At 41.9% G+C, this 576,716-nt stretch overlaps 3 protein-coding genes across 7 annotated transcripts; 1 reads left to right on the forward strand and 2 right to left on the reverse strand.

The window, feature by feature from the left end:
• Positions 1–23,606: 23,606 nt before the first annotated feature.
• On the forward strand, positions 23,607–318,937 carry Fmn1 (formin 1). Of its 2 annotated transcripts, XM_051144337.1 has the most exons (18): positions 23,607–23,877; positions 48,863–49,038; positions 63,166–63,283; positions 95,374–95,435; positions 135,192–135,976; positions 139,442–139,592; positions 175,281–175,368; positions 192,310–192,371; positions 194,157–194,245; positions 200,467–200,596; positions 201,485–201,631; positions 202,744–202,803; positions 208,885–209,005; positions 246,614–246,706; positions 296,924–296,975; positions 301,541–301,690; positions 317,262–317,346; positions 318,863–318,937. In XM_051144337.1, the coding sequence occupies exons 1-18, from the start codon at positions 23,745–23,747 to the stop codon at positions 318,905–318,907; spliced, it is 2,547 nt and encodes an 848-aa protein (XP_051000294.1). In that variant the 5' UTR covers positions 23,607–23,744; the 3' UTR covers positions 318,908–318,937. The 2 variants fall into 2 exon arrangements, with proteins under 2 accessions (XP_051000294.1, XP_051000293.1); XM_051144336.1 differs by lacking the exons at positions 23,607–23,877; positions 48,863–49,038 and adding an exon at positions 59,581–61,805.
• Positions 318,938–350,646: 31,709 nt separating this feature from the next.
• On the reverse strand, positions 350,647–360,246 carry Grem1 (gremlin 1, DAN family BMP antagonist). The gene is made up of 2 exons (XM_051144338.1): positions 360,126–360,246; positions 350,647–352,282 (listed from the first exon to the last, which is right to left on the reverse strand). Exon 2 carries the CDS (start codon positions 352,279–352,281, stop codon positions 351,727–351,729), a length of 555 nt encoding a protein of 184 aa, XP_051000295.1. The 5' UTR covers position 352,282; positions 360,126–360,246; the 3' UTR covers positions 350,647–351,726.
• Positions 360,247–381,225: 20,979 nt separating this feature from the next.
• Positions 381,226–447,976, reverse strand: LOC127188007 (neuroendocrine protein 7B2). Of its 4 annotated transcripts, XM_051144342.1 has the most exons (14): positions 447,607–447,976; positions 444,787–444,857; positions 442,798–442,894; positions 441,877–442,130; positions 441,029–441,192; positions 440,727–440,870; positions 439,208–439,282; positions 438,322–438,486; positions 436,671–436,797; positions 426,682–426,914; positions 396,757–396,906; positions 393,030–393,139; positions 385,046–385,099; positions 381,226–381,768 (listed from the first exon to the last, which is right to left on the reverse strand). In XM_051144342.1, exons 1-14 carry the CDS (start codon positions 447,733–447,735, stop codon positions 381,673–381,675), a joined length of 1,869 nt encoding a protein of 622 aa, XP_051000299.1. In that variant the 5' UTR covers positions 447,736–447,976; the 3' UTR covers positions 381,226–381,672. The 4 variants fall into 4 exon arrangements, with proteins under 4 accessions (XP_051000299.1, XP_051000297.1, XP_051000296.1 ...); XM_051144341.1 differs by lacking the exons at positions 381,226–381,768; positions 385,046–385,099; positions 393,030–393,139; positions 396,757–396,906; positions 426,682–426,914 and adding exons at positions 431,966–433,624; positions 433,914–434,052; positions 436,108–436,213; XM_051144340.1 differs by lacking the exons at positions 436,671–436,797; positions 438,322–438,486; positions 439,208–439,282; ... (4 more) ...; positions 444,787–444,857; positions 447,607–447,976 and adding an exon at positions 428,321–428,428.
• Between the last annotated feature and the right edge of the window lie 128,740 nt (positions 447,977–576,716).

Here is a 576,716-nt window from a genome sequence, read left to right on the forward strand (position 1 = left end):
TAACCTCTCTGCTTTTCTTCACTGCCACTCTTATCTAAAAGAATGCATGGCAAATGGGTTTCCACTGTTGTCTGAAAGTGCTCAAGAAGACCAATGCCTGGGCTCAAAGGGGCTGGAATCAGTAAATTGCATTTCTCTAGTCGAGAGCTATGCCCTTTCTTTTTCTTGTCTGCACTCCAGCCTGTAACCAACAGATAGTGAGCATTGTATATAGCATTTGAGATGAAACAGACTGCCTCTCACACTGGTGACACTGGTGCTGAGAAAGACTTCACTCAATTTCATATGTTAAAAACTGCTCATTTCTGGCTTCTATTCATATTTCAGACACCAGGGGTTTACTAAAACATGAAAGTTGGCGTAAGACCATAGCAAGGCTTGTCCACACTATTTGAATAATGATTGAAGAAGAAAAAGATTCCATGTCAGACTTGATCAGTGCTCAGGCTGTTCTCATAAACATCAAAAAATGGCATTAATCTGCCTAGGTTAATCTCAACTGAACCGTGTATAGTTGTTTATTGGCAAATATTTTGTTGTCATTGTAAGTTCATAAATTAAAAAATAGTTCTTGCCATGGGCTTTGTTATAATAGGCCAAGAGGTCTTATTTAATTGTTCTAAACAAGAGTTTCATAACTAAAATTGGTAGGCATAGAATGACCATGACCTCAGTATAGAGTGCTGCTTTACTAAAAATACTTCAGGTATCCTACTAATACAACTTAAAAAGTATTAAATTGTGCTAATAATGAAATTTTCATTTGCTAATAGTATTTTCTAAGTAATAGTTCAACAAATATTAATTTTGCATCACTGAACGATTTTGTTCCTGCAGGAGCAATTTTTAATCTAAAATTAGGTTTCTAATCAATGCCCTGGTTTTACTCAGACTCTAATATTACAGCTCGAAGTTATTTTTTAATGTTGTCAAAACTATTCCCCAGCACTTCCACTTATACTCCTCCTGCATTTACTAGCTAGCGTGTCCTTTTTCTCTCGCCCATTCTCCAAATCACTGGGAAAATAAATTGGAAGAATCTATTTATTGTTAATTGGTTGACTGGCAGAGCCCAGATCTTCTTTTTTTTCCATGGCTTGTAAAAATCAGCAAGGTCCAGAGGACAGAGTGATCAAGAGACATGAGGATTTTCCATTTGCTTTAACGTCTTGCCTCTGTAGACCCGATTACATAGGATTACACTTCACTCCAGGGATCTGTGCCTTGCCCGTCCGAGTGCGTTCAGCAATTAGATGCAGTCTAGTTTTGCTTTGGGTTTTAGCTTCTGCATTTTATTTCTTTGTATAAAACAAAAGCTCAGTTGTATACTTATATATATATATATATATATTTTTTTTTTAATTGGGAAGGCCAGTTGGTCAAATCATTTTCTTGCATCTAATCTACCATCTATAACTTAATGCCTTAAAAGATCATCTGTGCTTTTAGGTTTTCAGGATTAGAATTTGTCCCCCCAAGAAGTCTCCTGGTTGGCTCCTTCTGGTAACTGGTCACTTCCATCCATTAGATTTCATTTCTTTCCGAGACATCATGTTTTGCTTTCCTCAGCTGTCAGGCCACCCTGCCGCCTGGGGAGTTATGCTTACTGGTGTCAGCTGGAGGCCAGGTCTCCTGGGATCTGAGTAGCTCTGAGTGGCTTTCACAGCACAGAGCCTTGTTTCTAGAAAAGCTTGATCTTTTTCTCCTCTTGGATTACGCATATAAGCTGACTCCGTGTCATCAAGAACTGTCAGGTGCGTTGCTCAGTGAGCCGTATGAGAAGTGTGATTTTAAAGAACATGGATTTTTTTCTTTTGGCTTTTTGAGACAGGATTTCTCTGTGTATGGCTATCCTGGGATTGCTTTGTAGACCAGGCTGGTCTCCAACTCACAAAGATCCACCTGCCTCTGCCTCCCAGAGTGCTAGGATTACAAGCATGTTCCACCACAGCCGGTTCATGGCTATATTTCTTTCATTGTTTGAAAATAATGATCTTAAAATATACATTTTAAATACTTCTTTGTGAGATTTAAACCTTGATTTTAACTATGCACAACTCTCAGCTATGTTTTTTCTTTAAACAACAACAACAACAAAAACCCTCTTTTAAAAAGAGCAGGTTTCCTCTGGTAATTCACAAAAATCAAAAACACAAAGGGAAAGAAGAGAGGCACCCTTTATATGTTTTCTGTGCTTTTAAATAAAAGAACATGAGGTTGTCCTTTTGGTCACATATATGTGAATCTACAAAAAAGGAGGGGTGATATTACAAACATCAAGGAAATGGGTACTGTTTAAAAGAAAAAGAATGCCCTAGGAATGTCACATGGTAAGCTGGAATCATTTCCAGTGTCACTCAGCTTGCCATTGACATTGTTGCAAACAAGCAAATTATAGACAAAATTCTTGCCAAGAGAAGTAATGTGCGTATCGAGTACGTTAAACACTGTAAGAGCCAAGACAGCTTCCAGAAATGGGTAGAGAAAAAATGATGAGGAAAGAAAAAAGAAAGTGAAGAGCCAAGGAGAAAGACACCTAGGTTCAACTGAAGCATCATCCTGCTGCACCCTGAGAAACAGGCTTTGTGAGAACTAACAAAAAGTAGCCTGAGATGCTGGAGTACATACTCTGAGCTCATGACTTAATGTACAAAGGGATTTGTTTCATTGATTATAGGGATGCCAAATGGCAATGGTGGGGAACCAAGAAAATCTGTTTGTCTCATGATCCGGAAGCAAAAGAAAGTGAGGAGAGGACAAGAGATTCACCATCCTCTTCAATGGCTGCCTCCAAAGAGCCGAAGACATCCTGTCTCATCTTAAAGGCTCTTTTTTTTTTTTTTTTTTTTTTGCCTCCAGCAGCACCATTCTGAGGACTAAACTTTTAACCTGTGAGCTTTAGGGGACCATTTACATCCAAACTGAATCAGTCCAGAAGGTGGGATGCGACTGCATTTACTCAACTAATTAAACAAAAGTCAGCTTTTAGGAAGAGAGACTACAAATTGCTCTTGCATACAAAAGGAATTTAAAGCTATAGAAACTACATGAAATGTATAAACTTTGTATAAACATGACTGAAATAACCCATTTGTTAAAAATACAGCTTTGAGACAATCACATAAATTGATCATGGCCTATAAATTAGTACATAATAATAATAATAATAATAATAATAATAATAATAATAATAATAATAAGAAGAAGAAGAAGAAGAAGAAGAAGAACTTAATTTAATTAAGAGAATGTCTTGAGTCTCAGAAGACTCTTTGGACTTTTAAACTATATTGAGACTCTGAAAGACTATGGGGACTTCTGACATTATACTAAATGAATTTTGTACAATGGTGTGACCACAAGGGAGTGGAATGTGGTGGTTTAAATGAAATTGTTCCCCCATAGGCTCATATATTTGAATATTTGATCCCCAGCTGGTGAAACTGTTTGAGAAGGATTAGGAAGTGTGGCATTGTTGGAGTGGGTGTCTCAGGAAGAATGGGCTTTCAGGTTGAAAAAACCTCAACATTCCCAATTAACTCTCTTTGCCTTGTGGTTATGTCCCAGATGCGAGCTCTCAGCTACTATTCCAATTCCATGCCTGCCTGCTTCTATATTCCCCACGTTGGTGACCCTCTGAAACTGTAAGCCCTCAAAGAAACATTTTCTTTTATAAGTTGCCTTAGTCATAGTGTCTTATCACAACAATAAAAAAACAAAGCAACTACAACATCTAGTAAAACATGAAAAAGCAAACACAAGTCTCAGTGTGTCCATCATATTGAAGTTCAGCTGGCCTGGGTGGTCCTGGATAAAGGCACTGGGAGACATGTAAGCTGTGCTTGGAAGCTGGTGGCAGCGGAAAAAAATGACGCCACTGTAAGGAAACCTGCTCAGGCCACACTGTGTTGGCAAGAGAGAGTGAAACAGGAAGCTCAGGAGGACAAGAAGCAACAGCTGCAGAGCACAGTGACCAAGTGTTGGTAATGCATTTCAGTCTACTCATCCGTAGGTTGCTTCTGATAGGAATCTAATTCCTGTAAATGTAGGCATTGATGATAGTGTTCCCATGGACTGCCTTTCCTGGAGGCCTTTCCCAGCACTGACATGCGTTCATTTCTCTTCTCGTATTCCTTTATCTCTTCCCTTTACCAACACTGACTTTGACCCTGCCTTTGGACATTGAGCTCACAAACGGCAGTGACAGCAACAACAGGCATTTACTGAACAGTGCGTCATAGTTACCAGGGATTGAGTGGACACTTCGTGAATAGTATAGGTAACTCAACCCACCATCCACCCAAGAGTTACTGCTATCTTCATTTTATCAAGGAGGAAAGGCAATGCCAGAGAAGTGAAGCTGCTGCAGTCCAGGTAAGAAAGTTATAGACCACCATGAATACAAAGGCAAATTAAGTCTTTTACTAGCCAACAACCAAGAGCAGGCTCTTGCCCCAAAGAACTCTAGGTATTAAAGCTCAGCGGTACAGCATTTATAAAGGCAAAAATTACCAAAACCACAATGACATCATTGTCAAGAGTGGGTCAGGAAAACCTGGTAACATATGTTTTGGTCGAACACACTAGCTGTTACTTCTGCGCAGTGGCCACAGTCATAGAAAGTCCCAAATGTGCTGCCACAGTGGGTGCGACTGATCAGAGGTTAAGGGCTGAAAGCCCCTGGGCAGATGCTAAGTAGAGTCAGGGTAAGATCAGACCAAGATGGTATTACCTCAGTCACTTTAAAGTAAATTGCCTGGGTCCCTCATCAATGGTGGGACTCAGAGTTAACCCAAGTTTGACCAACTGCAATTTCACACCTATATCTGATAGGAATGCCTCCTTTCACACTCAATGGGTGTAGAGTAAAAACATGGCACCTATTTGCAGAGCAGAGTTCCTTAGGAGGCTGTAGTACCTGGGGTTCCCTGTTTCCATAAGGTCAATTACATAAAGAACTATGTAGGCTGGTTGGAAGGATGGTTCAGCAGTTATAACAATTGCCCCACAGGCAACAGGACTAGAGTTTGGATTCCCAGGAGCCACATAAAGGCCAGGTGGATATGATTGTCCTTTAGAAACTTCAGCCTCAGGGAGCAGAGACGGTATTCCTAGAGAAAGCTATCCAGTGAGACAAGCCATATCAGCAGTTTCTGTGTTTGACTGAGAGGCCTTAAGACAAAAAGAATATGGCTCACCAAGTGTTGTGGTGCATACCTTTAATCCTAGCACTTGAGAAGCAAGGGCAGGTGGGTCTCTGTGAATTCCAGGCCAGTCTGTTCTACATTGTGAGATGCTGTCTCAAAGAGGGGAAAGGGGAAGGAGGAAGAGGAGGAAATGGAGGAGGGGGAAATGGAGGAGCTGGAAGAGAGTCATTGAGGAAGATTCTTGACATCATCCTTCGCCTTACATACCCATATACCACACATGTGCAGGTGTGGCTGCACCTGCGTATGTGAACTTGCATACATGCACACCACACATACATCACATGAAAAGGAAATTTTAAATATGCAGTGGAAAATGTGAAAGTAACTATGTTATCTGATTTAGGTAGGAAAAGTCATGTCTGAATTACAGCTTAAAAAATAAAAAAATAAAAATAAAAAAAAATCAGAACTCCCTACCCTACCCCTTTCAGGGAAGAAATGTAGATAGATACTAGAAATCTCCTTGGTGTTATAATGAAGTGTTTTTGTTTGAGCTTATTTATCTTTGCCTTAACTGATATATAAGTTATGGCACATTCTTTGGGAACCACATTAGTTCTAAATCATGCCAAGTAACTTTTTTTCTCCTAAAAGTATGCAGCTACCTTTCTCATTTGAGGTGAAAACTCCCAAATGGCGCTAAAACTCCTGCTGAAAATGTGGAGATGGCAGAAGTAAAGATCTGAGTGCTACAAAGAACTGTCAGGGTAGCCTTGGCTGAAGACAAAGAAGAAGAAGGAGGAGGAGGAGGAAGAGAAAGAAGAGGAGGAAGAGGAGGAGGAAGAAGAAGAAGAAGAAGAAGAAAGAAGAGAGAAGAAGAAGAAGAAGAAGAGAAGAAAAGAAGAAGAAGAAGAAGAAGAGAAGAGAAGAAGAAGAAGAAGAAGAAGAAGAAGAAGAAGAAGAAGAAGAAGAAGAAGAAGAAGAAGAAGAAGAAGAAAAAGAAGAACCACCAAAACAGGCACCTGTGGCTGCAATTTTAGTGTTTACCTAGAACATGTTCACATGCACTGTCAACAGATTCTTATAAAATCTCTCTGATATAAGTATGCATAGTTCTGCCTTTTTTGTTTGTTTTATTGGTTTTTTTTCTTAACTCTTCATTCCAGGAAAGACTGAAAGGACTTGTATCCAAAATAATAGGTAAATATGTTTTTAAATGATGATAAAATTAGAGGCGGAAATATTGCTTTAGACTTTAAATAAATTTACCTGGACCCTTGTTATATTTCAGAATCAAATTCTATGGATCCCTTACAATGAGCTTTGCTTCTCTGTTTTGAGGAAGATATTGCTGTAATGTTGTTCACCAAGAAAAGCACTTACTTAGAAATTTCCATTCTGAAATAGGTTATAAAATTAGCAAACCAAATTTTAAGAACCACTCTACAGATATAGGAGGAGGAAGATTTGAAACCTTCCCCCAACTTTCCTTCTGTCTCTGTTTTTTCATGTGTTTCTGTCCTTGTCTGTGTAGGCAGATGGCATATGTTCATGAAAATGTGTATTTTCATAGTTTTTCAAGAGACATACACCTCTTCAATAGCATATACTTTTTAAAAAAGACTCCTAACAGCCCTATGTAGAAATAAAGCCCTGTCTTTCCAATAAGTGTGGTACCAAGATAGAGAATATTACATACTAAGGGAAAAAGGACTCTGATGTTGTCACCAGTCATCCTCCCCAACCCCCTTAGACACATTGTAATGTCCCTGCAACTGTGAAATAACATGCTGTGAAATTAAACCATGTCCACAGCTCTGCCACTGTGATCATTTGTGTCTGTAATCATGAGACATTCAAAACTCATTCCATCATTCATCAAAAATACCTATCATGGATTCATCAACCCTCTAGGCATAATGAACATAGACAGGACAGATAAAAACCAAAGCTAATTCCTGTCTTCACAGAGCTCAGATTCATTCTAGAGGGATAAATGCCAAAACATATAAGCCAACCACATCAGTTGTGACCTCTTAACGCAGGAAAATTCCCTAGCTTTTTGACCTAGAGATTAGGTAGTTTAGTGTTAGTACAATGGGTGATGGTAACTCTGTCCACTTTGGTGTGTTTTACGAGTGTTGCATAACCATGAGGAAGCCACTCAGCTGACTCTGGTGGCATTCCTGTGAGAGTCGGTGCTTCTGGAGCTTCACAAGCACCTGCCAAGATACCTGGGGTTCCAAAGGAAACTGTCTATCTCACATCTAAGAGACAGGCTCTTTTCTATCTAGTGCAGGTGGGAAACAGCGCCAGAGTGGGCAGGCAGGCAGAGCAGGCTTCTCCTCCTCTACCAGGCTGTGATGCACTCTGAGAGATCTGGCGTATAATCTGTAGTTGGCACCAGCAGTTACCATCAGAAATCTCTTTATTTTTAAAAGACACAGCTCTACAGTGGAAGACTTAAGAGAGGGAGAGAGTGCAAAGAATCTTAAGATGTTATATTGGCCTCTTGAGAAGACTTGTTTGCCCAGAGGAACTTTCAGTACCAGTTCTGACATTGTATCTTTAACTTTTTAGGTCTTATTGGTCTTGTGTGCAAGGCAGACAAAACTGCACTTCATTTGGATTTTTAACACTTTTAACAAAATTTCATTGTAAGCCAAAAATAAATAGGTAGATAGATGATAGATAGATAGATAGATAGATAGATAGATAGATAGATAGATGAGAGCAAGGTGGGGAGGGAGAAGAGCATTAAAAGATAAATTGAAGGAAGAAATTCCAGGAACAGACTATTTCAGGTGTATAGGTGGCCTTTATTTTACTTGCAAACCATTGTGAGACCAGTGCATTTTAAAACTTTCTGATCAACTCAAAAAGTTTTAGATTTTCCATCAAAGGCAAGATGGCTGAGTATCAGGCAAGTTCAGCCACTGTTTGCGATCATAGTTTTCCCAGCTCGCACCTGTTAGTGTTCCTGTTCTTGACCTGACCTTATGCTAAGCCTAACCCTGTACACTACTGTTTCCTCTCTTGTCTGTGGTGACCACGGAATGAATGTGGAACTGGGGCTGGGGCCTGGGTGCACTATGAGTAGTGATGCAGCTAGGTGGAGATTCTAATTTGAAACTGTTTACTTGGCAAGCATACTTTTCTCCCCAGGGCTGTTGTTTATTTTTGAGATTGTGTAGAATTGTGTAGAACTGCTCACCTGCCCCTTGAGCTAGCCTTGTATAACCCAGTGGCATGCTCACCATATTTTGACTTGTCTTTTATGTAAATTCCTACATTTGTATTTTAGATTAGTGGAATCAGCTGTCCAACTGGGTTAACTTGATGGGTGCACTTAGCACTCACAGACGACAAATGGCTTTCTGGGTGTTTTATGCTATGACTTATAAAGGCTTTGTAGAATGATGGCAGTGTGCTGGTCTGATAGCTCACTCACAGGGCTGTCCAGAAGTCAGCATGCTGAATTGTGCTCTTCCGAACACTGAGAAGAGTTTAGTATATAGACTTGGTTGCATTCATTATAAAACAAGTACAATCATTAATACTCTCAGATGCAGCAAAATACCCCTGGGAACTGTTGGAGTCCTTATAAGAAAACATCAATCCTGGCAATTATCAATAGCTATGAAACTTGGGCATTGACACAGCCTCATTTCTTCTTAAGGCAGAGCTCTAGAGACAAGAGCTGACTCCTCAAGGGCCAACAGCTGTTCAATGTTAGGGCCAGGATTGGGACACTGATATGGAGCGTTCCAGTGGGCACTCTTCCTCTACACTGCCACAATGGCTTTGTAAACTGGGGCACTGTCACTTGCAGAGAATCCCAGACCCTATACATCTGTATGGTGAGGCCTCCTCCCCTACTACTCTCACTCCCTTGTAGTATAGAGGCCATGAAAGCAAGAGTAGCCTTGTTGTGTCTAGGCTCCTGGAGGCTGCTGATGCTGTGACAGAGGTGAGTGCCCAGCTCTCAACTGCAAGGGTACCACACAGTTCAGTCTCACAACACTCTGAGTTGTTGCTGGGAGCTGTACAAGATAAGCTTTTAACTTATAACCTGAAAACCCTCGGCGAGCTCAATTGCACAGACCCAGCAAACTGAACTGTGCAAGAATGCATGTAATGATGGCTTTTGGACCACGGCCATGGCGCTCTTCCTCCAGCTCTCCATGCTGTGGCAAGGCCTCTGCTGGCTCATGTGCAGTCAGGGCTGTGGACAAGAGACCCTTTTTCAGTCTGGGAGTTTTGTGGTCCGTTCCCAGATGCCTATGTACCTTCCTGTTTTCTCCAGTAGAGGGAGGTATGCGCTCACAGACTTAACAGCCCCTCTGGGTGTTTCCCAGTTGGATACTTAGGGAGTCCCCTAAGGGTGTTAGAATAATGCAGGTCCAGGAAGGACATGGCACACTCCTGGAGGAGCTGGACACAGTGGTGTAAAACTTCAAGTCATTTCGTTATACAGAATTAGCACAGAAAATAGTAAGAATGCCTAGGAAACATTTCCCTACGTCCCTTAGAGTGTTGGGGAGAATGCCTGGCGAAGGAGAAAGAGAAGTTGATGAGCAGTTGTTCCCTCACTTCTTATGTGTGGATGATGGTAATACAGAAGATGGCTGCATCTCACAATGTCAAGTCAGTCCTGGGCTGAAGCCTCTTTGTCAAATGACATAATGTGCATAAGGGGAAAATGTAAGGTCACCTGATGGGTGGCATCTTCAACCCTGAAGCCTGAAATACCAGTTGATCCACAGTGTGTTAAGTCAGAGTTCCGTGAAAGAAAAACAGAGTGTGAAATTGCATCTCTCCTGTGCACAGTATAGATGGCAGCAGGAAAAACTGTTACAGCGATACTGAAGTGCACTGAGGTGGGCGTGGAGGGTGGTACATTGAAACATCCTCCTGCTCATAGCTTGTTCAATTAGAACTATTTACCGTCAGGATAGAAGGCGGGTGGGGGGGTGTGCGGTTATACTTTGAAGGGTTAGACTGCTACAGGCTAAGAAAGGAAGGGAAAGAAAGTATTTTGTCTATGTAGATATGGGAAATACTATTTCTGGTCTTCTAACCAGTCGAAACGATTGCACTGAGTGAGGAGGAAAGCACACAGCACTCAGGACACCTCTCGGACCATGGTTATCCTCGTCTCTGTTCCTTTCTGGAGTAGAGGGTCAGGGTAGGCATGTGGAGGTGATGAAATTCTGTCTGTCAGCAGGGCTCTTAAAGCTCCCTCTCACGTCTTTTTAAATAGCACTGAATGACACTGCGGATTCTTCCATTTAAGCTGGATTACCCTCCAAGGACATTTTCCTAGAACTCACTGGTTGTACTTTTCACACCGATTCTTCCAAGTCCCTAAGTGGCCAGTCTCAGCACCTTCCCGGTGGTGTGTTGGTTGCTCAGGGGGCTTTTGATCATTGGCCCAATATGATCTAATCATCAGTCTGTATAGAATACTCTGCAGCCTTGTCATTTGGAAGGATGTTTGCTGGGAGAAGCGGGAGGCTTTTTGTACTTTACAGTCATAGCTTATAAAAGATTCATGTGAAATGTGTGGTCATGGGGGCTCTAAAAGTCCATGTCAGGGTAAGCTTGACCTCACAGACCTACAGTGAGCCTGTGCTGATAACTAGTGAGAACCAGGTATCTTAAAAACTTAATTCTCTGTGCATTTGCCATTGACTTGATCAGGAGTGCCATTGAATCATTAAAGGTAGTAGCCCCGCCCACACTTCTTTTAATACAGCACTGTGTAGTTTGCCATACATTTTCATAGCCATCAGTCATCTTATCTGACCCTCAGCTCCATGGCGGCATTTACAAATGCTATTATTTGACCACATACAGAAAAACTGAAGCTCAGAATTGAAGCTATACTCAGAAGCGCAGCTAGTGACAAGTCCTACAACACTGGGTATTTCGATAATAAAACTAGAACACATTATTTTAAAAATAAATACCACTTGGGATTTAAACAGGCTCATCTATCTTAGCCAAATCATAGCTCAGTATTTTATTGACCCCAGAATTCCTTAAAATTAAGGTTTATATCTATATCTATGTTTATATTTATATTTATATATTCTATGTATTTATATACTCTACATTGATCTCACTGTAATGCTTAAAAGCTTTCTGTTACATTCTTAGCTTGTGTTGATCCTTGCTCTCTAATATAGACATTTTCTCTCATAAGTTAGCATTTTTAGAGAGTTTCATAAAGCTGATTCCTAGACTTAAGCATTTAAAATGTTTCCATGTCAGTTGATTGGTTGGTTGCCTTTTTAATACAGATACTTGCTATGTACCCTAGGCTGGACTTGAACTCACAGTTCTCCTGCTTTGTCCTCTGTAGTCCTGGTTGCAGGTGTATACCATATACGTGGATTTGTATGCTTGGGTTTTGAAGTGTATGTACATGTTTCCATATGTATAGCCATGTTTGGGGGTTCTGTATAGTCTTCTGAATGCTATGAGTTTCTTCTTAATGATATAAGTGGTATAATAAGTAAGGACTAGAAAAGTCAGTAGAGTGACCTCAAATGACTGCCACAGAGGAAAAGTTCCTGGGTTCAGGGGAATTTGGGTCAAAAAGCTATTTTCCCAGAAGCCTCATCTCATATATATATATCCCCAGGAGACTATATGGTCTTCCTATGGGCCAATAGCACTCTGAAGATATCCCTCTGTAGCATTTAACATGCTTTATTGTTATGGATTGTTTGCTTTTAAAAAGCATTTACAATATTATTTACTTGTGTATATGTCATGGATGTCCATGACAGCCAGCAGAGGATATCTGATGCCCGGCAACTGGAGTTACAGGCAGTTGTCAGCTGCTTTTGTGTAGCTCCTACAAAATCTTGAGAATATAGCCTCAATCTTATTTATAATGACATTTATTTTTATGATAATTTTATCTATTCTTTTAAAATTTCACACATTTATACAGTATATTTTGATCATATCACATTTATAGCTTGAGTGCAGTATATGGCACACAGTAAGTACTTGTGTGAGTTTGCTAGAGCTACCATGACACTATAGGAAAATACCATATACCGGGTGGCTTAAACCACAGAATTGTTATTTCCTTGTTGTTCTAAAGGCTGCCAGTTGGAGATCAAGGAGCTTTTAGGGGAGGTTCCATTTGTAACCCACATACCTGAAAGGAAAGAGGATATTCTAATGACTCACTGTGTCCCTTCACTTTGGCAATCAGACTGTTAAATCAAGACACCAAGAAACAGAATTTCCTCCCAGGAACCTCAAGCCTCCATCCAGGCAAAGACCGGGCTTATCTTTAGAAAACCGAGGTTAAGAGCACTGGTTGGTCTTCCAGGGGTCCTGAGTTCAATTCCCAGCACCCACATGGTGGTTCCTAACCATCTGTGATGGGATCTGATGCCCTCTTCTGGCACGCACATGCTGAAGACAGAACACTCATATACATAAAATACATAAATAAATACATCTTTAAAGAGAAGAGATGTTACACACAGCTGAATTGTAGCTTGCAGGATCCCAGAGCCTAGACTTTGAATGGTGAGCTGTAAACTGATCTGGATGCTGAGCTTTGTGTACCTTAGTCAGGACTCCAAGGATGTACTTGGGCGGATCACTGGATCTCCTTGTTCCCCTTCTGATTGATTGATGGGTGGACAACAATGGCTTTTTAGGACACTGACCCTGACCATTAAAACTCCCTCTTCCTGGCTGTGGCCAACTGCCTGTTCTGTAGTCATCCCTCTATGCAATTGATTGCCTGGGGACTGCGGGTCCCATACTCTTTTGTCAAGGACACTAGTCAGATTGGCTTCAGGACCACTGTAAATATTTCATTGTACCCTCAGTCTCTGATTCTGAGGTACTGGAGATTAGGGCTTCAACATAGGGACTTAAGGGAAAGACAGTTCAGCTCATGGCAGTCCTCCATTATCTGTTGTGGAATGTTCCAAGTGGTTATGAATGAATAAGCACATAATATTTACATTCTAGCCTCTACTTTCTGGGTGCCAGTCAGCTTCCTGGCTAGAGGTTTGAACAACTGAAGCAATCTGGTATTTTACAAAAGTGTGCCAGGCCTGGACCTCTGTCCTTGCTTTGCCGTTACCCACTGTATGGGGCTAGTTTCCTCCAGACACCTCAAGCTCTGGTCTCCCCTGGAATAGGAATGATCACACCCACAACAGAGGATGGCGTGCACCTCTCTGAGGTCATATATGTGGAGGTGACTGGTAAGGTGCATGCCATGAAGTAGACATCAGAAAATTCCAGATCAACCTGTCAGTTAAAAGGCACGTTAGAAATAAGTAGCATCTCACTGAATGGATGAGGAAGGGTGCAGGTGCTGATTACAACAGCATCTGAATAGCATTGCAGTCACCACTCAGGTGCTTTGCCACTCATGTCCCAGGCTTGTTTTCTTTTAGCTCAATTTGGTCTACTTAACTCATTTTTTTAAAATTATACATTACTTGTATTTAAAGTACTTTTTTGTGACCTGGAGTTTGTAGATTTCACAGAGTGATTTTAATTCTCACCTCTAATTTTTGGAAGCTAATCACACAGTGTTGTCACCTAATTGCTGTTTTCACTGACAGTTATGCAAACGAAGCTTTAAAATACGTCTTTACACAAAATACCATGATGCCTCATCCTCTGTATAATGCCTGTGGTGGCTCCCACGGGGCTTTTTACCAATGGACTTTGAAGTGTCCCATGGATATAAATTCTTCTGTCAGAAAGAGGGGTTTTGCTGAGTAATGAATGGGCAATTGGAAGTCCAAGAGAGGCCGGTGAATTGTGGGGATCCTTTAGGAATCCACAGACCGGGATCAGAACCAGCAGCCATGGCCAAACATAAGCTTATCGGTATCTTGTAAGAAATTGTGGCCTTTGATTTTTACTGATCATCATCATCTTCTTCTTCTTCTTCTTCTTCTTCTTCTTCTTCTTCTTCTTCTTCTTCTTCTTCTTCTTCTTCTTCTCCTCCTCCTCCTCCTCCTCCTCCTCCTCCTCCTCCTCCTTTTCCTCGTCCCCCACTTTCTTTCTATTCCTGTTGTACTCTCCTTTTCCTTCTCTCACCTAATTTCTCTCTCCTGCCCCCCTACCCTAACTGCCCTTTCTCTTTGTCCCTGGACTTGGCCCTACTTCAGGGCATTCTGTCACTGTCCATGTGCTTTCTACTGCATGCATTTGACTCCATCTGTCTCTTACTCCCTTCTTCCACCCCTTCTTGTACCATTTTCTATCTTCCTTCTCAGATTTTTCTACTCTTTCTCCCCACCCCATTCCCTCCCCACCCCTGTGTCTGCTGAGCGAACAGGTCCTGAGAGTCTCTCAGTATCACAGCCATGTCCCCCCTGTGTCTGCTGAGCGAACAGGCCCTGAGAGTCTCTCAGTATCACAGCCATGTCCCATCCATGTCCCTCTCTCTTTGACGGCTTATTTAGCATACCTACACTAGAAGTCAAGGTCTCATAATCTCAAGTAGGAGCTTCAGTTGGAATGGAGCTGGGTTTGATTTGAAAATATTTGTATTTTAGATTTGCTTTGGCTAAGTACCTTTAATACACCTGAAGACTTGGTTTGTTTGAAAGGATTCAGTGTTTTGGTTTTTTTCGTTTAGTTTTTACTTCATTAAGTCAACTTCTGGTGCTACCTATCTTGGTTTCTGAGGCGGTCTATTACTTAGCCTGGAAATGGCTAAGTAGACGAGGCTGGCCAACCAGAGAGTCCCAGAGATCCCCAGGACTGGGATTACAAGTGCATACCACCACCACATCTGCTCTTTCATGTGGCTCTAGGGAATGAATTCAGGTCTCAATGCTTACAGAGTAAGAACTTCACTGACTGAGTTATTTCCTCAACCCCCTGATCTATTGCAGTTGATCTATCTCTTGAGGGTGCAGCGAAGAGGGCGGTCTATGCGTGGACAGAATCTAGTTTGTTTCAGGACCTTAGGGTACATGGTAAGTGTGGGGAGTATTAACCATGGCATCTGAAAACTAATGGGGAAGGAAGTCTGTGGTTGGATAATGATGGTGCATTTTATCATTTGATTCTTTGGGAGAAAAATGTCTTGAGGGAAGCAGGTCTTCCTTATCTTCTGCATTAAACATCAGATGTAAAACTCAGACTGTGCCCTTGCCAACCTGACCCTATCTCACCGTTCCCCTCCCTAGCTCTCAGGTTTGGATAACAACCGGAGCTCTGCATGGGTTTTTTGTTGTTGTTGTTGTTTGTTTGTTTGTTTGTTTTTTGCATAGTTTTCTCTAACTCCTGCATGTAGCCATGAGGGCACCCTGCAGTGGCTGGCAGTTCCAGCCAGCCTGCTCTCTGTCAGGGGGTAGGAACCCCCTTGCCTTTAATCCACAGGAACACGTATACCAGGAAGCCTTTTCCCAGCCATGGCTATTATGAGTATCGGTTTTCCTTCCCAAGCTATCAAAGCCAGAGGACTCACCAGGAAGGCAGATCCTGCAATTTAGCTGTTACAGTAATTTGTCCCTCCCTGCCCCCTTTCCCTGGTTTCTGCTCCAACCTGCCTGCAGCCTACACTCTTTTATTGCCTCCTCTTCCTGTCTCCTGAGTTGGTTCCACTCTGGGCATGCTGCCAGGCTTCTGGGCTCTCTCTTTTCTGCCTATTTCTTGATTCTTCCTCCTTTTCTCCCTGGTCTAATTGCAGGATAAGTAGAACTATTAAGACCACTCGACTAGATCTGTGGAAGGTCTTCAGTAAATTTGGAGGTACTCAGCGAGTCTGGAGGATGCGCAAAGGTGGCCTGTCTCTTCATCATCTACCTACACTGACCTTCCTTTCCAAGCTCCATCTCACAACCTATTTCCTGCACAGACACTATGCCTATACCCCCCTCTTTTCTAGACTCCATCCTGCTGTGTTGAACTGCCAGTCCACTGTTGTCTTTCGATTCCTCCTTGCTTAGCCCCTGCCTGCCCATGAAGGCTTGGAGTCCTGCCCTCTTCGCAATCATACTTGATCACTGCTCCTCTCTTCCTCTGAAGTCTAGGAGAACTTCCTGTCTGTCCTCACATGACGCTTAGTAACAAACCATGTCTCTGAGGAAGATGAACGCCACCTCGTGACCCAGGGTAACCCTTGAAGTCAACAGCTGTGGTGCTTGCAGTGGGAGCCACGCTGCTTAAGTGTCCCGTTCACACAGTACTCTGTCCCTTTCAGAGCCCTTTCATCTGCTTTATCTCATCAGACTTTCACAGTTGTATTACAAGGTTGACATCCTTGTCATCACCTCACTTAGGAACCATCTTCTCAACTTAGGGGCTTACTGAAAAGAAGAGCCTTTTTAACCACAAAAAGCGGGTTTGTAAAAGAGAGAACTCAATAAGCAATTTGGTATTTTTTATAGGCTATAAATAATGAAATTCTGCTTAAGAAGTTAGGCACTTAGCCATCTAATATTAACAAACCTCCTACTAAATTATCCTGTGTGAAGATATGGAATCCTTCGTCACTCAAATGGTGAAAGGCTCTACAAAATTTTCACTATACAAAATGCACCACTTAAAGCTGCAATTTAGATATCAAAATGTGAGAGTTCCGTATTCATATTTGGGCCCCAAACATTACAATTTGTGAATGCCAGTGGGTGATTCCTCTGCATCACTTTTCTCAGGCCCTAGGAGTGCTCATGGTCCATAGAGAATCTAACTTCTGCCTCCATCAGCAGTCATCTTCAGAGTGAGTTTAAGACAAAATTATTTTGCCAAGTGTCGCTAGTTAACACTTAGACACAGCTTACCATCTGTTGAAGATTTCTACGAGTTATCACTAAACCTTCCAAGAGTGTTTTTTGAGAGACTGCACCAATGTGTGGATGACAAGCTTGGGCTTAGAGAAGTGACCTTCTTAAGTTGAACACTTAGAGCGAATATTAGTTGGAACTGGGACTGGCCCTCTGCACCTGAGAGCACCATGTGTCCTCCCTGACTATACTCTCGTTGATGAGGTGCCAGGAAGTTTTAGAGAGAGGAGTAGTAGAGAGAAACTCCATTACCTTAAGTTATCTGAAAATCATGATGATGCATGTGGGCCTGGGCAGTGTGCTTGTATATCCTAGATGTTGCCATAGCAGGTCACCTCTAGTTCAACAGCAAGGCCTCAACAGAGAGCAGCACATAGGATTTTAAGGTTTGCCCTATAGCCAGCAAGGGCACCATGGGCTTATTCCCTTCTGATTTAGGGAGAATGTGTAAAATAAAAAGCAAGCTCCCTCCCCCTTCCCACTCAGTATTGGATCACTCTGCAAGAAGAACGTAATGAGAGGATAGCAGAGTGCCATTGTGTCTAGGGTTGGACTAATTTTAGTCTTTGCCCTCCTGTATTTTGTGGACCAGTCTCTAAAGATGATCACAAGCTTCTACATGATTTAATTATTAGGTGACAAGATAGATACAGTGACATTACAGCAGTACTTTATGTGCTTTGGTAAAGATGGAAAGCTTCTCTCTCCAGGGACTCTCAACTTTACTGCACATTAGGATCACAGAAGGTAAAGAGACCCCATAAAAGTAACTTTTATTCACCTTATTTACTTATTGCCTTCAAGGCTTACTGCTTCTGTTTGCTAACGTAAGCCTGGAAGTGTCTAGCCTCAATATGATTTAGTCTAGGCCTACAATGCTTTCAGCCTCTGAGACTTACTACTGAATAAGCTCACCCTTTCTAGTTCTTTCTGAACTCTTGCTGGATGGTTCAACTCAGCTGTTCTGGCTCAAACTCCTCTCCTAGCTGACTGATTCAATCTGATTTCTCTCTCAGCCTGAGTGACTTGTTCTTGGCCTAATACTAACTTTGTCACCATATTATAATCATCTGGCTCCTTCTCATTCTCTGGCTCATTTTGTCTTCACCTATGTATAGCTTTCTCTCTCTCTCTCTCTCTCTCTCTCTCTCTCTCTCTCTCTCTCTCTCTCTCTCTATCTGTCTCTGCAATACGTCTCTGTGAAACTGTTCTGGTAAAAACTGCCTTTGCAGTGTACTGCACTGCCTCTCAACTCACTCTCAACTGAACTGCTTGAACAGAATTCACTAGAATTCAGAGATCTGCATACCTCTGACTCCTGATTGCTGGAATTAAAGGCGTGTACCTAAACTTTTCTTTACCTGAAACTTGCTCTATACCAGGCTGGCCTTGAATTCAGAAATTTGCTTGCGTCTGTCTCTTGGGATTAAAGGTATGTCTGTATTCTAGCTGGATCATACAGACCTAGGTCTTTGGGTGTGATCTCTTGCCAGAGAAGCCATTTTCTGAATTAAAATTCCTCTATAAGACCCCAGTGATCAGCCTCATGAAGTGATTAAAGGAAGTCCTGTTGCTGTCTTTTCCTGGGGCAGGTAGGGTCTGGAAAGCATTCTCTTCAAGCCAACAGCAAAGGCAGTCAAGTGGACAAAACTGCTTCTCGTTGGTCAGAATCTCTAAGTGGCACAGAGAAGCTCTAACAGCCCAGCAAGGAGCTGACTGTCCTTCTCTCAGTCATGACTCGACCTTTTCACAGTGAATGTCAACGTTTTCTTTTCTTGCAGTCACAGTTGTTCCCCATCTGTCTGAGAATGACACTTCTCTGTCCTTTCAGAAGTTCTATTTCACTTCTGTCTTTATATGGTTAGAATAAGGCTCATCCTCCCAGAGCTGAAGGTGCCTCTGTGACCTAGGGTTGGGCAGGGAGAGTTCATGTGGCCTATTCACTGATGGGTTCACCCTGACTTTGCTGAAATACCTAGGGAATTCTTCCTAACTATGTTTACAGAGCTAGAAGGGTATAATTCTGAGGCTACAAAGACCATCTTTATACTATAAGGGGAAAGCCAAATCAAGAGATGCAGATGTCATTTATCATTGGGGTACCTGGCCTGAACTGTGTCTATAGGACTGGAACGTGGGGTTATAGGAGTTAATGCATGTTTTTCTGCCAATGCCACTTTGACACAACATAGTGAGTTCTAAATAAGGGATTCTACTGAGTGTGACCCACAGGTCAACTGAAGCAAAGCACAGCTTAACATTAGGCCAAGGATCTGTGGAAAAGACTTACAGTTATTGCAAATCTGAACTCAAATAGCTACTTCTGCTTCACCAACAACCATTATAGTATCACCTGCCCACAAATGCTACTTTTTCAGTTGTATCTATTCTGGGTATTGTTGAATTGAAGACCAAATAGACACTAGAAGACCTTGATATTTGCAACTTAAGTCACATAAAATACTATGACTGTTCTTCTAAGAGCTACTGTTTTCATTCATATATTCATTCAACAGGCATTGATTAATCATGTCTATGAGCTACTTTCTGAAGAGAGGCTTGAATGTCATATACAGGAGTGTTGACATAATTAAAAAGATAGTGAAAAGTCATAAAAGGCCTTTGATCTGAGGAGGGGCAGGATCTCAGCCTTGGCTCAGAAATATTAACCAGATGCCTGAGTGAACTGTGAAAAGAGGCTACGAAGGGGAAGGCCAATTTGTGACAAGAACCAAGCCTGAGGCTGGAGAGAAAGGGCAGTATATGGAAAACATTCCCAGAACAGATGATTAGGATTCATAATATGAAGCTAAGGGAAGAGGAGGATTGTAAGTAATTCCATCTTTTGAGGTTTAGTTAGAAGGATGTGGGTATTCTCTAAACCTGTTAAGTTATGTGAGCATAGTAAAAGCATTGAAACTCTATGGCCTACCTGTTCATTTATGAGACATTAGTAATGATTACTTAGCAGTGTGGTTATAAGGGATGATAGATGGACAGACAGATGATAAATAGATAGACAGATAAATATGTAAATCAAATGTTGACATATAATACTTAGTAAATTGATGTTACTACCCTTTATATTAAAGGGTATATTATAACCCTATACAATGCCCACCTCTCACTATCCTGACACATAGGAAATATTACCAGCCCTTTCTCCTTTCAGATTGTGAAGTAGAGTGACAGCAGTAATCTAAACAGAGACCTTTGTCCTTAGCTGTCTGGAGGAACAAACTTGGAGTAGGCTAGGGCAGCGAAGACCACACTCAGCATTTGTTTCCCTCACATCACACATGTCGTCAATGGTCATTAGAAGTGCCTATTAGAGCATTACCTTGCGGGACTATTTAGAAGGTGATGTCAGGGTGTTTGGCCTGATTGTTTATTCTGTGGCTTGTTATATACTCAAGACATCTAGAAACTTTGCATGAAACTCTCTGTGGGCTGAGCATCAAAAAGACAAGACTACTGTGTATAGCCTAAAAGCCACAGAGCTCCCACAAAGACCATTCTAAGCCACCTCACCTCCATGCTCACAGCATATACTTTCAGTAAGAATATTGTTAAAGGATTGCTGGGTTAAAAAAAAAAAAAAAAAAAAAACGTTCTCCCTGAAAAGCTGAAAAGCACCATCGTTTAGTTACTTGAGCTTGGAGAACACAACAATTTTTGAGGAAGACCAGGAGCAAGTGGAAATGGACTATATAAGAATCAGCAAGCATTCACAGCTCAGTGTCTTTGAGAAGGAGTGGAAGGCAGGTCAGGCAGAGTGCTTCATCTGTCAGCTGGGCAGAACTTGTCTCACTGTTTAGTTAGCTGTGGGAGTTTCCAGGAGGTCTTGGCCATGCCTTGAGAGCATTGCTCTTTCTCTGGCTAACTGCACTCAGCTGTTGGAAAGTAGTGACTGTGTCTGATTTACTCTGTTTGCTTGAAGTGCATATTTAGTAAATGAATAAATGAATTCACTAATAAGGAAAAAAGTCTTTTGATTTCTCTTAGTACTTAAGATCTTCAGACTAAAAGGTAATCTTACCAACTATATCGTTATTAGGAAGTGAGAAGATAGACATAGGATTGCCAAACATGTATTTTGTGATAATAAAGTTAACACAGTGGCCAAATCCCACTGGAAAGAAGACCTTCTCATTGGCCTTTCCATTTACGGGCAATCTAGGGCAGTGAAAACACTGTTGGCATTGATTTGAATATAACTATGAACATCCCATGTGATTTGGGAGTGAAGCCGTACAAATCAGTCAGTCATAAGACATTCGTCTTCAGGATAATCATGTGACTGAGGCCCTTTTGCAAAATACATTTTTCTCTGAGACATGGGACCCACCATCCTGTCTTTTGGCAAAAGACAAAGATTTGATATTGCTGTAGTTTAGTTATTCACAGAGGAATGATTCTATATGCTGTTCCTACAACCTCTTCTAGTCAGTGTTCCATTTGTCCATGGGAAACATTCTCTAGTTCACATTTGAGTGTGTGAGTGTGTGTGTCTGTGTGTGTGTGTGTGTGTGTGTGTGTGAGAGAGAGAGAGAGAGAGAGAGAGACAGAGACAGAGACAGAGAGACAGAGAGAGACAGAGAGACAGACAGAGACAGACAGAGAGGAGAGACAGAGAGAGAGAGAGAGAGAGAGAGAGACAGACAGAGAGGGAGAGAGAGACAGAGAGACAGACAGAGACAGACAGAGACAGAGAGAGAGAGACAGAGAGAGAGAGAGAGAGACAGAGAGAGAGAGAATGTGTGCCTTTGTGGAGGTCAGTGGTCAGTATTGTTGTTTATATTTCTCTTGCTTTCCACATTATTGTTTGGGACAGGATCTCACTGACCTTAGAGGTCACCAACTGGGTAGCAAGTCCCAGGAATTCACCTGTCTCCATGTCCCTAGAATCACAGATCAGCATAGCTGGCTTTTGAAAACGTTTTGTGGTTCTTGTTTTAATGTGGGTATTAGCGATCAAGCCCAGTGTCTCTTTTTGAGCAGCAAGCCCCTTTCCCACATTTCACATTCTTGAGGTCATATAGATGACTGCAGGGTAGCATCTTGCAGAAAGGGGTAAAACCTCTGCTGCAAAGTAAGGAAGGGGTGACAACTTTATTTTCTATCCAAGACCCACAATACTATAAGCAGCTCTTTGTGTACAGCAGTGCAGAACAACCATGGTTTAGAATCAAGCATTCTGCAGACTATGTAATAATGGGAGACAGATGAAAATACCTTAAAAAAAAAAAAAACTCACAAATTTAGACATACAAGGATGCCCACTGAAGCTCTTATGACAGAAAAGGAAATGCCCTAATGACAAATAAAATGGGAAAGGGTGACATAAATGTTATATATTTTCAGACGTGTATGTGAAATGTAAATGTAGTCACTTAAAAGAACATTGTGACTATATGCAAACTAAGCAATAACAATGGGAAAGAGGGTTTGCCAAATAACAGCCAAATTAAGCTGCATCCTTGCCTAGGGATAGTCACACATCTCTTGGTACAAGAGAGTAAATCTCTGGAGCGGCAACATAGATTCATTTTGTAATTGTCTAACTCTGCATTGACTCCCAGTGAACGCGCATAGGATAACAAACTTGCAACCTTTGATGGAAGATAAAATTGTCGTTCCTTCCTTTTTATGATTACTTTGCAGCGGAGGTTTTGAATTTTTCTGTAAGACGCTTCACTACCATCATCCATATGACTTAAAAATGTGAAATGGGGGAAAGGGCCCTTCTTTTCCTTCTGGAAAGTCAGGGTGAAAGTTCACTGACTCACCACACTATGCAATGCATGAAGACCAGCTGTGGCCTGGCCCATCATAGAGGGGATGTCGTCGGTGGCCCTTGGAAACAGAAAGAGGAATGTAAAGTAAATTGGATACTTGTGCTAACTCTGGGAGGTGTGACTTCATTTGTGATATGGTATATTTTAATTCGCTTTCTTTTGCCTAAGTGTATACAGAAAACAAAAAGCAAAACAAAACAACAACAACAAAAAACTGAAAACTTATGGTAACCCGCAGTTCTCTTGCTTGGTTTGGCATGTCCTTGGAACTAGAGTTCAGAGCCCTGCAGTATGCTGTCTTTAGTTATCACTGTGACCTCAAATTGAGTCATTTAATTGGTAATCTCTCTCTTTCCCCACCTGGTAAAATGGGGTAATGATAATCGTCAGTGTAGCATTCCTGAATGGGGTGTTGTGAAGCTTAGTAAGACATATTTGCAAAATGCTTTGAGCTCTTTAGATAAAAAACACAATATAAACACAAAGTAATTACATGGTGGTTTTTCAGAGTTCAGAATTATGTCCAGGGCTAAGGTAGCCATGGAGGTCACCTGGGAAGCTCCGGGTAAGGGGTTGTCTTTCAAAACCTGGAAATCAAATTCCTAGCATGGTCCAAAGACAGGTATAGTAGATCCATTCACTTTTCAAACAAGACAACTTAGTTTTGAGTGATACTAAAAATATGAAAGTCAAAAATCGTAAGTTCTGTTAAACACAGAAAACATCTCTTGTACAATAAAGTGATCTCTGCTGGCTCCTGAAAAAGGAAGAGAACAAAAGGAAGACCTTGGAGGACACTGTTGGTTTCTGTAAAGCGTTTTTATCCTTACCCCGGCTGTGAGGTGGTGGAACCTGTCTGCCCACCATGCAGTTGGAAGGTTGACTCATTACTCCTGGCAGAGGCTCTTCCCAGCTGGCACTGTACCAGTCGCTCCTGTGATGGAGCAAGGAAGCCACATTCTCCACACAGCTCTTCTCAGGCTGTGCTGAGAGCCCCCATCATGTTTACCACAGGCTCACCACCCTTCAGCACCATGGGTGCACGCTACCGCTATAACCCAAGATACGGGCAGTCTGTTTCCATTCCCAAGGCCTGGAAGTGCCGACACAGGAGGTCAGTAACCCCAGAGGAAGGTGAGTTTGCAAAGCCTGCATTTGGTTTTAGGTGGGAGATGGGCCTTTGTTTTGAAGTGAGATGATCAGAGTTGAAGTTCTTGACTTTGCTAATTTTCATGGGTCTTCCACTTATTCCCATGGGAAACTGATTCAGAGGCCCTCCAGCTGGAACTCCGAAGTGCTGCTGGTCTCAGCTTTTTAAAATGCCATTTGGATGTTAATATTTCCCTTCAATTATATTAAGTGAAACTAATGGTTGCTGTGTTTAATTTTTAAAGGACATTTGAAGGCTAATCTTTTAAGGGAAAGATTATTTTCACCCTAAATTCTTCTAGTATGGATGTGGATATTTGTGTTTTTTGAATTATGAAAGTTTTATTCCATTTTAAGAAGTAGATTTATATAATAAAATGCTTTATCAATATCAAAAAAATGATTGACCTGAATTATTTAGCTAAGTAGTTGATAGTATTTTATACCTAGTATTTAGAATGGACATTAGAATGTGAAGCAACGTCTCAGTTTCTTCTTTTCTACAAGACCTTTCTCGTAGCTTTTACTTTATTTCTAAGAAAAATTGATTTTATATTCAAACTGGAGAAATTTCCTAGAAGAAATGAATTATACAAAATACATCAATTTCAGCCCTAAGGGAAAAAACTAACTTTGTTTTGTTTTCACCTTGCTCTTTCCACTTGCTGGTGCTTATTCCATGTTGTAGTCTTGATTATTTCACCTTTTTATGGACTTGTCAGTAAGCCCTTGAGAATCTCTGTGCTTGGAGGATCAATCTATTCCAATAGTTCCAAAAGAAGTGGACAAACCATTGGGAAGCTTATTAATAAAACTAACAAGAAAAGTGTTTAAGACAAATCGCTTCGTAGGAACTAGTAATTAAAGCAGAAAATGCTAAAGTTTCCTTTGGAGGATATCAGACAACAAATCAAATAGTTTTAAGTTTGCAAACTCCATTCTGTGATCTTTTAGCATCTCTTGCAGAGCATGTTCATATATTTACATTAGCTTAGAATTCATGTTATTTCATCTCATGAAAAGACCAGAACGAGTTTTGGGAAATATCTATGCAGATTAACAATTCTGTATCATTGTTTTGATTTGGGAAAACAGCTTTTCTCCCCAGGATCATGAGGGAACTTGTTTTTCCTCTTCTCTGCTACCCACCTCATTACAAAGGCCCAGACTACGCAAGGAGCAGGCATTTAAGCGAAGGGTAAACCTAACTTTTGCTCTTGGTTCAAACAATTTCTTCCATAGCTCTGAGCTTGTTATGCAAGTGTTGTTTGCTTTAGAGGTTCTTCCTTCAAGAGATGCTAATCTTTGTGTACTTTCTGTCTTGTGGAGATAGTACAAACATGCCGTTTGCTAAGGTGGCTCCCGTCCTTAGTAGATGTGGGTGTATCAGAAATCCATACCTGTTTATTGGAATCACTGAAAAATCTTCATAATTTTTAATTTGATATACAACTCAGAGCTCTCTAAGCTTACTGCAGTGCAAGGAGCAAGCAATCATCGTAAGCAATGGGTGAGATGTTCTAATGGCGGTTGTGTTAAGTTTCACTAATCTCTTTGGGAGATGCCATTAAATAGGCTGTCATTATTATCACCAGCATCTCAGGGCTTCTGGCAGTGACACCTGGGTTTGTTTGTTTGTTTTTTATATAGGTGATGGGGGCTCATGAGAGCTGTTGGGAGATAATTTTTGGCAACACTCAGTAGCTAAGGCATTTTCTCTTTACATCAATTATCCAGAATCTCTACTGGCAAAGTCCTGTCCCCTTCAATACTGCTGGAATAGACCCCAAGCTAGGTTATGTGGTTCTCCACCATTTCTAGCCCTTTGACATGTAAGTGATGTATCTGGTTCTGAGATTGGCTCTGATTTCAAATAGGATGCTCCTAGTCCCTTCAGGATCATCCATACCTCTTACTTAATTAGGTCATTGACTTTACTGCCAGACTTTATTGGTTATAGTAGTAAGTGGTGTAGGTGGTAACAATAATAACAATTTACTCATTGCTGTAAAAAGCATTTTAAGTCTTTCACTTTCTTTAATCTGCACAAAACTTTTGGGGGATATGTACTCTCTCCATTATATAGATAAAGAACCTACCCAAAGGTAGATGGATAGTGATCTTGCTGAATCCAAGACTCACACTTTTTTATTTTTCTGTATTTTTCATGATAAACACACACACACACACACACACACACACACACACACACACACACACACTATTACTTGTCATTGTATATTATAGTCATTCTCCAATTCAGTATGATGCCCCCATCCATGCACCTGTTTTGTGACAGCCACTTTTGCTGGGAGAGGTTCGAATAGCGAACCTAAGAGTGGGCAATGATGTTTTAATTCTTACATTTTGACTGTATACAGAGATTTCCCAATTTTTTTGGGAAATCATATAAACAAAGTGTATTTAAAAATAGGTTTTCCAATCAGATGCAAAAGAAAGTACAAAATTAAGTTTCCTGGCCTATAAGTCAATTACACACACACACACACACACACACACACACACACACACACACACAAGTTGGTTTTTTTTCTCCATAAAATGGGTTCTAGGAACTACTGTTGAGCCTCAGGAAAACGATAGCACTAACCAGATCTCAAGGACTGAGCTGAAATTTGGGGCCTTTCTTTTTATGATAAGATAGCTTCTAGTCTTTTTGTGTGAGTGCCTTTTAAGATGAGAGACTACAATCCCTATGCACACCAAGAAAAAAATTTTAACAAACCCCAGTGCTGCTGCTGCTGCTGCTGCTACTACTACTACTACTACTACTAATAATAATAATAATAATAATAATAATAATAATTGTTACCATCATCATATGGAAGTCTGTGTGAGAACCTAGTTAAATAAATAACTATGCAGATGGGTGTGCTGATAGCAGTTAAAGTAATGAGGAATGCTGTCATCTGAAACTGCTAAGGCCAGTAGACTCACCTGACCACAAACAGGTGAGGACCCAACAGTAACATAGAAATAGAACTCATACATGTTAACAAAGCCTGGCCAATAGCGGTAATAGGGGAGGTGAGGATAGAATAGGGCATAGGAAATGCAAGCAGGATGAGGAAGAGCAGCCAGTGCACAGGCTACAGACTCCATGACGCAGGTGCTCTCAACAGCTGCCCTGTCAGGTGCTGTGTGCCCCATTAATGTGGCCCGTGGGAGAAGCACCTGCACTGAAAAGGTGGAGGCGAAAGAGGTGGGGGTGTCAGGGAGGCTGGCAAGGAACCAAGTTTCTCTCCAATCAGGTTATTTTCATGACTTGAACAGGAAGTGCGATTTCCTTGTCTGAAGTGTGCACCGGGGCCATGAGAAGCAGAGGCTTGCCTTCTGCCACAGGCAGGGCACTCTCCAGGCTTCTGCACACACATGTTCTTCTATGTTTGTATGTCTGGTGTTCCCGGTTATTTCCCAGGACCCTCTCGCCCTCTGTTACCATGCCTTAGGTGGTAGTAAACTATTTTCTTTTGGCAACTTCCTTTCACACTTAAATTGTCACATTATTATTATTATTATTATTATTATTATTATTATTATTATTATTATTATTATTTTGGTGGTGGTGGTGTCTATCACTTTCTCCACAGAGAATGGACTTTATGAAGGCTAGCACTTAGCATAGTTGGTGTCTCATCAGCATTTTGACTGAAAGGAGAGATGAGACACACACACATGTACGCACACACACACACAGTGGGAGAGACAGAGATATAGAAACAGAGACAGAAAAGTACATGTGTGTGAGCATGCGTGCGTGCGCGCATGCGTGTGTGTCTGTGTATGAACATGTGTATAGGGCCAGAAGCAAAAGACAACTTTGTATATTATTTCTCCGTTCTTCACAGTCTTCCACCTTTTGGAGGGCAGGGTCTTTCACTGATCTGGAACTTGCCAGATAGGGTATGCTGGCTGCCAGTTAGCCAAGGGAACTTCCTGTCTCTTCCTTCCTAGTGCTGCAATTTGAAGCACCTAACACTATGCCTGATTTGTTTGTTTGTTTTTACATGGTTCAGGGGATCAAACTCATGTCCTTTTGTCTGCAAGGCAAGTACTCTATTAACTGAGCTACCGCCCCCCATTCCTACATGGAGTTTCGATGAACATATAAGCATTACATTTAAAATGATATTCTGAACTTGTACATGGTTATCATCCAGACTCACACTTGGCCAGCAGCTGGCTGAACAGCAACTGCACAGATGTTTACAGTTGTTCAGAGAGAGGAAAACTAAAGAAGAGGAAATAAAACCTTCCAGAACTCAAAGATCTTACTAGCTAAAGTAGGATCTGTCTCACTCTTTTAATAACAGTACTTTATGGCCATTTGAATTCTGTCCATTGTCACGATGAGAAATCCAGACTTCATCGTTCAGGCGCGACATTGCAGCCAGCCACCATTATACCATATTTACTTGCTGACTGTGTCCAAAAAAGGCACATTGTTAGTCACCCAGCAACACAAGGAAATCCCAAGTACTTTGTCATGAGACAAAGACTCATGTAGTGGGTGTTCTAGTGTACACAAACACGCAGCTGGATGAGTCAAATGATTAAGCTGACAATGATTGTTCTAGAAGTGGAATGGATATAGCAAAAATAGGCTTCTGGGAACTCGAGTCCTCAAACAGATTGAACATTTCTGGGGAAACATTCAGATTTCTATGATTTCTATATATCCATGTTTAGGCCTAACTGTTCAGGAAGCACCAGGCCAATGTTTTTTTCTTGTGTCCAGGTCATGAATTTGGTCTGCGAGGATGTTTTGCTGTGCTTAGAGTTGTGAGGTGCTTGAGTGTCTCTCCCATTGGCCTGGACTGTGTGGCCTTGTAGAGCCCCATCCATCTGCATCTGTGGAGTGTGGGGATGAAGGGCAGGCCCCAGAAGCAGCATCCTAGAGGACTTCCAGGACAGAGCGGGTACTGGAGGAAGTCAGCCTGTGGTTCTGTATAGAGAAGGCATGAGGTTAGAAAACCATGGAGTGCTGCCAAGAGAGAAGTTTGACTTGGATCGCAGGGAACCAGGCCCAGAGTTATCCCCACGCTAAGCGGTGAACAGATGGGCGTTTATCTAGTTTCTGTCCCTTGTAGGAAAACAAATGATGAGTTAAAGGAACAGAAGGACAGTTTTCAGTGGGGATTTTATTGTTAGGGGGGCATCTGCTTTCACGTATTTATAATAGAACCGCAGTGAACTGAAGCACAGGAGATGCCTGGAAAAGGTCTTGGTAAAGGATCTGACTAGGTGCATGAAGCTACACGCACAGTTCCCAATGTCTAGGGTGATGAGATAAAGCTCCACTTTACTGTGGCTGCTATTGCTGTTCCAGGGGCTCCTGCCTGCACAGAAGAGAACAGTAAACACACAAAGCAGGAAGGTGCCTCAACACAGAGATGGCAGTGCTTTTTTTTTTTTTTTTTTTTTTTTTAACTTTTGGACAAGTCCCACAATTGAGTAAGGGTGGAGGAATAAGGTTTGGCTTTATGGAGGAAAAAACTGACACTGTAAAATGGCGGCCTCCTAAGAGTGTGTGCCACACCATGTGTTCATCGTGATGCTACTTAAAGAAAAGAGTGTATCAGTTGTTCATAGAAAGAAAGAGTGGGGAAAAATCCAGTGAGATCTCTCCAACACTTATCACTGAACACTGGGGTTGTTTTCCCCCCTACTCATCTATATATTCAGGAAAAGCAAATTTGACCTTAGTGATAAGTAGCTAACAAGGGGCTGGGGAGATGGCTCCATGAATAAGCACACTGGCTGTTCCTCCAGAGGACCCAGGTCCAACTCCCAGCACCCACGTGGCAGCTAATAACTGTCTGAAACTCCAACTCCAGAGCATCCAGTCCCTTCTTCCGGCTTCTGAACCATACATTAACATGTGGTACACAGACATACATACAGGCAAAATACCAAACTCATAAAAATAAATAAATAAAAATTATAAACAAGAGATTTAAATCTCTTAAAACAAACATCACAAACTTGGCAATTTTGCTTCATTGTTACTAACTTCTAACTGAAGGAACAGGAGGCTTAGATAGCACAAAGCAATACATAATCAAATGTGTTGTGGACACTTGCTTGCTTCAGAAGCTGATTAAGGTCATGGAAAGGAGCTCATGTCAGAAAGTGAGTACTTCCTGAACAGATGCTTACACAGTACACAGACCCGGCATTGAGCCTGAGGCATCTAAATCGAACCAACCAATGCAAGTATTTGATACCTAATGTGTTGAGAGGCAGATGAGCCCTGGGGTGGTTGATGTTTCGGCAGAACTTTATTTATAAGGATTCAATTCCCTATTTCCCGTCACACTGAAGACCACTGTGAGGAAAACGGAGAATATGGGCTCACTAGCAGAGATTCTCCTCACTCTCCCTGCCCTTTCCCCTTCTCTGCGCACTGCACTGCAGAGGGGCAGCGGGAAGCTGGAGGTTACAGGTTTTGGACAATATTGACACAGTGGCTGTTAGACTCAAGATTTTGACGATCCAGCCATGAATGCCTTCATCTCCTCAGATCTGTATCTCGTTTCCTACCAGACAACACTCCCCTTGTCTCTACCTCCCTCAGGATGTCACTTTATCTTCCAAGTGTGAGCTCTTAGGACACAGAGTAGTATCTTAAGCTCCTATTGGTTGAACATCAATTCCTGGTACTTGTAGTTGGTCACAACAAAGCACTACATGTACAAGTTGCATATGTTCCATTCACCTGATGATTTCGAGTTGTAGATCCTGCTAGCTCTAATACCACTGGTGTCTGGCATTCTTCCCTGTGTGTACCCAGTGCTCTCTTATTGGATCTCTATAGGGAATCTTTTAACTTCCTTAGACTTCTGTACTCATTTTTGGTTTGATGAAGCAATAACAGTAGCAGCATTTCTCTTAATTTTGAGACTTCAACAGAAAAGTACTATAGAAAAGAAAGGGGCAATGAAAATCTTCTATAATCCAACCACTTCAATTCTTCTCACCTAGGCAAGGATTTTAAATGACTTAGGTTTGTCCATTTATATTTTAAATACTACTTGCCAACATTATTTTAAAACATTTAATATCCTGTATGGTTTTATGAACTACAGCTTTTAGTTTTGATGGTTGATGATATTTTACTATGTAGATAGACCACAGTGTTAGAATCCTTTAGTACACATGAACCCTTACATTGTTTCAGCTTCAAGCTAATAGAAATGACTATGGTTAACATTATTATTTGAATAGCTTTGCCTCCAGTTAATTATATAAATATATAGAAATATGTCACATAATTATTAACATTTTATCAATGCTAGTTTTATCTTCAGATAAACTACCATAATGTGTAATACAAGAAACTCACATAAGATGGTAACTGATGCTATTTTAGACAGCTTTATGAAGATGCCCATCTCATAAATTATCCCAGTTAAAACATATAATTTAGGTGTTCCATTATATTCACAATAATGTAATCTTCATCCCAATAATTGCAATAATGTAAAATAATTACAGTAATGTAAAGTTATCAATTTTAGAATATTTTGATACCCCCTCCAAACTATATTTATTTTCAATCATTCATTATGCCACACAATCTCCTCCAATGCTAGGTACCCATTTTGGACATTCCAACTAAATAGAATACATATGTATTATATATTACACATTACATATTATATATATGGTCTTTTGTGATAGGCATCTTTTACTCAGAATAATGTCCTCAAACATATTCCTCCTATAGACAAATGATATTCTGTTTTATGAATATCTCATATTTTGCTCATCCGTTCATAAGTAGATAGGCATTATTTTATTTTCACCTTTTAGCTGTTAGGAACCTTTTAACTTCTATGAACACTCACAGGCAAGGCCTTTGTGGAAACACATCTTCCTTTTTCTCCCGTGTAGTCACAGGATTAACTCCTAGGTCATGCTGTAACTCTGTATTTGCCCCTTTGTGGTCACACGCACATCAGCCCTTGTGGGTCTCTGACTCTGACATTTACCATTCCAGTGCATGTGTAGTAGCCTATCTCTACTGAGATCTATTAAGCATGTCACATGATTTTTAAAAATATATTTGATGTTACCTATGCGTTGAAAAAAATTTTACACGATATATTTTAAAGTTCAATATAATTAATAGATTGGGGCTAGAGAGATGCCTCAGTGGTTAAGAACACTGGCTGCTCTTCCAGGTTCAATTCCCAGCACCCACATGGCAGCTCACCACTGTCTATAAATCCCATTCCAAGGGATCCAACTCCCTCACATATGCAGGCAAAACACCAATGTACATAAAAAATAAATTATAATATATGTATATAATTAATAGATGACATGAACAAAGTGGAAAAAGAAACAATATTAATCAACCCATACACTGTATGCTAAATGTGGCATCAGAAATAAATGCAAGTTCATAAACACTACAGAAAAAAATTAAAACCAATGTTTGAATTATACTTTATAATTACATAGCACTTAGACATATTAACTCATTTACTCTGAATAATTATTATCTTAAGTGTCATCCAAAGACAATTTTTAAAAATATAAGATATTTATACATGTTCACTAAAGTTATATACTTATATTACATGTCAAGTCATTAAAATTCTTTTAATTTTGGATTTGTTTGTTTGTTTGTTTGTTTGTATTGAGATAGCGTGTCACTCTATAGTTCTGGCTGTTTTAGAACTCTCTATGTTGACCAGGCTGGCCTTAAACTCACAAAGATCTACTGCCTCTGAGTGCTGGATCAAACTTGTGTGCTACCACACTTGGCTAATGTTGGAAAAATTTAATGGATTGGAATACTAGTGTGTTGTCTGTATCTTCATTGTAACAGCAAGGTCAGCATATAATGTATTAAGGAATTTTAAATTTAGATTTCATAAATTTTAAAACAAAAAACTTGACAATATGTTATCATGATGCCTTATTGACTTGGGCATGTAGAAACCTATCTTGAACGTAGCCAGACATTAAAAATGAGAAGAGAGAGAAGGGTCTCCAGGGCGAGATGTTTTCTCTTGAAGTTATTTAGGACATATTTGTCCAAAAGTCTTCTTCTTAGTTCACTAAATGAGAAATTTGTGTTTTTGTTATAAAAGCATTACATGGCCATCATTAAAGAACCATGGAAATAATAAGGACAAAAAAATCTTGCCACCACCACAACCCTTAGAAATATTAGAAATTTAAGTTTCAGTTCAATGTTTTCACAAATCTTTTAAAAAGTCTCTGTACTTGATATATAGCTTTTAAAGCTCAATGTGTTACTTTAAAAAATCCTGTATTTGCAAATCTTTCACAAATGTTATTTAAATGTTATGAACTATAGAGATAATATATTTATTTACCAAGCTTGAAATTTGGCTTATTTATGAGTTGTCAGTGTTTTTGTTTGTTTGTTTGTTTGTTTTCTAATATTTGGGTGTGGTGTGGATTGAAGTGCCATGGCATGTGTGTGGCAATCAGTGACAACTTTGTAGAGTTGGTTCTCTTCCTGCCTTTGCATAGATTCTAGGGATCAAATTGAGGTCCTCAGGAAAGTGCCTTTGCTTGCTAAGCAATCTCCCTAGCCTCAGGAAATTAGTAGTGTCATAAACATCTTTTGCATAGGATGTTTGCCTCTTAGAAAACTTCTTTATGGTAAAATATTGCAGTCATAAGTATGGTGTTAGTTTGCTTCCCAGTATCTCTGTGTAGTTCTGGCCTAGAACTTCCTCTGTAGACCAGGCTGGCCTTGAACTCACAGAGATCCACTTGCCTCTGCTTCCCCAGTGCTGCGATTAAAGGTGTGTGTGCACCACCACTGCCCAGTTTGTTCTCTCTCTCCCTTTCCCCACCTCTCTCTCTCTCTCTCTCTCTCTCTCCTTGCTTTCTTTGAGACATGGCTGGCCCTCAATATTTCATCTACTTTCTTCTCCCTCCAGAGTGAATAGCCAGACTTTTTTGCTCCTTTTGGTTCCTTATCTACCACCCTTCCCCACCCCTATCCCTTCCAACCACCCAACACTAGGTGAGTGAGAAAGAAGGTTAGAGGGGAAAGGGGGCATAGATCTCTTTATACTGCTCCTTCCTGATTAAGGATGTCAAGTTCCTCCAGGCAAGTCCAGTCTTCACTGTCAGGATATCTCCAACCAGCAAACAGCAAACATCAGTCCAGCAAACTGCAACAGGAACTACCAGCAGCAGGCGGGGAGCAGCAGCAGCTGCCTCTCTGAAGACTCTGGCACTGATAAACCTCCTGCAGAGTCCCCATAATTCCAAACATAAGCTATCTGCAGCTGGCAAAAATTATACCTCTCCTAGAGCAAAACTGCTGCTATGGCCAATCTGGAGCAGCCCCATATCCCATACTGGGAGTAAAACAATAATATGTTTACATAATATAACTGAGTTTTTTAAGAAACCAAGACTCTTACTCCAAGAGTGTTAGGATTAAAGGTGTGTGCCACGACATCTGGCTGTTTCTCCCTGTTTATATTCAGTATACTTCCCACAAAGTAGTGATACATGTGTTAACTTATTGGTTAAACAAAAACAGTGGGAACTTTCTGGGTCCAATGCTGTAAGCATCTGGGGCTAGCTTAAACATGATGATTTCCTTCCTGCTTAGGACAGAGTGCCTGCATCACTGCTGTGTTACCAGCTTTGCACTCTGTATTTTAGCCTTTCCAAGTTTATTACTTCTGGACCTTTTCTTCCTTTATCTTGTGTATCTTTCATTACTACTACGTTGAATGGTCTCCACATTTGTCTTCTGTGTTGGAAAAATAGACATCACATATGGCTGTGCTTTCCTTGCACAGAAGTCCTACAGATTTTACTCATGTGTTAGAGCAAAGGCACTTTTAATTTTGTTGGTTATTTTGAGTTAATTTGTTACTAAACAGTATACCTATCTTCATTTCAGAATCTTGAGTCACAGATCAAGTGTAGGTCATTGCCATGTTGCTTGGAAATGGCCTGTAAATAGTAAAGTCGTAGCACATCTTCTAAATTGTGACATTTCCCCTTGGGTTTTGGTCCATCTTTAGTATCAGATTAGATGACTGTCTGTTCTGCTGACTGATTGATCATTAGAGGGATTCATATTGGGAGGCAAGCAGCAATCAATACTGTAGGCTTAGGTCACTGACAGGGGCCAAAGGCAATAATGTGTGAAATTTAGGATGAATTACTCTGTGGGTTTTGTCTAGGTTTACTTAGGCAAGGGAGTTGTTTAGACAAACATTGGCCTTTTAGAGGCTCTTTGAAGTGACCACCTAATGAATCAAGGGAAAGGGCCGTTAAACCCCTCTTGGTGAGAACATCAAAAGAAGAGTAGGATACGGTTACATGTCTCTGGAGCCCTCAGTTGACCTTTCCAGAGTGGGAGAGGAACCTCAATGATTGGGTAGTTCTTAGTTTATAGTGACTATTTTTATCCTTTCATTTCCCACCCCCTACTTTTTCTTTCCCCATCTTTATCTTCTCTAGCCCTAGCCTTGCTTCATTACTCAATAACATAGAGAATTACAGTGTAAATGTAATATCTTCTAATGGTAGAGACTCTTCCATCAATCTCCATATTATATTCTTATAATCTCATAATGTAATCCGTCCTATTTGGGGTTTATTTCCCATTTTCATGTGCTGCTATCTCCTTTCTCTGCTCACAGGAGTGAGAGATGGGTAGAGGAGTCACACCTGCTAATTCACTGTGTCTTTTCTTGTTGCATGTTTTTTTCTCTTCTTGAAAACCTTTGCTGGAGTAACAAGTTGAGTTTCATATATTTTCTGATTTCTTGTTAAGCTCACAGGATACCTTTGATAAAGGCGTGCCAATAAACGAGCAGGCAAAAACCAGAGACATAGAGGTTAGTCAAGGAAGGTTCCAAATCATGGTGCACATTCTGTCACACTTCCCTCCTGGGCCAAGAAAGGCATAACTAATAAAGCACAAAACCCTCCCATGAAAGCCATCTAAGCCCCTGGCAATATTGTCTTCTACCATTCTTTCTCAACAACATGGCGCCCAACCTGAGCCCCTTTTTCTCTTCTTGCTTCATCTGTAACACAGTTCTGGACTTCAAGAGTTGACTGAAAAAAATAAAAAAGAAATATCTGGACTATATTATATGAGCATTTGCCTTTACTTTGTCTTTAAAATAGGGCCACCACAATGCTGTCTATAGAGAAGGAAGTAGGTCTGATGTCTTGCTTTGCTATAGCTAAACTTGACGCGCTTCAGCCATACAGGAAATACATGCTATGAATAAAACAGAGAGAAAATGTGTAAGGAAGGCAGAATTCTTCTGGAAAGATATTTACACAGATTACCTGAATGGCCCAGAGAAATATGCCAAATGGCAAGGTAAACAATATACTTCTGAGGTTTTGTTTTATAGACTCCTGTAGATAGTAAAGTTTTCTAAGCCACAGAAGTATTACCTAACTTATGTGTTATTTAAAGCTCAGTACTGCCTGCTGCAGATATGCACAGGGTCTTGAAACACTGTGTGGGTAAGCAAGACTACTGTATTTCCATTGTGTAGCCGTTTTAGGGTTTTGATTCATGACCCTAATTGTCTTAATTAAAACATGAACTTATAGCCAGGCACAGTAGTGCACGCTTGTAATCCCACTACTTTGGGAGTCAGAGGCAGGCCGATTACTGGGAGTTTGAGGCCAGCCTGGTCTACAAAAAGCAAGTCCAGGATAGGCAAGGGTACACAAAGAAGCTCTATCTCAATAAAAAACAAACAAACAAACAAAAAATACCATACATTTATTTATAGGCTACTGTAGCTGTGAAGCAAAGACAAATTGAACAGCTGAGCCCTAAGCCAGGAATCTTCTAGGACACCACTAAGAAAAAAAGAAAAAGTGGATATTTCCTACTATTTTCAAGACTCACACCAGTGGTTGTTTCTTCCACTTTCTTGGATACAATTTGATGGAGAGAAAAACTTGTTAGCATTAGCTGGGGGTTCTCTGGCCCCTGTTGGTAAGTGATCCCTGAGAAGTCTAGCTGTTGAAGAAATGGCCACTGGAGCTTGCCTTTACATGCCGTGAGCAGCTTGTTTCCTGAGTTCAGTCTCTTGTGCAGCACTCATAGCTTTTCTCATTGCATGCAGATCCATTATCTTACTTTGCAACTAACTTATGAATACATCCCCTAATTTCAGCCAGCCTATCCCCCTAAAGTGAAAATAGGGGAAAGAAAAATAAACTAGTATTTTTTGAAGCAGAAAACAGGAAATAATATTTATCTGTAGCTAGGAGAATATACAGATAGAGTTATGATTCCTTCTAGTAATTACATGCTTTTGGCTTTTGAGTTTTTGTTGTTGTTTTGTTTTGTTTTTTGGTACATTGGATCTTTCCTCAGTGATCACTCTTGCGAACAGCATTTCAGTTGATCTGGGTTTCTTTGGGTGGCACCACTGTTTAGTACTGAGGTCTGGACCTGTGGCACTCTAGCCCAGAGAGCACAGTGGTCTGCAAACTTCTCCTTCTGACTCCGCTTGTGTCCCACCTAATCCCCACTGATTCCACAGTTGCTAGCTGTTACAACCTACTTGGGTTTGACTGACCTTTCCCCATCAGGCAGTACTGAAAATGACCCACAGAAAATCTGAGGATGACTCCAGCTCCCCTGATCAGTGGGGACATGTTACTTAAACAGACTTCTGTCTAGTAATCATTTGAGACTGTGGGAATTACTTGTGGTGAGTGTGTGAAGGCTTCAGTGAATGTGTGTTGTTGGTATGGGCATGACCATGCCTGGACCAAAAGGCGTCAGACTCATGAGAAAATGTCAAAGCCTTCTCTGGGCTAGGCGCAGGCAAGTGACAAAGCTTCTCTCTTGGCCCCAAGTACAAATATTGATAATGTGTGCAGAAAATGTCTGCCATAGCTTTCTCCTTGTGAATATATATATTCGCATATATGTATGTGTTATGTATACATGTGTATGGGCTGGTGCTCTCGCTGCCCGTGTGTGTGTGTGTGTGTGTGTGTGTGTGTGTGTGTGTGTGTGTGTGTACAATGGATGTCGTCCTTGATCACTTAACTTTAGACTCAGTTAGACAGAGTCTCTTACTGAACCTGGAGTTCAACCATGTGGTTAAGCTGGCTATCCTATCCAGTAAGCTACAGGGATCTGACTGTATCTGCCCCACTGCTCACTACTGCAGTCATAGATGCGTGCTGTTGCAGCCATCATTTTATCCAGGCCCTGGAGATTGGAACCTATGTTCACATACTTATATAGCAGGCATTTTACACACTGAGCTGTCTCCTCAACTTCTTCATTGCTTTTTCTTTTAAGGGTACAAATATTGAGACTCAAATTTGCATTGTTTTAAAAATAGACATGATTTAACCATTTTTGTTGCAAAGAAATAGTGTCAGCTCTCTTTAGCAAAGTAACACTTTTACTATTTTATATCAAATTATCCAATTTTTCCTTTACTATTTTATCCCTTTCAGTAATACACGCTGTCCTCGATTCTGTGGCAAATTCCAGAACTATTTTAGGATTAAATTAGCTGGAAGACATTGCTGCAGGAATAGCTTCATGTTGCCAGTTGCCCTAGCAATGTGTTCTTATTTCCTTTGCCAATTGGTTTGAGCAATCCTGAGTCCTCTGAAAAGTCATCTCATCTAACTTCCATGGGCGTGAGCAGGCCTGTGGCTTCTCCCTGGAATTGAGTGCATTCCCTCCACCCCCATGTATGTGTTTTCATTTCAAATGAAGGAAGGTAGCATCAATTTCCTGCTTTACTTGTGTAAAGTGTATGTCCACATTAAAAGCCTGGCTCCTGATACACGTGTCACTACAATGCACATCAGTCCAGAACTTCTCTTTTGTTATACTGAGGCATTACTGCCAATCTTTACTAATTTATGATTTCTCAGAAACCCTAGGCTGAAAGATTCCTGTTTTACTATTCAGTGAAATTTTCACAGGGAACATTTATCATGAATTTGAGTACATTGATAAGTCCTTTTTGCCAAGAAAGATATTCAGTTCTATTCTTAGTATAGGTTTAACTCAATTTATGGATCTGCTGCTTTCATAAAAATTTGGCTTCTGGAATTAATTTTCTTTTAGTAAATTGATTTTTCTACTGACATGCAATTTAAATCAGAGCTGTGTTTTCTGGTGCTATAATAGCCTTAAGACATAGCAAAATCACACTGATGATTGCAACAGTCCCCTTGGGGGGTGTCAAGTATTGGTGTGATGCTAAACACAAGCTAGTTAATTAAAAATGATTAGAACTAAGTTCATGTTTGACCAAATGAATTCAAGGTGTAATGAAAAGAAACTGTGGTACTTTAGCTGACTAAAACATGCTCAAAGATGCTATATCCTGTAATATTCTCCTACACAAAAATCTCTTTGCTTTTGATATATTTTGTTTTCTGACCATAGTATACATTGCAGGGAGCATCAGAAACAATAAAAATACTTAAAAGCAAGTGAAATGAATTTGAGAACCATTCATTTGAACTTGGATGCAGACTTCTTATACCTATGTATTCCAGAAGGAAAAAAAGCATCTTATTAGTCTCCCTGTTAGTTGAAGATGTGCCCTAAGCCTTGAGGGAACTGAAGAAATCTGTGCCAACATCAGAGATTGGGAAGGCAGAGAGACGGTGATTCATTCTTAGCACTTTGCCACTGGAATTCCTTTTGGGTTAGTCAGAACACTAGGTGGCTTTTGGAGAACAGCTAGCCCATTGTAAGCTCAGTTGCACAGGGATTCCAATTGTAGCTGCTATTCAGATATGGTATTGCTACCAAATATGTCTGGAGTTCCCTGGGCCCGTGCCTGTATTGATCTTAAAAATATTTCTCTTTCATTCCAATTGAATCGTTTCCATCTGGGAAAGATAGCTGTGTGCTTCTTTAAGTCATTGCCTTATTTCAGGCTGTGTCAGATCTTCCTGTTCTCTGTCAGGATAGAAGATGGGGGTTTGATCATTTTCATAGCTCACAGGGGAATAGATGGGGCAGTTACATTCCTGGTATTATTCTAGATAAGTTCGGTGACTATCAGATAGCAAGGGCCTATGTGCATTAGCAAATAGGAGCTTGTTAGAGGGCAGGAAACAGACACCATTGCCAACGCCAATAGCATTTGTCAGAGTTCCTGGAGGAAAGTTGGAGGGTAGGGTCAGTGAGTCCAAACTGAAGATAATCTTAGAAGTTGGGTATGAACTGAATATCCTAGTTAGGAAAATGAACACTAGTTTATGAGTTCGTAGGAACTAACATGAGTGAGCAGCCCTTAAGAAGACTCTCAGGCTTGAAGGGGACACAAGTTTCCAGTGTTAACAACCGACAAGAACTGGTAGAATGGAAGAGGAGGACGCAGTGGGAGCTGTGACTGTGGAAGAAAGCAGTCTCCAAGATCGTGGAGCAGTAGTCATGGGGTGACACAGCCTCTTTCTCCTTTTGTTTTCTAGCTTCTTGCTTTCGGTGTTAGAAGTTCTAGGCTAACTGGTAGCCATTGGCTGGTCTGGACCATGTCAGGTCAGGGAAGGAAAAAACTAACTGGACTGATAACGTTTGTAAAGTTGCTGGCCTGGAACTTCACTCTAGAGTGAGCTGGGGTGGCTGGCTTCCCAAGAACCTCTAATGCATTCAATGGTCTTGTTTCTTCAAGAGCAGAGTTTAACACATGGCTGACCAAGAGACTGAAAGTATCCTGGGAGCACAGTAAGAGAGGAAGCCAAGGCTTCAATCGCAGTGTTCAGGAAGCATATGGTCTTTTCTGTGTTAATGGCATGTCCACTGTGTCCAATATTCCCCTAGTCTAAAGCAAATTGCTGTTAAGCAGTGTGGGGGAGAGCCATTCAGTATTGAGCAGGTCTATACATTTCCCTTCATTTCTACATAAACTGTTACCCTGAGATCTAATTTTTCTTGTGATCTTTTTTTTTTTTTAACATAAGGTAAAGTGTGCTGTCTAATTCTCAAACATTTGGGGATGCAGTATATATGTGTCTGAAAAGTGTCTGTATTTTTCTATTATTGAATGGCATATTTTATAATTATTAGATAAAAATCTACTACTTCATTATGTATATTGACTTTCAGTATTGTTTTTGAGATGGGGGCCCCACGATGTAGCCCAGGCTGTCCTGAGCTTAGATGACTTGAACTCATGCTGATCTTCCTGTTACAGCTTCCTGGGTGTTGGAATTACAGGCATGAGCCCCCATTCCTGACTTTTCCATTGGTTTTCTGTCAATTTTTTGGTGGCAATTTAATAAGAGAGTAATAATAACTATATCTCTATATAATTTTGAATTTGTACATTACCCTATTCATTTCTGGCAGCTTTGTTTCATGTACTTTCAAGTGCTTTTTTAGGTACAAGCAATAAAAATTAAGGATTGTTATAACTTGTTAATGAAGTGACTCTTTGTCATGCCATTTCTCTCTTTGCCATTCCTTGTAATTTCACTGAAGTGCTGTTTATACTCTCTGTCTTCTACCTTTTTACTTCTGACTGGAGGTTTGTATTAGTGTCCTATCTTTTCCTATTGCTTTTATAGAAGATCTTTTATCAGTGTTCTTGGCAATCCCATTTATTATTGTTGTTGTTTTATTATTATTATTATTTGGTTTCTCGAGGCAGGGTTTCTCTGTGTAGCCTTGGCTATCCTGGACTAGCTTTATAGACCAGGCTGGCCTTGAAATCACAGCGATCGGCCTGCCTCTGCCTCCCAGAGTGCTGAGATTACAGGAGTGCTGCAATTTTATTTATTACTGATATATTGTGTTTCTCTTGTTTGTGGTTAGTTGAGCTGTTTTAATCCATGGTTTTATAACCTTCTTCAGACTTGAAAAATTAATGCTAAAATCCCTTTAAGTATTTTCTGCTCAATCTCTCTGCTCCTACTTCTATGCATGCTAGAATGTTTAAAGTGTTGGATGAGTTGCCAGGGCTCACTTTGTTTTTCCTTTGCAATCCAGAAATGAGATTTCTTTGGCAGAAACTGTGAGCAGTCGTGTGGCTCACCTCACACGTTTCTACTCTCCCAAGGATTACCCTACTGCTTTCCATTGCACAGCTAAACATAATCATCTCCCGTGGTTGGCTTAGCTGTGTATGGCAGGAGGTTAACCCTGCACAATGGGCTCTAAATTCAGTTCTACTACTTCCTGTTCCACCCTGAGCAAGACTAACTTCCTCTGTCACTATTCTTCCACCTTTAAAGCAGGGAGACTTGCGCCTAAACTTTCAGGATCCTTGGGAAGATTTTTATCCAGTCCTGTGTAATGTATATAAAGTTTATATAAATCCCTTATATCAGACAATACTCACCCTTAGAACAATTGATTTGTTGGGAGCCTCAGGCATGATAGCCGGCACAGTGTGAAGAGATGTTAAAAAAAATTTGGTTTCCAAGACACTTTGGCATAGGGTGTTGATTTGAGAAACTGGGAGTTTTGCTGTGGAGTTTGGAGCACTGGGAACTCAAGGCATTAGCCATGCTTCTCTGGCTAGAAGAACAAAGGTTGTTTCCAGGCAGCCTGACTTGCCTTATAACCCCAGTGCTGCTTACAAAACTCAGTGGAAGTAACTAGCCAAACACCTGGCATGGCGTTAAGGTTAAGGCCAAAACCTACTCCTAAAACTATTGCTTTCAGAATTTTGTATCAGAAAAATCTATATTAGACCCAAAGGGCCAGTCTTTCTCTTTCTTTTGGTAACAATAATAAAATAATGGAATGCACTTTCATACCTTCTTTTACTTCATGCTAAGAGCCATATTTTAATGTGCATCCCTGAAATGTTACCATGGACACTAGCTGTTTATGTTCTCAGTTCCATGAATCTCAAAATCATTTCCAAAAGAGTTTTACATTTTTCATTCATATGTATGTTTTATAAGCCAATGCTTAGTACTTCACAGTTTTTCCTTTATCATCTCGCTTTCAATCATTACATGTCTTTTTAAACCCAGCCTTCCTACTGTGCAGCCATCCACATAATAATTGGACTAATATTACAAGAAAAGAAAGAAAATACTATTTGGTTTTACTTTTGGTGACTAAAAGTGTGTGCTTTCTGTGGTGTTGGCTTTGCTTCAGAATGTTTTTAGTAAGTATATTCCTTAAACCAACATACCCAGTTTTTGGATAACTTAGACATTTGAAGTACCAACATCTGTTTTCTTGAGCATCTACTGTCTGAGACCTGTCTCAGGACGCCTACAACTTTCTGAACATGTTTTATTTTACACCAGATCTTATCCAGATGACTCTACCCCTAGTCTTTACCTATTCTTAGCATCATTTGTGCTGCTTTAAATGTGTGACCCTTAGAATATTCAGTGTAATTACATTTGTAAATGCTTTTCCTTATTTGCCAGTCCATATACCTCCCAGGAAAAGGCCATTTTGAGAAGGTTAATGTAAATATCATCACAGTGTATATTGATAGATCTCTTTAAAGTGCAATTTCATTGGAAGCTATGCCTATAAATAGGGTTAATGATTCAAGTATCATGTATTTGACCTTCATCGAAGAAATGTCTTCCTGTCTCCATGCAGACCCCTGAGGATCTATTGTTTTCAGAGCCTATCAGCCACTTGCCTGACAAAGCTATTGCATCAGATGATATGATTTCTATTTTGGGAGCTTGAAGAGACTTGGGATCTACTTTACTGGAGTGCTTCTATAAACTCTTATGAGCTCAATTATTCTTTTTAACTGCTTTGATAAAAAGTTCCCCTTCATTCACATGAGTGTACCTCCATTGCATGTATTAATTTATTAAACCAGGACTTATTTGCACACTTCACACAATTCATACACCCACAGCCTAGCAAGTTTCCCCGGAGAAAATAATTTGGATTCCAGTTCCTTACCAGGCTTATCCTTATTATCTGACTTTTATTGGTGAGGAAATAATGACGTGAGGGTGTTCTGTAGCTTCAAAGTTAGCAATTAGTTTTAGAGGCTCACCTGCCAAAACCTGGGCTCCTAGCCACTCACACCATCTTCTGTGCTCTGTGAATTGGTAGCATTCCCATCTGTGGACTGGCAATAAATAATGTCCTTCTCTAAGCAGCATGGGAGATGTTTGAGAACCTGGATTTTTATTCAAACTTTGCCACTAAGTAAAAGTAAGAGTGCTGGAAATACTGAAATCCTCTAAGGCTTGGTTCCCTCAGCTGTAGAATGGGTGTGTAGACAGGGAGACGGAGAAGAACCCTTTCTACTTTAGTGTTCCATTTAGTTTGATGTTAGGTATCATTTTGAACATTCAAACATTTCATCCATTTGATAGCTGTGAGCCTTCCCTTGTAGAGACTCAAACTGCTGAAGCCCACCTCCCAGTTCTTCCTACCACCTGATCTACCATCAGCCTTCCTCTCCTTAGACACACACACCTTCCTCCTGAGGCTATCCATCTCAGGTGGTGAGAACCTGGCGGTCCTTGCTCGTGTTTCTTCCGGGATGGATTGACAAGATCTCGTTTTTTTTCCCTCAGAATTCTACCCACACTGTTAGTTTTGTTACGTGCTATCATTTACCACCATGATAATGGGAGTTGAGGCATGACACTAGAGCATGGACTCTGACTGAAACTAGCCATGAGACTATCCTTTTTACCAGAGATGTGGGTCGGGGTGTGAATAATTGTGTACAGAGCTGTGCACTATCACATTGCCCATACTCATTCAGCCAGACCAGGTTTCATGGCCACATCTAACATGTGTGTGATTATACAAAACTGACTCTCACAGGAGTCACAGAGACAAGAGTAAGATTCTGAGTCCATGCTGACAAAGCAGGGAGGGAGCAGAGAATTGAAACAGCAACCCTTGTTTCACAGGCAGAAAGACTGACTGCATCTGGGGAAGGTGGATTTTGAATACTGCCTCCATTGTAAATGGCACATTACCTTTTCCTTCTGTCTGCTTCCACTGTTTTGATTGCTGACAGCTTCCCCCAGGCTGATGTTGTAGGGTAGCGTCAGCAAAGTGCAGCTCATCATTTCAATGGTTGGGAAAAGCACAGACGTTCAAAGGTAAGCCATCTTACCCTTTGTGTATCTGTGCTGTATGTCCTATTAACCATGATCACCTGTCAAATTAACCTCTGCGTGTATCTGTGACCAATCAAAGGGCTGATGTGCTTTTGAGAAACAAAACAACTAATAAATATTTAATAAAATTAGGCTTATAATGTGCACATTAAAGGAAAGACATTTGATTAAATTGATGACTTTCAGTGTTTCAGAAATGTAAATCTAACACCTTGAAAATCTGTTTGTATTAAAATTTAAGTGACAGTTGACTGGTCTGACAAATTTACTTGTTTCAAGTTAGGATGTTTGTTTGTTTGTTTTTTGTTTTTGCTTTTTTGTTTACTCAGTTGAAAAGAATAATACAGACATGCCCTGTTTCAATAAATATAGACAAGTAAGTTATTTTACAAGCCATTTGTACTTACATTATTAAACCTCTTAATTCAGAAGTTACTTTATACATTTGTTATCTATTCATTTTTCCTGGAAAGTTGAATTTGTCCTCTATACTTAGTTTGTCAAACTTCTGAGATAATATCCCATGTAGCCTGTATCTGCCTGTGGTCCTCTCCTGTCCTAGTAATCCTTGTCAAAATTATCATGTGCCATGGTTTATCTTGCATGTTTTCTTTGTAGCTTATTGTCTGGTTAGATAATAGGCATCATAAATTGGCTCTTTAAAATAAGCATCAACTCCAGAATTAATTTTAATGTTTCTGCTTAAGCTTTCTGTTGTTTTTCCTTTGTATAAAGAGTCAACTGGATTTCATGCCTCACCTCATTAATGTGGTGTTGGCTAGACACTGCAGGTGTGTGAGTGTGTTTGCATGTTTGCGCACATGCACATGTATACACATGTCTTTTTTTCTGGGAACACCAAGCCTTTGCTATTGTGTGAATTCACCAAGCCTTTCACACCACTATTCATACTGTAATGATAAATGTAGTCTCACCAGACAATATGCCTCTGATAAAATGACTGTCTTACCTGGGGTGCTGTACAATGTATTTTGTGGCATATGTCATGTGTTATATAGTTATATTAATCCATATAACCTTTACCCAAAACCAGCATTCCCCCTCCACAGCCAAATGAAGAGTGCAGGGACCTAAGTGAGGGGCCTAGTTAGTAAGTACCTACTCAGGAAGTGAGACGCTGTCTTTCTAGCACTCCACTGCTTCACAAGGATGTGTTTCCTCCTTTCTTAACAGCAGGGACAGAAATGGTCTAGGAGAGGGCTGAGCCATCCCACAGCCACTGGAGCTACATGAGTTTCAGGTCATCACAGTGATGACTTCCTTTCAGGTTTGTCTGTGGAAATGCTTCGAGGTTCTTTTAGGCACTAGCGCACCCCCACCCACCTGCCCAGAACAGGAATTAGGGACACTGCACAGGGTACAACTCCATAAGTCAAAACACAGGTGAGGGAACCTCAGTTGGACAGAAACTCCTCTTGAGGCATTGTGTCCTTATGGAGAAACTGCCTGAGCTCGCTTTCTAGACACCCTACATTTGGCAGAGATGACAATGGATGCCTGATGTCCTGGACTCTGCTTTTTCTTGGTGGCTAAAAGTGTGTTTTGAACAGCCTTCAATGGGCAGCTATGGAAACACTGTGACCTCTATCCCTGTCACTTGGTAGGGTGATTAAAACTCAACGAAGCGAACTGAGCAAGCAAACAGAAATCAAAACCTCAGGTGTTCTCAACTTCTCTGACTCTTCAAATGCTACTTCCACGTAAGAGAAGCATCCAGCCTCACAGCCCTTTGTTCACCGAGTTATTCTCAGCTTGGGTTCCCTGTGAGTCAGGTTTTCAGCATGGCAGAGGCCGTCCGCTGGCTTTGGATCGCCGCCAGAGCTCCTCTCTTACAGGGATTATGTATAATAAACACCCTATCACATATCCAGTGATCCGTCTTGCAAAAAGACACCATCGAGCCTAAGTCTCTTCTGTCTACCTGGCTGCTTCAGGTTGTGCTGAGGTTGCTTACCAGGGATTCACAGAGGACCAGGAATTCGAGTACCTCGAGAGGCTTGTCTGTCACTGATCTAATCTAGTATTTTCCAAACTGCATTCCAGTGGAACACTAATAGCTCACAATGTATTTGGCTCAGCAGACGTCTCTTTAAATGGATCCCATGACCAAATAATAAGCTTGGGGAAATACCATTTGATAGTTGGGGGATGGGTGCTCATTTTTTTTCTTCAACCAAGGGACATTTCAAGTTCTTCAGTAAGCTGACATAAAGTATGATGCACCAAGGGACAGGGCATGTGGCTGTTTTTGAGCATGACATCCTTTTATCTTAGAACATGTGTTGTCATCTCAAGAATACCAGGCAGAGGCCCCGTACATAGTTTCTAGGAGCCTCTAGTGCTCAGCTGCCTTCCAGCCATTGCTTTGACTGTTACTTACTTTCTCTGTGCTTTACTGTCCTCCCCCCCCCCCCCCCGGCCCCAGGAACTCTGCTGTTTCCCAACTCTACATTATGTTAAAATTTGAATAGAGCCATACTGTCACCCTGACATAGTTTAGGTAAGAGTTTAGCTGACTATTCTGGAGATGACAAATTCAGTCCCAAATGAATTACTCCTGCAGCATTCCCTCATTGTCAAACTCACACATGCTAGTGTGCACCATACAAGACGCTTCCATCCCTAGAAATAAGACACAGGTTCAGCCCCACAAGAACAAATACATTAGTGCCTGTAGAGGAATGGTAATTCAGAACACGGCTGCTCTGGCAAGAGATCACTTCCAAATACCTTCTAGGTCTATATGATCTGGCTGGAATACAAATACGCCTTTAATCCAGGAGAGAGAGGCAAGCAGATCTAAGTTCAAGGCTAGCCTGGTTTAGAGCAAGTATCAGGTTAAGAAAAGCTTAGGCATGGTGGTACATGGCTTTAATCCCAAACAATGAAGGTAAAGTTAGTTTGTAGAAGGAAACACTTATGTTTGAAAGTGATGTTTAATTGAGTAGCACAAAGAATGATGGATCAGTCAAAATTTGACAGAATAGGATATGACCAAATCTCATGAAAAGAGAAAGGGAAGGTATTTTTAGGGGGCAATGCAGAGAGAGAGAGAGAGAGAGGGAGAGAGAGAGAGAGAGAGAAAGAAAGAGAGAGAGACAGACAGACAGACAGACAGAGCAGTTTTGCCAAGACAGAGCTACAGAGACAGTTTGAAGAGAAAACAAGCTAGATAAAGAAGGAGCCAGAAAATGAGAAGGAGCCAGGAGACTAGAGCAGCTTGCTGGAGTTAGTTTGAGGCCAAGCAGAGCCATTCAGAGGCCAAGAGAGAAGCCAGATTGAGTAAGTCAGCTGCTGGCAGAGTCTGAGCCAGAAGAGCTGAGTTGAACCAGCCAGCCCAGAGCTCAGTAAAAACAAGAAAGGGCGAGCTTATTAAGCAGTAAGTCTCAGAGGCTGAAAACATTCTAGTCCTAGGTTAGATTGTAAGAGGGCTAAGAAGCTTCCAGGACTAGGCCAATTTTAGCAGACAGAGTCATTAAGCATCCGAGAAAACAACTGAAACAGGTGAAAAAAAGTTGCTTTGGCAAATGCCTTGGCTTGAGTAACACCATGGAGTGTTAGAGTGAAAACTCCTGCCTGTATTCCCAGGCTTCTCCTCTGATTCTATTGTGCATGGCAGAAATCACTTACCCTGGACTGGCAAGCAGGTCTTAGGAGCATAGGAAAGAGCTTTCGATGATGAGGGCAAAGAGCCCCAAAAAGCAACTGGGAAAAGCCCTTTCCAAGGACAACAAACTCTACAAGTATAAACTAGAAAGTGAAGCCAGAACAGGAACAGTGCCTTGTAGAATCTCCAAACTTGCTGACCACACTGTATTTCATCTTTCTGCTGTGTCATTTGACACTGTTCCCTGTGTTCACTTAGGTATCGCCTCTGAAGGCTTTCCCTGTGACAGCTTCAATGAGCCGACAGCTAAAGACCCTCCCTATAAGGATGGAGGTGCTTGGGTCCTGGGTTACAGAGCCGGACCACCTTGTCCATTTCTGATCCACGAAGAAAAAGAAAAGTCAAGCAGAAGTGAATTGTACTTGGATCTCAACGTAAGTAGGAATCTCCGTGCTTATCCCGTGGTTCTTTGTGGTCCTGCAGAGGCTCATTTAATATGTACAAAATGTAAATTGTATATGTAAAGTTGCTGAAGTTGTATTCTGTATGTGGATCATTGTTTTAAAAAAAATCAATGAGCTACAGCAAACCAAGACAAAATCTGTGCACCAGAAGGTGACAGTCTATAGTTTCTTTCCAGAGTACTCTGTCTCATTATCTCCAATGCCTAAACCTCCCTGTGGGAAGAAAACAATTTGCCGCAAGTCACTTAATATCACTGTACTGAAAATTTATGAATAACATATGCTAGCTGACAGATATGCTCTGCGTTTTCCAGTGAAACCCAAGTCACCTGTCTTCACTGCACACCTATAAACCTTTCTTTCTCTCCAGCTGCTCAAATAACAGCCCAACAAGTTGGTGGGAAACCTGCCAAATACAGGGTGACCCATTTAAAAACATAGGCTTCTCCGGTCTCATTCATTCACACAGCCACTGATACAGAAGCATTGAGTCCCCAATACAAAGCAGGAGGCAGGCTTAGCCACTTCCAGTTTTTGATGACCTGATAGAGTTGACCAAACCATTCCATTTCTCACTGCCCTCTTTCTCCACAGTTCCCTGTGGTTTTTTTCTGTTTTGTCTTTATTTTGATGCCTGTTTACAATCTCTTGTCCTCTGCTTTATTATATTTTAATCCGAAACTACATGTTCGGTGAGTATGAGGTAGGCCTATGATCATCTAGGTAATTTTATGGGTTTTCATAGGCATGTGTTAGCTCTGTCAGTTTTAGATGGGTAGTAACCATTGAGTAAAACTTGATTTTTTTTCATAACCATTCAATAATAGTCACTGTAGTCATTTCAGAAAAATATTTGATATTCATTGTTTTTTGGCTCTCTTGGAACTCACTCTGTAGACCAGGTTGGCCTCAAATTCAGAGATCTACCTACCTCTGCCTCCCAAGTGCTGGGGTTAAAGGCGTGCGCCTCCACCACCTAGCGTGACATTCGTTTTCATAAAAAGAGATTTGAAGGTTTGGAGAACTGTCTCAGTGGTTAAGAGTGCTGCCTGCTCTTGCAAAGGGCCTGGGTTTACATCCTACTGTACCCACATGGCAGCTACAACAACCTAACTCCAGTTCCAGAGAATCTAACAATCTGGCCTCCACAGGTATGAGGAGCAATGAGAGAGACAGAGAGAGAGAGAGAGAGAGAGAGAGAGAGAGAGAGAGAGAGAGAGAGAGAGAGAGAGAGAGAGAGAGAGAATAGAGTTGAAAGGGAACAAACAAACTGACAGTTGATTGGGTCCTTACTTGCAAAGTCAAAGCTGGGATGCACACTAAGAGCAACAGTGACATCTATTGGTGAGCTATTTTAAGCTGCAAGGGCTACAGATTGTAGACTGGAAACAGCAGGCCCAAATGGACTTTGAAAGGCTGCTTCCTTTCCCTTTCATGATTATAGTTTTGTTTTGTTGGAAATATGATAAAGCATGTAATGCTAGTTTTCTTTCTTCTGTGTGAATGGGATTATTTCTTTCCTTAATTTATAACAATTGCCGGAATCATACACAGTCCTTGAAAACTATCTGAAACACAGAGGTGCTTGCAACTCATTGTCTCAGCAGAGTGACACCACTGTGAAACATTAATGCATTTTCTTTTATTTTTCACTGTTTATGACTTTTTTCAGTGAAGATTTTCTGTTTAAGTAAGCATGCTGGATATTACAACCTCCTTTCTTTATGGCGTTTCCATGCTGTTTCGAAGTCTTAACAGATAAGCTTTAAGTGCCTGCATGATATCACGGGTATGCCAGAATTTCATCATTTTCTCATTATTGAATGTTGAATTTGTTTTTAGTTTTGGGATAGTATTTGTTTGTGCCCCTCAACATTTAGGACTATTTCCTATACTAAACTTCTATTTCCTACAAGTATTCTGCAGCTTTTGAGAGGCATTACTAAATAGAAAGTTCTTTTCCTGCAAATAAGTACTAAAATATATTTATCTAAATATATATTGACATAAGTACCTATATGGATATGTAATAAAAATAAAACATATTTAGATGCCTCTTGGTTTTCCATTCATTTTACCTCGTTAAACATGGGAGTAGTTCTCTAGGGTATGCAGGTCACCAGTTCCTACCCTCTGGGCTCTGGGTTTCCTGGCTTCCTTTGAGGTTCTCCCTTCCTCAGGCAGTGCAGCTTGAAACTGACAGGATTGATATTGTTAATCCAAGTGATACACCCACTCAAAATAACCCCTCTTTACAAAGTGTGTGTGCACCCTTTCAGTAAGAAGCACACCAAAGGTCTTTCTTGGCAAGGGGAAGCGGGGCTGTGATTTACATATTATGTTAGTCAGCTTTCCATTAGGATATCTGACATAAACCGAGCTTATTCTCTGCTATGGTTTCAGAGATGCCAGCCTGTGGTCAGCTGGCTCCATTACTTTAGGTGTGTGATAATGTAGACTGTATATATGGGAATACATGGTCAAGTTAGGCTACTCAACTCCTGACATTTGTCTGTAGGTATAGAGGGAGGTAGAGATAGAGGCATGAAGGCTCAGTGTCTTAGTCAGGGTTACTATTGCTGTGATGAAACAGCATGATCCAGGGCAACGTGAGGAGGAAAGGGTTTATTTCATTCACAGTTCCATGTAACAGTTCACTATCAGAATCAGTGAGGTTAGGAACTCCAACAGGGCAGGAACCTGGGGGCGGGAGCTGATGCAGAAGCCATGGCTTGCTTAAAGACTTGCTCCTCATGGCTTACTCAGCCTGCTTTCTTATAGAACCTGGGATCACCAGCCTAGGGATATTATTAGCCATAATGGGATGGGCCTCCCCCATCAATCGCTAACTAAGAAAGTGACCTACAGCGTGCTTACAACCCAATCTTATGGAAACATTTTCTCAATTGAGGCTCCCTCCTTTCTGATGATTCTAGCTTGTGTCAAGTTGGCATCCAGTATATTTAGGAACAAACTATTCTGAGGCGTACCCCTCGTGACCTGCTTCCCCCAACTAGGCCCAGACTCATTTCAGTTTTCACCACGGTCCACTAACCCATCAAGCTTTGAATAGATTAATCTTGATCCAGTCATCTCCCTAAATCTCCTCGGAGGGCTACTTCATAAGGGACCAAAGCTTCAACTCCATGAGCTTTGGGCGGGGCATTTCAGACCCAAGTCATCACAAAACCTAGGGACAGGGAGGATAATATTATGGGGCAGTAGTTTCATCAACATTATTCACTGGACCAGAACTGTTCTGTTTTCAAATTTGAACATAATTTCTACTGTTACCCTTAGGTTGTGAGTTTCCTGAGCCTTTTCTTACGGCTGTGCTGACTCTCGATTTTATGTAAGGATTGCAGGTGGAGCATTTCATAACTGTTAAGAGTTTAGCGTCCATAAGTCATAGTAGAGCCTGGCATTCATATGGATTGCTGGAGTCCTTCCCTTCTGCTGGGCACTTGTTGTGCAGTTACTAAATGAGCTAGGAGGCAAAGTGTCTTAATTTCCTTTTTATAGCTTTGATAAAAGTCCATGACCAAAAGCATCTTGGGGAGAAAGGACCTTATATTTTGGCTTTCACATCACAATCACAGTCTATTACAGAGGGAAGTGGGAGCAGAAACTCCGGGCAGGAACCTGTAGACAGAAACTTAAGTGGAAGCCATAGAGGGATGCTTCTTACTTGCCTACTCCACCTGCATTATTACCCTGTAGAAGACAGTGGGCGGGGTCCTCCCACATCAATCATTAATCAAGAACCGTGCCCCACAGTCTTGGGGCATCTGATAAAGGCAATATTTTTTTTTCAGTTGAGGTTTGTCTTTGTTAGGGTTACTATTGCTGTAAGCATTTAATTTTTGCTTGCTTACAATTTGAGAGATCTAGTCCATTATCAACACGGAGGGAAGCATGGCAGCATGCAGGCAGGCATGGTGCTGGAGAAGAAGTTGAGAGTTCTACACGGGGATCCACAGGCAGCAAGAAGAGAGGGAGGCACTGGGCCTGGCATGGGCGTCTGAAACCCCAATGCCCACCCACAGTGACACACTACTTCCAACAGGGCCACACCTGTTTAAAGCAGGACTACTCTCTGCTGACTAACCAATGACTCTGTGAGCCTATGGGGCCATTTTTACTCAAACCACCAGAAGACTCCTCTTACCAGATGACTCCAGATGTGTCAAGGAAACAAAACAGTAACCAACACAGTAAGGAAACAGAGCAGTATTGAGTTACCAAACTAAAGAAATTAAAACAAAAGTTGGGGTTGTTTTTTTATTTTTGTTTTTTGTTGTTTTTGTTTTTTAAGGTGATCTCTTTTGCCTCCCTTTTAGCGTTTCAATAGAAAACTGCTACACTATAGCTTTAAAAAAACTGCGCACACACAGCAAAATAGGAAACACTTATAATTAGATAGATCCAATACAAAAACTACCTTTGCCATTCCTTGGGAATCTAATCTCAGACTTGACCTAATTTCTTGGAAACACTCTGCAGCATCTATAGCAGTGCGCAGTCGAGTGGCTGCTTAGCACGTGGGGCTGTTTAAATGAAGTACAATGAAGTATGGTTAAAAAACTTCAGTTCTTAGTCACTGGCCGTGTTTTAGGTGCATAGAGACCACCTGAGTGGGGCTATTGTTGACTGTTTAGAGGGCAAGAAATAGAATATTTCCCTTATTGTACACACTTGCATTGATCAGAGCTAATCTAAAAAGTGGGACTAAAGATCCTTTCTCAGAGTATTGTGGGGCAAATTTAGGCACAAGAAAAATTACACAAAGAACCTGTCATGCATAATGCTTGCTTTGGACCTCAGTGGCATTCAGAAACACTGGTTGTCTCTACCGTCCTCTGTGCATGCTTCTGTCATCCATCTATCTTTTCCTCCTTACCTCCTTTCCTTCCCATCCTCCTCTTTGTGATGCTGGGGATTGAATCTAGCATCTTGATGTGTTAAGCAAGCATCCTACTAGTGAGCTTGGTTCCTACCCAGTTCTTGTTTTGTATTTTGAGATAGGAACTCGAGATGCAGCCCAGGCTGGCTTTGAACTCGCTATGTTGCCCAGGCTGCTCTCAACCTTTCTTTCTATTTGTTCCACGTCTCAAATGCTGGGATTATAGATACATGCTACCACAGCTAGCATTCCCATCTTCATTTTGTTGTAGGTATATCTCCATCCTCCATAGCCTTTTCTATTTACTCCTTTAAGCTTAAAAATATATATAATGAATTTGGGGAGTTAGAATTTGGGAATTGAACTAATTCTCAGGATAACTAGGTAATGATGAAAAGAAATGGCAAGACAAGTATTGCAAATTTGCCTCTCATTTGCAGAATCTAGACTTTTTAAAATGTTAACTCCATCTCTCTATCAGTGTCATGTAAATCAGAAGGTGGTGTCGAGTTCTCCTGAGGAGCAGGAAGAGACCATGAGTTGAAGGACGGAAATGTGAACAAAGAACAGTGATGCACATGTATGAAAATGTCCTAATGAGTTCCATAATTACATATCCTATGTAATAATATAATAATTAAGGAAGGAAGGAAACAGATACCTAGTCATAGCAGCAAAGAGCTGTCTGGTGTTGCTCTTGGGAAAGAGGAGAAGCAAGCAGCATTAGGCAAAAGTACCTTATTAGATTCCAGACCCTCTTGGTAGCTTGTCCCAGAATCAACTTTGAAATGATTTCTCCACAGACTCTATGGCTTCTATCACAGTTGTCCCTGTGGCACAGCAAAGCTTTTCTCCTTTGCTTTGGAAAACCCCCAAAGTCCTTCAGAAATGTGGCCCATGAAATTCTGTATCTTAATGGCTGTCCCCCACCCCCAGCCATACAAGTTGCATCACAGGGTTGTTTGTATTTTTTTCCCCATCATTTTGTCATTAAAAGTGAGTCCCCTTTTCAGATATTTGACACTGCCTGGAGGAATTCAGTCTTAGAAATATTTGATAGTAAGAACCTTACCAACTTTGTAATGTCCAACTTGATCTTACTTTTCACATCTGTAAGAGTAAAGAATTATAAATAGAGTAGCACCTTTGAAGTCTAATGAATTGACTTAAAGACAAAAAATAAGAGTTTCAGAGCTGTCATGGCATAGTGAGGATGGGGAATCTCAGATTTGTGATTGTCCTTACAGGCTTGCTATCATTACGTGTTAGCAGACATTGGAGAGAGGAATAAAACGACACTCCAAATCTACAGATCTGAGTTGGGAGGCCAACCCAAAAATGGTTGAGTTGGTTTGAAAATCATCTTGGACTAAGCAATATAATAAGGAATAGAGTGAACCTAGTGACCTTCTGCAGAATCATCTGAGAAACCCTTAAGCTAATCACTCTCCAAAGATGAAAGAGATAGAAAATCCAACCCTGACAGCATTGGCCCTGAAACACTTAAAGGAATCCCTTGAAAGAATTGACTCTGGAGTCCAATTCACTTGAAGAGTAGATGAGAAAGTGATTTGGGAGACCATTAGTCCCTCTTTTCAAAAGCATGGTTTCTGGATTCTTGGCAGTGAGCAACTCCTTGCTTGGACTGTAAATGCTTGTTTCCTACTGACAAAAACACAAAACAAAACACTAGTCTGTTATATATAGGTTGACATCACTAAGAAAGTTGTTTCTTTCCCATGAAAGCCTGCAGTGCTCATGAAATACTGTGAGCAGGTATGGAGGGGGAATATCAGACACATATAGTTGTTTGTTTAATCGTCATAGTCAACATGACATGGGTACTGTTGTTTTAATCAGTCTCCAGGTGACAAAAGCTGCAGCACAGGGAGCCTATGTCATATGTCCAGGAGCAATCTTATAGGTGCTGAGCTTGGAAGGAGCCTAAGAACCAGAACCATGCTCAACTCTGCATACAGCCCTTGTCCACAGAAAGATCATGCACAATTTGCTCTGGTCAAGTTCAACTGCTTGTCCAACCTCATTCTCCTTTTAATTGTTTTTACATTGTTGTCAATATGTAGCCAGTTTCTATGGTAGAACCAGTCTTATAACTATTTTTTACTGCTCAATAGGAAAAGGCCTTAATCACTGGGACTCATCCTTTCAAAGTGTATATGTAGTTTTGTTGTTGCTGTTATTTGTTTGCTTATGTTTTGGTTTTCAAGACAGGGTTTCTCTGGATAGCCCTTGCTATCCTGCAACTGGGTCTGTAGACAGAGCTGGCCTCGAACGCAGAGGGGCACTTGTTTCTGCCTCTCGAGTGCTGGAATTAAAGACATGGGCCATTACTGCCTGGCTACATGGCCTGTTTTCTGTTCAACTGATTAGAAGATGGAGTTGATAGTTATTATTTGGGGCTGGTATAATTTAGGAGATGCCTAGGGAGGGCTTAGGCTTAACTTACATTACTGTGGACTCTCAGGGTTAGTTCACATTACTCTGAACTAGTTAGAAGTAAGGAGTTAGAAGATGTGGGAAGCGATGGGTAAGATCTCCTGGCCACTGGGCAATGTGCTGCAGGGCGAGGAAAAAGCTGGGGAATCTCATTTCCTTTCTAGAGTTGCCATTTGTGAAGGATAGGCTGGTAGTGGCTGTTTAACTCCTCTTAGCTTTATCTTTAAAATGAGGTCAAAATGTTTGACTTGTCATTACCGAAAGTCCAAATTCAGCCTCAGATTTATACATATCCTTCCATAATCTTATGTTCCTTTTAGATGAAACTTCACAATTTTCGATGTCATAATTTCTTCTGCTCTCCCAACATTGCATTATATTTCATTTGGTGAATTCATGGTACTCCCTGGACTCAGTACAGTCCACCCTTGGCCTTTATTCTATCTGCATTTATTTTGATACAGAAGATAGATAGCTCTCTGTACTTTGTAATGGAAAGGGACCCATCATAGATAGTGCAAGCTGTGGATATACATAATGGTGGGAACAGAGACTGGAGTTAAACAGAAGGTTAAAGGTTAACATGGCAACTGAAGTTGAATAAGAAGAGAAAGAACAGAGCTCTGGGCTACCAACAGCAGGCTGCACTGAAGCTCTTGAGGAATGACTGCAAAGCGGCATTGTCCTTTTGTAAATTCTTGCTCCTAATGCAGCTGATTGTGACAGGCTAACTGTAAGAAAGGATGGCTTCTAACTAGAAGCTTTGTGCTAGGAGAGCACCTCAGAGCACTCTGTGGATAAGGAGCTAAATATGAGGCAACTGAGGCAGCTACTCCTTAGTGGCTGGGATGGCGTTAACTCTGCCATGGTAAAGCTCCAAGCTGGTCACATAAATAAGAGAATAAACACAGCCTAGTGTAATTGACAGTCCCAAAACATTTGCGAAGTCTGAAGGTAGTAACCCTGGCCAAGTGACTAACAGCTAGCAGACAGTCAAGGTCAAAGCTAGAGTCAGGAATAGAGAGGCTTCCTCTTCCCCTGACCGGGTGGGCAGCCCATGCACATTAGTGATAATCTCCCTGGCAGGGCCGTGGTGGTGTGCCAAGTGCATAGTGCATAGTGAGTCTAGGCCTTCCATTGTCTTCGCTCTTGAAAACCCAGAAAGTTAATATCAGTAGAGATGACCCCATCCTCTGCCCAGTTTCTGCTGTACCCTACAAAGCTTCTCAACAAGGAGAATTCAGAGGCATTTTCCTCTCTTAGAAACTCCTCTGCCAGAAATTTCTTTCATTTTTCCTTCATTTGACTTTTCTGTAATAATTTCTCCTAAATAAATAATTTGAATAAATATTTAAATATTTTGCCCTAAAGATCCACCCCCACCCCCGCAATGGAAAAGCAAAGTCATTCTCTGTCAATAAGTTTTTGTGACCTCCATGTCTGTGTCATCTCAAAGAAGAAAGTGTCCCTCAGATGGTTATAAGAGTCTACCGCCTTAGTCTTTTAAGACCCTGACATGTGTGGTATCCTGTGAGGGTAGGAAGCCTGCTTAGGGATTCTAGAGGATGGTTAAGCGTGAATCCTCGAGTCAAATCCTGGCTCCTTTGATTATTGACCCTGTAAACATGAGTTACTTAGTCTTTTTGTGTATCAGTTTTCTAGCAGGAGAAGTTCCAAGCTGTAGCAGCTGTCTGTATCTAATGACTTACTATATGCAAAGCATGTCCTACAATGCTTGGGCACATAGTAAATGCCCAATCTAGGTATTATTGTATTCCTTCCCACCTGATACTCGGCGAAGCTCTGCTCAATTACCTTCTCTTGACTTTGACTTCTTAATTTAACATAGTCTGATAAAGCCTTACTATCCAGCACAGAGGGTATCAGTCCAATGGTCTCCTGGTCCATTTTCTGTGAAACCATGTTGACACATGTGAATAATGCCGAAACCTGGTATGTCTGTCCAGTGCTATGGTGCACACTTTACAAGCCCTGCCAGCGTATATATTTGCTCAAATCTGTTGAAGTCCCTGAAAACTTACTCTGGAAATCAGTCCTAAGTTATATCTGAACACATAACACATCCTCAGAGAAAAGGAAAACACCAAGCATGCCAGGCTGTGTGTCTTCTCGTCCCCTCTCCCTATTCGCGTAGCCCTAGTGCTGTGTTCTGTGTGTGCAGCTCATGAAGCGGGAGCGATGATCTCTTCTTTCCACAGTCTCAGAGAAGACAGACTTTTATCAACCAGCATGTCCTCTAGAGCAGGAAGCATTTATCAGAGATGTAAAAGGCACCCTCAGATTGTTCTTTCTTTTTCTTTTGCCCTGCCCTGCTGTTTACTTTGTTTTGTTTAATTTTGTTGTTTTGCTGTGCTGGCGACTGAGTCTACAGCTGTGTGTGCAAGCTTGGCACACACACATCCTACTGACTGAGCTACATTCCTAACACCTTGTCATTTAAAGTCCTGTCAGGTCAGTTAGTATTCCCAAAATGTCAGTGTTGGAACTAATTAGGGCTTGTAATTTCCTATAAGGTTTGGTGGACTATATACTCCCTTTATTTGCAGTTTCTTTCTTTCTTTCTTTTTTTTTTTTTCCAGGCATACATTGTTAAAAATGCGTTATTGCAACCAGAATCCCTCAGACTTTTGGGTTTGACAGGAAGCTGTTCTAGAGGTAACTGGACATCTAGGATCCTCCTATCCCATACCCTCCGAATTATATGTTGGTTTATCTGATGTGTGCTGGGTTGCTTTGATTTGGCTATTTTGCACAAAATGGACAGTGGAGACCAAACTGATACATATCTTAGACCTTTACAGAAGTAGAGATCCGTGGGGGATCTTGGGTGAATGACTTGGTCCAAGAAGGGAGGTTGTGTGCTAAAATCATGCCATGCCATGTCCATTTATTTGGTTACAACACCAAAGCAGAGAAAAGTCCTTTCTGCCACTGGGATTTGTAATTCACTGAGGGAGTCACTGCTGAGGCACAGAAAAAAAACAGAGGTTGGTCCACAACTCAGAAGTCACTCCCACAGGGCTAGGGCTGTTTATTCTGCTGCCCTTTGGTAGGTGGACGCTGGGTGTGGTGGGCGTGCTTTTCTAAGTACCTGTTTGTAGAGTACCCAGGCAGGGCAGAGCTAAAAATGGTAGTAATCTGAAACCAGTCCAGTCGGTTTTCCTTCCCAGCAGTCAGAGAAAATCTGCATTCCAGATGAAACCTGCCGGCTAGCTGAAGGAAAGCATTTACAAACAGAAGACATTCCAAGGGCAGTAAATTAACTGCTCTGAGAGGATCTTTTTTTCTTTGCTTCCTGTCTTTGATTAGGGGCTTGTAAGAGGCTGTTGTTGATGTAAGCGAACTGCTGGGTTTGGGGCCTGGCTGGCCCAGGCCTCTGATTATGATGCAGATGGAAAAGTGGGCTCACTTTAGAAGTTCTTAGGTCATTTTCTGCTGATTCACTTTGGAATCTCTTGGGCTGTACCAGGGGGTGGTTCCGGGCTGTCAGGACCAGCTTGCCAGCTCAGCACTTTTAGGAACCTCAACTTGCTCACCAATGAGGAAGTTGAATGCCACCAGGAGAACCGTAGGCTCTGGGCGGAGCTCCTCCTTTAGTCCTGGGCTGGGATTAAGGGACAGACTGACTTTGCCTGCGACAAGAAGCCTTTTGTCCTGGGGAGTAAATACGGAAGTCCAGAAGAGCAGACTGCCTGCCCATGTGTAGTAAGGTGTGCAGCGCCAGCTGCTTTGGGGCATAGTGTTGCTCAGACTTAACAAGTTGCCCTGGGCACGCCGGCATCGAGCAAAGAGCAAACCGGAAGGGAGGGCGCAGTGACCTGAAAGAGACCAAGTGTGTTCTCTGAGTTGCTGAAAGCCTGGCTCCCTCCCCGGTCCTGTCGCTCCCTGTCCTGTAAGTCAAGAGCAGATGGCTCGGATAAACTGAGGGAGCAGGGCAGGTAACACAAGGCAGAACTTCTGTCAAGGGCACTGCGGGGACATGGAGGAGGTTGGAAACTCTCTCAGCAGCAGAGATGTGCTGGAACCAGACAGATCTGAAGCTGGACTTGAGATGGCTCAGTCGATCCTGAGTAAATTCTCCATGAAATCCCTGTTTGGATTTACAAGTAAACTGGACTCCTTGGATCCTGAAGAGGAAGATGCTGTGCTGAAGGCATTTCGCAGTTTAGAGGTGGGTCCTGCTCCTGAGCGGGATGATCCCAGCAAAGGCTCAGATCTGCCACAAGCAGAGGCTCCAGTGCCACCTGATCTTAAAAAGGATGAGAAGTCAGCAAGGGCGGAGACAGGATCGGAGGGAAGTCAGGGGAAAGACAGCTCAGACACCTCTTCCCCTGGCCTTGAGCTGCTTTCACCTGCCTCTGTGAGTGCGGACAGCGAGGAAGTCATTTGGGTCCGTGGAACCCTGATTCACACCACCAGTGACTCTGACTCAGAAGATGGAGGCCAGGAGGCAGAAGAAGGGAGCGGCCTTGATACCCGGGAGTCCACCACTGGTGTTTTATCTGAGCCTTCTCAAGAGCCCCAAGAAAGACCAGGTGATTCGGGAGAAAAGATGGGCACTGGGGATACTGATGATGCAGAACTCTGTGCTGAAAACTCTCAGAGAACTTTACCTGAGACAAGCGGCAAACTGAAACCTGCTGGTGACAATAGCCATCAGGCCGAGCACAGCGCCGGGCAGGGCCAGGCTATAGAAGCAGGGTCTCACATCCCACCAGTAGTAGCAACAGACCAGACTGTTGGTGGCACTGAGAGCACTACTTCTAAAAGGGAAGCTCCTGGAGAGAAGGCCTTCCAGCTCCCAGCTTTCTTTAGTGGGCTCCGTGTGCTGAAGAAGGGGCCTACCGCAGAGGCAGGGGAGACCATCACTGAAATCAGACCCAAGGATGGGGACCTGGCTTTGCTCAAGTTGACCCAGCCTGTTCAGAAGTCTCTGGTGCTGGGAGGCCAGCAGACAGTGAAGAGCCAGGGTAGAGCAACTGATCCGAAGGCCACTCCCACTCTCCTGGAGCAGCTATCTCAGCTGCTCAACATCGACATGCCAAGAACCGAACCGAAGGAAGCCGACCCCGAGTTCCGCGGGGCGGACGAGATGGGCTACAGCACTGATCAGGAGAGCCACAGGGGTTCTGGAGATGCCTGTGTCCAGGGTGGCCAGGTGAAGGCAAAGCCACCAGAGACTGCCCTGGAGGCCTTTAAGGCCTTATTCATCCGTCCCCCCAAAAAGGGGACCACAGCTGACACCTCTGAACTGGAAGCTCTTAAGCGAAAGATGAGGCACGAGAAGGAATCGCTACGCGCTGTGTTCGAAAGGTCCAAGTCAAGGCCAGCAGACAGCCCCTCTGATCCCAAAAGTGTATGTAGAATTGGGTTCTGCATTTTGCTGTTAATTTTTTTCTTTCTAGGTTTCCTGTTAAAATGAATGAATCTTAATTGCCTGTCATTATTATTATACTGGTTTGGGCTAAAAAATGATAATGATGTCATTAAATCTGTCTTGCAAAAGACTACTAAGTTGGACAGAAGTTTTTCCTTTGTTTTTTAAATGTAATTAGATATGATCTGTGGGACTTATGGGAAGGAAGGGAAACTGGGCGCCCTGAGTTTAAGCATCAGTGGTCAGTGTGTTTATAAAACATTAACAGCATGGGGAAGTGGTGCACATGGTGTGCAAGATAACCCAGATTTATAAGGATTTGTTCACTCAGTTATATGCTTGTGAACACTAGGCTGCCCTTTAGAAGTGTGCCATTTAGCAAAATATGTGATTATGGTGTCACTGAAGTGTTCTTGAATTTAGAATGAGAACTGGTTTTTAATACCAATTTTGTCATTTATAGTGTGTGAATGTCATAATTTCTGAGCCTCTCTCCCCATATACAAAAAGAAGAACCTAGCTCTAACCCTTATGGAAGGAATAAATGAAGTCAGAACACAAGAGAATCTAGCTAATAAAAGATGTAGTTATTTTTTAAAAAATCAGAGCAAATTTATAATGACCAGGGAGTATTTGGCATTAAAAGTTCATGGGAACAATCGATAGAATTTTTTGTCAAACATCACTTCAGCATAGGATTATCAGGTCTGCCTGTATATTTAATTAAGATTAAAAAATAAAGTCTGTAGAAAAAAAATTATCGTAGGTTGTAGTTAAATCTAAACACACCATACATTCTAGTTGCAAAATTCAACTTCTTTTTAAAAATTGAGCATGGAGTCAATCTCTTTTGTTTTATAATAAGAAAAAATTAAAGTTAGGTGCTAATGTTCATGGAAAACGCAAACTTAGTCCTTATTGTAAGTAGTTCAGAGTTGGAGTATATTTGTAGATATTCCTATAAATGTGCCAGATGATAATGTATTTGCTTTTGTTTGTGCAGTTCAGAGTTTACATGTGCCCTTTAAAATAGCTGAAAAACAAAAATAATACATAAAGGGTTGCATGTTAGGTAGCCTTGAGTTTTTTTGTTTGTTTGGTTTGGTTTTTTTCTTTGTTTGTTTTTGTTTTTTTGTTTTAGTTTTTACCCCAACTGATGCTTTACCCTTCTGGACAAAAGTTCATCTTGTACTAAGACGGCTCATTTAACAATAATGGGAGCAACGTGCAACTGGCCATTAAAATCGATACTAGGACCAGTGTTAGGATACATATTTTCAAGAATCAGTTGGCTCTGGCCACACTTTCCTTAAATTATTCTTTGCCTGTTTTTGCACAGCCTGACCAGAGCCCCACAGAGCAGGACGACAGGACTCCAGGCAGACTCCAAGCTGTCTGGCCACCCCCGAAGACAAAAGACACAGAAGAAAAAGTGGGACTGAAGTACACCGAAGCAGGTAATGTGTGAAGGGAACCTGGTACCCTGGGATGAAGCTCTTCCTGAATGGCTTTTAGTTCCAGTTCAGAGAACTCAGAATTGGGTGTTTGGTTTCATCATATATTATACTGCAGAAGGCTTCTTCTAGCTTTGGTATTGGCATTAAAGCATGCCACTTTGCACATTTACTGCCACTGAACTTCTTAGGGATGAAAGGCAATGGCAGCAGAATGAATGAAAAGGGGTGTACAGGACAAGGAGGAATGCCTTTGGGGAGTGAAACGGAGTAGGGAGATTACAAATTCCTCTGTAAGCAGGTGGCTGGTGCACATTTAATGTTTGTGTGAGCTGGCAGCAGTGCTCGAAGAGGCGAGTATGATTTTCCAGGACTGTAATCTGATGTTCTGTTTGTCTCTTCGTAAAGCTTCCCAGATAAAGGAACCTTGTGCAGACTGAACATACAGATGCCGTATCAGTTACTCGCTCACTGTTGTTAGACAAAGCTTCATTTAATGCATGTCCAATTTTAAAGCAATCCAACTCTCTGGAAAACTTCCCAGGAAAGTTTGAGTCGCTTTACATGGAATAAGACTCTTTAAGTGGAAGGTTCACATGGAAAAAAAAATCACTAGAAAACTAGACATGGATATATTTTAATTGCGTGTGTGGTGAGGGCAGGGGGTTGAGTGTTATTGAAAGCTCTTTACTTTCTTCCTCATATTTGGAGGCTTATCTGTAGTACCCAGGGACTGTCACTTGAAAATATGGTGACAGCGCATTGATTTAAATGAAAAGATTACCTAGAAATTGGCAGGTGCTAAAAAGCTTTCTGAAAGCTCCAGTGAAGAAATGCTTCTCATTGTCATGTTCCAGTTTCAATCTTCTATTAACTTCCCTGAAGTGAGTTAACTTCCCTGAAGTGAATTCACCTTGAGATTCTGGGCTAGGATGTCCTGGGAAGGGGCCTTGGCCCATGCTAACTTGAGCTATATTACAACATGGAGGCTGCTGTGCTTGGAGCGCACCTCTGGTCTCTACTGAGTTTTCCCTTAACTAAGCTCATAAGGTAAGAAGAAGAAGAAGAAGAAGAAAAAAAAAAAAAAAAAAAAAAAAAGATGAGGTCTGAGACACCCAGACAGGCTTTCGCTAAACACTACTGTTTTATATTTCAGTTCTGGTCAATATTCAGAGGCAAAGTTCTCCGGCAGGAAAGAATCATTTCCAACCCTTGGTCTGTTCTGTGAGCCTAAGGACTTTGCATTTTCCATTTTCACTCTTCTCTACAGGACAGAGCGATCTCCATTGTTAAGCCACATGACTTCCTCCACGGTCCTAACATTTGTGTCTCTTCCCATTTTACCCACATGTCAGCAGTTCATTGCAGTGATTTTCAGAAAGTGAAGCGAAGCCCTCCCTTTGTTCCTCTCTGATACGTGGCTCTTTATTATTACTTTTGTTGATTAACGTGCATATTCAGTTCAGCTTACATAATTATGGAAAAATACTTCGCTCTGTAGGCGGCTCAGAGTTACGTTGGGTTAGTAGGCTTTTGTGTAATGTCAGGTGTTAGTGGTTGAGAACACACACACTGCGAGGGAGTCTGGATGTGGTGTCTAGGTCCACATACCCAATCATAAACCTGTGGTTTTTCTCTGGGACAGTAACTACTTCACAGCATGCTATTTTTCTGCACTACTTTTCTTTTAGGATGAAAACATGACTCATCCTCAGTGAACATACGTATATAGCTGCTTCAGTGCTCTGGCATACAAGCATTTTCCCCAAATTGGAATGCTGTCTATGATCACAATGTTGACCCACCCACCAGGTTATTTGCTTATCATGGTATAGTGTGAGTGATTACATGCCCTGAGATATGCCTGAGCTAACAAAATGAAACAGAATACAATGAGTCCTAATTCCTAAGTTAGAGCTTTTTAGTCTTGATATGATTAGCATTTATCATGGCAACCTTCCTTGCCTTGGTGAGCCATTTGCTGAGCAGGCAAAGAAGTCAATGTCATAAATGCCTCTTGAATCCAGTCTAGTCCTATTTGAATTGCTCCTTAGTCTTTGCTTTATGCTACCTCGTTGTCCCCACTTCTGGAGGCCCACAGGGCATTCATCCCAGTTAACCATGGCAATGGTTTCTGTTCTTTCTGGCATGTGTTGTCAGAACCACTGAGACCTTAAATGAGCTAGCTGGTGGGAAGGGAGCCAATGAAAGTGGTAATACTGATAATTTCATTGGGAGGTGCAGAAAGACAGCAGACTGGCCATGCACTCCCTGGGAGCCTTGGTGGCAGTACTTTGGTGACAGTACTTTGTTCTATGTCTGGTGCTCAGCTGCCTGGGGGCCTGATGTATCTCAGGGGACATGGTTTCCCTAGAAGAGTAAGATACCCCACACATTTTGTACTTCATTGATAATCTTGAGAAAGTTAATATAACCCCCCTTCCTCTGCCCCTCCCCCCCGCTTATCTTCAGCTTTTTAAAAAACTTTTTATTAATTTATTCTTGTTACATCTCAATGGGTATTCCATCCCTTGTATCCTCCCAGTCTTCCCTCCCTCTCATTTACCCCTTATTTCCCTCCCCTATGACTGTTCCTGAGGGGGATTTCCTCCCCCTGTATATGCTCATAGGTATCTTCAGCTTTGTTGTGGAGTAAACTGAAATCTTGCAAGAGTTTGGTGTGTAACTGGACGTACTTTGTGAATCCCCTCCCTTGCCACCATCAGCTTCCCTGTCCCTGGAGAAACACACAGAAACCAGCCAGTCCCTGTGAGCTTAGAGATGGAAGTTTGATTGAAGGCAGCTCAAGGTATCCAAAGCCTTGGGCTTTTACATCTTCAGTGTACTTTGTTTTCCCCAAGGTTTTTTAGTCACCAATCTAAAGAAACATCAGAGCAAGACCTTGGTCTTTCTATTTCACATGTACTGTTGGAATTCAGTGCTGTTGAGAGAGCTCGTCAGTCTACCTAAGTCCAAGCATTTCTGTGAGTTTCCTCTATCCCACCCTGGGATGCCCTCAGCCATTTTACTGACTTTTCATCATCACAAGTCTTAAGAAATGACTTAATCCTACAGATTAAATTTTGTTCAGGATGAAAAGGAAAGGACCTAATACAGGAGAGTCTGTTATTTGAAATAGTGGTTTCTAGAGTCTTTTTAGTCTATGAGGGTTCTCCACAGTGGTTCCTCATTGCCAATATGCCCGTCCTGCTGTTACATAGTTACCATTGGCTTCCCCAGCTCTGGACACTGCAAACACTTCTCTTGGCGAGAAAGCCTTTGAGTTCTGCAGGAGTATCCACTGCTGCAGCTTGTCCTGTGCCCATACTAAGTGCATTGTTAGTTTCATTCTTTGAGCCCTTGAAGCCTTGGTGATATGCTACTTGAGAGCTGTCACTCAGTGGACTTCCTTCCGCAGGGGCCAGAGTTGATGTCTACAGACACGTTGAGTTTGGAACTCCCAATGTTAGTTCATACTGTGCCTGAAGCGCTTTGCTCAAACAGAACAGAGCACCCTGCCGCGTCTTGTGCTGAACCTCCCTATATTGCTGTTGTCAGTGTGAGCCTATCTTGTGTTTTGAACATCTCACAGTAACTTTGAGTAAACAGAGCATTTTACTCCCACTTCTCCAGGCTTGGGCTGGGACTGTCGCTGCAACAAACTCCATTTTCCTCTTGGAATTCTTTCTCCTGATACCACCCTTTGCTATTGATCCAAGCTGTAGATGGTCTTGTGTTGTTTTTAAGTGGATCCCCCTGTCTTCTTTCCCTCTGACCAAATTCAAAGAGAATACAGATCATCTGGAGCCACTTAAGAGACAGGTCATAAAGAACGGTGACAGCAGACCTCCAAAGGCAAGTTAACCGGTCCCTGTGTAGGTACAGTGCCTGCATTCCTTAAATGACTTTTCTGTTTCTTTTCTTTCTTTCCCTCCATTTCACAACAGAATTTAATTCAGAGCACAATCTGAGTTAGATATCTAAGATTTCTTCACCCTGAATTGTGCATTGATTTCCCAGCAGGGTTTTAGAATAACTATCCTCTTCCTGAACTAAGTTTATGTCCACTTTGGACTTCCCTTGGCTGTGTTTGCATCTTGGCCTCTGCATCTTTCTGGTGCTTAGAACACCTCACAGGGCGGCACCCCCAGTTCCCAGTTCTCTTGCATACTTAAAAAAAAGATATTTTCAGCTTTTCTGATGGAGCTGTTCTTCTGAAACTCTCCACAGAGCGGATCCTCTTTAGACTTTTCCTTGGGATTGCACTACCTTGTAAGTCAGTGTGAGGTGGGAATGAAAATGCCTACTGTTTGCACATATTTTAGAAAACTCTATCCAGAGCATTTTACAATTTTCAGAAATAATTTAAAAATATTTGCTTATATGTAAATATATATTTGTATATGTACATATGCATGTGTCTTATATTTACTAATTATGTATCCAGACACATAATTAAAAAATGCTTTGTGTGAATTTGTTTTTTGGGTTAGTTTTCTGTTTCTAGAACGTTTCTAACAATCTAATGACTAAAGCTTCATGGCTTTTGGAGACTTTCTTCTCCAGACCCAATATTGTCCCCAGTTCAGGTCGCATTTGAACTCATGGAATACAAAGGTTCCTTCTATGAGCATATCTTAGTGATTCTAAGTATTTTGAAAATCCTTAAAACCATAGTGATGGAGGCTGGAGATGGCTCAGTGGTTATGAGCTCTTCTAGAAGACCAGAGTTTGACTTCTAGGATCCGTATGGTAGCTGACAACAGTATGTAACTACAATTACAGGGTATCTGACACCCTCTTTTGGCCTCTGGGGGTGCTGCGTGAACATGCTGCACAGACACGTACAAAGACAAACACTCATATACGTAATATAACAAACAAATCTCAAAAAGATTAATAAAACAATGTAGTGATAATCAAAAGCTACTGACAAACACGATGCCATCTCCACTGTATGGTGTGCTTGATGCTCCGCCCATCTGTGCGTTCCCCCAGATCCAGTGAGGATTGCCTGCCCTCTGGTTTTCTTCTCACTGTCTTTGTGTCTTAATGATCATGAGAGAATTCTGTTCTTGACACTCACTCCTCTCCTACTCTGTTCTGTGATTGATGGAATTTCTCAAAAATTTATCATGACGTGTCTCAAAATCCTAAGAAAATGAGGTTAAAGTTTGTGGGGAATTAAAAATGGTGTCACTTGTTGGAACTGTCAACCTCTTAATTGCTCCTAGGAGGGGGAAGGGGAGCTGTGGAGAACAAAAGCGCCCTTGTCTTCCGATGTGAACTGTGGACCTTGGGTTTCTCTTCCTCTGTGCATCTAGAAAAACCTTATCTACTGCTAACGCTTCCGAGCTAGGCTTGGAATGCCATAAATACTGTCCTCTGGCTGTAAGGGTGGCCATGGATTTTGGAGAAAAAGAGAAGTCAGCACAGGTATTGAAGTTACCATGGACAAGCTGCCAGCGTAGGTGGCATCTGCTGGGACTTAGAGCGCCAGAAGCTTGGAACAACTTGGAGAGAACAGCTTATGGAGAGAATTGTAGATCAGCTCAGTCTTCACCTGAGTGAGAATCTGCCTGCCCTCTGGTCTGCTTCTCATTTGCTTTTGTATATTTATGAAGTGAGAGAGCTCTTCCTGGTGAGTCAAACATTCTTGCTTCATCAGCCAGGGAGAGCTAAAAATATCTTTCAAGATTTTATTGGCTTACTGTAGCTTGAGTTTTGATCTCCCCATCCATGACTCACAGAGTGTGTTAGCCACAGGTGGATATTGCTTTTAAGTCCTGTGTCTAGATGGACTGGCCTGTGTCTTTAACTGCCTAGGTGATGGATTTGCTCACCATATGCACTATGGCCGTTTGTTCCACTCTGCCATGACTTGCATGAAGTGACCTTAATAGCACATAAGTTGGGATCTGTACAGACTAGAGACCAGGCTAGCCTTGCATTTTGTGGGTTCATGCAGAAAAGAGGGGTAGACTGGGGAGCTGGAGATAAAGTGAAAGTGCTAAGGTTCTACTTGCTGTCATGCTGGGAACTATGGAGGGAAAATCGACTTCCTCAAAAAGTGATGTTTAGCAAAGGAATCCCAAAATGAGGATCCATAAACCGTGTTCAAAATTTCTTTTGAAATGTGGCGCTTTGTTTGCTTATACATGTGTTTAGTTATTTGTTGTGCTGGCTAGCCTTATATCATATTGACACATAAACAAGAGTTATCTGAAAGGAAGGAACCTCAACTGAGAAAATACCTCCATTTTCTTAGTTAGTGATTGGTGAGGGAGAATCAACCCATTGTAGGTGGGGCTCACTGGACTTAATTGATGAGCTCTGGGCCCATGAGAGATCCTGCCTCAAAGGAGGCGGACACCCAACGATGTCCCCTGGCCTCCCCACTCATGCATGCATACTTATACATGTGTTTATACATATATGCACAAAAGCAAAAATAATAAATAAGCTAGACCTGGCAGAGCAGTGCTCTATAGAGTTTAAAGTAGAATCCAAGTTTAAGACCATCCTTAATTACAGGGCTAAGTTAGGCTACATGGTTTGACACTTTCAAAAAATAAAAAATAAAATTAAGGGCTGGAGAGATACTTGAGAGCACTTACTGCTTTTGCAGAGGACCTGCCTTGTTTCTCAACCTGTAACTCTAGCTCCAAGGATTTCAACACCCTCTTATGAACCCGGTAAGCACCTGCATGCATGTGGTACTCATACAGACAAGCACATACACACACGCGCACACATGTGCACACACACACACACACACACACACACACACATATAAAGTAATTAATTAAAAAGTAAAAAGAAGGTTGGGGTACATGTGGTGATAGAGTACTTATCCAGTGTGCATAACACCTTAAATTCAAGTCCTGGTTGTACAAAGGAAACACAAACACACGCACACATGGCACACATCGTAGTTTGTCTAAAGAAACCCTGAAACTCTCAACTACAAAATTACTACAACTAATTAGAGTATACATTTAGAAATAAGAAAACCAATATATTTGGTATATTGATACAATTGGGGGAAAAAATGCTAGGTCAAATCCCATTTATAACTAGACACCCAGAAATACATTTAAGTGTGTAAGAGCTGCAGCAAGAAAACTGTACAAGCTTACAAAAGCACATGAAATGCATCCCGAATGAAGACACAGCAGTGTGAGGTCCCTTCCTTCAAATCTAAGCAATGCCCATTGGAATAATTTAATAGATCCCAATAAATTAACTTTGTGTTGTTTGCGTGTCTGCAGGTATGAGTTCATGCGTGTATAATTGTGGAGGCCAGAGGTATATATTGGATGTATTTTTCTGTCACTGTCATCATATCACATTTCGTATAATGTTCTCAAGGTTCACCAATGTTGTGGCATGTTACAACATGTCCCACCCCCTACTGTCTAGGGATTTGCCAAATAAAGCAGAAAACGGCAAATAGTTGACATCTTGATGTCAATTTTTATATAAAAGGCTTCCTTTCAATAATGTCTAGTTCATGATTATATTGGACTGAGGTTTTATTTAATTTTATTATAGACCTGGACTTCTAAGTGCTAATTTGAATTTACTGCACTAGGGATATACTTATTAAAATGACTCACGGTAGTCTTCAATCTGATTGGTGGTTGATTTATTGATGAAGATCCATTTCTACTTTTTTTGAGAAGCAGCTCCCATGTAATTGTGATGTAAGTCTGAATTTTATTTGCTGATTTTCTGGTTATTTATTGAATGTTTCTCCAGAAAAAATTGAATTTTTACCAGTGTGGTAATTTAAGTAAAAAATGTTCCCCATGTATTTGAACATTTGCTTTGCAATTGATGACCCTGAGGATATTCGAGACCCTTTAGGAAGTAGAGCCTTGCTGGAGGAAGAATGTCGCTGGCGGTGGGGGGGGGGGGAGGCGACGGCTTTCAGTGGGTAAAACTCCTCCCTATCTCTCTATCTCTGCCTCTGCTTCCTCTATGGGGATGAAATATGATGACCCTGCTTCTTGCTCCTGTTACTGCTATGCCTTCTGCACCATTGTGGACTCAATATTTCTGGGATTGTAAGATGAAATAAACTCTTTCTTCCTTTAGCTGCTTCTGGACAGAAGTAGCCAGTACAATTAGCATCTATTTATTATCTACCATAAGAGTTTAATTATGGCATTTTTATACGTGCAAGGATGAACATGTATAATAAATGCTCTGATCATGTGTGTTGTATAAACCCTTTCTCTGAAAATTTTGAGTCTTCAATAATGCAGTCTCCACCAAAGATATTCTTGTGACTGCAAGATAAAGGAACATGTTAGTACATTTTTTTTTTTTTGTATATTAAGTAACAGAGAGTACAATGGCCATGGCAGATCACTAAATTTGTTAAAATAGAAACACATGAGTGATTTTTCAGATCTGTCTTTTGTGCTCATTTTTTCCTTAGCATTAGACTCCTTCAGTGTACCAGTATTCAAGATAAGTAGAAGTGAATTCAGATCAAGAGCTGCCATTGTGTGTTGGGCTCCATGGCATGGCTCATGTGACTCCTAGGGGATTTTCTGTGGCTTTGTGAGAACACATTCTATCTCATGATGTAATCCTAGAACTTGCAAATGGCTGTGATATCGGAGTCCGAGATTCTATCTCACTCCTATTTTGAGACACTAACACATTATAAGTATCTACTTCATTGGTGCTGGTATTACATTTGCGAATGCATTTAATAATACACCATTCACTTAGCAAATATCCACTGAGTATGTACTGTGCACAGATAAATGTGATAGGTGCTTGGAGTACAGCAAGAGTCTTACTCTGATGCAGCTCCCTGTGATTTTATTTTTAGTTTTTAGTTTCATTTGTTGCCAAGGTATAAGTAGGTAGGTTGGAGAATGGAGGGGGGAGAAAAATATGAAATGTATTCAGAGAGTTTAATTGAGCATCCTAAATGCTCTGGTAGAAGAACGTGTGGCATGTGGTTGAATGGCTTCAGTCCTACATGGGGAAAGGTGAGTAAGCCTCACAGTCAGCTTGGAAAATGATAGTCTGGGTAAGTGGGATGGAGCTGAGAAAGAGCAAACAGAGACGGGGGCGGGGGGGGGGCGGAGGGCGAGGTCCCTCATGGTTGTTATAAACAAACAAACAAGCAAACTGGGCCTTGCTCTCAAGTACTCTAGAAGGCTGAAGCAGGAGGATCCCAAGTTCAAGGCCATCCTGAGGAGTAAGTAGTATAGTGTGCAGTGGCGTTAAGTCTATAGTTCTGCAGGATGCCAAGTCTTTGTAGGAGAAGGACTATGTGGCATGCCATGATGAAGACTGACCTATAGACAATCCTGGAGGCCACTGAGCAATTTTAGGCAGAGAAATAGCAAAACCAAATATGGGTTTGGGAGGTGTCCTCTTAGGGGTACTAAGGGAGAATGTTAATGTGGAGGGAGGTGAGGTCAGAGTGGAGTGAGTGAGAGTCTTTCCTGGAGTTCCTCGTGTGTTATAGAGGGCAGATAATAGTGGCTGTAGTGACTTTCATTGTCTTGCAAACATGTACATTCTAAACCTTCATTATTCCTGATGCTGTGGCGTAGTGATGGAATTGAGATCATTCAATTCTTGGTTTCATTTTAGGCGATGGCTAGTCTCTTTTTCTTATTAAACCTATTGCCTAGTCAATCAGAAGAATAAAATAAGATCATTTAAACTTAAACTATTTTGATCATCCTGGGAAGAATGTGGAACTTTAAAGTGGTATGTGTGTGTTTGTGTGTATATGTGTGTGCACTCTTTATTTTGTTTATGAATTATTTAATTATTAGATGAATATACCTTTAGTGCCAGGCCATTATATTGGTAATGAGCTCATATAGTACAAGTTGCCAAAAAAAACCTCATCTAATTATTTTTCTTAATTATTTTCTTTTTAATGAAAATAATTTTCATATTTGTGACAATCCAGTAAGGACACTGCCATTACCCTAGGGTCTTTGTTGAGCTAAAGAAAACAATTCCAACTAAATTATCGCATGCCTTTCACACTTGGACAAGTACTTACATTTGCTTTTTATTTCAGATTCTACTCCCATTTCTCTCAGTTTTGGCTTTGCTTCCTTTACTATCCTACCTCTCATGAGCTTCCTTGACTATCCTACCTTCTCATGAGCTTCCTTGACTATCCTACCCTCTCATGAGCTTCCTTGACTATCCTACCCTCTCATGAGCCTCCTTGACTATCCTACCTTCTCATGATCTCTTCTGAATCTTCTGGCCACTGGCCACTGCCTATGACAGCTGACTGATCACTGAACTTTTATTTAAACTTTATATCACTGGTTCACAGTTTGTTCCTTGAGCCCTCTATTCACACTTCCAGTTTTTGGTGAAGAGTAAATAGTCATGGGACCGTTTTTATCAAGATGCTCAGACGTTTAGGTAATCAAGACGAAGTGTCTTCAAACCAAGGGACACACAGAAGGCCCTTTCCAGGAGATGAGTGGAGACAACCTCCTACAGTTTGTGTCCCAGGTGCTCCTCCATTACCTGTTACCTTTAGTTATGGTATCTGAGATACCTGAGATTATGTTGTCTATGAAAAACAAACAAACCAACAACCCTGCAACACCTACCTCAGAAATTTATTCTGGAACCAAATATGAGTGACCATGGCCTGTGACCCAGATTTATTGTCTCCAGATTCCATGTTCTGTGTTCAACATGCTGATAGACTGATGGGGTTTTTATGGTAATAGAAAATAAAAGTCACAGAGCAAGGCCCTTTGTATGTGTGTGGATAGAGACAATAAGTAGGCGGGCTGAAATCTCTGCTGTAGGCTTCAGGTGCTGTCTCATGGTATTCTTAGCCATTTGGTTGGTAGAAAGTAGTTTTCTTAATATACTCAAAAGGTGTTTATCTGTTAGTCACTGAATGTTTCGTTTCACACAGGGGTGGGCAAAGAATGGCTATTTAGAGGGCTAAAGATAGCCCAAGATAAATTGTAATAGTATCTGAACTTGCTACTATCTACCTTCTCCTCACTCATTGAAGTTCTAATGAGTTAACCAGCTTTACAGAAGGTTCTAGTTGATGGTACAATTTCTTGCAGGACACTTGTTCATAGTTTATTAAAATGCCTAACAGCACACCCTACCCATTGTAATAAAATGAGTAAGTAAACCTACTGCCAACATACTTTTGATAACTGAAATGTTATTTTTAGATGTTTTAAACATTTCTGTCCACAAAAGTTATGAGATGGTGGTTAATACAAGGCATTCAGTTAGAAAACTGTATCATTGGATACATTCTGTGGGAAAACTATCTTTTTTTCTTTTTTTGGTTTTTTGAGACAGGCTTTTCTCTGTGTAGCCTTGGCTGTCCTGGACATGCTTTGTAGACCAGGGTGGCCCCCAACTCACAGAAATCCCCCTGCCTCTGCCTCCCTGAGTGCTGGGATTAAAGGTGTGTGGCACCACCACCTGGCTCGCAAAACTGAAATTGAAATGTTTTAAGAGATAAAAGAAGCCATAAGAAAGTTGTGAATGTTAAAGCAGAATTTGTTCATATTTTTAAAAAACAGATGGTGCAGGATGTCCTAAGTCAAGATGTTTATTAGACACCATTGGCTACATTAAAATGTCTAGAGTTGTTTTAAGGTATCATTATTCATAAATTCTTCATAACAGCTTTTTAAAAAAGATTTTATTTATTTATTATATATGATGCTTTATTTGCATGTATACCTAATTACTAGAAGAGGGCATCAGATCACATTATAAATGTTTGTGAGCCACCATGTGGTTGCTGGGAATTGAACTCAGGTCCTCTGGAAGAGCAGTCAGTGCTCTTAACCTCTGAGCCATCTCTCCAGCGCCCCGCCCCCCATAACAACTTTTATAACAGTATACACTTACAAACATTTAGGTATCAATTTACTTATTTGTAAAGGACTATGTTATTTTTCAGAAAAAAAAAAAAAATCCCTGTGTGCATGCACAAAACAGTTTGGAGAACACTGTTCTGAGCTATACTGAAAAATACTGCTCCCACGTCACCTGAGAGTGTATTACAAATATGGATTACTATCATTGGGTCTCATCTAGGAATGAGAACGTCCACGAATGTAGCTGACATTTAATGAGTCAGTGCTGTACGCCAAAGCAACCAGCTCATTTTACAGAAATGTCAATATTGTTTACCTTTCCTCAGGGCATGCCTAATCTCTCACTGTGGCTTCCTGCCTGGTTTACAGTGGTTATAACTGGAGCCTAAGGTTACAGAGGACACAGCCGGCTCTCTCTAGAGCGAATCTGCCTGGAGAATTTCCTCCTCTAACTGCAGTCCCAAGTCTGTACAGAGTTCCCAACCTACACAGGATCTCAGTCAGGCTTCGGGAGCATTTCCGCCACTCCTTGACCTACAGCTCCTGAGTGTTTGAAGAGATGAGGCTATGCTGAGAGTTGGATGTAGGTACCACTGCGGTGGGCCCAGCGAACCACTGTGGGTCTGTGCCTACAGTGGAGCTAGTCTCTGAGTTGCCTCTCCGAGGTCTGTAAGAAAAGAACTGGGGGTGTTACCTTATTTGTTCATTTTTAATAAAGTTAAACTAGAGTCAGTGAAGGGCTTCAAGCCTCTTTAATAGAAGTTAGGTGTGAATTCCTGATATACAGCCACTGGGGAGAAGGATGGCAGGAGGAAGTGCAGTGAGATGCCTCCGGGGGTTCTCTTAGGGAGACAGATTGGGTAGCTAGAGAGGGCACCTGAAGAGAGGAACAAGAAAAGAGACGGTGGTGAAGGCAACGCAGGCAAAGAGAACAGGAGATGTGAAGCCTCTGGGCTGCTGTGTAGTTTCCATCACTGGCATAGCTAAGCGGTTTGCTAGGGAGAAGTTTCTAGAAGTCATATAGAACAGCCATGTCTATGAAGAGCCCGAGGACTTCAAAGGGTTCATGGGTAGAATTAAAGGGTCTGTCAAGTTCCATGTGAATAACAGTAAATGGAAGTGTAGCTATTGCAAAAATATTTGTTTACTTGTTATCAAAACCTGCAGCCTCTTCAGAACTTTCCTTTTGCACCAGTTTAAGCTTAAAAGAATTTACAACACTTGGAAGGCAGAGGTAGTGGATCTCTAAGTTCAAGGTCAGCCTGGTCTACATGATAAATTTCATGCCATCCGAGGCTACTCAGTGAGATTCTATCAAAAATAAAAATAGCTTTTGGTGCCGATTTACATATGTGTCTTTTTTTGTTTGTACTTACAGATTTTTTTAATTAAAAATGTGTATTGGGTATATGAACAAAAGAATTTCAAGCATGCTGTTCTGCACTACACTTTAAAGCGTGTTGTACCACAATCTTTCATGACCTTGCTAAAAACGTAGATTACTATTACGAGGTCTCATCCAGGAGTGAAAATACACATGGTTAAAGTTGACACTTATTGACTTAGTTCTGTATGTCCAAGAGGGTGGATGTGGAAGGCTTATTTCTACAAAAGACTCTGTACTGTGTAAAACACATTAGACCTCCCACTAGATCTTGCTACTTAAAGTGTTAACACATAGGTCACATTGCACTTAAAAACTGAATTGATTTTTCCTTTAATTTATTCTATCTTTTCCCTTTATAAATGTAACACTGCTATTCTGGGAAGGGGTCCATAGACTTTGTCAATTCTCAAAGGCTTCTGTGATGCAGGAAGATTAAGGAGTGAGCCCCTGGTGATCTCACACAGGGTTAGTCTGATTTGGTTCTCTCTGGAGTGACATGGGAGTTACTAGACATTGGAACAGAAATAAGACATAATAGTCCTTTTGTTTCGAAAGACTTCCTGTGGCTGCCATGTTGAACTGGAAAACAAGGTAGGAGATTGGGTGGGTAGTGAAACTAATTATCAGATGACAGTAATGGGAATCTGGATAAGAGGCTAGATATGCATAGAAGGCGGTAGCTTGGACTATGACGATAGTAATGGAAACATTTCTATGTATTCATTTTGGAGGAAGAGCCATTGTAATTTCCCAATAAAGTGAATGTGAGGGAAAAGAATCAGAAAGTATCTGTTTTTGACCTGAGCAATGGAAGTGTGGCATTTTCATGGACTGGAGGAGAAAAGTGGATGGATCAAGTATATGTGGTAAAATTGAGATGCCGATTTGACATGGAGTAACGGATGTTGAACTAGCATCTGGACTTATGAGTGGAAGGGGAATAGTGGAAGAGGCTTTCTGAGCAGCAGCTAGCTGCATGTTCGAGAGTCATTGTGTAGGCACAGGCCAGTGTGTAATACTTTGGACTAGATGAGATGGTCATTGTAGGTGGAGAAGGTGAACCAGGACTGGTCTGGGGACTGGAAGAGACTGAGGTGAAGTCTAGTGAGAGCTGACAGTGAGGCAGGAAAAAACGGAGACATCCTGAATACAGTCAAGAGAGAGTGTCAGAGAGGAAGGGGATGCGCGTCATGACACACTGTCTGTGTTTGGGTGCACACACTGCTCTCAGTGTTGTATAACTATAAACCCCAAGGCTCATAAAGCCCTGTGATTGGAGTCCGAATTATCCCCATTGACAGATGAGGAAATACAGCAGATAAGCTAAACCCTTGGGTACCGAGCATGTGGATGACAGGCCTGGGATCTGAAGCGGGCATTCTGCATCCAGAATTGGTTTGTCAGTCTCCATGCTCAGATCTTTGAGTCACTGATCTGTGAGAATGAGAGCAACTCCTCAACACTGGATCAGAACCAGAGAGCCAAGAAACCCAAGCCCTTTTCTATAAGTTATCTTCTTCCTACCAAAACAAAAAACAAATGGAAAAATCTTTCACCAACTTTTTTTTTTCCAAGACCAGGTTTCTCTGTATAGCCTTGGCTATCCTAGACTCACTTTGTAGATCAGGCTGGCTTTGAATTTACAGAGATCCACCTGCCTCTGCTTCCCAAGTGCTGGGATTACAGGCATGTGCCACCACACCCAGCTCTTACCAACTAATTTAATAACTACAGAGTATTAGAATGTTGATGAAGTTAAACAACTGACTTCACTGAACATATGAAGTTGGTATTAACAACAATATTACAGTAGCAGTGGGTGAAAATGTAAAACACTGACTTTATTAAACATACCAAGTTAATAACTGTTTTATCATTGTAATTGCATCTGGATCTTGGAATTCTAAATGAGATAATTACCAACGATGGCACCAGTTTTTCTTTATTAACCAATCACCCTGACTGTCCTACAGAATGAAATGCTATGATGCTTTCCTCTGTAAATGCTTATCAGCACAGTGCCCGGTACATACACAATACCGGCAGATGTTATGATTGTACTAGCAGAGCTCTAGCCACAAGGAACTACCATTTTGTCATTGATAATTATAACAAAGCTTATATTTGTTGATTTTTTAAAAGACAATGGGTTTTATGATTGAAAGGTTTTAAAAGAGACATAATAATAATATGTTGCCATGCCATTACTATATCTTTGATGACCAGCAAAATTCCTATGTCAGAAGAAACGTCAGCCATGGCTGTGACTTTCTATTTCTGTAGCATCTGTTACCATAGCAACCAAGGCAGTGAGCTGTAAATGAAGTGCATAGATTTCATGAGCCTGGCCCCCAGCTTACTGGTTATGAAAGGTTCAGAAGATGTGCAGCGTCAGGCTATATATTCTGGTAGCTCGGTGCCTGGATGCTCATTCAGCTGTGGCTTCTCTGTTCAGGACAACTGCGCATGTGACTCGAGGCATTAACTCAATGAAGTGAAATACATATCTGGATATATGCTTGGATATATAAACCTGGATATTCCTAAGTATGCAATGGATTTAAAATGGCCAGGTGGAAGGGCTCTCCAGCTGGCAGAGATGAGTTGGCACTGACCAGTGGTGCCCAGGGCTGCACTTCAGGAAGCTGCTAGCTAAGAAAGAAGCTGTGCAGAGAATCAGGCCTACTGTCACCATTTTGTGGAATGTAAGTCCTCTCTGGCTTGTCTAGATCTTCAGGTGTGTCACCCACAAACTCTCCAGCACCCACATCTTCTTAAAGTACAAAGCTCTGATTTGCATATCATAATCTTTCCTTGTCTTTCCTTCCTTTATTCCTTCCTTCCTTTCTTTTTGGGTTTTTGGCTTTTGGTTTTTTAAGACAGTTTCTCTGTGTAGCCCTGGCTGTGTAGACCAAGCTGGCCTCAAACTCATAGAGATCCACCTGCCTCTGTCTCCTGGAATGCTTGGATTTAAGGTGTGCACCTCTTCACCCAGCTGATCTCATAATGTTTCTTTTCTTCCCCTCAGACTTCCTGAGCTGGGATAGTAGTCTGTGTACATTTAGGATGTAGCTTTTGGAGCTAGGTTTTCTAAGTTCAAATCCTGTTACTTTTGTAACTTTTTAACCTTCCTTTGTCTTGCTTTCCTTTCTTTTAATATGAAGAAGGCAATAGTATTATCATGCACATAAAATTCTTAAGATTAAATGAGTTATTAGTATATTTTGTTTAATGTATGGTGTACATTGTCTGAATCTGCTCTTAGGATGTTTAGTCATAACTGGCAGCATCTTTTCTTTGTGGGACATAAATACTAATGCATGTTAGACTCAGTGGTGGCTTCTACCTCCACATTTGTGGAAATTGCATTTGCAAAGCATGAAAACATAGGTTGGCAATATAAGATCTAGGGAAGAGTTGATTGTTATTCACTTGGTTTTTAATTACACCTAGACTAGAACAACCCCACTAAGGTGTTAAGGATCTATCTATTGCAAGCTCCTTGTATGAGAGGCCAAAAGAACAAAATCAAAACCCACTAAAGAGCCAGACATCAGTGAACAAAGCATCATAGAATCTTTGGGTCCCTTGGAGCCTTGAAGGGGGGGTGTATTCTATGACTATCACCCATCTCTCAGTGCCCCCAAACCCCCATCTTTAATTTCCCTTAATGGCCATTTGGAATCTTTATTTTTAAAAATCAACGTCTTAATTCCAGGAGAATTTTCTTCCAGTTTAGTCAATGAATGATATGTGTCTACTTTATGGACTTTACAAAATATGTTATAACATTTCCGGTTTCCCCCACCACTTCCATCATTCCAGGGTTCTTCCTCAGCTCTCCACCAGTGCACATACCCAATTTCTTCCTTGGGAACTCGACTCCATGCATGCTTCCCCTTGTCTGTCACCACTTCCTTCTCTGGAATTCTGTGATGTCCCGTTCTTAATCATATCTTAACGTGCTTAAGGAGCAGACGCCTGGGAAACGCCACCTCTAGAGAGATGCTCATTCTTCTTCCTTCTTATTCTTAATTTGAGCTACAAAAACCATTAGAAGAACATTCTGTAGCTGTCCAGGTTCTGCCACTGTGAGTCTGTGTTCTCTGGCTAGGTTGGGCCCTCTATACTATGTTCTTCGATTACCTGTGGGAGAAGTGCTGCCTGCCACTGTCTCCGTGTTTCCTCTCTACCTCAAACAGCTTCCCACCTCCTTGGGCACCCGGAGTTCTCCCTTGCCTTTTACTCTGAGCATCTGATATCAATCAAACCAATCTGATTAAAAGCAGTCAAAAAGTTTACAGGGGTGGGTTCAAGAAGGAAGCCAAGAGAACTCACTCCAGAGATGGAAGCTTAAAGTGCAAGCTTTATTTTCTGTTTGCGCAGGGAGGCGACCAGCTTGGGTTCTGAACTGCGTCCCCAAGGGGAAGCTGTATTGCATATTTGAAGGGTGAAAATCATAGAGCAAGGGGGAGCAGGGTGGGCTGTAGCGTACTCCAGTCATATTTTGACAGAGGTGGTTGAACAAGGGAGTTTCCTTCAATCAGGGTGGGAGGAGGTCTCTGGGCTTGGGAACGTGAACTTGGTTGACCCTGCCAGCAAGATGGAGACGTTGTCCTTGAGATGTCTGGACTCAAGACAACTGCTTTCTTAGAACAGAAGCTGTCCGGCTATTGGGAAGTCCCCAATTCCCCGATGGCCTAGGACCTTGAACTTAGTTACTCCCTATGATTAAATGGAGTCTGAAAATGAAATGGTAATACTTAGATAAGTTTCTTTTGCTTATTCCCAACAAAAGTATAGCAGAAAATACATTACCCTGGCAGTCAAGAGACCTTTCCCCACCTGAAAAACCATGAGCATTTTTCGTTTTGAAATTCCAAGTGCATACAGAGCTGAGATTCTTTGTTATTAATTAAATGGGTGATTTATTTGAGTATCTGTTTAACTTTATTAGAAGGAGTCTGAGGGAGGAAGACTCAGCAGCCTCAGAAAATACACTTTTAAATTCTGTGACCTTACGGTTTTGTTTCATATATCCTACATGGCATAATTTCTGGGGAGACATGAACCAATGTCCTCTTACCCCCAGATACAGAACTGCAGACGGACACACAAAAATGTGGATATCATCAAAGTCCAACTTGGTGAACCAGTAAGTGTCACTGGGGTTACTTAGAAGAATATGGATTAAGTGGTTATTATAGAAGCAGAAATAACTCAAAGACAGCTGAATCACCCAAACCCCCAATCCCAACATGGGTGACATGCTCATGAAAATTGAAAACCTGGAGTAAAGTTCAAAACCTATAGGTGGCTCAGCAGGTTGGAGAGCATCCTCTTCCTTGTCTTTCCTTTTTCCAGGGAGCTTATCTTGTCTGAAAGTATCCCTCAGCAGTCTTTACTGGTTATATGTGCTTGAAAGAGAAGGGCCCAGTGAATCTTGTCAGTTTCAGGGACTTCCTGAATCCATTGTGTTGTTCATTTGTTGGGCTTAAAGTAGCTTCCCTATAGGATGGAATGTTTCACCTCCACATAGAACATCCTATTGTTTAACTGCCTGCATAACATCCTGTGTCTTAATAAATTTCCCTCCAAAGTGGGAGGTATTAATACGGGAAGAAACTGCTACACAACAGTATATGACTATAGACTAGTGTTAATTTGTAGGCGATTACTTATTCCAATGCCATGTATTGTTATGGTAAATTTATTCCTTTTTGGTTGTACTATTATCAGGCCAATGAAACAAGTCCTTCTGGGATCATTGTGTAAGTAGGAAGGTGAAAGACACTTAATAAGTACTTTTCTCAGCCTGGTGTTAATCCCAGCTTTAGGCAAGCAGAGTGGGGAGATCTCTGAGTTTGAGGCCAGCCTGGTCTTCAGAGCAAGTTCTAGGACAACCAGGACAGAAACCCTGTCTTTAAAAACAAACCACAAGAGCCGGGTGGTGGTGGCGCACGCCTTTAATCCCAATACTCGGGAGGCAGAGGCAGGCGGATCGCTGTGAGTTCGAGGCCAGCCTGGTCTACAAAGTGAGTCCAGGATGGCCAAGGCTACACAGAAAAACCCTGTCTCGAAGAACCCAAAAAAACCAAAAATGAACCACAAACAAACAAACAAACAAACAAAAAGGAATGCTTTTCTTTGTGATTTTTCTCTGTAACTACTCATAGATGCCAGAATTTCAGAGGAACTGTATACAGTAAGATAAAAAAGAGCTTAACTCTACTGTATTCACTCTTAGTTAAACGTAACGTATGTCTTGTGGCTTCATGGGTTGGAGAGAATAGAGCTTGAGTTGTCAAAGCTGGAGTATACTTTTTAAAACTGAGATGTAAATATAGCCTCTGACACCGTGTTTTGTGCATAAAACAGAACAAAGCAAGCAACCAAAAACCAATATCGTAGTTTTCTGTTTTGGAGCACACTCCAAAAGTTACATTGGCAACCCTGAAAAACAGTAGACTAGCAGGGGGCAAGGCTTTATGAAACGATGAAATGGGTTGGCTGGTGGAAAACTTCTGACCTTCACAGTTCCGTGATTGTCTCATTTATATTCCTGAGTCTGAGGTTAATAGTAGCAAGATCAGAGTTACTTATCTGGGCACGTAGGAGTTTCCCACGTGCCTCATTACAGCCTTTGAGGTTACTTAATTTTGCACTGTATTTAGTAGACTCAGTGAATGCTTTTTCTTTGTATGCCCATGTTCGTGGTATTCGCGGCTCCTTACAGGAAGGGCAAGTAGAGACTGTCAATACCAGTATGTGTTGCCTCTACTTTCGTGTCTCAGTGTTCGTCTTTTTCACTTGGAAAACTTGAAATTTCTCACTGAATCCATCTCAAGGAAGTCAGTTATCTTAGGAACATCCTGTCATTCAAAGGGGGAAAAAAAAATACTAAAACAGTGACCGCAAGAGACACCATAATCTAGATCCTTTTTAAGAAAAGGTGTGTATGATACAGAGAAGCAATAGTGTCTGGCTATCCAAAAGAATCTAGTTGACAGTTCCTGCCCACATACATGCATAGTGCCGAGTTTCTATACATTGCTGGCCTGCTACATACAGTTTCCAAGAAGAATCCTTGGAAATTAGAGTTGCTCGAAAAATGTTAACTTCATACACAAGCAATGAATATGTGTTCAGTGTTAGTGTATGTGACATATTCCGTGACCTCATATGCCGTTGCTGTGAGTTCACATTCTGAGGACAACTGAACATATGTGTTTCTATTTTACATGTCTGGCAAAAACGTGGGTATAGCAGTAGAGGAGAGGGCCAGAACATTCTACAGTCTGTTGTGGGTAGGTCCTCCTGCACAGAAGCCACTACTTCCTGTTATACTCTAAATTATCACTTGGCCTGATCCCCTCCCCCATCTGTCTCAGAAGTTTCGTAGGCTTGCAAATAGTGTATCCACACAGAGAGACTGTTCTTAAACTCTGAGTGGCAGAGATGATGCCATCAAACTGTATAGCTACAGGTCACAATCCAAGTAGCAGCTGCAACCTGTTATATTTAGGGTACTTTTCCACCATGTGTGAGGCACAAGTGTCTTGTCTCCCTTCGAAACCTGGGCAGGTAGTCTGGCCTCCTGGGTACTTGTCTGGCCTGATTTAAGAGAAAATTCCACTCTCATTCCAGTTAGATTTGGCTGACTTTCACCTGCCTCTCTAGAGACTGACCTTCAACTCTCTCTTCTGAGGTTCATTTTCTCAGCCGTAAATAAAGGGCTTTCAGTGGGAGAATCAAAGTACAAGTGAAAAAGCAGGCAGCTTCTACCACAATGCGGCTCTAGGCAGCTCGTGCTGATCCATGCCTCACGAAGAACCTAGTCATCTTCTAGCACTGTGTTTTTATTCTGTGTGAATTTCAGCTTTTTCTCATCGACTATTCTGCTACATCTAGTCTCATATAGAACTTTTAAATACAGATATTAATCTTAAACATATCCATCATTGCTTACAGAAAAGAATTACAAATAATTGCAAAACCATATAAGCTAAAGGCAGAATAATATCTGTTTATTACTCTTTTCCTGTACTTCTGAGATTTATGGAGCCAGTGCTGAAGCCCCCTCTGCTAAGCCCTGTATCTGATTTCTTGGCTGCTTTCTCTAGAGATAGTGAGTGAATCCAGCATTTCTTGTGTGGTCGTCACCTTGCAGAGCTCACTGGAGTGTCATTCCTGATCTATCTGTTTATAGGTATCCCTAGATGATGGAGAACATGGGTCTTCCAAGCACTGTGCAAATGCTACCACAATGCATGTTTTTAACAACTATAAAAATAATAATTTCATCTCTCTTAAATTTTTTTTTTTTTTACCCCATTGTTTCAAAGCTATACTGTAATACAGGGAAGCGTGAGTGATTACTCTTAGTGACCCACTGGATTTGTCTGGGTTACTTTCACGAGCATGGGTAACACAAACACAGCTGTATCATGCAAAACCTATCCCAGTTTGAGTGTTTTATTTTGGTTTCTATTGGCTTGATAAACACCGTGACCAAAAACAGCTTGAGGAGGGAAGGTTTACTTCAGCTTACAGATGATAGCCCCCCTCCTTCATGAAGGGAAGTCAGGGCAGTAACTGCTTACAGGTTTGCTTTCCATGCTTACTCATTCTGATTTACTGTGTGGAGGCAGCACCACCCACACTGGGCTGGGCCCTTCAGTGTCAGTCATTAGTCAAGAAAATGCCCCACAGGCTCACCTACAGGGCATTTTTTTTTTTTTTTTCTTTTTAAACTAAAGTTTCCTCTTCTAAGAATGACTTTACCTTGTGTCGAGTTGACACAAAAGCTAACAAGCACACTGGTCAATAACTCACAAAAGCTCCATCCCTGGAGCTCTCTACAAAGCCTGAAGGCAGCTCACTGAATCAGAGTGTCTCCTCAGAAATTGTTTACTCATTATCCAATACTATGGAGGGCCTCGTAAATATCATCAGTTTCAGGAACTTCCTCAGCCTTTGTTCATGATTTGCTACTGAGACTTCTAAGTTTCCTTTACCTCTTGGGTCTTACAAGGTCACTTCTTCCCTCCGGAAGTAAGTGTTTCCACTTGGAGGAAATAATTACACAGCACTGCACCCCTTCCTTAATTCTTATATTCTTTACCCTGCCCCCTCCCACCAGTTTTCTCTGAGCTTTATGGAGGGAGTGACATAAATGCCTGTTTTTGTTTTTATTTTATGACTGTGCACTGGGACACTGTACAAAGCAAGAGCCAATTATTCTTAGGAGCTTGACTGCTTATTATTCAGTAACCACTTCCCACAGAAAAGGAATAGGAAGCTCTCCTCCAGGACCTTGGCAGACAGCAACCATAATCTAGAGTAGTAAACACAGAGATTTAGAAAGCATTGACAGACACAGCGCATGCCCTTGACAGAAGAATAACAGATACTTCTCTCCTGGAACAATCTGGGTTTTTGTTGTTGTTGTTTTCAAGCTTAACACATGATCTGTTGATATAATTCTATGATATCAAATAAGGTCAACATAATATTCTGTTTTTTTTTAAGTTCAACATATGATTTATTGATATAGTTCTGTGATATTAAAAAAAAGTCAACATATTGATTCTCATTAGTAGTAGTACTGTGGAAACTGGAACACAAATCCTACATGAGTGGATTTGTCTCAAGATTCACCATTATGTTTGAAATATGCTAATAAAGTTCTTGGTAAATATAGTGCGTAATGGATGATGAAATGGCTTGGTTGGGTAAAGGCCTTTGCCGACAAGGTACGGGCCTGGGTTTAATCCCTGGAACCCATAAAGCGAAAATCTACTCTGCAGGTTACCCTCTGAGCTCCCCACGCACATATACCACAGCAAGAATCATTTTACTATTTCTATATCAATGACAAAGTTAATTGTTATCGCAAGTGTCCAGCCAGATGCCTTGAGACAGCGGTTTTTTTGTTTTTCTTGTAGTTTTTGTTTTGTTTTTGTGAATCTGAGAGCTAGGCTGGCAGCTAGCAACCCTTGGTAAGCCTTCTATCTCACCCCGAAAGGGCTGCAGTACAGGAGTGGGTGACCATGCCTGGAGTTGTTGGGTTTTTTGTTTTGGTTTTTGTTTTTTGTATGAATGTTGAATATTTGAACTCAGGTCCTCATGCCTTTCCCTGCTGAGCCCCTTTCCCAGCCTTAAGATGCATACTTATTTTCATTTTCTTATATCATACAAAACTTAATTATTCAGTATCTTTTACTCAGAAATGCTTTTTGGACTAGAGTTTATGCCTACGCTCTTGAGCTTTATATTTCAATGCCTCTGTTCAATTTTAGCATGCCGAATCTTTGTAATCACCTAGTGTTTCCTCATCCTCACTTTAAAAGTATGATATTGTCGTTTTTGTTAACAGTGATTCTTATTTAGACTTGATAAGTATTCTGAAAATACTGAAATATTTTCGGTGTGTTTCATATTTATTATTGATATTGGGTGATTTAGTATTTCTATTGTTGATCTCATTGCCTGCCTTGGTAGTTAGATTTCTTTGCACTGCAGATTAGAAGTTTGGCTTGAAGGTTCCTGTCTGTAGAATAATTTGAAGAGTCATACATTTTGCATTCAGTTCTCCTGGTCTGTGCAAGACCTACAGACTAGATGTACATCTTACAAAAATGGTGTCTTGGGGTCCCTCACCGGCCTTGATGCAGATGTGGCATAACTTCCCGGTGGGAACAAGCACGGTGTGGTAGGCAAGGTTTGAAGCTTACTTTCCACCCACGTCATCCCTGTTCCTGCTTGGGCCCTACTTGAGGGTTTGTTCAGCCTTTCCCTTTCCACCTGGGGAAGCACACCTCAGGTGTTGTCAGAAGTGTGAGCAGGACCATAGATTCCCAGGGGTACTCAGCGCTGCTGGCTCTTGCAGTAACTGTCCTGCCTCCCCTCTGGAACTAGGTCCCAGCAAGCCCAGAGCCAGAGGCCCTTGACACCTGACACCACATGGTTACTTCTTTACCCTGCTGCCTAGGCTGTTCTGTTTAGCCGCTCACCTGTGATTTAAATCTCTTGCATTACAGTTGAGCTGTCAGCGCTGTGTTGGCATGGAGGGGGGCCAAGCCCATGATAGCCTGGAACACCCAGAAGCCCACTGAGTCATGCTTGCCTTTTGTGGGGACATGGTTGGAAAAGGCCTGCACTTGTTCTGCTTCTTCTAAGGTCTTCTAACATCCATTCTTACTCTTTTTGAATGAGAGGGGTTGGGTTGTTTCTCAGCTTTGATTCAGTTTCCCACAACCACCCCTGCCCTGGGTCCCCTACCCCTCATCCCTCCACCCACCAAGTCTTCAAGAGTTGTTATGACACTTGGTAGGTAGTTCAAATGTTCAGTGTTGTGACTGCCATCTAGTGACAGAAGCAGGTACTTGCAGTTGTTTTTACATTCTATTCTCAGTGTGTGTCTTGAACTGGTGGAAGGAGATAAGCTTTTTGACTCTTGTGTTCTTGAGATGCTAAACTGCTTGACATCTTCATCCTAACAGAACAGGAAATAGGAGTAAGAGGATGAAATGAAAAGTTAGATTATCTAAGGCAGCTAGGATTTGAGTAGAATGGCTGTTTTCTCTGAGGTAGGCCATTCAGCAGTGGGCTCCAGCGATGCTTAACCCATGGAATACAGATTCATAGCTATGACCTCTGACCTTTGAACCAGTTTTACATCATTATCCTAGAACAGTACATACATGTTCATTTAGGCCCACTAACCTCTTTGCATGCCTGTGTATGTTGCCTGGGGGGAATCCATCTCATATCTCTAATCCTCTGTAATGTTGAATCTCTAACTGGTAAACCTGACTGGAAACTTGCCAGATGTGCTCTTTAACCATTGCCTGCAGTAACAGTGTTTCATAACAAACCCATGTACCATCCAACAGCACCCAGTAAGAAGCATTTCTTTGCATGTGTGTAATGATCAGTTATTCAGGCTAGCTAGACTGGGCTCTTCTGAGCTGGCTTCCCCTCATTGCTGTGCCTAGGGCTTGGCTCTGTGCATTGCTGGACCCAGGCTGAGGAAGCAGCAGGCACTTAAGATGTGCTCTTACCTAAAAGCAGGGACAAAGGCAATGCAAAGGCAAATGTAAATCCTCTTTCATCTTACCCACCCACATTCCACCAGCTAAAGCTAGTCATGTGGGGAAATCGAAAGCAAGGGAACTTTCTAAATCCCAAAGGAAAGGGAATGGAAGGGGATAAATACATTTCTAGCAACATTCCAATCCATATCTGCAAATAAGACATTCAGATAAGATCAAATAAGGCCTTTTGAGACAACTGAGTTGTAAGTAATTATTTCATACCAGAGTGTACATATCAAAGAGCTAAGCCTTGAAAGACCTTTTGGGTTGGGTACTGTGTTCTGTTCATTGTTATGCACACTCAATGCTTAGTTCAGTGCCTGGCTCAATGAAAGACGCTATCTGGTACACCAAGTTCAAGCTACTATAACAAAAAGTTCATAAGCTGGGGAGCTTATAAATAGCAAAATGTATTTTTAATAGTTTTGATGACTGGGAAGGTGAAAGCATGTTTCATGTTGGGGATGGTCCATTTCTTCATTCACAAATGGCCATATTCCCGTGGATAGGTACTTCTTCTGTTTCCTCATAGTGAAAGGGAGATTCTTTTATTAGGACACTAATTCCATTCATTGGTTCATGGTAATGTTGTTCTCATGACCCCCAACTCCTAATCACTTTGGGGAAGTAATATTTTAATATATGAATGGGGTTCCCTAAGCCTTCAGATCATAACAGGAAGACATTAGTAAGCCAAGAGAGTTGAGGTTTCACCTCACCTTTTAATGCTGCTAATTCTTATGTTTCTGCCTCAGGGAGTCAAAAATGTTCTTGTATAAGGTTAGGTATTGGAAATTATAATTCCTGACTTATGGTATTTCTCCCATCTGCTATCCAGTACTGTATAATTTGAGTGTAGAAATTATTATTCTTTCTGTATACATATAGAATGATGTCGAACTATTATTCACTTAACCTTTATGCAGCTTCATCCTTTTTGAAGGGACAATGTGGACCTTCCATCCCTAATCTGACTCAGATGCTGAGACCTTATGCACACTGTATAAGTACAAGAATGTGTGAAAAAGAGCCGGGCCTTTAATCCCAGCGCTTGGGAGGCCGAGGCAGGCGGATCGCTGTGAGCTTGAGGCCAGCCTGGTCTACAAAGTGAGTCCAGGATGGCTAAGATAACACAAAGAAACCCTGTCTCAAAAAGCAAAAAAAAAAAAAAAAAAGTGTAAAAATGGTTTTTGTTTTGTTTTGTTTTTGTGTACATCCTGAGATTTCGAGAACAAATAGGTCGAGATTCTTCAAGGCTGGTCTGAAAATGACTTGAAGAACAAGAAAGGGGCATTGGCTTGGGATTTTGTGGTTTTAAGAGGCATGAAAGGGGTGGGCAGTAATTTGTGTGGTCTGACTCTCTTGCCAGGGTTAAGGGCATTCTTCCACATTGGCTCAAATATGGGGAGCTGGGAAAGAAGGAAGCTTAGGAGTTGTTAGCAGTGAAACATGAAAAAATCAAGCATGGGCTGAATAGATGCCTTAGCAGTTCAGATCGTAAGAGTAGCTACAGCTCTTGCCGAGGACCGGAGCTCAGCTCCCAGGACCTACATTTGGGCTGCTTACAACCACTCATAACTCCAGCTCCAGAGCATTGGACACCCTCTCCTAGCATCCATGGGCACAGAACTTAATAACACACACACACACACACACACACACACACACACACACACACTTAAAACAAGCATCTTGCAGGGCATGATGGTGTATGCCTCAAAGATGAATACCAAAGAACCCTTTGTGAGTTCAGGTCTAGCTTAGTCTACCAAGAAAGTTCCAGGTCAGCCAGGGCTATGTACTGCAACCATCTGTAAAAAAAGAAGAAAAGAAAATGCATCCACCAGTCAAGCAGACCTTGCATCATACCTTCCATACCCTGCTAGCACACCCCCGATACCCTTGCTGGCTCCCTTGATCTTTAATTCCTTCTCCACTGTTTCTGGCAGGTACAAAGGTTTCTTTCCCGTGCAGAATAGTTGCCATGGGCTGCCTACATTGTTTATGGAGTCATGGCAGACTGGGACCTGGCTTCATTCTTTACCTGCCTAAGTATGCTAAATATAGGATCTCAAATTTGATTTTATTCTTGGGTTTTGGAGTAAATGGCTTATGCTTGCTTTATCTGACTGAATATTTTCATCTTCTTTTAAAACCATTGAAAAGTACTTCTGCATCCACTCATGGTTGGGTAAATTTGAGTTTGTTTTCTTCTGTGAGGGATTATATCCTCTCACTCGTATGTTCTCCACTTCCTTGTCTTTGACACATATTTATAATATTTTTTACTATTCTTTTTACTTGTTTCTTAATCTACTTTTTTCTTAAATTAAATGAACCTTATTCTAAATTAGAAATGGCACTCCAATGTTTCCTGTGTATTGTGACTCTTAGCTCTTTCTAAAGCATCCTCTTGAGTTTCCAAGTCAGTAAGCAGAAGCATCATAGGAGCACAGATGTGCATGCCTACATAGTGCAGGTGGTACATGCTTAGCTTCTGAAGCACCAACTGAGTATTCTTCAAGTAGGACTCAGAGGAAAGATCTTTGCCCTTGAGGACCAAAGGATAGATTTTAAAATGGACAGATGGCAGGGGCAGAGGGAAAGTGCAAAAGGAGGATACGTAGGACAAGCCAGGGTCTCCAGATAGATTGCAGCTGTGACGCTCAGTAGTCAGGTAATCAGAAAATGTCTAATTTCTTAATGTGTGTGTGTGTGTGTGTGTGTGTGTGTGTGTGTGTGTGTGTAGGAGTGGGAGAGAGGAGAGTGGGCTGAGAGAAGTCTGTGTTCTGTGTGTGTGTGTGAAAGAGAGGGTAAGTAAAATCAGAATTAACAATAAACTGTGACTACTGGCCTGGAAGTCTGGGGAGGATGGTCAAAACCTAACCTCAACTGATACTACTAGACATTAGACATTACCTTAATCCACCTTCCCTCAAACTTTGGGTCTAAAAAGAGAAAAGATCTCCTTTTAGTTAATTAATTAATTAATTTTTAAACTTTTACATTCTTGTTATGGACATGGTGGTATTTTTCCTCCTATGTATATGTTTGTGTACCATGTGTTTGCCTGGTGCCTGCAGACTATGGGTATGGGATTCCCTGGAACTGGATTTACAGATGGATGCTGGGTGCTGGGAATCTAACCTGGGTCTTGTAGAAGAGCAGCCAGTGCTCTTGATTGCTGAGCTCTGGCATACTATCTCTTTTAACAACTTATAGAAAATTTCCAAATCTTTGAGTTATTCTAGTGTTGGGCAAAGCTAGCAACCTTGAAGTTTCTACTGATTCTGAATTTTCTGTGTAGTTCATGTTTAACCAACCAAAGGAACCAAACCAGGCAAACAGTGTCCAGAGTGGATGACACGGGGTCTCTGGGCCTGGATATTGTCATTGACACTTACTGTTTGTGGCTTTGGGAAAGTTGTTCAACCTGAACATCTCAGTTTCTTCCTCTGCTGTGTGTCCTTAGATATGATAAGGTCTTCTTGGAAGTTTGTAGTGAGTGCTTAGATATAATGTGTTCCTGAGGCCAGCACTATAAAACAAAACAAAACAAAACAAAACAAAACAAAACAAAACCAATTTCTTCCTTCCCAGGACAAGCATGGTGAACTGGAGACTACAGCTGTGGCAGACCTACACCTCCAGGATTAGTGAAATTGTTCTTGATTCTACCCTTGGCAAGTTGGAGACATAGTCCAGACACTTGGCAGAAAGGACATTTCATTACTGTGAACAGATCAGGAAGCCACCAAAGGGAGCCTTGAGTTAGATTAAATGCTTGATTGGAAGGAACTTTCTGGAAGGAATTGCTGGTACATTTTTTTCCCTCAGAATGTTAAGTTCTGCCAGTAAAGAGATTTTCTGTCTTCAATCTAAGATGTTCTAAAAACAAACAAACAAATAAAAACTTTCCTCTTTTTTTTGTGCAGAATGTTTTCATTAATTTCTTAGTTTTCACTGAGAATCTGGTGACTGTGGAGGAATTTGTCACTTTCAAGTCCTTTAATTCAAAATCTCTGTTCCTGTCTCTGAGATGAACAAAATCTCAGCCATGAAAAACCAAGGTTAAGTTCTCTTCTTAACTACACCAGCACCCTTGGTCTTGTCCTGGACGCCTCTGCCTCCCCATCCTCCCTGAGAGTCCACCCCAGACCACGCTGGGATGTTGAAAGATCTAAAAGTGCAAGGTAGAGGGTTGTCCCATAAGCACATGTGGAAACCGCCAACCTATCTTTGGTTCAAGATTATTGCTTTTTAATTAGATTTAATGGTGTGTGTGTGTGTGTGTGTGTGTGTGTGTGTGTGTGTGTGTGTGTGTAAGTGTGCATGCCTCAATGCATGTGTGAAGGTCAGAGACAACTTGCAGGAGTCAGTTCTTTCCTTTCACCATGTATGTTGTTGGGATCAAGCTCCGGTTGTCAGGCATGGTGACAAGCACCCATATCCATCGAATCATCTTGCCAGTCCTTCGAGGGAACTTTATATTCTATCCTGGTACCTTGTGAGGTCTTAAAGTGAACATCCATTAATAAGGGCTGCATTTCCTTTTATTACTCTTGCTGCTACAAGGCTGTGCTTTCCTCTCTCCTGTTATGGTGGAATGCTGAGCCCAAATATTTGCTTAAGGAGGAGACAGATCATAGTCTGCTCGGGGTCGGGTTTGCAGTGACCTCTTTTGTCAATTTGTTAGTAAGTTAGTTGTAATTCTATATGTCACATCCTTACAGAAACATTTTATATAAAATGAGTAATTTCACAAGATAGTCTGCCTGGTTTCTCTTCAGAGGAAGGTAGATACTCGCCCAAGAGGCGTTACTTTGTTAAGAAAGCTGAATTAATAAAGTCGATTACTTTGACTTTAGCACAGAAGATTGGGTTGAGTGAGGTTCACGTATTTATTGTCACATAGATTGGGACTCTACCGCAAAGTTCATTAGAACAGCATTTGACCAATTTAAGAGATGGCAGGAAGCCAGTGTAGTGAAATGTAATGGATAAGTAGAAGGAGCAACATGAAATAAAAAGAAACAGAGCTCACAAAAAGCCTTTGGGCTGAAGTCCTTGGTGTGTGTGTGTGTGTGTGTGTGTGTGTGTGTGTGTGTGTGTGTGTGTGTATACACCTGTGTGCCCATGTGTGTAGGTGCTCTCTCTCATACCTGAGTGGCAGGGGTAGGAACATAGAGTTTGATGTCTGTTGATTTCCTCAATTGCTTTCAACCACATTTTTGGAGGGACAGGGCCTCCCATAGAACCTAGATCTTTCTATTTCCACTAAACTGTCTGGCCAGTGAGCCCTCGAACTCCACCTGTCTCTAGTCCTCTGGCCCAGTTATTCCATCACAGATGCATGCTGCCATACCTGGCTTTTATGTGGGTGCTGTGTATCTGAACCCAAGTTTTCATGCATATGCAGAACACTCTCAAGCCACCTCCCCAACCCCCTGAAGGTAGGAGTCTTCATTCCTAATTCCATGGAAAGCTGGGACTGAGATAGGTCGGGTTTGTGTCTTTAACAGACTGTGCCGACCGCCATGAGGAGATTCAGTTTTGATGTTGGTAAGAGGGGAATGAGGCACCCTCTGGGGAGGAGTTTGTAGTGTGTTGGAAAGATGCCGGTGGCCCAGAATATAGCAGTGCTTGTGAGGGATAGCAGCAAGTGGTTTGATTCATGGTGTGGTCTACATAGAGAACCCCCACAGCATTGTCACTGGAGCACAGTCCTCACCGGGCTGCAGTGTGGCTAGCCATCGCACTCAACAGCCAGGCTCTTCTGGTAGGACTTTCCTATGGAAAAGGAAAGTCATCCACCTTGGAATCGGAACCCCAGCATGTCTGCCTAATTCATGACATCAAATTAGAGGAATAGTCTGTTTCTTTGTTTCTTGCAGTATAGAATTGTGACCCTGAACACATTTGTGAAAAACTGTTTTGTCCCTGAAAAGTCTGTGGTCACAGCACCTTGCCTTTGTGGTTCTCTGCAGCGCCAATGTCTCTGTGGTAGTATGCACATTAGCTATTCTCCTGAAAGTAGAGTTGTCTCCTATGCTTCCAGCTCAGCCAGTGGGATGGTAGCTTTAGTAGCTGGTTGCAGCTCCTATCTACACCGGGGTCATATTTTTGCAATAAATGTCATTATATTCAGATAGCAAGTGAGCTAGAAATTAATTTTTATCCTGTTTTCAGCCTTAATTCTCTCAAGAATCTCTCCTTCAAATGACAAATAGTCTTGGCTTTCTTGGTTGATCCAGAGACTAGAAACCCCAGCATGTGTGTGTGTGTGTGTGTGTGTGTGTGTGTGTGTGTGTGTGTGTTTTCTTTTTCAAACAGAGTTAAAAATAGAGTTCTGTAATCTCAGATAGAAAGTTTCTTTTATAACCGCTCTTAACACATCAGTGTTTGTTCTCTGTAGGCCGTGAACTTCCAGCTCCTTGAAGACAAACACCTGACCTATTCTTTATTGGCCACTCACTCACATGCCTCCTCTCTTTTTAACCCTGCCCTGGCTGCTTAATTTGGCAGATTTGTTTGTGATCCAAGCTTTATTGAAGGGAAGGAATCTCCCTTTACCTCAATCCTGGCCGTATCTGGCAGCTCTCCTTCCTGCCTGTCCACACATGCTACCTTTGCCTGTTTGGAGGGTGGCTCCCGGCCGGGATTCAGGCGATGCACCCTTGAATTCTCTGACTCATCTTGTGCTTTTTGTAACTGGCTTCTCTTGTGATCTTCCAGAGTACCAGGCTGCTATCTTACATCTGAAGAGGGAGCACAAAGAAGAAATCGAAAACCTGCAGGTACATCTCTTTGATTCTACTGAAGCGGTCTTCTGATGGTTACCTTTCTTACATGCCCAAGTAAATATTCCTCTCGAGTAGGGAGTATTTAACTAGATAGCATCTGCAGCTCCCAGATGCTGGTGGGTACCAAGTGAAGTAAATAGTCCTCTTAGTGGGGACTATGTAACTAGATTTCATCTGCGGCTCACAGCTGCCAATGGGCACCAATTTTATTCTGGGATGAAAGCCTTGGATATGGTACTCAATAAACTCTGGGTTCTAACTTTGAAAAAAAAAATTACTGTAAATGCCTTTGGCTTTGGCTGGAAGAGTGATTCTGTGTTTTTAAATCAGGAAGGAAGACAGAGGCTTGAAACTTTTACTATTCATGGGAAGAATTTTAAAACAATGTTGCTGTACACTCTGTAAATCATTTCGGTCCCACTCATTTCTCTGTGCCTCTTAGCTCCTCCCTGGGGTAATGATATCATGCAGATGAAGCCCGTGCTGAGTCATTCTGTGTCCTCAGGGCGTGCTGAGAGGTGCCAGTGGGTCCTCCTCTGTTTGCCATCTAATTGCGAGTCTCTGGGTTTCGTGTTTGCCTACAGGGCATATGGCAGGAAGTTCAGAACCTTAATTTCAAGCCACTGCACAGTGAACCAGACCTGTAGTCTAGTTTGTTAGTGGGTGGTAGCCCTGTGTATTATCCTGGAAGGAATCATGGCAAACTTTAAATAAAACTCCTTGCTCCTTTAATACAAATTCATTCTTTGCCATTTTTTTTTTCAGTTTGTGGCTAGAATATTCGTCCTTTTAAATTTTATTGACACATAGAAATTGTAATTTATAGTGCGTGGCATGTTTGGAAACAGTATGCACCCTGGAGTGACTAAATCGAATATAAACGTGCTACTTTAATGAACTTGTGGTTGGAATATTCTTCCTGCTCAATTTATTTTGGTTGACAGATGGGAGTTGGAATATAATCTATGGCACACAGCATGTTTTGAAGTGTCATACTTTGTAGCATGACTGACGGGGGCCCATTTATATATGGATTACTTCATAGACTTATGTTTAATAGGTAAATTGCAGTCTCAGCAGTGTTCAGGTAGGTAACACATTGCCGCTAGAGTGGCTTCAACTCACTTCTCATGTCTAACCTAACCTTTCTATCCTCTGATTAATCTCTCCTTCGCTGTTCCCTTACCTGTCACCCACAACCCATGGTAACCATCTTTAGATTCTTCGTCTAGGTCAATTCAGCTTTCTTAAATCTGACACATAAGGAAGATCACGTAGTATTGATCTTTCTGCGCTTGCCTTATTTTTTCTTGACATCTTTTGGGTTCCTCTGTATTTTTGCAAATTACAGGATTTTCTCCCTTTTTAAGGGTTGAATAATATTCCATTGTATACATGCACAGGCCACATTCCTTTCTCCTTTCATTGTTCTACAGACACCCAGATTGATTCTGTCCCTTGGCTTTTGCGGACAGTGCTGTACTGAGCATAGGACGGCAGCTATGTCTTCCTTTTGGTACGCAGACAGTCATAGAGCTGCTCATTAGTATGGTGGTTTAGTTTTGAGTAACTTTACGAGTTTACATGCTCATGAAAGAAGGCAGTGGCCCACTTTTCATCACTTTTTTTATTATGAGATTCTCTGAATTCCTTGTATTTTTGTCTACTAACTAGCTTAGTAGATGTGCATAAATTGCTATTTTCTATAATATGCTTTCAAGTGCAGTTGAAGGGATAGCAAGGTAGCTCAGAGGCCACCAAGTAGCCACCAAGCCTGTTCCAACCCCCGGACCTACTTGGTAGAAAGAGAACAGTGATTCCTGTGTGTTGTCCTCTGATTTCTATGGACATGCCATAACACGAGTACATGGTCGCCTGCACACCGACCTATCCCCCCACACAGTAGTAAATAAATAAATAAATAAATATGAAAAGGGCGAAATATTTTTAAAAAGCTGAGATACTATATTGGAGTTATACATGAAATAATTGCAAATAGCCAACCAGATAAGTAGCTACATGTCACACCCATTCATACAAATACACGTGGTCTGAAGAGGGAAGAGTTAATTTAACAACAACAACAAAAAAAAAAAACTAAGTGGAAAAGTACATCTCACTTGTCAGGGAAAAAGGAGAGATGGAGGCTCTCATTTCCTTTGGAGTAAAATGACCTCACTTCCTTTTTCTTTGTGGTGGGATGAAAAAGGTTCTGAGGTGTCTGAGAAGATTTGAAGTTGATGGAAGATAATGAAAGACTCATTAAGAAAAGGATAGCTACAGAAGTGATTCCATAGACAGGCTTATTAGCAGTGAGATTGTCAGAATCATTAGTTTTCCAATTTGTAAATCAGCCCTATGAGGAGTGGGACAACTCATCATATTCACACAATATTCACAAAATACTTAGCTTTTGAGTTAATATTCCAGTGGGCACTGAGCTAAGCATATCACACATATAGTACCCTGCAAAATCCTGGTCTCAAATGAAGAGAAGCTTGGCATGTTAGTCAGCATGCTAACGTGTTAACAAACACCCAATGCTGTATACCCAAAGCAGAACAAGGTTTATTTCTGCCTTGTGGTCTCAGTCCATGGTGATTGGTCCCTGTTCCTTCTCACTTGTGGTGGGAACGCATGGCAGAAGAGGCCTGCTGACTTCACTGGGTGTGTGGAGCAAAGAGAGTGATGGGAAGGGCCCAGGATCCCACTGTTTCCTTTAAAGGCGCATCCCTAGTGTTCTCACTCCCTCTCCCTAGGGTCTCCTTCCTCAAGGTCCTGTCAGCTTCTTATTGTCCTGTAGGCTGAGGACCAAACTATTAACATACATGCATTTGGATAGGAACATCTAGAAGTGAGAAAGTAGAGAGTAAACGGCAGGGAAAAAGTATAGCATGAGGCTAATTCCTGTTTAAGATGTGAGCTAGGTTGTGATATGATTAGCTTTACTGAATATTAACACATTTTCATAATTATACTTTAGAGTTTTGGAGAGTTAATTTCTTAAATCATTATCTGTTTCTTTTTTATTATTATTATCTGTTCTTTTGATGCCATTGCTAAAATTAAATTCTTTATGTCGCAAATACATTGTTAATGCCAAGCTGCAGAAACCCTGTGGCATGTTACTGCTATGTGGACAGTAGACCCAGTTTTTGTGGTTTTGTTTTGGTTTGGTCTTCTTGAGACAAGGTTTCTCTGTGTAGCATTGGCTGTCTTGGACTCACTTTGTAGACCAGGTTGGCCTCGAACTCACAGCAATCTGCCTGCTTCCGCCTCCTGAGTGCTGGGATTAAAGGCGTGCACCACCAACGCCCAGCTTAGACCCAGTTTCTATAGCTGAATATTTCTTAAAGCATGTCTCCAGTGACAGGCAGACAGCCATCGATTGGTTGGTGCTCCTCCCCCAAGAAGCATTTTGTTTCAAATAGAGCACTTTATAGATTGAAATAGGAATACGTGTTTTAAATGTATGTAAGAAATGGATTTATGGCATTTTATTTAAACAGACTAGAGAACTTGGCATGCTGTTCCATGTAACTTCAAGCTGCCCACACTGTAGCAGGTGTCCACTTCCCCTGTGCTTGTCAGATCACGGCTCTCTGCCCTGGGTGGTTCCCCGATTTCACTCCTGTGTGCTTTAATTAGCCCCTGTTTCTGGATGATGGTGTAAACAAATGGAGACAACTAGCTTGGCAGTTACCAGTCAGAGTAGATAGCATTCATAAAATGTACAGACCCAAACCCAGCCTGCCTGCACTTGTGGGTTCTCTCCTAATATTACTCCCACTTGTGACATTCTTCAATGAAGCAAATCCCATGGGACTGGTGGAAGGGGATGGTCAGGAGGACTGACGCATTGACGCTCTAGTCTAATGCGTGATGCCCCCGGCAGTCCTCAGTTACAACAAGGCAGGGAGAGTCAAGTGTTTCAGGACTTTCTCAGCCTGCCTTTCTGTGCTGTTTTGGATCACAGAGGAGTTCATTGTTCACTTCCTCCTCCAGCAAATGGAAACTCTCTTTCTAGAATGCTCCGGCTCGATGGCTGACCTTTCCAGCCTCGCACATAAGGGCAACAGGTGGATGAGCATAGAGTTGTTCGTCTCATTCTGTGCTCTGCGCCTGACAGTTGTTGAGTTGAGTGAGAACCAGGCTTGGTCCTCGGGTTGGCTTTTTAAATGTGTACACTCACACACATAAGGATTTTTATTGAGGGCTTGAATGAATCGGATATTGCTGCCTTATGTTCATCTGCTACTGTGCAAGCGCAAACATTTGGCTGGCATTTCAGATCTCCAGGGAAAGAGGTTGTGACAGGTCAGACATTTTCCATGATGTCATTATTTCATGTAATTTATAATTTTACCATAAGAAAGTTCTTTCTTTTATATCCCCCCCATGTGTGTTTCTTTTAGCATATCCCACCTTCATGGTCTGCCCACTTCATGGGCAGATAATCTTATGGTTTGCCTTCTTTTAGGGAAAGACACGGCCTTCCCTTTTGTCTTTCTTTAGAGCTTCTTGCCCGAGAAACTTCTGTGTAGAGTTCTGAGGAAGCATTGCTTAGCAAGTTCATGATCACTGGGTAGAAACCGTTCAGACCTCTTAGGTGTTTGCTAAAATTCATTCTCTCATAGTGCAATAGTTACTTCTTTCAGGTTGCTTACGAGCTAGGACTTAAAAATCACCATCACAACTCTTTCAGAGATCTATGTCTTACTACTGCTTGAGGGCTAGGAAAGGCCATAGTTTGTGTTGATTGGTAGTGTGAGAGAACTTGGTTTTGGTGTTAGCACTCCAGTTTCTTACACAATGACCATTCAAAGTAGGCAACTTCTTTCAAACTTGGTTTACTCTGTATGTTATTGATTGCATTGATGGTAAAGCTAACACCACCACACAGTCCAGGGAATGTTGAGTAGGATGCACGCTGATACATTGGTTCTGTAGCACACACACCCTGATGCATTGGTTCTATAGCACACTCACCCTGATGGCACTGGTTCTATAGCACACACACCCTGATGGCACACGTGTGCATACACACACACACACACATACACACACACTGATGCATTGGTTTTGTAGCACACACACACACACACACACACACACACACACACACACACACTGATGCATTCGTTCTGTAGCACACACTTAACAGCTGCTTCTCATTCTGGCTTCCTTAGATTAGATCTTTTTATAAGTAGACAATTGAGCTCAAAGTGCTTGTGAGTTTTGTTGTTTCATCTTACTTTTTGAATGTAATTTTCCCATGCTTTCAGGCCACTCTTCTTCCCTGATATTCAATATCAAGATGGTCTAAACCAGTTTCTTCAGTTTTTCCACTCATGGCCCCATTTTCCCCTAGAATATTTTCATGCAATGCTGTTGCTCTGAGTTACTTCTCTGTTTCTGTGATAAACCCCATGACCAAAAGCAACTTGGCAGGGGTTGACGGTGGCTCTGAGGGCCAGGACAGGTTAATTTGGCTTGTATGCTCAGGTCTCAGTCCAAAACTGAAGGAAATTGAGACAAGAGCTCAAGCCCCCTGCCTCATCATGCTCAGCTAGCCGTGTTATAACGCCCATGCTAACCTGCCTAGGGACGGCGCTGCCCACAGTGGGCTGGGCCTTCCTACATCTCTTAGGAAGCAATACAATGCTCTACACACATGCCCACAGGCCAACTTAATTCTTGAGTTGAGGTTCCCTCTTCCCAGGTAACTTTAGGTTGTATCAGGCTGGTAATAAAAACTGGGCATATAGGTGTATAAAATACTTATAAAAATAAAATGTTTATCTATAATAAATCATAAAGAAGTTTATTGAAGAATAACTTTAAGTATGGGTATAATTTTACCATTTATTACGACAAAAGCACATTTACATACTAATAAGGTAGATATGTTTACTTTTGTATAAAGAATTAAGTTTTGGCTAAATGTTATTTAGAACATCTTCAACATTTTTTAGATTCTATTGATATTTAGATTTTATAATTAACAATACTGAGATGACCACTTTGCATAAACACAAAATGGCAAAAGTATATTTAAGACAATTTCAGAAATCATTGGAAATTTTGTTCTAATCCCAAGCCAAAATTCATTTAATGATTTTTAAAAAAAAAAATGAACTGAGTTCAGTTCAGGAGCTCAGACATTAAAAACATTAAAACTAAGCATTCTAACACCATTCAATCCAAACATAATTAATTTTAAACATAGTGTGCTAAGGAATGAAGAGAGGAAGATATTAAAGTATTTGTTTTCTATGCCGAATCATGTGCTTCTGTAAGAGTGGAACGCTACCAACTTAGCAGTAACACTGCAGTTCTCAACATTATGATTATCTTCTCTGAGCTGAGCATTTCATTGGTGTTAAGTGGCATGAGGACATATGCAGTGGGGATCGAGCATTTGTACATTCAGTCGTGAAGTTCTGCGACCCAACCAGGGTGTGTGCTGATAGAGTGACCTTAGATTCATCACACACTTGGTTTTAATTAATTTTTGGTCATTGCACATTCAGAAACATCTTAAATGTTGTCAACTTTTGCATAACTCCAACATTTATTTTGAAAAGCTTTGCTCTAAACCAGAGTCCCCCAAAGCCCGTTCTACGGACAGCAGCTCTTTGATGTGCCGCCTGATGAAAGGTTTGTGGTTCACAGTCAGTTAAGTTTGAGAACTATCTACTTGTTCATTTGGTGCAGGTTTGCCTTGTGGAAAAGAACTACAGAAATTTGAATAGCTCTGGTTTTGTTGTTGTTGTTGTTGTTTTGCTTATTTGTTTTTTGAGAAACTCCTTTTTTAACCTTCATATTGTGTCGTATGATTTTTTTCTATGCACAGGCAGCAAGGATTTTTGTTTTTCTCTCTATGTAATACAGTGCTGACCCAATTATTGATGTTGTTGTGATAAGCTGCTCTGTCCAGAAGCAACTCAGGGAAGAGAACCTTTCGTTCTTTTTCTCCTTACATGGTCAGAGTCCGTCATCAAAGAAAGCCAGGCCAGAAACCCAAGCAGCAACTTGAAACAGAAACCATGGAGGAACCCTCTTGTCCCTCTCCTAAGTTCATGCTTCCTCATAGCCCAGAACTACCTGCCTAGGAATGGTTCCGCCCATGGTGTGCCACACCCTCCCATATCAATTAAAATCAAGACAGGCATGCCCACAGGCCATCCACCTCTGTTTCTTTTAACCCCTCAATTGAGACTTTCTTCTCTGGAGATTCTAGGGCAGTGCTTCTCAATGTGTGGATCACATATCAGATATCCTGCATGTCTAATATTTACATTATGATTCATAACAGTAGCAAAATTACAGTTACAAAGTAGCAACGAAAGAATCTTATGGTTGGGGGTCACCACAACATAAGGAACTGTTAAAGGGTCACAGCATTGGGAAGGTTGAGAACCACTGCTTTAAGGTGTGTCAGGTTGACAGTTGAAGTCTACTAGGGCAAGCGCCTAGCAAAGCTCTTTGTCCATGGGTGATGCACAAATATTTCTTACAATTTTTGAACAAAAATAACTGTACCTAATTTTCATCAAATCCCTGTTGTGTGCCCAACATAATGTCTCTAAAAGATTGTGATGTCTAGGAAGTTCTAAACTAGTAAATAGGCAACCTGAGTTTAACCCAGCTTAGGTAGGTTTGACTTGAAAGCCTCTCTCTTTCCATTAAGAAATGCAGCATTAATTCAAAGAACTTTAGAGTTACATCTGGATTCTGGTTCATCAGTCACTGTGAATATCATGAACTTGAAGCAACACTTTGGGATCATCTTCCCAACTTGTAAAATGAAGAACCAGACCATGTGATCCCTGGAAGTCTTTGAGGGCTACTCTAGGCCAACTTTATACTTTACAAAAATTATCCATCACATTTCAATGTGGGATTGTCTGATTCAGAACCTCTAAATCCCCACTTGCTCTCTCCATTTAAAATACACAGAAACATTTAGCTCCTGTTGATGTTGTCCTTGTTAACCAGTGAGCCACTTTCAGTGGCCTGTGAGGAGCTGTTTGATGGGGTTCCAGTTGAACCCTAAGTAGAGGATCTGTTTCCTGCAACCTTAGCAGGCATGCCACTCACAGAAGGAAGCAGCTTCTAAAACAACCACTGACACTTCTATGGAAGACCGCTTCCCCCGCTTAAAGTCAAGAGAGAACTGTGGATACGGGTGAAAGGACTTGTTTGGGTCTCTGTTTTTTTGATTTTTTTTTTGTTTTGTTTTTTTTCCATTTTAAAGGTGAAAAAGGGAAAATAAAAAAGCACTTCCTTTGTCTGTCTGTGAAGAGCTTGATAATTTCGAAGCTATGTCTAGGGCCAGCACTTTAAGCAGTTTGGAACTTTCCTAGGAAATGACAGGCTGTTTTGTCTGTCCTTAACTGATATTCTTTGGGTTGTGGGACACAAGGAAGTGGACTAGCCAGCACTTGACCTTCCCTTTACGGGAAGCGTTTTGGTTTACTCCATTCATCACATGTTCTGCCCCTAAGTGAGGAGAAGCATCGCTGAGCAATGGCCTCTGGCAGGCTCCGTTCATTGCACAATGTAGTCACATTTATGGTAACTCCCACTTTGAAATGGTCCAGGGCTGGCTGCCAAGTGGAAAAGTAACTTAGGTTGTACCTTGTCCCCAAGAGAACCAGATGGTGTGGTGGCCTCCATTAGGAGAAACTTGGGGACATCCTTACTTTTCCATCTCTGGCCCAGTTCATTGGCCCCTTTCTAGTGGTTTACACCTTGCTGTTGGAGCAGTCCAAGTGCCCTGTACACAAGAGCCGATACAGCAAAACTCACAGAAATCTTAACCCCAGACCCATCCATTTGTCCTCATCAACACAGCACATGGAAATCATAATTTCCATGAGGACAAGGGAGCAATTTGGACCTTAAACAAAACTGCCACAACTGTGAAATATGACATCTTGTAAAGATTTCCTGGTATTCCCCCAAATGCTCAAATCAGTGTAGCTAAGATGGCAATGAAGGAAGAAGGAGAATGTCTTAAGGAACATTTTCATCCATCCTTTTGCGTGTGTGTGTGTGTGTGTGTGTGTGCGCGCGCGCGTGCGTGCGAGTGCGCATAATATAAACTATCATCAGTTTAACAGGATTAAATCCTGTGTATTTGCTGCTTTGCAGATGTTGAGACTGAGCCCTTAGGCTCCTTAGACGCCCGTGGGCAGACTGTTCTGATGGAGGCTGTGGAGTAGGCAGGCCCCAGAACACCCAGTATCCAGGGTTCCTTCTTTGGAGCATTTGCCCCTCAAAATTCAGATGTTATCAAGTCGTGCCCACTGGCAGAAAGAGCCAGGTAGAACGAAGAATGTGTTCATTAGTTCCCAGTGCATTGGAGGTTTGTACTAGGTTATCACTGCGTTTTCATGTACCATAAGTCTTCCCCAAATTGCAGAATCATTGTTAGGAAAATTTTTTCCTAAAGTATAATTTGATGTATATAGGTCTCTGATTGCCATAAATGGGTGAGAGTTTTTTTATTATGTTTGTGAGAGATAGTGCATCTCTTGGTACAGTTCCATTAATTTTGTTTTAATTTTCTTTATCTGGTACCAATGTAAGTAGTGAGCAGTCTTAACTGAGAAATGTGGTTTTCTGTCTGATAGATGTTTGTAATAAATGCATAAATTTATATTTTGAAAATAATAAAGATAGTTAAAATTATTAAAAAAAAAAAAAAGAAAATCTGGGTTTATTTCAGAAGCAATTCCTAGACTTACCAGTAGAGGTCAGGTTGACTCTTTTTTTCTCTTAGAACCAAGAAGGCTTCTGATGCTTGAAGCCACTCCCATTTTATACTAAGACTTTTTGCTTGAAATAAATGGAATTTTTAAAAAAATCCCATCCAGCTTTGTTATTTTATAAAGAAATATAAATTGTGTGCTTGTTTATACACAGAGATCAGGCTAAAACCTATTTACAGAAGTGATACAGCTTCTCTCATCTATCTGTCTGTCTTTCTGTTTATTCATTCATACTTTCATTGTACATGACAAAAGACAAAAGGATTGGTCGTCAGTGAGGTGTGGTGGTGCACACCTGTAAGGTCAGCACTCCAGGAAGCAGAGGCACCTGGATCTCTGTGAGTTCAAGGCCGGTCTGCTCTACAAAGTGAGTCCTGGACAGCCAAGGCTACAGAGAATCCCTGTCTTGGGGGTGGTGGTGGGGGGAGACAAACAAACAAACAAACAAACAAACAAAGCCACCAAAACAAAAATAAAAAACAAAACAAAACCACTACCACCACCACAACAAAACACAGACAAAAAGGGAAAGAAAAAAAGAAGAGACTGATTATCTATTTTATTTAAAAATATAAAAGGATGTTAGAGAGCTCTCTATCATTCATTCATTCATTCATTCATTCACTCACTCACTCACTCACTAGATATTAATGAAATGCCTGCTGGTTATCGGCGTTGTGCAGAAGCTAGAGGGACCAGAACAGACTTCCATGCATTGGAATGGAGAAGAGAGAGGACTGGAAGGGAGGGGAGGGAAGGGCAGGGAAGAGAGGGAGAAAGGGAAAATAAGACTATGAGAATATATGTCTCATGGGATGTTGCATGCTGAATGTTTCCAAGGTGTGCTCTGAAAGGGTATAACTATAGTGGGCAAGGACAGAAACTATTAGGAAGTGGCATTTTAAGTAGAGCCTAAGTTATGAAGAGCTTGGCTACTCTAAGGACCACAGAGAGCCTGGCCACTGGAGCACACGAAGTGGCAAACGGAACTGAAAAATGAAGCCTTGAAGTGGGACTTTTCAGATTTTTTTATACTTTGTCTCAGAATAGGAAGGTCATTTTTACCGAGCCCTAGATATTATGTTTACATATGTGTGAGAGGAAGGGGGTGCTATGAAATAAAGTATGTGATGCCATGGAGAATGACTCTGAGGGAATGCTGGAGCAAGGCACAAATTGGCCTGCCAGTCTGCTGTCTTGCCTGTTGGTCTTGGCCTGTGGATTGAAAACCCTGCAGCACAGGGAGACAGGAGGCCTGGCAGGTCTTTCTTTATGTCCTCTAGTTTCAGCCTCAGGACAGTGCAATCCACAAGGTGTACACAGAGAGAAGTAGATCTGTGTTTCCAAAGCCCTGTTTGTTGTCATGGAGGTGGATTTTAGGAAATGGAAGGGAAGCTGGGAAGGGTCTTGGTCATTTAGGTCAGAGATACTGGTGGTTTCGAGGCAGAGGCGTGAAGGAAGAGCTACACGCTTTGGCTGGGAGCACTTGTATAGTGTCCAGGCCAGTAGCCTCTCCTGTTGGAACCAGTACTGCTGAGGCTCTCACCAAATTAATTATTCTCAACCTGTGGGTCCTGACCCCCTTGTTGGTCACATATCAGTTACCCTGTGTATCAGAGATGTATGTTACAATTAACAATAGCAAAATTACAGTAATAAAGGAGCAAAAAAATTTTTTGGTGGGGGGGGGTCACAACAACATGAGAAACTGTATTAAAAGGTCACAGCATTAGGAAAGTTGAGGACCACTTCTTTAAACATTTACATCTGGATGCTGCCTGTACCCAGGTACCCAGGATCTTATAAATGCACACTAAATATCTCTCAAGCGAATTCCTGGAAAAGAACAGGGTACCTATAGCATAATACCATATTAAATGACAACTGGGCCATCTTTTCATAGCTAAACTCATTATACATACACCACCAGGCAGTTGTGTCCATCAACAGGGGCAGTTTCTTATATTTGTAGGTATCTACCTCATACAACTGTGTGTGTGGTTTTGCTTGTTTGTTTTTGTTTGTGTGTTTTTGTTTTAGCTCAGTGCCCTATCTGCTATAGAGAGATAATGAACACAATTCGAAGTGTTCATAAAACATAGAGTTTTTAAATTTCACAGAGGAAGTTCAAAGATTGAATTATAGGAAATTGCTAACATTTGACTTGTCTTGATGTCTATCAAAAAAGCAGTCTGCTTGACATGACATAACTGAATATGTTCACATTAGAAGGCAAAGACATGAGTGTGGGGAGGAAGGCTTCTCTTCCGGATGGACCATCCTCTGAGATGCTCTCTGAGAGAGTGCAACTGAGTCTGTCAGGAGGCTTCACCTGGAGACTGAAGGACGTCTCTATAGAATTGTTGAAACATCTCTTCACTCTTGTGAGGACAGTTTTCCAGCTTTCAGAAAAATCTGTGAAATATAAACTTATTGAAAACTGCTTACTCAACTCAAATTAATATTCCCCAGACTAGTGAATAGGCTAAAGACATCATTAGTTTTTCTAATAGCCCAAATTAACGTTTTATTCTTTAAATCATAATTATGACTTACTTGATTATATTGGTCTTTCTATTGCAGGCCTTTCGAAAGTCCTTTGTAGTCGCCCTGGCTCATAAATTGTAATGGCATTTTTGCTGCTGCCCTTTCCGTTTTCTCCTCCCCTTCTTCCTTGTCCTCCTCTCCCTCCTCCTCCTGCCATTCTCCTGATCCTCCTCCTCGTTGTCCTCCTCCTTCTTCTTATGCAATGGATCAAATCTACTTCATAAATTCTTTATAGTAAAAATGTACTTTTCCAGTTACAGGTAGGTGGGACTTTGGGCAGAGATACAAATACTGGAGAATGAATAGAAGATAGGGAAAGATGATAAATATTTAAGTTGTATTTACTAAATAGCTTTTCATAACAAATGTATGATTGAGTAATCCCTTATTTCTCCCATAGATGCAGTTTTCAAAATTTAGCCCTGATAGATACTTAGGACTTCTAAATCTGACTGCACTTTTCCCGCCTCAAACTTGTTGATGTTCAGAAGGCTCGGCTATTAAAGCTGGGTTTACAACCAACCACGTCACCCCTAACTACCTTACATAGTGAAAATCTGTGATGTAGAACGAGGTTTTCTTTTTGATATCCTGTTCTGATCAGATAAATTAACATTGGAAACCAATCTTGATGAATACATTATGGTGTCATGATTTCTGTGAAATCCTAACATCCCAGAGTGATAGTTGGAATGCCAAAAACCAATGGAAATTGCTTTCCTCTTGGTGTAAAATAATGGTAGATGGGCTCAAAACTGGAAAGGGGAGAAAACAAGATTGCCTTACAAATCTGGCAAGATCAGCCACACCAGTAAAACCAAATCCAATGATGTTTTATGGGTCTGAATTTATGTGAGTGCCCAGGATCAAAGGGCTCAAGTCCCACTGGACTACAAGGTCCATAGTTCATGGCAAAAACTCATCAAAAAGAACACTTTAGTCGTTTAAACTTTTCATTTTAATCAGCCACAGTAATAAAAGAGCCTTTAGGTGTCCAAAAACATTCTGCAAGATCAAGAGGTTGTTTTCTCATTTCTAGACGCAACTTTCTTATTGGATCCATATAATGCCTGTGGCCTCAGAGTGTCAGAGGGCCTTTGCCTCCACACCGTTTGCCCTTGTGAGATGGTTCCTTTTGGTTCTTCTAACTGTGTATTATGTGATAATAAATTATGGCACCTGACGGAAGGACCATAAAATTTTCACACCATTTATCAAGCTCCTTCAGCCATTTAAAGTTAGGTCCATGACAGCAAGCCAGGGACTAATGCCCAGACAGAAACAGTCCATGGCCTGTGTCTTGACTAGCCCCAGGAAACACGGCTTCAAGATGCAAATTGAGTCAAAGCCCAGCAGACAGTTCCCACAGTGCCCTTGAGAACGCATAGGGTCGGGTTTGTGAAGTTGCTAAGGCTGCAGAAAGAAAGAACAAGCGTGCGCTAGCTGGGTGGGGAAGGAAACCGCACTGTACATTACAGCCAGTTAGGGAACTGGACGGAAACTTGTAAATTGCTCAGACAATATTCCTAAGGATGTGGAAGAAGGTGAAATTGAGAAACTCAGAGGAGTAAAGAGGCGGTGTCACAGATCCAACAATGTCTTTTCTCTTTATTTGCTTGTCTTTTTGCTTTGTGCACACCTCCTCCCATCGTCACATAGGGAACGAGACGCTTTCAGCCGATCCTTTGCCACACAGTCCTGGGGATCACGCTCTGCCACCTCCTGCACTTTTTGCACACCGGTTATTCCATTCTAGGCACATGGCTTCCGTCTTCTTAGTGACGGATTCATCCACCCTTTACATGTAGCTTCCTTCCTTCAGTCATAATCTTTCCTTGAACTTAAATCCCTGCTCTCTCTGGAAAAGTTCCCAGATGCCAATTACACGCCACGGTTCCCCACACCAGTTTCCTTCTGCTGCCAGGTCCAGTGACCCAGCTCCTCAAGTCACACTTGAGGTGTCTGTCCAGTGCTGTCAGTGATCCTGGACCAGTCTCTAGAGCAGGTGCCAGTGCCATGTCCATGCATCCTCTGTCACTCTGTACCTAGGACAGGGCGTCCCCAGTTCCTTTCCTTCCTTTGGCTATACTTAGGTACTTTCTTTTCCATCTGTTCAGCTTCGCGTTACACTCGGCCCTCCCAGGGCTTTTAGTCATTCAACTTTGTCACTTAGAGATTTCATTTCTTTTTGCAAGTTTATCTCTGCACAGGGGCTTCTAACACCTTCTTGTTTGGATTTGTATTTTCCCCTGGGTTCCAGCATCATATTTCTGACTTATTCTGGAAAACTGGAAAATGTTTTCAGTATCTCATTCTAAAATTTTCAAATCCAGAGCACTTGAAAATTAGTAACACCAGGGATTAAGGGGCTCCACATTGTTGCTTAGTGTCCCCCTCTGGTTCATAGCATGGCTTAGAGAATTATTTTCTCTTAGCTGCTTTGTTAATTTGAGGTTGCACCGTTCTCTTAGAAGTCCATACAGAAATCTCAGATACATCCTTAACAGCCCTTGAGCTCTCCATTTCAGCATCTTCTTGATGGTCAAATGATGCTACTAGTAGCTCCCTTGTCCTCTGATGTACACATTCTTCCAACATCCTCATGCTATCAGTGTGAATCTTGGTAGGGGCTTAGACTAGCTTATATATACTCATGGCCTTCTCAGGTCATTACCCTTCCCTTGTAGCCCTGTCAGAGGTCACGGTTACCTGGTACATGAGGTCTAAGGTACTTACGCTGATATTTAAAGCCTTCTGATATCAGCTATTTTGCTTTATAATTCAGCCATTTGCCTATACTTGCCCATTCTCTTTCATTGCGCTTTCACTTACTGAGTCCAGCGAATGTTCATTGGGATATGTAAACTATGATTCTCAGGGCTCCCTTCTCTGAAGGCATGGGCTCCTCACGCACCTCAGGCTTAGGCACCTGACAGATGCTTTCACATTATAATCACACCCTTTTCTTCCTTCCTCTACCCACCCCATGCAGTGCCTACAAAATGACTGAATTAAAACCGTTAACAAAGAGTGGGAAGTTGTGTTTCCCATCACAGTAAGATATACATTAGTGAGCAAGTTAACCATAGTGTTTTCTGCTTCTTTTTCTTTCCTTATATTAGAATAGTTAGTGTTTTTCAAATTCAGAATAATGGTGGGAAAACTATTTTCCCAGAAAGGTTTTGTGTGTGTGTGTGTGTGTGTGTGTGTGATTTTTTAAGGGACATTTTGTCATTTTTTTTACTGGTGGAATGGTATTTGTACTTTTAGTTCATCTAAGATGGATAATTATCATATATTCTGTATTTAGACAGTTATTGTGAGTGGCCATTTATAACTAAGGTGTGTGTAACATGTCTGTGGTCTTTTGTGAATTCTTTATATATGAAAAACTCAAAGCCATTGTACAGTATAGCCTAAGGCCTGTTCTTTTTCTCTCAGCACAGCTACTGGAGATGACACACTTCCAAAAGGAATAGGCTTATTATAGATAAAACAGACAACCACCCTTTGAGAGTTGTTGTGGCCTGGTTGCAGCCAGTTAGCAACAGGAGAACATAAGCATTGTGACTAAAAGCTAATTCTTCTCCCAGTCCATTGCTCTATCACAGTTGTCATATGGAAACTGTGGCCGAGAAAGATAGAGGAAGCTCTGGCCATCAGATAGCCTAGCTGGAGGGTAATACTGCCTGTCATTTAAGCTTCCATGTTTAGAGATAACATTTTCTGACATATAAACAAAATTAAACATACTTCTGTTAGGAATTCACAAAGCAATTGAAGAAGCATGTGGACACACCTTTGAACTGTTTATTTTGACTAATTTTTTAAAACAAATAATCATTCTTAAGGTCAAAAGTTGTTAGTTTCCCCCCTTCCACTCTCATTCTTTATCACGCATGGATTACTTTATAATTCTCAGATGAAAGTATGTAGATTTGTGAAATATGGTTAAATGTTCACATTTACTGTTATTTTGTTTTCCATTTTGTTTGGTTTGGTTTTTTGCCTCAGACTCAAATCTTGGACTTTAATGGTATCACTCACTCGTAGCTCATTAGCAACCTCATTACCTAGAAAAGAGACAGAAAGCCTGCCAGCTATTGGTAATGCCTCCTGGAATGCTTTTTTTTCCCCCAGTGGCTCCTCCCCTCCCCAAACCTGCATCCAGGCACTCCTGGTTGCAAAATATTTTTAAGAAAAACATTACCCAGAAGTCAAGAGAACATTGCGGAAGATTGCTGGATGATTTTGCACAGCAACCCTGAAATCATAAAACCAATCATACACAGGCAGGGAAACATGTTTCCTCTTTGATGAACTCCATTTGTAGAATTGGATTATTAGTATTTTCATCACAGATAGGTTATGCTTGAATTTAACTCTACACTATTATTATCTATGATGAACTAATTTAAAAATATAAAATAACATGGAAGCAAATACAGATGAGAAAGTGACTTGAAATAGTTTTGTTTTCTTAACAAATATAGTTGAGATGAAAATGCATTTTAACAAAATTTGGATGAAAAAATGATCTTCTTGCCAATCTTTATAAAAATCAAAATTCTTTTCTTCCAAACACCTCAGCCTCTCTAACCAGTTTCATATGCTGTATTAATACCGTATTCAAGTGCACGCAACAGAAAGTCTTCTGTGGCTCTGATGTACACTGGAGGAAAAGGGATGGTCCAGCTTGAAATTCCTAGTAATCTAAATATTTAGAGTGTGAGTGGTTTGTAACTGTTTAAGGCAGATGACTGGCATAGTTACTTGGCCAGTTCATTTTCTCCTGAAGGGTACATGGCAGAAGACTGAGAAGTTATCTCTTGTGGCTGACATGCCCATTCTGTGAAACAAGGTGCCCATCATGTGGATCAGCACAGCTGTCATGTGTCATGATGGAACATTATGAGGCCGACCCTCCATCATGAGCATATGCACTTAGGTATTAACTGTTGTATGCCTTGGGAAGGCGTTATGGCTGGTCTCTTGGGTGATATGGCCCCCGGCTCTTTATACTGTTAATATGTGCAGCTGTAAAGTCTAAGATGGGTTATGGGGAAGAAAAGTAATATAACTATCTGTCATTCTCTGCCAAAATAAATTTGAAATGGCATTTAAATGTTGCACAGCATTAAGATATATGATGAAAACATTTTGTGCGTTGTACTTTATTTTTAATCAGCTAGAAAATGAGATACTTACTTGAATTCATTTCATCTATTTACTTAGGGTAAAAACTGGTCTTGTGGTAATTATCCTTTCAAAAAGCACAAATCACAAAGATGGGTATCAATCAAACGTAATACAGAGATTAGTGGAAATGAAGAGCGAGGAAGGAGAATGTGGTTTGTCTGTTTACCAGGAGAACAGAATAGAGTCAAAGAGAGATCTGATCCCTTCCACGTTCTTCCGACAGCATCTCTTGTGAAGCTTGATGTTCTAAGTATCATCAGCTGTGTAGTGATCAGAACGCATGTTCTGCTAAACCCCACTTAGTATCTTAACTGTTTAAGGCATCAAACACCCTAGGCTTATAAATATATAATTAAAGCCCCTACTTAAAAATAAACCTAGATGGGGGATTCACATTTTTCTTAATTCATGTTTATACAAAGAACAGATCTGTTTTTAAATATCACATCAGTTCTCTTTGAGCTCAAATGAATTGATGTGACACTTTGCCAAAACTTTTCTAGAAATGGTGGGTACTGATGCCCTGTGGTCAAGGGACCTTTTCCATGGGGTTTTAAAATTGTGCTGTTACTCAGAATGGCACAATTTTGGGATCCAAGTGCTGTATGCAGGCTGGGGTGCTGTGGGTGCACTCTGTAGCTTGTACCCTACCAGTTCTAAGCATTCTCAATTGCAAGGGTCTCATATGAAGCAATTCAACTCAAGAAACACCTCTGCCTCTTCTTAGACAGACCCCTAACTGTCCATGCCTTCGTAAGCTAAATTACTTTTGTACAAAAACATAGAAATATTCTCTCCACTCTGGGAGGGGGGTATCTATCAGCCACATTGCCTTGCATGCTGCATTAATCATTTTGTCACCACGGTGACAAATACTAAGAAAAACAATTCAAAAGTTTCAGTTCACATTTCAAAGGGTCATTGTAGGCTTGTTTTATTATTGCAGGCCCAAGTGTGTGGTGGAACAAAGCAGATCACCTCACAGTAGACAGAAGAGAGGCACAGGAAGAGACCAGGACAAGATATAGTCCTTGAGAACATGCATGCAGCCTCCAGCTAGGCCTCCCTTACCTTCTAAAGCTTCTAGGACCTTCCCAATGAGTGCTGCCACATGAGAACCAAGGCTTCATTCAATACAAGAACTGGGGCTAGGTGGGGTGATTTCATGCCCAGACCATAAGAGCTGCTATATCAAGGTACTTTTCCTTGCTTAAGGTGTTTCCATGCCAGTTTTTTTTTTTTATCATTTGTTGTCTGTTTCAGTGAAAGAGAATTGGGAACCACAACAACCTGTGTATGTGTGGGTACGTGTGTGTGTATGTGTGTGTGTATGTGTGTGTGTATGTGTGTGTCCATGTGCACGTGCATGAATTTAAAATAGTTGAAGTATATTCATCGAATTAAATGCTTTCGTTCTCATTCCTTAATTGTGTTAGAATAATAACAGTGCTTTGAAAATGCTTCTTAAACAGAAATGTGGCATCTGTTCACAGTTACAGCAATATTTGGTGTACCAAAGAATGTTTATTTTGACTGATTCTGGGTCACTTCGTTTGTTTACTCTCATCTGGGCCCTGTGTGTATTATATAATAATTTAGCTGCAAGATCCAGTAGACAAAACAAACTGAACACTGTCTCTATGAGATGGACCTAGAACTTTGGGCTTCCGAGGGCTAGGATTTCACGAGATTTAGAGGGAAGATCATTGTCACAGTCAGCGGTGCCCTTAGCAGCTATGAGATTGTTGCAGAGCGATCAGATGTATCAGCCTGGTATGTGACAGTCCTTTCATGGACACTACTCAGTCATTCCTACACACACATACTTCTCTCTCTCTCTCTCTCTCTCTCTCTCTCTCTCTCTCTCTCTCTCTCTCTCTCTCTCTATTGAACCCAGTGCTTACAAGTAACTAGAGGCAGGTAACTAGAAATTTCTAAGAGTTGACCGAGAACATTAGAAAGCTTCATTAATTCAGCAATATCAGCTCTAGGGGTAGAAAAGGGAACAAGAGACAAAAAGTAACCTCAAGAACTTGACATATATTTGGATGGATGGTAGAAGAAAAGATCATAGGAGGCAGGATAGTCTTAGATATAGCAAGAGGATCAAATCTAAAACCACCATAGAAATCTAAAGTTCCAAAGGAAAATGAGGTGGAAAAATCTACCAAGCTGGGGAATTTCAGATGCCATTAGCTATTTATGTGAACATTTTCAGTCCAGCGGTGGCAGCCTAAGCTAGATGGTTGAGAAAGTATGCACAGGGCTTTGTAAACACAACAGGAAGCCTAAGTCCTTTTAACCAGTGTATGTCTGTGAACATATTAGCAGTCTTACCTAGATGAGGGAGTCAGTACAAGGCCCTGTGTTCTCTTTCTTGCTTTGTTCTCTTCTCTCTCTCTCTCTCTCTCTCTCTTTCTCTCTCGCTCCCTTACCCCTCCTTCCTTCCTTAAAAAACAAAACAAACAAACAACCCCCCCCCAAAAAAAACCAAGAGAAAAACAAACAACCAAATATTGCTTCAAAAGAATTACAACAGAATGTGTCTTATGCACATAAGTTATCCTGGAATATGTATTTATATATATTCAACTTACTGCAAGCTGTGTAGAAGAAAGAATGGATTTTATTCAGCAACAGTATTTTGAGTGTCTAAACTCTCTATCATCTAAGCATAAATCATAAACATTTATATACGGACCTCTAGGTTGTAGTCTTAGCTTATGAATGAATTTTAATTCCCAGTAGCTGCTATTATTTAAGCCTTATGATGTTTCTCAGCCACGCCGTTTGTTTGTTTGTTGTTAGTTTTCTGAAGCTTCTTCTAAGTGTTTTTCATCTTCCACGAAAACTGTATTGGGAGGCAGAGCCAGCCACAGCATCTTAGGTTTGCAGTGTAGGGTCTTCTGCAAGAAGGTGAAGCTAATGATCCTGTTGGAGTTTTAGTCTTCATTTTGGACCACCAAAGTATATGAGGCAACTGATTTAGTTGTACCATGGAGTAATTCTGTCTGTTTTGATTGGTGATGTTCTGTATAACGAAGGAAAAAAATGAATATATTGTTTAGAAGACAATTTTAAAAACTAAGCTAGTTACTCTATTTCACTAATACTGATCCATTCTTAAGGCTGGGTTAAGAAAAACACTATTCTTCCTCCATTTCCCTTCAGAAAAGGGCAGGCCTCTCAGAGATATCAAGCACACATAGCATCTCAAGTTACAATAAGTTTGGGCACCTCTCCTCATATTGTGGCTGAACAAGGCAACCTAACAGGACGACAAAGGTTCCAAAAGTAAGTAAACATGTCAGAAATAGCCCTGTTCCCTCTGTTAGGAGTCCCGCAAAAACACCAAGCTACACAAGGTTAGCATGTATACAGACCCAAGGCTAGACACATGCAGGCTCTCTTGGTTGTCAGTTCAGTCTCAGTGAGCCCCTGAGTCCAGGTTGGTTCTGTGGGGTTTCTTGTGGTGTCATTGACCCCTCTGGCTTCTACAATCCTTCCTCTCCCTTTTGAGCAGGATTCCCTGAACTCTGCTTAATGTTTGGCTGTGGGTCTCTGCATCTGTTTCCATCAGCTGCTGGATGACAATTGGACTAGGTACCAATCTATGAGTATAGCATAATATCATTATGCATCATTTCCTTATTTCATTGGGTTTTTTTTTTCTGGTTGTGTTTGGTTCCATCCTAGGTTTCTGGGCCATCTGGCCTGGTCTTCCAGGCAGTGTCAAGGGTAGGGTCCCTCTCATGGGCTGGACCAGTCCTTGGTTAGCCACTCAGAATATCTGTGCCACTCCTACAATTTAACCCAGTACATCACACTGGCAAAACAAACTGTTGGTCAAAGTTTTTGTTGCTGGGTTAGTATCTCAATCCCTCTACTGGAAGTCTTGCCTTCTTATAGGAGATGGTTCAGTCAGGCTCTGTATCCTGTATTACTAAGAGTCTTAGCTAGAGTCACACTAATAGACTCTTGGGAGTTTCCATTGCACAAGGTTTCTACTTTGATCCCAAAGTGCCCCCTTCAATTCCAGTTGTCTCTCCCAGTATTCTTAACCTCAATTCTCTCCCCTCCTGATCCCTCCTGTTCTTGTCTTCACCCTCCCACAGTCCACCTGCAATATCTCTTCTATTTTCCCTTCCCAGGCAGATCCATCCATTCCTCCTTGAGCCCTCCTTGTCACTTAGCCTCTCTGGGTCTGTGGTATGTAGCATGGGAAACTTTTTTATTTGTAACAATTTCATTATTCATATTATTGATCAATTAATGTGAGAAAAATCAGTGCTCTTATCAATGATATGATAGAAAATACAGTATAAGAAATAGAAGGACATGCAACATTGCAGCATTAAAGGCAACAGAACATCTCAACATAGAGCTTTGGGTTGGTCAGTCACACTCTGGCCAGAACCCGTACTTCTCAGTCTGAGAATCCTGGTGAGCCTGGTAGCTCCATTCCTGATGATTAGCACCAGTCATATATCATTTCAGACTTGCAGAGAGGAAGTTCTGGAGAATGAACCACAGGAGCAAAAACTGGTAATAGTTACTGAAGATGTTTAGCATTTCCTTGAAGGACTTAGACACTTGTGTCTCTCTAAGCTGTAGTACTTTAAAGGTTTTGAAGACATGATTTACTCTATTGTCTGATGTTTATGTGTGCTGAGGCTTGGCAGGAGTTGGGGGAATGAAGGAAAGAAAAGAGACTTGTGCAATCACAACTTTTCTACTCATTGAAATTGTTTTCAATGCATCTGAATAGATCTGGAAAGATACGATAGAAATATTAGAATTCCAAAGACTGAGAACAACAGTGCAAACAAAGCAATCAGCCCACAGAGACAAAGTACACTAGTAATACTTATGTGGGTGGTATCCAAATATACACATCAAAAGTGTAATGTTTTTAAAATCTGAGTTGTTCCCTTTCCAGTAACACAAAACCTGTTCAGAGAACCACTAACACTCCTCTGAAAGCCTGATTTGTAAATACCTCCTTTAGAGTCATGGATTCTATGGCTCTGACAAAATACGATGATGAAAGCAACTTGAGAAGGAAAGGATTTATTTTATCTTATGGCTTACAGTCTAAGGGAGTCAAGGCAGGAGCTGATGCAGAAGCTATGGAGGAGTGCTGCTTACTGGCTTGCTCCCCATAGCTTACTTGCTCAGCCTTCTTTCATATAGCACCCATACCACCAGCCCAAGGCTGGTACTACCCACAATGAGGTTGGCTCCCCACATCAATCATCAACTAAGAAAATGTGCCACAGACTTGCCTACAGGCGAGTCTGGTGGTGCATTTTTTTTTTTTTCAATTGAGATTCCCTCTTCTCAAATGTCTCTAGCTTATGCCAAATTGACATAAATGTAGCAGCATGCTCTGGTATTCTGATGCATACATTTTACAGATTAAAAATAACAGAGTCAGAAATATAAAATAAATTTTAAGTTCATGCCATAACTTTTTGATGAACTAATGCCAGGTTCCTTGATGAATCTTTCATTGCACTTTCCCTTGCTTCTCAGTGTATGTCAGAAAATACTTGTCCTTGGGTCCATGAGACTGAAAGGTTGAGATTGCACTTGACTTTGAAGTCGATCTGACACCTTATCCTTAATACAGTGAGTAATGCCTTTTGACTGGGGCAAACAACTTTTGGAAACGTAGGGAAGCTTTCTAGGCCAGGACCCAGGTCTTAATGTCTCCTTGTTTATTTTCTCTGTTGGTGACCCTACAATTTGAACCAATTCAGTGTAGATTTATCCAGTGACTAATCCCTGGGAAGGCTTGAATTGCGAAGGAGAAGGTGACTGTGGCCTAGGCATGCATTATTGGTCATTTGCTCACATAATGAAGTTAGAAGGCCAGGTACCTCCTGGCTTACTCATAAAAATAAGTTTAAAGAGTGAGAAGGAATGTTTGGGACTTAGATCAGATTATTGCCAGTGTAAGAAAAGCAACATGGATGACCTGGGGTGCCTTTGCTGGACAAATCAACCCAATTCATTGATGTTTCCATAGCTGTCAAGTAAAAACTTATATGTGATTAGTATCTTGATAGAAACAGTCCTGTAAAGCCTTGCCAGCTCAGTGTAACTTCAAGTTACAAATGACATGACTGCACTACTGTTTTCAACTTCAACATAAGCATCTTTGAAGTACAGAGTTTTGGTGCTCATTTTCTTAAGGTCTGGTACATTGGAGATGCTTGTTCTACAGTATCTGATTATTAGAGACAGCAAAGAGCCCCTTCTCTGATGTAGTGAGTATGAGTCCATGGCTTCCTTGGTTCACATAAGCAACACTGTGAGTAGCCAGCCACGAGTAGGAAACTTTATCTTAATCATTCACATGAGTGACATTCGGTTATCAGCGGTCTACATCATTTTGTAGAAAGTAATCCTAGAATCTTAATATAGATATTAATTGTATACTATTATATTTTATTATTCTATTATGTTACATAAATTACATATAATATTAACATAAGTATATATAAATATATATTAAGATTCTATGATTATTTAATATTTTATATATTCTTTAATATACACATATAAACACTTTATTTATGTATTTATTTATTTATTTATCTGGTGAGGGACACGTGACTAGAGGACAATGTGCTGGAGTCACTTTTCTCCCTCTACCGCAGGGTCCTAGGCATCAAACCCAATTGTCAAGTTGGGAAGCAAGCACCTTACCTAATAAACCATACCATTTGGCCCTTAAACCTAGAACCTGATGCATAAATTTCAGACGTAGTTTTATTCCAGAATAACTTAACAACTGGTTCTTTATCTACTAACTCTCATTAGACAATTATTTTTAATTTGCCTGATAGTCATTTTTAGTTTCCCCCTGATTCTTCAAAAACAAAACAAAACGAGTGAAAGGATATTCAAAGCTGAAAGTTGGGTGTGTGCAAATCAAGCATAATTTAGTTTCAAATGATACCATATCCTAGTTCCAACGTGCTACTGCTGTACAGATGGGGCATCCACCACAGGACGATTCCCTCTCAAAGACAAATGGGTGAGTCACTGAGACCAAAATATTAAAGCAATTCTTATACTTAAGAGTCTATCATAGTTTTAAGGACCAGAGTTTCCTGTCATTTGCTCCTTAACACGCAGGAGCTCTAAAGTAAGAGCTGCCTCTTTGAACTAGTTGTGGTGTTTTTGTTTTGTTTGTTTGTTTGTTTGGTTTTTCGAGACAGGTTTCTCTGTGTAGGCCTTGCTGTCCTAAACTCACTTTGCAGACCAGTCTGGCCTTGAACTCACAGCGATCTTCCTGCCTCTGCCACCCAAGTGCTGTGATTAAAGGTGTGTGCCACCGCGCCCAGCTAGTTGTGGCGTTTGTAGTGGTAATAGGCGTAATGGTCCAGTGATCTCTTTTCTCGCTACAGAGTAGAGTAGTGTGTCAGCTTCTTGCCTAAAGATGTGAAATCTTGGGTTTGCTCATTTTGTTTAGAGTTGTACTTTGAAAAAAAGGAAGACTGAGCTGGGTGTGGTGGGGCACACATTTAATCCCAACACTTGAGAGGCAGAGGCTGGCGGATCTCTGTGAGTTCAAGGACAGTCTGGTCTACAAAGTGAGTCCAGGACAGCCAAGGCTACACAGAGAAACCCTATCTGAAAAAAACAAAAAAGAAAAAAAACAAAGACTGAAAATTATTTTCGTGGATATTCCATTCAGCCTATGAGCTAGCTATACTCTGTTTGGTGATGTTAAAAAAAATTAGAAATAAAACGTTACCAAGATATTCCTTGAGTAATTATTTCTCTTTATTTATTTCACAAAACACATGTTGATTACACTCTCGTTTTATGCCCCAAGTACAAACCTCACTGCAAATTCCCAACATTTTTTCTTTCTGTTTTTATTTTCCCACTACTTTTGTGACTATCCCTAGTTATAGCTGCTTATTTTGAAAGTGTGTTACTGAATTCTTTAAAATATCACCTTTCAAAACTACGTCTAATTTTACCTGCATTGGACACTTGACTACTGAAGTGTTTTCCCCGCACCTTAGTGAGTCTGCCTGCCCTCATGAGCACATTTGCTTTGATAGTGAAAGCTGGGGCTCTTTATATAGACTGCATAATACTGTGCTCTAAGCTGCCATGGTGTTTTCAAAACTAAAGCAGTCTGTATTCAAGGACACTTGGGAGAAAGATAAGTCTAGTATGTGTGTAAATTATTAATAATGTGGAGCTAGAGGAAATGTCATGGATTAAAATTTAAATATCTAATTTTAGACGATAAAATGAAGCTTAGAGAAAATTTAAAACTTGGCTAAGGGCAAGGAGCTCATGACTTTAAGTATCCAAAAGTGGGAGCTAGCTCTGTTGGTCTTTTTAGTCAGCTCTCTTTCTGCCATTTACATGGAAACAATTCAAGTTTCAGTCTGTTGTTTAATGACTCCAGTTGCTTTTACAGAAGGACAGAGAGAGCATGTTTCAACCAAAGGTCTCTGTTAAGGCAGAATCTCTATATTTGTTTTGGTATTTTGATTTCCCAACAAGTATTTAATGGGAAAATTATTACTCCCTACAGTTGCATGATAAGATGCATGCTAGACCCAAGTCTATTTCTTAGTAGCCATTTACTTAATGTGTCTGTACTTCATTTCTTCATTTCGGAAATAAAAAGATTAAAGCCAGTGTTCTTGTTGTTGCCAAAATTATATACTGTAATGTAAAACAAATCCAGTATAAACAATCAGTAGGAATATATATATATGTATCCTTACTACTGTGGTTAACTTACTATCTTGCTAGTCATTTGATAACCATTCAAAATGGTATGGTGAAAGGAACACGAATCTTGATACCTAAAAGGATTTGAATTCTTTTATGACCGTTTCCCAGCTGTGTGCTCTTACACAGGTGGGAACATCATCAACAAGATATGCCTCACTGAATTACCAGAGCTAGAATAAGTAAATGGAGACTACTGGCAGTGCGCTCAGTGCTCTGCTGGTCTCTGTCCTTGTTCTTGCTGAGCGTCAGCATCGCTCTCACAGACTGACAGTGCGCAGGCATTCATTCCCCAGCATTTCGTGTGGTGGGATTGCTCCCACATCAGCCTGTATGAACTTTTCATTGCTTTGAATATTCTTTCTCCCTCCCCAACCCTGTTTCTCTTACTCTTAGTAGGTTCTCCTTATAGTCTTGTATCAGATGTGCCTTGTGTTTCTGAGTGTCCCTGAGATGCCCTTTTGGTTGTAACTTGATGTGCTTTTATTTCTGATAAGGAGAAAGAAAATTACTGATAATGGTTAATTAAAACCAGCTATTGGAAATTTATAGCCTTTTCATAAACTCAGTGCCATTCTTTTCGTTAAATAGAGACTTTTGATTTTACTGTGGCAAAAGGCAGGTCAGTTAAATAAAAGACAGTTATAGTCTTTATGTAACTATGAAAATGAAACAGAACAGAAAAACCTAGTTGGCCATATCCAAAACCACAGGGACACCATTTTCTTCCCTTACCAAAGCACTCTATAAGAACTAAACTTACCACTTCCCAGCCTTCCATGTCTTTTGGGCTCCACTTGCCTTGGCTTCCCTTTCCTTGGCTCCCTGCACTTCTCTGAAGTGGTCAAGCTTTTCTGTCCTCCTCTGTAGTTCTCAAGAAGTATCTGACTTCTGCCCAACACAAGGATGGAGAATTTGGAAGGGTCTCTGGAGAAGCCTGACTTGCTCCAGTCACGCAGAAGGTAAACTGATGTTTTAACTGAGCTTGACCTGGCAGCACCAATAGGAGACAGTATTTTAACAACAGCAAAATGTCAGTGGATTGTTTTTTGTACTTTGCTGGCTCTAACCTGATGTCTGTCATCAGCAGGCATTTTTCCACTTTCTCTTTGACAGACATGCCGATGGAGACCAGACAAGCAAATGTCTCCTTCTGTTGCTTGAGTTTCAGAACAGTGTGTTCTTTCGATGGTATCTCTGAAAGGTAGTGCTTTGGAGGATATTAAAAAATAATGAGGATTTGGTGGGGTAAGGGAGAACCAGCCCCAGAGGAAACTGGGGGCATTGTATAAAGCCCAGATCCTAATCAGATTAGAATCACAAATGTGATTCAGTTCTCACTGACGTGGGAATAGCCTTTAAGTATACTAGAGAGAGGACACTTATTTACATTATGTATTTTGAATTTTTAAAACTAGACACAGTCAACACTAACTTTGAGAAATACATTAATTTTCAAAACTGAGTTTTCTAGGCCAAAAAAAGTAAATAAGAAACACACCAGAAATGATGGCACTGTATCCATTAAAAGTCAGCCACAGGCCACACCTGCCAGAAAATCAGGTAGCATGCCCAAAAACCTTCTCTGCTCTCTCTTTCCCTCTTCCCCTAGCAGACCCACCCCCTCATGCTCTTCCCAGCTACACCCCTCAACCTCACCCTCCATGTTTCCTGTGGATTCCACAGATCATCCCCTTTTGACTTCCCAAAAATCAGTACCTAGACCTATAATCATCCCAAACTCAGATGGATAGATGCCAACATAAAAATACAATCAATAATAGCCAGAACAATATGTCTCTGCAAGAGCCTACTTATCCAACATAGCTGAAGTACATGAAAAAGAAAAAACAACAAACAAAACAAAACAAAAAGCCCCCATGTATATGAAGGTGAAAGAGGTCTATCAAAAGGAAATGAATAAATCCTATAGAAAGCCAAGAAAAAACAAATAAAGAGTTGAAGGAAATTAAAAAAAAAAAAGTTCAAGAACTTAAAATAGAAATAGAAGCAATAATGAAAAAACAGGGAATTATGGAAATGAAAAATTGAAGAATTCGAACAGGAACTACTGAGGGAATATTAGAGATGGATGTAGTGATGATACAGTACAAGAAATGGATGTATTGGTCAAAGAAAATGTTAAATCTAAGAAATTCCTGACACAACACATCCAGGAAATCTTGGATGCCATGAAAAGAAGGAATAAGTGTAATGGGATAGAGGAAGAAAAATTATCTCAACTCAAATGCTCAACAAAATCATAGAATAAAAGTTTCCTAACCTAAATAAGGAGATATCTGTAAAGGTGCAAGAAGCATACAGAACACCAAATAGATTGGACCAGAAAAGAAAGTCCCCTTGCCACATAATAATCCAAATACTAAATATACAGAACAGAGAAAGAATATTAAAAGCCCCAAGGGAAAAAGACCAAGTAACATATGAAAGCAGACCAATTAGAATTACACCTAACTTCTCAATGGTGACTCTAAAAGCCAGAAGCGTGTGGACAAATGTTCTTCAGATGCTAATTAATCACAAACTCCAGACCACTATAACCAGCAAAACTTTCATTCACTGTAGATGGCAAAAATAATATATTCCATGATAAAGTTAAATTTAAACGATATCTGTCTACAAACACAGTTCTATAGAAGGTGCTAGAAGGAAAACTCCAAACTAAGGAAATGAAAACACAGGAAATATATAATCTACCACCCGCAAAACAAAAGAAGGGAAGTGCATGCAAACACACACACACACACACACACACACACACACACACACACACACACACGTGCGAGCAGATGGTACTACCACCAACACCACCAAAATAACAGAAATCAACAATCATTGTCCATTGATACCTTTCAATATCAATTGTCTCAATTTCTCAAAAAAAAAAAAATTAAAAAAAACAAAAAAAAAGACACCAACATAACAGATGAGGAACCAAGATCCATGATTCAGTACTGCAGCTAAGAAACACACCTCAACATCAAGGATAAATATTACCTCAGGGTAAAGGGTTGGAAAAAGCTATACAATGCAATTGGACATAAGAGACAAGCTGGTGTAGCCAGTTAAATAGCTAATAAAATAGACTTCAATCCAAAAGTAATCAAAGGAAAAACTACAAAGATGACAAACTAAATGGACCTAACAGATATTTACAGAACATTTCACCCAAACACAAAAGAACATACCTTCTTCTCAGCACCTCATGGGACTTTCTTCAGAATTGACCACATACTCACAAAGCAAGTGTCAACAAATATAAGAAAACTGAAATGTATCCTATGACACCACTGCAGTTTAAAGCTGAGTATCATCATCAACAACAGAAACAACAAAGAGCTTATAAACTCATGGAGACTGAACAACTCTTTTACTGAATGAAAAATGGGTGAGGACAGAAATAAAGAAATTAACACTGTCTAGAAGTCAATGAAAATGAATACACAGTATACCCAAACTGATGGGACCCAGTGAAAGCAGTGCTATGAGGAAAGCCCATAGCACTAAGTGCCTACATTAAAAAACAAACAAAACAAAACAAACAAACAAACAAAAAACGGAGCGATGTCATACTAGCAACATAACAGCATACCCGAAGGATCTAAAACAAAATGAAGTAATCACACCCAAGAGGAGTAGTTGGCTAGAGATAAATCAATGAAACAAGGAGTTGGTTCTTCGAGAAAATCAATCAGATAGACAAACCCGTATCCAAATTAACTAAGAGGCAGAGAGAATATCCAAAAGAAGTAAATTAGAAATGTAAAGGGAGACGTAACAGCATACATCAAGAATATCCAGAGAATCTTAAGGACTTAATTTAAAAATGCTATATTTCACCAAATGGAGAGTGGATAATTTTGGTACACCCTACTTACCAAAGTTAAATCAAGATCATATAAGCACTTTAAACTGACCTATAAAACCTACTAAAATAAAAGCAGCCATTAAAAGACTCTCAACCAAAAAAACCAACCAATCAACCAACCAACCAAACAAACTAAAAACCAAAAAACCAAAAAAACCCAAGGCCAAATAGTTTTAATACAGAATTTTACTCGACTTTAAAAGAAAAGCTAATGCCAACACTATATTTTTTAAAACTCTATTTTATTTGGGGTTCCTCAATGCTTCTACCTCCCTCCCAACCCCCACTCCAGGTAGGAGAGGAAGAAGGTTAGTGGAGAAATGGGGTATAGACCTCTTTATACTTCGTTCTGGCTGGTTAGGGTTGTTGAGTTCTTTGGGAAAATACCAATCTCAGTTGTAAGGATATCTAGCAATCCATCAAAAGCAAACAGCAAATGTAGCAGGACGAATAAGCAGCCTTCTTTCTCCTCCATCTGTCTCAAAGTCCTCTCCTCTCTCTTGCTCTGCTATTTATACTCTCCTGGAGGCCTCAGAATTCTACTAACTCCAGCTGGCATTGACCATATCCTACATGAGGCTGTTATCAGCTGAGGATAAACTAAAGCAGTCCCTAATCCCACACTTCAGATTAAAGCAAAAACATGTTTACATAACATAACAGAGTTTTTAAAGAAGCTAAAACATCCTCTACACAACACTCCTCAAATTAGTCCACAAAATAGAAACAGAAGGAATATAGCAGAGCTTGTTTTATGAGGCCATAGTTACCGTAATACCTAAACCACATAAAGATTCAACAAATAAGTGAATTACACACTAATTTATCTAATGACAAAGATTTAAAACTTCTCAATAAAATACTTGTAAACTGAATCCAAGAATATATCAAAAAGCTCATCAACCATTGTCAAGAAGGCTTTAGCCTATAGCTACAGAGATGGTACAATATATTAAAATAAGTAAATCTAATCCACCATATAAACAAACTGAAAAAAAAGCACATGATGATCATCTCATTGGATTACCTAAAAAAAAAAAAAAAATCAATACCCCTTCTATATACATATGACAAATGGACTGAGAAAGAAGCCAGAAAAACAACAATTTTAACAATATACTCAAATAATATAAAATATCTTGTGGAATAGCTCTAAACAAAAAAGTAAGAGACTTGTATAACAAAAACTTCAAGTCTTTGAAAAAAGAAATTGAAGAAGCTATTAGAAGATGGAAAGATCTTGTATGCTCATGGATTGGTAGAATTAACATAGTAAAAATGGTCATCCTACCAAAACCAAAACAATTCTACAGATTCAATGCAATCCTCATCAGACTCCCAACACAATTCTTTACAAAACTTGAAAGGACAATTCTCAAGTTCATATGAAAAAACAAAAAACTCAGGATGGCTTTTTAAAAAATCCTGAACAATATAAGAATTGTTAGAAGTAACACCATCCTTGACTTGACTTCAAGTTGTACTACAGAGCTATAATAATAATAATAAATGCATGTTATTGATGTAAGAACAGACACACTGATCAATGGACTCTAACTGAAGACCCAGACATAAATCCACTCACCTATGGACACCCAATTTTTTGCCAAGAAGCCAAAAATACACACTAGAAATAAGAGAGCATCTTCAACAAATGGTGCTGGTCAAATTGGATGTCTGCATGTAGAAGAATGCAAATAGATCCATATTTATCAAGTTCATGTGGATAAAAGAGAGCAACATACACCAGATACATTAAGCCTTATAGAAGAGAGAGTGGGGAATAGCTTTGAATGTATTGTCACAGGAGATGGCCTTCTGAACAGAACACTGATAGCACAAATACTAAGATAAACAATTTGCTGAAGGTGTTTATCAGCTGTAGGAGTTCTCTGGTGGAAGTTTGGGGGTCACTTATGTACACTATCATGTCATCTGCAAATAGGGATAATTTGACCTCCTCTTTTCCCATTTGGATCCCGTTGATCTCCTTTTGTTGTCTTATTGCTCTAGCTAGAACTTTCACATGAACTCTGGTGCCTAATATTTGACCATGTCCCTTGGATGGGGAGACCTGGTGGCACTCAGAGGAAGGATAGCAGACTGCCAAGAAGAAACTTGATACCCTATGAGCATATACAGGGGGAGGTAATCCCCCTCAGGAACAGTCATAGGGGAGGGGGAAAGTGGGAGGGAGGGAGGAATGGGAGGATACAAGGGATGGGATAACAATTGAGATGTAATATGAACAAATTAATAAAATATTTCAAAAACAAAAAAGATAAACAATTAATAAATGGGACCTTGTGAAACTAAAAAGGTTGTCTGTAAGTCAAAGGACACTGTCAGTCAAACAAAGTGGCAGCCTACCATATGTGAAAAGACTTTTACTGATTCCACATCTGATAGAACACTAGTATACAAAATATATAAAGAACTCAAACTTGATATAAAAAAACAAACAATGTAATTTTAAAATAGCATATAGATTCTAAACAGAAAATCTTCAATAGAGGAATCTCAAATGGTTGAGATCCACTTAAAGAAATGTTCAATATCTTTATCCATCCGGGAAATGCAAATACAAACTACACTGAGATTCCATTTTACACCTATCAGAATGGTTAAGTTCAGTCCCAAGTGACAGCTCATGCTGGCGAAGATGTGGAACAAGGGGAACGCTCCTCTGGAAACCAATTTTCCTCAGAAAATTGGGAATCAATCTACTTCAAGTCCCAGATATACCACTCCTGGGCATGTAGCCAAGGGATAGTCCATCCTACCACAAGGCTACTTGCTAACTATGTTCATTGCAACTTTATTCATAATAGCCAGAAACTGGAAACAACTTAGATGTTCCTTAACCAAATGAATAAAGAAAATGTGGTACATTTACCCAATTGAGTATTACTCAGCTCTTAAAAAAAAGAAAAAAGACATCATGAAATTTGTAGGCAAATAGATGGAAGTGGGGGGGGGGGACCAACCAACCAAACCAAACAAAAAGACAAATTTTAAGAACCACCCAAAAACGTCCTGAGTAAGATGATCCAGACCCAGAAAGTCAAATGTGGTATGCAGTCACTTGCCTTCTTTACTGCGGCATACCAGAATTAGGAAAGGCCATGAGAAGGCACTGGCGGTTAAGTAATTGATAACCAAGCCACAATCCATAGACCCAGAGAGCTTAGGTAAAGAGAAGATTCAGGGAAAAAACAAACACACAAACAGGAGAGTCCACATCAGTCTCTTAGTGATGGCTGATAGCTGACAACTGTGAGGTCTTGCAGTTTATGCTGTGTATAGGACTACCATAAAGACAAAGAGAACCTCATGCTTATTTATTGAAGTTTCATTTGTAATTGGAGAGAAATACAGAGGCTCAAGGTGAATGCTTAAAGGTGAATCAATCAATCAGTTCACCTCACTAAGCATTTGTGGATACTTATCCTAGCCAAAAGCTATGTAATGTTCTGGAAGTTTAAGCATGCATAAGGTATGGTTCCCAACTGCCTAGAGCCTTTAGATTTTCAAAAAAGATAAGCATAAATGACTATTATACAATTCTTACCTAGAAAGTTCTTTGGCAATACAGACAATGGAAAGATTGTGTCTAGAAGAACCAAGAAAAGCTGAGCTTGAATGAATTTTTCCTAGGGCTGTTTTCAGTGAGTGGCTATAAGAGATTGAAGGTGTTGATGAGGCAGTATTGTAAGCAAGTAGGGTGTGGGAGAGGATCATGCATTGAAATGAACTTAGGAATGTATAGGCAAATGTCTGAAAAAAATAGGTAGAGGCCAAGTTTTCATGAGCTACAAGTACTATGTAAAAAATTTAGCATATACTGTATAAATTGCTGTTCTTTCAACATGAATATTGAAGAAATACCCTCTTTACTGGGGCATACCAGAATTAGGAAATGCCATGAGAAGGCACTGGCACTATGGTGCCATATTATCTATGTTAGATCGGAATAAAGATGAACAACAGTTGATGTTGGCTTCAGTTCTGGATCCCAACAGAGAGTCTTAGGGAGTCTTGATACTGCCAGTACAAGGGAAAGTCTACAGGAATGGACCTGATCAGTATCTTCTACAAAGCTCTCCAGATGCTTCTGAGGGGGAGTGAGCCTGAGAATGTTTTCTTGCACTGATAGAAATAAGGTTGAAGAAAGAAAGCAGCATGATTTAATTGGGGTTGCCTTGTTGATGGTTGTGTGTTTGAAAGGCATAGGTATGAATCAACAGACTCTTGTGGGTTCCCTCTTTAAGTAAACGAGCGTGCACAAGTTATAGATGCATTATGTCCCATTGCTGAGTTTTATTTGTAGCCTGGGCTCTTCAATTCTAGGCGTGATGATTCATAAAGAGAATCAGGATTTCTAGCTAAGAAAGATTACCTTAGAGTAAATGCATGATTATCAAGGAAAGTTGTGCTCTGAACTCCACTCACAAGAACACTTACCAGTTTCTCTAGAGATGAGTCTAGACAAAGCAGGGGAAACAGCATGTGGCTTTTAGGTGCAGAGAAAGGTAGTAAAGGGAATAAAGAAAATAGCTTTTCAGAGCCAGGTGTGGTGGTGCACACCTTTAATCTCAGCACTAGGGAGGCAGAGGCAGGTGGATCACTATGAGTTTGAAGCCCAGCCTGGTCTACAAAAACAAGTCCAGGACATCCAAGGCTACACAGAGAAACCCTGTCCCAAAAACAAAAAACCAAAACCAAAACCAACCAAGCAAAAAACCAACCAGCTTTTCAAAAAGATCATTTCCTGATATGCACGGACCTGCGATGCTTGGTGTGTAATACACCCAAACACATCTGAGATAATTGCTAGGAAACGGGTGAGTCAAATGAAGGGCTTTCTACCAAGACAAGGAGATTACTGAGTGGTGATGGGCCAAGGCTTGGCTTTTGTTTTTGGGTAAGAGGGCAAGCATCAAATCTTAGTGATCAGTAGGGTTTCTCATCATCATCTCTGCAGGTTGGTGTGGAGGGCCTGGGAATTCACTATTTGCCTTCTTATTTACCTATGCAGGTGAATACAATTTATGTATAACCTACTTGTAAAGAAAAGGAGTCCAGAGAAGACAGTATTTTCATGAAACAGCATGGTCCTGGAAGAGGCAAGAAGTTATATAAGACTGGAATCCAGGGCATATCTCAGCCAGGGGCAAGAGCCCAAAGTGCAGAAGGGAGGCAGAGAAGTGACCCCTGGAGTTCTCTGTGATAAGTGCTTTCCATACATGTTTGTAAGTAATAGCTAAGTGTTGAAGAGGTCTCAAGGAATAAAACACACAGATTTGTTTATGAAGAAAATCTTCCTGGAATCAGAGTTAGCTAAATTTAAATTTAAAACAAAACATAAGACAAGCAAATAAAGCCAGGTAGATTTGTAACTATTGTCCTGATCAAAGGGGCCCAGTGAAAGGCTTCGGTAGCATGGATGAAAACAAAAGACTAAGTCAAAATTGAGAGAGAATGAGGAGCCTACGGGAATGGTGCACAGGCCATTCCAGATGGCATAAGAGGAATTTCAGAGGTAAAACAAACTGCATTGCTGCTAATGGACTTGGTTTTAGACTTGTGGAATCTGTGGTAGCTGGTTAAATATGTAGGCATATTAATCTAAAAGGTAGTTGGAATCATAGCCTCTAGGCAGCAATTTAGAAGTTGCCAGCATATCATTGAATGAATTTTATCTGTCATCTGAATACAGAAAGCATTATAAAGAGAGAGTGTGTGAGAAAAAGAAGGGCAAAAAGATGTCTGGTGAGCCAACGTCTGAGGAATGAAGGGGTAAGGACTTTGGGGCTGACTGGTGAGATCAGAGAGGCTGGAAGGTAGATACCTTGATGGGAGGAGTGTGGGGTGGAATTAGGAGTTCATGTCCAATTTCAAGACGCCAGCTGCAGTCAACACAAATGGAGAGAGCAGGGGAAGTCCACTGAAAAATGCTGGCAAAATCCCATGAGTTCTCATAGAAGAGTGGACAGGAGCCAACTGTAATTTGGCTACAAGTAAATGGACGAGAAAGCAGACAAAGCAAACACTGCGTGACTTTTTAGTGGTTTTTACCCCTAAAAGCTCTGCTGTGAAAGAAAAGAAGAGGGCGACGGAAAGCCTGGCAGCTGGGGAGGTTAAAGGGTATGTTTGAAGCATGGAGCAGAATAGATAGAACATTGCCTTAGGAATCATGTGTAATGGGGTTGTCATTGGTCTCTGCCATGTTGGCCCTACAAAAGGCAACAGCCATGGTTTTGACTTAATGCAGTACTTTGTTCTAAATGCTCCTCAATTCCTTATTTTACAAATGGGGGCTCAGCTGGGTAGTAGTGGTGTACACCTTTAATCCCAGCATTCAGGAGGCAGAGGCAGGGAAATCTCTGAGTTCAAGGCCACCAAGATTACAGAGAAACCCTGCCTCATATATATATATATATATATATATATATATATATATATATATATATATATATATATATATATATTATATATATGTGTGTGTGTGTGTGTGTGTGTGTGTGTGTGTGTGTGTATGTATATATATGTGTGTGTGTATATATATATATATATATATATTCATATTACATCTCAATTGTTATCCCATCCCTTGTATCCTCCCATTCTTCCCTCCCTCCCACTTTCCCCTAACTCCCCTCCCCTATGACTGTGACTGAGGGGGACCTCCTACCCCTGTATATGTTCATAGGGTATCAAGTCTCTTCTTGGTAGCCTGCTATCCTTCCTCTGAGCGCCACCAGGCCTCCCAATCCAAGGACGTGGTCAAATTTGGGGCACCAGAGTTCGTGTGAAAGTCAGACCCCACTCTCCACTCAACTGTGGAGAATGTCCTGTCCCTTGGCTAGATCTGGGTAGGAGTTCAAAGTTTACTACTGCACATATTGTCCTTGGCTGGTACCATAGTTTGAGCAGGACCCCCAGGCCCAGATCCGCCCATCCTAATGTTCTACTTGTAGGTTTCTAGGACCCTCTGGATCCTTCTATTTCTCCATTCTCCCTTGATTCTCTCACCTAGAGTCCCAATAGGAAGTCTTCCCCTTGGTCCCACTTTCCTGGTAAGTGAAGACTTTCATGGGACATGCCCCTTGGGCTAGTAACCAGATATAAGTGAGTATATACCATTTGAGTCTTTCTGCTTCTGGGTTAACTCACTCATTATGATCATTTCTAGTTCAATCCATTTGTCCACAAATTTCAGGAATTCCTTGTTTTTAATAGCTGAGTAGTATTTCAAAGTGTAAATGTACCACAGTTTCTTTATCCATTCTTCTACTGAGGGACACTTAGTCTGTTTCCATATCTGGCTATTATGAATAAGGCTGCTATGAACATGGTTGAGCATATGTCCTTATTGTGTGCTGGAGCATCTTCTGGATATATTCCAAGGAGTGGAATAGCTAGGTGAAATCCTGTCTCAAAACAAACAAACAAAATTAAGACATACAGACCCAAATTGTATTCATCCACACACCATGGCTACTTTGGAAAGTAGATCCTGCTATTATCCAGTTTCCCTGAGTTTACTTAATGGGAAATTATGATATAAAGACAGTAACCTGCCCAGTTTGTCTTCTGCCTATTCCATTAAGCTTATGCATTAAACTCAGCTCCCAAAACAATATTTAAGAATATGTATCATCAGATTTGGTTGAGAGGTGGGGCCTGGGCCTTTACTTATAGATATTTCTCAGTTATCTTATGAAGGAGAATTTCTTCAGAGAATGTGTGTCTCTGCAGTTATTTCATATCTGTTAGTCTTGCTTGACTCAGCAATACCTGTCATCACAAAGCAATACAAAAACTAGTCTTGAAAGAAGTTTAGTCGTGACCACCAGTGTAAAGTAATTCTGTGGTGACAAAGCTAAAGTAGTCATAAACATTAAAATGAAATGTTAATGAGTAGTTGAGAGTAGAAATTACAGTAGGAGGTAGAAGAGGTGGGGAGAGAAAGGATGGACCTGGAAGGATGCTGAAGCAAGGATAACCCTAACCTCGCAGTTGGATAAAGCTTGAAGTTGCTCTCAGGCACTTAGTAATAGAACACGTGAAAACTGGAGCAGACTTTTGTATTTGTAGTATATTGTTCATATCGATGGCTTCAGCTTCTACTAGTTTTATGCCTTCATTTTAACCAAAGTACTATTTGAAATTTTATAAAAATTTATAAACTTCTTATTCAGCTGTTATCATTATTATTAATACAAAAAGAAGTTTCCTGACTTACACGAAGCATCTCAATGTTATCATTAAAAAACAAAGCAATACAAAACAAACAGACAAAATACCCTGGAAACGTTATCTTCGCTTTACCACTGAGGGAACAGGCTTGACTAAGGCCACAAACCTAGACAGCAGCAGGTTAAACATGGGATAGATCATGTGAATTGAGACTCAGGTTCTTAGTCCATCATCCATGCTGTCCGTTTTACTGTCCTTGTCTCCCCACTTCTTCACAGTTGCCCTGGCTACCATGTCTAAGAACGGGAAGATTATCCATCAAAAACTTTAGTCTCTAAACTCTCCTGCTATTTGGGTATTGCTTTATCAGAATCAATATTGGGAAAATTTGAACCTAGTAAAAGTATAGTTAAACTTATCTCAGTGAAGGCAGAACGCTCCCCTTTTTATTTAACCTTGCTGACTAGGCCACTGAACATTTCTTTAACGTTTAAGGTAAAGTGTTATACCCTTGTATGTAGCTTCCACTCAAGATATCTGTAGGCTGAGGTTGTGGCAGAGAAGGACTTGAATAGCCATTAAGCAAGGCCCTTGAGACAGGGAGTGCACGTGTGACTGTTTCTGTGATTTTATCTATCTTTCCATTGCTGTGCTCTCTGTTGGGGTACAGATATATAGACATTATTCTACTGATGTCATCTGGTGGAGCTAATAATCTGGGTGAGGGCCAGCAGTGAGAAATAGATACAAACAGTGGCACCGATCAGCTCTTATCTGGAAACTTAAAAAACAGGCAGATAATGAAAATGTGTGCATCCAGACAGACAGAAAGACGTTTCTCAGTACCTGTGAAGGTCATTGCTCTTCCTGATTCTTCCTGTTTCCTCAGCAATGCTGAGGAATGCTGATGGGGACAGTCTCTAAGGAGCATAGGATGCTGCAGCCTCGCACCAACACGAGCTCAGAACTGCCTCCCTGCTCCTACCCTTCTTTTTCTCAATCCACACCAAAAGCTATAAAAGATATATTCAAGTGTGTCCAAACCTCTATTCAATTAATTTCTCCTGCCTTTGATATTAAAGTGGCGTGCGAGTTCTCAAGCAGAGGATTTGCTCTAAACATTAATCCATGGCAGGGATCTCCCATGAGTTCTGAAATTACCCAATAGCCCCTCGTTGTAGTTCTCTGGAAAATTCTGAAATGAAAATTTATACTTTTGGGTTCTTGAACAATTGTCTCTGTTTTCCTGCATTATCTAGACCATGATTATGGTACATTTACACATTCATGGTACCACTGAATGTCTAGTAGGGGTCTGCTATTATCAAAGTCTTACTTTCCTGCTGATTTTTTCCCCTATAGGCTCAGTTTGAACTTAAAACGTTTCACATCCGAGGTGAGCATGCACTAATAACAGCGAGCCTTGAAGACACCATTGAAAATCTCAAGCAACAGTTAGAAAAGCGCTGGGGAGGAGGATGTGAGGAGATGAGAGATGCTTGCGTCTCCACGGACGATGACTGCTCTCCAAAGGCCTTCAGAAATGTGTGCATCCAGACAGACAGACAGACATTTCTCAAGACATGTGAAGGTGAAAGTAAGACAGCCAGAAGCAACCAGATAGTACCCAAGAAGCTGAATATCTCTCTAACCCAGCTCTCTCCCCCAAAAGACAGCAAAGACACCCACACCCCACTTCAGAGAGAAGGCATCTCATCTAATCAGCAGAAGATATCGCCCCCCACTCCCACACCACCAACACCACTTCCTCCCCCTCCCATCCCTCCTCCTCCGCCTCTCCCACCTGGACTTGGACTTTTGCCGCCAGTACCACCGATATTGCCTGTGAGTCCTGGGTCACCACTACCACCTCCTCCACCCCCTCCACCCACTCCCCTGCCTCCAAGTGCTGGCCTTCCTCCACCTCCTCCCCCACCACCACTTCCTGTCAGTGGAGGTCCTCCTCCTCCTCCTCCTCCTCCTCCTCCACCACCACCGCCTCCTGCAGGACTTGCACCTCCACCTCCTCCTGGACTGTCCTTTGGACTCAGCTCTTCTTCCAGCCAGTGTCCTCGAAAGCCAGCAATTGAGCCCAGCTGTCCCATGAAGCCTTTATATTGGACTAGAATACAAATAAGTGATAAGAGGTAAGCTCACCCTTGGCCCAATCTCAGCTACAAATTCATAGGATTCTTCCAAAGTGATGTTTTACTATTGACAGTTCAATATTCATATTGAATAGCACCCACTCTCAAATCTAATACGATGAATGCCTTGGATGCACAAGCGTGTGGGGGAGATTGTCTTTGCCAGGTCCTCTAGAAGGAATGTGTTGATTATCAGATTCCTCTTTAAGGTAAACATTCCAGTCCGTGGACTGGAGAGGAGTCCAGCTCTAACTATGCTGGGGCCAACTCCATCATGACTATTAGCTGAGTAATTATAAATTAGAGCAGAGTCTGCACTGTTGGTTCACTGAGGATTTCTACAATATCTTTTATGATATTCTTTCTTGATTTTTGATAACCAGTTTTGTGATCATATGTTGATTTTTTTTTCTATCACTATGATAAACACCTGAGAAAAATGTGGAAGAATTTATTTTGGCCTATGATCACAGAGATTACAGTCTGTCATGGCAGCAAGAGTGTGGCACAGTGGCGTAACTCATCTCCTAACCATGAAGGAGAGAAATAGAATACACTAGAAGCTTTCTCCTTTTATGCCATCTGAGCCGTGAGCCTGGGGGATGTTGTGCTCAGGCGCGATCTTCCCACCCTCAGCTCATTCTCTCTGGAAATGTCCCTATAGACACATACGTGTCACTAATCTCTTAGAAGCTTCTTGGTGAATCTGAATATTTGATGGTTTATGTTTATGCTTTTCACTATTTATGAAAATACTGAGATATGGCTGAGTTATTCATTGTTTAGATCAGAAGAGAGTCTTAAAATATACTCCTCCACTTTGAACTCTGGTTCATGAGACTTCTTTTATCTCTGTATTACTTGTTGACCCCCAGAGAAAGTGCCTGTGCATGGAGAATTGATGTGGAGAGTGCCTTCTTTTGTATATATTATTGAGCTGGGTCTATAAAGCAGAAAGTCATGATGACTGGGAAACTGCCACCCTAACAAGTCACAGTTAGACTTTTTGCTTCATTTCTGAATCTCTCAGAGGGACAAACGAGAAAGATAATGACTTATTTCCTGACCACTTTCTAGTTTTTACATTTATGTGTTAGCAAAATATGATGATGATGATGATGATGATGATGATGATAGTAATAATTTAAAACTACATTTCTAAGCTCATTCCCCAATTCAAAATTTGTAGGCTTATGTAAAATCTTGCTTAGAGAAGGCAAGATAACTAAACAAAATAGCATATAGTTCATATATATGTGTGTGTATGTGTATGTGTGTATATATATATATATATGGAAACCACTGTAAGAACAGGGGAAATACCCCCAAACTAAGCATGTGCTAAACAAAGTTGATGATGTACTTCATATTGTCCCAGTCTTCTTGCCAAAAAATTAGGGTCAAGAGTTTACTTGTGGAACTTTCTAGATATATTTATTTAATGCTGATAAAAGTGCTGTACAATGAATGGTTTAAAACAAACAAAACAAGATGATCCTAAAATAGTTCCCAACACTAACACTAAAGTGCTAGTGTCTCATTTCTCATTGGAGACTTGGATATTTCCTAAGAGATGAATTCCCAGAACATTTGAGTCCTGCTTCTTTGTTAGTGCTCTCGACTCATTGTGCAGTCACCCTACAGTGATGAGTCCCACCTGTGAGGCCTGGACTAGTGCATCCTGGCAGCACATGGAACTGTCTCACGCCTGTTTCTCACTCTCATGCCTCCACTTCATCTCCCCGAGAGACTTCATGAGCAACTGTAGACAGAGCACCATAAAACTGAGGTCTGGGAGGACAGGCCTTTCAAGGAAGAGTAAATGAGAATTGGGGAAATCACTGGATTTTTTTTTCCATCTTGTAGTTTTCCACCTTTTAAAATGGAAAACAGTCAAATGTTCATGCTGTCGTTAGTTACACTGGCTGAGCCAGCTCTGCAAACATTATAAATCCAGTATTTCACTTTCAAGTCAAATGAAAAGTAGATGAACAGGCATTAGGGGTGACCGATTGGGTCGATGTCTCAGCCTTGTCCCCTCTGTGATGTGTTAAGACCTCAGCAGAGTCACTTGCCAATGTAACACATTCAGGATCTTTCATCAAGGATCCCTCAAAAACAAAAACAAACAAACAAACAAACAAAAAACAAAAACAAAACAAAACAAAAAAAACCATGCCTCTCAGCACAACTGCTTTGAGTATGAAACTCACGACTCAGTACCAAATCATTTAATAGTATAAGTTATATGTATTATATGTAAAGTAGACTATATCTTTATGTTACATAAAGGCAGCTTTATTTTTAGTTTTAATTGAAACAGAAGTATATGTTGAAACAAAGGTAAATATTGCTCGGTGTCATGATCGTGCCATGCTTGTACATTTGAAAAATCAACATAGAAGAAGTTTACCTTTTCTTTCTGTGGCGTTAATAATAACCTTAGAAAGCATCTCAATTCCACCCATGTGAAGAAAGTAAAGGGCACATTCTGAATGAGGGCACCTCCAGAGAAGCCTGTGCATCCTGGCTTTTAGAGGTGGTTCAGACATACATGACTTATTGGCAGCTTCTTGTTCTCTGCTTCCTAACAGAATGAACCCACTTCCACAGAGGGAAATACAAATCCCCCATGGATGTTTCTGTGGGAGTCCTCCTGGGGTGCTGGTGCACAGTATGGTTTTGTGTGATAGTATTGTCTCCGGAGGGATGCTGTCAATCAGTATGTCAAATGAGCAGCCAGCAAGTCAACTGATAAAGCCCATAAGACTATGATGATCTGACTTAGTCCCGAATGCTGTGTTTAAAATCCTCAGAGTGAGGAAATCTTTACCTTAAGGTTCCATTGTCAATCTTTTGAAGAATTACTTTGGACCTGTGAAATGGTTTTGCAGGGTAGGATACATGCAGCCAACCCTGGTGACATAAATTTGATCCTGTGGATCCTGGTGGTAGAAGACAGAACTGAAATTGTCCTCTGACCTGTAGCTGCACACCATGGCATAAATATCCTTTCTGCATATACATATCTCTCCCACACAGGCATATACATACTATGAATAAGTAAAATATAATATTTTTTTTTTAAAAAGAGAATGCCTGTCCACGTTTAGAATTGCCTTCTTGTAATACCATTTTTACCCACAGGAGATGCTATGGCTGAGAGAGGAGTGGTTTACATGGTCCCAAACTTCACCTTCAGAAATTCTAGTCCTAAGGGCCTTCTCCAGACCTTTTGTACTGAACTAATGACCGTCATGCTTTTTGGATGTTTGCGTGAAGATGTGGGTTAAAATATCCTGTTATATATTTTGACTTTCAACCTGTGTGACATGAAAAGCCTTTATCCAGGCTTTAACAAGATTTTGTATTTTTCCTTAAGTGAGCTAGAAAAAGATTTTGTCATCATATTATACTTTTTCTTGCTTTGTTTCCTATAGTTAACTTGGTGCTTTCTCTTTTAAGCCATGATGCCACACCAACTTTGTGGGACTCCTTAGAAGAACCTCATATTAGGGACACCAGTGAATTTGAATATTTATTCTCCAAAGATACAACTCAACAAAAGAAGAAACCCCTGTCAGAGACCTATGAGAAGAAGAACAAAGTAAAAAAGGTACCATGTGGTTGTCATTATAATCATAGGCCCATGGGAATTCACTACATCCTGCTGGCTGGTGCTTTCTCTGCAGAAAATTATCTAAATCTTGAATGGCAAATGGATGCAGTTAGTTGAAGAAACCTGGGCTTGCTGTTTTGGTTCTATCTTCTGAATTTTTAAATTTTATTCTCAACTGTTGTCTTAGTTAGGCTTACTATTGCTGTGATGAAACACTATGACCAAAGAGTTGTAGAGGGAAAAGCTTGTTATGTTTATGTTTCCTTATCCCTCTCCACTATTAAAGGAAGTGGGGACAGGAACTCAAATAGGGCAGGAACCTGTAGGCAGGAGCTGAGGCAGAGGCCATGGAAGAGTTCTGTGTACTGGTTTGCTCCTCCTGGACTGCTCAGGCTGTTTTCTTATAGATTCCAGGACTCCTAGCCTGAGGTGGCCCCACCCACAATTATCTGTACCCTTTTACATGGATAACTAATTAAGAAAATGTCCTACTGACTTGCCAGCAGCTGGATCTTAGAGAGGCATTTTTACAATAAAAGTTCCCTTCTCTTTACATGACCCTAGGTTGTGTCTGGTTGACATAAAACTAGGCAGCACAACTATAGACATTAATTCTATTGAAAAATGTGTTCAAATTGCTGTAGTGAAAGTAATTTGTATTCCACCAAAAAACAAACAAACAAACAAACAAACAGATTTTATAGGATTGTGGTTATTGCTCAGTTGGGAAAGTGCCTTGCCACCAAGTATAAGGACCTGAATTTGATCCCAAAGGGACCAAAAAGCCAGGAATAGCAGCACTGAGTACTACACTGTACTATCAGCATTGAAGAGACAGAGACAGGAGGGTCCCTGGGGCTTGCTGTAGAGAACTCCAGGTTCAGTGAGAGACTGTGTAATTGAAGACACCCACTGACAACCTCTGGCCTCCAAATGCACATGCTCACAGGTTTGTAAGCACTTCCTCATGCATACATAAATATGTGCATATATGTGTAAATATATCTCGTTCATAAATTCATTCTTAGATCCAATGTATTGGACTGTGTGGTACAATGCAGTGTACTTGGCCTGTGCTAGAATGTGCTAGGGGATAACATGTAGCCATTTCAATAATAACAAGCAAAATGGAATGTTCAGTCCTTTAACTACACTAGGTACTTTTCTTCAGTAGCTACTAAATATGGTAACACAGTAAGTTCTATTGGACAGCTCTTTGTAAATATTAGCAATATGTGGGATGGAGAAAAACTAACCCTAAAATGGTCATTGCCCTTTGGAGCTTAGCGGTTATTAATACAAGCAAACCTTGGCAATCATACCGAGAAAGAATCAGTATAGGCAAGGTGTGGGCAGGACCTGCAGTTTTAAATGGGGCTTTTAAGGCAGGTCCTATTGGAAAGATGACTTCTGTGTAAACACATGAGGATTTCAAAACCAAAAGCTACTAGACTTCTGTAGAACAACCTCACCATCCTCAAGCAATCATGTAGATGTGAGCCCTTGCTCTCTCCTAATCCCTTAGCTATAACACAAGAAAACATCTGGTGTGGCTTAGTAAGTCCCCCAAGGGCCTATTTGGTAAGGCTTTGGGTCCCCAGATGATGTTACTGGAACCTTTAGGATATAGTGCCCCATGAAGGTCTTTAGGTTACTGTGTACCTGCCCTCAAGTCTCCTTGATACCAGCTCACGAGGTGGGTCTGCATGTTCTTGAGGGCTTTGCCAAAGGCTGGAAGTAAAAGAGACACCAGATTTTGACAGAACATACAGAATAATGAGTGAATACAAACCTTTTCTCATTCTAAGTTATTTGCCTCAGGTATCTTGTTATTGTTTGTGAAAGCTGACTAGCACAACAGTCACACATCAATCCCTTCTAAAATAATGAAATGCATTCATATCATACATTGTCTGAGGTATGTGAGTAGCCCACATTCTCTGATGGCTGCTCTCACGATAGCTATGGGTACTGCCATTACTGCAGTTCCTTTGCATTCATGTTTTTTTAAATAGCGGAGTGGTGCTAAGGACACAGTGAGCCCTGGTTCAGTTGCAGATTGTCTCTGGGAACTTGGAGTGGTTGTTTTCCTTTGCACATTTCCTCTTTCCTATAAAACATAATGATCAATACCAAATCTACTTGACTAGAGTGCTGTCAAGTCTATGGGGATCCGAGAAAGTTACAAGTATATATCAGATTGTAATGCTGTCATCAGTATTCCTTCTTAAATTATGTGGTAGGTTTTATGTGTCAGTTCATACTCTCTATGCTGCCACAATCACAATTATATTACATGAAAGGAGCTGCAACTTACAGTAGTTTTGTGATCCAAATTAAGTTTTCTCATAGACCTAAAAATATGATCAATAATTTTTCTCTTTCAAGTTCTCTGGAAGAGCAACAAGTGATCTATCTTTCTAGTACACAGCGTAAATCCTTTAAAAGTATGTATTACACAGGTTAACTCCTACCCAGCCTACCTCAAAGAAGATGATGAGCATCAAAGAACCTCCTTATGGAGATGGCTTCAAATGCGGCAAACAAGCCACTGGGCAAAATGTCCTTGTTTCTGCCACAGACAGAATTCTGCCTAAAAATGGGCAAGCTTGGATGCAGGCAGAGTTGACAGCAAAACTCTGCCAAGACAGGGTAAGCAAGTCCTCAATAGTTCCTGCTTCAGAAATATGTCTGTCAGATATACTGGGCCAGAAGGCTGAAGATAATGCTCCAACATTATAGAGAGTTTTGGGTGACTGTTCAGGCAGCAAATTATCTCTGTCATTTTCTTATTTGGGGAGCTGCTAACCTGTACTCCCTGTTTTCTCAGGTAATTAATTTTACTCTTTCTCAAGTCTCTAAGGGGTTGGAGACCAGATAGTTTAGTTTTACAATTAAGCTTAGTTGTTTAGGGGTCAAGATGTTTTTAGGTCTGGATAGCTGTTTTAAGTTGATAGAGATGAGATATGATAGATATTGATTCACATTCAGCATTGTAGACTCATCAAGATAGAAAAGATGTTTTCTTCAAGTTTGTCAAATACAAACAGCCAAAACACTATGAATGTAACATTTATATAATCCCTAATTGTTTCATGGTCCTTCTTGCTGTATGTAGTTTATTGTATATAGGTGTAATAATATAAATGTATATGTAAAAAATGAGCAAGTCTGCTATGAATATAGTTTTTAAAAAGTATGTATTTCATAGAACAACTGGGGTTGTTGTGTAAGAGCAGGTACCAGGTAAAAAGTCACTAACGAACCATGAATGTATTCCAGGAAAGTTAGGTTCTTACAGAGGCTACATGTGTGCATGTGTGCATGCCTGTGCGCGTGCCCTGTGGTCAGGCTGGTTTTTTTTAGGTGCCGTGCATCACTAGAATAAAGGCAGAAGAAAAATCCCTACTTTCCAAAAACAACCTCAGTTTACCTCTGTTATCAAGAATTCTCTAACAGAAACTGCCAAGTATGCACTACCGTATTAATTTCTTCTGTGTTTTCCATTTCTTTTTCAAATGTATTGCTCTTTTTGTTTCCCTCTGTGTGTTTTGGTAACATGTTGTTTCCTCCTAAAATGGATTATTTCTGTTTTGGTTAAGTGAATATTTGTTTTCAAATATGTTAACATTTGGTCATTCATTTGAGTTTCTTATCTCCTAATTGTGTGCCTGTTCAACAGTTGATTTTAATTAAGGCAATTAGTTTTTGATTATTTGTTTTGTTGCCCTGTCTGAAGAGACATGTGCTTCCTTTGAACTCTCTAAGCTTTCTCCTTGGTGAGGTTCCATCACCCCATAGAATCTACACGCATGTGTGTTGTGTTTGAGGGTTCACTGCAAATGGAGAAAAAATCTGGGTCCAGAAGTCTTCACCAGGTGGGGAGGGAATCTATAGTTTTCAGTTTAGTTTGTATCCTACCTTAAGTTGAGGTTTTTAAGTTGTAAAGAAAGTAAAAAGCTAAATCGATGCCAGAAGACTGCAGATCTGCCACTTTGAGCCTACACAGCCTCCATGCCTGTGGCCAGATTTTAAACATCAAGATGGATCCCTTGGTCTCATCTAGAATCAGATGTTTGTTTTCTTTTCTCCTGAACTGAAGATGAAAGTGGCTTTTCAGAGGACTTTCAGCTTTGGGGGCCAAATCCTTCAGCACAGTCATGAGATGGTCCCCATATGAGAAGACCATGAGAACACTTGCCAAATAGGCCTTTTTATAATGCCTGAACTGGAGAGGGAGAGCCATGTGTGTTGGTATTGAAGCATCCAGCTTTGTGAATCTTGGGAGGAGTAGCTCAGCTAATATGGAGGCAGAAACGTACAGATCTCTCAAGTAGACCTGCTGTATTCCACATGTATGCTTCTTCAGAAAGGTTGGGCTTTATTGTTGAGTCTTCTGAACTCAGGTGAGACTTTCTAAAGTCAAGCTTTATAATGCTGTTTACATTTTGCACTGTTGATCCTATCTTGTACTAAGATAGACATGGATTCTCAAACTGAGCAGGAATCTTGTTTTATAATATGTAGTCTAAAAATTAGAAGGAAACTCACTCATAGTGTAGTTCCATTCTCAGATTAGGACATAGAAACCAAGGATGAAGTGACTTCTAGGGCTTTGCACAACTCTAACTGTGAAGATGTTACTGATAATGAGCATTGGAGCATATCAAGAGCTTAAGCATATGTCTGTGGTTCCTTTAATAACTCACCTTACCACACTGTTGATAATCACAGCTTTTACTGAGATGACTGAGTTGAAGATGATGAATAAGAACAGTCATTGCTGCAGGAGCCAGGACACAGGTACACTTGATAAAGTCTAAACTGTTTCTTCCATTGTGAGATTATCCAAAGTGTTCCTCAGGACACAGGCACACTTGATAAAGTCTAAACTGTTTCTTCCATTGTGAGATTATCCAAAGTGTTCCTCAGGACACAGGTGCACTTGATAAAGTCCAAACTGTTTCTTCCATTGTGAGATTATCCAAAGTGTTCCTCAGGACACAGGTGCACTTGATAAAGTCCAAACTGTTTCTTCCATTGTGAGATTATCCAAAGTGTTCCTCATTGTTCCATTACAAAAAAAAAAAAAAGGAAAAAAAAAAAAAAAAAAGAATTCAAACTCCGGAAGAAAAATGTGTGCCTTATGTACAATTACTGCAACAAAATACATAGATTTCAACTGTATTATTTCCCTTGAGTCAACCCATTGCATTTTACTAATTGATTTTAACAAAAAATTGTAGGAATGACAAATTGCACACATAGGTAGTTGCCACCCTCACTTGTTACAGTAGGTCCATCAGCCACTACAAGCACAACTGTAACCAAACTGAGAACAAGAGCTCAGAACACAACAACTGATAATAACACCACCACTTGGTACAATCTTTATTATCCCTTTATTCAGAGCAAACTATTTTCCCACATCAACTTTTTTTTCTATAAAATTGAGACTATCAATTCCTTAGTGTGGCTGTTATGGGAATAAAGGAAAATTATAATTATAAAAATTCCTTTAGGCATCCTCAGGACTTTATGTTAATCTATTAATACACTATTGTTATGTCAAAGCCTTGGGATGAAAATATTACCAGTTGTGTTGACACACACTTCTAATACTGGCACCCTGTTAAAGTTGTTTTTATGAAATTGTGTTTGTTTCTCAGTTTCTCTTTTAACCCAACTAGCACCTAAATAATTGAGACTCTATTATATTATTTGCTTATCAAGCTTTACAGTACAATACTGAGACATTATTACTTTCTTCTTAACCCTCTAAACTAGTCTGGCTTCCTCCCAGTGTAAATCCCCAAGATACTTGCACTTTATGGCATTCTCTGCTCAGGCTGAATCTCCTGATCTCCTAAGGCAGAATCCCCTACTTCCTCTTCTAACTCCTCCTCTCCTGGAGGGCAGGGAATCTAGCCCTATTCTCTCCCCTCTACAGTGATTGACATATCAAGGGACAATTGGGAAGCAGTGTTTACACAACATTAAGGCAGGAGATTCTCAGAACAAGGATTGCAACCAGACATTGGGTGGGGGGGAGGGGCAGGGAACAGAAATCAGCATTTGAATTGCACAATAACCTTATGCCTACTGCCCAGGAAGCAGAAGCAGGAGGATCATCTAGACTAGGCTGGGCTACATGAGACTGTGTCTTTAAAAAAAAAAAAGAAAAAAGAAGGAAAGAAAGAAAAAAGAAAAAGAATCTAGAATATCTCTGGACTGTTCTCTTTTTCCAATATTTATAAAAGCATTCCATAACTTCCTATAATGACACATTCCAACATCTAGTGCTTCATCTCAGGTTGGCTTGCCTTCTGTTTCCTGCACTGTAAGATAAGTGTTTACACTGTTGGTGTGCTCGTGTTTACTCTATCCCTAAGTTACATTTGTTCCTGAGCAAGAAGGTCAGTGCCTTGAGGGGGATCCAAGTGTCTGTCTCTGTTGTCAGAGGCTCTTTCTCTTGGCCTCTGTCAAGGAGGTCACTGTGTTGATAAGCTTCCCAGTTGTGTTCTAAACTTGCCTGACAGAAAATCTGCAAGGTCCTCCAGTACCCGTCTGCTTCTGTGATCTGACGTTGAATGATGAATCATCTCTGTTTGTTTCCTCTTCTGTGAGATGTATCAAAAGCATTTTCCTCCATCTGTCTCCTTAGTAGATATTTCTTAAGAATTATTGAGATACTGGCTATTTTCTCCAAGCCCTTTTGGGGGAGATGGGCTGTGATGGCTTAGCAGCTGATACTCTGTTGAAATTTTCTGGTGCCAAAATCCTTCAGCATTGATTGTAATTTTGGTCACTTTGGCCAGGATTGTGGCTTTAATGCTCAAATCCCAGACTTTGTGTCTCACTGTAGAGGGGAGAGAAGGATGGAAAGAGCATTGCTTGGAAGCCCTACGTAAATTTATAGGGTTTTTATAACCTGCTGCCCTTCCAAGTTTATATTACTCCAGCCTTTGTAACAAAGATAATTTCTCTGAGCTGCCTTGGAAAGGTATATGTATTATTTCTCCCCTGGGGGTGAGGATATTTTTGTCCAGCCCCCCTTTTTTTTTTAACATTTCTCCTGTGTTTGATAAATGCATGTGGAGTTGAGCTATCCTGAACAGAATGCCTGTGTGACTGTATAAACCTGTGTCCTGGGAATATGACTACTTCACACAGATCTCTGGAATAGGAACTGGAATGATCAGGGCTCTCCTGTTCTGCAGGTAAGGGACCCCCAACTAGCCAGATTTACCCAAAGGAAGTGAGAGCTTTTCCCAGTCAGGCACCAGCATAACACAACGCCTTGTGAGTTTTATATATAACTGAGATGATCTCTGAAGCTGGCTTGCACATCTACTTTATCGGCTTGTTTTTTAAAAGTGGGTAAGACTTATCATATGTGGAGATCAGTGTTTCAGAATATCAAATCTTGTAAGTATTGTCCTGGGCCTTCAATTCTCTTTTCTCCAGTTGGCTCTTAAAGGAATAATTTCATCTGAGTTTGTAACTCAGGCCAGCTTGGGTGTCACCAGAACAGTCAATACCTCCCAAAAGCCACAAGAGGGCACCTTAGAATGAGAGTCACAGCTAAGTCCTTTCCCAGAGACAGCAATGGAAGCCCAGGAGGCCAGATTTTACACCATATTATCCTGAGTTCTCTGAGCCAAGTGCAGAATAGAAAAGCTTGTAGGCATCAGCAAAGGAAAACCTGTTCTAGGCAGAGTTATAGAGCTTGGAATGGATGACTGCAGTCTAAAATGGATGAACTTGGTTCCATTGGAATTCATTCTAAAATATACCCCCTCCCCACCTACCGACGACCCCCAATCTTTAAAATCTGTATAAAGACAGAGGTGAGTTATTTAGAGGCACGAGGTGTGATTAGATACCTGAAGATAAAGAAGGAGAAAACCAGTTAAACAGTGTTTTTTAAAAAAGTAACCTGGAACCTCATTCATTTATTCCCTTTCAAAGATGATAGCAATGACCAGAGCTGGAGAAGGGAGAAGACCCAGTGGCCATGCCAGGATATGGAGGTGGCAGCACTTCTTCCAGCTTCTGGATCTAAAAGAGAAGTAGTTTGAACAAAAGTCCTACACATGTCCTCAAGTTACAGCCTCAGGTCATGTGGATACTGTACCCTAAACTTGAAAATGTTTTGCAGGGTGCACACAACTCTCTGCGTGCATGGAGGCTACAGTAGCCCTTTCCAAAGCACAGGCAAATGCTTATGATAGTCAGAAGAAGTCTCAATTACTTTGGATTTTGAGGTATTTTCCAAGTGAAAATGCCCATGAACACTTTCACTAGTAGTAGTGATGCTAAGGGGTGTGTATCAATAGTTTAGTTGCTTGCTATATATTAACTTAGTAAGTTTCACAAGACCTCAAGAAGGTGGTTACTATCTTATTTGCATTTTGCCAAGGACGATCTGGAGTCTAGAGAGGTTGGGTAATTTGCTCAGCATTACGCAGCTCATAAGTAACGGATCAAGGATGGGCAGCTCAGGGGTGTGTTCTAAGTTACACAAAAACCAATACATTCATCTAAATAACTACAGTGTTGACTTCAGGTTCACTTGGCAAAGTTGGGATGTTATTTCTGGTCATTGTGGGGTGCCTGGTTTATAGTTCTGACTGACCTCAGCCAAGAACCAGATCCTGGATGAGGCCTTTGAAATCTCTGTAAGGCAGGTGTCTGATCTGTCAATAGATGAGCATGAAGGAGTCTAAGGCTCAGATGGTTACTCTGCAGACTTAACATCCACCAGCTTTAATGAGCAGGCAGCCAGACAAGCTAATCCCATGGGTACCAACATCACTGCGCTCCTGGGACATTTCTTGCGACTCAGCTGCCTTACAACATATGCCGTGTTGTATGAGTCACAGATACGTGGGCTTCATGGAGTAACTGTGATTTTAATAACACCTAGTCGTAACAGAATTATTTTTAAATAAAGTTTGTTGTAGGTACTAGGATATCAACTGGCAATGGTTGCAAAATCACAATGTTTTTGTAAGTAGCACGGCATCTTGAGAGGAAGTTTTAAACATCTCTTTCGAAGTACAAAATATCCGAACTTACCTGCATGAGGACATCTTTTCTCACACACATTTTGAAACTGAGTGTATGTGAGCAGTCAGTCAATTGGAACCCCATGTAGCCAACAAATAACAGTATACTGCAAACCAAGCTTGCAAACACATTTCTTCCTCTAAGGATGCAACATTCCTTCACTACCATGGCCCTTATATACAATGAGTGCTTGGCAGCCTTAGCCATTGGGGGAACTGGTCTGCCTTCAGTAGGCTGGCATAGCCCTTCATCACTGCCTCCTGCCATCCCTTAGTAGTGGACTTTTCACGTACTAGAGGCCAAGAGTTCAGGTTACACCAGACAGAGCTGTCCATTTACTTCCTAAGAGTCTGGTTTAACCCCAGTAGTGTGGCTACACTTGTAATTTTTGATAAAATACCTTTGACCCTGTGTGTGATTTCATTTGGGTCCTGACCTGAGTTCTCTCCAGCTGAGGCTAATTTGCATGGCTGTAAACACAGGCCTTACAAAGCTCCCCAACTGTGATAAAAGTACAAGAAACCTGAGACTACTGGAAATGAAAAAAAAAAAAATCAGTCTTTTGGTATCTAAGGCTGACCCTGAGTCATGCTTCAGCCCAGGAGGCTGCCAGTGAGCAGCAGCTAAAGAAATGTTACTCTGATTGATCTGATTAGAACTGCAAGGTTAGCCATGGTCAATTTACAAAGACAGTATGAGGAGAAATCATGTGTACACTCATGTTATGGGTCAGTGAGGCCCCTGCCAGAAGTTTGTAAAGCCCCAGTTCTGCCAGGACTGTTATCAGATCTCCTCAGTAGGGCACAAATGGGATTGGAGGTTTAGGGGGCCCTCCGGTAACGTGAATGACAAAGGGAATGGGACTACCAGTGAGTCACATCATGCTTGCTTCCAGCTGGATTCCTTACCTGCCAGCCCCTTCCAAGCCCCTGAGCTGCCCAGGCCCCCTGGAGAACCACTTTAGATACTCCCTGCCTTGGAAAGAAGGTGGAGAGGCTAATTTGACACAATCGTGCGGCTTTGTGCCGACCCGCAGAAGCAGCCAGATGGAACCCTATTGGGCATTTTGATCTCTTCCTTTACCACAACAGTGGTTTAATTGGGATCTGGCCCCAGGCCCTGGTTACTAAATAACCTGAGTTTTAGTGTTTTCATCTTCATTAATTAACTTTTATGCCAGGTGCCTTATTAAGTCGCATTAAGGTGTTTTGCATGTGCAAAGTAGTCTAGGTGAAAAGGGGTGTGTGTCTTAAAAGCAATAGAGAACTACAAGTACCAGGGTCCCATTCCTGATCTAGTTATCATCACATTGTTCTCGACCCTCTTGTAGACTCTGTCATCTTCCTTACTTTAAGACAAGCCTGGAACTCAACTTTTAAGCGTTGCTTTTCTCATGACTTTTTTGCGTTCTCATCAATCCTGGAGACTGATGGAGCTTCCTCCTGGGTTGCGGTTCTTCTCCTCCCTGTCCAACTCAGGAACCTACATGTGACTTGCTACTCTGGCATAAGGCACATGAATTAAGACAGAGAGCTGCATTTAAAATGAGGCCAAAGAAAAGCCACAGTGCTTAAGCTAGGGCTTATTCTAAATAGATCCGTCTGGACTCTAATCATCTTCCTAATGGAAAAACTGAGACACTGAGATGATCGCTCAGGGAAGAATGGGATTCAAAAGGCAGCAGTGAAATGTCGGCAGATGCTATGTTTAGAACGCATTAGTAAGACACTGGAGAACCGACCTCACTGATGCTTTTGTGAAACTCAGCCTTTTAGGGCTTAGCCATTGAGTTGCACCCCATGGAGGCTGTGGGCTTCTGGGACTGAATATGCTTGGAGACAGAGGTAGGGCTTGGGTCAGTGTGCAGAATTCTCACCTGTCAGCTGAGATCTCCATGTCTGCTCAGAGCAACAGGAAGTCAGTGGCAAGGGGGCAGAAGAGGCCATTGATGCCAGGTGCCTTACTAAGTCACATAAAGGTGGTTTGCGTATGCAAAATGTCCTAGGTAAGAAAGGGGTCTTAAAAGCAATAGAGCCTTTAATCCCAGCACTCAGGAGGCAGAGGCAGGCAGATTGATGTGAGTTCGAGGCCAACCTGGTCTACAAAGCAAGTCTAAGATAGGCAAGGCTTCACAGAGAAACCCTGTCTGAGGGTGGGGGCAAGCGACAGAGAGCTATAAACACCAAGGTGTCATCCTGCTCACATTGTTCTTTACTCTCCCATGGATTCATAGACACCTTCGACTTCCTTAGTTTAAAACAAGCCAGGAATCCTTTTTTTTTAAAGTGCTATTTTAAAATTTTTTATTTCATTTATTCACTTTACATCCTCATCCTACCCCTCTTCCTCCTCTCCTCCCAGTCCCACCCCCTCCCTCAGCCCCCTACTCCCCCTTCCCCACACCTCAGAAAAAGGTAGCCTCCCCCCAACAGCCTCAGCATATCAAGTCCTATCAGAACTGAGCACATCTTCTTCCACTGAGGCCAGGCAAGTCAACCCTGCCATGGGGGACACAATCGAAGAGCTGGCAACAGAGTCCAGTCAAAGATAGCCCCTGCTCTCTTTACTAGGGCGACCTACATGAGGACTAAGCTGGCCATTGGCTACATCTGTGGAGAGGACCTAGGTCCAGTCCATGTATGGTCCTTGCTTGGGGCTTCAGTCTCCACAAGCCTCCTGGGCCCAGGTTAGTTGGCTCTCTTAGTCTTCTTATGGAGTTATTGTCCGCACTTTGTCCTTCTACTCCCCCACCCCTCTTCTACAAGCATTTTTCTATCCACTGCTGGGTGGAGCCTCTCAGAGGCTAGGCTATGCTAGGCTCCCGTTTGAAAGCATAGCATAGTATCGTTAATAGTGTCAGGGGTTGGCACCGTTCTATGGGGAGGGAACACAACTGTTAAGCATTACTTTTCACATGACTATTGAATGCTCATCAATTCTGAAGACCAATGGAGCTTCTGCCTGGGGTATATATCCAACCATGTGCTTTCTCTAGCAAGCCCAATGAGATAAGAGATTTGTGTAGACTAATCATAAAGGTAGAGTATAAGAAAGCCTGAGGGGCTTGAGAAACAGCAAACCTTTCCACACACGGGACATCTTCCTGAGGCTCGTCTGTACAGTTGTTTGCATAAGATATTTATTCACTGTAGCCACTGCATCGCCAGCACCACCATCACCACCACCACAAACAAACAGCAACAATAATGAAGCTCTTTAGTGGCATCCCAGAGGGTAGCTGAAGGTTGGGTTATACCAGATGTCTCCTCTCTCACTCAGTGCTTCTTGGGCCCCCCTGGCTTAGCAGAAATCCCCTTTGTTCTATCCTTATGTTCATGTGGGCCCTGCTGGGGCACAACTGTGCTATTAAAGCGAAGGAATTTCAGCCAGCTGCTGGGAGATGAATGCCCTCGATGCCAAAAGAAAACCAAGGGATAACAAAATGTGCCTCTGCTTCTTGGCACTATTTTTAGTTGGCTTTATGTAGCCTATGTCTTTGGTACAGTGTAAAGCATGGCAGGTAACACTACATGGCCTCCTTCAGTCTTTGTAGACTACGATGGTAATAAACAACTTATACAAACATGTAAGTGAAATGGCTGATTTGGACCATGATGAAATCCTTAATTATGACACTTTTCCTAGGCTGACTTCTCTACTCAGGGTTAACAAGCACCCTGAGTTAACTGCCACATTTATATATGTGTAAAAATTTTAAAAGCAGTTTTGTTTGTTTGTTTTTGTTGTTGTTGTAGGGCTTTGAGACAGGGTCTCATTCAGACTGACTTAGAGTTTGTATTGATCCTCTTGCCTCAGCCTCTGAAAGTCTGGAATTATGTGTGTGAAACACTGTGTCTGGCAAAGCAAGAAGCTTTGTTTTGAAGCAATTTTAGAAACCATAAGGAGACCCATTGCAAATGTCTACACATGATAAAAAACGTTTCCACATAGCGCACATCCTGAAGGAAAATCCTGAAGGAATAGTGAGATGGTGTGAGGACTCGTTCATTCATCCACACATTCAAAAACAGAAGCAATGTACACATGTAAATATAAACCATGCTTTCATTTTCCAAAACTCTAATCATCAGTACTAGTCATGGGCTAAGAAATTAAGTATAAAAGAATTTGGAGAGTAATCACCACAAAAAAATTTTTTTTAAATACTGGGTGTGAAAATCCAAAGGGAAAGCTGTGAATCTTTTTTGTACAGTTGTGAATTTTTAAATCAGATAAAGATAAAAATATGAGGCTTCCAAAATTAATATTTAGAACAAAACAAACAAACAAAACCAAAGGAATTAGGAGGAAATTTTGAGTTAATAAAAGAAAGCTGGGGTTTTTTTTTTTTTTTTTCTTTGCAAGAAGCTGTTTTGTAGAGATGAGCTGTAAATATTTTAAAACGAAATGAGAATGGACATTTTAGGAAATTAAAGCACAGCACAGAAAAATCAATATGGACAATGGTTTCTTTGAAAGCTGCAATAGTATTCAAAGAACTCAGCAGAACTGGACAAAATGAACAAGTGACAGTGTTGGGAAATAAGAGTTCAGGTCACTCCAGATGTAGAGGAGGTCTATGCAGCAGACCGTGGGCCAACCCCTGCCAGTAAAGGAAATAACGCGAAGCAACTCCCCAGAAAAATATCAACTATCAGAAGAGCCAAGAAGAAATAAGGCACCTGGATGGCTCTATACATACTAAGGAAATTAGATTAGTAGGTTCAAATCATCACACGGAGCACGAGCCAGGGCCAGATGGCTTTATTGCTCCTGGATTTTCCCCAGACACAGTGCTTCAGGGAATTGAGCACCATGTTAACGTCATTGATAGCATCCATGTCCTTGATGGCGCTACCAGACAAGGAGCCGGGGCAGATACAGGGAAAACCACAAAGGTAGAAACAAAGACCCTAGCCAGAATATCAGCAAACGGAATGCAGTGTAGCATAAAGACTGCTTGATGATAAATGTGGCTCATTTCAGACAGGAAAATTTGATTCAAATTATAAAATGCTTTTATAGATTAATGGATTGTTAACAGATTAAGGGAAGAAAAGCAATATGATTATCAAAAAAAGATGATGTAGAAACATTTGACTAAATGTGATGATGATTTACAATGAAATTTTATAGTTAACTTTGAGTGGAAGAGAGCATGGTTAGTGTTCAGCAAAGCGTCTATTAAAGAGGCACAAGGTAAAGGCATATTTGGTGAGAATTTTAAGGCTTTCTTGAAATCAGAATAAAACATGAAAACCTATGTCTACTGCTTTTGTCTGTGAGGTGGTAGAGACTCAAGCCAGTGCAGTCAGGCAAAGGAATGATTAACAAACCATGTTGTAATGGTAGAGATATAACAATATTGTTCTTACAGGTAGTTCTCTGTGTAGAGCCTCCCCTTACTGATGAATTCAACATATATATATATATATATATATATATATATATATATATATATATATATATATAATAGATATGTTGCGCATGTTAGATATAATGTTGTCTTACGATAACCAATGCATTTTTATATATTAGAAATAAGTAGCTTGGAATTTTAATTGTAATAATACTATTACAGAAGCATTAAATACCTCAGGATAAGTTTAAGCTTAATTAATATAAATTGCCTTTATTGAAAGCACTTAAGTAGACCTAAATAAAAAGAGAAAGGAATGTTTGTCACCATGAAGGACAAGCACTATTTCAGTCACCCAAGTGGGTTCATAGTGTCAAAGTACTGCAGTCAAAACAAATAGGATTCTTTGGTATTTAAGAGTTAATTCTAAAATTTACTTAGGAGAAAAATTCAAAAGAAACCAAAACACTCCAAAAATAAATAAAACTAATAACTGAGTGAAAGATCCCTTCTACTTCATAACAGGAAAAATAATGTGAGATTTCATAGGATACTATAGAAAACTAGTAATTGGTACAGCAAGAAAGATGGTTCAAAGAGGAAAGGACTACCTGAGCACATGTAAGAATAAGTCCATGAGAAATGTGGTGCCTAAAATCCATGGGCAAAATCAGCTACTGAGAAATTATTTTAAAAATTGGATACATATTGTGTGATAGGAAATAAAATTAAGCCCAGCCTCTCTCTCTTTTTTTTTTATAATTTTTTATTTTTATTTTAGTGTGAGGGTGTTGCCATTGGAACTGGTATTATAGACAGTTGTAAGCTGCCATGTGGTGGCTGGGAATTGAACCCGGGTCCTTTGGAAGAGCAGACAGTGCTCTTGACCACTGAGCCATCTCTGCAGCCCCAGCCCAGCCTCTCTTAATGAATAAAAACCAAGTATAATTCTAGTGAGGCCAAAATGAGAATGGAAAATACTGCTTTTGAAAAAAATATAGACCCCTATCTCCTGACCTCACATGGAGAAGATAAAGATAACCTTAACAAAAGAGGAATGGTGATCTTCTTGAAATAAAGCCTGCTCACTTGTGAGTAAGCACTTCAGAGTGTGAAAATTAAACCACATACTTGGAGAGCACATCCAAAATGCATACAGACAAACTAACATTCTAGAGTGTACATAGGAGTCTCTGAAATCACTAAAAACAAGTTCCACTTCCAATAGAGAGGCGGTAAAGGAAGAAAGCTCTGCAGGCAAAGGCACTTGGCATCAAGCACAAAGACCTGTTTTGATCCCTGGAACTTTCTTCACAGTGGAAGGTCAGAGCTGAGCCCTATGTTGTCCTATGACCAGCAAAAACATGCCACTATGTGTGTACACTCCCACACATATGTACACACTAAATAAGTAATAAATAAATTTGGCCAGACTTATAGAATAATCAGCCATCAAAAAAAAAAAAAAAAATATATATATATATATATATATATATATATATATATATATATATATATATATATATATATATACATACATATAACAAAACTGAGGTCCATTTAGAACCCATAGGTTTGGGAAACAATGGAAACGTAGTTGCAAACTGTTGGGCGGGCTAAGAACAGTAGTAACTCCACCTACAGCTAATAGCATTCAAATCTTCCTCAAGCTTGGAAGACAGGTTACCTCTGTCTAGTACATGTAAACCTGTGTGTATCCTCTGACCAGATTTTCATACATTTGTACCAGGAGACACATATAAACACATTTGTGAAGACTTAAAGTAAAATATGAAAGTGACAGTGGTGTCCATCAATGCTAGAATGGATAAAAGAACTCATATTTACTCCAAGTATAAAAGGTCAAACAGTTATAAAAAGAGTGAACTATAGGCACCTTCACTCATACCGGTGGTTCTCTTTGATCTTTGTTTTTGCTTGCATTCTAGATTAGTTTAGAACCTTGGTCTCTAACTAGCAAGCTTCCAACATATGCCACCACATCCAGCTACGGTGATGATTCTTAATATGACATTCAGTAAAATATTATCTAAAGGAAAATTACATTGCTCTAAAGTTCAAGAATAAGGAAAACTTAAAAAATTTTACAGGATTATGTGTTTGTGGCAAGTAAAGTTGTTTTTCTTTCTTTTTTTTTTTTTTAAGAAAAAAGGCAAAATAAAATTCTAATTGGGAAATGGTTACATAATCGCTATCTACGTATGATTAAATGGGAGGTGTGGCTGGCCTAGAGGAAGTGCAGTGCGATAGATGGGCAGCATTCCAAAGTATTGTGAGAGCATTGGACTCCTTAAGAAGTGAGATATAGTTCAAGTGACAGGACACAGGATGCTCGGGCGACTACATAAATCGCCTACTGTGTGTTTGCTATGAACTAGTCCATTTGAAGGAATCTTAAGGGGCTTACATTACTGATTCTGGAGTAAGTGGATTAGAGGCTTGCTCCAGGAATGGTGTGCTAAATAGAGATCACGGGACCCAGTACCACTCCTGTCACAGGAGACCTGAGCAGGCACGCATGCAACAGCATTTGCTTCCTCTGCCTGCTGTTCTGAGGGAGGAAGGAGCAGAAGGGTGATTAGAGGAGCAGTGTTCTAGCATCCCTACCACAAGTCCTAGCAGTCTTGTAGCTGTGGCACATGCACACACAGTGCTGTCCCAGCTCTCTTCTAGTCATCACCTTATGTGTTTGGAAGAAACTCTGCCACAAGAAACAGCCATGTCAGTGGCTGCTTCTTGGGGATTTAATAGAGTAGCATACCTTTCTGCAGAGATGGCCTGCTAAGACTCCTGAGAATTACTCTTGGTAAAGGGCATCTGCAAAAGGAAGCTGTGAGGTCACCTCAGCAATCTTCAAAAGAGGACATGTTTCCTTGTGAGTTCTGGGTCAGCTGTCACCACCCAGTGGCTGGAGGTCCTGAAGTCTGGACTGCTCACTGTGGCTTGATCTTCGCCATCCATGAAGGATTCTGAATAAGCCAGGTGATTTGCATCTTGGATATTCTTGAAATCAAAGGCCATCCATCATGTCTGATATGTTGAATTCAATGATTATCATATCAAAGACATATGATGACATTGAGAATAAAAACCTTCTCTGCTGCCCATTATCTCCAGGCAGCTTGCAGTAATTGCTAGCACGTGCTCTTTTCAGAAGACTAGCTAGCACTTCAGACTTAGGAAATGAAAGCAGCACTTGCGCAGCCAATAATGTATAAGAGACCAGGTTCAAGGTTTTCTTATTAGGTGGGAGATTGTACAGAGATGAGACAGAAAGTCCAGATGCCATGTAAACTTTGTTCTCAGAGTTTTTAGGAGGGTGATATAGGAGGCTGTGTCCCTGGGATTCACCTTATTTGAGAAAGATTGTTTTGCCACTCTTACTAACTAAGTGTGTGGATGCTTCTGTGGAAATCAACACTGGAGCATATTTCCAGGTAGTTAACAAATAGAAAAAGTTACCTCAAACCTCAGGGATTTATAAACAAAGAGATGGCTCAGTGGTTACCAGTACAGACTGTTCTTGTGAGTGACTGGAGTTCAGTTCTCAGAACCCACATTGGGCAGCCTACAACTCTGGCTCCAGGGGAATCGATGCCCTCTTTTGACTTCAGTGGGTACCCACACACATGTGCATATACACATTTGCTGACACACATACACAAAGAATAAAATAAATCTTTTAAGCATGTAGATACTGCTCCAACCATTGGTTTCAAGAAACATCTTTAGTATGCAGTCACTTCATCACTGAAGCGCAGCCATGGACCAGTAGTGGAAGCATCACCTGAGGCTACCAGAATCGTCAGAACACTGTCTCCTGTTACTGTTCAAGGCTAACGTAACAAACTGCCATAAAACCAGCAACTAAAACAATGAAAGCTTGTCTTGTGAATCTTCAATTCTGAAAATCAAGTTACCTGCAGATGGTGATTTCTCAGGATCATTTCTTCTCTCAATATTCATTTTCAGTAGGAAAAAAAAAACAAAAACAAAAACAAAAGACAAGCAATTTGGTTTGGGGCTTTCTTTCTTAACAACACAGAAATGTTAAAATGTTGAGAAATGGTCATGATGACATGGGAGCAGCTGAGCTGGCCCTGACCTGAGGACAGGGGAGCTGGAGAGAGAGGGCCCTGCCCTGATGACATGGGAGCAGGAGAGTGGCCTCTCCCCTGGGGACAGTGGAGCGTGTGAGCCTGCCCTGCCATGATAGCATGGGAGTGAGAGAGCAGGCCCTGATCCAGGCCTCTGAGTGGACCTCACTCCAACATCTACTCCATGTATGACCTGCTGGAATACATGAAGGGGCCAGATCTGCAAATTCAAAGATTAAGAATCTCCTTGGTACATGGCAACAATGGGATATCTGCCAGTAGTCCCAGTGAGGATCCGGTACCTATAGTGTAGCTTTCAAACCAAACCCATGACTCATAGCAATGATAATTTGAAAATAAACATATGTGGACAGAAGGCTATACTGCATGATACCCTACAGCTTCTGTGACAAGATTTTTTGTTTGTCTGTTTGTTTTATTTTACTGGGGGTGGGAAGAGAGAGATTTTGGTTCATGACATGTAAATCATAGACATTCAAAAAAAAAAAAAAAAGATGAGAAATTTCTCCTGCCCATCACATCCCCTCTTTGCTCCCTCAGCCTGTCATCCTAGCCCACCCCCTCCCCCCATCACAGCCACAGCCTTCACCTGCTGTGGCCTCCTCAGAGCTTGCTTTCAGGACAGATTTCACCAGCCTTTAAACCAATAAAAGAGTTTTTCAGTCTCATCAGTGTGGGGATGGGTTTGCCAAATATGTTCTCAGACTCAGGACAGGATGACAATTTGCCTTTTCACATTTCTTGGTAAGGAGCCCAAATCCTTAAAGTAAACTTCATCTGGGCATTTTATGTGTCCCCAAAAATAAGGGCATGGAAGGGAGTCAGACCCAACATTCTTACAGAACAGTGAAGCCCAGTTTCCCTTGAAGCATTTAATGGGGCGGATTATCAGGCTGCGTGTGGAAAGCTCATTTTAATAGCATTATCAGGCCAGTTGACAGAGGCCTCTACCCAGGAGCGTGCTGGGCCACGCTGGCCATCAGCAGCCGGGACTTGTTTGCACCAAGTCAGTTGACATTTCATAATATGGCACCATAGAGCCAGCCAGCCAGCTTCCCTGGTACCCTGCCAGTGACAGGGGGTGGAGCATGGAAAAGCAGGGAGGCAAGACCAGATTCTGTAATTATTTTCCTGGGCACCTGCCTAGGAACAATTGTGTGTTTCCAAGGGAGCACTCATTGACTCTGAGGGGACAAAGCAAGATGGCTACCAATTCTAGTCCAGGTCTTCTCTCCAGTTGGCACTCACTCTTACCACTAGCCAGGAGAAGTAGTTGCTTACCTGTCTCATCTCCATTCAGTTCCATATAACAGACAGGGGTCTGTCTCAGTTACAGCTACTATTACTGTGATTAAACAGCATGGCTGAGAGCAAGTTGGGGGGGGAGAGGGAATGGTTTATTTTGCAGACTCAAGGTGACAAGTTAGCCTGTCTTATTTAGTGTGATCTTTACATTTCTCAGTCACAGGGTCCCAAAACAAAACTAGAGATAGATGCAGCAGTCACTACAGGCATTTTGTGGCTGAAGAAGAGCAAGCCCCGGTTCCACATCATTCTACATCATCAAAGGTAGTCACAGCATTGAAGGAAGTTAGGGCAAAACTCAAACAGACCTCTTAGAGGTCCCATGTAAGGAACAAGCTGTACATCTGTTACATGTGTGTGGGACCGAGGTCCATCCCATGGATGTTCTCTGGTTGGTGGTTCAGTCTCTATGAACCTCTATAAAACCAGGTTTGTTGATTCTGTAGGTTTTCTTGTGGTGTCCTTGACCTCTCTGGCTCATTCAAGCCTTCCTTGCCCTCTTCCATAAGGTTCCCGGAGCTTTGCTATTGTTTGGCTGTGGGTCTCTGCATCTGTTCTCATCAGCTGCTGGGTGAAGCCACTCTGGTGACTGTTATGCTAGACTCCCGTCTGCAGGTATAGCAGAATATTTTTAATAGTGTCAACGGTGGGCTCTCATGGCATGCGACTCAAGTTGGGCCAGTCATTGGTTGGCCATTCCTTTATTTTCTGCACCTTCTTTATCCCTGACCCTTTTATAGACAGGAAAAATTGTGGGTTGAAGGTTTTGTGCCTGGGGTGATATCCCTATTCCTCCATTGGAAGTCTTTCTTGGTTATAGGAGGTGGCTGGTTCAGGCTCTGTATTCCCCTATTGCTAGGACTTTTAGCTAGAGTGACCCTCATAGATTCCTGGGAGTTTCCATTGTCTTAGATTTCTAGCTTGTCCAAAAGATACACCTGCCAATGATTCCCATTCTCTGTCCGGACATCCTCCCCATACTTGATCTCTCCTGTTCCCTGTCCCTCCCTCTCCCATCCAGTTCTCTTCCTCTATACATCCACCCCAGTTGTCTACTTTATTTCCTCTTGTCAGTGAGATTCAAGCATCCTCCCTTGAGCCCTTCTTGTTATTAGCTTCTTTGGGTCTGTGGGTTATAGCTAGGTTATCCAGCAGGTGCTGTCTCTGACGCTGTTGCCTGCCTTTGGGTCCCTTTCCTCTAACTGAATAGCCTTATCTAGCCTCAATAGAAGTTGTGCCCAGTCCTACTACAACTTGATATGCCAAGGCGGCTTGATACCCGTGGGAAGGAAGTCTCCCCTTCTTTGAGGGAAAGGGGAGACTTAAGGAGAGGGGAGATAAGAGGGAGGCACTTGGCGGAGAGAAGGGAGGGGGAGAGGAAGTAAGTTCTGATTGAGATGTAAAGTAGATAAGTAAATTAATTAATGAAAAATAAAATGTAAAAAACAACAACAACAACAACAAAAAAAAACCCATGAAACCTCCAACAGAGCAGGAACCTGAAGGCAGGAGGCAATACAGAGGCCGTGGAGGGGGTTCTGCTTACTGGCTTGCTCCTCATGCGTTGCTCAGTCTGCTTTCTATAGAGCCCAGAACTACCAGCCTGGGAGAGGCCCCATCCACAATAGGCTATGCTTCCCACATTAGTCACTAAATAGGAAATGTCCTATAAGCTTACCTATAGCCAAATCTATGGAGCGATTTTTCTGAATTGGGTTTCCCCCTGTCAGATAACTCTAGCTTGTGTCAGATGGACCTAAAACGAACCAGAACAGAGTCCCAAGAATAGCCATAGCTAAAAAGTAGGATTGTGTCTCTAGCACCTCCCTTTTTACCCTGTGCATTCCACACTGGGGACTTAACCCAAGGCTATGTGTCCCACCACTGTGCTACACCCCAGCCCTAGCTGCTTCTCTTGAATGGAAGATTACACCTTCCTTCAAACCTAATCCTTACTAAAGACAGCTGGGCATATTGGCTTAGGTCTGTAAATCTGAGCATTTGGCACAGTGAAGCTCACATGACCACAAGTTCAAGTTCAGATGGGCGACAGGGTTGGAGTACACCTCAAAGTAAACAAACAACAGAGCTTGGGTTTTACAACAGAAAGCTTCTTTAATGACTTCTGTGTCTATCTTGTATTTTGTTTTGTTACTCTGTGACTGAGAAATGTGAAGTCACAGTGAATAAGAAAAGCTACCTCGTCACCTGCAGGGTGTGAGCACTAGCCTCTTCCTACCCAGCATTCTGCCAGGTATCAATATCTGTGAGCATTGAAATGAAGAGAAATACAAGACATCACCAGCCCAAAAGTGCAAACATGGAGCTGGAGCTGGAGAGGTGTCTCAGTGGTTAGTAGTGCTCACTGCTCTACCGAGGACCTGAGTTTGGTTCCCTGCACCCACATTAGGTTCGCAACTGCCCACAACTCTGGGGTTCCATCTTTCTCTATGGCCTGCCCAGGCTCCTTTACTCATATGCATAGCGCCACGGCCCACATAATTAAAAAGAAAATAATATACATTTTTAAAAGTATCCAGGCTGTTACTGCATGTGAAAAAGGCCATCATCAAATGAATCAGAAGCATATCACCGTTTGTCTCTTTTTGCTTCTGGGTGAACTCACTCATTATGATAATTTCTAGATCAATCCATTTGTCCACAAACTTTGGGAATTCCTTGTTTTTAATAGCTGAGTAGTATTCCATAGTATAAATGTACCACAGTTTCTTAGTCCATTCTTCTACTGAGGGACACTTAGGCTGTTTCCATGTTCTGGCTATTATGTATAAAGCAGCTATGAACATGGTTGAGCATATGTCCCTGTTGTGTGGTAGGGCATTTTCTGGGTATATTCCAAGGAGTGGGATAACTGGGTCTTGAGGAAGCCCTATTCCCATTTTTCTGAGAAAGCGCCAGATAGCTTTCCAAAGTGGTTGTACTAGTTTGCATTCCCACCAGCAATGAAGAAGTGTTCCTCTCTCTCCACATCCTCGCCAACATGTGGTGTCATTTGAGTTTTTGATCTTAGCCATTCTGATGGGTGTAAGATGGAATCTCAGTGTCATTTTGATTTGCATTTCTCTGGTGATTAACGAGGACAAGCATTTCTTTAAGTGTTTCTCAGCCATTTGATATTCCTCTGTGGAGAATTCTCTGTTAAGTTCCATGCCCCATTTCGCAATTGGGTTGTTTGGTTTTGTGGTGTTTAATTTCTTGAGTTCTTTATATATTTTGGATATTAAACCTTTGTCAGATGAAGGGTTGGTGAAGATCTTTTCCCATTCTGTAGGCTGTTGCTTTGTTCTCTTGACAGTGTCTCCTGCCTTACAGAAGCTTCTCAGCCTCATGAGGTCCCATTTATTAATTGTTGACATTAAGGCCTGGGCTGTTGGGGTACTGTTCAGGAAGTTGTTTCCTGTGCCTATGTGTCTCAGGCTCTTCCCCACTTTTTCCTCTAACTGAACTAGTCCAAGGGATACATACCATGAAAAACTTTACTTACCAAGAAAGTGGGTCAGAGGAGAGGACATCCTATTGAGACTTTAGGCGAGAGTAGCATGGAAGAATGGGGAAATAGTAGGATCCACAGGGTCTTGAAAACCTACAAGAAGAACTTTATGACAGGCCGATCTGGGTCCTGAGGTCCTCCTCAAACTAAGGCACCAGTCAAGGAGAATATAGGCAGTAAACTTCGAACCCCTACCAAGACCTAGCCGACGAACATGATATTCCCCATCGTTGAGTGGAGAGTGAGATCTGACTCTCACACGAACTCTGGTGCCCCTTTTCTGACCACGTCCCCTGGATGGGGAGGCCTGACGGCACTCAGAGGAAGGATAGCAAGTTACCAAGAAGAGACTCGATATTCTAAGAGCATATATAGAGGGAGGAGTTCTCCCTCAATCACAGACATAGGGGAGGGGAGAAGGAGGGAAGTGGGAGGGAGGGAGGAATGAGAGGAAACAGGGGAAGGGCTAACAATCGAGATGTAATATGAATAAATTAATAAAAAATGTCAAAAAAAAAAGAAGCAAATCACATTAAAAAAAAAATAGAGCTTGTCCCTTTTGGAAGTTTAACTTTGGGAGAATCAGGTTACTCGTTTTTCCGCATGTTATCCACTCCTCCATCCACTGTAACCTAGACAAGCCATGTGCCCCTTATTCTACTTCCTTGAAAGACTGCTACCAATGAGCACGTGATAGTTACTGCTGTGAAAGTAAACATCTATTCTCTTGTCTGCTCAAGTAGACAGGAGGCTCGTCCTCCAAGTTCTGTGAGTCTTCGTGGGTGATTGAGACTTAGAGTGGGTGATTGAGACTTAGAGTGTTCAAGGTCATGAAGTAAGCCCAAGAGCAAATGATCTGCAGGATCTTGTACAGATTTGAATGTGTGTGATATCCATAGACGTGTGACTGTAGATCAATCGTTATGACTTGAGAAAAGACAAGGCTGCATGGGAAAAGGAGTCTGTGTGGCTCTTCATTTCATCTCTGCGACACACTCCTCCTTCATCTGAGACTGAGTCTAACTTTTGTGGTCTGTTCAGAGCCGTCTATTTTTATTTTTATGCTTGGCCTTGTCTGCCAAGTGCAGGCAGCAAGCTGGCAAAAATGTATGGATTTCTGAAGATGCAGTCTCCCTGAACTTGGCAAGGGTTATTTCTCAGTCTGTCTGTCATGACATTTCTAGCTGAGTGGTAAGGGTGTGGTTTTTCCAGTGTAGCCATCTGTCTTCTTGATTTTGTTTTAATTCTTATTCAGTGAGGCAGCTTTTAATTTTAATCCATATATGTAAGAAATATCAATTGTGTACACTGGCTCAGGCCTCAGTTCCAACACTGGAGAGAGTGGGCTTGGCTTTTCCCTATTGGAGCTCCCTAGGCACTGTAATAGTGTGCATGTGTGACATGCCCCAATCCTGGCATGTAGCAGGAGTCTGGAAAGACTCTACCTTAAACTAGGCGTGTCTAATAGGGTTTAATGCAACCTGTGAATTTGCCTCTGCACAAGGTCAGCTTGTAGGTCAGTCGAATGCTGCCCAAATCGCATTCCCTCCCAGACTGTAATTATGCCTAAGATAAAGGCTATGTGCTGCCAAGTTCTGCTGACTCCAGATAGAACTGAGATAAACTGTGAGATTACTAACCTTCCTCAGAAGCTGATTCTTCAGGTTTTGATATAAAGCATCTCTTATTAAGAGACATGTGTGGTTTCCCAAGCTTGGTGTGGGGGATGTGAGTATCTGCTGTCTGTTTTCCTTGGCCAGCAGATAGGAAAAGGTGGCTTAAGGTGGGAGGATGGGAATTTGAGTCAGGTCTGAAGTCACACACTTTCGTAACAAAAGTCACTTGCTAGTAGGGAGTGAGTTTGAGGATTCTGACAAATGAAGAAAAGTGCGTGAGAATGAAAAGTGGGTACCACAAGCTCTGAGTGACTAGGAATATATGTGTCTTGTATTAATACAACCATGAGAATCTCATAATTTTATTCAAATGCATTGATTCAAAAGTCTGACCCATTCCTAAATATATAGCACCAGAGGGGTAAATTAGACAAAATTTGAAGGTTTCTTCATTGCTAAAGGTTAAATGATTCTAATTTCTTTGTTGTTGTTTTCTTGGTTTATTGCTGTTGTTGTTGTTTTTCGAGACAAGGTTTCTCTTTGTACCCTTGGCTGCCCTGGACTCACTTTGTAGACCAAGCTGGCCTCAAACTCAAACTCACAGAGATACACCAGCCTCTGCCTCCCTGAGTGCTGAGATTACAGGCATGCACCACTGTGCCTGGCTTGATTCTAAATTCTTTAGTTCGACAGAGTGCACACTGGATATGCAAAGCTTGTGTTCGCTTGTAATTGTTTTATAAAATATCTTTCCCATACAACCTGGACTAGACCCTGCTTTTCAAGAACTTCTATGGAATGCAATTCAGCTGGGAGCTTAAGGCATGCCTCCTGTGTTCCAGATCCGTGGGAACAAGAAGCGTTAACGTGCGGTCCATCAGATGAAGCTTTAGTATGTTAAAAATCAGGCATCCCACTAATGTCCATCAGTGAAAAGCGGTGGACTAACCCGTGCCCTTCTGCATCATGAGAGCCCTCGCTGCCTTTGGGTGCTGAAGCCTCCGGGCACGGTAGACATCCATGTCAGATGGCAGCAGTGCCTCAGCATGGGGCTCCTAGTATGCAGGGTTTATTTTTCTGTTGGTCTCTGTGGAGAAGTTTCCTGAAGGTCAGAATTTGGACTTGTGTTGCAGGAGAAAAGTAACACTTTGAGAATTCTTTTGGAGTCCTCCAGAGACTGAAACAGCCATCTCATTCAGAATTCTTCTCTAAATACATCTATTTTCAGCAAGCCCCAAGCATCTCCTTGTCTCCACCTCCCCAGTGCTGGGATTTTAGGCACACGTTACTAAGCCTGGCTTCCTACATGGGTGCCAGGTACTTGAACTCCGGTCATCATGCTTGCATAGCAGGCACTTTGCCAGTTAAGATATCTCCATAGCCTTATATGTTTAAACTAGTCTTTTTTTTTTTTAAAGGTTTATTTATTTATTATTTATATAGTATTCTGCCTACATGTGTACCTTCATGCCAGAAGAGGGCACCAGATCTCATTATAGATGGTTATGAGCCACCATGAGATTGCTGGGAATTGAACTCAGGACCTCTGGAAGAGCAGCCGGTGTTCTTAACCTCTGAGCCACCTCTCCAGCCCTAAACTAGTCTTTGAACTCCCATCAAACAGAGATGGATACACACACACAGAGGCATGTGCAACATTTCCATCCTTGCAGCAGACATAGCAATCTGCACATAGTGAGAGCTGCTGTTCTGGACACACTGCCTCTCCAACTCTGTTCTAAGGATGAGTTGATGAGCAAGGACTAGTGATAGAATGCTGGTCTTTAGACTCGTGTCTTCAAACGTGCCCCCGCTGATCACACTCTACAAAGGTTATAGAATGCTGGTCTTTAGACTCGTGTCTTCAAACGTGCCCCCGCTGATCACACTCTACAAAGGTTATAGAATGCTGGTCTTTAGACTCGTGTCTTCAAGCGTGCCCCCGCTGATCACACTCTACAAAGGTTATAGAATGCTGGTCTTTAGCCTCGTGTTTTCAAATGTGTCCCAGCTGATCACACTCTACAAAGGCTATAGAATGCTGGTCTTTAGACTCGTGTCTTCAAACGTGCCCCCGCTGATCACACTCTACAAAGGCTATAGAATGCTGGTCTTTAGACTCGTGTCTTCAAACGTGCCCCCGCTGATCACACTCTACAAAGGTTATAGAATGCTGGTCTTTAGACTCGTGTCTTCAAGCGTGCCCCCGCTGATCACACTCTACAAAGGTTATAGAATGCTGGTCTTTAGCCTCGTGTTTTCAAACGTGTCCCAGCTGATCACACTCTACAAAGGTTCAGCCTGCAGCGGAAGGGAAGAACGGCCGATGCCATCATCCTAAGCGTTTATCTTTCTAGATTGTAATATTGTTACTTTAGGGAAGGTGACTTTTAAAAAATGATTAAAGTAGTCTTGAATAATAAATAACAGACTACTAAATGGAATGAGTGGCTTTTAATGAATTTTTTATCTAATTGCTGTGATAAACCTTTTGTTTTGGGAATTCTGTTGTTATTTTTAAAGTATTTTAGTTAAGTTTCTCACTTGTCCTAGTTTTAGTTTTAGTTTAGTTTTAGAACACCCTGATCAAAAATAATTTAGGGGATGCAGGGATTTACTTGACCTACAGTTCACAGTTCCAGTCTCTTATTGCATAGAAGTCACAAAGGCAAGAGCTTGAGAAAACACCCACAGTCAAGAGCAAAGAAAAATGAATGTATCCATGCTGATTGGTTCACTCAGTCAGCTTTCTTCTGTTTTATACTGTGTAGGACCTCCTGCCTAGGGGATGGTGCTGCCCACAATAGACTAGGTCTTTCTACTTCAATTAACAACCAAGAAGATCACCCAGACATGCCCAGAGACCAAGCTGATCCTGACAGTTCCTCAATTAAGTCTCATTTCTTAATTGATTCTAGGTTGTTGAAAGTTGACATTGAAAGTGAATAATCATGCTACTGTAAAAAGATATTTAATATCTAACAATCTCAGATAAAACTTTGGAATATTAAGTTTTCCAGTAACCATCATGATCACCAGTCCAGAATATTTGCAAAATCTGAAAATACAGAGGTATAATCAATTGAGTTTGATTTCTTTCAAGCCCACTCTATCCTAGATAATTCAGTAAATTTGATGCAACAAATATATAATACTCACTCATATTCATGTCATATGGTCTTTCTCTTCCAAGAAGAATTCCTCAAATTTACTTTGTCTGTCTAGAAACTAACTTACTAATGAAACACCCACTGCAATACAAGAAAAGCCAGGGGAAATTTGTGCTAAATTGAGTCCTGATAATTTGACGCTTTATAGTGATCCTAAAAATTATTTTCAAAACAAAATAATGGCTGTTTGTAGAAAACTAGGTAAATATCCAAAGGCTCAGCCTCTTTGAAATATTCATTCTTCTGATTGTTTCCTGCTTCTGTGCCTTCATGTTTTCCTCCGGCTATTAAGTAGAATGGCAAACAGGTTAGTTCATGGAAACATAATTGGTAAGGAGACTCAGTGAACTAATCACAGTGGAAAACTGAGAGTTGGACTAGCCTAGCCAAGTGTTTTGGTATCTGGACCCCTGAAATCAACTGTAGCATAAGGGGCTATATTTACCTTTTAGAACCTCAGAGCCCAGAAACATTGCCAGTGGTATCAAATGTACTGGGAGCGGGGGAGAGTTGAGCCACCAATGGAATAAAATTTACAATGGCAGGGTGCCCCCAACTGTATATCTAGACTCTTAAAGATGCAGTGGACTGAGGCACAGGAAACGGTATTCTAAGGCCTTGGATTCCCTAAGAAAATGCCTTTTATCCACAGCAGTGTCTTTAAACATCTTTCTTCCTGTTCATCTCTGGCCTTATTTCACTTCCTTTGTAGCACACCAACCTAATAACTGCTCATTAGAAGAACATACAAGAAGGGTACGAAGACAGTTCATAAGAACATGCAACCCATAATCCTAATCTTTAATCTTATTTGTAAAATTGGAGATTGAAAGAGTGAAAAACACTTTGCCATGTTTTTTTAAGTAATAGTTTTTACTTGGTAATAAAAAGAGTATCTGGGGACAGGATGAAGATCATTCTGGCAAACGTATGTCAGGGTGTAAATCCCTACCACCTATTACAAACAATTTGTTAATGTGCATCAATTTTAGAATGGGAATTTTGTTTGAAAACTGTACATCTATCCTACAGAAAGACAGACCTAAGACTACAACTAAGTTCTTTCGGTGTTGACTGCAACTTTCTTAATAATTGTCAACATTTAGGGAATTCCTAAATGTCCTTCAGTAGAATGGACAAATAATGTCACATGCTTCAAAGTGGCTCTACCTTTATTGACATGGGATTTGACAGGGATGTATTTCTAAACTGGGACAAAAGTTTCAGAATGAGAAACAAAATAAAAACAAACAGGTGTACACAGATGTATGTGTAGACTTGCCTTTCTTCTCCCCGTGGTGAGCCAAGGACCTCATTTGCTTATGCTAGGCATTTACTCTGTTGCTACAGTGTACTGCTTGCCATTTCATAAGCTCTACACATGTGAGCATGCGCACATGTTTAGGTGTAGACTGTGGTAAAATCCCCATTACTAGTGCTGGTACCTGGAAAGTGAAATCAGAAAATAAGAGAGTAATTTCACTCTTTCTATTTCTAAATAGTTTCCACTTCTTAAATGTGAAGTCTGTGGGGCTAAGGAGATGGCTTGAGTACAGGAGGACCCGGGCTTAGATCTCTAGCACTCACATAGAAAAGCCAGGCATGGTAGTGTGTGCCTGTAACCCTAGCATTGAGAGATAGAGAACAGTGAATGCGGTGAGCATGATGGTTGGCCAGCCTGCTCCTGGGAGAAGACCCTGTCTTAAAGGAACAAGGTGCAAAATGACAGAGGGAGGCACCTGATGGTCTCCTCCGGTACCTGTGCACCTGAGTACCTATCATACACCCCACACTGCCTACACCTAAAAGACATTTGTTTCTGTTATTAAGAATACAAACCCACAAAAGGAAAAGAAAAAACAATCACAGCACAGATGCCTTTGCGAGCACTGATCTGTATCTCCAGTCTTCAGCTCCACCCCTGGCCAGTTGGAGTCTTTTAGCATAAGAGTTTTCAGTGCTTGGAGTTTGTTCTATTTTACTCTGTGCTGCGATCAGATTGACCAAGACCCGAGAAGATGCAAACAAGATAGACCTGAACTTCTCCCCTTTTCTCCCATTCAGCCTTCAAGTTTCCCTTACCTCCTTACTCCTAGCACTTGCTCCTTGCAGCCTGCGTGGCCAGTCTGACTGAATTTGAAATGATTGAAACAGGCATGGCAGTTTCTTTGGGTCTGCTTAGAAGTCTAAGGTGTGTGTGTGTGTGTGTGTGTGTGTGTGTGTGTGTGTGTGTGTGTGTATGTTTGCGCGCGTGTGTGTATTGTTTGTTTTTTCCCTTTAGTTATTTGGCGTAACTGGGATTATAGAAGAAATTTTAAAATGTCTTACATATATTTTTATACATATATACATATATATGTGTGTGTATATATTTATATATTCCTTCTCCCCTTTTCCCTTTCTCCCTCTATATTTCAAAATGTAGTTCATATAATTCTGTCTTCCAACTATAAGGGAGAAGCCAAGCCTCTTGCAGTGCGGCCTGACTCAGCCTCATCAGAATAATGGTTCTTGCTTTCACTGAAGCCATCTGAGCCACTTTGGGTTGGGCAACATGCTTAATGCATACCATCTACTTTTAGCTACCCTCTTCTCTCTTTGTAGACACCTCTCAGAAACATGTCCCATGTACATACTACTTTCCTTGATGAGAAGTCCAGAAATTGGTTAGGTGCTTCAAACACGTCCTGTCCCCTAAAAATACTATGTTAGAGCTACTAGGAGGATGCGTAACATCTTTGCACTGGAGTCAGCCCTCCCTTCTCACTGCACAGTGATCTACAGAAAACTCTCAGGTTCTCTAGGCAGGAAAAGATGCCAAGGTCGGGGAGGCAGTGAGCAAAGGTGACTCTGCTAACTAGCATGTACTTTATTCCTCCTGTTTCTCAGTGCAGAGTAGGTTGGAGTAAACCGCGAACTCTTGGATTCTCTCTTGGGAGGTAAAAGTTGAATCATGAAACCAGTGTTGTGACTTTCTGGAAGGCTGCCCAGGGACTGGTTTCTCTCTTCCTAGCTTAAGAGCACTGACAAGACCCAGGATGAGCTCCATGAGTAGGGACTACTGGGAGCAAGGAAGAGCTGGCTGAGTGGCTCACCATTGCTACAGAGCACCTGTGGTAAACAGACAGAGGCCAACACAGCTTAGTGCCTTCTCCCCTGGGCTATAGAAGAGGGAAGAGTGGAGGTTGCATACAATGTTCTTTTTTTTTTTTTTCTTCAGCTAATTTCTTTCTTACTCAATTCATTGTCTTCACAGGACCAGGCATACTCTAAATGTTTGGGGGCTGAGGAGAACTAAAATGATTCGGAAACATTTTAATATCTCTAGAAAAGTGATGTTGCTCCAGACAGCAGAGGAAGCAGAATTATAGGGTGGGAAGCCATTGAGACCTCTTTCATCAGGGACTTGGGAGTTCATATGCCTGCAGAATGCTCAACCATAGGCCTAAGAATTCTTAATCACCTTAGCTTATTGGCAGGAGACTTTCCATATTGAAACCAATCTGTGAAGTTAAAGGAGAAAATGACTATTTTTTCATAAATATTCTAACATAAAATAACAAGGCATACAGAGAAACACAGAAGCTAGGACCAAGCAAAGCTACTAAACAAATGCTGGAAATGAATTTTTAGTTGCAAACACAGATGACGTACTTGACAATTAATTGTAGATAAATGTGACAGTGGTGTTCAGGGAGCTGGGGAAAATGACACAGGGAAAGGATGAGAGATTAGCAGAGACAGAAAGCATCTGATATGAGCAAGTAGACATAGTGAGATCAAGTTGAAAAATTTATTATACAAAGCTTCAGCAGCTTACTTATCCATGAAGAAGAGGTAGCCAGGGAACGCAAAGCTACAGAAATTATCTTGTCAATGGGGTGAAAGAGAAAGAATGAAAAAAAGGGGGGGGGGTGTAAAGGATACATGATGTCCCCACACAGACCAATCAGCACATACTGAGAGAAGATAGAGGAAGAAGGGCAGAACACAACATTTCAAGAAAGACAATGGACTGAATCTAGGTATGGAAATGGGCTTCCTGAATCTGGATGCCTAAAGGACCCCAGTGAGGACAACCCAGTAGGACACAGGAAGATCCTAAGATGTACTACAATCAGCTTTTTCCAAAGGTGAAGACAGAGAGATGACTGTGAACGTAGCAAGACAAAAACCACTTGCTATATGAAAGGGCACACTGCTATAGGGCACACTGCTATAACCATCAGTGACCTTTTCAGCCATGACATCTAGGCCTGAAGGCTTCTATGTTCCAAATACTGTAAGAAAACTCTAGTATGTGTGTGTGTGTGTGTGTGTGTGTGTGTGTGTGTGTGTGTGTGTATACACATTTATTTTATTACACGTGTATAAAACAACCTACACACAGCAGGGAGAACCATGTTACAGTCATGAGAATAATGAGTCCTATACATGTTACATTCATAGTGACTTGGCCATCTGCATTAGTCCTGTTTGAAGTAAGTGTCTTTCCTGTCTTGTTGGGTCTAAATTTCCAAATGAAATTCAATATCTATCCTATCTCAACTCTAATACCTTAATTTCTTTATCTTGATATAAAATGATCTTATCCCCTAACCACCTAAATTTGGTTGTAAAACTGTACTATCTTGTCTTCAATGCCCCTCAGAGACTGGAGAAGGAATAAAACTTAAATTCCTGAGTGAACCAACAGTGCGGGTTAGTAGCTTCCAAAATGTACAAATTGGCTTAAGACGGTTTACTGCCTGACCAGTCACCCAATACACTATATAACATTGGAGCCATCTTCAGCTTTCCGACCTAATATCTCTGCCAGACTTGTTCACAGGGCAGGAACTATTGAGGACTTGCTTACCCTGACTTGGCAGAGTGCAGCCATCAACTCTGCCTGCATCTAAGTTGCCCATAAAAAGCCTAACCACTCTGCATTCTTGACTGCATTATTAGACATATGTGATTTGTGACACCAGTAACAAAGTACAAGGGAATGTAGAAGTAACAGAGCAGAAGTCTTGTATGTGAGTGATCAGCTTAAAACAGACTTACAAATATAAGGCATTTGAAGTAAATTCTGTGTTAACCATGCAGGGTTTTATCAAACGGCTCATTAAAGAAAATAAGAAGAGAAGCACACTATATCACTGCAAGAAATGAACAAGTCCAAAGAGTAGCATGAGAAGAAAAGGGCAACACAGTACAAAGCCAGGGAAATTAACAAGCTGGTATCCTCTATCAATAAACAATATGTAAATGATGTATTTTTTTTTTCAATCAGAAGACAGAGTTGCTGACAGAGTCAGGAAAATAAAAATCTGGCCAGTATCCTTTCCACAAGAGATTCATTTCAGACATAGGAACACAAAGGGTATGAAAGTGAGAAAGTATAGAAAAAGACAATGAGAGCTGCTTTGTGAAAAGACCAGTAAAACTGAAAAAAAAAAAAAAAAAACTGTAGCTAAGAAAAACAGAAGCCATGCCGGGCTGTGGTGCTGTGGTGGCACACGCCTTTAATCCCAGCACTTGGAAGGCAGAGGCAGGCAGATCGCTGTGAGGCAGATCGCCAGCCTGGTCTACAAGTGAGTCCAGGATAGCCAAGACTACACAGAGAAACCAAGAAACCACCTCCAGAAAAAAAAAAAGAAAAGAAAAGAAAAGAAAAAGAGAAAGAAAGAAAGAAAAAGAAAAAAAGAAGCCAAATGCTCATATAAAAATATGACTTTATAAAAAAGTAAAAAACTGTCACAGAAGACAAAGATAGTACGTTGTGATAAAAATAGCCAGTAGCATGTTTTAAAAGCTTGGAGATACAGCCTAATGAATGATGAGCAGCTGTAACCTTTGTCACTGAAATCAGGAGCAAGTCAAGGATGCCCATGTTCACAGTTAGTATAGTAGTAGAGGGTCTAGCTAGTTCTAGACAATAAAATTAATTAATTAATTAATTAATTAATTAATGGCTCAGTCAATGTTTTACTGCTGTGAAGAGACAGACACATGACCACAACAACTATTATAAAGGCAAGCATGTAACTGGGGCTGGCTTACAGTACCAGAGATTTAGTCCATCAGCATCATGGCAGAAAGCATGGTAAGTCACAGGCAGACATGGTGGTAGAGAAGGAGCTAAGAGTTCTACATCTTGATCCATCGGCAGCAGGAAGAGAGCAAAACACTGGCCCTGGCTTGAGCATTTGAAGCCCAAAAGCCCAGCACAGTGACACACTTCCTGCAACAGAACACAGGTCCTAATTCCTCTCAAATAGCACCATTCCTTAATGACCAAGAATTCATATACTTGAGTGTGTGGGGCCATTCCTGTTCAAACCACCACATTGTATTAATTGGTTAACTAACTATAATTAATTCACCCACAATGGAAAAGAACAGATAAAGTTTTCTCTCTTCATTGATGACTTGATTTTCTATGAGGGAAGATAGTATTGGGAGGTTGCCATTCAGGATAAAAGTTTACCAAATGGAAAGGTTTTAGAGATGTGCTGTACAGCGATGTACATGTAATTAGCACTGTGAGCTGTACTGCCCTATATCAGCTTGAAGGGTTTTAGGATCATGTGTTTCCTACTGTGGCTTTCTGTGGTAATAACTCAAAATCAAATAAATGAAGCTCTCAAACAATGATCAACAAAGAGGAGTTAAGACATATAACTGTATATTCATTATATTTCTTCCATTTTCTTTCCCGGAAGATTTTTTTTTTTTTTTTTTTGAAGAGCAATCTGATTTATTCTACAGTGAAAGACTAATTAAGTAGAAACTTAAGAAGGATGTGTGTAACGGTCTCGGCAGGAGCATACAGAGGATTTGGTACATATGTAGGGACCGAGCCACAAACACTCTTAACTTCCTTCCCTCCCTGTTTTGTGGAAACAGAACCAACCTCAGACAAAATGCAGTGCATGAGCTCAGTGGTGTGTAGCGCTCTCCAACCAAGGGAGGCTTTCCGTGATTATCTTCTTTCCACCTTTGTGACTGCCTGATCAATGAAGGCTTGCTTTTACCTAGCAGCAGTCAGAATCCATATGTCTTGTTCTCTAGGACCCTTGTATATGAAAAAAAGTCAACATATCCAGGAGTAGTGGCACATTCCTGTACCCTCTGCCCTCAGGAGGCTGAGGCAAGAGGTCATGAGTCCTAGGCCAATCTGTTTACATGGTGAGGCACAGTCTTTTAAAACCTAAACTTGAAAAGAACAAAACCAAAAGCAGAGTAAAGTATAAAATCAGAGTAAAATGCTCTAAAGATTTCTGTGGTTTGTGTTGGGCCAGTTGAATTCTGCCTGGCATTTTCTTTCTTTCTTTCTTTCTTTCTTTAAATGTCTGTAATTGTAGATACACTACTTTCCATTGAAGCACTAAGTCAGTGCCTGTCACACTTGGTCAGTTTTTCCATTAGTGCAACCATGTATCTGGAAGTCTTAATGTCTTTGATGTTCTTTCTGAATGATTGCATGATCATTTGAGCTTCTGTTTTATTCTGTTTACAATTACAGATCATCAAGTTATTGGATGGAAAACGATCTCAAACTGTGGGAATCTTGATATCTAGTTTACATTTAGAAATGAAGGATATCCAGCAGGGTAAGTCTTTCCTAGCTCTTCCCTCCATGTCTTGAATTCTCTGTAGCACTCACATGCCATCCATTGTATACGGCTGCAGCTTTGTCATGACCTTTCCATACATATGTGTGAGGCATTCTGACCTTACTTCTCCCCTGCTGCCTGCATCATCCCTCCTGCATTTCCTGCTACTCCACTTCCTTTCCCATGACAGTCCCCTTTTGAAAGTTTTTGGATATTCTGTTGTAAAAATTTTCAAACATGCCCAAAAGTTAGAATACCACCGTGAATTCCTGGTAGCCAAGCTAAAAGTCTATTGTTTAGCCCAGTTAAAATCCACTGTTATTTTTGTTTCATATAAGCCATCCCTCCACCAACTATATTGTTATGGACACAATCTTGCAGCCAGGTTGTAGTTTAGCTTGTAAAAACTTTAGTACTTACTACCAGTGAAAGTGAAGGGACTTAAAAAAAAAAAAAAACAACAACAACAACAACGCAGCTGTAGCACCATTGTTTTCAAAGTGGTTAACAAATTTCTCAGTATCGTCACAGACACAGTTATTATTTACTTAGTTGGCTATGTACTAGTTTATTCACCCTTTATTTGACACCTCTCTTCCATGAGGATCCGAACAGACATCCTACATTGCCAATGATGACTCTCTTAGGTTTCTTTTGATGTACAGTTTTCTGCCCTCCATCTTTGTTTTGAGTTTTACCTTAGTAATTGATGGGTTAAGGAAACCCACTTGCTTGTCTTACTGTTCCCCAACATTGAGATTTTGCCAATAACAAGGCTGTGCTTTGTCTCTCACATTCCTCTGTCCTCTGTCTTTCCAGTGAAGTATTAGTTTGGTCAAGATTTACACTGGGTAAGTGAGGAATTCTTTGTAGAGGGTGAACATACACTGTGTTATATATACAAGGCTTATTCAGTGGTTTGTGAGGTTAGTGGGCAGTGAGGATTTTTGTCTATGTTTATTCCTTCATTAGAAATGTAAAAGACACCACTGTATGAATTAAATTATTTCTTATTCATTGGATGGAATATGCTTATAGAGAAAAATAGTTAACAACTACTTGATTTTTCATTGTTTCTTATCTCTCCACTTCAAATGAGAGCATTTCACTCGGATATCTTTGGCACATTTTAAAATAAAAGCATTTAAAGAGTTTGATACATAGACTGGCTAGAAGAAAGTGCAACTGAGAGGAAGGGAGAAAATCCTATCTTGATTTCTATACTTGAAAACCTTGTCATTCATATTTGTTCCTCAGAAAGGCATATGAATAAAAATAATCTTCAGAACTTGAACTGTAAAAGGTGACTTACCAAAGAAAATGCTTTTTATTATAAGCTTTTAAAAATGTATTTATTTTGTGTGTGTGTGGATGTTTTATATGCATATTTGTCTGTGCACCATATGACAGCAGAGGCCATGGAAGCCAAGAGGTACCAGGTATTATGTCACTGGCGTTATAGCAGTTGCTGGTCATGATGTAGGTTCTGGGAAGTGAGCCCAGGTCCTCAGCAAAAGCAACAAGTTCTCTTAACTACTGAGCCATCTTTTAATACTTGTGTCTTATCGTAAAATAACATTCTTTTTCTTGAGCCATCAATTAAATGTAAGCCCTTACTTACATGTGTCACTTACAACATCTTCTGGATGACAACAGAGCATATGAGAGGGTTTTAGTACATGTGAACATGGGTGTGACGGCACAGATACCCTGAAACAGCCCTTCGCTTAAGCCTTCAGTCCCTGTTGCCCAAAGTCATGTCACTTGGCTGCTGCTCAGGAGAAGGCTCCTGAGGGCACTAAAGATCCTTTCTCACACTGCTTTTCTTTTCAAAATGGCTTTGGGAGGAGTTTGAAATTTTGCTATAGTACAAAAACATTTTTTTGAGTTTATTAAAAATAATAAAACATCCTAAGTAAATGACAGACACAGAGTGTTTAAATAAGGCTGATTTTCTTTGTTTGTTGTTTGGTTGATTTGGTTTTGAGACAGATTTCTCTGTATAGTCCTGGCTGTCTGAGAACTTGCTCTGTAGACCAGACTGGCTTCGAACTCAGAGATCTGTCTGCCTCAGCCTCCCAAGTGCTAAGATTAAAGGTATATGCCACCAGCACCTGGTAATAGGCTGATTTTTAAAAATTGGCTTAATAATAGAACCAAACATGTAATATGAATATTAAACTTAAAAATGTAAACAGTTGTATATACTAACTTATATCTGGACACTAGCCCAAGGGGCATGTCCCAAGAAAGTCTTCGCTTACCAGGAAAATGGGACAGAGGAGAAGACTTCCTATTGGGACTCTAGGTGAGAGAATCAAGGGAGAATGCGGAAATAGAAGGATCCAGAGGGTCCTAGAAACCTACAAGTAGAACATTATGATGGGCGGATCTGGGCTCAGGGGTCCTGCTCAAACTATGACACCAGCCAAGGACAATACGTGCAGTAAACTTTGAAACCCTACCCAGATCTACCCAATGGACAGGACATTCTTCACAGTTGAGTGGAGAGTGGGATCTGACTTTCACACGAACTCTGGTGTGTCCCATATTTGACCACGTCCCCTGGATGGGGAGGCCTGGCGGCACTCAGAGGAAGGATAGCAGGCTACCAAGAAGAGACTTGATACCCTATGAGCATATACAGGAGGAAGAGGTTCCCTTCAGTCACAGTCATAGGGGAGGGGAGTTAGGGGAAAGTGGGAGGGAGGGAGGAATGGGAGGATACAAGGGATGGGATAACAATTGAGATGTAATATGAATAAGTTAATAAACTGTATTTTTTAAAAATGTAACAGTTGATGGCAGTTTGGAACAAAGGGTGTTTGAAAGGATTGCTACTGAAATCAGAAGTTTTTGTTGGCTGTAGAGGCTTCTACTAGGAAACTTCAGACTAAGACTTGATAATGTTTTGGTGAGAAACTAACATATATGATACAATTATTGTAATGAGATGAATTATCAAGTGTTGTACAAGAGTTTTGCTGTTAATTTGTATTTCTCACACATTTGTTAGATCGCAGAGAGATTTGATTGTATCTAACAAAATGGATATGAATTTTCCAGCTTCCAACATCACTCAGACTTTGTTCAGTTCCTTTTGCGTAACTATCACTGAGTATGACAGATTGCCATATGGATAAGGAGCATTTGAATCATGTGCTACAGCAATTACCAGTCCAGGGCCATGCGCCTTTCCATGGCATCACAGTCCCATTGGACTGAATATTCATTGTGAAGTGAACAAGATTTTAGTTTGCCCAGACCTTTCCAGTTCAGTACTCAAGTCAGGAATATGTGCATGTAAAGCAAATGTGACCTTTCATTTCAGCATTAGACACCCAGATCATAGCACAACAGACTTTTATGTATTGGGTGTATTATAGACTCTCTTCTTCCATAAACGCCTACATTATGCTCCCCACATGTGGCTCCTAAGTTCTAAGAAACTGACCTCCATGCCACTTCTTCACTTAATAATATATACCAAATGAGTATAGCAGAATAACCAGGGGTTATGTTATTAAAGTGTTCCTTTAGAGTCAGAAACCAGTATTTCTGAGATTTTTTTCTGAATCCACGTTTTATTATGAGTGGAACTGGCTGTCGTCCTGTTGAAAGAATACTTCATGCTGATGCCAGCCTGAAACATTGATGTTCTATGAGGGGACTGAAACAAGAGCTGATTGAGGGGGTCGAGCTGACAGTTAGACATGACAGCTAAGAACATATCCTTCTACCTTCTGGACATAGGGTCATATTTGGCAGGGTGCAAAGACAAAAGGAGTCAGGTTGTTCTTTTCAAAGTCTCAAAAAATGATGTATATGACCAAAAATCTAGCATATAAAGTGTCACATTTATTTCCTACAAGCATGTTCTCAACTACAGCATTGGAAATGCCCAGGCAAGCTACTACTCTGTTCACCTCACAACAAACAGACAGTCCTGTGAGGCTGTAACTCCTTGAGAAGGTTCATGGTCCTGACTTGGTTAACTGCAGCATCACATGACTCAAACGACCCTTATCAACGTGGCAATCTGTCACACTCAACAGGACATGCTCAAAAGGAACTGAATAAAGTTTGTTGACAGTAAAACAGGAACCGTTCCTGCTCATTGTTTCCTCCAGATCCTTGTTTCCACTTTGATGTTATGTCTACCATTTCCCAAGTAAGGTGTGGTCTCTACTTCACTAGTTCAACACACGCATGGCAAACGCAATAATAAGATGTTTTGAGTAAGAGATAGGTAATAATAGGTAGAGGATGGTACGACTGCAAAGAAATGAGCATAGACAGATTCTGAGAATTAAACCCCTGGCTCTTGGAAAATGTACTCTTCAGCTTAGCAGTGGAGGTTCCTGCAGGCATCCTGAAGCACTTCAGACTTCTAGTTTTCTAAATGACAGTGGTGGCTTTTCAATATGTCTTGCTGAGATTACAACTCTCTATCTATCTATCTATCTATCTATCTATCAATCTATCTATCTATCTATCTATCATATGCAGTGCTGAGGATCAAACCCACAGCCTTGCACATCCTCAGCCTTTGCTCTCCTACTGTGCTACAGTTCAGCTTTTAGAAGAGCAAACTGGTTTGCTTTGCTTTAGAGATGAACTCTTCTCTGTGGTCCACTGAAATTCTGGAACTCTATGTAGCAAGACAGCATGTAACAAAGCTAGTTCCTGTACATTTATATTGGGTTTCTAGGAAGTTCTCTGATTGTTATGCACTGATTACAACTAAATGAACTAATGTACCCAAGTCACATTTGGAAGTCTTATTTTCATGGTTCCTGAATTTAGTTTTAATTTTGAAAAAAAAAAAAAAAAGACTAAACACTGTTATACTAAATGAAATAGATTCTGTTCCAGTGCTTCCTCACTTGCCTTAGGCATATGGTGAGTGCCAGCCCCATCGAGCACCAGAAACTGCATTAGGACCAGACTCTAAGCACTCTCAGGAGCTCACGGTGGGATCAGCCAAACATTCCAAAGGAGTTGGCTTTAGAGTCACAGCCATGGTACCCTGTAAGATTTGAGATGAGGCCCAGAGGATGCAGTTATGATCACATTAGGGAAAGGAGCCTTCCCAAGTGAGGGAAACTCATGAGACAAGACAAGTGGAAAGGGGCCACGGAACTGGAATGTATGGGCAGCAATCAAATGCAATGTGTCTCAGAATCTAAGACTCAAATCATGAGCAGCATGCACACCAGGAAGGGCCCCCTATAGGATCTGCTCATCATTACATCAGAAACAGGAAGAAATGTGAGGGTCATGGTACGGTGATCTGAGCCTGAGCAGCACAGGATCTTGGAACTCTGGTGTCCTGCATATGCCTACTGAAGTCTTTATTTCTGCTTTACACTACCTGCTTCCACTTCCACTCTCCCTGCATTTCTATAGCCACCATGGTCTTCTTTGATTCCTTACTGAACTTCCTTTTTATCCTTGAGTGTGCTACACATTTAGCACAGACAGTGTACATTCCTTCTTTCAGAAATGTTTTCCTACCTCGCAGTCTGTATAATCAGCCCGTGAGCTTTACTGTGGATTCAAGTTTAACCATCACCTCAAACAGGCCTTCTTAGATTTACCCTCACAAATATCTCACCATGTGTTATTTTAGTTGTACACAGAGCCCAGTATTTTGTTTGGTTTATGCATCTATTTTTCCTTTGTTTGCACCCACTCTCAGAATATAAGCTCCAAGGAGAGTACCCACAGATGTGAACTGCATCAATTCCTGCTCAGGTCTGCCATGCACACAGTGATCATTAATGGCCTCTTAGATTAATAAATGAATATAGAACTGAAAATGAAATGATAGCTAGTTGTGATGGCCATCCTGACTCGATTAAGAAAGACTTGGGATATGAAGCTCACTTCTGAACAAGTCCCTGACAGCATCTGTGTTTCAGTTCATAAGGGCTCTGCCTTATCAGTGAGTTCCTTGAAAGGTATTACCGGGAGGTGGGGAGAAGTAGGAGGCGAGCTCTAGTTGAGGAAACTAGGTGACTGAGGTTATTTCCTTGAGGGCTTCCTCTGGTTCCAGCTCCTCCCCATTTTCCCCTTCTTTCTGCTTCCTGTCCACCAGGAACTGAGCATGCCTGCTACAATGATCTTCTGCCCAAGTCTGTGGGGCCAACATGCATGGATGAGCCATCTGAAACCATGGTCCAAATGCTTTTGGACCAAATCTTCTTTGTCTCTGTTAGGTATTTGGTCATAATTACAAGAAAAGTAACTAATATAAGTGGATGGATCTATTGCATGGGCTTAGTTGACAAATGACAAAAGCTGACATATATTAATGTGAAAGAGGAAAAACTCGGACACAGGATATTTAGAGAAATAGTTACAGTTAGTAACAACAGCTATAGGAATGATGGAAACAAAATCTGGGCTGCACTTTAAGCAATGAAAACAAACAAACAAAAACAAAAACCACAAACCAGAGGTTTAGCAGAAAAAGCAGCACTGAGGAGAAAATAAATTCTGCTTTAGAGGATTTAAAATTTCTTTCTTTCTTTTTTTTATTATTAATTTATTCTTGTTACATCTCAATGTTTATCCCATCCCTTGTATCCTCCCATTCCTCCCCCCCCCCCTTTTCCCATTATTCCCCTCCCCTATGACTGTTCCTGAGGGGGATTACCTCCCCCTATATATTCTCATAGGGTATCAAGTCTCTTCTTGGCTACTTGCTGTCCTTCCTCTGAGTGCCACCAGGTCTCCCCCTCCAGGGGACATGGTCAAATGTGAGGCACCAGAGTACGTGAGAAAGTCGTATCACACTCTCCACTCAACTGTGGAGAATATTCTGACCATTGGCTAGATCTGGGAAGGGGTTTAAAGTTTACCTCCTGTATTGTCCTTGGCTGGTGCCTTAGTTTGAGCGGGACCCCTGGGCCCAAATCTGCCTATCATATTGTTCTACTTATAGATTTCTAGGACCCTCTGTATCCTTTTATTTTGCTGTTCTCCCATGCGTCTCTCATTTAGAGTCCCAATAGGATGCCTTCCCCTCTGTCCCAGTTTCCTGGTAAGTGAAGGCTTTTGTGGGACATGCCCCTTGGGCTAGTATGCAGATATAAGTGAGTATATACCATTTGATTCTTTCTGCTTCTGGGTTAACTCACTCATTATGATCATTTCTAGCTCAATCCATTTATCCACAAATTTCGGGAATTTCTTGTTTTTAATAGCTGAATAGTATTCCATAGTGTATATGTACCACAGTTTCTTTATCCACTCTTCTACTGAGGGACACTTAGGCTGTTTCCATGTTCTGGCTATTATGAATAAGGCTGCTATGAACATGGTTGAGCAGAAGATGCTCCAGCACACAACAAGGATTTAAAATTTCAAGTCAGGGTTTCTCTGTGTAGCCCTGGCTGCCTTGAAACTCACTCTGTAGACCAGGCTGGCCTCAAACTCAGAAAACCGCCTACCTCCGACTCCTGAGTGCTGGGATTAAAGGCATGGGCCCCACCTCCCAGTTTGGATGAAATGGTTTTAAAAGATGATCAGAAGTTTTGTAAAGCCTTATTTCACCCAAGAATTACCGAGTTGGTGATTTGCTTCCTTCTGACTTTCCATCATGAGATGCAATGACTTCTATTTAGAAGCATTTGGCCTGCGTGGACACAGTGACTGCCTACATGATTGCAAGTTAGTGTTTTCATTCCATGTTAGTAATTTCCTCTTATTCTTGTCCCAGGGGAGATGGAAAATTGCTGTTGACTATTCTTGATATAAACTTCCATATGCCTTGCAACAGACTAGGTGCCAGAAACCTCCTGGCATTCATTTGGAATTTCCCGTACACTCAGAACTTATATTTATAATATTTAATCCAACATCAAAATAAAACATTTTTCATTTGAGTTCCTACTGGGCTGGTCAGAGAGTTCAGCTGCACTGCATCCTAGTTCCTCTGTGTCAGAGGCTCAGTATGGGAAAGGAAGGCTCAGAGCCTGGAACCGAGATCCCCGAATACCCACTGGACCTTGTTGCTTTGCACTAATAAGTTCCAGAAATCCATGTCAGTGCTCATGGGAGTTGTCAAAAATGGATTTGATCAGGCGCTGGGAACATACAATAGACCTTTTAAGACTTTCCTGAGAAAATGCTCATCTTAGCCTAAGAATCCCGCTCAAAAGGCTTTTAGTTTCCATGGTATCCTAACAGAGACCCCTTCCCCAGGCCGCCTTTTAGAGCACATTTGTCAAGGTGTGCTTTCTGATATGTATGCTACACAGATGCATGGAAGGATTAACACCCACCTTCCGGAACACAGAAGATCCAGGAGATTCACAGAATTTACATGTCTTGCTAATTTTGTTGGCTTTAGATTCTCATTCAGTTATAATTATGATGGAAAGGCTTATGTGACACAGCTCCGTAGCAAATGCCCTTTTTACTCTGTTCCATGAGAAATAAAGACAGTCTCTACCATTCTGTCACCATTTATCTTCAGTGTAGCATTTCTCTGCAAAAACTGCGAAACCAACTTATTTATATTGTGAAGTTTAATTTAGTTTAATTAAAAATAGACATTAGAGTTAGGAGAACTTCATTTAAGTTGTTCTCCCCCATTCCAAATCACACCGTATTGAAAGCAAAGAAAGTGACACTGTCACATACAGGAGGAGGTTACCCACCCAAAGTGACTTGTGACTATAATTTGCTGGCATACCAACCAAATGAGGAGGCCAGTGTCAATCAACTCATTAAGCATTGATAGAGGCCAATTTAGAAAATTAGAAAAAAATAAATGGGCTTTCAGTACTTCCCTTTTCTTTCTCACCTTTTCTGTCCTCCCACTGAGTCTGAAACACCTCAACAGTGGGGCTCCCCTCACCTCTTTCTAAGCCATTATACATTCCTTCAATAGCAGGATGGAGTCAGAAAGTGGAGGCTGGTCCCTCTTTATACTTTTCCTTCGGGCAATCCACCGAGACCATCCAATCTGCCTGGAATGTAATTTGGCTTAAAAGAGCAGAACGAATGGTGGACCAGAAGCAGCTTAACCCAAACTGTTTCTCATTCCACTGCCCTCCGGAGAATAGAGGGGATGCAGGCAGGGAGGTTTTGTGAATTCTACACTTGGTGCCCTTCTTTGAGGTTTGAACCATGGACAATTTTAATTGTAGCTCCACGGTGGTATCTTGGGGGCATAGTACATGCCTGGGCGTAGAGGAGAATTGGGATTTTTGTCTTATAACATTGAATGATTTTTTTTTTGAGGTTTTAGGATACATGAGCTAAATGCCCCCTTTGTGACCATTTCCACTCTTTTCCAGACAGCCCATATTTACCTGTCTTTCACACTTGCCTCTCATCCCATCAGAGACTAAATTAAGATCTTCGCCATCTAGCGCGATCCTCTGTCTGCCAGGCCTTCAGAAGTGCAGTGAAGACTGGAAATTATGTTCTCTTGATGCATTTTATTCTTCATGTATCTGGAGGCAGCTTCATGGTTCTCCATTTTTCAGTGTGTTTTTTTCTTTCATTTTAGTGAGTTTTGGCATGAAGTCTAAAATTTCCAGTTATTTCTATAGATTTTGTTTAGGATAAAACACTCTCAAACCTTTATTTCCCGATTTCTAGAAATTTTGTAGGATGTAACTCTGTTGGCAGACCGATTCTTGAGGATTACTTCGGCTATGAAAATATTGAAGTTAGTGCATTGTATTAGATAAACACTGGAGATGGTAAAATGCTCATGAGTATGGATGTTTGTCTATATAGATGGATAAAATATTAATGAATATGGATTTTCATAATATAGGCCACATGAGATTCCTCTCATAGACTGCTTATTTGTATAAAAGGCATGCGGTGCCATTCAGAAACTGAGGTTTCATTCTGTCTGCTGCTTGATGGCTCATATTTCGGGGGTATTTAGTTTGTTTTTAGATTGCTCTGTTTGTTGCTTAAATGTCTGTTCCAAATGGCAAACTGTACCTATAAAGAGCAGAAGGGATAGTCTTGGTCCAGCAAATCTCTACTCTGATGGAGGAAAGGTGATAACTGCAGAATTGACCTAGAGAAATCAAGTTCAGTGATGTCACACCTCACTTTTACCAGTCATAAAACCCAGGCAGCAGCATCACCTCCTCCATATAGTTTAACGTGAAGCACTTTGAGCAATGCTGACACAGAGGAAGCTCGCTGTAATCACTGTTAATCCCCAGAGAGTCTGCCAGTTGTCCCTACCCTCTAATGTAGTGGACAGAGTTTTCTTTAAGCTCCTCTTTAGTGGGTGCCCTGGAGCCTCTCATTTGGATATTAGCATCAAGCAAGGGTTCCTGTGGATCTGTGTCTGCACAGGCATGCTGGGTGCCCAGGGGAGGAGAAACACAGTTAAGGGCAGGGGGTGGGGTGGTGGCAATTCAAGCAGCCCTAGGAAAGGCCTCTAGAGGAAGTTTGCTAGTGTGAAGAAAAGAGGCAGTGGGGGCTGAGGTCTCACCTCACAATGGTCCTTCCACACTCTGCCTCCATACTCCCTCTGCCTGCCCTGTTCCTTCCTCTCACCTACGGACTCCCAGCTCCCTTGGAGTGCTGGCCCCTGTAGTTGGTAGGCCAAGCTGTGAGAAGTCCTTAAGCTCTCATCAGCATTCAGATTCTGCCATTGCCCTCCCCATTTGCTTGGCCGAGCCTGGGAGAGTAAATTTTTTGCAGTTTCTTGGGGAGGTGCATACAGACTTTTAAAAATCCAAATTCTTCTGTATTAATTTTTCTTTCTCTGCTCTCTTTTACTCACCAGTGACTTATTGATCCCTTAAATAGAAATTGAGTGATTTGGGAAAAACAACTAAGTTTTATATAGGCTGCTTAGCAGTTAGCATTGCCATCAAAACGAGGTTCACTGACAGAGTCACCTAATTGTATCAGTCTTTCTTTTCTCGGCTGATAAAAGACCTAAGTCATATGTGCTGGTTACAAGTCACTCTGTACGAGGTGGTCCTGTCAGCTACTTAAGGAAATACAAAAGAGTAAAACGGGCTGCATAAGAATTATCCTAAACCCAGCAGCAGTGGAAACCTGGTGAGCCAATGCAAACCTGTGCATGGCATTGTGCTTTAGATAACCAGGCTTTCTTTGGCTAGTCTATAGCAAAGGCTCTTGCCTGGAGGTGATCCTTCAGCCAAAGTGAACATTCCTCAACCTGGGAATGCATCTCAAGAGTAGAGAACATCTGAGCATGGGCAAAGTCCTGGGTTCAAGTCTAGCACCTCAAAAAGAAAACCAAAGAACAAATATTTTTGTGACCAGTCACCATCCTTGCTTCACTTGGTTTTCTAACTACATGTCTTTCAAACAACACTGTTCAGAGTGGCAAAGAGGCTGGAGGGCTGAGAGAACTCTTGTAGGTTCTTCCTGTTTCCCTGACAGCAGAGCCAGTGAGGGCATTTGCCTGTTGTATAAGACCCTGACCTTCGCATGTGCCTCAAGCAGTCACGTGCTTTTTATGTGTGCCTGTTAGTTTGAATTTGTGATACCAGTCTGTTTTTTGTCCCTGCTGACGGTTATTATATCTTAATGGGCAAAACACCACTCTAATGATCCCTGTGTATATAATCCTTGGAGTACAGAGCAGGCACCAGAGGACCACATAAAAATGTTTGCCTCAATTTCCCTGCAAGAAAAAGAAGCCCAGAAACCAGACTTGACCAAGTAACAGATTTTTAAAGGTAAAGGAACCCAATAAAATTACCAGCTTTTCACAGCGTGTGTCTCCTTCCTTTTGACATATTGTGAGGTGTAGGTGAAATATTCTAACTGAACTGACAGTGTGAGGCGGGGAAAACTAAGGAGGGAGGGAGATAAAAGTGAAAAGCACCAGCAATGATTGATATTGCAGTAGCAAAGACCTGCTGGGGTCTCCCCTCTGTGGATTTGACACTTCACCTTTCTGACACCGTCTGCGCGAGTGTTGGAATAATGAGCCCTTTGCAGATGGAACCAAAGCTAGAATGACTAGGAATTACTACTGTACCAACGCTCTGTGGCTTGCTAGAGAGCTGTGTGGGCAGCCACTTGCTGATTTGGTTTATAAGATGAAAGCTGAACTTGTATGTGTGGGGGACAGGGGAGTGACAGAGAGAGAAAGGCAGAGGTCGTTTGTTCGCTTGTTTGTTTGCTGTGTTGTACTACTGCTTGGCCTTGTGGCCTTGCATGCACAAGGAAAGCCTGTTACCACTGACTTACGTCTTCAGTGAAGAACGCATATTTTCTCATATAAAATGGAAGAGGCAATCTGCCCCTAGGGAACACCACAAATGTTTTCATCGAAGACTGTGCTCATCAGTTTAGTGGTTTAAATGGGTGTATGTAATGGCTTCTACGTTGAATACCAGTGCTTACAGGAGTGATTTGATTGGGTCACTTACTCACTTCACTATTTTAAGGCATGCCTGATGTACAGATCCTGCCACTGCCCCCAGCACCTAGACTGCATTCATGAATAGGAAGCTGGATTATGTCCATGTATGACAGCTCTCCCCAGAGGCATGGGACTTTTATACCTTCATGGACTTGCTATCAAAAGAGAAAGAAAGAAAGAAAGAAAGAAAGAAAGAAAGAAAGAAAGAAAGAAAGACCGAAAGACCGAAAGAAAGAAAGAAAGAAAGAAAGAAAGAAAGACCGAAAGAAAGAAAGAAAGAAAGAAAGAAAGAAAGAAAGAAAAAGAGTTTAATCTCCTGAAGATCCCAGGATCAACCAGATAATCTCTTGAAACTGCTTCCTCTTACTTTGAATTCTATTTTAACCCCAGGATCTGTATCTGGTTGACATGATGCTTTACTGAAGAAATGTCAGGAGGACCAAACTGACCTTTTCATGTTGGGTTTTTTTCCTTTAGCATTCTCTTTCCCCTGCTCCATTCCTCCATGGGCCCCAGGAGAAAGATCTGTAATCTGTGTGCTTCTGTGGGGGAGCCATGGGGGGGGGTCTCCCTTGATGCTGGGTCCACTGATGCTTCTCTGTGGGGGAGCCTTGGGGGGGGTCTCCCTTGATGCTGGGTCCACTGATGCTTCAGTGTGCTTTCCCTCCCACTTCCCCAATCTCCAGAGCTAGCTCAGGGCAGCAGCAGAGTGCCCCCCTCCCCCCACCGTAGAGCCACCTTCTTCCCTGTTCTTTCCCTCGGCATCAGTTAGATTTTCCACATCTTAACCACTGCATTAGGTGCCAGGCTGTCCAGTTTGCCCTCTGCAGACGCCGCAGCACAGAACTGCCCAGCAAAGTCCTGTGTACCACAAGTACTTCTGTGTGGCTCTAAGTTCTATGAGGCCTCAGCCATGAGCAGACCCATCACCTCAGTCCCTCTAATTAGGTCTTTTCAAACCTAAATCCTTGCCATTTCCAGAAAATTCTATGAGCCTGTCTGCATCTCCTTCATTCACTGTCTCACATCCTTCCAGTTTATGTTCCCTGGCACTTAGTGTAAACTTAGAAAATGTGTTTGTCTAAGAGGAGTTTGGCTTAATTAATGATGATTAACAAATGGGTGGTTCCAGAATCTCCCCTAAACGACACGCTAGTTAACCTTACCTGTCACTTTTATCCTAAAGTGCCATTTCTTCTTCAAAAAGTTCTGAAGGTGGAATGATGGGAACAGCACCCGCCTTATTCATTCTTTAACGACGGGACAATCATTTATTACATGGAGCCAGTTTTGTCTTTTAGTATCAGGACCACGACTTATCTATAGTGAGACAGGGAGTAAACAGCATGGTTGTGTAACCCAACTGAACAAACCTAGATGTTTGGAAAGAAGGAGAAAAGTAAACTGAATTCAAATACAGAATTCATAATATATGATGATTAGTCTAAATCCTGCCCTTCTTCACCTCAGTGTCCCTGTGCATCTTTTTTTTTCAATGCCCAAAGCTCTCCTTAACAAGAAACCCTTCTCATATTCAGCAAGAAGTCTTTGGGAGCCCTGTATCAACCCCCTCCTCCTCCCCCCTCCCCAGATACACACATACACTCACATGGACAGACAAACCCACATACACTCAAACACATACACACACGCGTGTACACTCACACTCACACAGACCCAAATAGATACACACACTCACATCGACACACACAGACACCCACAAATATACACACACACACACACACACATACGCTTAGTCTGTACAATTGCAAAGAAACAACCAATAGCTAGCTAATGAGCTTACTAACAGGGTGATTAACTTATTACTTAACCAGCTAGCTAACTTTGGTGGTCTAGTGAAGGATGGCCTGTGGGAAGGATTGAACTTACAGGTAAGCATTAGGTTAACTAAACCAATGGGTCTTGATGTACTGAATTTTCTTTAAGATAGTTCATAAAATATTCCTCATATATCAGAGACTTTACTTGCCATGCTAATAAAACTTCCTGAGTTATGCCTCTATTGAATTCTTAAAGGAAGGACCAAGAGGGTTTTGTAGCAAAGACCACCTGAAACAATGAAGAATTGTGGAAAACTGTTCTTACAGCACAAATTCTGTGTAGTTCTAGTCTTTTCCACTTCTTAGAGGCACAGGGAGATAAGGCGTTAGCAATGCCTTTTGTATTTTTGAAGTCATAGTCATCACAGGCCTTTCTTAGGTTCTGTCCATGAGCTTACACTATATGTTCTGTGGCAACCAGGTAGGTTGTTGGGACCTGAGGATATCTGTAAAACAGACCTGACACCCCTTACCTCTTACAGAAGATACTAAGCGGGAATATTTTTCTCCTGCTATCTCTTGTTACACACATTTGTCTGGTTTTGTTCTTTTCCCCCTGTTCTTTTGCATGCTAAGGAGCAAACCCAGGGACCTGTGCATGCCAGGCAACAGCTCTAGCTAACCCCAGCCCAGTTTACCTCCCTTAAAGTATATTGCCACCCGAAGTCATGCACTTACTTGTTTTCTGTCCCTTGTTCTTAGACGTTTATATCATGAGATCAGATACTTTATGTTCACCAAGACATTTATCTTAGATATTCATGGCCTTGGAAAGCGGATTTTAGGGTGCACTCAACATATAATTATTTGGTGCCTGGGAGATAGAGCGGGTGACTAGCTGCCTCCAGAGCCCAGGGTGTTTGTCTCCATCCTTTCTTCATGCATCCTTTGGGCTGCTTGGGAATACAAACCACCTAGCCCTGTGTGGGGGGCGGGGCAAGCGTTGAGGCCACCTGCTTAACACCAAGCACTTACTCAGTGTGAAAGACCCCAGCTCGTCCTTGTTCTTGGTGACAGCAATTGTTGGACTTAGTCTCCAAGCTCAGATACAGTACTCAGGCTGTGTATAATCCTTCTAAACAAAGCATTCCTTTAAAAGCTCCCTTTATGTGTGTGCCTTTTCTTATAAATTCATATCAGCTTATTTTTAAAACAGAATATTGGGATCCATATAAAAGAGGCACTGTTCCTGGCCTGTTTTTTTGACCATGCTTAAGAACATCAGCTATTTGGAAACATATCATCCATTGGACCAATTAGTGAATCTGTATTATCTCCACTAACAATGCCCAGTCCTGAGGCCCAGTTCTTTCATTCTTTTCTTAACCACACGGGGGGGGGGGGGGTGTCACACTGGCTTTTCTGGAAGTGCAATTTTGGACCTTAGTAGAATCTTGCCGGTAATCTCTTAACACACACACACACACACACACACACACATACACACCATCCACGAGTCTAGAAATAACTTGTAGATGAGCGTCTAAGTTAGAGAAAGTGGCCTACAGAGGAGTATTAAATATTCTTCTTGGCGTTTTGTGAAAGGACATGCTCTTACCTCAGCTAACTAGATTTTGAATGTGTTCATATGATTCTAAATGATAGAAGGGGATAAAAACAAATTCAGAAGCAACTTGCGCCTCGCCTTGATCTCTTCCCTCTCCAGGGAGCCATGGTGTAATGGAAGGAACAGACTAGCTCAGAGAACAGAATTTTAAGGCATTCGAAGTATCACTGGTTGGTTTAATAAAATTAATTAGCCTGCCACAGAGAAAATTTACTAGCGTGCTGGTTAATTTCACAGCGTAAAGCCACAGAAGGGAGGTAGGGCTGAGAGGACAAACCTTATTAGTTTTGAATAATTATTTAAAGATGTGGGGCCGGCCAATTTCAAACACTTTGATAGCCAATTGCATTAAGGCTTTAAAAATCTGTTGCATGTGTATCCTAACATATATGGGAAGGAACGTCCACAGATGAAAGCATAAGCATATTAGCCAACAGTGAAATGACTCGTTTAAGATACCCAACGAAAGGCAGGATCATAACAAAAGTATAGGGGTAAAAACTTACCTTGATGCTGGCTCATGGGAGGTTTCTATGATCTTAATTTGCTATTGAAGCAATGATTATTCTTTCTTGTCTTTTTAATCCAAACAAGATGTTTGTGGTGGCCACAGAAAGGTGCCTGAAATCACATGCCTGAATTCATTTAATTTGCCAGCATCTTTCTCCCCCTTCGTCCTGGTCTCCCCCCCCCCCCCTTTTTTTTTTCTTCTCTTTCCCTTCCTGGTAACGGGCAAGAGTCAACTCTTCTACATTAAGTGCTAAATCTCTTCAATTACCAGCTGGGAAGAAAGATTTAAAATTGTGCTTCAAGCCTCCAAACTGATTTAGTTTAAAAGCAGAAACACTTCTCCCGTGGAGCCTAAATTAAGCTGCAGAAAGGACTCAAAGCCTGAAAAATTAAATAAGGCAGGGCCAAGGCTCAGGCCAACTATAGGGATCGTTTTTGGGTTTGTTTTCAAATGACTCCCCCCCTCCCCCCATGAAAGGAAGGGGAACAGAAACAACCTGGCTGGCAGAGCCTGTGCAAAGAAACATGCAAGGTTATATTGTGGGGACGCTGGTCCTGGGGTGAACATTGGTGCTGGGATCAAGTCAAGGCTCTCATCCCTTTTTCTCTTTTCTCTTTGACAGCCATATTTAATGTGGATGACTCTGTGGTTGACCTGGAGACCCTGGCGGCCTTATATGAAAATGTGAGTGTCAAAGGCATCCAGGGCTGGAGGTGTTTCTTTACCATTCGTGCTCCATGGTAATAAGGATTTGAACCTCAGTATGGAAGAGGTTGAGGCACAGAGAAGCAGATTTGCACGTTAATGCCCACTGTAGAGTCTGTCCTAGTCCATCTCACTGACACCAGCAGGCAGACAACAGAGGTGTGCCCTGGAGCCCAGTCCTAGTGTTTGTTGACAGAATGGATGGAAGTGAGCCTCCAACTTGGTGCTGGCACCTTCCAATGTCTTCCTCTGAGGAGTAGGGACCCAAACAGTCACTTGGACGATTGCTCTCATACCAGATGAGCTGGTGACATTAAATGGGAGAGACAGCACTGGGTGGCAGCTGTGTGGTCTAACTTTAAAATTATACAATTCTAAGCTTGAGGGCTAGCTCTACCATCACCAACTGGGCGGTCTTGGCTGGGCCAGCTGTTTAAACAGCTTATCCTGTTGCATTTTGCTGTTACAGCACAGTGCAGAGTACAGAGGAACTCTAATTGTCTTTTTTGTCTTGATCAAGAATTTGATCTCAGTAGCCTGTGAGTTCTTCTCATGGAGCCTAGGGCCCTTCCCACAAAGCCAAGTCACATAGTTTAGGGACATTGTGGATAGTGTTTATGAAACACCCCTTTAATGCACAAAATCATTAGATTTTTTTTAATTCTAAGTGGAAATAAGGAGAGGAATCCATAGGTTCTGTGAAGAGATAGTACTGGTAAGTCAGAATTTCTATGATTGTCAACTGTTCTGGTTCATTGTCAGGATGTAGAAGCAAGGATGAAACTGGATTCTCTAAGCCATGGCAATCCTCGGATAATTGCCTGGGGTCTTGTGGCATGCAGTAGTCACTCAACTCATAGGATGACTCAGTTCAATATTTCTGTCCCCTGGGGCTTAAATTTCCATAGTCTAATATACCTATTTTTGCATTCTGCATGTATGTAAGAAATTACTTAGTACTGGGTCGGAGCTTTGAACATGTTTCTATCAGTATAGTTCTCAGGAGTAAAACCAAAGACTCACAAGTATCAGACCATTGGGAGTTAATGTTACATCTGTTGAGTGCCCGAGGGCAATATGAGGATTCCAAACCAGAAACTCATTGCCAGTAGCTTAGTGCAGTCAGGGAATTATCTGAAAAATGAGGATGTAGGAATTGATGGTGAAGAACTCTATTAAAAGGATGATGCCCTCCTGGCTGTTACCGTGGCTGCAAGAGTATGCACGTGGCTGGTGCTTGTTAAGACCCAGTAGAGGCTCTGCACACATCTGGAAATGTTGAGTAAATTAGGAAGCATGTGACTACATGCCCAAATAACTAGTGTAAACAACACATACTTAGGAAATTCAGGAGAAGGAAGTTGACGATTACGGATGATAGTGTGTGAAGACTATGTGCGACAGGGAAGTGTGAGAGTGGGCTGTTGTCCTGGGGGAAAGAAAGCTAAGGACAGTTTGCCCCATAGCTGCCTCCAGGAGACTCAAACACAGCTGCCCTGGCTTGTGTTGTCTAGATGCACGCACTTGTTATAACCATTAGCTTTGCTGGTAAATCCCAATCTTGTAGATGTGATGTATCAAAATGACCTGGAAGGATTTTCTGGGCCCAACCTGTGGAGTTTCTCATACCTAGAGTGAGGCCCAAGTGATGGCAGTTGCTGTAGGGCTTGGGATCACGTATGGATTCCTGTGGGTTTAGGCTGATCCTCTTGACTTTCCCTGTGTGTGTGTGTGTTGTCTATTTCTTTTCTCCTGTCAATGCAGCGAGCCCAAGACGATGAACTGACTAGAATAAGAAAGTACTATGAGACATCCAAAGAAGAAGACTTGAAGCTGCTGGACAAGCCCGAACAGTAAGGACACTTGAACTACCTTTGGTTAGTCTGAGAGGAAAGCTCCAGGCTCCAGCTGTCTGCCTCCCAGCTATGAACGTCAAGTCTAACCGGTGTGGAGTGCTGAGTTACAGCAGCGTCATTCTGTGCCCTATTACATCCAGCGGGATGACTCGGCTGCCAGGAAGGCTGCTGGGTTCTGTGCTGTTGGACACAGCATGCTTCTCCCAGTACTTCCCCCCCCCTCCCCCACAACCCCCACACCACTCTCTGCTCTTGTTCTAGCGGCTTAATTCCTCCTAGACTAAACATTTTTAGCTAAAAGGGCAACTGAGGAAGGAAGAAGGCATTACTGCTCTGTCTCACGTTTTGCTGATGCCTTAAAAAGATATCAGAGTCACTGAGTTTAAACTGCTCTTCTTAAATGTCATGATCAGGAAACGCAGCCTGAAGATGGTAGGTTCCCCACAGCCCTCTCCATTTTGCTGCTTACAGTAGGTTTTTCTCACCCTCCATCTGTGTGGCTCGCTCTTGATCCCACTAATTCCCGAGAGTGGCTGGCTTTGGTTTGCAGTGCCATCTCCCATACATCGAGAACATAGACCTCTGCTGCATACCTGTGTGGCTTGTTTGCCAGGCCCTTGAGGTGAGTTCCTGCGAGTCCCCAGCAAGATATTTAAGGACTAAGACTGACAATGTGCCTCTGGTTTGAGGACTCTTAGGCCTGCTGCTATTTTAAGTGCTTCATGTTCCATTCAAGACAGCCTTCTATCCCCAAGGAGAGGCAACTACAGAAAGCAAGGAGGAAACAGAAAATGTGACAGGCTTACACCTACAGGCATCCAAGGTTCTGTCTTATACTCTATGTCTTAAACTTGTGTCCCCTATGATACCTCAGTTCTCATAGTCAGACTCAGAAGAAAGCATCTCTAATGGCTGGTGAGATAGTTAGGGATCCTGAGTTCATATAATACTGTCAAACCATGCTGATCCCTTATGAGCCTTAGATGGGATCCTCTCACCTGGAACTACAGCCCAGACCCTTGTCCCTTAAACCTGGTCTCCTCAGAGCCTAAGAATGAATTAATGAATGAATTAATGCATGCATGCATGCATGCATACATACATAATACGTATTCATCAATTCTGATGGGATTCCACTGCCCTTTTGTCTCACTGATTTTACCCATCAGCCTCACTAATCTCCACCACAGCTGACACTGGTCATCTAGAGGTCGTGTTTACTTACTGTGAATCAATTCCTGTTACATCGCTAATGATCAAAGGGGAAGTGAGTAATAAGGAGCTGTGGAGACACATGGCCACTGGTGGTATATGGAGATGTTAGGGCATATCAGACATTTAGGTAGGTTTTTGCCGGATTGTGTGGTGAACTTGTTTTTTTTTTGAGACAGGGTTTCTCTGTGTAGCCTTGGCAGTCCTGGACTTGATTTGTAGACAAAACTGGCCTCGAACTCAGAGATTTGCTGGACTCTGCCTCCCTGAGTGCTGTGGTTACAGGCATGCGCAACTGTGCCTGGCTGTGTAGTGAACTTGTAAGCCTTTAGTTGGTAAACTTGTCCTGTAAAAGACCAGATAGTAGTTTATACTTTGTGTGTCAAAGGATCTGCCATGATGCCTCAAGTCATCCATTGCACCACTGTGGTTTAAAAGCAACCGTAGATAATACTATGTAACCAAAGGGACACAGCTGGACCTCAATACATTTTATTTAGAGTTGCTAAGATTTGAATTTTACATGACAGAAATACTCTATGCTTTTTTACAGTCATTTAAAGTATGAAACCCATGAGAGTCACACAAATACAAATGGCAGATTGGGATTGGTCCATAAGCTCTGGTTTGTCCATACTCAACCCACTTAGTAAAACCTACCATAAGCTGAGGGGATGGGGTTCAGTGAACCACTGATGTGAAGTGAACAGTGTGTGTCTGCAAAGAGAGGCATTCCTCAGCCTTTTGTGGTACAGCTTCCCAGCATCATTCTTTAGCACTAATTGCCAGGACACAGAATAATGGTGGCAGCTAATTAGCGTACTGCTTATTATTCCTTTTTCTCCCACACTGAGGATCTCGCTAGATAAGCATTTTGAAGGTTTGCAGGGCCATTGTGCTGAGCCCCTGAACACTCACTGTTGTTACTGAAGGCAATGATGTCTGTCATGTGGGGCTGCTCAGGTGGCAGGCTGGCCTCAGTGGCTAGCATGAAGAGGTAGAGGTTCCCCAGCCCTGGGCAGACTTCACCTTTGCTTTCCACCTCTCTGAAGGCAGCTTTTGTCTAATCTATGCCAGAGTCTGGTTCTCTGGCAATTTATTTGCCACTTACTCCCAGTGAGTGGACTATAAGCATGTTTTACATTCTGGAAAATATGAATCATTTGAGTTTAGCATTTCAGTTTCTTAAGAGTCCTGTGGTGCCCAGCCCTATAAATCACAGCACGGAGAGGCTGGCCTCATCACTCACCTCATCAAACTCTCTTACACCTCAGTGCCGGATTTAGAAAGCCATTTCTCACAGAGGTGTCATCTGTTTGGGACCTGGCTATCTGAGAGCCACTCCTTCCAGCGATGCCCTTGACTCCCTTTATCTTCTGCCTTCAGATGTTGGTGAGGAGGGACAGTAAGGCACTGCTGATGAGGCCTGTTGACTGACTCGGCCCAAAGCTGGCCTTGTATGGTCTGTGGTGAGGATGCTGTGCACATCACATTAGAATCTTTTACAGTGGGCCGACAGCTAGCTGTAGTGTTTGCTTTCCTAGAGTACAGGCTACATTTTGAAATGGATGCAACTCCTGTGGAACACAGATCCTAGATCATACCATCCAGGGTTCGGGGGAAAGATGGTCGATCACATCAGCCTCTTTTCAAATGCTGGCTCACACAACATCATCACACCTGCCAGCTGAGCTGCTGGTGAGACTGTAAGCCCCATACAAAGTGAGCCATGGGCCTCCTGGGGAAATAAGCCATGCTGACTAAGAAAGGAACGCTCCCTCGTTTGTGCTTCCTCTGCCCTCTCTGTTATAGAATCTTGGTTAGAGCTATAGATTAGTCCAGATGGAAATCCGGCCATGAATTTTTATAAATATGAAGTAGTCAAGATGCCGTGCTTGGGGGTCTATGATGGCTTATTGTCCCAGCATTTACAAGGAGAAGATAAAGCACATGGGACCAGGGGTCAGATGTTCATCAGACACTGGGTTCGCATCACCTTTGAGATGAGCTTTCCTTCAGCTATCTTGCCTGACAAACGAGAAAGGAGATAGGGTGCCTTTACTTGAGTCTTATCTGGTTATATTAGTGCAGAAAGTTGCATAAAATCATATATTTTCCTTTTCTAATTTTACTTGTCTGCTGTTTTATATCTTTGAATTTTGCCAAATGTTTCCAAGCCCAAACCCCAGAAGTCATCTTGGGGTCCTCCATCATCATGCGGGAGAGACCAGTCACTCAAGGTCTTCCTGTCTTCATGGCCCTCTTATCTACTTATTCTCTCACCCCACAGGTCCTCTTACCTTCTGCTTGCAAGGTCATAGCTGTGACTCCCGATTCTCCCAGCCTGAAATATGCTAATAGTCCAGATAGCCAAGCCACTGCTGTGGCGATTGTGTGAAATAAAAAGTAAAAATATTGCTTCTCTAAAACTCATTTGCTGAGAAAAAAAAAGTACATTCAGATTGCAAAACTCCATTTACTTTCTACCCAGCTTCCCTACAGACATTGTCCAACCTGTCTCGGCTCGCCTCTGTGATCCTCATGATGGTCACCCACAGCATCATGGGGGCTCAGTAACCAGAGACAACATTGCTCCCCCAAATCTCTCATAACTGATCACATCTTTCACACACTTCAGTAATCATGGGTTTGGTTTTTGCAGTATTAAAAAGGAGCCATGTGCAAGAAAATGACCCTGTACCTGCAAATTCTTCACACACCCCAAAGACTGGAGTAACCATGGCTGATGCACTCATTAGCAATGATAGGGTCTATTCAGAAGCCAAGTCCCTCCATCTGTCCTTCCCTGCCAGCTCCCTGAGAGCACCCAGGGCAAGCCCCCATCTTCCTAAGCTTTTGATCTCAGACAGCCTTTCAGTTCTACTCTCTCTTCTGTTGGGTAGCCTCTAGTGTTGTTTCCACAAATGGATCCTGTAACTCTTCTAAGGGAGGAGTTGTTTTCCCTCTGGCATTACCTGCTTCTCATCCATATCCTGGTGAGGGAAGTGAGGCTTGCTGTGTTTGCTCACTCTTGTAGTGTCTATTGCTGCTTCAGTAGTGTGCTCGTTTTTAAAGCAGGGCATTTACCTAGTCTGGAATTAAGGTCCTGCTTGGGGTATGGCAAGATGGCATGGCCTCTTGTGGAAGGGGAGACGTGCAGCACCTTTTCTGGAATAGTTCTTAACATCTGAAGGAGTAGATCTTTCAAACCCATCACAGACCAAAGGCTGCCGGTCCCCAGAGATATTTACTACTCACCGTTTGTGAAAACTGGTGACAGCTCTGATGTCACTCATGATAAGTGACTAAATTGGTCAACGCTGTACTGTACTTATGAGGAAAAAATTTACAAAGGAAGGGTAATTTCTTCGTTCCCGACCCTATGCAATACTTTTGTATTCTGCTAAATGCTATAGCATGTGGGATGATGATAACAGTGGCCGCAGGTACTGAACCTGAAGATAAGGGAGGGCTTTCTGTTCTGAGCCTTCCATGCTTCATCTCCTTTGTATTTTAAAAGGCTGGGGCCAGGGGGAATGACCACCGGGATTTTGTTGGAGGCGATAAAAATAGCTGATAATAAAAATGCATATTAAATCGCCAATTTTGCCAGGGCATGGTAGTATACAACTACAATTCTAGCACTTGGCTGACTGAGATGGGGGCTTGAAAATTTGAGGCAACCTAAGCCATAAGTAAGCTCTAAGGAAAACCTTGTCTCAAAAAGAAAGTATACAACAAAAACAAGCAAGCCTACTAAATCGCCTCCCCCAAAACTCCTGCAGAAGGAACAGAATATAGAGCAGGAAAACAAATTTGAGGACAGAAAGGGGTGTAGAAACAGGGATGGTAGTACAGCCTTATAATTCCTGCAACTGAGGATACTGAGGCAGGAGAATGGTGAGTTAGAGGCTGTCCTGGGCTACTTTCCTTTTTCCTCTTGCTCCTCCAGCTACTCCTGCTGCTCCTTCTCCTCCTGCTGCTCCTTCCCCTTCTCTTCCGTCTCCTCTTTTTCATTCGACAGATAGTAGCAACTCTGCTCACCTACAAAATGATATTTGGTGAGAGATTGCATAATTTCAAAGTGATGGTATTGTGAATTGACCAAGGCTTTCAGAAATATCAGTTAATAATCATTTGAATGGCAAAATGAAATTAAGGACTGTTAGTGGACTGTGCCCCTTTCTGAGTTAGTAGCCAACTGTTTCAACTCATATTAGTTTATATCCCTTCCTCTGGTGGTTGGCCTCAAAAGCATGTAGCTCTTCCAGCTTCATTTTGCGCAGGACACCAGTGCCCAGTCGCTCAGACAGTGAGCTACTGTGTGCAGAGAAGCAACCAGTTCTGACTCTTGAGAGCTGTTTGGCACACTCTTTAAAAGTTTTAGGTTGTCTGCTTCATGAATGTCTGCTTTCTTCTAAGTACTGAGCTATCTATCAGCTGTGCCTCTGTGATAAATTGACACACAGCTTAATCAAATATATGGGAAATGTAACTACTATAGACTGTTATGTAATTGAGCAAAAGTAACAGCAATCTCACTTCAAAAAAAAAAAATCTCATCACTTGACTGTAGGCATTCGTCTATTCTTTGGACACTGAAGATGCCCTGCCTATGTAGATATACTTGTAGAGGATTGTGTGTGACAAGGAATTGATTGTGTCCTTTTCTCCTGCAGTAAAGAGCAGGGCTTTCCGTTTAGGTATGGCCTCTTGTTTGGATAGCAGGAGAGGGGTAACCTTTCCAGGACACTTGCATACACTTTCTGCTAATCTCCACTATTCACCATCATATATACAGTACAAACTCCAGCCGACTGAGGCCCCGCTGTCAGCAATAGGACAGGTACTCTTGCAGTTCCCTAAGTGAGCCCATATGACTCCCTTTATGAACTGAAATCATGATGTAAGGAGTGTTCCCATGGTTCATTGGCATCGGTCAGCCCTCTTTCTTATGGTTTTCTTAGGACTGTGGAAAGCAAACTGACTTGTTTTTATTTTCGCAGATTTTTGCATGAGTTAGCCCAGATTCCCAATTTTGCCGAACGTGCCCAGTGCATAATCTTCAGGGCTGTATTTTCCGAGGGTATCACATCCTTACACCGAAAAGTAGAGATTGTCACCCGAGCCTCGAAGGTATGTTTCCTGTTTTAAAGCCTACGTTGCCCTTATTGGTAGCAAATGAGGAAATGAGAGGTGAGGGAGACCCAGCGTTAGTGACTTACAGAATGAAAGTTGTCTGTATGTTACATTGGCTGCTCCTCTAAGGAAAATGTGCAGTTTGTCCTGTATATGAAGGGTAGGGGAAGAATGAAAAAGAGAGGACTGAATAAGGGGAGAAGAGGGGAAAATAATGCTCTTTACAGATTTCTTCTTAACAAAATTGTCAATATATCACCATGTACATACTGGCCACCAAAACCACAAATCAATACAGCATGATTTGATTCCCATTCAGTTCTTCAGCTCACAAAGAGATTCCACTTGGAACCTATGCATACGATCATCTGAAGTCTGCCTACCTCATGAGATGAAAAGGTTGTGGAGACTTGAAGGAATGAACTGTGACCCTGAGTGGCTGGTACATACATTTCTGTGTCCACCACACTCTGTACTTGATCTGTAGTTGTCATCCCCCCGTTCTGCCCCCTGCTGAAGAGACAATCCTGAAAAGATATTTGACCTCTTCCAACATTAGAACTTATCAAAAATTAGCTACACTCTCTACTACTAATCTATAAGTATCTTATCAAGATTCAAACTGCATAAAATGAAAACTAGGTACAAAGGTTCAGCCCTCATCACTGCTTATAACTGGGTTGCAAGAGTAGGAAATCACGGTTGTTTGTGCTCCCCCTACTCCAGGATACTTACTGCTCAGTGAAACGTATCTTGTATTTGCCAACTGTTAATCCAAGTGGTAACAAGGCACTTAACGGGCTTGGTTACTTTAATAATGGCTAGCTGTTGAGCCAACTTGATTGCATTTGGAGTTCAGAACGTAACTGGTGTTTGCCTTTACAGGGCTTGTTGCACATGAAAAGTGTGAAGGATATCTTAGCCCTCATTCTGGCTTTTGGAAATTATATGAATGGAGGAAATAGGACTCGAGGGCAAGCAGATGGATATAGTTTAGAAATTCTGCCAAAACTCAAAGACGTCAAAAGTCGGGTATTTATTTACGTTTTATACCGGGTGTCTGTGTGCTATGGTTATTTTTCTTCTGAGTCTTTAATTTAAAACAAAGTATTCCAGACTGACCCATTCATCTTACCTTTCCTGTAACAGTAACCACTCATCTGAAAGCTTGGGCTTTTGTTTTTCCCTTCTGTGCTTTCTTTTGACCTGGTAGGTTTTTCATATCAGACCTCATGTTCAGTGGTAAAGCTCAACATATATTTTATCTGTAACATATATTAGGTATTGAACTGCTGCAATACAAGATAGAACAGCAGATTGTATTAGTCCTACCACAGAGGCTGGCGTCTGTTTGAATTTAGTATTAGTCACTTGTAATTTACTCACTCTTGACTGGCAGACACTGTTGAGCCTAGTGTTTGAATTATTCTTTTGCCCACAACAATCAGGGCTGGGGTCCCCTGTCAACTCTTCCAGCCTGATTATCATTTGGCTCCACACCCCTGCGGAGCCACCTTTTTAGAAACAACCAGCCCATATCTGGGCGTCCCATGGGGGCAGAGAGAGCATGGAGGGGAAATACACAGGCAAATTAGAATTAGACCCCTGTGAGCTGGACACAAAGGCTGCCTTGTGGGAGGGCCCACTCCCCCTGCCCTTCCAGGGTCATAAAGTAGCATGGCTTTTCTTTTAAGCTGGCCCTGATTGTTTTTCACGCCATTAAGAGCACATATTTTCTGAGGAGTTGCAAGGGAGGGATGGTTTTCTCTTCTGGTCCACAGCTCCCTCTAGTACTCACCACCCCCTCCTGTCTTGGCACCACGCCAGGACATAGGGATAATGGTTTGTTTGTTTGTTTGTTTGTTTGTTTGTTTGTCTGTCTCAGCCCTTATCTTAGTGGTCTCCTGGGTTACCTGGTTTGTTTTATTTTTCCTCCCACAAAAGATGGTGTAGTGTCATTTCTTCTTATAGTTGGATTTTTAAAAAATGGATGAAACTAGGTGGAGGAGGAAAATCTGCAGCAGAAGTGGGACTCAGTCTCCCAAATTGTAAAGGTGTCCTGAGCTGCGCTTTCTGCTCTCAGCTGGGCAGCTTGCAGGGTCTCCTGAGAACAGCTGTCATGTGAGTTTCTCTTTTACACCTAGGACAATGGGATGAACCTGGTGGATTATGTTGTGAAGTACTATCTGCGGTACTACGATCAGGTAGGGCGTGGCATTGGGGCTTCAAGGGGTTTCACCTCTAAAGCATGGTTAGCAGTCAGACCGTGGATACGGGCGATATAGGGAAGAGGGCTGGCATCTGATAGCTCCCCAATGAAGACAAGGCTACCCCTGGGTTTTAGAAAAGGAAATGTTAGAAAGATACAAGGCTGCTGATTCTCAGTCTACCATAGAATGCAGCTCCACACAGATCCCACATTGCCTCATGACCAGATTATGGAGTTTTCTGAACTCTAGATTCATTCAGGCACTGGTTAGAGTTGAAACTGAATTCTGAGACACTGAACAATATTGAGGAAAATTTTAAAACACTGAGATATTTTTTTAAAAGAGAAAGACTTACTTAATTATTTATTCATATTTTTATATGTATGTGTGTTTGCCTATGTGAGTTTATGTGTGCCACATGTGTACAGCAGCCTGCTGCAGCCAGAAGAGGTATCAGATCCTCTGTGGCTGGAAGTACAGCAACTGTGAGCTGAGCTGCCACATTGATGCTGGGAATCAAACCTGGATGCTCTATGAGAGCAGTGAGCTCTCTTACCTGCTCAGCTATCTCTCTAGCCTACTTACTTTTTATTAGCTACTTTATTTGGGGGACAAGGTCTCACTATGTATCCTGGGCTAGCCCAAAACTTACTAGGTAGACCAGGTTTGACTTGAACTCACACTGCCTGCCTCTGCCTTCTGAGCATTAGAATAAAGTCCCATTTACCACATCTGCCATAATAACCAAAATTCTACCCACAGTGCATTTGAGAATCAGAGATGTCAAATTTGAGAACAAATCAAAACAAGAGCACTCTCTGTGCTTAAAATACATTTGAATTCGAATTAAACACTTCTATGAGACTATGACCTGAACACAATTTTCTCCTTTATTCCTTCTCTTTATACTAAGAACTGGGAGTCCTTACTTTGGGAAGAAAGAAGGATTATAGTTAGTTGTTGAAAAAAAAACAGCAACTGATACAAAAGACAAAACTCATAAGAGAAGGTGTTGCGAGGGCTCTCATCCATTAGCCCTGAGAGCAGAGGATGTCTGCTGGGCAGCACTGAAAGTAAAACAGAAGAGTCCAGAGACTTGTTTCCTGGTCTGTGACTCCGTCCAGCAGACAAGCTAAAGTGGTCATGGACTATTTCACAATTTATCCTAGCCTGCCTGGAGACTGTATCAGTTCTCAATCTATGTGTCTACAGTCAGGCTTATGGCACCCCACGGAACTTCTCCCCTTTTTTCATCAAGGACTTAATGATTGTTAGTCGCCCAGCTGTCGAGTTGTGCACCCCTCTGGGGTTGTTTGCTGCCCATCAGCTAAGTTGTTTCCACTGTCCTTCTGTTTTGCTTCCCTACTCACTACAGCTCATGGAGGCATTAAAGTTGCTCTCCTGGAGAGTTCCTGTGAATCCCAACTCATCTCCTGGGCCCAGGCAGTTCCCATAGACCAGGGGTTCTCAGCCTTCCTAATGCAGCCCTTTAATACAGCTTCTCACGTTGTGGTGACCTCCAACCGTAAAATTATTTTATTGCTACTACCTAACTGTAATTTTACTACTGTTAGGAGTTGGATCTGGAGCTATAGGCTGTTGTGAGCTGCTGTATAGGTGGTGACAAATGCATCCAGGTCCTCTGCAAGAGCAGCAAATGCTCGTAATCACAGGACCATTGCTCTAGCCTACTGTCGCAAGTGTCCTTATAAGATTTTGGTTTTTCTACTATTATTCCTCCCAAGAATCAACATATTCTGAGGTCTGAGGGAGGAAACTCCCAATGTACTAATTAATTAATTAGTTAATTAATGCTTAATTATATTAATAACATATATTATGGAGTTATAAAGAAATTATAACTAATGATCAAGAGGCACACCAAATATGTTCAGCATCAATAATCCATAGTCACAGTCATGGTGGGATATCTCAATGCACCCATTAGAACATGCACTATAGAAAGAAAAAGGTGTTGGCAAGGGTAGGGGCTATCTAGAAACCTTGAGCATGGTTTCTGAACATGTAAAATGTTTCAGGCACAATGTAAGTCACATTATGGGCAATCCTCAAGGATTTAAAAACAAAACTACTACATGATCCAGCAATCCAACACAGGACACCTTTTTCTTAATTCATACATGTGTGCTAAGTGAGCTAGCAAGATCTCAGCCTTCTTGCATTAAGAGCTCTGGAAATATGCAGACATTTTCTAGGAATTTATAACTGAAGACTCATAATACTGTTCTGCTTATGATAATAACAAGAAAGATTTGGAATTTTTGATAGGTATCCAAATAGTTAACAATAAAGTCAAATAAATCATGCTGGAATTGTCAAATGGGATGGCATACTGCTGTGGAAAGTTCTAAACACAATGTAGTGGCCCTGGAAAATATTTTGTCTGCTTCTAAACTATATACATGCATGAAGCAGGGTGGAGGAAAAGATAGGTGGACCTTTGAGTTCAAGGCCAGTTTGGTCTACAGAGTAAGTTCCAGGACAGCCAGGATTACAGCGAAACCCTGTCTCAAAGAACCAAGGAAAAATTATATGCATGTGTTTCATATATATGTGTGTGTGTGTGTGTGTGTGTGTGTGTGTGTGTGTGTGTGTGTGTATGCATTCAAATGTGTGTGTGTGTTTGTTAAATGTAAAGTAACATTAACTCAGAAAACATTCTGTAATGATATAGTAATACATTTCATTATTATTATTTCGAGCTGTTAGGGTTTTGGTTCTTTCTTTAACTTTCAATTACTAAGCATTGTGAATGGACATTTGTAAAAGTGAAAATTATAAAAAAAAAAACAAACCAACCATTCAGTTCAGTCATTCATGGCCCCCCTTCCATAAGCATTTGTTCACATCTTGATCCTTGAAGGAAATCTTGGCAGCTCTCACTTTGGAAGCCTGCATGAAGATTCTTTAAAGGTCTCCAAAGATTTCCCTTTGCATCTTCCGTGGATGGTGTACAAGTTCCCAGTGATCTTGAAATTACTCCTTTGGAAGCCAGAACTCACTGTTGGCTCTTTAGTGTCTACCCTGGAGGTAGCCAATAAACACTAGCCACATTATTGTTAATGTAGATACTACCAAAAGTGTACTAAATGGTCAGATGTAAAGAAATAGGTGCTTTTGTTTTGTTTTATCTTTTCTGGAATGAGGGAAATGTGTTGAGTTTCAGAATATTTAGCAGGAGCAGGCCCAACTGAGCATACTCCAAGTTCTCCAAGCAAGTACCCATAGGGCAGAATAAGCCCCAGGGAATCGTGGGCAAGTGATGTTTTTAACCCCAGATGGGCATCCATTGATCTGTGTTTCATAGAGAGCCTGAAAGTTGTCCATGGCATATGGTTGTTGATGAGAGCAGGATGCAGTAGAACTGACTTGGTGGAGGAAACTACAATAAGAATAGTTGCAGATATAGATTAATTCCCCGTCCACATTTGTGCAGTGCCCTCCCGGTGTTCACTGCAGAACACACTGCATTCAAGGGGAGGGTGGAGCCGTGTGATTTAGGAAGCTCCTCTTCCTTTGGGCAAAAGAAGTGATGATTTTTTTTTCTTTTTTTTTTTTTTTTTTTTTTTTTGTGGTTAGTAATGATTATCAGTGACCTGAAGAAAGGCGAGTCCTTTAGGCTTCCTGCCGCTTCTGCCTGGCATCGGCTCCAAGCTCTAGATCTGTAGAGGTTGACGCAAACCACCCATAGACAACTTGTCAACTTGCAGTGCTTTGATTTGATGTTCTACCAGGCTTATTCATCACCAACATTTTCTCTTTTTCCACCTTATGGAAAAAAAAAAAAAACTGAAGCCATGGTAGAGTTGGACACACAGATTAGAAAGTATACTGAGGTTCCTTTGGGGACTGCCTTAGGTGGCTTTTCACTTTGCGTTCAGATTTGGCACCCATAGTGTTCTAGTTGCTTTTAAAGTAGAAAAGTAAGCACAGGAAGATGAAGGAATAGGGATGGGTGAGTCCTGATAAAATGAGGAGAGCCATCTTCCCGCAGCAACAAATGAAACAGAAAGACTAAGGCCAGTGGTTCTCAACCTTCCTAATGCTGAGACCCTTTAATGCAGTTCCTCGTGTTGTGGTGACCCGTAACCATAAATTTATTTTTGTTGCTACCTCATAACTGTAATTTTGCTACCGTTATGAGTCATAAAGTAAATATCTGTGTTTTCTGCTGGCCTTAGGTGACTCCTGTGAAAAAGTCATTCAGCCCCCCAAAGGGCTTGTGACCCACAGGTTGAGAACTGCTAACTTAGAGGAAGGGGAAAGGTCCAGGAAGCTCCTGAAACTATAGGAAAATATAGTCATAAACTACACGTCTGGCACGGCGGCATGGTCAGCCCTAAGGAGGACTTCCCTGCATGCACAAGACCTGTACAAGATTAAGACAACCGAAATCTTAATGTGGATGATGGGGGAGCTCAAAAAGCCCCACCCTTAACTGACCAGACACGGGAAATTGATGGCTGCTGGGAGAGAGAGTCATTTTTCTTCAGGATGAAGCTACTGAGAACCTATCCATGCTCTTGTAGATGATCCTACCCTCTTTTGCATACAGGACGGTACCAAGTGGACTCAGTACTCTCAAAAGATAACATGAAAAGTTAGAAGAAAAAAGTAGTTGTAAGGATAGGGGAGGAATTTAAGGAGTGGAGGAATAGAGAGTAGATTTGATCAAAACATACCTTATACATTTTCAAAAGAAATACACACACACACACACTACACACACTTGCAGACTTCACAAAGCAATATTTCATGAACTGTCTGCAGTGGTGCCTACCAAAAAACCATTTATTGATATGTCAGATACTATACATATGAAGAACAAGGCAGAGTCCCTGCCATTGATGTATTTATAGTCTAGTGACACATCAGACATACACTTTAATGCTAAAAATTCTAAATTAATACCAATAAATGCCATGGTGATAGGATCAGACACTCTTGGACAACACAGGGAAGCACCCAGGTTTGGGGAGGTCCCAGAAATCTTTGGGGCAGTAACGTTTGTGTTAAGACTTTAAAGATGGTTATGAACAAAGAGCTATGAGGATATTCTAGGGCAATGGAAAAGAACAGCATTGTAGACAAAGGCATAGAGGCAAGAAACTGGCTTGTTCTCTTGTTTCATGAAAACTTGGGAGTAGAACTTGAAGTTGGGGGAAGGAAGATCTAAGGCTTGTGCTGTAGAGACAGAGGCCAAGTCATAAAATGCCTTGTAAAGCAGTTTTGGCATTTGGAATTATTCCTAATGGCAGTAGGAAGGATGGAATGTGAAGGGAAGCTGGCAAAGCAGTGTGTGGTGCAGAGAGAGAAACAACCGAAGACTGTCTAAGATATGCAAAATAGAAGCTTACATAAAACAACTCAGGAGAATACAGCCTAGGCTGCAGAGGACACTTAAGGCTCTGCTTATGTTTCAGTATGCCTGAAGTGTCTGTCCCTTAAGATAATTCACAGCTCAGATCATCCATCAGTTAGAGCTGTGGACCTTGTCAAAAGCATACCCAACCATGCCCACCATAAATACTTCCCAGGATAAGCCAACAGCATTTAGATTGGCTTTATACACACAGAAAGAACCAAGATTCTGCACACATTCATCATAGTTTAAGCTGCAGAAGGAGTGAGTAAAGGAAGAGGGTAGCACCTCCCACTCAGTGCCTTCTTATCCAATCCACACCCACTGGCATACCCCAAGATGAGTTATCTAATTGCTAGCATGTGAACTCAAACAGGGGCTTCCAGTGTAAGTACTTTCATGTGTTTCCATGGCAATAGAGAGAAATAGATGAGCGCATACCTGACAGTTTCTTCTTCCATTCCTAAGGCAAGAGAGGAATGCAGCCCATGCCAGCGGCATAGCTAATCTCAACTCCAGGAAGACCAAAAAGATAACTGTGAAAGAGTCCTGAGCTTCAGAGCACAGAGCCCTGGTGTAGGGAGAGCAGCACCATGGTTCCTATTTAACCACGTAACTGACTGATGCTCTGGGATGTCAACTGAAGCAACAAGCAGGAAATAGAACGTGCTCTTGTTTACCCTGTCTTTTAGGAAGCCGGGACAGACAAGAGCGTTTTCCCACTGCCTGAACCACAGGACTTCTTCCTGGCCTCCCAAGTCAAGTTTGAAGACCTCATAAAAGATTTGAGAAAACTGAAGCGGCAACTAGAAGGTAATGGGGAACTGTTGTGAAAATTCAAAGGTCGACTTAGAACAGTTTCATGTGATGGATGGCTCATGGAGTGGATTGGAATGGAGATGCCTCATGGGCTTCTGCAACCATCAAGGAGCATTCCTTCTCTGGGCAGTAGTTTCAGGCAGGGAGTCCGTGCATTCCACTGACTTAGCCATTGAACATGTGATACCCTGTGTTTTGCCATAACCTCATTTACTCCTATGTCCTCACCTGTTTGTGTTTGGAGGCATTTGCATGCACACATGTATGGGTATGTGTGTAGGTCAGACACCACCTTGGGTGGTGTCTATCCTGTTGGTTCAGATTTTGCTTTTGTCTTTGAGACAGAGCTTCTCACTGGCCTGGAGCCCACCATGTAGACTAAGCTGACTTGCAAAGAAACCCCAGAGTCTGCTCACCCTCCACCTCCTTCTGCTAGGATTACAAGTGTGCACCACCATACCTGCTTTTTAAAATGGGTTCTGGGTTTCAAAATTGAGTCCACATGCTTACAAGGCAAGCACTTCCCCTGCTCCATACCTGCTTTCTTCTGATATTCAGTCGTTACGTCTTTAATAATAATGGCTGCTTATTGCGAGCACACCATTTCCTTGTATCATTCTTATAACAATTATGATAAACAGGGACTATTTTAGTGTCATCTTAGAGATGAGAAAGTTGAGACAAGAAAATTGTCTTTAGTCAGAAGCAGGTGTGCTCTGCTGTGATTTAGTATCTAGTTACATACCATATATCTTCTAAGCTTCCTTTACTACACACACACACACACACACGCACACACACACATTTATATAGGAACACACACACATGTATATATAAAGGTATAGTCTTGTCACATATATGAATACACACTGTAACTCTATATTTGTTTTTGATATAACTCTAATGATAATTTAAAAACCCACATTAATGTTCTATTTCAATAAATGTGAGTTTTTAATGATAGAATCTAAAAGCCTGAAAAGTGCTTTTTTTTTTTTTTTTTTTTTTTTTTTTTGGTTTTTTGACACAGGATTTTTCTGGCTGTCCTAGTTTCTCTTTGTAGACTAGACTAAACTCAAACTCACAGTGATCCACCTGCCTCTGCCTCCTTAGTGCTGGGATTAAAGGTGTGCACCACCATGCCTGGCTTCACTTTTTTCTTTTATGTTTTGCTTATTTTGTTTTGGTTTTTGACTTTTCAGAAGGTAAAAGTATGTGTTTCTTGGTCAGGGGTTTTCCTTTTCACCTTTTGAGTCTTGTGTTTTCACTGTGGAATCATCTTTTTGTCCAGGAATATAAGTGCTAGCTATAGCATTGGTGTGAACCAACGCAGGTATTCTATGGAGAATCTTGGGAGCATGTGAGTGTCCACAGAGAAGCATTCAGGTGTAAAAAAGAAAGCTTGAGGAAGTGAAGATCTTCAACCAAGAATAGTTTTACACCAAAACATAAAATAAACATGTTAAAAAATGTTTATGGTGAAAGAGTTCTCTTAAAACTCCAGTCTTCAGTTTGAGAATGGTCTGGCCATAGACACAAAGTTGGAAATGTGCTTATGGAGTTAGGGAGAAGATGTGCTCATGATGTATAGGGGAGAGTGTGTGCTCACATTTTGGGGGGGAGGTGCTCATAGTGTATAGTGAGAAGATGTGCTCACAGTGTATGAGGGATAAGATGTGCTCACAGTGTATAGGGGAGAAGGTGTGCTCATAATGTATAGGGGAAAGATGTGCTCACAGTGTATAGGGGAGAAGGTGTGCTCACAGTGTATAGGGAGAAGTGTGGTCACAGTGTATAGGGGATAAGATGTGCTCACAGTGTATAGGGAGAAGTGTGGTCACAGTGTATAGGGGATAAGATGTGCTCACAGTGTATAGGGAGAAGTGTGGTCACAGTGTATAGGGGATAAGATGTGCTCACAGTGTATAGGGAGAAGTGTGGTCACAGTGTATAGGGGAAAGATGTGCTCACAGTGTATAGGGAGAAGTGTGGTCACAGTGTATAGGGGAAAGATGTGCTCACAGTGTATAGGGGAGAAGGTGCGCTCATAATGTATAGGGGAAAGATGTGCTCACAGTGTATAGGGAAAAGTGTGGTCACAGTGTCAGGGGGGAATCATTTATTTTTACATTGGCCATAAAAGTTTTTCAAGTACAGATAGTGATTACAAATTAAGATTTTTAGCATCATAAATTATTTTTAAAACAGCATTCTGAAAAAAGAAAAAACAAAACAAAACAAAAAACAGCATTCTGATTCTTCCTTATTCCCACTCCCACTGTTGATGGGTTTGAGAGAAGTTCAGTCATATGGATCCTTTGTATAGGCATCTGGTATGTGAACTTCAGGTTGTTTTTTCTCTTTTAAAGGAACTGAGAGTTTTATCTTCATCTCTAATACCAGCTGAATTTGTATTGTAGTAAAACAGAATAAGCCATCATATGATGTTTGCTCTGTGCTTCTTCAATGGTAGACTTAGGAGGCAGGCCACTCTCAGGGTGTCAGCAAACATCCCATGTGGAATGGAGATCCAAGATGTGGGCTCTCCCTTAGTGTCCGTTCTTAGGCCTGTCCCTCTGCCCCTTGCAAAGCCCTTGGCCTGACCCTTCATAGATGTTTGAGAAGAAACTGGATCCCTGTGTAATCCTCCCCTCTCCTGCCAGGGGCTACCTCCCCTGACGTCCTCTGATGTCCTTGTCTATCTGAGCTTGGTGATGAATAGCAAAGGGATGGAAGGAGAGTGGAAGGGTGGATTCCTCAGGGAACATCACTTTGTCTAGGAATGCAGCTGAGTGTCATGCTGGCCTCGCTATCTCCTCTGACATTTTCCTCAGCCATCCCAAGGACCCACATGAGCTTCTGGAGCTGGTGGACTAGCTTTAGGGAGGAAGACTGATCCTCCCCTGCATTCTTTCCCTTCCCTCAGCTGTACTTCTCCCAGACACATGATGTCTTACAAACACCAAGGAGGGGACACCATCCCCCACCCCATACACATTGAATATTTAAACAAAAATGCCCTGCTAATCTTTAGAGATGCCAGTGTTTTTAACACATGAAAGGTACTAAGTAAATATTTAAAGAAAATACAGAGCCTGGGTGCACTAATGAATTTCTTTTTCTTCTAAATACCATCTGGTGAGATGGCCAGGATCACAGCGGTCCGTTTCATCTCCAGTTCCCATTCTGTTTCACCTCCCTTTCCATAAGGCCTTGGTGTGAACCCAGATTGAATGTTTAATTGAGGAGGACATAATTTTCACACATACAGCACAGATTTGATGAGACTTTGAGGTTTATTGTAGCCATTAAAATGTCGTAGCTGCTGGCAAAATCCCAGAAAATGTCTAAAGCCAAACCAGATGTGATTAGCAAGTTTCAAGTGGTGTCAGGCCCCAGGTCTCTAGATAGGCATGACACCACCCTTGAGGAGGAAACATTGTTGAGTAGCATTAACCAAGACATAGATTTATCCTGTGGCTGATTGGCATATATATATCCCAGTTGTGAATCTCAGAAATAGTCAATAAAAATCTTCCTGAAAGACAACTCATCTTTTGCGCAATTAAATTGATAGAGGGATTGATAATGGCGCCAACTGAAATTTATTGTGTGACTATTATTCTCTGGTCCTTTACATGTAGCAGATCTTTTAACCTTTAATAGTGATCCTGCAGGATTAGGATTACTTTTGACTTCTCACAAGATAAGGAAACTGAAGTCCTTGGTGTTAGTCACTGGCTGCTGGCTCACAGGTAATGACCCAGCCATGTTGGAAACTGGATATGATGCTAGGATGTTGCTTAATTCCTCGTCACACCCTGCTTGTGCTATCCCTTCATTTCCCAGTGTTCCCTTCTCTAGCTGAAGAGCCCTACCTCCTTCTGTTAATGATGGGTAATGCCGTCCAGGTGTACTGTCTGAGAGGGACACACACATTGCTTTCTCCACAGCTTACGTCCCTGATTTCCCATGTCTTTTTTTTTTTTTTAAGTCACATTGAATCCCCTGGCTCCCACCCATGTTCCATTTCTTTCATGCTGTGGTGAATCTAAAAGAGTTTCAGCATTGTTTTCTTTATGGTATGCATTATCTTCCATGGACATGGAAGGGGAAAACTGTCAAAACTCTGCCCTCCACTACCATAGTTTCTGACTCTTTAATTCTCTTACTTGTGTACATTTTCAGCATGTAAGATGGCAAAGACTTTTTCTTATGTATGTATTGTGGATACCCAAAATGTTGCTGAAAGTTAATATTAATGGGAATGTTCTGCCCTAAATTTGTATTTTTCACTACAAATGCTTAGTGAAACTTTAGAGGCGAGAACTCAGGCCATGGGGCCAGATGTGCTCTTCTTACTGGTTTGGTGAAAGTAAAACCTTATGAAGTAGCGTAGCATAACTATAAAAAGTTTCCTGCGGAGAATGTTGATAGCTCAGTGGTTGTGGATATGAGTAGCATCAAAAGGCCCTGGGCTCAGTCCTCAACCAACACACTCAGACACACAAGAAATTAACTAACTACTCAATTTCAGTTGGGTGTGGTAGCTCATGCTTGTAACGTTAGCACTTGGGATGGTAAGGTAGGAGAATTACCTTGACTTTCAGTCTAGCTTGGGCCACAGATGAGACATCATAAAGAAGCAAAACCAAGCCAAACCCATTTCATTTCTTACTGGGAGATCTGGTTATATAGCACCTGCATGATAGGAAAGAATGAATAAATGGCTCCTCTGATAATGGCAGTTAGAGATACATCCCTTTTACTGTTATGTCTGCAACCTATAGAATTGGTCCCTGCTACTCAAGGGGCAGATGGCTACAACTGGGCAGTATCTTGTTCCCAGCGCACTAACTCTTCCTTTGTGAAGACAGAGTCAAGTCTTGATGCTGATACACATACACTTAGTTTTTTCTACATCCCTTTAGCAGATAATGGTTTTGATTTCCTTGGTCCTGTGGCATTATAGGAAATGATTGAGAAATGGCAAGCATCAGTGATCTTTCTTTCTCATTCCTTGACCTTATCTTCTTGTAGAACTCTCAAGGTATTTCTACCAACCCATATGTGGTAGGTGAACTAACACCCCCACCCAGCAACGCTCAAACCCTAATCCCTGGAATCTCTGATTATGTTCCCTTACATGGAAAAGGGGGAGTCTACAGATGCTGACATGGGGAGATTATTCAGGCCTGGCCAAGTGGAACTAATCTAATCACATGAGTCTTTAAAATGAGTCTTTAAAAGCTGAAAACTTTCCCTGACTGTGATCAGAGGGAAATATAACTACAGGAGAATGATCGGCGGGGGTGCAGTGTTGCCAGATTTGATGATGGAGGAGATGGGGAGTGGGACAAGGAATGTATGAAGCCCACAGAACTGGAAAAGGCAAGGGACAATCTCTTCCCAAAGCTCAAAGAAGGGAATACAGCCCTATCAGTACCTTGATTTTAGCATAGCTAAGAGTAAGCCATGCGTCCAGCTTCTACCATGCAGAACCGTAAGATGGATTTTGTTGTATTAAGCCATTGAATATTTGTGCTTATTTGTTATAATGGCAACAGTAAACAAATGCATCATGCCATGGATCTCTCTCTCTGATTGTACTTGATACATCCAGCCCTCTACATGCACATGCGTGCACGCACGCGCACACACACACAAACATGCACATGTATACACACACACATACACACACACACACACACACACACCCATAGACACACACAGCCTAACTGAGGCAATAGTTATTGGATTCCCCAAATAGAAGCATCAGTGTTGGGTGAAGTATGAACTACTGCTATAAAAAGAAGTCAGTAGGATAGATAAATATTAAAAAATTTAATTACATTTTATGTGTGTGGATATGTGTGTGGGGCTGGGTGGGTGGGTGGGTGGGTGCGCGCGTGCGCGCGCATACAAGGGCACACATGTGGAGGCCAGAGGACAACTTGAAAGAGTTCACAGTTTTCACTCTACCACATAAATCCTTAGGATCAAACTTGGCTCCTCAAGCTTGGCAACAAATAACTTTACGTGCTGAGCCATTTTGTCAACCCTAAATAAATATCCAAAGCTGTATATTAAAGTCATGTCTTGGAGACTGGGGACATGTCTCAGTAATGGCTGTTCTTTCAGAGGGCTTGTGTTCAATTCTCTGTATCCATGTGACAGCTCACTGTCTATATCACCAGTTCTAGGGGGCCCATCACTTTCTTCTGCCTTGCTCTGGCTCTGTACACACATGTTGGACAGACATACATGCAGAGAAAGTAGGTCCACTGTGTACATGAGCCAATTAGAAGCTCTTTGAAGCCCTTTAGGTTCTGAAATAAATAAGATTTAACCTTGTTTAAAACAGCATTTCTCAGCTTAAAGAATGAAATATCAGCTCCCCCTCTCTTCCTTACTGGACACATGGTGTTTTATAAAACAGATGTCTGTGAAGTACAGTTGTGAAGATGAGGTATTGGTATTTGTCTTAGTTGGGGTTTTATTGCTATAAATTCATGTCATGATCATGGCAGCTCTTATAAAGGAAAACAGTTAATTGGGGCTGGCTTACAGTTCAGACGTTTAGTCCATTATCATCATGGCAGAAAACATGGCTGCAGACAGACAGAAATGGTCCTGGAGAGGGAGCTGAGAGTTCTATACCTGGATTTGCAGACAACAGGAAGAGCTAGTGACACTGCGCCTGGCTTGGACATCTGGAATCTCAAAGCCTGGCCCTAGTGACACAGGTCCTCCAACAAGACACCTACTCAATCTCCTAATATTCCTAATCCCTATGAGCCTATCAGAACCACTTTCACTCAGGCCAGCACAGTATTACTATCAAAGTTTCAAGATAATTAGACAGTTGCTGGCCAATGATCATGGCTGTGTGGCCTTCACTGGCGGCACTGAGTGACCAGTGGCAGCGCTTGCTCACATTGTTGATTTTGACACTGTTGTGACCATTGAGTTTTCCATCCACATACACAATTAGATCCTCCTTGGTGTCTTGATGTTTCAAATGCAAACCAAGTGACACTAGTTATCTTGGGAATGATTCTGCTACCACCTGCTCCCACCCCAAATACACATTTCTTTGATGTGATCCTGTGATAGTGTTTTATCATGAAAAAAATATTCTGGATATGAAGTAAGAAAGCTGAATTAATTTTTAAATTGAACAATTAGATAGGAATTCTTTGGGTAGATGTTGAAAAGCCCACACGTTCTGGGAAAATTATCTGAGAGTAAAGATACTTTGCCTTTTGGGCTATCAGTAGTTCCTTACATTCCCTCTCATTAAGATTGAGCTTTATAATAGACAAAATCTTTATCGAATCTTTCCCTGAAAACACAGCAGTGTGAGCAGTGTTGCCATATGCTGGGACAGTGTGAGCCTCAGTTAGCCTGCAGCACGTGATGCTCAGGTGTGTGACTGTTGGGAGAGACACAGTTTCCCACACTACCCTTCATGGTTTTCCTGGCTGTATCTTTTCCTCTAAATAATTAAGAACATATATGTGAACATCCTCTCTTATGTTCCACTTAAATATATATATATGGAAAAGCAAGAATCTCTTGACCTTTCTACTTTCTGCATTCGCTCTACCAATGTTTATGCTGGAAGTCTTTGCCCTCCTGTGCTAAGCCTTATTTCTAAGCCTTTCCTTTTTTTTAATTTATTTTATTAATTTATTCATATTACATCTTCTAAGCCTTTCCTAAAGGAGATGTTTAAGGAAGCACATAATCCAGGCATTCAGTGAACATTCCAGTTAGAATACTCAGTTCTCATGTTGAAGACTAGAGATCTCCCAATGCTGATTCAAATTTTAGTTAACCCATTTATAGGCATTGTTACTTTTACTTCATAATTTGTGTGTGTGTGTGTGTGTGTGTGTGTGTGTGTGTGTGTGTGTGTAGAGGCACATGAATTTGAAGACTAGAGGTCAATGTCAGGTGTCCTCCTCTATCACTTTCCGTTCTCTTTTTTAAGGCAGGGTCTCTCGCAGAGCCTTGAGTATCCAGTTTGTTTAGAGTAAGTGGAAAACAAACACCAAGGATCCTCCTGTCCCTTCCTTTCTGGTGCTGAGATTAGAGGCACCTGTTTTATTTATTTTTTACTTGAAATAAGATTTTTAAATTACAATATATTCTGATTACAGAGTCCCTTCCCCTAACTCCTCCAAGATCCTCCCCATTTCCTCATTCATACTGATGTGTACCCTTTCTCTTTCTCAGTAGAATGTAAATAGGCATCTAGAAAATAACAACAACAAGAAGAAAAAAACAGAAAATGAGAAAACAAACAAAAAAGAGCTAAAGAAAAAGCACAAGAAACACAGATAGACTCTGAGACACACACATATTTACACACATAGAAAATCCATAAAAAACAATACATGAAACCATAATATATCAGCAAAAGGATTATAAGGTGAAAAGTTTTTTTTAAAAGCCCAAACAAACTATAGTGAGACAAAATAAAAACAAAAACAAAAACAAACAAACAACAACAACAAACCCTCCAAACACACCACAGAGTTTGATTTGTGTTGGGTTGGCCATCTATTGCTGGGCACGGGGCCTGCCCTTAAATGACATGTGTACAACCAGTGACTTCATTGGAGAAAACCATTTTTTCCTTTGTGAGTGGTTGTCAACTGGGGATAGCTTCTGAGTTAGGATTGGGGCCTTGTGTCCACTTCCCTTCTCAGCGTTAGGACCCCATCTGGCCTAGGCTCTGTGCCATGCCTGTCTTTTTCACCTGGGCACTAGGGGTTGAACTCAGGCCCTTGTGTTTGTGTGGAGAGCGTTTTACTGACTGAGCGATCTTCTGAATTCCACCTATTTATGGACATTTTAGTTCTCATGTCTTTATTTTATGTGGTCAGACCTCTGCTTGGGCAAGCCTAGAACTTGAACCTCAAAATCTTATCGATAAGCAGATATAAGTACATATGTGAAACTCATTTTCAAGAGAACCTTCCATTTATTGTTTTTTGTTTGAGATTTTTTTGTTTGTTTGGGTTTGTTTGTTTGTTGAACCAGGGTTTCTCTGTGTATCCTTGTCTGTTCTGGAATCAATTTGTAGACCAGGCTGGCCTCAAACTCACAGATTTTTTGAAGGTCTTTTGAACTGTAGTCAATATGTCATCGTATGAAATGGTAGATGAATTCATTTATGTAGCTCTATATTTTCCCAAGGCTCATCATGAGGTTAAACAATGCTCATGTAATTTTAAATGTAGCATACAATATATCTTTGAACACAGGCATAGAATGGCATGGTGGAAATAGTTCTATTCTTTGAATGTGCATGTGTAATTTTTATACTTACAACTTAGTTTTTGTTCATTTGTTTGTTTGCTTTTCTGAGACAGGGTTTCTCTGTATAGACCTGGCTTTCCTGGAAGTCACTCGGTAGACCAGGCGCACACCACCACCACCACCCAGCTTATCACTTAGTATAAAAGGATAAATTATGGTCTATTCTGAGTGGATAGGAGAGTAACATTAAAGATTTGAGAAAAATTATGTTATTTTAAACATTAATTCACCAAATCAGCTAAACAGTTTACACACTGGGAAAGCTTGCCTATTCAACAGTACATAGTAAACAACAAACTGCCAGTCAATTGTTCTGCAAGACAGAGACAGTCATCTCATTGCTAATGAGCTGACTTATTCAGTAATAAAGTGAAGTGTCATATTTTCCAGAGGCATCACTAGGAGCTGGGAAGGGATTCGAGTCTGGGGAGTATCACTCCCAGTGCAGGTTCACATGTTACCCTCACTCCCAGTGCAGGTTTGTATGTTACCCTCACTCCCAGTGCAGGTTCATATGTTACCCTCACTCCCAGTGCAGGATCGTATGTTACCCACACTTCCAGTGCAGGTTTGTATGTTACCCACACTTCCAGTGCAGGTTTGTATGTTACCCACACTTCCAGTGCAGGTTTGTATGTTACCCTCACTCTCAGTGCAGGTTTGTATGTTGCCCTCACTCCCAGTGCAGGTTTGTATGTTGCCCTCACTCCCAGTGCAGGTTTGTATGTTACCCACACTTCCAGTGTAGGTGCATATGTTACCCACACTTCCAGTGCAGGTTCGTATGTTACCCACACTCCCAGTGCAGGTTTGTATGTTGCCCTCACTCCCAGTGCAGGTGCGTATGTTACCTATACTCCCAGTGCAGGTTCATATGTTACCCTCACTCCCAGTGCAGGTTCATATGTTACCCTCACTCCCAGTGCAGATGTGTGTGTTACCTACACTCCCAGTGCGGGTGCGTGTGTTACCCTCACTCCCACTGCAGGTTCGTTTGTTACCCTCACTCCCAGTGCAGGTTTGAATGCCACCCTGCCATCAGGCAGATATAAGGAAAGATCAAAGCGTTTTGAGAAATGTAAGTTCTGATCTTTGTATGTAGTCGTGCCCTCAGAGGTAAGCTCTCCCACTCGGCAGAAGACATGGGTTATAGGGAACAGAAGGTCTGAGAGAGAAGGAAGGTGAAGTGTCCTCAGGATAGATAAAGAAGAGCTCAGGATCACAGGCAGATACAGAGGGAAAAAAACCTTCCAGACTAGGTCAGAACAATAATATCAGGGAGAGAATTCTTAAGAAGTGTCTAGCTGATGCATCTGGTGCACCTGAATGTCATAAGTAAAATTTAAAAAAAAAGTACTTGATCACCAGTAAATGGAAATTCATTTAGTGATGAGCACATGGGGGAAGAACGCCTTTTGACAAAAGGTTCAGTTGCCAGGGTGATAGGACGTTGGGTGAGATAGAGAGGTGAGAATGGAGGGACGCGAGTGCTGTTATTTGCATTCTGCAGTGAAAAATTAAAAAGTGCCAAGAGTCGTGCAGTGAAACAGCTGTTCAAGATTGGTGAAAAGTCATTGCCACTGAAGGAAAGAACTAACAGGCTAAAGAAAGGGAGATGCTGTCCTCTGCCTACATAGTATTTATTCTATAAATGAGGTGTGTGCACATATATTTTTATACACAGTCCTTCTCCATGAAGTACAATAAGCCAGTTCACTCAGAAGCGATAGTCACCTTCCAATGGTGCATTGAATTCAGGGATTGAGGCCCTGCTGACCACAGGATAAGTTCTCCAAGTCTGACACATCCCTAGCCTCAGTGAAATAGTGAAGATAGCATAGTCCTCTACCCAACTCAACTCAGGTGAATAGAGTACACGTCAGAGTAAGTCCTGCAGCTATCGGCTGGAGGTGGTACTTACGAGAGATGTGGGAAATTGATCCCTTAGGACAAGTCTGGCCCATTTAGCACCTTTAGGAAGCTCCAGAAGATCTGAGTTGAATGGCTATTGTCCATGCCTAATTTATTAGTGCCTTGCTTCTTTGCAGCCTGTTTGTCCATGGCAGAAGTTTAGTAAGTATGAACTCTGGTACAAGACTTCAGACATTAGCCAGAGTCCTAGCCATGTTGCCATGGTGTTAAAAATATTTAGTCTTGCAAGCAACGTCTTAGAAATAATTTTTTTTAAAAAAAAATCTTTGATATGATTTATTTTTGTAAAATGATTTCAACAAAACAGGCCTTAAGGAACTGGGATAAGTGTTTCAGAAACGCTGTGGGTGTAAAAGGTTGGACGGCACTGTGATTTTTGAGGCAAAGCATTCAATTAAGTGTGGCACGGTGGGTAAAGGTCACACATTTCCCAGAGGGAATGCCTTCAAAGATGAACTATACAGAAAGGAGAGAGGATATGGAAACTGAGACTCGATGCATCCATTTAATTAGTGGAAGAAGTTTGTGTTTCCCTTTGAAGCCATGAGTATGCCATCTCCAGGTGGTAAGGATGGGTTGATTGCGTCACATGTCCTGGCTTCCCCCTCTCCCTTTGCGCTGTCTGCTTCACTCACTGTTTATAAACCACCATGGGTAAGAGGAGTTGGTTTGCTTGTTTGTTTTTCATTGACAAGAAGCATAAAATAAAAGCTACTATTTTGGAAAAGTCTTAGTCCGAAGTCCCGAATTCCAATCTTTGATTTATAAACTATATAACCCTCGGCAGGTCATGTGGTTTCCTCACTTCCCAGTATCTGGGTACTAAAATTAAGGCGCCATGACTCACTCCCATGATCTCTAGAATTCATGGGCCCATCTGAAGGCAGTCCCTTTGCACAATGTGAGCACAGTAGATGATGTTGTCCATTCCCCGTGTGCCTTTGCATGTGGATTTCAGTCCATCATTGGGTTCTATTCTCACTCACCTTCAGAATGCCTTGACTTAATTCATTGCTTCCGTCTCCACAGAGTTCATCCTCAATTGGCGGAAATACTCCTAGCACATGTCCCTGTTCCCATTTCTCACATCCTGTTCGTTCGGTGGCCACCCACCAGAAAGATTGCCAGTGCCTGGGTATTTTGTATTCAGTATTCTTGGCAACATATCCAGTCTCATAGCCATGGACTCCAGATGCTGCCCTCACCTCCTCCACCTCTACCACCCTCATCTCATGCCATCTAGTCCCTCCCACATGTAACTTCACCCAAATCATAGTCCCTTTGGTCCCTACCTGGAGAACCTTGCCTCTACTTCAGCATCTTTGTAGTAGCTGTTCCCTTTGGCTACAGTGCTCCATGACTTGAGCCTGCTCTGCCAACCCAGGCTGTAGCAATCATTTTTACTTCAAGATTTCTATTGCAGCTCTCAGTTTTGATGCTGCTGATAATTTCTGTTCATTTTCTGTAATTTTCTCTCTTCTGTCACCTGCTCTATATAAGTATATATTTAACATAACATTTTTTGTTTATCCATATTGTGCCCAATAGGACCTGCCACATGCTCATTGTTCACTCAGTGTTTGCTGAGTGAACGGATAATCAGACAAATCAATAATAATAGAAATGACTCAATTTCATATCTTCACTGTCCTAGTTAGGATTTTTGTTTATTGGTTTTTGTTTTTGTTTTGTCAACTTGACACAATCAGAAGTCACTTTGGGAAGAGTGCCCCCACCTGACTGGCCCATGGGCAGGCCTATGGGACATCTTCTAGAGATTAATGACTGATGTGGGAGAGCCCAGCCCAGGTGGGGCCATCCATGTGCACAGGTGGTCCTGAGTTGTGTAAGAAAACAGGCTAAACAGGCCATCAGGAGCAAGCCAGTAAATAGTGTTCTTCCATGGCCTCTGCTTCAGTTCCAGCCTCCGGGTTCCTGCCTTGAGTCTCCTCAGTAATTGACTGTTCACCATGGATTTTATCCCACTAATAAAAAGCTAGCTAGGACAATTGCTAACTTTGCTCTCAGAGAGAAATTAGACTGATTCCTTATGGCCAGAGGCGTCAGCAAGCATCAATGGGGCAACACTTTCAAGAAACAGACTGTAAAGCTATTCAGAGATTGATGGACCAGTGAGATGGTGAGCCCTTCAGCTACTGACAGCTTAAAGACTGGTGTTGTAGAAAGGCAGAACAGGTGTCAGTAGAAGGTGCTAGATAATTCTGAAGGTGATTATTGGATTGTTGTTGTTATGCTGTCTTAGAGTACTCTACAAAACTCTTACTTGGTGGCTATTGACTCCATTTCGAGACCTAAGTGACTTGGAATAACTGAAAACCCCAGTGTTTCTAGACACGGAACAAAAGACCAACTGTAAAATTGTATCAGGCTCAGACCTCAGTCAGTTCATAAATGACTCATTATATATCATTATAAATCCTTACAAGTGATTCTCAAAGACCCGCTGCTGAATTAATCCTTAACTCAAGTATTGTTGCTTTGATAGTACCTAGAAGTAGAACTCATAGCCAGTATAATCAAGGGAGAAAAAAAAAAAAAAAAAACAGTCCAAAATGAGTAGTCATAGAAATCGATGCTTGAATCCCTTACACGTTAGTCTAGAAAAGGCTAAAAGCATGTCACACATGAGTCATCAGACAATAAGGCCTGTCTTTGACTGAATCAACTGGAGCCCCCCATGATTTCCTGACTTAGTCCACATCCGTAGCAGAGCTTCCATTAACTCCCTTGGCATTGAAAGTGGGGTGATGACTCACAGATACCTCATAAAACCTTATAGATGTTTTTATTTTTATGTTATTTTTTATTATTAATTTATTCTTGTTACATCTCAATGGTTATCCCATCCCTTGTGTCCTTCCATTCTTCCCTCCCTCCACTTTTCCCCTTATTCCCCTCCCCTGTGACTGTTCCTGTGGGGGATTACCTCCCCCTGTATATGCTCATAGGGTATCAAGTCTCTTCTTGGCAACCTGCTGTCCTTCCTCTGAGTGCCACCAGGTCTCCCCCTCCAGGGGACATGGTCAAATGTGAGGCACCAGAGTACGTGAGAAAGTCATATCACACTCTCCACTCAGCTGTGGAGAATATTCTGACCATTGGCTAGATCTGGGTAGGGGTTTAAAGTTTACCGCCTGTATTGTCCTTGGCTGGTGCCTTAGTTTGAGCGGGATCCCTGGGCCCAAATCTGCCTATCATAATGTTCTACTTGTAGGTTTCTAGGACCCTCTGGATCCTTCTACTTTGCCATTCTCCCATGCTTCTCTCATCTAGAGTCCCAATAGGAGGTCCTCCCCTCTATCCCAGTTTCCTGGTAAGTGAAGGCTTTCGTGGGACATGCCCCTTGGGCTAGTATGCAGATATAAGTGAGTATATACCATTTAAGTCTTTCTGCTTCTAGTTTAACTCACTCATTATGATAATTTCTAGCTCAATCCATTTATCCACAAATTTCGGGAATTCCTTGTTTTTAATAGATAGTGTGTATGTACCACAGTTTCTTTATCCATTCTTCTACTGAGGAACACTTAGGCTGTTTCCATGATCTGGCTATTATGAAAAAGGCTGCTATGAACATGATTGAGCAAATTTTCTTGTTGTGTGCTGGAGCATCTTCTGGGTATATTCCAAGGAGTGGAATAGCTGGGTCTTGAGGAAGCCCTATTCCCAGTTTTCTGAGATAGCACCAGATAGATTTCCAAAGTGGTTGTACTAGTTTACATTCCCACCAGCAATGAAGGAGTGTTCCTCTCTACCCACATCCTCGCCAGCATGTGGTGTCACTTGAGTTTTTGATCTTAGCCATTCTGATGGGTGTAAGATGGAATCTCAGAGTTGTTTTGATTTGCATTTCCCTGATGACTAAGGAGGTTGAGCATTTCTTTAAGTGTTTCTCAGCCATTTGATAGTCCTCTGTTAAGAATTCTCCGTTTAGTTCCAAGCCCCATTTCTCAATTGGGTTATTTGGTTTGGTGGTGTTTAGCTTCTTGAGTTCTTTATATATTTTGGATATTAGACCTTTCTCAGATGTAGGGTTGGTGAAGATCTTTTCCCAGTCTGTAGGCTGTCGTTTTGTTCTCTTGACAGTGTCTCAGCCTCATGAGGTCCCATTTATTAATTGTTGACATTAAGGCCTGGGCTGTTGGTGTTCTGTTTAGGAAGTTGTCTCCTGTGCCAATATGTTCCAGGCTCTTCCCCACTTTTTCCTCTAAGTGACTTAGTGTCTCTGGTTTTATGTTGAGGTCTTTAATCCACTTGGATTTGAGTTTTGTGCAAGGTGACAAATATGGGTCCAGTTGCATTTTTTTACACATAGACCTCCAGTTAGACCAGCACCATTTGTTGAAGATGCTATCCTTTTTCCATTGAATGGATTTGGCTTCTTTGTCAAAAATCAAGTGACCATATGTGTGTGGATTCATATCTGGGTCTTCGATTGGATTCCACTGATCAACCAGCCTGTTGCTGTGCCAGTACCAAGCTGTTTTAATTACTATTGCTTTATAGTACAGTTTGAGATCAGGTATGGAGATTCCTCCGGAACACCTTTTATTGTACAAGATTGTTTTAGCTATTCTGGGTTTTTTGTTTTTTCATATGAAGTTCAGAATTGAACTTTCAATGTCTTTAAAAAATTGTGTAGGTATTTTGATAGGGATTGCATTGAATCTGTAGATTGCTTTTGGTAGGATGGCCATTTTTACTATGTTAATTCTCCCGATCTATGGGAAAGGAAGACCATTCCATCTTCTCAGGTCGTCTTCAATCTCTTTCTTCAGAGTTTTAAAATTTTTTTCAAACAAGTCCTTCACTTGCTTAGTTAGAGTGACTCCTAGATATTTTATATTGCTTGTGGCTAATGTGAAGGGTGTGGCTTTCCTAATTTCTTCCTCTGCAAGCTTGTCATTTGTGTATAGGAAGGCTACAGACTTTTTTGAGTTAATTTTGTATCCAACTAATTTGCTGAAGGTGTTTATCATCTGTAGGAGTTCTCTGGTGGATTTTTGAGGGTCACTTATGTATACTATCATATCATCTGCAAACAGGGATAATTTGACTTCCTCCTTTCCCATTTGGATACCTTTGATCTCCTTTTGTTGTCTTATTGCTCTGGCTAGAACTTCGAGTACTATATTGAAGAGATATGGAGAAAGTGGGCAACCTTACCTTGTTCCCGATTTTAGAGGAATTTCCTTGAGTATCTCACCATTTACTTTGATTTTGGCTATTGGCTTGCTGTTTATAGCCTTTATTATGTTGAGGAAAGTGCCTTGTATCCTCGATCTCTCTAAAACTTTAAACATGAATGGGTGTTGGATTTTATCAAATGCTTTCTCTGCATCTAAAGAGATGATCATGTGGTTTTTTATTTTCAGTTTGTTTATGTGGTGGATTACATTGATGGATTTCCATATATTAAATCATCCCTGCATGCCTGGAATGAAGCCTACTTGGTCATGATGAATGATATCTTTGATGTGTTCTTGTATTTGTTTTGCAAGTATTTTATTTAGTATTTTTGCATGGATGTTCATGAGAGAAATTGGTCTGAAATTCTCTTTCTTTGTTGAGTCTTTGTGGGCTTTAGGTATCAATGTGACTATGGCCTCATAGAATGAATTTGGTAATATTCCATCCATTTTTATCTTTTGGAGTAGCTTGAAGAGTATTGGTATTAGCTCACCCTTGAAGGTCTGGTAGAATTCTGCACTGAAACCATCTGGCCCTGGGCTTTTTTTTGGTTGGGAGACTATCAATGATTGCTTCTATTTCTTTAGGGGAAATGGGACTATTTAGCTTGTTTATCTGTTCTTTACTCAACTTTGGCAAATGAAATTGATCAAGAAAATCGTCCATTTCCCTTAGATTTTCAAAATTTGTGGCATATATGCCTTCAGAGCAGGATCTTATGATTCTTTGTATTTCTTTAGTGTCTGTTGTTATGTCTCCCTTTTAGTTTCTGATTTTGTTGATTTCAATACTGTCTCTCTGCCTTTTAGTTAGTTTGGCTAATGGTCTGTCTGTCTTGTTGATTTTCTCAAAGAACTAGCTCTTGGTTTTGTTGATTCTTTGGACTGTTTTCTCAGTTTCTAATTTGTTAATTTTACCCCTGAGTTTGATTATTTCCAGACGTCTACTCCTTTTGGGTGTTTCTGCTTCTTTTTTTTCTAGGGCTTCCAGGTGTGTCATTAAGATGCTTATGTGCGATGTTTCCAATTTCTTTTTAAAGGCACTTAATGCTATGAATTTTCCTCTTAGCACTGCTTTCAATGTATCCCACAAATTTGGGTACGTTGTTCCTTCATTTTCATTGAATTTCAGAAACTCCTTGATTTCTTTCTTTATTTCTTCCCTGACCCAGGTGTCATTTAGCAGAGAGTTGTTTAGTTTCCACGAATGTGTAGGCTTTTTGTTATTTCTGTTGTTGAATTGCAGCCTAAGAGCATGGTGATCTGATAGGATACAAGGTATTATTTCAATCCTCTTGTATCTATTGAGGCTTGCTTTGTGACCTACGATGTGATCAATTTTGGAGAAGGTTCCATGAGGTACAGAGAAAAAGGTATATTCTTTCTTGTTTGGGTGAAAGGTTCTATAGATATCTGTTAGATCCATTTGACCCATGGCATTGGTTAATGATGTTATTTCTCGGTTTAGTTTCTGTTTCAATGACTTATCCTTCAGTGAGAATGGGGTGTTGAAGTCCCCCACTATTATTGTGTGGGGATCGATGTGTGGTTTAAGCTTTTTTAGGAGATCTTTTACAAATGTGGGTGCCCTTGTATTGGGAGCATAGATGTTCAGAATTGTGATGTCATCTTGGTTGACTTTACTTTTGATGAGTATGAAGTGTCCTTCTTCATCCCTTTTGATTAATTTTGGTTGAAAGTCTATTTTGTTCGATACTAAAATGGCTACACCTGCTTGCTTCTTGTGACCATTTGCTTGGAATATTTTTTTCCAACCTTTTACCCTGAGGTAATGCCTATCTTTATGGGTGAGATGTGTTTCTTGAATGCAGAAGAATGTTGGATCTTGTTTATGCACCCATTCAGTTAGTCTGTGTCTTTTTATTGGAGAATTGAGACCATTGATGTTGAGAGATATTAATGACCAGTGACTGTTCAGAGACTTAATTTTGATGTTGGTCCCAGTCGAGCATTTGTGTAGTTGTGTTTTTGCCATGGGATAGTTATCTATTTCCTGAGTAGTTTTGGTTGTAGCTTGACCCTTTGGGATAGAGTTTTCCTTCTAGTACCTTCTGTAAAGCTGGATTTGTGGATAGGTACTGTTTGAATTTGTTTTTGTCATGGTATATTTTGTTTTCTCCATCAATGGTTATTGATAGTTTTGCTGGGTAAAGTAGTCTGGCCTGGCATCTGTGGTCTCTTAGGGTTTGCAGGAACTCTGTCCAGGCCCTTCTGGCTTTTATGGTCTCTGCTGAGAAGTTGGGTGTAATTCTGATAGGTTTGCCATTAAATGTTATTTGGCCCTTTTCCCTTGCAGCTTTTAATATTTTTCTTTGTTCTGTATGTTTTGTGTTTTGATTATTATGTGATGGGCAGTTTTTCTTTTCTGGTCAATTCTATTTGGTGTTCTGTAGGCCTCTTGTATGTTTATAGGCATCTCTTTCTTTAGATTGGGGAAATTTTCTTCTATGATTTTATTGAGAATAGTTTCTGGGCCTTGGAGACTGATATCTTCTCTTTCTTCAATGCCTATTATCTTCAGATTTCTTCTTTTCATGGTGTCCTTAATTTCTTGGATGTTTTGTGTCAGGAGTTTTACAGATTTCGCATTTTCCTTAATGGTTGCTTCAAGATCTGTGATTGTATCTTCTAGACCTGAGATTCGTTCTTCCATCTCTTGGATTCTGTTAGAAAAGCTCACCTCTGTGTTGCTCGCCTTCTCTGAGGTCTCACATTCTCGTTTTTCTTCTGTCTGTGTGTTTATCATTGAATCCATTTTCATCTTCAGATCTTGAACTGATTTTTTGATTTCTTTCATCTAGTTGTTTGCATTTTCCTGAAAATTTTCCAGTTCCCCTCTATGTGCTTCTTTTATGTCTCTCACCTCTTTGGCTGCGTCCTCCTGCATTTGATTACGAATTTTATTTGTTTCCTCCATTAATATTCTCATTACTAAGGATTTGAGGTCATTTTCTTGTATTTCCATTGTATTTGAGTTCTCTGGGTTGTTTTCTTTGGGATAGCTGGAAACTGGAGACGCCATGTTGTTTTGGGGGTTTTTGCGTATGCTTTTACGCTGTCCTTTAGGCATCTTGCCGTCTTTGTTTTTGTTGGGTAGCTTCCAGAGTTGGATGGAGGGAGTCTGATGATAGATTCACTTGTTTTCTCACGATTTCTGTAGGCTAGAAGCTCTGATACTTCACTGGTGTGGATGGCAGGAGGTTAGCCCTGTCGTTTTGGTCTCTCACAGCCAGTGATCCTCAGCTCCCCTGTGCTGTGGGTCCTGCAATCGTTCCGGTCTCTGAATGAGCGTTGGGTCAGGCCAAGGTATCCACAGCCTTCTGGGTTCCCTGCCAAGTCCAGCCAGTGACACTGGGCCTGAACCACACGCCAAGCTCAGCTAGATTCTCAGGGCCTGAACTGTCTGCCGAGCTCAGCTAGGGATTCTGGGCACAAAATGCACACAGGGTCCAGCCCGAATTTTGGGGGGCTGGGACTGCACACCAAGCTCAGCTAGGGGCTTTTGGCCCAAAATATGTGCTGTGGTCAGTTATTGACTCAGGGCCTGAACTGTCCGCCATGCTTAGCCAGGAATTCTGGATTCAAACTGCACACTGTGTCCAACCAGAGTCTTAGAGCCGGGACTGTGCCAAAAGCTCCGCTAGAGTCTCTGGGCCTAATCTGTCTGCCAAGCACAGTTAGGGACTCAGGCCCCAAACTGCACACCGAGCTCCACCCGAGTCTCCGGGGCGGAATTATGCACCGAGCTCAGCCAGGAACTCTGGACTCACACTGCATGCTGTATTCAGCCCGGGACTCCAGGCCTATACTGCATGGATAGTCCAGCCAGAGTCTTGGAGCCGCCAAGCCTGTGCGCACAGCTCAACTAGAGTCTCTGCGCCCAACCTGCTTGACAAGTCCAGCTAGTGCCTCTGGGCTGAATCTGCGTGCTGACCTCAGCCTGTGTTAGCTCCCCAGAACTGCCCGCTGCGCTGTGCTAGTGTCTTGGGCAGAACTGCTTGTTGATGTGAGCTAGTGCCTCTGGTGGAGCTGAGTGCTCCGCCCAGCCTGCTTCACAGCTGGAGAACTGCGGCTGCGCTGAGCTGGTGCCTAGGTTGGACTTGAGTGCTCCACCCAGCCTGTGTCACAGCAGGGGAGCTGTGGCTGAGTTGAGCTAGTGCCTAGGGCAGAATTGCTTGCTGCGCTGAGACAGTGTCTCCACGGCACTACGCACTGAGCTGAACCCAGGACTCTGGGGCTGAACTGTCCGCCGAGTCCAGTTTGGGTCACAAGGCACCACGCGACCCAGATCCCGTCCAGAGTCCCCTCTCCCGCAGCAACTCCCACCGGCCACACACTAATCGCCTCCACCAGAAGGCTCAGAGCTGCAAACCTCAGCCACTGCCACTGCTGACGCTGGTACCGCTGGTTCCACCGCTGTTGCTGCTGCCTCTGCCGCTGCTGCTTCGATCCAAGAAAATCCGCATTCCTCCCATGTGCAAGGGCACGCAGGTCCTCCGCACCCTGGTCCCTCAGAACCGTTGAGCACTCCTGCTGCCGTGGTGTGGGGACCTTGATGTTCCTGGCTCAGAGATCTGTGCAATTCCCAGAATTGTTCACTGGAGCCTCCAAACACGGTCCATACTGCTCGCCACCATCTTGGATCCCTATAGATGTTTTTAATTGTTCTCAATCTTTTAAAATCTGTCTTGATTGTGCCTTTGTTCCATTTTGTTATAATTTTAACTGATTGGAATTAGGAAGTCACATAGATGTTATGGCGTAGTTGTCAGTGCCTCACCGAGCTTTCCCATCTTATGCCCTTGTAGTGCTGTGGTGTGTTTGCCATGACAAAGAAATCAGCATTCATACATTTCTATTAATTGGCCATCAGTGCTTCTATGGAACTCAGTCCTCTTCCTGCATGCCCAGGTTCACTGCATTATGCTGCTATGGCTCCCTAGACTCCACTGATTTCCTATGCTTAACAACAGCATTCTGCCTGTTTCATTTAAATGTTTGCAAGAGAACTTTACACAGCCACATATCTATAGTATCCCATCAAGGAATTAAAATTACCTAAATGCAGTAAAATGGGGAACTAGCACAAGCAAGTTTGGAAAGAACACAGCTGCTCTTGATACAGACAAACTCAGAGATGAGAAAACAAGGACACCAGAAAGCTGTCTACAAGCTGCAAGCTTTTATTTTGAGTAGGTATCAGCAGTGGAAGATTGGAAAAGGATCATTAACTTGGCAAGCTTGGTAAAATAAGAGTGAGGAGGTGTCTATACAGTTCCAGTGTTATAAGGGCTTAGCCATTCCATAGAAGTAAACCAAAGTCTGAGACCGGAAGCAGTAAGACCAGGATGCTCCAGGCAGGCCTGACACTCAAGTCTCCGTGGCCAAGCTTGTGCTCAAGCTGCAGCACCGTGAACTTGTGTCAGCTCTAAATATTTTCTCAACAGAAGAAGATCTGTGGGTGGTTTTGTGAATTCCAAAATATTTTTCCACCCGAGTAAACTGTGTATCTTGAATCTCTTGGGAGATTCACACTGCGCAAGTGAAATCTCTCTGTGTCCGAAAGCCAGTGAGCAGTCAGAAGGAGACCTTTTATCTGCTCAGTGCTGATGCAACTTGATATGCTCAGGTGGGTTGATACGGAGAGGGGGGGTCCCCTTTTCTGAGAAGAAGGGGAGGAGAAAAGAGTGGGAGGGCATCACCAGGAGGCGAGGAAAGAGGGGGCTAAACTTGGGATGTAAAGTGAATAAATAAATAAACTTATAATAATAAATAAAAAAGACAACCTCTTTAGTTAAAGCATAGGGAGGGGAGTACTAGCCAATGTCTGAATTCCTAGATTGTCTCACAGGTTTCTTGGCTTTAGGTAGACAGGGGCCGTGGACAATGATTCCGTCTTTTAGCTAGCCGTGGTAACTGGCAAGCCTGGTTCTGATGGTTGCCATCCCATTAGTAACCTTGCCCCTTACCAGGCCTTCAGTTTCCTATTTAAAATAAAGAGATTCTCATGATAACACTGGGAGGTTTGGTTAACGTTTCCCTCATGCCCTTAGAATCCCTTAGGCACTTGCATGGGTGGCCCACTTTGTCCAGAGCTTCCCTGGACACTGTAAAGGTAAAAGCAGGGAGCACCATGGGAGTCACATACCCTGGGTTCAGATTCTGTCTCAGCTACTGATGATCTATGTGACTTTTCTCACTCTTAACCTGAAAAAAAAAAAAAAAAGAGAGAGAGAGAGAGAGAATATAACCGAGCCAAGCTCAAGGGGTTCTTGTGAGAAATAATGGAGAAAAAAATTCATAAAGCCTGTTAAAGCTTATGACACTATGGTACATAAATATAGAAATGGTTTCCTGTTAACTATCAAGGTTAAAAACCTGAAGGGGTTATACAAAGATATGTATGTCCACGTTAAAGTAGATGACCAGACATGATAGGCCCACCAACCCTCCTTGTTCTCTTAACACAAAGAGTAAACAACCAAGAGAAACATAGGGTACAGGATGCAGAGTATACCTGGTCATTTGAGCTTTTTAATTACTTTTTTTTTTATCATTTTGATGGTTATTAAAAGCATCATCAAATCCCTCAGTATAAAGAAAAAAATCTGCAAAATAGGGGGAGGACCTTGTTCGACCTTTTCAATGTGTTTATTTTTTTCAGCAAATATTTATTCTAAGCACTGAGTGAACTGCTAATTTTAAATAAACTCGCCAAAATATCAAGCCGTTTAGAAACACATTTTAAGACCAAGAATTATCACCACTTCTATGGAAGAATCGTACCCCTAGCTGCCCAGACTCTTCTCCTGCCAGGAACAGGCTCAGATTGCTTCTAAGAACAATGGTTTAGCTTCCGGCTCTGAGTGGGATGGAAAGATACAGGCCATATGCTCTTGTTTCTCTTCTGCAGCTTTACAAATGGTTTTGCAAAATCCTTCACAATTACAATCACACACACACACACACACACACAAAGAGAGAGAGACAGAGACAGAGAGAGAGAGAGAGAGAGAGAGAGAGAGAGAGAGAGTGCATCAGCAAAGACTGTTGCCTCTTGTTTCAAGTGATTCTGTAACTTTGAGTTATTATGTTTTACTATCCAAGGCCATATTGCCCTTTGCCTTGGGAGCCCAATCCAAAATGGAATATTTTAACCTTAGGGTAACTCTTTAAACTGATTGTGTGCATTTTAAAATTATTTTTTATAATCTTTAAATAAAAGTAGTTGTAAATCATAACCCATAATGGCAAGTTCCTGGATGAAACAGCAAAAATGAGGCAGCTGGCTAAGCCATGAAGAATAAATAATTGAACAGCTTGCTCAGTTGTGTCACAAGTATCTGGTCATCTCTTGGACACAGAGGCAAACCTCCGGGACTCTCAAGACAGCAGGAGAGAGCTTGGATGGTCCTCCTTTGCTTTAAATTTTTTTTAACTCATTATCATAAGGGCTGGTGTCAGTGATTCAGCAATCATCTCAGGCTTTATTATAATACCTAACCTGTCTCAGAGATCCCTGCTTATCTTCAAGTCAGCTGTCTCTCAGCCACTTGTGCTCCCTAATAGACGTGTATCACACAAATCACATGTAACCACGTGAAAGTTTTACCAACTCATCTCCTCTAAGTGGACAGACACTGAGATGCAGACTCCCAGGAGCTGTTGGACCTGCAACTCTCCTTTTGCCATAACTCAAGAGCAAGGTAGGATCTGTGGCAGGTTTACAGGAGAACATGGCTTTGTATAGCCGAGGCCAGTGTCTGGAAGCTTCCCTCTAGTTGAGCTAACAGTACCCAGCGAGGGAGCTTATCCGCCACTCTGTTACCCACTCTAAGCTATTTCTGATCTTCAACTTTATTTTCAAACCCATCCTGAGAGATCCCGACTCCCAGCAAATTGACAATGTGGCCCCCTTTATGTGAAGCCTTGTTTATAGGCCACAATTCTCCTGACAGATTTACAAGAGTCTGCGGAGTTTTAAAAGACGATTGCTTAACTAGCATTAAGTGAGACGCATAGGACTGTGTAAATATTTTAGCCGGGATAGGGGATTTTTTTAAAGATGCCTGAGCCAAATATTGCATTAAATCTGATGACAGTGGCACACTGATCAGCAGTAGTGGCCAGCCTCAAGTGCGCCAGCGGTTCCTGCAGCCAAGTCTAGATAAAAGAATCCAGCAACCAAGCTTAGGAAGTGTGGATTTAAAGCAACTTCGACACACCCTCTTCTCCCTTTTCTTCTATACCTTTCAATCTTTTGACTTTTACTTCTTTGACGGTCTACTTAGATGTGAACGCTTCCCAGAGTAGAAGATTACAGAGAAAGTTAGTACCTAGGAAGGTCTGAGACGGAGACATGGGCTTCTGAGGTCAGAAAACGCATGGAAGGGTTGCAGCCGTCGTGGCTGCGCCATGTGGAAACGTGGGCTGCGTTTTGTTAATAAGCTTGGCTACGTTACTCACTGCCTTGTCTGTAGCCAGCTGTTGCACTGCAAGGAGAGAAAGTCTCGAGATTGGTCCTGCTGCCTCATCCACCCCCTTGCTGATCTCTGTGGAAGGAGGAGGCCTTTGCCCTCAAGATTTCTGTGTCTGTGAGGTTCTGTTGCATCATTGGAATAACAACTGCCATGAAATAAGCTTTTTGGCTCTATAAACTGAGCAGGGAGTCCAGTGCATGGCTCTTGCTCCTGCATAATTTCTGTGGAAGTGAGAGCTTGGCTCCGCCTTTGGCGATTTCTACCAGCAGCCTTGTGAATTTTTTACTCATGAACTCCCACTAATGATACGTACATGCTTGAAGTAATTCCTGTGTGCTGCCCAAACTGCAGGCTGTTTCTCTTCCACAAATGGTTCAAAGTGTTAGACATCCAAATCATTGTTTGATATTGTTGATTGGCCAATATGAATATCCTAAATGTATGTGTTTATGATTATAGAAATGTATATTTGATAAATTGAAGTGTTTGATATAAATGTATATGTTAGTATTAACAAGAGAGTAGTTGACATTTAAATTAAGTGTGGCACTAGGATGCCCTCCATCAAAAGCTGGTTTACTTAAGACTTCAAAAGTAACCGTGTGCTTCTTGTCAGCTTTTATATATATATCACTATTTATTGTCTGTTTGATTAAGTTGTTTCTTGGCATTATGCCTTCTAGACAGTAATCACTTCAAGTTCATGTATGCCAGCGGCAGACACAGGGACACCCATCCACCTCTGCAAAGAGGCATGGAAGACACAGTTTTCAAAGATTCTCCTCTTCATTTCATTCATGGTAGTGTCAGCTTTTGCAGTAAGAAAAACATGGCTGCCATGTTTTTGAGAACTCTGAAAATTATTTACACATAATTCGACCTGCTGCAGCCTAATAAAGAAGCAGCCCTGAACTCAGAATAAGTTTGTGTGGAGACAGCCTAACTCAGGTCCTGCCTGGCCCCCTGTAGCGCTTTCACTGCCCAGCTTTAAGGGGAGCTGCTGAGTGAACTGTGGCATATGAAGTTGAATTTCTTTTTATGACTGTAAAATGCAATGCTCATGAATTTTATGAGATAACATAAGAAAGTGTAGATGAACTATTAATAGAAATTATAAACACTATCTTGGCATTTGTAAGTACGTAAGAGCTCAGGTATAGAGGTAACCCCTGTAGTGCTATGGAGAGCACCGGCTCTGATGTAGAGCCTTAGACACAGAAAAACAAAAGGAAAGATGGCAGCTCTGGCCATGGTACCATGGAAGAATTTTTCTCACTACTGTTGTTGTTGTTGTTACTATTATTACTTTTTTTCTTTACATGTGTCTGTTACCTATCATTATTGTACTTTTTAGAAACTAATTGCTATTCTTCTCCAGGACGTGCTGCTTCCCCCTTAGAACCCCAGTAATGGCATCCTTAGCTCCTGCCTCACATGGCGAGTCAATCTGGAGGCCAGATTCTTGCTGAATGGGCTTTTTTTTTCCCATTATAACTACACACACACACACACACACACACACACACACACACACACACACACACACAAAACTATCTCTCTCTTCCTCCCTCCTTTCCTCTTTCCTTCATTCTCTTTCCTCCTCTCTCTTTCTCTCTCTTTCATACAGAAACAATTTTTGTTTTAGCCCAGGTTAGGCTAAAACTCAATATGTAGCCCAGGCTAACCTCTAACCTTAACCTCCCCACTGCATGGATTATTTGACACATCTTTTCTGTCTATTGCTTGAAACATTATGAATTCTTTATGATAATGCTTTATCACAAAAAAAAATATATCTCAGATATCTCAAGTTATACATTTGCCTACCTCACGAGACCTATTGGAAGTATAGTCGCTAATTCAAATGAAGGCTTCTAAAGATGGCAATTTTCATGGAGACCCATGCAAGGAACAGTTTTTAGTAAACGGCTGGATCATTTAACACCCTATAAATCAAACCATGCCCAATCCATCTGTATTTAGGCTAGTCATGGGTAGGAGATTAATGAATATTTTTCATGCTAATGTCTCACAGACCAAGGCTGCACCCATAACCACATAATCATCACAATGGAAACTGTGACTCGGCTCTGATGTTTGATAGGAGGGCCCTATGAATACTGTAGAAGGTACCGTGCAAAGTGGCCCGGCCTCGCAAATCTTTCCAGAAGTCCTAAAGCATGTTGGCATGTCCTCACTTAGCCCTGTCACTTCTGCTTAAATTTTTTCATGCAAAATACTCACAATCATGGGACATTAAGGTGCATTTGATCTCGAGCAGCCTCCCTCAGTGAAGTGAATCAGAATCATGGGATTCCCCTGCGCCTGAGACTCCTGGTGAGTTTATTTTTACACAACAGTCCTCTGGGGAGAGAGGCACCCACCCTCTACAGGGCTGTGCCCCTTCCGCACTTAGTCATAACAGCCCAGTGGAGCATCTTTTCTGTACAAAATGATTTCTGTTGAGGATGAACATTTTGTGATTTTGTCATTGTTGTTGAAAGAATAACGGACGGTCCTTTTGACAGAGTCCTATTCCATAAGAAGATGTCTAAAATATCTCAGGCAGCTATAAGCTGCGCGCGTGCGTGCATGTGCATGTGCGCGCATGTGTGTGTGTGTGTGTGTGTGTGTGTGTGTGTGTGTGTGTTTACAGGTATATTTAGAGGTCATAGGTTGACATCACATTGTCTCCCTCAATCATTGTTCTGCCTTTTCCTGAGGCCAGGCCTCTCATGGAACCCTAGGCTTGCTGTTTCAGATAGACAGAGTAGCCAAGAGCCCCCCTTCATCCAACTGTCTCTGCTCCCTCGCACTGGGGTTACAGGCGCCTACACCTAGCTTTTACACGAGTGCTTACCATCCAAACTCAGGTCTCCATGTTGCATAACAATCACTTTACTCATGGAGCCATCTTCCTAGCCCTGCCTCATCCAACTTGATGAAGTAACTGTCAAGAAGGCATTGATTTTGGCCTTCCACTTCCTGGTGGACACAGTCTACCCTGGCTGGGAAGGTGTGGCCATAGAAATCCCAAGACTGGTCCCTCAGGAAGCAGAAAGTGGAACTAGACACAGAGCCTCAAGTGCTCCCAGTGCTTCACCTCTTCCAGCAACGTGGCTCTAGGGTTCGTCTCCTCCTAACCCACCCTTCTCCATCTGGGCATACGCTTCCCAGACACCACTTCCCGGTAAACATAGTGAAGCTACTAGTGACTTCCATATTGCTAGATTCAACAGTGACTTCCTCTTCTTTGACCCTCATCAGTACCGTATAGAGCCGTGTGCTTTTTCCTTCTCTCCATACTGTTTCCTCTCAGATCGTACAATTCTGCATTCCCCATTTTCTATTTTTCATCACAGCTGGCCCCTCATGCAGTGTCTCTATGCCCCAGGCTGTGTCCTGTACCCCTTTTCTGCTCTGGCTATGCTCCCTCCTTGGCAACTCATCTACTGCTGTGGCTTTAAATACCAATTTTATGTCGATGCCTCCCTGGTGTGTATTTTTGTCTCAGTCATGTGTCCTCCAATGCATGCTTTTATATACAACATGAGTGTCTAGTTAACATTTCAAGCTTAACATGCCCTCAGTGACACTCCAGATCCCCCCTCTCCAGCTTGGCCTGCTTCCTTACTTCAGTTAAAATCCCTAGTCAACCATCTTCACAGTGAGGCTTTTCCTGACTTCTTTAAAGACACTGGCAAGCTCCCTGTGCTTACGGTGCCTTCTGATGTCCTTTCCTCTTTTCACTCTGCAGGACCACCCACCCCAGGATCTCACCTGCTGTATCTCTGGAGTCAGAGATCTCAGTCTTGTAGACACTTTCCTTGGAGCTAAAATCTGGGCCCAAGGCAGTAGTAAACTAAGAAGAGGAAGTTCCTTCACTCCTGGGACTTAATATACCACCTAAAGTATCTCAAGTGGCCTGTGCCACTTCAACATGTTTTAGTTTCCTTCATGGTATTCCCTCTTTCATCACTTTTCTTGACATTGTCAATCTACTTCATAAGTTGTCCTTTCTGGATAACCTTTTCCCAGACCAATATGCATTAAGACGGCCCTACCCAGTGTCCCATGACACCACACTATTATATAATGTATTGATTTCCTAGGTTTTGTTTGTTTGTTGGTTGGTCGGTTCTTGTTGTTTTGCCTTGTTTTATTTTACTGTCCCTAGGTTGCAGACAGTTGTAGAAGAAGAATGTGGCTCTTGTTAGGTATTTGTCCCTAATGCAACAGTGGTGCCCCTCTTCCTCCTTATGAAGCATCTTTGCTCTGTACCATCTCTAAGCTCAGTATAAAACTTCATTTCCATTCTTATTCAAAGCTCACACCCACAGCAAGCAGTGTGTGCTCCAGAGACTTTAGGGAAGTTGTGAGGTATCACAGAAGCCATTCTTCTCCAAGTCACCTGTTCCTGTCCTTTTAACCCTTGCCTCTCTGTAACCATCTCACCAGCCTGAGGTGGTTCAAAGCCTTCTCCTCACGTGAAAGATATTGGATAATACCTGTCCACACTTGTGTCTGAGGAAGGCAAAGTGCTTGATTCCAAAAACTGAATGGTGAGCTTTGACCTATTAGAGATGTGTGGCCTATCTATGTGTACGCACATATATGTACCCATAATTAAAGAGGGATATCATGAATTTGAAAGGGAGTGGGCAGGAGGCAGCCCCTCTAGGGCCACATGGCCTGTTTGAGAAGTTGAAGACAAGCTGCATGGACACTATGGTGGCTATAAAAGGGGGCTGATATTGTCAGATGCTATACAGATGCTTGCCTCAGGTATGGGGACAAATCAGGGGCAGCGGTGAACACAGGAAGAGCAGCAGTAGGTTGTCACAATTTAATAGCAGTCAATGAATCCAAGAGATCATCAGGAGATGATGTAGGAGGGGGTCACCACTTACCCGTGGTCACTGACACATTTCATGGAATGAGGCTGCATAACATGGCAAGAAAAGAGACCTTGTGCAAAATGCTAAAAACTATTCACACTTAATGGCCACTTAGAGGAAGCCATGGGGGGGGGGAGGAGGAGGCAGGAAGCTGGGGCAGCAAACACAGCAGAGCAAACTGGGAGCTGCACCTCCCAGGGTGGAGGACGCAGAGGTGGAAGCACCATTCAGTGGAACCAACGCTACACTATGCAGAGACTGGGCACACTGCCGATGCCAGAGTACATTTTCAGTGTCTCTGTGGGGGTAAAGTAAATCAAGGAAGAAGAAACATGTAAAAATGAATATTGGCAATTTTTACAGATAGTTTGGGTATAAGAGGGATTAGTAAATGGTTGTTGATTAAACACACACACACACACATTAGAAATGTCAGTTATCCAAAGAGTTTGCATGGCTGTCGTTATTGCCCAGCTGTTCTTGGGAACAAATCCAACAGAATCCTGAGTGATATATTCACTAGCCAGTGTTCCTGTTGCTTGACTATATTAAATGGATAAAGCCTATGTGATTTGGGATAGTATTTACCCAAATGTATAAAATGATTCTGTATATTTTGGTCCTTAGGAAATTTCTTTCTTCCTTCCTTTCTTTCTGTTTTGTTTTGTTTTGTTTTGAGTCAGAGTTTCACTATGTAGCCATAGCTTGCCTGGAACTCAATATGTAAGCCAGGCTGGGCTCAAACTCAACAGTCAGCCTCCCAAGTGTTGGGGTTGAAGGTATATGCCCCCATGGTCCGCCTTAGAGATATATTAAATAACACCCTAGCCAGTAAAGTATATGGAAAGCTGAGAATAAATACAGGTACCTGTCACAGGCAGCAAGTGAGAGGCTGAGCCCTGTGCTGAGGCCAGGGTTCTCACCCTTCCTAACGCTGCAGCCCTTTAATACATTTCCTCATGCTGTGGCGACCCCCAAGCATAAAATTATTTTCATAACTGTAATTTTGCTACTGTATGAATTGTAATGTAAGTATTTGATATGCAGGATATCTAATATGTGACCCCTGTGAAAGGGATCTACCCAAAAGGGTCTGCAACCTACAGTTACCAATCGTTGGTCTAGACAGTGGGTCTTTTATGAGAAAAAAATATAGTTCACCCATTTAATGCCCACAATTCAATAAATGTTTAATTAGTATTTTCACAGAGTTGTGTAGCCATAAATGACTTTTAGGAAAATTTCAGAGAATTCTTTACTGCTCTTGAAAAGCACAGTGCATGTCTTAGTCACCATCACACCTCCACACCCACACCCACACCCCCACCCACATCCCCACCCTCACCATACTTTTCTCTTCTAGCCCTAGTCAATCCTAATCTACTTTGCTTTTGTTATTTTATTTATTTCAAGTAGAATCATTCAATACATGGTATTTTGTGATTGGCTTCTTTCATTTAGTATAGTGTTTTCTCTGGTTTATCCATGTTTCAATGCGTATCATGTCATTTTTATGCCTAAATAATATTTCATTGTATATATAAAATGCATTTTATTTATTCATTCATCAATTGGTGGATAACTGAATTATTTCCACTTTGTGGAATACACCAAATCTGTCCATCCAACATACTATTCTATTTATCTTGGAACAGAAGTACTCCGTGTACACTGACAGAAAGTAGCACATACATGTGAAAGTCCAGGTAATAGGATCTGCAGTATTCTGAGGTAACATCCGGACCCAGTCTGCATGTTTCTAAGTCCTCTGTTTTATTTCCTAATACACAGTTGCTCACTCAAGTTTTTTTTATCCACTTTAGAAACAAATGTTAGTTGTTGCATAGTCGTTGGGAGAAATAATTTGTGTATGAAAGCAGCGGAATTCCCAAATTATAGCTGAGGAAACACCTTTGGTTGCATACAGATTGTCCACACCTGAGTCTTTGGTGCACAGTTGTCTAACTTGAACCTGGTAATGTGGCCTTTGCAGGGCTACCTGGCAAGAAATATCGGCAAAGCAGTATCGTTCAAAAAATGTCCTTGATTTCTCCTGGAATATATTTTTTCTCCATTCCTGCTTATCTACTTGGCCTAAGATTGCTGATAGCACTACTTTAGCCATTACCACACCATGCTGTTAAATGCTTGTACTGTGACTACAAAAACTCATTCATGAGAAAGGCTTGCTTTATTCTAGGAGTGCATCATCTGGCTTCTATTTTCTTAATATTTATTTTTATTTTATGTACACTAATGTTTTGACTGCATGTACATCTGTGTGAGGGTGTCAGATCCTCTGAAACAAGAGTTAGAGACAGTTGTGAGCTGCCATGCGGGTGCTGGGAATTGAACCTGGGTCCTCTGAAAGAGCAGTCAGTGCTCTTAACTGCCGAGCCATCTCGCCAGCCCCATCTAGCTTCTCTTTAAAGCAAGTTAAAAAAATCTCTCTTTACATTGCCTTTTCTAAATAGCCTTTTCATGTATAGTGTATGTCTATATGTATGACATGCTAGGGATGTAGCTTAGTGCTAGGCCTTGTCTTCAGTGTGTACATGGTCCTGTGTCCATTTGCAGCACTGTAGAAGAAAGAAGGAAAAATGAGAGGGGGGATGACAGGACAGGGAGGGAGGGAGGGAAAGAAGGAGGGAGGAAGGGAGGGAGGGAGGGAAGACCTTTAAAACAAAATCTCCGCTGACCTTTAACAAGCACATGAAAATACTTTAATAGTTTATTAATTTGGAATCTGCTTTCTGTAGAAGTCTCTGTGTTACTGCTATCCAAAGTAAGATGTTTGTTTGTTTGTTTCTTTGTTTTAGCATCTTATTTTATTAGGAATAATATAGCTAATAGTTCAGGTCAAAGATGACATCACTAAAAAGTGTGCAAGTTAAGCTATTATCCAGATTTTGATGTCTAAATACACTTTTATTTAAAGTTTAACAAAAGCATGTTTTGGGAATGAAAGCAGAAAAGTGGTCATTTTTAACAAAACCTGTACATGCATCTATTGCTTGATGTGTGAAAAGCACTGAAAATGATATGTATCCTGTTAACTAAAGTGATAACAGCAAAGACTGTCAGCAGGAAGAAGTACCACGTGCTTACATGCAGCTCAGATTGCTAGAAACAGTCCTTACTGTGTGTTGCATCAGAAGGGCCAGTGACGCATTTCCTACAGTGAATGGGAAAGACGCTGGTCCACTTCTGTCCCTGGTGCCTCTCCAGTACCTAGTCCAATTTCATGCACATCATAGGCGCCCAGCAGACATTTGTTAAGTTGATGTATTTATTCAATGAATTACTTTGTAATAAACTCCTTCACCAAGCATCATACACTCTTTACAGTCTGGCTCCAATTTCTGTCTCTCACCTAAACCCTGCCAATAAAACACAAAAATGCCTATACACAAACAATTTGATACGTTGCTATGATATTCCTCAGTGCTGGCCATTTGAACACGGAGCTTATGGAAAAGACAGATCTTATAAAAGTTAAGACTGAGTAGAACTGACACAGACCATGGACACAGAGCATGGGGGTTCCTGACTGGGAATTAGGTAAGCAGAGAAGACAATTCCACATTCCAAAAGCAATTCTAAGTGAATTTTGGCTTTGCAGAGTCCTTGGTACAATCCTCGGGCACACACGCACACGCGCGCGCGCGCGCACACACACACACACACACACACACACACACACACACTACACATTCTGAATCTTAAAACATTCAGGAACATATTTTGCTTTGTTTTGTTTTGTTTTGTTTTTTCACTGCAAGAAGTCACAAGTGCTTAGCCTTTAAGTGAGAGTCTGATTTTAGTTGTTTTCCTCTTCCATCATGTATCACTTTATAGTTCCCTCTTACAATAACCACTTATTAGTAGCTAAGTTTAGAAGCTAATGTCTTTTATAGTTGAATGTTTTACAAAGAGGAAAAAAAGACAGACTTAGTTTTAAATGTTGGAGGTCCTGGCACAGACTGTGTTTAAGGCAACTTTGGTGGTCTGGCAAGACTGCATAGTAGTCTTCGGGTTGGACAATGAGTGGCATTTACGAATTTGTCCATGACCTCTCTTCTTTGTGCCCTTCCAGTCTCCAGTGTCATCATTAATTAGTCTTAGGTCTCCCATTTGTCTGTTAGAAAGTGTCTTGGGTAAGCCAAGTTAATAAATTGGCGTGTGTGCACTGCTGGCCACCGGAACATGCGACTGTGCAGGGGCAGTTGGAGGGCAGCCTTCCTCTTTGATCCTGTGGAGAAGTTTAATTCAGGCAGGCCGGCTGCATCGGAGCCCCAGCCTGCCAGGGTGTGGAGAGGTCCTCCGAGCACGCCCAGGGGACTGCTGTCATTTGTATAGGTTCTACCTTCTAATTTCAAAACCAGAAGGCTCAGAGACACGGGGAATGATTTCACAAGTTATCTCACCTTTGCAGAGAATTTGCCAGCATTCTTCCATGGCTTCTCACCGTAGGTAGTAGAAGCTCAGCAAGGCATTGGGAAGCACAACTTCCCATGTTCTGAATGGGAGAGCTGGACTGTGTTGTACCTCTGTAAACTGAGCATGTAGCTGCTTCAGCATTTAGACCCCAGCCATCACACTGTAATCTCCCTGCTGTGAAACGCTTCCTGACCAGCTTTGCCAGATCATCATCCTAACACATAAGAAATAGTTTAGTTGTTTGCTAATGGTGCACATTCTGAAAACTACTCATGCCTTATCTGGTTCACATGGGAAGAGAGGGTCCTTCCTCACTGGTATAGAAGACAAAAAGCCACAGCCCACCTGAGCTCAGGGAAGTTTTAGTCCAAGCACAGAATTTTTCCTGCTCCATAATATGGCATATAAAGTTTGAACAGTTTTATGGGCATCCCATTTGTCACTACTTCCAGGACAAAAGAACTGCACTAACCAATCTTTTCCATTCAGAAGTAGAAGTGTTGCGTTAGTGACTATGGACACAAGCTCTTCCTTAAGCTTTACATTGATTAGAAAAAAGAACCTTGAAGGGACTACCCCATGCTTTCAGTTGTTAGTTCTCAGTTTTCAATTGATAGCCTGGCATATTGTTTGTGCTCATTAAAAATAGTTAACTGGAATTTGAATGTCACTAAGGGTTATTTGAATTTAAAGAATAAATAATTTATACTGTGAGAACTCCTATGGCTTTGTGTATTCTCAGAGTCAAAACTGCATATCAGGAGAAAAACATGTCATTCTGAAAGCTCACTGCCAAATGATGATTCAAAGAAGAAATCATTCAACATTTATTTGACCAATTGTTTGGGCCCTGTGTCTCCTCTAGAAATGCCTAGTCGACATGGTTATCTTTGCTACCTTGCTTATGCTTTGTGGGAGGGGGTTATAGGCAGTGCTAGGGTCATTAAAGTTCACTAAGCCAGAGGCTGGGGAGATGACACAGTGGTGCTCTGCTAGCCAGACAAACATGAGGACCTGAAGCTCAGCTCACTAACACCCATGTAAAAGCCAGGCGTGACAGTGCTGGCCTATAGCCCCAGTGCTCAGAAAAACAGAGGTAGACAGATCTCAGGGGCTGGCTGGCAAGCCATTGGTTCAGTAAGGGACCTTGTCTCAAAAAAAAAAAAAAATCATGACATGTGAAGGAAGATGATCACTGCATACACAGACACACACACACACGCACACACACACACACACAAATGGAACTTTTTTTTTAAATCCTGTAATCCTTTTTAGGTGGACTTGGAACCTGCCCCCATTATGACTTGCTCACCCTTTAGCCCCACCCTGACACCATCATCAAGATCTGTTTATTTTACTTTCAAAATACGTCCTAGCCCTGTCTACACCCCTCCTCACTTTTTCTCCTTGTGCTTTCACTTCCCTCAAGATCAAAGCTCTTTGCTTTCACTTTTTCAGCAGAAGACTTGTTGTATCAGGAAGTGTGTTTACCATTGTCCAAATTGTTCATCTACTTGGAAAACAGAAAGAGAAATCCCATAATAGTACAGAAGTTACAGAGTGTTTTTTATAGAGAAGGCCAAAAACACTGAAAGCTAAAAATGTTCAGATAAGTAGGCTTTTTGGTTTTGTTTGTCTTTTGTTTTTACAACTTATATATTTACTTGTTCTGTGGGTGTGTGTGTGTATTCACATGCAGAGATCAAAGAACAGTTTTCAGGAGCTGGTTCTCTCCTTCCACCGTGTGAGGCCAGGCATCAAACTCAGGGCAATGGGCTTGGGAGTAAGTGCGCTATGCTCTGAGCCATCTCACTGACCCCAGAAACACATATTATGAGAGGGCTTGGCTGGTTTTGAGGAAACCGTTCTCTATTTGCTCTAAGATCAGAGTTATATTTGTCCCCTTGGTGGATTGTTCAAACACAACCAGTCAAATCTCTGCATATCGGTGGGCAGGTGTCCTAGCTAGCTGTAGGGGGGTAGAACTAGCTATTCTAGGAAAGCTCTAGCCAGAGGCCTTAGAAAGCAGCAGTGCTTATGATCAAAATCCAAGGCTTTAACTTGACAAGGGTCTATCAGTAATTTCCAGCCATGGCCGACAGTTGCAACCTCTGGTCAAAAGCATATAGAAAACATGGGAAGACAGCGCTTGCCAGAGTCAGCCACCCTTAGTGACAGTAAACTCTTGATTATTGCACTTTCTGTGTAACCAGATCTGGTTCAAGACACCTGATTACCAAAAGAGCAATTAGTTGTAAATTCTTGGTGTCCTGTCCAAAGCAAATCTAATGAAGTTGTTCAAGTGTTCATGAAGCTTTGTGTGGGTGGGGTAAGATCAAAGGGCCTCTATAATGGATGTGTTAGAATCTCAGAGTAGAAAAGGTTATGTAGGTTATTTTATGATCTCAAAATGTTGGCTCCAACCCAGCAAAATATAGGACATCCCATTGCTTTCTGAGAATAGTGTTTATTACCCTGAACGCAGGTCCCTCTCTCCTCCTCATTGGTCAAACAATCAGTGAAGGGGACCCAGTCTCACCCATTGACTGCTGCTTATGTGTGTCCACTTCTCCCTCAAAGCCTGCATGTGGGCTTATTTCTACATTTTGCATCCTGTTTGTTTTAAAGCTTTTCAAGTGGGTGAACTAGCCCATGCCTACAGGTCACTGGGCAAGTCTGAATGTTAACGATTCTCTGCTCTGAGCCTGTAGTTTGGATAAGGATTGAAAGGCTAGCATGCGTGAGTTGGGGTCCAATGTTTTCTGTCCGACTCCTGGTGGCAGCACTTATGCTGGCTCTCAACACTTTCATCTTGAAAATGGACCTTTGTTTGTTTGAAGTGGGATCCAGGAAGAACAGATACTTCACAAACTGGACCAGAGCGTGCATGGTGCCACAAGGTTTCTTTAACTTGGTGGTTCCAGGCAATTTGGGTTCGTGAAAACTTGAGTAAAACCTATTTTGTCTATGAATTAAACATTGCCAGGGTCCTTAGTTCCCTTGGATCGTCCTTACAGACCTCTCCCACCCCACTATGAGGAACAAGAAGCAGAATATTTTTCTTGGCACAAGTCATAGATCATTTTACGAATGCCTAAGGGAAAACTGAAGGGTGCACACATCCCTGTTCCCAAAGAGGGATGTGGAATATGCTGGTTTCCCCTGTGGAGTTTGGATAAGCTGTGATTGACAAGGAATCTGTACAATTAATAATGTAATTCAGTGCCCAAGCAGGCCCTCAGCAAGTGTGTATTCTTGATTAAGTCTAATCTCCACTTCTCTTTGCAGCAAGTGAGCAGCAGATGAAGCTGGTGTGCAAGGCGTCCCCAAAGGAGTATCTGCAGCCTTTCAAGGACAAATTGACAGAATTCTTCCAGAAAGGTAGGAGGTCTCTCAGCTGTACATCAAGGGTACTGAAAAACTCCCTTCTCCCCCTTTCTTCCCTCCCATCCTCCTCCCCCCGTCTCCCTGACCATAGACAACACCACTGGGTCCATGGTCCATTTTTCCATGGTGGTTTCATCGTCTGTGTAGATTGAGTCGCCCTGTAACCTTTATGGCACTTTCCAAGACCATTTCCTCCTATAAATTGTTTGTTGTTATTCCTGCTTGGAAATATTTTGAAGGTAAACCTTTCTGTCTCCTCTGGACCACACATGTCCTTGATACATGTCAACCGAACCAGTGTGTATGCATAAGGCATATGTAGTCCTGCAGCTCCTGACAGGTTGATGGGATTTTATTCCTCATCTCATGAGCATGGCAACCTGGCAACTTGAAATTTGTTGTTGTTAGTTGTATTGGATTTTTCATTCCTTTACAGAGAGGCAAACTGGGCCCAGTGAATGTCATTATCCTACCCATTGGCTCTTTGGGATACCCAGAAGACCCAGCACTTACTTAGAAAACTTTGCAGGTTCTGTACCTTCCTCCATATTTTTGGTACAACTTGGAAGTTTTTACTAATAAGAGTTGGTGAGCATGAAAATACGATGCTTTTATGTATTTCCCGAATTCAGTTTAAAGTTTGAAAGAAAAATAAGTTTGGGGTTTTTGAAGGAAGCTTTCTTCTTTACTAGAAAGCCAGGGGACAGCATGCGGGAAGTGTTGGGGAGTTTCAACATGCTGTTTCTATTACTGAGTGAGGCCACATGATACCACACCAGCAACAGAAGGCTGCTAAGTTGGGTCAATTGACAAAGTATGGCCAAACCTCCTTGGAAATTAGTGGAGGAATTCTCAGTCCGCGAGTCACAGGAATGCCATTGCAGCTGTCCCCTCTGTGCAGAGAGAGCCCACTGTGCTGTACTCTTGCCCGGTCTTGTTTTCATGACGGCCGAAGGTAGAGTCAATCTTGCTGCACCTCATGTTTGATAGGCTCAGTATCGTCTTGAGAGCAAACAGTGCCACAAACATTTTGTACTGTGTGCATGTGAATAGGTAGGTTTTTGTTTTTGTTATTTGTTTGTAATGGAATCCATCAAGGTAAATGTGTTGCCTTATGGTTATGCCATATACATACATAACCTATAGATGCTTCCATAACTGGAAAATGCTTCTTTTTGTTACCTCAAATTCACAATGCTGTTTATTTTCGCATATATAAAATGAACTTGAAATGAAATACATATGACTTTGTTCTATACTTTTAAATTTTTCTATTATTCTCAAGCTAGAAAATTCTGGTGTATATATTGGGGTTGTATCTGCTTGCATGTCTTAATGTCCCTAAAATCTTTTTTTAAAGGAACCAGTATCTTGATACATTGAGAATTTATTATTTTGATGAAAACAGATAAAGAACAAATTAGAACTTTGAAAACTTTTCATTCTTTGGAAATTTACTAGGTTTCTCTACTCAAAGAAGCAAGCCCTAAAGTAGTGTTTAAGAATTTTAAAACTTCTTTGAGTATTTTGATCACATTGATTCCTCTCCCCCAACTCTACCCAGATCTGTTCTCTCCACCTCACTTTCCTACCTATTTAACTTTTGAGTTTTCTTCTTTCTTAAAAAAACCCCATTGGTTCCAGCATGTGTTGACCACCTACACTTGGGAGAAGGGCCTGCCATACTAGGTCACACCACTTAAGAAAACTGACTCTTCGTCTCTCAGTAGCTACCAACTGCCAATAGCTCCTTAGCTATCAATGGGATTTCATGCTCACCCCAACCCTCACGCTGGGATTTTGTCTGCCATGTTCTTGCATAGATCTTATGCATGCTGTTACAGTCTATATGAGTTCATATGTGCAACTGCCCTCTTGTATGTGGGAAACACTGGATCTTTAAAGTTATCTACCACTTCTGGCTCTTACAAAGATCCCACACCTTGCAGTAAGGGGTGTGATATGTATGTCCCATTTAAGGACAGTCTCTTACCTCTGTGTTCATCACCATCTCTTAGAAGCTTCTCTGATAAGGGTAAAGGATCGCTGTGACCTATGTGTGGTATAGCAATAAGTAATTAGGAGTCATTTTAATCTACCCATTTAGTGTAGGGTTCTTCCCTAGAGCCCATAACCTATCTGTCCACAAGTTCTTGACCCCATTAGCAGTGCCAGAATAGGTTCCATATCTTGGAGCAAGCCTTAGATATAATCAGAAAGTGCTTGGTTGCCCCATAGCATCTGTGATGCTATTGCATCCCTATCTTGCCAGGCCAGTTGTTTTTACAGCTTTCTGGGTTCATGGCTGTGTGAAACTGATGACTAATCTTTTCTTCTAGTATTGTATATAGCACATACCTACGTTTTGAAAGCTAGCCAAATTGGTTTCTCCATGTTCTTTGACTCAAATATAGGGAGGGTATCTGCAGCAACAGGGTCTTACCATCAAGTTCTGGAGGGTAACCAAGAGTATTTGCAAGAGCTTGTAATCCTTTTCTTTCTTTCTTTCTTTTATTTTTTCTTTTATTTTTCTGTGTATCCTTGGATGTTCTGGAATCCGCTCTGTAGACCAGGCTGACCTCGAACTCAGAGATCTGCCTGCCTCTGCCTCCCAAGCATTGGGATTAAAGGGTGAGCACCACCACCACCCAGTGCCTGTAATTCTTGTGAGTGTCTGGGGCCTTGTTGGCTAACAACTTCAAAAGATATAACCCACTTTCCTAAGTTTCAATTCCCAAGGCAAACTCTAGATCCACCACCAGGTTCTCTGACAGTAGGAGCCTTAACATGGGGCCAGGCAGCAGAATATGTTTCACTCTCCAGATAGTACTATTGTGGATTTTATTTGAGGACTGCCATTGTCAAGTTTAGTTTACTTTTTAATGTATATTCAAAAATATATATTCTGACCCTGCTATGTGTACAATACTGATAATCCTAAAATGAATTATACCCTCATATCCTGTGCCAAGGGTTTTCTTATTAGACAAGGACAGGCCTCCCTTAGCCAGCAAAGTTAAGGGAAGGTGAAAAGAACATCAGGAATGATCTCTAATTGTATTTTAAAATATCCAAAACACCCCAAACAAAACACACACAATTTTTGAAGGCAATATTATACACTATTTTGTTTTCAAACTTGAGAATACTGTGGGGATTTTAAGTGTTCCCAACATGAAGGGGTAAAAAGTCCACTGTGGACATAGCACATTATTTTTACCTTATTATTTTCTGAGTTTATCAAAACAGCTTGTACTTGCACTGTCTGATACAGCAGACATTGGCTACATGTCACTGTTGGACAGCTCTGATAGGGCTAACCTCAGGACCAGACACCATGGAAAACCCTTTCTTTCTGTTTCCTTAATATTGATTCCATTGTAAAGTGATCATATCGTATCCATTGGGTTACATAAGTGAAATATAGCCTTAACATGGATGTATCTTGTGTTTTCTATTTTTTAAAGTGTAACTATGAGACAACTTAAGTTTTAGCTATGGTCCCATCTTTCCTCACTTCTTTCTTCCCTGTCCTTTTCTTGTTAGTGCTCTGTCTTCTCTGCTTTGTCAGAGTGTAGGTTTTCACAGACACATTCTGTACCCTTCCTTGGCTCTATGTCTGGCTGACAGCTGAGCTTGCTTAGGTGATGGTGTGTCATGGTTCCATGTGAGCCATGGTCCTGTAGTTTAGTGGTCTATAACTAAAAACTGCATGACACATAACGTTAGCCTAATACAGTTTAGAGCCTGTAGCTTCGCTAACTTGCTGGACACACAAATGGAATATCTCTTGATTATTATTAGGGCAATAAAGAGTAGCTTTAAAAAGTTTCATTTTGGCTCATCATTTTAGAAATTTAACTCAGGGTCATTTGGTGCCATTGACCGCGGGCTGTGGTTGGGCAGGACATCCCAAAGGGAAAATGGGGAGAAGACACTCCTTTTTTTTTTTTTTTAAGTGTAGCTATTTCTCTTGTTTCTCTGATTAATAGAAAAATTCTCTGTCTACTACAAATACACATTATTGACCTTGGATAATCACATTTTATGGCAATTTCCATGCGATTTAAGTATAACATCTATCTGATGCCACGTTTTCATAAGTGCACCACTATTACATGTGCTTCTGAGGAGAAGACTTCCACTAACCAAGCTTTGGTGTATAGTTTATAAGATAGACCTGGTATCAGAAACACTGAAGTGTGAACTCTCCAAAAGTCATGGAGTCGATGTGATACGCAATCTGCTCAATATGACAGTAAAACTGGGCATTAGGATCGGAGAGAAGGAATGCCCAAAACTTTGGGGAAAGCTGGGGATGAGACTTAAGAAAGCTTTTGCTGCTGGAAGCAACTATCTGACATTCACTGGGTGTTCTATAGTCTGGATCCTGCAGAAAACAAGGTATATTCTAGACAACAGACCATAGTGGAAATGTACAGGAATGTACAGGAATGACAAGTACACGCTGGCCTGTGTGTCTTGTTTGATGGAGTAGTGTTGGGGGAATCAACAATATAGAGAGAATCAAAGGACCCTGAGTGAAAACAATGGTGGTAAAGAGAAGGAACGAAGGAAGGAAGGAAGGAAGAATGATGGTTGTACGAGCTACATTAGGAGTAGTGCAAGAATAAAGCAAAACATGATAAAAGATAACACACCCCTTTTTTTCCCACCTGGATAACTGCCTGGATACTTATGAGGAAGACAGTGAAATAAACTTTGGTCCTGATACTTTTGACGTGCATGTGTGGCACACAGGTGGAGATGCCGTGTTTATAGGAGTAAGCTGCATGATATTGCAACATGCTGCTATCATGTGCACAGTCCGTGCTCAAGGCTGTACCATATGGTGAGGGAGGAGGTCCCCTTTGGTCACAGACCTAGGGGACAGGAATAGGGTGAAAGAGAGAAGGAGGGAGGAACAGGAGGACACAAGTGAGGGGAAAACAATTGAGTTGTAATATGAATAAATTAATTAAATAAAAAAGTAAGTAAAATGTTTAAAAAAAATAAATCTGTGATTGAGTTACCAAAAAAAAAAATACTTTAAAAATATGGTGTTTTAAGTTTAGAAGCTTGTATTGGGCAGCACTTGTAGCTGTCCTTAACAGCCTGTGGATGTAAGCCATTGACAAAAGTATCAGTTTAAGGCACACAGGTGGATGCGACAGTCCAGCGGAAAGATGTAGAGTAAGAAGATTCCTCCAAGTATCAGAGCAGCTAAGCATAACTGGGAAAGTGTGTGGTGACAAGAGCCTGTGTAGAGCATTTAACAAGAAAGCTAGTTTTCTGATTAGGGGCAGGCTTCTCACTCATAAAATAGTAAGCAATTAGGGTTTTGGTTGGTTTTTTGTTGTTTTTGTTGTTGTTTTGTTTTTTTTGTTTTTTAAGCCTGAGAAGTCACATGCATTGTGACTCTGTTGATTCACGATTAGAATTATTTGTATATAAGCAGCAGTTCAGTTCTTGTAACAATCACGATGGCCTCATTTTCCATTTGTAAATCATATCTTGTTGCCACACTTGGATGAGATGATGTGTTTGTCTTGATCATCCTTCCTTCCTCAGAACACTCTTAAATAATGTTGACAAAGCCACGGCACTTATGCTCAACTAATTTTCATTTCCTGAGCAAAGCAGAACAAACTTTTAATGGCAACGTTCTGGGTTGCGATCCCTGTGGCGTCTAAACCTTTTCCCTTCTCTTCCACAGTAGTCTCTTGTGGATGCCAATTTACAGTGCAGCTCTAAGTAATCTTGTGCAGGCATTTGTTTGTTTTGTTTGAGCTCGTGCTTTCCCACCCTCAGATCAAACATGGCCAATAACAATATGGCCTCCAAAACCATGATGCTCACATTAAAAGCCCCCATAAACATAGCAGGGATCCTGTAATTGAAAGAAGCCACAGAGCAACTGATTAGATCCTAGGTCTAGATCTTATAGGTGGTCTTTCCTTGCTGTTAAATTGGCCATTTGTATTTATAGCTTCAGCAGGGAAGGCTGTAACTAAGCCTGGCCCCAATGCCAGCACTCTCCCACACTTGGCCTTATCTCACATTCTGTTACCCATGAATGGTGATAAATTTCAACCTAACTCTCAATGAACAACTCTAGCCCTGCTTCCTGTGTGGTTCTTTGGCCTGCTAAGATAATACTCTTCTTATGTCAAAAACTTTTTTTTTGGTAAAATAGTAATAGTAATAACAATAATACAAAACCCTCAATAATTTTACCCAGTGGAAAATAAAACAGAAAGCAGTAACTCTGATTTCCCACACTGAATGCAGGCAGTTACAATATATACAAGCAGATAAGTATTCCACAAATACAAAAGCTGTCTGGCCCTATTCACTTTTCACTTTCTCTGAGCCTGCAATACAGCCTCAGCCTGACCTATGATAAATATTTATCACTGTCTGTTGAGTCTGTGAACAAACACTTTGAGTTGAGTGAAGTCCCTAGGGGATGTCGACTTTTCCTCTGTGGCTTTCTTGTTTAGATCCTTTCAGAAACAGAGAACTATGATAGAATCTGGCAAGAGATATTTTTAACCTATAATTCACGATGTTGTTTAGGCCTCCTACATATAAAAATATCTTTGTTGGATGTGTGCATGTAATACATTCTTTTTAAGAAGGCTTTAAGTCAGCAGGGCTGTGGTGGCACACTCTTTTAATCTCAGCACTCAGGGAGGCAGAGGCAGGTGGACCTCTGTGAGTTTGAGGCCAGCCTGGGCTACAGAGTGAGTTCCAGGACAGCCAGGGCTACAAAGAGAAACCCTGTCTCGAAAAACAAAGAAAAAGTCTTTAAGTCAGATAACATTGACAAAGGCCATAATTGAACCAATAAACAGCAATAACAGACTACAGCCAGCCTCTCCATTTCAACCTCAAGACCATAGAAGTAAAACTGAGTCACTGTTTTTTGGAAATGAGCCAGTCACCTGCAGTGTGGCCTGTGAGAAAGGAATCATGACTTAGCGTGTGGAGAAGGAAGAGTGACTGGGCCAATGTGTGTCACTCCTCAGCAGGGTTTGTACAGGTGAATCTCAGTATAACTCAGGAAGGCTGGCTTCACATGTCATCAGACAGCAAAACAGTGATCATGTGCCTTTGGAAAGTGGAAAAGGTGGCCTTAGTAGAGTCCTATTTGTCAGGCTTTTATCTTAAAGGTTTAGTTTGGATCCTTTTCTTTACTGATGAAATATTTTTTAGCCAGTTAGCTGGCTCAGCAGGTAGAGGGGCCTGCACGCACACCTGACTTCTGTCCCAAGATCCCACAAAGTGTGACAGGAAAAGAATAGAGTCCCCAGAGTTGTCTAGTGACTCATCACGTGCCCCCTTCTCCCTCCCTTCCTCCGTCTCCGTCCTTCCCTCCCTCTCTCTCTCTCTCTTTTTTCTCTCTCTCCCCCCTCCTCCCTTCCCCTCTCTCTTATATACACATAAATTATTCAGAGAGCTCATATTTACCCCCTGAAGAAAATTCTTTATTTCTCTTTTCCTTCTCTTCCTCTTCTTCCTCCTCTTCCTCTTCTTCACACCTTGTACTGCCTTTTCCTCACCTTGATATCTTTAATTCACTGTTTCTGTAGAAGCCAAGCATCCACTGCTACATAAGTAGTACTAATGCATCTGGGGGAAAAAAAGAAGTCTATAGCCAAACTTCACCTTAGTTATAAAATTCTATATAAACTACTAGTCCATGACCAAATACAAGTTATTCCCAGAATACAAAGATAATTAGATACCAAGAAATCAAAGTATAGTTTGTCTATCACTACAGTGGATCCAAGAGGACATTTCACATTATCATTGCTTAGGGTTTGGTGGTGAAAAAAGCATATCACGAAATTTAGTATTCACTCTTCATTTAAAAAGCTTAACAAAGCACTAAGTGATATATGATTCCTTATTATAATAAAAAGATTGGCATGACCTGAAATTTGTAGCTCTTACCACAAGCAAATGGCTAATATGCCTACAGTGAAAGAGTTCCCATGAAGAATAAAAAAAAAAATACATATTTGGGCAAGTTGTAGAAATTGTTCTTAAAATATAGGGAAAGATTAAACTCTTAAGATAGAGAACATGCAAGGTAAATTACACTGAAATTTCATTTTCCACCCATTAGATTAGCCAAATTACAAAGATTTGGTGGCAACATAGCTTTGTAGTAAGATGTCATTCTAATGAATTGTTTTTGTTACAGTCTATTTAGAGTTTGGTTTATCAATAGCAGCATCTGCTAAAGTTTAGCTTGTGCTTCTCCAAGGAAGATGTACCATGCTGACCTGGGGAATGTTACTGTCCACATTAAGGGTGGACTTCCCACCTCAGTTAACCTAACCTGGATAAGGCATGCCCAGAGGTTTGTCTATTCAGTGATTCTACATCCTCTCAAGGTGACAGTCATCATTAGTCGTCATAGTATTTTACCTCTTATTTTTTCTTCCCTGCTACCAAAATCTCTTTGTGTTCTGTTACAAGGGCACTTTGATATCTATATGCTCATTCCAGGACAAAATAGGGAATTTGTTTCTTAATTTACTCTAACTGACAGTATCCTCCATGCCTAGCTACAGGACAAGACAAATACCACTTATTTTATGTCTTAAGACTATTGTCAGAATCGGACCTACTAAGTTTCAAGCCTTAAAAACTCTAATTTGTTGAGTATGATGAATCAGCCTTTAATCCCAGCACTCAGGAGGCAGAAGTAGACAGATCTCTGTGAGTGTGGGGCTAGTCTCATCTACATAATAAGCTCCAGATCAGTTAGGAGCATTTTTAGTCCCAATATAAAAAGAGGAGGGGGTGGGTGGCACAGAAGGAAGGAAGGTGAGAAGGAGGGAGGGGAGGAAGGAAGGAAGGAAAAGAAAAGAAAGAAAAGCCTCTAATTCTGTGTTGTTCTTTAAAAAAATAAAAATACAAGAGTCTCACTGTAGCGCAGGCTACGCTCAAACTGACTGTGTAGCCAAGGATCACGTCTTGTTTCTACCTCTGTATTAGTGATTCTTCCTGGCTCTTAACTCTAATTATTGACGCTCTTCTGCCTCTGATTTTAAGCAGTCCCTAGAACTTCACACATATGGAAGATGGTGGTTGGTGGTATAGTCTGCAGAGACACCAAGTAAGTCTCATTATCCCTTCTAAGATGTCCTTTGAAGCCACAGAAATTTAGACACATAAAGTCACATGCACCTATGTCCCCTCTCCTGCAAGTGTGTGAGACTGGGCTCTTTCGTTTCTTTAGCAGAACAAGGACTAAAACACAAATTCATTTTTACAAACTTGAGCAAGGCCTTGAGTCATGTAAACATGAAAGGATTGCGAAGCTCCTGCTCATGGAGGAAGTGCTGGGTGTCTCTTCATTTCCTTTCCTCATGAGGGAGTTCAAGGTCCTGTGATTACCGCAGCTCCTTTTGCATGAAGTAGAAGATAGGGAAAAATGAGTTGGGCCCTGTCTTTCTAAATCTCCACCTTTATAGCCACCTGTGGATACTCCTTTTCTATATGGCACTGGCTTCTTTAGGGAAACTAAAAATATATTAGGTTGTATTTCCCAGGGGCTGGGTTGTAGTAACTTATGAAGTTGTAATCTTTATATAGAGTGGCAGTCTCCCAATTTGCTATTACTGCCATGACTGCATGTACATTTTTGAGTTAAAAATTTTAATGTAGTTACTCTCTTTAAAAATAATACATCTGTATTCACATATACTTCAATTTTACATTATCATGTGAAATGCATTAACACCTAGGTTTGCAATATAGTACTGTTAACCGAGGCACTATAAAATGTGTGTGTGTGTGTGTGTGTGTGTGTGTGTGTGTGTGTGTGTTTTATGCTCTGAATGAAGTGGAGAGATCCCTCTTCTTCACATTAGAAGACGTTGTACTGAACACTGGCTTTATTACTTCCAGTCCCCGAGTCTCTTCTCAAATGTACAAATGCCACTGAAAATGGAAATTTCGCATTACTGTACAGTGTCACATGAAGAATACATTGAGATGGCACATGCAGATGGAGTCACCATATAAACCGTAAGGCCTTACTGAAGCAGGTGTTAGATTTAGAGCATCACCATCTTCCCCCCCGCTACCTCGGTGGGAGGGGTTGCTTTGGTGGGAGTAGCAGTGGTGCTGTGTGGCTTCACTGAAGCACTGCATCAATCTGTTGAACCTGCCTTTGTCATCTCTCACTTTCCAGCCAAGGAAACTGAACCTGAGGGGTTTGCTAACTCATTTAACGTCATTATGGCCTCATCCCCAAGGTTATTCTGTGCTATGCTAATAACTCATTTTCTCTTTGTGCCAAGACTTTTGTGGGTAAAAGAAACATTTTACATCTCACCAAGTGAAATAGAAAAAAAAAAAAAAATCAGAGCAACAGACTTTCTGTATAATCTAGAATAATAGCTTAGTCTTGGAGAGCCCTTTCTGGAAATCCCAGAAGAGAACCCCATTTGCCCTTCTAGCAGTAGCAACCACATATCAGTGGTAATTCTTGAAAAAGGGGGCAGGTGATGAATATTTAAGTGTTTTGTGAAATCAGTATTGAGCTCTGCATCTTGCATAATAGTTGTTTTTCTGATAAATTACAACAAGTAATTGTTGGCCCAACCACCACTTCCTCTTTGGATTCTTAACAACTATGAGAAGATTTTTCTTTTGTCTTGTTTATTTGTTTTTCATTTCAGGTTTTTTTTTTTATTTACAACTTAAAAAATGCTTAACTACAATATAATTCTATCACCTCTCTCCTTCCCTTTCCTCCCTCCAACTCCTCCCATGTGCCCTCTACTCCCTCTTCTTCTTGGTTATTATGTCCTCTTTTTCTTGATTATTATTGTTGCACCTGCGTGTATATGTATATTTAAGCATAAATGTATAAATCAGCCTGCCAAGTCTATTTGGCATTGCTTATGTGTTTGTAATTTCAGGGATAACCTATTAGGGGACTCATCCCTGAGAGCCAATTCCCTCTGTTTTCAGCAGTCATTAGTTGTCCTCCTTCTTTGTCTGAGGGTGGGACCCTATAAAATTCCCACATTCTCTATTAGTGGGTCTATTGGTATTATCATTGGCCAGGTCTTGTTTAGGCAGCCATATTGTTCAGCTATCATGGACGTAGCTTCTAGGAGACACTAGCTCACTGCAAACTTCCTGGTTCTCTGACTCTTTATGGCATTTTTCCCACCATAGTTCCTGAACCTGAGGTGCAGGATTTGAGTTGCAGATCTATCCACTGGAGCTTGGCAGTTGGTCTCTGCATTATGACCATTGTGGTCCTCTGTGCTTTCTATTTACTTCCAAGAGAAGCTTCTTTGATGTGGGGTGAGAGCTGCACTTATCTATGGGGAGAAAGGTCAGTATTACAGTGCAGATAGGAACTTTGATGTCTACTAAAGTAACAGCAGTATCTTTTCTTGTAAAATCTATGATCTCACTAGCCCTGGGTAGTTGGCCAGGTTTCTAGTACCAGGCATAATTTCCCTCCTTGTTGATTTGACCTTACTTAGACAGCTGGTGGTCGCCTTCAGATATGAGTGCCACAGTTGCGTCTTTGCAGACTTTGGGGATATCTTGCTATGCTGGCCGTTGTTGTGGTTCATAGGCATCGCAGATGGATAGGACTATTGATTGTCCTCCTCCCTTGTTCTCTCCTGCAGACCTTGCAGAGCGCCTTCTGCTACTATGAAAGCTAGTTCTCAGGGAGGAGGCTTTCAGGTTAGATCCAGCTTGCATCTCCAAAGTCTTTGAATCTTCCAAGTCCTGTGTCTGAAGTTTTCAGTCTCTGAAAGGCAACCAAGGGCAACAGCCATAACCTATATTGTTTGGGAGTCACTGGGACTACCCTGACCAACCACTTGCATGGAGGGTTCACACACACACACACACACACACACACACACACACACACACACACACTTATATACAGTTTTAGATAACTATAAACTAGCATGAGTCCTTGAGGCTTTCTCAAGCATCCTTAGTGTTATTTGTACCTCCCCTCTTCCTTTCCTCCTGTCCTGTCCTCCCTTTCTCTTTCCTAGTTAAAACTCCCTTTCCCATCTTTTCCAACTTCCCATTTCACATAACTTGTATCCTACCATCACACTCTTTAGGTCTTACGCATGGCCCCTTATAACTTTCTTGGTTTCTGAGGTTTCTTAGGGTGTATACATTCCTATACTCACATCTTAAGATCTGGGACTAAGGACCCCAGATGAGAGAGAACGAATGGCATTTGTCTCTCTAGATCTGAGTTACTTCACTCACTGTATTATTTTCTAGGTCCATTATATGAAGGTTTTAATGGGTGATTTCTTGAAATTATCACGTGGATCCTCTTGTACTCAGCTATTGTCTTTTTCTGACAGGAGAGCTTGATATCTCTGCTGCATTTGCAAGCTGCTTTGAGCATACACGTCATATCATACATGAGTTTTGTAGGTAATGTACAGCCCTGCAGTGGTCACTTTATTCTCTCAAATTGTTTCTTCTCGGAGTTCACTCTGCGTTAAAGAGATCAGAGCAGCACTAATAAGAGGCCAGGACTGATGGACGCACCTAGTCCAGAGCCTGTGCTGTGTATGTATGCCAGTCTTGCTCTCACATTCTCATTTATTTCTCAGTGTTCTTGCAGATGGCTCTGAGTGTCAATGACAGGTTTACTAACCCGGTGGTGTCTTGGGTGATGGCGCATTTGCAAATGTGACTAGTTAATTATACAGGGTCTTCAACGCTGAAAAGAAGTCATTGTTATTTGTTTGTCTCCCCAAAAATGTAGAAAAAAAGTGATGTGTTTGATCTTGACTTATCTAGGACAAGAAGCTTCCATTTTGTTAAAATTTGGACATCATCATAAGTATAGTACAAGTCAGTGAGGTGACTGAGCATGTAAAAACTGTCAGGCGGCAAAGGGATTTTCTCCAAGGCTCTATCTTTAGCCACTAAAAAAAAGGCTTTCTTTTCACATGTAATTGCAATGACTGTGGTTACTTCTCAATGACAGCGGAGATATGCATAATTCTATCAAAGACACCATGCCTTATGGATCACATACTATGGCTGCCAAAATCCACAACATTACCACCTAGTGGCCTCTATGTTGAACTGCAAACCCTTGATCCTTGAGATCCGCAGTGTGAATACCTCCCCTCCATGCTAAATACCAGAATTAACAATTTTAGTTACCCTTGGTAACTGCTGACAGTTTCAACACTCAAGCTCTGCTTTCTATCAGATTGGGGAATGATAGAAATTTTCTTTTCTTTTCTTTTCACTAGCTTTAAAAGATTGTAAGCAAAGGCTGGACAGCAGGGCCATGTCATGCCTGATCCTTTCATTAACCCTTTGAATTAAGAACAAGTATCATCTGTGTGGTAGCTTTGTAAAAACATTTCCATTTGCTTTTGAAAGTTAAAAATGAATATTTGAGTAGATCAGAGCTATTTTCAGTAGAGACAAACAGTTTTCTTGCTGTGTGGCGTCAGCGCATCCTGCTCATGTCCCTTCATAATTCTAGCCCAGCAACAGTGCCCTTGACCCACCTGGTCTCGGTAACTCACCCTTTCTCCACCTGAAAAAGAGACACCAAGGCCTGTGCTATGTTCAGCTCCCCCTCTTACTGCAGCATCCACCAGCTTGTTGGCAATTGAGTCACTGAGAAAACTGACCATCTGCTGACTGAGCTCATTGCACCACTCCATCTCCTTACCGAAATAATGAAACATGCTGTGCTGTAATAACTCAAGAGGGCTCTAAAATGTTCGAGTAAACCACATGGAAAGCCAGTCAACATTTATTTAAAATAGTTATTCTTCCCAGAAGGGCACTATTCTCTCCTTGGCATCTTCCCTTGAGTCCCACAGTTCTAGAAGTGAGCCTAATTGCTAGCACACGATATAGGTGTGATTATCCAATGTCTTAGTCTTAAGCTTCCTCCAGCCTTGGTTCCTGGTTTGAACTCATGACTGAGGCACTCATGACCATTGCAGATGGTCGGCCAGAGTACCAGTAGTAAAATGGGTTTCAGCATGTGGACAGCAATTACTGGAGGTAGACAGCCCTGGGTAAGATTCAACGGATGGGTTTTGGATCTGTCAAATTGTTTTCCTCTTTCTATTGTAGATAGTATAGTGAAAAGAAGATTGACTTTAGAATTATACAAAACTGAGTTCAAATCACCTACTAACTTTCTGACTTGGAGACCAGGCTGACTTCCTTCATCCCTAGGATAGAGATAATAATACTAACCTGATATATAAGACCATATATAACCCTCTGGTATGGGGTGTGACATAATCCCATTCCCCACCACCACCACCACCTCTGGGTTTCTTTGAGCTTTACTTATGTTGCTTAGTCGAAGTCAGAATTTGTTTCATATAATGCTGTATTGACTGTGAGTCTTTCCTTTGTCTTATTAACACAGAAGAAATTGTTCAAACTGCTGGTTAAATATTACTTAATGCTTATTGACTTCTGGGCACTGTATGGTCGGTGAGGAGCAAGACGCACTCAGGTTTTGCCTCAGGAACTTCCACTTGCCAGAGGAGGTTGGAGTTATAGCCTGTGACATTATGTTCATGATATATGCATCAGTTGCTTGTTGCTGTATTGCTACCGCTTCAAAACTTAATAGTTGAAAGTAACATTAGTTTCTCTTGCACAGTCCTGTGGGTTGACAACTTGGTTGGCTGTTATTGCAGCAGGTCTCCCATGAATTCAAAATCCTATGGTGGCTAGAATTTGAATCTTCCAAAAGTGACTTTTCCATACACATATGTGGATATGGCCCAGGTTGCATGGGATGTCTGAGGTCAGATGGGTATCTGCAATTCTAAGTAACCACTTCTCATAGTTTTGGGCTTCCTTCCCACCCAAACACTGCCCCCACCCCAAGTACAGTAATCTCTGGGTAGCTGACTTTTCCCAAAGCAAATAGCTTCAGTTGTGGTAGAAAGCAAAAATAGCCAACCTTCTTTAAATACTAGAAATAAGACATCATAAACTTTTGGTTAAAGAAGTTGTGAATACATTTTCAACAATGTGTAGCAAGAGCTCCAATTAAGAGATCAACGGGTGAGTCACTTCCAGTGGCGCAGGCCTGTCATCCCAACACTCTGGAGGCAGAGGCAGGTGGATCTCTATGAGTTTGACACCAGCCTGGTCTACAAAAGTGAGTCCAGGACAGCCACAACTACTCAGAGAAACCCTGTCTTGACAAACCAGAAAGAGAGAGAGAGAGAGAGACAGAGACAGAGAGAGAGACACAGAAAGAGAGAGAGACAGAGAGAGCACTACAGATCAAAAGGCATTCACAGAAGGTGGCCATCAGGAAGGCAAGCTATCACAATGAACAAGACAGTCCTCAGATCACTGTCTCTTGACAGCTGGATTGTTAACTTGCAGGTTGTGACTTGTGCTCTGTCCATCTACGTTACCAAGGATACCATCTGCCTTGGGATCATATCTTGAATGGTCAATAAACAATAAAATGTCAGTGTGTTCTTCGGGCCCTTAGAACGTCTTCAGAAAAGATGGTTTCCAGGGTATGGTTCTTTATCGTTCTCCTCACTCTTAAGGAAAGTCTTTGCTTCTCTGCACTTCCACATGGGGTAAAACACACAGCTCATAAATCTTAGCCTCACACACCCCAGTGCTACAAAGTGACTCACATGTTTGTGACTATTTTTACACATAAGAACCATCACCATCGGCTAGAATGCCTTCCCAGGGACTTTGGGTCCCATATGTCGGAGCTTCTATCCCACTGCCGAGACGCTGCCTTCGCAGATGGAATCCTGGGGAATCAGTCCTCTGAGGAGTCTCCACTTCCTGCACCTGATGTAATAAACACTCCTTCCTTCCTTTCCCAGGGACAAATGGCCTTAGGCTACTCTTGTAGACTCTTTCCTACAACCATGTCAAATTCTGATTTTAATATAATCCAGTGTCTGGAAGATGGGGGGGGGGAGGGGTGAGGAAGGAGGAGAGAAGAATGAAGAAACAAGCAGAGGCTTGAGGGACAATGCCAACAAGTTTAAGCTGCACACTCATGATAAATGCTTCTCAATTTAAGTTCTGAACTTAAATATTTTTACATTTTTTTAATAATAGTTTATTAAAAATTAAGAAGATATTAGCTAGGATATTTCTAAGTTTTAGGGAACAAAATTGGAAGCTTAGCTGTTTCCTATACTCTTGGCTTCGATAACATTTTCAACTCAGAAATTCATTCATACATTTTTGTGCCTTTTGGGGGAGGGTTGTGATATTCATGGTCCCTGCATGGCCAGTTAGTGATGGCCACGACAGAGCTGAGGACCAAGCTACAGTCCATGCTATAAAGGCAGAGATCACCAGTAATTGACATGCTTGAACTAAAATATAAATGCATAGAGTTGAGGGTTTCCCCCAAAGGGCAATGGAGATTTAGGGACAGGCTCATGGACAGTTATTGTAGACATAGCAGGGTACTGTGATCATGTGGGATCCAAATGTGTATATTTGCTCTTTCTGTGAGTCTTGTAGATAACATTTTCTATAGGCTGTGGGATAAAAAAAAAAAAAAAAAAAAAAAAAAAAAAAAAAACAATGTCAGCCAATTGCACTGTTCCCACAAGCTCTCAGAAGTTCTCTCTGATGGCAGTGGAGCCAGTAGAATTTGTAGAATGAGTTAAGGAACACTTCTAAATCCATATTCAAAATTTTTCAATTTTTAGTTTATATGCCAATTTACTCTTCCTGAAAATGTAGATAAGAAACCAGGATCTGGAATTCATATTAAAGTTCATGAATTCTGATTACATGTTCCAGGTGTGTCAATTTGACACAACACCTGTCTTAATTTAAGATGATGAATTTATTCCCTTGTGGGACCTCTCCTCCAGGATCACACTACATACATATCCTCTGATATTAAAATGCCATATATTTGCGTGCTACATTTATTTCTCAAAAGTATTGATTGGACAGCATCCAACAGACACCTAAATAGGAGTGAGTGAGCTAGAAAAAGTTTCTGTTATTCCCTCCAAGCTGAGACAATATAAAGCAAAGGTTAGCAAACTGAGATGTGGCTGGGATCCCAAAGAAACCACACTAGGGCTGTGACCCTTTACTGCAGTTCCTCATGGTGTGATGGCCCCAACCATAAAATTGTTGTTGCTATTTCATAACTGTAATTTTTCTACTGTTACGCATTGTAATGTAAATACCTGATATGCAGGATATCTGATCTGTGACCCTCAAAGGGGTCATGACCCACAGGTTGAGAACCACTGACCTAAAGGCCTGAAGAAAGCCAGTGGCTGCATAAACTGATATATGGCTGCTGTTTGTTTGTATTAGGATTTTATTCCTGCGTGTAAATTCCTCTTTGAGCAACAGTTTTGTGTAACAGGAAACTTTTATGTTGTGTGACTCTGCTCTCTGCATCTACCTTCCAAAGACTAGAGTCAGCAGTGCTGAGGCATCTTTCCTTCTTTGGGTAACTGTTTTGCATGCTGTTTGGGCTTAATCAGCTGTGGGCTCCTTCTTTCAAGTATTCCTTTCATCCAGAATTTCTCTATGTGCAGTTGCTCTTATCTCTGGAACATTCTTGGCCTATACAGGTTTTGTACATGCCCCACATAGGTGGCCTCACTGTGCTTGTCCTCTTAAGTACCAGTCTCCATCCCTCCATCCCCGCTCCACCACCAAGCAGTGATAGTGTCTCGCACTTGCTGAAATAACCAACCCCCAAGATGGTACCTTTGCACACATGGCCTAAACACCATTCACACAGCTATCCTGTTGGGAAGGCAAATGGATTGAGCCAGTGGTGCGCTGCTGGGATCCGTAGCGATCAGGGTTGTCAACCATTGCTGGTAAGTCATTGGGACTCCCATTAAGTTGCTCATACTATGTCATCCCACTGTTGTCATAGTGATCTGGTGAGAATAGATTGTGTCCTCTTACCTTTCCTCCTGCCCTCTCACTGAAGGCTCCTCTATAATACGCCTACAATGCATTCTGAATCATTAGAAGCAAGTTATCCAGGTCCTGTTTTGTTCATGTTTTATCCTACTCCATGGCTGTATTGCTGCTCCTTCACCCATCATCTATGGCAGTGGGCAAATAATTATTGTTAAGCTCAATCGTTTTGAGTAGAAATAGATATTATTTCTTTGGAGATAAGGGACCAGAGCTTGTTTGTAACATAGGGTCTTGTTGTATAGCTCAAGCTGGCCTTGCATTTATGACCCTGCTGCATTGGCCACGCAAGCTGAGCTTACAGATCATGTCACTGTGCGCATTTGAGGAATAGAGTCTTGAGCAAATCTTCGCAATCCTGTTCCAGGGACTCTGCCAGCCATCACTGATCTCCACAGATGATAAGGGAGAAAGGTACTTCCTTATGTTGGCAAGCAGAAAAACAGAAGCAGCGTGAGGAGTTACTGATCAGTAACAACAAGCATGGTATAGAGGCCCTTCACACATAAAGATCTCTGCTCTGGAGTTGGCTTCAAGTCCTTGTCCTCACATAGGCTACTGTCTTCTTTAGGAGACAAGGAGAAGTGGATAGGCTGTACAGAGTAGCCAAAGATAAGCTTGCAACTCAGGTCTAAAACAGCCAGGGAATTCACTGAAACAGAATCAGTCTAGCGGCCAAAACTTGGAAGCTGCCTTGGTGCTGACACTTCCTATTTGATTCATTCATCCAACTATCTGGAAATGACCTGACCTTGAGGAATGGAGGTCCAGATCTGTGCCTGAGTGGCAGGATGGGTGGAGTGGGAGACTAGGATCAGAAAGTTGTGGAACTAAAGCCTTTGCTAGAGGCCAGCTGCTTGCACCAATCTTTGCTTGGCTTGCTGGTCCATGGCTTTGATCTCAAGGCCCTTTCCCATGAGAGCTCTTCCCTTTCCTCTTGTCATGTCACATATGACAGCACCCTCACCCGCTATACACGCCCCAGTTTGGTCCAGTTTCAAGGGAAATGAGCTGTTTGCCCACTAACCATCTCTGGGCTGTATAAACAAGCAGATGGGCAATCAGTATCTTTCTCAGGCCTTGGACCGCTGTTGTGTTTGCACAAATGGAGACTCATCACTCTTTTTTTTTTTTTTTTTTTTTGGACTATAGTTTCATAAGCATGAGATAATGGGGGCGGCTCAGCTTTAGAGATTTCTTCATGCTGTTTAAATTTCAGTCTCCGTGTCAGAATCCTATCATTCAAAGCAGTTTTGGCAACAGCAGTCACTGCCACTCAACTTATTTGGAAAAATAATAATTCATATTCTGTTGTCTTGATTTTTTTTTCTTTACTAAACCAAGTATTAGCAAGCAGGAAATAGAAACTCCCCAATGTGAAAATGTAGGCGATATCTTTCCTTAATTAGCCAAATGCTAATAGGGGTGGGTCATCTGGCTAATTAGCCAAATGCTAACAAGGGTGGGTCATCTAGCTAAGAGTGTTCTGTTTAGTCTCTCACTCTAAGGCCTTTGTATATCAAGGTTGCTGACTAGAGGCCAGGCGAAGAATGGGGCAGTCTAGAGACTTGTCCCCAGGGCTACTGTCAGTCATGTCACCTGAGCATCTCAGCCTGTACAGCGCTCTTTTTCTCTTCGATTCTAAATACCCATTGGCTTTATGGAGGCTTCTCCTTAACTGCCTGTCTCCTCAGAATTCAAACCCACTTCCTGCAGCCCTGGCTGTTCTCATTGCAAGCTGCCACGCTGCTCGCTGTCATGCCTTTGCTCTTCCTCCAGACACCAGTTTCCGGCTTCCTTGGCTTCTTTTTCTCTCCCCTGCCTTTAATTCTTTTCTCTCTTACCTCAGTTGTCTCTGCCTCCTTCCATAGTGTCCTCTTTTCTCAGTTACTCTCCTTCTCCCCAGCCAACCTTGGTTTTTAGATCCTTGTGCCTTGCTCTTCAAAGTCCTTTGTCCAGGACCTCTGTCTGGCTAGCAACGCTCTGCACAGTCTGGCCTCTCCCCGCCTGCTCCTCTCTCCCTCTCCCCCTCTCCCTCATTGCTTTTCTGTTGGCTTCCATCTCTTCTCCAACTCTTCACCTTAGATTCCTAAAACCTCTGAAGCTTTCCAACCCGGCAGTACCTCTGGGTGGTGTCACACGGATGAGGCAAGAGTACGTGGCATAGTGATCATCTTCTTCTGAGTCTGCCCTGATGAAGGAGGCAACAGAGAGTACATCCTGTTCTTTGTGACTGATGACTATTAATTTTGATTTGTTCGCTCAGCATTTAGATTGTCTATGTCAAGGTAAGGAAAAAAATGATGCAAATTCTAGTCTCAGGGACTACATACCAGCCATAAAGCTTAGCCAGCATTTTTTTTTTTTTTTTTTTTTTAGCAATGTTTGATATCACTAACCATCTCATGTGTTAAAGGGCCATTCCTTTTAGCTCAAGGCTGGCACCTTGCTTGTCCTCTCTACACTAGACTGACTGTCCACTTTTTTGATGTAGAAACATAGCAGAGCTCCTGGGCTTTCCCCAGAGAGTTCTCTGTCTAGTGGCCAACCTTCTAGAACATCCCCTTGTGGCCTTTAGTTCAGTGACTCTCAGATTTATACCTCTAGCCCATACCTTTTTAGGAACCTCAGATTTGTGTATCCAACTGCCAATTAAATAGCTCAAACTTGGGTCCCAGACCAAACTCTGATTTCCTCACTTCACCCTCTGGGCCACATAGCTATCCTCCATTAAGAAATGGAACTTTTATTCATTGAAATGCTAAAGCCCAAAGCCTTGGAAATTGTACCTTGTCTTCATGTTTACACAACATTTCTATTATCACACTGGTTCAAGGTGATAGTGTCTCAAAGGGGCTGCTGCAATCATCCTCTTATCTTTTACAACTCATGTCAAACAATTACTCATTTTCCTAGAGTCCTCTGGCAACTCATCCTTTCCATCATATAATCAGAGTGATGTAAAACCTACAAGGCTCCCCACCGCCATAGGTGTCTTCAGCTTTCCCCTCCCCTTGCCTTGGTCTCTGCACCCCTCCCATCTCCCTGATGGGTCCCCTCATCTGTTATAGGACCTCATGCTAGGTCTTCTGGCCAGAGAAACTTTCTCCATACATCCACAAGACCTCGTCCCTTATTACATTCCAGCCTTTTCTTAAATACGTCTTGTCAAAGATATTGGGTTATGTTAATCAGTTTGGTTTGCTTATAAGAGAAGACCTTAGTCTGAGTAATTTATAAACAAGTAAAATTTGTTTCTCATGATTCCTAGGAAATCCAAGACAGGGTAGCAGCAGTGCACCGAGGATATCCTTCCTCGGAGGCTGTGCCTTCTTTGTTATCCTCATGTGGTGGAAAGGGACAGATAGGATCCCTTAATAAAGGTACTAAGCTCACCTATGAGGGCTGAGTATCTACATAGTTCCACATCATCATATCACATTAGATATTAGGTTCAACATACAAATTCTGATGAGAGTAAAAGAATCCATAACATTATAGCATCCTATACAATACCTATAAGTAGCCTGTCTAGTGGCCCTAATTGTTTTTTCCCCTTTTCTCTGTTTTATATAGCTTCTTAATACTTTCCTTCCCTTTAAATACTATGTATTTGCTTTATTGTTTTCTTTTCTGCCATTTTTGAAAAAAAAATGTATGTTTGAATGAGAGATTCTGATTTACCCAAGGCTTGTAAGCATACCATTAGTATGTTTTTAACGAGGAGCAAAGGAGGTGCAGTCGGCCAGGGTGCCATGTGTTTTTAGCCATGCTACCCTGAGTATATGGGAGTACCCTGGAATATTCATCTAAGGAAGGTCGGATTTCTGATGAGCCAGTGCCATATCCAGATGCAAGAGACAGTGTGGAAGGCTGCTGGTAGAACTGGTAAATACATAGCACGTGAGGGCCTTCAGGATCACCATGGCAGCATGTGAGGAAGAAATGGAAGGAAGCAGTGAAGAGTGAATCAATTGGTAGGGCTAGTCTATAGCCATCTAGACAGTCCCCTAAAACCATAAGTTTAAGAATCAGACTCTGCATCATGATCCGGGAGCTTCCCAGCTGTCTGGGGTTTTCTTGTCCTCATCCGCTACTTCTGGTCTTTCAGTGAATGCCTACATTGTCTTTAGCCTCTACGGAACCTCTCACTAACTCAATTCTTTGGGGCTTGGTGTCTGTGTTTATAAAAAGAAGTTGTTAGGTACTGAGATGCTGAAGCAAGCCTTCTCTCGTGTTCTATGTGTCCATAAGTATTAGAAATTAAAGTTGGGATACCTGAGAACAGGAAATGGAAAAACGTGCCTAGGTTGTGATAAGTCCAGGTGGAGCCAAAGGTTTATGTTTTTATGTCTTTTTGTTTTTTGGATTTGTTTTTTGGTTTTAGGTTTTTTTGTTTGTTTGTTTGGTTGTTGGTTGGTTGGTTGGTTTTTTTGGTTTTTGTTTTTGTTTGTTTTGGTTTTTGGTTTTTGGATTTGTTTGTTTGTTTGTTTGTTTGTTTTTATTTCTTAGGAAGCCATTAAAGATTCTTGCAGGACAATAATATGATAAGCACTGTAGAATAAAAAGATGGCACTGGCCATGATGAACACCACGAAGCTGGAGATAGGAGGGATAGAAGTAGAAGTAGAGTGAGAATTTAAGAAGGCATTGGATAGTAGAAGGGAAAGGTGAGCAGGATACAAACTAGGGTGCATTTCACAGGTCAGAATATTAGAGTGTGAACATGGTGTCACTGCAGGTATAGGAGCAGGCTGAGCACGAACTTCACAGAAGGAGAAATCACTGCTTACCTGTGTTCACTGCCTTGTTCACGCCAAGTTCCAGCCACAAACTGAATGCTTGTTGGGTTGATAAACAGTGGTCATTAGGTGTGGTGGGTGAAAATGACACCCTGAGCTTCACAGCTACTAAAATCCTAGAATAAAGGCCAAAATTAATAAAGCTAAGTTAGAATATGAACTGTTGATATGATAAATTACATAAAAGCCGGTCATACAGGGAAACATGTGGATGGTGCTGAACTCCTGAATGAGGATGGGGAAAGAGCAGCATCAACAAGCTCTGACTTCACGAGCTCATAAGCTTCATCTTCTTCCTGCTTTGCACCAGACGGACACCTAACCATCAGGAGCACTTCTTGTCTGTGTCCCAAGGTCTTCCAATGCACTATCAATCTGGAGTATTGAAATAGGGTTCGCATGGACTTACACACAACATCTTTTTTTTCTTTAAACAAACCCTTGCAAATAATCACATCATGAAAATCATAGCCACAGTAGGAAAACTGCCAAGTTTTTAAGTTTTTGAGGTTGCTTTAGACCACACACGGACACACACACACAAAATGTGTGTGCATCTTCAAATGTCTTTGCTTGGAATCTGGAATTGGGCATCTGATCGCTGGCAGAAGCCTGGTTGGCAGTCTGAGCCAGGAAAGTGATGTTTGATTTTGGAAGAGGAAAATAATTCTTAGGTTCTTTTTAAAGCTGTGATGTAGAAAAGGTAATGAACAAAAATGAGAGGTGTCTTTCATTCAAAAAGCAGTAAGTTTGGTTGGAAAAAGGAGCACTCCATGCATGAATCCCAGTGTTTTCTTAATTTTCCCTGACCCATGGTGGTTAGGCTGGCTGATACTTATCCACCCCACACTTAATGGCAGCCCCTCCTTTGGCCTTTCTAGCAGCAATGTGGTGTTTTGTTGTTTTGTTTATTGCAATGTGTTTTTAAGAAGAAGGGAATGAAATTACCTCATGCTTCTCGGCTTCTAAATTCTTCCCAATTTAAATTCACTAACTGAAAAAGGGATGATGCCTTCCCCCAACAGTTCCGTGATGTTCGTTTTTTGATTGTCACGTGATAGGACCTAGATTTACCTGGGAAGAGTCCCATTGAAGGACTGTGTAGGTTAAGTTAGCCTGTGGACATGTCTGCGGTAGGAAAACCCACCCACGTGGGCAGCGCCATGCCCTGGGTTCAGGTCCTGCGCTGTCTTAAGAGGGAAGAGCACAAACATTGCACTCCCTCTCAGCTCTGGAATGTGAACTGACTGGAACTTCAAGGTCTGCCACCTTTACTTCCCCACAGTGACAGGCCACAGCAACCTGGAATCGTGAGCTAAAACAACTTGCTCTGCTAAGCTGCTGTTTTCAACTTATCTTTATCATAGCAGCAGGAAATGAAGCTAGGACAGTGACCAAAGGCTGTGATACTTCTATAAAACCTTCCAGGAGCTCAGAATTCACAGTTTGAAGAGTGAAGCCTCAGAAGTGTCTATGTTGTGACTATGAGACACTTATTCTAAAATCTACTCACATGACAGTAGTGACTAACACACACGCGCGCGCGCGCGCACACACACACACACACACACACACACACACACACACACACACACACACACACACACACCTCTACTGTGTTACAGATGTATGCTACCATGCCCAGATTTTTGTGCACAATGGAGATCGGAACTCAGGTCCTTATGCTTACTGGCTTCTGACACCATCACCTGTTCAATTCTTGGCTATGATGCTTTTCACAGGGGGAGAAAAAAGCAACTGGAAATAGTAATCATAGATATAGGAGAGAGCTGGGAGATGTCTCCCACATGTAGGTGAAAGGAGGAATCTGGTTGGTAAAACTTGGCCAGCATCACTTAGGTTTCCTGTGTGGCATTGTTCTCTCTCCTCTCTCTCCCTCTCTCATCTCTCTCTCTCTATTCCTTCCTTTCTCCTTCTCCATTTCTCTCCCTTTCTCCTTTATAGCCTTCTCTTAGATATTTTCCCCTTTCCTTGCCTCCCCCATTTCTCTTCCTCCCTTCCACGTGCACCCAGAAAAGAAATGGCAAACGATCAAAGCTGACACGTCTTTCTGTGATTAAAGTCTTACTTCATAGTTTGCTGTTTGCCAAAACCCAAGGGGACACCGCTTGGGTGTCCCAGATGTCCCAGATGCCATGCGGAAAAAAATGATTGATTAAAGTGGGTGAGGCTGATCGTCTGCTTCCCCAGGATTCTGGTCTTCACTGAAGGTCATGGTTGAGACAATATAAATGCAGTTGTTGTTTTTTCCTCAGTAAAGAACCACAAGAAGTTTAGAAGGAGAGGATCCATCCACTCTTGAAGCAGTTTATTATTTATTTCAGGCACACTTGGGTCTGGGCTCATCTAACAGTGCTGGTAAGAGCAAATTAGCTAGGTAGGAGATAGATGCGAAGAGGCACTGAGAACCAGAATAAAACGCCAAGGGTCTGGTGGTGCTTACTGCGTACTGCTGTGCTCATGGGCCTGTGCAGGAAGAATGGCCTTTGAGTTTGTAAAACTGGGTTAGTGAGGTAACCCAAGAAACAGAGACTGGAACAGGAAAAGTGGCATTCAAGTGAAAATATCCACATTCCACATGCCTTTTCACTATGTACAACACAGGTAAAACTTGGGGTCTCTAATACGTTTAATTTGTATTTGATTATTTGTCAAGAAGGTTTGGGGTGTTTTGTTATGTTTTGTTTTATTTAGGAATGGTTATTTGTAATTAGTTCATCACAGTATACCCAGAAAAACAGGAAAACATTGTTTGTCACTGACTTCCCCTAAAGAAAGCCTTTGGAGACAGACAGACAAGACAGACACACACACACACACACACACACACACACACACACACACACACACACACCAACTTCTTGTGATACTTCAGAGAATGTTCAGACTTACCCTTCTAATTTCATCCTCCTTATAAACATGTGTCTATTACACCCACCTCTGGGTTAGTAATCCAGGTGGCAAGGCCTTCTAGGACACTGCTCCACCTCTCCTTCATGGAACTTGGAGGACCTATGTCAGCAGGCTCACCTCCTTTGACCCTAGTGTCAGAGACTGTTTAATTGCTAGTCGACTTTCTATAGTTCTTCTCCCTTACCAGTGTCAGGTGTATCACTATTCCAGTAAAGAGTCTTTAAAGCAGTTGTTTTAGAAAATCCTTCTGGTACCTGGGAATATGGCTTCATTGCTGACGTGCTTGGTATAGAAGCATGAAGTCCCAGCTTAACCGCGCAGAACAGATATGAACAGAGCACAGTGGCACTCGTTTGTGATCTCAGTGCTATGGAGGCTGAGACAGTGTGGGCACTGGTGCTTGCCGGTCAGCCAGTGTAGCTGAATCAGTTCAGAGCTTCAGGTTCAGTGAGAGAATTTGTCTCAAAAAGTAAGTGGTGAGCTACTGAGGGAAACAATGTGCAGGAAAGCATCCCAGGGGGCTGGGGAAAAAATAAGACATTCTTATTTCTGTAACCCAAGCCCTTCTCTCCCCATCAGCTGTGCTAATTAAAGGTCAGAATCATGTTTTCTTTTTCTTACCTCTTCTATTGATTTTCAATAGGAACCACAAACTGGGATTACAAGGATAGTATCCTAGAAATATGGCTGTTAACTGAGCAGCTGGCATCCAGGGCATAGGGAGCAATAGGGAAGATAGAGAAGAAACGGGGCAGGGTTGGAGAGTGACGAGGACACTGTTTTGGAGGGAGAGCTGAGTTTAGGTGAAAAGCCTTTTTGCATTTCTCATGTTTGCACATCTATCAGTGCTGTTTGCTGGCCTCCAACCCCCTTCCACACACAGAGCTATGAAGCACAGTCTAGTCAGGGAAGCTGAGTCAGAAAGGAGAGAGCCGAACAGATCCAAAGTGTCAACAAATGTCATCAAGCCTGGAGCTGCTGACAAATTCCACCCCCCCCCCCACCCCCCCCCACCCCCACCGCCAAGTCTTTGAGTTATGCCTCAAAACACTATCCCCTCTGCCTTCACACTCCTCATGGCATCAGCACAGCAGTAAAAACCCTCTTCACAGTGAGCCACCGTGGCAGTGTATGGGAAGCAAAGCCCCGGAAGCCATAGAACAATGCGACTTCTTTGCAAGTTGCAGATGCATTAGAAGAAATGCCGAGCAGACATAGCAAACCTTGCTGTGTACACCACAGACAGCCCTCTGATTTAGAAGCTGGGCCCAACAAAAGCATTAATTCCATCGGGCTTTGAGAAAGGCCAATGCTTTCTTCTATTTCTCCACTGCTACCATTATTTACATAACAAATCGCTACAAAAGGCAATCAATCGTGTCAGATGCTGGAAATAAATTCTTTGGGGGATAGCTATTTTTAAACAACCCATAGTTATAGGGATGTTTTTAAAACATGCACAGCCTGAGTGTGTGTGTTTCAAAGCCTAAGTGGTTACAGGACTTGGTCTTCTGAGGCTGTACTGGCCCATGCTACAGGAAGGCTTTTTCAACAGAGCCTGAAAAGCCCTTCAGGAATGATGTGTAAGGGATAGATACAAATGCAGCCTGGCTGTGGGTTGAAGCCCTGTCACTAGGCAGGGAGGTGGAAGTCCCTGATGCCAGCACCTCTCCCCAGTCTATAGCTCTTCTTGCAAATCCTGAAAGTGCTCGCCTGCCAGAAGTTGTCTTCACTAATAGTAGCAGTGAGCGTTCCTTCCCTCCTCTCAGTCTTCACCCCCTAGCAGTCAGAAGTTAGCAGAGAGAATGCTGAATGGGGGACTTTTCCCATCATTCTCAGAGCTGATGTTGATGGATTCTTTTTCTGTCCTGCTTCTCCAGTCTTACTGTTCCTACAAAGATTTTCCCTCAGTCTTATGGGTCTCTCTAGTATGCCTTGAACACACACACACACACACACACACACACACACACACCACTCCCTGCTTCCTTGCCATTCCTTTTTTCCAAAAAGCACATGAACTTTATAGCCTCCCACAAGGCTTGCATCTGTCTATAAAAATTTCCTAAGCTTCTATAGTATTTGTGATTCTTTACTAAAAAGAAAATAAGTAAAAATAATATTAGAAATTTATTCAGTATTCTTGGCCTGGTTTTCTCTCTGTCTCTGTCTGTCTCTGTCTCTGTCTGTCTGTCTGTCTGTCTGTCTGTCTCTCTTTGTCTCTCTGTCTCTCTCTCTGTGTCTCTCTCTCTGTCTCTCTCTCTGTGTCTCTGTCTGTCTGTCTGTCTGTCTGTCTGTCTGTCTCTCTTTGTCTCTCTGTCTCTCTCTCTGTGTCTCTCTCTCTGTCTCTCTCTCTGTGTCTCTGTCTGTCTGTCTGTCTGTCTGTCTCTCTCTCTCTCTCTCTCTCTCTGTGTGTGTGTGTGTGTGTGTGTGTGTGTGTGTGTGTGTGTGTGTGTGTGCACGTGTGTATACGTCTATCCGTTTCTGACAGAGTTTTGTAATGTTATTCAGGCTAGCCTTGAACTCACTATGTAGGCCAGGCTCGTCTCAAACTTGTGGTCCTCTTCCCTCAGGCTTCTAGGTACTAGGATTACATTGTTGACCACCAACGTTGGTAAGTGTGCTTTCTCAAGTCTCATTTTCAAAACTTTTATTATTGAAGAGATAGTAGAATTCAAGCTAGATCTGTTTGATATAGGAGGAAGCCAACGATGACAATTTGGTGGCAGATTCTGGTAGATTGGAATTGAGTGGCTAAGTAATTGTAGGAGATTATTAAGATTGCACATATTTAGATGGTAGAACCCATAGACTTGGCAACAGGGCATACCTTTCAGGTTTAGGAAATTCCACAAAAAAGCTACCTTCATATACTAACTGTGCTTCTGAGGATAGTTGGGGGCATCATTGCTCCTCCCTGACTCAGTGTCTTCCTTCTTCAACATCTGTGTATATAATACCTCCCGAGAGACAGGCGTTCCTTAGACCTACTCCTGTGAAAATTAGTGTCTCTTTGTTATTACTTATGTAAACCTTACTGTTTCTTTTTACCTCTGTGGCACTCCTCTGTATTTTTAAATATTTGAGAAATTGCCTAGCTACTAACAGTGAGTGAAAAGGCTCCTATGTTACTCACTTCAGTATCTCCTCTGCTTCCTGGGCAGTGGGTGCTCAGCCAATTCTGGGGGAAGCTTTCTTAAGAAGGAAAGAATTTAAAGAGGTACCTCTTCCTTGAGATTCTAAATGGAATGAAATTCCTAAATGGAAACAAAAATGAAATTAAAAGGGGAAATATAAGATCAAACTCTTTCCAACCTCTAGCTTAACAAAAATGGAAGGGCAAGATCTTGATCAAATTAACAAACTAATGAACAATAAAAGACATCGAATCAGGAATGACTACCTTTTGCAGTAAAGTCTTAGCTGAGGTGATTTTTTTTAAAGATCTGTGATGATTAAGAACTCATCAGAAACCAGGATCACAATGTTTATGTTGGTAATGTTCAAACACAACAGATCTCTCCAAATTCTAGGCAAGTATTCTACCACTGAGTTATGCCTCCAAGCCATGGTCATGAGATGTCTTGTCATTTGTGCTGGAATCTCTAGTTTAATAACTTTATTTGCGCTTCTTTATTTTTAGTCTGTAGTATTTAGTTTTCAGACTTCTTCCCCATAAATCACTACAACTTTGGGGAGCCCTAATGTACAATCCTCCATTCCAACCCAGAGAAGTTTCTCTCTTCACTCACCCACTCACTTGGAAAAACACAGGCAACATTAAAATGGGTCACAGATAAAAGCAGTCCTTACTTAGGTCTCTCTTTTCGACTCAATGTAAGGGAAGAATTTGGATTCATACGCCTAACCCTGTCACACAAATGAGATAGGCCCTCCTCATTTCTATGTGCATATTCATCCAAATCTCACCCTTCTTGCCATGACTGATGTCTCAAACCTTGAAAAGGTAGATGTAGAACACGCTTATATATGGCAGCATCCATAGCTGTTACTGCTTTCACCACTCACAAATCTTACCCTTGGAACATTTAAAAGGGCGATTTACATGGATTGGCAGGGGTCTGGGAATCCTAATTGTGTTCATAAGCAAACAGAATAGAGCTAGTCCATAAGGACCGTGGGTAAGGTGTTTTAGATCAGGGTTACCCCTGTATACTCTCAGCTCCGACAGTACAGGCTTAGGGAAGAAGTCCAAGCAACATGACCTCAGAAGAAGGCCAGCTGAGCATGTGTCTCCTCCAGCAGCTATATATATGTGTCACTAATCTGAGTGGAAGTATATGTTTTGAGAAGCCTCTTCCCCACTGCCGTATCATTGGGCCTGGGATATAGATACAGGATGAGAGTGGTGGTAGAGTGTTCTAGTTCTACTGGGCGCCCACTCTGCAGGACCAGGAGGTTGCTGAACTCTTGCTGGAGTGTCTGTTTTCAGCTCACTAGGAAGATTCGATTCCTCTCAGTAGTCTTCAATAGATACTGCACAGTAACTTTTGGTCACTGGATGTTTAGCCAGTTACATCAGGATTAATAAAGCAGATGTGGAGGATGCTGGGGAGGACATCTTCCTTCAGGTTGGCTGGAGTTTTACTGTCTTAGTCCTGTGCCCTTACAAATTGCATTTTCAGTTTATGATCTGATGACTACCTACTGCCATAAGAAAGAAAATATTAGTCTGGTTGTCAAAAGGACAAGACATCTGAGGCACAGCACATGTAGAAGGCACTACCTGTACAGCACTAGTACATTTTCAATGAGAATGCCAGGAAATATCAGTGGGAAGACTCCTAACATCCTTATGTAAAAAAAACCTTGAAAGTGCTGAAGTGCTCTCTGATTGGGTCAGTACCCCTGCCATTAGAACAGGCCTTCTTACCCCTGTGATGTAGACAGGAGCCTGAAAAGTCGTGCTCACTGAGGAGAGAACACCCACACCTGACCCTGCGGAAGATGGAAATATCCTCTTTTGTCTAAGACAAAGGCTTAACCATAAGTATCTACCTTTTGTTCACAGAAGAGGTGATCAGTCTATGTTATGAGCTATCCCCAACAGAGTGCTTTGTAGAGCTAAATTTGCCTATACTTTACAGCCAGATTATCTCTGCCCACTGTTGTAGAATTCTAGAGAGGAAAGAGAATAACAAATAAAGAGTGAAAATAATTTACTTTTGAGCTGGGCATGGTGGCGTGGCCCATGCCTTTAATCTCAGCACTTGGGAGGTAGAGGCGGACCTTGGTGAGTTCCAGGCCAGCCTGGTCCACAGACTGAGTTCCAGTACAGCCAAGGCAGGTATATAGAGAAATCCTGTCTCACAAAACAAAAACAAAAAACAACAACAACAAAAAAAACCCATTTACTTTTATTTCTATAATTACCTCTATTTTCAATAGTCTATTCTGTTTTTAGTCTTCCACTCGTGTGTGAGTGAGTGTGTGTGTGTGTGTGTGTGTGTGTGTGTGTAACAATTATAATCCTACCTACTTCGCTCCATTCCCCACCCCCAATACCCTTCTCAAGCTCGGGTAACCACTGTTCTATTCTGCATTGCTCTGAGAGCAATTTTACTTCCCCGTAGGCAACAGCATGCCTTTCTGCGTGTGAGGAAGAGACCACTTAAAGTAGCTCCGTTAGTTTACCAAGTTGAATTTTCCTTTTGATAGTCAGAGCTTACCAAATTAAAAAAGTAAGAACACAGAAGACTATGAAGGAAAAAATGAGTCGTGCTGGGTTTCCCATTCTGTACTCTAATAGTTAATATTTGTGCCTTTTGATGCCTAAGGATCTCACTGTATCTGCTATAGATTAGTGTACTGAATGAATAAACCATGTATCTATCCAGACATCCTCCCCTTTTTTGTTCTTAATATAATCACATTGTCCTGGAATGCCACCCTAGACCCATGCCAGTAATCTGTATAGCCTTTCTCGTTGACCAGGACGATAGAAAAATGAACCGGAGAGCCATGGGATGGCTGTGAAATGAATGCTCTGCTAGGAGCAGTGTTGCTACTGAGAGCCATGCTCATTTCCTAGGCCTTACGCTTCCTGTCTGGAAGGACAAGGTGCCTGAAGGACAAGGTTTCCTTTTTTGCCTAAATGAAACAACAGTGACAATCCATATGCAAAGGCAATGAGATTAAACATTAAGGTTAGCTATGTGGGAGTCACGCTCATCTTAGTGGCACAAACCTCAGCCAGGAGAAGTCTGTAGAGTACGAAGTGATGACTTGAGCTGGAAACTCATGAAGGTCCAGAGGTCTCCTCGGCCCTTAGATGGTGAGTAATATTGCACGAACCATATTTTTCCATTGTTCTTCTGTGAAAGATTGACACGGTTACTCAGTAAAATGAAACTTAAAAAAATCAAACCTCGATTTCATGTCAGTAATTTTTGAGCAGTACAAATAAAAGCATATCAGAACCTAATGGACACATGGCAGCTACCCCTTCAGCCTCCATAATTCACAGTTTAATTGACTTTTGGACAAAATAAATATGTGTGTCATAGGCAAATGTTCATGTTTTCTGAACATGCTTATATAGAGAGTATTTGAAGGAGGCATGTTCGGAAAGTGACTAAGTTCATGGATATCGAGTTCTAAAAGAGTCAGCAGTGAGAACATGGAGGCCATGCAGAATAGTGTTTATGATGCTTGCTTGTGATCTCTGTGTCCTATTACCCGGTGATGTAATAGGAGGAGAGTCTCCCTTGGTTCCTGCTATCTAGTGACATGATAGGAGGAGAGTCTCCCTTGGTTCTTGCATGACAAGACCAATGTATAAATGACTTAAATGTGAGTAAGATACACTACAATAACTCTGGATTTGGTTTTCTTAAACATCCAGGAGGAGAGTTAATTCCTGTAAGGACTATCCTTATTTCTGGCCCCTAAGTCAACCTTGTTTTCTATTATTTGCATTTTATTATTTAGACATACTTCATCTACCATCTGCTTTGTCCTCTGCTTTTAACAGTTGTTGCACTTTTTGTTTTATGTTCACCTTCAACACTCTTCTCAGAACCATCTCCCAAAGTAAATGTATGCAGTCAGTCCAATATATCTTGAATAACAGATCAGTGAGCCCCTAATCTCAGCTGTTCCTTCCTCTCAGACAGGCTTATAATGTGTCAGTATTATGCCAAGCAAAGACAGGAGACAAACGCTTAGCTCAAAGAACTTACAACCACACAGAGAGTAATTCCCAAATTGACTGTACAGTAGAGCTTGCTACAGTGTTGAAACTAAGGGAAGAAACTTGTATGGTCCGTTTTCTGAGAGTGTGTCATTTTTCATTGCATTACTGTATCATTATTTATGATGATTACACTTTCACTTTTTAATTCACATTTAAAATGTAAAGATCTCAAACCATGCATGCAGTAGCACGTTATCAAAGAACATTCTTAAAGAGCCAGCCCACCAGGACAAATGAAAGATAAACACACAAGTACATACCCTTGATTTTTTTTTTTTTTTTATAATGATCTTGGAGAAATCAAGATTTTTGGGTAGAAAATCAGACAGATAATGTTCTTCTCAGCAGCAGCACTGAATACAAGAATAAACGGAGTGATACATTAAAAAAGAAATCTGAGAAGATAAAATTTAAACCCAGAGTTCTTCCCTTATCAAAACTATTGTTAAAATGAATGAGAAAAATACATTCTCTTGAGAAGCGCATAGTTTACGGCTACTATTCATGTGTCTTCTCTTGGGTTTTTGCTTCTTCAGTTTAGGAAGAAGTCAATAGACAAATGATACGATGAGCAAATAAATTAATAAAAATAGTGTTGTAAGTATTAGTAAGTATTGATGCTGAAGCATTGTTGATAACCTCTACTCTAAGGAAAATTGCAGATGACATCACCTGGAATGTGGCATGACATGTGACCTCTGAATTTTGTAGGGAATGCATTGGAAAAAACAATTCTTTATTGTTCAGAATGGTGTATTGATGTTTAATTACTCTAAACACTTTGAGGGTGACAGTGATTATGAATGTTAAGAATTTAAGTTTTCATTAAACCAAAAGTTAGTGCTTATCTTGTTGGAACTAGTAAAGGAAAAATGAGCAAAGACCATTTGGTGAGTCTAACAATAGTCAGCAGGAAAGGAAATAGCTAGAAAGCTCGGTAATAGAACTGAGAAATAAATGTGGCTAGGATAAAGCGAAATACATACAAATAAAAATAAACATGACTGGGTCAGCTTAACCTGGACAGCTGAAAACTGCATAAGAGAGGCTAAAACAGAAAGAGCGTTGTTGATACTTTATTTTTAACTTCTGTTGAGTTTGTTCGTTGGCAGTTCTCAATGTGTATAACATACATTGTGATTATTGTAACCCTTTAGTCTCCCTCCCACCTTTCATCTCTACAAGTCCCCTTCCCAATTCATCATGTTTTGTTTTGAGACCCATGGAGCTTAGCCAGGATTACTTGTGTGAATGTGGGTTTCTAACTATCCTCTGGAGCCTAGTGGGCTCTCAAGTGGGTACTCATCTGAAGACAGTGGCTGCCCTTCCCCCAGAGTCTATCAGTGGCCAATAGATTAGTAAGAAGTAGTCAAGCCTAATTAGCTCCTTCTGGGTCCATGGCCAATGACTGGTATGTCTACATTGGTGCCTTGCAAGAAGGCACGGCTGCTGTGATATCATGAGTTTACTAATTGTGCCGTGTTTACCATACTCTTGGGTAATATAAGTGATATCTGAACATCACTCACTTGCATTTCAAAAAGGAGGGGATTGCTGCCTCACTTAGTTGTAAATGATCAGTGATTTAAATGTAAAAAGATAAGACAGAACAAAAAAGATACAAGAAGTATAAGAAAATTTGGATCATCTTTGTAATCTGTTACTTCCAAGTGATTTAAAAAGCAAAAGATATGTGGGATTTAATGAGCTCTCAAGACTAAATATGTATAATTACATATACATAGTCAACATTCTCCACAAATTCAGAAGATGGGAAAAATAAATACAAAATAAATACATGTGTCCTAGGCAAATGTTCATGTTTTCGGAACGTGCTTACATAGAAAGTATTTGAAGGAGACATGTTTGGAAATTATACTCTACCTAGATAATCAAAGGCTGTGCCGACATCTATGTGATTTGCAAATCTAAAATGCTCCATAGTAAGTTTTTGGACCTTAGGAGCATACAATGATTCTGTCATCATGAAGGACTCTTGACAGTCCTAAATAAGTTTAAATTGTGTATACACGGCCAGCAAACAAGTCCACTCTTATCTGGGGAAATTTGCAGTTTAGCAGCAGGGCTACTCAGAAGTTCAAGAGGAGTTTGACCCACTGTTAACAACAGGTGAATCTTTGGAGACCGCTGAGTGTGTTTAGTTAGTAGAGGATGTGGTACATAGGGCAATGAAAAGGCCCTTTATCTGTTAGTAGTTATATTTTTACAATGAGAGTACATCTTACTTAGAGTCATTAAAATCAATTTGGGAGAACTAAGTAATTACTAGAAAAGAGCTTGCTGCCCATACATGCGGACCTGAGTTCAATTCCGAGCATACAATTGAACATCGGGCACAGTTACATTTTCCCACAATCCCAGCATGGGGGATACAGAGGCATTCAGCCTAGCCAAATGGGTGAACTCCAGGTTCATTGAGAGACCTTGCCTCAAAAACAAGCTGGAAAGCCGAGAAAGACACCACGTGTCAAGCTCAGCCCTTTACATGAAAACACACACACACACACACACACACACACACACACACACACACACGAAAACATGCCCACGCACACACAAAACCTATATGTACACACAAGTCATTTTTCAATATTTTTAAGAGTGCTAAGGTTTAGGTTTGTTTTGTGGGCTTCACGATTAAGGTTCACTCTTGGTAGCTAAACGGAAAGTCTCCTGTTTGCTCATGGGAGGCTCCAGGTTGAGTCCAATGTTTATAGAGTCAGGAGCCTCGGGGACTGTCCAGTGGTTACAATAGGGAGAGTTTTAGATGGAGATGAAGTTTACATACACCCTTCACTGGGGCTTGATGGATTTCAGTTGGAAGTTGTCTGCGTTTATCTTTGGGTATATCAATTTTAAATGTTTAAATGTCTTGTAATTGTTTTTAACTTAACAAGGATTTATTCACGAGAATACATGTAAGTGGAAGAGGGGGAACAAAGAACAGAGAAGCCAAACAAATGAGATGAAGAGGATTCAAACCATCCCTCACGCTACAGCTTTTAATTTTTACTCTGGGTGCGCATATTCAGGGCTCAACGGGCCCCCAGCATACACCAATACAGTATAGGAACCTTGCATTATGTCCATTAACTTAACTCACTTTGAACAACAAAGAGGGAAAGCTTAAGACACTATGCTGAGTGGGAATAAACACTTAAATCTAAGAATCTTCTAATTGTCTTCATGTGCCAGCTAACACGGATGCAACCTTTTACAAATCTTTTACTGTGTAATTTGAAATTTTGATAAAATCGCTGGTACTTCTTGTTTAACTGTTCTGTGGTTTGACTTGACTGGTTAGCCCACCATTAAGGATGTTGAATATCAGGAACGTCACAAGCAGATTACCTTCCCCAGCCTGCTTCAAGTATGTAGAAAATGGGAGGTGCTCAAGTTTTTAACTTCATTATATGAATGGTGTTTAACAAACCACAAAGTAGTTGCCAGTAATAACATCATTGTTTCACGGAGCAGCAATGCGTGCCTGTGAGCCATTGTTTTTCCTCCTCAAGATAAGTAGGCTTTTGTTTTGTTTTGTTTTGTTTTGTTTTTGCTTTTTTCCTTTCTTTTAAAGTTTGGTCTAAATTCCTACTTTTGCCTTTTTTTCTGCTTTGGATTTTTTTCTATCTGTCATTATGTTTCTTTAAGAAACTTATTTAAAAAAATTTTAAGGGAAGGAACAAAGCTAGCAAAGAAACAGATGTGTCCCACATAAAATATGCAATAAATCTTGTCCCACAAATTCTTTGCTCTGAACTTTCTGACAGAAACTGTCAAATATCCACTTTAATTCAGGTATAAAATGTTCACTCCGTGTCATGGCGCCAACTGCCATATGCCAGAATAAAGTTAGTGACCCGCCATAAAAACAGCAGCATAAGCACCTTTGAAACCATACAAGTCATCGTGGGTGAGAACGACCCATATAAATCCATGGGGAATTAATCTGGGCATTGCTACTATCCTGCTGCGCATTTACAATGAGCTTCTACCCCGGCGCAGCAGCAGTAGTAATACTTTTTAAAAGGAGAGAGAAATAAGGAAAGCAGTGTGTCCCCCTAATGAGCTTGTGCGGGGGGAGGGGCTGCCAGATCCGAAGTCAGCAGCTTCTCCTCCCCTTCCCCCTTGCAGCTCTGGAATCCCTTGAAGAGATGGGCCTCAGCCTGGGCTGAACATGTGGGGTTCCCCTTCAGCTCGCCCAGCCTGGCTCACGTGAAACCAATCTCCCCAAAGCGCAATCATAGAAATGACTTCAGCTTCATAAATCATCCTTATCATCCATCCCGCAGAAGGAGGCGACGCTGTGGGTTTTCTCCAGGAAAACATTTCAGGCCTCCGATTTCATGAGAACTACCCCCAAACCCGCCCGCCCCCCCACCCCGCGCGCGCGCGCGCGCGCGCGCGCGCGCACACACACACACACACACACACACACACACACGTCATCTTAATGGTGGCTGCTCAGTTAGCTTCAGGTTCCTGAAGAAGGCAGTCAAGCTTCTCCGTCTACCTAATATTGCCACATTTCACGGCTCAGATTTTGAGAGCGGCCCATTCCTAAAAGGTGGGCCAGGGGGCTTCACGCTCCATTTTAAGAACTTAGGTAACTTCATCTTTCTCTCTTTTCCGCCCTTAAAAGATACTGTGTTTCCTCTACATTTCCCAGATATCAAATATTTAAACATATGAGGAAAAACCATCTTAGTTTGGGGTATTAAACCCTATAAGGTCCCGTTTAAGAAGTATTGCAAGAAAGATGTTTAGATATGCTAACTCATGACTTTCTAAAGCATTGTTTTATTTGAATACGCTCCCATAGCCACTTTGAGTAAGAGGGACATTTTTCCCAAGTTATTTTCAATGATGTTAAGTTTAAATATAAATTAATTATAAAATTATTCATTTAGAAGTTGACCTCAGTATACTAGGAGAAAAAGCATTACGGTATCAATATTACCTTACTTATAAACAGTCACTAATATACACTTATAGATAATTACATTCGTGAAACTGGAGTAACATCATTAGGGGCTATCACTTCAAGGAAGCTTTGTGTGCTTTTTCATTTTCTTATTATTTCCCTCAGATATCTAAATGTTCTATAGCAAAGATTTCTTAGTGTAAAATCTAAAGAAAATATGAAGAGTACCTAAAAAATACCACTTCAACTTTCCTTCTTACTGAATTCCTTTTCAAAACATTACCGTAACCTGTCTTTTTCCCATAGCTGAGCAGATTTCTCTCATCAAAGCCTTCTCTGGGAGTGGATGGCAGTTGTTGTCAGAAGGTGACTCTGGAGGCCTGGAAGTTGGGTTAAGCTCACAGTATGTGCTTTCCCACCTGCGATCCTAAGTAGTTGTAAATAGTCTACACCTTATACACCAAGCCCCAATTCTTTATTTTCTTTTACTGCCTCCAGTTATGATCCTGTGCACTAACCCTCCACCTGTGTATCTTCTGCCGACAGATCAAATCAATTATGAAAAATGTCTCCCATGGTATTTCGGGGGGGGGGGGAAATCTCAATTTCTCCAGTGTTTTCTCTCATTGGAAATGTTGCCTTGACAGCCCTACTGACTTTGAACCCTCTTAGATTTGAGTAACATCACCACGATGGAAGTCACGTGATCAAAAGTGTCATTGCTAGTGGGCCCATTTCAATTCCTGACACAACAATAGAGAACCTGACCATGGAGTGACTGCTGACATCAGGAAAGTGGGATCAGTGGCCCCTTGAACTCCTAAGGACACCTTCAATTCAGCAGATCTCTGTTGAAAGACTGGTGATGGCCAGAGTGGGTCTTTGTGGTCCCTTGCAGGGGATTTTGATATTTTACTAGCAGTTATGACTAAACAACTAAAATCGTATCCTACGAGGACAGCGTCCATTATTTGACAAAGTCCTTTAAGCAACAAAGCAGATATTTAGGGCAAATGAATCTAAACGAAGAAGAAATATCCTCTGGAAGGGAATAGATGCCCTGCTAGTTTTTTTCTTTTTGATTAGTAATAATCGATCTTGAGTTATTAAAACTTCATATTGTATATAACAGCTCTTAAAAAGTCAAGTTAGCTCTTTAGAATGTGATGAAAACCATTGTCTTTGAGAATGAGAAGGCAGATCAGGTCTCCAGAGTCTCCCGTATGCTGGGCAAGTACTCTACCCCTCAGCAATGCCCCCAGCTTGAAATCATCTTTATATTGGACATATGTCTGGATAATTCATAAAAATATGTAAAATGATTGTTTTATAGAGATGGTAGGAATTCACATCCATGGGTATATGTAATATAAATAAAAGAGTTCAGTGTGGGTAGCTAGCCACTTAAATTTAACTTGTGCAGATTCTCGTTTTTCAGTTATAGCTTATTTTCCTGTTCAGTTCTATAAAGATATGACAGTTTTATGATTGTCCCAGCCAAGACCCATGAAGAATAACAGTGTTGTATAGTGAAACCTACACTGGAGGCAAAGAACAGATTCTTTTTTGTTCACAATGAGTTTTGGGACATTAGACAGATCACTCCCTTTTGAGTGCACTCTGCCCCTGAACCCAAACATTGTCTTTTACCTGTTTGTGGTTTTTTTATGCTATATTACATGACATTAATTCATTAGAAAGCAGTTCAAATCATGTGAAAAACAAAAGCCATTTTAACGAGAGGACGGTTACTGATCATAGCAGTCTGACTTCTTAATACCTTCTGATGTATCAATAGATAGAATATTCTGTGACACATTAATCATAGCCTACTACTGCTTGGCATTCTTTTTTTTTTTTTTCCTTATAATTATTCCATAGCATTTTCTCATGGTATTCTTTGCAAGCATGATTTGGGCTTTGTTTCTAATGCTGTGTGTCAAATCTTGGGGTGTCTGGGGATGCCCATGTTACTAAAGGGATAGCAAGGATGCTCCATTATTCAAGCAAGTATCAGTGGAATCCAAGAAATGCCAGACCAGGAAACATTACATATAACAGAGAGCTTCACCGGTATCTCTTAATTACTGTGACAACTGTCTAAAGTAGTTCTTATTATTCCATAGATGAATAAGTAAAAACAAAACAAAACAAAACAAAAAACCCAGCCAATTTTAAAAGCTTCTACAAAGCCAGAAGTTAGAAAATCAAGGAGCAATTTGATGCTTTGGCTGCACTACTATCTGCAGTGTAGGAATGACCTTATGTGTGGCTTCAAGCCATCTCTTTAAATCCTTTAGCCCTGTACCTGACACACCTTAGCACCCAGTGAGTTCTCAGCATATTCAGTGCTGACACCACAGGACTGGTTACCCTGATCACTTACCTCAGACTACTTCACAACTGCTCAGAGTGTCACTGGGGGACACTGCTGGATGGAAGGGGGTTATGGAGCAGGGCCATTCAACTGTTAAAAAGTTAATAAATATTTGTCTAATTTCCTATCATCTAAGTTAATTCACTTTTGAACCATAGCATGAGGGTTGACACTAGGTAGTTACTTAGGAGTCTTGTAGCTTCAGAGTTCTCAGATGTAAGCTTTTACTTTACCTAGTGTATAAATGAACAAATTAAGATATAAAGAATCAGAGCCGGGAAGATAGATCTAAAAATATGAGTAGTTGTCAGTAGTTATGAAATACCGAAAGAAAGAATCCAAATAGAGATTTTTTTTTCTCTCAGTTCGCTTATGAGCTAATTGTCCAGTATCAAGTGTTAAAATGCCGTGAGATGAAAAGACAAAGGAGATAATAACTTTTGACGAGGACTACATCAAATCAGAGAGAAATGGCTATGTAGCCTGTTCCTACCGTGCTCACAAACCTAGGACAGATTTCACCTATCAGCTGCTTTAAAGTCATTCCTAACAAATGAATGGAGTAACAAGTTACTCATTTCTAAACACTGCATTTACACTCTCAAGTGCTAAGCATGTGAGCCAAGGGTTGAAAACAAACAGACGAACAAAAGCTCCGCAGGCCCTGACTTCCAGAAGTGAGACACATCCCAACAGAGGGCAGAGTTATATGAGCATATCTGATAAATATGATTGTTGAGAAGTGTCTGTAAAATATATGAGAAAACTGTTTTTATACAAAAGACATGTCAATTAATACTAATCGGTAAAGGTATGTGTTGGCCTGGCGAGGAGGCAGAGCCCACAGCCTGAGCTGCCTGAGAACTCAGCCACCTGCCTCCCATTAGTGTTAATGAGCCTCTCTCACCGGATCATTCTAAAATGTTACCCCCATGGTCTGTTTTAAAGCATCAAGAGTCAGGAAATTCAGAGTGAAAGCTGAAATTCCCGCTTAGAACTTTCTCTCTGATGTACATTCTTCTATGGGGAATGTGTGGATCGATACAGATCCAAGAGGCCACCATAGCATGTGAGGATTCTGGTGTCTGGTGGAAAACAAAGCTCCTTGGGACATAAGAGGGACATTGGATAATGTACTACACTGTCAGTCAAAACCCTAGATCCCAGCTTAGATGTCTAATGACAGAGAAATGGATAAAGGAAATGTGGCATCTATACATAAATGTACTGTTTTTCACTCCAAAAAAAAAAGCGGCAGTGGGGGGAGTTATGGGTGATTTCAAAAGCTTCCTTTTATTTGTATTTCTTTGCTTTATGGCCCTTGGGCCTCTTCAAAAAAATTCAGTAACAGTGCATTTTGCTCAGTCTTTTGCCACAGCCTTGCTTTTGTAGTGTAAGGGGACGTGGCCGTCGGAGCCTCCCAGGACTTTACACAGAAAATGCTGGTCACCTTTACTGTGCATCTAGATACCAGCAAATGACAGCACTGTGGCAAACCGGAAGTAACCATTCTTCTAGTTTAAGCTCAGCAAGGAGAACTAGTGAGATAGGAAAAAAAGAGAAGATCATCTTTTATGGGTAAGCATCCAAGACAGCCCAGGCATGGCGGTGCACACCTTTCATCCCAGAACTCGGGAGGCAGAGGCAGACAAGTCTGTGTGAGTCTGAGACCAGCCTGTTCTATATAGAGAGTTCAAGCCAGCCAAAGCTACATAGCAAGACCCTATTTATCTATAAATAAATAAATATACAAATAAATATATAAATATTTAAATAAATAAATATTTAAAAGGGGGAAATATGTGTACCAGCCCCCCATAACTCTGTGGTTTCAGGTGACTGAGTGTTGAAAGGCCATGTCATTTTCATTGGGCATTGCTTTTTTCTGAAAAAAGCACATGAAGAGGTTATTTCCTAAGAAATGAAAAAATGGCAGACATGTTCATATCACATGGAGGCCCATGAACCAGAGCACGCTCCCTTTGTTTCCTCATTAACATCGCCCGACACCTCCATCTGCAGAGCTATAATAAAGTCAGCTTCTTTACTGTGTGTCCTGTGGGTTTATGTCAACCACACCAGGTCCATAAACCATGGTATATTAAAGTGTAATAGACTGTGTAAAGAATGCTAGGAGGATCTTCGGCCCTTTCTTTATCCCTTCTCGTCACTTCACATTTTACTACTTTCCTACGAGTTTTCATAAACATGACTCTATTGTGTTTAGAATAAAGCCCTCAATGTCTCTGCACAGTTTTCTTTACCTTTACCATCACATGATGCCTGAAACCAAAAGTACAAAGGCGTGGGTCCATTTAAATGATGTCAGCTTTGGTGTGGATATTTTCTGAATCTCTAGTCTAATTTTAATACCTTTCTTTTAAAAAAAAATCAGTCCTAGAAAATAATTAGTATATTTTTAAAACTTAGGGCCTAATGTCACTTGTACTTGTGAAAATAGCCCAATGAGAGCAGCATCCATTGGGGTAGAAAGGGTGTACTCTGGCATTCGGATAGGACTTTACTCCTGTTACTTTGTTGTAAACAAACAAACAAATAAAAGGGATTTGATCCAGACTTGGTGACCCAGCCCTTTAATGCTATCACTCCAGAGGTAGAGGCAGAGGCAGATGCAGGTGGAGTTCGTAGCCAACTTGGTCTACATAGCAAGTTCCAGACTTCCAGGAGTGTAGTGAGAGATCCTGTCTCAAAACAACAACAACAAAATCGAATTGCACTTCCAAGAAATAGACCCTGGTATACTCAGGAAGAGATGTCCCCCAGGGATTCTGTTATATTCATGTGACGAATTTTGTCGTCCACTTATCCATCTTTCACACTAGTGAAAACAACCTTGGTTGCCACTCTCAAGAAGCAAAGCGGGGCAGGAAAGGCTGAGTGCCAGCTGGTGATCTCAGAAGGGCACTGTGTACCATGCCATGGACGTGGTTCTACAGGAGATCACAGAGACCAGTTCTGCACCACGGGAAGAGGCCTGGAGGACATCATCCTGCAGGGCAATTTTAAGCTTGATTTCTGAAGGAGGAAAAAAGTCTTTGGCAATGGAGAGAGGGGTGGGGAAGAGAAGGGATAAAGAGGCATTCAAAATAACAAGCAGCTGTTTTCCCCCCAGCAAATAAAAACATAAGAGAAAACCCTGATAATGTTAAAGTCCCAGTGTGACAGGTGCATTGAGCAAGAGGTTAGGGTGAAAAGAGCATCTTGCAGGCTTACTGTGGAAAGCAAAGGTGCTTCATCCTGTGCTGGAGTCCTGGGGTGGTGGGGGTGGGGGGGGACAGAGTCAGACAGACAGCATTTTTTAAAATGTGAGGCTAGTGTTCCTTTACAGTAACAACTCTAGAAGTTAGAGAAGAAACTTTTACTCTCAGACACTTAAATTTTAAAAAGAGATTCCTGTATGATTATCTTTTTGTGGAGGCATGGGATATGATCCCCTTACCCCCCGGTAAGCTACATAGCACAGATCTCAATTGTCACTAAGTGGAAACGAAAGGAAGATTGATCCTAAGCACATCTTGCCTTGACTCCTACCCTTTTGATTCCCAGGTATCTGTAAAGCGGTAATGTAAATCCCCCTTCCTCTTAAAAATTAAATACGAGCAAGATGGGATGTCAGAGCATAAACATGACGGGAAGAATCCGGACTCTACTGTTAAATGAGAAACCTCTCACATTTCCCATGGAGCACACTTGATCTGCCCTTCAGTCACAAGCACACTTCTCATCTACTAAGTCTGTTGTGGATACTATATCCTAAAAGAAAAATATTTTTCTGAAGTATTGTAATAGCTGTCTCCAAGTGAGGGAAGCACTGGACAGTGAGAGCTCATTTCACTGTGATCGGGCCTCACTGCGCTTCTCTGATACTGCATCTAAACAAATGGAATGTTTGGGGCAACTCCACCTTATGCAACACTGAATTTGCTCACTTGTCTCTTTCTGTTACATTCTGGTAATTTTTGCAATATTTTGGAGTTCTTTTTATCTGTTATCTGTGACCAGTGATCGTGGAGTGTGTGTGTGTGTGTGTGTGTGTGTGTGTGTGTGTGTGTGTACACACATGTGTACATAAGTGTGAGTGCCCACAGAGGCCAGAAGAGGCCATCATATCCCTATCCCCTAGGGTTGGAGTTACAGGCAGTTGTGAACCTCTGGAGTTGGGTGGTAGGAACTGAACTCAGATTCTCTGCAGCAGTGAGAGTGCTCTGAACTGCTGAGTCACCTCTCCAGTCCCATCAGGGATCTTTGGTACTACCAATGCAACTGTTTTGATTCCCATAAACTTTGCCTACAAAAGACTGAAAGCCTACTCTGTAAATATGCATCTCTGTCTGCTTGACCAGCTGCCCGTTTCCTCATCTCTTTCTCTTTGGGCTTCTGTGTCCCTCCAGAAACAATCAGTACAGTTAGGAATGCTACAGTGGCCTATCTGGGTGATCAAGGAAAAAGAAGAGTCCCTCACCTCAAATCTAGACCTAGGAGTGATGCAGGCTAATGAGAAAGGTGTGCCAAAGTACAAGACAGGCAGAAAGCTAAGTCTCTTGCACCAGATAATTAGCCAATCAGCCAATGCAAAGGAAGAAATTGAAAGTGCTACTCAAGTGAACATGTAAATATTAGTGGTCTTATAAAGTGAGGGAGAAGGTCCCCCTTGGTCATAGACCTAGGGGAGGGGAATAGGGTGAAAGCGGGAGGGAGGGAGGAATGAGAGGATACAAGTGATGGGATAACATTTTAGTTGTAATCTGAATAAATTAATTAAATAATTAAAAAAATATTAGTGGTCTTGATAGAACATCAAACCAGCCACATGGCCCATTCTCCAAATGCTGAGGGAAGAGATATGGCTACAGAAGAAAAGTTTAAGGAAAGATTCATCTTTATGACATAAACATAGAAATTAAACTAGCAAATAATTTTATCAAAGATTCAGCACATTACTCAGAAGTTCTAGCTTAGGGTCATTGATGAGCGTGGTTGCGTAGAACAGCAAATGGCCAATGTAGACGAATAGGCTTCAAATCGCAAGATGACGTCCTTCAGAACTTTGATAGCTACAGAGTGGAAGTCAGGCTTTGTTTCAGACCATGGGCTGACTCACAGGAACCAACGCAGCTGCTGACTTTTTCTTATTTCTCTATTATGAACATTCAAAGACCCTTAAGGATACTAACTCTACTCTGTGCTCCAGAAATAGAAGACAAAAGCTTAGCAGACAGCACATCTGTTTACAACATGGTGTACTGGATATTTCTAAGCCCACTGTTGAGACTGCTCAGAAGGAAGGGAAAAAAGATTTCTCTCAAAAGCCACTGCTCATTGACAAGCATCTGGAGGGCCAGGAGCTCTGTTTGATATGGACAATGAGAGGAAGGCTGGGTTTTGCCTACAAACAACAACTATTCTGCAGCCTATGCATAAGGAAGACACTTGACTTTCTAGTCTTGTTTAATAAATTCATTTTGTAATGCTATAACTGTCGCATATACTGATTTTCTCTGGTGAATAGAGGCAAGGTATATTGAAAAACATTCTAGAAAACGCTCGCCCTTCTGGATCTGCTAAAAGCAGTTGTGATTCATGGGAGGAGCTCAAAATATCAGCACCAACAGGCGTTTGGAGGAAGTCAAGTCCTACTCGTGTTTTTGGCTGTGAGAGGCTCCAGTCTTTAGGCACAATAACTTGAAATAAGTACAGTTGAAAAAGAACTAGAATCACAGCCTAAAGATGTGGTTGATTTTTTAAAATATATTTTATTAATTTATTCATATTACATCTCAATTGTTATCCCATCCCTTGTATCCTCCCATTCCCCCCTCCCTCCCATTTCCCCCTTACTCCCCTCCCCTATGACTGTGACTGAGGGAGACCTCCTCCCCCTGTTTATGCTCATAGGGTATCAAGTCTCTTCTTGGTAGCCTGCTATCCTTCCTCTGAGTGCCTCCAGGCCTCCCCATCCAGGGGACGTGTTCAAATATGGGGCACTAGAGTTCGTGTGAAAGTCAGTCTCCACTCTCCACTCAGCTGTGGAGAATGTCCTGTCCATTGGCTAGATCTGAGTAGCAGTTCGAAGTTTACTGCACGTATTGTCCTTGGCTGGTGCCATAGTTTGAGCAGGACCCCTGGGCCCAGATCTGCCCATTATAATGTTTTTCTTGAAGGTTTCTAGGACCCTCTGGATCCTTCTATTTCCCCATTCTCCCTTGCTTCTCTCACCTAGAGTCCCAATAGGAAGTCTTCCCCTTTGTCCCACTTGCAAATCAAAACAACTCTGAGATTCCATCTTACACCCATCAGAATGGCGAGGATCAAAAACTCAAGTGACACCACATTCTGGCAAGGATGTGGAGAAAGAGGAACACTCCTTCATTGCTGGTGGGAATGCAAACCAGTACAGCCACTTCAGAAATCTATCTGGCGCTATATCAGAAAACTGGCAATAAGGCTTCCTCAAGACCCAGCTATTCCACTCCTTGAAATATACCCAGAAGATGCTCCAGCACACAACAAGAACATTTGCTCAACGTTCATAGCAGCCTTATTCATAATAGCCAGAACATGGAAACAGCCTAAGTGTCCCTCAGTAGAGGAATGGATAAAGAAATCATGGTACATTTACACTATGGAATACTATTCAGATATTAAAAACAAGGAATTACTGAAATTTGTGGACAAATGGATTGAACTAGAAATGATCATAATGAGTGAGTTAACCCAGAAGCAGAAAAAGTCAAATGGTATATACTCACTTATATCTGAACACTAGGCCAAGGGGCATGTCCCATGAAAGTCTTCACTTACCAGGAAAGTGGGACAGAGAGGAAGACTTCCAAGTGGTTTATTTTTTTACAATCTCAAGCAATAGGTGACTGGCTTCTCATGGATAAACAAGGAAAGCAGCTTCCAAATCTACTGGTCACATTGTTTAGTCATAATTAGAATAACATCACAGGACTCACCCAGGGGTTGCACCACCTACAGGGGTCTAGACCCTTCCCTATCACATCATTCATCGAGAAACTGCCCCATGGACGTGCCAGATCTGATGGAGGCAGTTTCTTCAGTTGAGGGTCCTCTTCTAAGGCGACTCTGCTTTGTGTCACGTTGACAAAAATGGACTAGTGTAGCTCTGCATGAACCTGAGACATTTGCAAATGGCAATGTCAAAAGGTCAGACACCCATGGACATGTAAGTTTGGAAGACAGAATTGATGTTAAGTGAATCTTCTTATTGTTGGGATTCTGATTTTTTTTAATTGCCTTTGTTGTCTTAAAAATTGTAGCTTCATCCTCTTTTTGGAAAGTAATTATATTTATCTTCCTGTTTGCTTTTAAAGAGTGTCCTGTAAACAAGAGATAGGAGCAAAGTGAGAGTGCATGTTACCTTCTATATCCCCTGATGTTAGCTGTCAACACCTCCAAACTTACTCTTCCAAGAAGTCTATCTACCCTACCCCCATGAGTACTGCCACAATTCAAAATGTAGGGAAAAAACTAAGACTTATGCATGAGACTCTGCCTAGTAGAATATGAAGTACATTTCATATGTGGATCCAGGGACATGAGTTAAAGTTGTAGGATAAGAGAAATTTTCACAAGGTCCATTATCATCAATGTACTGTGTCCTATGTTTTGGGCTTAGTACCAGCATGTCGGTATTCCAGATTTGCCTCTCCACACTAAGTCAGTACCTCACACAGGCTCCTCCTGTGGGTATTGTCTGTGCTCTGAAAATCTCCTGCTACCGCTTACCAAGAACCACTGACAGTGGGTCCTGTCCTCTCAGGTCTAGCACATTTCTTCCCTAGCTAAAGTGAAGGTTCTGTGGAGATGCAGGTCTGGCTTTCCAGTAGATCCCGAGCACCTAGAACAGGCTCTGGCACAGGGAGTGTAAGAACAAACTCACCTAGTTCCAGACGCCAAGGCTGGTGATGCTGGATGCCCAGAAAGCTATGGCCAGCAGGAATGTTCTCTTGGCTATATGGAGTGTTCCTGAATGCTAACTTATTCTGTCTTCTCTCTGAATTGTCAAAGATGCAGTGGTAAGACCGGCACCTACCATCTCTGGAATAGAACAGAGCTTTCCTATCTCCCTGTTGTTTCTCACTCACTTACCTACACCAGGACCTTAGATCCAGTGCTGAGAAGCAAAGAATCACATTTGAGAACACTGGCATTCTTACATTTGGCCCAAAAATGCTTTATTTATTAATGATGTTAGGATTTGAGTCTCTGGGTCCATGGATACAGTCTTTCCACATTTTCTTTCTAAATAATGTATTTGGATTTGGCTTAAGTGGAACATTTGGTAACTTAAAATGTGTCAGTGGCACAGCCGGAAATGTCACTCATTGTAGTAGCAAAATACAGTAGACTGGAAGGGTATCTGCATCATAGCATGTCCTCCTCTGTCTGTACATGGCCCTTTAACACCAAGCAATGAAAGCCTCGAGTTATTACTACTTTCTTTAAAACTCTTCCAGCCTCTCGGAGATTCTCCATAGTTCATTGCCTTTGAGTAATGCCTGCTTTTGCACTTGCAGATGTTGCTTCTTTTCAGATCATCATATTCATTGCAATATTGAAGGTCATATCTACTGCTTTATTCAGTTTGAATATACTATTTCTTGTCACTAAGTTCATACGTAGTGACAGTTTGTCCATGGTCCACATCATGGACATGGCCAGTTAGAAACTATCCAGTGACAGAGAGAGCAGCATAGGTGCTCCAGGAAGACCACTCAGGCCCAAAGGAAAATTCCCCTCTATTAGCCATGCAGGTCATTTAAAATCACTGGGTACAAATATATTGTTAGTTTGTTTCACATTTGAGAGGAACTTAGAGTCTGAGAGATCCAGGTTAGTTCTCAGCATCTCATTGGCAGAGAATCAGAGTGATACATAGAAACATCTGTTGGGACTATCTGGGAGTCATCCAGCAAAATGAGCCACAGAACTACTCAGCCCTCGTAAGTGATGCACTTATCAAAGCCAATATTTATGTGATTTTATTATTTGAAACATGATGTACAAGAGATGGCATCCCACGTTATCTCACATATTTAGCTTATATTTATATTCTACATATTCAGTTGTTTCCTTAGGAAAGCCAGTATTTCTCTTTTTAAGTACTTTGTGAGATAGATAGATAGATAGATAGATAGATAGATAGATAGATATCTTAGTTCTCCCATAGAATATACCATGGCTCACTTACTTTTTTCCTGGGTATTTTAAAAAGTATGAGTGCTATTTTCATACATGATATCACATTCATATTAGAAAATATTGTAAAAGACCCAAAACAAAACCTCCTTATTAAATAATCCCAGAGCACAGGCTTTGTATCTTCATCTTCTGTAGATTCAGAATTGAATCTCGGTGTCTTTACTGAGCTTTCCATAGTGATCCTATGTGCTTTCTTTTCCAGTGCATTTACAAAATATTGATCTAAGAAAAATGTTCATAAGTTCCCCAGACGGACAATGATCCCCGTGGGTGGGAGGGGGGCTGTGCAAGGATTCTTGTCTTGCTCTTGAACCCCAACAGACTTTCTGCAGACATTACTATATTGTGTTTGAGGGTGAGAGAGGACATTGTGGGCACATAGAGACCATAGGGAGGCCAGCTATGGCTTGAGAAACCACATGTATCAGAACTTTTCCAATTTATATATTTCCCATGTATAATGGTTATCATTCCTTCTTACTCTCAAGGGTGTCCCAGACAAAACAGAATTATTTGACTATGGTTAGCTAGAGCCATGTCCAAGAAGGCAGTGTCGTAGAATGAATATGATCTCCAGACATGCGGTGTAAATGCAGTCTTGAATTCCTGTAACAACAGATGGGTGTGATCAAAGCTGTATGATTACACAGGGGATATTCCCTAAAAACATAGTTTAATCAATGTTATTTCTCCTTCACAGCCAAAAAAGAACATAAAATGGAAGAAAGCCACTTGGAGAATGCACAGAAAAGGTAAGTAGCAGTGATTTTTTTTTGGCCTACTCTTTCTCAGACTAGGCATCTTCTGTTTTTATTGTCTTAAGGAGCCTTCCCATCACTGTGCAACCGTCAATCTCTAGCAGCCTGTCTGAACTCTGAAACTGTGACTCTCTAACTCCTCATCCCATCCATCCCCTCCTCCTCAAGGCCTGGGCAGCCGCTGCTCCACTTCCTTCATCCTTGTGGAGTCTTGTGCCGTTTGGCATTTTATGACGAACTTATCTCACCCGTATGGTGCTTGAACAGCCAGCCCTCTGGTGCTGTCTTGTTGAGACATCTATGAACAGGGAGCCAGAAGTGACTCCCACCCCACCCCTGCCGCCATCATATATGCCACGACTCTGTTCTGTCCGCTGGCCTCTCCTTCCAACACTGCTCCTTAACCAGATCACGGAAGTCAGGAAGCGAGCCAACTTGGTCTCAGCATAACTACGTTAGACCAGTTCCACAAGAGCTAGGAGAGTTACTTCAGCAAAGTTACTTTGCTTTGCTCAAACCAGGAAGAGAGGGGTATTACTTTCTACAAACAAAAGCTCCCTCCAGAAATCAAAAGAGACCTTCGAGTCCCTCCTCTGAGCCTAGCTGCTCTTCCTGATTCCTGCTTCTCTCTGGAGACACCAGAGCGCAGCCATCACCTCACCTGACAGAACCCAGAATCTGTCTGTTCCAATCCCTGCGGGAAGGAATCTCTTGGTTAATTCACCTCGCTGATCTCTTGGTTGTACCTCCCTTCTAGAAGGGAGTATATTGAGGCATTCTCATTCAGGAGACAAGCCTGAGATAGATTTGATAGTTAAATATTCTAAAAGTTTCAGTAATTAAATGAAGGCATATGGGTAGCCAATAGCATCTAAGGGGAAATAATAAGATTTACAAAATAGATGAAAAGAATTTCACAGTTACGAATGCAAGTAAGAACACATGAACTAGGAATGAGCCCAGTCTCCTTAGCTCTAGCCACAACTCTGAAGAGGTCTAAAAACCCGGAGACAGGTGCCAACATTTAGTCCCGCTTCCTGCCGTAATCTGCCAACAAAATTAAGATGCTGATGAAAGCAAGATGAAGGCCAGTCTTGTCGTTCCCTAAGTGTAGACATGTTCTTGAATCATAGCACCGTCCTATCATGATAATTGTTGAAAACTAAGACAATTACACGGTTGTGCTTTTAGATTCTGGCTCCTCTCTATTGGACTTATCCCTACATTACTCTCTCTCTCTTTCCTTGGTGTGTGAAATTAGTGTCAGAGACATTCGGCTCTCAGAGCAGAGACTATCAACAAGGGCAGGCTGGTATTAGGCCAAGCGGCAGCTCAGCTTCCGAGGTGCACGTCAAGTCTCTGATCCCTTTCCAAGCCTTCTTCTGAAGGGCAAGGGGCCCGCGTTAGCGAGGCCTAGGGCACTGCTGTGCATTAGGCATGCTAAGGGAGTCATAACTTTTGGTTGTCAGCATTTTCCGTGGCTTTGTGGCGAAGGTAGTCTAGCTTTCATGTCATACTTGAAATATGTTAGATCCCATCTTTAATGTAGAAACCACGGTTGTTTGCTTGCACTCTTTAAGGAGGTTGTGGTCAGTGTTGCAATATTCGTGTGAGACTTAGTAAGTTCTTATGCTTTATTCTCAAGAGAAACAGTTTACTCTGAGGCTAAGGGATATTTGCTTTTCCTAAGCAGTTTCTGAGGGCACGCATGAAAACCCAGTGAGGGGATGTTTCTTCCGCTCTGGCATCTCCACACTAAGCGTAGAGCAGTTGGCTTACCTCCGGGCCATTCGATAGAATAGCCTCATCATTTGTCCTTAAAAAAAAATGTTTGTCCAAATTAAAATGATGTGGAACAGATGAGGAAATGTAATGGACTAGCCGGGGACTGGTTTAAAGTAAGATGAAATAAGTTGGTATAAGACAAAACATACGATTAGAAATTAATCTGGTATTTAAAGTTGAATGCTATTTGGGAGTTGTGTGCTGAGAACTGGACATTTCAAAAAGCACGGCATCCTTTGCCTGCTCTCTGTTGGGGAAAATTCCTCCTGCAATTAAATATCAGTGATTTTCTTGTCCAAATTTCAAGTTTTGGGTGAGTGTTCTGTGAACCAAAACTGAATTTTTGTGATGAACATTTGGGCTGTGGAGGGCAGTAATCTGGACATCATCAGACAGTAGTGGGTTCATAGTATAGCACTGAGCTTTTCCTTAAATACAAGGGAAGCCCTGGGGTCAAAGGAGGTGCCTTCCCAGAGTGGCGTGTCTGTCAGCATCATCAAAGCGTAGTCTGGACTCTACTTGTTTCTTCTGAACAGAGTCACTTGCTGCCTGGGTTCCCAAAACACTTAGGGAAAACATGCTGAAATCTAGCTTTCTTTTCATTTTCAACCCCTCTGACAGAGGTAAGCAGTGCCTCCCAGCACACACACACACACACACACACACACACACACACACACACACACACACGGACGCACACAGCAGAGAAAGAGGCTATGAGGACAGAGTTTGGGAAAGAGAAACCCCCAGGCCACGGAAATATTTGTGATACACATCAGCAGCACCGTCACTTCTGGTATGTCCAAATGTGGATGCCAGATAATGCAGAGGTGTTGAGCTGATGGAGGAATCATGGGAGTTTGTCATGTGTGCCCATGGCTACATCATGCTACGAAATCAGAAGATAATGAGTCCTCTGAATGCAAAGTGGAATATTTTCTCTCCTGTGTCAGTGGACATACAAATCTGTGTCTGTATAGAAAGTGAACATCAGGAAAGAATAGGGAAAGTGATGGGGTGCCCTCATGTGCAGCACATGAGTCTGAAGAAGAAATGGGAGGAGATGACTGTTCTGTTTGGTAGTTGCGTGTGTCAGTACCCATGAGCAACCGCAGGAGAGAACAGGACACTCCTCTCACAGGAGCGGGGAACCTGAGCGGAGACCCAGATGTGATGACAGATGAGGTCATTCAGTCTTCCCCGGCCTCTACTGTCTCATCTACAGAATGAGAATATTGGCAATGTTAACCTGCTTGGCCTCTCTAGTTCCAAATCCAGTAACTCAGTGAGAAATCCATAGTCTGCCTCTATTGGTTATATAATTATCCGCATGCCCTCGTATTACACTCAACGTAAATTCCATGTTGAGGGAAGAAAGGGTATATGGTGTAGAACACTCATTTGATTGTATCGGTATTTTGACAGCTGCAGATGTAGGTGTTATGTCTGCGGTGAGAGGGTGGACTGTGCTACTTTCCTTGATTACTGGTTTGGCTTCCAAATGTGTGCATGTGGAGTTATCAGCAAGTCCTTCAGTGACTACTGCCCTCACTGCCTTTCTCCACTTACACACTTCTAGTCTTTTAATAACTAGGGGCCAAGCTCCCTGGCCAGTAGTTTTAATTTGCATTAAAAACAGATTTGTTATTTACAGAAGCACACAGAATTTATGAGACTTGGGAGCAGCAGCTCCAGCTTGGATCTCACCTAATCGTAGCCATGGAATCAATTAACAGTTCATCTGTGAAATGTGATAAAATCTTATGAGATACATATTGCCCAATAACTGAGAAGGAGATGAAAGTATGCTCCGTAATAGTCACAGGGCTTCGGGGTTTTACAGTCGCCGCTGAATAGAGTCCCATTAGAAACTCAGTATTCAGGATGGCCACAAAAACACCGTGCTTGAGCAGATGATAGAGCACCGAGTAATAAACCTGGCTGGCCATTCCTGCTTTGATTAGTTTCCAACACCCTTGAAAGGGGGCTGTTTAAGAGTTCTTGCTTTTGGCAAATGAGCCTGTGAAGCTTGGAGTGGGTGAGGGGGAGGGGGGGAAGGACCGAGTTCAGAGCTATAAATCGCTGCCAAGCTAGTGCCTCCATGAAGGGCTGCCTGGGAGGCCCAGGCAGACTCATGAGCAGTTAGCCTTCATGGGGCAGGTCACAGCATTATCTAACAATCTACCTTAGAAAAAAACCTGAGCTCCTTTCTAGATGGATTTTCATCCAACCCTTGCTAGGCTCAAAATGATGTCCCCCCCCCCTTTTTTTTCTTTTTCTTTTTTTTTCATATTGGTGGTTTATATTCTTGCCTCATGGTCAGGTTTTAAAATGTAGCCCTTTTAAAGGCTTCACAGTGTAAATTTCTTATTTTACCCTTGAGGCAATGAGAGCGAGATGCCAAGTGATGGAGCCAAGAACCAGAGCATGCTAGAGTACAGAGAGGGTGGAAGCATCTCTGTTCTCCATGTATCCAATTGTCCATCTAACTGACTACTGCTAAGCTTATGATACAGAACTCCTAGAACTGTTCTGTTCTTCAATTCACACAGATAAGATGGACCCAGTAGCTTTCCCAATCGTGATGAGTTCATTGGCAGATCTGTGAGGTCTTTCCGAGGTTTGAGGTACTCTCCAGTAGCTGGGAGCCCTGACCTGTGTTCGGGAATAGACATGCCCAGTGTCCCTTCTAGTCACCCTAATGGCTTTTGGTGCTGACAGTTACTTATCACCCTCATGTCTCCCCCTACCCACCCCCCCGCCACCTTCTGCAGTTTTGAAACAACAGTGGGATATTTTGGAATGAAGCCAAAGACTGGAGAGAAGGAGATCACCCCCAGCTATGTGTTTATGGTGTGGTTTGAGTTCTGCAGTGACTTCAAGACCATTTGGAAACGGGAGAGTAAGAACATATCTAAAGAAAGGTAAGGTCGGCTGAGGCAAGAGTGCCTCTTGCGCAGTCCGTCTCTGCAAGCCCTACAAAGTATGCCTGTTTCACATGTGTCAGTGTCTCCTTTTGCATCAAGTCAACAGCTAAGGCGTATTCTTGCCTCAGAGTTCCCACAGAAATTCAGGGGAAAACTTGCTGCCCCCGTGGGCAAGATACACTCACATGATCTGATAAGCTCCATTCTCTTAACCCCTTCCAATTACTAGCTAGTAAATGAAAGGCAAGTTGTGCTAATTTGCAACAGATTGCTTCTCTGTGTATTTTCACATTGGCCCAGGCTAAATGAGGCAGCCTTGCTGTGGCAGACAGTACAGACAAATAAAAGTGAATGCTTTCCCCATTAATATACTGCATTTGCATCAAAGGGAAATCTCCCCAGCTCAGGCCACACTTCACACAGTGTTGAAGCCCCACGCTGGATTTACAGCATCACTTCTGACTCCCTGTATCCTGCTGAGGACATCAAACTGTGCCGCTCAGCCGCCCTGCAGCCTCTTGATTTTATTAGTTGGGGGTTAAAAAAAAAAAGTCAGAACATAGGCACTGTGTGTGTGTGTGTGTGTGTGTGTGTGTGTGTGTGTGTGTGTGAGTGAGTGAGAGAGAGAGAGAGAAAGAGAGAGAGAGAGACTGAAACTTTTGCCCCATTTATCAGTTTATCAGAAAGAAAGTGTTTCTGCTTGACTGTGGCATCGAGGCTGCCATGGTTCCATAAAGGGCATCAAAGACTGAAACCTCAAACAAGTCTTATCCTAACTTCTGAATAACAAATATGTGAGACTGTTGTCGTTCAAGGTGATAGAGAAAGAAACAGAAGGATCTGCAAAGTCAAAGTGAGAGAGATTGTTCAGTTACAGCATCTCTACTGCAGTAAACATTAAGACAAGAAACTCCACAGTTAGTATATTTGTTCTCTAATTTGCAAAAACTGTACATTCAAGAGTATTCATATATAAAGACAGTGTACACTAACATATGTTTTGCTTTACATTGCTCTTTTTAAGATGAAAAATCACTAAATCTTTATTTTCTCAAGGATTTTTAAAAAAAAAGAATTTCCACCTATATTATTTTTTCTAAAGGAAGTAAAATTTTCTTTTTTTATCTGGTGCCAGGTGCAAATGACCACACCTATAGTTTCAGCACATGGAAGTCAAGAGAAGGAAATGGATAGTCTTGGATGCAAAATGAGCTCTAGGCAAACATGAGACATGAGACCTGCCTTTAAAAAAAAAAAACAAGAAAGACAAAGCGAGTCCAGGACAGCCAAGGCTACACAGAGAAACCCGTCTCGTAAAACCCAAACAAACAAAAACAAGCAGGATATTTTATCTGTACATTTTCCCAGCATTACCTCTTTAGGAACAAGAGAATTAAAACTGAGTGTGTTTAAGCAAGGTATATAGGTCCATGGTGCTTGTAACCACAGCCCACAGGAGGCCAAGCTAAGAGGACTGTAAATTTTGAGGGCAGCATGGGTTTGTATTGAGAGTCCACCTGAAAAGGAAAGCACATAATTCTAAATGTTTATAAGCTCAGCCCTGGTGGTGCAGAGAAAGTGAAGCAGAAACAGATCTACAGAACAGCCAGGTAACTGTGGTTACCATCTTTGCTGAGTAGAGAGGACTCGGATGGTTACAACACAATCATTTGAAGTGTTGCCCTGGAACTGGACACCTTGTATACAGAGTAAGCAAAGAGCCTTCCAACAGATTTGAACAGTGAAGTGTTAAGAACTTAAAGATTAGGAGACATTGTTGAGGAAGTAGTTTGTTGATCATATCCCAATAAAATAAAATAAAATAAAATCCTGTAAAGTGTACCCAAATCAGCACTCTCACCCTGGGTAATGGAACTTAAATTAACTCCCATAGAATAAAGTCTGTCTGAGACACGATGAGTGGGGTTCCTCGTTTTGGTCTAGTGGTGACTTCTGGTCCACTGCCACTCCTTCCTGTCCCCTCCCCCTCACTAGGCTGCTTTCAGGAGTTCTGAACATACAGCCTTTGCTTGGGAATGTTCTACTTGGATTTTGAGGGTAGTTCTTAATGAATTTGTCTCTGAAACCCTAAAAATGGTCCCAAACCAACAAACAAAAACAGAGAGGATAATTAATTGCCTTTTGTCTTAACAAATCTATAGAAATCTTGAACTGTATTCTGAACTAAGGCACACCCTGCCCCCACACTCACAGAAGTTAGGTCAAACTATCTATGGGTCTCCCCGAGGTGTCCAGTGGTCTTTCAGAGTGACCTTTTCTCTGATTCCCAGCATGAGCATTCACAGCATTGCTTCCTGGGTACAGCTGGGGAATTGCTTGCTTCACACTCTGTAAACCAGCACCTCCCAGGGTCATGACTTCCCAAGAGCCTTCACTGATCATTTAGTAGTTTCTGGGGTCTCTTCATTGTAGCCATGCCCTGAAAAGATGGATCACCAGGAAGATGTCAGTCTAAAATATCTCTGAACTTTAAGAATGATTCGGGAAAGATTCTGGGAAGCAACATGCTTAGAAAACTCTACCATTAAAGACATTTTAGCATGTCCATTCAACCACTTAAATTGATTGTCCAGGATCTCCTTATGCAGGTTTTTTTTAAGTTTTCTTCTTTATGATAAGGAGTTTAGCTTTTAAGCTTCTAAATAGTGTATTCATTAGTGTAATATAAGCAAATTTACTTAAGCTGACTTGTTATAATGAAATTAGAAATAATACGATTGCTTTGTTTTGACACTTAATGATACTTGATACTACATTTTCGATTACAGTTTTCCCAGAAACGCATTAAATCTCTGTAACACTAAATGCCACGAGGCAATATAACATCATTCACAATAATTCTTCAAAGGCATTCCAAAAAACAAAAGCCATAGTCTAATGAATGCTTGATATCATGTAACTATTTGGCAGGGGGTGAGGGGCAGGGGGGGATTGTGCTGTGGGATCTCATCACAAAAAATTGAGATCACTTGATTTTTAAATGTGTCTGAAGGCCAACTGAAATTCAAGAAGTTACTGGAAAAGAGTAATCAATAATAGTATTCACAACAAAAAAGACCCAACGGTAAATGCTGTTTGTTTAAACACTGCTTCCAAATGAAATAAAAGTATTGAACTACTTTATGCCACTTGAGGTTAATTTTAGGTAACAGAATATTTACTTATTCTTTTGCTTAGTGAGGTTTTCATGAACATGCACTAGGCTATTATACCATTGAGGCCCATGTGTCTCCATAGCATGCTAGCAGCTCCCGCTCCTAAGCCTAGAGCTCTCTCTAAATGTTGTATTAAGATGCTGTCATTAAGAGTAGTGAGAGAGGATTTCCTGGAGGCATGGTTTATTCTTGTATTATCTGTGTCATTAGAAAAACAACTTACTACATGGTAGTACATTAATGGCTTTAAATTTTCTTTGACATTTAAGCCAGTATTAGGCAAAAGAACATGTTTCCATTTCTACACACAAATCCTGAAGGTTCCTTCTCTGTCATTATGTGATACCCAGCAGTGACATTCATTCTCTCAGTGAAGCCTACTCCTTCCTTTTCCTATCCTCTCAGAGTACAGACAGTGCTCAGTGGTGTGAAAGGGACCTCCAGACAGAGGTCAGATCTCAAAATCTCTTCCCTCCACTGTGCCATTAATTTCCTGTGCAACATCAGGCCAGATGTTGACTGTATAAGGAACCAATAAAATCTGTGTATTGGGATAAGGCAGGAACTGAGGGCTAACACTGATATCTTCTAGCTTGGGAACATTATAACTCTGGAAAGAGCTTTTCTGATAGTCTAAGGCAGGTGCAATTTTGAGATGGCAGTCATCACTTTTGCTGGAGGCTACTAAGGATGGTATTGGAAATTGTTTCAAAACAGCATCTGACATGTGATTGGAACAAGATTTGGGGTGCAAGGAGTTGTCATTGTCCTCTAGATTTGACAAATGGCTACAACATCACTTTCCTAGTTTTGTTGTTGTTTACAAAATTCTAATGTTCACCTTGCAGGTCTCATTTTTTAAAAATCAAGAACGCACATGCAAACGTTTTCTGTGCTCCTGTCTCTGCAGCATAATGTTTGGTGGAAGGTTATAGTTCATCAAGACCATAGGTCACACTCAGTGGCAACTTTGCATTGGTTTTGCCTTTTCATATACATTTGCATCTGAAACTCTGAACGTTGAAATGCTTCGTGGGTTTTTGGCGCGTACCCTTTTCCTCGCATTAAGCCTGAATAGTATCCAATCTCATGCACAACAACTGCAAGAAGGCAGCCTGAAACATTTCCTGCTGCCTCTATAACCTGCTCTACACTCATTTTCTGCATTTTTTTTATTGTTTAATTGTCTGTTCCATGGATCCTTGCTTCTGAAACATTTTACCAGTTAGGATATCTTCAGACTTCCTCCACATATGCCCACACATGCACACAAACCACACAGTGAGCTCTGAATTCCCATGGGAGCCAGGACTCCAGGAATAAAAAGTCCATGTAAATACTTCACCCTGAGCCAAGGCAAACGTTAAAAAGTACCATTTAAAAATCCATAACGGGCCAGTGAGGAGTGAGCAAGAAGTTTTGTAAGTTGTATGGGCAGTGCAAATAAGAAATGCCATTATATGCATAGCTATAGTTTACACCATGGGAGAATGGAGAGTTACTCTTTTTTCTTAGTTCCGGCTGAAAACCAACAGGGTTTTCTTTGAGTCTATCCCTTGAAGCTATTATGGTTAGTTATGTAACTACCACAGCCTTGACAACAGATCCTGGCTGGGTTAGGTAATCCCAAAGGATGTTCCCAGAGGTCCCTATTGGTCATGTTGCTGTAGGTCAAAGGACTTAACAAGCTTACCCCTCCACCCACTTACGATCCATTGACTGTAGTACAGTGATGCAAGAATCCGTATTTTTACATGGCAAAGCTTTCCCTGGAAAACGCTCAGTTAAGCAAAATTGTTATTTACTTAATTTTACTTTTTTTTACTGACATATGTATGTACACAATCATTCCAGTTACTTGTAAGAAGTCAACTTCCTATTCCCTAAGTTTTTATTGTGTAGGGTTGTATACACCTGGCCACTAAAATGCTTCAGCATTGAAGGAATCCCTTAAAATACAAATATGCAAATGGTAGTTATTTGGCAAAGCTTTGAATTTCCTTGTCATGGTTCAAAACAGTCCTAGGTAAGTACATGGACAATGAGCACCCTCGTGGACCTAACTTAAACACAGGATCATCATACACAGGAAAGAAAACCTTATGTCATCTACAATAAATTTAAGCCTACTTCCACAAAGTTAAAAACGTGGCACCCAGGTTAGAAAGATGGCGCAGCCGTTAAAGGCTAAGACTCATCTGAAAGGTCAGGTTTGCCGTGAATAAAGAATAGACTAAAATATTGATGAGAGTTGTAAGACTATATTTAAAAATGTGTGTGTGTGTGTGTATGTGCGCATGTGTGTGCATGTGCACATGCGCACACACATACATGCATGAGTGCAGCACAGTGACCATGGAGCCAGAAGAGAGCATTGGAACCCCTGGAGCTGGAGATATGGGGTATTATGAACATCTCATGCTCTGGAAGAGCCACAAATGCTCTTAACTGCTGAGCCATCTCCCCAGCTCCTCTCACTGATTTTTTTTAAAGAGCGTCTTCCAGTCTTCTTTCACCTGGACACTGTCGATCAATTTCTTTTCTTTTCCAACTTGAGGGTTTATTATTTGTTTCTTTACCAACATTACTTTTTACATTCTTAGTAAGAATGAAGTTATCCCTCCTATAACAAAAACCAAATAACTGTTACTTAAAGAAAAAACTAATTTTCCACTGGCTAAGCAACCTCAGTGTAAAAGTTTCGCTGCTGAGGACCTGATTTCCTTCCTTTTGTAGCTGTCATCCTTAAAAGTGGTCCTTATTCACAAAATTGAAGATGGCTCATGCTGTGTCTGCCTTCACTGCTACCAAATTTCTGCCAGCAGGTCGGAGACGGTGTGCCTGGTCTTTTTAGTAGCATGAGATGGAAGGTGCATATATCTGTTTCATTCCTAGCCCATTGGGTTGAACTGAGTCACATGGACAAATACAAGAGAGACCAAGAAATGCAGGCTCAGCTGGAAGCCTTGTGTCCAGTTAAGCCCCGTGAGTTTTGTTAAAAGTATGTCAGGAAACTTGTTTTGTTTTGTTTTATTTACTTTACATCTTGGTCATAGCCCCATTCCTACTCTGCTCCCAGTTCCAGTCCTTTCCAATTTTGTCTTCTGTGTGGTTTCTGGTCTTCACCTCATGTCCACAGAAGGCTGGCTCACATCAGCAACTCACCATCCCACTTCTTCCCCTGCCGCAGGGTTGCTCTTGTCTCCTTGACACAGCTTAACACTCCAGCCAGTTAACTTTTAACATATTCTGTTCCCGACGCTGATGAAATAACAGGAGAGAAACCCAGCCATGGTTGGCCTATTAATTTTGTGGGTCCTTGAAATCCTGCAAAGGAAGGTTTGTTCCTATTTTAAAATAAACACAGGGGAGTAAATGAATTGCCAACATCATAGTTCCTCTAGGAACCAACAGAATGAGGAATAAACACTTATAACCTGCTCTGTCCTCACTTTACAGCCCCTTTCTCCATAGCCTCCCCACTTTGCACCTACTGTAGTGAGCCCTAGTATCTCACACTTTTACTTTCTCGCCTTGTTGCTATGCACTGCTCTCAGCTATTTCCTACTGACCAAAACATAGTCATCCTTCAAAACTAGCTCTTCTAGAATGCTACTATAATTTCCTTAGTTAAGTAGAATTGCTTTTTCCCTCTGGTCTGTAACTGCATTTTTTTTAGCATCTGCATTTGTCAGGGCTCTTTAGAGAAATGGAACTGATAGAGTACACACACACACACACACACACACACACACACACACATGTCTATATATACATATGTATTAGATTTATTAGAGTAACTTACAGGTTATAGCCCTGCTCCTGATGTCAAGTCCAAATATCAAGTAGTTATTTAGCCCGTGAGACTGGTTACTTTAATATATGCTGCACTCTTGAAGAAATAGGCTCTAATGCCAGGGAAGGAGTGAACTTGCTGGAGAATGAGGGCAAGCAGGCAAAGAACAAGAGCTTCCTTCTTCAATATAGGCTGGCACCAGAAAGTATGGTTCAGCTCTGAGGTACATCTTCCTACCTCAAAAGACCTAGATTTAGGGTGGATCTTCCCACCTCAGATGACTCTATCAAAAATCCCTCACAGGTGTACTCAGCAGCTCAGGGTGACAACCAAGAGTAGCCATCACACATTGCTTTAGCATTTTATCCATATTACCTTAGTACTTTAGCAGCCTATATCAGCCCCAGCCTCCAAACCATAATCCTGTTTTCTATTGTGCTTTTGGTGGCAAATTTCCTCTCACAAAGCCCAATATATATTTATCTGCATGGAAAGGGCCTCATAGTATAGTCAGATGTTATTAAGTAGCCAGTGAAGATTTCTTGTGCTTATGGAGAAGAAGAGGACCTCAGGAAAATATGGAAATACAGAGGGTTTTAGGAGCAATCATTAGTCTATCAAAAAGAACACCTTCAGCCGACTTGAAGGAGAAACAGAAGCTAGTAAGGGGGTCTCTAATTAGGAGAAGACCCTTGGAATCACCAAAGAGTATTGTGGAACTATGAGCCCCTTGACTGAGTCTGGATCCAATGGGATCGGTGCATGGAGCCTGTGGTCTTATGAACAGCCTCCAGAGTATCTTCTGTGCGTGACTAGAACTTGATAAATGCCTTTACTCTGACTACCTTTAATATGAGACATAAACATTTGGGAACACCTCCCCGGTGGCTATTTTGCCAATTCTTGAAGGAACTAAGCAGTATATTTCTTAAATTAGTTGTATGCCCAAGAACTCAAGTGCAAAGTCTACATGATTTTCATTTTCTCTGTAGCACCTCCTATTTCCTTCTATACAACAGGTTCATTTCAAAGTGATTATGAGATTTATGTCTGTGGCTGATAAGTGAGGCATCTTAGTTACATTGCTTTTGGTGGTAGAATACCTCAAGTCCCATTCAGATTGTTTCTGCACAATGATATACAACGTTAATAAATACGCCATGAAGAACAGACATGACCAGAACAAGAAAGACCAACTGTTGGGGTGAAATAATCCCCAACTCTGTTCTTGACTGCAGTGCTTTCAATTTGTTTGTTTTTTTTTTTTTTAATAAAAAACAAAAATAAAAGAAGGAAATGAAAATCCTTGGGATCCATTGCTGTTCCAATCCTCAAACTCCTTTGGCGCTCAAAGCAGGACCATAGTGAATGTCTGTCCACACTCTGTTTTTCTACCTTGGCAGGGACTGATGGAAACCCAAAGTAAGTCTTCATTCAGCCAGAATGTTTCTAACGCACTTAGGTGTGGGATTCCTGACAGCTCCCACCAAGGGCTGGTATACAACAGAGGGCTACCGAGAAAGTATGATTTGAGGGGCTCCGGGATGGCTCTCTGCTCTAGACAATCTCATCACCTTTTCTTTTTTTAATTGTTTCAGCCACTGCACAGTCTGTGTCCATTCTAGTCTTTGGTGAGACTCGGTAGGCGGTAGGGGTTTCAAAACTGGAAGGCGGGGAGTCAGTATCTGCAAGCACATGCCTGTCTTCGGTATCAGAATCGGGATTGTCTTCCAGAGGCTGCCTGTTCCCTTTCAGTGTGATCTGTAAACTGATGACACAGCGTCCTTCACTTCCAAGCCGCCTCCCAAGAGAGCAAATGCGGCCCGCTGGTGCCCTTCACTCTGCACCTACATCTCTGGGTCGGCTGGGGTGCTATGTCTGCCAAGTGCAGAGTGATTGGCTTTAACTGATGATGCATTCCAGGGCGGGTCTAGCCTCACGCCGCTTCCACTCCCCTGTGGCCTGAGCAAGAAGCTCTGCCAACTGAAGCAGCCTGTGTTCTGCAATTAATCACCCCAAGTCAGAGTGTGTTTAGGTACTATCAGCTATAACCCTTGAGAGCTACGAAGTGGCTGATTTGTATAGCTGTTGAAATCCAGGACATGTGAGGACACCCATAGTTGTAAGTAGATATCTTTCTTAGGCACAGAGTAGGGGAAATGTCACATTTCAGGAAGTAGAAATCATAAGCTAATTCATCACAGTATAACTTTTAAGGGAGAAACCCTAAGGTGTTAGTTAAGTCTTCTAATCCTAGGATCTGTGCTGCCTTCCTGCTGCTTCCTGCTGTCTAGTGGGGTGAACCTCCGGCCCATGGGAAGAAAGGGAGGAGGGCTGCGGTGAGGGGCATGGGTCAGACTCCAAGGAGAGAGTGGAGCGGCCCCCATTGGCCCACCTGTGATAAATGGGTTGGAGTCACTCATTTCATATTCTTCTCCATGGCTTTTTCCTCCATATTTTACCTTTTTTCCCTTTGTAAATAACCCAGAAACTAGTCTGAGATGTCCTTACCCACTGCTGCAGCGAAGAAGTTTCCTTTTCTGCAGCAGTGTTAATGGATTGGGTCTTTTTTTGTTGTTTGGTTGTGTGTGTGTGTGTGTGTGTGTGTGTGTGTGTGTGTGTGTGTGTGTTTTCTTTTTTACTGACTGTGAAGAGTGACCTTAGTTATTTCCTTGACTTTCATCACTATTAATCACATGCTGTGTATGGTTCTACCATTAAGCATCCAGAAATGCCTAGGGAGAGAATTCAGTCAAGACCGATAAAGTGATAATGTTTCCCACAGCCCCCGTTGGTCTCGGGGAGTAGTGGAAGGTCACTTATTTAGAATCATGCCTGGACACTAGCTCAGTTTCCCCAAACCATGAAGAGCCAACTTCATTCAGCACCCTGGAGACAGTACTTTGTGGATGGATTCTTGAGGGTTGTCCTAAGACCTGAACCAGTTCCACAAGGCCAAGCCAGCAGAGCTGTCTAATACCTAGCCTGTGGAAGATAGATGCAAGGCCAAAAGAGACATCTATAACGTCCTCAAAGCCCACTGAAACAGCCTCCATAATGATAATTCCATTTCTGCTTCATGGAATCCTATGGAAGGTACTATCAAAATGCCATTACTGGTCTTCTCTAAGGCGCCATTGCATCATTCACATCCAGTGCCTATATCCAAACTCCACCCAGGTGGCTCTAGTGTGACACCAAGGTTGTGTGCACTTCCGCAGGCATGAGCATCAGACACAAATGCCTTTCTTGCGCATGTGTTTTCTCTCAGCACACACTGGCAGCCATGTCAGTTGGCTAGAGCCTGCAGTAGCTCCTGAGGGGCTATATGTATCACAGTGAAAAACAAGAAAAGATAGTAGGATTTCCAGAAGTTTTTCTAAAGCATTTATGTACAGAAATTGCAGCTTTTTCTTTCTCTAGGGTATTCGTGGTGGAATGTTTTCCCCAGTGTTTAAATTTACATTTGGAGAGCTCAGCATATAACCAGGGAAGTGAAATCTAGGTGCTTTTAACTACCAGCAATCACGAGCAACTATGAGTGATATCCTAAAGTAAATGTTTAGGCCAGAAACAAAAATAGAACCCACATCTCAGCCAAGAATAAAGACAGCTCCCTAAGTAATTGATTCAAGGAGGAGGTTGAACATTTGTACAGCTAGACATTGTCTAGACAGCCTATTCTCCTGGTTAAATGCAAAAAGAAAAGAATGTCTTACGTCCTGGGTAAGGTAGGAAACACCTGAGCTGGGACAGTGAAATGACTCCTCTAATATCAGCCCCCCTGTGGGTAAACTACGATGTATACCTTTAGGGATGCTTATAAGTATACGTAAGTCGGCAATGTATAAGTATTTAGCACATGTTAGGTGCCCTGAAGACCCTTTCTCTTACATATTTAGGACTCGTTGGGTTAACCAGTAGCTAAAACTGGACTCCTAAATGTGCATATGCTTTCCCCAAAAGTTGATGCATGAAATAAGTCTCCTAGTAAGTCTTCACTAAACTTTTAAACTGATTAAAGTGGAAGACGTTTGTCCTTCAGCTGTGTGCTAAGAGCTGATTGTGCAGACACCGGCTAGATACTGAAATAGAGAGGGGCCTGGGCATACAGAAGGTTTGTTGATTTCCTCCTGCAGTTCTGGGGGGGGTGAATAGAAATAAGACACCTAGCTCTCAGACGAAGAGCCTTAATTACATTAAGAAAGGCACAAAGTACCTTTTCCATTGAGAAGAGAAGGCATTTGAACGCATGGGAATGAGCAAGCAAGAATGGTGCCTGATGTGGCTGGCATGTAGAGCCAACTGATGGAGGTAGCCATGTGCAAAACTTTCTTTAGTTTTCACATCAAAGAGTATTGTTTAGTTGTACTATCATACCCACTTTTAACAGATGGGAAAACTGAGGCCAGGGGGGTTAAGTGACTTATCCAAGAACATTGACCTAAATTGAACTGGCATATTGTTCACATGAAAACAGGTCTGAATCTAAAAAGTAACTAAACTGCAAATGAAATTTATGACAGACAGAGGTGTTTTGACTGCTGAGCTAAAGACTTTGAATCATATTCTAGAGTTCAAAGATTGGTAAGTTGTAGCCTATGAGCCAAGTCTGATTTACTCCCAGTGCTTGTGAATAAAGAGTATTATTAAACCCTAGCATTGCCTGACCCCTCTCCCCAGCGTGTGTCATCATCAGTCTACAATAACGGTACTAATAATCTGCAGCATAACATCCAGCCCCACAGCCTGAAGTAGTTCCTCTCTTGCCCTTCATGGAGAATGTTGCTCTAGCTAGGTGGGCATCATTGGAAAGTGCTGGAGAAGCATGTTCTCAGAGGTGTGCATCAGACATTATTAACGGGGGCCATCTTAAGCTGTAGGATGGCTTGAAAGGAGCTAGGTTATTGTAACACTGCTTCCATTGTCTGGGCTCTCATCCTTTCTCATCTGGTCTTCCACCATAGCCTTTCCCCAAGTCTCCTTGCCCAAACTTCAAGAATTTCAGAGGCCAGGCTGGTAGCAAATGTGGGTGAAATGTGCTAAGTGCTAGGAAGCCAAACAGTGCAAGGAAGTTAGCAGAGAGCGCTGGTCAGTACTTGGCCTCCAGCTGAGTCTGTGGTGGGAGTGGTAGGAAGTGCCACAGTCTCATTTGGTCCCACTGTACCTGATGTTCACTGTGTAGTGCTGGCCCTTTCAAAGACTGTGGACTCCACTGTTGAGGATATACAGAGACTCTAGTAAGAATTTTCCAGTTTGCTTTGTACAGGATCCATCTTGAACGCTGCGAGGTAAGGAGCTCTTGCATAATACCCCCATCATTTTTTCTCTCTTTTGTCATTTACTTTCAGTTTGCATGTGCACTTTATGAGAGCATGCATATACATGCATGGCTGAGTGTGTGTTCATGTGAACGTGGAGGCCACGGGTCTGCACCAAGTTTATTTTCTCAATCATTCACTCTCTGGCTTAGTTGTCAAGACAAGGTCTTCTTTCACTCGCCAGTTGGCTATGCTGGATAGCCACTGAGGTCCAGAGATCTTCCTGTCTCTATTGACAACCCCAGCACTATAGTTTTAGGCACGTGCCACCACTACTGGCATATAGGTAGCCATACCTATAGTCACCCTATCATTTGTGCCCTCTCAGAAGTCCTTCATCACCATTCTTGATACCTGAATTGTTGTAACTTAAAGACTAATTGCAATCATTTATCATCTATTAGTCACTTACTATATGTCAGGTACCATGCAAGATGCCGAAGATAGAGACAATGAAATTATTATCTCCCACTTTGGGAAGTTCCAATCTGGTATGGTGGGGAGGTAGTTAAAAGTGATAGCAGCACAGTAAGATATACGACCCTTGAAAGCTGGTGCCAGAGGAGCAGACAGAATCCACTCTACCCAAATAAATGTTCCTTTATGTAACTGGCTCCCAGTAGAGTGTTGCAGTGGGCACAGGGTTGCAAATTAGTTCCCAGTCCCTGGTGATTTTTTTAACGTACACAACAATTTCCAAAATTCCAATTCCCTGATATCCAGAAGACCCAAAGAGTGAGGTCACAGGGCACCCAAGACACTGAGGTAGGAGTATATTGGTAGAAGAAGCCAGGTAAAAAGCCAACTCAACTGCAAAAGCAGGGGCCATAATTGACCAGTAGGAAGGAATTATTAAAGAAAAAAACCAAGCCAAGAGTGTCCCTTCAAGTTAGGGACCCTAAGGTAGATGATAATTGCTCTTTGAACAGAATCCTAGCTGGAAGAACTCAGAAAGAACACAAGCTGAGGGCTCATCTGCGTCTTTATCATCTAACCTGGGAAACCTCTCCTAATGGTCATTTCCCAGTGCAGTCTGGCCTGGATTTGGTCTATTTGATGCATTCTGTTCTTGGATGTATATATCAGTCACAGTTGTCTCCTCAAGTGGGAGGTTTTAGTGGGCAGTACGGAGTATACACTCAGACCTGTCACAGTGTTCTGTGGGCAGCTTTGCAAAAGTATTTCTTCTTGGGTTCTAGAACATATTGCTCCTCCTTGTTTCATTTTCATTTTTGTTAACTTTCTGACGTACCAGTTAGCACCTTGGCCTCATTGGAACTGCATTCTGCATGTGGGCAGGAAGACTGGATTGGTTGCATATATGTTCCAAACAGTTGTGTGAAGTCCTCTAAGAATCAAACCACTCAGCCATTTGTAGATGACAACAAGTACACAGTTAAGATGAAGTGAAACGGATTTTGTTTGTTTGTTTGTTTGTTGGGGTTTTTTGGAACCCTTGAAGAAACAAATGCTAAATTTTAAATGTCTGTGAATCAGTCAGTCTTTAAGTAGTTTGTAAAGTAGAGGTTTTGAGAACAATTTAAAAGTAAAAGTGCATGCTTTCATCTCCTAGACCAGCAGTTCTCAACCTGTGGCTTTTGACCCCTTTCAACAGGGCGGTGTTCGCCTAAGACCATCAGAAAACACAGATGTTTCCATTACAATTCATACATAACAGTACCAAAATGACAGTTATGAAGTAGCAACAAAAATAATTTTTGTCTTTAGGGGTCATTACCCCTATATTAAAGGGTCAGAGCATTAGGAAGGTTGAAAACCACTGACCTAGAATTACATATTTTCTAAAAGCTGTAAAATATAAGTACTATTAGTGCTGTGCATTCAAGACAGAATTCTACTTAGTTCTTCTTAGTCCCATTCTGTCCCCTGTTTTTATACCAATCACCTCTCAATAATTTAGTATCTTTCCAGCCTCTTTTGGATACTGTTATGTGTGTTGACTCTATTGATGACATTATAATTATTTTCATGTGCCTATTGACAATTTATATGCCATTTTTGAAGAAATGTTTGTTTGAATACCTGCCTGTTGTATGGAGAGAATAATTTATCTTTAAAAATAACATCTTTATTAATTCTTGGAAAATTTAGAACAAAATATCTTGATCTTTTTCACCTACCACCTATCCCTGTGTCCTCATGTTTGTTTGTTTGTTTGTTTGTTTGTTTGTTTGTTTGTTTTTAGAAGAAATGCCTTGTCAGCAGATGTCCTAGCCCTCTGGCTCTTAAAAGCTTTCTGCCCCCTTTTCCCTGATGTTCCCTGAACTTTAAGTATCGATTGTTTTGTAAATATATTTATTTATGTTAAATTAAATACATTAACATATTTATTAACTGTAGTGGGCACAGTAATTCATCTTTTTGTCTGCGTTATAAGTATTTATATATTCATATATACATATACATATACACATATATTTCTGGACAAAAAACCCACATCAGATATATGGTCTGCAGTTTTTCTTTCCATTTTTTAGGTAGCTTTTTTCACTTTATTGCAGGGAATTTATAAATTTGATACTTAGAGTGTTCATGTGTTTTCTCAAAGTTTTAATTTCCCAAAACTGCCTCAGCATCATCTCCTGTGCCGATGATAGGCCGGAGCACACTGAGCGGAGGAGGCCCATGCACACAGAACTCTCTTCATCGCTAACTGCTGTGTAGCTCACCAATGCGCAGCCTCCCCCAGTCATCTCAGCGGGCTCTCCAGTGAAACCTGAGATGCAGTTGAGCAGGGAAGCAGAATAACAGGAATTTGAACGTAACAGCAGAAAACTCAGAAACTCATCCGGCTGTAGTTGCACGTCACATAATGTCACTCTGGCCAACAGCAGACCACACGAACAACAGTACCAGGAAAAGTATGATGGAGGGGAAAATGCTGTGTCTGATATTTCCAATGTACCTTTGTTTTGGTATGTTTAAATATGCAAGAGCTTAACAGTGTGTCACAGATGCCTGCAGGATTCAATGTGGTAACATACCTATGGGGTTATGCTGTAGGTGCTGTTATGGGCTTTCCCAGTGGGCTTTATGACTATTCACTGGCTGTCTCTGTGAAAAAAAAAAATTTCAAACGGCATTTCTCAGAATGTATCCTCATAGTCAGGTGACATTTAATGGATCTTCAGAATACTGCACACTGAGATTTACATTCAAAAGTATGAGGATTTCTGTTTAACTCAACCCCTTCCCTCTTCTTCTTTTTCTCCTCTTCCTTCCTTTTCATCCCTCCCATCCCGTTTCTGTTTCAGATTGAAAATGGCTCAGGCATCTGTCAGCAAACTGACGTCAGAGAAGAAAGTGGAGACAAAGAAAATCAACCCCACCGCTAGTCTGGTAAGCCACATTTTTTTTTTTTTTTTTTTTTTTTTTTTTTTTTTACTGTACACTCTAGATTTTTTTCATTATAGGTGGAGTACACTCCTAAGAGTCTGAATTCAAAGGACAAAATTCAGGGAAGAAATGGGATATTGGTAGCCTTCTTCACATCCTAATACCATGTGGTTCCAAAAAAAAAAAAAAAAAAAAAAAAAAAAAAAAAAAAAAAAAAAAAAAAACTAGGCGTGAACGGACAAAAAGCATGGTTTCGTATGTTTCTACTGCAACCCTACAGAGGTCACCTGCGAAAAAGCAAATTGTGTCACTTGGATTTCATATCCACAGCCTCTCTTTTCCTCTTATCTCCAGGTGCCTTCCTCCTGAAAGGTTCCTGAGTATTTGCCATTGTTCATCCCATTAAAAAAGGAGGCAGGGTGTCCCCTAGGAGTTGTTAAGAGTTGAGGTGCAAAATGGACAGTCTGCCTAATGTCACTTGGCAAAAAGATGACAAAAACCCTGACCAGATGGGAGTGGGGATCTCCTCACCTTTCTTCCTTGCACTGGAAACCAGCCAGTCTCCTCATTCTTTCTTAAGCTTGAGAAAGTTATCCTCTAGAGTGTAGTGTTAAGCAGAGGGCACAATGATTCTCCAGCTGTGTGTCTCAGACTTGTCCTGTGTTTTCCCAAACACTGTAATAAAATACCCCAGCAAAAGCAACTTAAAGGAAAAGAAGGTTTATTTTAGCTCACAATTTGAAGGCACAGTCTATAGCGGTGGTGAAGTCACAGAAGCAGGAGCCTGGGGCATCTAGTCAAGAAGTAGAAAGCAGTGAACCCAGAGCTTAGCTCACTGTCTCCTTTTTATATAGTCCAGAAGCCCAGCCCAGGTTATGGTACCACCCATGGTGGGCAGGCCTTCCTACCTCAGTTATCCTAATCAAGATAATCTGTCATAGGTGTGTCCAGAGGTTAAGTAGCCCCTCACGGAACCACCATAGGCCTGTCTCTCATGTGATTCCAGATCTCGTCAGATCGAAAATGAACATTATCCATCACACAGATATTAGTTACAATTGACACATGATTAGGAACCCAGGATTATTGAGAAGGAGACAGCCTAGGCTTAAATCTCAGCATTGCCCTAAGACCTTAGCAAAGTGACTTTGCTTCATTCTCTTCAAGGAGAAGAAGGCAGTGATGATACCACCTTTAATTTAGGTTTATTTTGAGGAAACTGGGGAAAGGCAGGGAGAGTGCCAGTTACATAATAGAGGTTCAGTAAGGGTCAGCTACTGCTCTTGCTTCCATGAATGAATTCCAGCAGGTTTGGACAGTTTGGTGAGGAACAGAGGGAATGAGACGGTGGGAATGTCTTCCTCCACATTGTGCGGCAGGCTGCTATAATCAGGCAACTGGGAATGGTACTTAGTACAATTATACTCTGCATTTCAGACCAGAATTTAAGAAAGATATCAAAACTTTGAGGGCAAAAAGGAGAAATGACAGTGGTTCTGCTTTTCCCCTTAAACAACAGAAAGAAAGACTGCGTCAGAAGGAAGCCAGCGTGGCCACCAACTAAGAGGAAAACAGAAGGGCAGCGTGAGCGGAGGCGCCTCAGTGCTCCTGCAGACACGAGTGCCAAGGGGAACCTCTGACAGATCTGTCACTCAGAACATTTGCTTTAGGTCTCCTGCCCTGTGCCTTCTTTGAGAAGTCCCTTGTCCACGGGAACAATGCAAAGCTATGTATGGGGCTATTACAGAAATATTTAATAATTCTTATAGAGGTCCAAAGTCCACCCTATAATAAGATCAGAATATAAGCCTTTTTTTCCCCTCCACATTTTATTTAAAGCTGACATTCTAAGCTTTCTAATGTATAATCTTGCCATATAAAAAGAGATATGTCTTTTATGGTAAGAGAACTCAAGCCTTGTTCCTCACTATAGTGATTTTTGTACTGATCTTAATTTTGATCCTGTTCTACCAAGATCCTATGGCATTTTCACAAAAAAAAAAAAATGTTGACCTGCTTTTGAAGAGATTTAATGCTGTATATCTCCCAGACTAGGAAAATGATTTTTGAAGAGGAAGAGGAGGAGGAGGAGGATATGATGAAAAGGAAAGGACTGAAATTTCACATGGGTGGAGAGAGAGCAGTAACTGTGAACCTTATTCTGGAGAAGGCATTAGGACGCTGGGTGTGGACCCCAGCCACGAGACAGACCCACCCAGTTAACCTGCCTTCCTGGCCAGTGGGGAGTCTTTACCAAGTTCTAATAGAAACAGGGTGGGACAGTCTTGGATCAAGAGTACCCCCTTGGGTGAGGAACCAGCTGGTTTCAAATCCATCTTGGACAGCGAACAGATGCTGGGCTGACATGCAGATGAAGTCTGCATCATATTCTACCACTTGTACCCCAGTCTCCTCCACCACCCCCAGCGATTTCCACACAGGACAGCAAATGCTTCTCTCTACCCTTTATCGTGACCTTGGCTCACAAGCATGTGAAGAGGGTAGCCAGGGGCCATTTGCTGTTCAAAAACCTAGGAGCAGAAAAAAGTTCTGTACAATAAAGTGACAACAGGGTGATATGTTGATATAACCTCTGAGGACTGTTGGGGACACCTTGCATTTTCTAACTCCGGCCCTGAAATCACAGAGAAAAGCCACCTTAGGCCTTTTTTTTCTACATTCCCCCCTAAGCCACTACTATTGGAGAGAATAAAACAGGGCCCTGGGAATGAACTGAGGATTGTATTGACGACTGTGGGTTTTAACCCCTGATGCAATGAAAGACTGTGCTTTCTTTTCATGTTGGTGGAGACAATCAGAGTTACTCAGAATCTTGAATTTTTTTTTTTTTTGCTAATCTGGTTACTTCTGGCTGCCGAGTAGGGCCTGCCTCTTGCCTCAGCAACTTTCTAGAACCTTTGAACTTGCCAGATACCTTAAGTGTCTTCCCAGGCTCTGTTTGCCAGTCATCAGCCCCCAGCTCAGGGACACTCTGATAATAGATGCAGGCTAATGAAAGCTGTGCCATAGCCTGGTGTAGGGCAAACCTTAGGAAGCAAGAGTATCTGGCTTCTCATACATTGCAGATGCCATTTCCCATACAGGTGCTAACTGTCTTTCAACAGCAAAGAAGAAAGAGTATGGCCACACAGTTTACTTTAATCAAAATGAAGGGCTGAGACAAGGCAGACAATCACATTAGGAACTTCGCATGACTAGAATGGCTTGTTGTCACTGTTATTTTCCCATTGCTTTTTATTATTGTTTCTCTCCATTCTCACTGTAACTATGAGGAAGAGCAAGAGTCTTAACCAACAAGGCAAATCCCACACACATACTCCATGGTGTCCTTGTTAGTGTTGAAGTGCAAAAGAGAAATGCAATTTTGTTTATGCCACTGGAATCATCTCAGCATTCTGTGGGAGCTGCATAAGCCTAGGTCTTAATGGATCCTGTGGGTGGGATGATAGGAGCAGAAGGCCAATGCTACCTACCTCAGGTCTCTAAGACGCTCATAGCTCATCACTGTCTCTCTGTCCTTCAAAGACACAGCAGATTCTGCAGGCTGTCAGGGAGATCTTACCATTGGGGGAGGGGGAGGGCTTTGTTTCCTAACATCTGAATTCTATTTTGTAGTACTTACCCTACCTCCTTAAAAAGTCAAAGATAAAACCAGTTGGGATAAGGATGCTTCAGAGATGGCTCAACAGTTAAGAGCACGTACTGTTCTTGTAGGTGGCCCAAGTGCACTCCAGTGCCCATGACAAGTGGCTCACAATTGCCTGTAACTCCATCTTGGGGAATCTGCCATCCCCTTCTGTCCTCCATGGGCACCGGCACTAACATGCACATGTGCACACACATGTATCCACACAGACATACACATATGCATATAATTTAAAAATAGAAATAAATCTTAGTAAAAAAAAAAGTGGGGACGTAATATAACAAGATAAATGGAATAAAACCCAACTAAAATTATAGTTTTGTTCCAAATATCTCATTTTACAAAATAGCTTAAATTGTGTTAAAAATCACTAACAAGGAGTATATATTTTCTTTGATTTTCATTTTCATTTTACTTTGCTCATACTTATCAAAGGAAAAAAATACCAAAAGATGATGGGAAAGCCTATGTTTCCACTGACTTGGCAATCTACAAGTAAGCTTTAGCTTTTGAATCACAAAAACAGGGACTATGAAATCCAAAGTGGTAGCAGTCCTAAGGAAGTATATATGAAACTGAATGTGTGTGGTGGCTGGTGGGCGGGAATAAAGCACCTGCCATCCCCACCTGAGCCCGCAGCTTAGGCCAGGGCAATTTTTCTATGGATTTGGAAAGAGTCTAGGATTGTCTTAGGAAACGTAGTTTAGGAAAAGCAACTTAGAGACAGACGCGGCGTCCTAGAGTTGGATGTGTCTGTGTTCTTCCTAAGAACTCCCAGAAGTGGAGCTTATAAATAAATAGAGCATCCAAGGCCTATTCTGCCTTGAGGGATCCTACAGCTAAGTAGGGTAGACTGGATAAAGCAATGAGCTTTCACCATGTCAGCTGCCTCATCTGCACAAGGGAACATGCAGTGCAGCTGAGACAAGTCTGTTCAGAAACTGGTAGTGTTGCAAAAGAACAGATTGGTTTGTTGTTGTTGTTGTTGTTGTTGTTTTTTAGCTCCCATGAAAGGCAGGCAATGTCAGATATGTTTTCGTCTTCCAGGTATAGAAAAGAAAATCCAAGTGCTTAGAAGCCATGTCCCATACAGAATTGACTTAACGCACCTCCCAAAACTCAACTTGCAAAGCTCTTCCTCCCATAGAGTCCTGCAGGTGTTCTCAATGCCGGTGACAACTGGATCCAGGCACAACCAGGCCCAGTTACACAACTGTATAGGACCAAGAGGCAGGCTTTGTGTCATTCCTGCTTCCCTGTCAGCTGCTGACCTTGCTAGGCGCCCTTCTTAGTTTCTGCACTCCTCACTTCGCTCCACAAGGATGGGCGATCTACCAAGCTCCCTCAAGATGATGCTCTGCCAGGAAGTGGTGAATTTGAAAGAGTTTCAGCACGTTTCACATGAAGCCAGTTCAGTAGCCTTATTTGCTCCCAAACACTGTCTTATATCACATTTTGGGAGTTTTAATGCTTGACAGCTTTTACCCGGAAACATGGAGACATTGAAGCAGTAGCTCGCTGACTGGGTCTCCTCAGCGGGCATGAGGTTTCTACCAAAAGAATGACTCAAAAAGCAAAGGAATCCCAATAGGATGTACTCTGGTGCCTTATATTTGACCTTGTCCCCTGGAGGGGGAGACCTGGTGGCACTCAGAGGAAGGATAGCAGGTTACCAAGAAGAGACTTTGATACCCTATGAGCATATAAAGGGGGAGGAAGTCCCTCTCAGGAACAGTCATAGGGGAGGGGAATAAGGAGAAAATGGGAGGGAGGGAAGAATGGGAGGATACAAGGGATGGGATAACCATTGAGATGTAACAAGAATAAATTAATTTTTAAAAAAAAAAAGCAAAGGAAGCCACATGCTGGCCTCCGTTCCCCACCCATCGCAGCTCGTCTCCAAACACCCAATGGATGACCAGTGCCACAAGGCCCTTTTATTTCTCTGCTTTTCTCTTTCCTTCAGTATGTAACTCACATGAACCCCGCATTTTATTCCATAGTTTTGCTGTCAAATAGTTGGTCTTGAGGAGATTCACCTAACCTCAGTTAATTTGTTTGTTTGTTTGTTTTTAAGTAACAGACCAAGCCAACATACCCCATACTCTGCATACTTTGTGCTACAAACGTCATGTGCCCTCAGATAATTGTATAATTTTTTTTGTCTTAAGTATGACAAGGAACCCCCGGACACTGATCCAGCTGCTTCCATAGTTCCATGCTATTTCTCATGGTTCGTGTGAAACACGGTAGCCCTGGGCAGCCAATACACAAATGAGTCAGTGTGCTCAAGCAGAAAGGAACACCCCAAGGATTTGACAGGGAATGAACAGGCGCTAGCACATTAGGAATGTCACCTGGGCTGAATGTCACCTTAAGAATATCTTGTGCCCTCCACCTCTGAGGCTGTAAACATGTCTTAGAAGAGCCATCCAATAAATAGTGGGAGTTTCCAGTCCATATTTCTCAAACAGAGGCCAACCCTGTAGACTACTGAGAACCCAGGGAGGTTACTCTGTTTCCCCATAGCATTGCTGGTAAATGATCAGATGAGCCACTCTGGGCTGGAGAGATGGCTCAGCAGTCAAAGGCTAGCCTCACAACCAAAAATATAAGAAATGAGCAATTCTGGGGATTCATCTATCGGGGGTATGAATAGGACCACTCAGTATGCACAGATTACACTGCTCTTCTGTTGAAGGGCCCAGAAGTATTTAGAGAACTACAAATAACTTTTTCCCCTCTTTTTAAGAAAGATAAACTCATTTTTATTTTATGTGGATGACTGTTTTCTTCCATGCATGTATGTGCACCACCTGTATCCCTGGTGCTGGCAGAAGCCAGAAGGAGGCTGTTAGATGCCCTGGAACTGGAGGAGTCATCAACAGTTGTGTGCCACCATGTGGGTACTAGGAACTGAACCCGGATCCTCTGTAAGAGCAGCAAGGACTGCTAGCCACTGACCCATGTGTCCAGCCTCCTTTTCCTATCATCTATCTCCAGATAGAACCTTGGTTTTCAAGCCTGGCCGTCAGTCTCTCTAGTGGTTCTCATAGATCTTGGAAGGCATGCGTTACTCTTGGAAACAAACCCCATAAGAAGAAAGACTTGAAAGTGATTCTGTCTGCAGTGATTCAAGTAGGATTTGTGGGGTCTACCAAAGGCATGGGTATCTTCCAAAATCAATAGTTTTGTAATTCTACTATAAAGCTTCCTAAGATACAAATGCCTACTCCTACTGTCCTACTGACCGCTGGGTGTGTAGTCTTTGAGGGGTATGTGCTTTCAGGGGAAAGGATTTCCCTTTAAGGGAACAAGCTACGATACTCTCTGAAAGGCAGAACGCTTACAAATTAGACACTGGATGTTTTTTAAGAACCTTTAGTGGAAGCATGTCATCAATTCTTCACAGTCTTTTCCAGTCTTTGAATTATAATCCAGACTAGTGTGGGAAGCAGTCCCCCTGGACTTTGATTTACGGATCGTGTTTTGGCCTGGAAAATAAACATTGGCCTGCATGTCTAGAAACTCCCTGAAATCAGTTAGCATCCTAATACAAGTCAGATGCTACAGAAATCTAAATCACTTCAAGTCATTTATAGTTTGGCTTGCTTTGGTTTCATTTTCTTAGCACCACCTGGGACCATGGAGGCTGCTTCCTAAGACTCGCATGACCTTTGCAGTGTCTCCTGTCCACCTTCTGAGATCTCACGCAGTATTGGGATGACAGGAAAACCAGGGCACAGGCGAGAAGAAAAATTTAACAAATCCAGTGCAGTGTTTCGCACGACTTTTGCTATCATAGCGCCAGGGGCAGCTTTTAATAGAAAGTAAAGTCATTTATATTAGGAAAAAAGGAGTGTCCCATATGTTATTATAACTCAGTGACAGACTCTGTGCTGCAAATGCAGCTACTCCAATGAAACTGGCCCATGCCGAGTGACTTCCAGTTTCAGATTCTGTTACTAGTGTCACTTGCCCATGGGCCTGACTGTTCCCTCTAAGCCTCCTCCCAAGCCATCTCAGCACCTGGTGCCATCCAGCTTCCCTGCATTCCGTACTTCATCCTTCACACATCACAGCCCTTCTCTCCCGAAGGGACTTTTGCAGCTTCTACTGGATGCAGCCACTCTACCTCTGCAGCGAAGACACTGAACGCCCCACAGTCCTCTCGCACGAAGCGCTCCAGCGTTCAGAGTTTGCACAGAGCATCACTGTCACCAAGGAGCTGGGGTGAGACACACTGCTGAGAATGCTCCTTGTTAATGTCCCCATCACCTCATCACTTGGGCAAAGAGAGGAAAATCCATAAAAGAGGTGGAAAATGCATTTCATTTTTCATTTTCTACTTTATTAAAAAAAAAAAAAGGTTGAGTGTTCTAGTTCTTGGTTCTTTGTAGGTTTTTAAACTATCTACTTAGAGGACACTTTTGATCCATCGCAGCAGGTCACCAGCTATGACGAGGCTAAATCCTGGACTCTCAGCTTCCTGCGCTGCCAGACAAGTTGAGCTCCGTGCAAACATTTTGAATCATAAGTCTTCTTGCCACTCCATTCTTACTACTGCTCATGACTCAAACATCAGGATGCTGACACTTTGTGGTTATTTTCAGATTAACAGTAACTGTTATGCTCTTACAAGCACTCATAGAAAGTGTAAGCATGGCCTGAATCGTTTACTATTTTTGTCATGGTAAAATTCAGCCTTTCTGTTGAAATATTAGATCACTCTGTAGGTGTAACGCTAACCAATAAAATACACCTTTGGAAATGAGAAGGCACTTTAAAGACATGAAACCTTATATTACATGCTCTTGGATGTTCTTAAACATAATAAGCTAACTGGATTTGGGTATTTTTCCTTTAAGTTAAAAATTATATGTATTTCTAATTTGCATATTTAATTTTGTCAACACTGGGAAATGTTCATGAGTTGAATTTGTAAATGTAATTTGCAACCAAATGAATTATTTATTTTTAAAAAGAAAAAGTGAAGGAACCAATATCAACTTGTACATAATGAAAATATGTGTGTATATATTTTTTCCTTGACACTACTTGATCAGTATATCAAGTGTATTTTTGTACATAATATATATTGATTAGAAAACTTTAGATTGTCTATTGGGAGAAATTCTATCTCTGTGATAGATTATATTTATCCTAATCTATTCATATCCTCTTGACTTGTTTTAAGAGATAGAACTCTATTTTTTTGAATTTCCAGGGAATTGCACTCATGGCTTCCACTTGTAAATACACTAAGGGTATTTTAATAAATCTTGGTTTCATGTCCGTCTGGTGTGTGGTGAGGATTTTGTTTCAGCAGCCACTTGATGCAGTCCTGACTAACTTGCATTACTGGCCATTCACAGTACCTCTACTGAGATGCAAGGGCTAGGGTTCAGTAAGTCCACCATTTAGCTCCTCTCTCCCCATCCACCTCATCAGCAATGAGCAATCTAGCTAAACATTCAAGACTAACAACAGATGGAAACCCAGCCAGACCTTATCCAAAACAGTGCCACAAGAACATAAATTTCTGAAGGAGAGGACACACAGGAACAGGTGGAAAACTATATTCAGGGGAGATGTAATAGAATATAATTACATGTATTCTGGCACCAAGTAGAGGTACAAGTTTTTCTTTTTTAGGCAATGATACAAAGTATAGCAGTGCTTTATAAGCAACATAAAAGTTCATGGTTTAAATTTTTAAAAACACTTCTTTGAAATTGTAATTGGTTTTGATCAACCCATTTGTTCAGCATTACGGTTTTTGTGTTTGCTAAAATATGCCATATGATACACAGTGACATCAATGCACAGATATTAGGATACATCATGACTAAGACATCTTTTAAATTATAGAATCACGGAGCTGTGAAATTCTTGAGACACTGGAGAAAAATCTGTCTCTAGAAAATCCACTGAGGTTCAATGGACTCACTGAAAACTTCGCCCAGAATATGAAATATATAGAGACCAAGACTTGAGTCCTCTGATTGCTGGTCTTTTTTATCTTATTAAGTTGGCCTCCATATGCTCCTTTGTGGACAATCTTCTCCCTAGCCCTAATTCATTTCTTTTTCAGGTGTTTTCCTTCCTTTTTTGCAAGTCTTCCTTCCTTTTACTGTGTATCAGAATATAACTATTTTGTCTCTCTAGTCTTTTTATCTTTTTTTAAATGAGATACATGCTGAGATTCCTTAATAAATATTGGATAAAATAAAGGCTAAATGGATAAATAAGTAAGCAAAATGACCCTAGGTCTTTACTTCAAAAACCTAGCCTGAACTTCTCATCACACAAGAAGGGGTGATGAGCCCCCTGATGTTGTCAGTAACTAAATGAAACTTCTTAGGAGCTTAAAATGGATCTTTCATTGACTTTGACTATCATATACGTGGGTTCTTATGATACAGTATTACTAAGCTTTAAGAAGGGAGGAAATTCCTTTGCTACATCATGGATGAACCTCAACTACAAGATGCTAAGTGATACCAGGTGTGGTGGCTCACTCCTGTAATCCCACCACTCGGGAGGCAGAAGCAAGCAGATCTCTGAGTTCGAGGCCAGCCTGGTCTGCAAAGTGAGTCCAGGACAACCGAGGTTACACAACAAACCCTGTCCCCAAACAAACAAACAAACAAACAAGCCATTCACAATTTCATAGAGAAAAAGACAGAGGAAATGAGCTACATACCATTTAATGCATACAGTTTAAGACTGGGAAGATGAGAAAACAATGTGACTGTGTTTAATGCCACAGAGCTATTTAACCATTTTAAATGGCTAAAATGATAAGCTTTTTATATATCGAATAATAAAACATTACACAATATATGTCACATTAAAGCTTCCTGTATGAGCGGGGAAGATAGAGGACTACATTAGTAAAGATACCTGCTGCTTTGCCTAATTACCTGAGTTCTGTACGTGGGATCCACGTGATGGAAGGAGAGAAATGACTCGCAGAAACTGTCCTCTGATCTCTATGCTCAAACCATGGCAAGTGCACACACACACACACACACACACACACACACACACACACACACACATAAGTAAATAATGTAATATTTTTTAAAACACCCTGTGTTCTGGGGACTATAAGCATTTGGCATGCATTATTATGTTTAGTATTTCAAGTAAAGGCTACTACCATCCACATTTTACAAGAGAAAACAGAAATTAGTTATTGACAACTGGCCCATGGAAAGCAGAAGCCAAATACTTTTAAAAAGCAATGTCTTCCACCACTGTACCTCTGAGACCACAGAAATAGCCTTTTCTGGTTTTGGACCTAAAAGGGATTGCTTAGACAATGATTATAAAGTCTTCAAAATAGTTGAGTAATTTTTCAGAGATGTTAAAAATTGCCATCTAGCTGGGTGTGCTAGCGCATGCCTTTAGTCTCAGTACTCGGGAAGCAGAGGCAGGCGGATTGCTGTGAGGTCGAGGCCAGCCTGGTCTACAAAGCGAGTCTATGACAGCCAGGGCTATACAGAGAAAACTTGCCTTAAAAAAATTCCATCTAACAAGTTTTCATACATTATTGGTCTTTCAAACCGTAGTAGCCAAACAAAGAATAGTGGCAATTCCAGCATTTCTGTAAATGTCTAAATAAACCAACACAATCCAGCTGTGTGAGTATGCCTTACAGAACAGCTCATGTGCATCTTGAGAACTTGCTTCCTTCCACAGTTGAGGTGAAACAGAGTATAGATAAGGCATGTATTGTCAAGAGTTGCTAAAAACCATGGGAGAAATACTGTAAGACTAAAGCTGACCTATCTTTGAGTTGCTATTCTGACATAAGCACTTAGTGAAATGGCCTAGAAACATAACCAACAAGAGAAGCCATGTCTTTTCCACAGCAAGACAAACAAAAGAAATGTATAAACAAAAACTGAATCATACAGTCTTCAGAATTTTTCAGAAGCGCCTATCAACATTGTGACCATATCTACTGCTTGATGTGAGACCAAAATGGTACCGAGTTTGACCTTGTTCAGGGTCACAAGGATATTTTCTACCAAAGTAAGACATTCTGTGGAAACATTTGACTGTTAGTGAAAACCACAATAGACAGTTGTATTCTATTTCTGAAAACACTTTTATTGCATTCCATTTACTTACTGGGAAGGAGGGAGGAGCTAATTCTATGGCATGTGTGTGGAGAGAATTGACTTTCTCTTTCTACCATGTGGGTCCTGCTGGTACAGGGTCTTCAGGTTTGGCTGCAAGTGTCTTTACCCTCCAAGCCATCTTGCCAGCTTATATTCAATTTTGTTATGCCGGCCAGAACTAAGAGCAAATCAAAAGAAAAAAGATGCTTCAAGGAAAAAAATGGTGTCCTCTCATTTTTGAAGTTCTAGAGTTACCAAATGATTAGGGTAGTTAGACAACTGGGAGGTAAAGATACATGCCACACAAGTCTGGGGACCTGAGGTTTATCTATGAGAGGAGTAAAGATAAAGCTTACTTCAAAAGTTGTTTTCTGACCTCCTTACATGGGCCATCACCACATCATTGTACATGTACACACAGAGGCGGACACACACTAAAAGTAAGTTTTTAAACAATTATCAAACTCTTTGCTTAGTCTTTCAATGCCCTGTGTAGTTGCAAAGACCAAAATAATCCGGGGACCTCTGAGAAGCTGAAGCACAAATATAAAAATTTGGAAAAGAAGGTAAAGGACAGTAAGGCCGAAGCTCCATTACTAACGATAAGATGTCCAAGGAATCACAAAGGACAAAATAAATATACACACAAACACTCTCTATAGTTACAAATGTTAGATTGCTTGCTGAGGGTGTTACAATTCAAAATAGCACACATGGACAGAGACTGTTAGCAGAAACCTCCCGTGAAACTCCGGAAGCTGGAGGAGTGTCCTCAAAGCAGCCTGAGAATCCTAGAAACACTACAGACTATAGTGAACACTTCACATTGAGAAAAGGCTCAACTTACTGGGGAAATAAAACAGTATTATTTCACTTTTCACATAGCCTCAAGATATCTGAAGGGAAAATTCAAACTGTAATGATAAAAAGAAGAATCCATCAACACCATGAGCAATGTCCTGTGCATTAAAGATGAGCTAACCTAACTGCGTGCAGAACACAGCACTAACAACCCCCTAAGCAAACAGAGAGCATTTATAAATTGTAATCATTTATTAGGCTATAAGGCAAGTCTCATCGATATTAATAGTATGAGCTATAGATACAGGTAATTGTGTTGAAAACAACGCAACTAACCTGGAAATAAATTATCATTTAGACTAGAAAATATCTATGGTTGTGGAACATAAGAAATATGGTTCTAAACTAAATCATGATGAGAATTTAAAAAGTATTTTGAAATGAGTGGTAATATTTCATGGAAAAGATTGTGGAAGTAAGCAAATAAACCCTGGTGTAAAACAAAACAAAACAAAAACCAAACCAACCAAACAAACAAACAAAAAAACCTGATATATTCAAGAAGAACTTTATAGTGATAAAGGTAAAATTACAAAAGAAGGGTCACGATTAGTAGCTAACACCCATCTTAAGAAATAAGAATAACAGTAAGACCTGCCAACCAGAGAGCATGAATGGGACTGACCTACACGTCTGTACGTAGATGTCCTATACATATATACCAGCTGGGTCAGATGTTCGGCTGGGTCTCCATGTGCAACTCCTAAGAGCAGGAGCAGGGGCTGTCTCTGACTCTGCTGCCTGCCTTTGGATCCCTTTCCCCTAACCGGGCTGCCTCATCTAGCCTCAACAGGAAAAGATGCACCTAGTCTTAAGCAACTTGATATGCCGAGGCTGGTTGATATCCATGGAGGCTTCCCCCCCCCCTTTTTTTTTAAGGAGAAAAGGAGGCTAGATGGATGGGGTGGGACGGTGGGGGTGGGAGAGAGAGGATGGGAGGAGAGGGGGGAGAGGAAGCTGCGATCAGAATGTAAAGCAAATACATAACAACCATAAAAAAGGAAAAGAAATGGTAAATAAATTCAAAGAAAGTAAAATAAAGAATTAATTGAAAATGCAAAATAAATTCATGATACCTAAAGTTGGTTCTTTAAAAACATCTAATAAAGGGCTGGAGATGTAGCTCAGTGGTTGAGTGCTCACCTAGCAGGCATAAGGGTTCAGTCTACAGAGCATCAAAGTGGAAGGGAAGGAAGAAGGGAGGGGTGGGGGGGGAGGAAAGAAGGAAACAAATTACTTTTTAAGCCTTTGGCAAAACTAAATCAAATATTAGCGGGACAGAGAACTAGGAATAAGGGGAGATGTCATGTGGTACTCTACTGGACAATAAGATAGGATGTTTTTAAAACACTTTATACCAGCCTTTACATTGTTAAATAGAAAAGATATGGGAAATTTGTTATAGAAACTTTAAAAAACTATAAAAGAAACAGAATTTCTGAATTTATAGTAGAAATTCAACATGATTTTAAGAAACCTAAGCCCAACATTGAAGGAATCTCTTCAGGGAACAAAAAGGGAAGATGGATCAAATGAGCTGACACTAAATCTGAGAGCCAAGTCCCAAAGAAAGACACAAATGAGTCTCAGTTATAACCTTAAGTCTAGAGCTCTTTGAAAAAATGGCAGTTGGAACCAGATGATATGTTAAGAGAGTATACCATGCGTAAACCAGATTGAAATTTCCAAGAAGGCTACACTTGTTCAATATTGAAAAACTGAGCAATTCAATTCACCATAATATCAGAATAATGGGAAAAATAATTGATGTTCCACAAAAGCATCTCACAAAATTTATCAAGAACTTATTTTATTTAAAAAAATAATTTTATTTATTTATTTATTTATTGTTTTTGTTTTTTAGAGACAGGGTTTCTCTGTGTAGCCTTGGCTGTCCTAGACTAACTTTGTAGATCAGGCTGGCCTCGAACTCACAGAGATCCGCCTGCCTCTGCCTCCCGAGTGCTGGGATTAAAAGCACGCACCACCATGCCTGGCAAGAATTTATTATTAAAAGCATATTCTTATCATAGTAGGAATAAATATGCTAAGGACATATTTATTGTAAGCATTATAAGCCGTGGTGAAATGTTGGAAGCTTTCCCAGTGAAACTGAACATAAGGCCAGGATGCTAGTATTATCTTTAGTCACCTTTTTACCAAAGTCTTAATGATTTCAATAATTACTAAAAGGTTGAAAGCAATACAATTCAACCACAGATAATATTGTGTACAGAGGTTTTGAAATATAATACAAGGTCAATGGCATATGTACAAACAACCAACAAATTAATTTTGTCATTCAGAATTGCATAGGAAAATAACAAGAAAGCTAAGCTAATAAGTACTGCTTCTCGATAATAAGGTTTCCATGATAGAGAAAATCTAGGTAAAGCACTTCCAACTAGAAGAAGAAGCGAACATTTTTCTAAGAAAAATTCCAACAGCCCAGGAAATAGTCCCAAGAGATTGACAAATGCGATTAATGTGGTTAGATTTTTTTTTTTTTTCTGTACCACAAAGGAAACTATCATCAAAGTGAAATGGCAGCTTACAGAGTGAAAACCTAGATGTAAAGTAGTGTAGACGACATTTTGGCTGCAAGAAACAGAGAAATCCATCTGAAGCCCACCTGGAAACTTCCTCCCTGTTTGCCAGGTTTTATAGTGTTAAGAGGTGTTGTGCAGGCCCCTGGGGTTGAAAAGTCATCAGTGGTTTTACCCGGTGGTGGACCACACATATTGCGGTACCAAACCACTAGGCAAGACGTGCTCACTGGTGCAACAGCGGCATGACTGTTGGGTAGTAACTAAATGCTTGTACTTTAGGCATGGAGGGGATTTCATGTCTAGTGCTATCATGCTGGTCAGAAGTTCATGACTGCGGTGGTCCCAGGCCCTAGGGTAGAACTAGCTGTTTGTTATCTTACTAGACGGCCGTGCTGTCAAGTTGCCTTCTTAATATTTATGCTTATACCCCCATGCCCAAGGGTTAGAGAAGTTTCTTTGCAATGGGCAGCCGTTGATGGAGAGAAGATGTACAACTGGTCAAAATGCTAAACAGAAAACACCTGAGTTTCTCGGGCCTGAACAGAACATCAGTACAGCTTGAGCTCTGTATTTTCTGCAAAACTTTAAGCTTTGTGAGTGACTGCTGAGAAAACGCCCTCGGGAAGCGCGATTCAGTGCTCAGAAGGCCTGCTTTCCCCTTAAGCCCTCTCCTCTCCCGACTGCCCCTTCAGGTTGGTGAAGACCTTCTCTTGGGAGCCATCAACAGCAGACTTAAAGGCTTCAGCTGTGGCTGTAGTTCATGTTTCAGAAGCATAAAGTAGGAAGAAATGGTTTATAGCCTAATACCTGATATCCAAGGAATTGATTGAAAACTGTCCTGACCGCCTGATAGACGTGTTGACATAACAAGGCAGGCTGCACAGGCTCCTACGCTGCAGAAAGTGGGCGTGGGGGACCAGCACTTGTCTTCTCCTCTGCGACCTCACTGCATGCTTTAGAAGCTTGTCTACCGGAGAAGCTGGCCAGGCAGGCATTCCTTAGGAGAAGGGCTAGTTTACAGTCTCACTCGTGTCTGTTTGCAAAGGCTTTCGACAGAGTCTTTTCTTACTCTCTGGACGTGTGTGTGTGGGGGGGGGGGGGGGGAGGCAGAGGTGGCCAAGGGGAGGTTTGATAAGAGAGCCAAACCCTCGGGAAGAAGTGAGCAGGTTTGGAACCATCTTTTTAACTCAGACAAATGATGGGGCTTGTCTGACCTCTGCACACCTTTAATTCAGCTTCACCCTAAAATGTGAAGGATGGGACCACACTAGCTGTTTCACAGGTAGTCACCGAGCTTAGGGAAGACTGACTGTGGGAAGGCTTTTCAATGTTCTATTGGTGTGAGCTTATCCACAATTCCGAAACTGAGAACAGTAACGAAGGGAAGTGTTGGCTTGCCCAAAGCCCAGTGTCCCAAATGAGTGAGAGCGGTCTGAATCTTAAACCTTTTTTCTGCCAACAGCTGGTATTCTGTCCGGAACAGGCTGACCTCTTCGGGGCGATCCATTATGGTTAGACCCCTTTGCTGGGTAGATGCCGAGCCAAATGGCTTCAGCCATTCAATTGGAAGTCTACTTCATATTGTTCAGTGAAAGATATTGAGGGACGTTCCCAAAGGCGACTTAAGCCCTCTTTTCTGCCTTGCAACTCCATGGCCACAGTGAAATTAGACCTGCTACACCGCTGGGAAGAACGAGAGAAGAAAGCTTTCACAGAGGGCCCTTGGCACATGAGGAGAGAAGAGAAGGGGGCTCAGCTTAGATTTCCTTAGCTTAAATCAAACTCCTCCTCAGTGCTTTACCAAGGGAGACGTCTAAGGGGAGCATTTTTATGGACCTGGCTGAGACTGTAAGCCAGAAGCTTTGTTTCAGGGTAAAAACCGATTGGAGTTCCTCCCCCAAGTAAAGCCCCTTTGTTTGCTTACAGAGAAAGCGCATGAGGCTCTGCTTGGCCCGCTTATAAGCTACTGGCATGTTTTTGGCCTTCCATGAACCACCCCAGTTGCCTATATATAGCCTTGTCTTGCTTAAAGAATTTAAAAAGCATTAGAATGCAGAAATCAAAGAGACAATAAATTTAAAACCAATCTTATTGTCTGCAGCCTAAAGTGTTATTCAGATCAAAGGGGAGGGGACATCTGGCTTCTGGCTTGCTACAAAAGGCAGATCACATTACCTACCAATAGCAGGACTCATCTACTTTCTCATGTTCTGGGGGTCTAGAGAATGCAGCTTTCCCAACTCTCGGGGAAGCAGATTGGGGGAGGAATCAGTCAAACCCCTTATTGTTTCAAACCAAAAACAAGCTCCATGGGATCATATGAAAGTGCAGCGATAATTTTGTCCCTGGAGTCTCACTTCTCATTTGTGAGGTCCTCAAGAGCTCAAAGGCATGGCCATGCCACTATGGCCAGTCTGTGATTCAACCCCCTCTAGACCCAAACCCCCCAAACCAGAAATTTTTGGTTTTCGTAGCTAACTGAATAGTGGAGAAAGTACCTTTGTTGGACTTCTTGAATTCGTTTTAACGTTCAAGTTACAGTTGGGGACTGAGTCACTGGATGTTTAGTTTAAAGCTTGTGTTCATTTCCTCTACATTTTTGCTATAAAAAGCAGACTTGTAAATTATTCAAAAAGTTTTAAAAGAAAGAGAAATGGTGCTCCTTGCCTAGAAATGTGCTTGCATCTGTACAAATCCATGATTCCCTTCCAAAGTGTGGCGTGGCATAGGAGGGAGCAATACAACAGTGTTAGGTGTCTCCAGTCACATACCCAACTGTACCATAAGCAAACTGCACACACACAGGGTATTTCTTCCTTCAGATTGTTCGCAAGTGGAGTAATCAATTATGTGTCAGCATTAGCATATTCCAATTACTCCTTTTTTTTAGCATTAGAAAATTTATTTGTTTTACATGTTAACAGATGATTATATTATTAATGGTAGAAATCAAAACAAAATAGTTGTATGAAAATTCAATATCCAGTCAAGTTACAAAGCTCTCAATAAAGTATAAATGGGAATACACCTTGCCGTACTGCATGAATGCCCCTCATGACTCCTTGCTTCTTTTACCAATTCCTCATCACAAAAGCATAGAGTAAACCACAGACAGTGGGAATGACTCTGTGCTCGGGACAACACAGAAAGCTCTCGTCAGCATTTGGCTGTGAGTTAACACACTCCCGACATGGCAGACCATGTTTCTAGTTAGGATCACACACGCATACACACCCATTGTTTGTTTTCCTCGGTCTCATGTATATTTTTCTTTTCACTACAATGTCCTCCTACCGATTTTAGTGTCTTTCCTTTCATAGGCACCTTCTGGAAGCTTACAAATCAGAACAAAATCATCTGTCTTCATGTCTTACCTCCTTCTCCTCAGGTAGTCTCGCCTTTCCTGATCTTTCAGGTGAAGGGTTTTTAACAAAAAAAATCAGGAAGAGAAATGACCAAGACATGGGTGGCCATGGTCCTAGCCTGCTAATCTTTTCCAACACACGTGGTTCTTTTCCAGGGTCTTAATTCATTGTTTATTGAGTGTATCGTCTGTTGGTGATGAAAGGCTGTTGTTATTCACGGGTATGAAGAGCCTCAGGTGAGAGGTCAGCATAGCAAGACAGATTTTTCAATGGATTGTGTGACAAATCTCTCAAAGAAGAGGAAGAAGAAGCAGGGGAGGAAGAAGAAGAGTGCAGGGCCACAGTTTCTGGAGGTGAGGGTGGAATTATGTGTTCCCATTTGACATTCCGTCTACATTAATAGCTCTTTAATTCTGTTTGAGTCATGTCCCATTTCTCTTTACAATGAGTAAACACCGAAGAGGGAATTTGGTAGGAATCTGTCATTCAAGTGTTTATGGTATCTGAAAATATGAAGGAGGATATGAGAAGGAAGGAAAGAACTCTTTCACCTTTAGAAACAAAGCAACCCAGCACTGAATTATCACTGATGAGACTCAGAGCAAGAAACTCAGCTAATCTTTAAAATCCACTTCTATTCTCCCCTTTACTTCAAAATCACAGTGTCTCTCTGGAGCTCAGTGTAACATCTTCGAAACTTTGTGAAATTCCTTCCTACTTGCAAAAATAAAGTGCAACTGCAAATATACCCTAACTGCTAACTAATAAGAGAAAAATCACTTTTCATAATTAGGGTGTTAACACCATTCACTAGCCTATGACTCTGCAAAGAATCTGAGGTACCCTGAGAGTCTGTGGCCTATATTGTACATATACAGATATATTGTAATATATCTGTGTATTTATAGCAGACACAACAGCAAAAACATTTTGTCTTTCCCCCATGAAAGATCTTAAGTTTAATTTTAATAGGCACAGTTTCCCTTGGCTTCTAAAATGTGCACCTTATTCCACCACCACCACCACCCCACCCCCGCCTCCCATCACTGCGGAAAGTACAATCTGGAAAGCCCAATTTTGTCAGAAGAGGAAAAATAGTGAAGAGTAGAAATGAATGTCAAATAATTGAAAGCATCATGGATCCCATTATAGTTTATGGCTTTGTTCTAGGAGTCGGATGAACGCAGTGTAAAGAATGTGGCACTAAATTTATTATCATGGTTATCATCTTTCAGACAAGACATAAAGTAGAGGAGGCTTCTCCCATCACCTGCCATCACTATAGATCCCATGGCACCTTCTACAAGAAGAGTCGAGTTATCCTGGCCCAGATCCAGATCCTACTATCTGATGACTTATATTTCCTTTGTAGTATGCCTGGGAGACGTTATGGGTTCTTCCTCTTTGAAACTGTCGTTACCACAAGTACAGGCAAAGTGATGTAGAGGAAACCGTCTCACATTCCAGCATGTGGATCAAGTGAAAGAATGAAGAGGCTGGTCTGGAGTAGCAAGCTGAGCTATGTCATCAAAGTCTCCTTGTGTGTCACTAAATGGGTTCCTGATCAACCAAGCAACTGCTGCTCACAAATACCAAAGCTCATTGATTAGGCTGGGCTATCCTGGGGCACTTGCCTAGCATAGGCAAGACTTTAGATTCAATATCCATTACTGAAAATAAAATCCCAGGTTGTGAATGGGTCATGCAAATGTCACATCCCCCCTCTTTACAGTGTAAAACCAAAAGAAAATAAATTATTTTTTTTCCTGGCTTGTTCTTAACTCTGAAACAATTTTCTATGGAATTAAAAGAAAACAATCACTCATGCCACATTTTGCAGATCTTTTTTCATCTCTGGTTTTAGCTTATTTAGATCTAAATGGAAATAATGGGAATGTCTGTATCGCATTTCTCCAGAACTTAAGGTGTATCAAATGAAATAACGTATACAGAATTGTGTTTTTTTATTTTAAAGCTCTCTACTAAATAACAGAAGGTATAACTTTTGTTACAGCATGATGAGCACACTATGAATTTATGAAGCTCCACAAAGATAAAAGCAAAGAACTTTAAAGCTACGAGCACACAAGCACAACGAATTAAAAATAATACAAATTTGATGGTTGTGTATCTAGAGATACAAAATTTTGACCTATACTGAAGATACATGGATTTCATACTTAGACAGAGACTGAGATGGAATGCTGTACAAGGTCCCCCATGGCTTCGATTGCTAGCTCCTGTCTGTAAAACATACCACTAGACAGGATGGGCAAGAAGATATCTCCCCTATATGTAAAGGCTCTGCCTTCTATAGCATCTTGAATGCCATTGATGGGTTGTCTTAGTTCTTTATTCTGTTGGTGTGAAAAAATATCCTGACCAAACGGTTTCTCTTGTGATTCACAGATCAAGGGTTCAGTCTGTTGTGTAGGGGAAGTTTGGCATCATAGGACAGCTGGTCAGGAGGCGGTCAATGGCAGACGCTTTGGATGCTGATAATCAGCTACTTGTCTTCTTCCTATTCAGTCTGGCAGTTAAAGTGACTCTCCCCACTTCAGTTTGTCTGATCTAGATAATCCCTCACAGGAATGGCCAGAAGTTTGTCTCTGATGACTCTAGCTCTGTCGAGAGGACCATCAGCATCACCACTACACAGTTGTTGAGCCACAAGCATAACACCTGTATCTCTACCTGCATGAGATAAACTCATTAGGTTAAAATGAATTTAAAAATAATGTTGGAAGCTTTCTCAGTGGCTTGGTGTCTTAGTTAGAGTTTCTATTGCCATAATACACATGATGGCCAGAAGCAGCTTGGGAAGAAAGGGTTTATTTCAGCTTATATTTCTCATATTATACTCCATCACAGAGTGAAGTCAGAGCAGGAACCTGGAGGCAGGAACCTGGAGGCAGGAACTGAAAAAGAAGTGGCTGGCTTGCTCTTCATGGCTTTGCTCAGCTGTTTTCCTATATAATCCAGAATCACCTGGCCAGAAATAACACTGGGCTGGGCCCTCCCATCTCAATCATTAATCAAGCTCCCCCACTTGTCTATAGGAAATCTTCTTGAGATTCTTTTTCATAGATAACTATAGCTTGTGTCAAGTTGACAAATGAAACAAAATATGACATCCAGGTATAGATATTGTCCAGGACTATTGGGTTTCAAGTCACAGAAACCCAAATTAAGCTAAAGCAAAAAATTAGATTTATTAATTTGTGGAACTGAGAAACTAAGAACATAATAGTTTTCAGAGATGGGCACAAATTTCCTGATACTTTTCCCTTTAAGAGGTAAAGACTTGGTACCCTCCTCTTGACTGTGGGAAAGTTGAAGACTTGGTTCTAGTAGATGAGGTAGAAGATGTGAAAGGATGAACCTTGAAGATAAAGTCATGAAAAGCACTGTGCCTTGTCTTGGATCATTTACAGGAGGAAGCCAGTTACCCTATTCTGAGACTCCTGATGGCTCCAACCACTCATTAGCCATGCAAGTGCTCCATACTAGTGTTGGTATTCTCCAACACCAGCCCAGCCTTTAGATGGCTACAGCCTCCATGACATCTTGCCAAAAACTTGATCCTGAGTCAGAACCTCAACATAAATTACCCCCAGAGCTCTATCAGACAATGTGTGAGATAACTGTTTGCTGTTCAAATCTACTAAATGTGCCACCTGTTACACAGTAATACTGGGCTGACTTCAAACACCTTAGTTTGGAAAAACATCAGCTCAATAAAATACTCCATTTTTGTATTTGAATACGTGGGAATTCATTCTTCAGTTAGTTTCTTCTATACACTAGGAGATCGATAAGTATCAACAGCCTCTGGTCTACAAGATTATTGCCACTTAGGAGATGAGAGAAGGGAAAGGTCTTTTTTCCACTTTCCATATTCAAGGTTTTTTAAAAGATTCTTTTAAATTTTCTATTGTATTCATTTGTTTATATTTTTATTCTGTATAGTGTCTCTGTGTGTGCAGACATATGCCTGCATGCCAAGGCCCACATGTAGAAGTCACAGGACAGCTACCCTGTGTAAGTTAGTTTCCCCTGCTACCTTGTGGGTCCTGGGGATTGAACTCAGGCTGTCAGACTTGGTAGCATGCACCTTCATGTGCTGAGCATCGACGTCATCCCCTTAAAGAAGATTCTTATAAACCTACTCTCAAGTTCTTTTCTAAAACCCGTCATGATGATCATTTAGAACCAGCAAGCATTATTACATGATGTCATGTCACACCCACATCTAGAAAGAGACAGGAAAACAAAAACAAGGAGAGTGGTAGCATGTGGAAGAGAGAAAAGGTTATCCTTGGAAATGACATTATATCTTCTTAAAATCCTCCCCACATGTAGACTGTAGCTGTCACTGTGGTTGAGTGATAAGCTTCCACATTCCGGGACCCTGCATTCCATGTCACTGCTTGTGACATGGATTATCTGCAAGCCAGTGGGGCAGCTCCAGTACGTGTGCTGTGGTACTTAATGATGCACAAGGAAAGAGGAGCAAAAAGCATGGGTAATGACAAAGTCCTTCTGTTGGCCTAAGTGTCTACACCTTCTTTTATGAGAACAGAGAGCTGCAGTAATGAGAACAGTCATTTAAAATGTGCAAGGAAATATGCAATTACTTGCATTTCACTTTATTTGGACATATAAGACATGAAATCCAATCGTGAATAAAATGCCAAGTGTAAATACGGTGTCAGTGACTAGAGATGTGATATTACACAACAGATCTCTAGATCTTGCTTGCCTTGCTTAACTGAGAGTGTCTGTTGATAAGTGACTGTTCCTCTCCATGCTGCCCTGTCCCTAGAAACTATCATTTGACTCTGATATTGACTGTGGGTGTCTTAGAGCCCTGACATATGTGGAGTATTTGTCTTTCTTTGACTAGTTATTTAATATATCATAATATCCTAAACATCAATTTATGTTGCAGAATTTTTGTTTTAAAGGCTTGGCAATGCTCCAGTGTGTGTGTGTGTGTGTGTGTGTGTGTGTGTGTGTGTGTGTGTGTGTGTGATATTTTAAGTTCATTTGTTAACTTGTTTTTCTACCTCTTTGCTGTTATAAATAGCACTACATTGATATTTTGGATTCTCAATTTTAATTCCTTTGGAGAAATACATAGTAGTAGGTTTGCTAGACTCTATACTAATTCCACTTTTAATGTTTTGCCTCTTTAATGAATATATATATATACCTACCTATTGTACAGAACAATGGATTTCCTTCTGATACTTTAACACATACATGTCACATACTGTGTTCATTGCCATCTAATCTATCTTGTTCTCCTTTCTGTCCCCTTCCTCTTCCAAAATAGTCATCATTCTCCTTTGTGTCTTTTCTTTTCTTTTTTTTCTTTATGTCTTTTCTAAGACAGAGATTCTACTTATAAGAGAAAAATGTCTGTCTGTATTTGATTTATTTCATTTAATATAATGATCTCTACTTTCATTCATTTTCTAGCAAATTACTTATTTTATGTCTGAATACTGTTTTATGCTCTTTTATGTCTGAATAATGTTTATTGTAAATGTATGCCAAGGTTCCTTTGTTTTTTCATTTCTCAATAGATAACTAGAACTAGGCTCATTCCACATCTTGGTTATTGCGAAGAATATCACAGTCAACACAGGACGCAGGCATCATTGTTGTATGCTGACTCTGATTCCCTTGGAAATATATACCCAAGTGGTGTACCTGGAGAGTGGTGTAGTTTGCTTGTATGGTAGTTCTGCTTTCACTTTTGTGAAGAGCGTCCACATCCATACTGTTTTCTAATGTGGGATGCCATTTTGCACTCCTGTCAACAGTGTGTAAGGGATCCAATTTCCTTATGTTTTTGTGAACTTTTCTTGTTTCTCATTTGCTTGCTTTTTAATTGCCATTCTGACCTGTAAGAGGTAATATCTCAGGGTGATTTTGATTTGTATTTCAGTGATGACCTCTGATATGAATACTTTTCATACATATGTTGGCCTTTGTCTATCCTCTTTTGTTATGTGGAAAGTTTGTTTTTGCTGTTGTTATTGTTTGCCTTGCTGTTAGGTTGTAGGAGTGTCTCCTACTGTTTTACATTATAAGCTTTCACTGGCTAAATAATTTGAAAATAGTTTCTCCTTCCATGGTTTGCCTTCCTCTTCCATTTTTTTTTTCTGTTGTTGTTGTTTGCCATGTAGAAAGATTTGGTTTGATATAGTACCACTTATTGATTTAGATTTTGTTGGTGCTTTTGGAGTCTGTCTTATGAAATCATTATCCAAGCTAGCATTATAAAATTCTTCCATTATGGATAAAGAATGGGTCAATAGGCAGGAGCACTTGATGCTCAAGCATGAGAAACTGAGTTCAGATGCTCAACATCCACGCAGAAAGTCATACACAAGATACGCTTTGTAATTCCAGTACAGGGAGGCAGAGCCAGGAAGATCAGGGAAGCCACTGGCCACCCAACTGGCGAGCTCTATCCAGGTTCAATGAGAGATTCTATCTCAGAAAATGAGATGCAGAGTAGTAGAGGAAGACACCTGATGTCAAACTCCGGCCTCCACACATTCATGTACAGGTGTGCCCACCCTCATACACATGTATGCACATACATACATACATACATACATACATACATACATACATACATACGCACAGACACACATGGTGTTGGAGGCTGTTTCCCTATATTTTCTTCTAAGAGTTTTACAGTTTAAGGTCTGCCTTTTAAATCTTTAATCCGTCTGAGTTTCTTTTGTGTATGGTGTAAGAGCACGGTGTAATTTAAGTCTCTGTGTGTGTGTGTCTAATTTTCCCATACCATTTGTTTAACCTTCAATCTTTTCCCCACTCTGTAGACTGAGCCCTTGTCAAACATCAGCTGATTGTATACACATGAGGGTTTTTTTGTTTTGTTTTGTTTTGTTTTGTTTTTTGCTGCACTCAGTATTTTGTTTCATTTGTTTATGCCTATCTTTATCCCAATATCACATTTGTGTTTACTATGACTGTGCACTATATTTTGATAGCAAGAGAGGTGATCACTCCAGCCTTTTTTCTTTCTCAAAGTTGATTCATCCTTCATGCTCTTTTGTGATTTCATAAATTTTACATTGTTTTCTTCTATTCATATACAATGACAATGTTCAGTAAAGTTGCAATGAATTTGTAGATTTCTGTAGACAACATAGACGTATGACGTCTCTCCATTTGTAAGCATCTTTTTATTTTATTATTTAAAAGATTTTAAAATTTATTTTATTTATGAATATGAGCATTCAGTTTTCATGCACACCAGAGGAAGGAGTCAGATTCCATTGCAGATGGTTGTGAGCCACCATGTGCTTGCTGGGAATTAAACTCAGGACCTTTGGGAGAGCAGCCAGTGCTCTTAACCACTAAGCCATCTCTCTAGTCCACATCTTTTTATTTTCTTACACTGGTATATTACAATTTTTAGTATGCAAGTTTTTCACCTCTTTAGTTAACTTAATTTCCGTAATTTTATTCTTTTTGATGTATTTTGAATGACATCCTTTTTCCCAATTTTCTTCAGTTATCAGTTAAAATCTAAAACAATCACTGGTGTGTGTGCGTGTTTGCTCACACACTGTGCTAACATTGTAAGACTGAAGTGATAGCTCTAATGGCAAAGTGCTCACTGTGAGGACATAAGGGCCTGCATTTTATTCTCAGAACCAGATAAAAAGAAGCCCTGCATGGTGATGTGTGCATGTAATACCCTTCTGGGAAGGCATGGGATGTAGCAGACGCCAACGACTCACTGCCAGCCCAACCTAATCTGAGGGCTTCAGGCCACATGAGAGACTTTGTCTCAAAAAACAGAAGTGGACAGCACTGCAACTTTACTGAATTTATTATTTCTTTTCTGTTGAATCTTCTGTTTATTTTTCTTGCCTAATTGCTGTGGTGATAGCTCCTCACAGTGTAATGGATACAAATGGTGATGGTGAGCATCCTTTCCTTTCTGAATGTATAGCTGGCTCTGGGTTCTTTTTATGTGGCCTTTATTAGAATGAGGCACATTTCTCTTATTCTCAGTTTGTTCAGAGGGCTTTTAACCATAAGAAGGTATCTTCTCTACGTACACTGGGTTAACATGTGATTTTTATACATATAACTTCTTAATGTGCTGTCTCGCAGTAATCTATTTTATATGTTGGAGCATTCATGCGCCTCAAAAATAACTGCAATTACCCACTGCACTATAATTAGACTATTTAACTAAGTTTGCCAGTATTATATTGAAGACATCTTGTGATATTTTTGTCGGGGGAATGCCGGTCTTACAAAATGAATTCAGAAGTATTCCTTCCTCTTCAAATTGTTTTGGAAGAAGAGGAGATTTGGTATTACCTCTTCATTAAATTTGTTGAAATATGTAAAAATTAGTCAAATAAAGCCATCTGGTCCTGGTTTTTTTTTCTCAGTTGAGAACATGGAATTGTTAATTTAAACTCCACATCAGTCCAAGGACTATTCAGATTTTCTGTTGATTCTTGATGTAGCCTTGGTTGGTTGACTGCTTTGAGAAATTTACTCATGTGTTCCAAACTCTATTCAGTTTGTTTGTGTCTAATTAGCCTTAGTAGTCTCCTGTTTTCCTTTCTATTTATGTAGTATCAGTTACACTGTCTCCTCTTCTACTTGGGATTTTTGAGCCCTTTCTTTCTGCTTTTGTCTCCTGAAGGGTTTGCTGATTTTTACCTATCCTTATGAAACACCAGTTCAGCTTAAGAACTCTCTTTACCCCTTTTAAAATAAAAAGTATGTGTAAGGTGGGTTTGGAACTGACTTACTCTTTGTACTGAGAGTATTTGTATTTTTACAAATAAAAAACACAATGCCTTGAGATTAGCCAGACGAAAAGTCCACACATCTCAGTGAGCTTCTGTCCAGTTAAAAGAGCTGTGCTGAAGTTGCAGAACTTTGCCGATTTGTCTTTACACTAATTTTGGTATGCTTTTTAAAATTCCGTAAGCAATATTTCATAATTTTCAGTGAACAGGAATTTTACTTCTTTTCTTAGCTTTATCCATTTTGTATATTTTCTTCTTATAACTTTATTCATTATGTATATTTTCTTCTTATAAGACTGAAAATGAAATCAGGTGCTAATTTTTTTCACCTTTCTCACTGTCAGTGTATAAAATTACATAGAATCATTATTGGTTTTTGTCTTTGATTCTGCAACCTAGCTGAACTTGTCTCTGTGTTCCCTTGTTCACCCTTTGGGGTTCTAGCTATGAGGCAAAGCATGTGAAAAGAGAAATATTGTTACTTCTTTTTTGTTAGGCTTGTTTCTTTTTATTGTGTAACTGTCCTGGATAGACCCTCTAGTACGATGCTGAACAGAAAAATCTGTTAGCCACCACTCTTAAAGGAAGAAGCTTTTAGTGGTTTGCTAATACATATTGGTGTGGATTTCCCCACATTTGTTTGTTTGCTTAGTTTTTGGTTTTAGGGACAGGGTTTCTCTATGTAGCTTGGCTGTCCTGGAACTGTCTTTGTAAACCAAGCTGGCCTCGAACTCACGGCGATCCACCTGCCTCTCCCTCCCTGAGTGTTGGTATTACAGGTGTGCACCACCACGCTCAGCTGTTCTGATATCATATTTTAGGTTGAGAAAATTCCTTTCTCTTCTAATGTGTTGAGTGGTTTTTATCACAAATGGTGTTAAATTCCGTCAAATGAGTTGTCGGCTTTATTGCATGATCATGAAGTTTCCGTCCCATTATGTTTACATTATTTTCATATATAGATTAATCCAGTTAGTTATTATTTTTGCATCAATATTCGTAAGGGACATTAATCTGTACCTTTATTTTTTATGGTGTATTTATCTAAAGTTGGTTTCAATGTCGTATTGATCTTATAGCATAAGGTAGAAGTGTTGACTCTTCTAATTTTTAATTTTAAAATTATATTTGTTTGTGTGTGTCAGTGTGTGTGTGTGTGTGTGTGTGTGTGTGTGTGTGCTTGTCTCTGTAAGTGCATACACATGCATGTAGACCAAGGCATTCCTGTGGAAGTCAGAAGACAACCCTCAGGCATTGGTTCTCTCCTTCTACCTCTTAGTCTCAGAGATCTCACGTCAGTGGTCAGGATCACCAACAAGCACTTTTACCCACCGAGCCACTTCTTGGCTTTATCACCTCCATTTTTTTAAGGACAGATTGGTAAAGAACATATGTGAGTGCTTCCTTGGGTATTTGCTGAGGCCGTTATGCATGGGCTTTACTTGGCAGAAAAATCTTGTTTATTTAGTCTCTTTGCTTATGATAGCTATATTCAGACGTTTAGTTTTACTTACAGCAATGTTGGTAATTGAGGATGTAAGGGTGTATGGATACTTGCATAGGTAATGTGGACTCATGCCTAAAATTTGGTTCAGTTGTTTATATGATGATGGTACACACAACTCTAAAGAGGACAAGAGATTGATAACTCCTGTTCTGCGCTGAACACAGCTAGGGAGAGCAGGGAAAGAAGACTTGCTTGGGTTTTTATGGTAATTAGAGACTTGAGGGTCCCCATGAGGCAGGGTCTGTCATGCCGTGATCATGTCATTACTGACACATTATGGATGGAGCCTGGCTTCCTAGTCAGTTTGCCCAAATGTGAACTGGAAGAGAAAAAGGAAGGAGTGAGGTTTAGAGCATGTCATCAGAGAATTGAATCCATAATTAGACTGGCTTTAGGCAAAATGATGCTCATGAGGGTTCCTAGTGGTTTACTATTCGCTGCAATTGGACTTCCTTAAACTGTTAGTCTATTTTTAGTAAAACTTACACCAAAGAGTATAATCGGATTTTTTTTGTTTGCTGTAGTTTTATAGTATGGTTTCATACAGTTGTTTATAGCATTTTTTATAATGCACTTTTAAAAGATTTTTTTTAGGTCAAGAATTATGTTTGCTGTTTCATATCTGGGTTTTTTTTTTTCTTCCTTGTTTGGTTGGGTTTTTGTTTGTGTGTTTGTTTGATACAGGATCTCATTATGTATGTCTGTTTGGTTTGAAACTCACTTTATATACCATTTTGGCCTTGAACTAACAGAGATCCACCTACTTCTGCCTCCCAAGTGCTAGAATTAGGATATCATATTAAAGTTTACTGTCTTCCTTCTCTCCATTCCTTCCCTCTCCTACCTCTCCTCCCTGACCTTTCTCTCTCATGTTTTATTTTCTAACTGGTCAAATCTACAGTTCAGCCCTTCTAGTGACTTTTTGTTTTGGGTACTAGTTTTCCAACCTTACAATTTCTATATGGCTATTTTTCATAATTCTATCTATCTATCTATCTATCTATCTATCTATCTATCTATCTATTCTCTCTCTCTCTCTCTCTCTCTCTCTCTCTCTCTCTCTCTCTCTCTCACTCACTCACTCATTAGTTCTGGGTTCCCAATATGTTATTTTCTATTTTTTCTCTACATTTTTAGAGCATCGGTTGAATATGGGTACAGTGACAAGTGCATATAAACCTAGTAGCCAAAGGAACAGCAGCAAGAAAATGGCTTGAACTCAGAAATTAGTCCCTTTATGCGTCTCCCTTATAGCTTGCTTTTGTGTGTGTGGACCAGGTTGTTTTGAGCCCATGGAGTTCTTCTGTGTTGTGCTCCACTCACACCTTTCAAGCCATCTTCAGGTGCTACCCCCTGAGTGTGACTTTCCTGAGAACCCTACCTGTCCAGCCTGGCACACACACACCCCCATCTATAAACAGGAGAGGAGAGTGGCAAGCAAGCTTCAATTCAGTGCTTCTGAACTTGACCTCCTTATTCAGGCAACCTCGATATGGCCTTAATCAATAATCAATGGTTGGGCTGTTTTCTGTTGTTAAGAGACGACATCACTTCTACTGAAAAATCTTACAATTTTTAAGGACCTAGGTGTCACAGTACTAAATTCAGGACTTCCTCACAAAGAGGGTAACAGTGCCTTCTGCACTGAGCTGCCCAAAGAACTGTGGAACGGAACAATACAAATTAAACTGTTTGCACAATGTGTAACATAGCACTTTACACACATGACTACTGGCATTTGGCTACTGCTGTCAGCTTTCCAATGCCAAATAATAGTGTGTGTCCAGATGAGATGAACTCTTAGGAACTTGCATCGCTCAGAGAACTAACTCTCCCTATGTTCCTATGGAATAATATCTAGCACATTTTAAAATACCCCTCCCAACAAAACAAAACAAGTTTGTCTCCTCTAATCCTCATGGGATTGCTGATCACTCTACTTTTTACAGCTCGTTCTTCCATTAAACTCAAACTTTTCTCTGCCTCTTTCCTCCTTAACCTTCTTGATAAGGCTACCATCTTGTCTGTTCTACGTAACTGCCCATCTCTGTCATACCTGCCAACTCTTCCTTCTAGCTGTTCTTGGAGAGACTGTTGGTGACCTGGTCACAGATCAGTCTCCTTGGTCGTCAACTGTCTGGATCTGAGAGGTCACTACTGACACCAAAGAGGAATAGAAATACCTGGGTGTAACTAGTGGATTCCTCTCTAAAACAAGAGAGACCTTAGAACTTTGTTTTATCCTCCCTGCCCCACCCCTGCTGAAAGACCACCACGAGTTAAAAGTCAAGCACACATACACAAAAAGAAGAGGTTTAATTAACTGATCGCTTTTTTGGCAAAGGTTATATAGAATGTTATTAGGGTGAAAATAAAAGTCTACTTACAGATTTATAAAACTTTGAGCCAAATTAGCTTTTATGAGACCATTAAATCCCATCTCACCCTCACCCATAACAAGGCAGTTCCATCATAGCCTATATAATTGTTTGTTGTTTTAAAATGAGTAAATATCTTGAGGAATGACAAATCAATAGAATCTCCTTCACTCTTTCAGCTCAGACTTCTTGTTTAGGAATATTCTGTTTGCATGTGTCAGTGAACTAGCCATCATTCCCTGCTCTCTGCTTGTATGGGCACATCATACGTCTCTCAAAATAACATTTAAAGTCTTTCCCAATATTGCTTCAGAAGTGTCGACCTTCAAGGAACATTCAATTTTTAAAAATAAAAGCTCATCCTTGCCTTGGTTACATCTCTTCATATGTGGCAAGATTGTGTTTCCCTCTATCCTGACAGAAGTCTCTAACAACATACAATGGCCATTTCTTCTTTGTCCAACTCAGAGGCCGTCATATAAAATAGAGGGGGGGGGGCATGCTTGAGATCACAGTAACAAAGGACTTGAATTCATAATTACATTAAATAACTTTTTGCTTATTCACATTCCACACGGTGGAAATTATCCTTTCCTCCAGATTTTTCACCTACAACTTTGAAAAAGCACAGTTGCAAAGAAGCACTCAGAAGGTGTGTGGTTTTCCTCTTTCGGTGTCAAGCATGAAGTGAACACCATAAAACTCATATTTGGAATCTGGCATTATTTTAATAGGTAAGATTGAGATCACAACTATCTTGCTATAGAACCACCCTACTACAATGTTGGAGAAAATACGCGTCATTACATCACTGGTAAGTCCAAAATCAGCAACAGACAGGGCATCTTCAATAAGTGACAGAGGACCTATATTTCTGATGGTCTAGGCACAGCAAGGAAAGCAGATCTCCCGCTCTTTGGCCAGTGATGTGCTTTTAAGGTTCTTGCGCTGCTGAGAGCTCCCAAGAAGCTAATTGTGGCGAGGCAATCCTCTTGACATGATCCAAATCCAAGTTACATGAGAGACTATGGCACGAGCTCTTGGAAGGTAAGTGAGGCTACCAGCCTACCATGTTTTAACAATATTACATGTCTGTGGCAGGACTAAAACAAGACACTCAGTGTTTCTTAGTACGGAGTGTCATTTTCCTGTCTAGTGTGGCTTAGCTTCTTCCCCCTTTAGTTTTCACTCTTCACTGCCCTCAAAGCTCTGCCTTTCCATCTGTGGGCTTAATCAAATCCGTCCTGGGACTTATTGGCAGTGGATGTGGAAGACCCATAGATTCAGGGAAGGAGCACACAGTACAAATGAAATACACAGATTCTGCTTGCACAAAGTCATCCACTGTGCAATCACCAGTAGTGACTTCTAGAGTTGCTGTTTTGGGAATTCAAGACAGCTTTTGCCTTACAGCGTGGTTCCTAGTTAGATGTCACGTGAGAGTGGGCTAGGCCAAAATAAAACATTTCTTTACTTCCAATGGTTTTTTGACTGTGGCATCTTTAATGGGCAGTGAATGTCTGCCTTCCAAATGACATGTAATTTGACTAGTGACTCTGGGAGGGAAAGACAAAGATGGAATTTGGGGTATTTATAGCTAGAATCTCAGTCTGAAGAAATATTGCTTAGCTAATCCTAAATGTACCAAGACCCACCCACCTTTCTCTTTGGCCCTTACATGAATGCTAAGTGGGCATTTGGGGCCCAGGTGTTTTCAGAGGACAACATCTATAGTCGACATAATGATTACAATGGTCGATAGATCCACTGGGAGTAGGCAGCCTGTTAATATACCCTAGTGCTCTGGTTTCCTAATGGAACTTTTTATAGACCCTCTGAGAGCAAATGAAGAAGAGGCAGTTAAGGCCCTTAACCTCTCCCCTAGCACTACCTAGCAGGTGCAGTCTCTCTCTCTCTCTCTCTCTCTCTCTCTCTCTCTCTCTCTCTCTCTCTCTCTCTCTCTCTCTCTCTCTCTCTCTCTCTCCCCAACAAGTGCCAAGCAAAAAAGCCCCTATACATGTCTAATTCAAAAGGAGTGGGTAGCTCTCTCATCTTAGACTGTTCCTTATTGGCAGGTGTCAGCAAAGGCGGGAGTTTTATCACAAGCTTGTGCATCTCTGAAGCACAGGAATGATGGGAAAGCAATGTCAATCCAGATAAACTAAGCTTAGGAGGAGGCTCTTGTCTTTTCTTATCCCAATGCACAAGGCTCTCAGTTGTCCTCCTGAGAGGCGAAGTAAAGTAGGAGGCCATATTTGTTGTTGTTGTTTTCACTCGCTTGGTTCTTAAAACAGGAGTGGTCAATACTTCAGTCTTAACTTTGGGTTACAGGTAGTTTCAGTAGCTCACAGAGAATTATTTCATTTTTTTTAATGTTTATCCTCTATGCATCTGAATTCTTTTAAATGCCAGGAAAACCTTTTCGCTGATGCAAAGCTCACAGTGTTTTTAGAGAACAACTTGCAAACTCTGAACAGCTTGCTACTGAATTTCACTAGCCCAGACTGGTCCTCAGCCTCAACGCTCCTGAGTCAACCCTCTGTCCTGTTTGTCCTCCAACACATGTCTCCTCACATTCTGGACGTTCTTCACAAGATGGAAGAAGTTTACACCCTTGGTCAAGTGAATTAATTTAGGAACATGGCCTAGGACTGAGATGTCAGGGAAGCAAAGAAAGAGATGGGTTGTGGAAGAGCAAGCTCTGAACAGTTCCGAGTCTAATGCGGCCCTCAGAGCTACCTCTTCCGTTAGTATTCATTATCAAGTGAAATCCTAGCGCCCAGGAGGGCGCATGGAATACAAAGGCAAAGTCAACTACAGCCCTGCCCCTGTGGGTGTTTGGGTCCAGTGGTGAGGACATTTCCGACCATTTGAAGCAGAGTAACAGGAAGTGCCTTCTAGCAGAGGCTGTTTCCGCTGGTGTTTGGAAGCATCCACAGGCACCCATGCACACTCATGCGCGTACACTATGCATAAGCAGCCTCCTGCCAGAAGCAACTGCTGGTTCTCCTGGCCTCTAGGTTTAAGCCAAGTAGGAATCGAGTGGTTTAGGTGTAGCTCTCGGCAAGGCTATGACAGGCTGGACGTGCCCGCTTTGCTTTAATCCAAGTCGATGGATATGCAACGACACTGCTTCACGCGTGTGACCCTTTTCTTCTTAGTGGGTGGCTGTAGCTCAGGACAATTGAGTGTGACCATCATGGTGGTGAACTTCTTGGGTTTGCAAAAGGAGCAAGACTGAAAGGAGCCTTCCTCCTTCCTGATGTGCCGGGGAATGTAGAAGGAGTTGCATTGGCCGTAGCAGAAGCGGTTGATGATGGTGCGGCTGTTGCAGCCCTCCTCGTGGATGGTTTGCTTCAGGGGCTGAGTTTTGCACCAATCACGCTTCAGGTACTTGCGCTCTGTCACGTGCAGGGCCTCTTGGCTGGACTCCAGCACCTCCTCGCCTGGCATGGCGGTGCCCCGCCCTTGACCCCTGCCCCGGGTCCTGGTGCCAGGCTGTGGTGGGGACTGGGTCTGCTCCGAGTCATTATGCTGAGCCTTGTCTGGAGGTGGGATGGCTCCTTGGGACCCTTTCTTTTTCCCTTCAGCAGCCGGCAGTAGGGTCCCCAAGAGGAGAAGCAAAGCTCCCACAGTGTAAGCGGTGCGGTTCATTCTAGACAGGGGGGACACAGAGAGGGGGAAACACAGACGATGAGAAAGTTATTTAATAAAAATTAATAATTGCACCTAACATCTTATATTGTACTCACTACACACTTCAGTTGCACTGACTTCTTACAGGATCACTAGCTATTAAATATGATTATTCTCATTACGCTCTCGGCCATCAAACTGAGTTATTCAACACAGGTCACCCAGTGGATTTGCCAAGCTTTAAACTCAGTCAGGACCTGTCTCTTCATCTCATCAGCTCCCACAAGAATTCCCTACTGGCTCCTGACACAATTGCATGTGACTTTTTCTTAATGTTCACTTAACTGTATTTATTCTTGAATTTGACAACATGAGACTTTTTACTCTTCAGGCATTGGAAAGAGACCAGGCAGCTTGCAACGGAAGAGCAACCTAAGAGGAAGGATGTTGGACAGGAGACTAAAAGGATGTTTGGGATCACTCTTTATGCTATGTCCTCTCCCCCCGCCCCTCCTGCATATTTATATCCCTGAGGAGGGCAAAAGAGTATCTCAAAATCCCTGGAGCTGGAGTTATAGGCAGTTGTTAGTGACCCAATGTGGGTGCTGGAAACTGAACTCAGGTACTCTGGAAAATATAGTGTTTTTAACTGCTGAGCCATCTCTCTAGCTCTCACTTTTCTATTTTTTGGGGGGGAGGGTGTTGAAATATGTCACTCATATATGCACCTATATGTATGTATAGAATTTTTCTGTCTGATTAATTGACCAGGTAGGCCTTTAATTCCTTTGACTTTAATTTTTAAGTTAGTGTACAAAATGAGTTTCATTATGAATTTTAAGATGTATCTGTCACCATGCCTTGTTTATCCTTACCTCCCCTCTACTGTTTTCCTGTGTCCTTCCTTTCCCCAAATAGTTCTTCTTCTGTTTTCATATCACATGTGTATTTTGTATGTAGATAATTATATCTAAAACATGTAAAAAATGTTTGTTTGTTTTTGAAACAGGATCTCACTAAATAGCCATGGCTGTTCTGGACTCACTGTGTAGAACAGGCTGGTCTTGAATTCACAGAGATCTACCTGCCTCTGCCTCCCAAGTGCTGGGATTAAAGTGTGCCACCACCACTCCTGGCCTAAAATATGTAAAAAAAAAAAAAAAAAAACTAATGAATGAATAAAATAAAGGTAGAAAAACAGGCACAACAGAATGAGTACATAAATATTTACATTCATAAGTATCATAAGCATTGATGACAGTGAATTGTGAGCAAGTTTGGACCTTGATATGAATCATATATGGCAAGGGTATTCACCATTTATTAGATAGAGAGAGGGGGGAGGGGCAAAACTTGGAGGGGATAGGGAAAGAAACATAGATGGAGAGACATGAATGGAGTAAAGAAAACAAAAAGAAGCCTCTTCCAGAGACAAGGTCATTCAGAAAGGGCAGAGCCAACAGGAGGAGAAGGTAAGGAGAGGCAGCAGGTTGTCAGGACTCTCCTGGGGCAGTCTCCCTTGACACAGTCATCTGGGGAACTGGTAGACCCTGATTCAGTCAGTCAGTCAGTTTTCCCACCCAGGTCAACACTGTAACACGTGTTGGCATGGGGCACACCAAGAGTTATTAAAACACTGAAGGACTTTCTTTTCAAGGATAACAGTTTCAGATTCATAGCCTTTCTTCCAGTCATGATGGTGCCCTGAGGTCTCCTGTGCCCCATGCTATGGTTTGCTTTGCAAGAACACAGCTGTGAAGCATCCATTTTCTCCCCACTGAATACCAGCATTGCATGTGGCACCCACTAAGTGCATATTAACATAGCCTTATTTCATAGAGCCTTAATCTTCAAGAAACCAGGCAAGTTGGTATCATTATCTAGACCAATTATCTTTAAGAGACAAAAGCAGCATAAGATGTATCTTCTTTAAGGAACAACCTCTGCCAAATGAGGGCCATTCAACCCTAAGGCTAGTGTCAAACCAAGATAATTGGATGTCGCATTAAAAATATTCTTAAATGGCATCATTTTCCAACATTAACTTAATACTTTGGAGCAGGTTCAAGTTTGGGGTTGATAATGTGACATTTAACTCCTGTGCCAACTGTAGGTTCCCTGGCTTTTGTCAGCTTGTGTTACAACATCTCTGTTCCTTAACTCGAGTCATGCTGACCACCACAGCAAATAATTATAATAATAATAATAATAGCTTTGTTTTGTCTTTAAAACACCACTCATGAAAATAGTCCAGTTATAAAATTGTACAGATTTTCTCCAGAGGCCAGGGGTAACTTGACCCATGACCATTCTGTATCCCACCAAATATAATGTGACTCTGAAACATTTTCATAAGTTTCTGATGGCTCCCAATTGAGGGCCAGAAACTAAAATAAAAGGTGAAGAGCTAAAAGAAAACACATTCGCTGCTAATTTCCAAGGAATATTACATAGATCGCCCCTAGACCTAGTTTGAGAATCTTCCTGCACATCTACTAAAGCATAACCTCCAGGCCAGGTCACCCTTTCAGTGTCCACAACCACAAAGGCCAAGCTGAGGCTGATTGTGCACGTGGCAGTTTATGACATAGGGCATTATTATTCTACAAATGTCCATTCACAAAGCTGCAATTAATTTTTTCAGACCAACTCAGGACCCCTTGCTTGTTGAACTTTTCTTTCCTGGCTTATTTGCATCTGTTACTGCACAGATATCTACCCTGAGGGTTGATGAGGGCTAATTCATCATCTGACCCTTTGTGTCTGACACAAAGGAGGTGCTCCTGAACATTTAAGTGGCTGGTTTTATACCACATACATCTGATACAGTTTCTGTCCTTTTCATCACTGGTGTCAAGGTGCCAGCTCCCTGCAGTGCTTTTGCCTCCTGACCTTCAGCAGTGTAGTTTTTTTTTTTTTTTCCTAGCCTAGACAGCTCTGTAACACTTATCTTTCTTTTTCTAGGAAAGCTCCAAGTATTCTCAAGTTCTTATTTGGTCCTATGCAGGATACTATGAGTTTTATTTTAACCCAGTGATAAAGCAATATTTTCACACTTAGTTGACTATGGTTTGGGTTTTAATTTGAGAAAAATTCTGTTCTTATGCAAGAGTGTGTACCTCATAAACCAAAAGAGTCTACATCTGGCTGACTTTTCACTAAAGAAAAGTAAAAGAGAAAAAAGTAAAAATGAAAAGAAAAAGAAAAAATTCAAACTAAGACTTGTTAAAAATTCTTTGTAAAAAAAAGCATGTGTTTTTTTATTTTATCATTTTAAAATGCTTAATCTTTATTGGTTTATTGTGAGGCTTTTAGGTTCTTAAACTTTACCGTGTGTTTCAGAGAAACAAACAAACCATCCAAGAACATCAACAAAGGGAACACGTCACTGCTCTGCCTGAGTAGAATGCGCAGTGCCCTTCTGACGGTCCACTTGAGGAAGAGTATGGGGAGCAGCACAGGCAAGACTGAAGCCACCTCTGCCCATCACCCTGCCCATTCATCAAGGCCCCTACTAGCTAGTGTTGATTACTCAACCAAGGAATTAGGGGGTTTTCCTCTTGAAATTGCAACTATGTTTCCACCAAATGCTTAGTAATTTTTGTGTGTCATTGGCATGTAGCAAATAAAGAAGATGACATTTCCTTGAGGACAATTCTTTCCACATCAACCCCTAGCAGTGTGCTACATGACTCAAAAATCAATCCAAATATTGGTCCAGATTTGGATCCTCACGGCTCCCCACCCATGTCCAATCATTAATTCCATAGTAGTTTCCATTTTGAAAATATCCTATTCACATCATTGCATTCAGATGCATTCCACGAACTCAGAGTGCATCATCACATGCAGTGAGCATCGCCCTTGGTTCTCTTTTACAGATCGTATCGTTCTTCATTCCAACCCCCACGTTAACATGCCCTGAGTGCATTTCTGCTAATATTCTGAGGCCAGCTTTCTCTGCCACTCTTTGCCAGCAAGCTTTATGTCACCCTCGTCTCTTTCTCCTTCTTCCGCTGCTGCCCTCCTCCAATCACTTGTCTCAAAGGACAGACCCTCAAAACAGGTCTTCACTGCTTCCTACTTGTCCCCAATTCCATTGTTGTTCAAGAATGAACACCTACAAGCAAGGAAAGCCATCGTAATCACCTCTGCCCTGGTAATTTTGTCAAAAATGTCACAAAAGCACTAAGAATACTCTTTGGAGTCTGGAGATTTGGAAATCCAAAAAGTATGTATGACTTGTTTCCAATATTCTCGATGTATTTAGAAATCTTTCAACACACTTCTCAACGTGTCTCTTACATTAGCCAAGCAACCTGCTCATTCTGTGAGTTAAATGGAGTTTTGAGTAGGAAGTACAGTGAACTCCAGATGTGTGTACCTGAACTGCGTCATTGTTCCTTCTGAATGACCTTTAGAAAGACAGGCAACAAGAATGACATCAGCTCATTCTCCTGGCATAAAACACAATGGAACTTTCTGCAAATGCTTTATAGGCAGGCCAGATTTTAAAAGAATCCATTTCTTTTTCCCTTGTGCCTTAATATTTAAGGAGAATGAAAGTTAATTTTAGTTAGATCCTTAATTGTAAATTTTAGAATGAACTTTTAGAAATTAACTAGTGAATTCCTTAATAAGAATAAAGGTTGATTTATTTCTCAGACAAGTTACACCAAGGAGATAAGAAAAATTCATGATTGGCACATGTCATAAAATTTATTCCCTGCATGTTGCAGATCTCTGAAGAATAATCTGCCAAATTGGGCTAAGTCAGGCTGGAACCCAACAAACACTACACGAGGCAAGGAGGAGACACCTGGTGGCTAAATATATTCATAGTTCCCTGGATGATTTTTTTAAGTGAAGTTAGTAATTGTATACAATAGTTTGTATCAACAGGAAATGAATTAGAAGGCATAAATATCAAATGCTCACCAAACAGCACTACTGAGTGATGGCCAAGTTATATGTTGCATTTTATAATGGTAAGTACATGTGGGATTCCAGACTAAATTCAGAATCTCCCTCTGGTCTCTTGTGCCCAGCACAACCACTGTTTTTTTGTTTGTTTGTTTGTTTGTTTGTTTGTTTTGTTTTGTTTTGTTTTTTAAAGTACTTATTTTTTTTAGCCCTTACTATGTCAGGCATTATACTAAATACTGTCCAAGTTTTGTCACAATAAAATATGAGGTATACCATAATGTTTTCCTGTTACTAATCAGGAATTCGTCCAAGGTCACATACTTTATAAGGTGGATAGCCCGGGTCCGAGCCCAGTTCTAGCTAATTCTAACATGTCCTCAGTCACTCTGCCAATGGCGTCCAGCACAGTACATTTAACAAGGAACATGTGGCTTTACTTTTTAATGCAGTAAATTCTGAAGAATATTGTAAATCTAATAATTATCTATTTTGTATCTTCATGTTTGCATGCAAAGAAAAAGACTTCTGTCACAAGAATTCCTGTTGGACTTTGCATTTCTATGAACATATGTTAAAACTAAAGAAAATTCTTTGCAGATGGACTGGTGGCACTTGCCTGGTCAGTGCTTCTCAGTTAAGGATGCAGTCACCGCTCCTAACTGCCTTCTTCTTCTCCCCTTTACAGAAAAGGCTTGAGCTCTCCTGCATATCTTTGGCTTTGCATTCTGAAACATACTCCAAAGTTTTGCTGCTAACAAGCAGTTCTTGGGAAGAACTCTAGGACAGTGGGTTTTTTATATTCCATCACTTTGTATACTGAACCATTAAGACCGAGGTCACCAACAGCTTAAATTTAGAAGTCCACAAGGTGGACATTGAGAGATGTGAGGACTTAATGTGTTTCTGTTCTTCCCGGTGTAAGTGCTGGTGTGAAAACCACATTAGCCAACCTGGATTTCCTACAGATTGTGGGTTACCAAAACATTTCATTCAAAGTGAACTTTAAAGAAAATAAGAAAGCTGTGAAATTACAACGTTTACAAAAGACTCTAATTCCTACAATGACCTGGGGGTTAAACACACACACACACACACACACACACACACACACACACACACACACACTCAGAGAAGCCTTAAATAATCGGTAACTTTTAACAAATCCAAGGGTGCAATGTGTCTGATGAGAGTACTAGCAGCACCCACATCTGTAGACTTGGCTGGAAAGGTGGTGAAGGAGGTTCTTGTTTTCTTAAGATCTTTTTCCCTCTTTGCTTTGAAAAGTCTGTACTCCCAAGTCCCCCTGTGCCGCCTGCCTTGTCCCAAAAAGAAAAAAAGGGGGGAGGGCAGCCCTGGGGTGAAAGAAGACTCCTCACCCTGGAATGGGGTTATCTTAACCTCTTCTGTGCTATTTATTTAACTTGTAAGACCAGTCAGAAGGAAACCACCACTCTGGAGTCTCTGGGACAGCTTAAAGCCCTGGTGACCCATTGAACACAATAGATTGTTTTAATCAGTTCCTATCCTGGCACCATCTCAGGGGAACATAAACAGACGTGTGCACCACTTGGGTTTGCTCTTTCCACCAAGAGATCCAATTACCTACTGATGGTCGTCATTCTGCCCTCTAACAGTTAAGAGGAGATTTTTAACCCCTCACTTCTAGGCTATATTTCTCCATCAAAGAGTAGGGGTTTGGATTCGATTGAGGAGGGGAAGATGGCTACAGAGCCTCACCAGCGAGCCAGTTTACGCTCGCGCGGGGAAAGTGCTCAGAGCAAAGTCTGGTCGTCTTGCATCCTTACCAGTCTTGCTCTTGGTTCTCGGTCAAAGGCCCTGGCCATAGAAAAACACTAAACTGAAGAGCTCCAGAGGTGGGAATAGCCAATCCACAGCTGTACAGAGTTGGTTCTTCCCAAACGAGAATTCTGTAGATAACTAGAACCAGGGAGATGACAGGCACATCGGCTTCCCCATCCACTCTAGACTTCCACTACGCGATAGAGAGGGCTCACTGGAATAGGCTAAGAGCAGAGACGATGCGCGCTAGAGTGGAGTCCCTAGCGAGGCGCAGCGAGGCGAGACGGGTGCCTGTGGGGTACGCATCAGCCGACATCCGCGGAAGTGGGAACCAGCCAGTAGTGGCTGCCCGGCGCCTGCACGTCTGCAGTAAGGAGGATGAGAGCGTGGAACCCGGAGAGGCTCAGAACAGAAAGCCAAACGCCTGCCTGAGCATAGTTAGCACGCAACTGTGTAGCGCCTGCCCCGGGAGCACCGCAGGCAGCAAAGCACTCTAGCCCGGATTCTTCGCGGTTGTTGAGCCACGAGGATTCTGTCTCCATCACACCTACCATACCCGCAAACAAACACACGCCACGAATTCTTATGTCCTCAGCAGTTACCACTCACCGCGCTGGGACCACTGCTCCAAGAAACGCCCTAGTCCCAGTCCCGCGCCCAACCCTCCCGGCTGTCTCTGGTTGCAACTTGCAGCGAGGTCAGCTTCTGCTCACATGCTCCATCGCTCAGAACGAGGCAACTGTGCGCTGTCCCGGCAGGCGACACCCGCGGGCTCTGTGCTTTAAGCACCAGGACGGTGTTTGCAAGGCTCTCGAAAGTGGAAACGGGGTGCACACTCTTGACAACTCCTCTCCCTACCTTTCCCTGTAGACCCAGTGCCCCGAGGTCACAGCAACTATCTCCACGACGACAGGAAGGACCAGACTCGATCTTCAAGGCCGACTCCAGGGAACCTCAGGACTATAGTGCGTCAAAGGGCTCCATCGCACTGAGAAAGACTTGGGGTGGTATGGGCCCTAGGGACTGCTTGCCAAGCCTGAGTACCAAGACACACACACACACACACACACACACACACACACACACACACACACACACACACACACACACACACACACGAGTGCTACCGCGCTCACCTGTCAATACCGTGGGTCTTCGGGTCCTTCGCTGTGGACGCGTGACACTGCGTGCGGCCACGGCTCGAGCCACTGGGGCTCGGCGCGGAAGGAAAGTGATGAAGAGTGACGGAACCACGGTCCTCTGGGTCTTCAGGTCCGCGAAGGGCGCGAGTGTCAGGCATCTCCTGGTCTCCGGTTTAAATGCCGGCGGCCAAGCGCCTGGGGGCCCGCGTCTCTCCATTGGTCAGGCGCCGTCGCCGCCACGGGACCCGCTATCCGCCCCCTTTCCCGGTAGTGCCCCCGCCCACTGCACCCCTCCTGCTTCCCTGCGGGGTCCCCTCTCCGCCCGCCTCGCCTCTTTGTCTACTCCCACCCCCCACCCCGCCCGGCTGGGTGGGAGAGGTCACCCCAGGGAACCGCGCCTGGAATGCACAGCAAATCACATTTTCCGCTCCTGTTGGAGAGGGGAGCTCGGGAGGAAATCCCCCGACCCAGGCTCCCAGCCCCTCATTCCTCTCCAGTCCCAGGCCTGGGCTACTCCTCTAGCCGATTGAGCTTCGCCTGCTTGGGACTCCACCTTCAGGAGCACTGTCTGAGCTGGGCAGAGAAACAACTAGCGGATCGCTTCAAGCTAAGTGATTCCTTATCATTGGGGAGAACAGTACTGCTGGACCCTCTAGTCAAGCAATGGAGGAGCCTTAGCAGCGCTGCCCGAGGCCGCCCCCAACTCAGAGGGCGCTGACCCTTGGGCTGGTGTTAACACAAGCATTCTCCCCAAGAGCTGGCAAAAGCCTGTAGCAAACAAGATGCCCTCCTCTCCTTGCCCTCCACCAGCTCCCTCGCCTCAGACGCCCATCTGCTTCAGCTGACTGTATGGACAGAAGAATAAAACTCAAAAATCCTCAATAGTCATGCAACGTTTCCATCTATAAAAGGCCTTAAAGAACGAAAGAACTATCAATAGGCGACAAGGGTTTTTCTGTAGCACATCGGAAATGAATAAATGAGGGGAAAATAATGTTAGCCAAAGGAAATGTCTTCCCAATAGCTTCAGACAAAAAACCCACTTAAGGGAAAACCTGCTGACACATTCTGCAGTCATTACGAACAACTTGATGGGTAGAATGAAACCCAGCAATGGTATAAATATTTTCCCACTGATGAGACAACACATTCATTTCTTCTCTTAGCCTGAAAATCACCTCTTCAAGGAGCCATCGGGTTTGCATGTTGAAGTTGCAGTCCATGCAAGAATCAACCAGTCTGTAGGGTCTGAAGACAACAGCCAGGTCAAATGAAGACTTGGCAAAATATATGTCGAGAGAAATGTGAAGATGCCTGTGTTGCTTACAGTGAAAAGAACCAAAACACCTATGAAACTTTTGTGATAGAAACACTTGGCTAGAAAGAAAATAAAACTAAGCCATGAACCAGCATGCACACTTTTTATCAAGTGTTAGGGGAAACATATTGAACACCTAATAAGTACTGTTATTATATATATATATATATATATATATATAGAGAGAGAGAGAGAGAGAGAGAGAGAGAGAGAGAGAGAAGATGGAAGCTTCTGTTAATAGGGTAACTGAATGTTAAGTTCTATACTTGAAAGCCTTATATTCTCTCTCTCTCTCTCTCTCTCTCTCTCTCTCTCTCTCTCTCTCTCTCTCTCTCTCTCCGCCCCCCCATAGCTCATAGTTGTTTACAGAATAGGAACATTTAGTGGGCTTCAAGATCTATCCTAGTCAATGAGCCTTAAGGAGAGCTATGAGTCAGAAGCCTACAGTGTTCTTATGCAATGAGTGCAGTCCACTGGATCCCACCAACAGGGTGCTTGGAGCCAGTGTGAGAACAATTTCCTCCAGAGAAAAGGGAGTTTATTTTATAAACTCATTAACTCCCTCTCATCTAAAATCAAAGCTTTAATTACACCCCCAGACTCATACAAACTATGCCAACTAAAAATGCAAAGAGGTGAAATTACCCTCCTTAAAATGACAGTTTTTGGAGCACTGATGCTAAGGGCTTTCTCCACACACCATTTCGTCTCCCAGTCATTACATCATTTTTCTTCTTCCTCATCCATCATTCCCTGTCCCCCAAGTATTTTCTAAAATGTAAACTTCATGAGAGCAGCAGGACCTTTTCTATTTTGGTTGCTTTGATTACATGCCATAACATATGATGTTTAACACATACCTGGGATTCGGTGAATCCCTGTGGGCTGAGGAGGTTGGGCGTATTTCCACTAAATAGTACTGTCAGTCGGGCCAAATGCTGGGAATGTCCCCACTGAGAACACAGCAGCAGAGGCCTTAGCTTCTTCAGCTTAGAGGCTAGGATGTTTGTAAGTGTTTATGTAGATAGGCACGTGTTTTACTTTTTATCTGCACTTTCACAGCTCACAGCCAGTTGTCATCAGCCATTATGTAATCTGGATGGATGTAGCAGAGTAGAGATTCTTTAGAACCCTTTAAGCCTAACTGCAAGGAAATTTTGCTTTTAACAAGGGGGCAATGACTCAAGGTCATCAAAGTGGGAGGGAGAATTTAGACAGGACCTCAGAATGTAGGCTGGCCTACCCTTACCCTTGCAGCAATCCTGTTATTTACCTCCCAAGTGCTGGGACTACAGGTATGAGCCACCATGCCTAGGTCCAAGTGAAACTGTCAAATCTGAGGTGCCTGAGCACTAAATGGTAGATTGCACTTCGTGAAGCCACTTTCATAGTACTCGGAGGTAATGTGAGAGGGTACATCCTGATTGGCTACTGGTTTGTAAAGGTCTCTTGTTTTACTCATTCATTTATAGAATGGCTACCCCTAAGGTGCTGACAAGAACTGTTTTCCATGTTTGGGAAAGACCTAAAAAGGCATTCGTAGGAAGATTTTGCTTAGAGACCCTCACTTTTGTCTGTGTGTGTGTGTGTGTGTGTGTGTGTGTGTGTGTGTGTGTGTGTTATTTAGCTTTTTATCAGAAGCTTACTAGGTGTCAAATGTTGGGTTTTAGATTTATGTTCTAACTTAATTTACATAACCTTTTGAATTTTACTGTATTTGTTCTTTCTAAGAAGATCAATAAACAGGCACCCACAGAAGTTTATTATCGAGGACCCAGAGATATATGAGGCAGGAGAAGAGCTCACAGCTGCCTCTGTTTCTTCACTTAGTTTCTATATGGTATACTGTGAATTGGGACATAACATTAACTGGCATGTAAACATCATGACTTCTACAGAAAGCCACTGCTAGTGAATATGACCAAAGAACATCATATTTGTGTGTAAAAATGCCCCAGTCATTGGCCAGTCATGGTACTTCTTCCTGTAACCCTTGCACTTGAGAGGCTGAGGCAGAAAGATAGTCATGAATTTGAAGCTTGCGTGTGCTAGTGAGTTTCAAGCCAAGCTGGACTTCAGAGTGGAACTCTGTCTCAAAACAAAAGTCACAAGGGAACTGCTGGGATTATGCAGTTAATATACGCAACAGAAAAAATTTTAAAGGGACGTCTAATGCAAGGGAATTTAAATAATTCAACAGTCAATATTGTCAGGAAACTGAGTCATGTAAAATATGATCATATTATGAGTAATAAGTGAGTACATAGGATTTTACTTATGAACACATAGTCACTGGGAATTCAGATATGCTCTGTTTTGTTGGGTTTTTTGTTTGTTCCACTGTGACTACAGAAGTCTGTTTTGAAAAATATATTTATTCTTTTTGTTTCATTTTGTTTTTGTTTTTCAAGACAGGGATTCTCTGTGTGGCTTTGACTGTCCTGGACCTGCTTTGTAGACCAGGTTGGCCTCGAACTCACAGAGAGCTGCTTGCCTCTGCTTCCCTGAGTGCTGGGATTACAGGAGTGTGCAATGCTACCTGTCTAATATATTTATTCCTTATTATTTGAAAGTTGCCTACATACAGGTATTGAATTTGGGTCATTTTTACCACTTATAACCATGTTTCATTCCCTTATCCTCCACCCGCTGAAACCTCTATTCTTTTTTGTTTGTTTGTTTGTTTTTAGTTTGGGGGTTTTAAAATTTTATTTATTTTTATTTTATGAACATCACTGTTTTGTCTACATGTATGTCTGTGTGAGGTTGTCAGAACTTGGAATTACAGACAGTTGTGAGCCGCCATGTGGGTGCTGGGAATTGAACCTGGGTTGTCTGGAAAAGCAGTCAAAGCTCTTAACCGCTGAGCCATCTCTCCAGCCTGAAACCTCTATTCTTCAGGGGAAAAAATCATCCTCCTCCTTCCATGCCCTGTGTGCATGTAACCTACTGACTTCACATAAGGTGGCCTAGCTGAGCATGGGCAGGCTGCACACTAGCTATGTGTGGTATATCACTTGCTGCATCACTGAACCATGTGATACCCCTCCCTCAGGACTGCTTTAGGCTAATGGTGACTGAAAGAAGGGGAGGTCACATGAACCATTCTCCCTTCTGTGATAAAATGCTGACAGACTCAGTCTCGTGCAGGTCTTACACATGTAACCATAGTAACAGTGAGTTCATGAATGCATTGGTTGCGTTGTATCCAACTGGTATCATTTTAAGGCAGTCAACCCCAATCTCTAGCTCTTAGTATTCTTTTTTTTTTTTTTTTCATTCACTTATTCTACAGTGTTCCCTGAGCCTTGGCAGGGAGGATTACATAGATGTTCTATTTAAACCCAAGCACTCCACAGTTATTTATTTTTGGTACTTGGCAAACTCAAAAAGTTTCTGTACTAATTATTCATTGGGAAAAAAAAAAGGCTTCTCTGATGAGGGCTGGGAGCTGAACTACTTATGGATATAGAGATAAATATTGAGAAGTCACTTTAATACCATGTCCACTTAGCAAAATAATAGTACATTTTTTTTTCCTCTATGGCCATGACCTCCCTAGCCACAGGGTCTTGGATAATGCTATAATACCAGGTATGCGCTCTTTCTTATGGAGCAGGCCTGAAATCCAATCAGAAAGCTGTTGATTACTCCACTAACTGCCATACCACTGTTGCATCAGTGGAAGCATCCAGCCAGGCTGGTGACTGTAGCTTGAAGAGTTGACATCTAGGTAAGAGTGTTCATGACCTTTTCCTCCAGCAGAGTGCACAGCACCTTCTGACACTATATAAGTTAGTCAGCACTGGGGCAGCTACCAGGTCAGGGCAAGCTCGATTTCTTCATGTTCTTTGACAAAAGTATGTGGTAGCTTAATTGGATGGTTTTGCCATTGAGTACTGGTGGGCTGCCAAAAGCAATAGCAATGGTCTGTGTTGTTTTGAGACCTCTGGGACCAACCTGACCAACAACTCTTACAGAAATAGTCCACACTTGGCACTTGGATGTTTTAATAACTTAAAGTTTCTGGGAGGTGAATTAGCTTCGTGTCTAGGGCACCTCCAGTCAACTTTAAAAAAAAAAAAAAAACAACACTTTATTTATTCCTTAAATTCTTCCTATTTCTTATTCTCCTCCTCCTCCTCTTCCTTTCTTCCCATCTGAGACAGGGTCTCAATATGTAGCCCCATGCTGACCTGGAATTCTGTGGGCCATGCTAGGTTCAAACTCATAGAAATCTGCCTGCCTCTGCCTCTGCCTTCCCTGTGCTGAAATGAATGGTGCACACCACAACACTAGGCCTTTCTGTGCCATATTTTCACAACATATTTTGATCATATCTATCCAATATTATCTCTTCCCAGCTCTCCTTAATGCCCTATCTCCTTCCTAACTTCAGATCCTTCCTCTACTGTGTGTGTGTGTGTGTGTGTGTGTGTGTGTGTGTGTGTGTAAAACTCCACCACTAAGTGCTTCAGTTGCTGTTCCTCATCAGAACAGGACAACTTTGAAGAAAGCTTCTGATTCCAATTGGTCCAGAATTTCAGACTGTCCCACACAGGACTTCAATTAACCCTGGAATTTCTCAACATTTAGAAACTGAACCACAAATGCTATACCTAGCTTGCTTAACTTTTTCTCCCAATTTTATTTGGGCACCTACAAATGTATTATCTGACCCAAATCAGCCAGAAGAAGCTTAAGAGAATGATGCCCCATTTCCCTTAAGGGGAGTTGGATAGGTTTTTGGTTGCTTTCTTGGGCTATGGATGTTTATTTTCACTGGGAGTTGGCTATAAGTTACTATTTGTCTTATTCGGAGAGAAAATGAGGTTGGATTCAGGGATGTCTCTCTTCTCCTTTATCTGTCTTTCTTAGCTTTGGAGATAGGGATTGAAAAGAAAAAAGGGGGAATATATCAATACACAGGTATGATAGGACAAAAAGTAGATTATTGAATCTACTCCTCAACTTAAGGCCTTAATTGTTATTCACAAAGTTATTTTTAATTCATTGGTATAGAATTTTGCATATTGGTACAAAATAAGTTCAATTTTGATACATTAGTATAGAATTCAAATTTAAGATTATTCTTCACACAGATTATATATATACATATATATTTCTACTCTTATATGAGGTACTGTACCCATACAAATCACATACAAATCAAGTGGAATACAAGATTTACCTCCAATACTTTGAAAGTGATATTGCAGGCTATTTAGGATAAGTAAGTTATACAAGTTAATAGTTAATCAAATCATGGTCATGTCAATTACTACTCTATTTATATTACAAGAATACACATCCTAGGTTTAATAGATAGATAGATAGATAGATAGATAGATAGATAGATAGATAGATAGGTAAAATAGTTAGATAAGGTCTTCAAAAACCTCAGAGACCTACAGAATATAGCATTTTAAAATGTTTTTACTATTTTAAAGATTCATTGACAATAAGAAATGTTAAGTGCTAGAAACACCCAGCCTACCTCAAAGAAGATGATGAGCATCAAATGACCTCCTTGTGGAGATGGCTTCAGATGTGGCAAATAAACCACTGAGCAAAATGTCCTCATTTTGGCCACTGACAGAATTCTGCCTAAAAATGGGCAAGCTTGGATGCAGGCAGAATCGATGCCCAAACTCTGCCAAGACAGGCAAAGCAAGTCCTCAATAGTTCCTGCCTCACAAATATGTCTGTCAGATATATTGGGACAGAAAGCTGAAGATGATGCTCCAATGTTATAGAGAGTTTTGGATGACTGTTCAGGCAACAAACTGTCTCTGTCATTTTTTTTTTCCATTTTGGAAGTTGCTAACCTGTACTTCCTGTTTACTCAGATAATTAATTTTATTTCTTCTAAAGTCTCTCATGGGGTTGAATACCAGATAGTTTTGTTTTACAATTAAGCTTAGTTGTTTAGGGGTTAAGATGTTTTTAGGTCTAGATTGATGTTTCAAGTTTATAGAGATGAGGTATGATAGATGTTGATTTTCATTCAGAATTTTAGACTCACCAAGATAGGAAAGATGTTTTCTTCAAGTTTGCCAAATACAAACAGCCAAAACACTATGAATGTAACATTTATATAATTCCTGAGTGTCTTGTGGTTATTCTTGTGGTATATAGTTTATTTTATTTATGTGTAATAATAGAAATGTATCTGTAAAAAAGAAATATAATTTTTAAAATTAAAAAATAAAAGTATTTTTAAAGTTATTTATTTATTTATTTATTTTGTCTGTATGTATTCCACATAGGTATAGATAGATGCCCACAGAGGCCAGAAGAGAACATCGCATCCCTTTGGAGCTGAAGTTACCGGTGATTGTAAGTTACCAAGTGTGGGTGCTGGTATGCAAACTCAGTTCCTCAAGGAGAGTGTCAAGCATTCTTAGCCTCTGAGCCACATTCTTCTCAAGCTCCTTTTATTATATTTTTTGAAAAGCTTTTTTAAAAAAATTATTTATTTTTTAATGTGCATTGATGCTTCGCCTGCATGTATCTGTGTGAGGATGTCAGATCTTGGAATTACAGACAGTTGTGAGCTGCCATGTGGGTGCTGGGAATTGAACCCAGGTCCTCTGGAAGAGCAGCCAATGTCCTATACCACTGAGCCATCTCTCCAACTCCCTTGAAAAGCTTTTAAAACTGTTATGTTTCCTCAGTGTTAGCTATCCCTCCCTTCGCCTCACTTCTGCCCTACCCTCCCATTGCCCACCACACTTTTAACCCTGTCTTTCCATCCCCCATTCTTCCTTCATACTCTCTATAGTCTACTATCCACTGTCCCCTGAGATTTTTCTCCTCCATCTTCTAGTGGCTGCTCTCTAATTTTCTGCCTTCTACAGAATCTGGATTTCTGAAGCTAGGACCCACACATGAGAGAACATTTGTCTTTCTGGTTCCGAGTTAGCACAGGTCTGTTTTAAATTAGGAGATTATAAGTCAGTTCGGTGTTTTGGTGCTTGCTCAAAAGCAACAGAGTAAGAATAAAAATGGAAGAGTAAATCCCAGGCCTGATTTCCTTCTACAGATAAACCTGGACTTAAATGCCATTTTACATTTGGCAAACAAAGGTCAAGGATAAAACATTTTAAATTTTATTTATTATTATTGTGTGTGAGAAAATGTTAAGTGTGTGGGGGCATGTGTGCCCCAGTGCACATGTGGAGGTCGGAGGACAGTCTTGTGGAGTTGAATCTCTCCTTCCATCTCTATGTGAGTTCTTGTGACTTGAACTCATATGTACGGACTTGTGTAGCAAGTACCTTTACCTACTGAACGATCTTGCTGGCCCTAAATTGAAATCTTTTCTACTCCTTTGCTTCCTGGATTAAAAGTTAGATCATCTGGAATATGATTTCTCATCCCTCTTTAAAAAAAAAAAGTAAGCTATGGTCTCCTCACTGCTTACGTCAGAGCAATGCATGTGTGCTTTATATAAACTAACCATTTTTCTATTATTGTTTGCAAAGAGCTTCATAACCATAAAGCATTTGGGACACACTCTCTGGAGAAACATAGCATCTATTGAAAGAACCAGACAAGGGGGAAAAAAACCAATCATCAGAGAAATTCCTTCATATTTACATCCAGAATGCAAGAAAAACCTCAGAAATGAGCATCCAGCCTATTGGCCCTGATGTTGAAAGAACTCCTGGAGGGGCAAGCACTTCCAGCAGGGCGAGGTAATCTTGACTGGAATGTTTGCTTCTATACCCTGTCTTGCTTGTCTACATGACAAGAGAGACAAAATAAAATGGACATGCTTTGAAGTGGGCAGCATGACTTTGTGTCCCCAGACACTGACTTCACATGGTCTCCCATGTGTCTGCCAGGTGCAGTGAGAAAGTCCTGGTGACTCTGATTAGGACATCATCCTGAGCAGCAAGGAGACTGCAGGATTTTGGGCACCCACCCCTGTTTGAGGCAACATTCCTTCATCTCCTTCCTATTAGAGAGAAGTGGCTGGACCACGCAGTGCTCCTAGACTATCAAGTGTGAGTGGTTGTCATGAAGGCACATTGTAATGGACCAAAACCTCGCTGAAGACCAATCCCAGTGATTCATGCAGCAGCTACATTGCTGACCAGAGCAACCTATCATGTTTTTAGACAGTATAGACAGTATTTTCCTTCAAGAAATGCTCAGAGTTGTTTCTTAGCATTCTAGAGAAACCTAGCCTGAGATTCTTGTTAGGCTTCCAGTCTTCTTGGGAAGAAAGGAAGCAAGGAAAGAAGGAAGGAAGGAAGGAGAAAGGGAGGGAGAAAAATATATTGAGAGGAGTAGAGAGGGGAGCTTAAGCACCTTTACATAGGAATTTAAACATGTATTTCAGGGAGTGGCAGCTTCTCCAAGTGGTACCCAAGCTTTAGCTATTCTATAGCAGTTATTGCCACGTCAATTTCATGGCACCAATCTAAGGACAAGAATCTTGCCATTATGAAGACAAGTTTCAAAGCAAGAATTGTTATTTCCAGTATGAGTATTCAATATGGACATTAAGTTGCTCAGATATAGCAAGGAATTTGAGGATGAAGAGTCAACAAAACAATAGTCACTCACTCTTGGCCCGTGTTCAGTGTTTGCCTGATGGTCTCAGTCTCCCTCTGCACTGGAGCAAAGCAGCCCTAACTGCACAGAGACATACATCTTCCTTCATTTTTGAGTCCCTGTGTGTCTAACACAGGCCAAGCTGAATCAGAACTAAGGTGTCGCAAGTCTCATTAGCTTCACTCTGGCTTCCATTCCATCCCGTCATCAAGGGAACACTGTTGGTGTTCACCCAAACCTTGGTTGCTAGCGACAGTTCACAGATTTGACTGCAGAATGCCCCTGAGTCCAAGTCAAGATCACTGCACATCTGGGTGCCTGCCATGATTTCTCTGCTGTCCTGCCCATTCCCACCATGCTGTCTCATCCACCCTTGAGCAAACTTCTAGAATCAGTGCTGACCTTATACCCCTCTTCTGCCTAAAGCCCTTCCTAGCTCTTACCAAGCTTCCATATTACCCAGTTCACCAATTTGTCTAACTTTCATGCATTTCCTTCGCCTGTTTGTGAGATCTGTGTGGGGGACAAGAACCATTTCTCTTTTACTGCCTCCCTGGTCACCAGGTTGGCACACAGATGACAAACATTTGTTGAATGGAGCCATAAGAAGTGCAGAGTTGTCCTCATTTTCTTTTCGGTGACAACCACAGAACCACACAGAAGTTCCCACTGTCCTCAGCCTGATCTGGTCTCTACATTTTAGCTGAAACTCCCTGGAGGGCTAAACATTGTGGTTCTGGATTAGCGTCTTCTAGCAGAGTTTGCATTGCTATGATTGCTGTGGAATCAGAGAGCACACCCTTGTGCTCCCTGGTTCCCCATCGACCGGAAAGCAACAGGAAAATGACCTTTCCTCCCTCTAGGATCTTTGACCCATGCCTATGAATCCAATGGAAAGATTGCAATCCTCCAAGCTTTGGCATCTTCTGTCTCTGCTAAGTGTTAGGTCCAATCACCCACGGTAGCATCATGTAAATTTGAACATGTTCTTTGTCATGATGGGATAATCCATTGCTTTTAAAGAAAATATAGAGCAGAGGAAATTGAGCTGTCTGGCCTAGAGAGAACACTGGGCTGAACTAACCTGACCCCAGCTGGAGTTTGAAGAGATTGTAACAAGACCTTATCAGCAGGTAGAAGTTCTTGAGTCTGGTTTAGAACTGTGCAACCATGCCTGTATGTGATGGAAAATGTAAATGCCCAGAAATGATACCAAGATCCATGCCACCTAAGGGAACCCTAAGAAATTGGAATCCTAAGACCCAAGTGAGCAGTGTAAGCTAATACAATCAGAATGTTCTGGGTTCACATGATAGCCCTCATGACATTCATTTACTGGATGTCTGAGGATTTATATTTTATACATGGTGGTTTTATAACAGGTGAAGAATAAAACAGACTTCTGCAAAGAGAACTGGGTTTCAACTGGCGCATTCTCTGTCTTATGATTGTGAAGGTGTTTCTTCTGTCATTCCTAAAAATCCAGTCCATTTCTGGATGTTGTGAAATTGTTGAATACAGATGTAACTACATAAATAAACTCTATAGCATTTCTTTGTAGAGGTGACACTCTCATTATAGTTTACAGAAGATTTTCTCCTATTTAGACCTGTTTATTTATGGGACCCATAAATAAAGAAGATTCCTGGAAACTGTAGTACTTAATATTCAAAATATTCATAGTCTTTAAGTTAAATATGACGTTATTCACCAAAAAGAATGTTTTTTCTTTTGCATTTCTGAAAATTCTAATTTTTAATATCCTAGAGAAAATGGGATAATATTAAAAAAAAAATAGGGGAACTGATGTAAAGGGATAGAAATCACTTGTAAAATGAAAGGCTGATTCTCTCAAATCCTAAAGTAAGTTCTGGTGTCCTGTTACACTTGATGCTCACCTCACTAAAAACAGTGAGAAAATATTCATGAGAAGTTAATAGAGCACTACTACCCTGGGTTTTGGGGGAACTTTAAGGATGTGATGTAGGAAGCATTTCAGCTTTCTTACCCTTGGTACAATGGCAAAAATGGACGAAAGCTATATAGAATAAAATAAAGAAGAATTGGATATGTGACTGGGGATGATGCATATTTTACCAGATCTTTTAAACACTCTTGTTTGGGATTAAGTATCAAGCCTAAGATTCCTTGAGAGTGAACTAGATTGCAAATGCCTCTTCCCTTTCCAGTCTTTGAGGCAGGACTGAGTATCCCACTGAAGTGGAAGTTTCTGGTTTCTTTGAAGACTCAGTTGTGTCACATAGTGTTTTGTTGAAAGCTGTCTTGTGAGAGGTCATGTGATGTTTTTCTGGAGGGGTGGGCATGTGTTAATTTGCTGGGAGCAGACACGTGAGAGGGCCCTGTGATGGTAGGAAGGAGTATAAAAACAACCACAGACATTGAGACGAGGCTTTTTAGGAATTTCTACACCATGCAACACTTCACTGGTCTTTGCTGGACTTCGCTGGTCTTTGTTGTTGCTCTTTGCTTTGCAGAGAGAACTGTTTCCAGGGAACCTCTTGTGGTACTCTAGCTGATTCTGGCCGTTTCCATGGACTCGTGCTGATGCAGTGGAGCCTTGCAGTTTCTGCTGGATCATGCCACCTCTACAGGTTCCTGTGTTGTTTGGTGCTGGCTATGGGACTGGACTGCTGGTATCCTGACAACACTGAGTGCCACTGGCCCAAGGAACTACATCTAAACAGGTCCATGACTCCTTTTTCCTATTAACATTCTTTCTCCCCTTCCTCTGGTTAGTGGGTTAGAAGTGAGGTTGAAGTGTTTAAGAACCTCAAATAAAGTAGGTTTTGAAACATCTAAGGCTACATCCCATTGCAATTTATCATGGCAGAAGAGAGTGTGGCATCCGCGTGTACCTTCTGAAAGCAAATCATAGGAGTCCTAGAGAAGTTGGGCTGACTGGGGAGTCTGAGGCTATAGGAGTAAGGTTAGGGGAATGCCCGCACATGTGTTTCAGATCTGGCTAAACTCTGTAAGACCACATGAAGTTCTGCAGGCTGTTCACAAAGCCGTGAAGTTCCATATTCTATCTTCTTCCCTGGGCTCTTATCTTTACCCATTTTCACATCATCTCTGGTTGCAACTGTATGCAATGTTTGCCCAAATCAACTATATATATATATAAGATTCTCAGGGCATGCTCTAGACTACTGAATCAAAATTTCCTGGGCTGAAGCCCAATAATCTGAATTTTTACAAAGCTTTCCAAATGATTTTGATAGGCAGCCAGCTTTTGGGACTCACTCTTGTAGTGGAAAGAATTCGACTTGCACCTGGGCTCAACTACCAGCTACTTGAACATCTTTGAACAAAGTCAACTCCTGGGTCAGCAGGAGAGCAGGGGAAGTGATGCCCACAGAGCAGAATCTTTGGCACATAGAAAGGCCTTGCATATGTGATCCATCCCACTGTGGCTCCAATGGGCTGAGTTAGTTAACACTCTGCTGATGACCTAGAGGCCTCCCAGAGGGGTTTTTTTCCTTCCTAGAAAAGGGATTCAGCTTCCTCTTCCATGTTTAATTCCTTGTGGAACTTGGTTTCTCTCTTCATCAGTCACCAAGGAAAAGGCCATATGTAGATGACTCATGAGCCCATTGTGCCGTGTTCTAAAACCCTTCCAGTTTCACTACTGCAAGAAACACTCAACAGTTAATGCATATTGGGTTTTTTTTTTAAATATCTCTTTCCAAATTACTAGTACAATTTCCATTTCTGAGAAATTACATAGACATGTCAGGATCCAAGTCTTTTATCTTTGCATTTCCAACTGCTCTGTTTTCCTTCTTTTTTCCCACCAAATTCTCATATTTTGACATTTTTAAGACCAGCTCTTCCTTGATCTTTTTCTTCCTGTAATACAATGCATTAGAAAGAGCCCATTCTCCTTGGTGTGATTTCTCTCCAAACACAAAATACTCTGAAGTTCAAATTCTCTTCCTCCAAGTGAGTTAACATCAAGAAAGGCTTGTGGTTTCATCCATCACAAACAAGAGTGTTTTAAATGAACTCTGCTTCTCTTCTCACAAGAAATGCAGAAAGGTTGGGACAAAGTAAAATGAAATTATAAAGAAGAAAGATATGCATTAGAATAGTGGTGATAAAAAAATAAATTGTTTCAATGGGAGGCTTAAACTATTTAATATCTATAATGAATCAGGAAAAAGCACACTTCAATCTCTTGAAAAATTTGTTTTCTCTGATGCATGCTCACAGGTTATATCCAAAGTAACCCCTTCTCTTAAGATGAGAGTGGAAGGCACCCTGCCCAAAACACTCTGATCTACTTCATCCAAGAATGCTGCAGCTTTTGCTAGTGTGTCCAGTGATCTGAGCATATTAGCACAGTATTAGTTGCTGACAGTGTTTTCTATCAAACATATCCGTTGCCAAAATAATAGAAATACTATATTCACATTTTCAGTGCCCCCGTTTCCTTAAAAAATGCTGCAATGTGGTTTGAGTTGTGAATCCATTGAAGACATCTTTGATGAATCAACAGTCAAGACATATGTAAAAAGTGATTCAGGAAATTCTTCATGACTTATTGGTAGTGGGTAGAATTAAATATGTGGGTGTCCCTTCATGTTTCTTTTTGGCTTTTCTGTTGACCACTGTCAGTCCCTAAGTTCATCTGATGTTACAAGAAGGATAGCTACCTCTTCTGTCTGGGTATTATTGGCTAGTTGCAAAATAATTTTGGTTTTTTTTGGACAATTGGTCCATCTCAATATGATAGATTCATTCTCTGTCCAGCACTCCAAAATAGCATCACTTAAGTTAACAAGTTCCCTAACATTTAAGATATTAAGTTAACTAACAGCCTAATCTAAAAAAAAAAAAAAACAACCAAAATAAAGACAAAGCATAATGAAAGGTGGCAGAGAAGCCACCATCTGTCCATTTTTTCATTGATGCCACTGTGCACAAGGAGTAGGGAATGATCCCTGTGTCATAGCTAATGACACAGCTTAAGCTTGACTTACGTCTGTACCCTGATTGCTTATTTTCTTTAGAGAAAACCTTCTTATTTTATCAGACAAGAAGCCTGGAAAAAAATAATCTTTAAATGTCCACAATCACACGTTTCTCCTTTAAGCTGTTAGGTAAAGTGGATTCATGGCTAACATAACATCAATATAACTGGACACTGCATTGGCTCTTGTGACAGAAAAGTCAAGTTACCAATAGTTTGGCAACCTCTACAGAGAAAATAGAAGTGATAGTTGGCAGCTAGGAATCTGGAGGCAAAACCGAGCACCAAATAATATGCATGCATTCCCACAGTACTCTGAAGGCGGAAGAGAGAAAACACTTTTGTACAACTGCTATTTCTGTTACCAGAAACCTTAGCTGCAGGCAAGCTAGCATTCCGCTGTCCAGACAACGGCTTTGGGGCGTCGAGAATCGGCCTTAATGTTGTGGTCAGGGCAGTGACACCAGCCACCACTTCCTGACCTCTAGATTCCAGTGATGCCAGTGACCTTGAAGTGACTAAGCCCAGCCATGGATTCCTGTCTAATGCTTCGCCACATCTTCAAATAATTTTGCAAGTACCTAATACCTCGTAGTAAAGCCCTTTCATCTGGAGACATCCCAGAGTGAAAAGAATTTGTTTCTGGCACTGAAATCTGACTATTTCTAAGTTTGACATATAAACTGAGTTTTAATACAGGTTCTGTATTATAGGAAATTTGCCTTCACATCAATTTTGTGACATAGGTGTGGTCATGCCCATTTACTTGTCAGTTGAAGGAACCAAGATTCCATGAGATGATGGTTCTGTACTTATAAGTTAAACAACTTATACATCATAAAACTCAGGATCAGTGTAAATGTAATTATAGAGTTTTGTGTCTTACTACTTCACTCAACTGCAATGATGTAAGATTGAATGCAAGTAGACCATTCGGCATTTTTTTTCCCACCATGCTATGTGATAAGCTCTATGAGGTGAGGATCCATATCTTATGCATGTTTGCAGATTGCTCAGTGCTAGTTAACTTTTATTGTCTATTTGACATAACCTAGAGTCACCTGGGAGGAAGAAGCCTCGAGTGAGGAATCGCTCAAATCAAATTAGCCTGTGCCCTTGTTTATCAGAGATGGTTTCAATCAGTGATTAGTGTGTGGCCCAGCCCACTGTGGGCAGCACCATCCCTTGGCAAGTGGGACTGGCTGTATAAGAAACCCAGCTGAGATGGTCAGGAAGGCAGCATTCTTCCATGGTTTCTACTCCTGGCTCCCCTCGGTGATGGACTATGACCTAGAAGCAGAAGTCAAATAATCCCTTTTCTCCCCAGTTTGCTTTTGGTCATAGCGTCTTGTCACAGCAACAGAAATCAAACTGGGACAACCTCCCAGTCCCAGAGCACAGCTCAGTATTTACCACCTAGACCTTGATCGTAACTACTTCATGAATATGGGCAATGGTGTGACGAGGAAAGTGACAACAAAAGACGAACAAGTCATATGAATGCCCCACTTGTGGGGGGGGGGGGGCGGTGTGCTGTTTACTGTAGTTGCAGAGTGGATTTTATTAACATGCTTCTTACTTCACGGGTCTTTAATTGGAGGGCCAAAGGTTTAAGTGTCTTTCTCTATCTCTTCCCTTCTTATTTTCGGAAGCAGCAGCTATTTTTTTGAACCAGAGCTCGCTGACTGGCTAAACAGGTTAGCCAGTGAACCTCAGGGATCCAAGTGGCATTGCTTCTAGCAATGTGGTGGGCCACAGAGTCCCAGCATGCCTTTCACATGGGTGCTGCGAACCTGAACTCACCTCCTCAGACTTGTGCAGCAAGTGCTTCTTACCGACTGAGGTATCTCTCCAACCCAAACCTTAGTTTTCATTTGTTTGGTTTGTTTTTGATTTTGAGGTAGGACCATATCTCTTATTGACCTGGAACCCACCAATTAGTCTAGACTGGCTAGCCCACAGGCCCGAGGGACCCACCTATATCTACTTCTATAGTACTGGAATACCACCATTCTTGGCTTTTTAAATGTGTGTTTGGGAATCGGATTTATTTTTTTTATGCTTCAGTGCAAGCACTTTAGCCACTGAGCTATAGAAACCATCCTTCTTTGTGCAGAAGCTAAGATGATGAACCTTTTTATAAGTTTTTCAAAACATTCCTAAACGTTCATTCACTTGGCACACCGGTATTGCTTTTGGAAGGCTCTCTGGAAGATCTCAGGCTGTAAAGAAATACAAGAAAGAGTCCATGGCCCTCAAGGAGCTATAACCCTTGAATGGGACAAACAGCAAAGAAGCAAGTGCTGTACAGCAGTGAGGTACTGGGTGCTGGAAATAGATAACAAATCCAAGAGACTAATGAAAATGGAGGCGTCTTTAACATATATCTGCAGAAAATGATGCTGACAGAAAGAAAAGAAAAAAATGGCTGGAGCATTGATTTGAAATAAGACAATGATTTTTAAGACCCCTGATCTCAATAAGTTCCTATCCTTCTCACAGACCGGAATTATCCTCCTCCCCAAACTCTCCATCCTATTGGTTTAGGACACAGACCCTTGTCTCTCTTATAGTTTTGCACACGTATTCTCCTGAATACTCAACTATCCAGGTCTCTCCTGGCTTTGAGGAGTATCATTTTATCATAGTAATGAATACTTGAGAAACTAAGTTACAAAGAGATAAGAGTCACTGCTTAGATGCGTACCCGGTGACTGGTTATATCCATTGCTTTGTTTTTAGCAGTATGTCATGATACGAGTGTGTGGCAGAGGATGGCTGAGAAGCAGAGAAAGAGAAAGGGGAGTTTCCTTGTGGGCATACCCCCCAAAGACTTGAAACCTCCTGCCTCATCCTCCAGGGTGCCGGGATTGCAATTGCAGGTGTTAAGTCACACACCAAGCTGAACAAGGGAATGTCTGAGCCTTTCTTACACTTCAAAGAGGGTCTGTTTGTTTTGTTTTTTCCTCCATGATTTCTACATCTGATCTCCTCTACACTGTGGGTGTTTGGGATTATAAAGCATTTTGTTTCCCTCATGGCACAAACTTGATCCATGAAATACTTGGTTGAATCAAATCACCTTACAGAGATGTCCCAGTTATTCTCAGTATAGCAAACTAGGTACTCAGTGAAAGCCTTTTCTAACGGAATGTCTTCTGTGTTTGGAGCAGTGTGTTGCCCTACAGAGCAGAAACAAAAACACTGTGTGGCATAGTCATAGGCTGGGTCTCTTTGGTTATATTAATGTACATTTTAAGATCCTACTGTCTTGAGATAAATTTATGGTGTATAACAAGCTCTTTATTTTATAAGATTAATTTATTTTAATTTTATGTGTATGTGTGAATGGTTGAACTCATGCATGCCTGGTGCCTGGCCACACTGCTTCAGAGAGCCTAACTCCATGTTTGGAGATCTATTACTGATCAGTTGAAATGACACAATGGTGGGGCTGGGATACTGAGCTGGGATAAGACTGGGCATGGGTCATGGTAGCTCCCATTCAGAGTAGACTACATTCTATTTAGAAGTAGAGGAAGGCTCTACGTCCAGAGTCCTATAATCGCATCATTATTACAAATGTAAAACATCATGGCCAAATTGACCCTCTGATACCTAAGAAGAGCTTCCCTGTTAGCCACCCCTCTCCATGTTACTGCCAAGAAGTCAGTGGGAGGAAAGATGGCCCCACTGGATGGGTAGTAGTTCCTCCTCCCTGTGCAATCCACATGAACACTCCCTGCATTCAATGTCTGAAGTACAGCCAGGGTTCTTTTTCTATCTTTAGTGATGTTTTCAAGTGCACAATTGATTTAGTGGCTAATAGCTCAGAATTTCCTTCCTGAGAAGGAAAGTAAGCCTTTAGACTACTTGTCTAAGTAGTTACTGCTGCTTTCCTTCTGTCTTTTAGTAAAGTCCCCCCAAATGTACAATAAACTGGACAGCGTTCTCCATATTACTGTACGAAGAGACTTCAGAAACAATGTTTATCAACCCATATTCCCTCCTGTCCTCCCACTTCTCTGTACAATCTCACCCGCCTGCCAGCATCCAAGTAATGGGGTTCACAATTAACCATTCCACACCACACTTACCTCCTGTCTCCACCCACTTACCTTTCTCCTGGGAGGAAAATTCATTGATTAATCCACCCCACCCCTGTCCTAACCCCACTTTTCCTGCCTTCCTGGTCCCTGTGTGCTCCAGGTGCCTTAGTGACCCCTGGGTATCTTAGAGCAGATGCCTGGAGAAACCTGTTCCCCAGATCCTAAGCCAGTGCTTGCTGAGCCCAGTGGCACATGCCAGTGAAGCCTTGTGGTTCTGCAAGCTTTCAGAGAGGAGCAGAGGAGAAACCCTGTTTTTGTTGCTTGGCAGGCTTACTGAAGGGTTAGGATTCTTGTTCCAGGATGGTCAGGAGGTATTGGGTGGCTGGTCTTGCTACCACTTGTGTGGCAGTCATGGTGAGAGCATAGATGACCCCAGTTTTCCAAGCTCATATCACCTCCAGACAGTTGCACAACTCTGTATCTGGAGAAACTTACCTAGCAGTCTACTAGAACCTCAGTTCCCTGGGAGACATACTTCAAGCTCAGAATCAAACCTTTCATGAATCTTAGGCATTCTGGAATGTTCTATATCCATGGCAAATATATTTTGAATAGTCATTCCTTGAAGACTCAGCCTACTGCCTCATGTGGTAGGAGTTAAGAGTAGCTTCAGTGGCAATACACAACAAAAAATATTGAACAACTCTCTGTGCCCTTCCCCCACCCCAGCAGCAAGAGCAGACAAAAGTCTCTTCTAGAATGGCCCTATTGTATCCTTCTTTGGGGCTTGGGCTTCGAGAGCCCTCATGCTGTGTAATTACATCCAGGGGCCTTCAGTGGGTTGGTACCCACAGTCAGAGTTCAATCAGGGCAGTGCTCCAGTGCCTGTACCATATGCTTTACTTCTGCCTAGTGTGCCAAACATGTTCTTCTTTTGTTTCCCAAATGTCTCTGGGGTGACTACAACCACCTTCCCAATTTCAAAGATCCTTGCCTGTAGCACTATGGAAAGACTGATGCTATAATGGGTGGTAATGACTCTTCTGAGCCAAGGAAAATCAATGGCTCTTCTGTAGATATGGCCCAGGCCCCACCTGGAAAAGCACATCCCTTTCAAGTCCATTAGTCTAATTTAAATCCCCTCTAAGCTTCCTTTTCCTTCTGTGGAAATCACTTTTCCTCCCAGCCGTTATGGCTTCTCCCTTCCATCCAACTTGCCCCATCCCAAAACAAATTTTTCTCCCCCATGGAATGTTGTAGCACATCCTTCCACCATGGCCAAGAGAAATGGGCTACGTTCATATCCACACATATAACAATCTCTACCTTATTTGCTACATTTCCAGACCAGTGCTTATCGTAATCTGCTCTTACTATGGAGCCTCCCCTCTGTTGATAGTATTGAAAAATTTCAAGTATATTCAAGCAAAGAGGTAGAAATAAAAAAAAAAAATTCCTCATGCATGTATGACCCAGCTTCAATGGCTATCAATACAGTGAATCCAGTTCACCAAAACCCATCTACACAAATTCCAACAGACATCTCTTCTAAGACACAAGAGCTCTTTAAAGATTGCTATAAAACTTGGTAACGACTAAATTGCACTATGGAGTCAGCTACTACTCACATTTCCCCAATTGTCTGATAATACTATTTATTTATTTATTTATTTACTTGAGAAATGGTTTCTCTGCATGTAGCCCTGGCTGTCCTGATCTTGCTTTGTAGACCAGACTACCTTCGAATTTATAGCAATCTGCTGCCTCTGCCTCCCTGAGTGCTGGGACTAAAGGCATGCACCATTACACCCAGCTAGGTATTTTTTTTTTAAACTTGAATCAGGAAGCAAAGAAAAACCTACACACCTTTCATTTGGTTCATATTTCTCTTAAGTCCTTTAAAATTTATAGCTTTTCAAACACATGTCTGGGAGGGGGCTTTTTCTTGCCCTGAAAATCCATCCATTCTGGATTTTTCTGGTTATTCCCATCAAGGGTTGAATGCTCCCAGTTCTGATGTATGTGAAATGGGGATCATATCTTCCCCGTTGACATCATAGCATTAGTACTAAAGTTAGATAGGTCTGCATGTCACTTTGCTCTATGAGGCAAAGAAGTTGATTTTTTATACTGTTATTTAAAAAAAAAAAAAAAAAACTTCACAAGCCAATGCTCGCACATACATTTATTAAGAAGCAGTCGAGTGAGATGTGTCAGCCCCTCCCCTTGAGTACAGACTTCTTTATTGGTGTGTAACAAGGCCCAAGGGCTAGGTACACTACATAATCAAAATCAAATGCTAGCTTTTTACAGACTTGGCCCAAACAGCACAAACCCAAAACTGCAAGAAATCTGAGTATTTCATATCCGTCATTTTATTATACTTGACATATACATTTTAATTATAATGCTTCTTGCAGATCCACATCAAAAACTTGCCTCCCCTAAAGGAGTTTTTATTCTAATTTAGCAGAAAGCAGAGGCATTGGTGTGGAGGCGACTGGAAGAACAGCTGCTTTTCATCCATAAATATCTATGTAAGATGCATGCTGACACTCCTAGGGCTCTAGCGACATGCACATAAGCATTGTATGGTTTCCACCTACTGTCTTCTCTTTATTCTGGCTCCTTCTCCTCTTCCGAAAAGTGGGGGACAGATTTCTTTGCCACAACATTATCCAGCCTTTTTCCTTGTAGATATGGATTGACACTCTGAAAAACACAGAGACCTCTAATATGAGTGAATGAGACTTGCTTTCTGACTGTTGGGCTAACAGGAAAATAGCAGAGCATTTACCACCCACCAACTAAATCATGGCTCTAGCAAGTTGGTTAACACCTCATTGCTCCAAGGTACAGTATATAGTCTCACTGGCAGATATTATTAATAGTGTCATTCATATAATCATAGTGTTTCTGATCATGCACCTCTTCTATGCAACGGTCCTGTTAAACAGAGTTCATTAATGGCTCTAGAAATCAATTCCAACCTTCCCCCAAATCAAACTCAATGATGAAATAAAACGCAAAGCCATCCAGAAGTGCCCTTTGTTTATCTTTTTGTTTTTTTAATTTAGGCCTCTATATTCTGGAATCTCTTTCATCTGATGCTGCTCTGAATGGGTCAAAGAGTTCCCATTGCTTCTCTGATATCATCTTTTTCTTTCTTTTTTTTTAGGTTTGGATTTGAACTAGTAACCGGAGCTTTGCAGCACAATCTTCAGTGAGCAGGAAAAAAATGCCAAACGTTTGGAAAGTATTTGTTTATTGAAGTGGCCTTCCAGCAATGGAACATGTAAGAAGTAGGCTGAGGTTACAAGTGAGGAACAATCCCATTGTAATGCTAACTGCCATGAGTGAAGACACAGTTCTCAGACAGTTCTTGTGTGGGCCTGGCCTGCATGGCTGTCTTGGAAGGGGAGCAGTAATGTGTCAAAAAACAAGAAATGGAACCCAAGCATGACCCTTATCAGTGTTCTACACATTCTGGTGTATAAAACATAAATCAGGAAGGACCCAGCCACTCTGCACAGATGATTCAGAAACAAGGTGAAGACTAACTACAAAGTCAATGGTATCTTTATATGCTTGAGAAGAGGCATGTCACAAAAAGATGATCATCCTTAAAGTGTTCAAAATAGTGCTCTTTCTGATGGAAATTGTCAACTATTGTGCTCTGACTCGCCCTAAAGATAATAAGAACCTCTGAGTAGGCAAGCTTAGTGTGCTTGGGAAAGTATACTCAATACCATAAACACTTTCCTGTTTTGCAACAGTATTACTTTGTAAAAAACTAACATGTTAAAAGAGAATATTAAAATGTGCCAACTGTGGGGCTAAGTAGACAATGAACTGTTTAAGAGCATTAGTGTATTTTAAATGGTAACAAGGTACTGCTTTGGAGTTAAAATTTTGTCAAAATCACTTAAATGTACATTGATCTTTTATTTGTGAAGCACCCAGGCATTCAAATGGTCCCAGAAAAATAAACAGGGGCTTTGGTTGTAAGTTTAGGAATCAGTTTTCTTGCTAAGAAACTTCCATGATGCAAGATGAGCCATCAAAGGTTGGCAAAAGAGGGAAGAAGGAGACATGGAAGCTACACCTCAACCACTTTTGGATTGATGCTCAATTATTGAATCAAATGCTTTGTTTTTAAGTGTGTTATGAAGAACTCATGGAGCTTATACATGTATGGTCACTCATGAGTAGGTTACATAGAGATCACTAGTGACATCTGCCAACTGAGGGGCAGCTTGGGATGGATCCTCGCTTGCTGCCCTCTTCAAACCCTCCACAGATGGTGAGCATCACCAGAGTAAGCCTGAGTTCTTCAAATAAGTGAGCTACCATTTCTTCATATAGATTCCTGCTCTGGAGAGGGTAGATAAGGTCTTTGATCAAGATGAGAAGAGCAGCTGAGGTGTGGTGACGTGGGAGGAAACTTTTGTTTGCCTATCAGTCTAGAGGGGTCCAGGGCTAAAGATAGGAGAGTGGGCTCTGTAGACAGATGTCTGACAATAGAAGGAACTTGATACCCCAGGGTCACAGTGACTATTATTTCCCTAAATTCTAAGCCTTGTCTGTGTGGAAGAAGTTGAGGCCAAAGTAAAAATCCTTTGTAACATATACCCTAGCCAGATTTTGAGTTTTGGTAATCACTAGTTTTATGGAAATGTGACCTAAAGTCAACCCAAGTTCCCCTGAACCAGGGCAGAAGGCGTGGGGGGCCCAGCGAACAGAGACAAAGCTGCATGCTAAGTTATTCATTTGGGGTCAGTCATTGGTCTTATTTGGAAATGTCCTTGCTGTACCATGGGGAGATATCCAAGCTATCTTCCTGGCAAATTATGTGTATTCTGAGCTCCTAGAATAGAATTTCTTGATGTTCTCTCAAGAACACATTACACCCTTCCTGCTACCATCTGCCACTGGAAGCTGTAATCACCAAGAGAAACCCTAACTACCCCATTCATTCTCCCAAAGAAAGTCTGCCTCAAGAAGTAACAGCCTGTGGGTCCTCTGTGTTTGTCAGGCAGCCCAGGGGCCTTATGATAAATACCAAGGCCAGAAACCCCACACTTCTTAAAGCATTTTCATATTGAACCTCGCCAAGCTCTTCAGATTGGCCACAATTGGCACTGACTAGATTCCCAGTATCCCCCAAGATCCCAGGTGATTGCTATTCCAAACAAATGCTCAGTGGCCTTTGGCTATACAGCCTGGCTGTATACTTTAACTAAAATAGTTACTATGGTAGTTCTTTACTGTGTAATAGCAGGGTTTTCACCCCTCCTGTCTGGTGAGATAAAAGAGCCAGTGTTCAGATCCTTCTGTCCAGTAAGGTACAATAGATTAGCAGGATGGGCGTTGACTACGATTAAGCCTTGGGGCTATAATATGCAATAGAAATCTAATGTGACCTTGACATTCAGATTTATACCAGGCAACACCATATGACGAATAGACAATCCTCCAAGGAGAGCTAGCTAAACCTGGACTCTGAGATAGGTGGGCTGCATGTTACATCAGCCTGACTAGGTCAATAAAAAAGATATGTAGAAGAAATTTAAAAATACAAATTCACACTTGCCACTTTCTGTCTTACGATTTACACAATGTATGCAGATGTGTGGGTCATTTCCTCCACTGGCTTACAGAGTGTTTGAGGGAAGTCATGCCCTTGGCTTCCCCACACAGTTCTACCCTGCATGGATAGGAGGTTGTTCTAACTATTGAGTCTACCCTTAATGGTTGCAGGCTGGAAGAGAAAAAAACGAGTGTTTCATGAAAATCATTGAGTACTAAAGCTTAGGAAAGAAACCAAGGGCATATATGCTGGGTGTAGCCTTGCTATACAGGACCTCTGTTCTAGTCTCTGGGATTGCATTAGAAAAGATTCTGCTACTTTCCCAAAACCAAATGTTCCAGTTGCCCCTCTCAGAGACACCAAACATCCCCGCAGCGCCCAGGTCCCCACGTGACTTACCCTCCGCTTCCGCCTCTGTCCCCCCTTCATCTTCTCATAAAGGAGCTTCTTGTTCTAGAGTGGAGAGAAAAGAAAACACAAATGTAGAAGTATGGATTGAATTTGGTAACTGTCTATTTTAAAGCAACGCTTGGTGTGTCCCCTGGATGTTTGCATACACATATTTTGGAAACAAAGCTAGATGAAAGGAATGTCGTGTCAGAATGATAGACCACAAGAGAAAAGCTGGTGACTGCCTTGCTTTTCACAGAGTCTTCTGCACTGCCTCGAGGCACACAGTGTCACCAACAATCTCATAAACAGGGAAAGATGGCATGCTAAAAGACCAGGGCATGAGAAGTCTATCTCCTCACTTTGAACAGCCTTTGTTTAAAATAAATAACTTTATCTTGGTATCTAATTCCCTTTTTATGAACTATGCACATGACTGTTCTCTGGAACAGTGTCTAACCATTAACAACTATCCTCTGTGTAAATAAACCAGACATTGGCTTCCGCAGCCATCCTCCCATGGCCCAGGTTAGTGCTCCCTTCAAGCCATTCACAGAACCATTTGGTCTATAACATTTTTAATAGAGTGAACCTTTTAAAAACTGCCAAAAGCTTCTTGGCAGAAAGGAAAGTTATGTTGTGTGTGTGTTGGGTGGGGGGTGCTGTTCTGTTAGCACTGTTTGTATAAGTGTTTCCACATACTGCTGTGTCTCAAAACACACGGTGGATTTAAATGAGCTCTGGACTATCAGACACATGCTCAACACATTTCCCTCCAGTTGAGATTATAAAAGACAGAACACTTAACCTGAATGTGGAACCAGAGAAAGGGATTTGGATGTTTTGTTTGTGCTGGTTTTATTTATTTGATTTTCAAATCATAAGGAAAATAATGTATAAAAGGGCCGATTCATCTTGCTGTAACTACAATACCCCAACACCGACTTCTAGAAAAAGGAGCTGGCAGAGATCTGATGAGAAGCAAGTTTATACGGCATTTGTATCCTCTGAGCTGTCACGGTATTAACAAATATTTAAATGGTAGATTTGAAAGTAAAAATGACAAATGCCAAGAAGGAGTTTTATTGTTTTCTTATTCATTAAAGCCTGCCACCTGCAATTTACACTGAAGAGCTTTGCCCAGCCTCAAATATCCAGGAGTGCCGTGTGCCAGGAGAAGCACTTTCATCGCCAGAAGCACAGGCACTGGGCAAAGCCCCTATCTCTGGCTCACTCGGGGGATGAATCAAGTAAATATCAGGAGGGAAAAAAGGCAGGCCTGCTGACCGGTCCCCTTGAGGAATAAGGATATTGTAGCTTGTCTCAACCTCAGTGTCTGAAAGTAAACAACTCTAATGCACATAGAATGTTCTGGGTGCTCATGCCAGAGTTGGGAAGGGGGTTGGGGTAAAAGGGTGAGGATAGTGGCTGCTGAGACACATCACTTTCTCCAGCTGTCTGAACTTGAGGAAGGACAGAGGGGCCTGCAAGCTGGTGCCGTGGGGCCCACTGCCCATCAGTCCTGGCACAGTTCCAGCATGTCCCAAATGAGATGAAGGCAACAACATGTCAGTCTCCTTTAGACGGTCTTGGGGGAAATTATATCCAGAAGTATACAAGGTCTGTTAGTTTTCCTTTCAAAGATGGTCCCTGTGTTCCTGGAGAGCTGAGCCCAAAGCCAGCATGTTCATGGTCCCCAGGCACTCCATGGTGAGTGTGGCTGGGCATTCTCCTGCAGCTCTGTGTCAGTGTCCATTTGATGGCAGGAGTTGGCAGGTATGATGTGAATGAAAAAGTACACTAAATGAATGAAAGTAAATCAGCCACCTCCTCTGACATGCATTTGCTAGTTCCTTAGGGAGGAGTGGCCTAAGTTCCAGGAGAGCAGCTGGTTTAGGTCCATTAAAGGGCTTTCCAATATGCTATTAAGGTTTTGGACATCTCAGTTCAATTCCTAAAGGACTCGGGGGCGGGGGAAGGTAGACATCTTCTTGGAGAACTGTCTGATCCTAGGTCTAGGCTACAGAAAGTACAAGAACTAATGGTGCTAAATATCTGATTGGGCCAGATAGTTAAGGATGTGTTCAAACACGTGCTAGAGTTGGTCCAAAGGAAGGAAAAGCCAGCTTGAAGAAATTCCTCCTGGACAAATGCAGGACATTTTGAACATCAAAATTAGTAACAATGAATCTATAGCAATGCCAAATAAATAAGCATGTTTATGAACAAGAAAGCAAGTAGTGAAAGCTCTTTGTGGGAATAGGATGCAAATTAGCAAATGGAATAAGTGCAAGAGAGTGAGAAACTCACCATTCTGCAACTACCATGGTTAGTTATAGCTGATTCTAGCAAATGCTACCATTGGATGCAAAGCATATTTGCTAATGGCTTCATGGAGATAAGAATATCATAGTCTCAAAGTCGTTTCTCACACGCAAACTATGAATGTCAAATGCCAAATGATAATTTATGCCAGAGAAACATGGATAGCACTTTACAAAAGGGAATGAAATTGTCACCAACAGGGGACAAACTGACACCGTGTACTCCCTTGATCCAAAGTGCTAGGGGGGTACATAGATAAGACTATGAAGAAGCTTAAAGAGTTGATCTCATGGAAACCGAGAGACAAACAGTGACTACCAGAGCTGGGGATGGCGAAGAACGTAGAGAGGGCATGATAGCAATCCAGGAGTGCACGCAGGTGATGAAGGGATGACTGCAAGTGCTATAACCACTACTGTATGTTTCAAAACAGTGAAGAGTACTCTGAACCTTTTCAATGTAGAGAAAAGAACAGAGGAGCTGGAGAGATGCCTCATCAGTTACTAGTCCTGGCTGCTCTTCCGGAAGACCCAGGCTCCATTTTCACTACCCACATGTCAGCTTACAACTCCAAGTCTGTGGGACTCTGCTGAGTAAGGTTAAAGTCTGACATCTCCGGATAGCAGGTTGTGCTTGGTCTGTGATGGTGAACTCCCTTTTCTCAGTGGGGTTATCACTCCACCTGATCTGCTAACACCATATCTTGTAAGGAGTGTCATATAGGCCTCAGAGAAGACCACAGATCTTTTCTTGATAAGAAAACTGGCTTATCAAACCCCACCCTACGTTAAGGAGATTATAGTCTCCAGCAAATGACCTTTAAGCATACCTAGAAGTTATTCCCACACTTATAGGATAATTACTGTGTTTTCCTTCTAGTGATAGGACCCTGAGCTCCTGCTTGTAAATGAGGTACTGTACCACTGGATGTAGATTAACTATCCTGTCACTCCTGGCCCCAGTCAGTCACATGTTCACCCTCAAACCCCTCCCCACTACCCAAGGTTTATAAATAAATGTTGGCTGGCATACTGGTGCTCTCTCTCAGGTGCTCCCACCATTACTCCACCATGACCACCTGAGACTCCATTTATTATGGGGGAGACCTGTTGCTGGATGCCCGGTGGTCAGGCAGTGATGGCCTGCTCCATCACTGCTGCTAGCTTGGTGCTGATCTCTGGTGAAGCACTAGCCCAGGCCTGCATCTCACTAGCCCTGCCTCCTGTCAGCTGCCTTCAAATATCCACCTGCTTCCTCTGCTGACCGTACCACAGTTCCCGAGTCTCCACTGCTTTCTAATACCACAAATCTCATTCTAAAAGAGATAAACTGTAATACTCCATGGAAAACTCACTTTCTACCTCCCTAGTAAGGCCTGGAACCTGGCCTAGGGTCTGTGCCTCAGGCCTTACCCTGAGTGCTCTAAGCTGCCCCTGAGCAAGAAATGGAACCTCGGGTCTTTGATCTTGAGGTCCATCTGTTCTTGTCTGGAAGCAAGCAGCACCCTGGAGCAACCCCCTGCCCCCCATGACATACACTGAAGGATATAAGTTGAGTTCCATGGAACCCACTGCTCTCTTCTGGCTTCTGTGCATACTGCACATACATGAAGCACAGACATACATAGGAACATAGCACTCATACACATGAAATAACAAAACAATTTTAAGGAAATGAACACAGTCTGCGCTTAAGAATATGCTAACCACACAGATCTATTCCTTGTGCATTGAGTACTTTTATTGACATGACACACTCTACTCTATAAATATGTTCTATTTATTATGTATCAAGTAAAAGAAGAAATAAAACACATAGCTTGAGTCTAATGACACGGAAACCTAATATAAGCCAGAACTGGAGAGTGTTCCAATTTTCAAACATGGCATGGTCCTGCAGGATAAACAAGGGCTGGAGAAGTACTACACTCCTGCCTCCCATGGCTTAGCTAAAGCTCTGGTCAAATATTAATGAAAGCTGTACAAAGAACTGGGAAAGAGAAAACATTTGTTTTTTGACACAATGATGAACACTCAGCAGGAAGTATGCGAGGGTAAGGGTTGACGTCAGCCTTTGGCCATAGGCCTTGGAGATTTTAAGTGAATGGGGAGAGGCTTATATTAGCCTTTGGTCATAGACCCTCAGGACTGTTGTTAGATCCATACACTGTGGGGAAGGCAGCCAGTCTTTGGATAGGACTCCAGAGGCCACATTATGAGGGATGAGTCATTACTGAGTTTGTAACGATGGGGTTCAACTCCCAGCTCTGTCCATCATAAGCGCTGTGTTGCTGAGCAGGCTACCCAGATACCTGCCTTGCATTTTCTCCTCTATAGGATGAGAATGATGAGGATGGGCAGCCTGGATGAGATGATCAAGGCAAATTATTAGCACAGTGTCTGGAGTGCAGCAGGAGCTCCATAAATATTAGGATTTCCCATCATATATACCCACCACAAGGCCCAGAAGTCATATGGTGTATATTTAATACATGTGTCTTAGTGCAGTGATGAAGAAAGAGCATTTCAGGAAACAAGACAGACGGTGATATTTGTAACATGGGAATCATCACTAAAGATGCAACTCGGCTCTGGATAACATAAAAAACAGGGAAGCAGAGCCACCACGGACGGAAGCAGGGGACCTGTGTGCAGTTTATCTGAAAGATGACTGTTTTGCAAGTTGAAAGGGTAGTAGAACTGCAGACATGCTTGAGACTATCCTATATAAACACCCAGGCTGCTTTGTGGATCCACACCCCCCCCCCTTAAAAAAGCAATAGACACTCAGTTCACACTTCCCTGCGAAGATCAAGCAAACAGGGCTTTATTGCTAGGTGGTAATGAGAAAATAAACAAGGAAACTGAAGTTTAAACAAACACATCATTAGAGCTGATAAGAGACATAAATGTCATTCCTTTGCCATTGATCTGTGATAGCACTTTTTATCCTTGGTCTTAAATTCTAGTCTTCAGCTCTGATGTGGACATGGAATCTGGGTGAGAAGCACAAGGCGGTGTTCCAAGAAGAGGGAGGGGGGAGGAGTAACAGGGGATGTGAGTGGGATTTGGAGAAAGAGAGAGATTCTGAAGAAGAGGGTGTAGTGGTGCAAGCCTTTGATCCCAGCGCTCCTGAGGCAGAGGCAGGTGGAGCTCTGTGAGTTGAGATCGAGGCTAGCCTGGTGTACAGAGTGAGTTCCAGGACAGCCAGGGCCATGTAGGAAGACCCTGCCTCCAAACAAACAAACAAACAAACAAAATGCTGCAAAGAGAAATTACCCTCTCTTGCACCCCCTCACAACAGTAGGTGGGCTCTGCCCCTCACGCAGACATTTCCCCAATTGCCTTTCTTCTCCAGCTTCCCACTTAGCTGGGCCCTTTCCCTAAGACGTCAACATCGGATCCCCTTAGTGTTTCAGCTTCTTCCGTGGTTCCGTAATACGCAGCCCCCTGGCCTCACATCTTCCTCTGCCATTAGTTTTCATCTTTTCTAGCAATGGGACCCCACCCAGACGGTACTGAAAGAATGGGCAGTATATCAGCGCAAAGATTATAAGCTCACGGAAAGCCCAGAACCACTTCCTGATGAATACTGGAAACGGAGCACCTAGCGTCCTATCTGAAACAAAGCGAGCTCAGAACCTATTTGGCCCCTTCTGAACCTGGTCTGTATTGCTGCTTGGCAATGTCTTACCAATCTATTATTATGGGTCCTTTCCCAGCACTCCTCTTAACTATCTGCTATTTTCTTTCTTTTCCTTATTCCTTTGAGACAGCACATAAATGCACAACGCATCTCATCTTTTCTCTTTTTAAAATTCCTCATAGAAAGAGCATATAGACATCTCTCTGTCCCTCCCTTCTTCCCTTCCTGTCTGCCTCTGCTTGCTCTCTTGCACCCTCCCTCCCTCTCTCCTTCCCTCCCATTATATAACCATTCTTTTAGTTTGCTCCCTTTGAAATAACACAGCTTCTTATCTCCGTGACTATATTTAGAATCACGAGAGTAGAATTACTTTATTATTTTCCCCATTTTCTTTCTGTTTTTAGTCTTCCTCTATTTTATCTCTTACTAGCACACTGGGATACATTTTATAGGAGATTTTCATAATATTCAAAAAATTTCTGTTTATGTTTATACTGTGCCAGTAGGAGAAGGCTTGAAAATAGTCTTACAAAACAATTCTAAAGAGCGCTGGGGGAGGGGGAGAGGAGAGGAAGAGGGAGGGGAATAATACAAATTGGAGATGAAAGGTTAACTCGAGTTGCTTTCCTGCTTTACTTTGGAAATGTATTATTTGGAAACAAAGGCAGAGGGAACTCAGCTGACTCAATGTAATGTGAAGAAAGATGTTAGAAAAAAAAAATCAAAATGATAATAATGAGGATAAACGCCTTTGTCCAAAACAGTGCACAAGGTGTCAGCGTGTACTGTAAGGCAATTAGCACGACTGCAGTTAGCATTGACCTGAGACAGGGCTGCTGAGGTCAGAGGCCTGGAGTGTATTTGGAGGGTACACTCCTCACGAACTCACTCCTCAGACACATGGGCCACCTATTTTCACATGTGAATTAACACTGTTCAGCATTCCCTCCTTTTTCTCGTGTGGCTTCAGCATTGAATCACACAGGCCCAACCACAGGCACCTAGACATAGTCCCATTCAATGTTAATCTTGGCTCATTGTTCTAGCCTCTCGGGATCTTCTTGAATCCCAACTCTGTCATCCAAAATTCTCCCTTCCAACTTTGTGTCATCCACTGGGAATCTGAGAAGTACGTGACCTGAGTTCTTATTACAAACATTGCTACAAATGTGGAGTGGGGTACCACTCAGACACGTAGCGTGCCCTGTGCCATCTCCTTGCCTTCCTGACACGGGCTCTCTAACAGGCTGTGTTTGGGTGATATTCTGTTGGCCGGGCCTGTTCACATGTCTCCAGTGAGAGATCATAAAATCTCTTGTCAAATGCTTCGATGAAGTCCAAGTGCACCATGCCTACTTCGTTTCCCTCATTAAGCTGGCACACAAATGCATAACACTGGCAAAGAAATGAGCAGATCGACAAAACTTGTTTTTACCACACCAGTGCCAAGTGGCCATGGTTTCTCTTTCCCAGTGCTTAGAAAACAACACCCTTCACTGACAGCTACCCGTAGTCGCATGCGACCCACAGAAAGCTCACTGCCATGCATCTGGAGATTGTCTCTCTTCCCACAAAGCAGACTTATGTGTGTCTGTTTCCAAGTCTGGATGTCTTGATTTCCTTGATTCTGTAGAGAGATGCACAGATCATCTATTGCCCTTAGTCTAGAGAGCAATTTTACAAATTCCTCAGTATCTTTTCTTTTGAAAAGGTCTTCCTTCTCATGGAGACCTGCTGAGTGCCATGTTACTCGGGCTGTAATGAAGAGCAGAACGGAAGCCTCTGGAGAGTGCATAGACTAGATTGTTGTCTCTTTGCATAGAATCAGCATAGTGCTCTACAGATACCAAGTGTGGCCTGGAATAGTAATTGCACAGTGTCCTTCTCAGCCAGAGATTTCTAAAGGAATCAACTCCTAAACACTTCTTCTTCCTCCCCTCCATGCACGCTGATTATCTCTGGCATCACCAGCTTCCAAGAGATCTGAGTGAAAAACGCTACCAGACACTGAAAATGGACTTACCCACTTGCCCAAACCTGGGTAGTCATGCTCCGGATCAAAAAGGTGCTGGTTTAACTGGAATTCTCGACTGAACTCTGCCGTGTCAGGGACATTTTCTAGACACCCATCATCTGCTGTAGACAAAGGTTTTTGATAAATGGTCAGTGCATCTGTTGTTACTATAAATGTTAATTTATCAAAAACATCTAGACACACAAAGGTCATGGTATGTTCATATCAGGCACTTGAAGTCACATTCGCTCTGGGACCTGATCCCCCTGGTAGGGACTGCTCCAGAAGCAAAGACCTGTTGGCTGCTTCCCAAACCCGCTTCCCCTTTCTCCTTGGCACAAAGTAAAGCTAATTTTCCAGCCTGTCTTTGCAATAATGTGAAGTCGTATGCCTGAACCAATATCACGTAGGTAGAAGTGATGTACTCCACTTCGAGGCCTGTCCCCAAACCCTTCTTATGATGGTCCACTTTGCCCAGCTCTTCACCTTCTGCCTGTATGGATGCTGCCAGCCAGGGCAACTAGGGGCATCAAGAATCAAGACAGCAGAGCTATCTACCTCTATCATTTCTTTACCTCCCTGTGATAGGGCTTCAGATAAATGAAAACCACTATTTCTATTCTGAAGAACCACTAGAACAGGGTTTCTCAACCTTTGGGTCACAACCTATTTGGGGTTCAAATGGTCTTTTCACAGGGGTCACCTAAGACCATCGGAAAACACAGGTATTTCATCACAATTCATGACAGTAGCAAAATTGCAATTATATAGTAGCAACAAAAATCATTTATGGTTGGGGTTTACCACAATACAAGGAACTGAATTACAGGGTCGTACACAGCATTAGGAAGGTTGACAACCCCTGCACTGGAATGTTTCATTTGCTTCAAGGTCAAGTGTTTTCTTAAGTGATGTCCTTCCATTCTACATGAATCCCTTTGTTTCTCTTGGATGACATCTTCAGGAACCACTCCAGCACCTTCAGGCAGGTCTTGGTGCTGTGTATGACAGCAGCAGTGACTTAAGTTTTAGAGTGAGTCAGAGCAAAGCCTAATGGTCAAATCCCAGCACATGTGGGATCTACAGTTTCAGCTTTTTAAAGTTAACCTGGCTTCTCTTAACCAAGTGTTTACCTAGTTGCTCTAAGGAATAAATGAAGATATCCATGCATGGTACCATTGGCATGTCAGATGTCCATGCATGGTACCATTGGCATGCTAGATGTTTGCAGTATGTCCTTCTCTATCACCCGCCTTTGTTGCTTGAGTTTTGCTTTTGTTTTGAATGCTTTCACCAAGTGACCTACTCTCTAGCCCCAACTGGCCTCAACCACATAATCCTCCTGTCACTGCTTTCTGAGGGCAAGGATTACAGGAATACACCATACTACCCAGCCATGATGGCCCACTGAAGTGTACATCAGGGTTTCTGTTCAAACCCAAAGACAGCAGGTTATCTTTCCTAGCTTCTGTTTCCAATGTATTTTAAACAACACTTTTTTTTTATTAATTTATTCTTGTTACATCTCAATGTTTATCCCATCCCTTGTATCCTCCCATTCCTCCCCCCCCCCATTTTCCCATTATTCCCCTCCCCTATGACTGTTCCTGAGGGGGATTACGTCCCCCTATATATTCTCATAGGGTATCAAGTCTCTTCTTGGCTACTTGCTGTCCTTCCTCTGAGTGCCACCAGGTCTCCCCCTCCAGGGGACATGGTCAAATGTGAGGCACCAGAGTACGTGAGAAAGTCGTATCACACTCTCCACTCAACTGTGGAGAATATTCTGACCATTGGCTAGATCTGGGAAGGGGTTTAAAGTTTACCTCCTGTATTGTCCTTGGCTAGTGCCTTAGTTTGAGCGGGACCCCTGGGCCCAAATCTGCCTATCATATTGTTCTACTTTAAACAACACTTTTAAACATGGAAAACTAGGGGCAGAGATACATCTCAGGGCTTAAGTTCCTGCTTAGCATATGTGAGACCCTGGGATCAAGTTCCAGCATCATAGAGCGAAGTAGAGAAGCAAGGAGGGGAAACCACAAAGGTTGCAAAATTTTATGCAAGGTCGGGGTAGGAAAGACCCCCCCCCAACTCATTCGAAAGGTCTTGGCACTGCTGTGTGTTACAAATGGATAACAACCTGTTAAAGTCAATAATGAGAGGAAATCTATTTGCAATTAACCAGGTTGTCTAGCTCTTGGGATTGATCTGACATCTTTAGACACTCAGTGTGGCAGCCCTGACCGCAGAAGGCTAGTGTAGAAGTGTAATTAGTCATCCAAACAAATCCCAGTGTGACTCCCTGCTTCTCACTAAGCTATTTCTAAGCCTATATTTTGTGGAGAAGGGATACCAAGCAGAGTGGTCCGAAGGCAGCAGCTTTGCAACCTTTGAGGTAACTGCTTCCCAAGTACCTTTGAGTGTGCTGAGATTAAGCTACAGAAAGGGAGCCTTTTAGCGGAGGGGCTAAGATTTGGGGGCCTGATAATGTGCCCTAGATAACACTCTAGCCCTGTGGCCATATTAGATTCTAGGAGCCGCACTGCTCTGTGCAAGGAGAGGGGCGATGATTCAGATGAGAGCCTGGCAGAGAAGGGGCAACAGAGGTTCCATCCTTGGATCTCTCAACTGAGCTGTGCTGCATCATGGGTGATTCTAGTATTATGGGTGAGTCGAAGTAAGATGGGCTCGAGTCCTCTCCAAGTGTATCTCAACTCAACAAGTGTTTTCTTTTTCTTCTGTCTATCCATCTATCTTTCTTTCCTTCTTCCTTTCCTTTTTTCTTCTTTCTTATTTCTCCTTCCTTTCTCCTTTCTTTCTTTCTTTCTTTCTTTCTTTCTTTCTTTCTTTCTTTCTAGATTGCCAGTTGAGACAGAAAGACAATGTGCAGTATGTTAACTATATCAAAGGCAAAAGCAGATTCTGAGGCAGAGTCTAGTGCTGGGACCTCATCCACCTCTGTCTGCTTACTCGGGTTGCTCTGCTCTCAGTGTCCTAAGTGCATACGCAGAGTGCTATGTCACATGGGTCTTGCTCGTGATAACCCGGAAACTCCACTCCACATTTCTTTAAGGCATTGAGTGTGTCTTATTTTTATAGATGAGGAAACTGAAGCCTAAAGCAGTGATGCCATACTGTGGGTCAACCCTAGAACTCAGATCACTTGGCTCATACTCTAGGTCTTTTTTTTTTTTTTTTTTTTTTTTTTTTTTTTTGCCTTCTAACAGTTGATTTTAAACTTCAGTGTGCTGCAAGGTGGGTCACTACACAGACGGCTAGGTCCCAGGTTCCGTGTGCCTGATTCAGCCCAAGGATCTGCATTTCTAGTTTATGTTCAAATTCCCAGGTTAGGCTGCTCCTGCTGGCTTCAGGACCCACTTTAAAAAACCTCTGTGCTACACTCTATCTTATCAACTTTTCTAGACCCCCACAGTCTGAGCTGGTATTTCTTCCTTCTCATCCAAAACCCTAGAAGCGAGTCAAAGGTGGCTGATGGGTTTGATGCCAGCCAGTGACTCAGAATTTCCTCTCATCCGGGGCCAGCCTCACCACCCTGGCTCAGTCATATCCAACTCCCATGTTGGGTGGAGCAACATGGGAGCTCTGTGCTTCAGGGAAGAGAGACGCCTTACCCTAAATAAAAAGAGGAATGTTCTTCAGAGAGAATCCACACTGTAGCTAGGGCCACAATTTCCACTTACCACCCGTTGTAACCCAAGGCTGCATTCCTTACCAGTTTTCCCAAGAGGACAGGGATTTGGAGGGTCTGGGTAACCTTGATCCTCACTGAAGTCCTTAGGAATGTTGTCGCCAGTCAACTCTGCCACTATGTTGGGGATGTTGCCAAAAGGTCCAAGGTGCTGAAGACCCTCGTGAGCTCCCCCTGCAGTGGGAAGAAACATCTACTCAGCAGACCAGACAGAGAGAGCACTGTTCTTAGTGACAAGGGAAACAACAAATGTTTCCTGTCTTCTTGAGGTTTTGAATTTAGGGGCAGAAATGGACACCCAGTGGACACCAATCATTTCCTCAGAGTGTAAATTGTGAATGGTGTGCATAGAACTGCTAAGACAGCATTATGGAGCTTGGGGGCCATTCAGTTCCATGTAGCTGGTGGGATGACTGGGTCCCTGGATGCTCACATAGGAAGCTGGGTATAGACTTGGGTGGGAATGAGGGGACACACAAGGAGGCGATTGTCACAGAGGCCTAACAGATGAAAAGACTATAATGGAGGAAACTTAAAGGAAAAAACTCACTAACATCCTGCCAACCTAGCTTAACAACTCAAAATTTGATTGCTCCAATTGTTCTCTTCTGGATAGTTTTTTTTTTTTTTTCCTGCATAAATCTTTACAGGAGCTAGAGCAACTGCTCAGTGGTTAAGAGTGCTTGCTGCTCTTCCAGGGGATCTGAGTTTGGTTCTCTGTGGTCAGCAGTGGCAACTACCTGTAACTCCAGTTCTAGAGATCTGACACCCTCTTGTGGCAATAGTGGGCACCCACACTCATGTGCATACACACACATATAAATGCAAGAACAATTTAAAATATCTAATCATTTTATTTCATATGAAAATCACAATCATCTTTCCATTTGTCTGCCTGTGCTCCATTTCTGTACTCATGAAAAAACAATGTGTTTTATATCCAATCAGTGAACCACGACACAATAACTAGTCTCCAATTGTGAGACACTTGGTATTTCCCAATTTATTTTAGGTCCTTAATTTTTTCCATATTTTGGATTAATTTTCTTCAGGATAAGTTCCCAGAAGTAAGTAAAATTACTAGGTCAAAGGCTATAAACATTTTTACAGCTCATGATATTGTACTGCCAATTTTTTTTCACAAGGAGGTACTAATTTAAATATCACCAAAACACACGAGTAGCACATTTACAGCACCCTCACTAGCATCGGATTTCATAAAAATAATATTTCATATTTTTCTTGCTCATTTAAATGGGTTTGACTGCCAAATCAATCAAATATCTTCCATATGTTTACTTACTGTTTTTTTTTATGACTTGTCTGTTTATGCTTCTAGAATTATAATGTTTCTCTTATCAATTTGTACAAACATTTCACTTAATAAAGATATCAGGCCTTTGTCACATTCTCTGCAAACATTTCCCCCCATATTGTCTGACTTTGAATGCTGGTTGCTATTATAATATTTTGCTAACATAAGTTTTTAATATTTGCACAGTCCGAGTCGTTTTTAGCTCTCCTTTGCGATTTCTTTTTATCTGTCTAGACTTGTAAAATCATTGCCTCTTCAGGGTGATGACCAACATTTGGATATTTCTTTTAGTTTACTTTTAAAAAAAATTAACTCTCTAATTCATTGTTTGTTTTAGCATGTTTAAAACAGATAACCTATCATCCCGTTTCATTTGCCCAATAATTGTCCATCCCTATATCTTTCATGCCGGCAACAGACTTCTAAGTGCCTTGCTCATGCACAGACACAGCAGTGAGTCACAAGTTCTCATGCATAGCTTGTTTTACGGTGCCTACAACAGCCTTTTGACTATGGACTTCTTCACTCATTCTACCATTGACATCTTACTAGATGAAGATGCTTTCTTTTCCCAGATCGTTCCTTTGGAAGACTATATTTTTCAGCTTTGTAGGGACAATGGTGCACCTCCTTCACAGCACATTAATCTATGTACCAGGGGCTCATAGATGTTCATGGGGGGGGGGGTCTACTCTAAATCAAAGGATGACCTGCTGTGCATGAAACTACAGCTGAATTTGGGGAATACAACCTTATCGTTCCATGTCCATGAAAAGTGTGTCCTTCCTTGCCCACTTCCTTTTTAGCCAAACCCACTCCTCTTTGGATAGGGACATTGTTTTCTTTGGGATTCTAAACGTATCCAAGTAGGATCATCATGGGTAGACCTTTGTGTCTACCTTTCTGAGGTTTTTCCACCACTATTTCTGTTATGTGTGACTAAAATTTAAGCCTAAAGTGACAAACTTAGCTCTGAAATCCAGGCATTGCCAACACTCTGGGTTACTTTGTTTGTGCTTGTATTGTATTTCATTGTTCTGCAATTAGAGTGGATGTCTACAAAATTTATATATTTGAAAAAATTGTTGGGCCTGGAGAAATGGCTCAGTAGTTAAGATCACTGGTAGGTCTTCCAGAAGACCCTGGTTTTATTGTCAGTACCCACACAGTGGTTCACAACTATCTATAAGTCCAGTCCTAAGGCATCCAAAACACTCTTCTAGCCTCTGTGGGCATTGTGCATACATTGAATACAGACACACATGCAGGCAGAACTCTCATACATATAAAATAAAAATAAAGGTAAAAAAAACTTTGCTGGGCCTGGTAGTGCATGCCTTTAATTCCAGCAATTGGAAGGCAGAGGCAGGTAGATCTCTGAAACTGAGACCAGCCTGTTCTACAGTGTAAGTTCGAGGACAGATAGGGCTACATAGAGAAACCTGTCTCAAAAAAAATCCAAACAAACAAACAAGGTATTTCTTTTGTGCACCACTATAACTCTGTGAATACTTAAAATAAGCTATTTTATGTAACTCATAAGCAGATATAGCTAATATGACTAATAAGTATCAGTCAGTCTCTTATTGCTTACTATTTTCTGTTACCACTGTGATGTTATGTTAGTTGATGTGGCCAAGGGAATAAATTCTCCATTTTAATTCTGTTAGTTATTGGCTTAAAAATCTGTAAATCGCACTTTGGCTTGTAATTCTGTTCTTAGCTTGCAACTCTTGTCCCACTGATTTGGTCTGTCTTTATTTTTTAACCATTCTGGATCTTCATAAGGCGTTCTCCAAGTCACACAAGGGTAGCGACTTTCACAAGTGCTCTTGGGATGCTTGCTTGTTTTTCCAAATTAACCTCCAAACTGCAAAGGTTAAACCAACGGATCAGTGCATTTGGTATTGATATGCTTGAAACTTAGTATAATCCTGGCACTGTAGTCACCGCCGTGCTTGTTACAGGGCATGCTCTCTGGTGTGTCAATACATGTCTCTGCTTTTGAAAGCACCCTCAAATTAGGTGCCAGGAATTATCCGACTTGGCTCAGAAGGAACGCATGTCTTAATGCTCCATTAGTAATTAACGAAGGAAGCAAACACAGTTTCCCTTATGGAAGGCCTGCCAGAGCTCTGTTTACCTCTGTGCACCGGTGCCATTTAAATGAATGTAGCACTTGTTGGGTAGCAACAGATGTTTAGAACCAGGTAGATATATTAAAATACGGAGTCTTTTCAAACCATGCTTAATGATATCGAATTCAGATGCACTCACTGAGCCAGTAACTGTGGGGGACATGTAAATGTCAAAGATGCTGTCTTGTGCACCTCTACAAAATAACTTTAAAAGTGGTGGCGTATGCAATCAAATGCTATCTTTCTGATTCATTCTACTGTTTAGGTCTGCTACAGCCCAGGCTAAATCAGCCAAAACACTGCGATACTACCAGGTCTGCTTGCTCCACTTACCTAAGTCTCCTTCACTCTCTTACATCAACCAAACACGTGTTCAAAGGTCATTAATCAATTTATATTACTTATTGAACACACTCTATGGATCAAGGCTTAGACAAAACCAAAATATTCGGATTGAGTATCAGAGGGTGGGGTGTTTTGAATAAGAAAAGCCCCCATAGGCTCATGGATTTGAATTAGGGGGTTGAGTCCTTGTTGAAGGAAGTGTATGCCTCACTGGAGGTGGGGTTTGAGGTTTTTCAAAATCCCAAGCCAGACCCAGTGGCTCTCTCTTCCTCTTCCCTGCGTCTGGATGTAGAACTCTCAGCTATGTCTCCAGCTCCATGTCTGCCTGCATGCCACCACGCCTCCCACCATGGTGATAGTGGACTAAACCTCTGACACTGTAAGCAAGTGCCAATTAAATGTCTTCTTTTGTAAGAGTTGCTGTGGTCATGGTGCCCTTCATGGCAATAGAACACTAAGACAGGGGGTCAGCTGTTAAACAGACTGTTGTGGGTGCTGTTTTTATTGAGTTCTAGGGATACAAAAGAGGAAGCAATGTGTGCAATGCAGCCTGTTGTAACGCATGTTTCTTGTGGCTGGGAAGCAAAAGGAAGTCACCATCATAGAGAGAAGTATGCAGCCCAGTCCAGGGGGCACGAAGGACTTTCTGCAGCAAACAACACACCAATTGTTTCATTAGTGCCACAGAACATGAGACACTGAGCGTGTGGTTTCTCTTCAGTATACTTGGTTATTCAAAATTAACACAGCAAAGCTATGCAGAATAACAAGGTATACAGTCCAGTGTGGTTAGGCATGGCAAAGGCATCATGGCATTACCATGCTGGGGTCAACTGGAAGGAAGCTAAGAAGGCCTGCTTTCAGAATGCTGCCAAGGCTCAGGAGGGAAATAGCAAGGACTGGTATCAAGATGGCCATAACACGGCTTGAAATGAGGCTTACTTAGAGCAATGTACATGAGAGAGACAAGTCAGGTGTCTTTGAAGTTTGCAAAGGGTAGTGACCTGATGGTTAGAGAAAACACCATTGGTAAACACAGGATTTCTTTGTTTACATCTTTGAAATTACTTCAGATAATTAATTCTAACCTATGGTGAGACATTATGTGTTTCCACCCACCCCTGTAGCACTCTACAAATATCTCTGAAAGAAATGAGAAATACCTAGTTCTTGTCAACAAGTTTTAAGGCCAGTTCTATCTGTATAAAGTTTATGTAGTAAAAAAATGTAGTACCAGACCACTATTTCCAAAATCTAAATAATACAGATTCAGAGGCAGATTTGTGTGTGTGTGTGTGTGTGTGTGTGTGTGTGTGTGTGTGTGTGTGTGTGTGTGTTGTCACAGCAGTGGCATTTTATTTAGTTGTAATTAATGTAATCTAGGACTTTGAGTGGGTGGGTGGAAGGGGTGTAAAAAAAAAAAAAAAACCAGCCAAAGGCCGCCTGAGTTGGACTGATCTGTATCAGAGCCTGTCTTTGGCAGGGTTATCATAGCAGTGATGAAACACCATGACCAAAAGCAGATTGGGGAAGGAAGGGTTTGTCTGGCTTACACTTTCTTATCACAGTTCATCACTGAAGGAAGTAGGACAGGAACTCAAACTGGGCAGGAATCTGGAGGTAGGAGCTGATGCAGAGACCATGGAGGGGTGCTGCTTACTGGCTTGCTCCTTGAGGCTTGTTCAGCCTGCTTTCTTAGAGAACCCAGGACCACAGCTCATGGGTGGCCCCACCCACAATAGGCTAAGGCCTCCCACACCAATCACTAATTAAGAAAATGCTCCACAGCCTTGCCCAGAGGTCCATCTTGTGGAGTCATTTTCTCAGGTAAGGATCCCTCTTCCATGCCTACTCTAGCTTATGGCAAGTTGACATAACACTATCCAGCACAGAGCTTTTGGATTCTCCATCAGATTCTGCCTCTCTTTCAAGCACAACCTACTCTCTCCTGCATCCCCATCCCAAGCTTTTTTCCTGGAGTCTCCTCCTCTGTGTGTACCCTTTCAGGATTCCTGGTTTCAGCCTCTCCCTAGATTCAGCTACCTGACCTACTTCCATTCCCTGATTTCCATCCAATACACTTGTCCATCTCAATATAGCAACAATGGCAAGAAATGTCACTCAGAGTCCAGTACGTCCAAATCTCATTGACCTGGAATGACATTTCTCCTGGTTAATTAAAACTGTTTTTAGCATCTAATTCACTTTCATATTTAAGTTATTTGGGCTAGTTGTCCATATGCAATAAGTGAAATGATAAAAACTGAGTACCAGTAAATCCCCCAGTTTCGTCTAGCCTTCACCAGGGATGGGCTTTCTGGTGCACTGAAGGAATCATAAGGTTTCCTTGAGTAGATCTATAGTATTACACAGTATTCTGAAGTCATCTGACTCTCCATGGGCAAACTCCAGAGTGAGGCTTCCCATTGCAGTGTTTTATCTCTCGCTGCTGGAGAGGATGAATCTCCACTTGGTATCCAGATGGCTGGAGAATCCTTATTAAGGTCAATATTCATTCATCTAGTCACTCAAAGAAAACGTGTTCCTGTGAATTTTAGGCAGACATTTTAAATCGTATCTTTGGGAATACGGCTTGGCCTTTTTATAATAATTTTGGAATATCGCTGCTATAAAATGACTATAAAGTGACATAGTGTTCTCCATTATAAAGCACACAACAAGAGAACTCTACTAAATGGTCCCAGCTGCGTTATAAAGTCCCTGTCTCATCCTTCTTAGAAGCTATTAATCCTAGCCACACCACACCCTTTTTGTAATAATCACGTGAATAAAATTAAAGTGGGCTTAGGCAACACAAGTCCCTGTCCCTATTTTTCTTTACCAGGGATGGCACATAGGTGCAGATTGCCATGCAGCAGGCAAAGGGCAGGGCCTAAGCTTGGGTATCTTAGATTTCCAGGTTAATGCTCTTGTCACTGGGACTTCAGTGGCAACAGTTAAAACATACATCCACGTTTCTTAGAATAGTGAATAAACTAAGATTGCATTAGCTCTGAGAGCACCCTGGGATGTTACTCTTGCTTCCTAGAAGCTAACGTGCCCAGTGTGGCTACTGAGTGTGTTTGTAAAGTCACTTGAGATTTGGGGGTAAGGGAGCTGCAGGTGCAATGACATCTCTTGGTTTAAAGCTGTGCTCTGGGTAAAAAAGGCACTCTCATTTTCACAGGAAAGCACCTCTGGCGCCACTTCATGCTCCAAGGAGTCCTATAGACTGGGTAGTAAAACATGTCCCTTGCCAGTAAAGTCCCAAGGTAGCAGTGATGTTCTTCGGAGAATCTGATCTCATCACACCAAGACACAAAAGCTTTTCCCAGCTGGACCACTTGGAACCGTCTCCATAGTGATTGATGCTGGTCAGAAGCATGAACAAATAGGGCCTGGCCTCCCCTCCTTCCGTCCATCACCCCAACCTCTGTTTGGGGTCGTATTATAATTTCAATAGTTCCCAAGCACCTTTTTTTATCTTGTGGAGGGCTCTAGTGAGCTCAGTAGGACAAGGGTTACTTCTCTTGAAGAGAATTCTAGAGTATGGTTACTTGCCTAAAGCCTTCAGCAAGTTTCTAGTCTGCCATCTTGTAGCTTGAGGCTCTAGCATGGTTTCTGCTCTGAAAGACACCAGGAGGATGTTGCGGGGCCACGTGCTTCCCACTGGCTTTTTAAAGATTAGCGTTGAACAACAGTGGCAGGAAGACTTGTCAGAATAACTGGGGTCTCTAGCTCCCTCGGGGGACCCAAATACGTCAGTGACCTGGGGGCTGGCTTCCCACTGTGGAGCAGAAACCCTTTGAGATGAGAAGCCAGCCTCTGTCTGCGCTCCCGCAGTTCCTCCGTGTCTGATTGCCGCCTCATGCCAGAAGACTCAGCGTGTCCAGACGGAACCCTGCCCTGCAGACTTTGCCTCGCAATTTGGTAACACCCTGACAAGCTTGCAGCCAGCAGGGTTCTACCGGTGCCCCTCGCCCCATGCCGAGGCTGTCTGTGGAGTCATGTAGCTGGGCATCAGTACTGGGCAATAAAGGAGAATTGTGGCGGGGCAGCCTGGTGCCAAGGAGCTAGTCACCCACCTCATAAAAGGGGAGTTCCGTGAGGAGAGTCTGGCAAGGAGAGAGCGTAGACTCTTCAATACCAGCCATTCAGTGGAAGGGAAAGGATCCAGCAGTTTTCACTTATGTTGCCACAAGCTGCAGGCACTAAAAATACACTTCCCTGCTGTCCTGGGTTCCTCCAGTGTCTCTGTCCATAACGTAGGAAGCCATCAGCCACTTTCTTTTGTCAGTGTCTGGGAGACGGGAACAACCACATAACTGTTCTAAAGAGGGCCAGGCTTCGTATTCTTTTTCCTTTATTTTTCTTTTCACAGTCTTCAGAGAGGGAGCTGAAGGTGCAAGAGAGACCTTCCCTATAGAAATAGTGAGTACGTGAGGAAAGAAATGGAGGCTCTCAGCCTACAACTAGGACAGAGGGAAGTGAAGTGGGTAGAGGCATGAGAGTGCTCTTTCTTGAGACCACAGACCAGGCAAGGAAGGTGAGGAGGAGGCTGGACACTGTCCATGAGAAGCATTACAAGACAGGAGAGGCCACTGAGAAGGGCCTGTGTTTGAGGAGCACTGTGGGGCTTACTCAGGAAAGTCTCCTTTGCTCTGAAAGTTTAGAAATTTTGTGCTGTCCTCCGCCCCCCTCCCCACCCTCAACTTGATATAAACACAGAGCGGGGGAGGAGGAGGGAGATAGGAGAAAGATTTCTGCCGAGACATGAGTATTCTAACATTCAGGCATATTTATGAAAAGCCCCTAGTTTCTTTAGCTCAGAAGCCATAGACAACAGAACCCCTGTTTAGGAAGAACCGTTATCAATTCCTGATGTTTGGGGACTGGCTTCAAGCACACCTGCTACCATACCGTGTCGTTCCTTAACCTCCCAGTTGGATCTCAGTTTCTTCTGGTCTAACGTGGGAATGAGATGCTTGCAGGACAATGAAACCAGGCACTACGTATTATACACAACGCTCACCTAGGTGCTCTGGCTGACTACGAACACTCAACTATGAGCTGCCTTTTACTATGCACCCACCATTTCCCAACGCCACAATTCAAAGAGCCACAATGAACTGTCCTACATATCCTTCACTTTAAAGGTCTTGAGGCTTAGAGCCATAGCAGCCCAAGACAGTTGGAACAGTTTGATGACATCTATGAACCTTTACCAGTTAAAACTAGTTAATAGTTGAGCTCATTCTAATCATTGCTCTCAAAGCCGTCATCCCGAAACCTACTTATGCTTCTCTCAAGGAGCCTGCCCTCTAGTGGAAGGGGACAAAAGATGTCAGCGTGGGCAAATGACTGATGGGAGCACCCACTGTGAGCACGTGGAGGAAGAGAGATGTGTTTCTAGCATGAGGAAGTGAGCTTACCACCCTTCACTCTTCAACATGGATTCTGCAGACTCCATCTTCTCCGCCTTATTAGCGAATGTTTATAATGGGCAGGGCTTATGCTGCAATGACTGCATTCCTTAGACTCATGCCATGTGATCCCAAAGCACACAACATGTAGTGAATCAGGAAAACAAAGGAAGGATTTTTATCTATGCCCACTTGGCTCGTCCTTGATTTGCCTCAGGGCAGGGACTGGCCTAGGCAGTTGGCTTACAGTCCTTGAACCCCACCTTCAAGTTCAAGTCTGGCCCTTCACAAGTTCAGCCCCATAAGCCCACATGGAGAGTTCTGCATTGGAGTCTGACTGATCCATAAGTGAAACTGATCCTTCAGATGCTTTGGGTTGAGAAGCATTTGTTTTCATTCCTCTTTTTTTTTTTCTTCTTCTGCCTTCTCCTCCTCATACTAGGATCTAAAACCCTTAGCCTCATTTGAGAGCAGAGGTTACAAGAGCTACTTGGAGGCAGGCGAGCATTGAAGGCAGAAATGAGGAGCCTGGGTGCACTGTATTTGAAGGCTCCACATCTCCATGTGGTCCCAATTTAGGATCCCTGGCTAAGTTGTTTACTTTAGAAAAGCTTTTTAGTTCACTTTTAAGGTATTTTGCTTAGACATTGCTTGCTTTTCAAAAGAAGAAAATGTCTTTTTTTTTTTTTTCTTCACCAAAGTGCATTTGTTTTGGCTGTTTACTCAATTGCCAAAGTTCAAATTTTATTCTATGAATTCAATTTCATGAAGCCACCATGAGCCTTGCCTCTCTCAATACATACATACAAAACACAAAGAATAAAACAGAATAATTTGGACATGAGATTGTTTCTAGGAGACTTGAGAGCCTGGTAGGTTTGAGAAAAGCCATTTTGAATAACTTGCAGAAAGGCTTCTAGCTCCTTCATGTACTTCATATTTGCTGTCTGAAATAAAGGATCAATTCATAGCATTACAGAGGCCAAGCAGACCTTTATACTGAGGTGAAGGGCCCATTTTTGATGCTTTAAGAATTTTATTCTGATTCCAGTGAAACTATGTGCCCCACCACAGTAGAACCCATGTTAACCTATCAGTCATACTTGAAAATAAAATGGCGCATCCATTGTGCAGGTGGTTGGGACTAGGTGAGGACACAGGAGACACTAGAAAGGAGATTGTGCTGCGACTGAGTGTGCAAGCATCTGGATTCACCTGCAGCTGCACTTTGCTTTCTGAAGCTGCCCCTTATCATGACACCCTTTGCCCAGAGATGTTTTGTCCTGCAGGCCTAGTGTCATATACCACATTAATGGGAATCTGCATTTTAAAAGACTTCTAAGGTGATCTGATGTCAAAGTGCTAATGTGATGAGAATAGATAGATACAAGATTCCAAGAGAATGGATATGACTCTCTAACCAGGACCCAGAGTCCTTTCATGGGCTCTACCCAGGTTCCACTTTCCAGCTAGCCTAGACTTCTAAAGGGAAGCAGGCCACAAGGAACATGTAATCAAGACAGAGTGAAAACACAGTGGCATAGAATGGACATGAGAGGTGCCAAGGCCTAGCATTGTTGTCCCAGCCCATCATCTCATCTGCCAGCTACCTTAGAGTACTAAGCCCCACACCAGCATAGACTAGGGACAAACAGCTTGGAAAAATAATCATTCCACAATGTCAGTATCCATCCCTGACCCCCCAACCCTTGTCTTCAGTGTAAGACAAGTGTCTCAGTGTGGGTCCTGGAAGGCCTTTGAGTCATGGCAGAGTACCTTAAGTTGACCTTACCAAGTAGTAACAGCATTAATTAGCGGTGTTCTGTTTCCTCTCTCCACCCAAAGCTGCTGTAGATAAGTATCCTTTGTAAACTGCTAACACAAACATTTATTTTGGACAAACGGAACATTCTTTTCTATTTCTGAGTTTTAGCAGATATCGCCATTAAAAAAAAAAAAAAAATCTGTCCTGCAGAGAAGAGTAGGGAGAGCACGTGATGTGTGCGCTATGGGGAGAGATGCCTAAAATAAATCCTCTACCAAGCTTTGGTGATCTCTCTAGTTTTGATCTTCTGGCTTTTTCCATTTCCACAAACATTCCCAATGTCTTCCTTTTTGCAGCTATGTAATCTCAGCCTGGCAATTGTCACTAGGTGTAAAACAGCAACAAAACAAACAAAATGGCTAGGTTTCTGTCATTTGCCAATTATATGTCAGGCTGGATCTGGGACTCAAAGGCACATGACAGGAAACACATTTGAAAGGTATCACAAAGGTGGGTGCAGGGTATGTGGACTTCAAGCTATTAAGGCCAGAAGAGGGAAGGCAGGCAGGACACAGTCAGCAGAGAGAGCTCTCCTTACAGGCAAAACGTGCCTTAGCTAATCTTTTTGATTTCTCTTTTATCTACACATGATAATAATGGCAATTCAAGTTCATAAATAACAGAGGACTTACACTTAAGATTGCCAGGAAACTCTCCATCCGCCATGCTAATCAAGACTGTAACTAGGGTTCCCAAGGAAGATCAACCTCGGCCTGGGGGAGTTATAGTCTCTCTATATTTTGGAATAATATATTGAGACATTGCCTGGCAGTAATATAATGCAAACCTCATATATAATTGAAACTTGTCTAGTAGCTTCATCTCAGAAGCAAAAATAAGAGGTGAAACTAAATTTTAATAATTCATTTTAATCTATCTCAATATATCCCAATTGCTGTTATTCAACCTACAATCGATATAAAAACAACTGCTGAGATGTTTTCGTTCTATTTCTATACCATCTTCAATATATTCTATGTAGCTTGCACTTGGGGAATTTTGCAATGCAAATGAGCCCTAAGGCCCACGCTTAGAAGTGACACATTGTGTTTGGAGTGGACAGGCATGCAGAGAAAGCTGCCCTAGGCTCCGAAAGCACAACCTCTGTAGTCTGGCTGCTTGAGTTTGAGTCTTGGCTCCATCAGACTGGCTGAGTGATCTCATGTGTAAAATGAAGACACTAAAAATACCAGCATTTTTTTTTTTTTTTTTTGAGCGGGGCAGTATATGGATAAAATAAAATAAATCCTCTTAAGGCTTTTTTCATGAGTTGTGGCCAATACCAGATGTTTAATAAACATCAGTTGTGGTCATCATTTTAAAATTCAGGGGGCATATGCAACTTAAAACCTTACATGATCCTAAACAAGTACTCTTACCTCTTTGAATGCTAGTGTCCTTTTCTATAAATGGCTGATAATAACCGTGCTCTTAGTAAATGTCTGTGTCATTGCCCTCAGACTCAGGAGAGAATGAAGACATAGCCAATGCAAGCTGAGAAGGAATGGAAGTAAGTGTGCCTGGGTAACTGGCAAACTGCAGAGTGACAGAGCAACTGCGTGAAAGACAAGTACTCCCCAGGTTCCACGCTGTCTCTGTGAAGCTGCCTCTTGGAAGCAGAGTCACTGTTCTACTGGCTGATGCACAGGGTGTTTGCATCTTATGGGACGTGGCAGCGGTTCTAGTTTTATTTATCACTATTTTGTGTATTGACATATGAGTGCATGTCATAATGCATGTGTGGAGGTCAGAAAACAACTCTGTTTTCTTCTTCCAAATTTATGTGGGTTTCAAACTCAGGTCTCCAGGCTTGTACAGGAATTATTTCACAGGTCCCTATAGTTAGTGTTTTGTTTTTTGTTTGTTTGTTTGTTTGTTTGTTTTTTGTTTTTTAAGGAATAGCCCTGCCTCAATTCCCCAAGACCAACTAATCTATCATAAGATTCAAAAATCTCTGATGGAAGTGGCTTGCATTGCTTTTGTACTGAGAAGTTTGTTTAGTGGCTCATAACAGGATTTTGAGGAAGAAAAAAAAATGTTTTAATTAAAACCACGTTTTAAATACCCTTCTGCTGTTCCGTATCGTTGCTTATTTTTTTCTTAGGGTGGATTTGTTAAAAGTTTTGGGATTACCCAGGAAGCACTTCTGAGGATGCTTGAAACCCATGATTCAAAACAGGGAGTGATACCGAAGTGACGGGATTGGTTATGACATCAGAAACCGACAGGCACACCTCAGAGCATAGGCTTTAGTACCCTCCTCCTGCATTTCGTGGATGGAGATGAATCCGCTGTCATGTTAAAGTCCCTCTGGGCTTCAAGGTTCCAGAGGCTCATTTCTGAAGAACTCTAGAACTGCCGTCCACTCTGGTGAACCTGCAACGGGATGGCACACACTCTCTTGTCGCTTCTCCCTGTCATCCAAGGCAGCTCTGAAGAAAGGCAAACCGTGCTGTGTTTACTTAACAGGACTGAGCTTCGTGACTCTGACTGTCCTCTTCTTCACAGGACCTCAGCGACCTGAGACCCAGCAGTGAAAATGAAGGGAGCAAATGGAATGACATTTCTCCAGCGAAACGAGCTCTTCTGAGTCCAGGGTTACCTCTAGTTCCAAGTTGTACCATTCAGGACAGTGGCTGAAAACAAAACAAAAGCCTAATGCTGATGTTGCTGCTTAAACAGACACACTGAGTGAGGGCGTTGTTTCCAGAATGCGAATAAGCTGTGTGGGTGTTGGCATCAATTCCTGGGATGTTCACTTGTCCTATTTCGGGGACATCGGGCACACTTTAGGAAATGGCCACGCTGACCATACATGTTCCTTCTGTTCACTTCAAGACAGTGATGTGGGGTTAAGAGACTTGGCCAGGGGGACATCACTTCAAACATTCATGTAAAATTTGAAAGTATTTTCATCCCCCAACACTAACGGGCTTCCTTCATGCCTGTGTCTAACTCCCCTTTGGACAAAACATTCAGAAGAAGAAGAATGGTTATAAAAGATTCTCTGAGAATAAACTGAGGACACGGATAGTCGGGAAGGAACCTGGCTTCGGTCTCCATCGCGGGCATCAGTCCCCCACATCCTAGTGAGGCTGCACTGTCCTGACCTCTCAGTTCTCCTTGGCATTCCTCACACGGAGCAGGTGTTCAGACCATGTATGTTTCCAGGATGGTCTTTATTCCGTGAGAATAGAGGGTTATAAACTGCTTCTCAGTACACCAGGTGTCATTTACATAAACAAGCGGTCTACCCTATTCCACAAAGTCCTCGCGGGAGATAAATCTTGACAATGAAGCGAATGAGGCCCCTCGTTTGCATGGGCTGCAGCTATTAATTATTTTTAAATTGTATGTAGATGGGTGTCTTGCCTGCAATTATGTCTATACATTTTGTGTATGCATATGCCTGTGGAGATGAGAAGACAGCGCCGGGTTCCCTGAAACCAGAGTTAGAGATGGTGGTAAAGTGCCGTGTGGGTTCTGGGCATCCACCCTTGGTCTTCTGGAACAGCAACCAGTGCTTTTAACCACAGAGGTATCTCTTCTGTCCCCTTGGAAATTATAAGTCTGTGTTGTTTCTCTTAACTTGGTTTCCCAGGTTGCACAAGCTTCGTGCTCACGGGACTTTAATCGGCTCTGGGTTCCTCCTGAAGCCATCTGTGCAGACCACCGTTGTTTCTCCAGACGCCGTCACTTCGGCTCTGACTCCTTCAGCAGGCATATTAATATTGCGGATCCACTAGGGTGTGTGGCCATGGGTAAGTGAGCCTAGAGTCTACTCAACTCGGAAACGTCAGAGTGATTGGATCTGAATCTTCTGGTGCCAAGGGAGGGATTTGGGAAAGGAAGGAGAGAGGAAGCAAAGCCATGGCTCCCAGACCCACTGCTGCCCCATCCACCGACAATGCCATATGGCCCTCAGCAAAGAATCTTCCCCTCTGCAGACTCAGTTTACTATGAAATGAGGTGGGTGCACAGGAAGCTCCCAAGGGTCCCACCCTGTCCCCTACTGCTGTCTCATTTACCAGTTTGCTTCAGCCTGTCACGTCTCACTGGATATTCACAACAGCCCCAGGCACCAGTCAGTGGAATATTCTGGTGAGCTTCAGGTGTCAGATTAAGCATTCTTTCTGCTAGGCTGTGCTGAGATGCTTGCCAGCTGAACAGTCAATAAGACTGATGTCACTGCTTTGATGGCCTTCAGATATGCCCTGTTGTCAGGCTGAGTCAAGGATGACCATTTGATAGGATGCAGCATTTGAGCCTGATCTGGGACAGGGGGACTGGAGCTGGAGCTGGCACAGCAAGTTCAGGGAGAGGGTCTGTTTCTCTCATGCCTCCATTTAAAACCTGGCTTTTTTTTTTTTTTTTTTTTCCTCTCTACAGTTTGACCACCCCACCACTGCCAGGTTGGTCATCAGTGAGGTCATGAAAGTTACCAATAAACACGCTTCAGCAGCCCTAGGTGCCCACTCCACCAAACCCAAGCTGGCCTGGGGCCCAGAAACCTTCCATCTTAGCATCCAAGGGAGCTACCCATTAAAGAACCATCACGTACAAAGACCACTGTTTCTGGGAGCCCTGAAAGTGCTCATGTCTCCTGCCAGGAAGTCAGGTAGGGCAGTACTGGACATGGAGCAACAGTGAAAACTTACTGCCATCGCAGACAACACCCACAGGAGGTTCCTCTTATACAAAATCGCTGTGACAAGCCAGTTAGATTAGTGAGTGCTCTGGGCATACTAGGAAGGGGAGAGTGAGGTTGGAGAAAGGACAGGCATGGGAAATGACAAAGGGGATAAGGTTTCTTTCTGAGATGGCAAAACTATTCTAAAATGGATTGTTGTGGTTGAACTATATTGAAAACTGTGGAAATGTATAGTTTATTAGGCAACTGTAGACTATGTAAAATATTTCTTCACAGCTATTACATATTTTAAACAAAAACAAAAAAGGCCTTGACTTTCTGTCCCAACACACACAAATGCATCAGGCCCATTCATGATCACTGTCATGTTTAATACAAACTTAACCAGTGTTGTCCCATGGAGGCAAAGAACTCTCAGGCTCTTTACCACCTTGCCCATCTTATGACCACTTTTCAATTAATAGCATCCTACTTGCCAGAGCCATGATTCCATTCCGAGCCAATGGCGCCACCTGGTGGTCATGACATGATTCCATCTCTCCTCCCAGATTTTCATCTCCTTGTTATTATGCTTATACTAAAAAGCTTAGAAAAACGTCTGCTATAAGTCTGAATGTGAAAACACAAGGCACAGAGACAGGCAAGCACTGCGCAAGTTCAGGTACAATTATAGATGGTGAAGGAATGCATTTTGTTAACAAATATTTCAAAGAATAAGGAAAACAAGTGTATGCAATCATACGGAAGGGAAGATGTTCAAGTTTGTAGGCCATGCAATAAATACTAACTAAAACAGTAAGATGCCAGTTTTACCTGTCAAATGGCTTTTAAAAGAGTGGTGCTTACAGAAAATAAGTGGAGAAAACTGTCCATGAAGAGAGGAGAGAGGAAGAGAGGGTGGGAGGAGACAGAGGGAGAGAGAAACACTACATATATTGGTTAAACAGTTGAGAGCAATATGACACTAATTGGGAAATAGAACTACAAAATATACAGGGAGTTTGGCAGAATCATTCTTTTCTCAGAAATGTACACCCTAGGAAATTTATCAAGAATATATGTAAAGGGCCATGTGCATATATAATTAGTGAGGAAATAGTTATGAAAATAATAAATTGGAAAACTCCAAATGTCCACGTTTGGGTAAGGTTTGCATTGTGCCTGTTCATACACTAGGATGCAATGCAGTTACTGAAAATAATGACATTGACTTGTTGGGATATAGAAATTTTTTTACTGTAACATTAATGTAATATTTGCTGTACAAAATACGGATAAACATAAACAATATTTATGATGGTGAAGGCTAGAGAAGTGGCTCAGTGGTTAAGAGCACTTACTGCTCTTGCAGAGGACCTGAGTTCCGTTCCCATCAGTCACATCGGGAAGCTCACACCCTCCTGTGATAACTGCTGCAAGGGATCTGGCCTGTTTCCCAGCCTCTGCGCTCATGTGCACATAGCCCCCGCCTCCCCTCCCACACATACACAAATATTTTTAAAGCCTTTATTTGAATTGTTATATATAAGACTACTCACTAGAAGGAAATTAAAAAAGTAAAAAAAAAAAAAAAAAAAGCACCCCTCCACTCACAAATAAGTAAACCAATCACATGCTGAAAGTGGAAAGTTCTGAGTGGTAAGACTGTAAACAATCTTTACTACTTTGTTTTAATGATTCACAATGTCTTTTTATCACTTTTATGATAAAAACAGTTTAAACATAATTACTGAGTTGCTCCTTAAATTTTGTTTCAAATGTGCAGGGGTAAGAAAGACAGAGAGGGGAAGGAAGAGAAGAAAGGGAAGAGGGATATGCATATATATATACACATACATACATACACATATGAACATATAACATACTATATACACATATGTACGTATATACATACATATGTAGATGTACACACACACACACACACACACACACACACACACACACACACACACACACACACCTTCCAGAGCAGTAAGTTTTAACAAAAGCTTTTAACTTGCAAGGAACATTTAAAATCATCTGGAGATTTTTTAGATGTCCCACTGGGGAAATTCTACCCTCTAGTGGGCAGAGGCTAGTGATGCAAGTCATCAAAAGGAAATTTTGCAGCCTAGGTGTCCACTGTGGTGAGGGTGCAAATTCGGGACTAGATTCAAACACAAGTGACTCAGATCTAGACCCTATGCCCTTGATCTCTCCATTCTTGGCACAATGCTCACCGGCTTCTATTGTAAAACAGCGCCATCCACATAGGATTTATGAGGACAAAATTATAATATTTAAGGTACTGGGCCACAATAGATACAAAATGGGATTATTTCCTTCTGCTAGAACATTTGGCTAAGTATTTCACAGATCTCTCTTCACCCTTTTCATGGAGTCTCTATCCATTTCAAAGATTAAAAAAACATAAACATTTATTTTTATGCTTATGAATGTTTTGTCCACATATATGTATGCATAGTGTGTGTGTGTGTGTGTGTTCACATGCATGCACTCACAGAACCTGTAGAGGCCAAAGAGGGCATCAGGTCCTCTGGACTGGAGGTATAGATGGTGCTGGGCTACCGTGTTGGTGCTGGGAACTGAACCCTGGTCCTCTAAAAGAGCAGCACGTGCTCTTAGCCACTGAGCCATCTCTCCAGCTCCCCTCAAACATATATTCCAAGTTAGATTGGGGCTATCTTATTTCTTCCAGATTTTAGAGCTTTAATATTGGGTAGAAAAGATGAAAAGATGAAAAAGAATTCATCATTTTATCCTACTGTTCAGCAAGAACTCACAGAAGTACATGTTCTGAGCACAGGGGGAAAGCCAAGCAAAAGACTGGCCTCCTGCCTTACAAGATGTGCCTCGTGGCCAGAAGGCTGCAGAGTATCAGAGAGGCACGAGGGCATGAGAGGACATGGATGTTAGTGTCACGCATGCATCTCCCATCACTCACAGAAGCTCCATCTAGGTTGCTTGTGTTTTCACTTTTGCAGAATGAGCACTTACAGATCTGCTCCCAGACACGAAATGCATTCCATTGAAAGCAGAGCCCCAAATCCAAGCGCTCCCCCATTCTGATTCCCCCATCAAAACAGCACGGCTGCAGCTACCCCAACAGAGCAGGGAATAGGATGCCCACTGTCTCTCAGCCTGATGAGGGAGGAGGTGGGGCGGTGATCTGACCAGCCTCACAGCATAGTCATCTTGAGGCAGGGGCATGAGAAGGCTTGAGTAGTGCAAGTAGGCTTCGGGAGCACTGTGAATAGGTACTGACAATTTACTCTTGCCACAGCTTGGGATCTGGCTGGGAGTGAGCTGACCACTCCCTGCCTGTAGGCACATCTTGCTGGTCTGTGGCCCAGACCCCAAGGCACCAAAACTCTGCCTGTAAAAAAAAGCCAGAGGCGCTTACCAGGCTCCAGTGTGCAGTATACAGACCTAGTTAAATGAGAGCTGATGCCAACAGTCCTGTTCGCTGACCACACATTAAAGGACAAAGCCTTACAGTGTTAGTGCAATGTATCGTTTGTCTGTCAAAATAACGGCTCTTTCCTCCCTTTCTGTGTAAACACTTTCAGACAATAGCACCTGCATCGTTGCTGTGTTTTTACACACTTCAGTGACCAAGAACTATTCAGGGTCTGGACAGACTCAACAAATGGTCCCTCCCACCATCTGCTGAAGGCCTGGAACGTGGAAAGAAGGGAAGAGACAAGAGGAGAGACAGGCTGGTTGGATTCAAGAGACAGGCACGCTTCGTGGTTTAGAGCGAAGGAATTCTTCCCAGTGGGCCCATCCATTCCTGCTGCCTGCGGGGGGGGGGGGGGGTAGGGGGGGGCATGTTAGTCATTCATGTTTATTCAGACTGTGCAGGGAGGCCTGCTGAGCAGTCCCCAGTAGAATGGCTAATATTAGGAAGGTCCCCTGGGCCTTCCTTTGCAAGGCAGGCCAGCAGCCTAGACTGGCTGTCCTCTCTGCTTCATGCAAAGAAAAACCAGGGCAGGAGAATGAATACCAAGTTCCCAGGGGTCCCTGGGAGAACCCCTCAGCACAGTCTTCTCAGTCCCTAGGTAAGTGTAGCTCTGTCTCCATGAGGTTTCTCTCCTGTGGGTTGAATACCTCTCCGCATCTGTATACTGAGGACAGGATACTAGAAAAAAAAAATGTCGAAAGGGCCTGTGCTTGCCACTCTGGGGGTTTGTAATCAGAAGTCTGTGACTCTATATGAGCAACCATCAGATACCAAGCTGAAGAAACAGCAGCATCCATCTCCTGGGATTCCAGGAACACTGCACATGGGTTTGACCAACACAAACAGTAACGACTGGACTGTCCTCCCAGTCAACACCACTGACTGGGGGTATCCAGATGTGTGGATGCCTTCTTATCTGCAGGGAGAGGCATCAAGGGACAAGGACAGATGAGCTATGGGAGAGATGGGAGTTTCCTTGTGTGAGCTTAGGGGGATGGACAGTGTAGATCATCGGCCTCATTAACAGTTGTTCTGACACGGACAAGCCTGTTGCAGCCTCAAGGGTGCCCAGCCTTTCCTCCACCCCCACCCACTCTGTAACCATCCTGTATTTGGCACAATGGCCAAAAGCAATTTCCTTTTCTTTACTTCTTCTACTCAAACCCAAGTCTCCCTGACACATGATATACACCCTCACTCCTTAAACTAGGGCTGCACGTCACAGTAGGAGACGTTGGACGGGTCCGCCCCTCTGCGTTGCTATTCCACTTTTATGCAGCCCACTTTGCTGAAGTGAGGTGTTGAGCAAAAAAAAAAACACAGTTAACGGTTCCAGATCTTTCTTGTGTGTTATCTTTCTTATTCCTATGGATGCCTCTTAACTGAAGACCCATGGGAACTGCAGTTGGCACAGGAGGAACACAGCAATCAAAACCTGCCATGACCCTCATAAACACCTGCTATATTCCTCTGGTCACAGCTGATCCTTCACAAAAAGCTTAAGATAACACCTGATTCGCAATTGGTTTATAAAGCTCCACAAGTGCAAATTAGGACAGTACATACTGGTTTTGAAACCTATGAAGGTTGGAGGCAGACTTCCTGGAACAATGTAAGAACTTGGTAGTTATTGGATGAGTAAAAATGGAAATGCATTAGAGGACACTCTGATGGGATGACGGTTCTTGTAAAAGGTTGGGGAGGTCAGCAAGGGGACAGCTTGCTTCCAGTCCACTGCAGGCCAGATTTCTAATTCATCGGCACACTTGTCCTTCAGCAGCACCCCTGATGTTCACCTGTGACATGTTTCACTTTGGGCTTGGCATTTGCTAAATGGTCATAAAGTCATGAGGGCAAGAAATGGGGAAGGCAAGTCTGAATGGGAAAAGTCAGTGCCCCTCCCTACAGCTGCGTGATCCTCACTCCCATGTCACTACCAATGGGGTACAGGTAAGGTTAGGGAAAGGGATTCCTCCAAAGAGTAACAGGCAGTGAATGGGAGTGGCTTTTCTCAGGCCTGACTTTAGCAGGATGCAGGGAACAAGAAAATAGAATCATCTTTCAACCCTCAAGCTATTTGCAACTGGAGGACAAAAGGCATAGCAAGCATGAGAATGCTGCTTTGAGATACGGGGGGGATGGCGCTCAGTGGTAGAGCAGTTGCCTAGCAAGGGCAAGGACCTGGCTTGGATCCCAGGCATCACCAAAGAAGCAAGCAAACAAATACGTGCTGTGTTTGTGGAACATTTTCGCCTTTCTCAAAGTGCCTAGATGTACCTTAATTTCTCTGTCACAACAACACTGTGAGATGGGCCAGACGGCTCATCTCCATTTTAGGGCTGGGAAAGTAAGCTGCATGCTTCAGCACTTGCCTGGGCATGACCTGGAAGAGGCAGGCCTATCTCAATGCACTTCCTGCTGGCTGTATAACCCACCCTCCCCCCACTCTCCAAACCCAAAACCCCCACATGCCTCTCCCTCTACTAAAAATCACACAGCACACAGTGCACAACGGGTCAGTGTGCACATTCAGATTTAATTGCCATGCTTACCTGTGATCTAGTAAACCCAGCCTGCTTCACTGACTCTTTATGGACTGCGGTGACCAAGATGTTTGCACCAATTTGTTCCAAGAGGGAAACTTGTCAGAACATTTGCTTCCTGTAGCCTCAGGTCCCTGAAATACCAGCCATCCAAATCTGTATGTGGTTTACCATAATGCCCAGCACCATTACTGTTCATCGTAAGGATTATACAAGTCTACATGTATCCAAATCTAACATAGCTGGCTTGCCAACAAACTTAAAAATCTCAAGCCATTGTGGGAAAACTTTTAAAAGTTTCAATCTTTATGATGATGATATCAAATAAAGACAGGTTACAGGAAAGCGGCTTTGCAAGCCATAAAGGTTACATAAAATTTGGTTACTGCTCTTCCATTTCCTATACAGACATAACCCACTTTGTCAACTATCTGCGAAAAAAATCATTCATTGCAACTTCCCAGGTGACTCATCGGGCTTCTGGTTAGGCTGGGTCTTTCTCCAGATGGCAGGAATCAATTCATATGACACAGGGCTCTGGTTTAAACACCACGGGCTTTGCGCAGATAGGCTTGGCAGGAAACCCCCAAGCCACCCACCCAGGATTCAAGGTTCACAAGAAACCAAGAAGCCTCCTTGGTTAAGGCCACACTACAGGAAGGAGTCTTAGATACCAACCTTGGAGTAATGCCTTACGAGCAGATGGGAAGGGAAAGGGCATGGAGTCCTTCAAGCTTAGTTCTTAGATTTTATTTCCCTGCCAATTTCTCACGTGAACCATATGGAAAGTGGGATGGAAGAAAAAGGATTAGAAAAAAAAAAGTTTTAAAAATCTCATTAGGATTTAGAGGCAACAAGATAGACTGTCCCCGCTTGGTTCATTCAGACATTGGCATTTGCTGAATGGTCGCAAAACTAGACTGGGTGCATGGTTTTAAATGCTATTTTTATACCAAGATTCAACACACTGGGGTGGGGGGGGGCACTGGCATACAGAAGAATGAGTTAGAATGGAGAGCTCTCAAGAAGCGGGTCTCCACGGAACAGCAGGGTTTAGCTCAGGCCCTGAACCCACAAATGGACATTAGGTGTGCAATGCACTCAGTGTCTTATGTACCCTCAAAGATTATATGCTGAAGTCTGAATCCCAATGTGGCGATGGTGCGAGTGGCCCCCATGAGTCCTGTTGCCCTTCCGCTGTGTGAGGACAACACAAGGAAGCAGCTTCCTATGCAACATGAAGCAGGCTTTCATCAAAACCCCTCAGCCAGTAATGATGTAGACTTTCAAGAGCTGTGTAGAGGAGCAGTAGGCCAAGTCATGTGGTCCAGTGGAGTCTTGTTAGTGTTCCCCAGACAGTTGAAGACTAGCTGGACCCAGAGAAGCGACTTCACTAAGTTAGCAGCTGCCGTGCATTAAATTTCACCTGCATGGTTATGCTGCATTTTCTGTGCCCCTCTTTGACACCTCTGCTGGCTGGTTTTGTGTCAACCTGACACAGGCTTTTAGTTATCTAAAAGGAAGGGGACTCAACTGAGGAAAAGGTCTCTATAGGATCAGGCTGCAGAGCATTTCTTAATTAGTGATGGATGGGTGACAGCCCAGCACACTGTTGGTGCTGCCATCCCGGGGTTCTATAAGAAAGCAGGCTGAGCAAGCCATGAGGAGCAAGCCAGTAAGCAGCACCCTTCCATGGCCTCTGCATCAGCTCCTGCCTGCAGGTTCCTGCCCTGTTTGAGTTCCTGTCCTGACTTCCTTCCACGATGAACAGCGATGTGGGAGTATAAGCCAAACAAACCTTTTCCTCCGCCATGTTGCTTTTGGTCACGGTGTTTCATCACAGCAATAGTAACCCTAACTGAGACAACATCATTAAAAAAAAAAAAAATGCCTATTTATTTAGGGCATGAGCTAAGATTTTTATATTGTTTAAAACTTTCACAATTCAAGAGTAAGCCTGATTGAGGATAGTGACAGTTTCCGTGTATTCACTAAAGTGCAGTAAACCTTGTTTATAACTACTGAGTTTACCACTCTGAATTTGTGATTTTGTTTTTGAGACAAGGTCACATTACGCACCCAGACTGGCCTAGAACTTGCTATATAAGACAGGCTGCCCTCATATTTATGATCCTCCTGCCTCCACCCAATTTTCCAGTGCTCACTGCAGGTGTGTGCTACTGCATCTGGCTTGGGTCTGCATTCCTTAGCAAACTCTTATTGTGGTGATTCATCTTTATATTTTGTTTACACAGTAAGGCTGTATTTTTATCGCACTGCTGCAAGGACATAAAATGTTTATTAAGATTACTTTTCCTAGGCTTTCCCTTGCCTGCCCTTCATCCTCAACTGTTTTTCTACACTAGTCCCTGTCAATTAGCACTTAAATGACTTTGAATCTCTCACATCTGAAAATAACGACCTTAATAAAAATCTCCCTAGTTTTATATCACAACCCCTCCCCCACCCCCAATGCTTCCACCATTCTCTGGCTTGACCTGACCATTCTGGGGATAAGGTTTTACTATGTAACTTCCTCCACTTCCCCCTACTATTGTCTGAATCTACTGCAATGTGTGCTGCCCTGCCCCCACCCCCCAATTCTTCACAGAATTAGCTCTAAGTCCCTAAAAACTCCCGTGTGTCCCTCAAAGCCGGGACAGGATCCTCCTTTTCCGGTCTTCTCTTTATGCTTCATGTTTCTGATCAGTCTCTGTTTGCCTCTTTCTCCCACCCCACGTCATGCTTTTCAGACTCAGGGCTGGAAGCAAGCTAGGCCAGTGCCCTGCTGCAGACCTACTTTCCCAGCGGCCAGTTTCCATGGCGGAGTCTTGTCCGCCTGGCCTTTCTGTGTAGAGCTCGCTCTTCAGGTCTTTGCCTCAGATGCTCTGTCTCTGTAAGTGTATTTACCTGGACCCTCACCTGCGTTACAGCCTCAGCCACTTCTAACATGGAGGCGACTCCAAAAAGGCCTCCTTCACCCAGACGTCTCTCTTGTCTTATGCACATGCAAGCTACCATCTTCCACCTCTTCCCAGACACCCTGGACCACCTTAAAGACAAGCAGCCACATTCGTCTTCCCTATCCTACATGCATTTAAAACATTTCTTCTTATGACCCAGGCAGCTGAGCCACACGGGAAGTTTAGAATCATTTTCCAGGGCCCTTGTAAAGAATTTCAATTGTGTGGGTGATATCAAGGTAGCCTCAGAGGACACAGGCCAAACTGGGAGCCCATATGCAGGCTAAGTGAGTCGCAAACGCCTGTTCTTATTGGTCCCTCTAGAATGATTAAAAACTAGAAACAGACTTTAGTCAAGTTATCTGGACCAAGAGACAGCCCTACTTCTTCTTCCTCTAAAGGCAGAGAGAGACTGTCCAGAAACAAAGCGAGGCTTCTCATCTACCCTTCCATATTAACTACCCTTCTTTTCTTCAACCTTTGGCGGGGAGGCAGCTATTGCCACCATGTGGCAGAGTGGAGGTACTGCAGCTCCCTTACTCAGTATGGTTGGCCAAGCTTATATAGTCTCCTTAAAAACCTACCTGCAAGAATGCTACCTACAAAGGACTTTTTTACCCCATTTGATATGATTTTTAAAAGTTTCAGTTCTATTCTTTTTTTTAAAAAAGTTAAACTGATGTTCCAAAAGTCAATGTTATAAAAAATGTTTGATATTTTTATTTCAATTTTTTTATTTTTCTTTATTTTTTATTTTTAATTTGTTCACTTTAGATCCCGATTGTAACCCCTCTCTGATTGCTTCTCGGTCTCTCCCTCCTTCCTTTATCTTCCCTTCCCCCTTCCCCTAGTCCTAAGAACGGGGAGCTCCCCTCCCCTATCATTTGACCTCAGCCTATCAAGTCTCATCTGGATTCCTGTATCCTCTTCCTCTGTGGCCTGGCAAGTTTGCCCTACCAGAAGGAAGTGATGCATGAGTGGGCACCAGAGTCCATGTCGGAAGTACTCTCTACTCCTCATATTATGGGAATCACAAGGAGACTGTGCTGCCTGTCTACTGCATCTGAGCAAAGGGTCTAGGTCTGCACCATGCATGGTCCTTGGCTGGTGCATCAGTCTCTGCAGCACCCTCCTCCCACCACGGCAGGATTTGTTGGCTCCATTAGTCTCTTTGTGGAGCTCCTGTTCCTTCTATGCCCGTCTATCCCCCAATTCCTCCATAAGACTCCCTGCAGATTTTTAAAAAAGATATATTTATGTATTAGGCATAGTGGGGTTTTTTTTGCCTGCATGTACACCTTCATGCCAGAAGAGGGCACCAGATCACATTATAGATGGTTGGGAGCCACCATGAGGTTGTAGGGATTTGGACTCAGGACCTTTGTGTTCTTAACCTCTGAGCCATCTCTCCAGTCCCCATTTTGAGAGCTAGTCTCTCTGTCCTGGTTTGATCCACCCCAATTCAATGAGAGTGTCAGTAAGCAGAGACAGTTGTTACTGTCCAAGTCTGAGTCTGTCCCTGGGACAACTGGTAGCTCTCCTTGCTACTAGCAAAATGACAATAGCATTTGGCTATCTGATCCATGAGCTGGAGGAAGCTAGTGCTGAAATATAAGATGCAGAAAGGCTGACTGATGGTGATGAGTGGTTAAAAATACGATTGGAAGCCCAGGAGATGGAGGCAGTGCTAGGATTCTGCTTCAGACCACCTACCTGTGATGTCATTGCTTATCTGCCACAGGGGCGTGGCCCTGCCCAGGGGCCTATAAAAGACTAGACACTCCTTGTGAACTCTTTACTCTCTCTTCCTCTCTCTCCATTTCTGTCTTTCTCTAGGGTACCCCTCCCCCCTTTTTTATTTCCCCCCATGATCATTTAATAAACTCCTCTACAACATAATATCTGTTGCCTGGCATCTTATTATCTTATCATCTTATTTCTTTTTCTTTCTTTCTTTCTTTTTTTTTTTTTTTTTTTTTTTATTGGTTTTGGTTTTTCAAGACAGGGTTTCTCTGTTTAGCCTCTGTCCTGGTTGCTGTGTAGAAGGGGCTGGCCGCTGTGTAGAAGGGACTGGCCTCACAATAATCCACCTGTCTCTGCCTCCCAAGTGCTGGGATTAAAGGCGTGTCCCGGCACCACGCTCAGCAGTGCCACCACGCCCAGCTATTTTCTTTTTATCAATCATGACAGGCAGGAGTTCAAGGTCATCCTTGGCTACATAAGGTGTTCCAAGCCAGTGTTAGCTATATGAGTTCCTGTCTCAAACAACAAAGAAAAACTGACAAAACAAGCGAACTTGTGTGCTGCTACTAATGCACAGAGAGGAGCGGTCTTGTGGTCGTCTTATTAACAGCTTACATGACTAAATGTGGAGGGAACCTTACTTTATCCGTCAGAAAGTCACTTCTCAGAGAAGTTGCCGAGATCACACACAGCAAGAAAACAGTGTGCACATGGCTCAGACTCAGTTCCCATGCCATCGAAGCTTGTGATATTTCCTTTGCATAGGGCCACTTTCTAGCAGTCTTTACTTTGACTTTTTGTCTTGCTTTCGGCCAAGAATGTAAACATCTGGAAGATGCTCTTACTCGGCTATCTTTTAAGGTAGCTGCGGAGAGGCGCTTACACTAAACAGAAACAAAGAGATCAAATAGTTTGCTAAAAGATGACACTAATGTAACAGAGTTGGCGTTTAAACGCAGGGAGCTTTTGGAATATGGTTTTCACTCCTAAGGACCACATCCAGTATGCGTTGAAATCTACACAGGAATACATGCACTGTGTATGTTCGCTATAAAAACTAGGGCGAAAGCATCTTTAACTGGTTCTCTCTGGTGCTGTTAGAGAAAAGGGGGAGCGATTCCCCACGGCCTGAGTGAGTGTCTGAGCACACAGCACAGACACATGGAGGTGTTCACACAATGACATGTTCACATGCGTAAGGATCAGGCCATCCAATTAAAGCCCAGGATGGACTGGGAAAGATCAGGGCTGTGTTTACTTCCTTTTCTCCTGCTGTCTTTGGACTATTTCCTGTCAGTTTCCACCTCAGCTAGATGAGGAAGAATTCCAAAATGGCGCCAAGATTCTTATCTGCTGAGCATGCAAGATTCTCCACCTCTGCATGTGGTGGAGACTGGAGATAAGGGGCTATTACCTTAGATGACAAAGGTGGCTCCATAGTCACTCCCAAGGTTCTATTGCATTGCCCTTATCAGACTAAAGGAGCTTACAATAGAGGAGTAGAACGGCACAAAAGAAAAGAACATTCTCGTTCAGGGTATGACACGTGTTGAGAGACAGCGTGCTACCCAAGGGTGGCCTCTAAGAGCTGGAAGGGGCCCAGCTGACAGTCCTCAAGCAAATGGGAACTTCAATTGATAAATGCATAAAAACCAAGTCTGCTAATCACCTTAATAAGCTAAAAACAAGCAAAAAAACAAAAAACAAAACAAAACAAAACAAAAAAACCAACAACAACAAAAACAAAAAAAGCGCTCACACCAGCTTGATTGCATTGCTGGTCAACACCTGGATTCAGCTCTGTGTGATTCTCAATGGAGTGAGGCAGCCAAAGTCATAACGGGAGGTAACTGGGAGGCAATGAGTGTCCCATGAAACTGCTAATGCTGTGGCAACTCCAGGCAGAGCTCTAGTCAATGGACGCACATGTCACTTTCCACCCCTTAAGGGACACTTGACTTTGCTACACGGTTAATGATGGAAACGCATTAGTTCTGATATGTGTGACTCACGCCCTTTCATTCCTCCACGCCTCTTCACCACCACGCTTTCCTGAGCATTTCCTACGCAGACTTTAAAACCCAGGCCCACTGTTACTTCTCCTAAGAAGCACTTCCTTACAGGCTCCAGCGGTCTCCGACCCTTTGTTCCGTGAAAGCAGTGTTTATCAGGACACACCATAAGGACTTTGGTTGGTTCCCTTCTCCTAGTTAGCCTGAACCACTTAGGGCAGAGTTGGCCCAGCATCCTGCAAAACTGTAAATAGAGGACAATCCATAGATGGATGCTGAGTGAGCAAAACAAGCCTGTGGGTAAACACAGGCTTTTGATACCAGGGAGGACCTTCTCCATGGCAACAGCAGAGTGATCCACCTCACACTTTATGCATGGAGAAAGAACAAATATTTACCAACTAAAAAAAATTTAAATAATCAGGGACAGATGCCATGAAGAGCTTAGATCCTCTCTAAAAGAATGGCAAGGAGTCTTATCTGACTTATCTTGATTTATGCTATTTGCTATGGTTACATGCTTGCAGGTCAAATTATTTGAGTTAATCTACTCCTGAAATCAAAAGTCAACCAAAACACACAGCAACCTCAATGGCTCAAAGGGACTGTCAACAAGACAGGGAATCACACGTCAACACTATCACAGCATTCACAGGCGTCTGGAGCAGACATCATTGTTGGTTTTTTTTTTTTTTTTTAAATTCTCTTTGTTTTGTTTTTATGATTTATGTATTTCATGTATATTAATTAGTACTCTGTCTGCATGCACATCTACACGCCAGAGGAGTGCATTGGGTCCTCTTATGGATGGTTGTGAGCCACTGTGTGGTTGCTGGGAATTGAACTCGGGACTTCTGGAAGAGCAGCCAGTGCTCTGAACCACCAGCAGACAGCATTGGAAGGTGATCACAGCAGGGGAAATTATGCATAATTGGTCCATCTGAAATAGTTCTTGCTTGATGTGGCGTCTGGAGAACCCAAAGTAAGAATTCATATTTCTCTATAAGATACACTGCCCCACCCCCAAGAGGAAGGCTCTTTTTTTTTTTTTTGATATGTAAGTAATCAGAAGACAAATGAAATACAGCTTTTTACCTAAGATTCTATAAAAACACTATGAGGAACTTGGAAAACTGGAAAAATTCTCAAGAGAGGTGGTCTTGCTATCCTCATCAGTGTTATGTATGCATCGCTGTGCAGGATACAAAGGGTTAAATAAGGCCAGGGATGCAGTACAGCCCACAGAGTGCTTGCTTAGTGGTGGCCTGCCGCCCCAGCTTCCTTCTTCAGCATTTCATACAGTCACCCTCATCCCCACCCCTGCCCATCTTAGCACTGCGAAGGCAGAGGCAGGAGGATCAGGAGTTCAAGGTCATCCGTGGCTACAGAGGGAGTGCAAGGTGAGTCTTCCAGTAAAACAAAACCACCACCACCCCTGACAGTAAAAACAAAACAAAACCCCCTGGTAAACGGAGACAGTAGCCTCAGGAACACAATGGGAACATCATCACTTTGGAATAGTGCATACCTTCGATGCTCTGTGGCCCGACAAGATTCATGGCCTGGTGAGCTGGGTATTCCACACGAGGCCTAGCAATGCCCAGCTGCTCCATCACGCCATGGAGCAGCCTCTGGATGTCAGTTTCTGAGACCCGGTCAGGGGTCCGTGGACTGTAGGCAGATGCTGGATTCCACTCAAACACCAGCCAGAACAAAAGGCCAGCCAGCATGACAGAGACCATCCTTGAGGTCATTTTTAACCTGCAGAAGAAAGGACTGAGTTTACATAACACGGCCAAGACCGGCAACCGTGATAACACAACTGTGGTGATATAATTATGAATCACCAGTTGAGGATGAAGGGCCACCCTGAAGGGAGACTTCTATGAAAAATCCCTAGAGGTCTGCTTTTGGGTCAAGTGTCCAAGCCAGGTGGGAAACCACTGCGTGAAGGGAGGAAAGAGACAAAAGAGTCTAGGACAAGGAAGTCCCTCTGAGTGGCCGAGAAGTCTAAGCCGCAATAGTAGTTCTCACACCTATGGTCTGCGATCCTTGCTATCTAAGAACTTTCGGTTTTGAAAAATGAAGGGTGATATTTTGAGTTTTCCCAATTTAAAGGAAGAAAGGGGTAACAAGAGAAAGTTAGGAAGATCAAAACAGTAAAACAACAACAACAAACAAATAAACAGAAAGTTCTGGAGTGGTGGCAGAGAGTGTGTTAACTTAGCAGACAGGCAAATACATTAGGATCTGGAGCAGAGGTCCACGAAGCTCAGATCCTACCCTATGATGTGGGGAGCTATGTGAAAGGCTGGGGTGCCTGACTGCACCCCACCTAGGTGATCTTGGACAAATGCCTCAGCCTTCTTTATTGCAGAATAAGTACAGTAACAATCTGTCTTACAATGAGTTATTGTGAAGATGAAGATCAAAATCTTGTAAAGGGACATGGAAAAATGCCAGGCACGGTGAGTCCCCTGTGCTTTTATTCCAACGACGGTAACATTGTCTCATAGTTCTGGAACTTAAGATCCGTGGAGGCCGCAGAGAAGAAAGGGAAGACAGTGAAAATGGTGGGGAAAAAATATCTGGGGTGTCAACCTGCTCTACATGTTGGTATCCATGGATACGCCTGCAGGATTCACCCAGCGTCCCTGGCAGCTGCTGGTTTAGGATGTGAGCTTCAGGCATCAGCCAGATTAACCCTTTTGAGCATTGGGGGGAGGGGAGGGCAGACAGAGACGGACAGGAACAGTAGGAAACAAGCCAATCATCTTTCTCAAAACAAATATTCATTTTACCTAATGTCCATCTTTGCAGCTAAAGGCCTTTCCTAGCTACTGGTAGACATTAAAACCCTGCTCTTCAAATTTAACAGCACGATTGTGATTTAAAAAAAAAAAAAAAAAAAAAAAAAAGGCAGGATGCATCTCCATCAACTCTGAATACAGGATGTTTTCTTTACTGGCTAGCCAACGGATGAACTAGCCAATCGGCTCTCGGAACTCGTTCCTTCGCCTATTTATAGGCAACCCTGTAATCCCCACATATATCCTTTGTTTGACCCCAGCCTCAAGTTCAAGCAGTTCTGATGGGCACCCTCCCCCACCCTATGAACCCAAGTTTCACCAGATGACTAGCCAGGGCCCCAGCACTGCTGTACTCACCGCGGAGCCCGCAGGAGAGCTTGTTGCAATCTGGGCCAAAGCAGGGAGCTGACGTGCTGGATAGCTCCTGCGTCACCTCCCTCCGCATCCTAACCCCACCCAGGCCCCGCCCACAGCAGGTGGAAGCAGCCTTCCCAGAGTTCCTGAAAGGAATTCTAGGCGCCTGACTGCTCTACAACTGTGAGCTTTTTCAGGTGCACCATTTTCCCATAGACACCACATCTCTAATTTTGCCATCTTCTAGATTTTAAAATTAGCGTACAAACGGGATTCATGCAGGCATTTCCATACACGCCCTTCCTAGTACCTTTTCCTTTATCCCCCTCACTTAAGCCCTTTCTAGTTTAATGACCTACACTCAAATCCTCAGGTAGAAAAACCAAGACCCATCTATGAAAGAAAACGTGTATTTGTCTCAGATGTGACAATGGCAGGGATGACTAAGAAAAATCCAAGTCCTAAGGGGTTCTGGTGACAGCAGTGCCTCTATTGCACCTTTCCTTAACTAGGGCACTAGGAGATTCTGAGAGGTCAGAGAGTTTCTTCTAACGTTCACTAAGAGAAAAATCACACCTCCAGGATATGCAGAACTTACCTAAGCAGACCTGGAATTTATTCTTATATTTTGAGAGGCCGATCATGGGGCCCAGGGTCTTATAGGATTCCTAGCCCTGAAAGTAACACATATAAAAGGCGCAAAGTCCATCAAACAGCTAGGAATGAGTTGTCTGAGCAAACTTCTGGGAAATAATAAGTCCCAGATGAGATTAGAATCCATGTGTTTTTTTCTGGAGCAGCAAACTCATTAGCATTTTAATGCACTGAATGGTGGCCTTTTCCTTGGATGCTTTTTGTTTCAATCAACATGATAACTCCTCTGCAGGATCTAGGTTCAAAGCTTATGATGGTACACAATATTTACTAACAATGAATACTGTTTCATTTCCAAATTTACTTCACCGTCGTTCAGTTATATTCAATTTAAGTTTGGAAAAATTGCTTACTACATTTTCCTGGATGTGTAGGTGACTGAAACATACCAAATATGTCTGATTCACACCGTAGAGACAGGGTGTGAAACCACACTAAATGCTGAAAATGATGGAAATGGTTTTTTGTTTTGTTTGTTTTTTGTTTTTTTGTTCACAACTTTTGAGGTTTCAGTACTCTGTCATTGGCTCCACTGCTTTATGAACCCATAGTGAGTCAGAACATGAGAGTGGGAGCACATAGAGGGTCAGGATAAACAGCAGAGCACACAAGAGATTGGTTGTGGGGGATCCCTAGTGACCCACTTCCTCCCAAAGGGTTCTACAACCTCAAAATTAGTGCTTGCCACTAGCTAGGATCCGAGCATTCAACATGAGCCTATGGGTAGCATCTCACATCCAAGCATGACTGTAAGGGTCTTACCAAGGCTGACTTGAATACTCCTACCTCAGCCTCTGGAGTAGCTGTGACACAGGACTGTGGCAGTACACTTGAATAAAACTTATTTTTAAAATAAAACATGAGTCGTGCATGTATCCTATACTTGATTTTCAAAATCCTACATTGAGTTCTTAGTGATTGTAGAATGCTGCCCAGAAACCTATTAACTTAGCTCTTTGCGTATTAAAATTACTGCTTGTTTGTGCAAACAGCCAAATACTAGATTTTTATAATTTAAAAAAAAAAAAAAAAGGGAATTCTTGAAGTTATAGTACACATTACTTTTAACTTTGGAAATCACACATGTATACTGTCTCCTCATATAATCAGTGAAATTAGAAACAATCGTTTTTGTATAAGACAGTAAATACAAAGATGAAACCACATTTTAAACCATTCTCAACTCCCAAATAGGAAAATGAGCTGGGCCGGGTGATGGTGGTGAATGCCTTTACTCCCAGCACTTGGAAGGCAAAGACAGGTGGATTGCTGTGAGTTCAAGGCCAGCTTGGTCTACAAAGCGAGTCCAGGTTGTCAAGGCTACATAGAGAAACCTGTCCCGAAAAAACAAAACAAAAAACAAAAAAAGGAAAATGATCTGGAACCTTAAGATGTTTGAGGATTTTATAGAATTTTTTTCACTTTTAAAATGGAGACAAGATCTACATAACCCACGTTTCTATCTTCTGCGGGCATATGCACCATGCCCTCATCAGGCATCAAAGATACACCAAAAGCATAGGAGAAATTTAGAATACAGGAAAACTTAGCTCAAAATGTTCCCAATTTTGAAGCACCCCAGCTTTCTGTTTTAGGGATGTTCAATTAGTAAAGCCTCTGTAAATACTGCAAAATCTAAACTATTTCTCGATCAACTTTGTAAAGGATCCACACAACCTGTTATAACCAAACTAAAATGCATGGCTAATCAGTTTTGACCAGATACATATGAGGTTTAGGACTAGAGTTTTAGTTTTTATGTAAACCATATACTAAATCTGGGTAAGGATTACTAGGTAATGAACATAGGAAATAAACCTGAAATAAAACAGAAATCTTAGGGCAGAAGAGGTGGCCTATGGTCGAGAGCACTGTTGCTCTTTTTTCATGTGCATTGGTCTTTTACCTGCATGTATGCCTTTCCAAATCTCCTGGATATGGAATTACAGACAGTTATGAGCTGCTATGTGGGCACTGGGAATTGAACCCAGGTCCCCTAAAAGAGCAACCAGTGAGCCATCTCTCCAGCCCAAATTGTTGCTCTCGTAGAGGACCAAGGTTTGGTTACCAGAACGTACATAATGGCTCAAAATCATGTAAGGTATCCAATCCCTCTTCTTAGGGGAGAATAGAAACACATGTGTTATACATACTTACATGGGTTGACATACATAGAGGAGGACAACACACATACTATAAATAATCTAAGAAACACTCTACACATCTTCAAGTAGAACCTGGCAAAGCAAACTTAAGGACTTGTCTCACACACACATACACACACTGTTTTGCATCTAAAACACAACACCAAGGCAAAGACACGCTTCTTAGAAGTTATTTTTAATGTCTATGCTAAATAAATAACACATAAACACAGGATAAGACTATCAGATATTTAGCTAAGTAAAATATACAGAGATACATTAACAATTCAAATTCTAAAATCAACCGGTTTCATAGATAAAACCCACCTTGATTAAAATTTCTAGTTAAATTATTTCTCCTTAAAAGTTTCATTGTCATAATGAATAAAATATATCAAAATTGCCTTTAAAAAGTATGGCTTAAAATTAATCTACTTCAATAGCATAATGTACAAACGTGCCTCAGTCATTCAACCACTGTCTTTAATTAAAAATTCAAGTGAAGCCACAGGAGACACTAAGCTAATTCCTCAGTCCCAATGGAGTAAGTATTAGCACACCACTGCGGGGCTTACTCATTCCCTTACGTATCAGACATGTGTAATAGATAACAGTCTGGACTTGGAGGAATGGCAAGCGACAAGCACAGCTTGTTGTATTCTTCCTATTCTGCATGCAAAATAAAAATCATGTCCCTTTTAAAATAGACTTAACCAACAATTTCTTTAAAAGTTAATTATAACCTCTGCTTCAAGAAATCAGAATAAAATTAAGCTTAAATGCTTCAGAAAGAAAAACAAAGGAGCCTTATGTCCAAGTCTGAAACTACAAATTGCTCCAGCCTTGGGACTGCTCTGGGAAGAACCTGCTTGACAAGCATCCCCGGCACACGCTAGCAGGCGCTTACCCTGCAAACCACCCTGCGAGCTGCTCATTTTATTTACACTGATGATAAGCACCACATCTGACAGTTACAAGTCTACAGGCTTACTCGTTGGTAGCAGTTGAGGCTTTCCAATAGGATTTTTGGGAGAACCTTTATACCAGACCCTTTCTTTTTCTGATGGTTTCCTAAGAACTCTGTTTTTTATCCCAGGTGTAGAGACCACATTGTTATTTACAACTAATTTTAATCTATCATGATTAGTGAGATCATCCAAGGGAAACTTAGTTTGGCCATCAGATTTGCTCTCCTGTTTACAGAGTCTAGTAGTGCCAAGAGAAGCAGGAGTAGGATCTGGATGTCTCTTCACTTTTGTGAAAGCTTTACAAGTTAACTCAGCACTTGATTTTGAGAGTGCATCATTGTACTTTGCACACGATGTAGCCTTCTGTGCATCAGGACCTGACTTAGTACATGAAACAGATGAACGTTTTGATGTGCTTTCTACACAAGAGGGAAGAGCACTGTCACAGCTCACTGACTTTACCAGAGGAGAAGCTGCGTCACCAGGGATTGCCAACCTCTGCCTCACGGGATGCCTGTCATGCTCCAACAAAGAATTAATTCTTCTGACAGATTGACGGACAGGTGTACGCTGAAATTTAAGAGGTGATTTCACTTTTGCTCTGTTTGGTTCATTTAGAGACAGTTTATTAAACCACTGTATGTGATCAGAAACCCTCCCATGCTCTGTCATTTGTAAGCCTCCAGGAACCTCATTCTCACATTTTTTCACCAGTGATCGTTGCCTGGCACATCTCTGGGGCTGAGGTTTTGAAAGGTCCATCACACTGCACGTACTCTGCTTTAGAGGCTGAGCCTTGTCTTCGCCGGCAGCTCTGCATGCCGCTGCACTCTCTTCCACCTCATTCTCATTTTCCTGTGGCTGATGAGTCGGTTGCTTCCTTGGGAACTGTGGCTCCTCTGTTTGCTCCTCACCAAGGAGTTCTGGCTGGATTAAGTCAGCTTTTGCTGTTTCTGAGGGCATGTCTTCTTTACATTCTGCTGTCATCTGAGTTGAGTAACGCTCCATGTTGGCTTCTCTAGCAAATTTTGGACTTTGATCCAGTGAGGAATTTCTTTCTGAAACATAGTTCTCATCTTCACCAGCACAGCTCTCATCATTTCCCTCTGGTTCTCTCGCAGTCACATCACTGGATTCACTTTCTTCCCCCATATTTGTTACTGAAAACTGCCTGTGATTTATCATTGTATGCAGATCACTCCCAGATTCAGAAAATGCTTTCTGAACCTTCTGCAAAGTCTCGGAGGTCAGGTTACCCTCATCCCTGCTAAGAGAACTTCCCAGCACACTGCTGTCAGGTTGGCTCTGGAAGGCGGAAGGCCTGAGCTCACATGACAGAACCGGTGATTTTTCAACAGTAGTATCAGGCTCCAAAGAGAAGTTTTTCACCTCACGATTTCTCATTATCGGAGAAGCTCCATTTGCACCCACATCTTGAAAACTTGAATTACTGGGTTCTGTCCAAGACATCTGGTAACCTGCTCCATCGAGTTGATCTGGAGTTAGTAAGTGTTCCTCAGATTTGCTGATCTTTTCTGTGCCTAAAATAAAGCAGATGATGCTTTTAATACTTTACATCTTGCCTAGTTTTAAGACACAATCCAAACACATGACAAATCAAGTTAGTGAGCATTATTTCCAAAACACTGAAGATGCTATATTTTAAGGTAAAAAGGTCCAACGTTGGCATTTATAAGCATCTCCCAATTGTTGACAGAAAACTACACTGCTGAGTCAAATATTTTCACCATTCAAATGAGAACTTCTAGAACACAAAGTAAAGGATACCAGAATTTGAGGTAAAATTCTAACAGTATTACGTAAATATACCTTTCTTTAGCAATCTTTCATCAATATCTGGGCTAAAAAGCAGGCCTGTTTTTACAGAGTCAATCCTATTTTTTAGATTTTGTTGATTTGCTAGTCGTCGACCAACATTTTCATATCTATTGATGACAGAACATCCATTCTGTACAGAAAAGAAAATTTGAAAATGGTTTAGTTAAGTAAATCCAGTAACTAAAAATATTAAAACCAATTAAGTATTAAGAACAGTAACTAATCTAAAAAGGCTTATCTAACTGAAAGATAACTGTAACAAACAAACATTCTTGTCTACAGGTGAAATGTGCAAAGATCAGGTGATACGTTGTGAAGTAAAACACAGAGCTGAACATCCTCATTCAGTACTAGAAAATCTGTGAGTGCACTATCTCTGTGCCAGGGCCTGGTGACAAATTGTGTGCATGGTGTGTGTGTGTGTGTGTGTGTGTGTGTGTGTGTGTGTGTGTGTGTGTGTGTGTGTGTGTGTGTGTGTGTGTGTGTGCCGGGGGATAGTGCTTATGTTCTAAGATGAGATTTAAATCAAAACAGTACGTTACATGGCATCAATATAACACGAAGTCAAAGTGACATGGAGAATACTGAAACAGTGAAGAGAACACTGCTGGTGATGGTGGGAGTATAATTTCACACAGGGTTGTGAGAAGACAAAGGGCAAGAAGAGTATTTCAGGGAGATGTTGTCAGCACGGTTTCCACAACTGAAAGAGAAGGAGGTGGCAGAAGACCTCCAAGACCTGAGCTCAGGAACATGCTCTGGAAAGCACAGATCATGTGGAGCACTTTGTGTTAATGTAGGAAGCTGGGGCTTCCTTCAGAATGAGAAAGATCACTGGAAGGATCTGAACAGAAAAGCAGTATGACTTAACTTGGCTTTTAACAGGACTGTTCTACGGCACAAGCATTGCAGAGAGGGCATCAGACCCACTTAGATTATCTGCAGGTTCTCCAGAGAAGACACTCTGGAGACAGCTAAGAGGGGAAGGCTCCTCGGACAGACAAGATGTGGCATATGAGGATGTGAGTGAGGAATCCGGAACATGCAGTCTGGCCTCAGTGACTAGAAGAGCCAGCTGCATAACTGAAACGGGTGACAGCAGTGAAAAGAGGGCTTTGTTGTAAGGACAGCTGCAGCAAGAACCAGTGTGTGTGGAATCAGTTTCTGCCTGAACATGGAAGAAAGGAACCAGCAAAAATCAGAGCTTGGTGCCACAATACATGCTCAGCCCTACGAAAGACAGAACACGGCAAATCCAAATCAAAGCAAACACCAAACCCTGCAAACAAAGACAGATACTTCCTCTTCCTTGTTTGTGCCCAGGAAAATTTAAATGTGGGTGTCTTAGACAATTAGTGTTGGATATTATGTTACAAAGGAGTTTGAAAAGCAATAGGAAAGTAAATAAAGACAGTAAGGGGTCCTGGGGGGTAAGTAAGGCCTTTTATTTGACACTCTTGACTACTTGCTTAAGAAGGCTGAATTCACAGGCCACCTTGTTTTGTTTTATCTGTTTGTTTGCTTTTTGAGCCAGGGTCCAGAACTCACTATGAAGACCAGGCTGGCATTGAACTCACAGAGATCTCTGTACCTCTGTCTCCCAAGTGCTGGGACTAAAGGAGTGAACCCCCTACCTTCAGAGCAGTTTCAGTGACATTCTGAAATTAAAAAAAAAAAAAAAAAAAAAGTTGATAAGAGTAGTAGTCCATGGTTTACTACTTTGGAGGAAGGCAAATGTGAGAAAGTGTAAGTCTACACTTTATGTTACTATGATTTGTGTTATGCCAACAGACTAATAAAGCTATACGCCACTGTGGTGTTCCTAACTGTGAACATAACTAAGAAATGCCTATAACATTAGATAGGCACATGTCCAGGAGTATCTGTGATGGCATTCCGAGAGACTGTTAGAAGAGAGAGTTCTGGCCTAATGAATCAGCGAATCCACCAATGACTCATAAGAGGCTGGCACTACTGGGAGGTGACAGAGAAAAGGAGGGGCTCAGGTCTGGATTGTGCGCCCGGCCCTTTCTGTATTCCTTCTTTTCCTAGCTGCCATGATGTGAAGGGCTCTGCTTGCCACATCCTCCCCACCAGGATGAACTGCCACTTCTGAAAATACAAGCAAAGAAAGCCCCCTCTGTGCAGCTTGTTGGTGACTCTGCCTCAAGGACAAGACACTTACGGAATCTCTGTTTTTCCCCAGGCTAAACTTCAGACGAAGAGATCTTCGGACCTTTTCTTTACGACTGACTTTAGGAGAGAAGCAGCCTGCTTTTCCTGATTCTACCCTAAAGAATGCAATTTAAAACAGTTTCTGGTATAAATATGAGAAATTCTTGCAAAATGAAAATTTGACTAAGTCCAAAGAAGTCATACTGTTAATTGCTAAGTAATAATTTTTAAAAAATGACTTAACTTTAACATATTATATGTAATTGCTCATCTGGCATATGAAAATTATTTATCATGCTTATTCACTTACAAACCAGGATCATTAGAATGGATTACATATAAACCCAAGAAAATCTAAAATTACACAATCAATATAGAATAGGATTTGTACCAAGAACAATGAATTCAATTTAGGTTTTTTTTCCTCTTTCTGATGGTACATGAAGGGCCAACAACTAAGAAGGACATAAAGACTGGGCGATGTAAAGAATCTGACTAAACTCTAACTTGTGGTGGGACGACAGCACACACATCACTGTCACCCCCTGAAAGCACAGTGCCTGGGCAGATCACCTGTAAACTCTTTTGCTCGCAATCCTCTTACTTCGCCTTGCGTCTGTGTTGGTCAAGTGGTTTCCACTCACAGTGATAGGTGAGAGTGAACTCTGAGATGACCCGTCTGGGCTCGTATCAAAGTGAACTGTAAGAAGAACAGGTGAACCATTGTACATGCTTTCTTTTCAAAACATAAAACTGCAGCAAAGCTGGGCAGTGGTGGCGCACGCCTTTAATCCCAGCACTTGGGAGGCAGAAGCAGGTGGATCTCTGTGAGTTGGAGGCCAGCCTGGTCTACAAAGAGAGTTCCAAGACAGCCAAGGTTACAGAGATACCCTGTCTTGAAAAACCAAAACCAAACCAAAAAAAAAAACAAAAAAAACAAAAAAAAAAACAAAACAAAAAACCAAATCAAAACAAAAAAAACTGCAGCAAGTAGATTTAAGTCCAGTTTCTACCACCCAAGCAGCAACAAGTACAATTTCTGCTTAGGTTTCAGGTACTAATAACTGACCAAAAAGAAAGCATTACTCTCCCATTTAACTGTTGCCAAGTGCAGGTTGGATTGAGCACTAATCTTATGTTAGTTCTACTTTAAACACTTAGTAATAAGGGAGGGACACCCTGCCAAACTTTGAAGAGCAAGCTGTGGAGACAGCAAAATTTGCCTAACACTTACTAAATGACTTCGGACTCTGGAAATACAGTTCCTTGATGAACAGAAATATTACTGCCAGGAATTACTAGAAGTGAGAAAGGATATACATAATTCATAATAAAACCCATTATGCTAATATACACCAATAAAAAGCTTAAAAAGTAATATTGACAAATTTAAGCGTGAGCATTCAGGATATAATAATTGCTAGCCAACTGTCTACTAGACAAGTATAATCTGCCAACAATTTTTGTCAAACAGACAAAAACTAATCATCTAAAGCCATGTGTAGCCCATTTATCCCTGCCAGGTTCCAGGCAAGTAATTCATGTTTACAACAGTATTCAATTTCACTATCCAATGTTATCTATACCATGTGATCTGTCATAGCAAAATAAATAAATAAGGTTACAAACACAGGGTCCATATACATTTCACTTATGTCCTAATCGTGTCCAGTATCCTTTCAACAGTCAATTCATTAGTTATTGATTAAAAAAAATTCCAAAGTGTCCAAAGAGGTATTTGTGGGTTTGTTTAGTCATGAAAATAACCACCTTAGGACTTTTTCATGCATTAGGCCAAAGGACATTTTAGAGATCAATATAGCACATCCAGCATGACTTAGTCATCTTGAAAATATATGTGGTCAAGGAAGCACAGTCAGCTTGGACCTCTAGCCACGGGGCAGGGGCGGTCTCTGACTCTGTGGCCTGCCTTTGGCACCTTCCCCCTAACTGGACAGCCTTGTCTAGCCTCAACAGAAGATGCGCCCAGTCCTACTTGATATGCCAAGGTGGGCTGATATTCATGGGAGGGCTCCCCTTCTCTGAGAAGAAAAAGAGGGGCGCATAGGGGGAGGGGCTGGGAGGGGAGGGGAAGGGACTGGGAGAAGAGGAAGGGAAACTTCCAACAGGGATATAAAGTAAATAAATTAATTAAAACAAAACAACAAAACCAGGCCCTCCATGTTAATGTTTACACCCCAATGATAATGAGACTCTTTGCTACCTGATACTGGTGTAGAATTGCTGAAGATATGACTTGGCAACAGTTCAAAGTTCAAGTTGTGTTTGATGGACTTCCTTTTTTTACTTGAGAAGGCGTGAGAAGACTCTCCTGGCAGTTTACGCTTAACACTTGGTGTGAGAATCAGTGGTGAGACAGAGGCCTGGGCTGAAAACCACAGAGAAGTGATGTGCTTCTCCATAAGGACGGTAAGATACACAGCCTTGATTTCTTATAAGCACTATTACTTAGAAGTTAACAACAACAAACGTGAGAGATGCAGTTCCACGATCCACTATTGCTTAGCTAAATTAACATTCTGTAATTATTTAAAATAAAATAGCAAAGTTACAAAGAGGCAAAATTATTATTATTTTTGTTTGAGGTGAGGTCTCCTCACTATGCAGCCCAGACAGGACTTCAACATGCGATTCTTCTGTACTGGGGTTAAAGGCACAAGCAACCGTACTGAGCATGGCAAGGCTCTTAAAAATGCAGGGGTAACTTAAACTAGATAGAGTAATAGACATATATAACAGATGAAATAATATCAACACAGGGCAGAAAACTACATTCAAAGATTAACTTTCTTATTCTGATACAAAGTGAGGTAAAGCCATGTTCAAAGTATAAGCAATTGAAAATCACTATTAAGATTATTTTTTTTAAGATTATTTTTAAAAATGATAACAGATAAATTCTTGCCTACTATACATTTTAAGATTTTGAGTTCACTATACTCACTGTAACTAATAACATAATGTAGAATACATAGTGCAGTATTTTTAGTGAAATAGTACTAGGATTTGATTATTAGGCAATTATAATTGTTCTTTACAGAGCACTAAAAACATTTTCATTTAAATATTTATATATAACAAGCACCTACCAGTTCTATCTTGTTGAGGTGTAATAGAGGGTGTTTTGCTGGATTTGAGTTTATTTAGGGCTCCATTAACAAAATCTGAAATGCAAGGCATATATAGTTACATCAGCAACTAAAATGTAATATAACCTGCCTCGTATCAATAATAAAGATGGCCCAGGTCTAAGAAATATCTACATTTGTGGCAGGAAGCTTTATAGGTTGAATTGTGTGTTCTATAAGCCAGGACGAGATAAGAAAGCAATCCGCCCTACAGAGTTCAGAGTCCAGCTGACACTTATAGATTGGCCTCTAGAACTGTTATTTCTAAGTCATTCAATTTGTGACCTTTGACACAGTAGCCCTATGAAAATAAAAGAGAATAAAAAGAACCTACAAAAGTAGCAAAGAAAGAGAAAAAAAAAAAAAAAAAGGCAGTAACCAAGCCAAAAAATTCCAAAAGGAATGATACTCAAAGACGGGAAACTGGGCTAAGGAGATGGTTCAGTGGATAAAGTGCAGGCTGAGCACGTGTGAGGACCTATGTTCATCTCCCCAGAACCCACATTAAAGCCGGGTATGGTCCTATGCATCTAGTATTCTTTTGGGGAGATTGGAAGGCAGAGACAGCAGAATCCCTAGAAGTGCGGGACAGCTAGCTTGGAGTGCACAGATGCAAACAGAGCCTATCTCAAAACAGGTACAACTCAGGACTGACACGAAAGGCTATCCTGACTTCCCCTTAAGAAGCCATCCATGTGAACACGCACATGAGCACAACACGCTGTGAGGAGGATGGCTTCACTCTTCCTGACCAAAAGGAGACAGGAACTATTATCACCATGATAGAACTTTTGTTCTATCTTCTCTTGAATCTTCTTCAGTAACATTTCCTTCATAACTGACTTCACACACAACTGAGCTCTTCAAAGACCTGGCACCTGTATTGTTGCCATACCTCTCTTTCCATTCTCTCCAATTCCAGGAGTCAAATCTTCAAATTAAATAAAATTACAACATACTTCAGTGTCATACGTCAAGTTGAAGGAACAGTCTTGGTCTTTGGGCCTGGCCTCAGTTCCAGATTATACCATCAAATGGACACAACGAACCCACACTCATCTGTTCCTAGAATAGACTTGTTTCTATTCTATATTTCTGAGCTAGTACAGAATGTAAGTTTTCTGTTTTCACTCAGTCTCTCTGTATTCTACCCATGCTTTAAGAAAGCCCAGGTTGAGGTCTGGGAATACAGTTCAGAGGCATAATGCTTGCTTAGCCTGTATGAGGCCCTAGTTTCAATTCCCACACAGTAAATAAATAAGGCCTGGTTTGACAAATCCGTGGTAACTACGACCCAGGGAACGTTCTGTTAAAGATTCAGCATTTATTATCAGATTGTATTATCACTTGAACTCCTAACATGCCTGTGCTTTGTTTCCCAACTTGGCATCCAAAAGAGTCATACCACAGCTACTAGTCATGTTTGCATTTTAGATGAAAGCCAATCTCAGCCCCTCCCTGAAAGGAGAGCATCAATTACCTCCAACACTTTGTCTTCTTTTTCTCTTACATTCACCAGGAGTTTCATAGTCTCCTTCAAAGCCTTCCAGGGGTGGAGAAGTACAGAGGCCATCAATACCTAACATGGCTGGTATCTTGTCCAGGATAAAATCTGGCACGTGTCCTAAATCAAATGTTCATAAGACAATTATTCCTTCCTTCCTTTCCTCCTCCAAAGTATAAGTAACAGTGTCTCATAGCTCACTTAGAAGTGACCAGGATCTCTCTCATTCAAACAAATCCTACTACTTGACAATATCATTATTCAATATACAATCTTACCAATATCTGATGCGCAATCAATAAGAGTCTGTACTACTGCTGCCTGCAATCGAAGCTTTTTCTCTGTGTTGGCAGACATCTTCTCATGGCCTTCACTTGTCTGAAGAATATTTGGCGCAAATATCACTGCAAGATTGCTGCTATCCATTTTATTCTCACTCGCCCTGATGACAAAAGGCTTTATTAAATGACGAAAATGGTAGAAGTCCAGGAAGTTAAAATAACATCTACTTTATCTGTCACCTACAAGTAGAACACCCCTCATCTACCCACCCACATGACTAGCCTGAAGAAGAAAAGGACAAAAGAAGGAGGGAAGGAGCACTAAGGGTGAGTCTGTCTGCTATGCAGAAAGCCCGAGGTCTATCTTTAGCCATACAAAATAAAACAAAGAACCAAAGAACCCAAAATATATGGTCTCACATATTTAAATATAAGCCATACTAACCAGCTCACACTTTGTTCTTTCACACAGACTAAGTCTGTCTATCCGATGTTAGAGCCACACACAGAAATGAAGCATTAGAAGGCACCAATTATAAACAAGTAGGCTCACTAATGGCAGGAAGAGGAAGATTAAGAATACACACTATCTTAAAAGCACAGGGTCCATCCAGTAGACAATGAATCTTGTAAATACCAATAAGCCCTTAAGGTATCCATAATGAAGACTCTAATGATACAAAATATTACAGCACTTGGTATACCATTTCTTAAGGTACACAGGGTACATTTCCTATAGTAAAGACTTTTTTTCCCATTTCAATTAAACTGATTAACTACTGGGAACATCTTTAGGGAGCAGAGAAGTTAAACTCATCCATTTAAGGCTTTTAATTACCACTTACCTAAGAGAAACCTTCTTGAGAAAGTTAAAGAAGTATCTTAATATAGCCACTGTGGGGTCTGCCACAAGGCATGACAGCAACAATGTAGCTTTATTCTTCTCCTCTGCTCCTAACTGTTGAGCTTTGAAAAGCGCTTCCTGCAGATCAGCTGGGAGGACAGGCTCTGGCAGTTCCCGGAAGAACTGCTTAAGCAGACCTGCAACATCACATGGAAGCGCAGAAGACAGGCAGGCTTCACCATGGTCCAGTTTACTCTAAAACAGACATAAGAATCTTGAGCCTTCTAGCCACTTAAGCATATATTAAATACAGTAACCATTATTATATCAAATTAAGAACTCTTGCTTAAAGTATTAGTCCTGCTGAGAAGGCTAAAAATAATAAAGCTGAGTTTTCTTTTCATATAGTATTTTACAACAATGAAAAGCACAAATCTGAATGCATACTATGTTTTTAAAGCAGTATATAAACAATTTAAGATTTTATTTTAGAAAAATATTCCAGCTGTTAAAAAAAAAAAATCAAATCAGGAAATGGTACTAATGAAGAAATATAGCTCAACAGAGCATGATAGTACAAGCCTGTAGTTCCAGCACTCAGGGAGGCAGAGGTAGGTGGATCTCTGGTGAGTTTGAGGCCAGCCTGGTCTACAAATTGAGTTCAGGACAGCCAAGGCTACCAAAAAGAAGGACTGGAGAGATGGTTCAGGGGTTAAGAGCATTGACTGCTCTTCCAGAGGTCCCGGGTTCAATTCCCAACAACCACATGGCAGCTTAATACCTGCCTGTAACTGCTGTTCCAAGGGATCTGACACCCTTACACAGACATACATATAGTCAAAATACCAAGTACATAAAATAAAAATAAATAAAATTAAAAAGAAAAACCAAAAAGAAAAGTATAGTTCAAGACTGTGCTTACCTTTAGCGCCTTTAGACGAATAACAGACCCCGACTTCCTAAAAAGCCCTTCTGTGTGAATATGCTCTTCTAACGCTGTGCATGCATCAACGAGAAAGCTGAAAGAGAAGCCAGGCGCTGTCAAGGGTGCAGATACACACCTCAGTAGCCCCATCCCACTGCCAACACACAGGAGGTCAGGCATGTGCCTTCTTAGCTCTAGCGCCAAAAGTCCTTTTGATCCTTGTAGCAAAACAGCATCTGGTTGATTTTTGCTTCCTAACTTTTTCTCTAAGGTCTACAGCTTTACTTATGGCAACGTCAATGTGTGCCACATCCAGCAAGGCTCCAGGAACAGAGCTGACTAAGGGTGGCAAGGGAATGACAAAAGGACAAACACAAAGAAATAGCTGAGGTCAGGTAGACTGGGCTCTTTGAGAGAGAAACCAGCCCCCTCCTCAAGCTCAGCTGTTTATTGTATAGACTTGAACAAGGAGGTGGGGTTCTTGCATACTGCTGAATAAGTAGGCGTGATTACTGCACACAGGAAAGCAGAGGGCAGGGCTTACAGAATATAGCTAGATCAAGGAGGCAAGTTCAGCTAATCCCTGTAGGAGAGTCTTTGAAGAACATCAGTCTTCATTCTGGGTGGGGTGGAAGGCTATGGCGGACATTTTTTTGAACACACTGACAACACCTGCCCTCAGTCTCCCCAAAGGAACCTTTGCTATTTCCCTCTGTGCCTCACCTTGTGGGGAAGGCTTCTTCATTCTTCCATGGGTATGAATCACTGGGGTCCCTGACATGACTGTGCCCATGTAAACAACACAGATTTACTAGGCTTCACACACTTAGGGCTTTCTCTATTTGACACAAATGTGCCCTATCAAGTCTACTTGTTTTCTGGCTCTTCTGACTTGCCACATCTCTAACCTAACTCCTGATCAGGAACAGTCACCCTCAGTACTCCAAACAGCCTTCACCATGGATACCAATGACTTTTTCTTACCAAATCACCCATAAACTCATTGTCTCATATTGATTGACTCATGGACACATGATACATCTGACCACTCTTCTGCTCTGAAATGTCCTTTTCACCATTCTTGATTTTCTTGCTATTTCCCTAAACTGCTTTCTCAAGCTCCCTATGTCCCTCCTTTCCTGCTCGTGACTTGGGCTTTGTTCAAAGCCTTTTTGAAGACAGTAGCCCAGACTGGTCTCACATTTGCTGTGTATCCAGGGTGACCTGGATTCTTCCAGTCTCCATTTGCCAAGTATTGAGATTACAGTATTCAGCACCATGCCTACCTAGCCCAAGGCTTTCTCTATCCACTATCTCTCAATTGGTGATAACCTAGTATATAGCATGCATAGCTTTAAATAACCATCATGCTACATTCCCCCCAAAACAACATCAAGGTTTTTTTTTTCCCCTTGGAAAAACAGAATCCTTCCTGTCCTTATAATCATTCTCATGGTAAGGGGGTGAAGGTTCAGTTTTACATACGAACTAGTCTCAACCAATATTAACTTTAGATTCAATGGCTGGCACCAAAAATTTAGAAAGTAAACCAACTACAAGCAACGACAGAGCTGTATTTTCACTTAGTGCCTAAATGTCAGGCCTGGGAGCGAGATGACTGACAGCTGGTTCTGTCTGTTTACTTACAGGTAGCCTAGAGATGACATCAGCTTCAGCCATTACTCCGGTTATAAGATACTAGCAAGAGCATGCTGTGTGTGTGTGCTTGTGCCACGGCACTCATGCCAGAGCAGAGAACAGTTCTGTAAAGCCGGCTCTCTCTTTCCACCTTCATACATGAATTTGGCACCAGGCTTATGCTGCAAGCACCTTTACCCACTAAGTTATCTTATTAGTCTTATGTTTTGATTTTTTTATAATGGTAATGTTCAGAGATAAAATAACGTGGTCTTAAGCAATCAACTATTTTTCGAAACTATTTTTCAAAGCAGTTTGAAATATTCTCTCATCTTGAAGTCTGCTTACCTTGGAATGTCTCCATACTCTGGAACAACTGAATGAGGCAATGAATTAAAAGGAACTCCAAATATCTTACCCTAAAACGACAAACTTGGTTAGTCTACACAGTATTAGGCATAAAATAAAATCTTCAACATTAGGCAAATAAAGATCTTAGGAATGAAAACATTATCAGAAATAAACTCCAAGCTATAAATACAAAACAATTATCTGAAGTTTATGTATTAGAAAGTAACTCTTCTAAGACATTAAGCTAGATGTTTTGAACATAAAGACACCAAGATAAAGCCCCTGTCTTCATATAATCTAGTGCGTCAGTCAATCTTTGACCTCATTATGGGAAACTAATACAATTAGTGCTTAATTCCTAGACCAAATTTATTGCAAATATTAACCCCTCTCAATGCTATACATTGCTTCAGTGACCTTATTTATACTTTCCTCTAGTCATCCTACAAATACTAATTCACACAAAAGACTAAATCAGTTGGTAAAAGAAACAGTAGCTCCTGAATTCCCATAACATCTGAGTAGTTGCTAAAATACATCAGGTGTGGGTATTTTTGCACTTTATAACCTTTCCACGCTGTACAGCACAAGTGCTTTTCAACTATGTCCTGAGGTAGACAAAGCCAAGGTTGCAAACATTTAAGATGATTTTCATTTAGCTACCTTTAGACTGAATTTTTGATAATACATGTTCACAGTTTAAAACACCAGGGATCCCAAAAGTACACTTGCGGTTTTTGCGACTATCTTTCTACTTTCTGACTATGAACTTCTTAAAAATATGTCACAGACTACGAAGGCTGGATTGAAAAAGTCAAGCCTGTTTATGTCTACAGATTCAAAATTAAATTGGTTCACTTAATCTGATTTAGTTCAGATGCACCCGCTCTCCAAACTGCTACTGCAGCACTTCTGACTGACAGCACCGTTAGGCACACTTAATGACTCAACCCAGCAATGAAACTTTACTAGTCTTATTTCTAGCACTTGGCTTGTTTTGACAAATATTCCAAGCAAAAGACCACCCAGTCAAGAACAGTTAGAAATTAGGTTCCAAATTGGGAAGGCTACCAGTTTTCAAACACTGGCTTTTCTAATTTTTAGCTGTACAACCTTAATCGAGTCATTATAACATTCTCCGCCTCTTATGTCATCATGTTATAGAAAGGTTTGTATCTCATTAGACTGTTACTAGCTTTCATAGCTGAATTTATACCACACATCCCTTAGGATATGGGTGACTGTCATAGTTGAATAGGAGGCAAGCGAAAGGTGTTGTGCCAGGCCTACCTACAGCACTTACCAGGAATTACCACTTTATAAAATAAGAAACTGAAGCTTAGTGAGAAAAAGTAAGCAGCCCACATTCATAGTTAACTATAAAGCACGAGTCAAACTCAGGCCTGTCTCTAAAGGCAAGTGTCAGGATTTGTTTAAGGAATAAAAGAAAAAACAAATACCCATATTTAAGGTTGTGGAAAGTTTTACCAACAGAAGTAACCACTTTAATTTTTAACCATAAACAAACACATTAAGTAGGTGTGGTGACACACCTTTCTAATCCCAACACTAGGGAGGTGGAGTAAGAGGATCAGCTCAAGACAGCCTTAGCTAGTGAGTTCAAGGTCAGCCTGTGCTACATAATACTCCATCTTAAACAACAAAATTTCTAGGCAAATTAATTGTATTAGTTTTCGTCTTCAAGTACAAAGTGCTAATTACTCACATACTTTTTCTGTTATTATTTTGTTTTGTCATTTGAGACAGGGTTTCTCTGTGTAGCCCTAGCCTGGAACTCACTCTGTAGACCAAGCTGACCTAGAACTAAGAGATCCATCTGCCTCCAGCCCTCCCAAGTAATGGGATTAAAGGCGTGGACCACCACCATCCGGCTTCCACATACTTTTAAAATGGCTTATATTCAATTTTTCACAATGAAAGTCTTGATTACTCACTCAATAGAGAATAAAATTTCACCCCAAATCCCTTTTCCTCTACCACTAAAACCAAAACATAGTGTTTTGGGCCACTGATGGTTCAATGAGTAGAGCATTTGTTGCTAAACCTGACAACCTGAATTTTATCCCCGAGGCCCACATAACACAACAGGAGAGAACTAACTCATGCAACGTGCCCTCTGACCCAAGAAGCATGCTGAATACTGAAAGATAACATGACGCCTATTTCTACCGCTTAGGCCAACTTTCTCATATACTGACTCGTTTGAAATGCACTGACTACTCACCCAAGCCTGACAGAAGGTAGTTTGTTTCACAGCCTGCACTCTGCTTGCTCAAGACACAATGTATCAGCCGGGTGGTGGTGGCGCATGCCTTTAATCCCAGCACTCAGGAGACAGAGGCAGGTGGAGCGCTTTGAGTTCGAGGCCAGCCTGGTCTACAAGGCGAGTCCAGGACTGGCAAGGCTACACTGAGAGACCCTGTCTCGAAAAACCAAAAAGCAAACAAACAAAAAACCCACAATATATTATAAGGTCAGTAACACAGTATTTAAGCAGAAGGCCCAGGATCCTATTCCTAGCGCCACACACACACACACAAAGTGGGAAATAGAAGGAGCCACGTTTGAGTGTCACAACCGAGAGATGTTACGGACATCTAGCAGTGCTCTCATCCAAAACCTCAAAGATGTTGCTACAGTGGGAAAAATCATGCAATTTTCAATGCTGAAACGTTTCTGGGGCGGGGGGAACCCTTAACCATCGACAAACGACCACACAGATTTTTATTCTAACCACGTGTCTTTCATATTCAGAATAAACCAGGTGTGCTCCTGTCCCTAAACGTTTTAACTTACCCTTATTTCCGTAGCGGCAGTTTCATTTCTCCTGCGATCACACTGCCCACGGCCACCCTTGACCTTAATGCCATAGACAGCCCGAAGCTGCTGCAGCAGGGCCAGTCTAACCAGCCTCTGATCCCACATCCCGAACACGTCGCCCACTCTCCGAGGCCGACTCCGAGTCCTCACTTTCGTCTGCCACCAATTCTTCCAATTTCCAAACACCCTCAGGCTTGAGCTCCGCTCCCGCTGCCTTCCGGCCACCTCTGGCACTCTTCTGGCCCAGGGCCACTTGCACTGCTTTCCTTCGATCCTTTATCCACTTCCACCGACCTTCTTTTCTCCCGCCACACTTCACTCTTGTTTCACTTCCACCGACCTTCTTTCTCGGGTCACTCGGCCCTGTCAACCACTTACACAAACCTTTTTCCCCCCTCTGAATCTTCCGTTTTCCGAGACTAACGCCTGCTGCTAGTTGCTCGCTTCCGGACACTTCCGCCTATCCGCTCCCACGCAGGGTGGCTTTCCCCGCTCAGATCTGTGAGATGGAACCGTCACCTTAGCCTCGTCCCTCCAGCCGGGCCAGCCGGCTGCTCAGGGATCTCCCAGTCCCGGTCCCAGCCCGGGCTGGTCCCCGCCGTCACCCCGTCTCACACGCCGCCTTTCCCCTAGCCCATCAGCCTGCCTATGGCCCCGGCCTGCTAACGTTTAGTGGCTCGGTTCATGCCTCCGCCCCACCTTCTCGGCACGCATAGCAGCCGTCCGGACCGCACCTAGGCAGTCGCAGCCAGGCTCAAACGCCAGCGCCAAACAGCGACCCTCACCTGATTGGCCAGCTCCTGTTTTCAAAATGAGGCCCCTTATGGGTGGCCAGGAGGTGCCTGACTGGAAGGTTCCGGCCAAGTGGTGCATGGAGTGTGAAAAGAGAGTGAGTAACACTTTCTATTTGACGATTTGTTTGGAAGAAAAAATGTCTAAAGAGTGTCCGAATAGACTTGCTTTTTTTTTCAGATAATATACTTCGGGGATCCGAATAGACACCTACGCCCCCTCCCCCTTTCCCTTTCTTGGATGCAACTAAAGGACCCATTACGGAGAAAACCGATTCTACGGAAGCCCGGGTGAATCAATCCTAGTTATGAAGCGCAAGCGCCAATATTTTTGAAACCCAGCCTCAAGGTCCTGGCTGGGAATCGGAACATGAGAAATTGGTTCTTATTTGAGTACTACATTTTCTTGTATAGGTAGTTAAGTATGACAAAGATTACTTGTCGCGAGAGAGTAGTGGAGGAATACGGAATCTACGGGGCACGTCTGCAGCTACAGTTTCCTTCTATGAGATTTGGCTAAAGGACCAGAGTCTGGTTACTCATTGCCATGGCCATTCGTGAAACTTCCGCTGTCTGATTTACATGCAGGTTGTCACCCTCTGACTCAGTCAGTCTCCTGAGCTGCCTTTGCATTTGCAAACGCCGGCAATCCCACCACCGGGTTCTGTTGCTCAGGCTAGAAACGTGTTCAAATACACAATATAACATACATATTTGCTTACGCCGCATGCAAAGTCAGAGCAGCGTTAGTTTTTTTGTTTTTGTTTTTTTTTGGGGGGGGGTGTCTTGTTTTGTCTTAGAGACAGGGTTTCTCTGTGTAGACTTGGCTGTCCTGGAATTCACTTTGTAGACCTCTCTGGCCTTGAACTCAGACATCTGCCTGCCTCCACCTCCCAAGGATTAAAGGCGTGCACCACGACGCCCAGGGAGATTCTCCCACCCCCCCTCTCCCGCCCCAATTGCTATTGGTTCTTTGTTATCTGATAGTGGCTTGGGCTAACTAGTTGTTCATTAATTGAGGAATTTAAGTAGGGGAATATTTTCATGCAGTCTTTTTGTTTCTCCAGTGAGTTAGCAAAGCAAGAAGACACAAAAATAAGATGAGGACTTGGTATAAGCAATCCTGGGAGATTGTTGGGAGTAGGAGGATAAAAAAGCAGTGAATGCTTAGACTAAGAGCTACGGGCAATCAATGGCTACTGAGAGAGGAGGATCTGTTTTCTCCAGAGATGAGCTCTCTGATAGGTTATCCAGTCCCAGAGGTCAGCCGGTAACACAGGAACATAAGAGCAACAAAGGAGAGGAGTAGGTTTGTCGCAGAGACTAGGAGTACATCAGCATGACATCGAGCATCATAGCAGACATGTAGGCTTGCTTCTGTAGCAGCTCCGCCAATAGGAAGCAGAGGGAGCTAACTCAAACTGACACAAAGCTTTAGGAACCTCACAGCCTGCCCCAATGACATACTTCCTCCTGCAAGTCTAAACCGCCTAATCCTCACCAAACAGCCACAAACTGGGGGAGTCCGTAAATGTCCAAGATTTACGGGAGACATCGCATTCAAACAAGATGTCGTATATACGTGTGCTCGTGTTCCATCCTAACTTTAAAAATAACTTACGTCGTGTGTATCCTTCTTTAGACCATGTTGTTCTGATTCTCAGATGGCTGAGAATTCCTTTTAAGGTGCTTAGATCAGCTCTTGAATAGTAAGTCATGTTTTCTATTTACTATTTACATTCATAAATGTATGTGCTAGCTAGTTTTATGTCAGCTTGGCACAAGCTGGAGTTATCTGAAGACAGGGAACCTCAATTGAGAAAATGTCACTATAAGTTCCAGCTGTAGGGCGTGTTCTCCATCTCTATGTCTCCCTGTCTCTGTCTGTCTGTCTGTCTGTCTGTCTCTCTCTCTCTCTCTCTCTCCCCCCCTCTCCCCTCCCTTCTTGCCTTGTTTCCCCCTTTTCTGCTGGGGTTACAGGAGTGCACCACATGCCGGCCTGTGTAGAGTATTTTCTTAATTAGTGATTGATGGAGGAGGATCCATGCATTTGTGAGTGGTACCATCCATGGCATGGCAGTCCTTGGTGTTGTAAGAAAGCAGGCTGAGAAAGCTATGATCAGCAAGCCAGTAAGCTACATACTCCATGGCCTCTGCATCAACTCTTGCCTCCAGGTTCCTACACTGTTTGAGTTCCTGTCCTGGCTTCCTTCAAAGGCAGACAGTGATGTGGAAGTCTAAGGCCAAACAAACCATTTCCTCTCCAAGTTGCTTTTTTGTCATGGTGTTTCATCACAGGGATAGTAACTCTAACTGGAACAGAAGTTGGTACCAGGGAGTAGAGTATTGCTGTGACAGGCTTGGCCATGTTCTTATAGGAATATGGAAGACACTGGAACTTTGGGCTAGAAGGACAGTTGAATATTTGAAGTGGAACTTACTGGGTTTTTCTATTAGAAGCATGGAAGAAATGGTGCCAAGAGCAATGTAGATGATGATGGCCTAGCCCAAGAGGTTTCGGAGGGGAAACATATTAGTAAATTGCGTAGAGACCATTCTTGTAACATTTTGTAGAAAATGTGGCTACTTTCTGCCCTTGTCAAAAAAAAAGAAAAAAGAAAAAAGAAAAAAAAGAAAGAAAGAAAAGAAAAATCTGCCCAAGGCTAAACTGAAGAGTTTTAGATTAGTGGCATTGACAGAGGACATTTCAAGACAACCTACTATTGACTGTGTTGCATGGTTATTAGTGGTTACTATTATGCAGATCTATAATGAAAACATGCTAGATAAAGAGAAATACAAAATGTACAGTTTGAGGAGAAAAGAAAGTGTAATGAAGTTACAAAGTGATAAAGAAAAAAAATTTTAAAGCCTGATGCTAAGTGAAATAAAGGACAAGACCCCACCCAGCTAAGCTTTCAACCTGTGAAAAGGAAATAAAGAAAATCGTAAGCAGTTAAGGAAACCATTAGCAACAGAAAGTTTGGAAAGTTTATGCAAATGTAATTGAAGGAGGGGACCAAGTTCTAGCCCCATCAAGCATCAGAGCTTGTTAACTTCTGCCATGTAGTTCTGGCTTTAGAGTCAAGAATACAAGACAGGAGTTGTGGAATCTCCTTCTGGGCCTAAGGAAAGCCACAGAGGCCAGAGGACTGTCAAGGATGGCTCTGCATGGGTGCCGAGAGAGGCTACTGTATGAGGCTGTGAAGGTGAAGCCTGAATTATGTTGGAAACCCCAAGATGTTGGAGATGTCAGAGTTGAGGGATACCTGTTAAGGAGAACTGCAGACCAGGTATGGAACCAGCCCAAGAGAGAGAAAGAAGCATGTTGCGGTCATTCAACAAAACTGAAAGGGCTGAAGCTCTGGAGAGCAGTTTGACATCAGACATGGAGATGCAGAGTTTGGACTTTGTCCTGCTGGCTTTTGGTCTTGCTTTGGTTCAGTATTTCCTCCCTCTGCCCCTTTTCCCTCTTTTTAGAATAGTAATGTATATTCTGTGCTATTGCATGTTGGAAGTATCTGATCTGCATTTTGATTTTGATTTTTACAGAGGGTTACAGTTAACAATTGCCTTGAGTCCTCAAAAGAGACTTTGAACTTTAGACTTTTAAACCATGTTGAGATTGATAGACTATGGAGACTTTTGAAGTTGAGCTGAATGCATTTTTGCGTTATGATATAGATACAAGCCTATGGAGGGGCCTAGGAGTAGAATGTTCTGGTTTGAATAAGAATGGTCCCCATATACTCATATATATAAATGTTTAGTCATCAGGGAGTGGTACTATTTGAAAGGGTTAAAAGGACGAAGAGGTATGGCCTTGTTGGAGGAAGTGTGCCATTAGGAGTCGATTTCCAGGTTTCAAAAGTCCATCCCAAGCCCAGGGTCTCTTTTTCTGCCTATGGATAAGGACGTAGTTCTCCACTGCTGCTCCAGCATGTGCCTGTGTGTTACCATGCTTCCTGCCATGATGATAATGAATTAAACTGCTGAAACTGTGAGCAAGAGCCCAGTCAAATTCTTTCTCTTCTGATAGTTGTTAGTCATGTTCTCTTGTCACAGAAAGAGAACAGGGACTAAGACAATGTGAATGTATGTATGTGTTTGTATATACACATATATATGCACATATGTAACAATAGTAATTGAAGAAAAAAAGGTCATGAAGTTAAGAGGGAGTAGGGGGGACATGGGACCAGTTGGAGCAGGAAGAGGGAGGAGTGGAGATGATGTAAATACAGTATTAATTTTTGACATTCTCAAAAAAATTTTAAAAATTTAAATAAGAAAAAGGCAGAGGGCTAAATGTGACCAGAATGTATTATACACATATGTGAAAATTTCAAAGAATAAATTAATTTTGCAAAAGTTAAGGTGAGGTGGCTGAGTGGAATCACCATTAAAGACAGGTTCCTTCAGAAAGCCATAAATTCTTAATGAGAAACAGTGCATTAAAGAGAAAACTGAACCTGTTCCCTGTCCTCTTGCTTCAGTCAGAACTCGAAAAAGAACTTATGTTGTGTACATCTTTCTCCAAACCACATTTTTTTTGGTCAGAGGGCTCAGAATTTCTTTTAAGACTCTCAGATCAGCTCTTGAATAATAAGTAATGTTTTGTCTTTATGCTGAGCTCCGATTTTAAAGCTGAACCCTTTAAAAGTTTAACTCTTCTTATGATGAACAGTAATGCTAATTAATTATATTAACATAATTGTATATTTGGTTTATCCATAGGCATTCAAAAGTAGAATACAGAATAACAATGACAAAATAAGCAGTAACTCAACAAGAGTAACAGCAGTAGAATTGCTCACAAATGAGTGATGAGTTGTTTTTAAGTTTGTTACAGTTAGCTTTGTAACTTGATACAACCTAGAATCACCTGGATAAGGCATCTGAAAGAAGGATAACTTACATTAGATTGGTCTATAGGTATGTCCATGGGGGGTTATTTTATTTAAATTAATTGATGTAGGAATCTCAGCCCACTGGGCGCGGTATCCTTCCCTCTCTAGGGAGTCGTGAACTGGATAAGTATAGAAATCAAGTTAGTACAACAAGAGAACACAAAGTGAGTGTACGCCCACCCGTTTCTCTCTGCTCTTGACTGTGGATGTGATGGGATTAGCTGGTTGCAGTTCATCCTTGGCTCCCCTACAATGATGGACCACAGACTAGCACTGTATGCTGAAGTAAACCTCTCTTTTCTTTAATATGCTTTCTGTCAGGTTATTTTATCATGGCAACAGAAATAAAACAAGGACAGACATTGGTACTGTGAAAGCGAGAGGAGAACTGCTGTGATAGACCTGGCCATGTGGTGGTCTGAAAACGGCCCTCACAGGCCGATGGGAGAGGGGCACTATGAGGAGGTGTGGCTTTGTTGGAGAAACTGTGTCACTGGGGGTGGACTCTAAGATCTCAGCTGCTTTAGCCAGGCCCACTGTCTCACTCTCTTCCTGCTGCCTGCTGATCTGGATACAGATCTCTCAGGTCCCTCCCCAGCACCATGTCTGCCTGCATGCCACCGTGCTTCCTGTCATGATGATAATGGACTAAACCTCTGAACTGTAAGCCAGGTCCAGTTAAATGTTTCCTTACAAGAGCAGCCATGGTCATGGTGTCTCTTCATGGCAATAGAAAGCCTAAGTAAGTCATGCTGTGAACAATTTTTGTGGGAAGAATGTGGAAGCATTTGGTACATTGGGCTGGAAAACCCACTGAATACCTGAAGCAAAGCTTAATGGGATATTTTAGTGGGAGCTTCGAAAGTAATAATGTTGAATTAAATATGGACAGTTGCAGCCTGGCTCATGAGGTTTTTAGAAAGGAATAAAGAGTACCAGGAACATGTATAGGAGCTATTTATGTAATATTTTGGCTAAGAAGTTGTGTGTTCTAATGAGACTAGGGCTGAAGAGGTAGCTGTGGTTAGTAAAGGGATCAGCTCACTGAAGTGAAAACTGTGTTTCACTAGGAGAGCAGAAAAGTATTTCCTTGGTGTCAGCACACAAAAGAAGATGCAACCGGTTCAATGAGGGCTAGCTATATTTCAAGCTGGTAGCAGAACTTGGGAATGTACATGTCATTCATGTGGTACTGGTTTTGACAGCATGAAAGATTAAGGTTTTGTGGAGAACAGATGAGACTGGTATTGTATGGCAGGATTGGAGTTTCTCTGGAAAGGCCTCTAAGAAGACATTTAATGGGTCTGTGAAGGTTAAGTTTCAGTTAAAGTGCAGATTCCAGGACTCTACACTTGACAGGATCATGGGACGTCTACCAAGAAAGGTGAAGGTATATGGTAGAGATAATCTATACCCAAGAGAGTTTTGTGTGTGTGTGTGTGTGTGTGTGTGTGTGTGTGTGTGTGTGTCAGATGGCACAGAAGGGTGGGCTACTCAAGCTCTTCGAACCTAGAACATTAATTGCGTTGTGAGCTCCAGATGGTGGACATGTTTTGTTTTGGTATGAGTGTTCACTTGCTATGCCTTTGATTTTCCATTTTGGAATAGGAATGCTTGTTTGGTATAACTGTATCTATCTTGTTTTTTATTGTATATGGTTTGGACTTTTAAAGTGTTGGAACTATGGTTCTGGGACTTTTACAGTTGTACTGTATTTTATATTATTTAAAAAAATAATGGGGGCTAGGGAGATACTTCAGTGGTTAAGAGCACTGGCCGCTCTTCCAGAGGTCCTGAGTTCAAGTTCCAACAACCACATAGAATCTCACAACCATATATAATGGGATCCAATGCCCTCTTCTGGCCTGCAAACATTCCTGTAGACAGAGTCTTCACATACATTAAATAAATAAATGAGTCTTAAAAAGTAATTTTAAAATTCTACATAAAAAATAATACTTTGGAGACAATGTTGGAAGGTTATGTCTAAAAAATGGTGGGTTTTGGGCTGGATTGCTAGCTCAGAAGTTATAGGTGTATACAGCTTGCCTTAATTATTTTTCTATTGTTGTGATAATATACTATGTCCAAGGCACTGTATAAAAGAATGTGTTTAATGAGGATTATAGTTTCAGAGGGTTAGAGTTCATAATGACAGTTTCAGAGAGGTAGAGTTCATGATGGTGGAGCAAGGACATGGCAGTAGGAACAGCTGAGAGCTCACATTTTGATCCACAAGCAGGAGGCAGGGAAAGACAGAGAACTAACTGGAAATGGTAGGGGCTTTTGAAAACACAAAGCCTGCCCCCAATGACACATCTCCTAGAATAAGGCCACACCTCCCAATCCTTCCCAAACACTTGTACCAACTGGGGACCAAATATTCAAACATATGAGCCTATGGGTCTTTTTTCATTCAAAACTCTTACAGAGGACCCTAGTTTGATTCCCAGCACCCACGATCCACAGTTCACTACCACCTATTACTCCAGCTCCAGGGAGACCCAATGGCTCTGGATTCCATAGGCATCTACACTCATATACATATACACTTTTTAAAAGGTTGTTTGTGTATCAAACTGATAAGAGGTGAAGTTGTAATGGTTAGTTTTGTTGATTTGACACAATCCAGAATTACCTAGGAGGAGAGGCTCAATGAAGCATTATCAAGAGTATCTTAATTGCCTTAATTAGTGTGGGGAAGACCCAGCCTGAAAGTGGGTGAGGCTGCATTTGGGGCTAGAGACAGTGTAAGGCCAGAAAAGAATAGCTGAGCACTAAGTGTGCGTGCATTCATTTCTGTTTAGTCTTGACAGTTGATGTGATGTGACCAGTTGCTCCAAGCTCCTGCCGCTCTGGCTTCCCTGAAGTGACAAACTGTAACCTGGAATTGTAAACTCAAGTAAACCCTTCCCTAAGATGGATCTGTCAGCATATTATCTCAGAAACAGAAATGAAACTAAGCCACTGATCCAGATTGTCTCTAGCAGTCCCCACGTGATCATTGCACAAGTAGATGAGGTTAAGTTCTATTCTTTGGGCCTTCCAGGAGGTAGATGCTAAGACAAACTTAGATGTGCAAGACTGCTATTGGAGGGAAGTACTTTAAAGTACCCCCATAAAGTAGCAGTAGTCAGAGGGAACCTTTAGACCATGACTCTTGCAAAAGGAAAACAGGAAAATAGAAGAATTGCATAAGAATCTCAAATTATAATACAGTTCTAAGCAAAAACTGACAAGCTGCTGGGAAGTTCCCCATCCACCAGCACATGGTAGAAGAATTTGCATGCAACAGGAAGCGGTAACACAGAACTCATCCCGATGAGTTCCAGGTTCTTCCCCACTTTTTCTTCTAACAGATTTAGTGTCTTTGGTTTTATGTTGAGGTCTTTAATCCACTTGGACTTGAGTTTTGTGCATGGTGATAAATATGGGTCTACTTGCATTGGAGAGATCAGAGATACAAGGCTCATACCTAAACATAATAATGGCTATATACAGCAAGCCAATAGCCAACATCAAATTAAATGGAGAGATACTCAAGGAAATTCCTCTAAAATCAGGGACCAGGCAAGGCTACGTGTAGATGTCTACATGTAGACATCCAGCTAGACCAGCACCATTTGTTGAAGATGCTATCCTTTTTCCATTGAATAGATTTGGCTTCTTTGTCAAAAATCAAGTGTCCATATGTGTGTGAAATTACTTCTGGGTCTTTGATTCAATTTCATTAGTCAACCAGCCTGTTTCTATGCCAGTAGCATGCGGTTTTAATTACTGTTGCTCTGTAGTACAGTTTGAGATCGGGTAAGGAGATTCCTGCAGAGGATCTTTTATTGTACAGGATTGTTTTAGCTATTCTGGGCTTTTTGTTTTTCCACAAAATTGAGAATTGTTCTTTCAACATCTTTAAAATATTGTATAGAAGTTTCTTTTAGGGATTGCATTAAATCTATACATTGCTATTGGTAAGATGGCCATTTTTACTATGTTAATTCTCCTGATCCATGAACAAGGGAGACCGTTCCACCTTCTGATCTCATCTTTAATCTCCTTCTTCAGAGATTTGAAGTGTTTTTCAGACAAGTCTTTCACTTGCTTGGTTAGAGTTATTCCTAGATACTTTATATTGCTTGTGGCTATCATAAAGGATATAGTTTCCCTAATTTATTTCTCAGCACGTTTGTCATTTGTATACAGGAAGACTACTGACTTTTTTGAGTTAATTTTGTATCCAGTCTCTTTGCTGAAGGTGTTTATCAGCTGTAGGAGTTCTCTGGTGGAATTTTGGGGGTCACTTATGTACATTATCATATCATCTGCAAATAGGGATAATTTGACTTCCTCATTTCCCATTTGGATCGCCTTGATCTCCTTTTGTTGTCTTATTGCTCTGGCTAGAACTTCCAGTACTATATTGAAGAGATATGGAGAGAGTGGGCAGCCTTGCCTTGTTCCAGATTTTAGAGGAATTTCCTTGAGTGTCTCCCCATTTAATTTGATGTGACTATTGGCTTGCTCTATATATCCTTTACTATGTTTAGGTATGTGCCTTGTATCCCTGATCTCTCCAAAGACCAAGCTCCTGGTTTTGTTGAATCTTTGAATTGCTCTCTTTGTTTCTAATTTATTGATTTCAGTCCTGAGTTTGATTATTTCCAGCTGTCTACTCCTCTTGGGTGTTTCTGCTTCTTTTTTTAATCTAAGGTTTTCAGATGTTTTGTTAAGTTGCCTATATGAGATGTTTCCAATTTCTTTATAAAGGTACTTGGTGCTGTGAATTTTCCTCTTAGCACTGCTTTCAATGTATTCCATAAGTTTGGGTATGTTGTTCCTTCATTTTCATTGAATTTTAGGAAGTCCTTAATTTCTTTCATTTCTTCCCTGATCCAGTTGTCATTAAGTAGAGAGTTGTTTAGTTTCCATGTGTGTGTAGGTTTTTTGTTATTTCTGTTGTTGTTGAAGTCCAGCTTTAGTCCATGGTGATCTGATAGGATACAAGGTATTATTTCAATCTTCTTGTACCTGGGAAGAGCCTGAAGCATATTGACACAGGAGAAAACTTCCTGAAAAGAACTCCAACAGCCCAGGCCTTAAGGTCAACAATTAACAGATGGAACTTCATGAGGCTGAGAAGCTTCTATAAGGCAGAAGACACTGTCAACAGAACAAAGCGACAGCTTACAGAATGGGAAAAGATCTTCACTAACCCTACATCTATCAAAGGACTAATATCCAAAATACATAAAGAGCTCAAGAAATTAAACACCACCAAATCAAATAACCCAATTAAGAAATGGGGCTCAGATCTAAACAGAATTCTCAACAGAGGAATGTCGAATGGCTGAGAAACATTTAAAGAAATGCTCAATATCCTTAGTCATCAGAGAAATGCAAATCAAAATGTCTCTGATATTCCATCTTATGCCCATCAGAATGACTAAGATCAAAAACTCAAGTGACAGCACATGCTGGCGAGGATGTGGAGAAAGGGGAACACTCCTTCATTGCTGGTGGGAATGCAAACTTGTACAACCACTTTGGAAATAAATCTGGTGCTTTCTCAGAAAATTGGGAATAGGACTACCTCAAGACCCAGCTATTCTACTCCTTGGAACATACCCAAAAGATGGTCCACCACACAACAAGGACATATGCTCAACCATGTTCAAAGTAACCTTATTTGTAATAGCCACAATCTGGAAACAACCTATATGTCCCTCAGTTGAAGAATGGATAAACAAACTGTGGTACATTTACACTATGGAATACTACGCAGCTATTAAAAACAAGGAAATCCTGAAATTTGCAGGCAAATGGATGGAGCTAGAAATAATCATCCTGAGTGAGTTAACCCAGATCCAGAAAAATACACATGGTGTATACTCACTTATAATTGGACACTAGCCCAGCAGAGATGTCCTCTGAGAGTCTTCATTTAGCTGGACATTGGATACTGGGACTTCCTATTGGGACTCTAGGTAAGAGGGGTAAGGAAGAATGGGGAAATAGAAGGACCCAGAGGGCCCTAGAAACCTACAAGAACATCATTAAGTCTGGGGGATCTGGATTCAGGTGGGTCAGCTAAAACTATTGTACCAACCAAGGACAATGCATGCAGTAAAGCTTGAACTCCTATCCAGATCTAGCCAATGGACACCACATTCTCCACAATTGTGTACAGAGCAGGGACTGACTCAGACATGAACTCTGGTGCCCCATATTTGACCACTTCCCCTTGGTGGAGAGACCTAGTGACACTCAGAGGAAGAGTAAGCAGGCTACCAGGAAGAGACCTGATAAACTGTGTTCTTGTAGTGGGGGACAAGGTCCCCTTCTATCACAGACCTAGGGGAGGGGAATAGAATGAAAGAACGAAGGAGGGGGAATGGGAAGATACAGTGAGGGGATAACAATTGAGATGTAATCTAAATAAATTACTTAAATAATTTTTTTTAAAATCCCAATGGATCCAAGAGTCAGCAACAGGATTATCAGTTGCTTACACTGTTGGAGTTAGGAAATCAGAGTTGGACATTTTGATGGCCTTGGAGAGTGGAGTAAGACAACTGGGGCTAAAATTCCACCTCTACCACTTAGTGATCGCTGGCCTTGAACTCACAGAGATCCTCCTGCTTCTGCCTCTGCCTCTGGAGTACTGGAATTAAAGGTGTGTTACAACCACCCAGCACTTATGTGATTCTTAAACTCCTCATATGTAAGCTGGACATAGTGGCGCGTGCCTTTATGTACTGGGAAGGCAGAGGCAGGGAGACCACTGAATTAGAGGCCAGGCTAGTTTACAAAATGGTTCTAGGATAGCCAGGGGTACACATAGAAACCATGTCTTGAAAAAAAGATCCTTATATGTTATAGAATCCACCGCAACAAGTTATTAGGAGAGTGACATGACTTGTGTTGTAGCCTCAACACCTCAATATGTGTTAAATATGTTTATGATATACTTAAATTGGTACAGAGTCACAAGCCTCAGCCTTCAGGGATTTTTGATAGATGGATGAGATGCAGAAAGGAGGGAAAAGGCCTCCATCAGACATGGTGTGCCCTGTTCTGTAAACTCTTCTCAGGATTCTTCTCGAATGACCATTCCTTCCACTTGTTAGACTGTGCTGCTGAACTTCACCTCCAGTTGCTTAGCAACAAGGACGAGGATACAAATGAAAGTCCCTGTGGTTATGTAGCAGACCCTTTACCAACTGAACTCTCCCTGCCCCATCACTGATAAGATTAGTCCCTTGCTCTACTGACTTTCCTGAAAAGTCAAGGAAAGACAAAAAACGAGTGCTAATGGGACCAATATTGAGGCATCTTCATTATGGCCCAATGGTTAAGACAGTGTTGTTTTTCAGGGATACAGGGCACCAGCTGTATGAGTTCATGACATTAATTGACTCAAATTCATGAACTAGTCTCCCACTGACCATGCCGGAGGGATGACAAACTGGGTAAAAATGTGTGTTAATCATAGACAGTGACTTACAACTCAGGAAGAAAGTAAATAGAAATGCATGAAGAGGCTTTGTGACCATCTCCCATCTACACACCCACTGTTTAGGCTCTGGACTCATTGGCTTGTTTGGTATAAAAGAGGTAGGGGACATCACTTGGAAATAGTTCTAGGAAACATTCTCTAGGAGAGAGTTGTTCATCTGTATAACCTCAAAACTGAGCACGTCAGTGGTGTTCTTGTCTAGTCTCTCGCAAAATTTAAATTCTGCAGCCTTCTGGGAAGCTCCATCAAAGGGAGAGGTGGTGAGAAACTACACACATTCAACATGGCGTGCCAGTCACTGATCCCCATGGCTTACCTGGGAACTGGCTGCTATGTCCTTTTGTGGACAAGAAAGCTAAGACTTAGAGAATAAAATTATACACCCCCACACATTAAACTTACTTCAGTGCTCAGTCTAACACACAATGCTGGTTGATCAAGTTCCAACCATTCCCGTGAGGATACAAGAACCTTGATTGCTAAGTCATCTTTTGATATCCCTGACTATAGGAACCCTCTCTAGGGAAAGCTGTCTCCCTCAGGAATCTCTGATTCCGCATAATGGGCCGGTTACTTTTATGATAGCTCTGACTTTCCTCTTCAGATTGTCCTGAGAGGTGAGATACTTAATTGTGGTCAAATGTCCTAGCCACTTTATGTTCTGGAGGTAGAGATTGATGCCATTTGTTTCTTGTGGAAAAAAAAAGAGAAGGCCTTGTGAGGAAAAAAAAATGACAATACCAACAAATGTGGAAATCCATTTCCTAAGTGTCCTCGAGGCTGACCACATGATTCTGTCTGTTTCCTGGGAAGAGTAACTTCTAGATTTCATAGTGTGGCTACCTATCACATAGCACTATTGTAAGGAAGAACATACGTGAGAATGCTTTGCACTGTAAATAGCCAAGAAAATGAGGTTATTTGCTTTAAATTGTAAAGGAGTTCATTGTAGAGTTATTATTTTGGGTCCAAATATACTCCTTATCACACTAAGGTCCATTCTTTTCAACACGTATCTAACTGTAAGTGGGGAGAGGTGGACCAAAAAGATGCATGCATGCATGCATACATACATACATACATACCAATGGCCTCTTCTAATAAAAAAATCAAACATTTTTTAACTGAAATGAAATTAACATTTGGATCAGCCATTACAGTTTTTTCCTTCTCATAACCTGTCTCACCTTTTAGCATATAAAGGTTTACAAACACTACCTCCCTCCAGGGATCGCTCCCTCCAGGTGACGCTTATAGAGGATCCTACACTTTCCTTCCAACCCTGCCCCCCTCTCAATATCTTTAATCTCCTTCCCCAACCTAATACCAACTATTTTCTGTCTCATTCCTGCATTGAAACCTTAGAGGAACTTCTACCCCACCCCTCACACATACAGGAGGGCACATTGCCCCCCCCCACCCGCACCATCCATTCTTGGTATACAGATGACAGCTCCTTTATACACGAAGGAGCCCAGAAAGCTGGCTATGCCATAGTGTAGATACTGAGGTGGTTGAGGCACAGTCCCTCCCTGCCCATACCACTAATCAACAAGCCAAACTAACAGCCCTTACCCGCGCCTTTCAGTTGGCACAGGGACAAACCTTAAATGTTTACACAGACTCCAAGTATACCTTTCATATCCTCTTGTCCCATGCTGCCATCTGGAAAGAGTATGGATTGCTAACAACAAAGGCGAGACCAATAATTAATGCAGACCAGATTATGGCCACGCTAAAAGCCTCCCATCTCCCCACAGCCATTGGAATTATCCACTATCAGTCACACCAGAGTGACACTCCATAGTCTCTAAAGGAAACAACCAGGCTGACGAGACAGTTAGAGCTGCGGCCCTTGGAAGCCTAAACGCGTCTCACCCACCAATAGAAATCCTCACACTACAACCCACCCACACACCCTCTCCCCCAACACTTGCCAAATTCTGTCCTATCTATACCAACTCTTTGATCCTAACGCCCCAGCTCTATCTGACTTTCTTAAAGCCCATGTACCTCAAAGGTACATTAAAAACTATTACCGTCTCCTGTAAAACCTGTCAGACCTCAAACCCCAACTCCAGGTACTGTACCCTCCTTTCCCTACTCACCAGGCTAGGGGCTCCCTCCTTGTGACTGACTGGCAACTTGATTTTACCCACATGCCCACCAGCTGTGCCCGGTACCTCCTGGTCCTGGTAGACCCTTTCTCAGCATGGGTAGAAGCCTTTCCCACTACTATCAAAAGGGCTCAGACAGGTTCTGACCACCTCCTTTGGGAGATCATTCCTCACTTTGGAGTCCCCGCCTCTCTCCAGCCAGATAAAGGTCCTGAGTTCACCTCTCAGGTTTCCCAAACCTCATCTAAAGCCTTAAACATCCCTTGGTATTTTCCTATCCCATACCATGCCCAGTGCTCAGGAAAGAGAGAATGAACTAGCCGATCCTTAAAAATGACTCTTACCAATTACTCTACCAGGAACTTCATCTTGGCTGGGTAAAACTCCTGCCACTCGCCCTCTTCAGGCTGAAGGCTCGTCCTAAAAAAAAAACTATTTCTATTTCACCCTTTGAGCTCACGCGTGGATGACCGGTTCTAACTTCCGGTGTTTCAGCTGACTCCTCACCCCTCCCTGATCATCTACTTTCCTCCTTACTCTGTCATTTCCGTTGCCTACTGTGGGACTTCACTGACCACCGTCTACCTTGTCCACACACTAACCCCTCCTCATCTCCCATCAACATTGGAGATCAGGTCCTTCTCTCTCCTCCGGACCAACGTCCCTCGGCTCTTTCCCCTAAATGGCAGGGCCCCCTCAAAGTAATTCTTGTTACTCCCACGGCTGCTAAACTGGAAGGCATTCCTCACTGGATTTGCCTTTCTCACTTCAAGCCTTTTACCCGCCCCTTGTTCTAGATAATACCCCTTCCTACAGATAGATTCCAACAAGACCCTGCTCCCTAAAGCTTCGGAGGATGTCGAGACCAACCACCTTGTCTCCTACTCAGGAAGATGAGGCAGCGGTGTTCGACTCTGCCGGATTGGGTACGTGTTTTCTCTCCTCCCCGCCTTGTTTGTTCTGGTCCGGGGCAACCCTTATGTTTGGAGATTCGAGGTTCAAGAAACCCTCATGCAGAACAGACAATCTTTCCAAATACGGAATTGCTCTGTGGGAGGCTGCCAGAGCCAATTGAAATCGCCGGCACACCTACATCTACACCCCCACCCCACTTCTTTGATACAATTTTTGTTTGCTTCGTTTTGGACCAAACGGAAGTCGTTGCAGGGAAGGAGCGGACACTTATGGGGGCTGCCCTTATTGGTCATGCCGGATCCACATGCCAGCACAGAAGAAGCTGCTTCATCTTTACAGAAAGACCCTCTTCTTCCGCATCCAGGACCCGTGGGACCCCAGATGGGAAACTGGCGTTACTGGTAAACTCGACCGACGATACTCACCTGAACTCCCGATAAGTACAATTCAGATCCGGAGAAACTATGTCCCAATTACCCAAACTTATGACATGGAGAAGGCGGAGAAAGTGATTAAACACTCCTCCAAGGTCCTGGCTTCCCTACCATCCCTTCTTCAAACAATACAAACCTGTCATTTCGTCTCCTGTTCCAGACCTTGACAATCTCCTTAATGTCACCCAGCCTGGCCGCTTTACAGATTGCTGCCTGTGTGTCTCTCCTGGGACCAGCTCACAGCTGCCACTGACAGCGTCCCCAGTTACCCTGTGAGATAACTCAACTTTGCCATTAACTAACTGCCCTAATTCTGGTGTTGCCATCACCCCCTACTTCATGTATATAACCCTCTTTGGAGTGGTAACTTGTTTCAAATCATCTGGGACACATTCTGTAGGAGTGTTAAACTCCCTAGATTGCAATGAAACTATAATCCTTGATACGTCATCACGGCCCCAGTGCCCTTCTATTCGCAACACAGTGGTACTCAAGTCTATCATCGTCTACCTGCTGCCTGCTCTGGAGTCTGGAGTCTTCTCTTGCCTGAGTTGGGAGTAATACACGGAGAAGAACAGGTGATGGTCAATGTTGTGGACTCTGGAGCTGCCCACCACAGTAAGCAGGCAATCCAAATCCTGCCCCTTCTGACTGTAGCAGGAATCACTCCAGGTATCAGAACAAGGACAGCGGGACTGGCCACGTCACTAACTTTGTAACATCAGCTTTGTTCCCAGTTTATCCAGAACCTCAAATAAGTGGCCCAGATGATACTGACTCTGCAGGGACAGATCGACTCTCTGGCAACAGTGGTGCTTCAAAACCGACGAGGTCTGGATCTCCTCACAGCTAAAGAGGGCGGTCTTTGTCTCTTCCTCCAGGAGAAATGCTGTTTTTATGTCAGCCAGTCAGGTATAGTAATAGTTAAGATCCAACAACTTTAGATGGATCTCCAAAAGCAGAAGGAACATCTATAGACTTCTAGCCTCGGGAACTTTGAAAATCCCATATGGAAATGGATTTTACCCTTCCTGACCCCGCTTCTGCTTATTTTTCTGCTCTTGCTGTTCGCTCCCTGCTTTATTAACTTTTTCTCTACATTCCTCCAACCCCAGATTTAAATAAATAAATAAATAAATAAATATATCTCCAAACTCTCAATCAGTTGTTTTTACAGGGCTATCTGCCATTAAACAGAGAACCAGATGCCATTGACAATCAGACATGACCTGATGGTTGGAACTAGCACATCATGAGAAAGACAACACCCCTTATCAGCTGGAAGTAGCGTGATAAACAAAGGCCCACCCATATTCCCTTCTCCCACCATCACTCCCTTCTGGTTCTTCATTTCTTTTTTATAATAACCAAAAGTGAGGAATGTTAGTAGTCAGGCAGCAATACAGTCACCCCTAAAGGTCCTGATGATGGCGGGAAAACAGGCAGCACCAAAGACACTATAGAAGCAGCTCCTCCTCCTCCTCCTCCTCTTCCTCCTCCTCCTCCTCCTTCTCCACCACCACCACCACCACATAACATCACCACCACACACCACCACCACCACACACCACCACCACCACAACTACCACCCCACCACCTGCCAGCAGGACTCAAGCCCCCCTAAACCAATGTGCACCTTCTGCGCATGCGTATGTACTTCCTGCGCATGTGCTAGTTTATAAAGGGAACGCCTCTCTCTCTTCTCTCTCTTTCTCCCCCTCCCCCTCTCCTTCTCCCTCTTTCTCTCCCTCCTCCTTCCCCTCCCTCTCTCTCTCCCTCCCCCACGTGTGTCTCCAGAGCTGGTCTCTGTATCCCCTAATAAACCTCTTAAGTGGATCTGCTGCGTAGTGTGATTCCATCCCTCCATACAGTCCACCCTTCATTTCTAACATCAAGACTGAATACAATTTTACTATGTATATACATCCATTATGTATATATGTTTTTTTGAGACAGAGTTTTTCTGTATAGCCTTGGCTGTCCTGTACCCACTTTGTAGACCAAGCTGGCCTCAAACTCAGAGATCCACTTGCCTTTGCCTCCCCAAGTACTGGGGTTAAAGGCACGTGCCACCACTCCCGGCTTTTATTTTATATATTTAAAGCAAAATTAATGCACATATTAATTTTACTTCAAAATAACTAAGAACTATACTAGACTTTACCAGTAGAGGGGAGTAAGGGAACATAAAATAACTTTTGACTTCAGGTAATTTTAGTGGATGAGTAGGCAGCAAAGCTCTCAAATCTATGCTTTTTCAATTAGCCAGTGGATCCATGGGAGCACACTAACTTTAACTAATAATTCTGTTTGTGATGGGCAAGCAAAAGATGTGTAGGTTAAAAAGACACTGACTTACATCAGAGATCATAAGAGAAGAGAAGAGTGAATAATGGTGGTTACTTTTGGAAATAGGGTCGCACTAAGTAGTCCAGAGATCCTGGGTTCCTGATCCACCTGTCGCATGAGTGCCTGGGTGACAGAGGGGCATTACCAGCCTCCCTTCCTAGGTACACTGCTAAGGTCTTGACTCTAATGTTTTATAACAAATTGTGTTTGCTTTTCTCTAGCAGTGAAGCATGAGGCAACCTGTAGCTGACGGGACAGTTTCTCCATGGCATCACTCGAACGATTCTCAAGAGTTCCCTTCTGGGATGGAAACAGGTACCATTTCTGTGTTGTGGGCCAAATGACTTCATGCATTCACTGTAAGTAGATAAATACATACTGGGGCATTTTGTTCTATTACGGAGACCACCAAACTTATAGGAGGGAGAGAGAGGGGGGAAAGCAGAATACAGAGTTGCATTTGAACTCAGTTACTTCCTGCCAGGCTGCTGTGATAGCTTTTGGTAAAGTGATGGGTTGCTTGAGAGCTCAGCATCAGTGGGTTCAGATTCTTATTTGACTGTGAATCCCATTAGTGATATCTGGGAGAGTTGTTCTATGGCTTTTGTTTCCTTTAAGCTGAAGGTGATTTTTACAAAAGATTTGATTGTGTTCACATGACAAAGAAGGAATAGATACATAGGTGTCCAGTTAGTTTTGTTGTCAACTTGACACATTTGGGCAGAAAGAAGCCCTATTGAAGAACTGCTTCCATCAGTTGGCCTGTGGGAAAGTCTGCAAGACACTTGCTGATTGCTGATTGATGTGGGAGGGCCCAGCCCATTGTGGAGGAGTTTGGGCCTGGGTTGTATAAGAAAGATAGCCGAACACGAGCCAGAAGCAAGTCACTAAACGGCCTTCCTCTGCGATATTTGCCATAGCTTCTGCCTCCAGGTTCCTGTCTGGAGTTCATGCTTTGGCTTCCCCACCTGACGGGCAAGTGGCATGTAACCAAACAACCCCCTTTTCTCCCCCAAATTGCCTTTGGTTAGTGTCTTATGCAACAGAGAGCAAGTTAGAGCAACAGGCAGTTATATGTCTATTATTATTTTAATAGTAGAGAAACATCTAAATCTATTTTTCATCTTCTTCCCTGAGAAAGGACTTGCTATCAAGTGTGAAAAGGAATAATTCCATATGTATAAGGGATGTATACTCTCAAAACACTTGTTCTCAACTCTTTCTCCTGAAGGAGAAACCCTCTTTTTGCCCAATGTTAATGTTTCCATTTGCTCAGATAAGCCCATCCAGTTTTAATTTCAGGATCTTGTTTCAGTTTTTCAGCTTTTTTTCCATTGCTGTTTTTTCCTTCTCAATTGATTGTTTTCTTATCCTAAAAAAAAAAAAAGTAATCACACAACAAAAACAACAACAACAAAGAAAAAGCATTTCTTTTAGTTTTTAACATATCCTTTCTTTCCTATACACCAAACTACCAAAGAATCTTTGCAAGAGCATTCCATACCCATGGTTTTCAGGTCCTTGGGTCACTGTATCTGGGTCTCATGGTCACCAGTACACTGAAGATGTTCTTGCTGAGGAGACAGCAAACACAGCTGCCCAGACCAGCTGGAGAGTTTCCAGCCATTCACTCACTGCCCTCACGCTGTGGACAGTGCCTTTCTCTTTGCTGTCTTCTAATCATTTCTTATGTCACTCACCCTGTAACTGCTCAGCTCCCTTGGAGCTTTGTCTTCATGCTCCTCCCACTCAGCATGGTCAGCCCAAGTGATGTCATTCACTACTATGGTTTTACTCTCTTATCCCTGGCTTCAGTTCTGTGTTGCCCTGGTTCAGTTCTTACTGTGCTGCTCCAAGCCCACCTTTATACTCATCTCCATAAACAGTTCTCTTGGCTCGCTATATAGCTTTTCTATATGCTCCTCAGTCTCCTTGCCAGCATCTTTGTGTCCAGGCCTCATCAGCCTTCTTGTTCTTCTTCCTATTTTGTTTCCATGTCAGCTAATGCCATCACCTCCCATTTGTTCTTCTAAGTCATCCTAAATGCAGTCCATCAATGTCTTTTGAATCTAGTTATGTATTAGCATTCCCTACCCAGATCTAGCCAATGGACAGGACATTCTCCACAGTTGAGTGGAGAGTGGGGACTGACTTTCACAGGAACTCTGGTGCCCCATTTTTGACCACGGCTCCTGGATGGGGAGGCCTGGTGGCACTCAGAGGAAGGATAGCAGGCTACCAAGAAGAGACTTGATACCCTATGAGCATGTACAGGGGGAGGGGGTCCCTCTCAGGAACAGTCATAGGGGAGGGGAGTAAGGGGAAAATGGGAGGGAGGGAGGAATGGGAGGATACAAGGGATGGGATGACAATTGAGGTGTAGTATGAATAAATTAATAAAATATAATTAAAAAAAAACATTCCCTGGTTGTTCAATTTGTAAGAACAATTGAGACTTTGGAGTTTTTCTTTTTATTCTTAGATTTGTTCTCCCAACTCACCTCCAGCTCCAGCTCCAAGTCTGTTTTGTACCCACATTTTCTCAACAGTCAAAGAAACAGCCTCATCTCTAGCGTGTCAGTCATCCAGGGCACTTCCATGCAAAGGCTCTTTGCATTTGGGTCTTGGGTGCTCCATTTCAGCACCAGCTCTGCCATTTCCTCTGCCACACTCCATCACATATCCTATACAACACTTTGGAAATCACTGCTGACAAATAAGGCTTAGGAGGGAATGTCATCGCTCACATGGAGTGGGAAATGGGGCAAGGAGGACAAAGCCTGGGCCATCTTGTGGGCCAACTGGCATTTCCTGAACTAGAGCTGGGGAGGGCTGATAGGGAAACTCAGAGGGGAGGATACTTATGAGGACCTGAGTTTGAATCATCATGTCCACATAAGAGCCAGGCACAGCTATTTGTTCTTATAATCCTAACACTGGTAGGGTGGAGACAGGAGGATCCAGGGAACTTGCTTGCCAGCCAGCCTGGTCAAAACAGTGAGATTCAGGTTCAAGCAGAGATGGGAGACACTGTCTCAAGGGAATGAGGCAGAAAGGACTAGAGGTGGTCACCTGATTCCTTCTCTGGACTTCATAGATGCTGTGTACGCATACCCCCTGGGGTTCTGTGTTCCTAAGAAAGCCCACCAGGCACTGAGCCGAAAGTGCAAACATCTCCACCAGAAGGCCCCCGTGTCGTTTGCTATCCAGGCAAAAAAAGTATGAACCATGGAAGGAGAGCCATGTCACAAGATCTCCAGACCAGCCGGAGGTGCAGGAAAAGGAGATTTTTCTCTGCCATAAGAGTTGCTATTCTTTTAGCTGGGCTGCCAGCACCAGTCCAGGTGAGAGTGGGGAGCTCAGTGCTCAGAGACCGAGTCAGGTGGCAACAGGTGCTTGGTCTGTTTGGGGGAGTAGGGAGGCTGCTTCTGGAACAGCTGGCTTCCACAGATCAGCAATGCTGCATAGAACAACAGAAGCTCTCAGTGGCTGGGCATGCTCCAGTGGTGACCTTCTGCAGTGCCTGCCTTGCCGAAAGTCCAGGGCTCCATCTATGAATTCTCTGGGGAGAAGGGGGCCCTCCTTTCCCCAGTGCTACAGCTCAGAATAAACACCAGTCTCAGAGTCCTTCGGTGAAGTAGATGGTGCTCACCACTTTATCTTATGTGAAACAGGGTCTTAGAAACCTTGGGCGGTGGGGAGGGGCTTTGAGGATGAATGTGTCTCATTGGCTGGGAGTAGGATGCTGCCAATGCTCTATTTGCATGGAGAAAGTTAACAGGTCACAAGCTCATATGACTGATCACCTGAAGTCACTTGGGGGTTGTGTCACAGGCTCTTGAGTCAGGTAAGGAAACAAGGAGAGAACTTTGCCCCACACCTTCCACTCTCTGGATGAGATTTTAAATCTCGAATTTGAGATTTCTGGGGTTTGGACATGCTCCATGTCTTTAGTCCTATGCCAATTCCCCTGGAGGCACGGTCCCTGAGCCCAACACCCCCATAAGTACAAAACACACCCACCCACACACACACATAAACACACACACACACACACACACACACACACACACACACACACACACACACACACACGTGGCAGGGGGGGAGGGGAGGGGCGGAGGGGTACAGAATTGTCCCAAAGGTACATATGAAAATTTATAGAGCAGTATACGTAAATGTAAATAGCTCCTGAGGCTCAATTTTGTATACTAAAATAATACAGATAAAATTAAATAATTCCATAAAAAGTTCATTTGAAAAAAGTTTTTCAAGAAGAAAGCAGAGACGATATCTTAAAATGTCTTTGTCAATCTTCATTGCCTTAAAAAAAAAATTAAAGTATTCCTCCTGTCATTCAAAAACAGAGCCCCAGGCTGAGCAGATTCTTTGGTCTTTAGCAAGCCTTTACGATAGAAGCATCACAAAGGAGCCCAGAAGGGCTTTAGAAATTTCCTGCGTGCCTCTATCTCTCCCACAGAAGACATAAACACCAGAGGTGAAATGGAATTCAGGGTTCTTTTAATTGTTTCCTGCCCTCATTTGGCTCATTTCTATCAGTGAACCTCTGGGGCTACTCCCATGTAAAAGGTTCTTAAGCACTGAAATGGAGCAGTTGCTTCCAAGCAGTGAAACTGACAAGGCAAAGAGGCAGGCAAATTACCACTTGCCTAGGGAGGGATAGAAAACCCCGGTCATGCCACTTTTTCCCTCTGAATCTGGAGCCAGGGGCTCAGCGCAACCCCCAGATCTGGCTCACCATCTCTCCCTAGTCTGTAAGAAGTACATCTCTGCTTGTCTGAGCCCTGCCATTTCTGAGTTGCCTTGGAGCTATAGGAAAACATCATTAACTCAATCTGTGTTACCATGAAATGCTCAGAATAAAAATAGCATCTGGGAAGCCACTTCCTAAGATTCCTGCTCTTTCACATAAAGATTTTTTTTTTCTTTCTTGAGCTCCTGTTGCTTTCTGACCATTTCTTCATTACTGTTGCTTCTCCAAATTTTTATTTTATTTTTCAACCAGTTCTGCCAGCAAGCTGACTAGAGAGAAGCATAAATTCTTTCTCTCTGTGTGGTAGAGAAGCAAGCCTACCAAACTGTGGGAGTTCCTTTTCTGGTCACACACATGTTTATACAGATGGTACCAAGTAAAAGTGAATTCCTTGCCAGACCTGAGGGCTCACACCTTTAATCCCAGTACCCAGGAGGCAGATGCACGCAGATCTCTGTGAGTTCAAGTCCAACCTGGTTCATCTGGGGTATGTTTGTGTGTGAAACAAATGCTTGTACTGAGCTAGTCAACTGCACCCTCCCTGCAGAAACACTGATTGATGCATGTCTTCTTTCTCTGTCAGTAAAGTAGCTTGGGAAATTGGCTTGCGTTTCTTTGCTCAAATGGAAGAATTCTCTAATAGATAAGCAGATTATCCTGGTCCATCAAGTGAGAAAGGTCATACCATCATAAGCATGGACACACTTCAAAATAAGTAAGTACTAGACAGTCACTAGACAGCAACTGATCTATATAGCAATGGAAAACAAAGACACTATTTGAACTCTTTTCTTGTTGCTGAGAGAGAATGCAGGACAAGAGCAACTTAAGGGAGAAAGGGCTGATTTGGGCTTATGGGGTCTGATTATCTGTTCATCATGGTGAGATGATGGGCTTGTGCCCAGCTGCTTTACATTTTAGTGGATCAGAAAACAGAGACAGGACCAAAAACAAGGCTAGGCACAAACTATCAAGGCACATCCCAAGTGGTCTATATCCACCAGGTGGGCCTCTTGTCCCAAAGGACTTCAAACAGTGTATAGTAAGGGACCAAGTATTCAAAACCATGAGTCTGAGGGGAACACTGCCTAGTCAATACATGACAGTTTACCTTTGACCCTTATATAATTTCATAGCCATTTCAAGGTGCCAAAGTCATTTAGTCCAACTTCAAGAGTACCCAGTCTTACCAGTCTGAACATTGTTCAAAAGTTCAGACTCCACCTAGACTCAAAATAAGCTCTAAGCTGTGAATTCCTGTAAATCTGACAACAAATTACATGCTCTTTTTCTTCTCTCCCTCCCTCTCTCTCTCTCTCTCTCTCTCTCTCTCTCTCTCTCTCTCTCTTCCCTTCCTTCCTTCCTTTCTCTTTCTCTCTTCTTTCCTTCCTTCCTTCCAAGACAGGGTTTCTCTGTGTAGCCTTGGCTTTCCTGCAACTCACTCTGTAGTCCAAGCTGGCCTCAAACTCAGAGATCTGCCTGCCTCTGCCTTTCAAGTGCTAGGATTAAAGGTGTGCACCACAACCACCACCAACCAGCCATATGCTTTTATATATAATGGCACTGAGTAAATACTTACATCCAAAAGTGAGGAATGGAGTCATAGCAAGGAAAGATCGACCAATGCAAGGCTGCAACTTAGCACAACAAACATCAATTTTGTAGCTCTGTGACCTATATCTCATGGTGGCACTGTGGTTCTCAACCTTCCTAATGCGGTGACCCTTTAACACAATTCCTCATGTTGTGGTGATCCACAACTATAAAATTATTTTTGCTGCTACTTTATAACTGTAATTTTGATGCTGTTATGAATCATCATAATGTAAATGTTTGTGTTTTCTGATGGTCCTAGGTGACCCCTCAGAAAGGTTGGGGTGGAGACGCATGAGTTGAGAATTACTTATCTAGGCTCTTTTGTTGTTGTTTATTTTTGTTTTTCAAGACAAGGTTTCTCTGTGTGGCCTTGACTATCAGGGACTTACTTTGTAGACCAGGCTGGCTTCAAACTCACAGAAATATGCCTACCTCTGCCTCCCGAGTGCTGGGATTAAAGAAGTGCACCACTACTTCCTGGCAAGAGATTTGTTTTTAATTAATTAAAATACTAAAAATTTTTTAGTTTATTTCTTTATTTAATCACTTTACAGCCAGATCCCTGCCCCCTCCCTCCTTTCATCCCAGTCCAATCTTCATGCTCCCTCCCTCATGTTCCTCTTTTCTTTTTCTCAGAGAAGGGGGGGGGGGGCTAAGTGGTATCAACCCACCATGGCACCTCCAGTTGCAGCAGGACCAAGCACATCCTCTCCCACAGCAGCCAGACAAAGAAGCCAAGGTAGGGGTAAAGGACCTAAAGGCGGCCAGCAGAGTCAGAGACAGCCCCTACTCCCATTGTTAGGGGACCAAGCTACAAATCTGCTACATATGTGTAAGAGGCTTAGGTCCAGCCCATGCAAGCTCTCTGCTTGGTGGTTTATTCTCTGTGAGCCCCTATGGGCCCAAGTTAGTTTACTCTGTAGGTCTTTTTGTGGTGGTCTTGACCCCTCCAGTTCCCTCAATCCTTCCTCCCACTCTTCCACAAAACTCCCAGAGCTCAGCCTATTGTTTCGCTGTGGGTCTATGCATCTGTTTCTATCTGCTGCTGCATGAAACCTCTCAGAAGACAGTTATTCTTGCTGTCTACTCCTTTTAGGTATAGTTTCTTCCTTTTGCTAGAGCTTTTAGGTGTTCTATTAACAGGATGAGCTATCTCTAGTTTTCTTTAAATGTAGGCATGTATGACTATGAACTTGCCCATTAGATGTGTCTTCATTGTGTTCCATATGTTTAGGTATGATGCGAATTCATTTTCATTCAGTTGTAGGAAGTCTTTAACTTCTTAATTTATATCTTAATCCATTTTTCATTCAGTAGTGAGTTGTTTGCTTTTCATGAATTTGAAAATTTTCTAGTGTTGCTGCTGTTGTTGCTGATATACAGATTTAATCTGCGGTAGTCAGATAGGATGCAGGGTTATTTCCATTTTCTTGTATCTTTTGAGACTTGCTTTGTGTCTGAAAGTGTGGTCAATTTTGAAGACAGTGTCATGAGGTACCAAGAAGAATTTATATTCTTTTGTGTTGGTGAAATGTCCGGTAAACATCTGATAGGTCCATATGTCATCACATCAGTCAGCTCTAGCATTTCTCTGCTTAGTTTTTGTGTGGATGACCTGTCTGTTGTTGAGAGTGGGGTATTGAAGCATCCCACTATCAGTGTGAGGGTCAATATGTGATTTAAGCTGTAGTAGTCTTTCTTATGAATTTGGATCCCTTGTGTTTGGTGCAATTCTTAACATAGATGGTCCTCTTGGTGGATTTTTTTTAAAATAAGTATGTAGCATCCTTCCCAATTTCTTCTAATTCATTTTGGTTTGAAGTCTATTTTGTCAAGTAATAAATGGCTACATCAGCTTGCTTTTTAGGTCAATTTGCTTGGAATACCTTTTTACATTCTTTTTCCCCAAGGTGATGTCTATCATTAATGTTAAGGTATATTTTGGATACAGCAGAAGAATGAATCTGCATCTTTTCATTACAGAATTGAGACTTTTGATGATGCAAGATACCAGTGAGCCGTGTTTGCTGATTCCTGATATTTTGTTGCTGTTGGTGGTGGTGGTGGTGGTGGTGGTGGTGTGTGTGTGTGTTTCCCATCTTTTGATATTTTTTTTTTTTTTGGCCTGGGATTATTCATTCCATGTTTTCTTGGTTGAAATCTTTCTAGATCATTCTGTAGGCTGGATTTGTAGATAGATACTGCCAAGTTTTTTTTTTTTTTTTTAAATCATGGAATGTCTTATTTTCTCCATCTACTGTAACTGAAAGTGTTGATGAATATTGTAGTCTACTCTGGCACCTGTGGTCTCTTAGAGTATGTAAACAATTGGAAACAGTTTTGAAACAATTTGGCCTTTAAGGTATTATATTTATGCTTTATTGGGCAACAGCAAGGAAGAGGTCTCTTGCATTATTCATCCAAACACATGGCTTAAGAAGAGAATTATTATAATTCTGTTATAGTCTCCTCTCAATGTAAGCTCTGTTTAAGCACCTGCTACCTCATTACCATTGCCTACACCTCCCAGCATCTTCCCATGGCCTGTCAGAATCCTCTTCAGAATCCTGTGGTAGTCTCCTGTAAGAATTGTGATGATGCAGGTAGCCAATATTAGATTCCTGAGACATTATGCTTTCTAGATTGGAAGACCAAAGCATCATGCACGCAAGAATTGAAGGACACCGGGCTCTTGTCCTGGGTTGTAATTTCAGATATGAGAAATGTGAGACTAGTAGGACAGAACTGTTCAGAGATACTCCCTGGAGAGAGTGGAACTAGGCCAAGACAAGCTGGGTCCTGAAGGAGGAATATGAGTGTCTTCTGAATCTAGAAGGACAATGAGTAAATGATCCAGAAGGAAGAGTAAGAGTGATGGGCTGGAGAGACAGAGGACAAGTGCAGGGATACAGTGTCCAAAGGGAAGGATGCCTGAAAGAATACCACGTGGCAAAACTATGGAGATCTCTGACTGAGAAATGTGACCTTGAGGAGAATTGACATAGGCAGTGCCACCGCTGTCAACCCATGATCAGTAATAATAACTGGCAATGTGGTATCATGGGGAAAAAAATGTGCAGTGGTAAAGTTTGAGGTGTGGAGTCTATTTCAAATATCTAGTGACCAGAAAAAAAAAAAAAAAAAAAAAAAAAAACAAAAAAACCTGTAGCCACATCATCACCCATTTACACCTAATGGTGCTTTCTGATAAATTCCTGAAAATACCTCATTACAGAAAGAGTCACATATCTTCTCTTTAATCATCCTTACTTTCCCCTGGAAAGGTCTCGCAGTTTTCCTGTAGCACTTACATAATCCACCAGACCTCCAGTAGCTGGAGATTTCATGCGCCATCAGCCTTTCCGTTCATGTTGGTGATTTTGAAGCACTTGGGCCATTCTTCAGATTCCCTCCATTTATTCTTCTCACAATTTCTAGGGATGATCTTATGCTACATAAACTGTCTTGGCTTCATTAGTTTGAACAGGAAAACCAAATAATGGGTCATACGTATTAAAAGAGACTCTAATCTGAAATGTGTTTGGTACTGGTTTTGCTGAAGTCAGGTAAGGCCTGGCATCAAGAAAAGGAGTGTGGGAGAGTCCTTACCCAGGCACCCAGGACCCTGTACCAACTACCAGTTCTGAAATGTACTTGGAGAAAGACAGGTGGAGAGTTTAACATGGTGGGCTTGATGCTGTATACAGTGTGCCTGCTTCAACTCTTCAGGCCCATTTCCAGCCAGCTGGGGGACGACAGGATTGTTACATAGCCACTTGGAACTTCAGCTTTATCATCTGTCCGAAGGGAGTGTCAACGGCTCAAGTATCTTTCTGAGTTTTAAATTATTTTTGGCTTAGTAGGTACTTGCCACCTGTTGAGTTTGTTTTTATACAATTGTGTTTGTTTCTCTTAGCTTATTTCTTAACCCTGCTGTCACACAAATAATTGAGGCTCCTTTATAATACAGGCCTTCATATCACACTCTGAGGAGTTTAAGTCTGTTCTTAACCCTTTATGCTACTTTGTCTTACTCCCAGAAAACGTCCCGGAGATACTTGTGCTTTTGTAGCTTTCCTTGGCTCCAGCTCCTTCCTCCTCAACTTGCTTCACCCTCTCTCCATGGCTGCTTTTCTAACCCCTCCTCCCCTGGCTGGCAGGAAGTCCAGCCCTATTCTCTCCCCTGCTCATCGATTGGCTATAAGATGCTTTACTGACATAACAGGAGGACAATTGAGGAGCAGAGTTTATACAACATTTAGACAGAAAATAAGACTTTAAACTACATAATAACCTTATGCCTACAGCCACCAAACTTAATGACCTGAGATTACCCCAGGGACCTACATGATGGGAAGGGAAAAATGACTCCAGCAAGTTGTTCTCTGACCTTCACACATATACATACACATATAATATACATATACATACATATGCACAAATAAGTAAATTAGTAAAAATGCTTTATTTTATAATTTTAGTAAATATACATTACCATGTGCTTTGAAAGTTAAGTCTTCTGAGGGTGAGGTTGGCATTTGCTTTTCCCTGTTGCTAGGGACTTTAGGCAAGTGAAACCCTGTCTCTTAAAGTATATAAACAAATAAATGGACATGAAAGAAGAAATGGATGAAATTCAGGCTACTCAGAAAGTGTGGATCTAGTAGACACCCACACACAGTGACTGGATTGGAGAAGGCTGTGTAGGACATTGGAGTAAGATGGAGTGACTGGCATGTGCCCACATACAGTGTGTTCAGAGAGAAATGCAAGCTGTGGTGGTAGTTGCTGGTGCCAGTAAATACTGGCCAAATGAAACATCTCAAGGAAAGCAGGTTTGGGAGTCTATATACTGATTATGTGTTTCCCCTAGTCTCAGAAGGGACATTAGAGGTGGCTTTGATTGTTCCTCCAACATGTTTGAGCCATCTAGAGTATATTACAGCCGAGATGTTTGCCATACACTGGGGCATTCAGAGAATGTCCACAGAGTTATCTACAGGTCACTACCCTAACAGTGATGTTCCAGGGGAAAAGGCTTGCTGCTGCCTAGATATTTAAGACATGAAATTAGACCTCAAAATAATGAAGGTGTTTCTCATATCTAAAGTCATGCAACAAAGGAATTAATCTGTAAGTTAGTACAGTCTGCTGTCTTGATTAAATTCATGTTTGTCACTAAAATAATTGTTTCTATAAATATTTCCTTAAGGCTATTATGTACAGTTATATTGCAATTTACAAAGGAAAGAAAATTATGGTGTTTTAGAAAATATAATCTTAGAAAATTATAGAAGTGTGGCAGCTGGGAAGTCCAAAGGCATGGTGCTGGCATCTGCTTGCACTCTGAAGAGGGTGTCTATGCTATCCCCTCCTGTGATAGAAGATAAAAGGGCAGGAGAGGGACTATATGACCAGGCAGAAGGGGGCTGATCCCATTTTCAAAAATCCATTTGTTTGATAAGTAACCCACTCCCAAGACAATGACATATTATTCTATTTACAAGGGTTCCCTTATACATTTTTTTTTTTTTACCTCTTAATAAATCCTACCTTCTAATTGTTAAAGTAACTTTTATTTGCCTGATGCAATTGTTGTCTTGGAGGTTTACTACCTCTGCCTGCTAACCTAGGCCTAGTCCTAGAAGCTTCTAGCTTCCATACAGTCTAACCTAGGCATTGAATGTGTTCAGCCTCTGAGACTTACTGTTGAATAAGCTCACTTTTTCTAGTTCTTTCTGAACTCTGGCTGGCTGGTTCAACTCAGCTCTTCTGGTTCAAACTCCTCTCCGAGCTGACTTATTCAATCTGGATTCTTTCAGCTTCTCACTGAATTGCTCTTCTTGGCCTCAAACTAGTTCTAGTATTCCATTCTAATCTTCTGGCTCCTCCTCATTCTCTGTCTCATCCTATCTTTACCTGTGTCTAGATTGTTCTCTCTTCAACCTGTTTCTGTAAAACTCTCCTGGTAAAACTGGCTCTGAATCCTATGAATAGAACTTCCATGAACTCCACTCCACTCTATTCCACTGCCTCTCAACTCATTGACTCCACCAAACTGATTTAACAGAACTAGGTAGAACTCAAGAGATCTGCTTGCCTCTGTCTCCTGGGTACTGGGATTAAAGGTATGTACCACCACACCTGGACCTAAGCTTTTCTTCACCTAAAACTTGCTCTATACCAGGCTAACCAGATCACACAGACATACAAGATCTTTGGATGCCAGAGCAGCCATATTGCTGGATTAAAATTCCTCTGCATCCAACACTGTTGTACTGAATGTTAAGTTTCCAACATATGAACTTAAGGGACACATTCACACCATGAAAGATGGCCTTAGAACTGTCTATTTTGTTAGTATTCTTTTCTTGTATGTGTCGGGGCTCAAACCCCAGGCTTTGTATGTGCACACATTTTACCACTGAGATACACCTCCAGTTGCCATGTGACATTACCACTCTGTATCTCCCTCCTCATTAAGCTGGGATGACACCATGATTTGCTGTCACCAATAATACACAGTGGAACTTATACAGTGCAACTTTATAGTTCAAAGAGGCTTTATAGTTTCCATTTCTTCCTTATGAAGTCCCAGGTGACACCCTGCACCAACCAAATTCAGTGCTTCCCTATGCATGACCCCAAGCAAGAGGAGCCACGTAGCCCAGCCCACCCAACCTATGGAGCTATGAGAAGCATTGCTCTTGTTTTATAAGTTTGAGAGTTGTCTCACACCTTTCTTTTTTTTTTAAGCAGCCTTCAGTCTCAATTTGCTTACTGCATTTCCATGGCACTATTTATGAGCTCTCTTGTCCAAGTCCATTAAGCCTTGTTTAAGGCTTACAAATACAAATTACAAAATAAGGATTTTCTAATAGTAACTATTTATATATCAGAGTGGAACACCTTCATAAAAAGTTTTCCCTCAGCTCATAGGGCAGAACAAAAGATTGCATTCCTTTTTTTAATCATTTGACAACCCAACTATTGCAATCCTCACTGTTTGTCAAAGGTGGCCAGGGAGGGTTTATTCTTCCTTGTTTTGTTTTGTTGTTAATATCATTATGAACTCATGAATTTAGAAATTTGATGCATTTTATTCCTTTGCATTTCATCTTTTTGATGCACAAATTGTTCTCCACCATTGGCTAATGGTAAGCTAATGTCTGGGCAGCAGCAAGCCCTCTCACCCAGAGCATCACTGTTAGGTGGGTCATGACCTGTAGACGTCAACTCTGTAGACATGTTTTTGATGCCCCAGTGTATGGCAAATGTCTCAGCTGTGGTAGACCCTGGATATCTCAAATGTGATGGGAGAACAAACAAACCTATGGCATCTGTTCTGGGACTGGGGGACATTCATACTCAGGTACAACTTGATACTTACCTTAGGCTGCTGCAATAAAACACAGTCACGTGCCACATTGTGACTTTTCAGTCAACGGCAAAGAGCATATCCAATTGTTATAAGGAACCAGAAACTTTTCTATTGCCTGTTGGTATTATAGCCATCAAAACACCATTACTCAACCAGATGCAGTACATTCCTGTACCATGAAAGAACCTGCCAGATTGATTATGAACTTGACGCCAACCTTGGCTAGTCAGTGAAACCCTACCCAAAATGAAAGTAGTTACTCAAATGTCTGTGGTGATGCTGAACAAGCGAAGGCACTAAGTTGCTGGCAGTATAAAAGCACAGCCCCTACAACAATATACAGCACCTGCTGTTTGGTAATAATAGCAGTGAAGTACATTACTTGTTTATGCATTTACTAGATAATGCCTTTTTTGGCTCTTATCATTTCATTTATTCTGCTATGACAGTCTGAGAAAAGGAATATAGAGGAAGAAGTGCTTTATTTTGCATTACAGTTCCACATTACAATCCGCTCTTTTGGGGAAGTCAAGGCAGGAACTCAAGGATCTAGTCACATCACACCCATAATCACAAGTACAGGAAGGATAAGCATAGCCGTGCTTGTTTGTACTTAGTTAGTTTTTCTCACTTGTGCTGCAGGTCAGGGTCTAGTCTATGAAATGGTGGCATAACCAGGCTCAGTCTGTCCACCTCAATTAACAGTCAGGCAATCCCTCACAGACATACCTGAAGATCAGCCTGGTCTAGATAGCTCCTCAGCTGAGGCTTCTTTCTAAGACCATTACTTCAATGGCTGCTTTATGAAGAAAAGGGTTAACTGAGGAGCAACATGCCACGTTGCTTCAGCAGCAGCAACCTCATGTGCCTCTCACCACAGCTCTTGATTATGTCATTTACTCTTAATCTTTATGGCCCCTATGCATATAAAACACACTTCTGATACTGTGCATAAAAATCCACATAGAGTGGTTGTCCTGGGAGGGAAACTAAAAATGATTTAATAATAACAATGACCGAAAGTCCATGATGGCTATTGGTCACCGGTCAGGCATGTTCTTTTCCACCATACCCACAGTCTTGAAGAACAGAAGCAAAACTCCAGAAACTGGCAAAAATAACTACTTATCTTAAGGAAAAGACACAAACAAAAATCTAAAAAGCCCTGTATATGGAGAAACTGATAACAATCTAATTGGAGACCATACCCCACTCAGTCAAAAATGGTCACACCTGAAGCTAAAAGCTTGACTGTAATGCTAAAAGAAAAGTCTGGACCATATTTGCTTTTGTTTTCTTGTTGTTATTGCATTGTTTTGTCTTGTTTTGTTTTGCTTGTTTGTTTGTTGTTTTTCAAGGTAGAGTTTCTTTATGTAGCCTTAGCTACCCTGGACTTGCTTTATAGACTAGGCTTGCCTTGAACTGACAGAGAGCCACCAGCCTTTTCTTCCCCGAGTGTTGGGACTACAGGAGTGTACCACCACCACTGCCCAGCTTGGACATAGCCTTTAAGTTAAACTAACTACTAAGTCTGGGTGACCCAAGGGTCATTATTTATAATAGAATAAAGCAAAGTGTGTGTGTGTGTGTGTGTGTGTGTGTGTGTGTGTGTGTGTGTGTACAGGTGCTGACATGAAGGTAGCTGAAGGGTTGTAGGCTCTGGATAAGCAGATATAGGAGGAAAGTAACTTCCCAGGGCAAACTCTCTCTAGACAAAATCCCATTCTCCCAGAGATCTCCCAGAGATCTCCCAGAGATCTCCCAGAGACACGTGTTTGAAAGGCTTTTCTCTTTAGGACATGTAAACTTCATGTTTCAAAAGGACAAGAAAAAATGTTGCTGGGAACAATGACCCAACATAGCAAGAAGTCAGGACACTCATGAATTATTAGGACACACACACACACACACACACACACACAAACACACAGAGTTGACACACTATACCATCAGATGATCACTTGAGACACAACCTCTCTACTATGCCTTTCTGTGCTATCAAAACAGAGGCTATACCATTCATGTGTGTGCAAGTACACTGAACAATGTTCACACAGTGAAGAGATCACCAAATGATGCAATTATCAGAATTTATCTTTGTCATTAAATGATGAATCACTTTCCCATAGTCTGGGTGGCTTAAGCTTCAGAAATGTACAGTTCTGAGAATGAAAATCAATGTGCTAGCTGATTCAGTTCCTGGAGAGAGCTTCTTTCCTGGCTTACTTGATTCTTACATATGAAAAAGAGAGAGAAATAGTTCTGATCTCTGTCTTGTCTTGTAAAGACATTAACCTCGCTCATACAAGGTCTCACCTTCATGACCTAATTCCTTCCCAAAGCCCCACCTGCAAATATCAACACACTGAGATTTGAGATTCCACCTGTGCACTTTGGGAGATGCAGATGTGAAGCTTAGAGAAATAATATTGCACAGTTCCCTTGTTTTCTAGTATGACCAGGCTCATGCACATCTTTGACTTTAGACTTTGAGCCAATCATTTCTCCCAAGTGCATCTTTTCCAGATATTGTAAAATAATGCTTAATAACTACAATTGAAAATCATCAATTGCAAGACTTTTCAGTGAAAAGATGTAGGCTGAGGGCTACAACTCAAGGATTTAGTGTGGGCACAGTATGCGTAAGACCGTAGCTTTAATCTTTAGCACATGTATGTACTCACATGCACACACATACATCATTGTTTAAATTTATACTGACTTAGAAACTGAGACATTAACTCCAAGAGCTAAGAGAGTATACAGGAACTCAAAGGGCACTTACTGGCACATTTCTGAATGGTAACCTGCCAGAAGTTACATATACACATACATACACTTATACACATATACACATACATACATGCAGCTATATGTGAAGCCAAGTAATTATACAAATAATTTTTGAGAAATAGGTGTAAAACTATAAAAGTTTTCAAAACCAGATGACCAATAATATACCTTTACAGTTGAATGAACCCATTTTAGGGTTTACTGTATGGCAGGGTATAAGGCAGCCAAGGTCACCAGGAATAACAGGACTGTCTTCTTCTGCTGGAAGAGCTCACAGCACAACCCTAAAGATCAGACTCCCTGGAGTGCACAGTGGGGAAACAAGTGAGTTAAATGGGGTGGTGAAGCCCATGCGAACTGGAGGAAGTCTGGCCATTCAAAGCAGGCAGCTGTCACTGGCTTCTGTCTAACTGCTGTCATCACATAAGGCAGGCTCAATGTTACCATAGTTTATTATCAAAAGAATAGCAACCATAAACTCACATTTGATGCAATTCCTCAATTTTTAAATGTTGAAAAGTAAACACTTAGTAAATCTACTGTGATCTGGGAACCGTTCTGACCTGTAGACTGCAGGTTGGAGTTTGGCCCAAGAGCTCTGTCCTATCACTTATCTGGGAATAATGCCACAAGGCATTGTAGGGCACTTTCATATGAACTCTGAGGGGTCGAGAATGTGCAGAGTTCTTAGGAAATTTATTTTAAATTATATATGAATTTAAAAAGAAGTCTATTATCTAGAAATTACCTCTAAACTTAAAGGCTCAAAACAATAGTAAATATTTAATTTTTTATACAGTATGAACCAGGGATTCATGAATTCCTTAGCTGAGTGTTTCTGCATGCGATGTCTCACCAAGTTGTAGCTGAGAGTTCAAGATGTCAGTTGGATTTCAGTTCCCTGAACTTGAAGGAGACTAGAAGATGCTCTTCTGTGATGCTTTACTCAGGGTGAGGACTGTTGGGGAGTATCTGTTCCTGAACCTAGGCCTCTGCTATGTAAATATCTTCATAATCACTAGTCACGGGGGGGGGGGGGGGGGGGGGGGGGGGGGGGAGGGAGAGAGAGAGGGAGTGGGTGAGATGCTGCAGTGCCTGATAACTAGCCCAAGAGGAGCTAAAGGTGCTATGAGAAAACCCTGTAGACCAGGGGGCTTGAAACAGACATTTACTTCTATAGAGCTGAAGGACTGGAAGTCCGAGATCAGGAAATGGGGCGGGGGGGGGGGGGGAATGAGCTACTGTGGAGTGGAGAGGGCCATTCTCGAGATTGGCCTTTCCAATCCTAAACCGAATTTCTTTAAAACTGGGACTTGTTTAAAAGGTTGCCTTGTACAAACCTCTAACCAATAGGGTAACACACTGATGTTTACAAAGAACATAGAGGGATATAGGCGTAGCTCAGTGGAATGGAGCCAGCCTAGGAGTTATGAGATCCAGGGCTTGATCCATATTGAGAAGCAGGAAATGGAGCAGGGACTCTCTCTGTCCCGCCCCCTCCCCTCCCCCTCCCCCATCCCCCTTACCCCCTCTTTCCCCCTTCTTTCCCCTACCGCCCCCCCCCGCCCTCTCTGTCTCTCTCTGTCTCTGTCTCTCTCTCTCCCCTACCCCCCTTCAGGGTTTCTCTGTGTAGCTCTGGCTGTCCTGGACTCACTTTGTAGACAAAGCTGGCCTTGAACTCACAGAAATCCACTTGCCTCTGCCTCCCTAAGTGCTGGCATAAAGGTGTGCACCACTGTGCCCGACTCTTTTTGTTTTGTTTTGTTTTCTCTCTTTAAATCTATATAGTTAAAAGTAAGTGAACTGTTTCCTGAACACTCCTTGTGGTGGATAAGGCATTTCCAGTCCACCCTATCAGAGTCCTGATGGTTTGGAAATCTAAGGTATAGCGATCTCCTGAGTGGTGGGATGCTATGTGTCCCTATTCTTAAGTCAATGTTAGCAAAACTGAACCGAGTGCTAAAATGAAATCAATATCAACCAGTGGACAAAATCACCCCACAATACATAGCCAAGGTTCTTGGATGGCAAATGCTGACTGAGGTTGAGAATTCTGTCTGTTTTCATTACCGCTGAGAATGAGGATGCCCCAAGCAAGCATTTCAGGCTGACAGTGTCCTAATGCATAGCTGGTGTACCAACACTCCTTCTCCCCTAGCAGCGGGTAAGGCTACTGAGGAGCAGGGGTCTGGGTGGGGGCTGATAATGGGAGGAGGGGTACCCAGAAGTGGGGGTAGCATGGGATGGAGAAAGCAAAAGATAAGGGTGGCTGGTGGGAGGGTAGCAGAGCACAGGGAGGGCTCCTGGTGATAGTTCTTTTTATTGTTTTATTGTTTGCTTTTAATTTTTTTAAACAGGAAATGGTATCAACATAGTTTCATCAGCACAAATGCATGCACTACAAAAATCAGACATCAAACAACAGCAAAAAATTAGCTTTCACTGTGAATAGCACTTGTGGACTACAAATAATTCAATAAAGGAATAGAAAGTCATAGAAAGTGGAGTCATTTTCACACGTCCTAAATTGATCTTTTATATTCGAGGATGGCATCCCAAGCCATAACTGGAGAATGATAGAAGCCTGCTGTTGCTGCTGAGAGTTTTGGTCTAAATGGTAGTCTCAGTTGAAAAGGCAGTTATGAAAGGTATACAGCATACATACACAGAAGGGTGTTCTGAAACTCAGCTATTTTTAAGGAGGGGCACGGATATCCTTGTCAGCTGAAAAGAGGCAGACTCAGGATCAACAAACTGGAGTCAGAGTCTGAGGAAACACATGGTCCATGCAAACAAGGCAAAGCTTGAGTTCCGTGGGCCTAAGCACAGTCCCAGTTAGCTCTGAAATCAGAGAAAACTGCAGACTGTGTCAAGGAACAAATATGCCCAGGGACAATTTCCCACGTTTTGCCCCTGAAGGTCAAGTTCCACACTGTTGATGAAACAAATATGGCTACTTTCCCTCACCAGGTCTGATTTCTTTGTCCTGAGACAGACACACAGGTCGCTGGTGAGCCGGACGGAAGTCCCTAGCACAGCCCCATCTCCCAGCATGCATGCGGCGCGTTACCGAGACTTCCGGTTCTCCTCCACACTGCTGGAGTGCTGTTTATTCTGCCTAAGGGACCTGACTCTTAAGATCCTACTGGACCTCATCCTTCATGTCTCGGCTGAGGAAGAAACCTAGATGCATGTGCTCAGAGTGAAGCATAGTAATGCAAGCAACACTAATCACACATGCCACACATATCACACACACCACACAAGTACCCCACAGACAACAATCTTACGCACAGAGAGTTAAGCGTGGTACCTACACACCAACCACATACATGTACAAACTATGCCATGCATGTCCACCACACATAACAACATACACACACAGAGTTAAATATGATACATGGATGCCACATACACATATACATATCATACCAAACATACACACCACATATAGAAACTATACACACTCACACACACACACACACACACACCTTAAATAGTGCATACACGCTGATCACATCCATATATATATATATATATATATGTCGCACCACACAAACACCACACACATGCGTATGATGTGCTTCCTTTTACCTTAGCTCATCTCAAGAAAGTTTATGTCTGTATGACACCAACTACCTCCTTATCAACTCTCTTAAGACTGTATATTTTCACCAATGGATGTTACTTACAACACAGAAGGAAAAAAAAAAAAAAAAAGAATTTGTTTTATAATCACAAGCCCCAACCAACTAGAACATGATTATTTTAAAGAAAGCATAAATGTAATTTTATCATTGAGGAACTCTAAGTTGAAGTTTAATTACACCATACAGGGAATAACCAGCCTGTGGGTGAAGTCAGCTGTGAAATAGCCACAAAATGGCAAAAAAAAAAAAAAAAAAAAAAAAAAAAAAAGGCAGAAAAGGACAGAGAGGTGAGAGGCCTCAGTAATTTGTCTTTGAATAGCAGAAAGCTCTCAGCGGTGCAGAGTTTCTGTGTTTCTGCTGGAAAGTAAACGGAGAGATCTCCCCCAACTCATTTACTGTGGCCTCAAATGCAAGCTCTTCCTTCGGCTGTTGCCATGCGTGTTAATGGACAGCACGGGCTTTAAAGCTGTGAGACTGGAGCAAGGCTGGTGTGCCATCTTCCCATCCATTACCACACATTATCTATGGCTTCTGGATAATTGGGTAAATAATACTCTTGACAACCATTCCCTGCTTTTACTCCAAGGCAAGGTAATTAATTAAGGCCAGGAGGGGATTGTTAGCATCTGTTAATGAGCCACAGTTGAGGGAATTACTTAGGAGAGCACTCCTGGAGCCCGTGTATGTACACTAACAAGAGGAGCTTGGCCACTAATGCTCTCTCATCACTGAGTCACCAAAGGGTGCATTAAGTGTGGAACAACTGGGGCACTTCTGCGACACGGCCCTGTGTGATGATGTTTGTGTAACTTTGAGCGCTTATTTATTCTCAAACCATATGACCCAATGAAATTTGATGAGCCAGATAATGAACTGAGCTATCAGAATGCGCTCGCCACTGTTCAATATAACCTGAGTGTCATGCAGTCTTGATGAGGCCTCTGATGGATACAGAAAACAAGTGGTGACCATGGTAACCTGATAGCATGTTCCTAAACTGATAACAGGGTTCAAACAGTAGCCCAGTGGAAGAACACCTGTCTACTATGGCTGAGACCCTGGATTCAATCCCCAGTTATTCAAATGAAAAAATGAATGAATGAATCACTGTGTGACACTTTGATTTTTTTCATAGTTTTAAGGCCAAATAGTCATGTTCACAAAAATATCTGAAGGCTTTGGGCTCCACAGTCCTTTCATCCTTGGGAGGATACCCAAAGGAACTGCCAGGGTTTTGAAAAGCATTTTTTTGTTGGAGATGATGAATGGCTGAGAATAACTTGTACCATTCTGATGCTTTGGAGTAGTGAGGGAAGGCTCTGGCTGTAGTTACAGAGGAGTGAGTTGTCTGCAATTTAAGGCATTGTTAGGCAGTGGTAAGAAGTCTCCATGCCACCCAGCAGGGTAACTGGAGATAATAATGACATACTCCACAGTTCACAGCTCTGCAAGAAAAAATGCTTGGATGTTTCACTCATAAAATGACAAATGTTTGAGGAGTTAGAAATGTTCACCCTGATCTGAGTATCACTGTGTGTGTGTGTGTGTGTGTGTGTGTGTGTGTGCATGCATGCATGTATGTAGTGTGTATTTGTGTGTATCTCAAAACATCACATGGCACCAAACAAAAATTGTCTATCTTTTATTGGTTAAATTAATTTAAAATTTAAAATCACTTTTTAATTAAGTAATACATTTATTCTTAATAGTTTCTCAGCTCCATTAAATTCCTTTTCAACTTTGTTGAAAGCAAAACATTGGAAACCATTTGCTTTCCAAAGGCGTGTTACTGGGTCTTCAGGGTCATTCACCATCTGAGTGCTAATAATTCCAGTTATCTCTTTTCCTGTGGCTCTGTACCTACAGTGTCTGGGAAGGGTCAAGAATGTGAAGTGTTTTCTTCTTATGCTGGGGACTAGGGTGTTGTGGAAAGGTGGTGGGAAACAATGTGTGTAGATATCACTGGTTCTTCTGGGCACCCATTTTAGATGTGTGCATGTGTCAATCAGTCCTCGCGCTACTAGTTATTCCTATAAAGGCTTAGAGAGCCCCTACGTAAGTGTGAGTGCTCGTGCGCCCCACTATGAAAGTCACTGCCCTACCCAGGACACAGGCAGGATGGAATCTCCATCCATACCCATTCTGGCTGTAGGGCTGAACACCTGTGGGGCAGGAGCCGGGGGGGGGGGGGGGGGAGGAGCGGAGACAAGGCTTTGCTGGATACTGCCATTATCCCCTCTTTTTCACTTCTGGGTACCAGAAAAACACCTTGGAAGTCAGACTCTGGATTTCAATTAGAGTTTTGTAAGTAAGTAGTGTTCCCTAAGTTTGAATAAGTGACTTAATTTTGTACTCCGGCTTACCAATGTGTAAAATGCAATGATGGTAATATTTGCCTCATAGGGGAGATCTGTGAGGTAAAGGAGCTGATTCATACAGACTACTCAGAACAGGACCAGGCATAAAACAAGTGTTGGGACTGGTAAGCATCACTGGGATCCGCTGTAAGTCCTCTAGATGGTGACACAATGTTACGAAGCTATTCGGAAGTTGGAAGTAAAACGTCACAGAGGTGCGGCTGTGCGTCATGCTTCCTGTGGCCTGACAGGAATAGTGGTTAGGTGAGGAGAGTCCTGGGGGCCGCTGGCAAGGGAGTTAGTTCTCTTTGGGCCTTTGTTTGCATATCAGGTCACTGGGATAGAGAACCTAAGAGAGGTGAGCCATAGTGAGGAAAAGAACGGGCCAGTAGAGTGTTCTCTGCTTTAGCCAAAAGATAAGCTATATACAAAATAAATAAACAAACAAACAAATAAAAATCAGCGCTTGCCTGGTGGAATGCACCTCAGATGTCCTGAGTGGTCTCCACTGAGCTCCTCAGTGACCAAAGATAAGGCTGCAGTTAATGCATCTTACCTATATTGAGCATATTATCACTCCTCATTGGCTCAATATACTAGCCTGCTTGAGTTTTGTTTCTTTCTTCTTAGAACAGTATGCGATCTGCTTCTGTCTCATTAATATGTAGTGTTTATGTAACGTTCGTGTTTGTCTGATCTGTCAAGGTTAGAAGAAAAAGGATGACCTGGGTGCCAGAGATAATTATGCTGGGCAACGAAGGGAATTATGCAGCAAGCTTCCGAGGGTTCCTGCAGGGGAGGATCTTTAAAGAGGATCTTCTCCAAACTGTGGGCAAAGACTGTATTAACAAGCTGACTCCTTCATTCTCACTGGTTGGTCACCCTGCTGCTTTTCTTATAATTAGCTCATTGGTGGGAAAGAACTGAACCCGGGAAGGCGTTCGGCACTTGGATAAGGATTTTGGTGACATACATTTACTTTAGTCAAGAGACTCACCTGGAACTAGGAGGGAGGCACATGAGTTTTCCTCCATCACAGCAGGGATCCGCAGTGCACACTTGTAAATTTAGCCTCATTTTGCCTTCCTTGTGCTGTTCCAGGACTGCTAAGCCATGCTAATCAGCAGAGGGAGACTGTCCCCTTAAAGGTCACAGTTTGGAAGGCCAGTGTAGGCAAAATGACAGCTGTAGGGCATGAGGGTACAAGAGTGAAAGACAAGGAAACCTTGTGCCTGTTTCTTGCAATAATACTTATAACTCTGTGAGAATTATTTTTGAGGTACACTGTGTGAAGGTGTGTCTCTGTCCTTCCTCACCTACCTAAAGCATTCTCTGATTCACTTAATAAAGATCTGGTGACTAATAGCTTGACAGGAAGTAGAGAGTGAGACTTCCAGGAAGAGAGAAAGGGACAATAGTAAAGATATGAGAAGAGGAGATTCACCAGTGTGACATGGACGGAGGTAACAGGCCATGTGGGGGAGGCCAGGAATAGTTGGGGTTAATTTGTATAAGCTAGCTGAGAGCCTGCTTTGCTACAGTGCCTAAGCTTTTCATAAATAATAATGTCTTTATGTCATCTTTCTAATGTTGACAGGGCCAAGAATGCTCTGCAATAATTATTAACTACTGCAAATGTCAATTAAAGAGGACCTCCTTCAGAAGAGCCAGTATGCACAGTGTTTATAACATGAGTTGGAAGAAAAGTGACAAATGGAAGAAGAACTTATAAAGATGGCCCCTAAATGAAACTGGTAACTGTGAGTATGACTAATTTTAAATGCCTCCAGTGGTGACAAAATGTTCTGATGCTCTCTTGAAACTTAAAATAAAATATAATAGGATCTGGGGGTTTTGGTTCTCATACCACTGGACAAGCACTGGCAATATACTTTGGACAAAGAGCATCAGGTACCTGTTTGTAGTTGGCCACATCAGGTTTAGTACTCACTGAAGCAAAGACACACACACACACACACACACACACACACACACACACACACACACATATCATGGAGAACTTTGGGCATCTCAATTAGGTTTTAGGAAGAACTTACTGTAAGCCTTGGACTCCAGTTGGATGATTCAGGAAGCAAGCAGGGAGGCAGGAGTTCTGAGGTAGGGGATCTAGGTTGGATGTTGTCTGCAGGGCAACTCTATGATGGGATATCTCAGTCACTGTTATTCATAGAGAAGGAATGTACATAAAGTGGTCATTGGTTAAAGAGAAGAAATCATTTATTTTTTTCTGAGAGAGGGGTGTTTGGGATTTTGTGGTAAGTGACATGACCTTGTTTTGGTCTGTACTGAATCAATTACAAAATGGAATTGTTTATCATAATCTCATTTGAAGTGAGTGTTCTGTGAGCCTGTTTGTTTCTGATAGAAGGAGGACAAGTTATAGTGTGTACCAGGGAAACTTTGGAATATTGGATGTTATTTTCATCTGCTTCCCACTCAAGGTTCAGCGCATCCGTGGATATTCCTCTAGCCTGGCTTAGAAGCTTTAGGTGTTGAGACAGGTCTGTTCAAAGAGCCAACAGAGTTATGGCACCCTTGTGGCAAGCAGAAAGGCGAATGAGCATGGTGCAGCCAAGACACCCACAGATCAGAGACATTCCCCTGTAGCTCCAGAAGAGGCAGTTCCTGAGATCTTTAAAGCGAGATGGTCCCAGTTTCCCTGGGCTTGATGTGTTTGCACAATAGAACACTCACTCTTGATATTAAAAAGCATCAAACATCTCTTTGAGTGCTGATCCTCTGGTGTGAAAAAATTTTCTTTCATCAAGAAGCCAAAGGCTTTTACGGACTTCTAGAAGACTAGAATTAGAAGTGATTGCATAGGTGTTCTTCCTGTGACAACGCTGCCTGTCAACTGTTTAACTGAGGTGGATTTATGAAGATTTTTACTAGGTTAAGAAAAGAAACATTTCCTCGTATAATTTAAACACACATGCCTTCATTGCCTTTTGAGTCCCATGGTTTGGTGTGTCTCCCCACATGATAGCCTTGTAGACACTGGGAGAGAACTGTCACCACATGCATAGCTGGTGTCTTCTCATAGGCTGTAGCCAAGTGCTGGGTTTATCATGGCTTCCTTGGTGTCCAGTCAAGCTCATGTTGGAGGCACAAACTCCTCATGGAGTTTCACTGTCAACAAGGAAACCAGTGTTATTTCAGGTAGAGATGGAGGCCCTGCTGGCTCCATTTATGACTTTCCTAGATTACATTGCAAAGTTCTTTAAAACAACAAAACAAAACAAAAAAACAAACCTTTCTTGGTTTGAAGCATGATAACAAACAAACGAACAACAAACAAAACAATTAATGCTTCTCCATGGCCTGCACTGTTAGGTTTCAAGCCATTCATTTCATCAGATGTCAAGACAGAAGTATAAGTTTGGGTGCAGTTTGGGAAAACCAAGATGTCAAATCTCTGTGCCCTTGACTCTTTGTTGGCACAGGGTTTGTGTGAAGAGATGGTGAACATGCCATGCAATAAGAGAAGAGAGGAAGGCTAGATATGCAAGTCAGTGGCGTGATAGCAGGTTCTCAGCACCTGCGCAGGCTCTTCATGGCAGGCCAGCACTGCCTTCTCACAGGAGGGCTCCCTGCACTGTGTCAGGAGATTCCAGGTCTGCTTCTTTCTGGCTTCCTGACACTGTGCAAGTGTTATCATGTCGCCAAGCATTAGCTTTCTCATCTGTTCATAAGGAAAAACATGTCTGTATTGTAGGGTTGTTGTAAAGGGTAAGTGGCACGGTGTATCTGAAACATCTCATGCAGTGCTGACAGCACACCAACACCTAATCTTTCTTTAAGCTTGCCTCTATAGCATGGCTGTCTAAAGGATATCAGAACAACGCGGCCTCTGTACAGGTCCACACAAAAAGAACAGGAACTGTTGAGAGACTATAACTCAGTGGGCAAAGGCAAAAATATGCACAAATCCTGGGCTTAATCCCTAATGGCCCACACACACACACACACACACACACACACACACACACACACACACACACACACACGAAGGAAATAGAAGGAATGGAGGGAGGAAAGAAACAAGAAAGAGAGCGGGAGAAGAGGTAGAAGGGAGGAAGAGAAGCCAGTGCTTGTGATGATTCAGGGTCATACTCATTGTCAAGGTCACTACCCGTGGGCCCCCCTAGGAGGCGCGCCTCTGAGCATGTCTGGGAGAATGCAACCAGAAAGGGTTAACTGAGGATGGAAAATACACCTTGAATCTGCGTGGCATTATCCCATGTGCTTGTTAGTTGATCAGGCTGAGTGGAAAGGAGAAAGCGAGGAGAGCATGAAGAACAGTCACTTCCCTGTACTCGCCGACTGTGAATGTTATGTGACCAGCCACTTCGTGTCCCTGCTGTTGTAGCTGAAGTGACTCTTGCCTCCACATTATCCCTGCCATGATGGACATCAAACAGCAACAAACCTTAACGGACCTTTATCATGTATATAGTCAGCAATAAGAAAGGTAATTCGCGGGGTAGTGGTGGCAGATGCCTTTAATCTCAGTACTTGGGGAGGCAGAGGCAGGAGGATCTCTGTGAGTTCGAGACCAGCCTGGTCTACAAAGAGAGTTCAGGACAGCCAGGGCTACACAAAGAAACCCTGTCTCGGGGTGGGGGTGGGGGATTAAAAAGAAAGGTACCTAATGCAATGCTTATGTTTATCTGGTATTTATTTTTGAATTTCAAGTTTTTAGAAGTAATCATTGACATTTCTATGTCTATATATGCACCTGCTTGAAATGATATATCTATAACTTTATTTTCATAGATGCATATATATGTATGCATGTTTGTTCACCAACAACTCAGGCCAAATGGTTAAGAATTCTTCATCTTCAGACCCAGAAGACAGTGACAGCATTACTAACAGACAATGCTGAAGAGCATTTGAGGAAGACTAATTAGATTTTCTAAGTCAAAGCAAGAAGGCTAATGTGGAGCTTAGGTCATCCAAGCATAAGGCCACTCCACTAGAGTTGACTCTTCGCAGTTTGATGTGGGATATAGTATTTAGGCTCTGGAATCACCTAGATCATATTTTGTCTTTGCCACTTGCTAGCAAAGTTTCTAAAAATCTTTTGTCTTCAATTTGATGATATGTGAAATGAATAAAAGCACCTACCCTGGGCTGGAGACATGGCTCAGCAGTTAAGAGCACTGTCTGCTCTTCCAGAGATCCTGAGTTCAATTCCCATCAACCATATGGTGGCTCACAACATCTATAATATGATCTAACGGCCTCTTCCGGCCTGCACGTGTACATGCAGATAGAGTGCTGTATGCATAATAAATAAGTAAATCTAAAACAAAAACAAACAAACAAACAAACAAAAAACCCTACCCTATGGGGTTGGTGAAGAAATTCAGGAAGACTGTGTACATAAAAGGCTTAGAGTAGCAGCCAGCTTAATGAAGCATTCAGTTGTGCTATAGAAGGATGGCTCGTATTACCACTTGGGAGGAAGACAACGCAGGCTATGGCAAACATTTGCAAGCACAGCTCAGGACAGCAGTGCTCTCAGCCATGTGATTTTTTAAAATATATTTTTTATTTTTATTTTTTAAACAGTTACTTTGGTTGCCTGTGCTTCTCTTATAGAAATGAATCTTGGAGATGCCCGGCCTGTTTGTTTCCTGTAACTGTAAACTCACACAGAATATTAATATGGGAGAATCTTTTTGAATGTGATAAAGTGGGTCACGGATACAAGAGATGGATGGACACCAATGAAGGGCTTGTGTGCAGGCATTGCTGTTAAACGGTTTAGGCTCTCATCGTCAAACGTGTAAGTCTGAAAAGGCTGTATTGCTCCCACTGCCCTCCTGTGCCCCAGCTTCCTCTTTCCCTTCCCCATTAGATTAGAACCACCGATGGTCCTCAGAGGTGGCATGCCAGGTCATCTAGAAGAGGTGTTTATTATTTCCACTTAGGATATTTCAAGATCTGACTTGCTAAGTCTTCCTTTCCACACACATTAGCACCTTTGCAGCTTTCTCTTATAGTCAGAGGCACTGCCATTCCCCCGAGGCTCCTGCAGGCTTTGGGGCTTTGGGCTGTTGGTTTGTTTTATTCACATTCTACTTTTCCTTTAATATGCCTTTCAGACCTGACTTTTTCTCTTTACTCCATACCGGTTACTCTTTTCCAGGCCCTTGGACATCTACATACAAATAACCGTACTAACCCTAGCGAGGTTGCATCTTTTTTCCCGTCAGGTACCATGATTGACATCCTTTGATAAACACCATGATAGGCTGATAGATAAACATCTGTGACTATCAGCTGCATGGAGCCCGAATCCCCTCAGCCTGGTGGTCACATTCCCCACCAGCTGGTCTGCAGCACTCTCCAGCCTCATCGCTTACATCTGCTAAAGTGGAACTACCACATCACAGCAAAGCCTTTTTCTGAAACATCCCTCGTCCACTGCTGTGTGCCACCATGTCCATGCCTTCGCTCCTAATGCTCTGCCATGCCCAATACTTCTGTATACAGGGAAATCTGTGTGCTGCATTCCTTACAAAACATAGCTTAGAGCTGGGCGTGGTGGCATACGCCTGTAATCGCAGCACTTGGGAGGCAGAGCCAGGTGGGTCTCTGTGAGTTTCAGGCCAGCCTGGTTTACCAAGTGAGTCCAGGGCAACAAAGGCTACACAGAGAAACCCTGTCTTGAAAAACAAAAACAAAAACAATAAAAAAACCTACACCAAAATAAAAACAAACAACAACAACAGCAAAAACCCTAGTTTAGAACACTTTCCCCATGATGCCTTCCATTAACTTGCTTTCCTTGGCTTCTCATGTCCTCAGCACTTAGCCTGGCATTGTTTTTACACAGTGACATGTGGTGCACTGTCATTATCCTCCAGTGTCCTGGACACAGTCCACACTTAGAGACATTTTTTTCTCCTGAATTCATACCATTTTGCCTTCATTCAGCTGTAATTTTCTTATGTCTTCTTATTGTCTGAAGCCCATGGAGACTCTAGCACCAGGTCTGTCAAGAGCAGGAACTTAGTACATAAAACAAACGTTACAAAAGTTTAAGGAGAAATAGCTGGGCTCTGAGGCTCTTGACATCCCCTTTGTCCTGGGACCTACTACACATTCTGAATTTCCTTCCCGATAAGATGGTGGAGAAAAGGCCAAGACTAGTGCCAACCGTGGCTGCTCGCCTGTCCATCTGTGGCAGTCAGAGAGCCAGGGCGATGCCACACCAGCAAGTGAACATCCGCTAAGTCCTCAGTACTGGGAGTGCTTAGTGACAGAAGCATAGAGCCACACATGGGCTCTTCTGTTCCTGGAGTTAGGATGGGCAATTGGTAAGGAAAGAGCAGATACCTGCCTTTCTACAGTGTTTCCCACATCATTGCTAAGTAGGAAAGCAGAGATGGAAGAACCTGCGCAAATCGATTAAATCCCATGGAGCTTTGATTTCAGAAGTATCTATGTACTCAATGTATACATGTCTTAATATAAGTCCAGCCAACATTTTAGCCCAAGCTCCTCATAGCTCTCATTTGTCCTATGCTGACATGCATCTAGCTGCCCTCCAGACACCCATCTGTCTTAGTTGTTTTTCCTGTTACTGTGATAAAACGCTCTGACAAAAGCAACTTAAAGGATGAGGGGCTTATTTGACTCAAGGTTCATGGATACTGTCTGTCATGGCAGGAAGTCAAGGTGGCAGGAGCTTGAAGAGTTGGTCACACTGCAGCCACAATCAAAAAGACGATCCGGGTGAATGCTCAGCTCCTTTTCTCCGTTATATTTAGTCCAGGGCCATCAGCCCTTGGGGCAGTGCTCTCCATTTTCAACAACAGCCACGCTCATTGGCTTGTCTTCTGCATGACTCTGCATCCCACCGAGTGGACAATACGAAGCATCATGTCCTACAATCTCCACGTCTGTTCTCTGGCCACATTGCCGCCCATTTCACAGCAAAGAAAACCGAAGCTCCCAAGCCTGAGCCACTTTTCAAAGACAGGGAGGGCTGGCCTTCTAAATTGAGCCCTTCTGAGGACACATTTAAACCTAGTGAATTTGCTGAATAAGTAAAGAAAAAAAAAGAGGCGAGGCTTCTGATGAAACTTGCCAAGCAATCCTGGTAGCCTCCGACTTGGCACGCGGCCAGTCACCGTGGCAGTGTTTGCACCCTGTCGTGGTGCTTTCTGTTGTGAATTGCCTTGCTGTGGCTTGACTGAGGGAAATCCAATTGAAGGTTCACCCTCATTTGTCAGCCCACCTCCCACTACTGGGTGTCATCTTGTGAGGTCGGGGTGGGGGTGGGGGGTTGCTGAGAGCCACTTCCTCTCCCATTGTGTGCGGTTCGAACCTGAAGTTAGCTCTAATCTGCCGACTCACTCTGATGAGATTGCTTTGGAAGTCACTCCAAAGTCACCAAGGCTAAAAGGGATGTGGCTGTTAAGACAGAAATGCATTTCGGTTAATACCTCTGCTGCACCGAAGCTAAGCCAGTGCCAGCCCTAATTCCTAAAGGAAAACAAATCCACAATAATCCATCTTCTAATTCTGTGCAGACTGGCACAACACCAGATCGTATCGACTGAGAGGCCTCTTTCCTTCACACCCAGCTCAGACCAAGCCCTCAGGGGGCTGAATTTGAGGTCAGGAAGTTGAACACAGACGTGTGTGACACAAGACAGCATGGACAATTCCCTGAGCTTAGCTGAAATAATAGCATCCCTTCTGAAGAACAAGCCCATGCTTTGCCAGTGCAAAAGCAACTTCAGCAAGCTGCAAGCTGCAAGCTGCAAAACCACTTTGCAGGCTGCAAGAAAGACTTTGTTAGGCTAACAATGGTTTTGTCTCTGTTTCCTTTTCTACACTATTGATCCTATTTTATCTCTGGCCTCTGAGGAAACATGCAGATGTTTCCTCATTTGCACTGAGATGAGGACTATTGAGAAGCCTTGCTTCCTAGAAATAGTCACACTCGAATGTCACAGTTTGATTGGATTGAAAGTGATGGACAAAGAGGAAAACACAGAAGGTTGAAGGGCAGATATTGGTTTAGGGCAAGGGCAGATAAAGTATAGCCTAAGGACCAAATTTGACTCACTATCTGTATTTTTGTTTTGCTTTTGTAGATCATAAGCTAAAATGATTTTTAAGTAAAATAGAATTAGTGTGTGTCAGGGAGTTAAAGCTTTTAGTCTGGTTTTATCATAATTATTTTTTATTCAGTATGTGTATGTGTGTGTGTGTCTGAGAGAGAGAGAGAGAGAGAGAGAGAGAGAGAGAGAGAGAGAGAGAGAGAGAGAGAGAGAGAGAGAGAGAGAGAGAGAGAGAGAGAGAGAGAGAGACAGACAGACAGACAGACAGACAGACAGAGACAGAGAGACAGAGAGAGAAACAGAGAGAGACATAGAGAGAGACAGAGACAGAGACACAGTGACAGAGAGAGAGAGAGAGAGAGAGAGAGAGAGAGAGAGAGAGAGAGAGAGAGAGAGAGAGAGAGACAGAGACAGAGAGAGACAGAGAGAGAGAGAGAGGGAGAGATTTTCTTGGGATTCACTGAGGTTCTGAGAGGCTTTATTTTGTATTTATTTGGCTAGGCACTTATGCCGTGTTGCATGTGTAGAGGTCGAAGATAACTTATGGGAATCAATTTTTCCTTTCCACCATGTAGTCCCAAGGACTGAACTCAGGCTGTCAAGGTTGACAGCAAATGCCTTTCCCCATTTTGCCGGCCCCTAAGGTCATTTATTAACAAGCATGAACTCATTCATAAGCATGGAGCCTTTGTGACCTAAACATACACCTCCTAGCATTCCTGTCATGGAGAGAAAGTTTCTAACACGCATTTTTAAAATTGGTTTATTTTATAATTTATGTATATGTGTGTCCCTGCTTTTCTGTTTGGGTATCACATGCATGTGGTACCAATGGAGGCCAGAAGGGGGCATCAAATCCTGTGGAGATGGAAATATAGGTAAGTGTGAGCTGTCCCAGGTGGGTGCTGGGAGCTAAACCTGCAAGAGCAAAAAATGCTTTTAATGCTGCTGCAGCCATTTCTTTGATCTCCCAATACACATTTTGAGGAGCCCTTTCAAATCGTGGCATAGTCCTTTGCAAAAATTGTTTGCTATGCCCTTTAAAGTAATTAAGTAATTGTTCACATGCTAAGCAAGTAGCGTCCAGGGAAGATAGCAGCTCATGAGGGAAAAGGAATGCCCTTCTAGCAACGGATGCATCTGTCTGAATGAACAAAGGTTTGTCATCACTCTAGATGATATCTCAGCATTAGGAGGCCTTAGATGTTGCCCAGTGCAGTGGGTCATGTAAGATCTTGCCCCCAACACTTGGTTAGGGACCAAGGCAGATTTCATGCACCCAAGACTGACAGAAAGTACAGTGGTTTCTGAATAGCCTGGTTAACCCCTGAAATGTCGACTCACAGGGGTACTTCTAGTTGGTTGTTTCTAAGTCTCCAGGAAGAGTAGAACATTGAATTATCATTTGGCTTAAAGTGGCTTTCCTCCTCTATGGCTTGTGTTCTGGCCTAATAATTTGTTCTGAGAAAGGGTATTTGGTTATATACCCTTTAAACCCTTCATTCCAAGTACTGATGTGGTACCAGACCCAACAACATTATCTACTCAGTGCCAGACGTACAGAATGAAAAACAACTGAAGTCCTGACTCCTGAGGAAGCTTACAGGTTGGTAGAGAAATGAGTAATGGTTGAAAGATATTGCCAGCACTCAGGAGGCAGAGATGGGCGGGTTGCTGTGAGTTCAAGGCCAGCCTGTTCTACAAAGCTAGTCCAGGACAGCCAAGGCTACACAGAGAAACCATGTCCCAAAAAACAAAAACGAAACGAAACAAAAAGAAAGATATTCCCAACACAGGACATGGTTTATAATAAAGGCAGAAATAAGATGCTTGTGGGATTTGAGAGAACATACAGGCGTTTGGGGAACGAACAGTAGGAGACAGTATTTCACTATGCACCAAGTTATTTTATTGACAAATACCTAGAATTTTAGAGAAAAGCGAGAGGGCACCACGTCAGAAGACAATGCTGGCTTTTGTTTCCACAAGCCCCAGGCTTTTTCTCCCTGTGGGCCTTCCTGGAGGCTGCCTTGACAAAGGACAGCAGCCTAGGCATTCCACTGGAAATTTATTTTCTCACAGTTCCAGAGGCTAAATGTCGAAGATCAAGAAGTCCACAGGCTTCACTTCCTGTGAGACATCACTCACTTCCTGGCCTGCTGCTGATAGTCTTCGTGCTTGTGTCACACCCCCTTCACTCTGTGTGTCAGTGTTCACACACCAGCCGTGTTAGATGAGGGTCTACCCTAAGACTCAATCTAACTGTGTTGCCATTTTAGAGATGTGATCTCTGGGGCTGAGGTGGAGCTCAGTGGAGCTCTGCGCACAGTGGGCCTGAGGAATAAATACTGCGGAATAGTTGGACATCCGGCTCTCCCTTAGGCTCTCCCTTTGGCACCCTCCACCTCCTACCTATAACGACCTCTCTCCTATGGCCTCGCCTACTTTAGCCTGTCTTTACACCCTCCCTCTTCTACCCTGTGTGGTGCTTCCAGAGTATTTGGAGGTAGACTTCTCGCACAGTCCCTGGGAAAAGCGGGGCTTTCTGCACTTCCTACTTAGCGTCTTCTATCCGACAAAAGGAGAGCTAGGAAACCCAGGTCAGTCTTTAAGAAAAAACATCAAAGGAGAGCTACATTAAAGGATACTTTACAGGTATTGAATTGAATACAGGTACATGCATTGAATATAAAATGAACATTTGTCAAAGATTTTATTTAACTCACTAATAAACAGAGAAACGAGTAAGATTCAAGTTAGTTCAAAGGAGAGTGCAACGAACAGGGAACTATGCGGGTGCATCCTGAAAGCCAAACTGAACTGAGCATGCTTCGTAGATGTAAAGATGGTCAGTAGCTCTGTTCAGCGACTCCCTGCATCCCACCAATTGCAAGTTGCATTGTTGGGATACGAATCATGTACAATACCACCAGGATTGTGGGAAAGGAAGGAGACTTTACTACTAAGCCCAGGTTAGCCTTGAACTGTGACTCTCCTGCCTCAGGCTCCCTTGCCAGGAGCGTAACTCCCTGCTTAGCTTTAATTATAAATTGTCCACATGTGGAACTAATTAGTAACTTGCAGTGAATGTGAAAAGATAAAAACATGTTTTGATAACTAAACTGATGAGATAAACTAAAACAATTTTTTTTTTTTATTTTTTTACTAAGTGGAATATTGGCAGTGCTATGAAACTAGCTTCTGCATTGGGGGCAGGGTGACATTCTAATACAGTATAGGTTTTAATTTATCAGGGTTTCCTGCCTTTCTCCTAATCATTTTATTCCAGGATCCCGGGGAAGGAGTGCTGCAGGTGCCTCCTTACAGCTGCCCCTGCCCCTGAAACTGAAATTCTGTAAGACACCAAGGCATATGGTCTCTGTGCTTCTGCTAGCACAATGTTATGCAAGAAGAGAGGCTTCTCTCCTACCCACTGCTCCAAGCTCAGCAGTCCAGGACATGGGGTGGGGATGTCCAGAGGTCTGTAATTATGATAGGAGAAAAACTATGACCAGCACGTGATGCCCAACAGGACATCTGGGAGGACACTGTGAGGCTGAGGAAGTCTGAAATACTTGCTGCGACCATGAATTTGAACAGTCTAGACCAGACTTAAAATGGAGGGATTCTGGGAAAGGTTGTGAAATGGTCTCAGTAGGAACATTTATGTCTGTAGTCTTTCTTTTTGGTAGTGTTATTTTCAGATTTGAAACATTATTTATTTTATCTCTTCTCTTTTCTACTGAACTTGCATTCAGGAGCCCACCTTGGAATACCGGAAAGGAAGTACAGCTGTCTGTCAGCCTTCTGGCCTGGGCAGGGAATGCTGTACCTTCCTCCTTCAGCCATGTGGAAGCTGTAGTAGATGGCTCTGCCAGAATATAGGCATCAACATGGCTTAAATCCTGAGCCTTGCATTTCCCAAAGTTGACTGGTATGTGGGGATCTGTAAAATACAGTGCTCACAGCATTTCTGCATTAGTAAGCATTTTTATGGTACAGGAGTATAAATCTACTTGTGACTCTTATGCAGAAGTAAAATGAAATAAATTGCACAGTAAGTGTAACCAAGTACAAAACTAGTGGGTATTAGAGTTCAAATACAATTTTAGAGCCAGGCGTGGTGGTGCACACTTTTAATCCCAGCACGTGGGAGGCAGAGGCAGGCAGATCACTGTGAGTTTGAGGCCAGCCTGTTCTACATAGTGAGTCCAAGACAGTCAAGGCTACACAGAGAAACCCTGTCTCAAAACAACAACAACAAAAAGAATCAAATACAATTTTAGGAGCTGGGAATGTAGCACAGCGATAGAGCATGGCATATTTGAGACTCTGGTTTTAATTTCTAGCATTATAATAAATAAATGAAAATTAAATATAATAAATATAATTTATGGAAGCATTAAGAAAAACCCTTGCTTTTAAGCTTAGCCCTGGTAATAAGTAGTCTGTCAAATAATTTCAAATTGAACTCACTTATTTGTGTGTGCATGTGCATACATGCATGTATGTGCATATTTATGTGGGTATGCACATTATTTGGGTGTAGGTATGAGTGGGTGCATATTTACAGGTGTGGATGGGCATGTAAAGTTAGAGGGGCGCCTCAGGTGTCATCTACATTGTTTTCTGAGTCAGTGTCTCTCATTGGCCTGAAAGTTGACAAGTAGGCTAGTCTGTCCAGCCAGTAAGCCTAGGGGTCCTGTCTCCACCTTCAGACTGCTGGGATCTCAAGTGTATAGTACTGTGTCCACCTTTTAAAAACAAAACAGAGCTTTACAGGATTGTGCTTGTGTCCTTAGGCTTGCAAAGCAAACACTTGCCCCTTAAATTGGTTTATTTTTTATTTTTTAACATAAAAACAGTAGAGCAGAGAATGCCTGTTCCCATCAGTAGATATCTTTTGGCTGGAACCAGGAGTAAAGGAATACTCCATCCTGTACCCTGAACTCCAGTCGCCGATGACCCCTGCTGTATGGTTATGCATGCATGCGTCTGGGGTTCTGAGGCCCATCCTTTCAGTTAGTGGACACTGCAGAATGGATATGCAGTGTCACTAGTGGCTTGTGACAGCACTCTCATGACACTTGCCCTTTACAGGCTTTTAATATAAACACACAGACAATATTTGGCTACTGCTGTTGAGTTAGGCAAGCATCTGGAGGAGTGTAGCATCCTGGACTGTGTTTGGCTTGCATTATGCACATCTTGCCTCTTGTAACAGTACACTTGGCAGCCATTCCCCGTAACCTGCATGCAGTATGTACACACCCCTATCCTAACATTGTATCTATCAAACTCAGAGCCCCTTTGAACCACTGCCTGCATGGGGCTACATGTATCCCTATCTCTGAAGAGTATAGATTTCTCCTCCTCTAGTAACAATCAAATTTAGGCAGTTTCTCTTCAAGTGTATTCTCAGTGTATCCGGAATGAAGAACAGAAGGCTTGACTGAACTGGCTTTGGGTACAGGCCAAGTAAGACAAACTGCATATCCTTTTAAGTAATCTTTTTTAAAAGAGGAATCATCAACTTACCATTTTATGCCTATGCGTAATTGGACATGTGTATGATTGAAATAAGGTACATTATGGGGAAAGACATGTGAACTAGGAAAATGAATATATGACCTACTCTACAAACCTAAATAGAGAACACCATCTTTACACTCTCTGGTATTCTTTTTATTCTGGTATTTTTTACACTCTCTGCATTCTTTTAAACTTGCTCTAAGGAAGGCTCAAATGATATTGGGCCCTTGAGCACCTTCACTTACATGGTTTGTTCTCAGTCTTGGGAGTCTATTCTTTTATAATCTGTATTATTTCTCTACTCCATAAAAGCTATCTCACTGTTTTTGAAAATCAATGAGGCCCAGAATCTGAAGACCCTGGCCCCAAACCCTGACCTACCATTACAATGCTAATTAGCAACTTAATTAAGTTGTTACATGATGATCAGAGACGCATTGAATCTACTGCTAAGGATGAAGTGACCCTACAATACAGGCCTGGACCCAATTATGAGGAAACATGCTTTATAAAGAGAAGGAGGAAAAGAGGGACAGGGAGGGAGGAGGATAGATGGAGGGAAGTGGGTGCCTGAATATCTGGGCTCTTCAGTTGGGGGACCAAGGAACAATGTTTCTTTCTCTCTGGCCGTTCAGTGCTGAGCCTTCTATTTTCTTGTAAAATCTCAGTCTTATTCATATCTGTTCAGAAGCAGATTGCCTAGTAAATGGTTAATTTCCTGAGTTGTTGAGATTTCTTCTTTTTTTTTTTTTTTTTGCCTTTTAATTTTTTTTAACTTTTACATATGCATTTATATTATTACACATGTATTCAATAAACTACATATGGCAAGAAAGACCACAAAACAATTAGGAATTATATAAATGTTACATTCATAACGTTTTGCCTATTTGTATTTGGCAGACTTGGAGAAAACATCTTTCCTATCTTGGTGAGTCTACTTTGAATGTAAATCAATATCTATCACATCTCATCTCTATCAACCTAAAAACTTCTATCTAGACCTAAAAACATCTTAACTCCTAAACAACTAAGCTTAATTGTAAAACTAAACTGTCTGGTCTTCAACCTTATGAGAGATGTTAGAAGGAAATAAAATTAATTATCTGAGTAAACTGGAAGTGCAAGTTAGCAGCTTCCAAAATGAGAAAATGACAGAGACAGTTCGATGCCTGAACAGTCACCCAAAATTCTCTATAATGTTGGAGTATCATCTTCAGCCTTCTGGCCCATTATATCTGACAGACATATTTGTGAAGCAGGAGCTATTGAAGACTTACTTTCCCTGTTTTGGCAGAGTTTTGTCGTTGACTCTGCCTGCATCCAAGGTTGCCAAATTTTAGGCAGAATTCTGTCTGTAGCAGAAACAAGGGCATTTTGTCCAGTGGCTTGATTGCCACATGCTAGTCCACTCCTGGGCATATACCCAAAAGTTACTCCACCACAGAACAAGGACATTTGCTCAACTATGTTCATAGCAGCCTTATTTGTAATAGCCAGAATCTGGAAACAACCTAGATGTTCCTCAACTGAATAATGGATAAAGGAACTCTGGAACATTTACACAATGGAATACTATTCAGCTATCAAAAACAAGGAAATCTTGAAATTTGCAAGCAAATGGATAGAACTAGAAATGATCATACTGAGTGAGGTAACCCAGACCCAGAAAGATATGCATGGTATTTATTCACTTATAAACGGATATTAGCCCAACATAGATGTCTTCTGAGAGATTCCACCCAGTGGGGGACTGGGACAGATGTTGAGACTTGCAGCAGGACTCTGGGAAAAGGACTATGAATTGTATGCAAGAGTTGGAGGGTGGAGGGTCTGGGAGGGTACAGGAGCCCTACAGGGAGACCATGGGGTCTGTGGATCTGGACAAAGGGGGCGCCTGCATGGACAGTGCATGCAGAGAACCGAGACACCTTGAAATAGATGTAACCAATAGGTGGGAGCCACTGCTGAACCTCTGACATGCACTCTGGTGCCCTGCCCCTAGACAAGACAGCCTAGCAGGCACACGGAGGAGGAGGATGCAGGCTATTCTGTTGAGATTACTTTTTTTTTTTTTTAGATTACTTCTTACTGGCTTCCACTTCTCCCCTTGTACTGATAAGCCCTTGACCCTGGCTTGGGATGTTCAAAGTCAGCAGAGACAGCAGCATTTGTTTCTGGGGTTGGGGCAGACCATGTGCTCAGCTGGGTGCAGGACAGAAAGGCCTGTCCTCCCCTTGTTCCATCAGAATTCACATCTGTCAGCCTCTGGGGCATCACACTCCAACCATCTGCTTGGCCGGTGTTTTCTGTGTGTGGGGTGGGTGGGAATGGGGTGAGAGAGACAGAGAGAGGGAGCTGGAAAGCTTTATGGCCTCTTGGAATTCTCAGAAGCATCCAGCTTCAACTGGCCCAGATCGTCCATGGCAGAAACACTTGGTCCTTGTTTTAGACACAAATACAGGAGCACAGCGAGCTGTGGGTTACCAGAACAAAGCTAAGGAGTTTTCTTCCTCTTGGAATTTTGTGACAGAAAAAAAAAATTTTTTTTTAAACTTCATTATGAAAAAGGGTTCAAATAAGGAAACGTCACACAATGAAGTTAATAACACACAAAGTCTATACAACTGTGCAGTCTCATAGTCACTTAAAATGGAAGCTCTGGAGCTTTACAATGGTGTTTTGGCATTCATATATTTTTTTAGTTTTGAAATTAAAATATACCTACATCATTTTCATTATTGTTTTCTTCTCTTCAGCCCCCTTGCTCTCTTTTAACTTTATAACCCCTTTTCTTTAATTGTTTACATCTATCTATCTATCTATCTATCTATCTATCTATCTATCTATACACACACACACACACACACACACACACACACATATGTATAAAATTCTGCTCAGTGCATCTGTGTATGATTTCAGGGCTGAGCACTTAGTACTGGATAACCAATTGGCAGGCTCTTCCCTGGGGAAGACTATTCACTCCCACTCTCAACATTCCTTTCTTGCCTATAGTTGTTCTTTGTCTAGGGTTGAGGCCTCGTGAGATTTCTTCATTCTATGTTATCATATCCATTGGTATTGTCCTTGCTCAGGTCCTGTTTAGGTAGCCATGCTGATTCAGGGATTATCTTAGAATGATTTTAAGAGACAGAGGAACAGGAGGTTGTTGCACTACTGTGTCTCCTAGAGATGTCACATTGGATTTTTATACTTTTATTATAAAATATATTTTTATGCAGTTACTTATGACCCAAACTAGAAAAGTTCATGACAGAGTTAAAAATGATCAGCATTATGTTCTCTTTTGTAACTTTTGTTCGTTGTCTGTAGGTCCTCCCTCATGTCCCACTGTTTAATCTTTCTTGTTCTCCTTTTTACATGTATTCCTGTACCCACATGAACATAATATGTAACACTCTGTTGTATATACAAGCTGGGATGAAGATTAAGAAGGCAGTTGAGAAATTGTAGTGCATGTTTTTAAAATATATTTTATTGATTTATTCATATTACATCTCAATTGTTATCCCATCCCTTGTATCCTTCCATTCCTCCCTCCCTCCCATTTTCCCCTTACTCCCCTCCCCTATGACTGTGACTGAAGGGGACTTCCTCCCCCTGTATATGCTCCTAGGGTATCATGTCTCTTCTTGCTAGCCTGCTATGGTTCCTCTGAGTGCCACCAGGCCTCACCATTCAGGGTATGTGGTCAAATATGGGGCACCAGAGTTCATGGAAATAAATAAATAAATAAAAGTTCAAGATCTGAAGATGAAAATGGATTCAATGATAAACACACAGACAGAAGAAAAATGGGAACGTGAGAGCTCAGAGAGGAAGGTGAGCAACACAGAGTCTAGCCTTTCTAACAGAATCCAAGAGATGGATGAATGAATCTCAGGTCTAGAAGATACAATCATAGATCTTGAAGCAACCATTAAAGTAGTGCATATTTTTGTCATGCATTGGTCATTCACAAAAGAAAAATCTCCTGAGTTCAAGCCACATAGTGAAAACGCTCAAATACCTCTCAACTCAAACAGCCAACAGGACCCATAATTGAGAGGAAGAAAAATACCTTTCTACATTGAAAGAGGCATCATAATATCCTCCTTGCACAACAGAGTTCTCTTTGTGGGTGTGGGGCTTGTACAGAAAACAACCTGCCCACTAATTTATGATCCTTCATCCTGGCTACACACTAGATCACTTGGGAAATTAAAACATAGTGTGATCAGGCCTAAACCCTGGAGACCTGGATTTAATTGGCCCAGGAATAGAATCCAACCACTTACATAGTTTGAAATTTCCTTTCCTCCCATCCCATGTGATTTTAATGTGCAGAAATGTTGAGGACCACTGATGTGGAGAGAATGTGACATTTTTCTAAAGTTGCTGATTACTTGACTTCAGAAATTAATATTCTAAAGAATTTCTTAGGTTGACAGAAAGTGTGTCAGAAAAAAAAAAGGATTAAAAAAAAAAAAGTGTGACTCATTAAAGGAAAGAAACAATATAGACTGGGTTTCTTACCCCCGGGACTTGGCATTGTGGATCTTACTGTCCTTCACTGGGTTGGGCAGCTGTCCTGTGACAGCATTCCTGGCTTCTAAATTCTTTGTCAGTGCATGACATCTGGGGAAATAGAGCAGGAAGTGCCATGTCCCTTAATGTCCCTTTCTGTTCCTAAGGCGTATGCCAAGTCAAACATATAATGAGAGCAAGCAAAGATCAATGAGTTGAGGAAGGGCTGGCTGGAGAAGCCACTGACTCCTCGTGCACTCTGGGGATCAGGGCAAATCGTGATACAACCCTCAGATTAAAAAAAAAACGAAATTCAAAACACGTAAGCACTTTTTAAATGGAAATGTTAAGGAACTCAAGAGAATAATACAATTTGTTTTAAATTATTTCTTAAAATTTTCACTGAGGTTAATCAAGTGCCTGTCTTTCTCTTTTAATCAAACAAATCACAAATCTTTGAATTAACATAAGGAGAAAACCCCCGAGGCTGTGAATGTAGCTCCATGGCAGAGCATGGCCTTAGCACACATGTGGCCTGCCTCAGAACCCCTGTGCCAAAGAGACAAGTGAAAACCCCAACAATGGTTTTCAATGAAGTCATTTGAATACTGTGACAGATCTCAGGAGGATTTGTCATTTTCCTGATTTTAGAGGGACTCGATTGACACCAGATATTCCAGGAGGTGCCATGGCAACAGCACTTGATAGGAGAAGCTACTGGCTGAAAAATAATTTAAAGCTTAAGCCTTAGGGTTAAATGTTAATTTTCTTTTATGGTCTTAAGATGCTGTAGGTTTACATAGAGCTTATTGATTGCTGATTGCTTATTTCTTATTGCTTGATGATTGATTGCTAATCAATCATCTAAACATTTCACCTGTGTTAGCTCACCTGTCATCCACGATGGCCCCTAAGGTGCTTGCACTTACGATCAGGGCTCATGGCAGACTGCTTTCTCAAGGTCACTATGCTGATAAGTAGTGGGAAGTGCTCATCTCAGAAGTTTCCAGATTTTTCTGATTCCCTTAATACTTAAAATGTTTTTCACAGCTTCCATCTCAGAAGTCCTCAGACACTTCTGGTTTCCAGCATTCTTCCTGTGATGTTTTTCTAAGTGCACACAGGCCAAAGGGAATAGTTAACAGCTCTACCTGCTGAAGAGTCAGTCCTAGGCAACTTTATCAGTGCATCTGGCTTAATATCCCAGTAGTCTTTTGAAAAGATAACACACATGAAAGAAACATCGTGTTTCATTCTTAAATGACCACTGTTGCTCATGGCGGGTGGGGTACACCCACTGCGCTTGCCCAGCTGCTCACGCAGGAGTCTTACTGAATGCTTCTGTTCTTATTTCCTAGTACAACTGAGTTTTGTGCAGCATCTGCTTTTTAGCAGAACGACTGCCAAAGCCAGCTGCACAAAAACTTGACATTAGCAAAAGGAATGTAGTAATCCAGTATTGAAACTTTGGCCTGCTTTGAGCTGGCTGTTCACACACCGTCTGAAACATGTCAGTCAAGCATTGTGTGGTTTTCTCAAAAAAAAAAAAAAAAAAAAAAAAGAAAGAAAGAAAAAGAAAAGGAAAAAAGGAAGGAAGAAAGGAAGAAAAGAAAGCTATTCAGAATTTTGGAAAGATAGATCTGTTTTCCTCCACTGGGCTATGAACTCTTTGGCCAGCCGTCAGGTTCTCGTTTGCATTTGTCCATACTCTCCTCTAACACGCATGGGCACATTATAAACGGTTCCAGGTGAAAGGGCAGGTTCGAACCATTCCCAGACTCTTCTGGGTCTCCCAGGGATGACTTTCTTCCCAGAGCTCATGGATTCTGGATTTCTTCTTCCACTCTGAAGGCTCAAAGGGGTGTTCAAGAAACATGGAACCCAGAGGCTCGTCGCCAACGGTTGTCAGTGTCAGCAAAGCCAGAGTCAGACAAAACTGTTTTTAAAACCCAACCCTGGTGCATACAGTAGTGTACCACTGTCCTGAAAGCAGTGGTTTCAGCCAGCCCATGCTTGCCTCCATGGCTGACGAAGCCCTTTTGAGTAAATGTGTATGAAGAGTAAGGTGAAGAGACATCCACAGTCAGGACAAAGAGTGCTCACGTAGTGTTTTTCTCAAGTTTTTTTTTTTTTTTAAATGAAGTTGTGCATTTTTCACCTACCTGCTTTCTATACTATGGTATGGCTGAAAGCAACCCCCATTTATTCCTCATTGAAGCAGTACTGTCCTTTCCATCTCCCAGCAATAGAGTCCTCACAGCTGCTCTGTCTACTGGTTTCATTAACATCGCTGATGCAGGTGACACCAGATTAACAAATATGTTTATGGAAAGCATGTGACATCCTTGCTTAACCATCCCATCCCTACATAGGCAGGTATGATCTCAAATGTGAGGATGACACAAATATTAATATATTAATCTCAGTATTTTTGCAATAACATAACATTAAAATAACCTACCTACATGCATTTTAAGAATGAACTGTTCAATTATGACATATTCATAATATAATATTAAGCAATATTTAGTAGCAAGGGCCAGAAGGCTTTTTCAGTAAAGGGTAGGTGGTAAATATTTTACACTTTTCAGACTACAAAGACTCTGTTATAATTACTCAAGTATGGCATGGCAGCACAAAAGCATTTGTAGACAGTGTGTTAAAAACTATATGCAACTATATTCTAGGGAGAGTTTTATTTCTTAAAGTAGTTAAGAGATAAGCCTTGACCATAGTTTACCCATTCTGATTTATAGAAACTAGAAAAATCTATATGTGCAAGCTAGAAAATCTCTGTGTGTAATTTGTATGTACATGTGTTCAGGTGTATGTTGATTTAAGCATGTGGGTACATCTGGAGGCCAAAGATCAACACCAAGTGTCTTCTTTAATAATTCTCCACTTTATTTTCTGACTTCCTTTTTCCCTTTTCTTTTTGGAAATACTGAAGATATAACCTAGGACCCAACACATGTTACATAACCACTCTATCCAGTGAGCTATAGCCCAGTTATATGTCATTTTCTAAGACTGGCTCTCTCACTGAATGCAGAACTCAATGGCTTGGTTAGACCAGATAACCAGTGGACTCCAAAGATACATGTATTTTTGCCTCCCAAAGCTGGGGCTAGTGATGTACACTGCCACACTGGTTTTCACATGGTTTCTGGGGATCTGGACTCACATTCTCACACTTGCATGACAAGCACTGTCTCTAGTGAGCCATCTTCTTTGCCTGCATACACACACACACACATACACACACACACACACACACACACATCTATATATGGAGAAAAACATACAAATATGTATATAAATGCGCAGGGTACTCTCTCACAGGATATTCAACAAGCTTTAATTGTGCACCCTAGAGACAAGAACTGGAAAGCTCAGAACCTTTGCTCCTATTAGAGTTCATGTTATGTTTACATATAACTTTACTTAAAGAACAACTACTGTGGTCATTCATGCTTGTAATCCTAGCACTCCAGAGGTCGAGACTGGAGGATTGCTGTGAGTTCCAAGCCAACTACTGCTACACAGGAAAACAAAACAGAACAAAAATCATAAAAATCACAAGCAATAGCAACATGAAACTTTTGAGGGGGCAAGATCTTGTCACAGAGCTCAGGTTGATTTCAAACTTAAGAGCCAGCTGAGATAATAGGCCTATGGCAGTATTATGGACACCAACATGGAGGTCCCTCAAAAACCTAGAATAGACCTATCATATGTGCCAGCTATATACTCCTGGATATATTCCAAAAGGATTCAGTATCCTACTACAGAGACACTTGTTCAATCATCTTTATTGCTGCTATATTCACAATAGCCAGGTAATGGAAACCTCCTGTATTTCCATCAAGTGACAAATGCATAATGGAAATGTGGAACATACACATAATGCAATATTATTCATCTGTAAAGAAAAATGAAATTTTTAGGTAGATGTATAGGGCTGAAAATAATAATTATAAATATGGCGTGACTTAGACCCATAAAGACAAATACCACATGGTCTCTCTCATATGCACATGCTAGCTTTGGATCTTTACATATGTGTGTTTTCGTTGGAATATCCAGAGAAGGCAGAAAACCAGCAAGGGGCCAACACAGAGACTTCAAAGGAGGGATGACGAAATATGAGTGGCATAAGAAAGGAAATGGAACAAGAAACGAGGAAGGGGATGAGCATGAAGAAGGATGAGTAACACTAAAGATCTCAGAGAAAGTCAGGTGGAAACCTACTAATGTTTCCTAGAACATAGACACCTACAAATGTAAACACAATTTAAATGGAATTGGCTTATAATGGGTAGGGGTGCGGTGAATGCCCCTTCTAGGCACCATGTCCTACTAGACAAAAAGAATTCATGTGACAGAAAAGGGTTGCCTCGTTGGAGTCGCTGGCCAGCTGGGTCCTATACATCCTCAGCTATTATAGACTACTGCTGTTACTTTGGTTACTATCTAGAACCTACTGCTGAGGAAATCACAGACCTGAGTCAAAGAACATGGAGAAACCAAGCTGGCACTGACCTGGAAGCTTCATCCCTACTGGATAGCTTTAAAAGTGCTAGAAGGTTCTATGCATGCTACTGGAGGAGAAAAATAATGTGTAGTCTGACCTAGCTATGAACTATGAGACCTGCTACAACAATGACTGTCTAGGTAAGTAAGATATGCCCGCTGGTGCAATAGTAGCATTGAACATCTTAGGAGCAACCAACCATTTTCTGGTTGGATTTAAGTCCAGTTCCACAGGATAGGATTCATGCCTGGTACCATTAACCGGGGCAAAAATCACTGGCTTCTCTAGGTTTTAGGTCCTAGGAAAAGTGCTAATACTGTTGTGCTAAATGGACGTAATAGTAACGTTCTCTGTAAGTTCTTCCCTTTCTTCACATAGAGTATAGCTTTTATTTTTCTCTGCTGATGGAGATTAGTGGAGCCCTACAGCTGGTCTACGTGCAGAGAACAAAGAATGTGAACTACTCCGCTCTAAATGGGACTTCCCTATCATACTCCCTCCCCTCAAGGTTTAGGAATCATCTAGGAAGAGGGGAAAGAAAGACTGTGAGAGACAGAGGCGGTGGAAGTCTGCTGGGAAACTGCATTTGCCAGGCATGACAGTGCCATCGCTTGCATCAACTCAGAGTGGCTGTGACTGCACACACAAGACTGTCACAAGATCGAGCCAATCCAAAACCTAGGATGGATGGGGAAGGTGCTCACGAAGCCTCACCTCTAGCGAAGGAGCTTTTGGCAATTGATTCCCTCTGGGGGGAAAAGGACATCTCCAGAGATGTAGTCTCTGAGAAGCTCCCTGTTATTCAATAGATGGTCCTGCACCCAGGCATATACAAGTGGCAAGGGCAGAGTAAGTTAAATAGAGTACAAGAAGTCAGGAAGCTTCTTGTTAGTAACCCTAAGACAGGAAGAAACAGTGGTGGAGGAGTTGAAGGGAATCAGGAAGTAGTTTTAGTCAAAACACACATACGTGTGTGTGTGCATGTGTGTGTGTGTGTGTGTGTGTGTGTGTGTGTGTGTGAAATTCTCAAACAATGAAAATGGAAACAAAAAACTCTAAAAGACTTTTATAAAAAGTGGACGTGTATCCCAAGAATCCTGTCTAAGAATCAGTATTGACTGTTGTGCAGTGAACGCCCTGATGTACTCTTTGGTTCCCATGAAACTGAAAACTATTGAATTGTGAATTTACAGCCACAATTTTCTACTTTGTGCTACAATGTGTAATTTATCACAGTATTTCACTCAAAGTAGTCCTTTTTATGCATTTATGACATGAAAACTGTAAACGTAAACTTACAAAATTAACAGTGGGAGAGAATTCATCACCAACTAAAACTCAGTCTTTTTCGAGGATGAGAATCAAATTACTATACACTTCAGGCACTAGAGGAAGTACTGTGTGGAACTATGGCCCTTGGTTGGGGAGGCAGGGTCCCTGAAAATGCTATGACCAGCAAAGAAATGAAACAGAAGAGATGAGAAAAGAAACCCCGTTCAGCTACAACTGGTTGGTTCAAACTTCTGGAGCCTAACAGTAGGCCAGTTTATTTTAGATCTATTTAAGTCCAGTACAATTTTGGGAAAAAGTTGTGTCAGAGTCTTCTATGTATTCACCTATGTCACTTCTTGTTGGACACACCTGAAGACATCACCAGCCTCCCTTTTCTCTAAGGCTCAAGACATCCCAGGGTTTATAGTGAGTGTACTCATAAATTCCTGGGTCCCGCAGCTTTCTGGACACCTCCACACTATGAAGAATAATCCCCTTTCCTTCGCTAGAGAGCACACGCAGGCATAGGCAGCCTAGCCGGGAGGTAGTTCCTTCTCGAGAGAGATGGGATGAGTGCCAGTGAAGAAAAAGAGACCTGCTCTCTGACTTCCATCTCTTTTTAAAAAATACATTTTATCAATTTATTCATATTACATCTCAATGGTTAGCCCATCCCTTGTATCCTCCCATTCCTCCCTCCCTCCCATTTTCCCCTTACTCCCCTCCCCTATGACTGTGGCTGTATATGCTCCTCCCCCTGTATATGCTCATAGGGTATCAAGTCTCTTCTTGGTAGCCTGCTCTCCTTCCTCTGAGTGCCACCAGACAAATGGACGGAACTAGAAATGATCATAATGAGTGAGTTAACCTGGAAGCAGAAAGAGTCAAATGGTATATACTCACTTATATCTGCATACTAGCCCAAGGGGCATGTCCCATGAAAGTCTTCATCTATGAGGGGAACGACTTCCCTCTCTTGAAGCGGTCACATGCTCTAAGGCTGAAGAGGCAGAGAAGCCTGAAATGCTCCGAAGCTTGCTTTCCACTGACATGATGGTCCTAGTGTGGTTGCCATGGTAATTTCAATATATCTGAGACATCTGCTTTGTCATGTTTAAAACATCTCCAGCAACTTTTTAGCTTCATATATACTTTTCTTGAAATTCTACTCCCCCACCCCTACAAGCCCTTCAAGGCTAGATGTTTCCATTCCCCATGACACCAACCTGTTCTCAACCAATGCAATGAGGAATTCCTCTTGTTAATGACCTACGAGCACTATATGAAAGGGGTCCCAGGTGCTAACTGTGATCCTTAATTCTGCCCGTGGAAAAATAAGAGCACCTTGTGTTGGCAGAAGGAAGTGAAGTAAGAATGCCCTGTCACCAGAAAGATGACCTCACCAGATGAGGACTCTATTAGAAAGTGTTAGATTTGGCATGGAGCTTATGGACTCTAGTTCTGACCCAGTGTTCTGCTGATGAGAAATGAAGAGAGAAAGTGCATGTGACTTGTTCAAGTCCATACTGCCCTTAAATAATAGATAGCATGAATTAGAAATACCAATTAGCTTTAAGGACTTTCTCATAAGATCCTGCTTATCTGCACAGTGAGATAGCAACTTCCAGAGGTACTGGGGCTATGCAAAATACCCAGAGGAATACAAGCTCTGCCTAGGGGTAAACCACTTCACACCATGATCTGCTACAATAAACATGGGAAGAAGTAAGTGATGTGAGGGTTGAGGGGGTAGGCCCCACTTGGGACACAGATCACTCTGCAAGCTTAGCGAGGCTGGGTGGTCACAATCCAAGAACTTTTCCTTGTGACATTTATTGGGCCTCCAGCGTGCTGAGCGAAGGCGGAGAGCGGAACCGCCGCCGAACGCCTAGTAGCAGTGACCAGTGAGGAGAAGGACGAGGGAACGGGGCAATCCGGGAAGGGGGGGGGGGGCGTCAGGAGATGGGGGGGGAAGAAAAAGGCGAGGGAGCGCCAGAGCGACGCCAGGCACGCACGCAGGCACGCACCCACGCACGCACGCACCCACCCAACCACGTCAGCACGCAGGACGCACCCACGCACGCACGCCACCCACCCACCCACCCACGCAGAACGCACCCCACGCATCGTCACGCACGCTACCCCCACCCACCCACGCACGCAGGCACGCACCCACGCCACGCAGCCCACCCACCCAGCCAGGCACGCAGGCACGCACCCACGCACGCACGCACCCCACCCACCCACGCAGTGCACGCAGGCACGCACCCACGCACTCACTCACCCACCCACCCACCCAGTCACGCATGCACGACCCACCCACCCACCCAGTGCACTCATGCACCTCACCCACGCACGCACACACACCACCAACCCATGCACGCATGCACTCACCCACGCACTCACCCACCACCCACCCACCATTCACTCATTCACTCACCCACTCACTCACCACCCACCCACCCACCCATTCACTCACCACTCACTCACTCACTCACCCACCCACCCATTCACTCATTCACTCACCCACTCACTCACCCACCCACCCACCCACCCATTCACTCATTCACTCACCCACTCACTCACTCACCCACCCACCCACTCATTCACTCATTCACTCACCCACTCACTCACTCACCCACCCACCCACCCATTCACTCATTCACTCACCCACCCACTCACCCACTCACTCACTCACCCACTCGCTCACTCACTCACCCACCCACTCACTCACTCACTCACCCACCCACCCACTCATTCACTCACTCACCCACCCACCAACCCTCCCACTCACCCACTCACTCACCCACTCGCTCACTCACCCACCCACCCATCCACCCACCCTCTCACTCATTCACTCACTCACCCACCCACCCACCCACCCATTCACTTACCCACCCACCCATTCACTCACTCACTCACTCACCCATTCATTCACAATTCTCTCGCTTTAGTGTCCTGCACGCATCATTACCCTGCGCTTACCTCCCGTTCATGACCTTCTAAGAGGGTTGTGTTCTAGGAAGTCGACCTTATTTTGTATAGCAGGATAAACTATGCTTTGGGACCCTGCCAGGAGACGAGAAGAGAATGAAGGAGGGAAACAGTGAAGCCATATTTGTCCCTGCTCTAGGGTCAATCCACAGACTGTGGCAGTCCGTGTAGAAAGGGTGTTTTTTTCCTAGCTGTAGGCTTCCTTTACTCAAGTGGCATGTTTACCACTTTGCAGCCCACCTATCTTAAGTGGGAGACTTTCTAACTCACGAAGTTGAAGCACTGCTGGTAGCGCAGCTGTACCTACTTCATCTTCATGGGTTGCTGTACTTATATCCAGAGGTATTAAAGAAAATATGCTGAATTTATGTTTTTTAACTACAGCTTAATATATATACATATATATAAAGTATCTTATGTATCTCATATATAAGGTATCTTTGGATTTTATTGCTGTGAAAAGACACCATGACCAGATCAACTCACATAAAGGAAATATTTTATTGGAGCTAGGTTACAGTTTCAGAGGTTTAATTCATTGTTGTCATGGCGGAAAGCATGGCAGTGTGCAGACACACACAGTGCTGGAGAGGAGCTGAGAGTTTTATATCTTGATCCTCAGGCAGCAGAGAGACTTGAGCTTCTGAAACCTCAAAGCTGGCTGCTACAGTGATACCCTTCTTCCAACAAGGCCACACCTACTCCAACGAGGCCACACCTCCTAATAGTGCCTCTCCCTATGGCCAAGCTTTCAAACTCATTAGTAAGTCTATGGGGGGAGGGGCATTCTTATTCAAACCACCACATAGAGATAAATGCCTCTTTCTGTGAGAAGAAATTAATTACTATTATTCTCACCTTACATATGATACGTGAGGACTAAGACAGCATCGGCAGTACAACCAGACCCCGGAGTATGTGCTGCTGGAATTATCTCTGGTAGGAAAGATGTAAAAATGCTGAGCAGCCAGCAAGGGCAGCTGCTTCCTATGCTTAGTTTGGCAAGATGCTTATTGAAGCTCTCTCTGCTTTGGGCAGGCCAACACCTTACAGAATCCTCTTGTGGACCACAGGGATAACCCTGCCATCTGACCCAATGGCCAGGAGCTCCACTGCAATTGCTGGCTCAGCTAGTCTTGGTCCCAGAAGGACCATGAGAGTTAAATGGGCATTTTAGAATGGAGGCTGCTCAGAGAGGAGCAGGAATTAATGGCTAAGACTAAGCGCAGACTTCGCCTCTACCTCTCCCCCACTTCACAGTCTTCATTACTAAATTGGGCTGAATAGCTCTGAGACACTGTCAGCACTATCACATATTCTCTGTCCTCAGAAGTTACTGCCTGTCTGCAGCCAAAAGTTATTTTAAAGATAGCTTCCTCTCTTTCTAACGCTTTCCATATTAATTATCTGTCCCGTTACAAGTATTTGTCTTCAATTTTCACTTTCAAAATCCAATAATATGAGAACTTGCTGGATTATATATTTTCACAGGCTTTTACGTACGTCATTTTCAAAGTTTGTATTTTATTTCTTGGCTTAGATAGGGCTGATAATTTCCTCCTATTTGAAAAATGAAAGTCATGCCGATGGTTAGATGATTTTCTTCAGATCATGCAGGTACATAATGATGGAAGACCAGGTGTTAGTTAAGGTTGCTGTAATCAAATATCATGACCGAAGCCAATTTAAGGAAGAAAGAGTTTATTTGGGATTAAACTTTCAGATGGAGAGTCTGTAATTGTGGAGGTGGCATGGCAGCGGGAAGATGGAGCAGGAAGCCGAGAGATCTTCAATCACAAACAAAGCCAAGAGAGGAAACTGGAAGTGAGGTGAGGCTGTGAACGCTGAAAACCTGTTTCCCGTGACTTCCCCCAGCGAGGCTGCACCACCTGGTCCCCAATCAGCACCGCTGGCTGGGAACCATGCATTCAAATACCCAAGACTATGGAGAACGTTTGCTATTTAGATCATCTTGTCTGTGTGTTGATTGACGTACAGTACTGCATCTAATGGCAAAATGGTGAGTACAAAGAATCTCAGATTTAAAGGTTTGTGTATGTGTGTGTGTTTGTATATATATGTATGTGTATATATGTATGTGTGTATATATATGTGTGTGTGTATACACACACACACACACACACACACACACACACACATAAAATTTGGTATTCCTGTCATCTAATCCAGTTGTTTTTCATTGGTTTATTGGTTATAGTACTCATCATTATTGAGTCTTTATTTCTGTATCTGTGATGCCTGCTTTTCTAAGTGTTAAATAAAAATTTCAGGAGACCATCATTTTAGACTAGACTCCTTTACTGGGCCCTAACACACCAGGCTAAACATAAAGATGGAGTTGCTCACTTTACAGTTCTGTGTCACCAAGCTGAAACTTCCAGAAATGAGAGCAGGGAGACAACAACTAAATTCCCCAAAGAACTCAGTTTCAATTGACCTAATAAAAATGTCCTTGCTTTACTCCTCATAAAAAGAGGTAACCTGAGGTTAACCACCCAGTTATTTATCTATTGTTCTGACTCCTTACCAGAAAAGTAACTCGAAATAACCAATCTACATTTTGTTGGTTTGTTTGTTTCTGTTTCCATTAAATCTTTTCTCTCAATAATGCCATTTCCCTTGGCTTTGATCATTAGAACATTTATTTTATTTTGTATAATGAAGCGGCTTGATTCTAGCACCTAAAATAAAGCCAACTAAGAGCTTTACATTGTTTTACACACACACACACACACACACACACATACACACATGCACACATGCACACACACACACACCAATTTGAAATTTTTAATTGGTTTTGTTTTAGTATAGCAATAGAATGGGCCTCAGTAGGCTTCAAAACAGAAAAAAAGAAAGATGTGTGCAAACATTTCTCTCTGTGTTCTATGCCATACTTTTAAAAGTTGTGTGCCTCAAAATAAAGGACCATACATGTCCTGGGGGATAGACGTATAAGGAAGGTGAAAAGTTCCTGTCACCTATTTATGCTGTAGCTATTGTGGGAAGCTAGAACAACGTGTGAGTCATGTTTTTATAACCAGGGCAGCCAGTAAGAGGGTAACAGATGGTATGTACAGTTATGAGTACCTAAAACACTTGATATTGACTATATTGTTATATTTTGTATTTACATTAAGCATACTATGTTAGAGTGTTTAAGAGTTGCCAGAAGCAAAAAAAAAAAAGTTACCAGAAGCAAAAATAATAGATCATGTTATGTTTGCGTTGGCCTTGATATCTCGTGTTTATTGTGTCTCTTGATGGCATCATTTTCTCCTGTGCATGATGTCATCTCACATTTTAAAATTCATCATAGGTGTGAAGGCAACAGGCTTTACCGTACCATCTTCGGAAGTAATAGGCTACTCTGTATAGGTTTATATAAGCACCCTTTATGGTGCTCGCACAGTAGCAAACATGCCAAATAATGCTCCTCTCAGAATGTATCCCTCTGTTAACTGCAGCATGAGTGCGTCCATTTTAAGAGAGAACAGGCGCTGTAGTGTCCACATAGAAAACAGCAGATGAAATTCCTCTGGCTTAGCTTTTAATAAGAATAGATGTGAAAGCTAAATATTAAAAAATGTATGTTTGGCCACAGGACTGTCACAGTTCTCACTAGTATGTCTCTGATGAAGAGCGCTAAGAGATCCTGTTAAGTTGCTGTTTTGTTTTTTATTTGAGACAGGGTTTCTCTGTGTATCCTTGGCCACCCTGGACTTACTTTGTAGACCATGCTGGCCTTGAACCCACAGATATCTGTCTGCCTCTGCCTCCCAGAGTGCTGGGATTACAGGCATGTGACACCGTGCCTGGCTATTTCATATAGATCTTCCAAAAGATAAAGAAAATAAGTCATTAGAGGCAGGACATATTTTTTTTTCTGCTAGTAGATAATATGTATGTTATGTAAGCTCTACTATCTTTATATCAAGTCACTTTTGTTGTTGTTGTTGTTGCTGTTGTTTCAAGATAGGTTTTTTTTTTTAGCATAGCCCTGGCTGTCCTGGACTCAATTTGTAGACTAGGCTACCCTTGAACTCACAGAACCAGCCTGCCTTTGCCTTTGGGAGTATTGGGATTAAAGTCATGCACTACCACACCTGGATCACTTTTTGTTTTTGTTTTTTTTGTTTGTTTGTTTTTGTTTTTTTTTTGAGAAGGTCTCATTACGTAGCTCTGGCTGACTTGGAACTCACTGTCTTGACCAGGCTGGCATCCAACTCACAGAGACCAGGCTCCTGTTTTCTAAATGCTGGGACTAAAGGTGTGATCCATGATATCCAGGTCAAGTCACTTGCTCAATAAACTTTCAATAGATATTTTTACAATTCCTATGCTCTCCCAGCCATAGACTCTCTGGCCTTCGGTGCCAGACTGGGACTACTGAGGAGTCCAGCCTTTTGGACTGATCTAGGTTCTAATATCAGTTACAGAATCTAGTAGCTCACAGATTGGTACCTAGTCCAGTTGTTCCTGGGAGAGGCTTCACCCAGCAATTGATGGAAACAGATACTCGCAGCCAAACATTAGGTGGAACTTGGCAAATCCTGTGGAAGAGGGGGAAGAAGGATTGTAGGAGCCAGAGGGGTCAAGGATACCACAAGAAAACTGACAGACTCAGCTAACCTGGGCCTATAGGGCTCACAGAGACTGAACTACCAACCAGGGAGCCTGCATGGTCCTTTCCTGGGCTGCTCTGCACATACGTTATGGTAGTGTAGCTTGGTCTTCCTGTGGGACTCCTAAGAGTGGGAGCAGGAGCTGTCTCTGACTCAGTTGCCTGCCTCTGGGACCCTCTCCTCCTCCATAAAGGGTCCCTTGTCTAGTCTTAGTCAGAGAAGAGGTGCCTAGTCCTCCAGAAACTTGATATTGACATGTTTGGTTGATGTCCCTGGATGGCCTGCCCTTTTCTGAAGAGATGTCAAGAAGGAGTGGATGGGAAGGAAAAGGAGAGGCGGGAGGGAGGGACTGGGAGGAAAGGAGGGAAGGGAAACTGCAGTCAGGATTTAAGTCATTAATAATTAATTAAAATTAGAAAATCTATACATTCGGTTAAAAAGAAAAACCCAGGTGCAACAGTGTCGGCAATAACAACAGATGAGCAATACTCTGCAGATGTGCTCGGCATCCGGTCGTAGTTGATTCTAGATCTGTGAAAGTTGACAAGACTAACAGTGACAACATATGTGTGTTTATTTAGATACTGGGCTTAGCTGGAAGCAGAGGGTTAGTTATCAACAGCTTCAGAAGGCCTGAGTGAGAAGACTCAAGCAAAGAGCAAAGCACCTAAGACTGCCAAGTTGTGAGTGAGTTCATTGTCACATTTAGAGGTCTATAAAGTTATTTGAGCAGTGACCATAAAGTGAGAGAAAAATGTAAGAGAGAAAATATTTTCAAAAGGTAATTTTCAGAGGATGTTAAGAAGGAAGTTGTTAGAAGCTGAGGTGAGAGGAGAAGTGGAGAATTAGTCACTGCTCTTGGCAGCACTGCCTGCGTTGCTGTGTTGTGCAGGGTTCTCCGAAGAAACGGAACCAAATGGTGTGTGCTTGTGCGTAGAGACTGGTCTTAAGGAATCGGCTCATGTGAGATTCTATAGATCAGCAAGCCCAAAATCTTCAGTGCAAGAGGAGGGCTGGAAACTCAGGAAAAAAAATTGCAGTTTGAGTGAGAAAGTTACCCATAGAGAGAGTTCTCTTTCGTAAGGCACCAATCTCTTGGACATTAAGACCTTCGCTGACTGAATGAAGATCAATCTACTTAACTCAAGGTCAAGTTGCTGGTTTCAATATTAAGTTCATGTAAGAAATATGTTCATAAAGTGCTGTGAAAATGCTAATGGAGAAAAGCATTCAATAGTCCCACCAAGCCTTCAAGCCTATGAGCCACCACAATGAGCAGCCAGGCAAGATCTCCCCAGTGGTGCAATAGTGACACTTTTATCTTGGAGGCAACCAACAGCTTTCTAATTGGATGTAATGCCTGCTTAGTTGTGGGGCATTCATGCCTACTCCTGTGATCTTAGCCAGCTGCAAGCACCTAGAGAGGGCATAGGCCCTACTACTGCCATATTTCTAATCTAGGACAATCCCTAACTACATTCTGAATATTTACCCTTGATTCCACAATACTATACTTGTCTCTAGCCACCGATAAATATACTTCTGACCCCTCATCAAAGAAGGTTCTTTTAGCAACAGATGGGGACTATTACGGAGACCCACAACTGGTTGAAATCAGAGCATAAGTGACTGTGAATTGCTCAACCCAGACTGATACATCCACAACACAATTCTTATTCTAAGGCTCTGGAAAAACTGTAAGAGCCAGAGAGAGCAGTGGTTAAATATCAAACAGCTCTATAGGAAATGAGTGTCATATGAATATTTGACAAATTCACCACCCATTTGGGATAAAAACCATTCAGAAAAACACAACCAGAAGGACTTGATCAACTTCATAGAGAACACGCACACAATGTCTGCAGGTGACAGCTCAGTGGCGCGAGACGCAATGTCTTCCCATTGAGATCAGGAACATGACAGGGATGGTGGCTGGCATCATCCATATTCAAAACATTCATAGTAGTTCTGGAAACTATAGCAGGCAAGATGAACAATTAAAAGTCACAGCAAATGTTAAGACTGTCTTCAATTGAAGAATATTTTATTGTTGAAATAAGGAACATAAGGAATCTAAAACAAAACAACCCCACCCTAAAACCCTCCTGTGACTAAGTCACATATATACTAACAATAAACACAATGGAACTAAAATTAAAAACACAACAGCATTTGCAGTCTCTGTAAGAAAATTATTTAATTTGCATTTCCTAGAGTTTTACATAAATCAAACTGCAATGTAAATCCTCCCCCCCCCCCCCGTGTGTGTGTGTGTGTGTGTGTGTGTGTGTGCATGTGGAGGACAGAGCTTAATGATGTATTGGTTCACCCCCACCAATTCCTGGCCTTTTGTGACAGTCTCTACTGGACCTGAAACTCACCAACACAGCTAGACTAGCTGGCCAGCAAGCTCCAGTGATCCTCTTGTTTTTGCCTCCTCGGCCCTAGGATTACAGAAGTACAGTGTTATGCTTGGCTTTTAACTTGGACACTGGGAATCTGAAGTAGGTAGGGCCTAATGCTTGTGTAGAAAGAGTCCTGCCAACAGCCACCTCTCCAGATGCCATGCTCACTTGGCATGTGGAAGCTGTGTCAATATTTTGGGTCTCACTTTTTGTCAAGTATCCTTCCATCATGCACACATGCCACAGCTTTATTCGCTCATCTGATGAAAGTTTTCTTCTTGCGTATTACATCACATTTCTTGGGGGCATTGGTGCTGAAGTATTTGTATAAAATCTGCTTCCATTTATTTTGGATAAACTTAATAGAGATAGGTGGGTGAATGCATACCTAGGTAGATATTTGCTGAAATAAATGATCAAAGTAGTCAGCAATTTGATCTCTCTACATGAATCTTTTTAGTCTTGTGAATCTTTTTAATCTTTGATTATGTGCCAAGTAAGAGATCATCTACTATAGTAATGTAAATGTACATATTTCTATAATTAAAACTTCACAGTGCCACCTAAGCCATTATGTATTTTTGCCTTAGTCAAGGAGATAAAATTCCCTTGGTTCCTTCCAGTCGATACTCCCCTCTGACCCCAGTGCTTAACTTAAGAAATTCCAGTCTTCTAGAACTGCTATTCTTTAGGACTTTAAGCTGAGGATTCACAAAGTCTCAGCCACAAAGACCCAGAAATCTCCAAATACATGAAAACAGTCTCCACTGCTATAAATAAAAACCCGAAACCTGTCACAGTTGGTTAATATCACCCACGTTCTGTGCCACGGACAGAGAGGAAAGAGGCAAAAACAAGACATCTGTTGCTTTATATAGAAACGGAGCACATGCCAGAAAAACAAACCATCCGTGTTCAGGCCCATGGAGATTTCCAGTGATCGCCCGTAAGATCAGAGTCAGGGAGTACCATGTTCAGTCCTGGTTACTGTCTGCAACACTCAGTACCAACTGGAGCAGAAGAAGACACAGGGAGAGCACATCCTCTCCCTCTGCTAACACCCACTACCCAGAGCTCTGAAAGTTTCACAATTGATTCATTCGTTCAGCATCACCAAGGGGAAAGTGCAACTGCTGTGTGCCTTCTGATTATTACCGGCTGTCCATTTGTCAGCTCAGCATTCTGAATTGGACAGTGCTCATACTCTGATGACCAAGGATGATTTGAAAGCCAGTTGCACATACGGAGTGACTGAAGGATGCTCCAACTCCCCTCCATCATAGTCAAAGATGTTTCTGGTTTGAATTCAACACACATTAGCCCTGGAGCCTGAGTGACTAGACTATAAAGTAGACTAGAAGATCTTAGGCTAATCCATCGCTTCGTAAGTGCTAATGCAAGTGTGTTTGTTTTGCTAGTCAGTGTAGCACATCGATGCCTCTGAGGATGATAATTCATAACGCAAATCTGGCGTATGGGTGAAGCAAGGGAAAAGAAGAGACAGGCTGACAGGGGTAGAACTTTACTAATGGTTTAGGCAAAAGTGGAAGGACTAAAAGTAATGGAGTAAGGCATAAGAGCAACTATTTAGAATCAACCTGTAAAACAAAGGGGGCAAAGGTCACTGATTTACTGCAGCTTTGTCATTTATATTTACATGAAAAGAGTTGTCTAGGTAAATGATATCGCTGGAGGTGCTGCAGATAAGAAAGAGAAGATTGTCACATGTCAGAAGATATCAGAAGATAACAGACAATGAGCATTTGTTTTTCTAGAATGTGTGAAAAAGATCAAGGATGTTAAATTAAGGCATGGAGTGGATAGGCAAAAGAAAAAGAAAGTAGGTACGAAGTTGGGTTCTACTATGTGAAGATAAAATGAGCAAGGATTAGTAAAAAGATATTTTCCTTTAAAAATTTAAGGGAAAAACGGGTTAGAGATAGAGCATACACATACACACACACACACACACACACACACACAGAGAGAGAGAGAGAGAGAGAGAGAGAGAGAGAGAGAGAGAGAGAGAGAGCGCAAGATTCTACATAAAACAAAACTTCCAGTGTTAAGAATTTTTCTCTTTGTTTTCTTGGTTGGTGGGTGTTTTGTTTTGTTTTTTTTTTTTACTTTGTTAGATAGGGGTCTACCTATATAGGCCAGGCTGGCCTTGAGCTGACTCTGCCGCCCAGGCTGACGAGGAACTCACTGTGTTTGTTCTGTTGCTGATTGCTGGTTAAAGAGGGAAGGAGGTTCTTTGCTTGTTTTCAGAGCATCTGGAGGTAGGGAGAAGTGTCTCCCTAGCCTCTGTACTTTTCCTGTGTGTCATTCTTAAAGTGATTGTCTACAAGGGGAATGACCCTGTAGGGTTTGGACAAAATAATCAAGGTCCACATGGCATTACTTGCTGGCCACCTAAGAGCCGACAAAAACCAGGACTCTGTGGAGAAAGAAGAAAGTAGAGATGATTCCTGGGCGATGAGTTAGCAGAACTTTTCATAGAAGCACCTAGGAATTTGGTGAGATTTCAACTCGATCTTGAAGAACAGTATGGTCATTCTTTAAATTTTAAAATAAAATTACCACTTGATCCAGAAGTCTGACTACTGGATATATATACAAAAGACATAAAATCAATATGCTGGAGAAGCCTCTGAATTCCAATATTTTAAAAATTGAATTCTATAAGCTTTATTGTAAAAAATGTAATAAAAATAGCCACACATCTAAATTCACTAGATGCAAGTTCTATACATGTCAACAAACTTCTGTACAGGTAGAATAACCACCATGAGGAGCAGATGCTGTGTAGCATACCTGTGCGATTGCAGCATTATTCAGAGCAGCCAAGAAATGAATAATCAAAGAGCTCATCGACTGATGAATGAATATAGAATAGAGGAAAAGGAGGGCTGGGAAGAGGCTGACCATTGGTTACCAAGTTATGGTCCTGAGAAAAAAGTTCCAATATACTATTACATAGTGGGTGATTGTGTGTGTGTGTGTGTGTATGTGTGTGTGTGTGTGTGTGTGTGTGTGTGTGTTTATGTGTGTGTTGTTTATATTGTCTTACTACAAAGAAATACTGATTGAAAAGATGGATATGTTTGGCCTGATTTAAAATTCGTCCAAAGTGCATACTTGTAGAAATATCACATAATACATGATTAATACATATAGTTTATATTTTTCACCTGTCAGTTAAAGAAAATTTAATTTGAATTTAAAAGTTACCTTAAAATAAACAATAGATCAGCTGCCCGAAATGTTAAGAATAAATGATGACTGGGTGCCCATCTCTAAACAGGATGTTTATTCTACCCCTCTTAGGCTCAGGGAACATTGCAGAAGGGTGTAAAACCTTGTAAGAGGTGGGAAGAGAGGGAGAAAAAAAAAAAAAAAAAAAAAAAAGGGCTGTGAGAGGCTATCTTCTGGGCAAGATGTAGCTGTCGCAATTGTCATTGAAAGCAGCTGTAGTTACTGGCACCAGGCCAGCACTAAATTGGCCAGGCCAATAGTCAGCCATGGGAGGGCGAGGGGCTTGTGGCCCTTATACGTGAACTATTGGTTGCTGACAGATTGTAGATATGGGGGATGGGGTGGCTGGCTACCATTGCCTTCAATTATGTACCCACCGATGAACTCACCAGGTTCCAGTGGATAGTTCCAAACCTGTGATCACAAAGATGGCTCTGGTTAAGCTCCCAGGGTCACAGAACAGACAGTCATGCGTATGGAGAAGAGATTTTCAGGGAGGTTAAGAGGGTGACAGGGGTAGGAGGGAGGTTATAGAGAGTGGAGGAAGATACTGATCAGAATTTATTATACATGTGTATGAAATCGTCAAGGGGAAAAAATCAATAAAAAAGGATAGGTTAAATTCAGACATGAAAAAAATGTGCTGAAAAGCAGGAGATAAAGTGCAGTGTACATATCCATTGAATGCTATTAGTGTGTATTGCATATACAGGGGACTGATGCTAGACAGCACGTAGGGATATGTTGGCTTTAGATCAGACAAGACATAGGTTTTAGAATTATTTGAAAAGTTCAATTTAAATCTGCTATGGTTGATTACTCTCTTAAACATTTCAAATCTGGCTCTTGGGTGAAGAAAAGCACCCTGCCACCATTTCAGTTTGGAAACAGTTAAGATCTAAAGGAAAGAGCCAGGCAGGTGGAAGTAAGAACACCTTGATACCCAGCAGGACTTGAGGGTGCTGATGTGTGTGGCAATAACGGCTTCCTTAGTTTGCCTCTGACTAGGAATTCAGCTCTGCAGGCAGTCATGGGGGCAGCAGGCATGCAGGTCTTCCATCCAGGTGTGACAGTGGAGCAGTGCAAGCTGTCCATGCTCTGTGGGGTACGTAGGGAGGCAGGTCCACAGAGAGGGATGAGGGAGGGTCTGAGGTGAGCTCCTTCAGTCTCTCTCTCTCTCTTTTTTTTGGGGGGGGCTGTTTGAGACAGGGTTTCTCTGTGTAGCCTTGGCTATCCTGGACTAACTTTGTAGACCAAGCTGGCCTTGAACTCACAGGGATCCACCTGCCTCTGCCTCCCCTAACCCCCCACCCCACCCCGAGTGCTAGGGTTAAAGGCGTGCGCCACCACTCCCGGCCTCTCTTAAGCTTGCTTATCATATAATCTTGTAACCTACTTTACTTGATCCCATGCCTGCTTCTAAATGAGGCCTAATAAACCCTCTCATTATGATTGCAGTCTATCCAGGTTTCCTGAATTCCCTGGTCAAGAATCAATTATTATGAGCTATTCCGAACTCATACATTTCTTGGGGGAGATGCTGTATTGCTTCTTCTTGAACTTGACCCTACCCTTAGCCTGAAACAAATTCTGTTTTCTAAGTCTGAACATTATTGGACATGGTCCTGCAGCTCTACCTTTCCAGCGAGATGACCTGACATGTGAAGGCACTTAGCTGTTCAGTGGGGCTGCTAGACTTCTGTCTTTCTCGCATGACTACTTTCATTTGGTGCGCTTGGCTTTTGCATGCCCCTGTGCAGCTACTTTCTGGCATCTGTATAAGGGCTGACCTGCTATTTTTCTTTTTTTAAAAAAACTTTTCTCAACGCACCATTTATTCCCACTATTTTCTCAATATGGGGGGCAGGGGGGAGGGAGGGGATAAAACCTGAACTTGGTCCATCGTTTTACAATTTCAAACTCTAACTAGCAAACCAGACTCTTCCTGAGCCAGCTGTGGTGCTGTGGGGGAAGCCTTCTGCCATTTTCCTCCTGGTACCCACTGATGTGAGGGATGTTCTGTGTTCTGATTTCCTTGCTGTTTGAAAGACAGCCCTCATGGCGGTCTGAGATCTTCAGCGTGCCTGCTGAACAGAAGCTACCAGCGAGCCCTGTCAGCTTCACCTTTCTCAGCCTAAGTCTCTGTCTTATCAGAAACAGGTGATAATAGGTTGGCACTGTTTGATATGCTTCTCAATGGGACCATTGTATTCCTCTTAGAGCTAAGATGTTTGACAGCACCACCACTTAGCGTTTCTCCTCACTGGCCACTCATCGCTGGGAGCCCAGGCAAAAGCTTATCAATTGGCCTTCATTCTCCCAGAGTCTGCAGCCTGGAGCTGGGTGGCTGTACCAGGTACTAGAGAGGCAATCTAGAATATAAAAGATAAGTTTTTTTTTAATATAAAAACAGAAAAAAATATTACTATCCTGATATTGAGGATCAACATTAGCAGCAGCAAACTTTTGTTATAAGCATTACACATTTCTTATTTTGCGCCTCAAGTTGTTCCTTGCAGATGGCAATGTCTTCGGTGATCAGTTCCCTTAGATGCCAGTATTAAACATACTATTAGCTTATTTACAGAACATCTTAATTTATTTTTCTCCTGGAATTTTTCTACCATATGCCACCATGATTTGCATTTTCCCTCCTCTGAAGCTGTGAGAGCACTGGTCTCCACAACACACATAGAAAATCCCACTCATCCTGAGTGATCCACTGTGGTCATTTTTATTTGGAAGACACCATATGCTATATTATTCCCTTGAAGGTTTGCTATACCATAAACTCTTGGAAATGATACTTATTGAGTGATGTTTCATCCATGACTAGGTGTGCAACAATGCTCACTTAGTTATTTTAGTTCCGTACCTAGCCATTCCTTACAGTGTCTTTAGCTTATAACACTTGCCTTAGAAGGCTTTTGCACTATGACCCACATTAGTGTCTATTTTCATAGTTGTTTACCAGCACAACACAACGCTCATGGGTTTATGGAGATGTTAGTGTAAACAAATGTACTTCACTGCCAATTACAGAAGATTACAGCACATGCATTTTTGCACAGCACTTAATTCTTGGTAGCATATAACCGTGTTGCTAGTTTATATATTTGCTATTCTATATCTTTAAGCATCATTTTAGAGTGTACTCCTCTCCTTGCAAAACCAAGGGTGCTCTAAGACAGTGCACTGTGATACAGTGACCTCAGCTTCCACATATGTTCACTGTGCCTCTTGATGACAACGTTTTCTCTCTTTGTTTGTTCATCATGGCCAAAGGAACAAAAGGCTATGTGTGCAATGTGCTATGCCACCTAAGTTTGGTGGGTTAGTATGTTTTGCGGTGCTCAGTGACATCATGTGACGGTGCAGTTCTTGGAATAAGTCTTCTAGGAGTTACGAAATCATACATGATCTGACAGCTGTAACAGCTAGGGCCTGGCACTCTTAAGTTGCTTTATCTGGCTCTTGTGCTTTCTTCACAACATAGCTCTCCTGACAGCTCTGTCTGGTCTAAGATCCTTTCCTGGGCTCCCATAGCAACCACTGCATATTTATATTTGGCCACTGACCCTGCTTCAGCAAATGCATTTACTATGCAGCCTCTCACATGTTGGATTGTGAACTCTTTAAATTCAATAATGGTGTTTTTCTCTCTTTGGCTCACCCCACTCTCTTCTCTACCCTTGGTGCAGACAGTCATTAATAAACAGTGGACAGAGCCAATCTGAGCGTCATTTTCCTACTGAAAGAGGAGAAAGTTCGGAGGTCCAAAAGCATCTTGGTGTTCTGGAAAGCACCCAGGCCTAATCCCCATCTTTCTCATGGCCACAGACCACAGAGCTGGTAACTCTGGACTCAAAAGACTTTAGCCTTGCCCCTGCCTGAGCGAGCTGTTAGCATGGCTGCCTGCAGCAGTGCCATTGCAGCTGGGTTGTGCTATAGAAGAACTGGGATGTCAGGCTGGCTTCCTGCTGTCTTGTGGCTTCAGGGTGGCTTGAGATGAGAGGGCTGAATTGCCAACCTGGCAGCAGCTGCTCTTGCCTGGAGGGATAAGGGAGAAGCATGGAGAGAGAGAGAGGAGGAAGACAGGACTTGACCACCACACCAGTCTTATCTGTAGATTTTGTGGGTGTTTGGCATTAGGCACCTTTGCTAAACGAGGATTGTTCCCACAACTAGTACCAGTAAATCCTGGTTTCTATTAAATAGTGATATTTAAACAAACACTCTGAGAAATTTAGATGCGTACAGTTAGACTGCAGAAAAGGCAAAGGAGCTAGCTTGTGTCCTAAATCAGGGTGGATGGTAGAACCAGCTCTGACAAGGCTTCTAGGCACAGGGGATACAAGGCAGCTTCAGCTTTACCAAGTCTGATTCGATTAACTTCTTCAGTCAACTTTGTGCACTCTGGCCACAGGATAAATCAGCATCTATCCCTGATGCTCCGCTCTTTTCCCGTTGATTTAAAAATAGTGGCCTTGTTTCCCTGCCAAGTGGTCACTGGACTTGCTTAATGGTCAGGAGGACAACCCTTGAGCTCTCTGGCCATCTTTAGAAGTTAAATATTTTCTTTTGATAAAAGAAGACCAACCTGACGTTGCAGCAACTGTCCTCTACCCTTTTAGAGCCGCTGGGATGCCTCACATCATAGAAGGGAACATTTCATCATGGGATGTTCCTGATGGTTTCTAGGAGATATAACCCTTAACTCTTTTGGTCTGTGTATTTTCTCTGAGCTGTGGAAGAACTCAGAGGTGATCAAGTTAAACCATCCTGTTCCACAGATAAAGAAATGGAGGGACAGAGATGAGGGAAGGCTTCATGCACCTGAGCACCTAGCAATTAAGGAACATGCCCTGGAGGCTGTGGTGGAGGCGAGCACAGAGTCATAGTTCTATTAGGTAACAACTCTGAGAAACAGAGGAAACAGAGGAACATCACTTATTCTTTTAATACTTAATAAAAAATGCTTTTAAGAATTCAAAGCACTTTGGATCCTACACTTAAAACATGTATGATTTGATTTACTAAAACAACATTGAAAAGAAATTTCAAGAGTAACTCTTTCCAACTAAGATTTTCCTCTTCCTCCTCTTTTTCCTCCTCCATGTCCTGTACTTCCATTTTCTCCTCCTGTCCTCTTTCTTTTATTACTTTCCTCTATTTCCATTCCAGTTGCATTGATTCCAGCACGTGATCAGTCCTGGATCTTCTCTAGTTCTCCATCAAGATTATCTTCTGCATTCTTTTCAGCTTTAGAAGCCTCTCTATCCACCAAACACCATAGGTCACATCCTCTGAATATTTCCATTGTTACCTACATTGGCTCATATTGAACTTGTCCTGTCCTACACACTGCAGTTACATTATCCTTCCCCTTGATTCCCTGTGTCATGTTCCTTAGGGTACACTCTAGTAGACAGCTAATATGACTTAATTTTTGTGGCAGCTCCTCTATAATAAGACGTTGTTCCACAGTAGAAGTGGGTGGTATGGGGGTGCAGTCTTTCCAAAAGAAAAAGTCCTGGTCTGTAATATTTGCTATCAAATGATGACACTAAGTGTGAAATTGAAATCGGAAACAATGCCCACGATTGGCAACTTGAACCCTTCACAAGTCCACTCTGGCACACCAGTGGTAGACACTAATGATAAGTGCTTAATCTATTGTGCACTTAATAAGTGAAATGTGGCCATCAGAAAGCTTCAGACTTAAAGAGACAAAGCTTAACTTTGTCAATATTTAACAAAACTTAAATTATTAGTCAACATATTCCTTATTCATTCATTTAAAACTTGTTGGGCATTTACTAATATTTACAGTAGTGATCTTGTTGTCATGCTCATGGTCCTTAAAACGGAATGGGAAAAGGGACATTAAGGAAATGAATGAACACAAAGGTAATTATCTTATTGTAAGTTGCAATGTACATTATAAAGAAAAGAGGGTATTTAATTTAGATTGAGGAAATGAGAGAGGGTGGCTCAAGTAGAATTTTAAAAACATTTTTAATTTGTTCACTTTCTATCCCTATTGTAGCCCTCTCCCTCATTGCCTCCCAGTCCCACCCTCCCTCCCTCATCTGCTCTCCCTCCCTCCCTAGTCCTCAGAAAGGAGAGCCTTCCTCCCCAAACATCTGACCTCAGCCTAGCAACTCTCATTTGTACTACCTGGGTCCTCTTCCTTTGTGGCCTAAAAAAGCTGCCCCACCAGGGAGAAGTGATCAATGTGGGGGTGGCAGAGTCCATGTCAGTAGTCCCTATGCCCCATATTTTGGGACCCACAAGGAGACTGTGCTGCTTATTTACTACATCCGAGTAGAGGTTCTAGGTCCACATCATACATAGTCCTTGGTTGGTGCATCGGTCTCTGTATTTTAGTGCAGTTATCCTGTACTATGTGGCTAATATCCACTTATGAGTGGATCTGGTGGATCTGGATCAATGGAATCAAATGGAAGGCCCAGAAGTAAACCCACACATCTATGGACACTTGATTTTCGACCAAAAAAAAAACAAAAACAAAAACAAAAAACAAAAAACAAAAAACAAAAACAAAAAACAAAACAAAACAAAACAAAACAAAAAAACCAAAAACAAAACCCCAAAAAACCAAAAAACAAAAACCAAACCAAAACAAAAAACCCAAAACCATACAATGGAAAAAAGACAGTGTCTTCAACAAATGGTGCTGGTCTAACTGTAGAACAATGCAAATAGACCCTTATTTATTGTCCTTCCCAAAACTTAAGTCCAAGTGGATTAAATATCTCAACATAAAACCAAACACACTAAATATGTTAGAAGAAAAAGTAGGGAAGAGCCTGGAACTCATTCGCACAAGAGACAGCTTCCTGAACAGAACGCCAATGGTTCAGGCTCTCTAAGATCAACAATTAATAAATGTGACCTCATGAAACTGAAAAGCAGCTTTATCCGTAATAGCCAGAAACTGGAAATAACCTAGATGTCCCTCAACCAAAAAATAACTAAATAAATAAAGAAATAAAGAAAGAAAGAAAGAAAGAAAATGTGGTATATTTACACAGTAGAATACTACTCAGCTATTAAAAACAAGGACATCATGAAATTTGCAGGCAAATGGATGGAATAAGAAAATATTATCCTGAGTGAAGTAACCCAGAGCCAGAAAAACACACATGGAATAACCTCATTTATAAGCAGATATTATCTGTAAAATACAGGATAACCATCCTACAATCCACAGACCCAAAGAAGGTAAGTGTCAAGATGACCCAAGGGAAGATGCTTGATTCTCACTCAGAAGGGGAAATAGATTGGCATGTGAAGTAACTGGAGGGAGGGAACTGCGTAGGAGAGGGGATTGGGTGAGGAACTAGGGTAGGGATCAGGTGTGGGAAGGGGTTGAGGGCTGGGAAAGAGAATGAAAATCGGTTGAGGGAGGATTTTTCAGAGAAGGGAGGCTCCTGGAAGTCTATGGTGGTGACCTTGACTGAGACCCTTAGCAATGAGGGTTATGGAGCTTGAAGTGGTCATCTCCTGTAGCCAGGAAGGACTTCCAGTGATGGGAGGGGAACACCAACCCACCCACAAAACCTTCAACTCACAAAACCTTTAGGCCCCTACAAAAATGCCTTGCATTGATCAATCTACATTTATAGGCTTGTAAAACTGTGTTATGAACAGAAGGAAGGAGCAGTGAGAATGACCTGACACACCAGCTTCACAGGCTTGATGTATGTGTGCTTCCTTTGGGTCCTGTCTCTATGTGATGAGACAATTGGTGTCATCCAAAGGTAAGGGATAGAGTGTGTAAAGGAGTGTCAGTAACGGAGGAGGAGAGGTGCTTCTAACCCTAACAGTCGATGAAGGGCAGGAGGAAGAAGAGAAGAAGGAGGCATGAAAAGAAAGATGCCTAGGAACATGTCTGCTCTTACAAGATTTCCTTACCCATCTTCACCTTTTTTTTTTTTTTTTAAGTTTTTCATAGTAAAATAGTATTTAAAAACTTTGACTTATCAAGAAAACATCTGTTTGCAACAGATGGAGACCCACCTTTCCCGGAAGGAAAGGTACTTGATAGCCAGTCCCAGTTGTACACAGGGAACAGAGGCCCAGGATCAAATCAAGACGAGGAGGCGGAGGCTAGAATACAAGCCAAGGCTGTTGGATGAAATGCATAGATGAAGTGGAGGTTGGACGCCATCCAGGTGGTGCACCCAATTTCCCTCATGAGACTTTGACTGACAAGTAGAACTCATAAAGGAGAAAATTGTTAAGAAGGAATACATATCGAATCATTTCTCATTGTTTGACTTTTAAAAGTTGTTTCTTTTCTGATGCAAAATAATTCTAATTTCCTTATTATATTGGCAATTAAGTCTATGTTTGCCAATGAATCTGAGCCATAAATTTTCAGTACATTGAATGTTTTTGTTTTTGTTGTTTGTTTCTCTGTTTTGCAGCTATCTTCCTCATGGCATGAACTTTTATTTTTTGATCTTGGAAAGTGATAGGTAGATATCTACTGTTGTTTATCATTCTCTCAAAATAATTGTCAGTCAACCAACATTGAGTATATTTACTTAATCAAGGATTTGTTGAGAAGACCATGAAAGCACATTGACAACATGTAATACAGAAACTATATCTTTTATAAATATATGAAATTGTGGGCAAACTAATATTTAAGATTTATAAGAGACTGGAATATATGGTTCACCATAACCTGGGTGTGGAGGTCCTTACCTGATTGGGGATGCAAGGGAATGAAAAAAGAACAGACAGACAGACAGACAGACAGACAGACAGAAACGTGTACAGAAAATCTGGGCCACGCATTCTTGAATGGAGTAGCGCCTACTACTACGCACCAGCTCAGAACCTCAGCATTTCTATCATCTACGGTGTAGTGAGATGCTCAGCTGGTCTCCTTAGGAGGTCTCTGTGGGCAGCAGTCTCAGGCTGTAAGCACCGAGGAGGAGGAAGCCTCTACAATTGCTAGCTTTTGCACACACTGGCAACGTTCGCACTTTGACTAGAGGAAGACATTACCATTCCTCTCAACCTCACCCAAAGGGAAAGTTCCCATGGGTCTGAGGCATTGGTCATTGGCATGGCCACGCCCATGTCAATCAGTACACATTCATTTTTCTGTTCCTCACCCATTTACTTGGGGCTTCCTCAGCTTTCCACAGTGTTTTTCATAGTTTTTAGATATATGAGAAAATTATTTTAATATATTGCCATAAGAATAGTTTTATTTCAATGTTGTTCCATTTCTCATTTAATGAGCATGTGAAAAGTGCTAGAAAGAAATTTCTTGCATGAGGCCAACACTGGGTTATCTCTGAGGCACATCTCCATTGTGAGGTTTTAAGCATCCCATTCGTGTTTGATTGGTAGTCATGTACATGCACTGCACTAAATGTTTTAGTCCATGAAATGCTGTGTATAGTGGTTATCTTACAGGATTGTATCTCCTAATAACATTGTAGTAATACTAGTTGGTAGTTCTAGTTTGTTTCTGTGGCAATAATAAACACCACAACCAAAAGTAACAGGGGAGGAAAAGGCTTATTTTAGCTTATGTTATAGTCTTCATTAAGGGAAGCCAACACAGGACCGTGGGAGTGGATGCAGAGTCAATGGATAAATAAATATCAATTGCTAGCTTCTCTCTGGCTCGCATTCATGTACTTCTTCGATACAGTCCATGTCCACAGTGGGCCTGGCCCTCTTATGTCAAGCAATCAAGAAAATGCCCCCACTGACACAGCCACCGGCCAATCTTGTGGAAGCAATTCTTCCGTTGTGGCTTATCTTCCCAGTGACTCTAGCTGGTGTCAAGTTGACAATAAAAACCAACCAGTATGTTGGTATCATATGCTTCATGTTGTTCTCGCAATGCCACAATTGCCTGACCATTAATTTCTCAGAACTTGCTCTGTCATTAAGTGATTCACAACTATATTTAGAAGCAATCCATGGAATGAAAGGATTTCTCTCGAGTCATGAGGAGCCTTCATTGTGTATGCCAAGAACTGCTGATGTTCTAGACTTATTTGTTGGTCCTGTTTATTTCTTCAGATTTCATGATTCAGAGATTTAAGGATAAAAATGTTTTGTAAGGGGGAAAGGACTGTTATGTTGAAGGGGTGCTTACTTCTTGCAGATTGGCCTTATACCTAACATTCCCTTTCTGGGCCTGAGGCTGGAATTGTCAGAAGCTATTACACATACAACACACACACACACACACACACACACACACACACACACACACACCACACACATGCAGTCACACACTATACTAACATCGGGGCAGAGCATCTTGTGTTCTGTTACTTCTAGGATGTAAGGATTCTGCTTACAATAAAAACTAAAAATCCCTATGGTGTCTCTGAAAACTTTAAGTCAGCCCATTGCCGAGAACTGAATGCCAAGAGATTGTCAAGAAACCAATGAAAGAGAAGAGTCTGTGTTCAAGTGTGTCCAGACAGGACCGGGCTTTGAGGCGGTACTCTGAGCCCTTACTCGTGTGCTCTTTGTCAGGACACAAAAGGATGCTATCAACTTCATCAAGCAACTGTTAGCTAATGGACAGGCTTAAGGCAAAAATGCCCTAGGATGGATTGTTGGGTGATGTGATTTAAAAAAAAAAAAGAAAGAAAGAAAGAAAAAAGTGAGCTTTTCTCTTTGGTGCCATGTCTTTTCTTCAGTCCCAAGGAATTACCGATAGAGAAATACTGCTGTAGTGGAAGAATCAGTGACTGGGTGTCAGATAGGCTGTTGTTACCTTGGTTAAGTCTATTTGGGTTTCAGTTTCCTGATGTGTAAAAAGAAAATGGTTAATACTGCAGTTGTTTGAGGAATTTTAATAGATATTGTCCAGTATCTGATCTAGTGTCAAATTAATATCTGGTCCATTTATTGATTTTTCTCATAGTAAATGATCAACAATAACTGTCATTATGCTTATATTAAAAATATCGGGGGCTGGAGAGATGACTCAGAGATTAAGAGCACTGGCTGCTCTTCCAAAGGTCCTGAGTTCAATTCCTAGTAACCACATGGTGGCTCACAACCATCTATAATGAGATCTGGTGCCCTCTCCTGGCCTGCAGGCAGAACATTGTATACATAATAAATAAATCTTATAAAAATATCATCTGTCCTAGTCAATTTTTGTTGCCAACTTGATACAACCTATGGTTATGTAGGAAGAGAGAGCCTCAGTTAAAGAATTTTACACATCAGATTGTTTTGTGGCTATGTCTTGAGAGTCTATCTTGACTGATGATTGATATGAGATGTCCCAGCCCACTATGGGTGGTACCATCTTTAAACAAGTGGTCCTGGTATACATAAGAAAGCTAGCTGGGCATGAGCCAAAGAGTGAGCTAGTTAGTAGGCTTTTTTCAAAGTGCCTGACTCCAGGTTTCTGCCTTGAGTTCTTGTTCTGACTTTGTTCAAGACAGATCATGTCCTGAAAGTGTATACTGAAATAAACTCCCCCTCAAGTTGATTGCTAAAAATTACTTATTTACTTGTATGCATATGCATGTTTTGCCTGCATGTGTGTCTGTGTACCATGTGAATGCCTGGTGCCCAAGTCAGCATCAAATCCTCTCCTCTGGTATAAGAGTTACAGACTATTATGAACTGCCATGTGGATGTTGGGAATCAAACCCAGATTTTTTTTTTTTTTTGAAAGAACAGCCATGCTCTTAACCACTGAGCCATCTCTCTAGCCCCCAAGCTGGTTTTGGTCAGTATTTTTATCATGGCAATAGAAGTTAAACTAGAACTTCATCACGAGGATAAGGATAATAGTCACAGGTGAAATACCAGGATTTGTTCAACCACATTCAGACTCTAGAATAGAAGCACCATTGTGGTGTGTTAAAGAAAAACATAGTGAGAAAACTGTATTGGTTGAATTTCATTCTTTATTCATTCCATTCACCACCCAATTCAACATATTAGCTGAGGAGAGAAACCATCACACATACAGAGGGTAGCTTCCTTTAGAGAAGGATCATATCCAAACCATGTCCAACCAGGAGCCAACACTCTTTATACTTCCACCACTGGGTAAAATAATATAAATATAGAATTGCTTGTGAGTATTAATCTGCTCTTTGTGGTAAAGCAAGCCAAAAGGCTGAAGATGATGCCCCAACGTTATTTGGGTGACTGTTCAGGCAGCAAACTATCTCTGTCATTTTTTTCCCTCACTTTGGAAACTGCTAACCTGCACTTCTGGTTCACTCAAGTAATTAAATTTCATTTTTTCTCAAGTCTCAGATGAGGTTGAAGACCAGATAGTTTAGTCTTACAATTAACCTTAGCTGTTTTGGGGTTAAGATATTTTAGATCTAGATAGATGTTTTAAGTTGACAGAGATGAGATATGATAGATAATGATTCTCAATCCGAATTTTAGATGCACCGATATAGGAAAGATGTTTTCTACAAGGTTGCCAAATACAATTAGCCAAAACACCATGAATGTAAAATTCATATAATCCCTGGTTGTTTCATGGTTCTTCTTGCTGTATGTAATTTTTTATTTACATGTAGTAATATGAATGTATATGCCAAAATATAAAATAAAATCTTTAGAAGAAAAAAAAAAGCAAGCCAAAAGGGAAGCAAAGACATTCCATGAATGAAACTCTCCATGTCCCATGGTGTGAGCTCAGAGTCACACACCCTCCTAATTGAGCACTTGTTTCTCATGGGACTAGAACTTTACAATGTGTCATACTTGGGAGGCTTCATCATGTCCAGAGAGATTAATGTGATTACTGTAAACATCCTTAACAGCGTGACTTACTATTACTAGGTTCAAAGCACATACTCAAGGGAGATTATAAAAACAAGCCTCACAAATTTGTTGAAATGTTCAAAACGCTAAACCAAATTAAAATGTTCTACTTATATGCACCTATGACTCAACCTACACAGCTTTATGGATGGACCTGACTGGGACAACAAAAGAATGAAAAAGGAGCTGACCGATGTGCGCATGCACAAAAATCCTAAGATCAAGTGGGCCGTGCACTACAATGGAGGGACACCAGGAGACAGGAAACTCCGTGCATTTGTTATACACTGAGCAAGGAGGCTGAGTGAGGAGGAAAAGTGCAAGGGGTGGGAGCTGGTGAACCACGGGATCTTCCTGTGAAATTTCAGAGAACCCCCTGAGGCCAGGCAACGTGTGACAGTGCTGGGGTTTTTGCAAGAAGAGGGTCCTGAGAGGCCAAGTGACCAGGAAAGGCCATTGCATGAAGCTTTGCAAATGAAACCTGAATTGCAGTGGTGACACCAAAATGTTGGAGACGCCAGAACTGTGAGACATCTTCTACAGAGAGCTGTGTACATGGTGTGGAACCAAGTTCAGTATATGCACGCACTATAAAAATACTTACAGCAGCAAACTGGTACTAGGAGTTGTGGCATATGCCTGTAGTCTCAGCACTTAGGTAGCACAGACAGGAAGATCTCTATAAATTTGAAGGCACCCTTGTCTATATAACGAATTCTAGACCAGCCAGCGCTACGTAGAGAGACCTTGTCTCAAACAAAGAACACCACCAAAGAGCTCTATGCATGAAGCGAATCAAGAAAGGCTCACATATTAGAACATTTGATCCTTGATTGATGATTTTTGTGTGTGTGTGTGTTGGGGGGGAGGGGGAAGTTATAGAAACTAAGAAATGAAGCCTCTCTGGAGGGAATGACACTGAGTATGGGCCTTCAGAGTTCATAGCTCCCCTTGACTTTATGTTTGCTCTTCCTGCTTTCTGTGTGTGGTTGGAAATGCGATTTCTCAGCTTCCTGCTTAGGCTGCCATGCCTGGCCTGCCATTGTGGATTCTCCACGTGAAGCCATGAGTTAAAATAAATTCAGTCTTTCTTAAGCTGTTTTATTTATTTATTTATTTATTTATTTATTTATTTTTAGTCATGGTATTTTATCATAGTAATAACAACAACAAATTAACATAAAACACAAAGAGTAGACCAGAGTTGGAGTCAAAAAATGGGCAGGTTTTCTAATTTCAAATGGTGGCCAAAAGCTGGGTACTGAAGTATGCCTAACCTCAAATGATCAACAAGAACTGGGATACACACACACACACACACACACACACACACAAACACATATATATGTTTTTTTTTCAAGACAGCATTTCTCTCTGCACCTTTGGCTGTCCTAGACTCACTTTGTAGATCAGGCTACAAAGATCCACCTGCTTCTGCCTCTTTGAGTGCTGGGATTACAGGAGTATGCAGCCACACCCACCTGGTGTGTGTGTGTGTGTGTGTGTGTGTGTGTGTGTGTGTGTGTGTTGATTTCTTGTGTTATCTTATAGATATTTGCTCCATATGTTTGTTCAAGGGGAATTTTGAGACTATATTTCATGCCCCTCTTGTCATGTAAGTTTTCCTCTTCATCTTTTAAAAATTTTTATTTATTTATTTATTTTTATTCTATGTCCATTGGTGTTTTACCTACATGTACTTCTGTGTAAGAGTGCTGGGTCCACTGGAACTGGAGTTACAGACAGTTGTGAGCTGCCATGTGGGTGCTGGGAATTGAACCCGGGTCCTCTGGAAGAGCAGCCTGTGCTTTTAAACACTGAACCATCTCTCTAGCCTTTCCCTCCATTTAAAAGATTTATTTATTATGTACACAGTGTTCTGCCTGCATGTACACCTGTGTGCCAGAAGAGGGCAGCATATCTCATTATAGATGGTTGGAAGCCACCGTGTGGTTGCTGGGAATTGAACTCAGGACCTTTGGAAGAGCAGCCAGTGCTTTTAACCTCTGAGGCATTTCTCCAGGCCCCTTCCCTCCATTTTTAAAGGGAGGTAAAATGGAGTTACAGATGCTTTAGTGTCCTTGTGTCAGTCAGCCCTGAGTTGCTGACTGACAGATTCGGCCCCCCACACTCATTTTCATTCTTCCCCTTCTTCAGATGATGGGTTACTTTAAATTGAATGTCAGGCATTGTGAATTGGGGTGTTTTTATATTTCCAAAGCAATTCCTCAAAAATGTGGTTAAATTACTTAAAACTGGCTTGATCCCTTTGAGTCTCCTTTATATTATTTTATGGGTTAGAGTAGAGCAGCAATTTATGGAGGCCAAATATTGCCTCCTGGCAAGTCAACCTGTTTTATAGGCCTCCATAGAGTGGCCTATAAATTACAAGGTTTGTCAGTTTGTCTGGGGGGAACAGGTATTTTTTCTAGCACTGTGGGGCCATCTTCTGAGATCCAGGGGTCCCCTAGTGATAGGTTACTGAGAATGGCTCAGTGTCTCAAACCTGGAAATGGTTAATTGGTTGTGCTGAGACACAGGCTAAACAGAGGAAAGGTCTGGCTATCCCCTGCCTCCATCACTGCCAGGCTGAACCTCCTGAACATGATGGAGGTAAATAGGAAATGACAGAAATTCAACCAGAGTCCTGTTTCTGTTGGCTGCAAGCTCTCTCAGTGTGATAGTACATATTCCCCCACATCACAGAACAGTGGAATCTACAGTTTTGGATTCACTTATGTATCGGGTGCTCACTAGAGGCAGGTTGTTATTTTTGTCTCTATACAGGCATGGCTAGCCTAGAAGTCACTATATAGACATGGTTGCCTTTGAATTACAGAGAACCACCTGCCTCTGCCACCCAAATGCTGGGATTATGGGAGTATGCCAACACCTAGCACCAGTTTGCTATATTAAGATTTTAATAGTGCTTGCACAGTTTGAAGAATCCTGCTGTAATCAGGTCTCCTTATCACAGGTGCTTCTGTGGATTCAGCCAACAGCCGATTACACTTTGTGTCTGTAGCTAACAGGGTTGTCTTTACTATTCCATGGATGATACAGCATATCAGCTACTGACTAAGTATTTTCAGTGTGTAGAGTATAATTGTCCAAAGACAGTTTAAAATTTACAAGAAGGCATGCTGGGTTATAGGAAAAGATGGTGTCATTTTATGCTAGGAAGTCAAGAGTCCCTGTTTTTTTGTTTTGTTTTGTTTTGTTTTTTATGTCCCCTGAATAGTAAGGGAGGACTCTGTACCAACCCCCATTCTTTCCTCCTTTTCTTTACTTTGTTCCTGATCTTGGCTTTCCATACATATGCTCAGATATGCACAGAGCTTATCAGTGCACACCCAAGTGGCACAATAGAGCATCTATAATCCAAATTTGGGGCTTTCTTATTTTTAGCAGCAACTACCTCTAGTTTTACATAAACAAATGAGCAAAAAAAGCCAAGAGTACCAATGTCTTTCTATTCTCGTTACTCAACCTTTCCCACTTCCGTCCAAACTCCCACTGTCAAACGTATGACCGTATTCTCTTGTCCTCCAGTTTTCATTCCTTTAGTATAGAATGCCATTTACCTACTGGGACATTCCAGCCAATCTGTATGTGTATGTGTGACATGTGTGTATGTGTATAAGAAGATGACAAGCCGATACCTTTGTCCCTTCTCTGGGGATGATGACTCTAGTCACAGCTAGCAGAAGGGATTGAGTTGTAGAGAAGCTTTGACAGAGTCAGACAGAACAAACGGGAGTAAGCCGGTGGCAGGTTTTTGGGACCACTGCCCAGTGCACATGGCACGAACTCATATATGCCAATTAGCTTTCTGCACTAGGTCATGAGCAAAGCAATACGAAGACGAGAAAGGCAAAGAACACATGAGAAACAGGAACCATGAGCACCAGTACTTATATTATCTGTAATTTTCTAATTTTCCTGCATAAAAAGAAGTGAATTTACTCAGAATTTCAACATCAGCTGTTGCATACATGGAAGAGCCTACAAATTTACTTGGATGGTTATCAATGTTTCCTTGGATCTTGCTGTTCCCAGCTGACGGCAGAGCTTCCTCCTTATGCTAACAAGTATTAGGAGGTCTTACAGCTGCCAAGTGAAGGCAAACATGAAAGGAACTGTTTTTTCACAATTGTAATCAACTGCTTTGGGTCTTAGGGGAAAGCATCCAACCTTCTTGTTAATACCTGGGGTTTGTAAGTTGGTGAAGTAACCTGGCCTGAGGCCTGGGGAGCAAGTCTGTGTGATGGTTCATTACAGACTGGGAATGTCCGAACATGACGGAATAGAGGACCCAGTGCTTAAGTTGGTGAAGTAACCTGGCCTGAGGCCTGGGGAGCAAGTCTGTGTGATGGTTCATTACAGACTGGGAATGTCCGAACATGATGGAATAGAGGACCCAGTGCTGGAGGGAACACGGGGGAAGCCCATGGGAAAAGGCTTGTCTGAGGAGAAGGGGACACAATGTTTATATTCAGGGACAGCTGTTAAAATAACTTCAATTCTCCTGATGTAGTTGTCATCTCCAAGGCTTACTGCCTCTGCCTGCTAACCTAGGCCTAGTCCTGGAAGCTTCTAGTCTCTGTACAATCTAATCTAGGCCTAGAATGCTTTCAGCTTCTGAGACTTACTGCTGAATAAGCACATCCTCTCTAGTTCTTTCTGAACTCTGGCTGGCTGGTTCAGTTCAGCTATTCTGGCTCAAACAGTTACTATTTATGACATTTGGTACAGCCAACATTTATATATGTGAAATATAAAAAGTCAGAATAAAAATGGCACTTGACGAATATTAGCTCTCGCTAATGTAAGCAGAATTGGGCTTAGAGCATAAAATGGCTACAAAAAGTGGGTGGGTCACAATACTGGTGCTACAAAGCCCTACAGGCAAGCAGGTCATAAATATCACACATCTTGCAGTTTGCCAATGATGTGCCCCTGGCCTCAGGTTGTTGTCCCTGAAAGTGGGAAGGAGACACCCCAACTCTCCTAGCAGAAATTCTATAGCCTTCCTACTTTCATAAGCCACTACCTCCACTTCCCTGTTTTGGGACATGTGGAGGCTCATATCTGTGGTCAGGATCATGTTTGTGGTAGGATAGGCTGAAGCTCATCTTCCAGCCATAAAAGTTTCTCTGGTGAGTAGAAAGCCCTACCTCACAAAAGTGTAGATGTCTCAATTTTAGGAATGACAGTGAGAAATCAGAAGAAATAGTAATTGGTCTAGGACACTGTGGTGGCAAGTCTTATGTACTTGATTACATCCAGAATTAGCTAAAATCCAAGTGACTGGGTATATCTGTGAGGCACTTCTTTATTAAATCATTTGAAGTGGGAAGACTCTTAACCCAGATCTTTTAAGGTGGGAAGACTAAACCTCTACTCTGGGCTACAGCTCCTGTTGGCAACCTACATAAAAGACAGGGAGGGGGGAAACTTGATTTCTGTGTTTGCTTGCTCTTGCTGGGCAGTCAAGTCCCCCTCTTTACACTCTCCCTGTCTCCTCTCCTCTCCTCTCCTCTCCTCTCTTTTCTTTTCCTGTAGAGAACCTTTGAGCAATACAGGCACCAAAGAAGAAGGTTTATTACATTAAATGAAAGAACCATCAGAGGACCATACAAATTATGTACAAATTATCCTTGATCAAATCTGAGTGAGTTCCTGTAAGTGTAAGGTAATGAAAGTGCATAGAAGACAAAAATCACCATGATTTCTATAAGACAATGCAGGGGAAAGATCAGTTTTCTCTCCAGTGCCAGGTCCTTCACCTACTATAATCTTACTCCACACTCAAGCCCAAGCACTATTTACACTACTTTTTTTTCTCTCAAAAAACTATTGCTCATTGTCCTACAGTGGTGCTCAGGGATTACCAAGGTAACAGCTGATACACCAACCATCATATGTGATGTCTCCAAGGGAATATTTGCTTCCAAGAACAGAACCAAACACTTAAACTCTGAAAGAATGGCAAAGGTGAGCATACTATTTTGTGGCAGAGAGCTTTCTTAGCACCTTGTGAAGTTACCTGAAAAAGGACACCTGCCTATAGTGCCAACCATACCACTAAAGGAGTTCTCTTCATCTGTTTTATAAAACAGAACCCTATAGACTGGGTAATTTTATAAAGAAAAGAAACTTATTTCAGATGGCTGTGAAGCTCAAGACTAAAAGCTGCTTTTGATGAAGGTTTACTTACTTGCTTACTTTTACATCTTAGTACACACTCTAGCCTAGGGTGGTCTTGAACTTGAGACCCTCCTGCCTTGTCCTCCCAAGCACTGAGATTACAGGTGTGACCCACTGTACATAGCTGTAACGAGGTCTTTCTTGCTTTATTAGAGACTGGAATAAGACATCACAAAAGAGGAGGGAGGGAAGGAAGGGAAGAAGGACAGAGGAAGAGAGGAAAAAGACACAGGATTGAACTTTTATTTCAAACCCATGTCAAGACAGTGACATCAATCTACTCATGGCTTCAGATTTCCTTGTGACCTAGTCACATCATAAACGTTCTGGTTCTTGGTACCATGATATAAATTCAATTTTAATATCAATCTTCAATTACAGTGGTCCCCATTCTCATGGCTGGCTGGTGGTAAATGACACAGATCTGTCTACAGTCAGAAGGCTTCTTAAGGTCACCGCTAAGTACATACCCACATTTCTAGTCACTATTTACATCGGCCTTCTGCCCCCACAAAGACATATCTCCCTTAAAAACCCAGTTCACCATGTTCATTCCTCTCTCATAGGTTTAAAATAGCACACTGTTCAATGACCTCAATAATTTAGAATTCATGAATAAATAACCTGCCTAGGAGGCTACACTGGGCCTTCTATTTTTACCTAGAATCTCTCACCAAGCAAAGCGACCTCTCTCAAGGATCCAACAGTGACACCCATTGGTCTTCTGGCTTTCTCCGGAATGGCCTGGTAGAGTGTCAGTAGAGAGTCTTTTCTCAAGTACTACAATGGACTGATATGTACTAGACTTCACAGCAAACAAAAATTTAGGCATACAAGCCCTGCTAGGAAGTCCTAGTCGTTGCTCTGACGTGAACGGCTTTCCTCCACCATGCAGTTCCACCATGGTATTTCTGCCCTGCCATGGTTTTGAAGGCAATGAAACCAGCTAATCGTATAGAGAGAAGCCTATGAAACCTTGAGCCAAAATATATCGTTCTTACTTCAGTTGTTACTTAAATTGTATTTGTGATAGTCATCAAGAGTCTGACACATACATCTTCAGTGGCCACCACTTTCTCCATTTCTGTCTTCTCTGACAACTCGTGGCAAAACTACTAGGAGTAAATGTCCTTAGTCTTCAGCCTGAAATTCTTATTCCTATAAGCTTCACTGAGCCAGGACATCCAACATGGTCCATCTTACTGTATGAGACAACTGTAATGTGCATCCAAGATTGAGCATATAATAATCAGCCTTATCCATCAAATAGCTTCTTTCTTATATTCAAAAAGTAAAACTTCAGCTTCTCAGGCAAGCTGTTCAAGAGTCTATTTAGCTTGTAGTTTTGATTCAGGAATATATCTTCAACCAACACGATCAAAAAGATAACTCTTGCTAGAATTACTCAGAGAAGCAAAGTTCATTAATTCATTTATAAATATTTATGAAGAATTTTGTATGCACTAGATTTTGATTGAAAAACTTTAAAGAGTTTTGATTTTGAGAATTTGTATTTCCAAGATAGAGTTGAAGTGGCTTTAGAAGATTCGGAGGATTTTGTGGGGTAGAGACATGAAAAGGGCTACTTTCACTATCATGTGAAAAACCACGGTAAGACTAATGGCAGCCTGTGCTGGTGTGATGAGCAAATGTCCCCGAGATGAAAAGAAGAACTCTTGAAAGTCCTGAGAAATGTGGATACATAAGTAGACTGGGCCAACTTGTAAATGCCTCAAAAAAACAGGTAGAGGCATTCCAGGTTGGTGATAAGTAGAGAAAAATCTGTTGTCAAGATCCTGAGCTGAGGCATATAGTGAAGAAAATTGTTTCTTCGGGGGGGAGGGTAAGAAATCAGTCAAAAAGCATCCTCCCTCTGGCCTAGATACGAAGCACAGAAACAGGAGTGCAAGGCAGCCCTCTCCCGTTCACGGCTCTCGTTCTCTGCAGCCCTCATCTCTCAGATCCACAATGATGTGGGTTGCAAGATGTTCTGAAGGCTGCTAATAAGATGCAGCAATAATGTATTCAGCTCAGAACCACACTAGCCACCTCCCGGCTGCATTTCCGAAGTGCCGTGGGGGCTGGGGGGTGCGCACAGAGTGTGAGGGGGCACAGGGAGAAAACAGGCCTCACCTAGGCAGGGCATCCCTTCCCTATCAGACTTTCTCGGGACATGGCTTCTCGTTGACACACGATGTCAAAATGAACTAGGAGGAAGAAATGATTGGGCACGGAGATGCTTTCAGAATAAAGAAGGGCGAAACAAGGAGAGACTTAATTTATGCAAAGGGCACCTGAAGAATAATTGACATTTCCGTGCATCCTCTCAGAGGACAGAAGAAGGCTTAGGCAGCCTTGCAGCCCCAGGACTGTGATACTGTGAGGTCCTCATGGGCCAGCTTGCTTCTGAAAGATGGGGTTCATGACTCTAAGACACCAGAAGGCTATCCCCCAAATACTTATGGCATAAAGATTATTTTGAGTTATTTCTGAGAAAATATAAATGTGTGTGTCCAAAAACAGAGTATTATCATATTTTATGAGGATTTTTACATCTCCACAGGGGGCTCCATTTGAATATATTGGTGCCCCCCTCCCCATGAAAAAGGAGCTGGCTGGGCCACTAGAGACTTACCAGTGGTAAAGGTTGCAACCTAAATGATTTTTCCTTTAATACTTAAGGCTGAAATCCAAAGTACTTTCACCAAGTTTATTTTTGGAGGGAGCCTATTGCTCCCTCACCCATCCTGTGTACAAGTGCACACATTGTTGTGCTGCTGTCTGACATATTCTTGTTATTCTGTCCTTTGGCACTAGGAGTCCCAGATAAGAACTGTGAAGCTTAGAAAATTGTTTTCCCTTACTTGCTAATGCAAGGCCTGTTGACAGGCCCGGTACCTAAGTGGGTGGAGAGACTGTGAGAGTTGCCTTGCTGGCTCTATAGGACAGTGCCAGCCTGTGTTATCCTGGAGTGGGCTAAGAAAAAACACATCAGAAGACAGGAGAGGGCATTGGTTAGCTTTCTTAGGTCCTTCCCAAGCATGGAATCATGCCTTTTTCCTTGTGAGTTGATCTAAATGAAATAAGTCCAGTTTTATTGGAATAATTAGGCCTGGGGTGGGTTTGTGTGGTTTTTGGCATTCTGCTCTCCTATCATCTATGTCTGATGTCATAACTGCTTGTCTCAAAAAGCCCAAACCAATCAACCAACCAGTCAATCAAACAAACAGCTAGACAAAAAACCTATACTTGGCCACTCTAGATCTCAGGATGCCTGAACTTCTCTTATATTGTGCAACATGTTTAGCCTGAGCTGCCCAGTTGAGCCCCTGAGCAAATTAGTTTACATTCTTTATGGTTGGGCGTGCCTTGTTTCTTAATCTCAATTTGTTGCCAGTTCAGCATGGCAGATGCAGTATTTTTGAACGTATGTTATTTTCTCCTAGAGCCCTCTGCAGGATTCAAGAGTTAGAATAAGAGAAATGGCAAATAATCGCACATGTGACTTGATTTTTACTGAGCATCTACCAAGTGCAAGGGCTTTGGAATCTTTGCTTTTGGAGACCGGCTTTTTAATGAAAAGTCCATTGGATAAGCAAGCCTTTCCTCTGTCATGGGTACTTGTTGGATACTTACAATGACAGAAACACTACTATTAAAAGCAGTTTCTAAGTCTAGTTGGCTGCTTGTGGAGGAAAACAAAGCTGGAGATAAGTTTTTATTTGGAAGTAAGCATGAATTTTTTAATCAGAAATGCTAGTATTGGAGAATTTTCCACAGACTTTGCATACTGGTGCTGTTATGACCCTGACAGCTAGGTGAATATAGGATCTCTGGTGGAGTCCCAGTGAAGAAACAGAGTGTAATTGGTTGTATTATTCTCTGGGAAGAGCAATCTGCAAACTTCTACTGGTAAATTGTTCTGTATACCCAGGACCCTATGGACAAGATCCCGGGAATGTTGAATCTAAAGGACAAAAGACACTGGACTGTAATTTAGAAATTTGAAGGAAGCTCTGATTGACAGGAGAGAGGGATAGTTGAGCACCTGGAAGTCTCAATTTCTTCAAATCTTTGTCTTTATATATCATCTGTTGGGAATAGAACATCTTGGAATTTGTCTTGTTTATTTAGGGAATGTGTGACTACAGATGGTCCTCAGCCTAGAATGGTTCAACTTGTGGTCCTCTGACTTTAAAATCATACAGAATGATGTAGTTTTTTTTTTAGTAGAAACCATATTTTGAATTTTGATTTTTTTCCCTGAGCTCCTGACATATGAAAGGCATTGTTGTGACACTGATGGCAGCAGCAATTGCCAGTCAATCACATAATTACCAGAGTGAACAATGGTTATTCTACACTGCCACGTATCGCTAAGCTGTGCTGTTACATACATGCGGTGTTCCAAATACATTCTGACTTAGGCTATCTTCAACTTAGAGTGGGTTTATTGGAATGCAGCCCTGTCATCAGTCAAGAGGCATCTGTGTTGAGTGGAAGTCCAGGGAAGTATCTCCATCAATCTTGTCCATGAAGTACCAGAGGCAGGACTGTTTGTTGACAAGGATTTGATAACTCACTTTAGTTGTAGTCAAAAGCTGTAACTGAAATCTCAGTTTAGATGATAAAACTGTGAGACAACCTAATGTCAAGTCATAACTGTGACATCATGCAATTGCATGATGAATTAGACACAAACACCCATCAAGAATGATGATCACAGTTTTATCTTCAATGATTCAGAAACTCTTGAGAATCTCAAGGCTCCCCTGACATTCTCCTTAAGAGACCTTACTATGATTGTGAAAACCTGGACATCTGACCTTTCTGGTTATTTGTATAGAGTGACAGTATTATCATAAATCAAACAATAAATAAGAGGTAGAATTTAAGTATCAAATGTGTATTTTCCTGAGAGAAGAATTTAGCTTTTCTTGAGGTTCTTTGTACTTTTGTGTTGCTATCATGTGATGGTGACAATAACAGCATTTGAATCTTTCTGAATTATGCTATCTGAAGTTCTCAAATCCTTTTATATCCCAGCACACATGGTAACTGATAGTACATGAATGGGTTCCTGGGAACATGCAAGAGGTTGAAGAGTGAGCTAGACCCTTCTGCTCATCTGTGACTCATTTGGGTACTTGGGTAGGGTAGTCTAGAAACATCCTTTGAGAAGCCACCTTACTCACGGCTCTCTATCCATAATGGGAACATGTCCTGCATCATCTCCATTATCCCAGAACAACCTTATGAGTTAAAGGACAGCTCTAGAAGTTGCAAATCAATGAGCAGCCTCACAGGAAGGAGGAGCTGGCACGGGTTTGTAGGAGACAGCAGCTGCTGTCCTTGGGGAATTTTGCTGACAGTATGAGAGTAGGGCATGATGTCACAGGAACCCTGGCTTGGCCAGCTCAGTGTGGCATCCAAGGCAGCTGATCTCTTCATCCAGTTTGAAAAGATTTCTCCTCCTACTGCTCTCCCACCCTCCCCTTCTCCCTGCCAATCGGAGTGATAATTGTAAAACCACACAGCTCCTTTCAGAAGTAGGCCATAAGGAGTCAGAGCCGGGTGTTACCGTGGCTGTCATGCTGCAATTATCTCTGAGGACGCTCGGATGACAGCATAATGCATGTGGTGTTTTGTGCTAAAAAAGTCAATGTCAGTGGCCTGGTCAAAAGCAAAACGTCCCAGAGATCTAAACACAATCTTAGAGTGATATATGATCTTCTCAGACCCCAGGGCATGCCCAGCTCCCCTCATCTTTAAGACTATTCTTGTGAAGTAGAACGTTGAGCCAGACCAGACTGTGGGCATTCCTTTCGATTCAGGAATTCTCGGCTTTGAGTAGAGTGGCCAAGGATGCTTTCTTAGATGCCTGTGTCAGAGTCCAAAATTCAGATTTATCTGAACTTCAGAGAGTGTCAACCTGAAAACAGGATCTGAAGAAAGATGGAATTCAAAGTGTTAACATTTTGTATCTGTGTGACTCTGGGAATTTAAATTCTTTTCTAACATTAATTCTGAAAAAAAAAAAAAGGCAGCATAAGTCTACCTTCATAAAATGTTAAAATTATATGACTAAAGAATTTAAATGCCATCAAAAGTAGTTGTTGTTATCACTACCACAAAATTCATAATTATTGCCATATGTACCACGCAGATTTTTCAGAAGAGAGCTCTTAGTAGAAAATTATTTACATCCTTGTTAAATTCTATACTGCAGCCTTTATATTTTATCGCTATTTTCACTTGTTAAATTTTTTTTTTTTAGCACTGAACAAAGCTCATGACTATCATACAGGTAATTAGGATCATGATACTAATCATAACTTTAATAGGTTATGTTTATGATGAAGTTCAACTGCTCATACCAAACAAAATGATGGTTTAGAAAACATACTACCTACCAAAGTAATCTGTGAGCCCAACTATTTCCTCAAGACCTTAAGAAATTCAGTGATTTTATTAGGAAAGTTTATGGGGCTCGGGGAGATGGTTCAGAGAATAAAACACTTGCCATGCAATCTGAGGAACTGAATGCAAATCCTTGGTACCCACTTAAAAGTTGGGCAGGCACGATGGCCTGCTAATAGCCTCAGTTTTCAGGAGACAAATACAGGCTCCATGGGGAAAGCTGGCTAGCTAGATTAGCTGAATCTACCAGTTTCTGTTCAAGTGATAGACCTGACTTCAATGTACATGATGGAGGAGAGGGATTGAGGAATATACCAGATGTCACCCTCTGCTCTATACACACATATATAGGGACACCAGCACACACATACTTTGGAACATGTACACACACACACACACACACACACACACACACACACACACACACACACACAAATACCACAACCATATATGCATGCATACTGCAAAAGAAACACTTTCAAATAGGGTGGAGAAATGGGTGGTAGAGTGCTTGTCACATAAGCATGGAGGTAGAAGTTCGAATCCCTGGCACCCATGTAAAAACAGAACAAACCTGACATGTCTTTGTGTATCTGCACTTCTGAGACTGAAGAGGTGGAGGCAGAAGGAACTCTGGCGCTTACTGATCAGCTAGTGTTTTGGAATTAGGGAGCCAAGCTCAGTGAAAAAGCCCTGCCTCAGAAATGAGAGATAGAAAGACACCCAATGTTGACAGAACATATTCATGCACATATGTGCATACATAGTGCACACACACACAAACACCACATAACCATCTCAAGACCCACACACCAAAAAGGCTATTAGAAAAGTTTAAAACAATGAATATGATAGATGGTGATTTAATATTGATACGCTTTTTTAAACTTTTTAACGAGTATTTGGGAATTTCACACCATGCACCCCAATCCCACTCATCAGCCTGTCCCTTCATATCCACCCTTTGCTCTTGCAACATCCCCCACAAAATAAGATAGAATAAAAAAAAAAAAAATCCAAGCAAGCAAAACCAAACCAAAATCAAAAGCCAACCTAGTCGTGAATGCTGTAGTGTGACAGTGTGCCACACAGTAGACCCTCACTGATGCCACCCCATGGCAGACCAAAGGTGGGATCAGATGTCCTTTATTCACACCCTTGGGACTGGCCCACCTGCTCCCCTGCATCTAGGGTCAGTTCTACTTTGCTGCCCAGGTGAAGGGTGGAGCCAGCTCAGCACCACGCCTCTGGCAACAGTACAGATTAGAGACAGCTGCATAGCTTTTGGTGGTAACACGGGCGTGGGACATCAACATAGATCCCCAGCTGCCATAGGACCATGTACCCAGACATAGCCCCTTACAGCAGCACGGACCCTAATGACCCAAGGCCTCAGGTGGCATCTCAGGCCACTCAAAATCAGCATGCCTTCTTTTGATAACACCAATTTTAAATATCCACATGGTCTCCAGTGGCCACTGAGACCACAGACATCCACTTGGCTTTGGTGGTAACTCAGGTCACAGACATCAACACAGACCTCAGCTGTGGCAGGACCACAGACCCAGACATGGCTTTCAGTGTCAGCCTTGGCCAGGACCTCACCATGGCCTCCTCATATCTGCCTAGTCCTCACCAGTTCCACCTTTCTCCACAGTGTACAAACCCTTCTGCTTCTCTTTTTCTTCCATCTCTCCACTGTGTACTACATCTTTCCTTTTACCTCTTCATTATAAATCTACCCATTGTGTTGACACCCACAACAGGTGCTTGGGTATCTTTGTTTTGGTCACCCCGGGTATAATACTGATATTTTTGTACTAAAGGCATACATTACCTTTTCATGTTGTTGAACCATCAAGAACAAGGTACTTTCCCCATTATGTGATCATTTTATTTATTTGAATTGCCCACTTGAAAAGGCTTTTGCTTGCTTATTATTCCGAAATAAGCATCTGCTTTTTCCTATGATCTAAGTTACTAATTCAGAAACATTTCCCCTTAATTTCTCAACCTGTGGGTTATAAACCCTTTGGCAAACCTCTATCTCCAAAAAATATCTAATTATGACTCATAACAGTAGCAAAATTACAGCTATGAAGTATCAATGAAAATAATTTTATGGTTGGGGCTCACAACATGAGGAAGTGTATTAAAGGGTTGCAACATTAGTGAGGTTGAGAACCATTGCAGGTCATCTGGTGGCAGAGGACCCTTGCTTATCTTGATAAGCAGCTTACCGCTAAGGATATTTAAGTCAGCCTTAATATCCACTCAAAAGCACATTCAATGGAAATGAGTGAAACAATGAAAAAAGACTTACCATTAAAAACAAAGTTAGGGGCCTGTCATGGTGGTGCAAGTCTTTACTCCCAGCACTAAGGGAGGCAGAAGCAGGTGATAGCTGTGAGTTTGAGGCCAGCCTGCTCTACAAAGCAAGTCCAGAACAGCCAAGGGTATACAGAGAAACCCTGCCTGGAAAAGCCAACCAACCAACAAACAAACAAAGATAGGGCCAATGACGTAGCTCATTAAAGCCACAGCTGCCCAAGCCTGAATTTGAGCTCACTTCCAGTGACACACCTCCTCCATCAAGGCCACACCTTCTCATCCTTCCCAAACTGGAGACCAAGTACTCATATGAGCCTATGGTGTCATTTTCATTCAAATCTCCACATTAGGTTTCTTGTGGAGATCCCTGAACTTCACCTTTAATCCTGATGGCATCATGCCAGAGCTTGGGTTGAGCCACACATGCCTGTGTGGTATGGGGAATCTATGCTTGCACATTTCTGTTATCTCAGCCACTACATTGGCTTCTTAAAAAACATCTGGCTTGCACTGGCATGTGGAGATCACACTACATAAACAGCACTTCATAATCTCATGTGTTTCTGCTTGACAATACTCCAGAATCAAGTGTTCCTGTTGCCAAATGAAAGTAAGGTGGACATTCCTTTACACTCCATGATATTTTTATATTGTCTTTATATTGTTATGGATGGTTGGAAAGCAGTAGACAGTGGGCCCTACAGTTAGGCCTGAATCAACATTCTAACCTTTCCCCTAATGAGCTCTCCTTCTTGGTCAGCTGTGTGCACTCTTGAGTCCTAGTTACCTCATTTCAGTAGACCGACTTCAAGAGTCCAATCAGAGGATGCAGGGCATGCACAGGCATCAGAACACGTTAAGCTTACTAGCAATGGCTGATGTTGGAGGGATTCCTGGGTTCTAGACACTGCTGAGCATTTTGAACCACTACTCATACCAGGTCTATGTATGAAGGCTCCTTGGCAGTCCAGCAAACTAGAAAAGAGTGGTCAAGTAGATCATACAAACTGGGGCAATAGAAGTCTTGTTCCAGAAGGTCAGCTCTTTACTACTTTGTGAAATTGATGATATTCTTATGTAATAAAAATGAGTTCCTTAGGTTGTTACTACTGAAAAAGAAAATCCTGATATGAGCCTAAGCATTGGCTCGGGTTTAAATAGTAGTTTTCAGCTCTAAAGACTCAAGGATAAACGGGCAAATGGACTCCTTTCCAGAGAAATTTATGATAGGAGTGGAGCTGAGTGAAAAGAAACAAGGGTTATTTGTGGAGAGTTAATTACATCTTGATTTCCTTGGTTGTAAATATTTTTCCCCTGCCCTGGGTTTTTATAACCATTAGAAAAGGTTATTGTGAAAAATGTTTAGCAACTTACCCCAAGGTCATTGGCATGTTCATCAATTTAGCACCAACAATATCTGATCAACTGACAGATCATGGTCCAAAATTTGGTACTCAAGATTTGGTGCTCCTTAGTGATTATCTTTGGTGAATAGATCTTGTCCTCCCATTTAAATAAAGAAGGAAAAGAAAGAAGAGGAGGGGGAAGAGGAGGAAGAGGAGGAGAAGGAGGAGAGAGCTCATGCATGGCGCATGAAATTAATTTACAACCTGGCAGGCTCTATCAGCTGCCTCCTCATGGGGGTGGTGGTGGTGATAAAACAGTCCAGGAGACTTCCAATGTAGACTTTGGAAACCTGCTCTTTTTTTATGGTCCCTCCTCAGTGTCCTCCTTTTCTCAAGTAGCGGCATCACACAGTACTTTGAGAAATTATACAGAAGGTGGCAAAGGTTTGGTACAGTGGACCATTTTAGCAACGGAATCCAGTTTCCTCTCATATAGTTCTTTCTAGACAGTTTTTTTGTCCTTGGCATTTTCCACATGTACCTTGGAAATCATTCAGTTTCAGGGAAGTGGTCTCTAGTGGGGGCCCAGCCACAGTTCCAATTCCTGCCTCACTTTTCCTGTCATGATTCTCTCTCCAAACTCCTTAGGTTAGCATGATTGTGAACAGATCCCCTCCCTCACAATGGAATCTGTGCCCTCTTCTGTTTTCCTTACCACCTCTATACAATAGCAGGAGACCACAGAACAGGACTCAGAAAGTCCACCTGTGAGAGGTGGGCAGTCTCTGGTGAGTGAAACTCCAGGACCAAAGCTCTGTCTGGCTGCAACAATGTAGGGAAAGGGTTCCCTTGCTCTCCAGTTTGGTGGAACAGAAAGGACCACAGGAGGTATGTGTCATCTGCAGAGTAAAGCAGCTAACATCAAGATTTAAAGGAAGAAAATGGAAGCAGACAATTTTCTACTTCCTCTTCTCTCTTCCAATGACTGCAGTTAGATTCTGGCCAACTGCCTCATCTGGAGCAAGACCCCAAGTCACCTGAAGACAACACCAAGAACAGCCAGAATTCCACACTGTCATTGATGTTATACCTATTTCATGCTTCTTGTCAACTGTTATCTTTTGATCCTTCTGGTAGTACCAAGATAAGAATGAAAATTTTGAGAACAATTATTGCTTATTTTTGTTGGGATGTTATATATAATCATTGCCCAAAATAAGTCAGACAATAAGAAAGTATAAACAATTAGAGATCACGCAGTCTCATCATTTAATGAGATGTTCAAACACTCATTATATAAGTTAACACATTACCATAAAATCCCAATGTCTCTATAGCCTGTTTTTAAATCAGTATGTTCTCAGCATTTTATACTAGAACATTTAATACTGCTTTAACCTTTTGAAACATTCCCCCAAAGCATTCCCATCATGTAGAAGCTACTTTATTTGACCAACTTCTTAATGGCAAGCATTTGGTTTTGTTTTACAGTGAAAAATTCATCCCTATGTACTGTAAACATCATTTTAAGGGAGTTTTCTTAAGTGGTACTCTGCATCAAAGTGGCTTTGCATTTTTATACTCTTTTGTCAACTATAATTAAATCACCTTAGAAAAGTTTTAAAGGGGTAAAATTACTTCCTAGTCTTGTGTAAATGGAGGCACAGCAGTTCAGCAGCTTCCTGAAGATAATTCATCCTTTTACTGAGGTATCACAACCATTGTTTTAAAACACCGACAGAAAGACAAATAGAGTAGACAGTGGGACTGGAAGCAGTTGAAGAGAGGGAACAGGACAGAGCCTAACATAGAAAGACTCCACCCAGCCAAGGATCAAAGCAGATGCTAAGACTTACAGCTAAACTTTGGGCAAAGTGCAGGGTGACTTAGAGAAGAGTTGGGGGATAGAAGGGCCTGAAGGGGACAGGAGTGACACAAGGAGAACAACAGAACCAACACATCTGGACACAGGGGGGCCTGCAGAGACTGATGCACCAACCAAGGACAATGCATGGAGAGAACCTAGGCCGCCCCCCCCCCTCAGATGTAGCCCATGGGCAGCTTAGTTTCCATGTGGGTCCCCTAAGAAGGGGAACAGGGGCTATATCTGACATAGACTCTGGTGCCCACTATTTGACCACTTCCACCTGGCATGGTGACCTTGCTGAGCCACAGAGCAAGAGGATGCAGGTAGTCCTAATAAGAGGTCAGAGGACTAGGGGAGGGGCAGGGGAGGGGAAGAGGGAAGGAGGCTGGGAACTGGAGGAGATAAAGTGGAGGTTACAATCTGGATGTAATGTGAATAAACTATTAAAAATTAAAATAAAAAATGTACTAACAAAAAAAATCAACTGAGATGAACTTGTGAGGCACTAAGAAACTTTCTCAACAGAGGAATATCAAATGGCCAAGAAACACCTAAAGAAATGCTCAATTTCCTTAGTCATCAGGGAAACGCAAATCAAAACAACTCTGAGATTCCATCTTACACACATCAGAATGGCCAAGATTAAAAACTCAAGTGACAGCACATGCTGGTGAGGATGTGGAAAAAGAGGAACACTCCTCCATTGTTGGCAGGAGTACACCCTTGTACAACCACTTTAGAAATCAATCTGGCACTTTCTCAGAAAACTGTGAATAGCTCTACCTCAAGATCCAGCTATACCACTCTTGGGCATATACCCGAATGATGCTCCACCATACAATGAGGGCATCTGCTCAACTATGTTCATAGCAGGTTTACTCATTATAGCTAGAATTTAGAAATAACCTAGATGTCCCTCAACCAAAGAATGGATAAAGAAACTGTGGTTCAGGCTGGAGAGATGCCTCAGCAGTTAAGAATACTGACTGCTCTTCCAGAGATCATTAGTTCAATTCTTAGCAACCACATGGTGGCCCTCTTTGGGCCTGCCAGTCTAAATGCAAGCAGAGCACTGTATACTTAATAATAAATAAATACATCTTAAAGACGAAAGAAATTATTTGCACAATGGAATACTACTCAGCTATTAAAATCAAAGAAATCTTAAAATTTTCAGGCAAATGGATGGAGCTAGAAAAGATCATCCTGAGTGAGATAACTCAGACCCAGGAGTATAATACAGGACAACCACACTACAATCCACCCACCTAAAGAAGCTAAATAACAAAGAGGACTCTAGAGAGGGTGGACAAATAGAACAGACACCAGAAGTACTTGAAGAGAGGGAAGAGATAGAGATAGATAGATAGATAGATAGATAGATAGATAGATAGATACAGAGAGAGACAGAGACAGAGACAGAGACAGAGAGAGAAAGAGAAAGAGACAGAGACAGAGACAGAGACAGAGAGACACAGAGACAGAGAGACACACAGAGAGGGAACAGGATGGGAGCTTACCATAGATGCCCTCTGAAAGACTCCACCCAGCAGGAAATCAAAGCAGATGCTGAGACTCTCAGCCAAACTTTGGGGCAGAGCACAGGGAGTCTTAGGGAACAGTAGAGGGATAGAAGGACCCGAAGGGGAGAGGAGCACCACAAGAACAGCAGAGCCAACAAATCTGGGCCCAGGGGGACCTACAGAAACTAATGCACCAACAAGGACCATGCATGGAGAAGACCTAGACCTCCTGCTCACAAGTAGTTGACAGGAAATGTAGAGACCAAACCAATGCCATTTTGTGTTCAAGGCCTGAGAACTTGACCCCTCCCCCAGAGTTTCTAGGGAGAGCCACACATGTACAGCTAGCAACTGTTCCTAGGAACTTGTACCCAAGGCCAAGCAACCAGAGGTACAGGTCATAATAACCAGAACAAATGAAGAAGTCCCCCCCCCCCGCAGTCTGGCCCTGGTCCCCTAGCCAATCAGCTTAAAGGACAACATTCCTGTACCCCTCTGACCTATCATGTAAGAACAAGGCTTGGAAATGGCTTGGAAACTCTGCCCCCAACCCCCTTGCCTGCAGTTTTTTCCTTTAAAAACCCTGTTCACCTAGCACTAGGAACTGCCATCTTTCTTGCCTATGAGGGGGTTGATGGTCCAGGCTCTGAGCTTGATTAATAAACAAGACCCTGCGTGATTTGCATCTGACTGATTCCTGGTGGTCTTTGGGAGCTTCACAACTTGGGTATTACAGTAGCATAGTCTCCACTTGATCCCCGTAATATGGGGAGTTGGGGCTGCCTCTGACATGAACTCTGTTGCTTACTCATTGGTCACTCCCTGCACCCCCCCCCCCCAACTACCACCACCATCCCCGGCCATGCCGGTCCACAGAAGAAGAGAGTGCAAGCAGTCCAGATGAGACTTGATATGCTGGGGTCAAATGGTAGGGGAGGAGGGCTCTCCCTTTCTGAGGACTAAGAGAAAGGGGAAAAGAGGGAGGTAGGGTCGGACTGGGAGAAGACGAGGGAGGGGGCTACAATTGGGATGTAAAATGAATAAGTTGAAAATAAACACATATACACAAACCACTTAAGCTGCAGCTCCTAATTTTTTTTTTTTTTTTTTTTTTTTTTTTTTTTTTTTGAGGCAAGTTGAAGAAGGAAGGTGGGTAATCTTGAGCCCACAGGTCTTCATCTTTAGACCTTCTTTTAGCTTGCTGATGGTACCTGCAGTTTGACACCGTCAGAACTACTTGTTTTAGATTGCCGTAATGGTTCCAAAGTTTTTCCTGGTAATCAGTCCTTTCCAATACAGATATTAAAGCTCTACTATGCAGACCACAATCAGAGGGCAGGCCTGGCATCTTTGAACAAATTTTGGGTTGTTTTTTGTGTGTGTGTGTGTGTGTGTGTTTTTTTTTTGTTTTTTTTTTTTTTTTTTTTTTTTTTTTTTTGTCTTAGCTTGACTGTGTCCCCCACCCCTCCTCAGAATTCTGTGTGGCTAGTGGCAGGCACTCCCTGGTGACCACTAGGCGTCAGACTTTCCCATCCCTCTTCTAATTACTCTGCTTGTTCAGTAATTAACTCATTTGCTCAGTCACGAGTGTTTCATCTAAGGAGGGAGGGGCGGGCCGGCTTCTTTGGCATCACGTGACCATGGTCATTATGATACAGAAGCCTAGCAGATTTCAACAGTGCTGATTAAGCCTGGGTGTTTTGAGATTGCTAGCTTTTTCATCAGAGTTCCTCACTGTAAACCAAGGAGGAGGAAAGAGGGAGATCCACAGAATTCCATTCCCTGTCACTATATTGTGTGGGTAACTGAGTTCTCATTACTGATGGGATGCTGGCATAGACAGCTCTGAGCATTCCTTATTTGCCTTGATGAAAATTAAATGCCAACCTAGTCAGTAGCAGGTTTATATTCTGAGTTGGGTGAGTTGAAATAGAATGACTGACCATCAACCACTCACTTAGTATCCACTGCAATGAGAGCACTGGACTTAAGGACCAAAAAAGGGACACACACACACACACACACACACACACACACACACACACACACACACTTCATCTGAGAAACTGCCAGTAACAACTGGGAAACTGACATGAAGCTAACACATGGAGTATGGCTTTCATATTACAAGAACGCTTTAGTGCTGCACACAAGTGCAGGGACCCTTCTAGTTGAGAAGAAGCTGTAGAGAAAGTTTTAAAGTCCTGGCCAATGTTTTCTAACCAAAATGACTTTCCTATGGAGCCCCCATCACTTTATGGAGGACCTCAGTATTATGCCCCCATCATTTCCCGTTTTATCCTCTCTCTACTGGTCACTCTTGAGAAAAGGAGACAAGCAATAACCTTGTCTTAGACATGGGAAAACAGAGAAAAAAGTAAAAGAAAAATTTCTTTTTCAGATCACAAGGAAGGACACAAACCAAACAGATCCTTTCTCTGTTTCTCAAGCTGCTTCATGGGATGCATGAAAGTGGCTGTACCCAGGATACAGAGGATAGTACCAAATCAGCATCTTGCAGAGAGCAGATACTTAAAAAATATAAACAGACTCGTGATGAAAACAAAGCTTCGCTCTTAGCTCTTAAAGCTAGTTTTCACGAAGCCCAGAACACTCTCTGCAATGCTTCGGAGAAGGAGATCGCATCCTGGAGACATTGTCGCACCTTCCTGTCCTAGATTGAGAGGTAGCACTCCTGGACAGGTTCTAACTCCCTTGGACAAATGCACTGGCTGTGATTTCTTGAAGCATACAGAAACCTTCAGAATTCCCGACTCACAGAGCCCAGCGCCTGCAGCTGAGAGTCATTTGGACCTTTTCAATTTGATCCAGGGATCACTATCACCAGAGTCTCTCTCCAGAGAAGTGGGTATTTCCCATCTAATTATTTTAAACTTTGTAGAACTCTAGCATTTTAAAAAGTAATGTTACCAACCAAGGACCATGCACGGTGAAGACCTAGACCCCTTGCTCAGATGTAGTCGATAGGCAGCACTGTCTCCTTGTAAGTCTCATAATATGGGGAATAGGGACTGCCTCTGACATGGACTCTGGTGGCCACCCATTAATCACTTCCCTCTGGTGGGGTGGCTTTGCCAGGCCATAGAGGAAGAGGACATAGGCAGTGCAAATGAGATTTGATAGGTTGGGTCAGATGATAGAGGAGGAAGACTCCCCTTTTCTGAGATCTAGGGGAATAGGAAGGGAGGGTGGGCTGGGAGGTGAGGAGGAAGAGGGGCTACAGTCAGCATGTAAAGTGAATAAAATGATGAGGCAAATTTGATATAGACCAATTTTTATATTTTCATTTACAGATGAAGGTGCTAATACAGTAAGGTCTCCATCAATTTATTTTTTCATCACTATTCATATGGTATTAATGAAAAAGCTGTCAGTGGCCCAGTTGTAAATCAGGAGCAGAATAACCAATGATTTTTTTTCATAGAATAGCTGGCTCTTCAGTGATTTTTGTAGCTAAAGAATGGTATCACACACCCCAACAAAATATCACTACCTTGACTTAGGAATATGTAGCTTCTCATAGACTCTCATCCCCATATGGTGCTTGGACAATAATTAGGTTCTTTTGGCTGTTTGCCATAAGAATCCAGTGGAAGAAGAAAAGTTAATCCAAGAAAGAAAATATGTTAACTCTCTACTTGATTCCTTTTCTCATCAGCTACAGACACTACAGATTTACATCTTTAAATCTACTGATGAAATGTTACATCTTTAAATGTTGAAATGTTACTGTTAAGACTATGGAAACCAGCTACACCCACAATAACAATATACTATATATCCATGATAAAGAAAAGTTATGGATAAACTAGACCTTAATGACCTAAAGAAAATGCTTTCCTGCATACCCATCCCTCTGTGAGACTTCTACAAATCTTCTTTCTGTGGCACATATCTTAAGTTCTTTCTTGAGAAAAATAGTGGAGAAGTGAACATTTATTAAACCTAAAATGTCTTAGGCCTGTAAGCACCAGCAATCTTCCCCTTATGACTGGAACGCTCTCCCCATCACCACCATAACATATACGTTAAGTAAATCACAAGCTGTCTCTGCACTTACTCTGGTATTTCTTCCAAATCAAACAAACAGGATTACACCAGGAATAATAATAGTACTGCCACTTTTACCATCTTTTGTACTTCCCAAATTCCAGCCCTTCCCTTTAAAGTTATGCTGCCATATTTTAAATACTTTCATTCTGGAGTCTTCACCGCCCCCACCACTTTGTAAGAAAGTCTTTAAGAGGCCCTGAGAGTTCATTCCTTTCTCTTTGCTGCAGTTTTGGAAACAGGGAATGACAGCAGTGACCTTGGTGTCCAACCCAAGGACCCAGCATCACCTCACCTAATAGACTTGGACCCAAGGGCTGGTTCCCTCGGGTCAGCTGGGCTTCCAGCTTGCGTCATCTGAAAAACTCAATGAGGCAGCTCAGCTTCTGAGTAGCAGTTTCACTCCTGTGAATATATTTTCCGAATGAGCATCCAGCAACTGACACTAGCTTCAGTTGAAACCACCATATCCACATTTCCTTTGGAGTCAGGTTATCCATCTGCCTTCTGGGACTACAAGAAGAGACTAGCTTCCTAAAGAAGAAAGGAAATGTCAATGAAGATGTAAGCTTTGCTATACACCTAGTTAGCCCCCAGTTTCTTGAGTTTACAGCATATATTGCACAGGACATTGAGAAAGATATGGAAAATTAAGAACAGAAGTTTCCAGAACATACCCAGGACTGTACATTTCCTACATCTCCCTTCTGTTAGAAAACTCGTAGTTGAAATCTGGGATTCTAATAGGTACTTACAAATTACCTCAGACTGCTGCTGCTTACCATAACTTTTGCCTTTCCATGACCTTACAGGGTTCAAACTTTAATAACAACTAAGAAAAAAAGTACTTCATTGAATATATAAATAATTTTGCATAAAATCGCCTTACTTTCCTTGGGGATGTTTATTGAGAATTCACCAGGTGTTCAGGAATGTGTCTTCATTCGTTTTGCTTTCAATACACATTTATTTTCTTTTTGCATTGCTGAGAACATGAATCTAGGACCTTGTGTGTGCCAGGCAAGTGTTCTACCACTGGGTTATATTGCCAGCCCTGTTTTAAATAAACATTGACATAACCTATGCTCAACTCTGAACTTAATGCTACATGGATAAAATGAACTGTGGTTTTTTTTGGGGGGGAGCAAGTTTCATACTCCAGTACAAGCTGCATTACTTTTATCCAAAACAGTGTCCTAGTGCAGTTACTCAAGAAACATGGCACGTAAAAAATGTATGTGTGTGATTCTCGAGACAGTCTACAAGTGCCCTTGACAATATGCCCTATTGAGGTGCAGTTATCTTTGAGAGATAGTTCTGTATAAATTTTATTTTTACATTTCTTTTTTTTTTAATTTTGTTCTGTTTTTTCACTAATGAAGACAAGGCATTCATACATGCTATATCATAAAGCCCCCAACTGAATGTGTTTGCACACACATGAATTTAGATGAGGGGGACTCCTTTAGAGAAGAGGCTCCTAAGCTCACCTATGAAGGTTGGGAAGAGATGAGGTAATTGTGGACAGGAAAGTGTAACTTGTGTTTGGAAAGTTGCACATCTGTAGTCTACACAGCATTGGCTACAAACAGACTAGACACTGACAGAAGCCTAGAAAAGGAAGATGGAAAGAGCATGTGTGGAGTTTGGACTTGATCAACAGCCCCTTAGTAGAAGACATGTACTGAATCCAATCACTGTCACATGTTAGGAGGGCGGGGTTGACACAGGAGTGTCAGGCTGCATGGCCTTGAAGGAAACGAGGACTAGAGGCATGGAGACAATCGTGGAGATGCTTCAAAACATCTAGACTTTAAAAAAAAAAAGATGACCATGTCCAACATAGTGGTATTTGAGGGTCTGGAAGGAAAGGGGGTAGGGAAAAGGCTTGATACTCCCTCGGGAGCTCATTTATAAGCTCAAAGGAAAGAACTGCCTAATGCCATTTCTCCATATGATGTATCACAATATTAAATGAACTTAGCTTCAGATGCAGTTTATAAAATCACCATTTTTGTTGCACAGTCACACATAAGAAATGATTTAATTCCACCCTTGATGGGCACTATATGCAAAGGCATGCACAGGAGTAGGGAACTCAAGCTGGTCCACAGATGTCATGAAAGCAGCAGCCCCCAGAAGACAACTGGTTGCTCGTTCTCAGGTCTTCAGGGAATGTCCTCATTAGGTCACTGTACAAGGCTTTCATCCTAAAGGGAGGTCACTTTGCCCTCAGATGACTGGTGTGTTCTGAATGCTGAACCATGCAAAGCCTCGAGCACATACAGCAGATGGAACAGTGGGGATGGGAGGGGCCTTGGGAGATGCAGTATTATTCCAATGATGTGACCTTTATGGGCCCTGTGAAGCATTTACCAGCTGAACATCCATCACAACTCAGAACCTTGCTGGACAGATACAGAGCCTCTAAGTAGCTCCCTTAAAAGACTTATAAAATATCTACCCCAATAGTCTCATAGTTAAAACTCAAAGTCTTGGGCTTCTCAGAAACCATCAAGTTTGGGTTCATGTCACTTTAATGTAAATCCAGCTCTAAGTTCAGTTCTCATTGCCTTCTGTCACAGTTTTGATTAGGTTTTTCCCCCTTTCATCTCTTAATAACATCCCTCAACTTGAAGTGGCCTCTGGTCAGTTCAGTTATTTCTTCCATGATTGGTTGTAACCCACAATAGCAGATACCAAGGCTGGAGAATTTGTTAGCAACCAGAACAATTTCCTCCCCCCAACTAAAAACAGGATGAAGCACGGCTATATAGCAACTCCTAACCTGACACAAATTCCATGTAAAAGGTCTCCCTTGATACAGTCCAGTCACACAGTAATGATAACGTCTATATGAATGATGATGAAAGCCACAGCATATCACTGGTTCGCTCAGGTTAAGTACAAGAATGGTCCATGGACCTATAGCCTCACTACCTGCAGATGCCATAGAAACCTGGAGCTGGGTACCAAATAAGATGTACTTCCTCATTGTGCAATCAGGAGACTTAGAAGCAAATGAACATGAAGATCTAGGTCTTCTGAATAAATAATCAAGAACAGGGCCATGGAAAGGATAGAAAATAGCTGTGTCAAACTTCAGTGTATTGAGTTCAATAGGAAGAATGGTTCCATTCATTCATTGGGATTACTCATGCCTTTCTAGAAACTTCCTAGGCTTCCTGCTCCCTAATCCAGGACACAAAATGCCACTGCCTTTCACAGGAACTTCCTACATCTGTTTATGATGTTAAGTGAGTGTTCCTGAGTACAACCCTCACACACCTTAGGGACAAAACAGTGCCAACACAGGGGATAGCTAACTCCAAATACTATTTAAAGAAGGGTTGACTGTGGCAGCACATCATCAAGCAAACACTTATTAGGTGTCTATTGTATAGTGGGTTCTAGATGTTAAATCCAGGAAAGATATGTTTTACTCAGTCTGTCAATCATGTACCCAACATTTACTCAACATGTCTTTTCTACCAGACACTGAACAGTCTACAATCAAGAAATGTATTGGAGACAGTGTATGGTTTATAGAATGCAAGAGCACTTTCACACCATACCCAATTCCTGGTTGATTGATCCATCCTGCCTTGGAAGAGCCTGCATAGATATGCTTATATCCATGGACCAGAAGGATGGGCACAGGGAAGAAGTTGTTCCCATGGAAACCTGTGTCACACTTTAGAGTACCTCAGTGAAGTAACATCCTCAGCTCATTCCTGCCTTCCTTTTCTTCCTACTTGGAAGAAGGGAAGAGTAGCTCCCCCATCTAATAAATAGGGCAACTAAATGAGAGAAAGGTAAGGAGGTTTTCCCAGAAACCACCTAGGACAGATGCCAAGCCAGGATCCGCAGTCCAGTTACTAGATAGGACATAAGAGTGATTTTCAGCCAAGCCAGAGTCTTGCCACAACCAAGGCGCTTGACAGTCTGTGGTGCTAGTGATGTTAGATGCAAGCCGGTTAAACAAGCAGAGGCAATGCAGCACAGATGGCCCGTATTCCTCATCTGAACTCACTTAAAGAAGGATGCCTGTAAGAGGTTAAACCACAGCAGGTAAACAACAGGGGAGGCACCAAATGATTCAAACACAGCCCTGAGGATTCGATCTCACCCTTCGGAGGAACAGCGCAGCATGTGTTAATTTGCTGCTTACGCCTTGCTGTCCAATATCTGGCCCACCCCCTGCCTTGACTGAATGTGCAAAGTTAGGTCATTTCTGACGACTGTGTTATTTGCAACTGGGTGAGGGAAGACGTGTGTGTGTGTGTGTGTGTGTGTGTGTGTGTGTGTGTGTGTGTGTGTGTGTGTGAGCTGACAATGTTTCCTCACAACTGAACTGTTGCTATGGCTCAAGAGCTCAAAGTTGGGACGCAGACGTGACCTCTCTGCCTCCAGCCATCTCTGCCCCTGTCCAGCTGCCAGAGTGCTCAGAGACTGGAAAGAACACGGTGTTTCCTGCCCATTAGCCCTGCCTGGTGACCATGATGCCCCTCATCTCCCAGACAAATAAATCTACTGTCCAGGCGAATTTGTAGTCCAGAGTGCATTGACAGCTTTCACATGCAGGACAATGTGGGAACAGACTCAAACCTACCTCCCCTGTAATAATGATGCCTATCCCCTGACAGTGGTCCTGGAGAGACAGCACTATGGTACCTGGGACCAGATGGGACTTATGAAGAATGGGGCCAGGGAAAAGTTTAAAATATAACAGAATGGATGGGGAGAGCAGATCTGTCAAATTTGAAAGCTTTTAGCAAGTTTCTAAGAGTATAAACAATGTTTACCAATAAACATGTTTTTAAAAATATTTTTAAGTGTGAGAACAGTTTATGGGAAAGAACAAAGTTAATCTAGGTAGGTGTGTGTGTGTGTGTGTGTGTGTGTGTGTGTGTGTGTGTGTGTGTGTTGGTTTATGGCTCTAGAGGTATCCAGATGTATGCTCATATGTATGCATGTGAAGGCCAGAGGTTGATGTTGGGTATCTTCCTCTATTATTATGAACCTTATTTTTTGAGGCAGAGCTCTTGAAGCTGTCCGTTTCAACTAGCCTGACTGATCAGGAAGAGCCTGGGATACGTCTATGTCTGCTTTCCAAATACTGCAGTTACTGACACATGTCACCCCGTCCACCTTTTATGTGGGTGCTATCAACATGAATTCAGGTCCTCTTGTTTCCACAGCAAGTATTTTATCTACGAAACGATTTCTCTAGTCCAAAGTAGTTTTTAGAAACGTTTAAGATGGGCCAGGCATGAAAGTTCAAACTTGTAATTCTAGCATTTCTCTCTGGAGGCTGAGGCAGGGTCATTGTGAACTCAAGACCAGCCTGTGGTATATCATGAATTCCAGGTCAGCTGGGGCTACAGAGTAAGATTATGTCTAAAAAGAACAAAAATTTTTTAAATGTATCAGGATTGGGGTTGGTGAGAAGATTATGGGCACTTGTTGTCTAGGCTGAGAACCTTAGTTCCATTCCTGGGATCTACATGATAGAAACAGACATCTCAAAAGTCATCCCATGTCCTCTGCACACCTGCACACACACACACACACACACACACACACACACACACAAATAAATAAATGTGAAAACAAGGCCCAACAAAATCTCCTTTCGGTGGGATGGCCACACTAACCTATGCCCTTCTTCCAAAGCAACTATCCTCCCCCCCTTTCCCGTCTCTCCAAGCCCCTTCAGGTCCCACCCTGTAGTTAGAGTTCCTTTATGTTTCTGTCCTGTCTATAATTTTCTCTTAATGTGTAAGCTACAGAAAAGGGACTCCTATCAAACATCAATACCCTACTAGTCACTAGGTTTTCAGAAAGCCTTCAGCCTCAGTTCTCCCAAAGGAGATCTGAGTATTTGGAGAGGATCATGGATAGAGGGATGTAGAGAGAAAGATGAATTAAGGGAGATAAAGCACTCCAGAAAGGCAGTTGGGAAGGTTTTAGACTACCCTCCCCTTCTTGGTTTAGTACAGCACCATGATAAACTAGGCACGGAAGAAGAGAAATGTCTAAAGATCACCACCCCACGTGTACATGCAAAGACTCGCTAGCAAGTCAACTCTTAGGGTACTGGGTGCCAACCATTCCCTTAAACATCTCATTAGTAGAAGGCAGACATTTGAAGGGCATGTTTGAATGATGTCCAGTTGGGTGACAAGCACAGAGAGGTGTCCACACACGTGCATAAACACCCTTCCGAAGTGAGGTTGCCTTGCGCACAGCTTCTGAAAAGAAATGGTACCAAGCATTGCAAGGGTTAACTTGCTGTAAGTAAATACAGTAAGCAATTAGTAAGCCACTAGACTTTTCGCCAATAGAAATGCTCTGTGTGAAAATTGACCCTTGTTCGACACCTCAGCTATTTTAAAGTTCTACATCTAAACTCTTCAGCTCTGCTAACCTGTAAAAGCTAAAATTCCTGTGTTTCTTTCTAGACTCCGTGGAACTCTCCCACCAGCAGAGTCAGTTCAGGAAATAATTAGGTTCTGCTGCAGAGGAGATGGGAGATGTCAGGCGCTTATTATTTCTGGTCATCTTGTTAAGACACTGATATTGAAATGCTTAAAAAAAAAAATAACGCACCGAGAGAATGCAGAATGCTGGACTCAATGAAATTAGCTGCAGTGGCTGAGGAGAAATGAATCCATTTCTTTTCAAAGCATCTAGGAGTTAAGTTTCAGAGAGTGGGCTACAGCACTGCAGTCTCTGCTGAGGAACAAGCAAGATGGCTGGTTCTCACTGTAAACACCAGCCGACTGCTGGGCACAGGTGAAAATTTTACTACCCTAAATATATAAGTTGGTAAACAGAGGGATGGCTGAGAAACCTGGTTTGTGCCTTTTGAGAGGGCTCAGGAGAAGTCATCAATCTTGCCTGTGATAAGAAAAGAATAAACAAATAATCTCAGTTCCAAATTCCAAAGTGTTTATTCCGTAACTAAATGAATCAATAAAGTGATGAAGTGTTAGTTCTCGTGTGGGGATGATAGCTGGGGGGGTGGGGGGGTGGGAGGGGAGGGTCTGAGGAGAGAGACGTCTCTAATCAATCTGTGCAGAGTAAGCAGAGGCTGGAGGCACAGGTGCAGGTACGTGATTGATAACCTGGGGCTCATCCCATAAAATGACAGCAATAAGGACTGGCCTGATCAGCTGGAGCTAGGGCGGTGTGTCCTGTTTCATGGCGCTGTTTTCGCTGCGATAAGCAGTGTCTCTGTGGTGCTCAGTGTTACAGGCAGGGGTGCCTCAACACCTGAATTACTGATAGCACTCAGCCTAAAGGGCAGAGAGAGAGGGCATCTCAATGTGCACATCCAAATGTGAGTTGGAAGGCTTTATTGCGGTCTGTAGCCCTGTGTGCTCTGCACAGAGACAAAGATTTTTATTAATGTTCTCCCTCCCTCTTTCCTTCACCCGAGTCTGCTTTGTGGAGCTGGGTGACTGGTTACTGCTATCACTCCTGAGTTATGCCTGGAGAAATGGAGACGCAGAGAGAGTAGATAACCTGGGTAAGGCTCCCGATATTAGGCTTGGGTAGAAACAAATGCTTCTCAATCCTCTGGGCATTGAGCGGGTCTTTCCTCATGTTACTTTTACTCCCCAGCACCGTTATTAAAATAAACTTTTTGCATCAGATTTCTATCTGCATGCAAAGTGTTCATAACCGTGTACCTCTACGCCATTACTGAAAGCAATGACTTGCTTTTTCTAGACAATCCATCTCCCTGTGGAGCAAGTCCCTACACAGGCCTGGCTTTGTAAATGTGGTCCAGATGCTGTGTAAGGGGTGTGTATGTGTGTGTGTGTTTAGTGTGTGTGTATGGGTGTGTGTGTATGGGTGTGTGTGAATGTGTGTATGTGTATGTCTGTATATGTGTGTATATGCGTGTATGTGTGAGTATGTGTAAGTGTGTGTATGAGTGTGCATATGTGTATGTTTGTGTGTGTGTATGTGTGTGTGTCACATATAATATGGGTGATCATAAAGATAATCCTGAGAACGTAAATGGATACAGAGCCCCTGTGAAGGCAGCATTACATCTAATCCTATCCAAAGGAGTTAAAGTCACAGTCACTCAGAGCAAGGTCACATGCCAAGCTCTTGCATGCTTCCCTGCCCTTGTCCCTACAGCCACCCCGTGGGGAGTCTTCAAAAAAGAGCCTCTGGCTGACAAGAAATCGACTTGTCATCTGCTAAATTTGAGCCTACTCAGCAGAATGTGCCTTCCCAAGGTGGCATAAAGGGTACAGCCCTTTGTACACAGTGATTCATCTCGCCTCTCTCTGGCTAGCTGGGAACTTAGACAAACTCCAACATAGTAGAGCAAAATATGTGGCATGGGAGGGCAGGGCAGGGCAGGAAACACCCTGAACCAGTGGGAAGGTGGAAGGCCGGGCCAGAGCATGCATTCTGTGCTCCTAGCCTTTTCCGGCCATGGCACTGCATGCTCTCATGACCTTCAAGCCTTTGGCTCATCTTCTCTCCACTGCCCTTTCCAGCCACCATTTTAGTCATCCATCTGTGGCTTTTCATTTTGCTGCTCAGTGTCATTTAACTCCTCTTTCCTCGGCCTCCGAGCCAAGGCCAAAGGTTGTTTAAGGTCGCTGAAAATTCAGTTTACTCTCCCACAAGGTGAACTGCTGCTTTCTGATGAAGCCTCGCACCCTTAAGGAGCTTGTGAAAATATTCCACATAAAAATAGCCTGGTGCTTAGTGTGTGAGACTTAGGTTCTGGTGTACCCAGCCTCCACCAGCTCCCTCTGGTTTTCCTTCTCAGTGACAAGTAGTCACTTGCCTCTAGACCTTTCCGAAGAATTCTTCCAGGTGACTCCTACAGCATATCTGCAATATCTCTTCAGAGTCAAAACAATTAGGTTTGGAGAATTGGCTGAAAGCTACAGCTGGGTATAGTGACAGATATCTATCATCTCAACACTTGGGAGGCTGCAGCAAGAAGAATTCTGTAAGCTGAAGACTTCCTTGTGGGATATATGTATATATTCATATTATATAAAGATGTATATATTCTCCATCTATCTATTTATCTATCTATCTATCTATCTATCTCTATATATAAAGTTCTGTGTTAACTAAGAATAATTGGGGTTAAAAAGAAGACCCAGTGATTCAAAAACAGAGAGAGAGAGAGAGAGAGAGAGAGAGAGAGAGAGAGAGAGAGAGAGAGAGAGAGAGAGAGAGTGAGATGGAGAGGAGGAGAGAGAGAGAGAGAGAGAGAGAGAGAGAGAGAGAGAGAGAGAAGAGGAAAGAAAACTGTAGACCGGCTCCTTCCTCCTTGCTCACTCTGGGTGAGGTGATACAGGATTCTGAGGACATGAGAGAGGGTCACTCCTAAAAAGAAGACCACTAATAAATAGCAGGGTACATAACTCTGTTTCTCTTCTTCTACGGTTGATTTCTTTAAGGACCAGCCTTAAGGAGTCTAAGACCCATGAATATAGGATGAAGCTTCCATACTACCTCAGGATTGGTCCAAACCATTACAGTATCAGCATCTCTGACTCAAACACAGGATGACCTTGAGTGGGCATCTGAACTGCTCCAACAGGTTCATTTTTCATCAATCCTAAGCTTTGGAAAAACCGACTAGGAAAAAGATCATGAGACTGTGAAAGACATCACTGTTCCAGCTTTTCCAGGTGTCTTGCCAGGATGACCTTCAGGAGCACCTGTAGGTGTTGAGCCCCATGCCTGTAAGCCAGGAGGTTGCAGGTGACAGGATTTACTTCAGAGTATTCTAGCTTCTTGTCTGATTATTTTGTACGTGTAGAATGGAGCTGGCTATGGGCAGGTATTGAACCAAGTGAGATGATGGGAGCACACAAGTATGAATGCATCTTTGTGAACAAATATTTATAAAAATAAAGTAGGGAGTGCTGTGTGTCACAGGTGATTAAGAACAACAAATAAATAACAGCCAGTATTTACATAGCACTTACTACATATGTGTTATTTTCGTTAAATGTGTACTATGAAGTCCCTCTTTAACATTGTGAAGTGCATAGTTCAGAGACGTTTTGTGTATTACAATTATCATCCAGAATCAGAAACATATCAGCCCACTCTGAAATGCTACTAGCTCATCCATCTGTCCACCAGCCTCTGGCAGCCATGATTCTACTGTCTGCCTCTGTGAATTTGACAACTTTTATTACCACATAAAAGTGAAACCACACTGTATTTACCCTTTTGTGACACTTTAAGCATTGAATGTATATTAACATATTTAATCATAATAATAGTCCAATGAGGTAAGTAAAATTGGGAGAGTGAAGCACACAGGAAGAACTTCTACATGAGGGAAAGCATGCTCCCATAGGCTCTCTGCCCCCAGAAGTCCAGAAGCCACAAAAGGAAGCAACTGGTCTCCTTGTTGGAGGACAGCCCAGCCACCTGTCACCCCCTTCTCAGTTTCCACAGAAGGGCTGAGCAGCTGGGCACTTCTGTGGGCTGAAGAGAGAATGTGCTGAATGAGTTAAGTGCCCCTTGCCTCCCTCCCCTTCCGCACTCTGTGCAAGCTGAGCTGGTGACCCAGGCAGGACAGCAGCCAAAGGATTAGTCTATCACAATGAGAGGGTCTATTTTGGGCAGATGGCAGAAACAGATGCCTGATGCCTGCACCTCGTAGGGGCAGTGCACAGGGTAGCACCCACACAGACCCATCGTACCCACTGCAGTGCAGCCTATTGAGAAAAAGGAGCCAAGTAGGAGGTGGGCAGGGTCCACCAGAGGCCCTAAGCACAGGGACGTTAGCCGTATTGGTGTCAATGGAGTTTCTTAGGTGTGCTCTTATAAGAAATCCACTCCACCACCTCACTTTCCTGGCCATTCCAGACCACTCCCTGCTAACTGCACTCAGGGTTATTTTTGCTGAGTTTGCATCATAGTGGATCCACCACAGGGACTTGAGACCTGGGTGTAAATGACAATTTAATTCCTAAATTGGGGGAGGGGCATCAATTGGCTGCTACTGGTAAGGCCTCTTCTCAAGGAGGCTCAGAGGCTAGAAGGCCTGCTGTGTGTTGGTAGGAAGTGGGGTGAGAGGGAGAGAGGGAAACATAGGTATTTCCATGAGCTGGTAGAGACTGTGGCTCTCCCTGCCCAGCTCCCGACTGTGGTTCCCCAGAGCAGCTCCCAGAGATCTTGAGTGGCTGCCTTCCTAAGATGTGCCCCGGGGGCAGAGAAAGAAAGGGAGGCCTTTTAGATAGTTTGGACTAGGAAGCCAAGTTTTAAGCCCACCTCGGTGGCACATTGTAATTCCATCTCTTTGGAGGTGGAGGAAGGGGGCTGGGAGCCCGGGGGGGGGGGGGGGTAGGTTGTTCAGGGGTTGAAGCCAATTAGACACCCGCCTTGATTACCGGATTGTAGAGAAGAGCATTGCCAGGTCCTATTATAGACCCTACGAGAATGTGACCAATGTAGAGCTCTCAGTACCTAAGATAAAAGTAAGTGTGCCGGCTAAAAGGTTGAAATGTTGCGTCTTTTCCTGCATGTCCTTGGCTTGACCAAGTGGACAGGATGACTGCTCTCTGGTCTTTCTTACTCGGGCCAAAATATGCGCCCAACTCAAGTTTTGCCCAGCATTCAGATATCCATAACCACCTCCCAAGACATGGTCTTTCTAAACATCAGACAACGAGAATATTAGGTCAAATGTCAGGTATACTTTAACACATCCCAAACAGGGAGTAAGTACTCGAGAGTCTTAAAATGCTGTCAGCGCATACTTCATAGATAGAAACAATTATTTAGACGTGTTTGTGAGTCTTATTAGGCTCCTGTGAATAGAAAATTTGGCTCTTCTGCTGCTCTCTCCCTTCTGCTCATCTTCTAGGCCTGCTTTCTGGGCTCTCCCATTGAAAACAGATCACCTAGCAAGAACGTCTTGCTGAGATGCCTGGAAAAGCTGCTTTGGTACTTCAGAGGTGCCTAAGCAGGGAGACTCTGTTTGGGATGTGTCCAAACACTGCTCCTGGTGCACGCAGGGCTGTTGCTCATGGTCCAGCTGAGAAGCTGTCCCCTCAGACTTGTCTGTCCTCAGAGAGGATCCCAACTCTGCTACTGATATTCAATGACTCCTTCAGAGCTCTTTTTTCATCTTAAACTCTTGGCTCCATCTCCGACCCTTGGCTTCTCTTCTAGACTCTGTGTCACTCTTGTTCTTAGACTCAGAGATTTTCATTATCCACATAAATGGATAAATGTGGAAAACAAGAGTTTAGTATATCTTAGAAATTTTTATATGCAATGAGTTTTAAATCAATATTGAAAGGAACCTTGAAATCCTGTGGTGCCATGCAATACAAGCCAGCACCGAGAGCACATATGTGTTTTTGTGTGTGTGTGTGTGTTTGTGTGTGTGCGCGTTTGTGTTTGTGGGTGTGCGTTTGTGTGTGTGTGTGTGTGTATGCGCGCGCACGTGTGTGAATATTCATGGCAAAAAGCATCTGGAGAAAGGTTCCAATAGTCCCCATATATAAATGCAAACTTATAAACCACAATAAAAAAATTAATGTTGACATATTGAGATGCTTTATTGCTTAATGGAAAGACTCTATCATTTGAAGGACATAATTTGAAAAAATAAATCACTATAC

The sequence above is a fragment of the Acomys russatus genome, chromosome 4 (genome assembly GCF_903995435.1).
Source record: "Acomys russatus chromosome 4, mAcoRus1.1, whole genome shotgun sequence".
NCBI lineage: Eukaryota > Metazoa > Chordata > Mammalia > Rodentia > Muridae > Acomys > Acomys russatus.

Bases quoted from the DNA above. Each gene is read 5' to 3' on its own strand.
- LOC127188007 (XM_051144341.1), bottom strand. From the start codon at position 447,735: ATGTGGGATCAGAGGCTGGTTAGACTGGCCCTGCTGCAGCAGCTTCGG. The intron at 441,193-441,876 runs GTAAGTGGTAAT...TTTTGTCATCAG, and splicing joins CTCAAGAAGGTTTCTCTTAG to GGCGAGTGAGAATAAAATGG. The intron at 439,283-440,726 runs GTAATTGATGCT...CTTGCATTTCAG, and splicing joins AAGAAGACAAAGTGTTGGAG to ATTTTGTTAATGGAGCCCTA.
- Grem1 (XM_051144338.1), bottom strand. From the start codon at position 352,281: ATGAACCGCACCGCTTACACTGTGGGAGCTTTGCTTCTCCTCTTGGGG.
- Fmn1 (XM_051144336.1), top strand. From the start codon at position 60,429: ATGGAGGAGGTTGGAAACTCTCTCAGCAGCAGAGATGTGCTGGAACCA. The intron at 175,369-192,309 runs GTAAGTCTTTCC...TCTCTTTGACAG, and splicing joins AATGAAGGATATCCAGCAGG to CCATATTTAATGTGGATGAC. The intron at 192,372-194,156 runs GTGAGTGTCAAA...CTGTCAATGCAG, and splicing joins TGGCGGCCTTATATGAAAAT to CGAGCCCAAGACGATGAACT.